General features: G+C 41.5%; 4 protein-coding genes and 3 long non-coding RNA genes across 44 annotated transcripts; 4 read left to right on the forward strand and 3 right to left on the reverse strand.

Annotated features, from left to right (window-relative positions):
• Window positions 1-42,079: 42,079 nt before the first annotated feature.
• On the reverse strand, window positions 42,080-47,883 carry LOC138849315 (uncharacterized). The gene is made up of 2 exons (XR_011387992.2): window positions 46,171-47,883; window positions 42,080-43,147 (listed from the first exon to the last, which is right to left on the reverse strand). It is a non-coding gene; the product is annotated as an uncharacterized LOC138849315 (long non-coding RNA).
• Window positions 47,884-67,403: 19,520 nt separating this feature from the next.
• On the reverse strand, window positions 67,404-165,857 carry OPA1 (OPA1 mitochondrial dynamin like GTPase). Of its 19 annotated transcripts, XM_070072355.2 has the most exons (32): window positions 165,611-165,814; window positions 156,511-156,829; window positions 155,779-155,875; window positions 154,649-154,756; window positions 154,119-154,172; window positions 153,385-153,452; window positions 145,217-145,327; window positions 142,218-142,326; window positions 139,753-139,806; window positions 137,728-137,832; window positions 134,697-134,783; window positions 133,537-133,650; window positions 127,408-127,488; window positions 127,222-127,296; window positions 126,479-126,550; window positions 126,292-126,391; window positions 125,823-125,953; window positions 124,082-124,154; window positions 123,910-123,982; window positions 121,838-121,953; window positions 120,726-120,790; window positions 119,984-120,060; window positions 113,198-113,363; window positions 111,137-111,289; window positions 109,559-109,667; window positions 109,004-109,083; window positions 105,295-105,435; window positions 101,697-101,813; window positions 99,688-99,781; window positions 98,981-99,091; window positions 75,589-75,663; window positions 67,404-72,338 (listed from the first exon to the last, which is right to left on the reverse strand). In XM_070072355.2, exons 6-31 carry the CDS (start codon window positions 153,414-153,416, stop codon window positions 75,599-75,601), a joined length of 2,511 nt encoding a protein of 836 aa, XP_069928456.1. In that variant the 5' UTR covers window positions 153,417-153,452; window positions 154,119-154,172; window positions 154,649-154,756; window positions 155,779-155,875; window positions 156,511-156,829; window positions 165,611-165,814; the 3' UTR covers window positions 67,404-72,338; window positions 75,589-75,598. The 19 variants fall into 19 exon arrangements, 13 of the variants coding, with proteins under 13 accessions (XP_069928456.1, XP_089186960.1, XP_069928455.1 ...); XM_089330834.1 differs by lacking the exon at window positions 154,119-154,172 and having other exon boundaries at window positions 67,404-69,003; window positions 165,611-165,857; XM_070072354.2 differs by lacking the exon at window positions 154,119-154,172 and having other exon boundaries at window positions 165,611-165,857.
• On the forward strand, window positions 165,023-191,230 carry LOC149127034 (uncharacterized). The gene is made up of 3 exons (XR_016232472.1): window positions 165,023-165,449; window positions 175,349-175,476; window positions 188,162-191,230. It is a non-coding gene; the product is annotated as an uncharacterized LOC149127034 (long non-coding RNA).
• Window positions 191,231-194,590: 3,360 nt separating this feature from the next.
• LOC149127035 (uncharacterized) lies at window positions 194,591-197,075 on the forward strand. Its single transcript, XR_016232475.1, has 3 exons — window positions 194,591-194,780; window positions 194,933-195,073; window positions 196,973-197,075. It is a non-coding gene; the product is annotated as an uncharacterized LOC149127035 (long non-coding RNA).
• A 471-nt stretch (window positions 197,076-197,546) lies between these two features.
• ATP13A4 (ATPase 13A4) lies at window positions 197,547-344,868 on the forward strand. 9 transcript variants are annotated; one of them, XM_070072349.2, is made up of 30 exons: window positions 197,557-197,765; window positions 237,950-238,123; window positions 250,170-250,316; window positions 254,929-254,999; window positions 255,092-255,172; window positions 256,961-257,030; window positions 258,554-258,688; window positions 262,565-262,634; window positions 271,070-271,204; window positions 273,616-273,786; window positions 274,895-275,052; window positions 275,791-275,979; window positions 278,392-278,453; window positions 281,882-282,032; window positions 283,994-284,080; window positions 284,273-284,426; window positions 285,560-285,671; window positions 289,770-289,894; window positions 296,547-296,710; window positions 297,537-297,659; window positions 299,063-299,142; window positions 301,112-301,154; window positions 301,528-301,637; window positions 303,422-303,518; window positions 305,211-305,283; window positions 332,575-332,746; window positions 333,775-333,968; window positions 334,963-335,051; window positions 339,264-339,344; window positions 344,362-344,868. In XM_070072349.2, the coding sequence occupies exons 1-30, from the start codon at window positions 197,703-197,705 to the stop codon at window positions 344,572-344,574; spliced, it is 3,594 nt and encodes a 1,197-aa protein (XP_069928450.2). In that variant the 5' UTR covers window positions 197,557-197,702; the 3' UTR covers window positions 344,575-344,868. The 9 variants fall into 9 exon arrangements, 8 of the variants coding, with proteins under 8 accessions (XP_089186963.1, XP_069928450.2, XP_069928451.2 ...); XM_070072350.2 differs by lacking the exon at window positions 237,950-238,123; XM_089330837.1 differs by lacking the exons at window positions 333,775-333,968; window positions 334,963-335,051; window positions 339,264-339,344; window positions 344,362-344,868 and having other exon boundaries at window positions 197,547-197,765; window positions 303,422-303,490; window positions 332,575-332,714.
• A 21,546-nt stretch (window positions 344,869-366,414) lies between these two features.
• Window positions 366,415-496,362, forward strand: ATP13A5 (ATPase 13A5). 6 transcript variants are annotated; one of them, XM_051818912.3, is made up of 30 exons: window positions 366,417-366,692; window positions 384,806-384,979; window positions 385,514-385,660; window positions 385,884-385,954; window positions 386,048-386,128; window positions 389,456-389,525; window positions 392,292-392,426; window positions 399,454-399,526; window positions 400,484-400,612; window positions 407,643-407,813; window positions 410,312-410,469; window positions 411,988-412,176; window positions 419,132-419,193; window positions 421,739-421,889; window positions 424,634-424,720; window positions 425,324-425,480; window positions 427,550-427,667; window positions 445,960-446,084; window positions 447,166-447,326; window positions 449,893-450,018; window positions 451,432-451,511; window positions 454,498-454,540; window positions 457,321-457,430; window positions 461,684-461,780; window positions 466,759-466,831; window positions 476,544-476,718; window positions 482,768-482,970; window positions 487,562-487,650; window positions 489,912-489,992; window positions 492,024-496,362. In XM_051818912.3, exons 1-30 carry the CDS (start codon window positions 366,630-366,632, stop codon window positions 492,282-492,284), a joined length of 3,660 nt encoding a protein of 1,219 aa, XP_051674872.3. In that variant the 5' UTR covers window positions 366,417-366,629; the 3' UTR covers window positions 492,285-496,362. The 6 variants fall into 6 exon arrangements, with proteins under 6 accessions (XP_089186969.1, XP_069928460.2, XP_069928461.2 ...); XM_070072356.2 differs by lacking the exon at window positions 366,417-366,692 and adding an exon at window positions 374,097-374,227; XM_089330843.1 differs by lacking the exons at window positions 489,912-489,992; window positions 492,024-496,362 and adding an exon at window positions 488,238-488,572 and having other exon boundaries at window positions 366,415-366,692.
• On the reverse strand, window positions 496,159-523,331 carry PLAAT1 (phospholipase A and acyltransferase 1). Of its 7 annotated transcripts, none has more exons than XM_051818916.3 (5): window positions 523,144-523,304; window positions 521,738-521,990; window positions 511,030-511,168; window positions 502,894-503,159; window positions 496,159-496,408 (listed from the first exon to the last, which is right to left on the reverse strand). In XM_051818916.3, the coding sequence occupies exons 3-5, from the start codon at window positions 511,166-511,168 to the stop codon at window positions 496,307-496,309; spliced, it is 507 nt and encodes a 168-aa protein (XP_051674876.1). In that variant the 5' UTR covers window positions 521,738-521,990; window positions 523,144-523,304; the 3' UTR covers window positions 496,159-496,306. The 7 variants fall into 7 exon arrangements, with proteins under 7 accessions (XP_051674876.1, XP_089186970.1, XP_051674875.1 ...); XM_089330844.1 differs by lacking the exon at window positions 523,144-523,304 and adding an exon at window positions 522,370-522,559 and having other exon boundaries at window positions 521,738-521,977; XM_051818915.3 differs by lacking the exon at window positions 523,144-523,304 and adding an exon at window positions 522,370-522,559.
• Window positions 523,332-576,716: the final 53,385 nt, after the last annotated feature.

The following is a 576,716-nucleotide window of genomic DNA, read 5'->3' on the forward strand; positions in this document are numbered from 1 at the left end:
CAAAGCCAGGAGTCAGGAGCTTCTTCCTCATCTCCCACATGGGTACAGGGGCCCAAGCACTTGGGCCATTTTCCACTGCTTTCCCAGTCAGATTAGCAGGGAGCTGGATCGAAAGTAGGGCAGGTGGGACTCGAACCGGCACCCATATGGGATGCCAGCACTGAAGGTGGCAGCTTTACCTGCTACGCCACAGTGCCAGCCCCACTACTTAGTTTCTGCCCTCCCCGCGAAAAAATTCATACAAAAAAAGTATGAATGAGAACTTTTCTAAAAACATTTCATTAAATTTAAAAGAATAATGGTACTAAGGTAAAAAATGATGAATACAATTTTATTTACTCCACGAACTTGCGTTTTATTAAGTTCTCTCTTCAACATCATCACAATCTAGTACAGCAATAAGCAATAGTTGTTTTAAATGACTGATAGGAAATTTTATAAAATTATGCATCTTAGCTCTTATAGTTACTGTTTTTAAAAAGTGAAGCCAAACGTTTCTCCAAGTTCGCTTTGTCAGGAGCTGGTGTCAGCACAGAAACATGGAAGATGTGGCTGTCTGGCTCATGTCCACTGATGAGCAACTCAGTGTAGAAGTCCTGTTTTTCAACCGTGTGTTTTGTTCATTAAACTGATGACAACTGTCATTCCCACGGGGCTGGCACACCTCACAGCATCCATGCTGCGTTCGTGAGTTCAGCGAAATTCCTGAGCTTCTGTTTTGTTCTCCCAAGGTACTTGGGGATTAGGTACTCGACCCTGGCTGGGTACAGAAAGGGGAGCTCTGGGTGCTACCTCCCTTTTCTCTGTCCCCACCTCCAAAAGGACAGTGGAGCCTGTCGCCTCCGAAAGTCACATCAAAGAGTTCACAATGCATAGGTCCCATGGGTCCTCTAGGCACCACCCTATATTCTTTTCCTTTTTTAAGATTTATTTTCTTTATTTGAAAGGCGGGGATGGGGCACAGGGAGGGAGAGAGAGAGACAGAGATCTTCCTCCTGATGGTTCCCTTCACAAATAGCTGCAACAGCGTGGGTTGGGCCAGGCCACAGCCAGGAGCTCCAGCCGGTCTCCCACGCGAGTGGCAGGGGTCATGTTCCCAGGGGCTTTAGCAGGGAGCTGAATGAGAAGTGGAGCAGATGGGACTCGAACCATTGCTCCGGATATGAGATGTTAACATCTGTAGGCAGTGGCCTAACCTGCCGTGCCATGGAGCCAGCCCCCTCCCTTTATTCTTACAACACCTGTGAACTTCCAGGAGAACCTCATGAGCACAGAAGCCATCAATTTTAAAAGGAAAACCATAGTGTGAAGTTGGGATCAGACACTGCTGTGGTTTTGACCTGACTTATCCTCAAAAGTTCACGAGCTGCAAGTTTGGTCTGCAAGTAATGGGATTAAGAAACACTGGGGGTGACTGGGCACCACCCTCAGAAGGAGAATGTAGGTTGTGCCTAGGAACTGGGTCGGTTACTGTGAGGGCAGAGTGACAGGATTTGAGGCTGTCTTGCGTGTTTGATCTCTTCCACTCCCTGATTTTGTATGGGCCGCATCCCATGCAATGACCTGCGCCATGTTGGACATAGTGCGGGCCTTTGCCACATTGGCCACCAAAGCTTGCACCTCTCAGCCTCTAAAATCCCAAGCCAAAATAATCCTCTCTTTCTCATGAAGTACCAGACCCAGGTGCTTTGTTTTAACAACGTGAAGCAGGGGCCGGCGCTGTGGCACAGCTGGTTAAAGCCAGAGCCTGTAGCCCCGGCTACCCATATGGGTGCCAGTTTGAGTCCCGGCTGCTCTATTTCCTATCCAGCTCCCTGCTAATGTGCCTGGGAAAGCAACGGAGGATGGCCCAAGTCCTTGGGCCCCTGCAGCTACGTGGGAGACCCGGAAGAACCTCCTAGCTCCTGACTTCGGATTGTCCCAGCTCTGGCCATTGCAGCCATTTCGAGAGTAGACCAGCAAATGGAAGACCTCTCTCTCTGTAACTCTGTCTTTCAAATAAATAAAATAAATTTTAAAAAGAGTTGTATAACAACATGAAGCAGACTAAGACACCTCAGGTGGGTACTGTGTACTGATCTGCTGAGAGCTGGAGACCACCTTATGAACTGTTTTCTTTTGACGGTGACACCTGGCACTGGACAGCTCCAATGCCCCTGTCATGTGCTGCGTGGATGGAGCCCCTCCTACCACCCTGGGGGCGGTGACCTTCACTTGTTTAAAGAGAGGACAACTGAGGACCAGAGGTGGCTGTGCCTCGCCCAATTCATTCAGCAAGTGGGGCTGGAAGGAGGCCAGGGGTGCAGCTCAGGCACCAGCGTACCTGTTGGCTTGGGGATCAGCCCCACCATCTCCGTGACGGCTGCATGGCACTGCAGGCTGCGGATCACACTTTGTGCTTGGCGCTCAGCTCACTGAGACTTAACAAATCCGTTTTTGCTCCCGGCCATATCCTCCTGACCCAACCAGAGAGCTGTGAAGGTCAAATGAATAATGGATGAGAAAGTCATTTGTAAAGTAATAGGTGATGTACAATTATGAAGCATTATTTTCCCAGCCCTCCCAAACAGCCCCGGTCGAAGGACTCCGCGGCAACCTCTCCCTGCGCGGCTGACGGTGCTGACTCAGCTCTGCAGCCCTCGGCAGCCAGCAACAGGGACAGGCTGCCTCCAAAGCAAGGATGGCATCTCCACATGGCCATTTGGAAACCAGAAGCATTTGCATGCAGCCAAAAGAAACACACACACACACACACACACGCACACACATTCTTCCTGCTTGTTTTCTACTTAATTACCAACTCATGTCTACCACAGACTCCCCACCCATCCCCGGGGACTGGCTAGCGGGGCTGGGTGAGGCTCGAGCGTGAGTGAGGGCCAGGAAATCTGGTGCACAGAGAGCCTGCTTTCCAGGGCTGTTTGGACGCAGCCACAGCAGAGCAGCTGGCTGTGAGCTTGCCATTCTGTCACGAGAGCGCCATGGCCAGGGCCCGAGGGACAAGCAGCCCACCCCTCCATGCCCTGACCCACCAGGCTTCTGGATGCTGAGATTCCTTCTCCTAGAGCAACTGGAAGAGGTTGGAAGAGGAATGTGACAGATAAGGAATAGCAAAACCCATGGGCGTCAGTGTTGGGTGCAGCAGGTAAGAAGCCACTTGGGATGACTATGTCCCATATTGGAGTTTGAGCCCGGGTTTGAGCCCTGGCTCTGCTTCTCTTTCCAGCTTCTTGCTAATTAATGTCCACCCTGGGAGGCAGCAGTGATGGCTCAGCTGGGTCTCTGCCATCCACATGGTGGGCCTGGAGGAGTTCCTGGCTCCTGGCTTTGACCTGGCCCAAACATGGCTGCTGGGGCATTGGAGGAGTAAAGCAGCAGTTGGAACATCTCTCATTCCCTTTTTCTCTCTGCCCTTTTTACTTTTAAGTAAATATAAACAAAAAAGAAAGCGACAACAAAAAACGTTAGAGGACATGGCCTGGTGAGAAACATATTGGCCTAAGACCTGTGTCTGAGCCCTGGCCAGACACGTGCAGAACCCTGGGTGTTCATGTTCCTCTCGGGGCCGGTGCAGATAGACAATGACCCCAGCCCCGCTGTGCTGTGAAATAAACAGGAAAGGTCATGAGGAAAGTTGATTTGATTTTCAGGAGGCGTTCACTGAGTTCTTTCTGTGTGCCAGGAAGTGTGAGGTCGTAGGGGACACAGACAAATAAGACGCCCCCTGCCCAACAAGGGCTTCACACAGGAAATGCTAAGCACAGGTGCACCTGCAGCAGAGGCTGGGTCCCTGCACTCCTGGCATAGAGCACAGGCTAGGGTTTACTGTGCTCAATCCACAGGGGGAGCTCGCAGGCCCAGCATCTCACCCTGGCCAGCAGCGTCAGGCAGGCCTCCGAGTGGGGTGGGCGGTGTGGGGAAAGCAGACTAATCCACCAGCACTGACTTTATTTATGTGCATCTAACATGCCGTTCTAAGACCTTCATTCATGTGATTCTCAAAAAGTAGGGGCTCCCATCACCTGCACTCTCCAGTGAGGAAACTGAGGCACAGGGAAGCTAAGGTCCTTTCCCATCGCCCACTGAGCAAACCCGGGAGTCCAGCCCAGGCAGCTTGGCTCCAAATGAGTGACATAAAAGGGACACGGGGATCCTTTGAAGAGTCTCAAGGGGGCTGGTGCTGTGGCATAGTGGACTATGCCTCCACCTGCAACACCGGTATACCATATGGGCACTGGTTCAAGTCCTGGCTGCTCCACTTCTAATCCAGCTCCCTGCTGATGGCCTGGGAAAACAGTGGAAGATGGTCCAAGTGACTGGGCCTCTGCACCTACGTAGGGGACCTGGAAGAAACTCCTGGCTCCTGGCTTCAGATCGGCCCAGCTCTGGCAACTGCAGCAATTTGCGGAGTAAACCAGCAGGTGGAAGACCTCTCTTTCTCTCTCTCCCTCTTTCTGTAACTATCTTGGAAATAAATAGAATAAATCTTAAAAATGAAAAAAAGAAGAAGTGGGCTCATGAGAGGGTTCTAGCATAGAGTATGGTTACCATCTACCCAGCAAAAGGGCTCGGGATCTGGAGGGGACTGGAGTTTGGCAGTGACGGGGTCTGTGGTATTCTCTGTGGTGGGACTAAAGCAAGGCATGTGGCATGCTCGCTGCCACTCCAGAGAGCACCATGAAGTGCGTGGGGGCACTGAGTTTGACCACTGAGCCTGCCTCACCATAGGAACCACCCGACATAGACTGCCCCATTCATGGCCTGGACTCAGTCATGGCCTAGAAAACTGGCCCATGCCACAGGCCACCTCCATCTTCCACCTGGACCCCTGCCCCCCTCCTCCCCACAGGCTTCACTTCTTTTGCAGCCCCAGAGCTCAGAGCTGTGCCCAGAGTTCAAGGCCAGGGTCACTGGCACAGCCACGGGGCTCACCCACACGAGAGCTCCTCCCCATCGTGGCCCAGATTCATCACACACACCTGTGACTCGGCCCAACGAAGGGAAGGGGCAGCTCACATACCACTTTGCTTCTGCCTCTGAAGACATTTAGAGTGCATGATGGAGAAGATAAGAAATATGGAACGAAGGTGAGCAGGCTCCGCTCTGGAGTTTGAAATGGGAACAGGTCAGAGGCGGCAACGCGAGGGCAGCTGCTGTCAGATGTCTCTTCACAAACCTATGGACAAAAGGGAGTTGCCGCCTCCAGGAACCAGGGAGAGGTGGTATGGAGGCCTGCGCAGGCCTGTGACCCAGCACTGCTCATGAATGACACCCCTTCAGCCCTCACAACGAAGCCCTGGGGCCTGGCTCCTGTCCACCTGCGGCCCTCCCTGGCAGGCTCCAATCGCCTGCCCTACTTCACCCTCAGCTTCTGGGGATGACGTGCCGAAGGCACTGCACCTGCTTGGACCTTTCTGACTGCATTGTCTTCCACTTGGGCATCTTTTCAGTCCTCTTCCCCGAGGCCTTGGGGAGGCCGAGGGTCTTTGGAAGGGTCTAAAGACCCCGCAGAGCTTTGGCCTTTCTGCCATCAGGCTGGGGGATCGGGCTCACAGTGGGGGGCCATCACTCTCCACACTGATGCTGCTTGAAGCTGTGGATTCTGAGGCTTAGACCAGGACTAGGATCATTTGAGGCACAGCACTAATGCCACCTTCTCCAGGAAGCCACCAACATGACAAGTGTGTCTCCCTCCTCTGGAGCCCCATTGCAATTATATTGCCTTAAAAAAGATTTATTTATTTATTTAAAAGTGAGAGAGAGAGAGAGAGAGAAGAAGAAGAACGAGGAGGAGGAGGAGGAGAAGGAGAGTAAATCCTCCATCCACAACAACCAGGACTGGGCCAGGCAGAACCAGGATCCAGGAGCTTATACCAGGTCTCCCATGTGGGTGGTAGGGACCCAGGGACTTGGGCCATCTTCTGCTGCTTTCCCAGGCACATCGACAGGGAGCTGGATCAGAAGTGGAACAGCTGTGAATCCAACTGGCACCCATACGGCATACTAGCATCACAGGCGGCAGCTTTAACCACTACGACACAGTGCTGGCCCAGGGAATATATTACTTAAACCTGCCAGAATAGTGAGATCCTCAAGTACAGAGAGAGCAGAGAGAAGGGCCAAATCCTTCTAAAAAAGAGGCGCAGTGGGGCAATGGGAGACTTGGCAGGGGTGAAGGGTCCCATAGGAGGAAGAGAGTCCGGTGCCTGGGGAGCAGAATGAAAGCAGGATCTCGAGAGGAGGGAGTAACTCACTGGACAAGTGCCTGTTGCTGCTCAAGACAAAGCAAAGGTGAGCTCTGGCCGTGGGAGTTCCCCACATGGAGCCCTCCTGGCCCAGATGAGAGCAGTCTGGATGCAGAGTGGGGGTGGGGAGTCCGGCAGGGGGACCAAGAGAGAACTGGAGGAGAAAGCAAATCTCTCCAGGTGTTTGGCAGTGCAGGAGAGGAGAGAAATAGTGGGACAGTCAAAGGGACATTGGGGAAGAACCAGAAGAGAGGAGCTGGTTGGCTCCAAGCATAAAGAAAAGACAAAGAAAAGGACGTGTTAATGACCTGATTTGATCAATTTATGCTGTACTGTTGAAATGTTGCACTGTTCCCCATAAAAACCTGAGAGTGATACATGTTAGCCAAAAATTTATTAATTAGCAAAATGTTTCAATTTCCCAAGGGCACACAGATAGTGTTTCAGTAAACACTGGCCTCTGTTATGCAGGACTGCAGACCTCCCCAGAGCACCAGCACTTGGGATGACTCGCCAACCTGCGGGTGCACGTGGCTGTTCTGCTGATTTCAGCTGGCCTCGGTAGGGCCTCACCCAACAGCAGTCATCTGGAATCTGGCAAATGTCTTTCTTTAGTCTATGGCCAAAGAGCAAGAAGCAGGCAGCCACAAATGGAGTCATCTCTGGCGGCTTTATTGAGTGAAAAGCTGATTGTGGGCCAACTAGCTAACCTCCCAGAGCCCTGCTCCAACAACATCTTTTGGTCCAGGGCCTTAAATCCTTACGGGCCTGGAGCAGAGAATTGAGGACACCCATGTTTCTGGCAGAAGGGCTGTCTCCCATCACCATGCTACTACCCCTGAGAGAGGTGACTGATGGCAGGACAGAGCCTACAGACAGAATGCACAGGCCCTGACACCACCACTCCTCCAGTTCAGGGGCAGAGCCACTGAGAAGCAGAATTCCCTGCAGCTGGAGTGACTGAAGTAGTTACTTCAGCATGGCACCAGGCCAAAAGGTGGTCCAGAAACTAGCGTCAGCATCACCTGGGTGCTCAATGGAAGGGTAGGGTCTTGGAGCCCACCCCAGTCCTCCCAGATTGGGATCTGAAAAGCATTACTTCAGCAAGGATTCCTTCAGGACCCCAACACTGCACTAGGCAAGGGAGGCCCTCGGGCCCAGCACCTGGCTGAGCCCCTGACCTCCATCTGCGCACTCGGTGCCTTCCCTGGCTGGAGGAGCCCCACTCTCCAGGGAAAGCATCTGCTCCTTTTGCTTGTCCAGGGTGCAGTCGCTTCTTGTTTTAGCTCTTCCTGATTTTTCTTTGGGAGGACCTCCACCCCTACTCCCAGTCCATGTGTTCTGGGAGGGACTCAGCAAGGTTCCAGGAATGCATATGTGACCCAGATCTGGCCAGTGAAAAAATAGCAGGAGTTTTGCTGGAACTGTTGAGAAAAGTGGCCTGTTCTTTCCTGCTGCGGCTCGTAGCTGGCTGAATCTGAGAACAAAGTCAACACAGATGATGAGGGTAAGTTTCCGATCGTGTTGTGTGAGCACTTGAACCCAGCCTTGCTTAACTAAGCACCCTGCTATATCCAAGTGGTCCTGCTCTGCATTTCTGTAGCTTGCCATTGAAGTAGTCCTACTCTTGCAAGCCGTTCTGTGTTCCAGACTTGTGGACCCCATCCATGTCCTCGGCTTAGCTACCAGTCTCTTCTCTTCCTTGTATCCTGTGACTTACTCATTTTCTTTCTCTTTTTTTTTTTTTGTAAGAATTATTTTATTTATTTGAAAGACAGAGTTAGAGAGAGAGGTAGACCCAGAGAGAGAGAGGTCTTCCATCCACTGGTTCACTCCCCAAATGACCACAACAGCCAGAGCTGAGCTGATGTGAAGCCAGGAGCCAGGAGCTTCTTTCAGGTTTCCCACACAGGTGCAGGGGCCCAAGGACTTGGGCCATCTTCTACTGCTTTCCCAGGCCATAGCAGAGAGCTGGATCAGAAGAGGAGCAGCCAGGACTCGAACTGGCACCCATATAGGATGCTGGCACAGCAGGCTGGGGCTTTAACCCACTGCACCACAGAGCCAGCCCCCATTTTCTTTCTTTTCTTAAAAAAGATTTATTTAATTTAAATTAATTTAAAATTTAATTAAATTTTAAAAAGATTCATTTAATTTTTCTGTCAGAGTTACAGAAAGATAGATAGAGAAAGAGAGATCTTCGATCTACTGGTTCACTCCCCAAATGGTAGCAATGGCCAAGTCTGGGCCAGCCGGAAGCCAGGAGACAGGAGTTTCTTCTGGGTCTTCCACATGAGTCCAGGGGCCTAAGCACTTGGGCTATCATCTGCTGCTTTCCAAGGTGCGTTAGCAGGAAGCTGGATCAGAAGTAGAGCAGCTGGGATTCAAACCAGCAACCACAAGGGTTGCTGGCGCTGCAGGCAATGGTTTTACCCACTATACCACAATGGCGGCCTTGACTTTGTCATTTTCTGGCTTCCAAATTCTGAAACATTTGTAATTATATTTGCTCTCATGGTCACCAATCGAATGAGGCTTCATGATATTTCCCCAGAGATTTGGGATAGACATTATTCTTCAGGGGCATCTGATGGACCTGAAGTGCTAAGCTCCACCTGGAAGTTCACTACTGTGTACCACCATGCACCAGCAATATCAGCCTCACCCAGGAGCTTGTTTAGAATGCAGAAGCCTGGGCCCCACCCTGTGCCTCCGGAATCAGAATTCGTGTCACCCACATACACAAGTTCGAGAAGCGCTGCTGTACAACCCCATCATATTGTGGAGAAAGTGACTGACAGAGGACTGTCCCTATGGTCCCTGCTCTGCCTCAGTTTCTTCACTGCAAACTGAGCAGAGCAGAGTGTTTCAGAGATTACTCCAGGCATGCATAGCTGGGGGTCCATGGAGCAAACAGGTTGCAATAAGCCAGCATGCACACTAGCAGAAAAGGCACAGGGCAGAAAAGCAAAAGGGCTCCTCTGTAAACCAGAAAGATATTGCACCTTCTGCGTGGTATGACATCGGACTCCAACTGAAGATGATTTGTTCCGCAAATGGGGCAGCAAGCCTGGAGAGAGTGTGTGTTTTGCAAACAACCAGATAGTATGAACACAGCGTAGTAGGGATGAGAGGGTACCAGAGGGCAGAGGGCAATGTTTAGGCACTTGCTCTCTGGAGCGAACAGCCTGGGTCCTGGCATTTACTAACTGAGTGTCCCTGGGAAAGATATTCAACTGCTTAGTGCCTCTGTTTCCTCATTGGCTCAAAGGACGTTCCAAGAGCACAAACATCATGGACTGTAGGGGCTAAATCTGCAGCATTTGGGATTATGCTAGTAACATGGCATTTCAGACATGTGTTGTTAAGTAAATAAACAGAAACCCTGAAAAAAGGAAGGGGCACCTGGGATCCTATTTATGTTGACAATGACCTAGTGGAGAAGGGACATAGGAAAGGAAAATGATTGAAATGACATTGTGGGAGGGGGGAGACCTAGTTGATCCAGCTCACACTGCCAACACTCTGAGAGCCCCTCCTCCTTCTGGATTTGTGAGCCACATAGCCCAGGCTGAGGAAGCTCCTCCCTGCCCACACCCTAGCAGCAGACTCCCTATCTCCTGGGATTCTCTCTCAGTCAGTGGTGGGGTGAGCAGTATCCACCTAGGAAGAAAGGCCACAGGTACAGCCAAGGCCATAGCTTCCCTCTGCCCAACTCTGAGCATTCTCCATTGGAGAAGTCCTCAAGAATATCCTAGAACAACTCCATCACGTTACATATCTTGAGTGTTACTTTGCTTTGAAAAGCCCAGCTCCAGCTGACATGGCCATTTCAACTTCATACAAAGACATACTTTTTAATGGTTGGATTTTATATATATTTATAGATAGAGTTGTTTCACTTGTTTCCCACTTTGAATTACATCAATTAATTAATGACAGTTGATTATAGCCAGAATGTTTCTCCATGTCTTTTGGAAACTCCTTCTTGCTAACTGTACCCAGTGTTCTTCCTGGCACCCAACCCTGTATCAGCTGCCAGTGAGCATGCAGGTGCTCCACAGAACTGAAAGGGAGCACAACCGTGTTCTTCTGTACCGATAAGGTTTACATTGTGTATTTTAAGTTTTACATATTCAACCCCTCTGGGTCAGGTCTTGTATAAAATGTAAGATGTAAAGCCACCTCCTGTGGCACTCATTCCATGGGCGCTGGTTCATGTCCTGGCTGTTCTACTTCCTATCCCATTCCCTGCTAATGACCTGGAGAAGCAGAAGAAGATGGCCCACGTGTTCAGGCCCCTGATACCCATGTGGGAGACCCGGATGAAGCTCCTGGCTTTGATCTGGCCCATCCTGGCTGTTGTGGCCATCTGGGATGTGAACCAGTGGATGGGAGACCTCTCTGTCCCTCCCTCTCTCTGTGTAATTCTGTCAAAGTAATTGAAAGACTCGAATGTAAGATGAGTCAGGATAGCAATGGCTGACAACTTCGTGACGGTCACAGTTGGTGATGGTTTCTCAGGCTGCCATTTGCCAGGCTGTGTCTGTTTATGTGAAAGATGCCTGAGGACACCTTCCAGGGAAATGCGTGAAATTTAGAAGGACTTTATAGATTCCATCCTTGGTAAAATCTTTGAATTGGCACTGTTATGTCCTCCTCAGTACTTGAAAGAAACTTGTATATGCATTTTTGCCTTCAAATTCAACTCTGAACCTACTGTACAGACAACAGTCAGGAGTAGTTTGTTCTGTCTTCATATATTGAACCTGTAAATGAATCCTGTCCAGACAGGGAGCTGACTAGACTTGCTTAAGGGTCAGAGGAGAAACAGAGGCGTCATCCTGATGTCCTGCACCCGACAGGAGGGGCCACATAGGGAAGCTCAGCTTTATCCACTTGGCAGGTACGGGGAGAGATGGCCTGTAGCGCTGCCTCTGCTCTGCAGATTTCTCCAGAACGTCTGCATCACCAGACTTCTCAGCTTGCTTGTTTGGGATGCACAGTTAGCCTTCTGCACGCGTACTTCTCCAAAGAAAGGGAACCTTTGCTGCTACTGAGAACACCAAGAAACAGATTCTAAAACTCTGTTCAACAGCAAAGCACATTTTCTCCAAGTGTGCATCTATTTAGAAAAATATGTAAGAAAGACAGAATGGGAGAGAGTCTATCCCCTTGTTTATTCCAGCTCCAGGCGAAACTATGAGGGAGACAAAGAAAGGAAAGTATATTAGTCGGGTTCTCATGACTACAACACAATACCTGAAGTTGAGTACTTTCGAAGAAAAGAGATTTATTTTGGCTCCCACTGCTGGTCAGAGTATGAGGGGCCACAGCCACTGGTGCTGTGCTCCCGGCTGGCAGAGTCCAAGGCCGTGCAGAGCATCGCACAACAGGAGGCAGAGAGTGCACTGGCTCTCTGCTGGTCTCTCCCTCTTGCAGTCAGTGGGGCGGCCCTGACCCTGCTGATCTCATCCGCTGCTAAGCACTCCCAGAGGTCCCACCTCGGAACACTGAGGCTGGATTACATCTTCATCCTTTACCACCGCACAATGGGGATTAGACACCGACAAGCACTTCGCAGGGGGCGAACCACTTTCAGACTCCAGCAGAAAGGCCTCCTCCTGCTCACACACCGGGTCAGGAACAGGGTGTGCTCAGGCCTCCAGATCCCCGGGCTGGGTTCCTCTCCATCTTGCTCCCCAGGGCAGACTTTTCTGATTCTGTGTGGTCATTGGACTTTTGACCCAGGGCTTGTTTCCTGGGAAATTTCTGACTTTCCTAGGAGTGTGTTGCCAAAAAGAAAAGCCCTCCTCCCTGGCCTTTTCCAGTCCTCCTGGATTGGAAAGTACCATGCTATGACTTGGGATTGTAGGGATCCCGGATGAGGCACAGCTCAGCAGCAGTGGACGGGGAAGGCAGAGGGGTGGAGCACATGGACACTGACAGCCTGGACTAGAAGGCTGAGGTCCTGGAATTGGCTCTGGCAGTGTCCCTCACTCTGTGTGACTGGGAGCTCCTTCTGACCCAGCTTGGCTGGCCTCCAGACTGTCCCCACGCATAGGATGGGAAGCCTTGGCCGATGGCCCTGACTGCTCCACACAGGGCTCCTGTCATCAAAGGATGCCCTGCCTCTTTTTTTGTCTTTTTTTTTTTTTTCTTTTCCACAGTAACCAAGAGAAGACAAGATGCTCCCTGGGCCGTGTATCTCATCTTCAGTGTCCTGAGAGTCGTTAAAACCCACAGACGCTGAGTCCATTGGCAGAGAACGAGAAGCCCTTTCCTGTACCCACAGCTCCAGGGAGGGCCATTATGCTGGGACATTTTGTCTGAGGACAAGAGCCAGCACATCACGGAAGCCTGGTTTGACCGTGGCCGCCCGTACAGAAAGAACAACACCTCCATGCCCAGTGTCTTTCGCGTCCACATCGCTCGGCTGATTCTCCAGGGACAATTTCTGAGTCTCCAAGGAAGTAGCTCCTCACAGCGATCTCACATCTTGAAGAATAAAACTGCAGGCATTTAGGAACTAATTATTTCTCTTTTAATCCTAAGCCCTTCTGTTTTCATTTGTTTTAGCCTAATTCCTAAAGGGTTTGCTCGTTTGTAGATTTACCCAGCTATCATTTTTTGAACAAATAACTCTTTTTTATTTATTTATTTATTTTGACAGGCAGAGTGGACAGTGAGAGAGAGAGACAGAGAGAAAGGTCTTCCTTTTGCTGTTGGTTCACCCTCCAATGGCCACCGCGGCCGGCGCACTGTGCTGATCCGATGGCAGGAGCCAGGTGCTTCTCCTGGTCTCCCATGGGGTGCAGGGCCCAAGTACTTGGGCCATCCTCCACTGCACTCCCTGGCCACAGCAGAGAGCTGGCCTGGAAGAGGGGCAACCGGGACAGAATCTGGCGCCCCGATCGGGACTAGAACCTGGTGTGCCGGGGCCGCAAGGCGGAGGATTAGCCTAGTGAGCCGCGGCGCTGGCCCCAACAAATAACTCTTAGATCCTCCAATATGCCAATCACCACGCTAGACGAGGCTCCAGGCAAGGTTTTTTGGTGGAGACTAATAGTAAGCAACACTGATACATATGTGGGTACTTTTTTTTTTTAATTTCATTTCTTTGCTTATTTATTTGAAAGGCAGAGTGACAGGGGAGAGAGATCCATCCGAGTCTCCAGGAACTCTCTCTGGGTCTCCCAAGCACTTGTGCCGTGTTCTGCCAGTTTCAAAGGTGCATTAGGAGGGAGTTGGATCAGAAGCAGAGTAGCCAGTGCAACAACTGGCACTAGGATATAGGGTGCTGGCCTCACCAGCAGAAGCTTAACCTGCTGTGCCACAATGCCAGCCCCAAATACAATTTGTTTTAGTGCTCTGAGATAAATGAGGTTGGGAGCAGAAAGCAAGAATTCTAGGTGAGACTAATTTATATCCCGGCAGTGAGGAACTGCCGTCTCATGCTAAGATAGGTTCCTATGAGGATTTTCATTGCTATTGGTTGAAGACCAAGCTCATGTTTCTGTTGACTTAGAAAAGTCTGGCAGAAGGTGATGAGTGTGGTGGTAAACCATGGTTTCAAGAACTCTGACATCACTTTATTTCCTAGGTAGTAGAGAATGTTGCTAGAATAAGCGTATTCTGGGGGCCAGCGCTGTGGCACAACAGGTTAAAGCCATGGCCTGAAGCACCAGCATCCCATATGGGCACTGGTTCTAGTCCTGGCTGTTCCTTTTCCCATTCAGCTCTCTGCTATAGCCTGGGAAAGCAGTAGAATATGGCCCAAGTCTTAGGGCCCCTGCACCCACGGGAGACCCGGAGGAAGCTCCTGGCTCCTGGCTTCGGATCGGCGCAGTTCCGGCCGTTGCGGCCAACTGGGGAGTGAACCAGCAGATGGAAGACTTCTTTACCTCTTTACCTCTCTCTGTAACTGTCTTCCAAAAGAAAAAAAAAAAGTGTATTCTGTGCTGAACAGCATTTTTTTTAGTTTGTAGTCAGAAAAGACTGCATTTCATAACAAACCAGCTGTTTTTCTCTTTATGGTACATGTTGGCCAGTTTCTAGTTAGTTTGCACCAACATTCTCAGTTAAACCACTCAGTCATCCACGGCTGAGTGACACAGAACTCCCTTGCTTTCAGCAAAAATCCTTGTTAAAGAATATTACAATGCTTTAAGAGAAACTGGACCCTCCACTCTACATCATTGGGAGGAGAGGATAAAATGCAAAGAAGTAAAAACACATGGAGCCGGCGCCGCGGCTCACAAGGCAATCCTCCGCCTGCAGCACCGGCACACCGGGTTCTAGTCCCGGTCGGGGCGCTGGATTCTGTCCCGGTTGCTCCTCTTCCAGGCCAGCTCTCTGCTGTGGCCCGGGAAGGCAGTGGAGGATGGCCCAAGTCCTTGGGCCCTGCACCCACATGGGAGACCAGGAGAAGCTCCTGGCTCCTGGCTTTGGATCAGCGCGGTGTGCTGGCCGCAGCAGCCATTGGAGGGTGAACCAACAGAAAAAAACAGTCAACCCAGAATACTGTAGCCTGTAAGGCTCTCATTTACTAATGAAGGTGAAATAAAGACCTTCCATAACAAACAAAATTGAAAGAATTTGTCAGCACCTGTCCAGCCTTACAAAAGATGCTTAAGGATGTGCTGCACACAGAAACACGAAAACATGGTCATCACTTCACTAAGGTGAAGTCAGAAAATCTCCCACGAGGCCAGCACTGTGGTGCAGCTGGTTAAAGCTGTGGTCTGATACGCCAGCATCCCATATGGGTGCCAGTTCCAGTCCCGGCTTCTCCTGTTGGATCCAGATCTCTGTTATGGCCTGGGAAAACAGTGGAGGATGGCCCAAGTCCTTGGGTCCCTGCACCTGTGTGGAACACCCAGAAGAAGCTCCTGGTTCTTGGCTTCAGATCGGCCCCACTTGGGCCATTGCAGCCATTTGGGGAACGATCCAGCAGATGGAAGACCTCTCTCTCTGCCTCTGTCTCTCTGTAACTCTGCCTCTCAAGTAAATAAAATAAATCTTAAAAAAAAAAAAAAAAGAAATCTTCCAGTAAAAGTACAAAGGAAATCCAAAGTAAGCAACAGGAATATTTATAGAAAAATGGCAAGGCTAAATTGTTACTTATCAATAGTCACTTTGAATATAAATGGCCTCAACTCTCCAGGTAATGGAGAGTTAAATGGATTAAAAAACAAAAGCTGTCTATTTGCTGCCTACAAGAAACACATCTCACCAACAAAGATACCTGCAGACTGAAAGTGAAAGGATGGAAAAATATATTCCATGCTAACAGAAATCATAAAAGAGCTGGTATAGCCATCCTAATATGAGACAAAATAGACTTTAACACAAAAACTATTAAAAGAGACAAAGAGGGCACTATGTAATGATTAAGGAATCAACTCAACAGGAAGATGTGACTATTATAAATGTATATGCACCTAATTACAGGGCACCTGGATATTTAAAAGAAATGTTAAGGGATGTAAAAGGAGACTTTGACTCCTATACAATAGTAATGCAGGACTTCAGTACTCCACTTTCAGCAATGGTCAGCACAACCAGACAGAAAATCACCAAGGAAACAGCAAAGTTAATTGACATTATAGATCAAATGGACCTAATAGTCATCTACAAAACTTTTCATCCTGTAGATGCAGAATATACATTCTTCTCATCAGTGCATGGAATTTAGTCTAGGATAGATCATGCTATGCCATAAAGCAAGTCCCACAAATTAAAAAAAAAATGGAAATCATATCATGCATCTTCTCTAACCACAAGGGAATGAAGCTGGAAATCAATAACTCAAGAATCTCTAAAATGTATGGAGACTGAACAACATGCTCCTGAATGAACAGTGGGTCATTGAAGAAATCAAAAGAGAAATAAAAAAATTTCTGGAAACAAATGAATATGACAATGCAACATATCAAAACTTATGGGATAGGGTTGGTGCCATGCCACAGCAGGTTAAGCCTCTGCCTGCAGTGCCGGCATCCCATATGCCGGCATCCCATATGGGCACCAGTTTTAATCCTGGCTGCTCCTCTTCCAATCCAGTTCTCTGCTATGGCCTGGGAAAGTAGTAGAAGATGGCCCAAGTCCTTGTCCCCTGCACCCACTTGGGAGACCTGGAAGAAGCTCCTGGCTCCTGGCTTTGGATCGGTGCAGCTCTGGCCATTGCGACCATTTGGGGAGTGAACCAACGGATGGAAGACCTTTCTCTCTGTCTCTCCCACTCACTGTCTGTAATGCTACCTCTCAAATAAATAAATAAAATCTTTTTAAAAAAATTATGGGATGCAAAAAAATCAGTGTTAAGAGGAGAGTTTATCTGTTGAAAGTTTTACTTAATATATGCAAAATTGATCTTCTGTATATAAAGATAATTGAAAATGAATCTTGATGTGAATGGAAGGGGAAAGGGAGCGGGATAGGGAAGGGTTGAGGGTGGGAGGGAAGTTATGGGGGGGAAAAGCCGTTGTAATCCATAAGTTGTACTTTGAAAATTTATATTCATTAAATAAAAGTTAAAAAAATGTAAAAAAAAATAGGAAAGTTTATAGCAATTGGTGCCTACATCAAGAAAATGAAAAGATAAAATAAATGAGCTATCAATGTATCTCAAGGACCTAGAAAAACAACAGCAAATAAAACCCAAAATTAGTAGGAGAAAAGAAATATTTAAAATTAGAGAAGAAATACACAAAATTGAAACAAACAAAAAAACAATAGAAAAGATTAGCAAAATGAAGAGCTGGGGTTTTTTTTGTTTTTGTTTTTGTTTTTTTGTTTGTTTTTGACAGACAGAGTGGACAGTGAGAGAGAGGGACAGAGAGAAAGGTCTTCCTTTTCCATTGGTTCACCCCGCAATGGCTGCTGCGGCCAGCACATTGTGCTGATCCGAGGCCAGGAGCCAGGAGCTTCTCCAGGTTTCCCATGCGGATGAAGGGCCTAAGGACTTGGGCCATCCTCCACTGCCCTCCTGGGCCTCAGCAGAGAGCTGAACTGGAAGAGGAGCAACCGGGACACCAGCGGTTTTTTTAAAAAATAAATAAACAAAATTGACACACCATTGGCCCAACTAACAAAAAAAAAAAAAAGAGGGAGAAGACCAAAATCAATGAAATTAGAGATGACACAGGAAATGTAATAACAGACACCACAGAAATAAAAAGAATCATCAGAAATTACTACAAAGAACTGTATGCCAACAAATCAGGAAACCTAGAAGAAATGGATAGATTTCTGGACATGAACAACCTACCTAAATTGGGCCATGAAGACATAAAAAACCTAAGCAGACCAGTAACCACGATGGAAATTGAATCAGTAATAAAGACCCAGCAAGAAAAGCTCAGGACTGGATGGCTTCACTGCTGAAATCTACCAGGCATTTAAAGGAGAACTAACTCCAATTCTGCAGAAAGATGCAAAAATAAATTGAAGAAAGTACTTCATGAAGGCAGAAAATGATAACAAAAACTCAGATCTAAACAAAGAAATTCAATAAACAGGAAATGTATGACAAATATGAAAAACTTCATGTAACTTTTTGATCAATTTCTTTAAAACATTACTGTTTATAACATATAATAAAACAAAATCTACATGAATTACGGTGCAGATGATGAGAGGGGAAGATGGAGGTATACTTCAATAAAGTTTTTACATTCTACATAATGTAGTAAAATATAAATTGAAGGTAGAGTGTGATAAGTAAAACACATATACTGTAAAATCTAGAGAAATCACCAAAAAATTAAATAGTTGTAGCCAATATCAGGCCAACAACAAAGATAAACTCCAATACTAAAAAATATTCAATCCAAAATAAAAAAAGATAAAAGAAACAGGAGTAAATAAAAATTGGGACAAAAAGAAAACAAATAGCAAGATGATAGGTTTAAATTCATCCATGCCAAAAATTTTATTAAACATAAATGATCTAAATACACCAGTTCAGAGGCAGAGATGGTCAGATTGGGTGGGGAAAAAAAGCACCATCTACTTACATTGTCTACAAGAAACTCACTTTTAATGTAAATATACAGAGAGCTTAAAAGTAAAAGAAAAGAGAAAGATATACCACGAAAGGAATTTATCATAGCAAAGTTGCGGTGGCTTTATTATAACATTATAATATCATTTGATATCAAGAGACAATGCAGACACTAAAACAAGGAAAATGCAGGCAGGCGTTGTGGCAGAGCAGGTTAATCTGTCGTTTGGGTGCACACATCCCATACCACAGTGCAGTTCAAGTTCTGGCTACTCTGATTCCAATTCAGCTCCCTGCTAAAGTGCCTGGGAAGCAGCAGATAATGGCTGAAGTACCTGAATTCCTGTTGGCCATGTGGGAGACCTGGATGGAGTTCCTGGCTCCTGGCTTCAGCCTGGCCCAGCCAGGAATTTGAGAAGTGAACCAGAACATGGAAGATCTCTTTTACTGTTGCTCTCTCTTTCTGTCACTCTGCCTTTCAAATAAATGTTTTTGGAAAATAAGGGAAGGTGTTTGACGCAGTGGTCAAGCTGCCGCAAGGGGTGCCTGGACCCATACTGGAGTGGCTAGGTCTGGGTCCCAGCTCCGCTCTCTATTCCAGCAACAGGTGATGGCAACAGGTGATGGCTCAGGTACTGGGTCCCATGTGGGGGACTGCGTTGAGTTCCCAGTTCCTCCTGGTTTCAGCCTGGCCCAGCTGTGGCTGTTGCAGACATTTAGGAAGTAAATAGCAGATGGGCTCTCTCTCTCTCTTTCTCTCTCTGGCCCTCTGCTTTTTCAAATAAATATAAAAATTTTAAGATAATGAAACGTTTTATAATGAGTCAATTCACCAAGAAGGCATAATAGGGACTGGTGCTGTGGGCTAAGCCTCCACCTGTGATGCCCGCATCCCATATGAGCTCTGATTCATGTCCCAGCTGCTCCACTTCCGATCCAGCTCCCTGCTAATGAGCTGGGAAAGCAGTAGAAGATGGCCCAAGTGCTTGGAACCCTGCCACCCACATGGGAGACCCGGAAGAAGCTCCTGGCTCCTGGCTTCAGACCTGCCCAGCTCTGGCTATTGTGGCCATTTAGGGAGTGAACCAAAGAATGAAAGATTCTCTCTCTTTCTCTCCCTTCTCTCTCTCTTTCTCTGCCTTTCAAATAAATAAATCTTAAAGAAGAAGAAGAAGAAGAAGAAGAAGAAGAAGAAGCAGCCGGTGCCATGGCTCACTTGGCTAATCCTCTGCCTGCGGCGCCGGCACCCAGAGTTCTAGTCCCATTTGGGGCGCTGGGTTCTAGTCCCGGTTGCTCCTCTTCTAGTCCAGCTCTCTGCTGAGGCCCGGGAGGGCAGTGGAGGATGGCCCAAGTGCTTGGGCCCTGCACCTGCATGGGAGACCAGGAGGAAGCACCTGGCTCCTGGCTTTGGATCGGCGCAGCGCCAGCCGTGGTGGCCATTTGGGAAGTGAACCAATGGAAGGAAGACCTTTCTCTCTCTCACTGTCTATAACTCTACCTGTCAAATAAAAAAGAAGAAGAAGAAGAAATAGATAATCTGAATAGCCCTATATCTGTTAAGGAAATCAAAATCAAATTTGTGGTTAAATATCTTTTTAAATAAATTTATTATGTTTATTATTTTTTAAAGATCTCCTAGCAATACTTACCTACCAAAAAAAAAAAAAAAACTCATAAAATAGCAACCCCCAAATCCCTCAGACTTAGATAGTGTAACTAGAGAACTCTACAAACATTAAAGGAAAAGGTTATATAAGTCTTATAAAGCTTTATGTATTTTGTAAAATAGAGGAGCATGAAATACTTCCTAATTCACTTTATCAGGTCAACAAGTCTTGATACCAAAAAGACATTATGGGGAGGAAATGGCAAACTAATATCCCTCAAGGACTTAGATATAAAAATCCTTAATAAAATAATAGCAAATTGAATCTAGCAGTAGGATAAGAAAAGTAAAACATCATAATCAAAAAGAATTTATCACAGGAATTTAAAGTTGGTTTAACATTTACAAATCAGTGAATATAAGCTTCCATTTTAGCAGATGAAGGAGAAAAACTATGTCTTAACAGATACAGAAAAAGAATTAGGGAAAATTGAACACCCATTTATGCAAATGAGGAAGATCAGGGAACCTCCTCAATGTAATATGCAGCATCTATATAAAAACTACAGTTAATATCATACATAGTGGGAAAAATTGAATGTTTTCCATCCTAATATTGGGAACAAGGTAAGAATGACCACTCTTGGCCAGCGCCGTGGATCACTTGGCTAATCGTCCACCTGTGGCGCCAGTACCCTGGGTTCTAGTCCCGGCTGGGGCACTGGGTTCGGTCCTGTTTGCTCCTCTTCCAGTCCAGCTCTCTGCTGTGGCCCGGGGCGGGGGGGCAGTGGAGGTTGGCCCAAGTGTTTGGGTTCCTTCACCCACATGGGAGACCAGGAGGAATCACTGGGCTCCTGGTTTGGATCGGCACACAGCGCCGGCCGTGGTGGCCATTAGGGGAGTGAACCAACGGAAGGAAGACCTTTCTCTCTGTCTCTCTCTCTCACTGTCTAACTCTGCCTGTCAAAAAAAAAAAAAAAAGAGTGACCACTCTTACTTCTAGTCAGAATTACATTGGATATCCCATCCAGTTCATTAAGGCTAGAAAAATTACAGCGGTTGGAAAGGAAGGAATAAGATTGGCAGTATTTTCAGATAATGTGACTGTATATATAGAAAACCCTAAGGAATGTTTTCAAAATAAAAAGGCAACTAGGTCTAATTACTAATTATAATTATGTATATTTAGCAAAGTGCAGGTCTGGATACAAAAGTATCCTGAATTTCTATTCTTGTATATCAGCAGAAAGCAATTGAAAACAAAATTACAGGCCGGCGCCACGGCTCAATAGGCTAATCCTCTGCCTGTGGCACAGGCACACCAGGTTCTAGTCCCGATCGGGGTGCTGGATTCTGTCCCGGTTGCCCCTCTTCCAGGCCAGCTCTCTGCTGTGGCCAGGGAGTGTAGTGGAGGATGGCCCAAGTGCTTGGGCCCTGCACCCGCCTGGGAGACCAGGAGAAGCACCTGGATCCTGCCATCGGATCAGCGCGGTGTGCCGGCCGCAGCACGCCGGCCATGGCAGCCATTGGAGGGTGAACCAACGGCAAAGGAAGAACTTTCTCTCTGTTTCTCTCTCTCACCGTCCACTCTGCCTGTCAAAAAAAAAAAAAAAAAATTACAAAGATAATTCCATTAATAATAGCATAAAATGTAAAATTTCAGTGGAGACAAAAACAAAAGCCTACTTCATTGAATTTTAAAAACATTGCTGAAAGTAAAAGAGATTTAAAACAAATGGAGGCCGGTGTCATGGCTCAATAGGCTAATCCTATGCCTGCGGCGCCGGCACACTGGTTTCTGTCCTGGTTGCCCCTCTTCCAGGCCAGCTCTCTGCTGTAGCCCAGGAGTGAAGTGGAGGATGGCCCAAGTCCTTGGGCCCTGCACCTGCATGAGAGACTAGGAGAAGCACCTGGCTCCTGCCTTCGGATCAGCACGATGTGCCGGCTGCGGCGGCCATTGGAGGGTGAACCAGTGGCAAAGGAAGACCTTTCTCTCTGTTCTCTCTGTCTCTCTCTCTCTCTCACTGTCCACTCTGCCTGTCACAAAAAAAAAAAAAAAAAAAAAAAAAAAAAATGGAGATTTATACCATGCTCATGCACTAGAAGACCCAATATTGCTAAGGTGTCAGTTCTTCTCCATTGCTCTCTAGAGGCAACACAAATCCCATAAAATTTCCAACAAGCATTTTTGTAGATGTTGAGATGTTGATTCTAAAATGTGTATGAAAGTTCAAAGAACCTAGAGTACTTAAAACAACTCTAATAGAAGAACAAATATGGAAGACACACACTAGCCGATTTTAAGACTAACTGTAAGATTATTTACTTGCTATAAAATTTCTTACTAACGTAATGTATTGGATATCCAAGATCACTTAATCAAGGAAACAGAATGGAATTCAGGAACGTGTCACGTATACAATCAATTGCTGCTTGACAAAGGCACCAGGACTAATCAATGGTGAAAGGAAAGACTGTTCAACAAATGGTAGTGGCATAACTGGACATCTGTATAAAAGAAAAATGAACGCTGACTCCTCTCTCACCCAACTCACCACAGTTAATCAGAGGTGGATGTTAGACCTCAGACTAAAAGCCAAAACTACAACTCTTTCCGAAAAAGTTTTTGGTGGTTTGGAGTTAGCAGAGGACACTTTGTGTTAACCGTGGCATCTAAAAATTAATACAAACTAGACTTCATCGACATTAAAATTTTCTGCTCATTAAAAGAAAATTTTAAAAGCATAAAAACCGAGCCACAGCCGGAGACAGAATGTGTGTAATAGAAAGTGCTAAGAATTTGTGTCCAGAGCACATAAAGGTCTCCTACAAACCCACATTAAAAAACAAACATCCCAAGTGATGTAAGTCACAGCAGATCTACCAGTGGCCAAAAAGAACATGAAGTATGTTCAGCATCCTTAGGCATCTTACAAGGCTGAAGTCCTTTAAGGAAGACAGACGCGGACAAGCACTTGAGTGGCATCTGGTGGACATGAGAGCAGTGATGCCTGTCAAGGAGTGTGGCCATGGGAGTGGGCAGCCCTGAGCTTGGTGGGAAGAGCTGGGCTGTCGGCAGCCGATTTTTAAACAACAGTAAGCTGCCTGCTTTCTGTCATCACCACGTGACAACGCTAAACACACTGCCATAACATCGTCTTGCCCACAGCACCTGCATCTGCCTCCACTCAGCCCTGATGAAAGGAAGTCGTGTGCTGTATCTAATGTGATCTCATATCCCCTCCATTCCCTCACTAACACCTTCCAGAAATAGGGTATTTTTTAAAAGATTTATTTATTTATTTGAAAGCATTACAGAGAGAGAGAGGTGGGGGGGGGGTGAGTGAGTGAAAGAGAAGAGAGAGAGAGAAATAGAGAGAGAGAGAAAGAGAGAGAGAAATATCTTCCACTCCCAGTTGGCTGCAACAGCCAGGACTGGGGCAGGCTGAAGCCAGGAGCCAGGAGCTTCTTCCAGGTCACTTGGGCCATCCTCCGCTGCTTTCTCAGGCCATTAGCAGGGAGCCAGATTGGAAGTAAAGCTGCCAGGATACAAACCTGAGCCCATATAAGATGCCGGCGTCGAAGGCGGGGGCTTTACCCGCTGTGCCACAACACCAGCCCCCAGAAATAGGGACTTAAAAAAAGATTTATATATTTATTTGAAAGGCAGATTTACAAAGAGACAGATTCAGAGAGAGAGAGAGGTCTTCAATCCACTGGTTCACAGTCCAGGTGGCTGCAACAGCCAGAGCTGTGCCGATCTGAGGCCAGGAGCCAGGAGCTTCCTCTGGGTCTCCCACACAGGAGCGGGGGCCCAAGGACTTGGACCATCTTCTACTGCTTTCCCAGGCCACAGCAGAGAGCTGGGTCAGAAGCAGCTGGGACTCTAACCGGTGCCCATATGGGATGCCAGCACTGTAGGTGGCGGCCTTATCTGCTACACCATAGCGCTGGCCCTGAAATAGGGATTTTAATCACTACATTATACTGCTTTGTATTCTGTTACCTGATCCCCTATCATTGAACACTAAGGTTGCTCCTGATTTTTCGGTCTTAAATATAACCTTGGGATAATAGCTCTGTGCATAACCGTTGTCATTTTCCAGGTCACACCTTTGAGACAAATGTGTCTCTTCTTGCTTTTTTTTTTATCTTTGGGGAAATCCTTGGATAGTGAATTAGCTGGAAAGGTGTGGATGAGAGTATATAAAAGAGCAGGTGAGCAGGGCAGGGCATGGTGCAGGCAAGCCTGGGAGGGCCCTGTGGAGACGGAGAAGGTGCACAGGGCTCTGCTTGGGTGGAATGCAGAGGGTACAGAGGCCAGGCGTGGACCCAGGCCAGAACCAAGGAGCACATGACGGCTGCCATGTTGCTTGTGCTGGGTGCCTGTTTCCCCATCTTGAAAAGGAACTGAACTCTGTGGCCTTCTTTTTGTAGATTAAATAAGTTGATATTTGTAAGGCACCTAGAACTTTACCCAATACACAATGTTTGGTAAACAAAATAACTGTGATTTCTGGGGGCGGGGGTGGGAGATAAGACAGAGACTGTCCCAGTAGGAAGTCTAAGCGGAAGAGCCCGGGAAAGGGCCGGGCAACATGGCCCTGTAGCCAGACTCCCAACAAGGCCAGTGCCAGAGGCCTGGCCAGCACTTTCCTCTCTGCCGGGCCAGTGTCCCCAAGGTCTGCTGTGAGAAAGGAACCTTCAGAATCAGGAGACAGAAGGCACTGCTTCCTCCATTGCATCTCCTTGGGCACCAGCCATCGCTTATTAAGCACTTTATGGCACTAAGCTTGTCCCAGGGGAAGGGAAGCCTCAGGATAGAGTCGATAATGAAGATCTATTGCATAAGCAGAAAAAGCTCAATGGATAAACGCCTCCCCTTGCACTCCCAGGCTGCCCTGTCTCCTTCTCATTAGCAGTGTGTGAGAGCACAACATGGATTTTGTTTTCTTACTCCTTTTGAGAAAAGACATTGACCCAAGCTTGAGAAGGTTCTCTGCACCTGTTCCCTTAGAGTGAGAACCCAGTTCCACTTTGGGCTAAATGCACTACATGCCTGATGGAGCCATGAAGTCAGAGCTGATGCCTGCTCTCGGGGATCTCAGGCAGAACAGAACTGCCCTCAAAAATAAGAAGATGCTGGGGCCAGCGCAGGGGCGTAGCAGGTTAAGCCACCACCTGCCATGCTAGCATCCCATATTGGAGCTCTGGTTGGAGTCCCAACACCTGTACCAACCACATGGGAGCCCAGGATGGAGTTCCTGGCCATTGAGTCCCTTTGCGGAGTAAACCAGAGGATGAAAGATTCCCTCCCTCCCTCTTTCACCAAGGCTGAGTCTGTGACATGAGTAAACACAAACAGAAAAGTTTTCTAATTTCTAGCCTCCTTTAGCCTCCTGCCCTGGATCTGGCAGGATCTGAACTGAATCCCCTGTGCCATCTGGAGCTCTCTGGCCCAGATGTGGGACTTGTAAAATCTCCCCTGACACACATTGCAGCCTCCTGAGCTTTTCTGTTCTTCGGCGTTCCATCCCAGCATTCCCTATTCCTCCTTTCCATCCAGGATGCTGTGACTGCATGAGACATGGCTCACGGTCACCATGAGCTTGCTTTGCAGGAAAACAAGCGCTGCTCCTCTTTGCTTGACAGCCTCTTCTGCTTAGAATAACGACATTACCTGAGTAACCGCCCGAGGTGAAGGATTATGGTAAGCGCTTTTCTCTTGAACTTTGTGACACCATCTCGTTCAGTGTCAGCAATGAAATCAAACATGCCACAGCTGGAAAACAATTCACATGCCAAGCGCATGGGCCGTGTTCAGACCTAGAAGGGAAGACATAAACAAGATGTGGATTACTCGGGATGAGAAGCACAGCTCCGTGTACCTGAATCAAGAAGATTGTGAAGGGCAGCTGTGGGGAATGAGGTGAAGACACTGGAATGACCACATTGAGGAGTTCGTCTCTAATTCAGTTTTCCTTGACCTAAACACTTTTGACACTTCTGCCAGAACAGTTCTTTTACAAGGGTCTGCCATGTGCATTAGAGGGTGCTGAGCGAGAATTCTTGGCCTCCAACCACCAGATGCCTGACGTACCTTCCACAAACTTAAGACAGCCAAAAATGTCTCCAGTGTGCACCTGCACCCCAAAGGAAGGGAGAGAGTAGCCACTGGGGTGGGGGAAAGAAAGTACTACAACTTCTATTTTTATCTGATTACAAAGTAAAGAAATTGAGTTCTATTACCATTAATGATGCCCTTATCCAAGACTTGTCAAGTAGATACCCGTAACCTGGACAGAGAACATCTTAACTGCTCATCATTCTCAGCTTATCGGTTGTTGCAGCTCATACATGTCAATGAAGTGAATTCAGTAACTATTTTAAGCTGCAGATTACAGGAAACCACAGGATCTCACAGGCTATCCCATGCAAGTCGCTCAAAATATGGCACACTTTTTTCCCTTGTAGAAGGGCAAATTCTTCCAAGTTTGATGTCTTTTCTACTCGGTAGCCAGTAGTATGCCGCCTAATAGATATTTCCAATATACGCACAATCCATCCCCTCAAAGTACAGGTGATATTTAACGATGAGTTGAAAGAGTAACTGTTTTTAGAAAGAAACGTGTGCTATGATATTCTTTGGCAAATAGATAAAGAGTATAATAGTTCCTTCCTGGTATAAAAATATAGAGATTGCAGGTAAACTAGAGCATAGACAGTTGAAGATTCAGAACTGAACTGACCTGAAACTAAGGACACAAGGAGACAAAACTGAAGAGAGAGCTGGTGCTGAGCTGCAGCTGTCCTGAGACCACTTGCTAATCTCTGAAACAAACTTGAGTTTTAATAAGCTGCAGGGGGAGCTATGTAATTAACACACAATTATTCTTAGGTGTTTAAAGTTAACTGAAAAGTGATCTCTGTTAAATATGAGAGTGGGAATAAGAGAGGGAGGGGATGTACAATTTGGGACATGCTCAAGCTGACTTGTCCCATGTGGTGGAGTTAGAAATGAGCCAGGGGATTCCAATACAATCCCATCAAGGTTGCATGTACCAATGCCACCTCACTAGTCCAAGTGATCAATTTCAGTTCACAATAGACCATAATGATAGGTCTAAGAGTCAAAGGGATCACATAAACAAGACTAGTGTCTGCTAATACTAACTGATAAAATAAAGGGAGAGAACGATCCAACATGGGAAGGGGATACACAGCAGACTCACAGAATGGCAGATGCCCTAAACAGCACTCTGGCCTCGGAATCAGCCCTTAAGGCATTCAGATCTGTCTGAAGAGCCCATGAGAGGACCTAAATGAAAGATCTCTGAGAGTGAGATCCCAGTGGAAAGAACAGGCCATCAAAAAAGGAGGTACCTTTCTCTGAAGGGAGGAGAGAACTTCCAGTTTGACTATGGCCTTGTTGAAATAAGATCAAAGTTGGTGAGCTCAGGGGGCTTCCACAGCCTTGGCAACTCATGACTAGAGCCTGGGGAGATTGCTGAAGCCTTAAACAAGAGTGTCAATTTGTTAAGTCAACAACAGGAGTCACTGTGCACTTACTCCCCATGTAGGATCTCTGTCCTTAATGTGTAGTTCAATGTGAATTAATGATACAACTAGTGCTCAAATCGTATTTGGCACTTTGTGTTTTGTGTGGGGGCAAACTGATGAAATTTTTACTTAATATATATTAAATTGATCTTCTGTATATAAAGATAATTGAAAATGAATCTTGATGTGAATGGAAGGGGAGAGGGAGCAGGAGAGGGGAGGGTTGCGGGTGGGAGGGAAGCTATGGGCGAGAAAAAGCCATTGTAATCCATAAACTGTACTTTGGAAATTTATATCTACTAAATAAAAGTTAAAAAAAAAAGTAAGCTGCAGGGGAAGATGATGTGTTCAGGCTGACTAAGCTGGAAAATTGGAGCTGAGACCATAAATAAGCAGGAGGCCTCAAGAGCTGTGGGCTCAACAAAAGACTAGACTTAGAGTAATATACCCACTGGTAAACCAAGATGAAGCTAAAATGTATCTGCACAAGCATTGTGTGCTTGGAAACCCCCAGCAGAATGTTAACTGTGGAATCGCCTGGTGCTGCAGCATCCCAAGGGCACTCAGCAGAAACAAGACGTACTCTCCGTAGTGCCCTCAAAGCCCAGATCTCACGGGCTCTCACGGAGAAACCGGCTGAACATGAGCTCACGATTCAAAATTCCAAAACACATTAAAAACACTCAGTCACCGTAAACAAGAATCAGAAGAAACAACAAACAGTAGAAATAAATTCCTAAGGATTTCATATTTACCACTTATGGGACATAGAATTAAAAATAAATCTGTTTCAGGAAACAAGAGAGGGCATAAAATATATAAATAAGAGGCAAACTATTTCCGAAAAGGCCCAGGCATTTTTGTAAAACAACCAAATAGAATTCTAAACATAAGGGTATTGTTGGTTAAGCCACTTCCTGCAACTTCTGCATCCCATATCAGAGTGCCGGTTTGAGTGAGTCCCAGACATTCAACTTCTTCTTAAAAAAAAAAAAAAATTGATTAATCTATTTGAAAGTCAGAGTTACAGTAATCAACACAGTGAGCTATTTCATGAAACCATAGACAAATAGATCAGCGGAGCAGAATGGAGAGCCCAGAATTAGACCCATTACAAACAGTCCAATGATCTTTGACAAAGCTCTGGAGCTAGCACAGTGGAGCAAAGAGGGTCTCATCAGCAAATGGGGTTGGAACATCTGGACTTCCACACGCAGAAGAATGAGTCTAGGTACAGACTTTAGACCCTTCACAAAAATGAACCCAAAATGGACCGCCAACCGAAAAGTGAAATCCAAACCTGCAAAATTCCAAGAAAATAGGAGTTCTAGATGCCCCTGAGTTTGGTGATGACTTTTCACAAGTGACACCAGAGGAACAATCCATGAAAAGAGAAATTAATAAGGTGGACTTCCTTAAATTATAAATTTCTGCTTTGTGAAAGACCTGTCCAGAAAGTGAGAAAACACATCCACAGACGTGTAGAAAACATTTGCTACAGACGTACAATATAGAACTTTTACCCAAACCATGTAAGGAACTATTCAAGCTCATGATAAGGAAAATTAATAACTCGATTAAAAAGTGGGCAACATTTCTGAGCAGACACCTCACCAAAGAAGATATACAGATGGCAAGTCAAGCATGTGAAAATTCAACTTCATGTGTTCCAAGAAAAAGAAACGCAAACTTTAGAAAAAATGAGGCACCACTACACACCTGTGAAAATGATGAAAATCCAAAACATAGACACCACCACATGTGCTGGTGGTTACATGAAGCAACGTGCACTCTCACTAAGTACAGGTGAGAAAGCCAAATGGAACACAATTTGGAAGACAGTTGGACAGTTCTCACAAAGCTATAAACATAATCTTATCATGCAATCCAACAATCGCATTCCTTGTTACTTGGTCAAATGAGTTGAAAATTTATGCCCCAACAAAAACCTACACACAAAGGTCTGTAGCAACCTTCTGCATAATTGCCACCACTTGGGCGTAACCAGGATTCCTTCATTAGGTGAGTAGAAAATAACGTGTGGTGCAACCAGATAACCGAAGGCAACTGCTCAGTGATTAGAAGTGAACTCTGAAGTCACAAAATGACATGACAGCATCTTCAGTCCATTTTGCTGATTGGAAAAAGCCAGCCTGAGAAGACGTATTGAATGATTGCTCTTATACAACATTCTGGAATGGGAAAAGCTATAGAGAAAATGCAAAGATCAGAGGTTTAGGGAAAGAAGGGATGAATCAGCAGAGCACAGAGGATATTTTTGGGCAATGAAACTATTCCGTTTGTTGCTGTAATGATGGATACATAGCACCATGCATTTTTCAATATTCATAGAACTGACAACCCAGAGAATAGACCCTGAGCTATGGGTTTTAGCTAATAATGACCCACCAGTACAGTCCATCAGTTGTAGCAGACATACCACACTAATGTAAGATGTTAATAATAGGGGTGACTGGGTGGAACTGAGGGAGGGTAATGTGAGGTTATAAGGGAAATCTCTGTATTTCTGCTTACTTTGTATGTACATTTTAAGCTGTTCTAAAATAAACTTTAATTATCTAATTTTTTATTTATTTGAGGGTGGGGGAGGGAGAGAGAAAGAGGTTCATTCCAACGCCCACAATAGCTGAGACTGGGTCAGGACTGCAGCCAGGAGTCACGAATACAATGTAGATCTCCTACATGCGTGGTGGAAACGGATCATGGAGCCCTCACTACTGCCCTCAGGGCCTGCACTGGCAAGGGGCAAGAGTCACCGGCTGTTAGACCCTCGGAGTGAGGATGCTAACACGTCGAGAGGCACACCCCAGAGACTCAGACTCCAGACCAGCTGATGCAAAAGCAAGAGGATTTATTCAGCGTCTGCGCAGACGGGCCTCCTGAACTCGGGAGTCCGGAGAGCGCCCCCAGTACAAGCCACACGGTTTATATACCTGCAGCGACCAATCAAAAGCACTATAGAGTCCATGCACACAGCAGTCCAATCCACGAGTTGTTCATGTGAAGGGCATGCGTCTTCTATCCAATCAGCTACGGGATCACACGGGAGGCATGCACCTTGTCGCCATTTTGTTGTTTACTTCTTTAGTAGTTCCTTTCCCTGCCAGCGCCATCTTGTTCACCCTGTGGCGGGGGGGGGGGGGGGGGGCAACGTCTCGCTCCCTTTGTTCCCCTGGTGGGAGAGCGGCGTCCCACTTCCCACACCGTTATTTGAGTATTAGGAGGCATACAAACTGGGTTAGGTCTTAGCACAGCCAGGCACAAGTGTCGCAGCTAGCTATTTTATTTATTTATTTATTTTATTTATTTTTATAGCTGCACCTAATTTTAGCTTTGGGGGAAAAAAGTTTAGGGCTGTAATTTTAAGCTTTAATTCTTTATTTGGGGCAAAGGTGACTTCTTGTTTTTAATAGTGTTAGCTTAAGTCACTCCATCTTGGTTTGATTTTTAAGGTTCTTCACGGCCAGAGCAGAACCTCCACACTCCAGTGTGAGACACGGGTATCTTACCTACCAGGCTAAGTGCCCACTCCCTAAATCTAAATTTTATTGAATGAAAAACATCATCAGAATTAATTTTAAGGAGAACAGCAAGTTTACAAGCTGTGAGTTCAACATACAAAAATAACTGTATTTCAATAAAAACAGCAGTGAACAATGTAACAATTGAGTCACTCTGGCCACGGTTCAAATGAGCCACGTGGTGGCAGTGGCCACGCTGTGGGACGGCATGGATATAAAATATTTCTGTCGTTGCAGAAAGTTCACCTGGAAGACCCTGCGCTCCACGAGACAGTTGCTCAGTCTCCTCACCAGAAAACCAGGAGTACTTTCAAGTTGCCGTGACTGTCCCATAAAAAGACATCTACAACAGGTGTCAGCCAGTGGTGCTACTGCTATAATTAGACGTCGTGCTAGCCTTTGGCTTGCTTTTATCCAGCAGTGCTGACTGTTGAGAAGAGCCTGGCGTGGTGACCCTCACTGCTGCCACCACCCCACTGTGTCACCTCCTCATTTCCCCTCCCTTGGGCCACCTCGGGCTTGTCTGGAAAGTAGAAGAGCAGATTCCTTCTGGTATTTGAAGAGCCTGCTAATCAAAGCATCCTCCTAGGAGAAGGGACGGCAGAAATTGTGCCACTCTGTCTCCTGCACCCACTCTGACCCCAGGGACTGAAACCCAGGAAAGTATAACAGATGGGAACCAGAAGGAGTAACTTTTTCTCAGTTTATGAAAGCTCCTAGAATTATTGGTGAAACTTAGCAACTAAAAATAAAAAAGGGGGGCCAGTATTGTGGTAAATCCGGTTAAGCTGCCACCTGCAGTGCTGGCATCCCATAAGGGTGGAGTCCCAGCTGCTCCACTTCTGATCCAGCTCCCTGCTAATGCCCCTGGGAAAGCAGCAGAGGATGGCCCAAGTGCCTGGGCCCCTGCACTCACGTGGGAGCCCTGGAAGAGGCTCCTGGCTTCGGACTGGCCCCCCTCTGGCCATTGAGGCTGCTTGGGGAGAGAACCAGCACATGGACGATCTCTCTCTCTCTATTCTGCTTTTCAAATAAATAAAATAAACCTTTAAAAAAGTGAAAATATTAAGAACTCAGTCTTCCAAAACACTGATCAAGGAAGGAAGGAAGGAAGCTGGGCCAAGAGGGGACAGGAGTAGGACGGAGCCTGCAAATGTGCAGGTTGCTTCCACCTTCGGGCGGGCGGCTGGGGGGCAGGGCTGGAGACGCCTGACCTCCATCTGTCTTCTGAACAGGGTGGGAGGCAAGGGCTTCCTCCCCCTTTGTCATCAGGGAGGCCGACCCTGGCTAATGGGAACTGTCACCTGGGCCTTTCCAGGTCAGAAACCAAGAACAGCAATTAACTGCTTGCCGAGGTGCGCGGCCCGGAGCAGGCCCTGCCAGGGCAGGTAGCTAAATCATTAAAGACACAGTTCTTTTCGGTGATAAATTGTGCAGGCGCGTGAAACCCGCTGCTAGCCATTCATCTGGGCTAATCAGGTTGAAAGCTGGGTTGTTTTATTTAGTAATTAACGGGTTATGTGAAAAACATGATCCATGACCTGGGGTGCATCTGTGCAGCCCTGCCCGGGAGGAGAGAATGGGGATCGGCGGGGATTCTCTGGAGGGCCTCTCGGGCCTGTGCAATTACAGCCATTGGCAAACGCTGAAAAATGACCCCGCGCTCGTATTGACACCCAGGAAAGACGCATTCCTGCCAAGCGCACAGGCGAAGCCGGGAAGGCCGGTAATTGCTCTCTGCCCCCAACCCCACCCCCGAGTCTCAGGCATGCGTGGTGCTTCCTGCTGCCTCTTGCTACGGAAAGCGGGTGTTGAAAGGAGGCTGGCTGCAGAGTGGGTCCCAGAGGGAGAGCAGGGTGGGGGTGGCGGAAACGGAAGGGCGCCCCCTGAACACAGTAAGGCAGTGGAGCTCAGAGACAGGTTACCTCGCTGGCAGCTGGACCGACCAGAGGCTGAGGCTGGAGCAGGGGCACAGAGAGGGGAGGCAGGGCCGCCAGGGGCCCAGCCCCGCCACTCCGCCTCCTCCTCTGAAGCCTGCACCCTGCGCCAGGGCATCCTCCTCCTGCAGAGCCTGTGCCAGCCGCTGCCTTCCAGCCCTGCCCACTTCCCCGCCTGCGCCTCTGCTGGGCTCTCCGCCAGGGAACCCGAGTCACCCTGCTACGTTGCAAGTCCTCCGAAAACCCTCGGGGCCTCTCCTGAACCACCTGAAGATAAAGTAAAACCGCCTGGCCTGACTCAGAGCCCTGCCCGCCTACCGTCAAGCCCTGCTCGCTTCTTCCCGGAACCCTGTGCACAAGCCTGCAACGCCCTCCGTGGGGCAAAAACGTTCCCACGCCTGCCGACCTGACCGTCGCTTCTCAGCAGAGATGTGCCTACTTCTGGGAAAACCGGCCTGGCCTCCGAGCCGGGTCAGGGCCCTTCCACGGGGTGCTGTGCCCGGTGCTCTCCAGATGCTGTACGCTCTTGGTCCCGACGCTCTGCCTCTCTCTCCTCCCTGACTCTGCGCGGGCGAGGACCACAACCGTATGGTTGTTTGCTGTTGTGTTTCCTGGCACACAGCAGGGGTCAATAAAATGTGTTGAATGAATGAATGAATGAATGAATGAAAAAGGTCATTGAATCCAAAAGCCTCTTAAAGTGCATTGAGTCTCAACCTCACCAACAAGGAAATTGATCCCAGAGTGGGTACTGGCGAAGCCCAGGAGAGGCAGTGACGCCCAGCGGCGTCTTCCACAAGCCATGCCACATTTCCGTTCATATTTGCCCCCACCCACATCATCTCTGGAAGATGATTTATTTGAATTCCTTGTCAAAGGCCCTTGACCGTGTGGTCCATTTAAGCCACTTCTGCATCTGAGCAGCCCCTTCCTATACAAGTGGGAGGATCTGACATTTGAGGATGAGCTCAATGACTGGAAACAATGTAACGACAGGGTCTATATGGTAGGCGCTGGGCTTTCCTGGAGGCCACTTCGTTGAGGAGAAAGACTGAGGGTTTGGAGGCAGAAATCCCTGGGTTTAAATGCTGGCTCTTTTATTAGCTGTATAATTTTGAGCTACTTTCTGGTCCTCTTTCTGCCTTACTTTTTTTTTTTTTTTTTTTTTTTTTTTTTTTTGATAGGCAGAGTGGACAGTGAGAGAGAGAGAGACAGAGAGAGAAAGGTCTTCCTTTGCCGTTGGTTCACCCTCCAATGGCCGCCGCTGCAGCCGGCGCACCGCGCTGATCCGATGGCAGGAGCCAGGATCCAGGTGCTTTTCCTGGTCTCCCATGGGGTGCAGGGCCCAAGCACCTGGGCCATCCTCCACTGCACTCCCTGGCCATAGCAGAGAGCTGGCCTGGAAGAGGGGCAACCGGGACAGAATCCGGCGCCCCGACCGGGACTAGAACCCGGTGTGCCGGCGCCGCAAGGTGGAGGATTAGCCTATTGAGCCACGGCGCCGGCCTTGCCTTACTTTTTTCATCTATAAAATGGGGCTAATAATAATACTGACCCAGTAAATGATTGCTAACAACACATGATGTGCCAGATCCTATGCTATGCTTCACATGCCTTAATTCATTTATTCTCTGAACAGCAAAGCATTCCTAGCCTCCCTTTACAGATAGAAAACAGCAGCCCAGGAAGGGTCAGCGAAGTGCCCAAGGTCACCCTGTCAGAAAGTGAAGCAGCCACCTGCGATGCCCGCCTCCTCTTTAGACGCCCGTTTGAGTCCTGGCTGCTCCTCTTCAAATCCAGCTCTCTGTATGGCCTGGGAAAGCAGTGGAGGATGGCTCAGATCCTTGGGCCCCTGCACCCACATGAAAGACCTGGAAGACGCTTCAGTCTGGACCAACCCTGGCCATTTGGGGAGTGAACCAGCGGATGCAAGATATGTCTCTGCCTCTTTCTTCCTCTCTCTCTCTCTCTGTAACTCTGCATTTCAAATAAATAAAATAAATCTTTCTTTAAAAAGTGGAAGAGCCAGGAGGTGACACAGCTGGCTGCCCACTGCACTGCTGGGCTGTGTGTGGAGCCCAGCACTGACACAGATGTTCCACGTGGGTTACCCCATGTGAGTGACAGCAGAGCCAAAAGCAGCAATAAGAGTCACATTTTCTCAACACCTTAGCTTTCAGTAGGGACTCAGTAAACAGTAGCTAATAGAACTTTGCTATTGGGCTGGTGCTGTGGCACAGAGGGTAAAGCCGCTGTCTGCAGTGCCGGCATCCCATATGGCTGCCAATTTAAGTCCTAGATGTTCCACTTCCCATCCAGTTCCCTGTTTATACTCCTGGGAAAGCAGCAGAGGATGACCCCAATGCTTGGTCCCCTGCACCCACTTGGGAGACCCAGAAGAAGCTCCTGGCTTGGGATCTGCCCAGCTCTGGGCATGGCAGATATTTGGGGAGTGAACCAGTCGATGGAAGATCTGTCTCTGCCTTTCTCTCTCTCTGTAACTCTGCCTTTCAAATAAATAAATAACTTTAGTACTAGCCTGAGAATTGGTGCCCAGGCATTTGTTTTCTGCTCTTCCTACCTTTCTGTAACAGAAACCTGGGAACCTTTGTGAAGAAATGCTCTCAGCAGGGATCGATTCCTGCCGCACTGCTGAAGGCGTTCTGCAAGGAGGAGCCAGCTCTCAGCAGTTAGCTGCTGCGATGGGACAGGCCAAGCCCGGCGGTTTCATCTCCTTCCAGCCCTGAGGCTGGGTCATGTACACACAGACCAGTAGAGAATCGGTCAAAATTCCCAAGGGCTGGCTGTATTCCCTAGGGAACTGGGAAAGCCCATGGGGTCCCTGTTGTCCCTGGGACAAGGCCCTGGGCATCAGGTGGAGGATACACCCAAGCCCAGTCCCCTGCCTCTCCTAGGCTAACCACACCCCAGAGAAATAGTCCTACCAACTCCTTCCTCCAGGGGAGCCTACCACCCCTCTAAGACATGCGCCTTTGTTGGCCTCACTCTCTGGGTGAGCAGGGGAAGGTACCAACTCACCAGGGCCAATGGCAGCAACGCTTGGCAGAGTGGGGAATCCTGGGCCTTGGAGTTGCTTGGAGGATGCTTGCTTGCAGGCCGAGTGCTGTAGCACTGATGTTGCACGCCAGGCCCTGGAGGCACCCCCCAGGCTGGCACCCAGTCTCTGCCTCTTACTAGCTCCGCCACCTTGAGCATGCCTCTTAACTTTGCCACGCCTCCTTTCTCTCACCCTTGCTAATGGTGACGATGCCTACTTCCCATGAGATAACCCATGGAAAGGATTGGTAGTGGTGCTTTGGACGTAGCAATTGTTCGCTAAGTGTCAGGTGATTACTGTTTCTATAACCCGCTCACCCAATGCAGAAATCCTCACCGAGAGGAACGTGTGGCTCGTGTCTGGTTGGCCACTGCTAGGGATGGAAAACTCCCTTCTTCCAGGCTGCTATCCTATCGCCGGACAGCTCTGATTTCTGGTGGTCCTTGTTTCTTTAGGTAGCAATCCAAAATTAGATGTGGGAAGCACAAAGATACTGAAACGTAAGGTATCCAGGGCTGAGTAAATGGAGATCAAGCTGCAGAACAGCACATACAATTTTACAAAAACAGGTTTCCCTTGCTTAACCCCAAGGCTTCTCTGTGGCCTCTCTTTCTCTGGCTGAGTGGCTTCCAGAGGGAAATAGAGGAGCTTCCCTCCAGCTGTGGTGTTTTCGGCAGCAGGGCAGGCTGGCGGGTACCTGGGGAGGACGTGGGTGGGGAGGTTCTTGGTGATTAGATCAGCCAGCTGCCTGCTAATCCATTCACAGACAGGGTCAATCCCAGAGCCTGACCAAAGGAAACACATTTAGATCCTTTTCAAACATGAGCTCGGGATCCAGAATTGACGGGGGTTCTCGAGTCTGTCATTAAAAGAGTCCCCCAAATTCTAGAGAGCTGGCAGAGCATCTTGTATACAAAACCTCATGCATGCAAATCAGGGCAATCTCAAGTACCCCTCTCTTTCAGGACACCCCAAGAGCCTGATCTAGGGCCTCTTGTTATCTTCGGATGATGGCCCAGATGGGTCCAGTGCACCGGCTCTCTCCCCAGCCACAGAGGGATCTGATTTTGTCTCTGCAACTGCGATACCTGGGGAGATCTGGCACAGGATCATGTAACCACTTCATTAGCATGAAGAGAATGGCCACCTTGTCTGTCAGCATCACTTCTGCCAGAGAAGTGTCTGTGAGCCAACCGAAATCTGCAGATCTAAGCCATGTGACTGCACAGACTCCGCCACAGTCATTATTCTATTCCACCTTACCATCAACCCACTTGGGTCTCCATTTTACAGGTGACAAAACTGAGGCAGGGGAGGGGGAAGCATCCTCCCTAAGGCATCACAGCTCCACAGGGACATCAGTGGGCTTACACCAGATCTCCCAACCCCTCCTGGGATGCTCCATCTGGCCCACCAGCCCTGAAGTAGTTTCCTAGTCCCTCTTCAAACATCCATCAGCCCAGTACCCTGGGAGAAGAGAGGTCTTAGGTTAAGAGGAGGAAGGTGAAGAAAAGCTCAATAGAACAGGAAACTGTGGGAGGCCCACGGAAGCAGCAGCAAATATAACTGTGAGGCTTGTGCATCCCGTGCAAGCCCTGGTTGCCCAGGCTGGCTCTGGGGGTCTGATGGTTAAGAGTAAAGCAAAGGGAGCCGGCACTGTGGCATAGTAGGTTAAGCCTCCAACTGCAGTGCTGGCATCCCATATGGGCGCCAGTTTGAGACCCGGCTGCTCTACTTCCAATCCAGCTCGCTGCCATTGGCCTGGGAAAGCAGTGGAAGATGCCCAATGCTTGGGCCCCTGCACCCATATGGGTGACCTAGAAGAAGCTCCAGGCTCCAGGCTTCAGATCACCCCAGCTCTGGCCATTGAGGCCATTTGGAGAGTGAAGCAGCAGATGGAAGACTTCCCTTTCTGTCTCCCCCCCGTTTCCATAACTCTGCCTCTCAAATAAATAAATATTTTTAAAAAAGAGTAAAGCATGGGACTGGCACTGTGGCGCACTGGGTTAATCCTCCACCTGCGGTGCCGGCATCCTATATGGGCACCTGTTCTAGCCCCGGTTGCTCCTCTTCCAGTTCAGCTCTCTGCTGTGGCCCAGGAGTGCAGTGGAGGACGGCCCAAGTGCTTGGGCCCCTGCACCCACGTGGGAGACCAGGAGGAAGCTCCTGGCTCCTGGCTTTGGATCGGCACAGCTCCAGCCATTGGGGCCATCTGAGGAGTGAACCAACAGAAGGAAGACCTTTCTCTCCATCTCTCTCTCTCTCTCTCACTGTCTGTAACTCTACCTGTCAAGTAACTAAATAAAAATTAAAAAAAAAAAAGAGTAAAGCAAATGTGCTCCTGATGACTGTGAACCAGCTGCTGTACCCAAGCCTTAGCAGAGCTCTGTAACGTAGCTCTGCGGCAAGGAATGATCAGCAGATGGAGTGGTGGGCGGGCCCAGCCTGGGCTGGCCATGCTCACACGGAGGTCACATGGGAGCTTGGAAGAAGGCAGGGGTGCAACCGGGAAAAGGAGGTGCAGTCACGGACCACCAGAGAAAACTGAGAGAGACACCTACAAGCCACTTGCTATTGTCCCTAAATTTGCACCGCTGGCTTGGGCTCCCAACTACTCAGACTCCACTCTGCAGCCTCCGCCCCTGGATTATGCTGGCAGGTGCGGCGCAGAAGGCTTGTGGGGGTGGTGGCTGGGCTTGGGCCGGGGAAGCATCCATGAAGACATCGATGTCTTCCAACTCGACTGGCTTGGAGGCGGAGTGGGACCTGAGTCGCCTCTGGGGTGAGTCTCACATAGCCCCAGGCTGGGGAAGGCCTGCGAACAGGGAGCACAGCTGCCTGCTGCCCTAAACTGAGGACAAGCTCGGAGCAAGCAGTAGGGGAGGGTGTCTGTTGCAAGATAAACCCCTCCTCCCTAAGAGCTTTTCTTCAAAACAGGGCTTCTCCTAGGACCCTCCTTTCTGCGTCTGCGGAACCAAGGACTGCAAGACTCTCGTGTTCCTCCTGTGCCTTGCCCTCCTGTGTCCCCAGCTGCTGCAGCTCCAGGCAGACACAACCTGAGATTTTATCCGAGACAGAAGCCCCTCCTTAAAAAAGTACCCCAGCATCAGAAACAAGAAAATGCCATTTTTCTGCAATAGTTTCAAGAGGAGCCCTTGTGTTCCCAGTGTAGCTGCAGTCCGTTACTTGGTTGATGTAGTAATTTAGGTTACTGCTCCCACCCCTTTCCTGGGGTCCAGCCAACGCTTTGGCCTTGAGCAAACCCAGAGCCCACGCCAGGTCTGAAAGTGCCCATGTCGGGTCCTGATGCCAGATTCTACCTTCTTCCAAATCCAGCAGCCAAAGGGTGCCTTCTTTTAAAATAAATTTTTAAAAAAAGGCATTTATTTATGTATTTGATCCTTGAGAGTATTTCTTAAATTTATTTATATATTTGAAAGGAAGAATTAGAGAGAGAGAGAGAGAGAGAGAGAGAGAGAGGAGAGAAAGATCTTCAATGTATCGGCTTACTCCCCAGATTGTTCAATGGCCAGGGCTGAGCCAGGCTGAAGCCAGGATCCTGGAATTCCACCTGAGTCTCTGACATGGATGGCAGGGTCCAAGCACTCAGGCCGTCCTCCACTGCTTTCCCAGGAGCATTAGCAGGGAGCTGGATTGGAAGTGGAACAGCCGAGACTTGAACAGCTCACAGGTGGAATCTTAAACCGCTGTGCCACACACCAGCCCTTAGCGATCTTTAGAAACTTCTAGAAGTACATGAGAAGCTGCACATGCAATCCTGCATTACACCCTTACAGATTCGCTCAATGAAATGCGGTTGTGTGCCCAGTGCCAGGGGCACCGTCCTGTGGGATGCAGACAAGGCAAGCACACAGGGAGTGACAGGGGGTTCTGGTGACGTGAACGTCCCCTTGCCTTGAGTGCTGGGCATTTGGCATCACATTTGATCACAGGAGACACAGGCTGAGGGTAGAAAACCCCTCCCCCACGCATACAGACTGCTAACCTGCCGAGTCCATGCTCTCTGGTCTGATCACAAGCGGCTCCCTGGAGACCCCATTGTCTGCTCAGAGGAGCCAGGGTTCATTTAGGAAGCCCGTTTCTGGGAATGGAAAGGGAGATTTCAACCGTGGAGTCGGACTTTTGTGTTAATACAACAGTGTTTTGTTTGGAGGTTTTGTCTTTTTTCAAAAAACACCACATAGAGAACGCTCAGAAAGTCTCCAGGCTGTAGCAGACAGACACATGGTGTCTTTTTATTCCATTCCTTAAGGAGGAAAAGGGTACAAAGCAGAAGAGAAAGGGGAGAGAGGCAAAGAAGCCCCCTAGAGTGCCCCCCCTCCCCACGCTCTGCATCAGCCACGTGGGTGTGCGCAGTGAGGTTTTCACTGCTCCCGCCAGGGCCCCTCAAGGACAGAGCGACTCTGCTCATCACATATCCCTCCTTCCAGCAACTCTGAGCCACAAGGACTTCCCCAGGGCTGCGTTGTATTCCTAGAGGCTCAGGGTCTAGCTAAGAAAACTGTCCACAAAGAATGTCGTTGGGGGCTGGCGCTATTGCGTAGAAAGTTAAGCCACCTCCTGCAGTGCCAGCATCCCTTAAGGGCACCAGTTCATGTTCCGGCTGCTCCACTTCTGATTCAGCTCTCTGCTAATGGCCTGGGAAAGCAGCGGAGGATGGCCCAAGTCCTTAGGCCCCTGCACCCATATAGGAGACCCAGAAAAAGCTCCTGGCTCCTGACTTCGGCCTGGCCCAGCCCTGGCTGTTGCAGCTATTTAGGGAGTGAACCAGAAGATGGAAGATATCTCTCTTTCTCTCTCTCTCTCCCTTTCTCTCTCTCTCCCTTTCCTTTTCTCTCTGTGTCTCTACCTTTCAAATAAATAAACATTAAAAAAAAAGAACACAGATGAGAACAGTATGGAGGAGCCTTGAAACACTAAAAATAGATCCAGCAGATGACCCAGCTAGCCCACTTCTGGCATATATCATAAGGAAGTGAAGTCAGCAAATGAGAGAGATACCTGGCTCCCATGTTCATGGTAGCTCCATTCACAATCACCACGACATGGAGGTATCCATCGACTGATGATTGGATAAAACAAAGTGGCAAATACACACAATGGAATACTGCAACTGATAGTTGCAGCTGAACTGGTGGAGCTGGAGATCGCTACGTCAGCTGAAATCAGGCAGACACAGAAAGACACGCTCCCTCCATTTTCTCTCAGAAGTGCCAGTTGAAGAACAGTGGGTCTGCAGTGAGAATGGTGGTGACCGCGGTGTGGGACGGTGGAGGAGATGGGCTCACAGGTACCAATACACCACCAGATATGGCTGCCCAGTATGACTGCTTCGCATGTGCATGAAGTATCGCACTGTGCCCCACGGGCATGGACAAGTATCACAGGCGATGCCAACATTTTTTTTTTAGCTTTTATTCAATGAATATAAATTTCCAAAGTACAGCTTATGGATTACAATGGCTCCCCCAAAATAACTTCCCTCCCACCCGCAACCCTCCCCTTTCCCGCTCCCTCTCCCCTTCCATTCACATCAAGAATCATTTTCAATTATCTTTATATACAGAAGATCAATTTAGCATATATTAAGTAAAGATTTCAACAGTTTGCACCCACATAGAAACACAAAGTGAACAATACTGTTTGAGTACTAGTTATAGCATTAAATCACAATGTACAGCACACTAAGGACAGAGATCCTACATGAGGAGTAAGTGCACAGTGACTCCTGTTGTTGACTTAACAATTTGACACTCTTGTTTATGGCATCAGTAATCACCCTAAGCTCTTGTCATGAGTTGCCAAGGCTATGGAAGCCTTTTGAGTTCACCAACTCTGATCATATTTAGACAACGTCATAGTCAGAGTGGAAGTTCTCTCCTCCTTTCAGAGAAAGGTACCTCCTTCTTTGATGACCTGTTCTTTCCACTGGGGTCTCACTCGTGGAGATCTTTCATTTAGGTCATTTTTTATTTTATTTTTTTGCCAGAGTGTCTTGGCTTTCCATGCCTGAAATACTCTCATGGGCTTTTCAGCCAGATCCGCATGCCTTAAGGGCTGATTCTGAGGCCAGAGTGCTGTTTAGGACATCTGCCATTCTATGAGTCTGCTGTGTATCTCGCTTCCCATGTTGGATCATTCTCTCCCTTTTTTATTCTATCAGTTAGTATTTGCAGACACTAGTCTTATTTATGTGCTCCCTTTGGCTCTTAGTCCTGTCATTATGATCAATTGTGAACAGAAATTGATCACTTGGACTAGTGAGATGGCATTGGTACATGCCACCTTGATGGGATTGAATTAGAATTCCCTGGTATGTTTCTAACTCTACCATTTGGGGCAAGTCAGCTTGAGCATGTCCCAAATTGCACATCTCTTCCCTCTCTTATTCCCACTCTTATATTTAACAGTGATCACTTTTCAGTTAAGTTTCAACACTTAAGAATAACTGTGGATTGATTACAGTATTCAACCAAAAGTATTAAGTAGAACAAACAAAAAAAATACTAAGAGGGATAATGTATTAAGTTGTTCATCAACAGTCAGGGCAAGGGCTGATCAAGTCACCGTTTCTCATAGTGTTCATTTCACTTTAACAGGTTTCCTTTTTGGTGCTCGGTTAGTTGTCACTGATCAGGGAGAACATATGATATTTGTCCCTTTGGGACTGGCTTATTTCACTCAGCATAATGTTTTCCAAATTCCTAACAGGGATCACTTTTCAGTTAAAATTTAAACATCTAAGAATAATTGTGTGTTAATTACAGAGTTCAACCAATAGTACTAGAGCAAAAAAATACTAAAATGGATAAAGTATTACATTGTACATCAACAGTCAGGACAAGAGCTGATCAAGTCACTGTTTCTCATAGGGACTCCAACATTTTAAATGAAAATAGAAAAAGAATGCGGAAGAGGCTGGCTGCTGGCTTCACTTGCCTTTTTTGGTGGCCACAGAAAGTTCATTGTGAGTGCTAAGTTGCTTTATACCAGGAGCAAGGAGTTTTTTTCTTTTTTATTAAAGATCCATGAAGAGTCACGTGTATTTGAAGTCATCTAGCATTTTCTGTTTTTCAAAAATCTCAAATTTTCAGATTATGATCAAATTAAGAGCACTGAATTTAAAAGCAGAGTATCTTCACTCAGGAGTTTGATGTCAAATAGGTCTCGGCTTCAATTAGTGGAGAGAAAGAGAGAGAGAGAGATCAGACAAAAAGAAGGACAGCAGGGAACGCTCCAAAATACACAGCCCCTCACAATTCTGCTCTCTGCTTCCATCCACCCTGCTGGTCCTCCCCCCACTCCCACCCCACCCCACACAGCAGAAGGACCTCTGCAAATGTCAGCCTGGGAGGGATGAGTCCCATGGACACCATGGCTGCAGCAGCTGCCCTGTCTCCAGTGCCAGGGCGTCCCCGTTAGGACAGGCATTTTAGCTGCCCGACATGGACTTCCCACACTGGATTGCACGCTCCGCAGGGAGAGGTTGTAGCAGCACCACACTCCGGATTCTGGCCCATGGAAGGGGCTAACAAATGTATGCAGTGAATCAGAGGGAGTGCATCAAATGTATACAGCATCCTTCAACAAACAAAATCCTAGTGAGAGCGAGGCTTCCTGTGTGGGAGGAAGCTTAGTGCTGGGAACGCTCGCCCTGGATCGTCCCTTATCGCAGGAGGCTGCAGCTCTTGGAGGTTCCTGCTTGGCTCAGCTGCTCCCCACCTAAGGCAGGTGCAGCCTGGTTTCCTGCGCTGCGCTTGGCTCACTGTCATCCTCGCCGAATCTGCAGGATGTTGCCGTGGTCTGATACCCACCACCTCACCAGGTCCCACTGCCCCTGGAGCACCCGGCTCTAATCCTACCCTTCAGAGGGAGGAACCGAAGCTCCAAAATAGTTCAGTCACTTTCCCAAGGCCACGCAACCGAACAGGATGGACCCACATCACGAGACTGCACTCCTGGAGAGGGGGACCCCGTGGGACCCATGTCTGCCTCCACACCTTGCCCGCACTCTGCGGTTTTGAGTCTTGTTGAATACATGAATGAAGCAAGATTCTTCTCTCTGCAAACCCAGGAGACTTCCAGGATCCTCGAGCCCTCGAGTGGGAGACAGCACTTGTAGAAATTCTATAGAAGGGCGTGGCCTTTGGAGCGAAGCTCACTTCCCATTATGGCTTATTTATGAGTCTGATTGGATATTATTTTTTTAAAGACTTATTTTATTCATTTGAAAGAGTTACAGAGAGAGGTGGAGACAAAGAGAGAGGTCGTCCATTCACTGGTTCACTCCTAAATGGCCACAACGGTCAAAGCTGGGTTGATTTAAAGCTAGAATCCAGGAGCTTCTTCCAGGTCTCCCACGCGTGTGCAATGGCCCAAGGACTTGGGTCATCTTCCACTGCTTTCCCAGGCCATAGCAGAGAGCTGTATCGGAAGTAGAGCAGCTGGGACTCGAACCAGCGCCATATGGGATGCCAGCACTGCATGCAGTGGCTTTACCTGCTTTGCTACAGTGCCGGACCCCGACTGGATATTGAAAACCAGCAGTGTCACCTGCCCCTGGCTCAAATGCAACCCTTCCATAAACAGCTGCACAAACTCCTTTATTGCAAGGGCATCTGAAGCCAGCTCACTACTCCCAGTCAGCAGCGTCCCCGCCCCCCAACACCTCTCAGCTCTTTGACCTTCCCAGTCTCTAGCGCTTTGTCAAAGAACTCAGAGGAAGTGAAAGGTTCACCCTAAAGGGGGCCGTCTTTGTTGCCAGAATAAGTCAGTGGCGGGGCTGCTGTCCAGCCACCGCTGCTAAGGTTTCAGCTGCTGCCGCCACACAGAGCAAGCCTTGTTCTTTCATGAAAGTTCTAGCCCCAGTTTTGTTCCAGGGATGTGGAGGCTTCAGCAAGGCCTTTGTGGCCAAAGAAACCTTAGAGACAATAGGGCCACCCTCCTCCAAAGCGCTTGCTCGCCTCGGAGCACGGGCCAGGCTCGCCAGCTGCAAGCTGCCCAGCACTGGTGGACATGGAGAGTTCCCTGAAGGCCCAGCAGAAAGGGAAGGCCTGGGTATCCCTGTGCCAGGCTCCCCAATTGCTCCAGAACAACAGCTTCCCGGTGCTACTAAAAGGACGTTGACTCCTGAAGTAATGCATGCGTAGAGCAGAAAGCAACCTTGGAGACCGTGTCTATGAACCCGTCTCCACTCACCCCTTCTTGACTCAGAGGGGAGTCCATTACCAAGGAGAGGAAGTGATTTTCAATGCAATCTGCAGCCCACACTTCCAGTAGGAGGTTTGGTCTTGGTTTTGTTTGGGGCTGAGCTTCAAGGCAGGATGTCTATTCCAACGCCAGCCTAAGATATTTTATGTAAGAACACAGAAGACTGACCTCAACACTCAAAGCTCTCTCCTGTCACGCGTTCTTTGCTCCACTCCAGGAAAACACAACAGATTAGCGGGGAGCTGGGGAACAGCCTCAGGTAGCCTGATAGACGGGTGATGAGACTTGCTGATGGGGAGGCAGTACCCGGAAAGAAGGAAGGAAGAAGGCTCTTGTCTTTTCTAAGTTTGATAAAAACTATATACCCCCAGATCCAAGAAGGTCAACAACTCCCTAAACACAAAGAAAAGTGCAATAAAGCCTATCTTCACTGAGCTGTTCAAAACCAGTAGCAAAAAGAAAAAAACCTCAAAAGTCGGGGCCGGCGCCATGGTGGAGTAGATTAATCCTCCACCTATGGTGCCAGCATCCCATATGGGTGCCGGTTCTAGTCCAGCTGCTCCTCTTCCAATCCAGCTCTCTGCTATGGCCTGGGAAAGCAGTAGAAGATGGCCCAAGTCCTTGGGCCCCTGCACCTACATGGGAGACTGGGAAGAAGCTCCTGGCTTCGGATAGGCACAGCTCTGGCCGTTGCAGCCATTTGGAGAGTGAACCAATGAAGGAAGACCTTTCTCTCTGTCTCTCCCTCTCACTGTCTGTAACTCTACCACTCAAATAAATAAATTAAAAAATCTTAAAAAAAAAAAAAAACACCTCAAAAGTCTATCAGAAAGACACATCGTGCGTAGTGAGCAAAGTGCAGCGTTAGAACAGTTGCCCCTGGAAACAACCCCAGGGAGAAGAAGTGGAGCAAGGTTTTTCAGGTTCTGAAAAGTAAAACCAGTTGAGCACTTTATGCCCAGAGACAAGACCATTCCGACGTACCTGTGAGATGAGGATTTCCTCCAATCCCTGTGAAGCCGGAAGAGCTCAGCAGCCGCAGCCCTGGATGACAAGAAGCAGAAAAGCAAATACATCCTCGAGTGGGGCCGTGGCACCCGTGGAGCAGGGCCGTGGCACCCGTGGAAGCCCCCTTCCAGAGGGAGCAACCTGGTCACCACATGGTAAGTGCAGGAGATTTTATTATTAAGTCCCTGTAGGAGGTCACTTTACAAAGATCAGCGCCTACTTAAAGAGGAACACACTGTGGAACTGACAACATACGCAGAAGTAAAATGTATGGCAGCAGCACCAAGACTGAGAAAGGAAACATGGAAATAATGCCTTTCTAAGGTTTTTATATGCAAGGGATAATATTACCTGGGTTAAACATAAACAATATGGATACAAAGTTAACATTAAAAACCAGAACAGCGAGATGGCCAACATGCCAATCGAGGAGATGAAATGGAATTATTAATTCTATTTAATTAATTCAAAAGAAGGAAGAAAACAACAGAAGAGGGGAATGAGACGTCAAAGCAGTGGAAATCTCAACATGACAGACCTGAATCCAGCATCTCGATAGCCACAGGACACGGAAGTGATCCGGGGCAGGTGTTGTGGCACAGAGGCTAAGCTGCCCCTTGGGAGGTTTGCATCCCAGATCAGCGCGTCACTTCTGGTCTCATATGTTCAGCTCCCTATCCAGTTCCCTGTCAATGTGCCTGGGAAGCAGCAGATGATGGTTCAAGTACTTGAGTCCCTTCCACCCAAATGGGAGACCTGGATGGATTTCCTGGCTCTTGGATTCAGGATGGCCCAGCCCCAGCCTTTGCAGCCATTTGGGAAATGAACCAGCAGATAAAAGACCTCTCTTTCTGTCACTCTCTGGGTCACTTTTCTTTTTAATTAAATCTTTGTTGGGTGGAAAGAGAAGGTCAACTCTTTAAAAAAATTGAAATTATCTGAATTCCTTAATTCAACATAGAAAGCAACAGAATAGTCACTTTTAAAAAAAGACTTATTTATTTGAAAGGCAGAGAGAGAGAGAGAGAGAGAGAGAGAGAAGCTTCCATCTGCTGGTTCACTCCCCAAGTGGCCATAATAGCTAAGATTGGGCTAGGCCAAAGCCAGCAACCAGGAACTTCATCCAGGTCTCCCACATGGGTGGCAGCAGCCCAAGCACTTGGGCCACCTTCCCATCCTTTCCCAAAGTGCTGGATTGGAAGTGGAGCAGGTAGAACTCAACCTTGAACTGATGGCTGTACAGGATGCTGGCATTACAGGTGACTGCTTTATCCGTTATGCCACAATGCTGGCTCCAGTCTTTGTTTTTCAAATAAATAAATATGATTTTTAAAAAATATTTCTTTAATTATTCAAAAGGCAGAATTACATAGAAGCAGAGGCAGACAGAGAGAGACAAGTCTTCTATCCACTGGTTCACTCCTCAAATGGCCACAATGAGTGGAGCTGAGCTGATCTGAAGCCAGGAGCTTCCTCCAGGTCTCCCACATGAGTAGCAGGTGCCAAAGCACTTGGGCCATCTTCTACTGCTTTCCCAGGCCATGGTAGAGAGCTGGATCAGAAGTGGAGCAGCCAGGACTTGAACTGGCACCCATGCAGGCAGTGGTTTTACTCACTATACCACAACACCAGCCCCTAAATATGATATTTATTTATTTATTTATTTATTTATTTTTTGACAGGCAGAGTGGACAGTGAGAGAGAGACAGAGAGAAAGGTCTTCCTTTTTGCCATTGGTTCACCCTCCAATGGCCGCCGTGGCTGGCGTGCTGCGGCTGGCACACCGCACTGATCCGATGGCAGGAGCCAGGTGCTTCTCCTGGTCTCCCATAGGGTGCAGGGCCCAAGCACTTGGGCCCTCCTCCACTGCACTCCCTGTCTACAGCAGAGAGCTGGCCTGGAAGAGAGGCAACCAGGACAGAAACCGGTGCCATGATCGGGACTAGAACCCGGTGTGCCGGTGCTGCAGGTGGAGGATTAGCCTATTGAGCAGCGGCACTGGCCTCTAAATATGATTTTAAAAATCTCTCACATTTCTATTCTCAAGGCCTTATAGAAACTTGCTTTTCCTATAACTCTGGCAGAGTTGTGGCATTGGGCAGGGACCCAAGAGACCTGGACTTCAGTTTTGCTTCCACCATGTACTTAACTTGACCTCTCTGACCCTCAGTTTTTTCATCTGAAAATGGGCACAATAAAGCCTACTGCACAGGGTGGTTGTGAGAAGTGTGCTAGGATGTCTGGTGCTGGCGTGTCGCAAGTGCTCAGTGAGAGGCATTCTGCTCCACAAGAGCCCGAGCCCAGGCATCCTGCCTGGAGTCCACTGCAACCCTGCAAGACACAGTTGAGAAGGACCTCATTTAGGAAGCCAAGGCCAAGGTGAGTCCAGCTAACTCCAGGGTGGCTGCTGCGAAGCTCCTGGTCCATCTGCTACCCTTGCCCACCCTCAGGGCATGCCACCTTATGACTTTGTCTGGGACACCAGTGTCCCCTCCTTGCTGACAGTGAGGGAGAGCGCACCGAGTCACCAGTAACAAACCCTTGTGTTTGGCCCCACAGGCTGAGCCCCGTGTCACTTCACACCTGGACTCTGGGCACAGACTCACCTTGATGGCCACCTAGCCTTCAGTCTTACTCTGCTTCGTACCTCCTCATCTCCAGATCCACCCTTCTTTTCATACTATTGTCACAAGGATTTGATCAATTGAGCTTTTAGAGTACGCTTGGGTTCACAGCAAAATTGAGAGAAAGCTGCAGAGATTTCTTATGTTTCCTGACCCCCCCCCCCCCACATCCCTGGCTAGCACTACCTCCCGCCAGAGTGGTGTACTTGTTACAGCGATGACCCTGCTGTGACACACACCATCACCCAGAGCCCACGGTTTACACTGGGTTCACGCTTGGTGCTGGGCATTCTGTGGGCTTGGGTAAATGTGGAATGACCTTGGTCAATGTCATAAGGAGACTAGAGAAACTGACCTGCTGAGCCCAGAGTCCCCTGTGTGTCTTTGCTAAGGAAAGAGAAGAAGGATGGGGATGAGATTGAAGAGTTGGGTTTGATTTAAATTGTGACCAGCTAAGGAGTTGGGATTTCTATGCTGAAGAGGATGGGGAAGTCACTTCAGGCTTCTGAGCAAGAAAAGGACATGATCGGAATGGACTTTTCAAAGGCTCATTTGCTAGAAGAAAACATCTGTGAAAGACACTTCTAACAAAGGACCGCCATCCAACATATACCAACTCTTACAGGTCAACAATGGGGAAACAAGCAGCAGAGAGAGTGACCCAGAGCGTCACGGTCACAAACACCCTGTCTGTGCCTGTTTATCGCTCCTTCTCCCCTACCCCAGAAACCAACAGTTGTTTTACTGTCCCTACAGTTTTGCTTTTTCTAGAATGCCATGTAGTTGGGATCACATAGTAGGTAGCCTTTTTAGATTGGCTTCTTTCACTTAGTAACATGCATTCAAGTTTCTTGTATGTCTTTTCTGGGTTTGCTAGCTCATTTCTTCCTAGTGCTGAATAATCTTGTATTGTCTGGATATAGCACAATTTATCCATCTACTTATTCAAGGATGTCTTGGCTGTTTCCAAGTTCTGGCAATTGTGACTATAACTCTGCTACAAACATCTGTATGCAGGTTTGTGTACGGACATAAGTTTTCAACTACTTCTAGGACATACTAAGGAATGCAAAGATTGGAGCCTGTGCTAAGGGTATATTTAGTTTTATAAGAAATGGCCCACTTTCCTTTCAAAGTGGCTATATCATTTTGAATACCCACCAGCAATGAAGGAGCATTCCTGTTGCTCCATATTCCTGTCAGCATTTGGTGTTGTCATGGTTCTGGATTCTAGCCCTTGTAATAGGTGTGTAGCGCTATCTCACCATTGTTTTAATTTGCAATTTCCTAATGATGTATGTAAGATATTGAGTATCTTCTTCATGTTTATTTGTCACCTATCTTCGGGGTGGTGCTCATTAAAAGGCTTCTGACCCATTTTTTTAAAAAAGATTTATTTTACTTATTTAAAGACAGAGTTACAGAGAGAGGTGACCCATTTTTAATTGGGTTTCTTGTTCCTTGTTGTTGAACTGTAAGAGTTCTTTGTATATGCTAGATAACGGTCCTTTGCAAGAAGTGTCTTTCACAGACGTCTTCTTCTAGTAACATGAGACTTTGAAAAAAATCCATTCTGGGGCTGGTGCTATGGGGTAGATGTAAAGCCACCACTTGTGCTGCCAGCATCCCATAAGGGTGCCTTTTTGAGTCCTGGATGCTCCACTTCTGATCTAGCTCTGTGCTATGGCCTGGGAAAGCAGTGGAGGATGGCCCAAGTGCTTGGGATCCTGCACCTGAGTGGCAGACCAGGAGGAAGCTCCTGGCTCCTGGCTTCAGATCAGCCCAGCTCCAGCTGTTGCAGCCATTTGTGGAGTGAACCAGCGGATGGAAGACCTTTCTCTTTCTCTCTCTCCTCCCTCTCTGTAATTCTGGCTTTCAAATAAAAATAAATAAATCTTAAAAAAAAGAAGAAGAAAAATCCAGTCTGATCATGTCCCTTTCTTGCTCAGAAGCCTTAAGTGGCTTCCGCAGTCTCTTCAGGATAGAAATCCCAGCTCCTTATCTGGTCACAATTTATGCAGTCCCCTCGCACAAACACATGTTGCAGAGAAATGAACCACAACAGAGGAAAAAAAGTGTGTATGGCTTATCCACCACTGGGCAGCCCAGGGGTCATGCATTTCAAAGAGCCCCACTGTCACCATGGCAGGACACCGTGTTTGAGGGCCGGCCACTGGCGCGTGTTGGCCTAGCAAACACTCGGGCCTCCGAGCGCACTGTCCCCTCTGTGTACACAGGGAGTTAGGCCGGGCTCTGCCAACAAAGACCGCAACGCCCGCATCTCGTAGTTGTCAACAGCGAGGCCGCACTCGAGTCTTTGGCCCAATATTTGCAGAGTCAGAGAAGGCGCATCTCCTTTGCAATATTGACTTAGATTCATCACTCTCCGGGACAACCTGCGCGCTCGGGCTCGCCGCCTTGCGCTGAATGTGGGGAGTCACCGGACGCCAAGCTCCTGGGAGCCAGGCTGTGGGACAGGGACCATGAGGCTGCAGGCATCGCCGAAGGAGCTGGGAAACCGAGGCCCGGCGTCCGCGCCCTTGGGCTGGAGTCTGCAGGAGAAGGCACCCGAGAGCCTTCCTCTGTGAAGAGCTTTCTTCCCACAAATGGGCTAAACCCTAGAGATGCCAAACACGTGAGCCTGTAGCTCGGGTTTTCCTTTCGGAGAGACGCTTAGTCACGGACAAATACAAGAGACTGCTTTGCAGAAATTCATGTTGTCAGGGGCAGCCGCTGCTCCCCTACCCCCTGCACCCCGCCAGGGTGAGCCCCAGGGCCCCAGTGCCAGGCCCTGACCTGTGACCCCCTCGCCCCGGAGGCCTCTCTGCCAGCTGGACAAATGGGGCCCTGACATACGCCTCTAGGCTCTGCTTCCCAGCAGAGCCGACCCCTTGCTTGCTGCAGGTGCTGTGGCCCGGGGCAGCCTGGCCGCCGAGTCAGGTGGCCAGGCACCGAAGCCGCTCTTGTCCCCACGGAGGAGCCGCCGTGCCCCGCCCTCCCTTTGCCTTCGGGGCCCACACATCCAGCGAGGCCTCCCATAACCATCAATTTAGGCAATTTCCCGGGCCACGCCGTCCCCCCGGGGACCCCACTTTGGTGGGCAGCAGCGGAACAAGCGTCCCCGCTGTTTCCCTTCCCTTTTAATTAGGCGCGGCCGGGCTTCCTGGGGCGGCCTCCGAGGGGCGAGCCCCGGGCCGGCCGCTGCCCTCCGCAGACAATGCACACATGTTCCGCCGAGCTCCCTCCGCGCCTAATCCGGCCGCGAAGAAAAGGGCTTTTCTTCTCCTTGTCAAAGGGGGTCTTCGATGCTAAGATACCATTTTGTGTCTCGAGTCGTGTCACGGGACTTCTGCCTCGGTCTGGCCGCCAGCTCTTTAGAAATGAAAGCCACAGCCCTTGATTTACCTCAGGACAAGTGCCTCCCACCCTGCCCTCCTCGGAAAATGAAAGGGGGCCGCGGGCCGAGGGAAGCCGAGGGGAAAGCTCTCGACTCCCACTGTTCCTTTCTTCTGCTGGCAACCTCGGCTCTCTGCACTGTTTGCCCAAGGGATGAGTCCGGAGCGCTGGGCCTCACCTGCTGATCTCAAGGGTCATGAATATCCTCCTAATCCCTGCAAAGAAGAGCCCTTTCATTACGGGAGCAGCCTGGGTCCCGGCGACCGGCCGGCGGTGCTGCCACCTCGCCTCCCCTCCCCTCTGCCTTCCTGCGCCCCAGCCCCTCGGTCCCCGCCGGCTTTTCTGCTCTTGGTGCTGGCTGGCTGGAGAAGTAGATTTCCCTAAGGCTGCTTCCCGTTGCTAATCCATGTCCCTGTTTCATAGATGAATGAAAGGAAATAGCCACAAAGAAGTTACAGACACGAAACCTGCTGCTTTGGGAAGGCGCTGGCTTCAGACCACAGGAGAGCAAGCTCAGTGCATCGCTGTCAGGGGCGGCTGTTGTAGGTTTACGCCTTACCTCTTGGTCTAAAGGATTTGAGGCAGCTTTTGGCAATACCTACACACATTCAGACGAAGGAATCAAAATTAAATACGGGGAGAGAGGTAGCAAACGGAAGTCAAATTAGGGAAAATTTAGCATCAGGGAAGGACAGGCTGAGAAGTTTTGGGCTTCGTAGGAGCCAAAGGGAAGGGGAGAAAGTCGACAGACGCAAACCCGGAGCTCGAAGCGACACTGTGGTCTGAGACCCCTCTGTTAAGTGGGACCTGCAAACCCTAACGCTGGGTGCTGCCTTCAGAGTGTCACTCTAATGTCCCTGCATTACGGGGAAGCGTGTTTGTAAGCCACGCTGAAGTGGGTTCAGCTAGATCCGGCTAAAACAGGTTGGAGCTGGATTCTCTGCACATTCTCAAGAGAAGCTGAGCCCTATCAGGCAGCAGGTGCAGCCCAGAGTCAGTGGCACGCACCCTGCCGGAGCTTGTCCTGAAGGTACACTGAGGGAGGAGACCAAAGCTGGGAGCTGGCTGTTCATGCTCAGAGCCACGGTCCCAGCACCCAGCACAAGTATGTCACACCAGGTGGGGCGGGTTCCAAGTGGTGTGGCTGTGGACAGCACCAGTGCTGAATCCACAGAGCAGAGCTGGGCCTGGGCAGCTCCGTGACCTTACCTCCCAGGACCTGAGAACAGAGGACCTAAAGGTCAAGATAAGCCTTCGCCTTGCAGAGCTAGCGAGCAGAGGAATACGCTGCATTGTTGGCGTGAGTGGGTAAGCGCTGCAGGAGAGGAGCAAGGTTCCAACCTCTTTCTGGTGCCATTCTTGTCTTCGGTTTGGAAAATCTTGATTGGATTTCAATTTAAGCCATCCTAGTATCATAACAACAGCTAATAGTTCTGAATACTCATTGCGTGTGAAACACTTTGAAATTTTAAATATAGTCTTATTTTAACCTAAAAACTCTGACCACACACACACGATTTTCTTTATAATGAAATGAGACAAAAGCTTGGAGAAGAATTTGATATTATAAAACTAGAAAGCAGCAGTGCCAGGATTGGAAAAAAAAAAATATTTGAAAGGTAGAAAGAGAGATCTTCTATATGCTGGTTCACTTCCCAGATTACCACAATGGCCGATGCTGGGCCAGGTTGAAGCCAGGAGCCTGGAACTCCCTCCAGGCCTTCCATGTGGGTGGCTGGAGTCCAAGTACTTCAGCCACCTCCTGCTGCCTTTCCAGGTGCATTAGCAGGGAGCTGGATCGGAAACGGAGCCACCAGGACTCAAAGTGGCACTCACATGGGATGCTGGCTTCACAGGTGGCAGCTTAACCCACTGTGCCAGTGCCAAGATTTTAACCCAGTTTTGTCTGCTAGCAGGGCCCAACGTCTTCCCCTACATACCATCCTGAGAAGATCATACTAGAAGCCTTTGGTTCTCAGACCATTGCTATAACAAACAACTTTGCCATATTCTTTCAGGGATTCATTTTTTGCCAGGTTTTCAAACAGGGAGTGGCTCTCTAAAAGCCTTCATAGTTCAGATAAACTCATTCATTCATTTGATAATAACTTAATGTGCCAAGCATCGTGTTGTGAATAAACCAGATGGAGTCTCTGATCTCTCAGATATCTACAATCTAAAAAGCAGCTAGAAATGCGACATGCGCCAGGAAGACACCACTTAGGGGTTAGAGGCATAGCAAGAGAACTAAGTTAGAATGAGTCGGGGCCTTGGTTTGGGAAGAGCTCCCAAAGGAGCTAAGGTTTCAGCTGAGCCCTAAGGATAAGTAGTGGCTTTGGGGCTGAGAAGAGGATGTACAAAGGGTTGGGTTGGCACAGACCGTACCCCAAGAGGCACAAGGAGAGAGGAGGATGGAAAAGGCCGAGGTGGGTCTCTGAACCTTTGAAAGCCTTGCTGATGATTTTAAGACTTTAATCACAAGGACAGTGCCAATCAACAGAATGGTTTTATGCAGAGTAACAATGACATATTTACATTAAAACCCGCTCTGGGCTGTAGTACCTAGGCTAGGTCAGAGGGAAGCAAGAGAGGAACTGATTTAGGAGGCTCTGCAGGAACTCATGGCTAGGGCCAGGATCTGAGGTATTCAGGGGTCTAAGAAGCCTTGGTGGCTGATTCAATGTGAAGATTAAGGGAGAGGAAAGACTCAAGGGGAATAATATTACCATTTATTGAAACAGGGCAGAGTGGAGTGAGTGCAGGTTGGGGTGGATGATAATGAATTTAGCTATCAGGCAACTTTGAGAAATGCCAAGTGATAAGGTTAAACAGACATTGGCAAATAATGGTAGCTTGAGCTGAGCCATGGGATTAGATGAAATCTAGATCTCACAGATTGGGGAGGGCCGGAAGAAGAGCCCCAAGGAACTCTAATACTTAATGGTTGAATAGAAAAGGAAGAACTGGCAAGGAGCTATTAAACAAACAGCCAGAAAGATAGGAGGAAAATCAGATGCATCTTTAAAGAGGGAGTGTGGTCACAGTGCACAACGGTGATGGGCCAAGTGTGAGGGAGACCGTCCAATGGGTGTGATGCCACAGGTGTCCTTAGGGGGGAGTTCTGGTGGAGTGGAACAGATGACCTGAATGTGGGATCACGGATGTTTGCTAAACTGCCTCTGGCACTTGCCACTGATAGATAGAGTGCATCTCCATTTCACATGAAGAAACCAAGAGGTCATTTTCATGGGACATGCAGTTCTATAGTTTTTTTTTAAGATTTATTTATTTGAAAGGCAGAGCAACATGGAGAGAGAGAGAAATAGCTTCCATCTGCTAGTTCACTCTCAAAATGGCAGCAACGGCTGGGGCTGGGCCAGCCGGAAGCCAGGAGCCTTATCCGGTCCTCCCACAGGGTGGCAGGGGTCAAACACTTGGGCCATCTTCTGCGGCTTTCATAGCACATTAGCAGGGAGCTGGATCAGAAGCAGCTGGCACTTAACACCAGCATCTTGAGCACCAGCTCCTCTGTGACATCCTAACCCTGGCTGAAGCTCTACAGATATCTTAAACAAAGGGTCTGTTTTAAACAAATCTCTGCTTTAATCTATGAGTCTAAGCCATGATTTTTCATTTTTTAACCTCTTACAAATATTGACTCATTATTTTAAAATTAATAAAGCACTACATATTAACATAAGGAACATTTCTTATGAAAAACATATAGTGACTAAGAGCAGTTTTCTTTTTTGCAATTCTTTTTCATCTCTGGTTGATAGTGGCAAGTAGATTCTCATATTTGCTTTTGCATTCAGTCTGTTGCAGATTGCTTTGACTGAAGTGTACGAAGAAAGCCTGGCTTCACATAGTCATGTAATCAGAAAAGAGAGACCTTTACAGTCATGCCAGGTAATCACGACACTGACCAACAGCTGACAGAGGTTCACTGCATGCAGACTCTGAAACCCCACGGGTGAGTGAGCCTCTCATATCCTGACTTACCATCCACTGGTTGACCTCCTACTTTGTAGGGATCTTGACCTGTGCCTGCTGTGCAACTAGGATTAGCCATTTGGAAAACACGGGTTCTCTATGCAGATCATCCAACCACTGACACATTTCACTTTACAATACCAAAAAACCACACTCTTTAATATCACTGTCCATCTCATTGTAAAGACATGAGACGCTGTCAAGCTCATGATGGCAGATACAAGTTTTTCAAAATTCTCATTTTTGCTTAATTGTGTCTTATCTTTGTCAGCAGACTCACTCTGCTTACAAGGATTTTTTTTTTTTTAAGATTTATTTATTTATTTGAAAGGCAGAGTCAGAGAGAGGCAGAGGCAGAGAGAGGTCTTCCATCCGATGGTTTACTCCACAGATGGCTGCAACGGCTGGAGCTGCACCAATCCAGAGCCAGGAGCCAGGAGTGTCCTCTGGGTCTCCCATGTGGGCATAGGGGCCCAAGGACTTGGGCCATCTTCTACTGCTTTCCTAGGTCATTGCAGAGAGCTAGAGCAGAAGCGGAGCAGCAGGGACTTGAACCGGTGTCCATATGGGATGCCAGCACTGCAGGTGGTAGCTTTATCCGCTACACCACAGTGCCAGCTCCATCTTACAAGGATTTTTTTAGATTTTCATAGTTTGTGTCATCACAAGTTTACGGTTACACAACTTTCTCTCAAGACCACCATTATGTTTTGTGTGTATTGTTTTATGTGATCTTCTCAATTTGTCAAACTTTATTTTTCCAGCTTATGAATGCAGAGCAGTGAAGGAGATATAATGCCCATTAGCATTTTGATGCCATTACCTCGACTCATGCGAAGGTTCAGTGTTAGCTACTAGTGCTTTTGTACAATCTGTGAATGTCAACACAATGAAAATGGCTAATTAAATATTAACACACATTTACCAACATTCTATTGACATTGAATACTAGTGAAATTCGGATCCTGGGGACCTTTCAGGGTCCATAGATCACCTTTTAGCCATTGCTGTTGCAGGGGAGAGTGGCATCTACAAAGGCACTTACTTGTGGACAGACTCTCTAAGATGCCAAAAAATAAGAGGCAAGGATTTTCCTCTGAAAATGTCTTGTGAGTACAGTTCTGATAACTTAAGGAATTAGAGCTGTGTTTTGTGCTGTAGTAAGAAGTATGTCAGAAATTTAGTTCGAGAACCAAACTATTTCATTAAGATTAGATAAATGCTGAAGTAAGATAATAACTCTTTTCTGTTCTCCACCATGGCACAGGACCAAGGTGGAAAGGAGAACCCTCTGTGGAACTTCTTATTGGCATTCTGTGTCCCAACATCTGCATGGGGAGAGTGGACACTGACTCAGGCGACCAAGGGCTTGGAGCTGCCCTCAGCCAGAGACGCCTGTGCTTTCCTAAGCTGGACACCCTATCAGATGCTTTGGCATCAGGAGGAAGGAAAAGACGGCTGTCCACTGCATAGTCTCTAGGGCCACAGCAGAAGAAATTCTGGAAAAATGTCTGAAATTGCAGGGGTGTGAGTTAAGAAAAGTTAACTCCTCCGCCTGTGGCGCCGGTACTCTGGGTTCTAGCCCTGGTTGGAGCACCGGTTCTGTCCTGGTTGCTCCTCTTCCAGTTCAGCTCTCTGCTGTGGCCCGGGAGGGCAGTGGAGGATGGCCCAAGTGCTTGGGCCCTGCACCCGCATGGGAGACCAGGAGGAGGCGCCTGGCTCCTGGTTTCGGACCGGCGTAAAGTACCGGCCATAGCGGCCATTTGGGGGGTGAACCAATGGAGGGAAGACCTTTCTCTCTGTCTCTAACTTTGCCTGTCAAAAAAAAAAAAAAAAAAAAAAAAAAAAAAACTTCTCAGATACCCAAAACTTTGGTTTGGGGATCCAGGAACACATCAGCTGGGGATCAAATACAACTGAAGCACTGGCATCTATGGTTTGGACCTGAACACGGTGCTGAGTAGGCCAGGCTTCAGCACTGCGGACAAGCAGCACAGGACCGACTGCACCGGGGCCACACACAGGATCACAGTGGCTCTAGCTTTAGTATGATGGGATCATCCTTCCTGGAAATAAATTCCCATTTCTATCCAAAAGGTCAACAGAATGCAATAGAATGTTTTCAGTGAAATGCTAAAAAAAAAAAAAAAAATCTAATTTAATGGTGTTCATCACAATGACTACCTTTATCTACTTTGTTAATACATTTTCAAGAGGAAATGAAATAGCTCTAAAAGCTGTATGATAATTAAGGTAGTTTCATTTATAATAGGCAAAAAAAAAAAAAAAAAAAAAAAAAAAAGGCAGCCCTCACGAATTAGAAGGCCCTTAAGAGAACACCCAATTAAATCCTCTTGCTTTATCAATGGGAAATAAAGCTATCTGGAGACAGCTTTATTTTTTCTTTTTTAAAAATATAGGATCAAGTTTATATTCTATTTTTAAAAAATTATTTATTTTTTTCAAAGGCAGAATTAGAGATAGAGAGATGGGAGAGAGTGAGAGAGACAACTTTTCATCTGCTAGTTCACTTCCCAAATGGCTACAGAGGCTGGGGGTGGGCCAGGCAGAAGCCAAGGGCAAGGGCAAGGAACTCCATCCTGGTCTCCCACGTGGGTGTAGAGGCCCAAGTAATCTGCTGCCTTCCCAGGGGCTGTAGCAGGGAGCTGCATTGGAAGTGGAACAGCTGGGATTCAAACCAGAACCCTGACATGGGATGATGGTGTCACAAGTGGTGGACTCACCAGCTGGGCCACAATACCAATCCCCACGTTTACATTTTAGATCCTTCATTCTGGTAAGAGTGTGCACAGGAAAGAGATGAAAGATGGCCCATGGCAGTAACAGAGGTGAGAAATGAGGGAGGTCAGATCTGTGTGGAGACAGTACGGTGGGAAAGACAGACAGGGCAATAGGCTGCAGATACACAGAATTTATAGAGGATGCCAACTTACTTTTACATGCCGGAGTTTAAAGTTCCTTTGACTTATTTCTGGGTAACTATATGCAGAGTACCCAGAACATTAAGTTAAAGTGATGATAGCCATGATGGTTAAAAAAAATAATATATATATATATGAAGAAAAGCCTGTCCAAATTTGAAAAACATAAAATAGTTAATGCAACAACCATACTTCATACTTTAAAATGCAAAAATAAAACAAAATACAAACCCAAAACACAGCATGGCCCAGAACGAGGGCCGTAAGAAGCCAGTCTCTCTGCTGCTTGGCCGTGAACATAAGCACCCACACGTCTCACACTATGTCCTCTCAGGTGAGCCAATCAATAGAATCTTTAAGCACTTACCTCTGTTTCAGGTCTCTGCACACCCTAGTTTCAGTGCAGATGAACCCAAGCTCATGTCCTTTCCTCTGAACAGGAAGGGCCGCCAGACATGGGCTGTGAGCAGGCAGTCAGGGGTTTATCAGTGCCAGGGTTTGGTGAGTTTGTCAAGGAGCCAGCAAAGCTGTCTGCCAACACTCTGGGGGAGCAGGAGCCCGCTGATCTCTGGCTCCCACACGCTGCCTTCTGAACTCACCACTTCTCAAGGGTCTCTGATGCCCTCTACCTTTTCTTGCCTTTTTCTGGGCCGTGCAGGCCATTTGAAGCCAAGACACAGTATACAGAATGGCATGGTGGCGAAGTGCACAGACTGGAATCAGATTTCCAGGGAAAAATCCTAGCTTCATCACTTACAAGCTAAGCAAGCTCTGAAGCCATGAACAATATAGGGGCTCCATTTTTTTAAAAATCTGTAAAATTGGGGGTTAATAACCAATTTCCCAGGGCTGGGAATTATAGTCTTCATATAGGTTACACGCTTACAGCAGTACCCGACACATAAGCATTCAACGAATGTCAGTTGTCGAACCAGGGTGGGGAAACTAAATATCAACTCTGAATGCTGTCATGGATCCTGGATACATACACACACACACACACACAGATACGTGACTCTCCTTTATGATAAAGCACCATTTAGTGGGAGGATTTCATGTTAGCTGTGCAACCAAAACAAAATAATTATACTGACTCTAGGATACCTTTTCTCAGTAAACCTTAACAGTAAAATGTGCTCCAACATTCAGAATTCATTAAAATGTATAAAGTTAGAGCGATTTGTGGCATTTCCTTCTGCTGAAGTTCATGGTGTGCCTTTCGGAACCTTCCAAACAAAAGGCTTGTGCATAAATATACCCGTCTTATCAATCAGGGTTTTCACTTAGCACCAGCTCATTCGCTGTGTGTTAAGTAGTGCACCCAGGTATCTCTCCACGAACACACACTTGTTTGCCAACTGATTCATGACATGAAAAAGAAATACCAAGCCAGGACCATTGCCCAGATAGAAGAAAGGAGCTGTTAGCACACTTCCAGCCCATTCTGTACCTGCTTTTTCCAGGCTTTGCAATCAGCTCTCTACGGGCTCCCACAAAGCCCTAGTCAGCCAGCCAGCCGTGGAAATTCCGGCGACTCTGGGAGCCACAGTGGGCCTGCTGGTGAAACAGGGATAATGCCTACCCTGGGAAGCTGTAAGGATGAGTAAGGCAACGTATTTAAAGTACTTGTAATAGATCAAGCATTTCTTTTATTATTTTTTTTAAAAGATTTGTTTATTTATTTTAAAGTCGGAGTTACACAGAGTGAGGAGAGGCAGAGAGAGAGAGGTCTTCCATCTGATGATTCACTCCCCAACTGGCCACAACGGCCAGAGCTGAGCTGATCCAAAGCCAGGAGCCAGGAGCCAGGAGCCAGGAGCTTCTTCCAGGTCTCCCACGCAGATACAGGGGCACAAAAACTTGGGCCATTCTCTACTGCTTTCCCAGGCCACAGCAGAGAGCGGGATCGGAAGTGGAGCAGCTGGGACTTGAACCGGTGTCCATATGGGATGCCGGCCCTGCAGGTGGAGGCTTTATCCATGATGCTACAGCACTGGCCCCAGATCAAGCATTTACTGCATGAGAATTTCCCTCCAGCCTAGACTCATAATAAATAAGGCTGAAGCAATGAACAAAAAAAATATATGGGTTTCTAAGAATGACCAGAAATCTTGTTATTTTTAGAAGATCCTTGTAGGATTATGTCCAAAACCCACTGAGGCCAGAGATGAACAGAAAATTATAGTTTAAATCAGAAGTTTCATGTACTAACTTGTGGTTGGGTAGCAGGCTGCTTGTAAATGTTTTTTACTCATACAAGTGTTTAGGATTTTTAAGATTAACGACTAACATTTAAAAATATTTTATAATTTTTAAGGTTTACCTGTAATTATTTGAAAGGCAGAGTGACAGAAAGAGAGAGAGAAAGAGATCTTCCATCTGCTGTGTCACTTCCCAGATGACTGCAATGGCTGGGGCTGGACCAGGTCAAACACAGGAGGAGTCAGGAACTCCATGTGTGAGTGGCAGTGGCCCAGGTACTTGGGTCATCTTCCAACACTTTCCCCCAGCACATTAACAGGGAGCTGGATTAGAAGTGGAGCTGCTGTGACTCAAAACAGCACTCCAATATGATGCCGGCTTCACAGGCAGCAGCTTACCCCCACTGAATCACAACGCTGGCCCTAGCTTTTTTTTTTTTTTTTAAACAAAGATTTGTTTATTGGAAAGGCAGAGTTACGGAGAGGCAGAGGCAGAGAGAGACAGAGAGAGGTCTTCCATCCACTGGTTCACTCCCCAATTGGTCCCAACGGCCAGAGCTGCACCGATCTGAAGCCAGGAGCCAGGAGATTCTTCCAGGTCTCCCACATGGGTGCAGGGGCCCAAGGATTTGGGCCATCTTCTACTGCTTTCCCAGGCCATAGCAGAGAGCAGGATCAGAAATGGATCAGCTGGGACTCGAACTGGCACCCATATGGGATGCTGGCACTGCAGGCGGTGGCTTTACCCATTACAGTGCCCCCCCCCAGCTGCTTTTAAAAATAGGTATGTTCCACATGAATATCTCGTATTCCCTACCTCTTTTATAAACATGCCAAGCTTTGGAGGCTCTGAATTTGTGATCCTGGATCTACATCTTTATGAAATAGGAACAGTCTGTGCCTGGGACTAAGTTTCTTGTTCTAACACTAGTTGCGCAAATTGCTTCTTCACCCTAGGCCTTCTAGTAGTTTTCCTTCTCTTTCTGTTTTAAAGCTGCAGCTCATACTTTAATTGAATGAAGTGAATCTGATATAAAAAGAATGATGTAACTCTTGTAGAAGTCACTCATACTGAAAACACTTAACCAGGTAGATTTCAGAATATATAAAACACTGGTTGCACAAAAGATTATCCTAACTATAGGCATCAGTGTAAAAGCTGTGATATAACCCAGAGAGAGGAAAAGGTTTGTAAAATGAAGAACTACTCTGCTTAAATACACGGGAAGCTTTAAGCTTCCCACTAGCAGATGCTGAACATGCGCACAGGCCGCATGCCCATCTGCTCTAGAAAGTTCCCCATTTCCATATTCCCGTCTTGTGGCTTTGAGGAGGCTGAGCACGCCACGCCTCATCCTGGAGGCTTTCTGCTCGGCTGGCTTCAGACAAAGTTACCATTAACTCCCCAACCTGCAAGAAAATGATTTGACACAAAGGATGCCAAAATGTCCTCCTCTCCCCCTACAAGCCTGCAAACAAATGGTACAGGAATGAGGTCAGAAAGGAATCCCCCGCCCACCAGGCCGCTGAATTCATTTACCTACCTCAGAGCCCATTCAGAGGAAGGGGTGGGACAGGGAACAAGAGACGCTGGAGGCCAAGTGGAGTTTGGGGGTCGAGCGCTACATGACAAGATTTGACAGGCCTTTGCCAGCCTTCAGCTTCTTTGTGTCTCTCGCATAATAGAGAAACACAAACTGAGCAGCACACGATCTGTGGTTACACCCCTGGACAGGGCACACTCTTTGCAAATGCTAATAGTATTGTAGCATCCTGTCACCAGCCGACACAAAAAAGGATGTTGATTTTCACATGAACCAGAACAGGCCCATTGTACACAAGTTTGTGACCAACTTGTAGTATCTGCACATCAAAAGCTCAGCCAATCATAGGGTACACAGCTGGCAGAACGCACCAGGGCACGGGGCGGGATGGGGAAGGAGCGCCTGATAGGGAGGGCAAATGCTGCGCTCTAACAGGGTGACAACACAGTACTTCTGTCCTGCTGACATGAACAGAATTACACTCTCAAATCTTGATTCACCTATGGCCACTCCAATTAGTATAATGAGCAAGAATGTAAATGTCTGATTTTAGAAAGAGGAGTCTGTAGGCAGATGGGAGCAGCCTTGTGCTTGTGCTGAAAGCTCTGACACAGTGGAGGCTGCGAATGGCAGGAGTGTTAAGCATGCCTACCAGAGGCGTTCTGATAGCTTAAACTCTTAAGAACTCTAGCAGAAAGTAACTACTTCCAACCTAATAGTCTTGGGAAATTAGACATATCTCCAGGCCAGAATATTAAAAGAAGAGATTCCTGAGAATCAATGTTATTGAAATTGCAGAAGCTTCCACTAATCCCATTACTTTTTTTTTTTTTTTAAAAACAAAACAGTGTTAAGTATATTAGAAACAAAAAGGCAGTCAAAAACAGTAAAACTTGTAAAATAAAATAATCAAGGTTTTAAAATTAGGGTAAGGGCCAGTATTTTGACCTAGGGGATAAAGCCACTCCTCCAATGCCAGCATCCCCAATGGGGACAAGTCCAAGCTGCTCCACTTCCAATCCAGCTCCCTGCTAATGGCCTGGGAAAAGTAGCAGAAGTTGGCCCAAGTATTTGGGCTCCTGCACCCATATGGGAGACCCAGATGAAGCTCCTGGCTTCCGCCTGGCCCAGCCCCAGCCATTGTAGCCATCTGGGGAGTGAACCAGCAGATGGAAGACCTCTCCCTCTCAGTAACTTAGACTTTAAAATAAATAAATAAACCTTAAAAAACAAACAAAAAAGCAAAACTGAGGTTAAAAATATGAGACTAATTTTAAAAGTTCATGGAAAAAATGAATTTAAAATATTTTTTTGGTGTAAAAATTTTTTGAAATTCATGCTTTTTGTCAATGCTATGCATTTTCCATGAACTTTTTAAAGATCCCTAAGGGAAGTGTGAAAATTGTGTACTAAGAAAAAATGATACATGGATTTCAAAAATGCTATTGCAACAAAATTATCTGTTAAGTCTATATTTCCATTAATTTGTATTGAATTATAAATTAATCTGGAGAATCTGCATAGGTAGGATGAGAAAATTAACATGATTAACTCATTAATGAGAAACTGCAAAGCACTCATTTTTAACTTCTACCACTTAAGGCCTGGGCTTGCCATGAATTACTCCTGAATCTCATCTTGCCCACCAAGGCCACACAGGGGACCTCACTTCTCTGCTCATTCGTTTTTCACAGTGCAACACAGAAGCTTCCTACAGATGGGAAATGCTATCCTGTGCCAGGTCTTTTATGAAATGAGTTAGCTCATTTTGTACTTTCCAGGTGGATTAAGGACCCTAGTATGCTCCTCACATTAGAATGTTCATTTCCCTACAATTATTTTTGAGAGGCAGATTTTGGAAAGTGCAAAGGTTTATTGGCAGCCTAGTTTCCAAATTTCAACTTTGCTACTTACTAGAATTACTTTGCTCAAGTCACTCAAAATTTTTCTATGCCTATTTCTTCACCTATAAATTGGAAATTAATATGCTGTGATAATGGATGCAAAACGAAGGCCATATCAGTTCTGGTGCTCTGGTTTTCTCTTCTCAACTTCAACATTCAAATGGAAAACCAAGAATTTCATGAGACTAATCTTTGGCAAAATAGTGTATGGACCAATAAAAAGGCTTTCAGGAATTTGTATATGAATCTCCAAATGCTAACAGCCAGTTACAACACATTCTTTTGGGGGAGTTCTGAGTCCTGCTAAGGGATTTATAATAGGCCCAGGCAAGGATGTGTTGATTTTTCTGGAATGGACACCTATCTGACCCTTATTCCCAACATATCCTAGGCATGCTTTACTCCCATTAGTCTGGCTCATGGCTGCAGAGAGGCAGATACATTATTGTCTAGGTGGTCGGCATGTACTATGCTCTTGAGGCAATTTCAGCTCTTTATTATGTATAAATTAATTACTGCAGAGAAAAATTACATACACTAGCCATGCAAAGAGCTTCTCAGCCCACGTGAGAGCTCTGGACAAAAGCACTTTTTTTTTTTTTTGACAGGCAGAGTGGACAGTGAGAGAGAGAGACAGAGAGAAAGGTCTTCCTTTGCCGTAGGTTCACCCTCCAATGGCCGCCGCAGCTGGCGCGCTGCGGCCGGCGCACCGCGCTGATCCGATGGCAGGAGCCAGGTGCTTCTCCTGGTCTCCCATGGGGTGCAGGGCCCAAGCACTTGGGCCATCCTCCACTGCACTCCCTGGCCACAGCAGAGAGCTGGCCTGGAAGAGGGGCAACCGGGACAGAATCTGGCGCCCCGACCGGGACTAGAACCCGGTGTGCCGGCGCCGCTAGGCGGAGGATTAGCCTAGTGAGCCACGGCCTAAAAGCACTTCTTAAAGAAGAAATAGTAGCAACGCATTTTGTTAATGACACAGGATTATTTCTGTGTCACAATGTATAGATAAGAGATTAACAACAAAACAACAGCAACAAAGCAGAAAAATGGTTAATTCATAACTTCAGTTGAGAGGTCAATTAATTTCAGCATTTCCTGGCACCGGAAGCAAAGAAAGAAACTGGTAAGGCCTTGAGTTCTTGCTGTCAAAAGGTAAGCAATATACACATCTGTTCAGAGGGGAAGCTTGGTTGGTTCAGAATTATCTAGTAACCTTGACATTAATGAACATGAGTGATAACAGAGACATACTGTTAGACTTCTGCAAAAAATGCTGTTTTCTTTAAATAGATGTATTGTACAGTATTTATGAAAGCTAAGGGCATAATGAAGATGGAGGAAGGTAGTCCAGACGGTATTAATTCTGATGATGTAGCCTAATCCTGAGATAAACCTTAGCAAAGAAGATGAAGCTAACCTATTCGCTACATATTTTCTCACAAATATTAGGTCTCATGAACTTTGGGCAAGTGGTAGATCAAAATAATAACTATTTTCTGACAAATGACTAAAATTTTAATTTTCATGTTGTTACTGATTTAGTAAAATGCAGAATACTCTGCTTTGACATTAAGGAGTATAATGCATATTCGGTCCCAAAGTTTATTTATTTCAAAGGTTGAAAGAGTGGGGCTAACGGGCAGAGATTGATTTCCCATTAACCACTGGGTTACTCCCCTAATGTCTACAACAACTTGGGTTGGGCCAGGCTAACTCCAGGAGCTGGGAACTCAATCTGAGTCTCCTATGTGGGTAATAAGGACCTGTGCCTCCCAGGGTATGCATTAGCAGCAAGCTGGAATTAGGAGCAGAACTGGGACTTGAACTCAAGGCACTTTGATACGGGATGCAAGCAACTCAAGCAGCATTTATCAGCTATGATAAACACCCATCCCTGTAACATGTATTCTTAACACTGCCATAAAATCTCTCTGTGGGAGGTTGCTAGCAGCATCACTGAGGCAGTGCCTGTGTCTCCACTGGTGCCTCTAGTCTCATTTTTGTTCCAGAAAGATTTTTGAGTCTTCTTAAGTACTTGGATAAGAACCAGTTTCACATGAGTTAATAAACTAAAAACAAAAAATAAACCAGACAACCCAACCAGCAACAACAAAAACTCTCTTTAGAATGAAAGGGCAACCTTGATTTAAAAACAGTTAGAAGTAGTATTTACCTCCTTGTAGTGACTTGATCCAAATGAGCCATAACACTAGTCCTAAGGGGTACATAACTCACAGCAAGTCTTTTGGGGAAGGTTCATATATGAGCTTGTCATGTTCAGTAACTCAATTCTGTCATTTTAGGAGAGATTTAACTTAATGCCTTATGATGCAGGTTTTTCTCACCCTTAGTTTTTATAAACTGTCCTCATTAGGCTAAAACTCACTCCAAATAAAACATTCCTGATATCATCTTAGTTTTTAACTTTTAACCACTCTTGTAGAGCTTGACCCAATCTTAAGTTTTCTACATTTATGAACTTTGTCTCATATATGTAGAACATAATCAGATCATGTTAGCCATTGAAAACTGGGTATGTGACTCCTTTAAAACCATTTTGTATTATCTATAAACTCATGGTAGCTACTTCAATTTGCTAAAAATATTTTTTAAAGATTTATTTTTTTTATTTGACAGGTAGAGTTACAGACAGTGAGAAAGAGACAGAGACAAAGTCTTCCATCCAATGGTTCACCTCTCAAATGGCCGCAATGGCTGGAGCTACGCCGATCTGAAGCCAGGAGCCAGGTGCCTCTTCCTGGTCTCCCATGCGGGTGCAGGGGCCCAAGCACTTGGGCCATGCTCCACTGCTTTCCCAGGCCACAGCAGAGAGCTGGACTGGAAGAGGAGCAACTGGGACTAGAATCTGGTGCCCATATAGGATGCCAACGCCGCAGGCGGAGGATTAACCTAGTGCGCCATGGCGCCAGCCCCTGCTAAAAATATTAACTCTTCAATAGCACATGTTAACAGAAAAAGTTGTTCTATTATATCTTCAGTAATTTAATTCTTCAAATTTTTCTGATACATGAAGATTTTTGAATTGAACTGCACAAAAGATAAACAATTTAAAATACAACTTTCTTTGGGTCTCATACTAACATCAGTCTGCTAGCACAGGTAAGAGATATACATGCCAATACAACTGAAACGTGTTCTCCCCCATATACCTTCTAAAGAACTTAAAAGCCTCTTGACATTTCTTGACCAGAAATAATCTACTGTACAGCTACTGTGCACTATTTCTTGAAGCAGTCGTGACTCTAAGTCTTTTCCCAGTTTTGACTTCAGTGTATGAATCCTGGAGAAGGCACTCGTACACCTCCTTCTTTTACACATTAAATGAACAACAAAACAAGTATTCAGTAAAGATCATTTATGAGCCAGTTCTGGTAGGAAAAAGAAAGTGAGTAATGGGAGTTTTTAATCAGGTGGTAGATGGAATTAAATGATCTTTAAAATTCCTCTTAGTTCTAGCAGTTGTAACGTTTTAGTGAGCCTCACATGACTGAATATGCTAGCATCATTAATGAAAATGATAGCCATAGCAGAAAAATGCAATTAGAAAACTCACGTATTTTACTAAACAAACAAACCAATACACACAAACAAGTCCAAATATTTTGACAAATGTCATGAAAAAAAAGCACTGGTTGCCCACAGATAGCCATTGTAAAACGCAAAGCATATGAAATTCAAGCATTCAGGGAAGAGCCACGTTAAAAGCTTGTTAGACCAAGAATTTGGTTTTATGGTAAGGTCAAATAATGACTCTATGTACATAAATTTTTCTTTCTCTCTTCCTTATTAAGACAGAAAATTTAAAATTTCAAAAATTCTCTCCACTAACAGAATTATAATGTGATTTAAGCATCATTTAATTACACATCTACACAAATAACCTTAGATCAAGCACAGGCAAAATATAAGTTGCAGAAACATCTACATGTAGTATGAAGTTTTTAAAAAATAATACAAAGTTCATTCACAGTGCACAAGTGACAACAATGTAAGTTTTAAATATTTACACAACACATAGTCATGATCATTCCAAAGGTAAGAGCAGTTTAAAGTACATTTCCATACTGCTAAAGTACCTGAAATTATAACACATACCAGCTTAGAGGATGGAGACAAAAACCATTACTTTGATCCCCTTTGTTGGAAAGAGAAAATACCACATTTCTTTTCTCAGATAAATACACCTAAAATAAATAAATACAAAATGAACGAGTTAAGGAATTTCTCTTTTAAAGCTACATGCTCAATCTCAGCTGTAAAATTCCAAACAGTGAGCACAGGAAGGGCCTCTCTCTGCAGTGTTCCTACTCAGTTTTACATTGTTCATTTGCATCTGGAAGCTAAACAGTTTGTGGGAAGGAGACTGTTGGAAAAAGCCTGGAAAATGGGGGTAATACAATGAGAGAATATAGCTAAATTACTACATTGTTATGCCTGTGAAGTGTAGTGAACTCCATTCAAGTGTGACGTAGCAAGAATCACTAGCTTCCTATCATGTATCACTGATTTTTCAAATTAATATCTGAACCAAATTAATTTTGGATATACCTATGCGAAAATTCAGTCTTCCTTAAGGAGCATTCCTCAGCTTTGTAAACTGACATGAAAAACAAATGATTTCTTGTCTAATTAGAATTTAACTTCTGTATACTGAATATCTGAAGTTATTTTTAATTTCAATTTGAATTTCTAATTTTTGAACTATAGACACAACACAGAGTTTCTGTTAAGACTGAATTTTATTTTTTCCTCTCTGCAACTCTGCTTCTAAGAAAAAAAAGCATGCTCAGAGATTAACTAAAAAGGAGAAAAAAAAAAAAAGCCTCCATGAAAGAAGACTGTTTAACTGAAGGGGATGGAGACAATGCCAAGTTCTCATGGTATTTATAATAATATTAATTTTCACCACCTACTTATATTTAAGGATATTGATCTCAAAGGAATAAAGACCCCTCCCTCCCCCTCTGTTAAAAACTTATACAGAGGGTTGTGATGAAAGTACTAATAACATCAGACTTTTTCTTGGAAGAAATATACAGAAATATAGTGAGGGCATTCTTTTCTCCTACCCAAAATTCATGGAAATATGAAGTCCTATTTCTTTTCTTTTTCAGAAACAGATGTGTAGTTGTAACAACTAAATTTTACAACTGTAAAAAATCTTCAATAACATTTTATAATGAGCTACCACCAGCACTGGCTGGAGGGGTTTAACCAGTGAGGGCCTCTCTTCACTTTTTACAGACTGTTACAGAGCTCTACTCCCTTTCTGTTTTCAGCACCATCCCTACCTCTAGGCGAAACACCAAAGGCTTTTCACTACTTATCTACCAAATAATGTACATAGCTACCACCTGCTTAAGATATACTTTGGAAATACTTTTTTATCAGCAGTATAAAACAAGTATTTACAGAACCCCCAGTCTCTGAAATGTTCTGTGATATTCTCCAACCTTGTGCGCTAAGTGTCAGATCTTGAGGGAACACAATGGAGAATGTACTAATATAAAAAAAGGTGGCCCGGGGCAGGGTACCCAAGGAGGTGGCATGAAAACTGGTACCAACAAACAGTTCCAAGAAAACTGGAGACTGTAAAATAAAAACTGTCACACAGAGGGCACTTTTATTAGCATAATGAAAGCCCAATGAACAGGCAACAAATGAGACATTTTAGGTAAAGAATAGTCTATCTCATTGCTTTAAAGAGCAGCTGCTCAAAGAAAACTAGGAAAGTTGATTATCCACAATGATCATTTCCTAGGTGGTCTATCCAGATTAAATCAATCTAAGAATTTCTTAGGTCCTAAAGATTTAATGAAGTTATTAAAATCCAGAAATTATTTTAGGAAGTGAAAGAATCATGAAAAGGTCATTAATGATAAAGATCTTGAGTTATTAGATCGAAGAGATCTCACTGATCAAATGAATGCCTCAGGACTGATTAAAGAGATGAAGGGGATGTTCAAGAAGACACTTGAAAATTCTGGGGATCCCAGTTCTGATTGTTAAGTTTTAGGAAGAATGGCTTTTAAAAGTTCTTGTTTACATCCAGTGACTTACTTATTAATTATTAGTTTTGAAATCTAGATTGTCCATTTTACTTTTTTGATTATATTCACTTACATAATATAACAAGTACATTACATCACATACCCAATTGATTTTAATTTCCTGAGCCTTATTAAGAACAAAAAAATTCTGTACTAAGGTTATATCTTCCATTAATTTTTGAGACTGAGTAGTTCTCTTGGGTACACGCAGATGTGTACTTAAACCACCACCAGATTTACATTTGTCTTCCTGTGGAAGTTCAGTTAATATCATTCCCCCAATGCCCATCTTTTGGCAGTAGAGCTCACAGGTTTTTTGGTACTTCAATTATGGAGCAGGCTTTCAATGGGAAGGGAGAATTGGATGATGCTTTTTGTAATTTAAGTAAATATGTTTAATTTTAGAGTCTCTAAGATAGTTTATCAAATAAATATTTATTAAAGGATGGAAAGAAAGTCCTTTAACCAATAAAAAAATGGTATCTAAAACACAGCAAAATGTTATAGGAGTATTATTGTAACTGAACTGCAATTTTTCTTTAGATATTCCACTATGAGAGACAATCAACATTATTCTAATTGTTGAAATAATTTCTATTTAAGTTTTATTAAAGAAAATATTTTCCTGACTTGTAGTTGAAATGTTTGACAACATTTTAGATAAAATTAGTTGATTATTAATCTCTCCCATCTTGTATCATATAGCAATGGCTCTGTCTAGAGGGATAATAATTAAAAAAATACATTGTTAATAGCCCAACTTAAGTTATACAACATCCAAAACTAAATTAATTTTAAATGCATACAGAGTGTGCCAAAATAGTAACTGAATCAAGTAGGTAAGGATCTACCGACTTAGATTCCATAGAAAACTTCTAAGCTATCAAGGAAAAGTTGAACTTTCTTGCACTGAATGTACATTGGGTTCTTAAAATCTAAATTAACCTATTTATGGGGGTCTTCTGCTAACCAATTTCCTTTCGTGTAATGAATATAAACTGAATTATCACAAATAGCTCCTGGAATTACAGATATACAGATGATGACTAAGCAGCTATTATCACTTTATATGATTGCTAACTTTTCAAAAAATTGCTTTAAGTTTTATTTCAAAACATCTAGCACTGTATTTTTGGAAAAGAAATGCCACTGCAAGACAGCAGTTAATGAATTAAATTAATATCACCACAAATGAGACAATAAGCAGAGCGTTTCTTATCCTCAGCCTAACGGTTATCCCATTGTATTATCTCCATTTGTTACTTTGATACAATAAAATGACAACCATTTTTCCATTCAAAAGGCAGCTGATGGTCAAAGTGCCTATAACACAAATGAAATGTTTTCACCCCGTGACTTCCCTGTGTATTTAGAAACGTGGACAAGCAGAAGGAAAAGAGGCAGGACAAAAGACTTGACGTTTTCTTTCTTCAGCTGTATGCAGAAGTGGTAATATTATGAGTAGGATTCTGTAAAAATAAATCCATTTGGTCAAATTAGGTCGAGGGAGATAATGGCAATGTTTCTAAACAAACTTTATTATGGCATCATCATAAAAATCCTGAAGCTTAACTGTCAAAAGTTTGATAGATGTTTGTGGACTAAAACAAAATTAATAAAATGTTATCCAACATGATGTAAGAATAAAAAAATACCAGAATTAATTTCTTAAAAAAAAAAAAAAGAGTTAAAACACATTAAAATCAATTAGTATGGAAGAATCTGTATATGGCTGTGTTGGGTATCAATGTCCTCAGCAAATATCAGAATCACAACAACTTAAAACTATTATTTAAAAAAGCAAAACTACCAGGCTAAAGAACTCCAGCATGTTTAAACTGCAACTGAGAAACTAATCCTTTGAATGAATATTTGGTAACTTCTTTTTTTTTAAGATTTATTTATTTATTTGAAAGGCAGTAATAGAGAGAGAGAAGGGGAGGGAAGGAGGGGGAAAGGGAGAGAGAGAGAGAGAGAATCTTTAGATCTTCCATCCATTGGGTCACTCTCCAAATGGCTGCAACAGCCAGGGTTGGGCCAGGCAGAAGCCAGGGGCCGGAAGCTTTTTCTGGGCCTCCCATGTGGGTGCAGGGGCCCAAGTACTTGGGCCATCTTCCACTGCTTTCCAGGCACCATTAGCAGGAAACTAGATAGAAATAGAGCAGCTGGGGACTGGAAGTGGTGCCCACATGGTATGCTGGCACTGTGGGCGGCAGCTTAACCTTCTATGCCACAGCGCCAGCCCTGTTTGTCAACTTCAATAAAATGGTCAGAAGGAGGCAAGACTACAATTACGTTAGACTTATTCTTTAATGAACAGTAGGGTTCAAGAAAAGATCATCTGTCCAATTCCTAGATTTTTTATTTTTTTACAGGCAGAGTGGACAGTGAGAGAGAGAGACAGAGAGAAAGGTCCTCCTATTCTGTTGGTTCACCCCCCAATGGCCGCTGCGGCTGGCGCGCTGCGGCCGGCGCACCGCGGCCGGCACACCGCGCTGATCCAAAGCCAGGAGCCAAGTGCTTCTCCTGGTCCCCCATGCAGGCGCAGGGCCCAAGGACTTGGGCCATCCTCCACTGCCCTCCCGGGCCACAGCAGAGAACTGGACTGGAAGAGGAGCAACCGGGACAGAATCCAGTGCCCCAACGGGGACTAGAACCCATGGTGCCGGCGCCACAGGCGGAGGATTAGCCTAGTGAGCCACGGCGCTGGCCCGATTCATAGATATTTTTAACAGTTAACAGAGTCATAAATCATAAGGTTAGAGAAGTGCCTTAGAGATTCTAGACAGAAAGGAAACAAAGGAAAACTGGGATGGTTCCCCTAGGCTCAGGGCCTCTCCATACACAAACATCACACTAAGCTCTTAGGGCTGCAGTCACCTGCTCTTGGGACAGAAACAGGCAAGTTCCCAGCAGCAACAGCAACTCTGGCCGTCATCGGCTTAGGGGAAAGAAGCTATTATGTAAAATAGTACATGGCTCCGAACTTACACATTTCAACAACTAACACAAAATGAGAACTACAGCTTTTATTTTATTTTTTCCTTTTAGAGCTTTCATTTTTAATGTGGTTTCTGTGGATTTCATAAATATTTTCCCCCACCTGTAGACAAAAGTGTCATGTAAACTCTAGTGCTAAAGAGAAGATCCAAATCAGAAATTAGTAAAAACAATGATCTCTAATAGAAACTATTCATAGTAAGTATAATGACAAGGATATTTTAATACTTTACAGTTTTAAAGTAAAATTTTCATGGACTGACAATGTAGAAAAATTTAAAAACAAAGTAAAAACATTAACATTATTTTTGGCTTGTGTTAAAGATGATTATGTATTTTTGTATACTTTTATACATCTATCTGTCTTTGAGTATGAAATAAACAAAGTAACAAAGGTTGGTTCTAAAGTTTTCTTTTTTTTTTCTTTTGTCTGAACAGGCAGAGTGGACACTGAGAGAGACAGACAGAGAGAAAGGTCTTCCTTTGCTGCTGGTTCACCTCGCAATGGCTGCTGCGGTCGGAGTGCTGCAGCTGGCGCACCGCGCTGATCCAAAGCCAGGAGTCAGGTGCTTCTCCTGGTCTCCCATGCGGGTGCAGGGCCCAAGCACTTGGGCCATCCTCCACTGCACTCCCTGGCCACAGCAGAGAGCTGGCCTGGAAGAGGGCCAACTGGGACAGAATCCGGACAGACCGGGACTAGAACCCGGTGTGCCAGTGCCGCAGGCAGAGGATTAGCCTATTGAGCCGCGGCGCCAGCCGGTTCTAAAGTTTTCTAACTCCTTCTTCTCTGCTGGTATACTGTTTGAAATGCCATAGGAACTATGATATATATGACATAAATGTGTATTTATTTTATTATAATAAATATATATAAACATATACACACATATATATATAATAAAAGTAGAGTGGGTAGGTTGGTTTAAGAGCCTTTTCTGAGCTGAAATGAGTACAGCCAGTGAGCAAACCTTTCACATTTCTATTCCTTTTAGTTCTGACCAGGCTGTAAGCTACCTGTAGGGTCAGGCTTACAGGGTGATGAACTATTTTAAATAAATGAAAATGGCTTAACTGTACTATTTTTCTTCTTAACTTTTTCAACAAAAACAAAGACTTACTGATTATAATTCCTCAGTGATAAAAAACAACTGAGTATGCTAGTAAGGGCAATCTTTACATATATATTTTATTAGGAACATGTTCTAATGCCAGACCAAAGAATTAGACAACATATACATTAAGAAAAATATTAAATTCTAAGGGTACAGAAATTAAATAAGAAAAGGCCTTTTCTAATTGTTTTTAAACAAAAGGGAGAATGAGAACAAACTGCACTTTTAGCCTACCCAAATAAAACACTTTTGCAAGTGGAATATTTAACATCCATGTAATTATTCATTAACTATGAACAACTAGGAATAAACTAGTGACAACTACAATTCAATGCTTTACATGCAGAAAATGCATTGCCTGTACATTATAATCTTAACTCTTTGTTCACCTTTGTTTTCTTCAAAATAAATTCTAGGAAATAATTTTAGTTCAGCCAGAAAGCAATCAAGTTATTTAAAACAGTATTATACATATTAAATTCAGAAGCTAGTTTCAGAGATTCATGCAATGAAAGTTATTATGTAAGTAACAAGCAGGATACAATTAAGCAGAACAAAGTCGTTTAAAATACAAATTTTGTATTTAGTTAGTACCAATTTTACTCACTTAATATAATTTATTTCTCCTGATGAAGAGCTTCAATGAAAGCATCTAGTTTTTCTTGAATTTCTCTAACTTTCTCTGTGGACAGAAAATGAAATCATACATTAGTTAAATAAAAACAAATTTATTTATTTATTTATTTTTATTTTTTGACAGGCAGAGTGGACAGTGAGAGAGAGAGACAGAGAGAAAGGTCTTCCTTTGCTGTTGGTTCACCCTCCAATGGCCGCCGCGGCCGGCGCATCGCGCTGATCCGATGGCAGGAGCCAGGAGCCAGGTGCTTTTCCTGGTCTCCCATGGGCTGCAGGGCCCAAGCACTTGGGCCATCCTCCACTGCACTCCCTGGCCACAGCAGAGAGCTGGCCTGGAAGAGGGGCAACCGGGACAGAATCCGGCACCCCAACCGGGACTAGAACCTGGTGTGCCGGCGCTGCAAGGCGGAGGATTAGCCTAGTGAGCCGCGGCGCCGGCCACAAATTTATTTTTCAAAGGCATTGCAAGTCATAGTAGACAATTTCACTAAACAATCTAGCATATATATTTACCTGTTTGGGGAAAAGGGGGAAAAAAAAGTCTCACTATTCCACTTTATACCCCAGAATGTCCAGATTGATTAAAGAAGTAACTTGGCTATTTATTTGGAAGGGGGAGGTGGGAGGTTGTATTGAGAATGTAATTGTGTGTATGTACACACACACACACACACACACACAATTATGTACAGAACTGTGAAGAATAAACCTGGACTCATAGTTAGCAATGTCTGGAACAGAAAAAAAATATAAAACAATGAAACAATTTTAAAAAATCTAAAGAAAATACAGGTGGGTGTTTAACTGGTGTTAAACTGAGAAATGACTTTTTAAGCATAAAGTAATAGAACCAGCCTGACTTTGGCTGTTGCGGCCATTTGGGGAGTGAACTAGTGAATGGAAGACCTTTCTGTCTCTTCCTCTCTCTCCTTTTCTGTAACTCTTTCAAATAAATAAATCAATCCTTTTTAAAAAATAGGTGTTGAAGGTAAATAAATCTTAAAAAAAAAAAAGCAGTCAAACCAATGAAAATACTTGCTTTACCCAAATAAGGCCATGTCCTTAGTTTTATAATTGATTTGTTTAGTTGCTTAGAGACAGCCCGTTCTATTTTTTTTTCCAATGAATTTTTAGAGTTTCACATAATGAGTTTCAGCTCACTAGTTGAAGAATTTGTATAAACCAGAGGGGAGGTACAGTTTCAGAGAATTTTAAAAATGAACAGGATCTTTAAAAAATATCTAACCTAAATAGCACAACACACAGAAATCTCAAACAGATGTTTACAGCCTCAGCAGCTCTTGCAAACATTTCAATGAGAAATATTTCTACTTGGAAACACTGAACTAGATGAAGACAGGAATCCAACTCCATTTGATGCATCATTTGAGTCCAACAGGGAGCTGCAGGGTCAGCTCTACCCATCCTTTTGTCCTATCATTGACTTCTGTCTTCAGTTGGATGGACTACCTGTGGGCCTGTAGTACAGTAATATCACTCATAAGAGACTCTTTAGAACAAGATCTATTTGTATTGAAAGATACAAGAGCCACTCTGATGCAGGCATCTAACCCTGTAAGGACTAACTATTAAGAAGATTCTTGGAGCCACTGCTGTGGAGTAGGAGGTAAAGATGTTGCCTGCAGCACCGGTATCCCACGTGGGTGCCGTTTCGAGTCCCAGCTGCTCCACTCTCAATCCAGCTCTCTGCTTTGGCCTGGGAAAGCAGTGGAAGATGGCCAAGTCCTTGAGCCCCTGCACCTGAGTGGGAGACTCCGAAGAATCTCCTGGCTCCTGGCTTTGGATCGGCCCAGCTCCGGTGCTGTGGCCATTTGGAGAGTGAACCAGTGGATGGAAGAGCCCCCATTCTCCCCTCTTTGTAATTTTTTCAAATAAATAAATATTTTAAAAAGAAAAGTCTTGAGAGCATTTTTTCTAAATGAAAACAATAGGTTCGCGTGCCTTAAGGGCTGATTCTGAGGCCAGAGTGCTGTTTAGGACATCTGCCATTCTATGGGTCTGCTGTGTATCTCGCTTCCCATGTTGGATTGTTCTCTTCCTTTTTATTCTATCAGCTAGTATGAGATATTACAGGCATGGAAAGCCAAAACACTCTAGCAAAAAAAAAAAAAAAAGACCTAAATGAAAGATCTCCGCGAGTGAGACCCCAGTGGAAAGAACAGGTCATCAAAGAAGGAGGTACCTTTCTCTGAAGGGAGGAGAGAACTTCCACTCTGACTACGACCTTGTCTAAATATGATCAGAGTTGGTGAACTCAAAAGGCTTCCATAGCCTTGGCAACTCATGACAAGAGCCTAGGGTGATTACTGATGCCATAAACAAGAGTGTCAAATTGCTAAGTCAACAACAGGAGTCACTGTGCACTTACTCCTCATGTAGGATCTCTGTCCTTAGTGTGCTGTACATTGTGATTTAATGCTATAACTAGTACTCAAACAGTATTGTTCACTTTGTGTTTCTATGTGGTGCAAGCTGTTGAAATCTTTACTTAATATATGTTAAACTGATCTTCTGTATATAAAGAGAATTGAAAATGATTCTTGATGTGAATGGAAGGGGAGAGGGAGTGGGAAAGGGGAGGGTTGCGGGTGGGATGGAAGTTATGGGGGGGGGAAGCCATTGTAATCCATAAGCTGTACTTTGGAAATTTATATTCATTAAATAAAAGTTAAAAAAGAAAGAAAGAAAGAAAAAAACAATAGGACTACTTAATTCACATCAACAGGAAAACCACAGAATAGAAAACTGCCAAATTTCCCTTAAAAAGCTATGCTTTCACAAAATATTTTGCAATGTATCAGGACATAGTACTATCATGCCTTGAAAATTCAGGAATGACAAAAAGGACATTTAAGGAAGTTACTAGAAAGTCATGGGTTGAGGATGTGTACATGTTGAAGGAAAGAAAGAATGGCGGTGTTGGGGCTGGCCCTGTGGCACAGTGGGTTAAAGCCCTGGCTTGCAGTGCTGGCATCCCGTATGAGCACCAGTTTGATTCTTGGCTGCTCCACTTCCAATCCAGTTCCCTGCTAATGCATTTGGCAAAGCAGCAGAGGACTGGGTCCCTGATGCTCACAAGGGAGACCCAAAGAAGCTCCTGGCTTCGAATTAGCTCAGCTCCGGCCGTTGCAGCCAACTGGGGAGTGAACTAGCAGATGAAAACCTCTATCTGGGGGCCGGCGCTCTGGCTCACTTGGTTAATCCTCCACCTGCAGCGCCAGCATCCCATATGGGCTTCGGGTTCTAGTCCCGGTTGCTCCTCTTCCAGTCCAACTCTCTGCTGTGGCCTCGGAGGGCAGTGGAGGATGGCCCAGGTGCTTGGGCCCCTGCACCTGCCTGGGAGACCAGGAGGAGGCACCTGGATCCTGGCTTCGGATTGGCGCAGTGCTGGCCGTGGCAGCCATTAGGGGAGTGAACCAATGGAAGGGAGACCTTTCTCTCTGTCTCTCTCTCACTGTCTATAACTCTACCTGTCAAAAAAAAAAAAAAAAAAAAAGAAAGAAAGAAAGAAAGAAAGAAAACCGTTGTCTATCTCTGCCTCTCTCTAACTCTTTAAAATAAATAAAATAAATCTTCATTTTTTTTTTTTTTGGAGGGGTTAGATAAAGGAGTTGTGATAAATGTATCCTTTTAATACTAAAAAGGATTCCTTTCATCACTTGTTGTTCTACTTAATGCACTGATGGTATGACAGAGATGATAGCCTATATTTAAGCAGCATTCCTGGGCTGGTGCTGTGGCATGGTGGGTAAAGCCAGCCACCTGTGGCGCTGGCATCCCATATGGGCACTGGGTTGAGTCCTGGATAACTCCGCTTCCAATCCAGCTCTCTGCTATGGCCTGGGAAAGCAGTAGAAGATGGTCCAAGTGCTTGGGCCCCTGCACCCCTGTGGGAGACCTGGAGGAAGCTCCTGGCTCCTGGCTTTGGATCAGCGCAGCTCTGGCCATTGTGGCCAATCAGGGAGTGAATCAGCGGATGGAAGACCTCTTTCCCTCTCTCTCTCTGCCTCTCCTCTCTCTCTATGTAACTCTTTTTTTTTTTTTTTTAAAAGAAAAATAAATAAATTTTTTTTTTTAAAAAGCAGCATTCCTTGCTTCTCCCACTCTAGGAAGTGTCAACTGTTTACGTTGATTTCAAATTTGACTTTTCACTTGGCCCTTATACAAAATCACTGCTAAAGATGAGGATATTAAAGCCTGGAGTTAACTTTGTCCACATTCTTCTGATTCAGAAACATACTCATATGTTGACTCTCATGGTAAGAAAGCATATGCTGTCATCTTAAGTTCATTTGTTGTAGTATTACCTTTTATGTGAAATAAGACACAGTTTGGTAAAAACCAGAGGACAGAATAGTTATTGATACTTTCTAAACATTCTTGAGCCAAAGGATGCCCCAAAATTGCATAATCCACTATCATAGTCTGGTGAATATTATTATCTCTTGAGGAGACTAAATCTACACACATTTGAAGAAACCCTTGGAGAAAAAGTTCTGAAGTATAAAACTAGACAAAAATTGTTTAGTCTCTTCAGAGTCTAGAACAATGCTTGGATTACCATATGTGTCCAGGAGGTACTCAACTGAATGAAGTTCCTCAATATATGGCATAGAAAATAAGTGAAGAAAGTCATTTGGTGGGCTTTCTGGATAATTAAAAACTAACCAAGAGGGCATAAACCAGGACTAGAAGAGCTAGAGGAAGCCTGGTTACAGAAGGCAGGGTTCACTTAGGTAATGAAGGTCAAGGAAAGCTGAGTGGTCACACCCGAACTAGATAGGCGACACAGAAAATATTCAGATCTAACAGTGTGAGGAAGAAACTTCAACTTAATTATTGCACCATTTTATCAAGGCTGAAATACACTAACTATAAATTCATGTGCAGCTTTAGAAACTACACTCTGATTTCATGTTTTGCAAGGAAAACTACATTACAAATAATAAGCAGTATTATTTCACATGTTTGAATTCGTTTATTTAAAATTTTGATAGAAGTTTTCAAGACATCTTGGGCATTCGCTATACTATATGGCTGCACAAAAACTGACTTATTGATAAAAATGAGGTTGAATATTAGCAACTAAAACTTTTTACTTCCTTGATCCTTCTAAATTAATCCATCAATATCACAGTGTTTTTAAATTTCAAATGTTACTATATTTATTTGAGAAACATGCAAAGATATTAATAATGATCTAATTAAAAAGAACACTTCCTTTTCTATCAAATATCTGGGTTAAATATTCATACCTAGAGAATTCTTATAAAATTTGTGATTTACTTGATAAAGTAAACCAATTCAGGAAGGGATTAACAGCTATTTCTGTTACACAGAATTCTACATGTAGTGGATACTGAGTCTACTTTCCATTTATCCAATGTTTACTTAAAAGATGAGCTATTTCAAACACCAATTCATTGTGCTTCTTGATTGAGTCATGAATATTCCAATAATCCCCAACTCATAAACCGTGAGTGTCAGTGAATGAGGTTCCTTCTCTTTTCTCTTTCCTTCACATGACTTGACACCCATTCAGGTTTCGGGCCTCTTGATCTCCACATGAAATGATACTGCTACTCTCATTTTCTTTTTTAGTCTTCTGATACTGCTCTAAAAGTCTCAAATATAGACTAATCTGTAATTAGGTTCTGAATACACTGTGAATACCAAAAGGCCAAACCCAGGAGAAGGTTCACTTCAGTGGTTAATAACAGTTTAGAACGGGAACAAAGAACCACACACAAAATACTACCACATGCACAGAAATAAACCTTTTACTATGTTTGAAGCTTTTCAAAAAGCATGAAGAAACAAGCTGCAAACTTACTAGTGTAGTAGACTCTAAGTGAACCACACATCCAAAGAACCAAATGTATCTTAACTTTTATAACATGTTGCATAAACATTTGGTATCAAATATTAAGATACTTCTCGTAATATATTTGCTTTTTATTAGACAGTTATGCTATACAAGTACCTCTTAGAAGCTAAGCATTTAAAAGAATCTTTACTATAGAGAAACAAGAAAAAAGGTACTTAGATTTAGCCCAAGAAAAACCTGTACTTTTATAATCAATGGAAGGATTAACCAGAGACAGAAATGTAGAGCTAAATCTGGCATTTATCTTCTCAATTTCAACCCTGTAGGTTTTTTCTTCTTGTATAAAGTCATGATTATTTTTAAGCACCCTCGTTAATGAAGACAAACAGAATACTTCTGCTTGTAACAGAACGAGGCATCAATTCATCTGTCCTGGAAAGCAATAAAAACTAGGACAGTGCAAAGCTAGGGTTTCCAGGCTTCTGAGGCCTGTGAAGGCTGGCTTAATTTCATTATTCAAAACATGAAACAGAAACCTTTGTTTGGACTAGAATTATATGTTACCTTAAAAACTATTTATTTATGCTGATTAGGAGCTATATTTAGTTCTTGTATGTATAATTAAAAAGAACATACAGCGTATAGTTACAGACAAAAATCTTCTAAAACATGGGCTTCACAGGAGTGTACAATAACAAAACTGTTTGATGAAAACTTTTCAGCAGTCCTTGGCTTAACATATTTAATAATCAACAGGGCAGTTATTTTACACAGTTTTTTAAAAATAAAGGACAGAACATAATATAATGCATATCTTATTCATATCAATGTGGTATTTTGTTATTAACCTTGTGGACAAGTAACTGTGGACAAGCCGGTTCTACTTTCTTGATCTATAAAATGAGAGAATCTATCCAGAAGAATTCAAAGCCCATATTACTTTAAATTTTAGGACTGAAATGTAGTTCTCTAATTATCTGCATCCTTTTAAACTTGTATTATTGTTTATTCCTTAGTATCATTTTATTTAACTGATGTTAACCTTCCAGTAAAACATGTAATCACAAATTGCAGTACTATTCTCACAGGGTTACATCATTTATTTTGGAGAGAACACTTTTTTCTTTTTGCTGCAAATCAGTGTGGGGAACAGCATGGACTGCTTGTATAAATTATTTAAAAAAAAAATTTGTCATTTGAGATCACTCAGCTCAGCACAGTCCTTGCTGTGTAAGGGATGCTCATAAATATTCATTAATTCTTCACTCATTCATTGTTGAGTGATATGACTTAAATACCTAATTCAAACATTAAATATGATTATAGAAAAAAACTACTATTTTTATCAGCACAAATCAATATAATTTAGTAAAAAGCTGCCTTAAGACAGTTTGTGAAGTAAATAACATTATACCTGCTAAACATATAAATAGTTCAACAGCAACTAGTGGGTAAGTTCAGACTTTTTTTTTATAGTATAAGCAGTGCTGCAAGGCCTCATTTGGCTACATATGATAAAAATATCTGCAAATAATTTCTATATGTTTTGAAGCCTATTCCCCAGATATTGAAGGATCTAAGAGGTATAAAAAGCCGGACATAATACCTAAATATATATGTTAATCTATATAGATAAAAATATTATAAATGTTCACTTAATTTTAATTTAAAATTATATATAAATTACAAGTGATAGTTATAAATAATCGACATATTTAATATTTAGATCTTATGTTCAGGTTTTTACACCTCTTAGATCCTTTAACTAGGGGCTGGTGATGTGAGGTAGCAGCTTAAGGCTACCACCTGTAGCACTGGCATCCCATATGGGTGCTGGTTTGAGTTTCAGCTGCTCCATTTCCAATCCAGCTCCCTGCTAATGCACCTGGGAAAGCAGCAGAGGATGGCCCAAGTCCTTGGACCTCGTACCCATGTGGGAGACCTGGATGAAGCTCCAGTCTTCGGCATGGCCCAGTCCTGGCCTTTGCGGCCATCTGCGGAGTGAACCAGTAGATGGAAGACCTCTTTCCCTGCCTCTACTTCTCTGTAACTCTGATTTTAAAGTAAATGAATAAATCTTAAAAAAAAAATCTCTCAACTTTCATATGTAGATGTTAATCCTACTGCTCAATTATTTATAATAGGTCAACCTTAACAAAGAGTAGTATCAATCCATGTGCTGTGAGTATCAACGGAACCCTGAACTGTTGGCTAATGAATCTTACTAAATGATTCATCTGCAAAAAAGAGACAATAATATAGAAGATTGTATGGGGGATGTACAAGGGTTCTCAAAATTTCATAAAAGTGAAATTTCATAAAAGATAAATTTATTTTGGTGCAAAAAATTTAAAAAGCCATGTGTAGTTCTATTATAATACACATTTTCCATGAACTTTTAGAAGAATATCTGCATGGATTTCAACTGTTTTGTATCCAAATAAACTTATCTTTTAATTGTGTTCCATGAACTTTTTGAATTACAGTCCCATGTTTACATAATTTTTTTTTTAACTTTTTATTTTTACTTCTTTATCTGAAAGGTGGAGACACAGAAAGAGTGAGATCCATCTCCTGTCTCACTCCTCAAGTGCCTGAAAAAGCAGAAGGCAAGAGCCAGGAATTCAATCTGGATTCCCAAGTGGGCAGCAGGGGCAGATGTGCACTAGCAGAAAGCTGGACATGGGAGTCAACACCAGGCCCTCCAATGTGGCCCTCCAATGTGGGATGCAGGTATCTCAAGTGGCATCTTAACCACTGTATCAAATGCCCAGCCTCCTACCACATTAATTCATCTTTAGATCCTATTTTATCTTCAGATAAGCCAAACAGCTATGTGTTTGGAATATGTCATTTTGATTTCTCCCACAACTACATATCATTGGAGAACATTAAAATAAAGAGCTGCATGGAATTTATGATTACATGTAACCATTGGACTCACTGTATCATCTACTGCAGTATCCACTAAGAGGACAGACGAGAGAACTTTCTCTCTGGGAATTATTCATGCTTCTCCTAAGTTAACTGTTGTTTTGACTGATGGCCACCGTGAATCACGTAATAAACTCTGTACTACCTCTAGGAAGCCCATGGCTAAATCTGTTGGAACTTATTTCTAGCAAAGTATGTAGAACCTTTGAGCACGTATTTTGAGGGGGTTACTAATCTTTAATCCAAAGTTTCACTTCATTTCACTTACCCGGATTTCCCCTTTCTTTCCATGTAACCTTTCCACTTAAATATTTTGTTTAAAAAGATTTTATTTATTATGATAGGCAGAGTTACAGACAGAGAGATGGAGAGACAGAGAAAGGTCTTCCATCTGCTGTTCACTCCTCAAATGGCCTCAATGGCTGGAGCTGGACTGATCCAAAGCCAGGAGCCAGGAGCTTCTTGCGGGTCTCCCATGCAGGTGCAGGGACCCAAGAGCTAGGGCCATTTTCTACTGTTTTCCCAGGCCATCAGCAGAGAGTGGGATCCGAAGAGAAGCAGCTGGGACATGAACCGGTGCCCATATGGGATGCTGGCACTGCTGGCGGAGATTTAGCCTACTATGCCACAGCACCAGCCACTCAGATATTTTTTATCTTCCCTACAGGGACAAATGTTTGTAAGCTGCCTCAAATAATTTTTTTTAATAAACCAGGGAATTAATGAACTAGTTCTAGCAAGTTTGTTTGTAGAAGATACATATATTCACTTATGCATATAATATATCATATTATACCAAAAGTAAGTCCTTGTATACTGGTAATGATTTTTATACTAGCAATTTGAGAATACTCCACAAGATAGAGAGGAAGGGTAGACTATCACATTTAGCATCCTAGAAATAATTTCTGCATGGAGGAAAAATTATTTTTTATTTCTGTTTAACTTTTGGAAAACTCAATGACTTAAATACCTATACTTATGGCACTTATTTATTTTCAGAAATAGAAGAATTTTAACTTTTATGGAATTTATGATCACCTTTTAAAATGTAAAAGATTCTAGCATAGCATTATAATTGTCTTCTGTGAATTATTTTATTCTGTATTCAGTACATGCTTTGTATCGATAAAACCAAATTATCACTAAAAAGACTTTTTTATTATTTTTCAACTTATTGATGGATGCACGATTGAAATGCAAAAAGAATAAATGTTAAGGGTGTACAACATGGTATTTTGATAAATATATGTACATTGTGAAATGACAATCACAATCAATCTAAATAACATACTCATTAGCTCATAGAGTTGCCATTTCTATTTTATGATAAGAACATTTAAGACCTACTCTCAGCAAATTTCAGATACATAGTATAGTATTAGTACCACACTGTACAAGAGGTATTCAAATAGTTCTTGGAAAATGCAATCAGAGGAAAAGTTTATTTTGGAATCCATGCATAATATTTTCATAATAAACATTTCTCATGAGATTTTGAAAGACTTCTCACATGAATTTCAAAATGTTTTGCACCAAAATAAACTTATCTTTAATTATCTTTTTAAACTTTATAATTTTTTAACTGATTCAATATACTTTACTATTTTATATGCTAATTCAGTAATACATTGGTTTCTTTTTTCCAAAAAAGATTAAAACATATTCTTTCTAAATAAACACATTCTATTTGCTCCCACAGAAAAATCCAAATATCAACACATCTGTAAAAGTATGATTTAGGCAATTAATTGGGAAGACAAGAAAAGATCAGTAAAATACTTTATTCTAATCAACTGAAATGCTTTTAAGAAATCTACCATTTTTTTCTCCCTCTTCTGTTTCCTTCTTAATTCTTAAAAGTACGTTTTACTCTGAATTTTGTTGGGAGGAAAGCTGAAACATTTTAAGAAAAGGAAAACCACCCAGGCAGCCCTTAAAGAGATAGGACATCATTTATCACCTGAAAAGACAGATTTATAAGAAGAGGGCCCCTTCTGTTCCTTTAAGACTGCAAAACAGATGGGAAGTGAATGGACAGTCAATGGGACAAGAAAACACATGGGAGGTGCTTCTGTATGTATGTTCCCAGCATAAGAAAGAGGTCAAGATTGTAACTGCATGACTGGGTCTTGGAAAGGGTCTTTCTTCGTGCTGTTACAAAGACAAACGCTGTTCCTCATCCTGCTGTCAAACTGTTATAAATATTGGTTTGTCAAAAGACCTTCAGTGCTGAAGCTTTAAAATGGAAGCATAACAGATGAATGTATCATGAGAACGATTCTTAAACAGTCAGCTCATTAATGTAATTTTAAAAGTAAAGGAAAGAGTTTGAAGAATGTAATTGTGATTCATGAACCATACTAAAAATTTACAAAAAAAGTAGAATTAAAAGTTGTAGGCTTTAATAAAATTATAAATTAAGTAAGATGAAATGCACACATGAAATACAAGTTATATTTCTTAAATAAGATGTTGCATTAGGACAAAATAAATTAAAGCTATCAGAAGGAAAACAGGTATTCATGCTTTGTTAGACTGATTTCTCAAATTTTCTGCTATTTCTCACAATTATTCTACAAGGAAGTATCATTACTGACACAGGTTGAGCATGTTCTATCTGAAATGTCTGGGACCAGAAGTGTTTCAGGTTGCGGAGTATCTCCCTAGAGTTTACCAGTGCATGGAACTAACCTAAAATCTGAAACACTCTGAAATCTTCTGAGTATCATGTAAGTGCTCAAAAATTTTCAGAATTCAGAGCAATTTGGATTAGGCATGTTCAACCTATATTGGTTACAAAGCCAGAACACACCTCAGAAGAATGAAAACAACTTCAGAACTAATTTCACATATTATTAAATTAGAAATTTACTCATAAGTTTTATACTGCATACATCTTTAGGAGCCAAACTCATTGTTCTAGATTTTCATGATTAGTTTCACTAAAATATGTTTTAAAACTAAAATGTATGAAAAATAATATAAATATATATTATAAATATAAATATAATAAAAATAATAAAAACAAGGAAGCTAATTATATTAACTTGTGATTTACAATCACCCACACAAATCCAAAGCCTAAAAATGAGTAGAATTCCAAAACAATCTACAAAGCCACTGTCTCCCAAACTGTTAGCCCCTGCTTTGTCATAAATGTTTATGTAACTGGTTAGATCGTTATCCTCAATAGACACAGGGGTAATGCATTACAAGCCTCATATGACTTTGCAAGACAAACAGACAAACAAAAGTTTTCTAAATTGTAAAGCACTAGACAAATGGAAGGGGCTGTTAGGAAAGCAGAATATTAATTTCAAAGTATCAAATGATGCGGTTACACAGGAATATTTTCTCTTCCTTAATGTTTGTCTGGATCATTGTTTTCTCTTGATTTTTAGTAATCCAAATCCAAACACTTTCGCAAAAAGTGAGCATAAAAGATTACAGAGTTAAGGGGATAGATAAGAGTGGAAGCAGCAGGCAAGAGTCTTCCCGTGTGAAAATAAGATTAAAAAATTGCTAGACTGCATGGAAGGACCAATCCATCAGTTTTAAGATGAGAAATGTCTTAAACTTCTTTGAAGAAGGAAAGGAGAGACATGATGAAGACACAAGCATACATAGGAAGGCCAGGGTCTCATACAGGTCATGGTGGGGAATAACTTTCAAAGGAGACTGATTTTTCAATACATGTTATATACTACAATACGGTATCTGGAATACTTACGCTACATCAAGGAACTGGTATCAAAGGTTTTATTTTTACTAATGTTGCTTGTTCCTGTTAATAAACATTTCTGACATACGTTTACATAAAAAAGGAGACATTCAACCTACTCTGATAGCTAGGAAACTAGAAATAATGGAACTGACAATGAACTGAAGATGTGGGGATATAAAAATAAGCCAAATCAGGCCCACATTCAAAATTTTGTTAAACCACATACAATGCTACAGTAGTAATCTCTGGATAATGGCAATTTTTTTTCTAAAATTTACCATCTATATTTTCCAGAATCCATAGGTATTAGTTCTGCAATTGAAGAAGGAAATAAAAAGAGAAAAGAATCAAACTAATTGGAAATTCAAGTGCAGCTAATCTGTCTAGAGACAGATTTGTACATGTGACTCAGAATATGAAGTGGGCCTAATAGAAAGAAAGGCTAAATATAAAGACTAGAATTTTTGGCCCAGAGAGGAGACTTAACTGATGTCAATAAAAATAGCAAATTTCTTTTCATAACTCCAAATACTAAAACTAGGAGATAAAGAGCTGTTTTAAAAAATTAAAATGGGATACTCCACAAGGTAACAATGAAAGAGAAAGCCTATTATTTAAAATGGGTTGCACAAGTTTGAAAATGTCTCTAGTTCAAAAACGATTTCAGTTCATTCTGAGATGACAGATATATGATGGGCAGTTATAGGAAGCGAGACTTTAATGCTCATTTCAACCACTGAGGATGACAGCATGAGTATTCACAACGTAGCCCCATGAAATTTCCTGGTATCACAACTACCAAGATACTAGCTGGAAAAATACCTGTCACTTTTTAGATTCGGAATTATTATATATCAGATCCATCATTTCCATGGATAGGATAATTAAGATTATGAAATTTATAGAGTAATTCTGAACAGTGCTTTCTGGGAGGGAAGAATTTAGAAATAAATAGAAGTAAAAACTAAAATCCCGTATGTCCTTACCCTACCTCCTCTCTAATTAACTACTCTAGGAACCATGCCTTATAGAATAATCAGTTTAGTGTATATAAATCCACAAATTCTTCAAAGAAATTTTTTTTTAAAAAACTTGTATCTTGCTTAATTTGTTTTATAATACACTGCTGCATAGGCCAACAGATCATTTTGTGGTTAGATTTAGTGTCTATTACTGGGTTCTATTTTTCTATCTTAGAAATGGAGAGAGGGGCCGGCACTGAGGCATAGTGGGTTAATCCTCCGCCTGCGGCACCAGCATCCCATGTGGGCGCCAGTTCTAGTCCCGGCTGCTCCTCTTCCAATCTAGCTCTCTGTTATGGCCTGGGAAAGCAGTAGAAGATGGCCCAAGTCCTTGGGCCCCTGCATTCACATGGGAGACTGAGAGGAAGCACCTGGCTCCTGGCTTAGGAATGGCACAGCTCTGGCTGCTGCAGCCATTTGGAGAGTGAACCAGTGGATGGAAGATCTCTCTCTCTGTCTCTCGCTCTGTCTGTAACTCTACCTCTCAAATAAATTAATTAATAATAAAAAAAAAAGAAATGGAGAGATTAGGAACCAGCATTGTGGCGTAGGAGAAAAAAAAATCTGCAGTGCTGGCATCCCATATGGCTGTTGGTTCACGTCCTGGCTGTTCCACTTCTGATCCAGCTCCCTGCTAATGTGCCTTGGAAAGCAGTGGAAAATGGCTCAAGTCCTTAGGCCCCTGCACACGTGTGGGAGACCTGGAATAAACTCCTGGCTCCTGGTTGGGAACAAGCCCAGGTCTAGCCACTGTGGCCATTTGGGGAGTGAATCAGCAGATGAAAGATTTTTCTCTCTCTGTCTCCCTTTCTCTCTCTAAAAACACCTCTGCCTTTCAAATAAATAAATCTTAAAAAAAAAAATAAATGGAGAGAACATAAAAACATAATTATTAAAAGAAAACAAAGTTTAACCCTAACTATTTATTTCAAGATATTTAGTCTTTTTTAAAAAATTTATTTGAGAGGTAGAGTTACAGACAGTGAGAGGGAGAGACAGAGAGAAAGATCTTCCATCTGCTGGCTCACTCCCCAAATGGCCGCAATGGCTGAAACTGAGCTGATCCAAAGCCAGAAACCAGGAGTTTCCTTGGGTCCCCTATATGGGTGCAGGGGCCCAAGCACTTGGGCCATCTTCTACTGCTTTCCCAGGCCACAGCAGAGAGCTGGATCGGAAGAGGAGCAGCTGAACTAGAACCAGTGCCTATAAAGGATGCCGGCGCCACAGGCGGAGGATTAACCTACTGTGTCATGACACCAGCCCCTAACCCTAATTTTAATGATATTATTTAATTCTAAAATCTTTCACTGAGGAAATAGTAAGCATTATTAGAAAGAGAAAAAAATTTTCTGGTTTTATATATGTGTACTGGTCTTTTAAATATCTATGAATATTTTTACAGTAGTATATAAGTAAAGTTCACTTTAAAATGATAAATAGCAAATACAATAAATTATTGAAGAAAACTTTAATCAATTAAAACCTGAATTTAAATCAAAAGATGCTTGCTAATAAAGCACTGAGTATCAGTAGCCTATATACTATTTCCCGGTAGTAAATATCCTTTCAATCTTGTACCAATTTGTCAACAGCCCTCAATGACAACTCTAAAAGACAAGATGTAGGCCATGAAAAATGTGCTTCATTCTAAAAGCCCACTCTGAGTCTGCATTTTCTCCTCTGTAATCCAGAAAGCACAGTCTGCCGGCCTCCTGGGGAGCTCTGCCTGCATATGCCTCTTCTCTAACACAGAGGACTCTCTCCAAGGATCACTATACTCTTTGTGTCAACTGTTCTTTTTTTTTTTTTTTTTTTCCACAGGCAGAGTTAGACAGTGAGAGAGAGAGAGACAGAGAAAAAGGTCTTCCTTCCATTGGTTCACCCCACAAATGGCTGCTACAGCTGGCACGTTGTGCTGATCTGAAGCCAGGAGGCAGGTGCTTCCTCCCGGTCTCCCATGTGGGTGCAGGGCCCAAGCACTTGGGCCATCCTCCACTGCACTCCTGGGCCACAGCAGAGAGCTGGACTGGAAGAGGGGCAACCTGGACAGAACCAGAGAACTTAGAAATGTGTTAGAAGCTAGGGGATGAAACAATACTGAAGTCTTATCATTGGTGGGCTAAGGAAACAGTTACAGCACTGAGATATAAATGATGCTACAGGGATAATGATTCTTACAGTTCACGCTTTCTCTCCAGGGTACCTCATTCTATTCTTTTGTGATTGCGTCCATTTTAAAAAACCTTCTCTTTTAAAAATCCCCTCTGGACCTTTAGAACTCAGTATAACTTTTTCCTCCCTTAAATCCCTTTGAAATTAATTTTCTTTGGCTAAGTTTTCATTTCAGAAACAAAATGAATATACCACTGCAGATGTAATTCAAATAACTTACTAAATTTTCAACAGCCATAATATCAGACTCTATAAAAGTATATGTTAATTTTTCTCAGTAATAAAATGACAAGCTGTATTCATGTGGAAGAACACCAGTCTATGGGCAGGTGAACAGGTAGCAATGATGGATGCAACAATCACCTGTGGAGCCTTGTCTAAACAGGCATGCCAGGGTCCCACCTCTGGGAAAATAGTGTCTGAAACATAGAATTTTTTTTTGTGCAATTTTAAGTTTCAAATTATGAGCCTAATAATTGTTCAGGCTTATGTTCAGTTTCATACTACTTCAGGAACACTACTTTCAATCTATAATTATCCTCAAGGATTTTGTAGGTATGGAAGCTTGGCTCTTTTTATAAATGCAGAAGAATAAAATCATTCTGGCTAACTAAGGGTCGATTTTAGCTAGATCCTGAGTATTTTTTTTAAAACCAAGTTTTAACATGGCATGAAGATATTCTTATAACTATCCTCTAAATTAGAATTATATTTTAAGAGAAATAATCTTCTTAGATTTAAGCAATTACAGCACACATCTCTTTTAATCTTAGCTGTTAAAACTGGCATTTTGCTGCAGCTCCCTTTTTAATCACCATAATTTAAAAAATGCACATACATCTGTTTTTGTCATTAAATAGTATAATATTAATTTTGAAGAATAAAGGTTTCATTCTAAAAGTGATTTTGTTATTGAAATCTGATAACTCAGGAAAAAAAACCCTTTCATTTATAGTCTGTATATCTGAATTTTTGAGTTAAAACTGAATTTCACACACACTAATATATAAAGGCTGTTATCTTTGCTCTTTTCTAATTATCCAGAGAAAGCACAGAACAGAGGATAAGAGGAGACTGGGAAAGTGAAGCAACACAAAGACAAGCTCCAGCAGCATTGTATACGCCCAACAGAAACAAACTTTAAGTTTCCAGAAACAATTGCTTGCTGTCTGGGAGATGCTCAGGCATCAAACAATAAAGACCAGTCAACAGAGGCAAGAGGCTGAGCATGCTGCTTGGACTCCTACTCACTAATCCCTCTGAGCTCTAGTAAAAAGGCCAGCTGTTGCCACCTCGTGTAGGGAGTCAGCAGAGCAAATTAACTGCAGGAAGAAAAAAAGCTAAGGATATTGGAAAATTCTAATTTACTAGCCTACTTAAGCTAACCGTTTTTAACATTCAGGATATCAAACTATACCACCAAAATAAATCTGCACAATGGTAGCCCAAGTAAAGGAATTTACCACTGTTTTCACATTTTGTTGCCAAATGAGACGTTGTTATGAAGTAATTCAGATTTCAATGAAGTGCATCTTCTCACACAAAGTACAGGAAGTGCAAAGATACTGAAACTTATGAGAAAACATTTTAATATTCTCAAACTAGCTGTTACAAAAATAGCCATTATGCTCAATTAAAGATTGTGTAGCTGTTAACAGCTGGACTTCAGAACTCTTAATATGAACACAGCCATACTGAAAATCTGTCTCAATTTTGGGCAACTAGATACTTCTTCACTATAGTAGTATAGTAGTGACAGAGTATAATTGGAGACATGCTTACAAGTCATAAAAGGAAGATTAACTTACTTTAATCTGTTTAGTGGCTTCATTTATACTTTAATGTTCCAAATGTACCTTTACCCAGATGTTCTATTGAAGTTTACATATAGTTTAAAAGTTTAAATTCCAACACTTTTTATAATGCAGGAAGTAACTAGGATGATATAAGTATAACCATCATCACTAATATATGTCTTTCTCACCCAACTGTGAAGGATGTCGTTAATTAAAGAAACTTCCCAAATAAGGAACAATTTTATAAAACTATATTTTTTAAATGCTTGATTTTTTTTTAGTTCAGCATGGTAGTCTAAAATCTGAATTCAGTTCTTGGCTTTATTGTTTACTACTGATGCATTGCTTAGCTCCCATTTCTTCATCTGTAAAATGAGAAAAACAACGGTACCTATCAAATAAAGTACAGAGAAAGTATTTAACTGGGTATCTGATATATAAAAATTATTTAAATATTTATTCATAAGAAGTTTCAAGTTTTCAAAAATGAAAATGAATTTTCTGTAAAATAAGGAAGAAAAGACTCCTTAAATTTTAGGAAGAACGTGCTAATTGATTGGTAATGAATCTTTTATTCCTGGATATCAGTGATTTTCTGATTATCTACATAGAGAATAAAAAGTATACCTTGAGTTCTAATGAACAAGAGTTAAAAAAGAAGCCTAAGTTCCAACTCCCAACCAATTTAAGGATTTAAAAACTTGTAATAATCTAGTTAATAGATGATATAATATTCACAGAGCAACTGATGAAACAGCAACAAACACTAACCAGCTATTGTTACCAGCACCCAGGTACTTAGCTTCTGAGACAGAATGATAGAAAACAAATTATAACAAGTCTGTGAAGTGCTAGCATTTTTACCTGCTTTATATAACAAGCATAAAACAGATTTCATAAATCATAAAGTAGATCTCAAAGAGAAAGAAGAACTTTTAACTGGGCTCTCATATACCAATAGTTGTATCTCCACAGAAAGGACTTAAAAATTACAGTTTATTTCAATAGATTAGATATATTACTAAAAGTTACAGTGGATATCCAAGTAGATTTTATTAAAGTTGACAGTGTATATAAATAGCTATAAAAATTATTTGAAATTAAATTTTCTTGGGGCCAGCATCCTGGTGAAACAGGTAGACCCACCACCTGCTACTCCCATATCAGCATTGGTTCGAGTCCTGGCTGCTCCACTTCTGATTCAGCTCCCTGCTAGTGGCCTGGGAAAAGCATCAAAAGATGGCCCAAGTACTTGGAACCCTGTCACCCATGTGGGAGACCTGGAAGAAGCTCCTGTCTTTTAGACCTCTCTGTCTTTTAGCTTAGGGTTAGCCTAGTCCTGGCCATTGTGGCCACTTGAGTAGTGAACCAGTGGATAAAAGAGCTCTCTCTCTCCACCTCTCTCTCTCTCTGCAACTCCACAATCCAAATAAATAAATAAATTTTTTAAAAATTAAACTTTTCACTAAAGTTAAAAAGAATTTCATGAAGGTTACGAGCATATTTAAACTCCACAGACTTCAAACTGTAGGTAGACACTGCAAATGAAGGATCTGGGTGGAAAGAGGAGACACATCAATCTATTGTACTGTTCATGAAGTAACTCAGTCTCTTGTTTATCTTCAGAGATCATGTTTTCAAAGATCTCATTTTCTCTAATGTATTTTCACATGATCTGGATCCATTATCAGCTATACAAACAAGAACAAAATTAAAGCCTTCTTTTTACTTTTATGTGAAAACCATCTTAGGCTCACAGAAAAGTTGCAAGAACGTATTTTTCCTGAAATATTTACTGTCATTATACCTCATAACCCTCAAATATGTATTCTAACATATATTAGCTATGAATAAGGATATTTTCCTAAATAATCCCAAAGCTTTAAAGCTAACACTGATATACTACTACCATGGAACCCTCAGATCCTATACAAATTTCACTGTCACATTAATGTCCTTTAGAGCAGTAAGATCCAGCCTAGGATCATGCACTGTACTTAATTTTCACTTTTTTTAGTCTCTTACAACCTGAACAGTTCCCCAGTTCTTCTACGTCCTTCACAAACGTGACACACTTGAGGACTATGGGACAGTTCTTTTGTATACTGTGACTTGATTTGGGCTTGTCTTATTGTTATGCTTGGACTTATTTATTATTGAAAGGCAGAGTTAACAGAGATAGGCAGAGAAAGCTTCCATCTGCTGGTTCACTTGCCAAATGGCCACAACAGCTGGGGCTAGGCCAGGGCCAGGCTGAAGCCACGAGCCTGGAACTCCATCTGGGTCTCTTATGCGGATGATGGAGGCCTAAGGATTTGGGCCATCTTCTGCTGCTTTCTGAGGTACATCGACTGGGTGGGAACTGAACAGCTGGGATTTGAACTGGCACTCATAAGGGATGCTGGTGTCACAGGTGGCAACTTAACCTGCTGTACCACAATGCTGGCCCCAAGATATAAATCTTTGATAAGAAGATCCTAGAAATGATACTAGGTTCTTCTCATTGCATTCTACAAGGTGGAACACAGTTTTGACTGGATGATTACTGATATTAACTTTGCCCACTGACATGGTGATAGCCAAGCTTCTCCATGTTCTCTTTTCCTTCTAATGAATAAATATTTAATTATATCACTATTCCATTCTTAGTCACTGATTTTATTCATTTATGTACATAATTGCTGACTCATGGATTCCTATTTTACTCAGTAAGGACCCAAGAACTTGAGCCATCACCTGCTGTCTTCCAGGGTGCACACTAGCAGGGCAATCAGAGACAGGATTGGAACCCAGGGACTCCAACATGGGATGCAGGTGTCTCCAAGTGGTGTCTTTCACCATGGGGCCAAATGCTTGCACCATCATTACTTATTTGAGTGCAAACTGTCTCTGGTTTGGCCAGTTGGAGACTCTTCAAGATGGCCTCTGTGTCTTGTTGACTAATCCTTACTACTTCTTTTTTTTTTTTTAATACTAATTTATTTATTTATTTGAGAAGCAGAGTTACAGACAGAGAGAGGGAGAGACAGAGAGGTCTTCCATCTGCTTGTTCACTCCCCAAATGTCTGCAATGGCCACAGCTGGGTGGATCTGAAGCCAGGATCCAGGAACTTCTTCTGGGTCTCCCACATGGGTGCAGGGACCTCAGCACTTGGGCCATCTTCCACTGCTTTCCCAGGTGCATTAGCATGACCTGGATCGTAAGTGGAGCAGCCAGGACTTGAACCAGTGTCTATATGGGATGACAGCACCAGAGGTGGAGGCTTAACCTATTATACCATAGCGCTGGCCCTGACAGATCCTTACTTTCTTAAATCTAAGATGCCTCAGGCTCATCCTGTCCCTTTCCCACTCTAGCTATGGAATACATTGCATCTCCAAAATATATGTTCTTTAGATTATGAGGGAACAATATATTATTTCTTATGTGCTCATCTTAAGGGACAATCAATGAATCTCTAAAGTAATGATAATGATTTAAAAGAAAGCAAGTTTAAGACTGGCAAAAATGAATGTATCAGATCAGAATTTTTACAATTTCTACATCACTCTTCTCTTGACTGTTTTGAAATTGTACTAAAACCGCCTGATTGCCTCTCTCTGAACTCTATGAACCAACACATTATGTTCTAATTGAAAATGCTATTTTCAAAACTGTGATCCACATAATTGTGTAGTAACTGTTAAATTCTGAAAGTTTTCTGGCTGAAGGCATCCATGAACATATTCCCCAGTGTCACATCAAAGACAACAGTAAGGAAAAGGCGCTCTCAAGACTCTTTTGCAATTGATGGACAGAGTCATGGCTCATTGCCTTTGGTGTGACTGATGAAGTGAAGTCACCAACAAGACTGTTCCTTTCAAGGACATTATTTGGTACATTAACACCACCATAATTTTGTATGTGCAAATGTAGTAAATCATTTCAAGAGATTCAGAAGACTACTTTCTCAGAAAATCACCTGGAGAACAGAAGACTTGGCTTGACAGTGTACATATCTGAGTTAGCAATATACTTTCTTTAATCCAAGTAGGAGTGGAGAGTGATGGGGTTACACAAGCTTTAATATAAAACATGAAAAGACATTTATTTTTTCAATCACTTAAAAAAATTTACATGGCAGTAAAATTCATTGAAGTATTTCATTATCTGAAAATTATACCCTGAGGGTACAAAAGAAATACATTTGTATATATCAAGACAGTGATATACCTCTTCCAGTAACAGTACTAATTTAGCATGAAATTATGAGCCAGAGATTTCCAAATGCTTATGGAACCAATTTTTCTAACAAGCCAGTGAAATGACCATTATAACAGTCACTTAAAAAGCAAAGCAGCCAAAGCTTTGGAAAATCCCCTAATCTTAAAGCTAAGAATCAGCTAACACTCAAGACAGAACTAAATAAACCCTCCAAACAGGGCTAAGTTAGGCTGGGGGAGGGCGCACTAGCCTACTCTAAGTGTTAAAAGCTTCACCAAGAATAAGGAGGTTTCACCAGGGGGAGTTGGTAGCCTGGCCCAGTAATCAGGAATATCTGTGTAAGGAAGGCAGCCTACTGTAGCATGTCAGAGCACAAGCAGGATGAACAGAGTGTCTGTCTCCACAAAAGCATGGTCTGGCATTAGGTGACGTGGAGGAGCAGGACAAGGCCTGGCACAAAGTATCTGAGCATGAGCTCCATTAAAAAGGTCTCTATCTAGGTGGTGTTGTGTAGTACTGGTTAAGCCACCTCTTGCAGTGCCAGCATCCCATATAGGTACCAGTTCAAGTCTTGGCTGCCCTACTTTTGATCCAGTTCCCTGCTAATGATCCTGGGAAAGCAGGGAGGATGGGCCAGGTCCTTGGGCTCCTGCTACCCATGTGGGTGACTCAGAAGAAGCTCCTGTCCTCTTGTTTCGGTCTAGCCCAGCCCTTGCCATTGTGGTGGAGAGTGAACTAGTGGATGGAAGATCTCTCCCTGTTTCTCCCTCTCTCTGTAACTCTGCCTTCCAAAGAAATAAAAAAACAAATCTTAAAAAAAAAGTCTCTGTAAGGAAAAGCAACCTGGTATGGGATGTCAGAGCCTAGACAAGGTGAAAAGGGTATCCATGCAGAGTTAGGAACTCTGGTGAGAGCCTGGTGTGTGATGATGAGAGTCCAAGCTTGGTGGAAAAACAATTTTCACAATGAAGGGACAGTGGTAAGTTTGGTTACATATAGGAGGACGGATTAGAATAAGTAATTACATTAAGGACACTAGGAGGTAGGTATTTCACTGTCAGAAAACAGAGTTACAGATATGAAAAGGAAGAAAACTAGTATTGTAGTACTGGACTAAAATTGGAAGTATCAGAATCAACTCATTGTTTTCAATATAAACACATACATAAGAATGTAGATGTAAATGAGTACGTATATGCATTTATACATATGTACATATGTATAAACAACATTTATTCCCCAGCTGTTTTTACTGAGAAGGCTTGGGAGCAGTGATATTTCAATAACAATGAGCTTATCTAGTTCTCACATCTTGACATCTAAATAACATTCTCCAAAAAAAGGAAGCTAGATTACAGAATCAGTCTCTACAGAAGGACAGTACTGGGACACTGGGTCAACACTGAATGGGGTCAGAGATTAAGATACAGTAATATACCAATGTTACCTTCCTGATTTTGGTGACTGCATTATGGTTGCTAGCAGAAAATCTTATCTAAGAAATAAACACTAAAGTACATGGAAGTGACAGGACTTCAGATCAGCAACCTACACTTTGTAGATAACTTTTTTGTAAGTTTGATATTAAATAGACTAGTAAATAAACAGAAACAAGGAAGGCAGATAGGAGGTAAGGTGGAGGGCACAGAGAACTACTTACTGAGGTCTTCGGCCAGTTGAACACGTTTACCAGTAAGCAATTTAACTTTCTTTTCACTGTCTTCAGCAAAATCTTCCAACACCTCTTTAACGTTTTTCTCTAATCGCCTAACTGTTCAAAGTAAATAAAGAAATTGGAGGAGTTTTTTTTAATAGATACTCCAGGATAATAATATTAACCATAGGAGGGGTCTTCAAAAAGTTCATAAAATAAAACATATTATGAAAAACTATGTGTAGATTTTAACTCTTTTGCACTAACATAAACTTATCTTTTATTTTACATTTTCCCAAGAATTTCTTGAAGTATTCTCTATTGAACAGTAAGTTCTTATGTTTTCTTATCATGTTAGATCTATTAAGTTTATAGTTGTCAAAATTACAGAGAGAATTTCTGATATTATATAGCATGTTTTAACAGCACATAACTGATACCAAATCTCAGAAAACAGCATATTTCTAATTCAAAATACTTTAAGGAAAGCACAGATTTCTTGATTACTAATCTAGTTTTTGTGTAATAAAGGTAGATTCTTGCTATGTTTCATCTTCTACTTTTTCAATTATGATTTATTAATTTTTAAAGGCAAATTATAATTGTTTTTCTAATAAATCTAGTTTTAATGAGGTTTTGCAATCCTCCTATTAAAAATGGAGCTACTACCATTTTAATGCCAAAATGAGAAAGCATTAACCCTTGTGGCTTACCTTCAGTGTTTGTAAGTTGCTGCCTTAAAGTATTGGCAGTGATAGCAAGCATGCGCTGTATTCGCCAAAACAGGACCACATCATTGCATTCCAACTGAAATATTAAACAATTAAGATTACCAGAAGCAAATCTATAAATGAAAACCAAGTGCTTATACACAGACAACTACCAAAGTCAGTACCTATATACTGGGCTTTAATACACATTATTACATTTATCTAATACATGTAATTCTATAATTGGAAACAGAGGCAACTTTTTTGTACAGATCCATGAAATTCTGCCTGTTCTGAGTCTTAACTACCCTATATCTACATAGATTTGTTGGTTTTATTTTTTTTAAAGATTTATTTATTCATTTGAAAGTCAGAGTTACACAGAGAGAAGGAGAAGCAGAGAGGTCTTCCATCTAATGGTTCACTCCCCAGTTGGCTGCAACAGTATTTTCTTAGCTTATATTTAGTGTCCGTTAACAATCATGCTTATGTTAAATATGTCCCTGGGTCAACCTCTTTTGAGTGTGCACTAAAGCTGGTTTTGTGATTTAGTTGTATTTCAAAGTAAATTGATATTTAAACTTTTATTTAAAGAATTTATTTAATTTATTTGAAAGTCAGAGAAATAGAGAGGCAATGAAACAGAGGGGTCTCTCATCTGCTGGTTCACTCTTTGCAAGTGCCTGCAACAGCCAGGGTTGGGCAAGGCCAAAGCTAAGAGGCAGGAACTCAATCCAGGTCTTCCAGTTGGATGGCAGAGACTCAGCTACTTAAGCCATCACCTCATACCTCCTAGGATGCACATAGCTCTGTAGTAGAGCTAGGACTTGAACTCTGATATTGGATGCAGATACACCAAGTGGCAGCGGCATCTTAATCAGTGTACTGTATGCCCTTCCCTCAGATTACATATACACAAACACACACAAACACACACATACCACATTTAAAGATTTAAAGTTTATTCTGTAGAGTTTTTTCAATAATTATGCAAAAACTTTTTTATGTAAGTGAATTTAAATACAAATTTATTTTAAGCTTATGAAAACAAAAGAAAAGTATTTTAGAAGTCTTAGATTGCTGACTGAAGGTTTTTTCAGAAGGCTAAAAAAAAGCATGTTTTGTCTGTAAGAAAATGCCCAAAATATATCAATCTGCTGCCACCTAGGGGTTACTTTGTAAAAAGTGACGCTACATTATTTTAAAAGTCCATTACAGTAACTTCAGTTCTTTTAAGGAATTACTTAATCTAAGGGGCCGGCATTGTGGCATAGGGGATAAGGCCCCTGCCTGCCAGTGCCTCCTATAGGGGCACCAGTTCAAGTCCCGGCTGCTCTACTTCTGATCCAGCTCCCTGCTAATGGTCTGGGAAAAGCAGCAGAGGACGACCCAACTATCTGGCCCCTGTCACTCATGTGGGAGATCCAGAAGAAGCTTAGGGGTTCCTTTGGCTTGGACCAGCCCCGGCTGCTGGGCCATGTGGAGAGTGAACCAGCAGATGGAAGATTCTCTCTCTCTCTCCCCTTCTCTAACACTGACTTTCAAATAAATAATCTTTTAAAAAAATAAAGGATTATTTAAAACAAGGTTTCAGTGATATGAAGAATGATACATAAAAAAAGTTCAGTAAAAATTTTTTTGCAGCATGTTTTCTACCATGTAAATGGCTGGTTATACACACACACACACACACCTTCTCTATGGATAGAAAAAAATTGAATAGAAATCCATGTTAACTAAAATTACTTCTAGATCTGAGGATTATAAATGATTATTTCCTTTTACATATTATTTCACATTTAAACACATACGTACTGTTACAGGTGCCAGGGATGACATGTATGTAAGATGCAGTTACTACCAAAGGGACAAACATCTTTGAAATGATAAGAATTATGTTAATCTTCATAGATTATACATACTTTTTCCAGATGATTAAAGGATGTAAAATTAAGATTAAAGCCAAAGTTTAATACACATCTTATACATTTCTCTGCTTTTGGAGTTCTTACCTCAGAATCTACAAAATGCCTTTGGTAATAGTAAAAGCCTCTTCGACAAAGGTTACAATGGTTTAGAGCTGTTTTTAAGAAATGTCTTCTATACACTTGATGCCAAGTATCCTTAATCTAAAATGAGAAAAGAAAACAAAATTATCGTGTACAGTCTTCTTATTGATCAATTATACTGAGAAGTTGTATAGAAATAGTTTTCTATAAGAGTTAATTAAAACCAACAACAATATTGTGTGGGTATTCTACCACATTTTTTATTCACTTAACATTTTTTCAAGACAAGGATTAGATTTGCTACTAATCTATCAGTTGTGTAATTCAAGATTTACATTTTAAACAAAAGCTGTTATTATATTCAAACAATCGTCTTATAGAATAGATAAAGTCCCTTAGTTAGAAGTGAGGATAACCATAGCAAAAACAGATTGAAAGTCTTGACAAAGGCAAGAGTTCAGACCTGGAAGCTAATCTAGGACAATGCTCATTAACCCAACAGTATCTCCTTTCTGGTGATTATATATTTAAATATATTTTCAAAGTATGATAGTCTTATTTTTAAAATTCTTATTTATTACTTATTTACATTTTATTTGAAAAGCAGAGAGACAAATATCTTCCATCTGCTGATTCAAATATCTACAATATAATCAAATATCTATAATAGTTGGGGATGGGTCAGGCCAAAGCTGGAAGACTGGAACTCAGTCTGGGTCCCCCATATGGTGGCAGGAGCCCAAACATTTGAGCCATCACCTGCAGTCTCCCAGGATGCGCATTAGCAGGAAGCTGGACTCAAAAGTGGAGCTGGGACTTGAATCCAGGTGCTTTGATATGAGATGAAGTATCCCAAGTAGTGTCTTAACACTGCCATCAAAATACCTGCCCCTCATTACTGATTATTAAATTTCACTGCAACCATACCAACATGATCCCCCACTACTTTATTACTACCCAGTCTGCTCAATGTTCTCTCATATCAACTGTCTTTTTTTGACATAATAATATTAAGCAGGTAGAATAAATATCATCAATGCCATCTGACAAATGAGGAATGTGGGGCTCAAAGACATTATATCAACTACTAAAGGTAATATTACTAACTCATGTAATGTAATTGGATTAGAATTCACATCTCTCTTTTTTTTTTTTTAAAGATTTATTTATTTATTTATTTGACAGGTAGAGTTACAGACAGTGAGAGAGACAGAGAGAAAGGTCTTCCTTCTGTTGGTTCATTCCCCAATTGGCTGCAATGGCTGGAGTTGCACTGATCCGAAGCTAGGAGCCAGGTGCCTCTTCCTGGTCTCCCATGCTGGTGCAGGGGCCCAAGCACCTGGGCCATCCTCTACTGCCCTCCCGGGCCACAGCAGAGAGCTGGACTGGAAGAGGAGCAATGGGGACTAGAACCAGGTGCCCATATGGGATGCTGGCACCGCAGGCGGAGGATTAACCTAGTGTGCAAGTGGCACTAGGCCCAGAATTCACATCTCTTAACATCCCTTTTAGTATCCTCATTATGGTCTTTTGTTTGTTTGTTTGTTTGTTTTTATTTATTTAAAGATTTTGCAAAATACAGTAGACAAAGTGTCACTTGGAAAAAACTAAGTTTTCTTGCTCACTGAAAGTAATTCAGATACATAGTCAATCCACAGCCTAAGATACTGGAAAAACTAAAAAAGAAAAAAAAAATCAAATCATATAATCTCTTCCATTTTACCTTTTTTTTTTTTTTTTTTTTTTTTGACAGAGTGGACAGTGACAGAGAGAGAGAAAGGTCTTTCTTTTGCCATTGGTTCACCCTCCAATGGCCGCTGTAGCCGGCGCATTGCGGCCGGCGCACCGCGCTGATCCGATGGCAGGAGCCAGGTGCTTCTCCTGGTCTCCCATGGGGTGCAGGGCCCAAGCACTTGGGCCATCCTCCACTGTACTCCCTGGCCACAGCAGAGAGCTGGCCTGGAAGAGGGGCAACCGGGACAGAATCCGGCGCCCCAACCATTTTAATTCTAAGACAAAAATCTTTCTGCTGTATTAACCAACACAAAGTATACATACTAACAGCCACATAAACTTTAAAAGTATCACGAGCTAGGACCAATGTGGATAAATTATAAGTTTACATCTATATTCAGTTAAAAATTTCATTTTCAACTTATAACACTAGAAATATAACAGCTTTAACTGCTGAGTTTGACCTTGGGTGGAATTTAAATACAATCATTCCTCAAGTACAGGAACAAAAATAGCAGATAATCTTTAAAAGAATGTATGTGTAGCCAAGAAAAAAAAGTTTTAAAGATTTATTTTTTCTGTATTTGAAAGGCAGATCTAGAGAGGAAGAGACGGAGATGTCCTCCATTCTCTAGCTCACTCCCTAAATGGGTGCAATGGCCAAAGCTGGGCTGGTCTGAAACCATGAGCCAGGAGCTTCTTCTGGGTCTCTTACATGGGTGCAGGGGCCCAAGCACTTGGGCCATCTTCTAGGGCATCCCCAGTTGCATTAGCAGGGAGCTGGATGAGAAGCAGATCAGCTCGGACTCGAAACAGCTTCTATATAGGATGCTGGCACTGCAGGAGGTGGCTTAATCCGCTATGCCACAGTGCCAGCCCCAAGAAATTTTTTACATGATTACTTTCTCCATCAGATTTACTTTTCTGATTGGGTTTTGCTTATAAAACAAACTTTATAAGATTTATTTATTTATTTGTAAGGTAGAGTTACAGAGAGGCAGAGGTAGAGAGAGAGAGAGAGGTAGAGAGAGAAAGAGAGAGATCTTCAATCCACTGGTTCACTCCCCAAGTGGCCCTAACGGCCAGAGCTGGGCTGATCTGAAGCCAGGAGCCAAGAGATTCTTCTAGGTCTCCCATGTGGGTGTAGGGGTGCAAGTGCTTGGGCCATCTTCTACTGCTTTCTCAAGCCATAGCAGAGAGCTGGATCGGAATTGGAGCAGCTGGGACTCGAACTAGTGTCCATATGGGATGCCCGCACTGCAGAAGGTGGCTTTACCCACTAATCCACAGCATCTGCCCCATAAAATAAACTTTGGAATTCTTACATCACACTAAGCAAGAGAGAATGTAGGCTGGGGAACTTTTTTTTTTTTAATTTGCCATAAATAAGCATCATGAAGAGAAGCAAAAAGTCTGAAGTATGAGCTATTTTAATCTAATATTTATTTTAAGTGAGGAAAATAAGAACTCAAAGACCTTTCCAATTTAATGAAAAGTTATTTACAACTCTTTCAAAGTCTTTTCCACTCATAAGCATATATAAACAGAAATTATGTCTTGCATTCCGAAACAGTGAGACGTGATGCAAGGTCTGGGTGCATTTCATTCCCTTCTCCAAGAACTGCTCAACTTGTCCAAGTAAATACCCTTTTTAAACCTCAATTTTCTCCTTTACAAACCAAAGTGATACATTTAACAAAACAATACCAAGAATAAAATATCTACTCTTCAATAAAAAATTTATCATCAGCAAATGTTCAAAGTCAAACTGAACAGTTAAATTTTAATCCATTAGGAGTAGCAACATTTTACTGTAAGAAACAAAGATTATACAAGTCAAGTCATGCTAAAAAGCAATATTCATTACCAAGCCTGGATCTACTGCTACTCCTCGGGACTCTAGGTTCTTTCGGACCGTGGTTATCTCGTCGCTTGCAAGATATGCTGGGTGTTCTTCATTACACTTCAACATTTTCTCCAGTTCATTCTTGGTTTCATTGTGGACACACTTAGAAATGTTTAAAAGAGGACTATGTTTAGGTGGCTCATGATTTGGCATTTGTCAAAACAGAGTCTGAGTTGTTTTTGGTGTGTGTGTGTGAAGGTTTTTACTTAATGAATATAAATTTCCTATGTACAACTCCTAGGGACAGAGTCCGAGTTTTAATGTTACTGTTACCAACATTGACACAAAATCACAACAAACAAAAAATAATGGAATTCTCTGGTTTATGAATATGAGTAGCTGGCCTATGAATGCAGTGCTACTTCTCTTAATAGAGATGAAAAAACACAGTCCCTTTTGTTCCATTCTGTTTTTTCTGAAATATTTTACCATCAAGTTACTGCATCAGGCACCTTATTATATACTTACTTTCTTGACCTTATGGGATAATTTGGATGTAGAAAAAGTAACGTGAATACATGGTAACAGATCATGTTCTATAAATGCCTCATATCTAGGAACTAGATGACTGAAATGACTCCTGTCTGTTGACAAGCTTTTCTGATAATTAAATTAAATACAAAATGCATCATTTGGTTTACTAAAAAGGCTTTTAATTAAAAATCATACTTCAGACTGCTGCTGTGGGGTACCTATCATTCTTAAATTCACTTCCACTCTGTAATTACTTGTCAATCTCTTCACCAGTGGAAGAATACATACACACAGCAGTTTTGTTAAGTATGAAAACAAGACTTTTTTTACTGGATAAAATTAAATTTATCTTGTCTTTTTCAAACCTTCACTCAAAATTGTAAAATAAAATAAGCTAGCTTATAAGTAATTCACTTATTACTCTAACAAATTGCTACAACAGTTCTTGCCCCAAACTGGACCACAGCTATAGAATATGATTATTTATATGAGGGTGTTCAGAAAATTAATGAAAAAATGGAATTAAAACATGAGTTTATTTTGGTACAAATAAATATTGAAAACGATGCATGGATTTTCCAAGTATTCATTTTTCATGAACTTTCTGAAGGCCCTGGTACAAGAATGACAGTTGTCAGTGGAGCTTTTAACTAAACTTCTTCAAGACATGACTTTAAGAAACTTTAGAACAAATATTATTTAATGAAGAAAAAGTCACTGTTTGCTCAAACATCTGTTAGCCAGTCTAAGGCAGGAAAGAAACATGGCCTGTGACTCATCCTCACCCTGGCTTGTGTCTTCACTTCACCTTCCTACCTGTCACCATTTCACTGCCACCCACCATCCTTGGCCTCCAGAAGAGAATACTCTCCCATCTATCCTGTCCAAGATTTCTACTAGTTCAGTTCAGACAAGATAAGAATATTTCAAAGGCAGGGATTTTCTTAGAAAACTAAGGAAAAGGTAACACAAAAGCACAAAATAGTCTTCATTTTTAACATAGGATTGTTCATCTTTAACACAGAATTGACCTTAATTTTTTCTTGTCAAATCCTATCACTCTAAGACAGAAGGAACATGGCTACCCAAACTGCTCCCCTATAATCTGTCATCTTTTTTTTTTTTTTTTTTTTTTTTTTTTTTTTAAGATTTCATTTATTTATTTGAGAGGTAGAGTTACAGACAGTGAGAGGGAGAAACAGAGAGAAAAGTCTTCCTTCTGTCAGTTCACTCCCCAGTGGCCACAACGGTCAGAGCCGTGCCAATCCGAAGCCAGGAGCCAGGTGCTTCTCCCCGGTCTCCGATACGGGTGCAGAGGCCCAAGGACTTGGGCCATCCTTTACTGCTTCCCCAGGCCACAGCAGAGAATTGGATTGGAAGAGGAGCAGCCGGGACTAGAACCGGTGTCCATGTGGGATGCCGGCACCGCAGGTGGAGGATTAACCTACTACGTCACAGTGCTGGCCCATTTGTCATTTTAACCTCCAGGTATGAGGTCAGCACAATGGTTTTTAACAGGAGTGGGAGAAGACAGACAGGTTAGAGAAGAACTGGACTAGTAAGCTGGACATGGGGCTATCTTTGGCAGTGTAAAAAAACAAAAACAAAATCACAAATAATTACATCCTCTCATCTGCTCCAGCAATTCTCATGTTCCTTTCTTCTATATTCCATATTATGACCTCCACTCTGTAATCTGCCCAAGTCTTACATTTGCTGCCCTGAAACCTGGTGGGAGAGGGCTCTTCTCGTAAGGATTTCCAGATTCTTCTTCTAGGCAAATGGACTCTGCACTGACTTTAAAGCTAATTCCTTTGCTTCTCTTGAGAGGATTTCCTGTACAACCAGAAATCATTTCTTTTCTGAGTATTTTGCCATGCATATTTACCACCAGTAGCTGAGGCAAGTTTTGTCAATGTTAATTATTCTGGAGACTTTACACCTAATTTCACTGAGCCTTAATGGCTAGACACTTTCTTGCATTTATCTGCCTTCTAGCAGCTTTCTAATCAATCCTTCTTCCTGTCTCAAAGTCACAAACCTCTAACAGATCCCAGAGAAAAGCTTTCCTGACAGAACTCCTTCTCTCAGCCCATCTGTAGAGTAGAGATAACTGATGTTCCCTGAACACACGCAAGATCCAATCTCTGACTCTGTCCCCTCTTCAGTTACTCTTCAGTCTCCTAATGACTCACTATTTTTTTCCACAAAAATCATGACAGACAAAAGAGGAAGGCTGTCTCTTCACATTATTTTGAGACAGTTTCTGATTTATATCTGATCGCTTAAGAAACAAAACATGGGGAAAACTAGAAAAAAATGAAATTATATAATTTAAGTAACTCTATACTTAAAAAATATAAATAGAAATATGTCATTTGGTAATTTTCATTCTCTTTATCTCTTATCTCAATTTTTCCACTTCTTGGCCTTCTTCATCCAATTAAATGGATTCAAGGAATCAAAAAAACAAGAGAAGAAAGTAGACTGGATGCCATCTTTTTTTTCATTACTTCATTAATTTAAGTATTTGGACATATATCCTATTTTAACTCCTTCATTTAAATAACTTTAAGAACAAGATAGTGCCATAAAATTGGAAAAGAACCAAAAGAGTATGGCAGGAGTAAAAAGGGGTGAAGGTAGGGTAGGGTCTCACTTGTAAAGTTATTTGTATTCTATCATTTTGTTCTTCTGAAGTGCTCATTTATTAAATTTTGAAATCTACAATTCAACTTCTGTCTGAATTTTTATACTTATTTTCTGAACACAGGAACAAAAACACAAAAGAATAAAGTAATTTGAATAGCCTATAAGCAGAAAAATACAGAAATAATAAACTGGCACGTGCAAAAGGAAAAAAAATCATTTTCCCTCAACATCATTCACTCATTGTACATCATCTGAAACCCTGTCCATTTTTTTCTATTTTGTTAACCTCACATTAGAAAACTGAAATGAACAAAGTAATCAACCAAAGAAGGATATTTCATCTCCCCCTTTCTTTTAATAATAGCATTTTCACTTTAGAAAAAAACTACTTTCTTACATATTTTATTCTAAACATCTGAAAGGTAATATAAAACAAATGAAATTCTCAAGATAGTGATGACCCTGGCAAGGATTATATTTTAATGTTTGAATTAAAATGAACAAAATTACATCATTATAAGACCAAAGACTTCTTTGTTTTTACCTGTTCTTGGGTCCGATTCTTCCAGTACAACCACCTCTTTTTCCAGTCTGGACCTATCATGTTTTCAATTGCATTTTCAGCTAGAAAAGTTTTTAAATAGTTAATTTATCAAGAATTTTATCATTTGCCCAATACCTAAATTATAGCTAACAAATGGTCTTGTGTTATTCACATCCAAGTGCTATACCAATATAAAGTCAGTTGAAATTTAAAAAAAAATCCTATGACTGATTTGGCATTTTGTATAAGAAGGAATTTAATTATATGTTTTTGGAATCTTCTAGAAGCACAACTGCTTATAAAAACACTAAAATATTCTGAATTACAGCTTTTTTTAAAAAACTTGAGTATATATAGGCATCACATGTCCAACCTATTTAATCTTTTTAGTAGTAACAAAGTAGTTGACTAAAAACTATCACAAATAATGTTCAACTACAGTATAATAACAAAGATCTGGAAATGTTAATTATGCTTTTACAAATGTTCACTCAAATGGATGATCCCTTCAGCACTACAAATACTCAGAACTCTACAGCCCATGGCCCCGCTTACTATCCTGTAGACGAGCCTGCAGAGCTTCTTCCATAAAATAAATTGCTGCATCCCACTGCTGTTTATCAGATATGGAGCGGTCTTCTAAAGCATTGTGTTGAATAACTCTCTGAAATAACAAGAAAAAGGTAATTTGATTGTCTCATCAGTTTTGTAACTTTATTCAAATCAACAGCCTCCCAAATGAAGCAAGCTAACCATTACTGAGTGTGGGGCTAGGGAACTTTATGCATTTAACTGTATAAAATCCAATACCCCAAACTCTAATATTCAGGGCTTAATGTAACCACAAGACCATATGACTTGTGTACTAGCATTTTGAAAAAAAGGAGAAAAAATTAATAACCATTGTCACTGTTAATAGCAGTGAAAAAATAAGACACTTAAAAGGTCTAGATTATCGTACGTATTAATTATTTACTACAATGCAGAACTTTTTTCCAAATTTTATTATTTGAGTGAACAAATGAAAATGACATCATTCTCTCATTAAAGCATTTAAGAATAATATATGTTTTAAAACATGAAGACAAACATTCACTCAAAGGAAAATGTTAATTACAACAGCCCACAGTGAGATTCGCATTCTCCTAGAAAACTGCTCAATCCTGTTACTCAACAGTGTCTCTCTTCATATTCTGAACAAAGCAGGTGCTTAAGAAAGGTCTGATTATGATGGTGAGAATTTTTTATTTATTTATTTATTTTTGGACAGGCAGAGTTAGACAGTGAGAGAGAGAGAGAGAGAGACAGAGAGAAAGGTCTTCCTTCCATTGGTTCACCCCACAAATGGCCACTATGCCCGGCGCACTGAGCTGATCAGAAGCCAGGAGCCAGGTGCTTCCTCCTGGTCTCCCACGCGGGTACAGGGCCTAAGCACTTGGGCCATCCTCTACTGTACTCCCGGGCCACAGCAGAGAGCTGGACTGGAAGAGGAACAACTGGGATAGGACGGGCGCCCCAACCGGGACTAGAACCCGGATTGCCAGGGCCACAGGCAGAGGATTAGCCTACCAGCTGATGATGAGAACTTTTTACAGGACAAAAGATGTATCAGTTGGTGGGCAGTCAGAAACCAGGCTTTGTAGTCAGACAGGGCAAGGAAGGAATCCCAGTTGTCGATGACAATAACAGGATTGCTTATGAATTAGATCAAGTAATTTGAAACACTTAGCAGAGTTCCTGATACATAGTGAACATTCAAAACACGGTGGTTAGTGCTATCATTTTAGGAGACTAACATTTTTGCATCTAGTTCCTTTCATTACCACAGAAGGTAAAAATAGAAACAGCTATCTAAGGCCCATGAAATGGCTAATGGATGTCAATTTGAGAAGTCTGGCTTGGCTTTTCTTCCTGAAATAAAAGCCAAGAAAGCCTATAGCAGGGAGTGATTTTTAGAAAGGCAAAGAAACGTCAAAATACAGATTACAAGTCATAAATTTGTTTCATTACTTTATTACTTAAAATTCAGAAAGTAATTTACAGAGTTGTATCAAAATATTTTATGAAAAAGGTATCAATTTAAGAAATTACTTAAAAATATGAATCTGATATCTGATTATACAGACAACATACCAAGCTGTCCTCTGCAAAGTCATTCCACTTGTGGCGTTTAATACTTTCTTCTTTAACAGCTTCTTTAAGTTTATCAAATATGTCATCATGTTCTTTGCCTTTGGGTTCTGTCATAAAACGAGAAAATTCTTCTTGTAGGGTCTCCCAAGCAACCTAGAATTATTTAAAACAAAAAAGCTGTATTTATGCTACATATTATATTTCAATTACAAAGCATGAAAAATAACATATGAATTCAAGCTAAACAGATCAGTAAATCAGCTTATCAAAAAATATATATGAAACCACATCAATAAAGTGGCAGCAAGTATATACAATTGTCCAAAAGTCCTATTCTGGGAGCTGCTGGGACAGATTTGGTCTCTTGACATATTTTGTCAGACATGCACAGTGTTTTACATTAAAAAAAAATTGTTGCAACATTTAAAAACTGGGAGACTTCATATAAGAATCTGCACTGCTAGCTTCTTCTGAACTATCTGGGAATGGCACACCCTTATTCCTACATGGCGCTACCTGCTGGAGCTGAACAGGGGCTGCCTCCATTAGGGAAGGTATGCATTTGAAGTCTGCCACCAGATTCAGTTCATTTATTTATTTCAACGTGTAAGACAACTGAGTTTGCCTGCTGCTTCTACACTGTGAAAAGTTTAAAGGTCTCAGCAATTCAGTCATCTTCACATCTTTGCATTTAAGCAAAGATACGAAATAGTGAATTAATACTTTCATATGGCTATTGTTCTGCTTTGTATTATGGGTAACTTCTAAATTATCTGAACAATAAAACAGCACAGTGTCAAAAGTAATTCAGAACTAAACCTACTGAGGATTAAGTGGGTTTTAAATGTTGGATTTTATCTTTAGTCCTCCCCTACTTTAAATATAAAGAAATTTTCTCATTAAGAAAGGTGACTGTGCAAAAATACAGAAGGTGGCTGGAATTAACATCCAGGCTTCTTGACCCTCACCATATGCACACTACTTCCACCACACCTAAGGCTGACAGAAGAAAGCAGCAGGAGACTCATTTACTGCCATTTTTATGAGCACTTTCACTGCTTGAACTTTTGGATATGAAAGTATCCTATCATGGGACAGAGCTGAGAAAACTGCTACAGTCAGCAGTAAGGAGAGACACAGAAGCAGTGACAGTAGCTCTCTCATTACTTAGGGTAAATGTGTTGAGTTGCCCTGGGGTTCAGCAACACACAACTTAGGCAGACAGGCTGGGAGAATATTTAGAGGCTTAAAGAAATTGAGAGTACAGGTGAAGAAACTGGGACTGCGGTAGGACAGGAGAGGAAACCATACCTGAATAATTAGAAAATGGCATTTTGTTTCTAAGGTAAGTAAGAAAAAATTACTTTTAACATTGACTTAAATTTTTTTTGAGCAATTTCATACAGAAGCACAGGAGAATATCACTCTTCAAGAATAACGTGCAGCTCAGATGATGATCCTAACAACGGCAGTTGCAATTCCTGGGTGGTTACTATGGGCCAGGTAGTTTCTACACTTTGTACCAATCCTAGCTTATTGAATCCTAACAACCCTGTGAGTGGGCAACATTGCCATTCTTACTTTACAGGAATGAAACAGAAAGGCTTAAGCAACTAGCCCAAGGATCCCACAGCTATCAAGTCACAGTGAAGATACATAGGTAATAGGCAGGATCCTAAGAAAATAGTATTTAAGTATTACTGAGCCCTAAAGAAAATCAATAAGTGAAATGTTTGGACCATTAAATATTTCACTTAAGGAATCCCTGCCCACAGAAAAAAATCAAAATATTTCACATTCAAGCAAATTTTGCTGGTTTTGTTAAATGTTGTCTTTGAAAGAACCTCAGGACAATACCATACCAATTAATAAGTTTTTATAACAGTGGTAATTGGTTGCAACGTTAAGGTTAGTCCCAACACGCAGATGAGGAACAAAGATTAAATTGAGTATAAGAGCCAAAAAGAAAGAGTGGCTGTGATGAGAATAAAACTTGAAACTCACAGCTCCTATTCCCTTCAGATAATGCTTCTTACCCATTTAATTAAATTATATCCTAACCTCTACTGCTTTATTAGGAAGCTGTTTATCAGTCCACTGTTTAAGCTTGATATCCACTGTAGTATTAAAAGTTCCTGAATTCATGGTCTGTGCAGCTGGAAGATAGATGTTTTCAATCACATGAGTTGAAACTCTTTCCCACAAAGACTGCTGAAGGATTTCCTCCCTGAAATGAAACAAAAAGTTGCAAAAACACCAAAGCTAATATTAAGTTTTTAAAGAACAGCTTGGCTGAGGTATCATTAACTTAGACTGTACATTTTTAAAGTTTTGATAAGTTCTGAAATGTGTATATTATCTGTGACTCACAGCAATCAAAGTAACACAGATATCCATCATCCTCAAACCTGGGAACCGGCAGATCTTTCTGTCACCGAATAGTTTGTATTTTCAAGAATTTGATATAAATGCATCCACAGGGCATATATTTTTTTCTTTTTTGGCTTGTCTTCTTTCATTCAGCAAAATCACTTTGAAATTCATCATGCTGATTATATTAATATTTCACTTCTTTCTTATTGCTAAATAGTATTATTTCTGCACTCACCTGTTGATAGATACTTGAGCTGCTTCAAGATGTTGGTTATTACAAATCAAGTTATGAGCATTTATGTATAAGTCTTTGTATGGACACACACTTTCATTCCTCTTGGGTAAATAAGGGTAGAATAACTAGATGAATGGTGATTATATATTTAACTTTTTAAGATATTACCAAACTGTTTTCTACTATGGTTGTACTATTTTACATTTTCGTTAGCTAAAAGTGAGAGGATTAGATCTTCTATATCCTTGCCAACATTTGGTATGGTTAATCATCTTAATTTTAGTCATTCAAGTAGGCTTATGGTTGAATATTATTTTGGCTTGCATTGTTCTAACGGCTAATATTCCAAGCATCTTTTCATGTACTTACTTGCCTAGCATTTTTTTTTTTAGGTTTGTTTATTTGAGAGGCAGAGAGACAGACAGAGACAGACAGAGAAGTCTTCAATCCACTGGTTCACTCCTCAGATGGCCGCAATAGCCAACGCTAGGCCAATCTGAAGCCAGGAGCTTCTTCCGGTTTCCCACATGAGTACAGGGGCCCAAGAGCTTGGGTCATCTTCCACTGCTTTCACAGGCCATTAGCAGGGAGCTGGATCAGAAGTGGAGCAGCTAGGACTTGAACCGGTGACCATATGGGATGTTGGCTCCACAGGCAGAGGCTTAACCTACTTGCCAGTCCTCACTTGCTTAGTACTGATATACACTTTATATTTGCTTAGTCCAAAGTTGAAAATTTTTTGGTATAATTTATATAATTTATTAGATTGCAACACAAAGCATAAAACGTTGACAGGATACTACTAGATAAAATTTTTCAATGCTTCATCATTAAAACAATAATACAAGGACAGGCATCGTGGTGCAGCAGGTTAAACTGTTGGCTATAACTTCAGCATTCCATTTTGGAGCACCAGTTTGAGTCTGAGTTGCTCCACTTTGGATCCAGTTCCCAGCTAATGCATGTGGGACAGCAGTAGCGGATGGCCCAAGTACTTGAGCTTCTGCAACTTTTGTGGGAGACCTGGATGAAGTTCCAGGCTCATGGCTTCAGCCTTGCCCAGCCCTAGCTGTTGTGGCAGTTTGAGGAATGAACAATGCTGATGGAAGATCTCTCTCTTTTTGTCAATCTCTTTCAAATAAATCTTTATAAAAAAAGTAATAACGGAAAAGATGCATAATCAAGTTGAGAATCTATCATAACAAATATCTTACAACACAGATCACAAAACAGAAAAAGAACTATTCCCAATGAAAGAAAAAAGAAATCTTGAGAAAGTAGAAGAAGAGCCTAAGGTAACTTTCTCAAATGATGCTGCTGCGTTGCAACTCATCAGAGGTACTGTTGTCACCTCCTTATACCCAGCCTCTCCTGCCTGTTCATCCCCAACCTGCTGTGCTCTGACTTCCACTGCTCTTCTCCATCAGATCAACTTTTACAGTGCTCCCAAAATCTTGTTCAATGACAACTTTACATTCTGTCTTTCCCTATTCCTTGTATCCATAGACCTTTCTTGGCTCTCCCCTAAGAACAGTGATGGTCCTCAAATTCCACTGAGTGAAAGCTACAAGGTAGTTGAGAATGCTTCAGAATTTGGAAGTAGAAGTTGTATCTTTTTTTTTTTTTTTTTTTTTTTTTTACTCCACAGTCTCTCCTCTGGATCACCAGATTCCACCTCTCATGTAAAAATCCCTACAACATGACCCCCTCATCTGGTTATGCCACCTGCTACCTTTACTTATTGCTATCATCTACCAATTACTCCAGCATATCCTATAGATTACAGACTTCTTCTCTATCCTACGTTTTGCCATCACCCAGGGATAACCTCCACAAATATATAATTAATATTAGTTTTACTACCTTCTTCCAAGGAATTATACCTACACTCCATTTTATTTAAAAAAGTTTTAAAAATGGAAATTAGCTTTTTTAAAAAATATTTATTTGAAAGGCAGAGTTACAGAGAGAGGAAGAGACAGAGACAGAGATCTTCTATCTGCTGTTTCACCCCTCAATGGCTATAATGGCTGAGACTGGACAGGGCAGAAGCCAGGAGCCTCCCATGCAGGAGGTAGGAGCCCAAGTACTTGGGCCATTTTCCGCTGCTTTTCCCAGGCACATTAGTGGGGAGCCGGATTGGAAGTGCAGCAGCCGGGACATGAATTCATGCCTATATGGATGCTGGCATTGTAGGTGGCACCTTTAGCTGCTACCCAATGTTGGCACCATAATCAATACTTTAATGAACTTTATAGTCAAAGGCTTAATCCTCCACTAAATAGAATTCAGCTAAGTGCTGAGGTTTTAGAAATTTTTATTTATTTATTTGAAGGGAAAAGAGAGTAGAAGCCAGGAGAAAGGGGTGAAGAAGAGGGAGATAGAGAGAGAGAGAGAGGCAGGTAGAGATCTCTCATCTGGTAGTTTACTCCCTAGTGCCCACCATAGCTGGAGCTGGGCCAGGCCAGAACCAGGAGCCTGGAACTCAATCGTAGTCTCCCAGGGTGGTAGGCTCTCAGCTACTTGGGGCATCACCCGCTGCTGCCCCGGTAAGTGCGTCAGCAGTAGGCTGGAATCAGGAACACAGCTGGGCCTCACACCCAAGCACTGACATGGGATATGGGGATCCCAAGGAGTATCTTAATTGTTGTGTCAAATGCCCATCTCAGCTGTTTCTTTTTTAAAGATTTATTTATTCATTTGAGAGGCAGAGTTACAGAGAGAGGGAGAGACAGAAAGAAAAGTCTTCCATCTGGTTCACTCCCCAAATGGCTGCAATGGCCAGAGCTGCAACGGCCCAAATGGCTGCAATGGCCAGAGCTGGGCCAATCCAAAGCCAGGAGCCAGGAGCTTCTTGCAGGTCTCCCAAGTCCGTGCAGAGACCCACACACTTGGGCTGTCTTCCACTGCTTTCCCAGGCCATAACCAGAGAGCTGGATCAGAGGAAGAGCAGCTGGGATATGAACTGGCGCCCTTATGGGATGCCAGCGCCACCAGTGGAGGCTTAGCCTACTATGTCACAGTGCCAACCCCCTCTGCTGCTTTTTAAACCTAAACATATATTGTATATAATTTTCCATGTCAATACCCTATATTTTTCAATGGGCTCATAGTAATTCAATCTAAGGATAAGCCAAATACTTTGTAATTATAAATAGTAAACATGTTTTTTCAATTTATAAACAAAATCACAGTGAGATACTTATGTGTTCACCTTTGTCAAAGGTACCTTCACTTTCATAAATAGCTAGTAATATGATTACTGAATATAAATGCACTCAATGTTTACTGGACCTTTCTTCATTACCTACACTTCCAATTATGAAATCTTGTTAATCATTTAAGGTAATCTCTCAAATATCACAAAAATTGTCTCGGGGCTGGCACTGTAGCATAGCAGGTAAAGTCGCCACCCTGTGATGCTGGCATCCCGTATGGGAACGAATTAATGTCCTGGCTGCTCCACTTCCTACCCAGCTCCCTGGCAATGGCCTGGGAAAAGCAGAAGATGGCTTAAGTAGTTGGGGCCCTGCCACCCATGTGAGAAGCCTGATTGAGGCTCCTGGATTTGGTCTGGCCTACCTTGTTGTGACCTTTTAGGGAGTGAACAAGCAGATGGAAACACTCAGTCTCTTTCTCTTTCCCTCTCTCTGTGTAATTCTTTCAAATAAACAGATGAGTCTTAAAAAAAAAAAAAAAAAAAAAAAAAGTCTGTCTTCTCCACCTGTACTACCAGTAACCAAGTTCATATCATTATCACCCCGGCCTAAATTACTGCAAAATTACTGCAACAGCCAACTGCCTCCTTGCTTACAGTCCTCTCCATCTGTATTCTGTTCTCTATATTACAGAAATATTTCCAAAATGCAAATACGACTTAAATCTCTTCAGTGGCCTCCACAGCTAAGTTTCTGATCATGGTTTACAAGTCTTAATAATTCTGCTTATTTCTATGGTAAGCCTCTCGCCTCTTTGTTTGATAAAGACACAGGACACAGCTCCCTATATCGCCTTTGTGCTTTCATGTCCTGGCCTTGGCATTATACCTGCCTCTGTCTTTACCAAACACTTATTCACCCTTTAAATCTCAGATTATAATACTAGAAATCTTTGAGTCCTCAAATCTGAGCTGGGAGAATCATTCATTCTTTTAAATCAAAATAATATTTCTTTTCATCAAAACTTGTATGCATATTATAATATCATTTTCCAAAAAGGAAATTTCTATGAAGCCAGCCAGCTATCCTGGAAAAGACGTATCTAAATTGACATTCACATGTTAATGATACAGTGCTATCTCCTGCTTAACATCAATAGTTGATTCTTCAATATCACATACGTTGTGTGAAAATGCTAAAAGCTTAGTTTCTACTATAAGGCATTACATGTAAAATCTAAACTTCAATAACTTTCTTAATACATAACTGAAGTATAAGAATATATATAAATAAATATTATGTTATGATGTAAACTGCTTATAAGACAGCTTCAAGATCACTGTGTACAGAACAAACAGTTCTGTGAGTTAAATAATTATAAACAACTTGGGCATGTATCCTAAAATATCATATAAGGCAGTATGCAGCAGAAAGATACCAAATAAAAACTCCTAAGAGAATACCAATTATGTCACAAAAATGAAATGTTTGTGTATGCTGCAGCTGAATTCAATGTGGTATGAACAGCTGAGGTTAGGACTTGGTATGATCTGTTTGTGTTAAGTTCCAGAGTCTAGGGGAATAAAGTTGATGGGAAGATGATAGAAAATCACATGAATTATCAGCCAGAAGTTCTAATACCACCTGAGCCTTGTACCTTCACAATTCCCTTCAGCCATCTGTGTATTAAATGCATAGGATTTATTTTCAAGTTCCACTTTAGTGTAGGTACACACTGATTTTAGAGGTTGCTCCAAACAAAATTCACCTTTCCTTTGATGATGCCAGAAATTAACTGACAGAAGGAGCACATTTTCCTCACCATCAAAGAGCATTAGCTGTTAGAGTTTACAAAGGATTTTTTTATGTAACACAACTGAGCAAGGCAACTAGTATTATATTCATTTTCATTCTCATTATATACCTATACCTATACGTTTACCTATACCTATACCTATGCGAACATATCTACAGCTTTCCTAGAAGCTCAATAAATGACTTACATATGGCCAGAGAACAGGCTTAAAATAGAATAACAAACATAGTAAGTGGTGTTGTAGATATTTAATTAACCAACCAATAAGGATAAAGTCAGAATCTCTTACTCTGAATAAGTATAGGAAGGAGACTACAAATAAGGAAACTCTGACTTTTAGAAGAGAGATCAGGGTTCACAACAAGTTTAGCACTAAGATGAGAAAACTAGTGATTCAGAATTCCAACTTAAGGACTATACCTTTCTATCTGATAACCTTTGTCTATGCCTAAGAAAATAAGAGAAGTACAGAAAATATCATGAGTGTCAGTAAGCACAGTTATGCTTCAAAAATGATAATGATATTTCTTAAAAGTATCACAGAATTCATTAGAAAATTTATGCACAAAAGTTTGTTAATTAAGACTGAAAAAACTTCAAAACTTGTGGTACATGTAGTCTATTTGGTTATGATACCTTTAATAAATTTAAGAATGTCTAAATTTACAACAACAAAAAAAAAACCATAAATGAAAGGTGATAGTCTATTTCAAAAGAGATTTACATGAGATTTTTTTCCAAAAGGATGTATTTATTTGCTAGTCTAAAAATATCAACTTGGATTCAATTCAAAATGTGATTTATACACAATATATTCAGAAGACTTTACAGAAAGCACTAACCATTCTTACTCAGAAATGAGAACTTGAAAATATATGCTATTCTCCCTTTACAATCTTTAATCCAAAAACAGCAACCTATCCCAATAAATTGTTGATATTATTTATAAAACAATTTGATGAAACTTCCGCCTGACTTTATAAAAAACACATTCATGTATTTAAGATAAAGAAAAGACAAAGATGAGTTAATATTTAAAAAGAACACATAAAAATTATCTTCTAGAAACTCAGTTGGTTAGACTATAATAATGATTATTTTTGCAAAAAGACATACTTTTATGTTTTTGCCTAGTTACTATTCTGAGGGATGAGCAAGGGCAATAATAAATCACTGAGTTATTCATCTAAATTATAGTTTTTCACTTACTATGTATATAAGTAAAGTTTCTGAGAAAAGGAATTAATATCTAAGTTAACACTCACCAATGTTTTGGTGTAACTTGGCTCAGACTGATGACTTCATCGAGGATTTCATTTTTAGCTTTTTCAAATAGTTCATTCTAGGCAATATGGATACAAGAAAATAAGATTTTCATACAATAGTAAATTTTCCCTGTCATGATTTTTCAGATAATATCCAGATAAAAACAAAGAAGCTGACATAAATACCCACCTGATTTATGCAATTCTGAATATAATTTTTCACATTTGTTCATGCTACAATTTTCATATAATGTTTTGTGAAAGCATCAATACATACTTAAAGTATCAGTAGAAATACATTAATGTTGTGTTTTACAACTAATGGCATTTTTTAATTATGGAAAATCAACATTTATTTCCCTCTGAATTACAGCAAACTTCTCCAAGGTAAGTGCTGAAAATGTAAAAACTTAATGTATAATTAAAAAAAATTTAGATTACATAAATACATTAATTGTACAGCATCTTTAAAGACTGTGCTTCATATTCTCAGATAACATTTTAAGTACTTATTTTCAAAATTGTGATTCCTAATTATTTTAATGTTATATAATAATTTAAATGATTATAGAAGAGGTAACTACTCCTAGAAATGCATTTTCACAGCTCTAAACTAGTAGTTGTGATCAAAACCAATTCAATTTGGCTTACCAGAATTCTCTTCTAGAGTTAAATTTTGTGAGGACACAAACACTAAATGACAATATGTATATGTAAAATACATGAAGTACCCAAATATTACCCGGTCAAGTTCTCGCAGGCGAGGATAGTTATTCTTCCACTCAGTTTCAAGGTTAAACCGTGTAGCTGAAGAAGGAAAATGTTCAAGTTTGAAGATTTTCTTTCCAGATGTAGTGTAGTGGCTAAAGGCTATTCTGCATATGTTCTGTGGTAACTGAATTTCTGAGGGTTCACTGACTGCTCCTTAGAACTCTGGGCCTCAACATCTCAAAATCACATTATTTCAACAGCTTTGTTTACTATTCTCTTGGACCCTAGTTTCTCCATTTTCAATTCAAGAACACACAGCTGAAGCAGGTTAGTACACTGCTAAGAAAATGGACTCCACCAAGTTTCAAATTCTGGGTCAACTACCTATTGTTGTAGGACACTGGTAAGTTACTTGGGTAACTCTGTGCCTGTTTCTGTCTTGTATAAAATGAGAGTAAAAATAATACTTATAAGTTTGCTGAAATACCAAATGAGGTAAGTAAGTAGGATTTCCAAACAGGAAAAGGGAAGCAGAAAATCTCATCAGATGAAACTATGGAAGCCAAGACTTAGCAGCAAAGTGTGGGATTTAGTCAAGAGTATAATGTAGGTGAAGCATAGGGTGCTGCACTTCCCATCACCTCTGCACTCTTCTCCCTAAAAAGGGCCAATCCAATTCTCTACAGTTTACTAAGCTTTCTCCCAAACATGACTGCAAACTGTCCAGGGTGATAAACTGCCATGTGCTCCTAGCAAGGCTTCCTTTAAAAAGGAAACATTCCATTCTTTATAACTAAAGGTTTGCATTTTTCCATTTTCCACATGTTGCCTGGTAGTATTTTATAAATCAACTTTGTTGGGGGCAGGATGAAGGGGGAAAAGAGTCTAGCCCATTGGCCATATGAGGGCCATAAAATCATTTGGTTTGGCCCTGCTAAGGAGACTTGAAATTCAATAAACCCATAGTAGGCTAATTTTTAAGTTGCTAATTTTGAACGGCCTGCAAATGATGTTATAAATGTACAAATGGCCTTTGGCAGAAAAAAGGTTCCCTACCTCTGTGTAATGAATCTGATGGATGCTGATGAGTGTCAGCTAATAAAATGTCTGAATGTACTTGCATATTTTAAAAATTCAACTTACCTTTGAAACTATCAGCCTGCTGTTCAACTGATTCCCGTACCATTTTCCAAAAGCAGTCTGATACAGCAAGGCTTAAATTTCTTGTAGTTACTTGGTGTGCCTTTAGCATGCTCGTTCTACAAAAAATAAGAGGTGAAATATTTTAAAATGGCAAAAAGGACAATAATACTGTCACACCAAGTTTGAGAATGTACTTATTATAAAATAGCCACTTAGACTTTTTACATCAATGCCGTTCAAAAGCTTTCATAAAAAGAATGTTTAATTTCTGATCTGCCTACTTGTATTTTTTTTCCTTTTATTTTTTTAAGATTTATTTATTTATTTGACAGGTAGAGTTACAGAGAGTGAGAGAGAGAGAGAGAGAGAGAGAGGTCTTCCTTCTGTTGGTTCACCCCACAAATGGCTGCCACAGCCGGTACTGCGCAGATCTGAAGCCAGGAGCCAGGTGCTTCCTCCGGGTCTCCCATGCGGGTGTAGGGCCCAAGCACTTGGGCCATCCTCCACTGCACTCCCGGGCCACAGCAGAGAGCTGGACTGGAAGAGGAGCAACCGGGACTAGAACCCGGCAGCCATATGGGATGCCGGCGCTGCAGGCGGAGGATTAGCCAAGTGAGCCACAGTGCCGTGCCCCCTCCTTTTTTTTTAAACCATGCTTTGTAGGGTATACACCACTGGAGCTTCTGAAACTTTATTTTTTTAAATATGTATTTATTTATTTGACAGACAAAGTTACAGAGAGGCAGAGTCAGAGAGAGAGACAGTCTTCCATCCACTGGGGTTCACTACCCCAAATGGCCACAAGGGCCTGGAGCTGAGCCAATTAGAAGCCAGGAACTTGGAGCTTTTTCATCTCCCACATGGGTACAGGGGCCCAAGTATTTTGGCCATCTTCTACTGCATTCCCAGGTGCATAAGCAGGGAGCTGGATAGGAAGTGGAACAGCTGGGATTTCAAAGGGAGTTGAACTGGAGTCGATATGGGATGCCTGCACCTCAAGCAGTGGCTTTACCCACTACGTCACAGTGCTGGCCCTGTATTTTTTTTTTATAAGATTTATTTATTTATTTTATTTATTCAAAAGACAGAGTTACAGACAGAGAGAGAAAGAGAGATTAAGATCTGCCATCTGTTGGTTCACTCCCCAAATGGCCACAATGGCCAGGGCTGGGCCAAGCTGAAGCCAGGAGCCAGCAGGTTCTTCTAGATCTCCCACATGGGTGCAGGGGCCCAAGTACTTGGGCAATCTTTTGCTGCTTTTCCCAGGCCATTAGCAGAGAGCTGGACTGGAAGTGGAACAGCTAGCACTTGCTCATATGGGATGCTGGCTTCGCAGGAGGTGCTTAACCTGCTGTGCCACAACACTGGCCTCACACATGGTGTTATTGAACCCTTGAAATGTATTGCTAATGTGACTGAGGAATTGAATTTTTAATTAGAATATTCACTAATTTAAATTTTAATAACCACACTGGACTAGTTGCCATATTGAACAGCACATTCTATATGCTTGTCAGTTCATTCCCAATGGTCAATACTCAAGTCTATGTTTCCAAAAGCTATTTTCATTTACTATACTCACCCAGAGGCAGACATACTTTTCTATTTTCAGAAACTCTACATACAAAGTTTTAGTATAATTTAACTGCCATTTATTTAGCTCTTCCTTTTCGCTTTCTAGTCATCTGATTTTTTTTGTCAAGTTTGTCAATGTCTATTCTAAGATACCCTGTTGGCACCAACACTCCAACTTTCCCTAATATTATAAGAGAAACACACACACAAACTTAAAAAATGTCCATTTAAAAAATATTACTTTATAAGTAAAATGGCATACAATGTGTCCATGTTAACTTTCAGTGCCATATCCCAAGGGGAAGTTTACTATGCCAGCATCTATTACACCATATGATCCACTACTTCTAATTCTGTCAAGAGTTGCTTATCAGATGCAGAGAATTATTTGGCAAAACTTTTGATGTTAAAGTAACAGCTATAAAACATGAACTTTTAATGGAAACACAAATAGTGCAATTTAAGCAATACTGTAAAATCTTTAACAAGACACTTACTTTAGGAGTTTTGAATTCTGAAAAAATTCTTCTTCATATTCTCGTATAGCTTCAATGCTTTCAGAGCTGTTTCCTAGGGAAAAATGGCAGCCAAATTTTTACCAAGAAGATTCATCTTTACTATCTGACAATAACAAAGGATAAAAATAAATCACAGTTATCCACTGCATACCTTTTCCCGTTACAACAGCAAAATAACCTAGAGCTTTCATTGGGAAGAGTTTTCCTTCAATTATTTGCTGAATCTATTTTAAAAAATGAGAAAAATAAATATGAGTTGTAGCTTACATAATATTAAAAAGTATATTTATTGTTAAATAAAAAATCTATAAAGTATTTAAAAAGTACTTCCATTGTTATCGGAGGGAAAAACACAAGTGTAAATACATTTAATTTTACTGTACTAAAAATGCATTACCAGAACGTATATACCAGGATGGGCATTTAGGCTAGTGGTGGAGTTGCCAGTTAAAATATACACACTATATATCAGAGTACCTGGAATCAATATCTACCTTGGGTGGCAGCAGAGGTGGCTCAAGTAATCGGGTCCCTGCCACCCATGTGGGATACTTGGATTGAGTTTCCAGCTCTCAGCTGCAGCCCAGCCCAGCTCAGCCCAGCCCTGCCATTGTAGGCAAGTTTTTGCTGGAGGGAGTAAGTGTGCTCTTTGTGACTCTATTGGGAGAGGACTCTTGAAAATCTGAACCTGATTTCCTCCAGACTTCATTCCAAGCACCTTTTCCTTTTTGTGATTTTTGCCTTTCATGTTGTTAATAAATTATGGTTCTAAGTGTGGCTACATCCTAAATCTTATAGTTCTTCTAGAGAATCACTGACTCAAGGACTGGTCTTTCAAAGGCATAGTTCCAGAAAAATTCAAGGTGAGAAGGAGAGAAATTCTGAGAGAATATCCAAGTTTTTATTCTATGGGGAGCAATGATATATGTAACAGATGACAAGCATCACATATATGAATGCTTTCGTGCCAAATATTATTCCAACTACTATATATTTAACTGATTAAATATTCATAAGCTATGATAGTAAATTTGTTTCACTAATATCTTCATTTCCATTAGCTGAGGAAGTATAAAGGACAGAAAAGTTACAGGACACACCCAAAGTTACATAGCTAGCAAGTGGTAGTGTCAGGATTCAAAACTTAAGCAATCTGGTTACAGATTCTGTGCTGTAAATTCTCACTTTATGTACTTAAGTAGAGGGCATGTCTTAAGTTAAGAATTTCACCCTAATTAAGACTTGGTCACAATGTTACCTTGAAATAAAAGAAGAGAAGAAAAATTATTAGAGATTTCTGTGAAATAATTCTAAAAATAAATTTTCCAAAGGTAAGGGACACTGAACAGTATGTATAGAATTCACACCATTTCAGAAATGAAAATGACCTCAGATCTAGTCTAATTAAGCAGACTAATGCATGGGATTCTGCACTGATTGGATTTAGAAGCCATGGAGCTGGTTAATGGCAGCACATGGATTAAGAATACTGTGGTCTGACTCTCAACCCCGTGCTTTTTCTATAAAAATCTGATGCAGTCCTTGATGCGTTAGGGAAGGTATGGGCATCAACTTAAAAAAAGAAATGAGAAATGAAGTTAATGACTATATGTCAGCATATAAAAAGACCTGAATTAGGGTAAACATTAGCAGTAAATATTTCTGAGGCAAATTAACTATAATTTTGTTTACATCACCCCAATTCCACTTAAGTAACTTATAATTTTCTAATACTTTATTTTTAATGGGAACCAAAAAAAAATCTCATTATTACTCTCTGATAGAGTATTTCACAATGTGTTTTGTTGTAGTTGTTTTTTAAATAACCAACCCCTGTCACAGCCAGAGCTTGTACAAAGACTCCGTTTTCACAATAAAGAATCTGTCCTTACCCTGCTTGGACTAGTCACATTTTTCTCTGCCAGGTCTACTTTGGTCAAAACAAATATAGTTCTTCTTCCATGAGGATCCATTTGACTAACCAGGTCTGTAACAATACTACGTTCAGCATCCACAGATCCATCTGGGAAAAAAATTGAAAAATGAGACTGTAATAATTGCAAAGTGGATTTTAAAGCTTAGCACAAACTACACTCTTGTGTTTACATTATAGCAAGAAAAATTATCTTAATACATTTACCTTATTTATGAAAAGAAACTCTAGGCAATAAAAATTCACTGCCTACAGTGATATTTATCAAAATACTCCTAACTTCACTTCTATTTACTAATAAAATGAACAAGAGAAAGCAAAAATGTATTTATCTTGAGTCATTTTATAAGGCAATTATTTACAGCAAAGCTTAGACTGGTAGAGAAGGAATCAATGTAGTGTAATAAAAATCATTTGACATGATTTACCTTGAATACAGAGTATGATGGCATTAGGATTCTGCATATAAGCTTTGCTGATACTGAAAATAGTTTCCTTTGTGTCAGGAGCCATGCCTGATGTAACAGTCTTGAAGAAAGATTACAAATGTCATTAAAAATGTTTTATACAATAGGGATAAAATAAAATACATGTTTGTTTTTTAAATATACTTACACTAATTACACCTGGTAAGTCAACAAGCACCATCCTCTGTAGTCCAGGGCCTTTTACATTTAAGGAGATAGTCTAATTCAGGAGGGGAAAAAAGTATTAATTTTGATGAGTGGAGGAGCATATTAAGAATTATTTGGTGTTACATATTCTGAAAATCTGCATCTCATCCATTCAGGTATGATACTCAGAAAAAATTTATTCTTTTTCTAATCCTAAATGTCTATAAAATTATCCACAAAAGAATAACATTACTTAAAATACTGTAAAAGAATCTGTGTATCTTGGAACAGATGTAATCAAAACATCAATACTAATACTGTGATTTATTTGAAGCCATAAACATTGAATTTTCAAAAAACACTATTGAGGCCGGCGCCGCGGCTCACTAGGCTAATCCTCCGCTTTGCGGCGCCGGCACACAGGGTTCTAGTCCCGGTTGGGGAGCCGGATTCTGTCCTGGTTGCCCCTCTTCCAAGCCAGCACTCTGTTGTGGCCAGGGAGTGCAGTGGAGGATGGCCCAAGTGCTTGGGCCCTGCACCCCATGGGAGACCAGGATAAGTACCTGGCTCCTGCCATCGGATCAGCATATTGCGCCGGCCGCAGTGCGCTGGCTGCGGCGGCCATTGGAGGGTGAACCAACGGCAAAGGAAGACCTTTCTCTGTCTCTCTCACTGTCCACTCTGCCTGTCAAAAAAAAAAAAAAAACAAAAAAAAAAACTATTGAAATGAATTGCAATAATTACCTCAGGGCTAACAGTACAACCTTCTTTCACATTTTTCCTCATTCGGAGTTCTATTTCATGTCTTAATGCTGCAAGCTATTAATGGGAAAATAACAAAATCTTAGTTCACAAAAAGTCCAATTAATTTACTTATGGTGATAAGGGTTACAAAGCGACATACAAGAACTTTAGAAGACTGTTACTTACATCTTCTTCTTTGGTAAGATCAAACTCCCTAGAACTGTCTTTAAACAAGGCCACATGATGAGGACCTTCACTCAGAGTTACCTGAAATAAACAGAAAACTGAGACATAGTGGTGCATTTGCAGTTAGGATTAGTTTCCCCCAGCACTGATACAGCCAGAAAAAGCCACAGCACTACACAAATTCAGGAGTCCCTTCACACTACACTCAGGAGCAGCCCTGGAGCTGCAACAGGGCCATTCTGAGGACATAATAATTTTGTTACCTGTGTTGTTCATGCATATGTCACATGTGTTGGGATTTCTCCAAAAGACTGCTGGTCACTCTATCTTTTCTGACTTAAAGTGCTGTTGCCCTTTCTTTTCCCCCAGTCAACATTATATAGAACAATAAGCATAAAATCATCATCCTGAAACCTGAGGAACTTCAAGAGAAACTTGTGCTTAACTTCAGGGAAAATTCAGGTAAAGGACAATTTTTTCCATATGTATGACCTATGTGTCAGGTGTTGTACATGGGGAGACAAAGATGACAGTCCCTGTTTAGAGTTCAGACAAGGTAACAGTGTAGCAACAAGGGTGCTGCAGAAGAGAATGGTGCTGACTACAAGGGAGCCAAGGTAGGCTTCACCCAAGGAGGAGTGCCATAACATTTTATAACATAATTAACAGTCAGTGGTTTCATAAGACCTTTTAAACTTCACATTTTTTAACTTTTCAAGATTGCCTATAATTATACAGTAAAATATTAGCTAAACAGAACAGGAAAAAAAAATGAAAAATAGTTGTTTGAAAGCCACCATAGCAGACTGGTCTCAAGGTCCAGAATACCAAAGGATTTGGGCGGTGGGGGATTTTCCTGCAGCTACATTTTATCACTTGCTGATTTGTGGCGCAGGGCAGAGGCCAAAGAGGAAAGCTTAAGCTCTGCAGAGGTTCCATTGGGTTAAACAGACAAAATCAAAATTCTGGATTATCAAGCAGCCATGACTTAAAACTGACTAGATTCTAGCAAAAAATGGACTGTAAAAATGAACCTACAAAAAGTAAGTCCTGCCCACATCCTGTGTACAACCTCCTTCGAGGCACTTGCATATTAAGAAACCAAGTTGCCAAAAAAGTATAAAATACTAAGTCAAGATTTTGGCAATTTCACTGTTCCGGGCAAACAAACATTTGGAGTCTAGGGTCTGTCAAAGAAAAGCCCTAGTAAACACACCTGATGGTTCATTTTGAGTTTTGGCTTGATCAGATTAAAGAACGCATAGGAATTGGTAAAGCATTATTTTGGGTGTGTTTGTGAAGCTGTTTCCAGAGAAGACTAGCAGTTGGGTCAGTGAACTCAGAAGGGGGAGACCTGCCTTGAATATGAGGAGGTACCAGGGGATAGATCAAGGGCCTAGATAGAATAGAAAAAGCACAGGGGGTAAACTCAGGGTCTATTGTTCTACCTCTTCCTTCCCAAGTAGATGGGTTTTCTGCTGCTGCTGCTGCTGCTGCTGCAGCTTTTAAACATCAAACTCTGAGTTCTGTGTCTTCTGGGCTGTGGGACTCATACCAGTGGCCCTCAGCAGTGTGGGGGAGTGTGAGGCCATCACCCTCAGATGCCTCAAGCTGCATCATTGGTCTCTCTCATTCTGAGATTTCTGGTTTCTCGTACTAAACTGCTACTAGCCTCTCTGGCTTTTCACTTTGTAGACAGCCACTGTGGAACTTTTCAGCTTCTGTGATCATTTAAGGCAACCTATTAAAGCCCATATATACATATATAGTCTACTGGTTCTATTTCTGGAGAACCCTGGCTAATACAATACTTTAGAGCTAATGGCAACCTGGAGAAAGACCAGCCCTGATTCAAGCAAACCTGTTCATACTCTATCTGCCCACCAGAACAAAGTTAATTCCTTAGTCTATAGGAAATAACCACTACAGCCACTTTAATTCAGGTGCTAGTAACATTGAGAAAGGTAGGTGGCCAATGTCTATACAATTGATTAGTGAGCATGTTACGGGGTCTAAGGTAGAATTTCTCAAGTTCACCTGAATAGTAAAATGGATATGACGTCTGGTACATTAACAATGCCATCAAGCTACGAAAAAGGAACTAGTATCATACAACATGATCTAATACATAGCCATATCCCAAAAAGTAGACTCTGGATGAAGCACACCAGCTGCAGTTACATACAGACTTATTTCTTGAAGATTTTAGCATCAACCTTACTGTTTCAATTCTACCATGATTCTGACCGTAATTCTTAATGATTTCAATTTTTCAATTCTCCAATTACCCTTTATATGTCTCTACTTGTTGAACATGAAAGAAAGAAAAAAATACAGATTCACTTTAAACTTATTTCCATAGAATTTACTAGGGACTTCAGTTCAACCCAGCAACCCTAATATTCTTTGACTTCCTTCTTTAGGATTCATTCTGAGTAGTATCACTAAAATCTCTTAGAAAAAGACTTCATTACTTCTGCCTCAGTATTCAATCCCCTCTCCTCTCTTTGTTTAATGGCTGGTAATATCACTTCTTATTACAATAAGGAAGTAGAAGGAAGCTTCCACACAGTCTACATACTTGCCTCCATGGGTAAATTCAATGAGGATTCTCAGTCTTCATCATCATGGACCTATCAGCAGCATTTGACCTCACGGATGACTCCCTCCTCGATACTTTCCTTACCTGACTTGTATACTGCACTACTCTGCTTTCCTCCACCTGCACTGGCTTCAGTTTTATATACTCCTTTGTTGTTTCCTCTTCCTCAACCACTTCAGGCTCAGGGTGAAATTTTTGGTCTTGTGTCTTTTCTATCTCTGCTCATTCCCTTGGAGATTGTAACTAGTAAGATCATGGCTTTAAATACTACCTTAAAATAACAGATTATGACTTCTAAAATTTATATCACTAGCACAATCCTCTCTCCAAGGTTGTATCCCAACCACTCATTTGCTAGTGCTTCACAGCTAGTCCAACACTGAACTTTTCATCTTCTCCAAACCTGGTCTACTCACTGGCTTCCCTTGCAAACCACATCTTTCAATATGTTCAGGCCTTGAAGACTGACACACACTAACTTTGTCAAGAAATCATTTTGATTCTGTTCTCAAAATAGATTCATATCAAACCATTTCTTACCAACTTCACTGCTTTAAGCATCATTCAGATACTTTAATTTTCTTCTAACTGGTCTCCCTGGTACTACCTATCTTGTCAACACCTATTTGCAACACAGCACCAGAACCTTACTTTTTACCTATTTATTTTTTAAAAAGATTTATTTAGTTAGTTGAAATGCAAAGTTACAAAGAGAGAGAGAGAGAGACAGAAACAGAGACAGAGAGAGAGGGACACTACCCAACAGCCGGAGCCAGGAGTCAGGAACCTCCTTTGGGTCTCCCACATGGTACAGGGGCCCAAGCACTTGGGCCATCTCTCATTGCTTTCCAAGGTGCATTAACAGGGAGATGGATTGGAAATGGAGCAGCTGGGACTTGAGCCAGTGCCCATATGGGATGCTTGTGCCAGAGGTGGCAGCTCTACCTGCTACCCTACAGCACTGGACCCAGCCAGAACCTTTTAGAAATTGATGTTACTCTGCTCAAAATTCTGCACTGGCTCCCCATTTTACTAAAAATAAAAAACCAAAATCAATACAATTGCCTACAAGGCTCTAATGATCTGCTGCTTCTCTCTGCTCTTTATCATCCCTCTGATCTTATCACCTACTAGCGTCCTCTCTGGTTTAGCCATTCTGCCTATTTTTTGTTCCTTAAAAACGGAAAGTACCTAATCCTTCCAGGGGCTTTGCATTAGTTATTCTTTGCTTGAAACATTCTTGCACTATATAGCAACATGACTATCTCCTTTGCTTTCTAAATCTGGGTTCAAATGCCATCTTATCAATGTATCCTACCAACATCCTAGCATTCCCATTCCGCTTGCTTGGTTCTACCTTTTCTTTTTTTTGTACAACAATATGACCTTTTAACATACTATACAGGCCGGCGCCGTGGCTCACTAGGCTAATCCTCTGCCTTGCGGCGCCAGCACACCGGGTTCTAGTCCCGGTCGGGGAGCCGGATTCTGTCCCGGTTGCCCCTCTTCCAGGCCAGCTCTTTGCTGTGGCCAGGGAGTGCAGTGGAGGATGGCCCAAGTGCTTGGGCTCTGCACCCCATGGGAGACCAGGAGAAGCACCTGGCTCCTGCCATCGGATCAGCGCGGTGCACTGGCTGCAGCGTGCCGGCTGCGGCGGCCACTGGAGGGTGAACCAACGGCAAAAGGAAGACCTTTCTCTCTGTCTCTCTCTCTCTCTCACTGTCCACTCTGCCTGTCAAAAAAAAAAAAAATTTTTTAAAAAACCATACTATATAGTCTAGTTATTTATTAAGTTTATTTATCACCTGTCTCCCTCGAAAAGAATGTATACTGCATTCATTATGACAAGGAACTTTTCTTGGTTTATCAGCACACTGCCTCTAAGAGTGCTTTTTTTGTTTTTTATTTATTTTTTATTTAGTAAATATAAATTTTCAAAGTACAGTTAATGGATTACAATGGCTCCCCCCCATAATTTCCCTCCCACTCACACCCCTCCCATCTCCTGCTCCCTCTCCCATTCCATTCACATCAAGATTCATTTTCAATTCTCTTTATATACAGAAGATCAATTCAGTATATATTAAGTAAAGATTTCATCAGTTTGCACCCACACAGAAACACAAAGTGTAAAATACTGTTTCAGTACTAGTTATAGCATTACTTCACATTGGACAACACACTAAGGACAGATCCCACATGAGAAGTAAGTGCACAGTGACTCCTATTGTTGACTTAACAATTTGATACTCTTGTTTAAGGCGTCAGTAATCTCCCTAGGCTCTAGTCATGAGCTGCCAAGGCTATGGAAGCCTTTTGAGTTCGCCGTCTTCGATCTTATTCTGACAGGGTCATAGTCAAAGTGGAAGTTCTCTCCTCCCTTCAGAGAAAGGTACCTCCTTCTTTGATGGTCCCGTTCTTTCCACTGGGATCTCACTCGCAGAGATCTTCCATTTAGGTTTTCCTTTTTTTTTTTTCCAGGGTGTCTTGGCTTTCCATGCCTAAAATACTCTCATGGGCTCTTCAGCCATATCCGAATGCCTTAAGGGCTGATTCTGAGGCCAGAGTGCTGTTTAGGACATCTGCCATTCTATGAGTCTACTGTGTATCCCGCTTCCCATGTTGGATCGTTCTCTCCCTTTTTGATTCTATCAGTTAGTATTAGCAGACACTAGACTTGTTTGTGTGATCTCTTTGACTCTTAGACCTATCAGTGTGATCAATTGTGAACTGAAATTGATCACTTGGACTAGTGAGATGGCATTGGTACATGCCACCTGAGTCAACGAACTCCAACATTATTTAGACAAGGCTATAATCAAAGTGGAAGTTCTCTCCTCCCTTCAGAGAAAGGTACCTCCTTCTTTAATGGCCCCTTCTTTAACCTGCTACCCCACAGCACCAGCTCCTCAGAGTATTGACACATACCATGTGCCCAATAAATATCTGTCTAACACCATGCGCATATTTTCTTCCTGTGACCATGGATGAACTGTGTTTTTATGAACAACCAATACAAAGACTAAGAGCCTCCTTCACCTCAGCAACTTTGCTCTTGCACTATTCCCTCTCTCTTGCACCAGCTTTTTCCTTTACTATGACATCAGCAGCAGCATTTATCTTTTAAAATGTTGCCTTAATACAAAATCTTTCAACTACTACTACTTCAGTCTTCTGCTCTATTTTACAATAAAACTAGAAAATTATCTATATGCTCTGATTCTACTTCCAGTATTCTCATTCTCGTTCTCAGGCCCTCAACTACCTTGCTCAAAATAAAATCCAAAGGCCTTATCACAGTTCAGTACAACCTGTTTCCTACTGTGCCCAACATTTTTTCTACTATTCTCACCTACTCACTCAACTCCTGCAACTCTGGACTCACGGCTACACCTCCTACTAATTTCTATACAAGAATAATTCTAAATGTTGTAAAAACATTTTTATTTAGTCAACAGTCTCCACTTCAACAAAATGAACAGACCTCCCTGAAGCAGTTATTTTGAGGAACTTTTTCATTTTCCTACCTTGACTGGAGAACGTGTCATCATCTCCCCAGATCCTCTTGGGAAAATTCGTGCTTGAGCAATCATTTCCAACACACTAGTTTTCCCAGCACTCTGATCTCCAACCACAACAACCTTACCAGAAAACAAATAACATTTATTCATATTCTTCTGATACCAAATTAAATTTAAATAGATTCGGAATGCTGCTGAGAGTCTTTTTTAAGAACATAATGATACTTCTCACCGTACCCTCTTTCCCTCCCTTGCTTCTATCCCCCCCTTCCTTTCTTACTTTTCTGTTAATTTTGCAATGATATACTTTCAATTTATTTTATAATCACAAGCTTAACCCTTTACTAAATAAAGAATTCAACAAGTAGTTAAGTAGGAAAATCACTTTTCTTCAGGAGTATAGACAAAGGCTTTAAACAATACACAAATCTCAAAATGTCAATTTCACTCATATATATTACATTTTAAAAAATATTCTATATGTAAGTCGCCACAAATCAGGACAAACATGACATGTCTTTTTGGGACTGGCTTATTTCACTATGTGTAAGGGTCTCCAATTGCATCCATTTTATTGCAAAAATGTTTTAAAAATCCACAGAAAATGATGGTTGACACATGTATACATACTGAAGATACAAACAGCAAAATATTAATTGTATGCACTATCTATAGCCAAATTCAAAAATTTGTGCTAATCAAAACCACTATTTCTAAAACCAGATTACTAACTTTACAGAAAGCTTTTCATAGCTAGTTTAGACTTTATAAAAACATTTTTAATGCTATTGGGTTAAATTTCACACATATGCCTAATTTAATCCTCTATTAAAACATTTTAACATTATAAATATTATGAATATATAATGTTAATTATCTGATAGTTTTCCTTCGTAAGACATAACTAAAACAAAAATATACTTTATTTATATGGACCACAATAAAAAGCCAAATAATATTCAGTGCTTCAGACAACACCTGGAACACACAAATAAGATTATGTCGATTAAAAATTCTACGTCTATGTGCGTATGTCTGTGTATATATAAGTATTAACACAAATATAAATACAAATATATGAAAACATCTGTATGTGTGTGTGGTTTTTGAGATGCTACAGTGCTTTATTGCTAATGGGCAAGTTCACTGTTACTTTTTGCACTTACCCGTGGCAGATGATCTTGTGTATTATAACTGGCATCATAATCAGAGAGAACATCAAGAACTTCAGAATACATGTCAATCAAAGATTTCTGTAAACATTTAAAATATTAATAATATAAAGCTAAAATGGTATAGGTTAGAGTTCCATTTTTTATTTAGTGATTTTATTCAGAGATATACTAATTAATACAATTCATTAATTTCTTAACCTTCTAATTAAATGGTTAATGAGGGAAGTCATTATTTAATAATAAATGTCATTATTTAATACTAAATGCCAACATTGGGAGACTGCTAACACCCAAAAAATCATATAAAGAGTCAACTGAGAAGGAAATTATTCTACACTAAATTTGCTGTGTGTGTGTGTGTGTGTGCATGCATGTGTGCACATGACAGTCAGAGGAAAAAGGACAGAGAGGATAAATGATCATGAGGAAGACTGCTAAACCAGAAAGAGTGGTTAACTGTCCTCTGACCAATGGGCAGGGCTGAAATTTGAAAGCTTCAGGGCAGATTCTATATCGCTTCTTTCTGTAGAACCAGGATTGAATATGGTGCCTTACACAGACCAATCTTCAAGTAAGTATCTGATGAATGAGTGAATAAATGAGGACATAAATGGGCCAGGAAAAAAATGGTAACCATTAAGCATTTACTAATTCAAGATGAGGGTTTTTTTGTATATTTTTTTTGTTTTTTATTTTATTTTATTTATGTGAAAAGAGAAAAGGCGGAGACACAGAGAGAGATCTTCCATCTGCTGGTTCATTCTCCAAACAGTCACAACAGCTAATGCTGGGGCCAGGCCAAAACCAGGAGCCTGCAGTTCCATTCAGTTCTCCAATGGGGGTGGCTGTGATCCAAGTACTTGGGCCATCTTCTGCTGCCTTCCCAGGGAACTAGCAGGATGGGAAGCAGAGCATCGGGGCTCAAATGGGAACTCTTACACAGGATGCTGATGTTGTAGGTAGCAGCTTAACCCACTGCACCACAATGCCTGACCTCAAGATAAAGTCTAATGGTAAGGTAGAAAAAAATGAAGGCTCAAGATTCCTTTCATCTCTTAACATCTGGAAATAATTAAATGGCAAGCAGCTATCACCCCCATGAACATTAAATGAACAAAAATTATCATTACTACTGCATTTTATAAAAGAAAATATCATTTCTGAGGTAAATTATTGACATATTTAGTCCATGATTTACTGCATCAAGATTCTGCCACACTGCAATAAATCATGTTTACTTATTTTGCAATTTAAATTAATCTAATAAACTAAATAAATTTTATTTAAATTTAGCATAAATGTCTTGGTTTGACAAGAAAGACAATTTAATTTATTGATAATGGTAATTGTGGGGAGCAATTCAGACTGGACTAAGTTACTGGAATTAAGACTTATTCTATGCATCTGCTCTCCCACAATATGGCGCTGGGAGAGAAGAAAACAGCTTCTACACAGCTGCCTCCAGTTCAACCAATAAACTGTAAGACTTGCTCCTGATTGGAGGAGAGCAGCGTACTCGGCGTGTGGGCAGCCGAGTTGGGATTGGCGGAGGAGGACTATAAAGGAGGAGAGAGACAGCATGTACGAGGAACATCTAAGGGGAACATCTAAGGGGAACACCTGTGCAGCCCCCGAGAGAGCCGGCCGGCGGTGTGCCGCTCCCCCGCGGAAGTGGGGAATGTGGCAGGGGGAACCGCCCTTCCACGGAGGTGGAAGGGATGGTAGCCAACCCGGGAAGAACCAGCAGCAAACCCGGGGAGGGCCGAGCAGACAAAAGAACAGCGCAGGGTCTTGTGTTGCTCCTCCACGAAGAGGGGGAGCGACATATTGGTGCCGTGACTCGGATATGAAGCCTAGGCAGGGTTTAGTGTCGTTCCTCCACGAAGAGGGGGAGCGACAGTAATTACCAATGTGATGATGATAACAGTACTAGCATATTTTTTTCATAAGTTATTTTAAATACTTAAGAAACCTCTCATTAAAAGAAAAACGCTGGGGATGGCGCTGCGGCATAGTGGGTAAAGCCACCACCTGCAGTGCCAGGATCCCATACGGGTGCCATACGGGTCCCATCTAGCTTTGTGCTATGGCCTGGAAAAGCAGCAGAAGATGGCCCAAATGATTGGGTCCCTGTGCCCATGTGGGAGACACAGAAGAAGCTCCTAGCTCCTGGCTTTGGATCGGCCCAGCTCTGGCCATTGCAGCCATTTAGGGAGTGAACCAGCGGATGGAAAATCTCTCTCTCTGCCTCTGCCTCTCCGCAACTCTGCCTTTCAAATAATAAAGAAATAAATCTTAGAAAAGAAAAAAGGAGAGGAGAGGAGAAGAGAGGAGAGGGGAGGGGAGGGGAGGGGAAAGAAAAATGTTGGGATCAGCATTGTGGTGCAGTAGGTTAGGCCACCCTCTTCAATGCCAGCATCCCCTAAGAGCACCAGTTTTGAGTCTGGCTGCTCCACTTCCGATCCAACTCTCTGCTAATGCACTGGGAAAGCAGGTGGAAGATGGTCCGAGTAACCTGGGTCACCACCATCCACATGGGAGACCAGGATGGAGTTCCTGGCTCCTGGCTTCAGATTGTCCCAGCCTTGACTACTATGGCCATTTAGGGAGTGAACCAGCAGAAAAATTAAAATTGAAGTAGTCTTAAAATTGAAGTAGTCAAATCATTCCCTGGAAATACAAGTAAGGCAATGATGATAAGTCATATTTAAATGTCCACCAATGAATAATTATGGTTTTATAGATTTACAAATTATGCCTAAGGATAAACAAGGTTATTTCAGAAGAATATACTTCTCCAAAAAGAAATGATTCCTAAAAGTATGAACATTTTATAAGCAGTTTATATAAGAACATTTATATAAGCAGTATAAAATGTCTTTTGAGACTACAATTTCTGAAATATGGACATTAGGTTAGAAAAAGTATAAGAATTCATTTCCTTACAAACAAGTATTAAGGGATCCATAGTGCTCAGAGGGAAAGTTCTGAGAAGTAACAAATTAAGATGGTCTTAAAATACCTTAAGTTTCCTATGATGGATTCCTTTGTCATCTTTCTGCAACACTAATTTTCTCAATTCTTTGTTCTCCTTTTCCAAACGTTCCAAGATTCTCTGATACTTTAACTGCAACAAAGTAATATACATAAACTACTATGTGTTTCAAAGAACATTACATTTAAATTAGAATTTCCCAAATCCTGATTATTTAAAATGAATTATCACATTTAGAAATGTTGAGAGAGTAAAATAACTATGAATATCATCTTAATTACATTCATCATAATTTTCTATTACAATTTAACATTTAGAAAATTCTTTGCAGCTTACGTTGGAGAAAATAGATTTAAAATACTACAAATATAAGAATTCAAAATTCTTAATTACACTCTAAAGAGGATTATTTCCTATAAGACCAAGGTGTTAAGTCTTCATTAAGAGCCATTTGAAAAATTCCAATTCTTCCCATTTTCCACATTATTTTATCATAATTAAGATGCTATAACAAGAACAGCTAGAAGAATCAGAGCGTGCATTCCTTGACAGGCTCTGTACTAAGTGTTTTACATGCATTAGCTTCCTTCACTCTCACATATACCCCATGAGGCAGAGGTATAAAGGTTTGGATTTTAAGGTTAGGGAAGTCTGGCAGCCTGTCCAAGGTTATCCAGCTTGTAGGTAGGAAAGGAAGATTTTGAATACAGGTCTGTTCGAGTTAGTAACTGAAGTCTTTCTAAGTTTTATTAAGTTTACATGTCCAGAGATAACATATTAATACTCAAAATGTCAACATAAAAATAATTCCAAAGAATAGTAATATATTTATACAGGTTATTTTGCTAATGTAGTCATTTGGCCACACATTTTTCTTCTCAAACAAATTTGATCCTTTCTAATTGGTCTTCCAATTTTTTATTTCTTCTCTAAACATCAACATGAAAGAAAACAATTATGAATTGCTCTTTCCTACAATAAGCATTCTGTTTATGTCCTATTTATAATACCCTTCTTTTTATAATGGAAAATATTTCTTGGAAAAATTCTAGGTTTTAATCTTCCAAGAACAAAATAAATAACAGAATTTCATAGTTGTATCCTCAGAAAATGGCCAACTTAAATTAAATGAAAGAAAAACATAGTTGAGCTACCTAATATAAGACAGAACTACAAGCTAGATTCTACTTTAAAAATATTTTCACACGTTGAAATCAATGATTTTTAACCTCTGACTGAGGACTGGAATCAACTGGCTGGGAAGACAAAAACATACACAGTACCACTGACAGCACAGGTGATTTTGGTATACAGTCAGATATAAGACTCAATACATCTGTATCAAGGAAACCTGTGATTCAAAAATATACTTGCTTCATTTCATACACTACCTACTAGCTTATTTTTTCCCTACAGAGACCCAACATACTATCTTTTAACTTTACAAAGTAACTTCTTAGTTATTGCGTGTCACTGTTATTTGTCTAGAACAAGCAGTGATGAAGTAAGTGATACGGCAATTTTGTACTAGAACATTACTTACTTGTCACACTGCTCAGGTCTTTAAAATGATGATTTTATCATTAACTGTAAGATAAGAGTTTATCAAAGTAGCACGAGAAATATCTTTAAAAAGTATTACCTGATTGGGTTCAGGCTATAGAGAAGCAAAGGAAAGGGTCCTGAGGAATCTGTAACTATGTGTTAACTCAAAGTTCTTACCTGTTTCCAATTCATTAACTTTGCATTATATAGATGCAAACATAAGTTTATACATGAACAAACCATCTTCCTCCTTTATCTTCATGGTTTTTTCTTTAGAAGCACAAGATTCACTCAAGATAGATTTTTACACATGAATGAAGGTTTTTACACATGAATGAATGAATTCTTTATCCTTTATTTTCTCAGTCATCTTTTGCATCTACTGATAATGTCTATCATTAAACCATTCCAAATTTTGCTTTATTGAAAAATAAATTTCCATATCACCAAAATTACATTAGAATATAATAAAAAAAAGTCCCTGGTTTTCTTACTCATTAGAATTACCTGAGTATGTAGAAGTTCTTCTTGAAGTTGGTCAATTTTCTCTTTGTCTGACACCTAAATATTTAAAATAAATTAATCTTAGTTGAATAATGTTTTCCATAGAATGTACAGTAAGTTAAACTTTTAAAAATATTAACAGTAAAAACAACTAGCATATTTAAACAAAGCAAATTTGAAGTCAGTTTTAAGAAAGTAAAAACATACTTATTCATCAATAAAAATAGCTCATCAAAATTTTATAAAAAAAACTTAGGCAGTCATTTTCTTTGACCATTTTAGATATTTCCTATGAAATGCCTGTTAGAAAAATAAGACATTTACACATATGGTTACTATATTCTTCAGAGGTTGTTTTGTACAGGGATTTACACACCTAGAGAAACAAAGCATTAGTATCCCTCCAGAAATGTGTTTTGGGAAATAAGGTACAGGCTATCATTTACAACTACCAAAAAAGCTCACTGATCATAGTGTATTTGTTAAGGAAATATCCATTTCTGTACTGTATAGTAAACACAAAGAACAAATTACATTTCCAGAACTTTAACAAGTGGAGCCAGATGCTTGCTTTTAAATTCAATTCCAATGTAACATCTGCTAACCCACAGTACAGAGATTGGATCTGCAGCAGTGAAGCCAAGTGAAACAACTGAAGTCAATTTGAACATTTGAATCAATAATAGAATAAAATCCAGAGGTATTGTGTAAACTACTTCAAATTGTTATTAATAGTTCTAAGATGAAATATTAAAAAGCAAAGAACTTTACTGTATAACAAGTTTTAAAGTAGTCACAATACAATTCTAAATACAAAAAACAATGACCAATTATAATTAAAATGATGTCATTTAAGACAAATCCATATAACCATGCTTTGACTTCCTGGTGAGGTGCAGAAGTTGTCATCCTCAGCCTTTAAAAATAATTATTTAATTTCTGAAAAATCAAAATTAGTAAATACAAATTTATAGAAGAGAAACCCAAGTTAAATTAAACATTCTTTTTCTTTTTGATTTAAATCCTTATTCCCATCTTCATTTTATTTGTTGAATATTCAAGCAATCAAGACATCATGGTGGCCAACAAATACGAAAAATTTAGATGACTTGGTTATTGAAATAGACATTAATAAGTCTTGCCCATGCTGTAAAAAGTTATTTTCAGATTTTAATTCTTATTTATAAATATTTTCTCAAAAATTTCCCCAAACTTTGTTTAAGTAATACAAATGACAGTGCTTGCTAGAAACAATTCGTACATATTTTATTTTTTTAAAGCCTAGTCTGAGAATCTCCAAAAATGATCTGGTAACTAGAAAAATATATAGCACAATACAAACTTTAATTGCATTCCCAGTCCTGCATAGTAGGCAGACTTTTTTCCTTTTAACTATGTGTTTTAATGTAGAATGGACAAGAATTATTAACAGTCTCCTTAACTGTGAGGAGACAAGCAAATTGGGGAGGAGTCCATAACCCAAAGAACAAAATCTTGAAGGCCAATGAAGAAATAAATAATTCCATATTATGATCATATGGTATGCCATCATTCTGTAATGGTATGGTTCTAGCAAATTTGTTATGCAGTTAAGATCCCAAATTTATTTTAAAAGATATTTTATGAATTTTATTCCATTAAATATTTACCCAACTGCTGCTAAATTAGTATGAAATATATATAAAAGTATTAGTAAAAACAATTTCAGTTTTGAATGTGAACGTGTACTGATTTCATACAATACATCATTTGTGACTATAGAAAACTGAACAGTACTCAATATCTGGGGTAAAAATTAAGAATCTAATACAACTATGCAAAAGATTTTGAATGTTTATTATAAGTCAAGGGCTACAAAATGTTAACTTTATAATTTTGTAAAATAAAATGTTATATAACATGTTAAAATAATGGAAGGGTACTAGAATATCACAAATACAATTTTAATGCTAATTGATCATAACTTTTTTTAAAGCTTTTGTTTAATGAATACAAATCTCATAGGTACAACTTTAGGAATATAGTGGGATCATAACTATTAAGATTTTTACAAATTCAGATTTTTAGGAGTATTTAAATTCATCATTTTCTTTTCTGATGCAATGTAGTTTACTGACCTCCTACATTCTATGTTTGTCTTAATGGAATATCAAAATTAATCTTAACGTCATATAGATGAGTGGTGGTAGAACACAGAATTAGATCAAATATTTTCTAATAAGATGAAAACTCTTAAGTTTATAAAACAAACGGGAAAAATTTATGAGAAGCTATTTTTACATATTTTCTTAAAAGAACTGAAGAAGCTATATTTAATCTGTCAGTTACTCTATGTCTTAAACAGCGATCTGGGTATGTTTTATTTTGATGTGCTTTACTGGTAAAATCCAGCCACTAAAACAAAAATAACCTCATGTTCTGCTGTTCAATATACTTAGTTTTCATTATGAAATTAATTTAAAACTCACCCTGATAGAAATGGGTATCAATGGTCTTGAAACCAGAGCTTTTCTACAATTCCAGGGCTGTGAAACTGATGGAGAAAGAGCGGAATCCTCCGCAGAAAAGAAGCTAAAGCTGAAAGAGAAAAACCTTTACTAGCTCCTCACAAAACCAAGCCTGACTTTAAATTTTAAGTATTTCTCTCTAGCAGACCGTTTTTGGCCATTGTGAAACACTGAAATGCATATATATGTAAAAGAGTCATAAAAATTCTATATGCATGTACATATTCATGAGAGGCAAAACTACCAATGGCAGTTTTAATCTATCATCTCCTCTTGAGCTCTTTTGCTCCGAAGACAGAGGGAAAATGTATTAGTTGTTATTAATAAAATACTAAAAATGGAAACCTGCTTACACTTTCACGAAGGTAAGGGAGAAAGAACGATTAAAAAGCAAAAAAGTACCTGTGGTTTTGTGCCTCAAATAAACCTCAAAAGCCTGGAATGATACGAATTAGTCACCTCTGCATAACTACAAGGGGAAAGAGGGGGAGGCTACAGTAGAGAAACAATCTTTCAGGGTAGGAAAGGAAGACTTTATTATAGAAGAACACAGATTATTTTAAAAGTTCCATTTATTTTTATAGAAGGTTACTATAGACTTGGCAAGAACAAGCCTGTCGGTGCTCCAATAAGTGTGCTTTAGTGAACAAAACAGATGGAAGTATAGTCCTGCCAGGCTCTGTTTTACAAATGGGAAAAGGCAGACACAGAAGGGTTAAATTAATAATCAAAGTATTAGAAATAAGAAAGATACAACTAAACCTGAATAAAGACTACTAAAATAGGCCTACAATAAACAGTAACTTATGGCACTGCAATATCATCACTCACCAGTATTTATCACTAATATCTCCTGAATTATCAGGTTGAAAAGCACAATGATTAACCTTATTTTAGTCTTGAAATTTAGAAATCTTGGAAATGGCAGGTCTATGGGACTCATCCCAAATTATTTAATAACTTGATCTATATTTATATTTCTAAGTAACATGCCAGAATGTACTACTTCTTCTCCTTTCCTTATATTATAAAATAAAGTATGAATAGGCTAAGCACCTAGTTTGCTAGAATATTTAAATGGTACACTCATAGCATACTGAATGATGTTAAAGTACCATTTAAAGTAAGTCTTTCCTGGGCTTAACACATCTACTTTAATTTAACCATTAGGAGAAGAGCATTATTTTCTTTTCCTACCTAGTTATTCATTCACTGAAAGCTAAACAATGTAAAGGAGTTGATTCCACAGCCATGGAATTGAGAAAAGCCAGGAAATGACACTGAAAAACAAATGGAACTATGATAAATAAGTATTCTAAAGTATTGACCACCACCAAATGAGATAAGGTTAGCCAGCAGAATTAGTGCACTAAATCAGTCCCTATAATATTGGTTGATTTAAAAATTAGAATTGATAGGAAGTCAATATATGACCAAATCTCTGTTCTTGAATAAAGTTGGTATAGACTTTAAAACTTTTCAGATCTAACAGATGTAAATATAAACTAGCTGATTTCAAAATCTCACAGTATAACTTTAGTACCACCACATTTATTTCACTTGACCTAAAAGTTTCTTTAAAACATGAACCTTGGCATCTCTTCTGTGGGGTTACCTAACAGCCAGAAGTACATACATCTGGTCTATTTATATATTTTTATATTTTATATATATTTGATTACAATAATAGTCCAATTTTGGTATATTTTCTTGATAACAATTACATCATATTTTCAATGTTCAATGCCTCAGTGGTCCACACTGAAAATTTATTTGTGCTTGTATTATTAATATAAAAAACTTATGTATGTAGTGAGTTAATCAAAGCATATAAGAACTGCATGTCTGGGATGTCTGGGATGTCTGGGATGGCGCCGCGGCTCACTAGGCTAATCCCGGCACACCGGGTTCTAGTCCCGGTCGGGGCGCCAGATTCTGTCCCAGTTGCCCCTCTTCCAGGTCAGCTCTCTGTTATGGCCCGGGAGTGCAGTGGAGGATGGCCCAAGTGCTTGGGCCCTGCACCCTAGGGGAGACCAGGATAAGCACCTGGCTCCTGCCTTTGGATCAGGCCGCGGCAGCCATTGGAGGGTGAACCAACGGCAAAAGAACTACATGTCTTTCCCCAGAAGTTAATTCTCAATAGTGTTCTTCTTTAAAAAAAAATGAATGTTCTCGGCCAGTGCCGCGGCTCACTTGGCTAATCCTCCACCTGCGGCGCTGGCACCCCGGGTCCTAGTCCTGGTTGGGGTGCTGGATACTGTCCCAGTTGCTCCTCTTCCAGTCCAGCTCTCTGCTGTGGCCCAGGAAGGCAATGAAGGATGGCCCAAGTGCTTGGGTCCTGCACCCGCATAGGAGACCAGGAGGAAGCACCTGGCTCCTAGCTTCAGATCGGCACAGCACACTGGCCGCAGTGCGCCGGCTGTAGTGGCCATTTGGGGGGTGAACCAACGGAAAAGGAAGACCTTTCTCTCTATCTCTCTTTCTCACTAACTTTGTCAAAAAAAAAATGTTCAGATGATACATTTTAGCTACAACAAACTGAAGTTTAAAAAATTTAGTTTAAAAAATTTAGACTGGCAAATCTACAGTAATTCTTATTTAATTTTAGAAATATAAACTTGAAGAACAGGTCAATGAATTGTACACAAACTTAGGGCGGTGACTCAGTAACTGGGCCATATAAATAGCAAGTCATAATTCTATTCTAAATACAAATCAATGGATCCTCACAAACAACCTAATTTTCAGAAACTAAATTTCTATGCTTATGTTTGATATTTTGGATTTTGTCTATACTTGTCACTATAAGAAATGTACATATTTTTAATATTTTTTTAATATTTTTACTTTATAAAAAACTGTCATAATTGGAGTCCACGAATGGATTAAGGCGACATGATCTTGGCAGAAATGGTTGATTAGTGTGAATAAATCAGAAGCCCCCTTAAACCATCCATCACCTTGCGCTTCTGTTGGACATAGCTCGTGTTATATTGGCCAGTGGCTCTGCGCGCTTCCTCTTCGTGTTCTTGAATTTGCTGTTGTAAGAGAATGAGCTCACCAAGCAGACCCTGCCATGAGTTTACAATGAGGAGAAGAGGGAAATTGGGGAGGAGAACAATGTTAAACCGAAGGGCACAACAAAGGAAGAGTTGTAAGAGAGGGAGGAATGGATAGCTTAAATCAAAAATGGAAACTTGTGTACCTTTAAAGCCATCATTATAATTGGGCTCTGTACTGCATTTCCATTTTTCCCTTAGTAAAATTAGATGTCTCAGAAAAAAACAGCATATTTTAAAAAGTCAAAAGGAAAATGCAATAGTAAATGCTTCATGCAACAAGTCACACATATAATATCAACGCAGTAAAACCCAGACTAACTAGAACATTCAAGGAGGGTGGCACTGTAGCTCATTAACTTTTCTTTAATTTAGAAAGCAAATATATTTAAAATATAAACTAGTGTAAACTCCTGCGTATGGAAAAAAACAGAACTAATTTTTAAATTGTTGATCTTATAGGCTTATACATTCCAATTTTCACCTACAATTCTCTTATGACTGCCTGGAGGACAATAATAGCTTATTTATTCATTATTATTCTTAAGCAAATATTTTTCCTTGATACCAGATTTCTTCATTTAAAGATTAAAATCATTCAAAATCATACCAATTTGTTTTCTACCATCAAGTTAATCAAGGATTTACATTAATCCATAAATTCTATGTGCATTTGTATACACAGGCTTACTTAACTAAAACTTAGGGCTCTTTGCATATATCAATCATTAAACAAAAGCACTATATATATATAGGAACATAATTAAGACATGGAAATAATATAGTTATATGACAATTAAAAATGAAACAAAAACCAGTTTGGACCTATGTACAAAATAATCATGTCTGCTATTTCTAAAACTAATTCCATTTAATAATCATGAAATGTTAAATTGGTACAATTTTCATTACAATCTACTCGCTTGTGTCATGATACCAAAGTACATGTTGTATTTTTATTTGCTAGCTTATTACAAAAATCAACCTTGAAAAATATGGAGGAAAGACAACTAGGAAAGAACATCACAAGCCTAACTCTTAACTAGAAATCCTAAAAAGGTAAAGTTCCAATGAACAGGGTAACTAATGTACACAAGAATAATGCTCTGGGAGTACAATGGGCTCAGCTTTTACCCAGATATAGAAATAAAAAGAGGAAAAATCAGCATTTATTAAAATAATCTAAGGACTTTAAATAATTTTCTTGGAGTTTTTTTAAAAATGACTATCAACATTTTATTTTGTATAAGTAGTCTCAAAATAAAATATTAGTTAATATTAAATTCAGAATGTAAGTAGCAAGCTCATCAGAAGCTTCATTACTTAATGAATAAAACTATAAATCAAAGGATGGAACCAGTTTATTTCTTCCATGACAATGAAATTTTATCATTTGTTTATGGATTCAACAGTACTCGACTTCTTATTTTTACCCCCCAAAAGACCTCTTTTAAATAAATTAGTTATGATCATTGATAAATTTATCAAATGAGTGCTAATTCACTCATTCATTATCCTCATCATTCTTATAAATTTTTTTCATGTTTTTAAAAATACTACTTTTCAAAAAAATATGATTTATTTCCCACTCACTTGGTCATTTATCATAATCACTTCTTTTAATGATCTAAGTGTTTAGATTTCTCAAACAATTCCTTTTAAAGAAGGCTTCCTAGGTTGGTTTATATAGTAGTGCACTTACTATATTCCTATTCCACCAATACTGTAATTTACAAAATGCCAAAGTACTGAGGAAACACTTTATACCTTTTACCTCCACTGGTCTATCAGGCACATGATTCTTCTTTATTTCTAGTTAAACACCCCTCTCTAATCTACTGCTTATCTATGTACAACTGTACAATAAATAACATCTATTAGAATGGAAAAAATATACTCTCTAGACTTTCCTTCCAAGCCTGTTACTGAAGCACTGTTATGCGAAGATAGTTGAAATTAACTGTTACCTCCTGGAAAAAGTAGGAAGAAAACAAGAATTAGACATAGAAAAAGCTACTTACAATATACTACTAATCTACAAATCTTAATGTTACTTTTCTGGAATTTTAGGCAACAAATCTTACCCTAGAGACTGGGTGGTGAGCTATATGGCTTCTAAGTTAAGGTCATCTAGAATAGGAAAGGGAAGAAACGTGTACATCTACTGTGCAAGATATACTCCTCAGATGTACAAAGTACTTTCTTTTCAATAAATTCTTCTGAAGCATGGACATTTTTCTTTCAAGAAATAGCAACAATTATTTTTAAAATAGTGTTTGTTTTATACATATAGTATAGTAATTATTATAAATAATGCTAAATAATTATTGTTAACAATTACAAATTATATACTCTCTAAGTATCTTCTGGCAACTGTCAATTTTATCCTGCAACTTTCAGTCTCACAGTTCATGTACGATAGTCTTGGATTTTGGGGAAAAAAAACCTGTAACATCAGATAAAGAAAATCAGCAGTAACTCTAGAAACCAATGCATAAACTGAAAATGTTAACTAATTTAAATGTAATTCAGTTCAGTGGAAAAGATTTGAAATAACATTGAAATATTACGCCATGGTCTGAATGTCTGTCCTCTCCAAATTCGAATGTTGAAATTTAACTCCCAGTGCGATGGTATTCAAACATTGGGTCTTTTTTGAGATGGCTAGAACATGAGGGCTCTGAGACACAGGGAGAAGGTGCCTCTTCATGAGGAATAGGGCCCCTGTTCAGATGTCAAATGTGCTGGCTCCCTGATCTTAGATTTTTCAGCCTCCAAAACTTTGAGAAATAAATGTCTGTTGTTTATAAGCTACTCAGCTTAGAGTATTTTTGTTAGAGTACCCTGAACAGACTAAGAAAATAAGTCACTCATGTGAATTCAGCTAAAGCATTTTTAAGAGAATTGTAAAAAAATCAACAGCACAGCAAGGACCACATCCTGTTCAGTTTTAAACCCAGCATTTAGCATAAGGCCTGACAGACAGGAGATGTGTCGCAGCTACCATGTAGAGCAGTGGGTGGCACATACTTGTTATGTGCTCATATGGGATGCTGGTGCTGCAGGCTGTGGCTTAATCCAGTATGCCATAGCGCCAGCCACTGAAACTACTTTATATATGGTTATACTATTTTCAAAGTGCCTCTGGCCCATCATTTCAAGAAGAAGCTGGCAAACCTAGTGGGTTCATGGAGTAGTCTATGGAGACATTATGATCTGCAAGCCTAAAATAGTTACTTTCTGGTATTGGTAAGAAAAAAAGTTCACAACCATTGATTTAGAAGTTTTATAGTAACCTCAGTCTGGCCAGAGAACTTTATGAAAGTAAAAACTTCTTTCCCTGTCCATTAAAAAAATATTCTTAAGCATTAAACTACTTTTTAGACTTTGAACAAGTCTGCTACATGACCAGCTAAAAATTCTGCTCATATACATTCATAGTCAATTGAAAAATATTTATTACTGGCTGTCAGAAGAAAATAAATATCCACTTGGAATTATTTAACTTGCTCCAATCCAGAAACACCATTTAGGCAATTTCAACAAATAATTTTAAGAGATTTGAACAAAACAGCCTATTATCAAATAAATATAAATATATAACTTTGTCTAAATACAATTTTAAATTGTTACCTAAAAAACAATGTGACATTCACATGTACATATGAACTGACACATTTTCTCGACGAGCATACAAGTGCAGCCTAATCACAGAATAAAGTAAGGCCATCTGCTTTGTCAGTCTACTTTTCCTCATGCAGAAATTTCCTGCTTTTCTTCCTCTGATCCCTCAGTGTTCGATACACCACATTCATGTACACGAATGATTTGGCTTCTGGCTGAGAACCTAACTAAGTATAGCTACTAGTTGTCAGTTGCTCAGAAAACTTGAGTTCCTATTTTGTGATGATGATGGTTCTGAGAATTTAATTTTGCCACAGTTACAAAACTATTTATTGCATAAGGAACTCCAGAAATGTAAATTATACTTAAGCAAGACAGCTTTACTCCAATTCAGAATATCAAGCACAGGAACTACTTTACTTGCCCTTCTCAACAGTTACCAAACACAGAGGCCAAGAGCAAATCATAGGTAATCAGGGCAAAAAATATTTGGGTTCATCATTGCTGGCATCAACCAATTTTGCATCTTTTAAATCAGCCTCTCTTCAAATGAGCTAAATCAATCAAACAATTCTGCTAAGAGTTCAACATTAGATGCTTTGAGGAGAGAAACAGAGTGACCGAAATAACTCACTAAATGGTAAGAATGCAAGCCAAAGTAAATAATGTTTTTCATGGCAAGCGCTTTAAACAAGTACAAATGAAAAGAACTAAAATGATTATGGAAAGCTTCATGAAGGTGACAACTGTACCAAGCTTTAAGGGTAAGCAGAAATTAGGCTGGTAGAAAACACAGGAAGACAGGTATTTCAGCCAGGAGGTACAACATAAACCATCAAAATAAGAACTAGAATTAGCACATTGGAAGGAGGAGCATTAATAATGCACAAGTATCGCCACTGAATAATTATACTTAAAACAGTTAACACTACTTTTCCTGACTGGTTCCTTTACAGTCATTTAAATATTTTCTATAAATTATAAATGTGCTTGTCACCTTCAAAATGGTCATATTTATTTTTGTGAGATGCTTATGACCAATCAGAAACAACAGGACAAAAGCACAAATGGTTCATTTAGCAAGTCAGTGTTTACTAGAACACAACAATCTACAGAATCTAAAAAAGGAAATACTCTGAGTGGTCTTGTCTCCTGTTTTTACTAAGAATGATGCACAGGAATCTGTTGTTGATTCACAAATCAACTGAGTCCATTAATTCACTAAAAAAACAAATTCCAATTCCAAATTTGTCTTCAAGTAGTTCTAAAGGTCTCCAGATCTCAAGAATATTATTTATATCAACAGCTATTTTAGTATCTATTTTCCTCCAGTGGACACAAGTTTTAAAATTTTTGATTAATAAAAAGCATTGATTAAAAAGTAGCTTTACTGTGTATTACTCATACCTTTAATAAAGTGGTCGTTAAGTTGAAGAAGTGGCTTTTCTATTTTTCAATGTTTGATTAAACAAAGGCACATATCAGAATTACTGATCAATAGAAATAACTAGTGCCACAAAATGAATGGATATAAATCCAAGTAAAACCAAAGAAAACTGATGGTTAGTTAGCCTGTTCAGCACTATGTGGATATATATAGTTTTTGTACACTTTCCAAACATCCCTATTACAACTTTCCAGCACACCTCAAAGTCTAGTGACTCCAGGACAGATACTAAACATAATCAGTTCTTCAGGTTATTCATTCTTTTTTTTTTTTTTTTTTTTAATTTATTTGACAGGTAGAGTTACAGACAGTGAGAGAGAGAGCCAGAGAGAAAGGTCTTCCTTCCGCTGGTTCACTCCTCAAGTGGCCACTACAGCCAGAGCTGCACCGATCTGAAGCCAGGAGCCAGGTGCTTCTTCCTGGTCTCCCATGTAGGTGCAGGGGCCAAGCACTTGGGCCATCCTCCACTGCCCTCCCGGGCCTCAGCAGAGAGCTGGACTGGAAGAGGAGCAGCCGGGGCTAGAATCTGGCACCCATGTAGGATACCGGCGCCGCAGGCAGAGGATTAACCAAGTGAGCCATGGCGCCGTCCCCCATTCTTTCTGACTCAGGTCAAGCTACCTGACCTGTATTCCCCCCTCAGATTCCTTAACTTTAACTTCAGTTGAGTCTGAATGTTCCTAACTGTTTCTCTGCTTGCCAGCATTTCTACAGATGTGTTTTCTTACTAGAAAAGATGAATCTTTTAGTTCTAGTTGTAAAAATTGCTTTTCAATTATTATTACCTAAATTTAATTGATTCACACCCATTTCTAGTAGAAATTTAGTTTTAAGTTTCTAGTGAGAAATGTTGGTACAAACCTGACAAACATTAAACTAACACGTAAGTTATTTCCAACCCTAAATATTATTTTAAATCTGGAACTGTCAGATACCAGCCTGACCTGATTACAAAGATATTATGAAACAAGCAAAAAGAAAATAACAACATACAGCAAATACATTCACTTTCTTGTCTGTTATACTATAATTAAATTCCCAAGACACATTCTCTTGTTTTCTGTATTACAGAGCTCATGGAGAATTAATGATAATTCATTTATCACTTCATTAGAGTTTATCAGGCCCTGCAATAGGCTTTTCCTTCACCAAAGTAATCTCAGGCCACATCAGAGAGAAACAGGCATGCAGACCTCCCTAAGCGACTTAGGAAAAATCCTGCCACTCAAAGAACCATCCTACCATACCTGTAACAAGGGTTCTTTCTTCTCAGTTAGATTAGCTCTATCTCTGAACATAAGTTTACTTGCCTTAAAGCCAAGGCAAGCCTTGGCTCAAAATAAGCTACAAATAATAATTTATAATTCAGTGTCTTTTTGTTAAAATGTTAATGTAAAAAAAGATCAAGATGAAATGCAAACATACACTTACACACTTTGAAATACATTTTCTCCAAAACATAAGATTAAAAGGCAAAAGAGGAGGGCCGGCCAGCACTGTGGCTCACTTAGTTAATCCTCTGCCTGTGGCACCAGCATCCCATATGAGCGCCGGGTTCTAGTCCCGGTTGCTCCTCTTCCAGTCCAGCTCTCTGCTGTGGCCCAGGAAGGCAGTGGAGGATGGCCCAAGTGCTTGGGCCCCTGCACCCGGCATGGGAGATCAGAAGGAAGCACCTGGCTCCTGGCTTTGGATCGCCGTAGCGCCAGCCGTAGCGGCCATCTTGGGGGTGAACAACGGAAGGAAGACTTTTCTCTCTGTCTGTTTCTCCCTCACTGTCTAACTCTGCCTGTCTTAAAAAAAAAAAAAAAAAAGGCAAAGGAAAAAAATTTTTTAGAAATACAATTAATTTTGGAATATCATGTAAAAAGTTCAAATTTGAAGTACAGGGAAAGAGGTGGAAACCCATACACTGGAATTATTTCTCCTTCTTGCTTTGCCAAATAAAAACAAAAAATTTATTTTCTTTGCTGTATTAAAAGCATAACTGGCTTCAGCATAAAAGATACATACTCAATATTTAAGTTAAAAATGTTCATAAAATTTTTTTTTAGAAATCTCTTTTCTTAGATATTATTTATTTATTTTGAAAGGCAGAGAGAGAATGAGAGAGAGAGAGATCGTCCATCTGCCAGGTCTCTAGACCAGCTTGCTGCCAGGAGCCATCAAGCCATCAACTCCACTCTGGTTTCTTAGAGGTAGTAGGGGCCCATGTCTTGGGCTACCATCTGCTATTTTCCTAGGCTCATTAGCAGAGAGCTGGATCAGAAGCACAGCAGCTAGCACTTGAGCCAGCACTCTGATAATGGGACACTGGCATGGCAAGTGGCAACTTAACCTGCTGTGCCACAATTCTGGCCCATTTACAAATACATAGTTTTTTAATCTTCAATGAATCATTATTTTATCAATTACAAAAGAATTAAAACAAAATGAAGACTACGAAAATGTCAGGGAAACACATGTATAAATTATAAAAACAGGGCAATATGCTATTCTGTATCAGCAATTCTCCCAAAAAATTTCATATGGACTTTGTTAATAGATCTGTGCTAAAACCGACAGACCCTAAATAACCCTAAAAATAACTTTGTGGACTTTCAATGTAAGAGAAATGATTTATTTCCTAATAACCCACCTATTATTCCCTTAAGTGAAACTTAGTTCCTAGGAGAACTAAGAGAAAATGGGAGGCTCCTTTGGGAGGTTTACAGTGCACATGAATATATTAAAGTTTGAGAAGTTTAAGGAAACATAAGTCTACTTATCTTGTCTAAATCAGTTTTTCCCACACATATGAGGGGTATTCAAAAAGTTTGTGGAAAAGGTACACTATGAAAAAGCTGTATGATTGTCAATCTGCACTAAGACTAGTGACAATATCTCCAGATACTTTTGTGTTAATTTGTCCCTCAGATGTTACCGTTTTTAAATCCTTGAAAAAAGTAAAAAGTTTAAAAACTTTCAAGACTACATATATAAAGAATTCCCTTATACTTACCTTTCTATAATGCTTGTCACTTTCAGACCCATGATCTGTTGCTCGAAATGCCGTTTCTCCAGGTGAACCTTAAAGATAAATACGCACTCCTTCAAATTCTCTAATCATGTCTACTGATGGCCTAACTTAAATACCAAATTATATCTAACCATTTAAAAAGGAAATGGACCTTTAGAATAATTCAGATTCAAAACATCAAATCACTTTTATTTTTATTTTAAATAACATTACTGGTAACTGATATAGAAAATTTAAAAGGAAATTATAGCACATGTTTAACCTAATTACTTAAAAATATGTAACTGAATGCTATAATTTAAACAAGATAATCTTATTTGCAACAAAGTACTTACAGTTTGGACAACTACCACTGCCATTACGGACTACATGTGATACAACACTCAACGTAAAATGTCAATTATGACAGGGCAGATGAGACAAACTAAAATTACTTTTCATTTCATTCATTGAAAAAAATTAGATCTAGTTCCAGAAAGTATTTTGGCTAAGCAAATTTTTTAATAGCTTTAATCTTATATATCCACCTTTAGGAAATATTTTTATTATTTTATTATTTCTACCTATAAGATAATGAGTTTGCCTAATAGAGTTCTGGGGCTTTAAAATTTAGCACAAGCAGCATTATAAATTTGGCCTGCAATTTTAATTGCAACTAGTTTACTAGAAGCATTTAAGAGGCATGTTAAGGTCAGTAAAAATGTCTGTTTACACACCTAACAAGAGAAGTAGGTCAGAAGCTCCTATGACTTCACTAACCAATTTGTGACCTGCGAAAAATCAGCAAAAGGGGAAATAGAATTGTAAAATTTTATAGGAATGAGCACACATAGATGTCTGAGATCTCTTTATAACTCTACAGGGAAGTAATTGGGCAAATATACTAGGATTAACCTTAATAAATTCTACTCCTTATGATCTACCATAGTTAAATTTTCTTTTAAAGTCACCAAATTCACTAATTATGAAAAGCAAATACATAGGAAGTCTCATCTACTTGTCAAGGACAAATGTATTCTTCCTTCACTAAGTAAAAGCCACGTATATTTAAGCTCTTGTAAATCTGCACTTCACTGAGCTTTGAAACCACTGTGCAATGAAAGTTTTTTTTTTTTTTAAAAAAAACCTGACTTTAATTTGTACTAAAGGTTTTCATTTAAAATATGGTAATAAACAAGCAAATATATCTATCACTTTTCCTGTGGTTCTTAAAACTTTTTATTAAATCAAACATGTCCTCTCTTACCTGTGGTGAAAACGTCCTTCAATAAGCTGAGACTTTCAATAATCTTGTCAAAGTCTGGTACTAATTTTGCAAGGTCTTCCGAATTAGGAAGGGCTTTTGTAATTTTCTCTGGAGAAGACCAAAATACAAAAAAAGTCTCAAAATAAGAATATGTGTCAGATATAATATAAAGATTATAAAATTCTTAACTTATTTAATCCTCATAGCAACTCTACAAAACAGCTACTATTGTTACCCTCACTTACAGATGAATAAGTGGGCACACTGTGAAGAAGTGCAGGCCTAAGTCTGAGCCTAGGTCCCAGAATCCAGGCTCTGAGACACCACTGGCACACTGATAAATGTGACAATGTAGAATGCTAGAAAAATAATTTAAAAAGTGCTTTTCCTGAAAATGCCTTGATCAACACAGCAGTCTGATCTTTAAGAGGTACTGTGAGTAAGTACATGTAGAGATTAATTCCATCTCCATATATACTTAGAAATCAGACAACACGTAAAAAATGGTAATGAAAACAATAATTTCATCAAAAAACATTTAAAAAGTTCAACATGAATTACTGGCAATCATAGCTATCAAATATACTTTTTTCTCATATGCCTAATAAAAAAGTGGGACAGTGGCTAAAGAGGAGAGAGAAATCATTGTGGATAGTAACAGATGTTTCAGGAATTTGACTTCAAAAAGTAGAAGTAACTAATGCATCCAATTAAAAAGAGGTAGTTAGGTGGATCATGGTACAAATTCTTTGGGCAACATTATACAACTCTGAAAATGATGTACAGAAAGGTTGCTGGAAGCACTGAAATGCTGACAAATGTGTTAGCAAGACACAAGATGCCAAAGTGTATGCTCACTATGACTGTATAATTTTTGAGAAGGGAACTAAAACAATAACCACGTGCACATAACAAGAACAATTAGATGATTCTGTAAGTATAGTGGCAGTTGTATTAAGTGATAGTCTATGGGATACATTCTTTTCACAAATTTTTTCCTTTGGTATTCTACTACTTTTAACATTAGAAAGTAATTGCTGCATATCACACACATAAACTATCTCAATACAACTACCTGTCTTTCCTAAGAAAATGACTCTGAAAGGTATTTCAATGTTAATGATACAAACCAAAATCAATATACTCATCAATTTCCCACACAATGTCGGGCACAATCCATTTGTAGTCACTAAGGTCGGGTATCATATCTTTCCACTGATCAAAAGTCTGAAAGATAAGAATGTTAATCAGGTATTTACCCAAACAAAAATGTAGAGAAAGATTATTTACTTAAAACACATTAATCTACTGAGAGCAATGTATTATGTTCAACATTTTAAGAAACAAATTTAAATGGACTTAACTATTTTAAAAACAATAAGCTGGCAAATACATAAAAAACGTAGACACACCCTACTAAATACAGAAAACGTAAAAATTCAAAATACACTCCTGTTTTCACAGGATTTGGTTTTAAGCAATGCTGTGGACTTGGAAGTAAGATACACTGGAGGAAAGAAGGCTTTGACTCTGGCCCAAGAAGCAATGGAATGGGATTGCCACATAGCTTTCCTAACTATGCCTCTAAATGGCAAAGTTCAACATCAAACCTAGGTAATCTCATTTCCATCCCAGGGCTCCTTCCACTATGCCATTTGTATATCATTTAATTATAACTTTCATTACATCATATAAGATTCAGAAGGCATTTTCCTATTACCACCATTAAAACAATCCAGTAGATGGTAGAGACACACAATAAACACCTAATTATATTCTGCTATACTACAAAAAAAACCTTATGCTATCAAAATTTAATCATATTGGAATAACTGGAATATCAGTAGGGACGTCAAACTCACCTTTTTGGCTGTATAGCCACCCCCAACAGCAGAGCCTAGTATGAGATACCGAAGTTTTAAGAGCCTTGCAGCTAATCTTGCGGGCCAAAAATATCTGCGGGGCTGGTAGCCATATTTAATTGGAGAAAGTTTTAATTTACATAAAGGAAGATTAGTTAGAGAAGAGAACTGCTGAAATGATGTCCTTAGTTGGGGTCTTTGAAGCTTTAATGCAGGATGATGTAAATGATAAATACTTCGTGAAACCAGATGCAGTTTTTGTAGTGGTAGGCTTCCTTTCATTCCAGAGCTATGTTTCACTAAGGATTGGCAAACTTCACTGAAAGAAAAATGAGAAAAGATCAGACATAGTAACAATGCAAAAGAAACAAGAGCAGCAATATTCTGAAGAAAAACACACTCATGCACATGTGACCAGCCACATATTCCATACAGTAGTGTACACTTACTAGCTATTTACTATGTCAGGCACTAGGATAGCATGTGCTATCTCATGTAATCCTACTAACAATCCTATGACCAAAGTACCAGAATTATCCTCATTTCAGAGATGAGGAAAATGTGACACAAAGTTATAAACAATTTGCCCAACTACACACTCAGATAAGGAACAATGTCAAGAGTCACACCTCTGAGTGGCACGCCAGAGCTTGCACTTTAATGTACAAGAATGAGGGCCATAATCCTGGCCTGAATAACTGAAACTAAAAACAGAAAAGGTGGGGCTTCTTTTTATTAACTGCTATTCACTGTAAGAAAAAGTTGAGAATAAAAGTGCATGCAAACCTTTGTTTGCAGAATTTCAACAGTGCAGAACAGCTATTCTCTCCCCTCGTCTACAGAGATACTTCCAAAAGTACATGGAAAATGGAATTCAAAGGTAAGTGTATATTGATACAAATAATTCTAAAACTCACATATAAAGCGTCTTCAAAAAGTTCATGGAAAATGCATCTTTGAAAACCCATGCAAGCATCTCAAAACTATTTTGTACCAAAATAAACTTATATTTTAATTCCAGCCTCCATGAACTTGTTGAAGCACCCTCACATGTTTGCCAAATAGCTCAAGGATGGAAATTGAAGAAATTAATCAATCTCACCCAACACATCTGGCTTTCAGAAAATGAAAACAGCAAAAAAGCCTCTAAAGAGAAAAGAAGCAAACTGTATGTGTTAGCTGTCCCAGTTCCACCCTTTCCTCCTTCCTGCAGAGAATGAAGAGCTACCAATAACAGCTCTATGCCTTATTCAACATACATATCCATAACTGCTTACCCTGGGCCAGGCCCAATCCTAAGCAATTTAAAAATATTAATTCACTTATACAAAGGGTTGGAAATTTCTTAGGAAAAACATGTTAAGAAACATAGAAAAGAATGCTGTGATGAGGGATGGGTGGAGAGAATGGGTTATCACTTGTAGTCCTAGTAAAAGATCGGGCATTATGCTAGATGTTTTCATAAATGCTACTCCTGTTAGCTCAGAAAAATATAGTGTAAAGTGAGCTATTCTCCTTACAGGTTTTTTTTTTTTTTAAGATTTATTTATTTTATTATTTGAAAGGCAGAGTTACAGAAAGAGGCAGAGAGAGGTCTTTTTTTTTAAAATTTTTACTTATTTTTTGACAGGCAGAGTTAGACAGTGAGAGAGAGAGAGACAGAGAGAAAGGTCTTCCTTCCATTGGTTCACTCCCCAAATGGCTGCTACAGCCAGTGCACTGCGCAGATCTGAAGCCAGGAGCCACCTGCTTCCTCCTGGTCTCCCATGTGGGTGCAGGGCCCAAGCACTTGGGCCATCCTCCACTGCATTGCCACGCCACAGCAGAGAGCTGGACTGGAAGAAGAGCAGCTGGGACAGAATCCAGCGCCCCAACCGGGACTAGAACCTGGGGTGCCAGTGCCACAGGCAGAGGATTAGCCTAGTGAGCCACGGCGCTGGCTGAGAAAGAGGTCTTCTATCTGCTAGTTCACTCCCCAAATGGCCGCAGCATCTGGAGCTGTGCCGATCTGAAGCCAGGAGCCAGGAGCTTCTTCTGGGTCTCCCATATGGGTGCAGGGGTTCAAGGACTTGGGCCATCCTCTACTGTTTTCCCAGGCCATGGCAGAGAGCTGGATCAGAAGTGGAGCAGCCAGGACTTGAACCAGTGCCCATATGGGATGCTGGCACTGCAGGCAGTGGCTTCGCCTGCTAAGCCATAGTGACAGCCCCTAGAGGTTTGTTTTTTAAAACTACATCTTGCTTAAGGTAGAATGATCAGTTAACGATGGAAGAGGATTGAAATCAGGGTTAGCTTGACCATAAATTCTTGCTTTAAGACACTAGTTGGTGAGAACATGGAAGCAGCAGATGCCTATCAGTGTCCCCAAACAGGAGGCTGAAGTGACATTTTGGAGAACTTGCAGCCTTCTCTAGAACTCTCTGGATGACACAGGGCCTTGCTCTCATTCAAGACTTCACAGGAACTTTCCAACTCAGGAAACCTTAGGGAAATGGAGCTTAATACGAATTAGGCACATCATTCATTTGTATGCCTAAGTGCGTAAATGTTAATGGTAGACACAAAATCATTTACCTTCTTTCCAAAAGTCAGTACATGTATTACATTTCTTTTTATTTAAAGCCCGGTCCCCAAGATAAATAGTAATTTCCATAATGATATAAAAAGTAAGTCCAGTCCATGTCTTTTTTTATTAACTAAAGAGACTGAATTCTCCTGACCTCAAACTCAGCAAAATCCTCAGCTTCAAAACTGCCTCTAATGCAGCAATCACATACACATGACAATAACACAACACTAGCATGTCAAAGGAGCGGTAGACAACAGCTAAATGCTACAAGAGTTAACAGGAAAGCAAGTGATTCTTAGTAGTTGAGGTGATCAGTAAACACTCCGCAGAAAAAGTAAAACTTAAAAGTTAATAGGGAAGTGGAAGTGAAAAGTCAAAACAGAGAAAAAGATTTCAGGTAGGCAGAGGATTCAGAAGTGAGACAATGTAAGAGACCCAATAAGCTGGCAGAGAAGGTTCATACTGAGAGGTAAAACTGGAGAGGTGGTCTACAGACAAACTATGCTTGAATATCAGGCTGAAGTTTGAACCTTATTTTGTAGGCAACAAGCAGTCACTGGAAGTTTCTGAGTAAGACTAACTGCACAGTAATTAAAGGAGATATTAAAGGTAACCCTGGGCAAAAGTAGATCAAAAGCACAGCAAAACCATGATCATATTTCAGCTTTCCAGATGCAAGAGAGAAGAGCTAAAGTGAGGGGGCAGCAGTGACAAAGGTGGGTACCAGAATGGCAGACTTAATGCCAGAGGAAGGGAAAAGAGTAAAAATAATCACTAGGTTTTACCTGGTGTGACTGAGGCCACTGCTTACAGATCCAAAAAAGTCAAAAAAACAAATACAGCAGGCAGTAACTTACAGGTCCCTAACATTTAGCTCAAGCTTCTGTCAACTCTATGGATACATTCACCTAGTCTTTTGGTTCAGAACTTTGGTTGCAATCAGTTTCACTGCTTACTTAGCTATCTCATCATGGACAAATTATGAATTAATCAAAACCTCAGTTTCTTAGTCCATTAAAATGACATAATATCAGAATTAGAGTTAATGTCAATTAACTTCGAGTTCATCAAGTTCTACACACAACCAACTTCTCTTCTCATTCTTCCTAGGTAATCTTATCTACACTTAACTTCCTCAATGATTACCTACATATCCATGTTTCTGAAATTTAAGTCTAACACACAAAGTTACAGACCCATGTGTCCAACTGCTTATTCAATATCACCACTTGGATATCCAAAAAAGTACCTCAAATTCAAGATGTTCCTAACTGTGATCTCTTCTTCCACTTCCACTAAAACCCTGACCCTCCTGTAGTATTTGCTATTTCAGAAAAGCATATGAGTTTATTGATCCTGTGACATCAGACACAGATCTGGGGGGTCACTCTTGGAACCTCCCTTATCCTCACTATTACCAGACCCACTCTTCTGAATACAAATGTGACCACTGTCACTCACTTCCATCCATCTCTTAAATGGCTCTCCTGAATTAGGAATAAAATCCAAACTCCTGGTCTATAAAGCCTTGCCAGTCTGATCCCTGCCTCTCTCCTATTTGCTTCCAAACTTAACCCAGCCTAGTTTTCATTCAGTTCCTCAATTGTGCCACACTCCCTCCATCTCAGGGCTGTGTGACAAACTCTTCTATTTACTTTGCTGCTGTTTACAATCAGTTTCACCCCAAGCACTCCCACCTCTCCTTGAATCTTCATTAGAATGCTGAGTCCTTCTGCTACACTTCTTGGCTCTCTGTACTTTTCCTTTGTAGAGCTTGTAAAATTTGCACTGCATAATAGTGTTTTTATTGTAATAATATTTGTCTCCACCAGTAAACTGCAATCTTCATAAGGTCAGGGTTCTATCTGTCTTCTGACCATTTTATTTCCCAGGGCTACACCAGTGCCTCACGAATGGTAAGCAATGTCAAGGAAAAAATTAAATTGCAAACAACTGAAAGAATCCAGCAATGGCTAGACAGAGTAAGTACTCAATAAATTTGTTTCAATATTAATCTGCACTAAACTCCAGCAATGCATAAATGAATAATCTTTTTTTAAAATTTTTTGCCAGGCAGAGTTAGACAGTGAGAGAGAGACAGAGAGAAAGTTATAGACAGTGAGAGACAGAGAGAAAGGTCTTCCTTCCGTTGGTTCACTCCCCTAATGGCTGCTACGGCCGGCGCTGCACCATCAGAAGCCAGGAGCCGGGTACTTTCTCTCGGTCTCCCATGCGGGTGCAGGGACCCAAGCACTTGGGCCATCTTCCTCTGCCCTCCCAGGCCACAGCAGAGAGCTGGACTAGAAGAGGAGCAACCAGGACTAGTACCCGGCACCCCAACGGGGATTAGAACCTGGGATGCCGGCGCCACAGGCAGAGGATTAGCCAAGTGAGTGGGCCAAATGAATAATCTTTAATCCTCAAAAAGCTATCTGCATTTTAAGAAAAAAGCTAATCCAAATACATTTATTTATTTATTTATTTATTTGAAAGTCAGAGTTACACAGAGAGAGAAGGAGAGGCAAAGAGACAGAGAGGTCTTCCATCCACTGGTTCACTCGCCAATTGGCTTCAATGGCCAGAGCTGCACTGATCTGAAGCCAGGAGCCAGGAGCTTCCTCCGGGTCTTGCCATGCAGGTACAGGAGCCCAAGCACTTGGGCCATCTTCTACCACTTTCCCAGGCCATAGCAGAGAGCTGGATCGGAAGTGGAGCAGCAGAGACTCGAACTGGCACCCATATGGGATGAGGGCACTGCAGACAGCGGCTTTACCTGCTATGCCACAGCGCCAGCCTCCAAATACATATCTTAACCTGATGTATCTCAGATCTGAGTTCATGCCTAAGATGCTTTTGCTTTCCTTATTTTCTCCATATTTTACTTCCAAATCCCTGAAATGCCTACTTCCATAATGTTGGCAAGCAATAAAGCTGGGTGAGAGTCAGGGACAGAGAGTCCAGCATTTCAGGCCAGTAATTACACGTGAAAGGTTCTTCAGTGAGTCCCCTGGAAGAGTAACTGACTCAAAGCAAAAATCCTGGTACTGGAAAAGGCATCCTCAAGAATTACTTCTAGAGCCTCCACTTCAAGGAGCTCTAAAGATCAGTGCTCATACAGGAGAGAACCACTTTTCCCAGCAAGGTCCTGTTGAGATACAGGTACATGAGTAAAAACAGGAGAAATGCAATCACTGAAGCAGCATCTGAGGAAACCCAATCCAGCTGAATGCTAACAGCAGCAGTCGGGAGCCAAGGCTCCCACAGCATGCAGGACACAGACCACAGACTTTCCAGCCTGAGCCCTGAACAATATTGGCATTTGTACGTAACAAGTTTAGATCAACTGCCTACCTCCTAAAGACCCTACAATGAAGCTTGTTAGTTGATATGTCATACACCTAAAACACAAGGCTCAGTCAGCCTTCTCGTTCAGAGGTAACACACACAAAGTATCTAAATTCATCAACTCTTTAAGACGAGTGGGGAACCCTTTTTCCTGCCAAGGGACATTTGAGTATATATAACATCATTCACAGGTCATACAAAGCTTCATGGGCCAGATGTTCCCAGCCTTTGCTTTAAGGTGAGGAGCAAGACAAACATTATTTACTCTGAGAAAAGCAGGTATTAAGTTTTTTTTTTTTTTTTTTTTTTTTTTTTTTTTTGACAGGCAGAGTGGACAGTGAAAGAGAGAGACAGAGAGAAAGGTCTTCCTTTGCCGTTGGTTCACCCTCCAATGGCCGCCGCGGCAGGCGAGCTGCGGCCGGTGCACCGCGCTGATCTGATGACAGGAGCCAGGTGCTTCTCCTGGTCTCCCATGGGGTGCAGGGCCTAAGCACTTGGGCCATCCTCCACTGCACTCCCTGGCCACAGCAGAGAGCTGGCCTGGAAGAGGGGCAACCGGGACAGAATCCGGCGCCCCGACAGGGACTAGAACCCGGTGTGCTGGCGCCGCAAGGCAGAGGATTAGCCTAGTGAGCCGCGGCACCAGCCCGGTATTAAATCTTTATTTGTATTCTTAGGAAAATTCCTGAAAATATTGCAGACATAAAATAAGGGCATGTTGTCATTCAAAAATAACAATCAAAGAACATGACAAAGTTTACAGAATTAATTATGTCTTTGTTTTTAGTAAAGGGCTTCATAAATCCTAAAAAGAAGTTCATGTTAATAAAGGTTCAATGGCCAATATAAAAAAATCAATAGTAGTACCAGAAAATGAATTAAGTAAATTTCTCAGAACACAGAAGAGAATGTCCAGAAAAACTGGTGGGAAACATAAAGAAAAAAGTGATGCAGAGAAGTGACACCCAAAGATGGGGGGTGGGGGGTGGGTGTAATGTATCCCATGGATGCAGGAAGAAAGTATCAAAGCTTCTTTTTGTACCTTAATCTTGAAAATTATGTTAGAGTAGTCTTACAATGTAAATAATTAGTATTGAAATTCATACATAATTAAAATATAAGTGGGCACATCTACATATTGGAATGTGTATACATTTTTTAACAGTTGAAAAGTACAGATAATATATGAGAAATCAAGGACATATAGGACCAAACTTAAAGGACAAATATTCAACTAACAAGAATCTGAAAACAAGAAAAAAGAAATAAAGAAAATCAATGAACTAAAAAAGAGAAGAATCTTTGTAATGCAAAGGCCCACTGTGGAAAGACCCCACACCTGGACAGAGAATTGAAAAATTCAAGGAAAAAGGATAAAGTCAAGATCTTATAAGCATTCATGAAAGGAAAACTGGAAAACCCACAAGCTTGAAAAAAAAAATCAGATTTTCCTGAGAATTCTCATTAGCAAAAATTGATGCTAACGGAAAATGCAGCAATGACTTCACAGTTTTGAAGGAAAAGTATTCTGATTACAGTGTTCTGTATCCAAGCACAACTAAAAATCAAGTGTGATGCCAAAGAGGTTGTTGCCCCCCAAATCATCTATTCTTTTACTCATCTACCATATCTCTTAATGTATATACCATTTCCTAACATATATTTTTCAGTCTTTTTATACCAATATTAGATCCATGAGCATGTGTTTAAATATGTATGTAAAAATTTTTTATGTTCTCATCTCTTAAAAAAGTGGTAATTTAACTGTACAAGCAAATGAACTAAAGTAAAAGATTAATTCCAGAGGCTGGGGCTCCTGAATTTCCAACATCTCCACTTCCTCAGGGAGATAACTGTGCGATAAGCATGAAATATTTTGAAGTCATGACTCTACCGAGTCTATAGTTAGTTCAGGAACAATTTAGTACAACAGCAACAAATTGAATAATACCAATTATAAATCATTTTGTTTCCAAACCCAATTTAAAAAGTTTTTTCTATGCATCTTAATTGCTCCAGCAAGTATGCCATGTCCTACTGTCTATTCTCTTTTTATTTAAAGAAAATTGGATGATGCCCCATTAACCACTGACATAGTTTGAGTAGACGTACTCAGGTTGTAGGTAACATACTTCAACCCAAGCACTGTGAATTTATTCAAAAATTAAAATATACAACTATTCTAACACTATTTAGTATACATCATCTGCATTTGGACTCCAGTCAACTTTCATAAAATAAACAGATTCTAGTCCTTATAAACACTGTAAAGTACCTATAACATTTAAAAGTTTCTGAAAACAAAATTTCAAGACAGATGTTTAGAGGCTGCGTTTACTCAAGAAAACCACGTTTTCCCACCCTTGCCTCACGAACACTACTTCCTACCAAATGCCTGCAGCAATGACTTAAGCCTGAAGGTATCTAAGGACACTGGACCAACATTATAAATAAAGAGAAAATCCAAAATAACAACATTAAAACGTATATTGCAACCCGCCGAAATAAAAAGGGTGCTATGGATTTCTACTTAGGTTTAAACCAGACCGGGGCAACAAAGACGGCGTGACTAAAAAGGCGGTGCCACATTCACCCCTTGGCACCGAAGAACAAGTCTTTCCCTTAACACTGAAAGAAGCGGCTAGTAAGAGGGACTATCTCAACACCATCGCTGCCACTATGCGCCCCTATTCTAAACCTGACTCCAGTTAGCAGAGTAGGGGCACAAGCAGAGGCCTCCTGATCCGGGATTAGAGCCTAATTATCTGCAGGTGCAGTGGACACTTGGCGGGGGAGGTGGAAGAAAAAGAGTTAGGACAACCGCGGAGAGGGCCATACACGGACAGAGCTGGACGCGGCAGGCAGAGGAGAGAGAAAAGCAACTGGAGACAGAGAAAACAGCGAGGACACAAGGGTGTAGAGGGTACGGACAAAAGGACAATAGAGACGAGCCAAGACTGACAAGCGTCCAGAACCGAGTCGGACAGGGCCAGGGACAAGGCCTATACTGAAGCCGGCACCGCAGGTAAGCCCAGTTAGTTCCTGTCTCCCTGGGGCCTCAAAGATATCTTCCATCGACCTCAGTCTGGCCTCAAAATTATCTCCTCATTCTGGGGGTAGATATGGGACAACCCCGCTCTCCAGATGCCCCAGAAATAGCGGGGCAAGGCGGCAGCCCGCACTCACCAGGCCACGGCGGCCCGACGTAGTCGCCACATCCCGCGAGCGGGGAGGTCACACAGGCGCCGAGATGGCCACGTGGGAGCCCCCGTGTCAGCCCCAGCCCGGCTCCTGCTACAGGAATGACCCAGGAAGAGGCCCTCCGCAACAAGGGCACAGAGCAGCCGCTGAGGCCCTCCCAATGGCGCATGGACTTCCGCAAAGGACGTCCCGGCACCCGTACTCAGTCCGTCACGGAAACAACCACCCCCCAACCCCTCCTAGGAGGGCAGCACAAACGGTCCGCGGTGGAGTGGCGCATGCGCCCGGAGCCTCTGAAAGGCGCCGGCCCCACTCACTTCCCCCACCTCCCGGTTCACTCGTTATTTCCGGGTTGGAATTCGGTGTTGGATCCTCCCAGGACGAGGACTTGGAGAGGGGAGGGTGTGAGGGTTGGATAGGGGGAAGGATATGAAAATAGGATGGATGAATGGTCGCCGACGGAGCCGACTTAATTAGAGTGAGGTATGGAGGGAGCTTGGAGGTGCCTAGAGGGTACGCAAGAGAGTCATAAAAACCACTCTTGATGGTTGCCCCACTCTTGATGGGGGTCGGTGTTTAAAACCCGTTCCTATCCTTAGAACCGTCTTGGCAAGCAGGAGTCGTCATGAATAGGTTAAGTGTCCTAGAATCTCAGGATCAGATCTGGAAGGACCTTCAAATAGATCAGGCCAGCTGTGGGGTTGCAGTAAGTTTCTGTAGTTTGTCACGTCGTCAGAAAATGATTTTGTTCATTCCCTCTTAACCAGCCGTCCTCTGGCTTTGAATCCTGCCCCTCTGTTGAGGTGGTCCTTGTGGAGATCTGCAGCAGTCTCTTCTTGCCAGGGGTCGCTGACCCTCCCAGGAGCAGTCGCCTCCCCGCCTCCCGCATCTGCCCTCACCTGGCTGTAGGGACATCACCTTCTCCTAGCTCTACTGCAGCTGCTACCAGATCCTCTGCCAAACTTCTCAGTGCTGAAGGGTCTCAGATCTTGGAAATCCTGGGCCCTGTTTCCCCTCATCTATATTCACAGCCTAGGTAATCTCAGACAGCACTGTGCCTTTAAATACCCTTTTCCTTTTCTAACGCAGCCATTTTATGCTTTGTGCCGAAACTGGGGCCCATGAAACGGATGTGACCTGTGAAAGGTTATGAAGCCAATTGGAGGCATAGCCAGGACTAAAAATCAAAGGGCCCTGTGCCCTGCTTCCACCCCAGGGACACCCACTAGGGCATAAAGAGAATTGTCTTTCCCATAATCGTTAGAATCACAGTTCTGTATAGACCCAGACACTGATAGTGAAGTTCTCAAATTCAAGAATCTGCTGATTTTCTTTATTTAATTTTGGTGACAGTTTAAATGGCAGGTCCAGACAGGAGCTTGTTAAGCTGACCTGTGAAGACCATACATTTTTCTAGGTTTGTAGGGGTGCACAAAAATTCCTTTGTTTTTTAAAAAATTAATTTATTTGAAAGGCAGAATTAGGGAAAGATAGGGAGACAGAGAAAGAGATTTTTTTATCCACCTGTTCACTCTCCAAATGGCAGCAACAACCAGGTCTAGGCCAGGCCAAGGCCAGCATCCTGGAACTCCATTCATGTCTCCCATGTGGATTGTAGGGGGCCCAACAACTTGGGCCATCCTCTGCTCTCCCAGGAGCACTAACAGGGAGCTGGATTGGGAAGTAGAGCAGCCGGGACCTGAACTGGCACTCATATGGGGTGCTGGTGTCACAGGCAGTGGCTTAAACCACTGCCACAATGCTGGCCCCACAAAAATTTCTTTGTTACTATTAGTTCTAAGTTGCTTTTTTTTTTTTTTTTTTTGACACAGCGCTGGCTATTGTGGACATTTGAGGAGTGAAATCGCAGATGGAAAGATCTCTCTCTCTCCCTGTCTTTCAAATAAATACATAAACTTGGAGGGAAGGAAGGAGGGAGAGAGAGGCCAGTGTTGTGGCCTAGTGGGTAAAGCCGCTGCCTGCAGCACTGGCATCCCATGTGGATGTGAGTTCTAGTCCTGACTGCTCCACTTCTGATCCAGCTCCCTGCCAATGCACTTGGGAAAGCAGTAGAAGATGGCCAAAGTCCTTGGGCTCCTGCACCCACGTGGGAGACCTGAAAGAAGCTCCTGGCCCTGGCTGTCACAGCCATTTGAGGAATGGACCAGCACATGGAAAATCTCTCTCTCTCCTCTTTGTAACTCTGCCTTTCAAATAAGTAAAATAATAATAATAATAATAATAAAAGACCAAATAACAACCCCTTTCTTTACATGATATAGAGCCCTGTTTTGCAGCTCTACTTCTAGTTGTTTATCCTACTGGATAATTTCAACATGTGCAAAAATGTGTGCATGGTGATGTTTCTATTATTGTATGAAATAGTAAAAGCTTGGAATCACGTCTATGTCCGTAGCTGGGAGTGAGTTAAATAAATTATATTCAGACTAGCCATGGAAACCTTTGTGTTAGCTCTGTACACCTTGCTAAGGCACACTGTTCCAACCTTCAAAGTTGCAACTTTGGAGATTTTTCAACTTTACCTTGATGCCAAAATGATATGCATTCATTAGAAAGCGTGCTTGAGTATCATACAACCATTTTGTTGTTCACTTTCAGTACTACATTCAGTATGTTGCACGAGATATCCCAACATTGTGTTATAAAATATGTTCGATTATTTTGCCCAACTGTGATATACAACTAATGCATGTGTTCCGAGCACATTTAAGATGGGCTAGGCTAGGCTAAAGCTATGATTTTGGTTGATTAGATATATTACATTCATTTTCAATTGGTGATACTCTCAAATCATAAAATCCTGCCACCATTCATCCAACTTCAGTCTGCAGACTTGTTTTGTTTGGCTTGTATACTGTTGGCCTATTCTGTATTTTAAAAATAATCAATTTATTGCCAACACTTAAAAACCAAGAAATTTAACTTTTAAATTGAAAAACAGCCTGGTTTGTCTTTTTTAAAAAATTTTATTTATTTATTTAGTTATTTGAGAGAGAGAATTACAGACAGTGAGAGGGAGAGACAGAGAGAGAGGTCTTCAGTCCATTGTTCACTCCCCAGGTGGCCGCAACGGCCGGAGCTGTGCTGATCCGAAGCCAGGAGCCAGGTGCTTCTTCTTCTTGGTCTCCCGTGTGGGTGCAGGGCTCCAAGGACTTGAGCCATCTTCTACTGCTTTCCCATGCCATAGCAGAGAGCTGGATCAGAAGAGGAGTAGCCAGGACTAGAACCAGAGCCCATATGGGATGCTGGTGCCATAGGTGGAGAATTAACCTACTGTGCCTTGGCGACGCCCCCTGGTTTGTCTTAACATATGAGACAACCTGACAGCATCAAACCTCCCTTCTTCCATGCAAAAAAAAAAAAAAAAAATTCTTGGAACTAGAAGCCCAGTAGTAGCTGTATTCTTCAGTCCTTCATTCATGTCTTCTCCCACAGTTTCTACTCCTTCACAAAATCGAATACATCAGTTGCTATTAAAATAAAGCTTTCACTTTTATTTTTCTTAGAATTAAGAATAAAGGGAGCTACTACTTATATAAAAAAATGACAAAATGGAAGACTGACAGGACAGATGTTTCCAAACAATGAGAGTATATACACATACATGAGTATACACATCTATATGTATGGATATAAAGGAACACAACTATGCAAGTAAATTATGTCATGTTGAAAGAATACAATTCAGTATGGCATTATACAGCAAACGTGTCTGCATTGCTCACCGTTTCAGGCCTGATCCAGCAAAGTATCACAGTTAATAAGCCCTAGTGAAAGGCTGGGTCAGAAGACTTGAGGAAGCTTGATCATGTGTGGGAAAAACACTTTTATTGTAAATCCTTTTAGACTTTGAATTTGTTAACAAGTACACCATTATTTACTTTTTTAAAAAACATTTATTTATTAACTTGAAAGGCAGAGTTACAGAGAGTCAGAGGTAGAGAGAGAGAGGTCTTCCATCTGATGGTTCACTCCCCAGATGGCCACAGTAGCCGGAGCTGCACTGATCTGAAGCCAGGAACCAGGAGTCTCCTCCAGGTCTCCCATGTGGGTGCAGGAGCCCAAAGACATGGGTCATCTTCCACTGTTCTCCCAGGCCATAGCAGAAAGCTGGATCAGAAGTGGAGCAGCGGGGACTTGAACTGGCACCTACATGGGATGCTGACACTGCAGGCAGCGGCTTCACCCACTATGCCACGGCACCATACCCATTATTTACTTTTTAAAAATATACATTAAAATATCTTTTTTGGGAATGGTGTCATGGTACAGTGGGTAAATATGCTGCCTGCAACACCAGCATCCTATATGGGCACCTGTTCAAGTCCTGGCTGCTCCGCTTCCCATCCAGCTCCCTGCTAATGCCCAGGAAAGCAGCAGAACGTGGCCCAAGTTCTTGGGCTCCTTCCACCCACCTGGAAGACCCAGAAGAAGCTCTTGGCTCCTGGCTTTGGCCTAGCCCAGGCCCTGCTCTTGTGGTCGTTTGGAGGGTGAACCAGTAGATAGAAAAATCTCTGTCTCTGTCTCTGTCTCCTCCCTCCCTGTAACTCCAACTTTCAAATAAATAAATATATCTTTTAAAAAGTTATCTTTCTGGCCAGAGTATGAAATAAACTTTAAACTAAATTCTCAGGTTCTCCAGGGAACTGAGCGACTGACCATTTGAAAGTCTCAAATCATTTACCTTGCTGTGTAAAATTACATCTTCTATATGACTCACTGAATCAGGAGTCTTTGGAAGGGGAGAGAAAGGGCTATTATTGAAATCTGAAATCTTTGTTTTCATGAGATTTTATTTATATTTTTACAATAAAATTTTGTTCAAAGTTCTTTCTGGAAGATCTCTAGGTTCCTTGAGACTGCGCTCTTTCTCTGTGGTTTCCTGAGAAGGAAACAACTGAGTTCCACATATTTGCACCAGCACCATCAAGCCCTCCGCAGCCTTCAGAAAAGCATGTTATAATCTTCATCAACAAACATTTATAGGTCATTCCCTGTGAACCTTGGTCTGGGGATCTATATATATATTTTAAAGGGTTTAAAGGGGGTTGTAAAACACTGTCCCTGCCCTCAACTACCCATGATCTGGTTAGGGAGACAGACCTGTGCATAAGAAGAAAAATAATGATGTGAGGTAGCACATGCTGGGGACCGAGTAAGAGGTGGCATGAAAATGCTGGCTTTGGCATGAGATTGGTGCTGAGGTATTCATGAGTTGTCTGGCTGGAAAAACCTTCAAGGCAGTTAGAAATCAGATTCCAGGGGGAGGTGAGGCTTGCAGTGCAGATTTGAAAGTTGTCTTTATGAAGGTGAAGTTGCACAAATATGAAATAGTTTGTAAATTATTAAATCCACATTATTTGTAACATTTATATTTTAAGACTCAACAAATTACGTGCAGTATAAGTACATATGCAAGAAAAAGAAATTATAGCATTGCATTTTTAGATGACATAATTTTTTAACATAGAAAACTCTTAGAAAAGTTTTTTTGAAAAAGCCACCAGAATTAGTTGACATAAGGAGGCTCTCAAAATACAAAGCCACTATATATATGTATACATATATAGATTTAAATTTTTATGTTTCCATATACTTGCAAAAACAACTCAATAGATATCAGATTTTAAGCCCTGAAACTTGTCATTGTTACCTTACTTAGAAAAAGGTCTTTGCAGACATGGTCACATTAAAGACATCGAGATGGTGATCCAGGTGGGACCTAGATGCTATCAAATGTGTACTCAGAAAGGACAGATTTCACACTTTTACACAGGCAGGCATTGTGAAGACAGAGGCAGAGCTTTGGGTGAGGCAGGGAAGAACCAAGGAATGTGGGCAGCCACCAGAAGACGGAACAGGCAAGCACTAAGTTCTGCTTTAGAGCTTTCAGCGGGAACATGGTCCTGGACCCCTTGATGTCAGCCCAGTGACGTTGATCATGGACTTCTCATCTTCAGAACTGTGACCGAATGAATTTCTGTTGTTTGAAGCTGCCTAGTTTGCAGTCATTTGCTAGAGCAGCCGCCAGAAATTAATACAACCTGGAAATTAACTGAAAAACATTTCATTCACTACAGCATCAGAAGAACACATTAAAATTAACCATCAGCTGGACAAAAGATGTGCAAAATCTGTACACAGGAAATCACAGAACACTGTTGAAATTGAAGAAGTCTTATACAAGCAAAGATATGTATTGTGCTCATGGCCTGGAGGACTCAATATTGTTAAGAGTCAATTTCCCTCCAATTAGTTTACCTATCCCATTCTCTACATAATCCCAGAAGGCATTTATTATAGAAAGTAACAAAGTATCCTAAAATTTATATTGAAATGCAAAGAGCTGAAAATGCCTTTGCCTCCTCGAAATGAACAAAGCTAGAGTATTTCTACTACCTGATCTCAAGACTTACTGTAAAGCAATTGTAAAAGGACAGAGTGATGTCAAATGGGGACTAAAAGATAAATGCACCAGAATGCAGGGGCCATGAAGACCTTCATTTGTGCAGTTAACTGTTTTTTGACAAAAGCACCAAAGTAATCTAATGGAGAAAGATATTTGTTAGGGAATGGTGCTAGAACAACTGGATATTCAGATGAAAAAATATATAATGCACATACACAAAATTCAGTTTAAATTTATACTATATGCAAAATTAATATATAGTGTATATAATATATATTATATATAATATATCATGAATAAATTAATGACAAGATACATAATATAATATATGTTGTATATATTATATATAATATATATAAGTTTTTAATCTGCAACATAGCCCTAAATGTAGAAGTAAAAACTAGAAAGCTTATTGAATGAAGTACAAGAGAATATTTTTGCAACCTGGGAGTAGGTAAAGATTAGTTGCCTCATAGAAAGTAAACATATAAAGTTAAAAGATTCATTAATTAAACTTTATCAGACTAAAATTCTCTTGGTCCTCAAATAATACTTCTGAAAAAATGAATTGACAAACTTCAAATTGGGAGAAAATATTTTTCGAGTACATATTTGATAGAGGACTCATATACAGGATATATATGAAATTCTTTTTTATATGGAATTCTTAAAACTCAGTAATTTGATTGCTCAATTAAAAATAAGCCAAGGGATAGATGTTTGACATAGCAGTTAAACTGCCTGTGAAGGGCACATTCTATTTTAGAGTGCCTGGGTTCCAGTCCTGGCTCTGTTTCTGATCCAGCTTCCCACTAATGTGCACCCCAGGAGGCAGCAGGGTGATGGCTCAGGCAGTTGGGTCCTTGTTACCCAGGTGGGAGATCCTGATTAAATTTCTGGCTCCTGGTTTAAGCCTGCCCTAGCCCTGGCTATTGCAGTTTCTTGGGGGAGTGAATCAGAGGATGGGTGATCTCTCTGTCTTTTTATTTCTCTCTGTGTGTCTCTTTCATTAATTTTAAATTAATGAAATAAGTAAACATAAAAAGCAAAATGGGTAAAATAGTTCAGACATTGCACAAAAGAAGATACAAATGGCCAAAGAACACAGAGGTGCTCCATATTATTAGTCATCAAGGAAATGCAAATTGAAACCGCAATGAGCTATCACTACCCACATATTTCCACGAAAACCGCTGAAAGTAAAAAGACTGACAAGATATCTTTTGGAAAGGATGTGGGGCAGCTAGAACTGTCAGACACTGCTGGTGGGACTGCAAAATGTTGCAATCACTATGGACACATACTTGACAGTTTCTTACAAAGTTCAGCATACACGCTCTTTTTGGTCCAGCAGTTCCAGTCACAGGGATTTATACAGCAGAAATTAAAGCACATGTTCACAAAAAAGGCTTGTATAACAATGTTCACAGCAACTTCATACACAATAGCCCTGAACTGGAACCAAACTGAACGTTCAGTCCATCAGCAAGAAAATGGTTAAGCAAACTCACACAATGAGATAGTACTCAGTAGCACACAGAAATGAGCTAGCTACTCTTACACATAATCACATGAACGACTCTCACAGATACGCTGATCCCAAAAGAGGATGCCCTGTACTGATTCAGTTTATTTGATGCTCTAGAACAAGGGAAAATGGGTGGAGAATCAGTGGAGAAGTTTCTTGGGGGACGGGAATGTTCTGAGCTACATGGTGGTATTCATTGGTCAAAATATATAGCTAAAATTTATGCATTTCAAATTTCATATTTGTATGTGTGAACTCTATCTACGTAAATAGTCTATAAAAAGGAACTGAGTGAGGAGGGTGATGTGACGAAACTAAAATGACAATGATATTGAAGATTGTGGATGCTGGGCAGCAAATGCCTATGTTCTCTTCCCTATGTATGCATTTGAAAGTTTTCAGTATGAAAGTTTAAAAATGTATCAGATATTTCTTGTGAACATACAGAGAAGCATACAGAAGAAACATAAAATGCATCCACCAAGTCATTTCTCATTAGTGTAAGGGCAAGAAGCAGACGGGCATGAAAGGCAAGGCACAAAGGGCCTCTGTGCCATGGAGGTTTTTATTTCTGCCCATATTATCTTCTTGTTGCTGCTGCAATAAATGACCCCAATTTAGTTATTAATGTGTTATTATTATCAATTTACTGTTGTGGAGATCAGAAGAAAGAAATCAGTCCTGCTGAGCTAAAGGAAGGGTGTCTACAGTGATGGGTCCTTTCTGGGGCCTTTAGGGAAGAACCCCCTGTGTTTTGTTTGTCTTTTCCAGTCTCTAGAGGCTGCCCACACTCCACTGCTTGTGAATCCTCATATAGGATATGCTATCCTTCATATAGGATATACTATCCTTCATATCTGTTTTTGTCCTTTTTTGCAATATTTTTTCACAGGCCTCATATTTTTTAATTCTATTATTCTAGGATGGAGGGTTTACTTTGTTTCAGGAAGCAAAGCATTTATTGAACAATAATCTTTAATTGTGCTCCATAGGTCTTTTTAAAAAATATTTATTTTATTTATTTGGAAGGTAGAGTTACAGAGACAGAGAGGGAGAGACACAGAGAGAACTTCCATCTGCTGGTTCACTCCCCAAATGGCTGCAAAGACTGGGGCTGAACCAGGCTGAATCCAGGAGCCAGGAACTTCATCCGGGTCTCTCATGTAGATACAGGGCCCCAAACACTTGGGCTATCTTGTGCTGCTTTCTCAGGTGCATCAGCAGGGAGCTGGATCAGGGAGCAGCCGGGACCTGAATCTGGTGCCCATATGGGATTCCTGTATCACAGGCAGGGGCTTAAATAGCTATGCTACAATGCCTTCCCTTGCCCCATGGGTCTTATGCTCAATGGTTATTCTTCCATGATTTTGTAAAAAAAGATTTATTTATTTATTTGACATGCAGAGTGACAGAGAAAGGAAGAGACAGAGAAAGAGATCTTTCGTGTGCTGGTTCACTCCCCAAATGCTTGCAACATCCAGGGCTGAGCCAGGTGGAAGCCAAGAGCCAAGAACTCCATCTGGGTCTCCCATGTAGGAGGCAAGAAACCCAAGTACTCGAGTCGTCATTTGGTGCCCCTCAGGTGCATTGGCTGGAAGCAAGAGCAGAAGCAGAGGGAGGACTCTGAGCCAGTCACTCAGCAATAGGATGTGATTGCTCCCAAGCAGAGACTTTATCCACGGTACCAAAACATCTGCCCCTCCTCCACGATTTTGATTAGAGGTTTTGTCATTATTATGCATATTCATATTTTTGATCTTTACAGGTATTTTAATGATTAATTAGAAAGCAAACTGCACTGAGGACTGCTCCTCAAATACCCTGACTGAGAAAACGGAGCTCCATTGAGAATATTCAAGCTGAAGCCTTGCTTCTGCTCTACAAACTCATAAGGTAGGATACACTTTTGAAAATTGCATTTCTGTTATTTTTCCATACTTCTAATTGTCATCTCGTATTGAAAAGGTAGCCAGGTTTTGTCATTCCTTTGCCTCAGGGATATCAGTGGAGGAAGAATGGGAAACTCGAAGGCTCTTTTGGTCTTCTGTGAAAGCTTAGATTCAGTGCTAGGAATGGAAGAGAGGACCTTAGAAGCAATGTGGGAAGGTAGAGATTCCTAGAGACCTAGGTAGTGATTCCTAGGACAGTGTTCTCAAGCTCACCACCCTGAGACATGTCTGAGGGATCTTAACCTCCTAAAAGATTCCATTCACACAAGTAGAACCAGAAACAGCAGATCCCTCAGACTCAGAGGGATCATAGGCGCTAGGAATCAGCTGCTCCAAACTGCGAGACTCCTGATACCTGTGCCCACTAATTACCGAGAACTATTTTCTATGCGCAGGGTTATGTATATTCCTTATATCAGCGTGAGGGAATACAATGACACGCTACTGTGCATTCTCTTCCCATCTCTGCATTCAGTGCTGTGTTAGTGGCAGCTTGAAATTAGTCATGCTGGCAGTATTTATGCCACAACAACAAACACTACAAATCAGGGCTTGATTTATCATTTTGTTGATTGTCTAGTCTTAAGAAAGTGATAGGAAAAAGTGATTATCACACTCTTCATAATGAGAGAGTAACCTACTTGTATTTTACTTTCAGTAACAGAAGAGCCACCAAAATGGCAGCAGTTGAATTTCCCAGAAGCCAATGAGTGCTCAGAGCTAAAGTTCAGTTGACTTAAAGTAATGCAATATTTAATATGCACCTGAGTTTGCAGTCTAAGATTCATATCTGTTCCATAAAAACTTCAAAATTTGAAAGGTAAGTTCAAAAGTTGAAGGATAAGTTTACTTTGGTACAAAAAATTGAAATCCATCAATAGTGTTCTCATAATATGCATTTTCCACAAATTCTTTGAAGATCTCTGTATGCATGATTCAAAAATTTCTTGCACCAAGATAAATGCATTTTTCCTTTATTTATTTATTTGAAAGACAGAGGGACACACACACACATAGACACACACACACACAGATCTTCTATCTGTTGATTCGCTCCCCAAATGCAACAGCTGGGAGAATAGGCTAAGCCAAAGCCTGGAGCCAGGGACTCCATTTGGGTCTCCATGTGGGTGACAGGAACGCAAGTATTTGATCTATCATCTTCTGCCTTTCAGGTGCATAAGCAGGAAGCTGAGTTGTCAGAGGAGGTAGGACTCGATCCCAGGTGGTGGTTTAATCTGTTGTGCTACAATACTCCTAAATTCATCTTTTTAATTTTATTTTACACAAACTTTTGCAATACCCTCTACTCTATGCAGGGAAATGGAAACAAACTGAAGTGTTTTTGTTCTTCAGGGTTGTTCCCTGGGAGTATTAATAGATCCTGGCTGTTCTAAGAGCACTGAAAGCATGAGCCAGGTATCTAGGCTGGCTTCAGTACGCTAAGTTGCAACATATTGATCTGCTTGATAAAGGATGGACTTGGAAAGGAATTCTACTGCATCAGCAAAGAATCATGTGAATGGTTATGTTGTAGAACTCACCCTCTAGGTATCTCAGGACAACGGGATGAGAACTCTCAGTCAATACCAGTAAGCATTGTAGATGAGATGATGTCCATTTTGTGCTTTTATAAGTTCAAGGAACTGTGATTTTGAGCTTGACCTTAAAGGATGGATGTGGATTTAGACAGGCAAAGAAAAGCAGAAAAGAACTTCAAAAGAGCAAATTGTGAGAGTGTAGGTAGAGAGGAAGTAAAATTATTTACCTGGTGTTTTTAGGGCTCAATAAGAAAATCAATTGCCTGGGTGAGAAGAAAGAAAGAAGACCAGAGAGTAGGTTCAAAACAGATCAAAGAGGGGCTTGAATCATGTCCAATTATGCTTGGACACTTTTCTTTTGGAAAAAGTCACATAACTTATGCATAACTTCTCTGTAGGGAGACCCCGTGATTTGAATGTTGTTTTTTTTTTAAATATTTATTTATATTTGAAAGTCAAAGTTACACAGAGAGAGGAGAGGCAGAGAGAAAGAAAGGTCTTCCATCTGATGGTTCGCTCCCCAGATGGCTGCAACAGTCGGAGCTGCACCGATCCGAAGCCAGGAGCCAGGAGCTTCTTCCCACTTGGGTGCAGGGGCCCAAGCACTTGGGCCAGCTTCCACTGCTTTCCCATGTCATAGCAGAGAGCCAGATCAGAAGAGGAGCAGCCGGGACTAGAACCGGCGCTGATATGGGATGCTGGCGCTTCAAGCCAGGGCATTAACCCGCTGCGCCACAGTGCTGGCCCCCTGAATGTTGTTCTAAAAAGATTAATCTATCTGTGAATTTAGTGTTTGTCCTAAGTGGGATAAAACTAAAAGTAGAAAGAAAAATTAGGAGGACCTTGTAATTACTTGAGTATGTTTTGACTTGGGTTATAATTATGGGGTCAAAATGACCCTAAATTTAACCAGCTGAATTTTCATTTCATAATGCTAAGATTGAAAGACAGTTATCTGCTTTCAAGATGAAGTTTTTTTTTTTGATGTCTTGATAATTTTTCCTTTTGGTTTTTGAAACATCCATGCCATCATGATTGCCAGTATACACAACCTTCCATCAGGGCCTGGGCTGGTCGTAGGGACACCGATGTCTTCATTGGCCAGTTCTGTAGGATGCTTTTATAAGTTGTTCTTTTCTGCTGAAACTCCTGAGTGGGTTCATCAGTACTTCCTGAGATCCTATGAAGTTCCCACTATGGATTAATACAGCCTTTTCCTGATAAATCTCCCCAGAGTTAGCTTCCATTACTAAAAATAAGAACCTACATTGATTCATTTTTTATTATTTGATACCATGACTCAGACATACACTAGAGTCACCCAGTCTGTAATTATTAGGTAAGATTTGTTCAGACTACATTTCACACATTGTACAAAGTCTAATGCCTTCTTCAAGAGTTCTGTAAATTCTGGCATTGACATTGTGGCACAGTGCTGCTTGCCACACAGGCATCCCATATCAGAGTGCCAGTTTAAACTCTGGCTGCTCTGCTTTCGATCCAGCTCCCTGCTAATGTGCCTGGGAAAGCAACAAAGGATGGCCCAACTACTTAAGCCCCTGCTACCCATGTAGGATACCTGGATGGAGTTCTGGGCTCCTGACACTGGCTTGGAACAGCCCCGTTGTTGTGGGCATTTGAGATCGACCTAATAGATAAAACTCCCTCTCTCTCTCTCTCTCTCTCTCTCTCTCCAACATTCTAACTGTGGAACAAGAAAACAAATAAATCAATCTAAAAAAGAGAATTCTCTAAATTCTGAAACAGGTTTAGTTTCTCATGGATGCTTTGGACTCAGAGCTTTTGCTTTCTAGAATTTAAGATTTCTCAACTGCTGTATTATTGACATAATAGGCTGGACCACTCTTTAATGTGAGTGGCTGACCGTGCATGGTAGGATTCTTGGCAGCCTCCCTGGCCTCTGCCCACCTGATGCCGATAGCTGTCCTTCCTCCCTGCCCTGTCCCAATCAAGACAGTCAAAGGTGCCTGTGGATTTTTGCCCAATGTTCTCTTGGGACACAATCATTCCCTGTTGGTGTTGCCCAGCAGCACCACAAACTAGTTGGGGGTGCTATGAACCCCCAAAGCAGGGTCTGCTCTCCTGCCGTGCAGAAAGCCAACCGCTGACTTTGGGGTCTAGAAGGAAGTAGGTGTTTATTGCCAAGTGAGAGCAAGGCGTCCAGCAGCTATTGCTCAATTCCCAGGCTCCCCGAGGAGCTAGAGGTGAAGGCTCCTACACATTGAAATGGGCTGAGAGATGCATGATCAGCTCATGCCCAGGTTCCCAGTTGGTCAGGGGTGCTATGACCTTTCTTTGATTAGTCCATGATACCATGCTCTTTAGGGAATTGGTGATGGCCAGGTGGGATCCAGTTGGTTTGGGGAGGTTATGTGGAAGTGGTGGTTGTCTTCTGCTGCAATCCTGTAGTTTCCCTGCCTGGACCTGGAGTTCCCTCAACAAACAGTCCAGACAATACTGGCCATCAAGGTTTTCTCCATTGGAGAAGCAAATGGCTTCTTGAGTCTGGTGATTAGGACGTTGTGGGAGCCAGCTGTGCAACTCTCTCAATTCAATGAATTCCTTTTGATAAAGGACAGGGAAGGTGCCTCCGGCTAAGGGAGACAGACATGAGGCTGGATCCTGCTTTTACATTCTAGGGGTTCAGTCTCATTGGGAGGCACTATTCTAAATTAATTCAGGAATTTAATTCTAAATTTAATTTTAAATTAATTCAGGAATTGGCATCTATTTTTCTCTGTTCCTTACCAAGTCAAGTTAGATTTCACGTTCAGGCATTTTTCTTCATTTCCACCTAAATTTAAGAAAAAAGAAACTGAAAAATGTCTCAAAAAGAATCTATACTGGCAGCAAATGTTAAAGAGATTTTGGATGAATAGAAATATTTTCAATCAGCATCAAATGTGTTGGGTTACGGCCATTTCAACTGCCCGCCTGCCTAGCCATGGCATTCCACAGCCCCACTCCCTCACAGGCAGGGGCCACTTTCTTCAGTGACCACCCATGAGCATAGAGTTCTGTGTATATGGACAAGCTCAGGTGTGGTCCCAGCAGGTCAGTGGCTCTGAGGGTGTCTTGTCTCAAAAATAAATGACTGATGTCATAAATAAGAGTATCAATTGTTAGCTCAACAACAGGAGTCACTGTGTACTTACTCTGTCCTTAATGTGTTGTATATGCAAATTAATGGTAAAACTAGTATTCAAACAGTACTTTATACTTTGTGTGTCTGTGCGGGTGCAGTCTGTTGAAATCTTTACTTAGTATATACTAAGTTGATCTGTATATAAAGATAATTAAAAATGAATCTTAATGAAGAATGAGATGGGAGAGGGAATAGGAGATGGGATGGTTTGTGGATGGGAGGGAGGTTATGGGGGGGAAAACTGCTATAATCCAAAAGTTATACTTTTGAAATTTATATTTATTAAGTAAAATTATTCTTTAAATGAATAATAAATGACGGGCTGGAGGCCTGTTCTTCACCAGCAAATGTATTTTAGATGTTAGGCCACTAGGAGGCAGGGTTGACTCATTAAACCAAGGTTTTTTTTTTTTTTTTTTTTTAACTTTTATTTAATGAATATAAATTTCCAAAGTATGATTTATGGATTACAATGGCTTCCCCCACATACCGTCCCTCCCACTCACTACCCTCCCCTTTCCCACTCCCTCTCCCCTTCCATTCACATCAAGATTCATTTTCGATTATCTTAATATACAGAAGATCAGCTTAGTATACATTAAGTAAGGATTTCAACAGTTTGCTCCCACACAGAAACATAAAGTGGAAAATAATAGATGATTTTTTAAATGATGATGAAATCAGATCAGACCTATTGTCATGTTTAATCCCAGTGAGAGTCAAGTTGGGAGTTGATAATTTTTTTTTTTTTTTTTTTTTTTTTTTTTTTTTTTTTTTTTTTACAGAGGATCAGTTTAGTATACATTAAGTAAAGATTTCAACAGTTTGCACCCCCATAGAAACACAAAGTGAAATATATTGTTTGGGTACTCGTTATAGCATTAAATCTCAATACACAACACATTAAGGACAGAGATCCTACATGAGGAGTAAGTGCACAGTGACTCCTGTTGTTGACTTTACCAATTGACACTCCTGTCTATGGCATCAGTAGTCTCCCTATGCTCCAGTCATGAGTTTCCAAGGCTATGGAAGCCCTCTGAGTTCTCTGATTCTTATCTTGTTTAGACAAGGTCATGTGATCCCTGTTAAACATAAGAGCGGGAATAAGAGAGGGAAGAGATGTATAATTTGGGACATGCTCAAGCTGACTTGCCCCAAATGGTAGAGTTAAAAACATAACAGGGGATTCCAATTCAATCCCATCAGGGTGGCATGTACCAATGCCATCTCACTATTCCAAGTGATCAATTTCAGTTCACAATTGATCATAATGAAAGGACTAAGAGTCAAAGGGAGCACATAAACAAGTCTAGTACCTGCTAACACTAACCGATGGAATAAATAAAGGGGAGAGTGATCCAACATGGGAAGTGAGATACTCAGCAGACTCATAGAATGGCAGATGTCCTAAAGAGCACTCTGGCCTCAGAATCAGCCCTAAAGGCATTCGGATCTGGCTGAAAAGCCCATGAGAGTATTTCAGGCATGGAAAGCCAAGACACTCTGGCAAAAGATCTCTGCGAGTGAGATCCCAGTGGAAAGAACAGGTCTTCAAAGAAGGAGGTACCTTTCTCTGAAGGGAGGAGAGAACCTCCACTTTGACTATGACCTGGTTTGTTTTGTTTTAAAATCTGTGCCAGTTTGAACCGTCAGTCAAGATGTAAATGCTGATGCTACCATCCAAGCAGCTTCAATTATTTTGACAAGTTGATACACAAAGGCAAAGCTGCTGTAATTTACAATAGGTAGCTCCCAATTACAGTAACAAGCACATTGTGTCTTAATTTTAGAATAGCTTTAGTTCCACAGAAAAATCTCAAAGATAGTACAGAGACTCCCCATATGCCCAAACCCTGTTTCCCCTATTGTTAACATCTGACTTTCATATGATATATTTATTACAACTAATAAACCAATGTTGACACATTAGTATTAGTTAAAGCATACAAAAATTTTGTCCAGATTTCCTTAGTTTTTAATCTAATGTCCTTTTTGTGTTCAGGATGCCATCTATGACAACACTTTCCATTTAATAGGCATGCTTCTTTAGGCTCCTCTAGACAGACTTTTTTTTCCCCAGACTTTCCTTGTTTTTGCTGATCTTGACAGTTTTGAATGAAACTGGTCAGATTTTTATAAAATATCCTTCAATTTGGGTTTGTCTGATATTTTCAGTGTTTGGAAGGGGTTTGGAGAAGGAGACGTCAAGAGGTGAGGTGGCCTTCTTATAATGTTAGCAGCATGACACATCAACTTGATGTTAACCTGGGTCACTTGACTAAGTGGGGTTGCTCAGGTTTCTCCACTGTCCACTTTCTCCTGCCTACCTGCTGCACTCTTTGGCAGGAAGTCCATATGCACAGTGCACACCTATGGAGTCAGAAGTTATGTAACCTCCTCACAGGGACACTATTGACATCAATTATTTGGAATTGTTGTACAGAATTATCTACTCTCTCCATTTCTTCATTTACTCAATCACTTCTTTATATCACTATGACTTGTGGATACTTTATTAAAATTTATTTATTTGAAAGGCAGAGAGACAGAGAAGGAAAGAGAGACAAAGAGGCTAACAGAGATCTCTAACTCCTTAGGTCACTCCCCAATTACCCACAACATCCAGGATTGGGCCAGGCTGAAGCCAGGAGCTGGGAATGCAATGTGAATCTTTCATAAGGGTGGCAGGTGCCAAAATACTTGAGGCATCACTTGTTACCTCCCAGGATGCCCATTAGTGGGAAGCTAGTGTCAGGAGTGGAGCCAGGACTTGAACCCAACACTGACATGGGATGCAGGCATCCTAAACAGCATTTTAACCATTCTCCAAGTGCCTGCCCTGCTATTCATTTTATACTTTGTGCTTCCGATCATGTTTGACCAAATTTTGCACTGGTTAAATGATGATAATAGCTACCATTTATTGAGAGTTTATATATGACCCTTAGTCACTCTGCTAAGCCTTCTATGTGTGTCATCTTGTTTCACCTAAGAGCCATTGAGGGGACAGGTCTCATCCTTTGGTCCACATGAGGATCCTGAAGCTTACACAGATAGAGATAGACAATTTTCCCTGGCCATGCAACTGGGAAGCGGTAGAGAAGCAGGAGAGGAGCACTGGGCTGTGTGCACTCCAAGGCTGTGACGTTTACTGTGATAACAGGGCCTCACTGCTTTACTGGAGAATGGATGTGCTGACGGGTTGAGTTGATTGTATGAGCAAAGAAGAAAGGCGAAGGTGCTGGTGCTTGCTGCAGCAGGTAAGCTAATGCTCGAGGCACCACAGGCCACGTCAAAGTGCCTAGGTTTCAGTCCTGGGCTTCTGATTACAATTTTCTACTGATGAGCACCCTGGGAAGCAGCAGGTGCTGGCCCAATTACTTGGATATCTACCACTCATATGGGAAACCGCGATCGAATTCCTGGCTCTTGGCTTCCATTTAGTCCACTTTGAACCAGCAGATGGAAGATCTCTGTTTGTCTCTCTTCCTGCCCTTCAAATAAGAAAAACAAAATGAATAAATAAAAATTAAAAATAAAAGGAAGGTGGAGATGGTGGCTGTGTGAGTCCTATTATCCAGTTTTTTGTCCTTCTCCTCACTAATACTTCCCTCCCCTTTTATCAAGAATAAATTTGGAAAAAAAGTCAGTAAAAATGCATTGGGATCTTGCTAATATGATATCATTTGTAATTAACATTTAATAAAATGGTCATGTGATAAATAATCAAGAAATGCATTTTTCCTAACAATGGAGTCTATAAATAGTCACCTCTCAAAAGACAGAGAATGAGGAAACAATTATTTATATTCTGTTTCATGGTTCACAAAGCATATTTCCATGTTCAATTTTTACAATAAGCTTTTAATTTTAGGTTTTAGAGCTATAGAAAACTCATGAAGACAGTACACGGAGCTCCCAAATGCCCTGCACCCCAGCTCCCCCCTTGCTGACATCTTACATTAGTATGGTATATTTGCCATAATTAATCAATCAGTACTTTCATATTGCTATTAATAAACTCCATAAGGATTTCATATTTTGTTTGTTCAATCTAACATTTTCTGTCTGTTTCAGATTCTCATACAGCAGGGGTGGGAAATATCTGGTCTGTGGGGTACATAAGGCCCGTGAAATCATTGGTCTGGCCCTGCCAAGGCAACCATAGGTAGGTCTAGAAATTCAATACATCTATAGCAGGCTAATGTTTAAGTTGATAACTTTGTTTGGCCTGGGAATGATGTCATAAATATCCAAATGCCCCTTAGCAGAAAAAAAGTTCCCCAGCCCTCCTACAGAGTACCACATTACCATTAGTTTTCAAGTCTCAGGCTCTTCTTGTCCATAACAATTTTTTAAACTCTTCCTGTTTTTGATGACTTTGGCAGTTTTGAAGAGTACTAAAAGGGTGGCTTGTAGCATGTCCTCCTATTGCAGTTTGTCTAAAGTTTGTCTTGTGATTGGGCAGGAATTCTGGGTTTGGGGAGGAAGAGCACAGAGCTGGAATGCCATTCTCACCTCCTCTGTTAAAGATGCATACTCTCAACAAGACTTGTCCCTGTTGGCCTTGACCCTGGCTGGAGAGGGTCCGTCAAGTTTCCCCACTGTGAAACTTTTCTTCTCCCTCCCATCTCACCCTGTCCGTGATGCGGTCTTTGGAAGGAAGTCACTGGGAGAGCCCACACTTAGGGAGTAGGGAGCCGTAAAACTGTCCTGGTGGGAGCATTGCTCCATCAACTCTTTGTATTTTTCCTCATGGAAGATTTGTTTCTTCTTCCCCATTTGTTTACTCATTCTACAATTTATCCATATCTATGAAATTTCAGGAGTATTTTGTTCTTTGGATTGTAACCCAATAGTGCTTTTTAAAATTTTCTTGCTCAAAGTGTTTGAACTTTGGCTACTGGGAGATCTTTCAGTTACTCTTGTATCCAGTTGATCTGCCTCTGCTATTTATTTTTAAGTTCTTTTTTAATTTAATGGAATTACAACAAGCTGCAGGCTCGTCTTATATTTGCTTCCCCTTTTCTATTGTCAGCCCTTTCCCTAAGAGCTTTGATTTCTTTTATTGGAGGGTGGTGATAGAAGCAAAGGTCTGGATGCTGTTTTTATGTAAACTTTTGTACACCACTGTGTATACTTCTTATTCTTTCAACAATCCTATGAGGTTACTAGACCTGTTTTGTATAGGAGCAACCTTCACAGCCATGTACACATTCTCCCAGCTAATTAAACATAGGACCTAGCCTCCAGTTTGGATTGAGGGTCGTTACACATTCACGCTCCTTTCTGTGTGTGTGTAGGGGGGAATAATGGTTACAGTACAAAAGGAGTGTCCATTATGTCCTGCCATTGGGTGAAAGATTTTGTACTGTCATTTGTCTCTCCAGAGAAAGAATCCACTTTTCTCCTGGAGCCCGTTGGCAAAGGAAGGTGGTGCTGCATCAGGTAGCCCCGTTCAACAGAGGGTGCATCCCCTGGATCTTGGAAGGGATTGCTTTGCCTGGGCTCACAAGTCAAGAGGAAGGGGAGTCCTTTTAGAGGAAATGCCAGGCTGGCTTCAGACAGAACCAGGGTCAATACGATATGGGAGAACCAGGGGCTGGGTAGAAGAAAGAAAGCAAGAACAACATTGAGACACAAAAATTGCTGAAGAAGAAAGTATCCTGACAGCAAAGAGAAGGTCCAAGGCTACAGCTACTTTTCCATTTCCTAGGGCAGCCAGGCAGTTCTGTGGGTCCTTAATGAGGATTCATTTCCTGCTACCAAGTGAGGCCCACAGGTTTTCTATCTGGATATTTTCTGTGTAATTAAACTCCATTGCATTTCTGACTACTCCTCTTTGGGAATACTGTGAATTTGGAGTTCATGGACTCTGTCAAAGTGGTTGTGAAACTCCTAATGGGGAAGCCAAAGCTTTGGGCTCTAGGAGAAATTGTGCTATAGCAAAATATATTTTTAATACATTTACTTTGATCATAACACAAAAAGCATATTTACTGTGGGAAATTAGATGACACAGATAAATGAATAGTGCGAAGTAGTCTCCTACATAGAGATATTCACTGGAAGGATTTTGCTCTGTTTGTTCTCTCTTTCCCTCACTGTTCACACCCAGTGAAAATATTGGACTCCTGTTTCATGTACAAATTTTCGTACCCTGAGACCAGCATTGTGGCACAATGGGTGAGTGCCAGTTCAAGTCACTGCTGCTCTGCTTCCAATCCAGCTTCCTGCTAATGCGCCTGAGAGACCTGGATGGAGTTCTAGGTTCCTGGTTTTGATCTGGCCCCACACCTAGCCATTGCAGCCATTTGGGGAGTGAAACAGCAGATGAAAAATTTCTCTTACTCTCTGTCTTGTCTGTTTCTTTTTCTCTTTGTTTCCCCATCTCTGTCATTCTGCCTTTCAAATAAAATAAGTGCATAAATCTAAAAATTTAAAAATTTGCTTACCTTGTTTTTCATTTAGCATTTGATTATAATTTTCACATTATTAAGTATTCCTGAAATTTTTTGTATTAATGGTTGCATTATATTCTATGAAACAGAAATATTCAGTTTGAATAATGCTATGATAAGTTTTTGTGCTCACACAGTTTGAATATATCCAAGATAATTCTCTTAGGAGCAGTTTCTAAAAATGCAATAAAGTGGTGATAATCATTGTACCTGTATCATAGGGTTTTTAACAGGAAAATGAAATGGGTTAACTTTTAACAATGTTTGCCACAAGGCAAACATTCGTGTTCTGTATGATTATTATAAATATATCCTGCTTGAGGGGCCGGAGCTATGGCTTAGCTGGTAAAGCCACCGCCTGCAGTGCCAGCATCCCATATGGATGCTGGTTCGAATTTCGGCTGCTCCACTTCTGATCCTGCTATGGCCTGGGAAAGCAGTAGAAGATAGCCCAAGTCCTTGGACCCTGCACCCACCTGGGAGACCCAGAAGAAGCTCCTGGCTCCTGGCTTCAGACTGGCGCACCTCTGGTCATTGCGACCAATTGGGGAGTGAGCCTCTCTTTCTCTCTGCTGCTGCCTCTGGCTCTCTGGCTCTCCGTAACACTACCTTTTGAATAAATAAATAAATCTTTTTGATAAACAATCTATTTGATAAACATTAACATTTTTTGATAAAAAATCAATCTATTTGATAAACATTAACAGTCTTCCAGAAGAGATCTTTTCACTCTGATCATGAGTATGTCATTAATTATTTTAATACTAATTGAAAAGACTATGAATCATAATACTTGGTTTTGTTAGTGAGCTCTGGGACAAGAGATGGGCCTTGACCGAAAGGATTGAAAAAATGAGCAGGAGACCTTGTAAGGGGTGGGGGCAAAAGTGCGAACTATGCTGGAAAGGAGTGATGAGGCAACTACTGACGTTAGGCCTAAGGGAAAAGGCAGCAGTGTGTGTGTGTGTGTGTGTGTGTGTGTGTGTGTGTGAAGCTCGGGTAATAGAAGGAAAGTGTGGTAGGCTCTTATGATGCTTCACATCTTCTAAGGGCACAAAGGCACCGGCAGCCTGGGCTGCACATGCAGGAGCATTCATAGACTATTGAGGGCAGAACGCAGGCTGAGCAGGGCTGCAGGTGTGCTGAGTAAGGAGGGAGGCCAGCTGCTGCCCAGATGCATGGAATACTCAGATCTGGGGAGGGTACAAGCTGGAGACCATCTGTTCTATCATACGGACTTAAAGTATCATAGCAAAGGCAAGCCGGGAGAGCCAAATTTAAAGAGAATCATGGAGGTGTTAGGTTCCACTAAGTGAACCAGGAATTTGGGGCAGCAGCAGAAAGAGTGGCTTAAGAGAGCAAGGGCAGGTATATGACCCCCAGAGAACCACCATACAAAATGCACCTGCATTTCCCAGGGAACGAGACAGCCCACTGACACTGACTTCCTCCTTTCAGCTGCTGTGCCGGCGTTGCTGAGGACCAGGGCACTGGATTCTACACTGTCTTCCCTGATGCTCATGACAGTCTTGTGACTGCTGTCCATGGGGTCCCTACCCCTGTGCTGAGCGGGTCACTCTGAATGCTCCGTCCTGATCACCTGGCACTCTCCAAGCACCCGTCAGTAAGCTGCTTTAGAAAGATGACACACTTCTCTTTGTTTTTATTTTTTATATTTGTAAAGAAAAACGTTCTCCAGTATAGTTATTTTTGACTTTTCCTATTATTTTTTTCTTTAGAAACCCTTATTTGACAGACAGTGGGCTGGGGATGTTTATGTTATCTTACTCATCCTTGCAAAACTCCCAGAGAGTAGAACAGTAGAACAGTATCCCATTTCATAAATGAAAAGCTGAAGCTTAGGGCAATTAAATAACTTGCCAAGCGTTTCATAGCTGTGAAATGGTGGAGTCATAATTTAAACTTGTGATTGTTGGACTGGAATTGGTTTCAGTGCAGCAAGGGTTTGGGAGATGAGTGGCAGAGGGGACCAGAGGATAGAGGCTAGAATCCCAAGTCCAATGACTCGTTTGTTTAAATATCCTCTTATGCAGCCCAATGCACACACATGCAGTTCTGCATTTACTAAAATGGAATCATATAATACATAGTATTCTGTAGTTTTGTACTTTGTAGTTAACATTTCATGGATATCCTGTCTGGACAACAGATTTGCCTTATTCTTTTATCTCTATATTTTAAGAAGCTACTTGTTTTTATTCACTCAGCATGATGTTTTCCAAATTCCTCCATCTTGTTGCAAATGACCGGATTTCATTGTTTTTGACTGCTGTATAGTATTCTATAGAGTACATGTCCCATAGTTTCTTTATCCAGTCTACTGTTGATGGGCATTTGGGTTGGTTCCAGGTCTTAGCTATTGTGAATTGAGCTGCAATAAACATTAATGTGCAGACAGCTTGTTTGCTTGCCAATTTAATTTCCTTTGGGTAAATTCCAAGTAGTGGGATGGCTGGGTTGAATGGTAGGTTATATTCAGGTTTCTGAGGAATCTCCAAACTGACTTCCATAGTGGCTTAACCAATTTGCATTCCCACCAACAGTGGGTTAGTGTCCCTTTTTCCTCACATCCTCTCCAGCATCTATTTAATTTGTGAGATAGACACACATACAGATATCCCCTCTCCATTGGTTCACTGGTTCCCTCCCCAAATGTCCACAACAAATAGAGCTGGGCCAGGCTGAATCCAGGAGCTCGAAACTCAACCCAAGCAGTTGGGTGGCAAGGATCCAAGTACTTGAGCCATCACCTGCTGCCTCCCTGGATCTGAATTAGCAGGAAGCTGGATCGGAAGCAGAGGAGCTGGGACTGAGAACTCGGTTATCTGATATGGGATGCAGGCATCCCATGTGCAGCCCAACCACTGTGCCAAATGCCTGCCCTCTGACCTTCTAGCATTTGTTAAATAGTACAAGCACAACATAGCCATACGCAGCAAAATGTAGATTCTGTGCTTCCACCCCCCGGGATTCAGATTTGGTAGATCTGGGCTGGGACCAGGGTGTGTGGGGTATAGAAAAGCTCCTGAAATGACTGACGTACTCCAAGGATGAGTAACCACTTCTAGTCTATGCTGTCTCCTGTGGGATGAATGAGATATAAACAGAGCAACCAAGAAAGCATGAAACCAGCCAGCAACCAGAGAAAGACTGAACAGAAGGGGGAGAAGACTGGGCTCCATTCCCAGCAGAGGGAGAAGTACAGTTACAATCACATGGCAGACGCACATGGTGTTTCATAGGGGTGTGCAAAGGAGGGAGGCGCCAGGACAGTGACAGAGATCGGGTTGTAAGTTGGGGGACTAATTTTAAAATTGGATCTATATGGCAAGCACAGTTTTTATTTAGGTTGTTTATTTGAGGTGCCATGCTATCTGGGAGAGAGTTTGAATACTGGATTTTATTTTATTTTTTTTGCTCAGGAGGTAATCTTCCCCATTACCAATTTGCTTAGGGCTTTGGAAGACATATGGAATACACAAATGAAAGCTCTGACTGTCATTAGTCATTCATTTCAATTCTTTTTCCCTCCCAAGGCATCACTGATGTATCCTCTTGATGCTCCTCCCTCCATGTAGCACCTCACTTACAGATGAAAGAGGTAACCAGCATCAGTCAGTACAAGCTGGACTTTTGGAAGGATATTAAACGAGAGGGCCCAGGAGTCAGGTGGAGTTCTAGCCTTGCACCTTTCTCCATTCCCATCAGGTACCTGCTCTTGATTCCCCACTGGGGGCTCAGCCAAGTTCCCCATCATTCCAGACCCACACAAGGGCACTGAATCCAGCCTGGACTTGTTCTCCACTGTTCAGCACCAAGTCACAGTGCCCACGAGTCTACCCTGAGGCTCCTGCTAATTGGGCTCCTACTTCATTCCCAAACCTAAGGTCCGCTGTGGGTGCTGCCATTCCCAGGTTCCTGTCTGGAGCCCTAGATTCTTCCTAGGAGTAAAGGTTAACCTTTCTCTTGCTTGACTCCCATCTGGAATTGGAACACTGCCCAGGCTCCAGGTTTCTGGTTGCAGCTTAGTCACTAGAGGTCAGGCCCCCTTGGATCCAACTTCCTGTCTGGATTTCCAAGTATCACTTGCCCCACTGCTGGACTTAGCTGTGTGTTGGGGAAGTTTCCACTTTGTCTCGTGGTTTCTTTCTTCTTCCACCTTGGATTACTGCTCTTCTGAGCAGTAAGCAAAGATTGCTATCAGCTTCCATTGCCTGGATGATTGAACGTCTTCATTAGCACCTGAAATTTCTCCAGTTTCCCAAGCACAGATTTTTTTTTTTTTACTTGGTTGGGTAGGGCCAGTGCTATGTTCCAAGTCCTCTCAATGTTGTCTAAGAAATTGGGTATGCCCTAACACGTCCATGATCATAGCTTTATACAATTGGTGAGTTCTGGAAAACTTCAATTTAAAACAATACTTTATAAATGAAATCTAGTTTTAAATATTCTAGGGAGTTTTTTTTTTTTTACTAAAGATTTATTTATTCATATGAAAAGGAAAGTGAAGAGAGAAAGAAAGAGTGAGATAGAGAGATAGAGATAGACATAGAGAGATTGATCTTCCATCCATTGGTTCATTCCCCAAATAGCCACAATGGCCATGCCTGGGCCAGACCAAAGTCAATGACCCTGGAACTCCTTCTTGGTCTCCCACATGGGTAGCAGGGGCCTAAAGCACTTGGGTCATTTCCACTGCCTTTCCAAGAGTGTAAGTTGGGAGACAGATTGGAAGCAGAGCAGCTAGGATTCAAACAAAGCACTCCTACATGGGATGCCAGCGTTGTAAGTGGCAGTTTAACCTGCTGTGCCACAATATCACTCTCAGGAGATAATTTTAAAGAATCTTATTCTGATTCCTTTAAAAAAAGTGTGAGTAGCAAGATGGTGCTAAATGAAGTACATTATATACAGGACTTGAGTCTCAGCTCTCACAGATTATGGCTGGGGACAAACTGTCACACCGTCTTCCTGGATTATTTTTTCTTTACCCTGAGACATGATGAAGATTCCACAGCAAGACCTAAGGCCCAGTCTAGTTGTAACAGTCCTTGATTCTTAATCATCACTCCCTAACATGTTTTGTTTTGTGTATTCAAATGTTCAGATTACACATTTTGAGAATGAAGTGGACTGGCCTGCTGTTTCTGCACGGGGACTCTTTCGGCTTTTGTTTTTATAGACTGTCCTTAATGACCTGCAATTGTCGCACCAGTTGCCAGCTAAGGAAAGCATCCCAGAAGGGGTGCTGTTTTCCCTCCAGAGAGAGGCTTTTTATTTATTTTTGGAAATAACAGAAAGCAGGGGGGCGGTGGGCTCGTCGGCACATGGGAAAATAAACCACGGTGAGCCACCCTGCAGAGGGTCAGAATCCACTGCAGAGTGGGGATGGTTAAGAGCAAACCCTTTGAGAAACAAAGACAGCTGTTTGCCTGCTCTTTTCTCCTGTAATTAATGGGGAGGCCTTGTATCTTTATATTAGACTCTTTAATCCAAAGGCTGCTAAATGTTTTACAAATGCTAATTAATTCAATTAAACTTCATACCACCACCTTGAGGCAAGTAATTCCCCTTCGGGACATCAGATCTTTGCTGGCCACAGTGTGGTCCACAGATTAGGTATTAGTGAGGATTAGGATAATTAGTAATAACAGTAAAACCTGGAGTTTAGGTGAAGCTCTGTAAATAAGACCTCAAGTACTTTACGAATGTCAGATATGTGTAATGAGCACTGAAGGGCTGTGATGACGAGGCAGAAACGTTGCCTTTGTGCAGGTTCCACTCCATGCTGAGGACACATGACCTTGAACGCTTCCTTGTGACCCTTTATGACTCAGTTCCTACTGCTTCCCAGTGGGGGTAATAATATGACTCACCTGCCCGCATCACAGAGATGTTGCAAGGAGTAATGTTTGTAATGTGCTGTACAGTTCTCAGATGAAAGATGGAAATTAATGCATGATGAAACATTACCACCACGTATCTTCACACCATCTGAATGGGCTATGCCAGTGCGATCGCAGCAGCTCTACTGTCCTGGCAGAGGAACTGCTACTGCCATCATTTCTATTTGACACCCAGGGGGTGAGAACGGCTCAGAGCCGCAGACCTGCTCCTGGGATAAGCAAAAGCAAGCTGAGATACTGGATCAGCAAAGAGGTAGCTAATTATTCTCTCTCTCACTTTCCTTTCTCATCTGATTTGAGGTAGAGTATTTGAGGAGAAATGAGAGACAGAATTAGAGATTGGTTGAAATAACTTTTCCTCTTGGACCATAATGTGTGCAAACCCCCTGGGCCTTAGAACTAGACTCATGGATTGGAGAGCTGCACGGTCAGTGTTCCTTGTCAACAGTGCTTGCCCTAACCGTGTCCTTTTATCTAGGTCAGCAGTTTCTGCCTTCAGGTAGCTTCCCTGGCCTAATCCCCTACTTCAACTTCATCTCTCACTCCAGTGTAATTAACATGTGTTTTAGAAAATATATTTTAGTATGGGTCTTGATTCCCAATACATTTAATTTTCCCAAGCTATACTTTATTATTCTCTGTTCTTCATCTATCTCAAGTTTTAGCATATTGAAGTTAATAGAATAAATGTTAAATGGATGAATGAATGGAATCTGTCAGCAAAATGTTGAGATTAGAATCCAGACCATGGGGCTGACACTGTATCCTAGTGGGTAAAGCCACCACCTGTGGTGCCAGCACCCATATGGGCACTGGTTCGAGTCCCAGCTGCTCCACTTCTGATCCTGCTCCCTGCTATTGTGCCTGGGTAAGCAGCAGAAGATGGCCCAAGTGCCTGTGCCTCTGCAGCTGTGTGCGAAACCCAAGAGAAGCACCTGGCCCCTGGCTTCGGATCAGGCCAGCTTAGGCTGCTGAGGCCATTTGAGGAGTGAACTAGTGGATTGAAGATCTTTCTGTCAATGTCTCTCCCTCTCTCTCTCTGTAACTCTGCCTTTAAAATAAATAAATCATGAAAAAAAAAATAGAATCCAGACCACACAAAATCTACATCTGCTATTCTCAATGCACCATACACAACCTGTGAGGCACATGTAGTACAGAATGGAGATATTGAACAGGCAAAATTACAGGAAGAGAGACTGATTTAAAGAATAAATTTTCGGGGCTGGCACTGTGGCATAGCAGGTTAAGCCACCTGCAGTGCCAGAATCCCATATGGGTGCTAATTTGAGTCCTGGCTGCTCTACTTCTAATATAGCTCTCTGTTAATGCACCTGGGAAAGCTGCAGAAGATGGCCCAAGTGCTAAGGTCCCTGCACTCCCATGGGAGACCCAGATGAAGCTCCTGGCTTCAACCTGACCCTGCCCTGGTCATTGCTGGCATTTGGGGAATGAACCAACAGAAGAAGGACATTCCACAACTCTGCCTTTCAAATAAATAAAATAAATATTTTTTAAAAAAGAACAAATTTTCCAACAGGGTCCCAAGGGAAATGGAAGATTTATCTTAGAGGGTTCCAGGAAACTCTTTACGCATACAATATTCTGTAGAAGGATAGAGTCATGTTAGCACTTTATGCATGCGATGCTTTCACAAGAGTACAGGCTGATCAGGAAAAACACATATTTATATTATCAGTACTTGTTGCATTAAGCCCAGACCCAGGTGGGCATTCAAGGCTTGCATGGAATGACCATGATCTCTGTTTCCTGACATATCTCATTTCCCTTATCATCTTGAACATGCCTCTTGCCGGCAGTGGGGGTGATGGGCTTTAAGCAAGATCCTGTGTTTCCCCTTCCAATGGTTTGTTCAGTCCAAATGTTCTTTCTTTTGGCCGCACTCCCTCTTTGGGCACCAGAGTCAGCACCATTGAATTTCTTTCTGTTTACTTTCTAGATTTTTCTCAAATGCTTCCTTCACAAAGAGGCTTTCCTGATCATGTGAGTGCTGTATTCCACACAGGGCACATTGGATGTGTCAAATAAACCTGCGGAAGCTATGGTGTTTTAGTAACCAGGATCATGGATTGGGAGAGTTGCATCGCTAAGCCCATATAGTCACTCAGTCACTTGCTGCTTTAATATAGGTGAGTTAGTTTTTCCTGCACCTGTGTTGCCTTTGCTACTGAATGGGGGTGGCCATGACAGTATCGACTGTATGCAATGCTGTGTGCAAACTGTTTAGATTCCTGCCTCTTGTGCGAAAACCCATGGTGATGTTCTCTCTGCTTTCCCACAGAATCTCACCCTGTTTCTAGATATGCGTAGACCAGCAGCACTGAGGGTGAGCCCTGCTCGTGAGTCATGCTGTCAGAGGTCAGACTTGGATGTTTCCCAGGAGAACTCCTGGGAAAAGTGAGGAAATCATCCTTATTGCAGAGTGAGTCTCAGATCTGCGGGGCTACCTTGCGGCTGATGAGTTTCCATGGACGCTTGGCCCTTCTTTTAAGATGTTTTAATGACATTGGGGACTTAGCTCCTGTTCAAGGTGCCTAAATGTTGTTAACAGCATAATTGCATTCATTTGCTGGGATAAGTTTGTGTGCAGTTTCTCCTCTAACTGCACACTCGTCTGAATCCCACAATGGGTCAGGAGTTGCCAACTGCATTTGGAAGCCAGGCCGGCAGGAAAGAGGGCAGGTATTGCCAGGTACAGCTGGTAAAATGAAGCTACCTACCCTTATCTGCCCACTTCACATAATTATACCCTCCAACCCCAGCTCTTAAGATGCAATTTGGAATCTTATTTTTCCTCCCTCTGTTAAATAAATATTTGAGTAGCCCTGCTGGCTAGGGTTATGAAATGTTCACTTATCTTTTTGAGGTATACTTTTTTATAAAAATATAAACTATTATTTCCATATAGTTCACCCTTTGAAGGTGGGCAAGTCAGTGAATTTTAGTATTTCACAAAATTGTGAAGCCATCACTGATTCCAGATCATTTTCATTATCTTCCCTAAAAGCTCCATACTCCTTGTATTTTGACTTTGGGGTAAAATGTTAATTTTATTTTTATTTATTTGGTCAGATTGCTCTAGTAATTTTTGTCAACTCGCAGAGCTACATTTTTGTAATCAATATAATGAGTTTGCTTTGCTTACATATTTTTAATTATATTTTACCATTTGCTCAAGGGTTTTTAAAGATATTTATTTATTTACTTGAAAGGCAGAGTGACAGGAGGAGGAAGAGAAACAGACAGGGGCAGATTTTTGGTCCACAGTTCACTCCCCAAATGACTGTAACAGTCAAGTATGTGCTATGCCGAAGTCGGGAGCTGGAGCTCCATCCTGGTCTCCCATGTGGGTGACAGGGGTCCAAGTATTTGGGCTATCATCTACTGCCTTCCCAGGCTAATTAGCAGGACATTGGATCAGAAGCAGAGCAGCCAGGATGCGAACCAAACTGGTTTTCCAATATGGGATGCTGGTAGCACAAGCTGCTGCTTAACCTGCTGTGCCCTCGTGCCAGGCTCTGCTCAAGGTTTTCTACACACCATCCACAACCCCCCCCCCCCACTTAGTCTTGGTTTATTAGGGTTACTCAAGTGAGGCCGGGGGCATCTGAGCCAGTAGTTATCCTTAGCTTGAAGGAGACTAGACACTGTGAGGGTGAAAATAACTATTCCTAACTGAAAGCCTCCTGTTTGCTGGGCAGTATTCCTCAGAAAACTGGGGCAGTAGAGTCTATTATTATATATATATTACATGTGAGTAGGTAGAGGTTTAGGGAGTTTATGTAACTTTCCATGTCCCCAGGAAGCTGAACTAACACCTCATAGAGCCTGCATTTGAACCTGGGACCCCAGATTCAGAGCCCATGCCCTTAATCACCACACATGGCCACCAGCTGTCCAGTCGGGTGTTTAGTCTGATGTTACCAACAGCACCGTGCCATCTGCTTGTGCGAATCTCTTGTTCTGCTGCCTCGGCAGTCCTGCCAGATGTTGCCAGATGCAAAGGGCCAGCTCCTACAGGGTGGATGGTCACTGAGCAAGGCCAGTGCAGACAAGCAGCTGGAAGGCAGGTGTCCTTCCAAGTGTGTGTGCCTCTGCATTACATCGCGACCGCTAATAGCCTTTTTTCTCTTCTGACCCAGCTCTCCTAATAACACCCCACCTTCTATCAGGCTTCAAGTCTCTACAGCAGCCCGAGGGAAGCAAACACGACTTGATTTATTCATGTAGTCCCTGTGCTCAAACAACGCTTATTGGGTAAATGTATGAATGAACAAAAAAGGAATCTTGCCTTACAGTCCCTTGAATGTTTTATTTCTAGATCTCCCTAAGAGTTTAGTTACCCACATTTCAAGAAAGGGAGACTTCCTGGAACAGCTTGGTTATACCTTTGTCTTTTCCTGTGTGTTTTTCCAAAAGGTAAGCTTAATTCCACACAGATATTAAGTGGAATGTTCTTTGTATGTACAAGAAAATGTGATTGCAAAAATCTTTTGAAGGGGATTAGAGATCCTTTGTACCTTTTGGAAGCAAAATGAATGGAGGTACTATTAAAAACCCGAGAGGGATTGGGACTTTCGTTAATCAAATAAAATCTGCAGCTCAGCCAGCCTCCCCCACCCCAATTCCTTCCTGTGGGGAAGGCAGACCTGGGAGTTCCTGCACGGGCTCCTCCCTGGAAGGGTCCTGCCCACTCGGGATTGTCCTGCTGGCTTTGCAGTCAGATGTCCGATGCTGGCAGGCACCGGGCGGGCAATGAGTTCTTTGCCTGCAAGCTGGGCACAAAAGGACCGGCATGGGAGCAGCCTCCTTTGAGACAGCTGCGTTTGTCAAGGAGCAACCAGAAATTCCTGTGAGCTGGGGATGACTAGTGGGAGGAGTTCCGTGTGCCAAGTGCTGTCATTTGCTGAGAGGAGGTGTGTGCTCCAGGAGTGTCAACCTGAAGGATCATTAACTCTTTCCGTCAGCTGGGGAGCGGCGGTGGCTGGGCGCGCTCGTCCTGGCGGTGTGTGCTCAGCGAGGCCAGGCAGCAGCCGAGCAGGAACTTTTTCATGGGGGAGCAGTTTGAGAAGGGCCAGCATGCTTTGCTCAATGAAGGAGAAGAGAATGAGATGGTAAGACCCTAGCACACTCCCCTCTTCTCATTCCCCGGGCCTCTGACAGCACACACACGCACGCACACTCACATGCACACTCACACACGCTCTTACGCACTCCTCTGTGACTTGGCTCTGCTGGTACATGGGAAAAAGTAGTGTCCAAGACATCTCCCTGTCTCAGAAATGTTACCTCTGACGGCAGACGTTTGCTAGAATGAACTTACTGTGTTCATTTTTTATCAAGAATGCTTCCTTTGAAAATCAAACAGAAGGGGCACGAAGCTCAGTACGCCCTGCTGGTTGCCTCTTGGGCCTCTTAGGTATAGCAAGTTCTGTTTGAAACCTCGAGTCCTGTCAGCCATCCCTGACGAGGGGAGTGAGGAGCAGGGTGTTCTCTGATAGCAAGGAACAGAACATCAGCAGGGAAGCTGCAGCGCACCCGGTCTTTGACCTTCTCCTCTCGCACGTCTTGTTCACCGAGTCTGTTGGACAAGGAAGAAAATACCAACAACTACCTATACACTTGTCTGTTTAATTCTGGAGTTTTTATCCGTAGTTCCTGAGCTACAAAGATGTGCCACAGAAAACTTTCTCTTGTTGACTGGCTCCCTTATTTTGGATATGTTCCCCTCTTGGGAGCTGCGGGACAATGAAAGATAACTCTTAACGCTCTTGCTGAATTTCAAGCTATATTTCTCAATCACAATGTAATCAAGAGAGAGAAGTGTACGCTTGTGCTTAATAAGGTCTTTCTGCTAATTGTGTAAGCATAGTCTTTTATGCCAGTAATGATGTAATTAAAATGTTAAAATGGGATGCTCTCATTCTATAATAGCATTTTATCTGTCTGGAATTAATATATAAATAACAAACCTGAAAGATATTTCTTAAAATGTTTTTTTTTTCTTGGTTAATTGCTTTAGCCCTGACTATTACATTCTTTGTTCTAAAACTGGTCTTTCAAGTCTAATCTACTTACCTGTTCCTATAGCAACAGCATTTTTTTTGCACCTTCAAGAGTAGATCCCTTCCTCTATCAAAGATGAAAAAATCAGAAAGAAATGAAAGGCATCTTCATTCAGGTGACTTTCTTAGCCACGTCCTTATTTCTTTCAGATTTGACTGCCAACAATTGCCATTAGGTCCTACACAAACTTCTCCAGAAATTACTTTCTGGTTCTGCGTTAGAAATTTCCCTTATTTCTTCATAGAAGTACTTTCCTTACTCTTGATATGAAGCTGGACATTTTACACTCGTCTTGAATACCTTTCACCAGAAGGCAGCTGCTCCTTCTTCCTGTGATGTGTTTTGCCCCCCCCTTATCTAGAAACACATCACTTTTCTCCTAAATAGTCATTCTGCTCTTCAACAATGCATCATTCAAACATTACTAAGAAGCATCTACTTTCTCGCAGACATTCGTGCTTCTAGAGGCACTACTGCGCCTTCCCCAGCCTCCACGTTCCAACATGGCGATTTTGTTATGGCTGAACTTTGCAGCAGCACCACCAGAGGCGAGAGGATGTCAGCCTCGCTTTGTATGCAGTCAAAGCCCTGGTAGGCTTTGCTCTGTGAGGGCCTTTGCTCTGGCCAGGGACACTGTGTTTTCTGGTGAGGAGTCACTGGGCCAGCGTTCTCAGCAGAGGTGCAGCATTAGTATGCACTCTGGAGCTCCCCAGCCTGTTCCACTTGGGGAAACCTGGCCACCTGCCTGGTGCTGTGTCTGACAGTATGTCCCTCTTTCACTCACTCCTCCATCTCTCACCCGGAGCACCACCCTTCAAATAAGTATCAATATATCTTCAACATACCCTAGGCATTCTTATACTGATTTTTAGTTTGCAAACTATTTGCTTAGCCACTAGTTAATTTAGTTTTTGCCATAAATCTGTAAGAGAGGTGTTATGAGCCCCATTTTGAAGATGTAAAAACTGATGCCCAGAGAATTTATGGAGATTAAATCAGCTGGTAAATCCAGGAGCTGAGGCTCCACATAGATTCATTTAAGTTGGCAGCTCTTTGGTCTCTGGACTTGAACATAGCCCATTGATACCTTTTTCAGTTCTTCCCAAGGGCATATTCTTTAACAGGAGAACATACTTCCTCCCTTCATTAGACAAAGCTACGCAGAACATCTGATCTCCTTAGATTCTCCAGCATCTGTTCTGTTATGCGTGAGTTGTATTTCCTGAATGCACCAATCCCTTTGGCTTCTATATTAATCCCCTTAGAAGCCAAGATTGTCTAGAAATGTGTCACCCCAGTGTTTACAATGTCTTGTTTTGTACTATAGCTTGAGTTCGTGACTTTGCAAAACTCATTCCTCTGATTACAGAAATGACTGCAAATTTTAAGAGGAGATAACATTCTAGGGTTTATCCCCCATGTTAAGGAAAGAACAGGAGTTAGTTAGTCACAGGCCAAAAGATGCCTGGGATTATCTTTCATTCTAGAATAAAAGAAACAGCAATTAAGTAGTAACTCTAGGTGAACTGAAAGTTAAGTGTGAAATGAGACAGGAGCCACAGGAAGAAAGGATTTATTGGAAATTATCTTCAGAAAAGGTGTTCGTGGAAAGACCTCAAAGAAGAGACTCCCAGAGACTGCAAGGATGCACCAGAGGCCTGGCTCTTACTGGTCTGGGGCCAGCCGCATACCCAAGCCAGCCTCAGTTTTCTAATCTGTGAAAGTGTGGAACAGTGTCCTTCCTACCCTGCCTGGCTCACGGGGCTTGTAGGAGGAGCCACTGAGTCTATCTATGTGCAAGTGTTTTGAGAAACGTAAAATCTGGAGATGTGTGAGCTGCTATTGTGTAAACACAGGTAAGAGTATTAGGGGCCTTCGCAATTAACCAACTAAATGAATACTACTCCACTTAAATGAGGCCATCTCCTTTCATTCAATAATGGCAAGAGGAATACACACTTTTATCCTCTCTAGAGACTATTTACAAGTGGAAAGGAGCTGAGTCACCTTATTGCCTTGCAGTGCTAACTTTAGGAAAACACCTGTCTAGGGACTCAAGTTTCTTTATTTGTAAAGTGAGAGTATCTCTAGGAGCTCAAATCCCTTTGACTTCTGCTATAACCTATTTTTACTTTGAAATATCTTGGGAACATTGAGTGTTCATTTCCTTATACCATGACTGAGCTATGATAGCATGGATTCATTGGTTCAAACAATGCCCTACAGAAACCAGAATCTATCTTTCTTTCTTTCTTTCTTTCTTTCTTTCTTTCTTTCTTTCTTTCTTTCTTTCTTTCTTTCTTTCTTTCTTTCTTGACAGGCAGAGTGGACAGTGAGAGAGAGAGACAGAGAGAAAGGTCTTCCTTTGCCGTTGGTTCACCCTCCAATGGCCGCCGTGGCCGGCGCGCTGCAGCCGGCACACCGTGCTGATCCGATGGCAGGGGCCAGGTACTTCTCCTGGTCTCCCATGCGGGTGCAGGGCCCAAGGACTTGGGCCATCCTCCACCGCACTCCCTGGCCACAGCAGAGAGCTGGCCTGGAAGAGGGGCAACTGGGACAGAATCCGGCGCCCCGACCGGGACTAGAACCCGGTGTGCCGGCGCTGCAAGGTGGAGGATTAGCCTAGTGAGCCGCCAAGCCAGCCAGAATCTTTCTGAGGAAGCATTTTGTAGCAAGTGAGACTTTTTTAAAAAAGAAATTTTAAATTTATTTGAAAGGCAGAGTTATAGAGAGAAAGAGAGAGACAGAAAGATCTTCCATCTGCTGGTTTACTCCCCAAATAGCTGCAATGGCCAGATCTGGGCCAGGCTGAAGCCAGGAGCCAGGAACTTCTTCCAGGTCTCCTAGGTGAATACAGAAGCCTAAACACTAGGGACATCTTCTGATGCTCTCTCAGGCACATTAGCAGGGAGCTGCTTTGGAGGTGGAGCAGCCAGGACATGAACTGACATCCATAACCTGCTATGCCATGACACCAGGCCCATGAGACTTCTTTTGAAAATAATGTTTCCTTATTTTTTGTTTGTCTTTCCTAGGTTTTAGCAAATAAGAGAAAAATAAAAAACCTTGAGTTTTTTTCTGGTTATAAATGTAACACTTATTTATTGTCAAAATATTGAATTGATAAAAAGAGACTAAAGAAGGAAGTAAATATGATACATGAGTATATACTTGGATATATATGATCAATATGCTCATATTGGTGACTTTTTTTCCCAGACTTATAAAACATATGTGAATTAAATTCACCACTTTCTAGTTATTTTGCTACATGGAGTTATATATTGCATCTGTATTATATAAATACTATATAATAGCATAGCTATACATCTCTTCCCATTATTACTCATTGATATCACATTAATAGCTTGAAATGAATATGTTGGGAGTATTTATCCTGCAGAATTCTGTAAATACTATAGCAGGACTTCCATCCTTCATCACCAGATGGCAAGTTGCTAAATATTTACCAGCACATGACTGAATATACTATTTCCCCATCATTTCTTTTTCCCCCATACATATCAAAATATAATTTGGTCATCATCTATCTTTTCACATCAGGCATCATTGCAAAACATAATCAAACCATCTCAGCATACTTTTTTTTTTTTTTAGATTTATTTATTTATTTGAAAGGTAGAGTTACAGGGAGGCAGAGGTGGAGAGAGAGAGAGATCTTCCATCCGTTGGTTTACTCCCCAAATGGCTGCAACAGCTGGAGCTGTGCCGGTCCAAAGCCAGAAGCCAGGAACTTCTTCCAGGTCTCCCATGTGGGTGCAGGGGCCCAAGGACTTGGGCCATCTTCCACTGTTTTCCCAGGCCGAAGCAGAGAGCTGGATAGGAAGTGGAGCTGCTGGAACTAGAATCAGCTCCCATATGGGATGCCTGCACTGGCTACACCACAGTGCCTGTCCCCACAACATAAATTATCTTAAAAATGCATACACATACAAATAGGTATTTTTTAAACAAAAAATGGAGTTATTCTATATGTACTTTTTTGAAGCTACCCTTTTTACTGCGTCTGAAATTGTACTGTGGATATATTTTCCTTTCGATAATTACAGTGCTGTGTAAGCGTTTCAGTGTTTTAATTTGTAGCTGGGTGAATTGTGTTGTGTTAAGTAAATCTCTCAGGTTGCACATTCATGTTGTTTCTAATTTAAGCAAATCTCCCAAATTGTACATTTCTGTTATTTCTAATTATTTTTATGTTAAACAACTTCGTATATGTATTTTCACAAATTTATCAGATTATTTCCTTGGGATAAAGACCTAGAGAAAGCATTCTGCATCAAAGGAGATGTGCACCTTAAATTTTGATTGATAGGCCGGCGCCGTGGCTCAATAGGCTAATCCTCCACCTTGCAGCGCCGGCACACCGGGTTCTAGTCCCGGTCGGGGCGCCGGATTCTGTCCCAGTTGCCCCTCTTCCAGGCCAGCTCTCTGCTATGGCCAGGGAGTGCAGTGGAGGATGGCCCAGGTGCTTGGGCCCTGCACCCCATGGGAGACCAGGAAAAGCACCTGGATCCTGGCTCCTGCCATTGGATCAGCGCGGTGCGCCGGCTGCAGCGGCGGCCATTGGAGGGTGAACCAACGGCAAAGGAAGACCTTTCTCTCTCTGACTCTCTCTCTCACTGTCCACTCTGCCTGTCAAAAATTAAAAAAAAAAAATTTTTGATTGATACATACTTCTCAATTGTGTTCTAAATGGTTGTGATTTTAACAATTTATACTCTGAGCAGAAATTCTTCCTGAGAACGTTTTCTTTCTCTATACTTGCCAACACTGAACATTCTCAATCTTTTTAGCTTCAGTTCATCTGGTATGTGAAAATGATATTTCATGATTATACTATTTTTGTGTTTCCTTGATTTGAGGTTGAATGCAATTTAATATGTGTATTTGGCATTGGTTTTTTTTTTTTTTTCCACTAGACTCTCTCAGTTTCATCACAGATGCTATCCTAATCGGTATTATGTTAAAAATTTAAACTCTCACTTTTAAGGAGTAGATTGTGACTCATTTCTCTCTGCTTTGGCATGATACATGGTGCAAAGATATAGATGACATCTAAATAGAATATTCTTGTTGTACTTGGGTGTGTATTCACAAGATGGTAGTGGGGGAACCATGAGGAAATAATATTATTTCAGTTGAGCATAAATATTTAACATATTAATTTATGCTAAATACAAGGTTGCTGAAACCTAGTAAATGTTAAAGAGAAAGAGAAATGCATTTTGAACTTCTGTGTCATTTCTGAGAAACTAGCAAGAAGTCGGTGCTGCCACCCTAAAACCACGTGATGTGGCAGCAGAGTGGTGTGTGGTCTTTGTCACACTGGAAATCCTGTTGCGCCCTCAGCACGAGTGTGGGCCATTTGTCTTCACCATTACTTTGGGCCACTTTGATGGCTAATGCTGGTCTTTTCTTCTCTAGCACCCTGAGCAGAAGCACCTCCCCCATCTCAGTAGCCACTCACTTAGTATGCTCCTTGAGCTCCTTTGAGTTGGTTGCCAATGTGAACTAGTGAGTCACAGACCTCATAGTGGAGGGATTGTGTTCAGGCTGAGACATTCTGTCAGTTGAGTGTTCAGGAAGCTGGGACACTGGCCAAATCCAATGTCTTTATTCTCGATTCATTGCTGCAGAACTCCCGTGAAGTCAGCTCATCTTTGATATAAACTCTTGAGGAGTGAGTTTGAATTGGTTCCACATGACAGGGACCCTGCTCAATTCCCCTTTCCGAGGCCTCCCCTTTCCCTTTCCCTTTCCCTCTACCTCTATTACTTAGCACAATACCTGGAACAAGCAAGGAAAATGATAGTGTAATTGCAAGTCCCATTAACCTGCAATTTGACATTCTGAGAAGAATAAGGAGAAAACAGGGTTCAAACAGGAACAGTCTAATTTAAAGAGAAAGCTAGACAATTTTATGCTATTTACTTGGAATGGTCAATAATCTCATTAATTTGTTAGTTGGCTCTTGTCTCTACCAAACATAAGCAAAGCTTATTCTGCAGTTAATTAGCCAGACTACACTATTTTTCTGTTAGGTACTTCATTCTATCCTTTCATCCATCCATGTATGAACTCAACCAATATTTAAGAAACCTCTCTGCTCTGTGCCAGGTATCCTCTGTGCTAATCCAGGAGGATTTTGAGTGAATAACAAACAGCTTCTGTTTTCAAGAAGCTCACAGTTGAGTGGGCAAGATAGGGTACATAATTTGCGGGGCCTAGTGCAACATGAAAATGAGGTGCCCCTTATTCAACAATCATTAAGAATGTCAGGATAACATTAGCAGAGCATTAAACTGAGTGTCAGCCCTTCCAGGAGTAGGGCCTGGTGTGACTGTGTAGGCTATGTGGTCAAGAAGCTGACCACACAAGTCAGGGAGCCCATGGTGCAAACATGAAAACGAGATGTAGTAAATGTCATTGTGGGAGTTGTGTGTACAGAGCTGTGTAGACAGTACAAGCACTTCAGTCCAAGAAAACTTCAAGGGAAAAGGTGACATTTAATTTATCTGGAGAAATATGTAGGGTTGTGAAGCACTTCTTGAGATCTGCAAATGAGTATGCATTTCATCCTTCCCAGAGATCCCCAAACATTGGCTATGAGATGCCGATACTAGAAACAAGTAGGGCATATAAAGAATTGATTCTTAGACACTTGTATCAGACCCACAAATTAGAATCTTTGATGGTGAAGTTAGACTTAAGCAGTTGTGATGAAAGCCTTGCTGACACAATGTGGAAGCCACCAGAATATTTGGAACAGAATGAAAGATTTGCCACGCCGTGTTACATCATCAAGTGAGGAAGTTGATTGGAGGAAGAGAGACCAGTGAGGAGGTGTTTGAAAGGGCCCAGGTGAGAGGATAATGACTAAACTATAGCCCTGTCAGAGAGGAAGATGAGTAGAGTTTGGATAGGAGAGATATTTAGAAGTTAAAATTTAAAAGTCTTCATAATCCAGGCCTGGTGCTGTGGTGTGGGAGGTTAAGCCTCCACCTGTAGCACCAGCATCCCATATGGACACTGGTTCATGTCCTGGCTGCTCCATTTCTGATCCAGCTTCTTACTAATGCACCTGGGAAAGCAGCTAAGTAAATGGAAGACTATTTGTTAAAACCTTGCCTTCAACAGTGGTCTACCTTCTCTTGGTTTTGCTGAGTTCTGAATGTTCTATTTAACTTGTTAATGGCAGAAAAATCAGCAGGGTATCCTTGAAACAAACACAATATTAGGAGGCTGGAGACAAGCATTGTGGTGTTGGCTCTGTCAGTATTTATTCTTGCCTCAATCCAAGGTCACCTCTCCTTATCTATGTATGGAGATAATAATACTGTCTTACTGGTTTGAGGCATATCTCAATGTAGATGATTTCTTGAGGTCCTTTTTCACTCCTTGAGATCATCTCTGACTTTTTTTTTTGACAGGCAGTTAGACAGTGAGAGCGAGAGAGACAAAGGTCTTCCTTTTTCCATTGGTTCACCCCCCCAAATGGCTGCCACGGCCAGTGCGCTGCAGCTGGCACGCTGCACTGATCCGAAGCCAGGAGCCAGCTGCTTCTTCCTGGTTTCCCATGCAGGTGCAGGGCCCAAGTACTTGGGCCATCCTCCACTGCCTTCCCAGACCACAGCAGAGAGCTGGCCTGGAAGAGGAGCAACTGGGACAGAATCCGGCGCCCCAACTGGGACTAGAACCCGGGGTGCTGGTGCCACAGGCAGAGGATTAGCTTAGTGAGCTGTGGCGCCGGCCAATTTCTGACTTCGTTAGGTCCTTTCCAATACACACACACACACACACAGAGGATTTTTAAATACTTAAAACAGGTTCATAAAATCCCCATGTAATACCTTAAAAATTTAAATGATACTCTTGATTTTTATGGAAGCATTGTGAGATTCTTTTTAGTCAAGGAAAGGAAAACATATATGGGGCCGGCGCAGTGGCTCAATAGGCTAATCCTCCACCTAGCGGCGCTGGCACACGGGTTTCTAGTCCCGGTCGGGGCGCCGGATTCTGGCCTAGTTGCCCCCCTTCCAAGGCCAGCTCTCTGCTGTGGCCAGGGAGTGCAGTGGAGGATGGCCCAAGTGCTTGGGCCCTGCACCCCATGGGAGACCAGAAGCACCTGGCTCCTGTCATCAGATCAGCGTGGTGCGCCAGCCACAGCATGCCAGCTGTGTCGGCCATTGGAGGGTGAACCAACGGCAAAAAGGAAGACCTTTCTCTCTCTCTCTCTCTCTCTCTCTCTCTCTCTATCCACTCTGCCTGTCAAAAAAAAAAAAAAAAAAAAAAAAAAAAGAAAAGAAAAGAAAAGATATATGGAGACCTGGTAAGAAGTGGACCTAGAAATTTCTGACAGTTGCGGTGTGAATTACTTATGAAAGAAGGAATGAGTAACTCCCTGGTGGAAGATTTACTGGTGGTGAACCTCATAGGGTCTTCAGACTCACAGAAGACAGAGACCAGGGACTTGTCCTTTATAGTGATTGGTGCTTTGGAGACCTGTTCAGAGCAGACTCATTCCTAAGTGCCAGTTTCAAGGCTCTGTGATGACTAGCCAGAGCAGTGCCACCCACCTAAATGACCCACCGCTATTTCCAAATGCCAGGCATAAAACCCTTGGTGGGTGCTTGAAACCACAGCCTGGCTAGGACTGAAGGACAGCTGGGAACACGACCTTCTCAACTCCACCCACAGCCAAAGGCTACTCTTAGGGACAAGGAACACAGCTGTGTGCTCAACACTCCTCTGAAAAAGGACAAGGAGGAAGTCCAACTGCCCTGCAAACTTTGCAGAGAAATGTTATGCACCCCAGGCAAGGACACTCTCTGATTTCAGTAGGTGCTCACTCGAGGCTCTCCTTGAGACTGTGACCACTTTAGTGTCAAGAATCTATTATTATTTGGGGATTTCAAAAGTCTGGTACTCAAGTCTGAGTCAGTACCTAGAAGATGGTTTTCTGAGGAATGATTGGTATTGTGAGGCCAGTTCCAAAACAAATGGGCCCATTTGGAATCCAGTTTGGGTAGAGAGGTTCAGAAGTTTAAACATTAGTGGTAACTTCTATCTGCTCTCTAATGGACAAATAAGGTGGATTTTCATGGCACCACTTACTGTAATCTTTGTTCTCCTTTAGCTTGGAAACAAGTGTATTAAGTATTTTTCATCCGATTCCAGGGGACAATTTCTCACTTTTCATTAGGTTTGATCCCCAAATGTCGTACTCTTGTTCTTTCCAGAGTTTATTGTGTACATTTTTTTAAAAAGACTTATTTATTTATTTGGAAGTCAGAGTTATAGATGAGAGATCTTCCATCCTCTGGTTTACTTCTCAAACCACTGCAGCAGTTGGGGTGGGGCCAGGCTGAAGCCAGGAACAAGGAACTTCTTCCAGGGGCCCACGTGCTTTGGGGCATCCTCTGCTGCTTTCCCAGGTGCATTAGCAGGGAGATGGATCAGAAATGGTGCAGCTGAGACTCTAACCAATACCCATATGGGATACTGCCTTTGCAGGTGGCAGCTTTACCCATGATGCCACAGCACTGGCCCTTCTTGCAGACTTTTTTAATCAGCAGTGTGTCTTCACCCTGGCACCTGGCCATCAGTATCCCCCTCTGCCTTTAGAACCTATCTCAAATCTGGTTCCCTTCATCAAGCCATCTGGGAACACTTTAATCACACTTTAACTTTTTTTTATCTGAGATAGGTTTGAATTTCAATGATTGTGATTTTCAGTAAGCTTTGTATAAGAGTTTTGTTTTTATTCTCTCTCAAAAGAATGTGAGTTATGATTTATGAGAACTGTGTTTTATCTCGTCTGTATCTTACTTGTCACATTGAATTTACTTGGTACATATTTGGTAAGGTGAATTGAAGATGTTTGTGCATGTATTACAAGAGTTTCTTTTCTGACTCAGGTGGGTTGTTAATTCTAGTTTTATGGAAGGCATTGAGAAACTGCATCATCTTCTCAAATCGGGCATCTAAGACACAGTCAAAACTGAACTTGTGCCCAGCCTGGTCGATGCCAAAGCTCCTACTCTTTTTCCCCCCCTTAAAGGCTTATTTATTTATTTATTTGACAGAGAGGAGGGGAAACACACACACACACACAGAAATCTTCCATTCTCTGATACACTTCCTAAATGGTCACATTGGCCATGGCTGGGCCCTGCAGGAGTCAGCAGCTTGGAACTTCAGGTGTCAGGGGCCCAAGAACTTGGGTCATCTTCCACTGCTCTCCTAGGCACATTAGCAGGGAGCCGGATTGGAAGTGGAGCACCTGGGTCTCAAACTGGTGTTCATATGGGATACCATTGTTGTAGGCGGCAGCTTAACCCTTTGTACCACAATGTGGTCTCAAAGCTCCTTCTTTTTTTTTTTTTTTTTTAAGATTTATTTATTAGGCCGGCGCCGCGGCTCACTAGGCTAATCCTCCGCCTTGCAGCGCCGGCACACCGGGTTCTAGTCCCGGCCGGGGCGCCGGATTCTGTCCCAGTTGCCCCTCTTCCAGGCCAGCTCTCTGCTGTGGCCAGGGAGTGTAGTGGAGGATGGCCCAAGTGCTTGGGCCCTGCACCCCATGGGAGACCAGGAGAAGCCCCTGGCTCCTGCCATCGGATCAGCGTGGTGCGCTGGCTGCAGCGTGCCGGCCACCGCGGCCATTGGAGGGTGAACCAACAGCAAAGGAAGACCTTTCTCTCTGTCTCTCTCTCTCTTTTTTTTTTTTTTTTTTTTTGATTTTTTTCTTTTTAAAAGATTTATTTATTTATTATTATTTATTTGTTTTTTTTTTAAACTTTTATTTAATGAATATAAATTTTCAAAGTACAGCTGAGGGATTACAATGGCTTCCCCCCCATAACGTCCCTCCCACCCGCAACCCTCCCCTTTCCCACTCCCTCTCCCCTTCCATTCACATCAAGATTCATTTTCGATTCTCTTTATATACAGAAGATCAGTTTAGCATACATTAAGTAAAGATTTCAACAGTTTGCTCCCACACAGAAACATAAAGTGAAAAATACTGTTTGAGTACTAGTTATAGCATTAAATCTCAATGTACAGCACACTAAGGACAAAGATCCTACATGAGGAGTAAGTGCACAGTGACTCGTGTTGTTGACTTAACAAATTGACACTCTTGTTTATGGCCTCAGTAATCACCCTAGGCTCTTGTCATGAGCTGCCAAGGCTGTGGAAGCCCCCTGAGTTCACTGACTCTGATCATATTTAGACAAGGCCATGGTCAAAGTGGAAGTTCTCTCCTCCCTTCAGAGAAAGGTACCTCCTTCTTTGATGTCTGTCTCTCTCTCTCACTGTCCACTCTGCCTGTCAAAAAAAAAAAAGATTTATTTATTTATTTGAAAGACAGAATTACAGAGAGGCAGGGGCTGGTGGGGGGCAGAGATCTTCCGTCTGCTGGTTCACTTCCTAGATGGCCACAAAGGCCGGAGCTGCGCCGATCTGAAGCCAGGAACCAGGAGCCAGGAGCTTCTTCTGGGTCTCCTACGCAGGTTCAGGGGCCCACAGACTTGGGCCATCTTCTACTGCTTTCCCAGGCCACAGCAGAGCAGCTGGGACTTGAACAGCACCCATATGCGATGCCAGCACTGCAGGCGGCGGCTTTACCCGCTACACCACAGCCCCGGTCTCCTAAAGCCCCTTCTCTTAGGTCTCCAAAGTCTTCCATTGTTCTGCTTTCCCTGTAGCCTATTACTATACTACTACATATGCCCAAGACAGTGGTCTTTGTTTAGCAGCTATTTTAAACTTTTGGCCCACTTTAAGCTTGTAAGAAGCTAAACACCCAGGAATCTCTTTATAGAAGTCATAGGTCCCTGATCTTTTAGGCAATGAAGTGAATAGGAACACAGGGCCGAATCAGCTCACCTGGATACCCCTTCAATATTCAGCCATATGTGCATGGTTGCATCACAGAAGTGGTCTCTTCACACTCCTGTCTGTCCCTTAGAGCTAGCCTCTGGGCTGTTCAGTGCCAGGCTGATTGTAATGGTGGAAGAGGTAATTTGTTGCCCTTGTCCAAGCTCCAGTCTTAGTATCAGGCAGTCCCCTTTGTGTCTTGGTTTCAGGGAGTGGTGCTTTGTCAATATTCCTGTTCATCCTCTCTGTGGCAGCCAAGTCTGTCTTACATCTGTAGTTGGTCCTATATAGGAGTTTCTTGCCCCTCTTATAGCTATTACATGGGTTTGATTTTAGTGTACCATCCTGATTTCAGAATGGGGAGTGGTGGAGGGGTTTTGCTCTGTCCTTCATACAGTGGATTTTTGCTTGTATCCTGGGAGAGAATTTCCTACTTTGAAATAACTGATCATTATAGCAGCAGCTGAAATAATAGAAAAAAAAGAGTCTGAAGAATGGAGAGGAAATTTGAGCCTGTCCTTGGAGCCTGTGGTTGCCCCTTCACACCTGCCAAGGGACACTCATCAAGAGTCCTTTTGTACCTCCAGTGTTTCTCATTAGCACCAGATGATGCCTGGGGCAATGGGGCTCTGCCTGAGAGAGGACTTGAGATATTACAAACTGAAACTGTAGCCCACACCTTAGCCTTTAAGAATTTGTTAAAATTTTAGCTGATTTATTCTTATCTGCTTGCAAGACAGGCATTGCTTTCTCCTGAAATCTATGGAGGTGAAAACATTGCTTTACATTGTTTCTTCAGGAATGGACTTGTCCTTCTTTGCAATTTGGTTTACTTGATTAACTTGAAGGCTCAATATCAGATGGGCTCAAGAAAATGTATGACTTTGAGGGTTATCTATTTTTTATTTTTTCTTTCTTGTCATTAGGGTGGTTCTGATATCCTTTATAGCATTCTACATTCAGAAGCAATGGTCCTGAGGCAGAACGTTGAAAATCATGTGGATCATGTGTTAATCATTGTCCTAACTAGTTGGGTAACACTGGTTATCAAAAGAATACACAAGATTAATCTAGCAAGACTGGTTCAGTGATACTTATTGTTGGTGATTTCTGCATTCTTTATGTGCCTACTAGTCTTAGACTTATGTCCAGGATAGCTTTTCTCCAGGGATTTATGTTAAATTCATAAAGAATAATCTGTTTAAATGGTATGATATCACATTTTATTTGTTGCCTAACCTGGGCACACTTCAGCTGTTAAATGAATGAAATCACAGGCATATGCTTTTGATTCTTATTATGAATTTTGTCCCTGTATTTCTTTTATATACAGTGGCTACATAAGTCATGTAACTGACATACAATTATCTGATTTTCACCTAAGATTCTTATTTTTCGTTTTCTATCCCCGCTTCCTTGTTCAGTGCCTAGCCTTTAGTAACTTTTATATTACTCCTATTATCACAAGAGACTGAAATTCAACTAAAGTTGTTTTAGGCAAATCAAAGTCAATTTGTTGACTCATCAGTTGAAAAACCCAAGTATCATTCTAGCTGTAGGCATAGGTTAATCCAGTAACAAAAAAGGATGCATTAATGCTACCTTTCTCCCTATGTAGTGGATCGACTTTCTACCATGCTGATTTTATTCTCAGATGTCACATCGGACTTTCTGATAATCCTAGAATTACGTATCCTCAGGTAGCACTACAGTGAAGGAGGGTAGGGTGGACTTGCCTTTTTTCTAATAGAATCAGTGGAATAATCATTTATTCTCACTGGATCTGATTGGGTAATTTTGCTCTTTAAACTCACTAGTGTGACCATGCAGTCACATGTCCACTCTTGGGGTTGCAGTCAGAGTCAACTTTCATGAAGCACATCGGCTAAGAATGATGAAGGATGTGGCTAACCAGAGGAAAATCACAGCCTTGAATATGGTCACCTGGAGTAAGAAAAATTCGATTGAGTAGTCTGAACACAAAACTCAAATGGAGAAACAAATCAACGGAACTCTCAGTCTGATAGTCCATAAACAATGAGTTAACTGAACTGAACAAATAGTGTTCAAAATGGTAAGGTCCTCCAGAGTGATTTTTCTGTGCTATAGAGAATATAAAAATCAGAAATTTCCTATTGGTATTTTGGACATCTCTGAGTGTATAGGAAAAAAGCTCTTCAAAAATGCATTATTTATTTTTCTGATTTCAAAAGTGAAACATGTGCAATGATTAAAGTATATAAGGTACAGAAAATAAGAATGTAAAAGAACCACAATGATGCAATCACTGAAGTGAAACATATCATTCATATATTGTTTGATGTATTTATTTTCCAGTCTTGTACCTCTTTTTTGATTAAATTTGAAGTAATACTTCATAAGTTTATATTGTTTCTCCTCATTCAATATTATTAGATACATATTTTGCCTTGCTATTAGTTAATAAAATTATTTTAACAGCTATAAATAGAATTTAATGACTGCATTTTTGCTCATAGACTGTTTTCTGGGTACTACTATGAGTGATATTGCAGTGAAACCTCTCTGTGTTTTGTGTAAGTTAGAGAAATTTTTTAAAAAAGACAGAGTTGTCTTAGTGGTCTACATCATATCCTTTGGGAGTTTGCACATTTACAAGCATCATTCAGCTTTCAACACCCCACTTGAGAGCAGAGACAAGACTAAGGCAGAATTCACTTCCTCCTTAATGGTTCAGTTGCCATGGATGGGTTTATTTTTGATACTCAGAAAATGCCATGTTTGCCATTCACCATCCCAGAAGAAGTGGGAAGAGGGATTGTGTGATAGGAAGTTGTGAAGTTTCTCTGTAATTCAAGATTTTTTTTTCCAAGCATAAGGCATTATGTTCATATACAGCTTTCACTTTGACCACACAAGAACATTTTGTAGAGGTGAAAGGGACTCAAATCAACTGGGAGCTGTCATGTTCCATTTCAGACATTTCCCACATTAACTTCCTCTTGCTGTTGCTATCCTAGGAAGAATAAATTAAAGCTAGAATTCCCACCATGTTGGGATTAAATTCTCTCCTCTGTGGTCACAGTTGTAGTACTTATTCTTTACAAAAGGCTTGATTGTCAGCCTTTTAGGAAGAGGAACCCAACCATCTTTCTTCTAACCTTGTGTAAGCAAGGCCTCAACGTTTTCCCTGCCTGCTTTTGCAGCAGAGCTGAGAAGTGAGAGACTGGCATGGCTCACAAAACTGAGATCTTCTAGTTAGTACTTTATAGAAAACATTTGTCGATTCCTCCTCGTTTCCTTTCTAGTCTCATTCTATCATCATTATTATTTAAGTTCCTAACCTTCTTTTATTGCCCTAATAACTTGTTACTTGTTAGGAGTGTCCACGTAGTTCCATCCTCATGTGCTGAGTTGGCAGAGTGCTGAAAGGATGTGGGCTGGGCTGAGTGGTGTTGAAGGATTTGCACAGGCTGTCAGAAAAGTCGATAGCTATTTGCAGGCTGCCAGGGCTCTTTTTGTAAACTTGGATTCTCCCACTATTCATTTTGGGTAAGGAACTCCCCATGCCTGATGCATACTACTGATGCACACAGCACAATTCCCTAGAGGTCGATCCAGGGTGTTGTGTGTAGTAACTTGTTTCCTTTATACTGCCCAGGAAGAGTTACGGTTTAACCAGTCACTCACTGAGGGACGTTTTCAGTTGTTTCCAGGTGGGGTTTGCAGATGGTTTCTTCCTTTCCATGGATTTTCTTCTCCTCATTTCAACAGGCTCCTTCACTGAACCAATATTTTTCATTTTGATGAAACCAGTTTATCAGTTAATCCTTTATGGCTAGTACTTTTGTTGCCTTTTGAGACTCAGATATATGTTTTTTTGACAGACAAAGTTAGACAGTGAGAGAAAGAGACAGTGAGAAAGGTCTTCCTTTTCCATTGGTTCACCTCCCAAATGGCTGCTGCGGCCAGCGCGCTGCGCCGATCCGAAGCCAGGAGCCAGGTGCATCCTCCAGGTCTCCCACACGGGTGCAGGGCCCAAGCACTTGGGCCATCCTCCACTGCACTCCCGGGCCACAGCAGAAAGCTAGACTGGAAGAGGAGCAACTGGGACAGACTCTGGCGCCCCGACTGGGACTAGAACCCGGGGTGCTGGCGCCACAGGCAGAGGATTAGCCTAGTGAGCCACGGTGTCAGCCAAGACTCAGATATATTTGAATCTAAGAACTCTTTGCCTAATCTTGGATCCCAAGATACTTGCCAATTTTTTTTTCTTAAAGTTTTATGTTTTACATATAAGTGTGCCATCCACTATGGGCTAATTTTTGTGTAAGGTGTGAGACTTAGCTTGAAATTCTTTTCTTTGGGAGGGGAGGAGGAGGCGTGTGGCTGATATCCAATTACTTGAGCATGGGTTGGTTGAAAAGATGATTTTCACTCCACTGAATTGCTTTTGTACATGTGTCAAAAATCAACCAGGCATATCCATGTAAGCCAATTTATTCATTTTCTGTTCATTCCATTGATCAATGTATCAATGCCAGTCTTAATTACGGTAGCTAATAATAAGTCTTGATGGGTTGATTGCTACCAGTTCATTCTTATTTTTTAAAATTGTTTTAGCTATGAATTGTAATTCATTGACTTTACATATATTTTAAAATTATTTGTTTATCTATAATAAATTTTGGGATTTTCATAGTTATTATATCAAATCTGTACATCAGTTTGAAAAAAAGTTAAAATGTTTACAAACCATGAACATGGTGTATCTCTCCATTTATTTAGATCTTCTTTGGTTTCTTTCATTAGTACTTTATGGTTTTCAGCATACAATTCATGTATATATTAGATTTACACCTATTTGAATGTCTTTGGGTAATTGTAAATAGTCTTTGATTTAAAAATTGTGTGTTTTTTTAAAATTACTTATCCACTTGAGAGGTAGGGAGACAAAGAGAAAGCTCCCATCTGCTGGTTCACTTCCCAAATGCTCAGAATGGCTGGGGCTGGTAACTTCATCATGGTTTCCTGCTTGGGTGGCAGGAGCCCAGTTTCTTGAGTCATCACCATTGCTTTCCAGGGTCCATGTTAGTGGGATGTTAGATCAGGAGCGAGAGCCAGAACTGAACCTGTGTGGGACAAAGCTATCTCAACCACCAGGCCAAATGCCTGCCCCTAGTCATATTTACGTGATTTATTTTTATTTGTTTGAAAGGCAGAATTGAAAGAGAGAGAGGGAGGGAAGAAGGGAGAGAGAGAGAGAGAGAGAGAAATCTTCCATTCAGTGGTTTACTCCCAAATGGCTGTAACGGCCGGGACTGGGCCAGTCTGAAGGCAAGATCCAGGAGCTTCCTCTGGGTCTCCCACATGGGTACAGGACTGAACTGAAGCACTTAGGCCAGCATCTGCTGCTTTCCCAGGCATATTAGCAGAGAGATGGATGGGAAGTGGGGTAGCCGGGACAGGAACTGGCTCTCATATAGGATGCTAGCATTATAGGTAATGGCTTAACGTGCTAAGTCATGATGTCAGCCCCTATATTTTTAATTTAAGTGTATCTATCATATATATATATTTCAGTATCAGGAAATAGAAATACAATTACTTTTTAAAGGTTATGTTGTATCCTGTGAGCTTGTTGAACTCATTTATTAGTCTAGGAGATTTTTAATAGACTTCTTGGGATTTTTTAACATAGAAATCATATGTGCAAATAGGAACAGTTTTATTTCTGTATATCTTTTATTTCCTCTTCTTTAAAAGATGTATTTATTTGTTTGAAGGACAGAGTTACATAGAGAGAGAGAGAGGGAGAGACAGAGAGAGATCTTCCATCTGCTGTTTCACTCTCCAACTGGCCGCAACAGCTAGTGCTGAGCCACACTGAAGCTGGGAGCCAGGAACTTCTTCCAGGTCTTCCACGTGGGTGGCAGGTGTCCAAGCCCTTGGGCCATGTTCTGCTTTCTCAGGCTCATTAACATGGAGTTGGATTGGAAGTGGAGCAACTGAGACTCAAACAGGTGCCCATATGAAATGCTGGCATCTTAGGCAGATGCCACAATGCCAACCCCTATTTCTTCTTCTTGTCTAGCTACAAATTCTAGTACAAGGTTGAATAAGAGCAGTGAAAATGATACCTTTGTATTATTCCTGATCTCATGGGGGAATATATTCAATTTATCACCCATAAATATATTAGCTATAGATTTTTAATCATACTCCTTATTGTCTGAGAAAGTTTCATTTTCTCATTTTTCTGAGAGTTTTTTTAAATCACGAATGGGTATACAATTTTATCAAATATTTTTTCATTGATTGATACAATAATGTGGTTTTTCTTCTTTAGTCTGTTAATATGGTAGTTTGTTATATCAACATTGCTTGCGTTTTTTTAATGTTGAAGAAGCTTACATCCCTGGAATATACCTCATTTAGTCATGGTACACATTTTTTATAGAGATCTTTTATTTAATAAATATTAATTTCATAGGTATAATTTTTGGATTATAGCAGTTCTTTCCCCCATACTCGCCTTCCTACCCCCACTCCTGTCCCACCTCCTACTCTCTCTCCCATCACATTCTTCATTAAGATTTATTTTTAATTATCTTTATATACAGCAGATCAACTCTATACTAAGTAAAGGTTTCAACAGTTTGCACCCACACAAACACACAAAGTAAAAAGTACTGTTTGAAGACTAGTTTTACTGTTAATTCTCAAAGTACAACACGTTAAGGACAGAGGTCCTATATGGGGAGCAAGTGCACAGTGACCCCTGTGGTTGATTTAACAATTGACACTCTTATTTATGATGTCAGTGATCACCTGAGGCTCTTGTCTTGAGCTGCCAAGGCTGTGGAAGCCTCCTGAGTCCACAAACTCTGACCTTTTAGACAAGGCCATAATAAAAGTGGAAGTTCTCTCCTCCTTTCAGAGAAAGGTACCTTCTTTTTGATGGCCCCTTCTTTCCACCAGGATCTCACTCACAGAGATCTTTCACATACATTTCTTTAGACATATTGTTTAATTTTACTTGCTAATATTTTTTTTGACAGGCAGAGTGGATAGTGAGAGAGAGAGAGAGACAGAGAGAAAGATCTTCCTTTTCCGTTGGATCACCCCTCAATGGCCGCTGCGGCTGGCGTGCTGTGGCCGCCAACTGCGCTGATCCGAAGGCAGGAGCCAGGTGCTTCTCCTGGTCTCCCATGCGGGTGCAGGGCCCAAAGACTTGGGCCATCCTCCACTGCACTCCCGGGCCACAGCAGAGAGCTGGACAGGAAGAGGAGCAACCAGGACAGAATCCGGCGCCCCGACCAGGACTAGAACCCAGGGTGCTGGCGCTGCAGGCAGAGGATTAGCCTATTGAGCCGTGGAGCTGGCCGCTAATATTTTAATAAAGACATTTATTTCTATACTTCTGAGGGATATTGGGTATTGATCTATAATTTTCCTTTCCTTTCCTCCTCTTCCTCCTCCTCCTTTTCCTCCTCCTCCTCCTTCTTTGTCTTTGTCGTCTTCTTTTTCTTTTTCTTTCTTTGCACTGTTTTTGTGTGATTTTGTTATCAGGGTAATTCTGGCTTCATATAATGAATCAGGAAATGTTCCATCCTTTACTATTTTCTGGAAGAGATTGTGGATAGATTATGTTAATTCTTTAACTAATTAATAGAATTTTTCAGTGAAACCATCCAGTGATTTATTTGTCAAAAATTTAAAAAGTTTGGATTCAATATTCTTAATAGTAGTGGAATTATTCAAATTATCTATTTCAAATTGAGTGAGTTGTAGTAGTTTGTGTTTTTCAAATAATTTGCCCATTTTACCTAAACTGTCAAATTTCCGAATGTAGAGTTGTTCACAGTATTTCCTTATTTTTCTTTTCATGTTTTCATTTCTGATATTGGTGCTTCTTCTCTTTTTTAAAAGACTTATTTATTTATTTGAGAGAAAGAATTACAGAGAGGCGGGTGGGGGGAGAGAGAGAGGTCTTCCATCTGCTGGTTGATAGGTTGAATTTCTTTCCTAAAACCTTGTGCCACCTTATGAAGAGTCCTGCAGTTTTGTACAAGAATACCTTACAATTGTCCACCGCTTAGCTTTCAGCACTCTATCAAAGATCTTGGTCAATGTAATAGGTAAAAACAGCATTTTTTAAAAAGTGCTCCCTCTAATCTTTTTCACAGTCACTCAAAGGTTAGTGTAATTAAAAATTTAGTGTTATTTTTGAGGGTCTGCTATCTGTAAGTTCTAGTGCTGGATGCTAAAATGCCATGGTGAATACAACGATGAAAAAGACATGTTCTGTCACCCAAGAGCTCCAAGGATAGGAGTGCTATCGGCTAACAGGTACTAAACCCTTGCTGCAAGACAGGCTAATTGTGCTTTACAGGAAACACTATTTAATTTTCTCAGCAACCTTTTGACAGAAAAAACATTATCTGTCCAAATGCCAGAGTCTCTGCTGCATAGACCAGCAGTCTCCAAATGGTGTTGTGGTAAGCATTAGCTGAGACACTGAGCTTAAAAACGCCATGGTGATCTGGACTCACCCTCAGAAATTTGGGGTGGTGGATCACTAATCTGCATTTTTGGTAAGTACCTATGTGATTCTCAAGCATGTGTTTGGCAGTCCCAACTTTAGGGCTGTTGGGATGGCTATTAACTCATGGCTTGGAGATAGAAGTTAAATGGCTATTGAAGTAAGGAATCATTTTCTCAGAATGTGCAGAATATTCATTACCTAACTGTGGAAAGATCTGTCTCAGTATCTCCAGTGCACAGTTTAGGTGGGAGGTTCCAATTGTTTATACTTGTATCTTTATTTCACAACAAAATTTTTACCGTAAAAGAAGTGGTGACTACTCTAAAGGTAGAGTTGGCAATCACATGCAGTATGGAGTAGCACTCGGTTAATGTGTCGAGACTGTGCATATATACCCTTGCTATCCCTTTTGGCATATTCCCCAGCAAAGACCTTCATGTTATCTGTCTTTCTCAGCCTTGGGCAAGAGAACCATATAAAATGAGCAAATGTGATGAATCTCTGCAGCCTGGGTGCTGTGAAGATATAAAGTAGACAAAGCTCTGTTCCTGCCTCAAGAAGCTAGCATTCTAACGGGAGAATAACACGTGTTACTCAACTGACTATGATACAAGTTCTAATTTAAATTAGTACAGCTGTTAGAGAAAACTGCATGAAAGTGCCTGAAAATGTTCAAAATAAAACTATCATATGATCTAGCAGTCCCACTACTGAGTATCTATCCGAAGGAAAGAAATCAGTATGTCAAAGAGCTATCTGCATTCTTGTATTGATGGCAGTATTATTTACAATAGCCAAGATATGGACTCAACCTAAATTATCCATCAATGGATGAATGGGTTAAGAACCTCTGGCATAGGCCAGCGCCGCGGCTCACTAGGCTAATCCTCCGCCTAGCGGCGCCGGCACACCGGGTTCTAGTCCCGGTCGGGGCGCCGGATTCTGTCCCGGTTGCCCCCCTTCCAGGCCAGCTCTCTGCTGTGGCCAGGGAGTGCAGTGGAGGATGGCCCAGGTGCTTGGGCCCTGCACCCCATGGGAGACGAGGAAAAGCACCTGGCTCCTGGCTCCTGCCATCGGATCAGCGCGGTGCGCCGGCCGCAGCGCGCCGGCCGCGGCGGCCATTGGAGGGTGAACCAACGGCAAAGGAAGACCTTTCTCTCTCTGTCTCTCTCTCTCACTGTCCACTCTGCCTGTCAAAAAAAAAAAAAAAAAAAAAAAAAAAAAGAACCTCTGGCATATATACACAGTGGAATATTGTTCAGCCATAAAAAGAAAATTCTATCATTTGCTGCAGCATGGATGAGCCTGAAGGACATTATGTTATATGAAATAAAGCAGGCACAGAAAGACAAATACCACATGTTCTCATTCATATGTGGAAGAAAAAGTTGCTCTCATAGACACAGAGTAGAACAGTGGTTTCCAGAAGCTGGAAAGGGTAAGCGGGAAGTGAGATAGAGAAAGGTTTGTTGATGATTACCAAAATGCATTTGGATAGGAAGGTTAAGTTCTAATGTTCCATTGCACAGTAGAGTAACTATAGTTAATAATTTTTGCATATTTCAAAATAGCTAGAAGAGATGATTTTGAATGTTCCCAATACAAAGGAATGATAAATGTCTAAGGTGATGTATACACTAATTTATACCTGCTTTGATCATTGTACATCGTATTCATTTGTTGAAGTATCATGCTGTACCCCATGCATATTTATAATTGTGCCAATTAAATAAAATGCAAGTTCTACACAGAAGGCAAAGTGATCTAGATAAAAACTGTCAACACACTTTTCCCCTTCCTTCCTCCTTTTTCCATTTCCTCATTTACTGAGTACTTATTATCTTTAAGCTCCTATGCTCGATGTTAATTATACAAAGTAAAGTTTTGTGTCTCAATAGCTGGTGGAGGATAGCAGGCTAGTGCTATGACAGCAGTATTCACAGGTGCTATGAGAACAGAGGAAGCCACAGCCAACTTCTGGAGGACTTCAGTGAGAGAGTGCTGGTTAAAACAATCTTGGGGGATGAATAGGAGTTTGCCAGCAAGCCCGGATTAAAGCAGAGAACATGCTAAGTCAAGGAAACGCGGTGTACGGAGGTACTGAAATGGAAAGGAACAAAGCACATTCTATTCAGAGCACTGAATGCCGCTTGGCAAAGCTGGTCTGTAGGATGGTGAAGTAGGGCGGGAGAACAAAGTTGCGGCTGGAAAGATGGTGTGACAAAGATCAGGGAGGGCTTTGTGTGCATTCTAAAGGGACTGAACAGATTTCAAGTATGTGGCCAACCACCCTGGTTTGACTGGACTTTCTGGGTATTAGCATTGAAAAGCCCACATCCTGGACAAATCAGGGGAGTTGGAAACTCTGGTAATCAGTTTCAGGAAGAACACTCTGCAGCAGTGTGGGCAACTTCAGACCGAAGTGGAATTGAGAGGACACGGTGAACCAATAGTGTCAGGGATAGAGCAAAGTAAACCACTTTCAGAAATATCTAGAAGACAAACAGTAGGCCTTAGGCTACTTAGAAGTTTGGGGGAATGAGGAAGAGAATATTAAAGGGAGTTCCTAGATATTTGAGTTACACAACGGCGCATGACTGTGTGGAGGTGATTCAGAGACAGAAGGGTGTCGGTGATATGGTTTCAAACATGTGACTAATTTTGACTGAGGATATTTCATTTATTTGTTATTAATTTTTAAAAAGCATTATTTATTTATTTGAAAATCAAATACACATACAGAGAGAGAGAGAGAGAGACAGAGACAGAGAGACAGAGAAAGAGAGAGACATCTTCCATTTACTGATCTTCTCCCTAAATCCCCATAAAAGCCAGGGTGGAACCTGAAACTCCATCTGAATCGCCCAGCTGTGTGACAGGGACTCAAGTCCTTGAGTCATCACCCGCCTTCCATGGTGTGCATTAGCAGGAAGCTGAATCAGAAGCGTAGCCAGGATATGAATCCAGGGATTCCGATATAGGTTGTAGGTGGCAACTTAACCACTGCACCAAATGCATGCCCCCGAAGAGCACTTTTAAAGATCCCTAGGGGGCGCCAGTTCAAGTCCTGGCTGCTCCACTTCCGATCCAGCTCTCTGCTATGGCATGGGAAAGCAGTAGAAGATGGTCCAATCTTTGGGCCCCTGCACCCATGTGGGGGACCTGGAAGAAACTCTTGGCTCTTGGCTTCAGATCAGTTCAGCTCTGGCCATGTGGTCATATGGGGAGTGAACCAGCAGTTGGAAGACCTCTCTCTCTCTTGGGCTCTACCTCTCTCTATAACTCTGTCTTTCAAATAAATAAATCTTTAAAAAAAGAATCAATGAAAATGCAGTGATAATCATGAGAGTATAAAGAGTATAAAGCATTTCCTTTTCTTTTATTGTTAAATACAATATTACATATTTTAATATAATATGATCTACTAATATAAAAGTGCCATCAACACTACACTTATCTACATGTTTGTGAATAGTTACATGATGACACCATCATCTATGTTAAAAAATAGAATAATGCTAAGCCAGTTTAGAAAAACATATTGTAGTGGACATTTGTGGGTCCACTGGTGACATTACGATACGATTTCAGTATTAGATGACATAAAAACTCACTGACCTGGAAAATTAGAGACCATTGAATAAAAAAGCAGATTGTAAAATTGCATTAAAAGGGGATGGCACTGTGGCGCAGGAGGTTAAAGCCCTGGCCTGTAGTGCCGGAATACACTATGAATGCTGGTTAGAGTCCCAGCTGCTCCACTCCCAAACCAGCTCCCTGCTAATGTACTTGCAGCAGAGGTATGGCTTAAGTGCTTGCAGCCCTGCAACCATGGGAGATCTGGAAGAAGCTCTTGGCTCCTGGCTTCCGATGGGCTCGGCTCTGGCCATTGCAACCATTTGGGGGGTGAACTAGCAGATGGAGATGGAAGATCTCTCTCTTTCTCTCTCTCCCTCCCCCCCCCACCTCTCTCTCTAACTATTTTTTAAAAATATTTATTTATTTGAAAGTCAGAGTTACACAGAGAAAGAGAGAGAGAGAGAGAGAGAAAGAGATCCTCTATCACTGGTTCACTCCCCAATTGGCCGCAATGACTGGAGCTGCACTGATCCAAAGCCAGGAGCCAGGAGCTTCCTCTGGGTCTTCCCATGCAGGTACGGACTTGGGCCATCTTCTACTGCTTTTCCAGGCCATAGCAGAAGGCTGGATTGGAAGTGGAGCGGCCAGGACTTGAACCGGCACCCATATGGGATGCTGGCACTGCAGGCGGTGGCTTTACCCACTATGCCACAGCACCAGCCCCAACTCTGTCTTTCAAATAAATTAAATAAACCTTTAAAAATTGCATTTATAGTATGGTTTCATTTTGGTTGAAGAAAAAATGTAACATCCACTAAATTTTTAATTGTGATGATATTTGGATTATGAGAATGTAGGTTTTTTTGGTATATTTTTGTTTTCTGAATTTTAAAAATGCATGTATTTTTGTATGATAATAAAAGCATAAAAATATGATAATTACCTGGTGAACCATTCAGTGCCCTGAATTACCTGTATCAAGTAGATCTGATATTTGAAAACAGTGGAAATTTTGATTTCCCTATGTCCCACTATCCTCCTAAGCCATTTCCTATTCTTATCATGTCACTTACTTCCCTTTAACCTGTTCTAATTTCACTATTTGCCACTTTTATTCATTTGCTTGAAGTTGCCCAGCATGTCAGTGGACTTCTTTTCCATCATTCAAAACCAGCATTATGCATCTTGGTTTGATGGTGTCATTTTTTTTAAAAAGATTTATTTATTCTTTGAAAGTCAGAGTTACACACAGAGAGGAGAGACAGAGATGGCAACAACAGCCTGAACTGCGCTGATCTGAAGCCAGGAGCCAGGAGTTTCCTCCGGGTGCAGGGGCCCAAGAACTTGGGCCATTTTCTACTGATTTCCCAGGCCATGGGAGAGAGCTGGATCGGAAGTAGAACAGCTGGGACTTCAAATAGCACCCATATGGGATGCGGGCACTGCAGGCGGCAGCTTTACCTGCTGCACCAAAGTGCCGGCCCCTTGATGGTGTCATTTTAAGGACTTCAGAAATCTTCACCAAGACTATGCTCAAGTCCAAATACAGTTATAAGAATGAATTAAGTAGTCTTGGCCCACTGGGTAATTCTGATGCTCAGTTGACTAATATGGTGCGGTGACCAGGGAATCACACAGAGGCACGTTGGCTCTTCTCCATGTGTGGAGGTTTCTGCGTGTGACATGGCCTTCTCCCAAGATGTTTTCTGGTGGTTCTCCAGCAGGTGGTCTGTACAACATGTCAGCACTAATTTGCACAAATGCTGCAATAGAAATTATTCCTATTCTTCCTTAAAGGAATGTTGTGGGGTCACATGCTTGCCAGGCATATCCACAGAAGAGATTTGTGACCTTCGCTGTGCACTGGTGAGGGTGTTCCAAGCTGTGTATGTTTGGATAGTATTCATAAGGCTCCTATTGCTCTAAGAACTATAGGTATCAAAATGTAGAGAAAATCAAGGCTCAACCTTACTCTAGTATGTCAAATTGCTTTACAGATGGGAAAAAGGCCCAGACAGGGGACTGGAGTTATTTAATAGGACCAGAATTAAGGCTAGAACTCAGGCTTCCCCATCTTTAAACCAATTTGTTGTTTTTTTCTACATTGCAAGTGACAAACCTGTGGGCCACAACTCTTGGTAAGTTTTAGGGTCATTGCTATGTGATCTGAGGGCACATATGCCCAGCAAATGTTGATATTATCTCCATAAGCAACAGCAGATCTCAATCACTGGAAAGTATGTGGTGTTTTTTTGAAATGTTGTATAAATGTGCACAAAGGCATCTCACTAATTGAATAATGAATTGAAACTTGTGGTTGTTGGATAAATCTGAATACTGAAACAATGTAAAGATTCCAGTGGTTGTCCTCAGTTGCTTCCTAACTATATCCCATCATTGTTGCTCTCTTCCACCCCAGAGTTAACATCTCACATGACTTTTATAAATGTCATTTCTTTATCTTTAAACAATATCTTTTTCATTTCTAAATATTTATTTATCTATTTGGAGGTCAGAGTTACACAGAGAGAGAAGGAGAGGCAGAGAGAAAGGTTTTCCATTCTCTGGCTCACTCTCCAAATGGCCACAATGGCCGGAGCTGCGCCGATCCAAAGCCAGGAGCTTTTTCCGGGTCTCCCACGTTGGCGCAGGGGCCCAAGGACTTGGGATATCTTCCACTGCTTTCCCAGGCCATAACAGAGAGTTGGATAGGAAATAGAGCAGCAGGGACACGAACCAGCGCCCACTGGGATGCCAGCACTACAGGAGGCAGCCTTACCCACTATGCCACAGCGCCAGCCCCAAACTATATCTCTTTCTAATTGTGTATCCTTGAACATTTTTGAAGCTTTTAAAATTGTAGCAACTATGTTTTTTTTGTGTGTGTGTGTTTTACTTCTGCTTTTTTTTTTAAAAAAAATATTTATTTATTTATTTGAAAGGCAGAGTTAGAAGCAAGGCAGAGAGAGAGGTCTTTCATCTGTTTCACTCCAACAATTGGCTGCAATGGCCAGAGCTGCAATGATTTGAAGCCAGGAGCCAGGAGCTTTTTCCGGGTCTCCCACGTGGGCACAGGGGCCCAAGGACTTGGGCCATCTTCTACTGCTTTCCTAGGCCATAGCAGAGAACTGGATGGGAAGTGGAGCAGCTGGGACTCGAACCAGTGCCCATATGGGATGCCGGCACTGCAGGCGGTGGTTTTACTCGCTACGCCACAGCGTGGGCCCCTTCTGCTTATTCTATTCTTAAGATACATCCATGTTGTTGCATAACATTGAGTATGTTCATTTTCTTTCTTTTTTTAAAGTTTTATTTTTTATTAAAAAAAAAAAAACAAAACCAGAGTTACAGAGAGAGGTAGAGACCGAGAGAGAGGTATTCTATCCGCTTGTTCACTCCCCAATTGGCCACAATGGCCGGAGCTGCGCTGATCCGAAGCCAGGAGACAGGAGTTTCTTCCAGGTCTCCCATGTGGGTGCAGGGGCCCAAAGACTTGGGCCATCTTCTACTGCTTTTCTAGGTCGTAGCAGAGAGCTGGATCGGAAGAGGAGTAGCTGGGACTTGAACCGGCGCCCATATGGGATTCCGGCGCTTCAGGTCAGGGCGTTAACCCGCTGCACCACAGCACTGGCCCCAAGAGTGTTCATTTTCATTGTGGTAGACATATCATTGTAAAACCATATCATTGACTTTAAAAAGTCAGTTTAATTGTGGATGGACTTTCAGATTATTTCCAACTGTTTTTCGTGCTTGTATTTCTGGTAATACGTGGACATGTTTCTGTAGAGAATACACTGAGTGTAATTCTGCATTGTAAAGTAGTGTCAAAGTGATGTCATAATTTTCTCTCTCACCAGCAGTGGTAAGGAAATGCTCCTCACACTAAGTATGATGGGACTTATCAGCGTTTAGCATGCTTTCTGCTCATGTCTTATAAACTTCCTTTATATGGAAAAGAGAGCAGGGCCATCGCAATAGGAGAGCTTGGTATTGTAGCGATTTTCAAAATGATTTTGTCTGTTCAGGCCTTTGCTTAGGCACAGACTTTCGATGGAAAGCTAACACTGAACACAGATCTAGAGCTGTTCAGGTTGAAAGTGTGTGCGTGTGCACTCGTGTGCGGTGACAGGGTGGGAGCTTTCTGTCCCTGGCCCCCGGCTCTCGCCCAGTGTCTGGTACACAGTGTACCTATTAGTAAGGCTGTCTGGAGATGGAGCAGGCTTCTCCAGGAAGTACAATTCGCTTCGCTGGAGCTGTGGGAGCCAGCACAGCATTTGTAATAGATGTTGCTGAAGAAACGCGCAGTCGATCTGGCCCTCTCTCGGAGGTTATTAGGAGATTTTCAGTTTCCAAAGTCCTATGATAAGTGAGAAATGCTTCTTGGGGATAAAGACAGAATGCACGGGGGATGGAGTTGATGGTCAGGTAGATCCTCCGTCATCACAGAGCAGAGCCTGAATCTGGAAGGAGAGTGTTGCCTTCCTGTGCTTTCTGATTAGGTGTCCTCGTTGGAGAATTTCCGTGAGACCTCAGCTTTCTTCTCTGAAAACTGATGACTCTGAATGTCTGTAACACCGGGGCTAAGAGTCTGTGATTGTATTGCTGGCCTCCCTGCTTGCCAGTGGAGAACTATTCCAGTCTACTTCTTTAGATTGGAAACCTTACAAATGTATTCTGCACCATTTATTCACTCAAAAAAAATTTTTGTGGGCCTCCTATGTGCCAGAAATGATTCTACTATGTGCCAGGGGGCCAGGATTCAGTAAGATAGACAGAAACTCTTCTGTATTTATGCAACTTGCAGGCTAGTTACAGATTCCAGAAAATAAGAAAAAATATCAGAGTTAAAGGCTTATATAGATTTAAAATTGGATAATGTTTTAGAAAGGGGCGAGTAGCTATTTCAGACTGCGTGGTGAGGGAAAATGAACAATACAAAGGGGCCAGACATATTCAGGTGTCACTGAAGGCATATCAATCAGCCTGTCTCACTTCTCTCATAATAGTAACTTATAACTGAATAACACTTTTACAACTTTCATCCTATTTCATTCTCATAATGGTTTTGGGAGGCAGGCATTGGTGTTCTCATTCTTCAGATGAGGTCATGACTTCCAGATAATAATTAGTAAGTCTCAGAACCAGGTCTGGAGTCCAGGTGTTTTGCTTTATGTGTGTTGCCTCTTCCCTGCTTTGCTGCATCTTGGGTCTTTACATTGTAAGGAGTAGACTGTCTGGCGAGGGCGCAGTCCCAGATACTGACCTGTCTGTGCTCTTACTGTTTTCTGCCTCTCAGATGTTGGGCTGTTTCTGTTCACACTTCTGACACCTAACATGGAGTTTTTCCCTTCGGCACCAACCGATTCTCTGGGCTCTCAATGGGTGGGCTACTATGAAGTTCAATTCTGACATTAACCACCCAGATTCAGTATCATCCCCCACAGGTTTAAAGACAGGCCCATGAGTCTGTCCCAAAGGTGGCAATTGCAAGTGTCGTGTCTCCAGGTAACTCACACTTCTGTTTGAATTGGGTGCATAGGTTTGGGGGTTCCTGCAACCATACCATTTCATGTTCAACAATTTGCTAGAATGGCTCACAGAGCTTTGGAAAAACACTTTATTTACTATTGCTAGTTTATCATGCAGAATGCAAACAGACAACCAGATGAAGGGTACAGGGGTTGAGGTTGGGAAGGGACGCTAGCACAGGAGATTCTGTCTCTGTGGAGTGGGGGTGTGAAACCCTCCTGGCACACAGACTGTTCCTCAACTCTGAAGCTCTTGGAACCCATTTTCTGGAGGATTTTGCTAAGGTTCCAATAGACAGTCAGGATTGACTGTGAACTCGCCAGAGACTGGAGAGAGCCCAGATTGTTGATTTCTGTGGCCCCCATCCCCCATCCCCCATCCTAAAGCTCTCTAGGATTCCACCAAGACTCACCTCATCAGCATACATTCAGGTGTGGTTCAAAGTGGGCTCACTGATGAGTCAGGAAATTCCTAAGTTGTGGTTGTTCTGTGCCAGGGACTAGAAATGAAATAAAATATGTCTTATGTGTGATAAGCAAGAGGAGTTCTAATTTTAGCATCCCTTGGAAGCCTAGGAAATGTCTCTCACCCAAGAGTGCCAGACCAAGAGATTAGAATGTTGCCTGCAGAAACCATTGTCTGGCTTTGGGTGGAGTCTTTCTTGCCTGTTTCGTCTCACTCTGCAGTTTGAAGCTTGTGAAAAACCTGTTTAAGGGGAACCTAAGAACTTGTCTGGGCGTCACATGCATTAGCCCAAATGTGAGCCATCAGCAGTGTTTAAGCACCGTCCCTTCTGACCCCTGCAGTGCGAAGACCAGGGCTGAGGAGGAGGAGGAGGTGGAGGAGGAGGAGGCAGTTTCTGCATGAGAGGCGGCCTTGTTAGGTGGAAAGAATTTTATTAAAGAAAGAGCGCATTCTGTCACCTATCAGCTGGATGACTGGGCACTTTCGTTATCCTCCTGAAACCTTTCCTTCCCATGGCTGAGATATATGCATATATCAAATTGAAGCAGCACGCAGAAGAACATGTATTTAGAGCGCCTGAAACATAAGAAGTTACTGTTCACATGAACTATGTATTTTCATGAGCGTCGCTCCAAGTTTAGATGGAAAATTTCCCACAGGGCAGGTGTTATCACCTGTCTGCTGCTGCCGCTTGCCTGCCAGCTAACCAGGGAGAGCAGGAAGACTTTCCACAGCCCTGGCTGACGGCATCTGGGCCTGAGAAGTGGAAACCCCATCAGTTAAAGGGAATCACAGCCCTGAACACCTCTGTTTCGCCTCCTTCCGCGAGCAGACTGTCGCCTGCTGGAAAGCCCATGACCTCTGCCTTTGAGGCTTCCTTAGATTGGTAACTGAAGGAAGGGAAACCCATGCAGCGTCCACCTGTTGGTTGTGGATGGGGAGAGATGGAGGTGCTGTTTTTTAAACATTTGGTAGAATTTCTTTGGCTTCCTGCTAGCTGGAGTAGTGCACTCTGCTTGGAGTCTCGAAGTCCCACCCAAGCAGGCCTGGGCTAACGGTGACACTACACTACCCTGGCCTCCCGTCTTGTCCTTAAACACACGCCATCTTTCCGGGCTCTGCGCCTTTGCTCAAGGCGAAGCTCCTCCCCTTGGAACGCCCTTGCCGCTGCACTCCTTTCCTAACTCGTGTATTTCCGCTGTTCTCTCCAGGCCGCTGTCAGGTCACTGGTCTCTAGGAAGACCGTTCCTACTTACCGTCTGGACAGAAGGTTTTCACCCTTTGACGCTCATGTTTTCCTTTGTGCTGCTCATAGGGTGCTTGATATTTTTGGCTTTGAATCAGTTCCTTTTTTTTAGTTACTCGTCTCTCTTGTCAGCTCTTGGTGAGAAATTTATCTTTAGCTGACATTTTTTGCGTGTGTCTTAATTGTAGTAGAGAATTTGAGTGGAACTGAAGATACTTTGAAGACTGCCAGGAGGTTGCAGCATGGAATGTTTGCAACCATTTCCTGCAGAATGGGGCCTGTTCCCAACTGTCGTGGGAGAAGAAGCTATGACAAGAGAAACTGGGAGTCGATGAGCAGAAAGGTGACATTCCCAATGGGAAGTGATGCTCTAAATCTGGGAATGGGACTGGGTTAAGCGACATTCCCACCATGTGGTGGAGGGTGTGGCGAGGCTGCATGGCTCCTGGGGGCCCCCTTGGAGGCCACTTGTGTCACCATTCAGTGGATGAGAACGTTGCTAATGGAAAAGGAATCCCAGCTGTGAAGCCGTCATTGTTGGAGATGATTTATTAAACTAATTTTCTTATAAAAGGATGTATAAGAGTGGGAAATTAGCACGGCTCACACAAGGCTGACTGGGGATACAGGTTTGGAGCAGAGTAGATGCCCAGGCAGCACATGCCCCTGACAGCTTGCCTTGGACAGCCCAGGCCCTTGGTTTGGCTCTCTTGAAGGCAAGGGGTTTGTGAAACCCAGCCTTACCTTGAGCTGACATAATTTAAAATCTAGTTGTGGGGGTGGGGGTAGAAAGGAAAACAGCAGAAAAGCTACTAAAAATGCAAATTGCAAATTGAGAAAATGCTGCAAAAGTATTATAAAGGACGTAATAGCACTAGGGTGTGTGCCACAAATGTATTACACAGTCTACTAGAATGTTATTGCTTACATATTTTCCTATAGAATATTTAAAATTTGCCTTGTCTGTTTGCATGGTTTTGTTTTCTTGTTGTTACTGTTTGTGTATTAAAGATATTACTTATACAGGTGGTTGACTAAGACCTCTCTGAGAAGCTAACATTTAGAGGATATGTAAGAGGATAAGAAGGCTGGCGCTGCGGCTCACTAGGCTAATCCTCCACCTTGAGGCACTGGCACCCCGGGTTCTAGTCCCGGTTGGGGCGCGGGATTCTGTCCCGGTTGCTCCTCTTCCAGTGCAGCTCTCTGATGTGGCCTGGGAGTGCAGTGGAGGATGGCCCAAGTCCTTGGGCCCTGCACCTACATGGGAGACCAGGAGAAGCACCTGGCTCTTGGCTTCGGATTAGCGTGGTGCACTGGCCGCAGTGCGCCGGCCACAGCGGCCATTGGAGGGTGAACCAACGGTAAAGGAAGATCTTTCTCTCTATCTCTCACTGTCCACTCTGCCTGTCAAAATAAATAAATAAATAAATAAATAAATAAATAGGATAAGAAGCTAGCGCTGGATATAGTGGGTAAAGCCACAGCCTGTCATGCCGGCATCCCATATGGGAATTGGTTGAAGTCCCAGCTGCTCTACTTCCAATCCAGCTCCTTGCTAATGTACCTGAGAAAGCATTGGAAAATGGCCCAAGTCCCTGGGTGTCCCTGCATCCATGTGGGAGACCTGGAAGAAGCGCCTGGCTACTGGTTTCAGCCTGGCACAGCCCTGGCCATTGCAAACATTTAAAGGGTGAACCAGCAGATGAAAGACCTCTCTCTATGTCTCTCTTTCTCTCTCTCTGTAACTCCACCTTTCAAATAAATAAACATTAAAACAAAGCCAGCCCTGGGAAGATCGTGAGGCAGGAAGGGTTGTGGTGAGTTCAAGGAGATGGAGATGGTGGCTGGGGCAGAGTGAGATACAGAGAGGGGACCCAAGACTCGGTCAGAAGGGGAGGCAGGAAAGGAAGGCTATGTGGGCCTCTTGCTTCCTCTCTCAGCACCTCAGCTTCCTAATTTGTAAAATGAGTGCATCATGACCTCAGTGGGTCCTGGGCATTAATTGTGAATCTCTTTTCTCCGTAGATTTGAATATCAACATGTTCTAGTCCTCTGGGTGCTGGGGATAGCATCCTAGGCATCAGGATCTGGCAATCTGCTTAGACAAGCTGAGGGGGTGCCAGCGCTGTGGCATAAAAGGCTAAGCCTCCGCCTGTAGTGCCGGCATTCCCAGTGAGTGCTGGTTCAAGTCCCAGCTGCTCCGTTTTCCGTCTAGCTCCCAGCTAATGTGCCTGGGAAAGCAGCGGAAGATGGCCCAAGGACTTGGGCCCCCGCACCCACGTGGAAAACCCAGATGAGGCTCCTGGCTCCTGGTTTTGACCTGGCCCAGCCCTGGCCATTGCAGCCATTTGGTCAGTGAAACAACAGATGGAAGATGTCTTTCTCTCTATCTCTGCCTTTCAAATAAACAAATACACCTTTAAAAAAAAGAAAAAGAAAAAAATGTGAGGGAAACTAAAATACCTAGAGTAAGGCTTACCAAACGTGGTGCTATTTTGGGCCAGGTAATTTTTTGTTGTGTGTGTAGGGTGATTGGCAACATTCCCGGCTTCTACCCACCAGGGGCCAGAAGCCACTCTCACCTAGTGGAGTGTAGGCAAAGATACCTCCAGATATTGCCACAGCCCACCCAATACACAAAATCACCCCGGTACCTCCAATAAGCAGCTCTGATATGAGATGAGAGGTGACATGTGGCCTCTGTGTTAGGAAAAAAAGAAAGCACGCGGGGACCACCTGCTCCTGCAGAGGAGCAGTGCCCACTCACTCTGGCTGGTTCTTCTCCCTTTCGCTCCTAAGATTTCAGGCACTCATCATTAGATTGTCTATGCTTTTATTTGCCCGTGTTGTGTTGGGTTAATTTAGTTAGTTGGTGAATAGTCTTTGTAGCAATGTGATGCACCCACAAATACCTCCGTGACCAAATCCTGGGAGCTTGCCAATGACCTACATGTAGCAGTGTGTTCTGCAATTCCCTACCTCACCACCACGGAGGTAGCCCCTGTCCCAGGCCTTCCTTCCTGTACAGTTCTCTTTTATCTTGGAGTGTACGAGGGTCTATGTTGAATCTCAGTGGCTTTTTTTTAAGTGTTATGAAAAGGTTCTAATGCTGTTGGAATCCTTTACACCGCGTCATCTGCGCTGTTCTCTGTGGCTGGAATTCCTGCGTTTGAAGAGTGCCATAAAATCCTGTTGGTGCAGCTGGCACTCTGCATCATCCTCTCTCACTGGTTGGTGTGTGGGTTGTTTTGTCCATGTCTTTTTTTGTGCTTTCCAGGTAATTATTATAGGGTAAGAATATGAGGACACTACTTTCACAGTTTCTGGTTTATTTTAAATAAAAAGTAGAAATCACACTGTTATATGAAAATAACTGGGGACCTGCTATGAAGTTTTAAGCCATTGGGCAAAAAGTTTAACAAGAAGCCCATAAATAGACCAGTCTTTCTGAGCCTCCCGTTTAAGATTTCTGGATTAGGTCATCCAGGTTTAGAATTTCTTACATTAATCTAGAAGTCAAAATAAGTCAGCTTAGAAAAGCCTCCTTTGTACTGAAGAGTGGCAAACAAGAAACTGCTGAGGCAGGAATTTGACTAGATGTTGGGGCTGAGGTAAGCAGTGAGGTAAACTGTATTTATTTAACATGATTTGTTGTAATACATGGAAATTACAGTGAAGTGTTCTCTTTACAACCAACATCTGCAAATAAGGGCAAAGAGATTACCTTCAGGGAGGTAAACTTTTCAAAATGCAGTCTTTTTAAAACTTTCAAATATTTAATGAAACATGTAGAGAAATGAAAAATTGAAAGAGGAAAAAAATGGCTCCCAGGAAGATTTGACTGGAATGTGATTGAATGAATTAATGTGTTTACAGAAGATGTGTGTCAGTCAGGATCAGAGAAGACAGGGTAACCGTAGAGAAAACACTCCTGTTTTATAACAACTCGCCTTTTAATCCGGGCAGGAGACAGTTGCACTCATACCACTTCCTTATTCTGTTCCAGTCTTTGAGATCTGCTCTTCTCTGTGAGAGCAGGTTCTGCCAGGTCTGTCTGGGCCTGGAAGACTGAGCTACTCTCAGGACATGGTGGGCCCAGGTGATGACGTCACTCTACAAAGCTTCTTTGGAGATAGCCCCACCCTGTTCCAGTTGTCATTCCCACCTGCACTCCATATGCCTGTGTCTGCACACTTCTGCATTCAACAAGTGCATACCTACTGTCAGGGGCGAAGTTAAAGTACTGAGGGTAAACTCTGAATGATCAGCCTTGATGTAGCCTCATGAGCCTTCTAAAACACAGGCTTGCTTAGGGTCTGGGAAACCTCCCCTTCTCAGATAGCCATAGGGAAGTTTGTTTGTTGGTGTCTTTCTTTCTGGAGAGGGTCTGTAGATTAGAGAAGGTTCTGTTGACTGTAGTTTAAATCATTGCTTTGGGGAACACAGTTTGGCTTCTTGAGCCTGAGGGCTCTGTAGGGAAGGAGACAAAGGTTAAGCTGTTCGGGATGTAAAGGACCTGTGTGCAAGGGGAGGAGAAGAGAGGAGTGTGTGAGTAGAAGAGGGGTAAAGAAGGGACAGTATGCTATTCCACAGAACACATGGACAACTGTGATTTTAATTATTTCTATGATCCTCTTTTGACAATTTCCTAATATTCTCTCTCTCTCTCTCTCTCTGTGTGTGTGTGTGTGTGTGTGTGTGTCTCATTGGTCCCTTTTACGTGGGAGGTAAATGTGGTTGGAGGGCAGAGTAGTAGGGACAGTTCCCTCAAGCGTATTTGGGGACATGAGAGGCACTCCGTTAGTGTGGGAAATAATTGTTACCTGATGATAATAATAGCTCCATGATACATTTTGCAATTTTAAACCCAATGTCTGTCAATAGCCCCTGTAATGAAATCCACTTTGAGACAGTACAATTCAACTCACTTCAATAAGCAATAATGGAGCAGTCCTTGTCCTTATTATTTTGTACTTTCTACAGAAAATTTAGCAATGTCTTACAGGTCATGGCCACTAAGTGGTATTACAGTCTCCACCAGACTGAGCAGAGCAGCTCCTAGAGTAACACTAAGAGGGGGAGTTTGCTTGGCCTTCCTGGGGTACCTCTGGTCAACTCAAGGTATTCCAGTGCTGTTACCAGTAGCACCCCATTCAGATAACAGAGATCTTACAGTAGCCCTGTAAGGTGAGTATTATCATTATACAATTTTATGGATGACAAACTGAGGAATGAAGAAATCAAATAACTTCCTGAAGCTCATATATCCAGAAAGTGGCTAATCTCTAAACTTAAAATGTCCTGGTGTAGAGACCATGCTTTTAACGAGGTACTCCACCACCTCTCCACATTAGCCAGTATCCCCGGTGTGAAGTGCATCTGCGACACTGTGGGATATAGTTGCGGAACTGAAGCCATAAACTTCAGGGGGTGGTTTCTATTCTGTCCCAGGTTTTCTTTGGGAGAAGGAAGTTTGTCTTGATTATACATTCATTAGAGGTGAGACACTTATCTTGTTCATATCCATAGTGTCTTCCAGAGTCTTTTTTTCAATATTTTTATTTAACTTTTATTTAATAAATATAAATTTCCAAAGTACAGTTTATGAATTACAATGGCTTCCCCCCAATAAGTTCTTTTTTAATTTAATAAATGTGAATTTACAAAGTACAACTTTTGTATTGTTGTGGCTCCCCCCCCCCCAACTTCCCTCCCTCCCGCGGCCCTCCCCTCTCCCACTCCCTCTCCCATCCTGCCCTTCATCGACTTTCATTTTCAATCACCTTCATATACAGAAGATCAACTTAGTATACACTAAGCAAGGATTTCAACAGGCTGCACTCACACAACCGCACAAGGTTTAGGGTATTGTTCGACTAGTAGTGTTGTTTTTAAGTTTCATAGTAAAACACATTAAGGACAGAGATCCTACATGGGGAGCCTGTACTCAGTGACTCACGTTGTTGATTTAACAATTGGCACTCTTATTTATGACGTCAGCAATCACCCGAGACTCTTGCTATGAGCTGTCTAGGCAATGGAAGCCCCTTGAGTTCACCAACTCTGAACTTGTTTAGTCAAGGCCATATCATAGTGGAGGTTCCTTCCTCCCTTCAGAGAAAGGCGCCTCCCTCCTTGATGGGCTATTCCTTCTGCTGGGGTCTTGTTCACCAGGATCTTTCATTTAGATTGCTTTTTGCCACCGTGTCATGGCTTCCCATGCCTGTGAGACTCTCATGGACCTTTTAGCCAGATCTGAATGTCCCAAGGGTTGATTCTGAGGCAGGAGTGCTGTTTTGAGCATTTGCCATTCTATGAGTCTGCTGTGTGTCCTGCTTCCCCCACAGGATCATACTCTCCCTTTTAATTCTATCCTTCATTGTTTGCTTACACTGGTCTTATTTGTGAAATCTCTTTGACACTTACCCTATCTTTTTGATCAGTTGTGTATTTATACTTATCACTTTACCAAGTGCACTGGCATTGGTACCTGCTTCCTTGGTAAGATTGAGCTGAAATCCCCTGGCACATTTCTAGTTCCACCATTGGAGGTAAGTCCGAGTGAGCATGTGCTGACCTATATATCTCCTCCCTCTCTTATTCCCACTCCTATGTTTAACAGAGATCACTTTTTTGTTAATTTTAAACACCTAAGAATGATTGTGCATTGATTACAGAGTTCAACCAGTGGTCTTATGTAGAACAAACAGAGCAACAACAACAACAACAGCAAAAATACTAAAAGGAATAAAATAGTAAGTTGTTCCTCAACAGTCTAGATAAGGGGTGATCATGTCATTGTCTCTCATAGTGTCCATTTCACTTCAATGGGTATCATTTTAGATGCTCATTTAGTTGCCATCGATCAGAGAGAACATATGATATTTGTCCCTTTTGGACTGGTTTATTTCACTCAGCATGATGTTTTCCAGCTTCCTCCATTTTGTTGTGAATGCCTGGATTTCGTTGTTTTTTACTGCTGTATAGTGTTCCATAGAGTACATATCCCATAGTTTCTTTATCCAATCATCCGTTGATGGACATTTAGGTTGATTCCATGTCCTAGCTATTGTGAATTGAGCTGCAAAAAATATTGAGGTGCAAATGGCTCTTTTTTTCTCCCCTTTAATTCCATTTGGGTATATTCCAAGGAGTGGAATGGCTGGGTCCTGTGGTAGTGCTATATTCAGGTTTCTGAGGTCCAGAGTCTAACAACAACCCCTGATGGAATGTAGCAGGTACTTAGTAGCATGAGTTGAAGTAAACCAGTCTCCATGGGTTTTCCCTCTTGATGCAATTTTTTTTTTTGTATCTAAACAGGGGAGGAGCGTGGGAACCCATAGCTCCACACCAAACTCCCAAAGGCAAGTTGGCTGCTAATGTCTTTGTGGTCAAATTCTTTCACCAAACCCTGATTCCAAAGTCAAGGACTGGTTCTAGCCCCTCCTGCTAATGAGACTGCTGCTTCTAACAAAGGGGATAATGTCATGATCATCATCTAGCCTTCTGTCTGCTGTCTTGTGATCATGTCTGCTGTAGCTGTGAATCAAATGCTGGACTTAGTGGCTGACAGAACTTGGAGTGTGTGGCCTTGGACAAGCTTAGCCTTGTCTTAGCTCAGTCCCATCATTTATGGAGCTAGGGTAATATTATCTCATTTCAGGAATAATATAGGAATAGGGATGATTAGGAGACCAAGTCAGGTGATGCATCTGAACATTAGCACAGGGCTTGCCCCTAGGGTAGGTGGATACACAAATTACATAAACTGTGTTTCCCAGTTAGATCACAACCTGCAAGGGATCATCCCTTACACTTCTTGCCCAAGAATCCTTCTCCAGTCTGTCCGTCAGTCACCCTGTCCTCTTGTCACTCTCATCAACTTCTTCATTTCCTGGACCCAGTTCCATCACTAAAGTAAGTTTTGCTCATTAATTGTTTATTATGCTTAACCAACATCTGGAGTCATTTTGATTCTGTCCCAGGAAGTATTTGGCTACCGGACTCAAGGCTGCCGACAAGCCCTCTGTCTTGCTGGATCCGTCTTATCATTTGGAATTCTCCCCTTGGTGTTTTACTGGAGACCGGCTTGGCACGTGTGGGCAAACTGTGTCCCATGTTCCTTGCAAGAAGCAGACGTCGTGTTGCTGAGGACAACAGTAAGTGCATACCTGGTTTTGTAGCCAGTGGCCTTTTCTCTGGGACACTGTGTTGTGGGGTGGATGGAGGAGATGTGCACAAGGCAGGTGGTAAGCAGAGGCTTCAATCTTAGCTTCCTACACGGCTTTGCACCTATCAAGAATTCCATACTAGGGGTACAGTGGGATTTGATTGAGAAATCTTATTTGAAAGGGTATTCCTTTTAAAATCGTAAGTTTTGTGAATATCAGAGAACAACCAAATTGTAGCTAAAAATAATAAACAGTATGAAATTATTCTATAGGCTACACAACATTCATACTCACTCTTCCCCCCAGATTCTGACACATCTACATTTATCTCCCCCAACCCAAACTGAAGTGACCCTAGGTGGGGGAGGAGAGGTGGAGATGGGGAGTATTTCTCTGAGGGGAATGGTGTTTTGCCCTTCTGACCTGAAAGAGACACAGTTATTGATGTGATTGTGTTGCATTCTGCAGCTATTCCAGGGTAACAATGCATCCATCTTTCCCTAAGATCATGATTGCTGTCTAGGAATTCAAGGCCTTGGCATTGTGAGTGTGTATTTGTTCCAATACTGCTTCTTCCTGACGCTCATGACACTTCGTGTGCATTGTTCCTTCATAGCTGTTAGTTCTGCCAGGAAAGTAATCTTCTACCTTGCTAACTGCTGCTTGCCTAGTTCCTGTGTGTGGTGGCGATCCCATTAGCATCATGCAGTGGATGGATTGAAATGGGCATTCCTGTTCAAGAGAATGAATGGACAGTGTCATGGAGACACCTTTTGACTGACAGTTACTAAGTGCTCTTGTCAAGGAATGACAAGAAAGTACTTACTTTTATTTTTATTCATTTTACTTATTTGTATGTGGCAGGGACGCTACTACTTAAGTCATCAACTGCTGTCTCCCAAGGTGCACGTTAGCAGGAATCTGGAATTGGAAGCAGAGCTGGGACTTGAATCCAGGCACTGCAACGTGGGATGTGGGTGTCCTAAGTGGTGTCTTAACCATTGCACAAAAAGCTTGCCCAACAATATTCTTGATAAATCAACATCTATTGGGAGTTCAGCTTCTTTTATATGTAATAATCCCTGGAGATAAATATTCTATTTGATGCAATAAGAGGGGAGGCTAGCAACAAACCTTATTACTGTCTACACACAAATAAAGCAAACTGCATTTCAATCTGAAATCTAACAGAGCTGGGGCTCAGCATCAGTGAAACAGAAATTGGATGAGGTTTTCCTTTGTGATGATTTACTCCACTGGGACCAGCTCTGGCCATCGTTTCTTGATCCTGGTGCCTCCGGTCCTATCTATTTCACATCCCAGCTTAGCTGACCTGTGAACCATGATACAGGGGAGAGTTGAGGGGCCTCCTCAACTATAATTTAACTGGAACATCTTGGAAAATAAACCTTGAGATTTTAAGAAAGCGAGAGATGAGAGTGGAGTAAGAGCAAGTCATTCTGATGATGTTAGGCGGGAGTGGCACTCTCTTGATACCTCAGATCACGCTTCATGAGGGCTCCCAGCATATGCGTGAGATAGGAGTGCCTGGCACTCACAGGTGAAATGTCTTCATTGGAGGGGTGAGGAATGTGGATCTGGGGAGGTGATACCATCTTCCTGAGCTCATATATGGGTAAGGGCCTAACCAAGACTAGGTCCTATGCATTTTGGCTCTTGGTCCTAGGCTCTACCCATTGAATTGTACTTAGGTGAGTGGTTCCCAAACCTCAGCTGGCATAAAAATAATCTAGAGAGTCTACAAAGGGAATTCTGGGCCCCCTTCTAATCTACTGGATTTGGATTGGAGTGCAACAATATGCATGTTAAGTAGGTTCTTAGGTGATGCTAATGGTTCTGGTAAGAGGCTACCCCTGGGAAAAAATCTGGTGTCAGTGGCCGTCTCTCCCACTGATGAGTCCACATGTGCACTGGGTCCTAGGGAGATGATCAGACACCTGCACACTAGATTTATGGCTCAGTCACTGTGTGTAGGTCTATGGTGTCAGGAAGGACTAATCTAGATTTAGCAAAGTGATGTAAGTGGCCTCTGTGTCGCAGCCTGAGTGTCTTGCTGGGGCAAGGGAAGAGAAGTATGTCTTTTGGAATTCGGAGAGGGGAAAATGTATTTTCAGAAGGCTGCCATCTTCGGGAACCTCATAGATCAACTCCTCCACATGAACTTAGAGACCCATGAGATTCCTATGTTTTGGCATGAAAGGAATTGAAGTCTATGCAGCAGGTACTTAGATCTTTTCCAAATGGTTCTTCTGAGTCTGTGCTTTTGCTTCAGCAGAAACAGAACCTGAGAAACAAGAAGGGTTCTGCCTTCCAGAGAGCCTTCAAAGCTTCCTCCCACCTGAGAATGGCTGGTGACTGAACCATGCTCTCGGGGCTTGCAGAGTGGGACACAGTCAGGAATAAGAGGAAATAGGCAAGGAAGTGGGAACAGAAAGGAGGGAGATGGGAGAACTGGAGAGGGAAATAGTAAAAGGAAAATGAAGAGAGAGGGAAAAAGAAAAATCAACTAAGAGTAACAAATTTAAGAAGTGTAGCATAGAGGGGGATGGTGCACTTGGTAATTTGGAGTCCATTGTTTTGACTTGTAGTGCTAGTATTTTGTATTGGTTCCCTAAGTTTTCAGGATCTCGATTTCTTCACTTGTAAAATGCAACTGGTAAAGCACTTGTTCTTTTGTGGACTGGTGTGAGGATGAAGCAAGATAACTTGTGTAAAAGCCATTAGCAAGCTGTGACATGTGTTATCACAGGTCACATGGAAAGTATGTGTGTGTGTGTTATGGCCCAAGCGACTCCAAGGACTTTCTGTACAGAAGAGCTTGCTATACACAGACAATTCCATGTCTCATGGCCCTGCTCTTCTGGATGCTGTGCCCTTCCCTCCTCACCCAGCAGGCCTGGCCTGCCCTTCCAGGACCCCAGCATGGGGGGAGGTGTCCTGTGACCAGGAATACCAGTCTTCATCCACACCAAGACAAATGATTCTCCTGGTTGCATGTGCTCAGCTTTGCAGCTGGACGTATATGGGAATGACTCAAAAAGTACTATGCCTCCAAGCTGCATCCCTCATTGGGCTTCTTTCTTTGCCTCTTTGAAAGTCTATTAAGTTCTCCCCACCTTTCACGGCCTATACCTCACTAATCAGAGCAATCTAAAACAGCTTCAATCTTGCCTTTTTCTTCTTGATTTCAACTTTAATTTTTAATTACCTACTCTGATGTGTCATATTAAATGGATTTGCTATGCCAGAGACTTTCCAAACAAATGAGGCTCCAAATTAGTTTTTATGCAATTAGACAGGAATTCAATTATTTCAAACATTCATACTAAGACTAAGGGAAAAATAAGCTTTAGGTACCAATAGTTTAAAAGTTTGTTGATAGTTTTTTTTGCATTAAAATAACACCTTAAAAAGATTTTATTTGAATTATGTTAAAATAGCTATAGTGTAATGACTTCCCATTAAGAAGGGCTGGATGACTCCTATCTGAAATGCTGTCTACCCGTTCTTGGTGTTTATCATCAATCTCATGCTAGTAGGATCACAGATCACGATCACAGCTGCTGATTCCATATCCCTTCTTATTAAAAGATAGAGTAAAATAAAAGAAAAAGAGTCCACGATGTACTCACCAAAACCCTTTCAGTACACAATTTCTTTTCAGTTCTCTTTTATTGAGAACCTCTAGAGATTTTTATATCTTTCCAAAAGGTAAGAGTAATTACAGTCTCATTTTGTAATTTTTAAAGTGGCATTTTATTCATTATTCATCTACTTTTGAATTCTAACCAATATCTGCAACGATGCCATATTTCTATGCAAATAACATGATTTACATTCATTGGCCGTCTGAATTCAGTGCTCCTGATGATTTCCATAGTTTCCGTCTTTATTATAATTACAAACACATTTTTCCTGCACTATCGTTGTATGTTATATACTGTCAAAGATCCAGGATGTTCAGAGCAGAGTGTTGATTAGTTTTGAGGCCTGACCCAAGGCACTTAATTTTGATGTATTTACAGAGGTGGGGAGGGGGCATTTCCCCTTTGATTTCAATTAAAGATGTCAAGGCTCTGGCCTTTAGTTAAAAAAACTGAATAACTCTGCCAATCAGCCATGCAAATGGCGTCCTGAAGTCTGCCAGCCCACCAGGGTTCGCGGCAGCCCTTGGCCTTTGTGTTGAGGCGATCTGCTTCCTCCACCCCCTCCTCCTCTGCAGCGGGTCTCTCCCCACACCAGCACCAGCGTCTACAGAAGCAGACACCTTGTGTTGTCCATGTTCTTATCCATAACAGCATCATGTGTCTTCTGAAATTCCTGCTCCCCTTCATTTGTTCATATTTATATTCATTCATTCAGTATTTACCAGGCACTGGGGATAGAGACATGAGCAAAACAGGAGGTAATCCCTGTCCTTACAAGGTGACATTCTAGGGAGGAGCCCATGTGCACACACGCGCGCACACACACACACATTCTCTCTAGAGTAGATGTGCAAGGCAGGCACTGTATCTCTACTTACTAAAGCCTCCTCATTCCTCAGCCCTGTTTCACCTACTCTATTGCATCTTTGTTGGTTGATTTTCTGTCCCAATTCTGGAGGGAGTTAGTCATGTGCTCTGTGTTCTTTCAGCTCCACTTTTGTTTCTGACTGCTGCAGTTTTGCTGTCTGCCTTCTATTAAAATGCTATACATTTAGCAGTTTATACTATAGCATGTCAGCGATTATTTCATTTAATGCTCATAGAAATCCTGGAAAATGGGAGCTATCATCTCCATTTTGCAGATGAGGAAACAGAGTGAATAATTGACTTTGCAAATTTGGAAATTTTGGAAACAAGATTTCTCTTTGCCATCCCACTTCCCTTCATAAATTTGATGAACACAGGCTATAAGCCAGCCACAGTGCTAGCTCATGGGCAGCTGTGTGTGTCAAGGGAGAGTGTAATGATTAATAAAATAGGGTACATGGAGTCCACCACATGCTACGCAAGTGCAAAAATCCCATTATTTTTAAAATTTATTTATTTCAATTTTATTTGAAAGATAGAGGAACACACTGAAATTTTTGATCTCACTTCCAAAATATCTGCAATAGCCTGGTGTAGGCCAGGCCAAAGCCAGGAGCCTGGAACTCAGTCTGCCTCTCCCATGTTGGTAGCAGGAATCTAAGTACCTGGTTGCCTCCTAGGGTGCACATTAGTAGGAAACGGATCAGAAACAAAGGAACTGGGATTTGAACCAGGCACCTTGATATGGGATGTGAGTTTCCCAACCCGCATCTGATCTACTATTCCAAATGCCCACTCCCAAGTCCAACTCTTGAAGTACTGATCAGGAAAGATTCATGATATGGTAGATGGATAAAAGAGATTTCGATGAGTCAAGAAAGAAAAGTTTTTCTAGCTCCAAAGGATATGTGTTAAATGGTGATAGTGGCTGGTGGGCATGGGCACATGGAGAGTGGTCCAGGTAAAGGGAATTTTACAAAGAACTTGAACCCAAGTCCTTCTGATTCTCTGAGTCCTGAATTTTTCATTATGCTGAATTCCTTTTTGCAGTTTTTTCTTCTGTTAAGTTATAAGCTTTTGGAAGATGGGACCATGGTTTACTTTTCATCCGCTATATCACTTAGCATGTGCTCACAGTAGGTACTCAGTATTTATTTAATTCAATGAAATAAGATGAATTTCTTTGGTAACACTGGTCTCATGGTTTTTAGCAGCACTTTTTTTTATAGACACTAAAGTGAAAGCCACAGTAGAGAAAGTAGGAGAAGCCAGTGTTGCTTCTTTTAGGTATGTGTCCCCTCTTCCGACTTTGGTCCTTTCACCTCCCATTCAACCTGTTTTTTAATTTGATATTCAGCCAGACATCCTGGATATTCTGTGAGCTGATCTCTGAGAAATGGCTGTGTCTTAAGACAAATCATTTTGAAGACATTGTCCTTTGTAGCATACTGACATTTATAGTGTGGCTTAAATAGTTCCATGCATGTCATCTCACTTGGTTCTTACCGGTAGAGATTATTCCCCTTTCACCCATATTACAGATGGAAGCGAAGTTAAGCAAAATGCTGAAGACCCCATACCTGTAAGCAGTAGAAGCAAAGCTTACACTGAAAGGTGGACTTGAGTATGAACTATAATCTGTGTTCCCTGACAAGCAACTGGCTCTACAGTGCCAGCCCTGTGAAATGGCTAAAGATGAGTCTGGAGCCTGGCTGCCTACTCCGCACAACATGCTTATCTGTTAGGACTTCCACAACAGACTATCACAGACCGGCACAAACAACAGAAATGCTCAGTTCTAGACTTCGGACATCCAAGGTTAAGGTGTGGACGGGGTCGGTTCTGATGAGGCCTCTCCTTGGTGTGCATTGACGGCCTTCTCAGTACAGCCTTGCACGGCCTGTCCATTGTGGGCTTGCGCTTCTAACCTCTCTTCTTCAGCTTCTGTGGACATGATTCCTATCAGATTACAGCACCACCCGGTGACCTCAATCTTCCTCACCCTCTGAAGGCTCCATCTCCAAATATATTGGAGGGCAGTGCTTTGGCAAATGAATTTTGGGTTACATAATTCAGTCTATAACAGACCAGTTACTGAACCCCACTTTGCCCCCATTGCCACTTTTGTTAAGTGAGCCTAACAGTAGGATCTGCTGCCTGGAGAGGACTAAATGAGGTGAAAGGTGTGTTAGACACTGGGATGGAAACTCGGCTGCCATGCAGGCATTGCATGAGCATTGGTTAACTTCTTACTATGCATGGCATCTCCAAGTGTTTCAGACAAGGAACCAGCTAATCTGCTGCTCCCTCCTCACTCAGAAAACAATTCCAAAAAAAGGCCCAATTTCTTCAAAATGTACGCTGAGTTGCTTTAAATTTCCTTTTTTCAAACAACAAATCTTTGCTGTATGACTTCACTGCTTTGCCCTGCCCTGCATTTTTGGTCAATATGTCACAGGAGTATTGAGACTATTGAGTGTAAGATTTTTTCCAGTGCTTAGAATTTTCTCTTTATCTCTTCTAACTAAGTTCTACATTCTAGCCAATGTTAACTTTTTCTAACTAAGCAATATTGGGAATATGAGGTCAAGATGTCGAGAACATCAATGGGTCTGGCCGAGAGGGAGGGAGAGAGAAAGAGAGAGAGAAGATGCTAACATATAAAAAGAATAGTGTTTTGTCAAAGTTACAGTGTTTTAGAAGAGCCTGAGAAATATGTTATTATTGCTTTGGTGGCAGTCCTCTAAATCCTTCACCTTAGCTGGAGTTCAGGCTTTTAGTGTTGCAATGTATCCATCTCCAAGCGAAAAGCACTCATTTTCTGATGTCTCTTTGGAACTGTGTAATAAGTTCTTTTTTTTTTAATGCAAGCTCATTTTTTTTGTGTAGTGAACTCCCACACAGGAGTCACAGCTTTGGTCTGAACTTGAAGTGACCATTACACTGCTTTTAAATTCCCAGGGATGAGATCTTGTAGAGAAAGTTGGCATGAGATAATTCACGCCAGCGAAATACAAACGTTAGCCTGACATTTCCAGGTTCAGAAAGTGCAAGTCCACAGGAAATAAAAAAATGCTAAGGTCTCTCCCTCTCTTTTTCTGTCTGGGTCAAACATATGTCCTCTGTGTATATTCAACTTTTGAAACCCATTATTGGATTATTTTAAAACCTACTGTTTTAGAATTCAAGGGCTGACCTGGTGATTTCTCTTGATACAGAGAAGGTAAAACCTGTCCCGTGAGACTTGAGATGTGAACAGTCCAGATTTGCCAGGCAAACTGTTTGACTTATTTGTATTTAAACCAACTATTTGAAATGGGAGGTCCACTGGTGCATGTAAGTATTTTACAAATCATGAAGTGCTTGAATGATGCAGGAAACAGACTAAAGTGGAAAAAAAATAGATGGTAAAAGAGCCTAAACTTTTCTTGAAGGAAAAATAAGTTCCAGAGAGATCTCAGTAACCACATCTGTAAAAAGTAAGGCAAGGCATCATATGCCAACTAGCATTTGTTGCACCCTTGTTAGAGGGCAGACCTGGGACCAGGTGCATCGTTTTATCAAATCCTTTGCGCATCCATGAAATGTGGTGTTATTATACTACCCACTCCCTGAATAAAGAAAGCTGGGCTCAGAGGCTTCCAAGAACAGCCCCTGTTCTTTCTTTAATGGCCAATGGCAAACTGAAAACTGAGAGCAGCTGGTGATAACACTTAAATAGGTCACTACCTATTGACATACTTTCCTTCCATGTATTTGCTTTTTTCCCCTTAGAATCTTCAACAGGGTTCAAAACAAGAGACAAGTCAGTGTCACTACAATACTCTAAGAAAAATGACTCTATCGTTTATTTTGCTTATAGAATTCTATTTTTGCATTATATAGAATTATGAATACTTGAACTTGGGGCTTACAATGAGAGGAAAAAACTTAAATGCAATAGACAGAAAATAAAGCACCTTTGATTTAGTGATGCTATAAGTGGTAAGGGATCTTCAAAAAGCTCATGGAAACTACATGTTATGGAAAAACTATGCATGAATTTTGAAATTTTTTCATAAAACAAACAACTTTTAATTCTGTTTTTTTTTTTCCCATGAATTTTTTTTTGACAGGCAGAGTTAGACAGTGAGAGAGAGAGAGACAGAGAGAAAGGTCTTCCTTCCGTTGGTTCACCCCCAAGTGGCCACCACCGCCGGCGCTGTGCTGATCCGAAGCCAGGAGCCACGTGCTTCCTCCTGGTCTTCTATGCATGTGCAGGGCTCAAGCACTTGGGCCATCCTCCACTGCCTTCCTGAGCTGCAGCAGAGAGTTGGATTGGAAGAGGAGCAAACAGGACAGAACCAGTGCCCCAACCGGGACTAGAACCCGGGGTACCAGTGCCGCAGGCGGAGGATTAGCCTAGTGAGCTGCGGTGCCAGCCATTCCCCATGAACTTTTAAAATTGCCTTCATATAAGTTTGTAGGTGTAGAGATGAAGCTTCCTTTTAATGGTCACTCAGACTAAGCACACAGCTGAAGCATTAAATTAAGATTTGCCTTTTTACAAAACAATTATTTACTGTTTTAACCATGTAAGAGGGAGGGATGAGAGAGAGAGAGAGAGAGATTGACAGAGAGAGATTGACAGAGAGAGAGAGATTGAGAGAGAGTGAGAGAGCACTCTCATCTACTGGTTTATTCTCCAAATGTTCACATCATGTGGGCTGCACCAGCCTGAAGCTGGGAGCCAGGAACTCAATCCAGGTCTCCTACCTGGGTGGCAGAGACCCAGTCAATCACCTGCTGACTCCCATGATTTGCATCATCAGGAAGATGGAATACAGTTGGAACTCAAATCCAGCTATCCTAGCAAGCATTTTAAGCACCAAACACCTGCCCCAATCTTGACCTTGAAGAAGTTGTGCATTCCACTGGTCTACCTTGCTTTCCCCTCTTTAGCTATTATAGTCAGAAGATCTGTTAGCTGTCACACAGGGCCAGGGGGTGACAGCTTGATTTAGGGAATCAGAATCTGTATTGCCAAGGCAGCAGAGATTGTGATAAACTGGCTGTTTTTTTTTTCTACACAGCTCAGATGTTTATGATTTTCAAACACAAGCTATATACATACACCCATACCATGTGCTACTTGTTGAAACAAAGATGAAAGAGCCAAGTCTTACAGTAGGAAGACCTGACCCAGGTCCTCATTCTGTCCCTACTGATCAGACCAGACTTACTTGAACAGTTCTTAACTTTGCTGATGGTCAGTTTTCTCATCTGCAAAATGAAGATGATAATAATAATGACTTTGAAGAATTGTGAGGCAAAAACAAGGTAACTAATACATAAAGATTTTATAAATTTCTAAGTAATCAGATGAAAATTTATAGTTAGTGTTATTTTAATTCACTTATTCACTTAAGGGGATCAAGAATAGCTGTCTTCTTAATTATCTTTACTTGGTCCCCTGAGGTCTCTGGTCTTGATGGATATTTTATCATTTGTGTTTCCATTTACCTATAAATAATGTGCTTTTTTTAAAAAAAGATTTTATTTATTTATTTGAGAGGTAGAGTTATAGACAGAGGGAGAGACAGAGAAAAAGATCTTCCATCCTCTGGTTTACTCCCCAAATGGCTGCAATGGCCAGAGCTGGGCTGATCTGAAGCCTGCAACCAGGAGCTTTTCCAGGTCTTCCACCCAGGTGCAGGGGCCCAAGCACTTGGGCCATCTTCTACTGCCTTCTCAGGCCATAACAGAGAACTGAATCAGAAGAGGAGCAGCTGGGATATGAACTGACGCCCATATGGGATGCCGGTGCTGCAGGCGGAGGCTTAGCTCACTATGCCATAGCACTGAACCGAATTAGGTGCTTTCTTACCAAATTTATCATTGAAACTCTATAGTTTGGAAGTCCCAAGCTGAGGCTGGATGTCAAAATGGCAATCCAAAGTAACTGTAATTTTTAGCAAAATGTAGGCTAGCACAGAGGGTAAGAGGCAGTTGCAGTATTTGCTCATTTGGTGCTTTTCCCTCTTGATTTATTCTGTGATAAAGTGAACTGCAAAGGGAAGCAATTGCAATTAGGGTCACACACTAAGGTACCTTCTTCAATCCTACCTGTGCTGAAGTCTTGACAATGACCTTTGGACATTATTCCTTCCAAGGACCTGATCTTTTTCTTTTTTTTAAGATTTATTTTATTTATTTGAAAGACAGAGTTGCAGAGAGAGGTAGAGACAGAGAGAGAGGTCTTCCTTCCACTGGTTCACTCCCCAGATGGCCGCAATGGCCGGAGCTGCACAGATCCGAAGCCAGGAGCCAGGAGCTTCTTCTGGGTCTCCCACACAGGTGCAGGGGCCCAAGGATTTGGGCCATCCTCTACTACTTTCCCAGGCCATAGTGGCGAGCTGGATTGGAAGAGGAGCAGCCAGGACTAGAACTGGTGCCCATATGGGATGCCGGTGCTTCAGGCCAGGGCTTTAACCCACTGTACCACCACGCTGGCCCCCTGATCTTTTTCTTCCATTCACTGTCCTCTCACTGTCAGGTCTCAGTGCTCCACACTGAGGGAGAGATAAGAAACACTAAAATACAGTCGCTGCCTTCAAGATGGACTAGAAGGATTAAGACAACTCAGGCAGAAAATGATTAGGAGTGCAAGAGGCACACTGCTAATGCACTTTGGAGTTAGCACAGTGAGATTTCTTTTTTGTTGTTGTTGTTGGAGGGTGTTAAAGGGGCTTATCTGGAAAAGGGGGAACTTTGAGTTAAGGCTTGAAAGATGGGGATGGTGTCATGCCCGAACCTTGGAGATACCCTAACCTTGGAAATGCTTGTTTTTTGTGTTTCCTTTGTGAACTTTTCCACCAGGCCGTAGCCCCATGGGCTGGGAGGCAAAGGGGGAAGTGGGTTCTTGTCTGAGCCGACACCTCCTGCTGTGCGCGTCCATGCTTCACCATCCTCTCCAGATTCCCTAATACCCGAGGACAAGCCTTCCCCTCAATCTCTATATCCATCATCTTTCAAAGACATCTAACTCTGCCTCGAATGTTTTTTTCTAAAGATTTATTTATTTATTTGAAGGAAGAGTTACCGAGAGGCAGGGACAGACAGAGAGGAGAGAGAGAGAGAGAGAGAGAGAGAGAGAGAGTTCTTCCATCCACGGGTTCACTCACTAGATGGCCACAACAGCCACAGCTGCGTGGATCCGAAGCCAGGTCTCCCATGTGGTTGCAGGGGCCCAAGGACTTGGGCCATCTTCTACTGCTTTCCCAGGCCACAGAAGAGAGTTGGATTGGAAGTGGAACAGCTGGGAATCAAACCGGCGCCCACATAGGATGCCAGCACTGTTAATGGCAGCTTTACCTGCTATGTCACAGTGCCAGCCCCAGCCTAGAATGTTCATTAACCCCACAAACATACAGAGCTGTATGAAAATGATGTTTTTCAGGTTGAGCTGTAGCCCGATGACTTCTCTTAACTTCATGGGTATTTGGTGTCTGTTTCCTCAGGACGAATTCCAGACTTACTCTAGGAAAAAGGTAACATGGATCCACCTGGCAGCATTGGGCAGTGCCTTCGGTCTCACTCCTGACCACCCTGTCATTGCTGATGAGGAGTATATCATAAACAGAGCCATCAAAAAGCCGGACCTAGAGGTAAGACCACTTAGGGCTATTGCTGATGCCAGAGAAATCTAACCCAGTACCACAAAGTTAAGTCTAGGTCCTCCCTGGTGCCAATCCTCCACTGACAGTGTGATGAACACAGACTTTGGAGCCAGAGAGAGCTTGCTCCAAATCTCAGCTTTGTCCTAAGCAGTGCAGTTCTGGACCAACTAGCTCTGCTGAGCCTCAATTTTCTCTTCAATAAAATGATGATAATGCTCATCTCTGATATTAATTGGTGAAGTTCAGCAAATTAAGGAATACAATGATCAATACAGTGCCAGGTACATAAAAGATCTCCAAACCTATTAGCTGCTAATAGTGTCATGCTCCGTGTTGTAACCTGTGTTCACCTTACAGTAAAAGAAAATCATCCAGGAACATTCCAGGCAGTTTTCTTACAGCTACAAAATGACCTCATTTGAATTTTGTCATTCAAAGGTGTTTGGGATACTCCCTCTTCACTATAGTAAATGAATCCGTCTCAGAATATGGCTAGTAAACATTCATATTACAACACATTTTATAAGACAAATTGTTTTCTCTTACATTTATATATGTAGACAGCTGTTTGCTTTAGGAGTTCAAGGTCAGCTTTTTCAAATTGTTTCAATTGTTTTCACCTCATAGTCTTAGCTGCCAAAATAAACGTAACAGAGGAGCTCAAGTCCCTTCTCCTAGCAGATTGCCTCATTCACCTGGAAAGGTAGGATTCCCAAGTCTGCCTTAGGGACCTGGCCTCAGGGCCTATTGTCCTGAAATTCTTGCATCTTTAATTGCATTGAATAAATAAGTGCACAGCCAAATGAAAGGGATGCTCAAATAAACAAACAGAAACTGAGGGAGGGGCAGAGATCTTAAAATGGAAAATTCTCTATCAAAAAGCTTGATACCTTCATTTGCCAGCTCATGATATAGGGAGTTGGGCTACTGGCTGTCTCCCTGGAGTCTTGAGTTTATTTACAGAACTAGAGCAATAATCCTTCTCTGCCTGTTTCTCAGGGCGATTGTGAACCTAAAATAAGAAGACACATGTTAAGGTGATTTGTGAACTGCAATGAGCTATATTCACAATAGGGCCAGAACTTTGATCAGATTGGAGACGTCTAAGACACTGAAGCACTGGTGTCCATAACAGCACCCACAGCACCGAGGTGGTCATCATTTAGGGCCTTCTGCAGGGACTTTGAAGACTGCCCCAAAGAAACCAAGTCGGGTTTGCAAAGGAGGCTGAGGAGGCTCTAAGGACCATCTTGCAGGACTGCAGGCAGAACTGAAACCCGCTGCTTAACCTGTTAAACAGGATGCCCTGAGAGCGTGTGCCAACAAGAACTGCAGAGCAAGAAGCCTGGGGAGAGGAGCTCTTCCTGGTCCCTCAGAGGAAAGATGGAATCCACCCCGCAGGAGATGCTCAGTCTCCTAGTTAGGTGTCCTGACCCGAAGTGCCTGGAAATGAGCAAATGAACTCATCCCTCTCTTGACCTCTTCCCAGCTTCCAGAGGCCCTGAAGGTGATGAGGAGAGCAGATACGCTCCAGGCAGAGCAGTTGCCTGCTGGGGGAATCTCAAAGATGCTTCAAAGGTCCATGCTGGACTCGCCCTCTCACCGCGTGAGGAATGGCCTCAAAGAGCCTCAGACGGTTCCTAGTTGAAGGCCTGAGATAAAATGCACAAGTCAGCTGTTACTCCCTGTGAGTGCCGCCTTCATCTCTGGATGGTCCACGCCTCCGATGACTGTGCATGTCTCAGACTGTCTGTGGTTTCACCACCTCTCCATAGAGGTTCTCTAACTCCTCAGGGCTCCCATTCTATGGCAGAGTCTCCTTTACACACACACCCCCCCCCCTTTAAAAAAAAAAGATTTTCAAATGCATGGAATTAATAAAGTAGACAATCTTCACTTTATACAACTAGAATCATGATGTAAAGGGATTTTTAGATTTTCTTTTGAAAATTTTATATTGTATCCTTTGAGGGACTGAACATCGAAGTTAGATGGAGTGGAGCTAAAATTCCAGCCTTGCAAGTTACTTGACAAAATGAACTTCAAGTGCAAAGTGATGATGAAAACCCTATCTATCCTATCACAGGAAGGTGAAAAGACTAATGATAATATGTGAAGAGCATGAAGTTTATTTTTTAAAGATTTATTTATTTATTTATGTGAAAGGCAGAGTTACAGAGAGGCAGAGGCAGAGAGAGAGAAAGAGAGAGGTCTTCCATCCACTAGTTCACTCCCCAGATAGCTGCAATGGCTGGAGTTGCGCCGATCTGAAGTCAGGGGTCAGGAGCTTCTTCCAGGTCTCCCATGTGGGTGCAGGGGCCCAAGGGCCTGGGCCATCTTCCACTGCTTTCCCAGGCCATAGCAGAGAGCTGGATCGGAAATGGAGCAGCTGGAACTTGAACCAGCACCCATATTGGATGCTGACACTGCAAGCAGTGGCTTTACCCGCTATGCCACAGCACTGGCCCCAAGAGCCTTAAGTTGTTAACAAAAATAGTGGCCGTCATTACATTCCAGCTGTCTTTGCAAAACTTTAGGGAATATTGAGATGGAAAGTTAAATTCTGAGGCAAGAAACTTGAGGTTCCCTTAGGACCAGGACTGCTCGTTTGCTTCAGGGTTGGACACATTCAAATACTCTGCCCTCTAATTTTTAGCTTATGGAAGAAGTATTACCAGTGACAATTCCCTTCAATTTTGTAATGAAAATCAGTTAGATATGGGATACATTTCTAATACTTTATTTTGCAACTAACCTCATTGAAATAAATTCATTCCGTAAGAAAAAAAATAAAGCATTTCACACTTCTGCTTGCTAACTGTTAACAAACACGTGCACGCACATGCTTAATGGGTAGGATCAAGGTTCATTTGAGGTAACTTTGCATTGGAGTGCAGGGATTTAAACTATATTTCTGGTTGACATGGTTTTGAAAAGCATCCCTTCATTTATTTAATCAAAAATGTATTGAGCACTTAAAATGTTCCAGCTATCTACTGTTTCCAGTTTTATAATTTACTATCTAATGGCTACACTGACTGTAATATTCCTAGGAATAGAAGACAGAGGAGCTGAAGTGGAACTCAAACATTATCTGGCCAATTACCTCAATTTATTCATGGAGAAACTGAGGTGCAAAGAAATTCAGCTGAAGAAATTTAGTTGAAGCACACAATAGCTATAAAAGGAAGTCATGAGCACTGTTTCTCAACTTGGGCTGCACATTCAAATCATCTGGGGAAATTCTAAAATATCTTGCCCATGAAGCACTGCAGGCACTAAATCAGAATCTGCGGGTGGCGGAAGGCCCGGGCAAGCACAAGTGTTTTCTGAGGCTCCTTGAGAAGTCTGGGACTAGAACCATTTCCTCAGAGCAATATCACAGTCTCATTCCTTCTCTTTGTGCTTGGGTAGGCCAGCGGTTCATGGAAATCAGGTTCACACAGAACGTTCACACAGGAGCAAGAGAGCAGTCCCTCACCAGTGTTCGCCCGTCCCTCTCCTCTGCCAGCACCCTCAGGCCCTCGCTCTCTGGGGTCCACTTTCCCGCAATAGCCTCCTCTCTCCCCTTAAGTATTTGTTACCAGCCTAATCATTTTCAGCGTCCCCTGTAGGTTACTCCAAGGCCCACAGCCTGTGAGATGAAGTCCCAAATCCCTTATCCTCGCATTAAGGCCGCTCACAATCTGCTCTCTGGTCTTAGTTACTCTTCTGGTTTCGCTCCCCATGCTGCAGTCACAGGGACCCACTCCCTTGCCCCCTACTCCTCAGCTAACTTCTACACACTCCTAAAGTGCCCTGCTCTCTTCTCACCTGAGCCACCTTCTTCCAGTTTTCCAGTGTTGGAGCTCAGTTGTCATCTGCAGGATGCCTTCCACCATTTTCGTTCCATAGAGCTTCAAGACTATGCTTTTACTTCATTATGTCTTTGTTTCTACGACATGCACATACTGAACTATATAACATAGCTTTCTCTTTTTGGAATATTTTCTTCTCAATTTACAAAATGGTAGACTGCAGAGAGTGGGTTTATTTATTAATTAATACATTTACCCACATGGTAGGCCTGTGATAAATGTTTCTGAATTATGACTGTTTTTTTTAAAGATTTATTTATTTATTTGAAAGGCAGAGTTACAGAGAGAGAAGAAGGGCTAAGAAAGAGAGATCTTCTACCTGCTGGTTCACTCCCCAAGTGGCCGCAATGACCAGCTCTTGGCCAGGCCAAAGCCAGGAGCCAGGAGCTTCTTCTGAGTCTCCCACGTGGGTGAAGGGGCCCAGGCACTAGGGCCATCTTCTGTTGCTTTCCCAGGTGCATTAATAGGGAGTTGGGTCATTACTCAAAACTAAGCCCCTGTGGGATGCTGACATTGCAGGCCTCAGCTTAACCTGCTGCACCACAGCACCAGCTCCTGAATTACGATTTCTAATAAAGAGTGCCATTTGTGCAGTAGGAAAGGATAGACAAGTTCAGGAATGGTGAAATAGATAGATATATCAGGATTCTGTTTTTAATTCTCCCACAAATGCTTCTTCAGCCCGTGTGGTGTTGTGTCTTCTCTGATCCTCGAACTAGAGAATGGGTACTTTTCTTTTGCAGGTGAGATGCATAAAAGTGCAAAAAATAAGATATGTTTGGAACAATTTGGAAGAACAGTTTCAGAAAATTGGGTAAGTTCTTCTAGCAAGTGCATGCAGTAGAGGAAATTATTACCTCCGAAGTATGATTACTAAATATGTTCTTCTAATTATTATTATTTTAGTTCTTTGGAAGACTGGCTCAGTTCTGCCAAGATACACCTAAAATTTGGATCAGGTCTAACAAGAGAAGAACAAGAGATTAGGTACCATGAACACTGTTGTTTCTATAACTTCAAAGGACTGTTATCACTTAGTCAATTGATTAATATCATAATGCCCCATTTAGCACTATTAAATTAAATGCTTTCACATATATTATCTGCACATCCTCAGATAACAACCATTAGGGAGCCACAGAAGAATGCCACGGAAGACTTTTACTTCCCAATTCCAAGGCGGTTATGAGGCAGAGGATGTTGGCGGGGGGCACTGAAATGTCAGAGTCTCTTTATTTATTTTTTGACAGGCAGAGTTAGACAGTGAGAGAGAGAGATAGAGAGAAAGGTCTTCCTTCCATTGGTTCACCCCACAAATGGCTGCTACAGCTGGCGCTGCACCGATCCAAAGCCAGGAGCCAAGTGCTTCCTCTGGGTCTCCCATGCAGGTGCAGGGCCCAAGCACTTGGGCCATCCTCCACTGCCTTCCCGGGCCACCGCAGAGAGCTGGACTGGAGGAGGAGCAGCCGGGACAGAACCGGCACCCCAACAGGGACTAGAATCTGGAGTGCTGGCACCGCAGGCAGAGGATTAGCCTAGTGAGCCACGGTGCCGGCCCCTGAGATGTCAGAGTCTCTGCTGCTCTGAACAAATGTCTTTTCTCTGGGCCTTGTTTCTAAAATTGTGAAACTCTGTGAAGGTCCTGCTGGGGCTGTTTCTATGATTTTACACTCTCCCTCACTCCACTTCCAGTACTCTGGGACGACCTAGAGTCTTGGAGCGTCAGCATCCCTGGGAGACCATGCCTCACCCCTTTTGGATGAGAATCTTCATTTTAAACAAGTTCATCAAGTTATCTGTATGAATATGATAGTTTAAAAGTGTTGCTCTAGGGGCCGGCACCGTGGCTCACTAGTTTAATCCTCTGCCTGTGGCGCCGGCATCCCCTATGGGCACTGGTTCTAGTCCTGGTTGCTCCTCTTCCAGTCCAGCTCTCTGCTGTGGCCCAGGAAGGCAGTGGAGGATGGCCCAGGCGCTTGGGCCCCTGCACCCGTGTGGGAGACCAGGAGGAGGCACCTGGCTCCTGGCTTTGGATTGGCACAGCTCCGGCCGTTGCAGCCTTTTGGGGAGTGAACCAATGTTTCTCTCTGTCTCTCTGTCTGTAACTCTGCCTGTCAACTAAATAAATAAAATCTTAAAAAAAAAAAAAAAAAAGAAAGTGCTGCTCTAATCACATTCAGCCAAGCTTTTGGATTTGAGTGTCCCTGTGGAAGGTCTAAGGAGAGCGGTTTATGTTCTCAACCGTTAAAATAAGTCAGAATACCATTCTTCTGCATAATCCAAAAATGCATCTCTGGGTCTTCTTTTAGAGAGCTGTATAATTCTGTATATTGAGAGCCCCAGATCTTTCTACTCTGAAGGAAATTCTGCACAATTCCATGACTTCTGAGTAGGGGGTAGGATGATAATATATTCTCTTAATGACCATCTCATTCCTCTTCCATAGAACTGGAATTGAGGAGAGATAGAATTGAGATTATGCCAGGCCTGAAACTATTGGAATGAAACAATGGGCAACATGAAATACCCAAATCACTATTTGGGGCAACAGATTTTAGGTTAAGAGAAGCAATATGATCATGTGTGTTGTGTTCTTACCTGGGGCCCTCTCCTTCCTCCTGTTATTCTGAGAAGTATTGGAATGTTATGCAACAAGAGAGGGCTATGTTGATCTCACAAGAAAGTGATAAGAGAGTATATCTTTTTCTGGATGGGTGAGAAATGAGTTTCTTTGTTATTATTGCCAACTAAGTGACCTGTGCTCTCTTCCTATAGGAGGTTAATATGTGGACCTAACACCATTGATGTTGAAATCACACCCATTTGGAAACTGCTCATCAAAGAGGTGATTTCACCAGTATTTCCTCCCAGTGTTGGGTAGAAAACAAAGAAATTTGATTTTAGTCAAACAATCAGGGATGCTACTTATTAATAAATAACTGTAATTTCTGAGATATTTTGAAAGACTGTCAAGAATATTTTTTTCACATATCTTATCTCACGTGTGTCTTCAGGTGCCTCTTTTGCACATTGACTGACAAAATGCAGGGTGTGATGCTCATGTGTTTACTTACTATCTGTTGACTGGTTGAATATATGCTGATCCTCCCTCCTTCCCTCCCTCCCTCCTTCCTTCCTTCTTTCCTACCTTCATAATACTATGCTGTCTCACCCATTTCAATTTTGTGAAACTAAATTGATATATTTTTAAAAAACAATGTTTTTCTTAGGCAACATATACAATTTGCTCAGCACTCAAAATTTTGGAGAGAACAATATCATCTATTTAACATTACTAAGCTCTACTGATGCCAGTGTATGTATGGAGGGAAAGGAGGACCTGCTGATCAGATCACTTACTGAGTGGAATGTTCCTCTCGAATGCTGTCACTGCCTCCTCATGTTTCATTTTGCAGTGATTATTGTCAAAGCATTACCACAAAGCTGTACTGTAGATATTCCAGATCTGCATTTGGCCTCCATTCATCCTTGCCTTAAACAAATGCTTATTAATCTCAAGGTAATTTCTCAATATTTCCTTGAAGCACGAAAGAAGGCAAAGCAAACTGAGAGGAAGTTTTTACACACTTCTCTGACTAAAGGCAAGAGCTACCATTCTGGGTCTGGCTGGATAGAAACCAACCAGAGGGAATTTTAGCAAGGGTGCAAAGCAGGATTACAGTTCTTGGGGTCAAAGTCTCTCCCAACAGTGTTCTTCATGCTTCATTACAATTTACCACTTTCAACTCAGCTTTCTACTTATGGGAGAAAGTAACCTTCAACTCATCTGTTAAAGTCAAGTTCTGCAGTGGCCTAAAAGTATGTCACAGAGTAGAAGGCAAGACAGTCTTTTAGCTTTGTACACTCCAACTAAAATTTCAGCTTTTTCAATGTCAGTGCAGGTAAATGGGAGATGTCAATATCTACTCCTTATGCAACTAGTGGATGGTCACCATCATGACGCAAGAGACGTTGCTTTGTAAACTATAAAGTGCAGCAGCGATGAGAAATAAGTGCTGTGGGGTCAGACCGACATGGTTTAAGGCTTCACTCAGCCATGATCACAACTGTGTGATTGGACAAATTTCTCATGATCTAAGGCTCAGTTTCTTTATCTTTACAATGGAGATAAATTAGTAACTTCCAGTTAACAAGGTTATATGAAAATTCAATGAACAAATTCAGGTAGAGTTGCTGTTACTGTATCTGACAATGGTAATTACTGAATAAATTTAACAATAAGAGGAAGAATATTGTGTGGGATGATTTATGTCAGAGAGATGGCTATGAAAACAAACAAGTCAGTGAATAGCTAAGTGTGAAGCCTAACTATCTCCCTTGTCTTCCTATTTTTATGTCTGTCAACAGGTTCTAAATCCATTTTACATATTTCAACTCTTCAGTGTCTGTTTGTGGTTTAGTGAAGACTATAAGGAATACGCTTTTGCCATCATAATCATGTCCATCATTTCCATAGCTTTGACAGTGTATGATCTCAGAGAGGTGAGTTTTTCTGTTAATTATGTGGTCTAAAAAAGAAAGAGAGCAGCAGTGACTTCATTGAAATTCTATTAGAAAGGAGAATCAGGACATAGTCCTGCCTACTTCATATTGATTGAGCCCAAGATTGTGAATGTCCAGCATGTAGGCCATGCTCAGTGACTTAGTCCCCTCCCTTCCCTTCCATTCCAAGTCCTGACCTGTCAAGTTATTTTTTTCCTCTCTTTAGTTCACTCAGGGATGATAGCCAGAGGCATACGCAAATGTTCAAAAATCATGAGTGAAGAAATATATGCAGAAAACACTGCCGGACCTTGAAGGTGGTGGGAGGGTAGAAGGTGGAGGAGTCTCCATTTAATATGAACTGCTTTGTCCTTTTTGTTTGGTTGGTACTCATTTGTCAAGGCCCCAGTTCAGCTCTTGGCTTTCCTAATGTCTACACCAGAGGACCTAGGTACTACTGAAAAATAATTGCATAGAACAGATTTCTTGGTTGCACTGTGAATCCATGAACGCCACTCTCGTCTGGGCAAGCTGTCTATGCCTGTGATCAGGTGCTTTCCTATTCTCTGAAATTAAGTTTCCAAGTCACCTCTCTCTTCAGGGTTCTGAGATGCCTGTTTTCCTGTACTCCACTTTCCCTCGAGTTCAATTGCTCCTCCCTCCACTCACTTCACAGAGAAGAGAGAAGTCATCTGACAATTCGCTCAACTCCCCACTCTCCCACTGCCAGCTACACATCTCCACAGCCCCTGCCTGCACACACTTCTCACTGCAGTGGAGAAAGCACCCTTTACTCGCTTGAGATGCCAACTTCTCTCATCTACTGGGGAGCCCATGCAGTCTGTGAGTGTGTCCTTCTCTCTCCCTCTCCCGACGAGTCCTCTCATCAGCATGGGACATTCCAAAAACCCTTCCACCTTAAAAACAAAGCTCAGACAGCCTGTTTGATATCTCTACCTTCATATCCAAAAATCACCTTAAATTCAAGACATGAAACATCGAACTCAAGAATTCCTCCCCAAATCAGCTCTTAAGACTTACCTCACGTGGTGACACCACTGAGCATTCGTTTGGATAACCCTGAGACCTGGCTGCCATCCTTACAACTGTCTCTTTTTTCCTCCCTCCCAATCACACAGCAACTTCTGTTGATTTTTCAGGTCTTATTCACTTTCCCCCTCAACAATGTTGGTCCAAGTTGCCGTCATCCTCTGCCTGGCAATTGTCTCACAGTTTGTCTCCCTACATTTGCTCTTGCCTGCCTCCAACTCTATTCCACATAGCAGGTTGAACCACATTTAAAAGAAGTATTTATTTATTTGAATGGTAGAGTGTCAGAAAAAGAGAGAGAGAGACAGAGTGCAAGTTTCCATCTGCTGGTTTACTCCCTAAATGGCTGAGACAGACAGGGATGGACCAGGCTGAAGCCAAGAACCAGGAACTCTGGGCCGGCACTGTGGCATAGTGGATTAAGCCTCTACCTGCAGTACTGGCATCCTGTATGGGTGGACCTGGCTGCTTCTCTTCTGATCCAGCTCTCTGTCTATGGCCTGGGAAAACAGTGGAAGATGGCTCAAGTGCTTGGGCCCCTGCACCCACATGGGAAACCCAAAAGAACATCCTGGCTCCTGGCTTTGGATTGGCCCAGCTCTGGCTGCTGTGGATATTTGGGGAGTGAACCAGCAGATGGAAGACCTTTCTCTCTCTCTCTCTCTCTCTCTCTCTCTCTCCCTCTCTGTAACTCTGCCTCTCAAATAAATAAATAAAATCTTAAAAAAAAAAAAAGAACTAGGAACTCCATCTTGGTCTCCCACATGGGTGCCAGGGGTCCAAGCACTCAGACCATCCTCTGCTGCCCACCCCCACCCCCAGCCATGTGCATTAGTAGGAGTGCTCAATTGGAAGCTTAGTAGCTTGGCTTGAACTAGCACTCTGACATGGGACTCTGGCATCACAAGTGCAAGTGGTGGCTTAACCCACTGAGCCTCAATACCAGCACCACAATTTTGAAATGTAAACCCAACATGATTATGTCCATACTGTTACTGCCTAGATGCTATATTACAGTAAACTTCTAAAGCTCATCATGACTTTTAAGACTCTAAATCAGAGGTTCTCTGACTTTCTAGCATCTTAGTAATCTTAACTTTCTTTGAAGACCTCAAGGATTTTTAATTTTTTATGGGTTATGTCTTGATATTTCAAATCATAAAATATTCACTTCTTAATTCCTTAAAATAACAGTGTTAACCACATTACATGCTAAAACATAAAACATATTTTAAAAGGCAATAACTGTTTTCTGAAATGGAAATAATTTAGTGAGAATAATGGTATTGTTCTACATTTTTGCAAATGTCTTTCATGTTTGGCTTGGTAGAAAACAGATTCTCAGGAGTGTTTCTGTGTTCAGTCTATTATGATATTACACTCATTCGCTGTCTGGAAAACCCCACTGTACCTCTGTGGGAGAATGGGATTTAAAAAGTGGATTAATGTCTTAGTAGTGTTATGAAAAGAGTTTTCACTTCTCAGCCCCTATGAGAAAATTCCTGAAAGCCCTGAGGCATCCACAGACTGCTCTCTGAGGAACACTGAACTCCTGAAGCTGTAACTGCGTCTCTTCATTATGGTGCCTGTAGCTTGAACTGCTCTGCCTGCACTTGTAACTTTCACTTGCTCTCACTTAGCTCTCCTCCCTCAATTCACCCAGCCTCCTTGCATCTTGCTCTCTCACCACACCAGTCTGTTTTCTGAAACACAGTCCTTTCTGTAGCCACAGAATGTTTGGACGTGCCACCTGGAACTGCCCTCACCCCTTTGATTAAAGCACTCCTACTCAGGTCTTAGGTTCAATGTTGCTTCTTCAGGGAAGCTTTCCTTTGTTTTCTTTGTTTTACATGCTCCAAGAACTTTCCCCCTCTTCTTAACGCTGATTGTAATTATGCATTTATGGAGGAGATTGTTTGATTGAAATGCATTTTGCTCAGTACATTGTAAGTTCCTTGATGGTTAAAAGCTGTGTCTCTGTTCACTTTTCTACTGCATCTCTTAGCATAGTTCCTGGCATACTCAAAGGTTGCTCAGTAAATGTTTGTTGAGTGAATGCACGGTGAATAAAAGAATGAGTCGACAGCAGAACACTCTGGTTTTCATTTCATCCTATTCTGTTCCTCATTTTTAGAACCCAGTTAGTTGTAAGTGATCTGAAGTCGGGAAATTTAGAGAGTGTCTTACTTTACAAAATCAGGATAGCAAAGTGCACACAGTGGAGGGCTAGGACTTTTCACCCCTGAAATCAATTAGAAGGTCTTCCACACAACACCTTCTCAACACATGGGGAAGCAGATCTAATTGTAGTTTATTCTTCTGCTGTCCCTGTTATGGATTCATTCTCAATCTTTCATATATTTCTTACATTAGAACACTGAACCACAAAGAAGTAACAGGAATCACCAAGCTCCTCAAACAGCAAGCTGATTAGGAGCTCTAATATGGGACAACTCAAAGCTGAAACAATGCTTCGTTCTTTAAACTATTTTGGCATAAACGCATATCTTGAGTTATGTGTTCTTGATGCAATCTACCTATTTAAAGAACTAAACACGAATTTGTAGTTTTCAAAAACTCTTTTGAGTCCAAGAGCATGCTGGGAAATGCCTCTCTGCAGAAGAGCACAGACTTCTTGCCAGGCGAGGAGCACGAGGAATTGGGTGCCTTCTCTGTGGAGGAGGAGGCTGCTCTGTCATTTGTCTCCAGCCAGTGTGTTCAGCCGGAAACCGATTTATATTTAAACAAAGCTAGCACCTTACTGAGTAAAATATCTGGGACCTCTACTCAAACAGATAAGGCTTTCTCTTTTTCCTTCTTTTTCAGCAATCTGTAAAACTCCACCGTCTAGTTGAGTCACACAATAGCATTACAGTCTCTGTTTGTGGGAGAAAAGGTAAGTTCCTTCTTTCAGATTTATGTTTTCCATGTGAAATGAGAAAAGGACTTGAATTTCCATTTTTTTTTTAAGATTTACTTATTTATTTGAAAGGAAGATTTACAGAGATCTTCCATCTCCTGTTTCACTCCCCAAATGGTTGCAACAGCCAGGAATGGGTTAGGCCAAAGCCAGGAGCTAGGAGCTTCTTCTGGGTCTCCCAATTGGGTGCAAGGGCCCAAGCACTAGGGCCATCTTCTACTGCTTTCTCGGGCACATTAGCAGGGAGCTGGATTGGAAGTGGAGAAGCTGGGACTAGAACTGGTGCTCATAAGGATGTTGGTGTCACAGGCGGCAGCTTAACCCATTACTCCACAATGCCAGCCCCTTGAATTTCAATTTTTGATTGTTGTTCCTACCCTCCTCTTTACATGTATATTTTTTTTGTGCATTTGCTTATGGGAGCGAGGAACTTGAGATCTTTCCACCTTTAAAAAGCTACTTTATTGAAGTAGAATGAACATAGGATAGAGTGATTGCACTTACAGTGTGCAATTTGCTAAGTTCTGACTAGGTCAGTACCCAGGAAAGCACTCCCACATTCTAGAGCATGCCGTGGGTCACACCAGGGTTGGCTTGTGCCTGTTTGTAGTGCTTCCCTTCCCCTCTCCCTCCTCTACCATAGTCAGGTTATCATTTATTTTCTTCCTGTCACTTTAGATTGGCTTCCATGTTTGGAATTTTGTGTGAATGGTATTGTTCAGTACACATATTTTGTCTTTCATTATATATTTTGGTTTCAGTTTTGAGGGTCAAAGTTCATAATTATCTTGTGCGTCATCCATTTTGTTTAGTGTTGATAGTTCGTTCCTTTTAATGCCTGAGACTATCGAGTTGCCTGGATACACTAGTTAATTCATCCACTTACCTATTGATGAATATTTGGATTCTTTCCAGTGTTGGGCTGTTGTAAATAAAGCTTCTATGCACACGTGGATACAGATCTTTGTATGGATAACTAATTTTATTTCCTACAGGAAAATGCCTAGCTGTAGGATGGTTGGGTCATGTGGTAGATGGCCAGACTTTTTTCAAAGCGGTTGTACCATTTTACGTTCCTACCAACAGTGTATGAGAGCTCTAGTTGCTCCACATTCTCAACACTTGATATGATTGGTCTTTTTAATTTTAGCCATCTTCATATATGGTAGTATCTTGCTGTCATTTTAATTTTCATTTCCCTAGGGACTGATGGCCTTGAACATCTCTCTCTCTCTCTTTATTATGAGAGGCTGTCAACTCAGTGGTTAAGGCTGAATTTGAATTCTGAGTGTGCATCCTGCCATGTCTCTATTTTATTTATTTATTTAAAGATTTATTTATTTATTTTTTGAAAGTCAAAGTTATACAGAGAGAGAAGGAGGAGGCAGAGAGAGAGAGAGAAAAAGAGAGAGAGAGAGAGAGTGAGAGAGAGAGGTCTTCCATCCGCTGGTTCATTCCTCAATTGGCCGCAATGGCTAAAGCTGCACCAATCTGAAGCCAGGAGCCAGGAACTTCTTCCAGGTCTCCCACGCAGTAGCCGGCACCGCGGCTCACTAAGCTAATCCTTCAGCTGCAGCACCAGTACTCCAGGTTCTAGTCCCAGTTGGGGCCCTGGTTCTGTCCCGGTTGCTCCTCTTCCAGTCCAGCTCTCTGCTGTGGCCCAGGAAGGCAGTGGAGGATGGCCCAGGTGCTTGGGTCCCTGAACCCACATGGGAGACCTGAAGGAAGCTCCTGGCTCCTTCCTGGCTTCAGATCAGCACAGTGCTGGCCATAGCGGCCATTTGGGGGGGGTGAACCAACAGAAGGAAGACCTTTCTCTCTATCTCTTCTCTCACTGTCTAACTCTGCCTGTCAAAAAAAAAAAAAAAAAAAAAAGACATAGACGTTCATCATTCATTTGCTCGTAGTTTTCTCACAGTTGTGCAGATCTCTGGATGGCTGCATTGGGGGCGGAGCCTCTGCAGGGCTTTGCAGCTTTCCTGGACAGTTAACACCACAATGCTGTGCTCCTGTGAGCTCATGCCACTGTGGACCCCATAGACCTTCAACCCTGCTGTGAATTCAGGGACTCGTCAGGACTTTGTCTGGATTCCCTCTCCCTACGTGGTGGTTTGATAACTCTTTAAAGACAATCATCTGGGCAAATGTCCAGTGCCTGCATTCATTTCCCATCTCTTTCATTGCTTGATGTTCAGTGTCTAAAAACCAATGCCACATATAATATGTGTGGTTTCTAGTTGTTTCAGATGAAAGATAAGTGTGGTTCTTTTTATTCTACCTTGGTTGGAAGTGAATTTCCATCTTTCAAAAGTATCCTGGTCATTTGCTTGTTCTCACCTTTAATGATGAAAAACTTTGAGCATATGTAACAGTAGAGAGAATACTATAATGCAACCCTGTATCTATTACCTAGATTTAATAATTATCAAGTCATTGATTTTTTTTTCATCTGTTCCACAAGCTCTCTTATCTTGGATTATTTTGGAACCATCTCAAATATCATATCATTTCATTTGAAAGCATTTCAAAATATAAGGACTTATTTTAATTCCTTTATCACATTTGAAAAAACTCCATAACTTTAAAATATACCAATCACATAGGCAGTGCTCAAATTCCCTAAATTTTATTATAAGTGTGTGCATGTGTGTATACTTATGAATCATAATTTATTATATGTAGTTATTATATATTCTGTATAAAGATATTTTGAAAAATGTTAACATTTTATGCATTATTATATAAAATACATTATATATAGTTTAGGATCCAAATGAAGTTCATAACTTATAGTTGATTTATTTCCATCTATAGGTTCACTCCTCCATTTCTTTTCCTTGCAAGTTTTTTGTTAAAGAAAATAAGTTGTTTGTCTTGGGATTTACATAGTTTAAATGAATTTTTTTTAATGTTGGTAACTAGCTCTGGAGGCTTGAGGTGTTGGTAAGAATACTTCAAGAAGGCGGCCAGCGCTGTGGCACAATGGGTTAACGCCCTGGCCTGAAGCGCCAGTATCCCATATAGGTACCTGTTCAAGTCCTGGCTGCTCCACTTCCGATCCAGTTCTCTGCTATAACCTGGGAAAGCAGTATAAGATGGCCCAAGTCCTTGGGCCCCTGCACCTGTGTGGGAGACTGAGAAGAAGCTCCTGGCTCCTGGCTTTGGATCGGCACAGCTCCAGTCATTGTCACCAATTGGGGAGTGAACCAACAGATGGAAGACCTCTCTCTCTCTTCTCTCTCTCTCTCTCTGCCTCTCCTCTCTCTGTGTAACTCTGACTTTCAAATAAATAAATAAATCTTTTAAAAAATGAGAATACTTCAAGGTGGACATTGTACACTGGAGGCACATCATATCTGATTGTCTTTTTGTGACATTGACAGAAATACATGCTCATGATTTGTATCTATTACTTGACTAGCAGCTGCACACTTTTACTTCTCTCACACCATTTTCATATACTAGATGGAGTATTTCTATAAAGAGAAACACCCTTCTTCAATTATTGCATTACCCTGAGATTCAGTTCAAGCAGTAGAACAAATATTTGAATATTTCTCTTTATTTAACAGCTTTCAAAATAATTGGTGGATCATGTAACATAGCAACTTTTTAAAAGTGTTGCAATGTTAGATATGGTTAATGTTTTTCCATCCATTTCCATTTTTATTCCTGATTTTACTCAAATTATCCCATCTTTGACCATGAAGAGCCGCTTTAAGATAGGGCCCTGAGTTTAACATGAGCCCATAAACTTATTTGGAAAACTTTTGCCCCACACCTGGATACATCCATTTCTAAAGAGTCCTTGGTTAGGATACTACAGACTTCAGAGTGTTAGGAATGCTCCTTGCAATGGTGTGGTGTTAGTCACAGTTCCTAGGCCTCATCAAATGACATACTTCAGATGTAATTTTTAAGGATAAAATAAATTATGTTCATACTGATATTGCCAGTTCAAGTTTAGAACTTTGGAGATTTTACCTGACTTTGTTGCTTGTACTTGTATCTCTCCTTTATCAATACCAAAAGTTGTGATTCACAGACATGAAAAAATTATCCTTGCTTTTCCTGATTAGGCACAATAACCTCAGGATAGTGAGTGAGCATCATTATGTTTCAGAGGTCTTGCTTGTTCTCTTTTGTGATATCCCAATAGAAATGTGCAGTCAATTTTTAAATATTGTTATCTGTAAATTTATTACACTTACATTTTTCAATTCTCATGTTAATGTTTTATTAATACAAAGAGAACAGATTCAATGTAGTTCATAGATACAATTCTGAGTGTAATAATATTTCCCATCCTCCCTCCCTTCCTTCCTCCTGTGCTCTCTCTCTATTTCACTGACTTTCTTTTTTAATTTTTGAGCTAAAATATTTTCAATATACATTATACTCAAATGCTTGAAGCTACACTAAATAAAGAGTTCAACAAGCAGAAATTAAAAACACCCTATTTCAGCAGGAATCTAGACAAGGCTTATAAATAATAATCAAATGAAAAATGACAATTTCACTCAGATACAGTAAATTTTAAACTATTATGCCCTAAAGTCCCTCAAAATAGTTGTCTACATGGTTCTATTAAAAACTTGATAGGTTCATTTCCCTCATTTTGCTCTAAACTTTATTTTATTTTAGTATAATTTTATTTAGATATTAGAAAAAAGAACGACATGGTTTGAAATCAATAAAACAGAAGATGTTTGGCGCATCTAGTGCTTTCCCTCTTTCCTCTTCTTGGTGTCCTCATTCTCCTCATACTAGTCATTTTTGTTCATGTGATTTATTCTTACATGAAAAATATAAAGAATTATATATAACTTCATAGCCATATTTTACATACACAGCATAGGATATATATATATGTATATATATGAGGGATCTTCAAAATGTTTTTGGAAATGCATATTACGAAAAAACTATACATGGATTTCCATAATTTTTGCATCAAAATAAATTTATTTTTAATTTTCTTTTCCATGAAATGTTGAAGTCCTCTTGTATTTTTGCTTCTGTTTATTGAAATAAATAAGGTTATACCACATTTTTTAAAAAAATATTTCCTATTATGTACACTTTACATACTTAGTGATGTCTGCCAAGGATACTTTAAGAGTAGCGTGTCTAGATTCCTTCACTCATTATCTAGGCTGCACAGTACTCTCTGGTGAGAGGAACCATTGTTTATTCAATCAGCTCTTTTTTGAAGACTTTTTCCCCCTCAGTCTTTTACTATGAAACACAGCGCTTGTAATAGAAAGCCTTCTGCATGTCTTTTCACATTTTTGCCAAGACATCTTTGGTAGGGATTTTGAGAAGTAAATTTGCTAGGTTAAAGAATAAATGCATATGTAATTTTGCTAGATAAATATTGCCAAATTTCTTTCCATAGATATGGTGTTAATTTGCATTTGCACTATCAATGTGTGAGTGCCTCTTTTCTCACAGCCTTGCTACCAGAACGTGCTGGCAAACTTTTTAGATTTATCTTATCAGATAGGTGAGCGATGTTATCTTACGTATCTCTCTTTTTTTCCTCAAAAATAATTTAAAGAATATAGTTACAAGAATAGTTTTTCCCGGAACTATTTGAAAGAAAAAAAACTGCCAATGTGTGACTTCATGATCTCCACACAGTCTAGTGTGTATTTCTTTTTATAAAATTATTTATTTGAGGCTGGCGCCATGGCTCAATAGGCTAATTCTCCACCTGCGGCGCCAGCACACTGGGTTCTAGTCCTGGTCGGGGCTCCGGATTCTGTCCCGGTTGCCCCTCTTCCAGTCCAGCTCTCTGCTGTGGCCTGGGAGTGCAATGGAGGATGGCCCAAGTGGTTGGGTCCTGCACCCGCATGAGAGACTAGGAGAAGCACCTGGCTCCTGGCTTCGGATCAGCGCGGTGCGCCAGCCGCAGCGCACCAGCCACAGCGGCCATTGGAGGGTGAACCAACGGTAAAGGAAGACCTTTCTCTCTCTCTCTCTCTCTCTCTCTCTCTCACTGTCCACTCTGCCTGTCAAAAAAAATTATTTATTTGAAAGAGAGAGAGAGAGAGAGAGAGAGAGAGAGAGGATCTTCCATTCACTGGTTGACTCCCCCAAAAAACTTCAACAGCTGGGGCTGAGTCAGGCTGAAGTCAGAAGTCTTGAACTCATTGCAGGTCTTCCACATGAGTAATAGGGACCCAAGTAGTTGGGACATGGCTTGCTGCCTCCCAGGGTGCACATTGGCAAGAATTTGGAATTGGTGGTGAAGTTGGGTTTTGAACTCAGACACTCTGATACAGGATGTGAGAGACCCAACCAGTGTCTTAGCTGCTGCACCATGTGGCATTTGAATTGTTTTCAACAGGTTTAGATCAGGCTACTTTCTCTAGGAAATGATTGGGGCAGTGGTTATAATGTCAGACATGGTGGTTTATTTCCATCCATTGGATATTTTATTTCTGTTTTTGCTGAAATTATCCTATCTTTGAAGACTCCCTGGATGTGCATTGGTAGGAAGCTGGATCAGAAGTGGAGCTGGGGTTCCAATATGAATCCAGGGGCTCCAATATGGGAAGCAAGTGTCCCAAGTGGTGACTTAATTGCTGTGCAAAACACTTGCTCCAAGTGTGCATTTATTAAAGACAGACAATCTCCAAAACAACAGTGCATTCAAGAAGTTAATATTGACAAATTATTAGGAAATAATGGCTAGACCTTATTCATGCTTTGCTAATTTCTCAATAACATTCTTTTTGGATGGGGATCCAACATCACATACTTTGTCTGCATATCTCTTCAATCCGTTTCAGTTTTGACTTCCATGCCATTGACTCTTTCGACTCTCATTATTTTGTAGACTGTTGCCCAAATTTGATTTGTCTGATGCTTTCTAAATGTCCCTTACTTTGATTTTATCTGATATTTTCTCGGTTAAATTCAATATACATTGCTGCCTGTCATATCACAGGTGTAATATTGTGGTCTCTGTACTTCCTCTCAGGTGGTACATACTTTAAATTTATCTTATTAGTGTTGATGATAACTTGTATTATTTAATTAAATAATGTCTGCCATTGTAAATTTACTCTCTTCCTCTTTGTAATAAACAGTTATTTTGATGAGAGATATGTTGAGACTATATAAATAGACCCTGAAATTTGCACTCACTATTTTTATACTCACTGATGTTTCCTGGTTAAATTATTACTTTGATACTTGCCAAATAATAATCTTCTAATTTTATCTTTCTACATTAATTAATTGCCATTTTGCTGAAGGGAAAGCTACATTTTCTCCTCATTTACTTATGGCGCTATGTATTCATGAATTCTGTATTTTACTCAATGGCTATAGCTCTTTATGAGCATTATTTACCTGCTACAGACTCAGGCTCAGAGGCCTTTAAGTTGCTTTTGATATATTTTTGCCATGTCCCCCACATTTCCCAACTTGTTGACACAACAAGCTGCTCTGCTTATGTTACACTTTTCTGGGCCCAGCCTTATAATAGGACATTTCTTCAAGGAAATTTGGTTCTCTTTGGGGGTGATGGAATTTAGAAACCAAAATTTGGACAATGGATATACTTATTATTATTAGGGTTTGATTTTAGGATCTTTCAGATGACAGAATTAAAGACTATATGTACAAGCAAGTAGACTAGCAAATATATACATATGTGTGTGTATGTATGTATATATACTCACATATAGTCTTATATACAATTACATTTATTTTTTATTTTTTTAAGATTTATTTATTTATTTGAAAGTCAGAGTTATACAGAGAGAGGAGAGGCAGAGAGAGAGAGAGAGGAGAGAGGTCTTCTGCTCGATGGTTCACTCCCCAGTTGCCCCCAACAGCCAGAGCTGTGCCGATCCAAAGCCAGGAGCCAGGAGCTTCTTCCGGATCTCCCACATGGGTACAGGGGCCCAAGGACTTCTGCCATCTTCTACTGCTTTTCCCAGGCCATAGCAGAGAGCTGGATTGGAAGAGGAGCAGCCGGGACTAGAACTGGTGCTCAAATGGGATGCTGGTGCTTCAGGTCAGGGTGTTAACCCGCTGTGCCACAGTGCCAGCCCCTACAATTACATCTATATAATTGCTCTTCCAGGTCTTCCACATGGGTGCTGGGACCCGGGGACATGGGCCATCTTCCACTGCTTTCCTAGGTGCATTAGCAGGGAGCAAGATTAGAAGTGGAACAGTTGGGACTCAAATTAGAGCCTAGATGGGATGCTGGTGCTGCAGGCTATGCTTTTAACCTGCTGTGTCACGGCTCCAAGCCCGAGAACTATCTTTCTTTTAAAAAAATTTTTGAAGTGTCTTGGTTACTTTTTCGTTGATTTCCAACTCAGATAAATGATGAACGATGTCTCTGTGGGAAAATAACCTCACTCAACTCTGTTTCCTTGTATTTTCAGATGGAGTCCAAGAGTTGGAATCCCGCTTCCTGGTGCCTGGAGATTTATTAATTTTGACAGGGAACAAAGTACAAATGCCATGTGATGCCCTTCTGATTGATGGCAGTTGTGTGGTAGATGAAGGCATGCTGACAGGTGCATTTCCATCTGCACAGTCTAGGGCCACCAGGGCTGTCTCTCACACTGCACTGCTGTGGCCCCAGCTCCTCTGGCCCCTGAATGACAACGTGGGGGCTGCTGTGGGACCCTCCTATTTCCAATCTTAGTCTTACTGTGGATGGATGTGAGAATCCAAGCAAAAGCTGCTATGTGTTCAGTATCATGCAATCCTAACTTTTTGGGTAGTTAGCATTCCCTGCTTGAATGAATGATTACAACCCTCTCATTATATCTGAAAAGACGTTAGAGGTGATGAGGTCTTTCAGAATGGTCTGTCACTTTTGTGCTTAATTTTTTTTAATGTAAAATAAGTCTTTGGATGAATTCGGAGGGTTTGAAAACCATCGATGACATCCTGAAATCTACTGGATCAAGTCCCAGCTCTTTCTAGCTGAGCTTAAAAATGTTAAAAGATCCTGGTGATGCCGCTGGTAGATCTGGGTATTTTGGAATAATGCATTTTAAGAGGGTGCTCGCTAAACATGTCTTTCTCCTCAAACATTCAACTTGTCTGTCTGAGGTAAACATTCCAAAATCTTTTCCCTGACTGGAAATTATACAGTGTGTACATGTAGAGAACCATCACATGGTACCCCAGAAATGCACAATTTTTGTGTGTCAGTTAAATGCAAAATATAAACAAATAAACAACAAGTATTAAGTGGTATGCTGCAGCTGGGAGGGTCCTGAGAGGCCACCTCACTTCACAGGTGTGGCCCAGAGAGGAATGATTGCTAGAGCTCGCGCTGCATTGATTTTGCATGTATATAGCACGTTGGGCAGGTGATGTGTCAGCATTTCTGTCAAATGAAGACGACGTGATCAGTCCTAAATGCACAGGGTCGTACTGTAGTTCCTATCAAAATCCAAACAAATCCATGTCTGCTAGGCAGACCAGGAAGGCATGAGATGGAGACAAGAACATACATCTCCAACCTATGTGAGCATATGAAAAAATGCCTCTCAGCTCGTGGTAGATCAGGGCCCTTCCTCTCAAGAATCCATAGGCTCATACACATTCCTGAATGCTGGGACGTTAGCACTTCAGTTACCACTTTCCTGATGGAAGTAGCCCTGAGATCCTGGAATAGAACTGACTTTTTCCTGCTCCACTCTGCAAACCAGCAGAAGGCTTTCCATGTGTGATCCTCAGAACAGGCCATAGTCTCTTTCACTATTTCATCACTTACTTGTGTTCACCCTTCAACCCACAGCAAAAATTGTCAGGTACCTACCGCCAAATCCAAAGGATTCCTTACATTTCTCCTCTTATTGACCTTTCTGCCGCATTGGACTATTCTGACTATGCCTTCTGAAAATTCTCTTCTGCTGACTTTCTAAGACAAAACTCTCCAAGTTCAGTTTCTTCTGCAGTTGGTCTTTCTCCACCTCCTTAGTTGCTGTACTGCTCAGGGCTGTGTGCTCGTCCTTTCCTCTTCTCACCCTACGCCGGTCCTCTAAGTCATCTGTCTCTGTCTGTGGCTTTAACAATCATTTATAAGTCAATGAGCTCTGAGTAAGTCTCTCCAGTCAAGTCCTTCACCTGAGCTCCAGGCCCAAGTAAGTACATCACTGCCTACAGGGCACTTCAGTGTCATCATTCTCCAAGTCAGCTCCAAGTCACAGTAGCCAAAGGCAGGTTCTTCCTCCTCTCCTGTAATCCCTCTGTTGACGAATAATAATGCCACCCTCTGCTCCACCTCTTAAGTCAAGAACAAGGAAACCCTTTTAAATTCCTCTGTCCGTGTGATCTGTCAATATAAAAATACCCTTGGATTTTGTGGCTTCTTATTTCCTTGTTTGATGACCCCAGTGTATCCCATGTGTGCCCACTGCTGGCTGCCACGGTTCAGACATTAGGCCCTCCAATGGGACTCTTGTGACCACAGCTCATCTGCATGTGCGCTGTGCTCAGAGTGAGTCTCTTCTACATACACAGGCTATTTCTCTCGGGAGCAAAGCAGTGAACAATGCCCCCTTTCCCGTCAGCACCAGGGCCTGCTGGAAAATGTTGAAACACTTCTGATTGGTACTCCTAGGGCTCTCCAGTGGAGCTCCCGGGACCTCTGATTGCACACACCCCACGCCTGAGATTGCACAGCTTCTTATTCTCTATGTGGTCATTTGCAGCTTATTTTTAGCAAATTAGCCCTTTTGGTACACAACCCTCAGCCCTGACAATACAGATCACACTTCTGTCTCCCACTTGAAACTACGGGCCTCTTAGAAACACGAGCTCTGCTTGTCCTGGTATCTCCACTACCCAGGGTCGTCTCTGCCACCTGGCAAGCTTGTGCCAAACGTCAGTTGTATGGTGAGTAAGTGCAGGCTGGATTTAAATGAGTGAGGTGCCTGACCTCCGGAAATGAGATTCTCATTTTCCATAGGAGAAAGTATTCCAGTCACTAAAACTCCGTTACCCAAGATGGATAGCGCTGCACCCTGGAAAACACAGAGTGACGCAGACTACAAGCGGCATGTCCTCTTCTGTGGGACAGAGGTCATCCAGGCCAAGGCCACTTGCTCCGGGACCGTGAGAGCCGTAGTGCTGCAAACTGGTTAGTGCCTCCTCCTGGCTGTTGTTAGAGTTCTTTACATAATTGTGGCAAATTTGGCTAGTGCCTTAAATTTATTAGGCAAGGAGCAGTCTTTAGATAACAACCCAAATATATGTAAATGAATGTCTTTTAACTGGCATATGAGCTATGGCATATGCTGTTGAGTAAAAATGATAATACCGAGGACAAGAATGACTATTTGTGTGCTTTGCCCATTTATCATTGATTTCCACACAGCAAACTGGCAGAGCAAATATACCTTCTCTCTTTGCCTTGCACATCAAAGGCCATGAATTTCAAGTGAACTCTTAAAAAAATGGCACAGCCAGGGACATAGCTGAACTGGAACTCAGGTCTTCTAATCCCAAATCCCAAGTTCTTTCTATGTAAGAATAATCAGAAACTGAGAACACAGAAGAGGGTTAGAGAAGAAAATGCATCAGTATTCACTGGGTCATTTTTTTTTTTTTTTTTTTTTAGATTTATTTTATTTATTTGAAAGAGTTACAGAGAGAGGTAGAAACAGAGAGAGGTCTTCCATCCGCTGATCCAAAGCCAGGAGCCAGGAGCTTCTTCCGCCCACGTGGGTGCAGCGACCCAAGGACTTGGGCCATCTTCAACTGCTTTCCCAGGCCACAGCAGAGAGCTGGATCAGAAGAGGAGCAGTTGGGACTAGAACCGGTGCCCATATGGGATGCCTGTGCTTCAGGCCAGGGCGTTAACCCACTACGCCACAGCGCTGGCCCCAAGGGTCATTTAATTTTAATTGAAGTGAGGTGTGTGTGCACACTCAGGAGTCAGTTCCTTAAGATAATACTGTATTTGGAAGAGGTACACTCTGTCACCAGTATGGTGCTTCCCTGTTTCTGTAATGCACTGAAATGGGAAGTAGATGCCAGGAAGGCCAGGGAGACTAGTAAACTCTGAGAGAGGTAAGATAGTTCCATTCTAGCAACCATGGGTTTTCCTAATTATCCTTCAATTGCCTTTGAGTGTAAACACTGCTTAAACACCTGGAGAGCAAAGCAAAGGCAGGGCTGAGGTTTAAAAGAGAGCCAGCAGTAGGCTTTGTTATCCTGAGAGAGGGTTGCCTGTGTTTGCTCTTCAGGATTCAACACTGCAAAGGGGGACCTCGTGAGATCGATTTTGTATCCCAAGCCAATGAACTTCAAGCTCTACAGAGATGCCATCAGGTTCCTCCTGTGCCTTGTAGGGACGGCCACCATTGGCATGATCTATACTCTGTGTGTCTATGTGCTCAGTGGGGTAAGCTACCTTTGCTCTCTTTTTGTTTTAAAGATTTATTTTTTTGAAGTTAGAGCCACAGTGGGAGAGGGAGAGACAGAGAGAGACAGAGAAAGAGGAGGGGAGGGGAGGGGAGGGGAGGGGAGGGGAGAGGAGAGGAGAGGAGAGGAGAGGAGAGGAGAGGAGAGGAGAGGAGAGGAGAGGAGAGGAGAGGAGAGGAGAGATCTTTCATCTGCTGGTTCACTCCCCAAATGTCTCCAACAGCTGGGGCTAGGCCAGGTGGAAGCCAGGCACAAACTCCATCTGAATCTCCCATATGAGTGCAGGGGCTCGTGTACTTGGACCATCTTCTGCTGCTCTCCCAGGTGCATTAGCAGGGAGCTGGATCAGAAACAGAGCTTCTGTTTTTTTGAAACACCATTTTTTTTTAATATTTTTAATCTGAGAAAATATTTCCATTAAGCATTATTTTGTAGCTATTAAATGAAGAGTTGTAAATAAAATCAGATACTCAGTGTTGGTGAGGTCGTGGCAAGCAGGTACATTGTCCTCTGCTAGCAGTAGTGTGGTCATCACAAGCCTTTTCATGGACTGTGGAGAAAGATATTGAGAGCTATTAACATGGTCATACTCTTTGACTTGCTGATACCATTTCTCAGAATTCAACCTAAAGAAGTAAACGAAAAGAAGGAAAAAGGTCATACACACAAAGCTGTTCGTTGCTGGCTTGCCTGCCTGTTGATTTCCACTGTCTTCCAGGAACCTCCTGAAGAGGTGGTGAAGAAAGCCCTTGATGTCATCACCATCGCGGTTCCACCAGCTCTACCTGCCGCTCTGACCACGGGCATCATCTATGCCCAGAGGAGGCTGAAGAAGAGAGGCATCTTCTGCATTAGCCCCCAGAGGATCAATGTGTGTGGACAATTGAACCTTGTCTGCTTTGACAAGGTACGTGTGTTTCATCTTCATGCCCATCGCCGCTTCTGTTGTCATTGTCAGCCTGGATAGGTGCTTTGATCCTCGTGGGAGGCAGGAAATATAGAAGGCAGGTTTACCTGACTTTGTTTTATCTCTGCTTGGTGTGTGATCTGGGATAGATATTCTCTTGTGCTTTCAGATTCTGTGGTTTAGGGATGAGGTAATAGGTATGGAATAAGTGACTCTTTAAGGGACTTCCAAGTTTTGATATTATATGAAAGATGATTAATTAAAATAGCAACCTGTTGCTTCACAGTCAAAGCCCTCATACAAAAACCAAAGTTCAAACTCTGGTGGCCACTGTTGTATCCTTGATGCTAAAAATAGTGATTGCCATACAGATAGTGCTCAATAATTATTTATTGAATTAATGAGTGAGTAAAAAGAGAGAACTTGTTAAACTGTGCCTTGTTATGAAATTTGATTACAATAATGCCCATATGAAACCCTTGCTCAATTTTCCCATCTGTAGTTCATTGCTTATTTGTCATTGTGGGCCCGTCATTCTACCTCTCTTGAATGTATTGTTATAGTCTGCAGATGTAGGTGCTGGGATGAAGGCGGGGGAGGGGCAATGGAAGTGGAAGGTATTGCAGGCAGGTGACCACAGGCAAAGGCACAGAGTGTGGTTTTGACAGGAGAAGGGCATTAGCAATGGAAAAAAGTGTCTGTGGACCTTGGATCCCTGTGTATGAATTTCTACACACTCCAAGCGGTGGGGAGACATTGAAGGCTATTGTTGGCATCTTCTTCCTTTATTTTATATTGTGGTAAATACACATAAAATTTACCACCTTAACCATTCCAAGTGGCCAATCCATTGGCATTAAGTACATTATCACTGTTCTGCAGTCATCACCATCATCCATCTTGAGGAAATGCCTTCATTTTCCCAAACTGAAATTCCGTGCTAACTAAAGAACATCTTGAAGGTTTGATAGCAGAGAACCAATGGGGTCGGAGTTCTATAATCCTTGGAGTACCCAGTGTACTACTTCACCATTTTTGTTCTGTAAATTTGAAACTATTATTTTAAAAAATTTATTCTCTAGGAAATTATTAAAACATTGGATTCTCAGGGTATCTCACAACACATACATGGTAATTACTACAACACAAATCTCACGTTAATGTGATGTTAATAAAATAGAACAGAGTCAATGTAGTTCATAGATATGATTCTAGGAATATAATAACACCTCTCAATTTAAAACTATTCTAAAATACAAAGTTAAAAATGTCTGCAAGGAACAGAAGGTTAACACGGCTCTTGGCATTGATTCCATATTTTATGATCATAGGGAAAGACATTCTATCTATATGATGATATCCTTGGAATTGGAAAAAGAGACAGGTGGGAGAGATAATTGTGACATGCATTTGAATTAAAAATGACCAATAATTATGAGTTGCCATTATTACTAGCTTTTACTGTATGTCAGACAGTAACTGTGTTATCTATATTATCTCATTTAATCTTCATAACAACTCTATGAGATTATGATCACATTACAGATCAGGGTACTGATGTTCTGTGGAATTAAGTAATTTGCCCTGGGACATGCATCTGGTGTTTGAACCTAGTCTGAACTCTTTCTTAATCATTATACTCCACTGAGATAAATACCAATAAACACCTTTAACCAAACAAGTATCATATAGTGAACCAGGGTGTGGATGTTTGTCCCAGCCATTGAGATACCTGCCTACTATGAACAGACCCTGGGAGACAGGAGGTAATGGCTCAGGTAACTGAGTTCTTGCCACGTAAGTGGGAGACTTGGGTTGAAATCTGCCTTCTGGCGTCAGTCCTGCTCCTTCACAGCTGTTGCAGGCATTTGGGGGAGTGAACTAGTGAGTGCGAATTCTCTCTCTCTCTTTCTCTCTCTCAAATAAACAAATACATACATTTTTAAAATAGCAAACCACTTCTTATGAGTCTTTTCACACACATTGCCATTTAGGTAAAAAATTCTACTCTGTTATGATGACCTACTTTTAACTTCGACTATGGAAACTGGGACTCACCCACTTTACACCTGTCACAAGCTGACCAGGGACTTTCCCATCCATTCAGTCTACCACTGGAACCTCAACACAATCCTTTGAAATGTCTAAGGGAGTTAGTGTTTTCTTTATTCACCATGGAGGACAAGTTCAAAGAACTTAAGGGCCAGCTTGCCAGTCAATGGATGAATCCCTCAATCTTCCACTCAAGACTCTAGACCCCACTTTGCCGTTCCCCTCCTTGAGGAGCTGATCTTGATGATGTGTTGTGATGTACATCTTCCTATGCAGCCCAGCTTGTTTGTCTTCATGATGGGGCCTTCGCTGTAGGGCAGCTGCAGCTTCAGAGTCAAACCAGTGTTTGTTTCTGTTCAGACAGGCACCTTAACCAGGGATGGCTTGGATCTCTGGGGAGTCGTGCCCTGTGATAGGAATGGGTGAGTAGCTTGGACTAAATGCTTTATAGTTTCTCTTTTTCCAGCTGAAAACACTGAATGGATGCAGTTGGGCTTCAGCTCTGCTGAACAATGACTGCCAGAATACCTTCATCTAATTTTTCCTCTTAGATTCTTCCAAGTCTCACTAAAACATGCACATTTCCTCCCACAGGTCTGCGGTCCCAGGCCACTCACAAGCTCAGAGGATGAAGGGGAGGTTTTGGTAGAGCATGCAAATCCTCGCTGGAGTGTACTTTGCTCTCAGCTTATTTTTCAGAGGCCTGAAGTTGGCGCAGTCTAAGTAACTAGGACAGTGCCAGCACACTGCCCTCCAGGGAGCTGGCACCTTGCACAAACAGAAGCCATGCAGTGACTTTGTAACCTGAATTTCAGGAAGAGGAACATCGGTGGAGCCAGAGCTACTGTACTCATTTTTCCTTGGTATTCTGGTTCTGGGAACTCCACTTTTCACTGCCAGAAACTCCCTTTTTTTCTAGCCAGAAAAGACTGTTTTGGCAGTTTGAGTTTGAGGCAAAAGTTTGCCCTCCTGTCTTCTGCGGCCCCCTTGTGGCCATGTGTGAGTTTACTGCTCTGCCTGCCTTCTCGCCCATGCCACCTCCAGAATGCTAGGAATACAACAGGTGATACCTTTGGCATTTATGCTTCTTAGGAAATGAAAATATTTCCCTCTCACCCTTACAACCTGAGTCACAGAGGATTTTATACAGAACAGGTTCATTGTCATTCTTTTGCATTACACAGGTGACATAAAACTTGTCCACAAAATATTTTTAAATTACACACGGTTAAGACATTGTCATATTAAAATACTATTGATAGACAAGTCAGTTTCCTGGGTTGAGAAATAATCTTGATGTTTATAGAAGAAGGCTTTTATGGGAATAATGCTTTCCAAGTTCCTTTCGGTTTTCCTAGAGCATGGATTTGGAAAGCACCCAGTCCCCTCGTGTAAACTGTTATGCACAATCGTTTGTTTACCTGTGTGTCCTCAATGCCATAGCACTGTACCAGGCACACATAAAAGGTGAATGGTCAAGGTTTGTTCATTACAAATGAACTGAACATGTCCTGTCTTTTGAATGCTTTATTTAGGGAACTGTCATCATAACATCCACTGAATTTCGTAAACTTTCTATTTCTAAGAGTGGCCTGTTACATTTCTATAAAAACAATTGATATGCTGTTTGGGTTACATTGTTCAATTAGGTCTGCCTCCCTTTCTGCTTCCCTCTTCCCCTCCCATTCCTCCTTCCTTCAAAAAGGTCAAAGTTGACACAAGTGGCTAAGAAGTGATCAATTTCATTAATAAAATGAGAGAAAATAGATTTAATTGTAGGTAAGAAGACAGTATCTGCCTTATTGGACATTAAACATCTTCTTATTTAAGATGTGCTCTTCTCTGATCATTCTTACCTTTCTCAGAATGGCCTGACCAATGTCCCAGGTCCTTCCAAAAAATGTTACAGCCTCTCCAGGCTTGATCCATCATAAATACCCAAATAAACTTCCAGGGGCAGGGATGCCAGAGAGCTCCATGTATTTGTTGTGCTAAACTGGAGTCTGGCTCAATATTTGGGACTCAGAATTATCTATTTAGGATTCTAGACTGATGACAGCATGCGAGTATCAGCATAAAAATAAAATTCATCTCCCTCACCCCCGATTTGATTTGTGTTTTGTTTTTCAGTGTCAGGTTAAGCCTCTGTGTTAACTGCACTGCTGGTGATCTCTCTCTTTTAGATTTTCTCTCAAATATCATAGGACGTGTTGCAAACTGCTAAGAGGACTTGTTCTTTCCATGTATAATAATCACCCACAATAATTGGACAAGGTCAATAATTGGACAAGAGGTTTTAGAACTCTTAGTGTTGCAACAGGAAGCTCGAATGTAAAACACATTTTGCAGGACAAAATGTGTCTGCAGTATGAGTTCACACTGAGATATGGATGCTTTCCAAGACAAAAGGCTAGAACCACTTAAGGTCGGGGTTAAAGAAATGCACTGTCCATGTGATTAAAAGCCTTATTCCGGTCCTGGAGACCACATTAAAGGCAACTAATGACAAATGCAAACTGGGAAGGTGAGAGGTCTGATGCAGCTACGTACTGGAGGAACAATGAGAGAGAGAGAGGATGAGAGGAGATCTGGCCGAGCTGATCCACACATCTGAGAGATGCTAGCGTGGGGAGGAGGAGAGCATGTAGATCCTGAAGACCTCCAAGAGGCAGATTTCGCCTTGGTGCAGAAGCAGCTTCTGCCATTCAGAGGTCTTCCAAACAGGATGGAGTGCTTTGTACGCTCACCACTCCACTGCACCTGACCCCAGGACTCTAGAGGACACTCCTCTAGTGGGCCTGAGGCTGATCCCAGGGACCTGACTGCACTAGTGAAGGAATCACGCAGGTCATTTTTTCCTATTTTTATTTGTTCATATTTATTTGAAAGGTAGAGAGAGAGGGAGAGAGAGAAGAGAGAAGAGAGAGAGAAAGAGAGAGAGAAACACTCTCCAGTATCTCTCATCTATTTCCTCACTCCCCAAATGCCTACAACAGCTAGGACTGGGCCAGGCTAAAGTCAGAAGCCTGGAACTCAATCTGGGTCTCCCACAGAGGTGGCAGGATTCCACATACTTGAACCATCACCTGCTGTCTCCCAGAGTACACATTAGCAGCAAGCTGGAATATGAAGTGGAGCTAGGACTCAAACCTAAGCACTCCAAAATGGGATGTGTGCATCCCAGGTGGAATCTTAACTGCTGCACCATATGACATTCCATTTGCATTTCAGTGGGAAATGGTGAGGATAGTGGTTACAATGTGCACCCTGGTTGTCAGGGTAGAAGAGAGGGATGTGATGTCCTTTCTGAAAATGTTTTTGATGCTCACTTATTTACCACTATGGTATTGCAGTTTCTCAGAAGCCACTCACTCACTCACTCATCCATTTATTGAGTGTCTACTGGGGGCCAAACATCAAAAATGTTAGGAGAGAGACTCAACCCTTCCGAGAAGGATGGATAGAGTGAAACTCTCATAGTCAAATAACTAGTATGAACTGGTCTGTTCTGCAAAGGAAGTTTCATGGTAACTGGGGTGCAACTGGAAGAGCATAGAACCAGGGAGGGATACTTCTCAGTCCTGCCATGCCTCTGGAGTTAGACCAGTTAGAGGAGGAGTGAGGAAAAGTGGGACAAGAGAGCTGGAAAGAAGCTCCAGACCTTTCCTGCACTCAGTGACCTTACCCCAGGATGCTGCTGCATGTGATGGGTGAGGAATGTGGGGATTGGAGAGTGGGGTGTGTTGTAACAAAACAGCATTTAGGTTAACTTTTTAAAAGAAAATACCTTCAAGCAGTTCCATTTTGACGTGAGAGGCTAGGACTAAAGCTTTTCCCCTTTCTCCTCTAGATTCCAGGAAGTCCACAGCTTTGTCTCGGGCAAGGCTTTGCCATGGGGCCCACTGTGTGCGGCCATGGCCAGCTGCCACTCTCTCATCCTCCTTGATGGCACTATCCAGGGAGACCCCCTGGACCTCAAAATGTTTGAAGCCACCACCTGGGTAAGCTTCCACTCTTCAGAGAATATCAGAGACTTCTTCAATGCCGAAGCAATGCAAGCTTTATCATGGCTATTAAATATTTGCAAAATGCATGGTGTCCAACAAGGAGCATACAGCAGAGAAGGGAAAACTAGTTTAAGTCTGGTTTCTTCATCTGTTCAATGCAGCTGATAAGAGTAACTAACATACACTGTAGGATTGTTGTGAGGACTTAAATGAGATAAAACGGGCTGGCGCAGCAGCTCACTAGGCTAATCCTCCGCCTGCGGCGCCAGCACCCAAGGTTCTAGTCCTGGTTGGGGCACCGGATTCTGTCCTGGTTGCTCCTCTTCCAGTCCAGCTCTCTGCTGTGGCCCGGGAGTGCAGTGGAGGATAGCCCAAGTGCTTGGGCCCTGCACCCACATGGGAGACCAGGAGGGGGCACCTGGCTCCTGCCTTCAGATCAACGCGGTGTGCCGGCCGTGGCGGCCACTTGGGGTGAACCAACGGCAAAGGAAGACCTTTCTCTCTGTCTTTCTCTCACCGTCTAACTCTGCCTGTCAAAAAAAAAATGAGATAAAGCATTAAAAAAATAAAATCCTTGGTACAGTGTCTGGATTCACTAGCTTGACTGAATCTTTCTAAAGGTTTACCTAAATCTAAACATCACATTATATCCCATAAGTATATGTAATTTTTATTTATCAATTAAAAATACATAAATGGAAAGAACACGTTTTCTAGAACGAGAGCACTAGGAAGCACCACTGTCTATCGTGCTCAGGATAGCTCACAGGCTCACCGTGCCTAGGAGTTTCAGTCCTGTTAATTCAGTATTGGTTTCATTTCTAAGACAGGAAGCAATGAAAGGAAATCCATTACAGAGCTTTGGCTGAGACTCTGCACTGGTTTAGGGGAAATGCTGGCGCTTGGGGATCTGGCTCCCCTGGCTCTAGTTTTGGCTCTGCTCTAACTGCTCAACCCGTGTTCTCTCCTGTGTTGGGGCCTGGGCCCTCTTGACCATAAAATGGCAGGATTGAACAAGACTAGCTGTGTTCAGAAGAAACCAAAAAGCACAAAATGCTGGAATCTTTTTTTGAAAAGAAAACCTTATTCATAAGCACCCTTTAAAAACCGAGTAGTTGGAGTTGATCCTTTGGAGATAGAAGGTAGAGATTAGGGAACACACATCCCCCACTACTTAGTTACTGACTCACGCTTCTCCTTGCATCTGCACACAGCTCTGGGTCCCAGTGCCAAGAACACTGCTGGGAGACTATCATTATTATCCTTCGTACTCTTCCCAAGCGTGATTCTGTACCAGGCTGATGTAACTTGGCCAATCCCCCATCCTTTCTGGATCACTGTTTCCCGATCTTTAAATAGGGAGTACAATTTCTTCTATGAGATTTTTTTTTTCTAGCCACTCAATGAGATGCTTATAAAGCAATTGGACATATTTGGTTAAATGGTTCTTTTAACTCTATTCTGTGTTCATTATTATAGCAATTACTGAACATTAACCATGTCCACTACAGTCCCTGTCCTGCACTCTCCCACCCTGAGGACATCAATCCAAATTAGACAGACTGGGAATAGCAGTTTCAATAGTGAATTCCAGGGAAAGAAAGATGTAAGGTTTTTGCTTCACACAAAGAAATCTGGCTACCTGTGCTCACCTTTTTCAAGTTAGAGTCTTCAGAGAATGAGCCTTTATACTTGTATAGCACACCCTAACAGAGAAAGCAGGGCAAATTGCATGAATAAATCAGAAGTGTCTGCCCTCCAAGTCACATAGACTTTCCAATGCATTATATGTTTCTGTGCTGGAATAAGTCTGATTTGCCTTCATCCAGCTGAGGGAGGAGATGTGGAGAATACACAGAGCTGGTATGAGGATTTTTTTCAATGGGAGGATTTGAGCACAGTGTCTGAGGACAAACAATAAATATCTATGATGAAATATTCCATTTATGAAATAGGAAATGGCTATTTCTGGGGAGGATTTCCACATCAATGGAGTACCTGCACATGCCATGGTGGTTAAGCCCTGCAAAACAGCCAGCCAGGTAAGCCTTACTTGCCAATCCCACCCACTGAACCAGACGCAGAGGGGAACTCCCTTCTGACCCATGGTGTGGAAAGGTCAGAGAAGTCTTTGAATTCCAGAGGTAAAAACTAGTAGCCGTTTCCCCCTTATTTGCTAACGTAATTAGAAGCAATGTCAATCTGCCTCTCTCCACTCCCCTTTCTTCACCCAGGTCCCAGTGGCAGGAATTGCAATCCTGCATCAATTCCCATTCTCATCAGCACTGCAGAGGATGACAGTGATCGTCCAGGAAATGGGAGGTGACAGGCTGGCATTCATGAAGGGAGCACCAGAGAGGGTGGCCAGCTTTTGCCGTCCTGAGACAGGTTCGTAAACAAATGGGCATTCAAATAGTCAAATATGCATTCCCACTCTGTGTCCCTGCAGCACTTGTCATATGAACCCAATTACTTGATGGCCATGACAAATTGGGTGATTCATTGGTATTCCAAACTCACTACCAGCATCAAACCTACTTTTCCCACTTTCTGGATTTTCTAATTTGCCATCCTGGTGAATGGTGCTACCATGCCCCCACTCATACAGTTTAGGAGTTACATCTGAGCCATCTCTCCCCCTCAGTGCCTTTATCTTGTCACTTGCCAACCATGGCCCCATCACTGTATCAGCTCAGGCTCTTACCGTCCCTGACCACTTCAATAGCTGGTGAATTGAGCCCTGCCTTGCATCTCTCTGAGTCACTCTCCATACTATGACCAGACAGGTTTTTTCCAACACAGCTGTGTTGTCACATTTTTTGCCTTGTTCCTTCTGTTGCTTCCCATGTAATCTCACACTCCTTTGGGATCATACATAAGGCTTTCGTAATCTGCACCCATCAGACTTTCCAGATGTGCCTGAGCCCTCCTCTCCTCCTCTCCTTCTGTCCTGTACTTCCTTAAGCTGAACTAACTACACAAGGTTTCTTGTTACATGCCGCCACACTTGAGAACATGATATTCCCTCCATTAAAAAATGCATTTCCTTCACCTACTCTCTTCCTCCCAGTCTCAAGTGTGCACACCAAGTACTTTGATAACATACTGCAATTGCAGTGATCTTATTTAACTTTATTGGTAGCGCACTGGCTGTTACTCAGTTAGACATAAACCCTCAGAGTATAGCTCACAGTTTGATCTCTGCATAGCCCGTGCCTGGCAGATAGTAGATCCTTAATAAATGTTTGCTGAATAAACTGGAGAATAGAAGAATTCTACATGTCCCCCAACCTGCTTCCCCCTCGCCCCCCAAATACTCCCTTTCTTCCTCTTCAGCTTCACCAGATCCCAAGGGTGTCAACCCTAACAATGTAGATATGTTTACAATTCTCATGGACTTGTTAGTGCACCTTTTGAGAGGTTTGTGTTCGTGGACAAAAGATGGATGTTTGTAAAGAATCCCTCTGCCGATACCAGCTAAATAAATATTTCCGACTAATCCTGTGTTATTTTCTGAACAGTACCAACTAGTTTTGTTAGTGAACTTCAGATTTACACGACACAGGGTTTCCGAGTCATAGCACTGGCCTACAAGAAGCTGGAAACTGACCATCACACAACTGCCTTGACAAGGTGAGTGGACACAGAAGGGTAGCTTGCTCAGTCTGTGTCCACAATATGTCTCTGAACATTGGTAATGGGGGTAGAGCCCTTCCTCTGTCTAAACTACAAGGTTGACGTGAATGCTGACTGGGAGAATTTCTGAGAAACAGGTGTATAGAATGTAAAATATGGTATGGTTTCACATCTTTGTGAAAATGTACATATGAATACAACTAGTGTTTCAGAGTTTCAAATTTTGGTCTTGCCTTTATTATTATGATTAATAGATTATAGTAGGTGAATTGGCTGGAAAGTAAAAATCCTAATATTTTCTTGGGAAATGTTTTTCAGGATTTTTTTATTGTGTTTATTTTTATTTACTTATTTTTTAAAAACTTTAGTCTTGAACACATTCAGTGTGCTTTGTAGATACAGTGCTAAGAACATAATGACATTCCCTTTCTCCTTCCCCCTCTCTCCCTCTCATCCTCCATTCTTTTCTGGGAAAATTTTTGATAATAAACATACAGCTTAATGAAACACATAGCTGTAGCTTGGACTTACATAACCTAGGTAAACATTTTCAGAAAAAAGTGAAGAGTGCTTTTGTGGGACCATGCTAGAGGAAGTTTTTAGACATACACATTACAATAGAAATGCTCTACAGTTAAAAGGAAGTATCATGTTTATGAGTTCAACTTCATTTGCTGTGGTTCTTTTTAAAACTTTCCATCATTTTCAGTCTGTCAAGTTTATTTTGCCTTCAATACAATCTCCAATATTCAGTGTCAGTCACTCCTGCTTACACTGCTGTAGAGATAGCCAAGGCCTGTTTTGTTATATAGGATTTTAAATTTGGAAAGTCCAGTATATTTGTTTGCAGCCTTGTCAGACTCCACATTCTCTCTTTTTTGAAGGTTTTTATTTAATGAATACAAATTTCATATGTACAGCTTTTAAGGATATAGTGTTCCACACTCTTGTTATAACTGTATTTCCTACTCTTTTGATATAGTAAACTAAAATTCTTATGTAATATTATCTGCACATATTATTTATAAAAACATAATTGCAATGCCTTCCTATATAGTAAAAATGAATCCAAAAATTGTTATCACAAAAAATAATACAGTCACCCCTTGGTGTCTGTGGGGGACTGGTTCCAGAAGACCCTGCAGATACCTAAATGTAAGGCTGCTCAAGTTCCTTGTGCCCTGGACAAAGGTAACAGATTTCTAACCTTTAACAATCTGATAGGGAATAAACACAAATTCACTACTGGGACTTGATCTTAGGTTATCAATTTGCATCTCCTATTAGTGTGACATATCCCTGTAGCTAAGTTGGTTTTCCTATCCTTTGTTCATCCTTGGTTAGGACAAAACATTCTTTGTGTGTGTGTGTGTGTGTGTGTGTGGTTACAGAGTGCGTCCAGTGCTGTTATCACAATCTCTTTGAAGGTTATTGGCTCAGTTTATACACAGTTCAGCCTTTAAAAGCCATGTGGAATGTCACCATGGGGGTGATAAATCTCCCTTTGTAGTATGTCCATCATTTTATCATTCTTAGAGGCTTCAGGAGGGGCATGATGTCTGTGAGAAGCCGGAAAAGATAGTATGCTACTCCAAGTTGCAGAACCTGAGACTCCACAGGGGCTTACTCCTTTTTGTGTCTTGGAAAGAAGAACTACAGAAGGTTAGAAGTAGAGGCCTTGGAGATCCAGGAACACATTGTCTGACCTGACAGGAATGCAATTTACTCATGGTCACACAGAAAGGCAGAGGTAGGACTGAAATTAGGACTTCAGTTTCCTGATAATTTTATAGTGAACCTCACAAAAGCCCTATGCCAGAGGAACTAGAGATTCTGGTGCCGACAAAGGCCACAGCTGTCAGATGTTTGGTCTTGCAGGCATCCTGTGATTGGTTCATATATATCATCTTTTTTTTAATATAAAGATTTCTCTTATTTATTTGAGAGGTAGGGTTACAGAAAGGAGGGAGAGACAGAGAGAAAGGTCTTTCATCCATTGGTTCACTCCCCAAATGGCCACAACAGCCAGAGCTGGGCTGATCTAAGGTCAGGAGCCAGGAGCTTCTTCCAGGTCTCCCATGTGGGTGCAGAGACCCTAGAACTTGGGCCATCTTCCACTGGTTTTCTAGGCCATACCAGAGAGCTGGATTGGAAGAGGAGCAACCAGGACATGAACCATTGCCCATATGGGATGCAAGCACTGCAGGGGGTGTCTTAGCCCACTGTGCCACAGTGCCAGCTGCCATATATATCATCTTTAACAATATATCTTTTAAAAAATCCATGCCTGAGTACCAGAGCTACTTGAAAGATTAGAAGACCTCAATCAGCATCAGCTAAGTTATCCTTCAAAGATCAGAACAAATATCCCTTCCTCCAGGAAGACTTCTCCAAACACTCCATCCAGAAATGATTACACTGTCCTGTCCTACTCTGTGGGACTCTGCTTTCTACACCTGCCATGGTTCTGCTCCCAGCCTTCCATATAACTAGGGTAGTCCTGTCTAAACTTTTCCTCCTAGTTGGAGGTGAGATTTCTAAGGTCAGAGTCTACTGTCGTCTTCGCACTTGGTCTCTCCCCCTTTCCTCAGTCCTGTTATTTGCGTATATTTGGCATTTGGTAAATGCCCGTGGGCCTGAGAAGCTAAATATGTGGTTCCTCAATGAGAACCCTCAAAGAGGAAATGCATTGTCCTAGATTATCTGGCAAGAAACGGTCTCAACAGCGCCCAAGCATTTCAAACAGGCGTATATTTGCTGAGCACTTTCCTTGTGCCGTGGATGTGGTTGAACACAGCATTGAACACAGGCAGACATTCTTTTGAGGAGTTGAGCCAGAGATCTGAAAGCCAAGAGTGATAATACATTAACAAAATATCTTAAACTGCACTAAAAGTACACATGCTGAGAAAGCAATGATTTGTATCCGAGGAAGCCTTTTTTGGGGGAGATAGTATTTGAGTTGTGCCTCAAGACACAATATAGTTTCAATGGCAGATCATGGAGAATGCATAACCTTCTCCATGAAACAAGGAAGAATGTCCCATAGTAGCATGTTACAGACATGTCTATGGTAAGTAGTTCAACTTGGCCGCAGGTCAGGGTGGATGATAATACAGTGATAAATGAAGCTGCAAAGATAGTTTGGAATGAGATCATACAGAGACTTAAACGCTAGACTCAAAGAACAGGAAATGCCATCCTTGTACCTGCTCTGAGGTAAGAAGCACAGATGGTCTACTTCCTTCTGCTCCTTGGGTGTTGGCAGTTTCCTGGAAGTACTACCAACTCAGTTCCCTGACCTTGGCTAATGTGGGACCCGGCATAGAGAACATAGGACAAACAAGGCAAGGAAGCTTTAGTGGGGCTGTTTCCACCTATACTACAACCAGAATTAGGCAGTGCTGGTATCTTGAGTCTGCCTCCAAGATAAGTGATTCGTATAAGCATCTTTGAATCTTCAACCCCAGATGTACTCTCCTGCACTTGGTCCTGTAGAGTTCTGACATGATCAGAATTAGATTAGAACCTCAGAGGCCTCACTCACTTGCAGAAACATCCAGACTTGGTGCCAAAGAGCAAAGCTACTGGTGAGGGACAGAGGGAGAGAGGAGCTTAGCTTCAATGGAGGGGTTTCCTTGAAGAGATTATGATCTCATACCTCCTAGATCTAAATAGTATCAATTATGGCCTTGACCTTGGGAAAAAATGGAATTTTATTTTCTTTTTTCTTGTATCTCATTTTTTTGCACCATGTTTTGTATCAGAACTAGAAGTTCTCTTTGTGGGTAACATAGAAGGTCATGGACATATAGCCCCACACATGGAAAAGCCCTTTGCAGTCATTTAGCTCGTTCTCTACAAACGTTGAAGCAAAGCTATTGCTTAAGAAATACTGCCTTCCTGTTGCTTCAGTCAGAGTACATGTCTGAACATCCTCTTCTTTCTGGATCATTCCTGCCATACTCAGTGCCTAAGGAATGGTGCTTCAGCGAGTGAGAGGCACCTCTCTGCCAGAGTCTTTGTTGTTTTGTATCACTTCCTGCAAGAAAGCTCTAATGTGCTGTCCCCATCCAATCACCCGTGTGTGTCCAGGGAGAAGGTAGAATTCGACCTCATATTCCTGGGATTACTGATCTTGGAGAATCGATTGAAGGAAGAGACAAAACCTGTCTTGGAAGAACTCATCTCAGCCCGGATAAGGACTGTAATGATCACAGGTACTGAAAATGGTGTACAATGAAAACAGTGAGAATTTGATGTGGGATGCGTGGGGGTCCACTCACTTGACAAAGGTTGCTGACTAACAGTGGTGGGCCAGATCTCATTCTCAGTGCTGGACAGAAATAGCAGAGTGACAGAAAAATAGCTGAACAGAAAATGGCAGAGTCACCAAGCTTCTGAAAATCAGACACCAGTCAAATGGTAACAAATGTTTTGAAGTACACAAAAAGAGAGTTGTGGGACAGTGTGGCTGACCATCTACTGTGGAGGATGTAGTTAAGAGAGGCGTCTCTGAGAAGTGACACTGGAGATAAGACCTGGGTGGCAAGAAGATGTGAGCCATACCAACATGATGCTTTTTATTGTCAAACATGAGAGGAACTAGAATCTTTAGTCAATGTACTCTATAAACTACATTGAAGTCTCCTCAGTAAGAAAGCTTATAATTCTGGAGATTATAAAAATGTTGTCCTCTCTACCCCTAACCACAAACTCCGTCATAGAAACAAAGGAGCAATGAGAAAGGATCACAAGAGAAATGTGTGAAATATTTTAATGAACACTTTTCAACTGATGCTATAATTTTCTAATTGTGAAAGAGACTAGAGATGAATAAATGATTTTCCTAGTGAATTAATATTTGTTGAGGATGTGTTGGCTTCCCTTTTCCTACTCTGATATTCATATTTTTTAAAACTCTACTACTTGTGTCACTAAAATACAGTGTTTTCCTGTCAAAGCACATCCTCCTCATCCCTACTTCTCCCAAACTCCATTCCACACTGGGGACTGTGGAATACTTTAACTCCCTGTTCTGTAAAGATCCATCCTCGACTCCAGCCGACCAGGAGACCTTTGGATTACTTTCTTTCTTCCTTTCTAGCTCTCTCTGCAATCTTAAGGTATTGCTGGGTTAGTTTTACTGCTCTTTAAAATTTTTCTTACACCATGACTCTTTTATTTCAAAAATTATTATTTATTTAGCACATGTGTGACACATTTTCATAATCTGTAACCTTTTAGATCTATGTACAAAGAGTTCATCACTCTCCACCCTCCCTCTTCCTTACCTCTTTCTGCCATTTTGAAAAGTCTGCTCTGTTTCTTTCCTGGCTTGTCTCTAATTTTCTTTTCCTCAAGTATTGTCCTTGAATGGAGTAGAAAACTGATAAGCAATATGATTCTAACTATCATAGGATATCTTTCTTTGTCCTGACATGTGGATGATATCTTGCCTGAAGACAGGATTCTTGAGTCCCAGTGCTTTCTTGTTAATGATCTGCATGTGGGTGCTATTCTTTTGCCTTCTGACTTTTGGTATTGCACATAACAAACCCAGTGCACATTCACTGTGGGTAACTTGCCCTTGTCTGCACATAATCTTTTACTTTGGAGCTCAGGATTGTGACCATGGCATGTCTACATATTTGTCTTTGTTTTCATTAATTCAGTCAGAGTACTTTTGATCTTTCTTCCTCTCAGGAAAATTTTCTTTATTGCTCATTTAATTACTGCCTTTGTTCTTTGTCTTTCCTTTTTTACTTTTGGAATTCCTATTATTGACATGACAGGTCTCCTGGATCCTTCCTCTCAGTCTGTGATCTTTTTCCTTGTGATTGTCATATATTTTTTTTTCTAAATTTTATTTAATGTATACAAATTTCATGCATTTCATATATGTAAATTTAGGAACATAGTGATTCTTCCCACCATTCCCTTCCTCCCACCCCCTCTTCCATCCTTCTTCCTCCTCTCTCTCCTAATCCCACTATTAATTTTTACAAAGATGTATTTTCAGTTTCCATTATACTGATAAGATTAATCCTAAAGTAAATGAAGAGTTCAACAAATAGTATGAGGAAAAAAACCCACTGTTCTTCAACAGTATAGCCAAGGGCTGTAAACAATCATTGCATTTCAAAATATCAATTTTGCTTCTATATATTACATTTTAGATACTCTTGTTACCTACCACAGATCAGGGAAAATATATGGTATTTGTCTTTTTGGGACTGGTGTATTTCAATAAGAATAATGATTGCTAGTTGCATCCATTTTGTTGTAAAACATAGGATTTCATTTTTTACTGCTGAATAATATTCCATAGTGTATATATGCCATATTTTCTTTATCCAGTCATCAGTTGATGGACATCTGGGTTGATTCCATATATTAGCTATTATGAATTGAGCTGCAATGAATATGGGGGTACAGATAATTCTTTCTTTCTTTTTTTTTTTTTTTGACAGGCAGAGTGGACAGTGAGAGAGAGAGACAGACAGAAAGGTCTTCCTTTGCCATTGGTTCACCATCCAATGGCCGCCGCGGCCGGTGCGCTGCAGCCGGCGCGCTGCAGCCGGCGCACCACGCTGATCCGATGGCAGGAGCCAGGTACTTCTCCTGGTCTCCCATGGGGTGCAGGGCCCAAGTACTTGGGCCATCCTCCACTGCACTCCCTGGCCATAGTAGAGAGCTGGCCTGGAAGAGGGGCAACCGGGACAGAATCCGGCGCCCCAACCGGGACTAGAACCTGGTGTGCTGGCGCCGCAAGACGGAGGATTAGCCCAGTGAGCCATGGCGCTGGCCTTTATTGTATTCTATGACTTAAGTATGAAAAGTTCTGTAGATACCTGTTAGATCCATTTGGTCTATAGTGTCAATTACCTCTGTTGTTTTCTTTCTGATTTTCTGTCTGGTTTATCTGTCTATTGCTGAAAGCAGGTTATTGAAATACCATTACTATTGTATTTGAGTCTATGTCTCCCTTTAGATCCATTAACATTTCTTTTAAATAGATGCCTGAAATTAGGTCCACATATATTTATAATACTTACATCTTCCTGTTGAATTTATTTCTTAATCATTACATGGTGCCTTTTGTCTCTTTTAACAGTTTTCTTTTCTGTTAAAGTCTATTTTTTCTCATATTAGGATGGCTACAGCAGCTCTTTTTTGGTTTCTGTTAGCATGGAATATAATTTTCCATCCTTTCACTTTCAGTCTGCATTTATGTTTGTTAATGAGATGTGTTTCTTGTAGGCAGAAAATAGTTTGGTTTTGTTTTTTAATCCATTCAGCCAGTCAATATCTTTTTTTTTTTTTTTTGACAGGCAGAATGGACAGTGAGAGAGAGAGAGACAGAGAAAGGTCTTCCTTTTGCCGTTGGTTCACCCTCCACTGGCTGCCGCGGCCGGCGCTCTGTGGCCGGCGCACTACACTGATCTGATGGCAGGAGCCAGGTACTTATCCTGGTCTCCCATGGGGTGCAGGGCCCAAGCACCTGGGTCATCCTCCACTGCACTCCTGGGCCACAGCAGAGAGCTGGCCTGGAAGAGGGGCAACCGGGACAGAATCCGACACCCCGACCGGGACTAGAACCCAGTGTGCCGGCGCCGCAAGGCGGAGGATGAGCCTAGTGAGCCGCAGCACTGGCCCAGTCAATATCTTTTAACTGGAGTGTTGAGGCCTTTAACATTCAAAGTGACTATTGAGAAGTATCAACTTTGCCCTGCCATTTTGCCAAAAATATTCCTATTGTTTACTTTGGATATCCTTTGTATTTTTACTAGGCGATTTTCTTCCTTTACCTTCTTTTGTAGTGATGACCATATTTCTGTCTTTCTGTGTGCAGCACATCCTTAAGCATCTTTTGCAAGGCTGGAATGGTGGTGACAAATTCTTTCAATTTCTTTATTTCACCTTCATTCATAAATGAGAGTTTTGCATGGTACAGTATTCTGGACTGACAATTTTTTTCTCTTAAGATTTATAATATATCTTGCCATTCTCTCCTAGCCTGTGGGGTTTCTGATGAGAAGTCTGCTGTGAGTCTAAATGGAGATTATCTGAAAGTAACCTGGCATTTTTCTTGTGCACATTTTAAAATCTTTTCTTTATGTTTTTCTGTGGAGAGTCTGATTACAATGTGTTGTGATGAAGATCTTTTCTGGTAATGTCTATAAGGAGTTCTGTGCCTCATGTATTTGAATGTCCCTTTCTTTTTTCCAAATGAGGGATATTTTCTGTAATTATTTCACTGAGTAGACCTTCTATTCCATTCCCTCATTCCATACCTTCAGGAATGCCTAAGACCTATATATGTTGGGTCATTTGATAGTATCCCATATATCTCCAACACTGCTTTTAATTTTTCTAATCTCTCTCTCTCTCTCTTTTTTTTCATCTAACTGAAAAATTTCCAAAGATATGTCTTCTAGCCCCGTTATTGTTTCTTCTGCCTCACCAAGTCTGTTGTTAAGGTTTTCCACTGTACTTATTATTTGACATGTTGAATTCTTCATTTCTAATATTTCATTTTGATTTCTTTTCAAAATCTCTATTTCATGTGAGATTTTTATTCCTGTCATGTATTGGTTTCTTTAATTCCTGAATTTTATTCTCACTGCTTCTGAGTAATCCTATTATTAATCTTTTGAATTCTGTTTCAGGTATTTCATCAATCTCTTCATCTTCACATTCTAATATTGAAGCACTGATCTGCTCCTTTGGTGGGGGTCTTACTGTTTTCCTTATTCTTGTTTCTTGAATTTCTGATTTATTTTTAGGCATTCATGGAGATACTGGTTGGTTTTTTCCTCTGATGCCTTTTATCTTTGGACTATGCCTCTGTGGCTTTGTGGAGTGTCTGCTCTTTCAGTTAATACCCAGAGGCATGTGTTGTGTGTGGCTAGGGAGCTCTGTTCAGTGCTCCAGAGTGGGGTGAGTATCCTGAATGACACCCAACTTGGGGGCGATAGATCTGCTTTCTTACCAGAAGGGAAAGTTTGATCATCTCTGTTGGCATAATCACACTGTCACCTCCTCTTTTCCAAGGTGATCAATGTCCAGGTGTTAGCCCACAGTGGGTGCAATACTCATGCATGCTACTGTAACAACCACACAAAGGATCTGTGCAGGCCATCTGTATAAGCCTGGATCCCGTAGCAATGACTTACCTCAGGCAATCAGGGAGCTCTTAGTGTGTGGAGCTGCTCACAGTGATTGCCCAGAGACCCAGCTACACCCTACACCCTCTCATGCAGAGTTGCCACAGTCTCAGCACAGAAGGTCCCTATAATCATGGGGTACAGAGGATCTTCCCTGCCCTACTAGACTGTCACATCCACACAGAGGCAGAGATGTTCCCAGAGCAAGCTGCCTGTGAGTGCTCCCCCTAGGCTGTTTGGGCCTGTGATATGTTGAGAAACTGTGGTCACCTCACAGTCCCACGTGGGTGCCTAGCTCCCTATCATTCCTGCCAGCCAGACTCGAAGTCAATGGGGAACACACATTTTTCTCTTTGGTAAAATCCCTGGATTACAAGAGCTGTGGATTGTAGCCCCTTCCTGTGCCATGGTGGTGCTTTCTTGTTGCTGACTGCTGGGTGCATGGACCCCAGCCACTGCCACAGTTAATGACAAGATGGCTTCTCATCTTGACCAGTTGCTGTGTGTGCCACAAGAGGTGGAACAGCTGTTACACATGTCCTAAAGGTGCCCATCTTCTCTCAGCAAATTGCCAGACATCATTGTAGAGACAGTGTTGGGGGGAGAGATGTGTCCCCTTTCCCCCAACTATGTTAGCAGGTACCCTGTCCTCAACAGGGCTCCAGGCCAGACTCATGCCCAGCTCTTCCCCCAGCTATGTTTCCGATGGCAAGGGTTACTGTAGTCTGATCTTGTGATGGTTGTATTTTTATGTTTACTTTGTGCTTTAAGTTTTTTCAAATCCAGTTTTTGGATATCAAAACTTCATTTCTTAGCAATGATCAATATCTCCTTCAAATCATCTATTGAATTATCAGAGTTCTTAAGTCATATATTAGGATGAGAATTTCTCTAGGAAACCTTTTTTGTTTTCTTTTTTGGTGCTGCATTTGAATTTCCTTACTATTTTGATTGTAGCTTGCACCTGTTTCCAGGTGTGTCACTTCATCAGGCATGGATTCTTGTTGTTCTGCCTGATCTTTTCCTATCCAGCTTCTGGGGCTTCACAGAGAGGTAGTTACATTTCTCCATCAGATGGCTGAATCCCAATGGATCAGTAGATCTTTCCCAGGTGGTAAAGGTAGAATGGGCCTTGGTTGCAGAGCAGTCCTGTCAGTGCCCTGAAGTGCCCTGATGAAATGTAGCCACACCAGAAAAGCAGTCATGGAATCACAGGTCAGGGCTGAAAAAGACCTTAGATATGATTTCCCCTAGTGCAAAATAAGGACTAAACTTTTTTTGTGTGTGTCTGTGTGACAGGCAAAGTTAGACAGTGAGAGAGAGTCAGAGAGAAAGGTCTTCCTTTTTCTGTTGGTTCACCCCCAAAATGGCCGCTATGGCTAGCGCGCTGAACCAATCCGAAGCCAGGAACCAGGTGCTTCCTCCTGCTCTCCCATGCGGGGGCAGGGCCCAAGCACTTGGGCCATCCTTCACTGCCTTCCTGGGCCACAGCAGAGAGCTGGACTGGAAGAGGAGCAACCGGGACCGAATCTGGTGCCCCAACCAGGACTAGAACCCGGGGTGCCAGTGCCGCAGGTGGAGGATTAGCCTAGTGAGCCGTGGTGCCAGCCAGGACTAAACTTCTTACAGTGGCTTATCAGGCTTTGTACTGTTTCGTTTCATATGTTCAATGTCATCTCAGGATACTCTTCCTTTCTTCCAGGTGACAATCTTCAGACTGCAATAACAGTGGCCAGGAAGTCTGGGATGGTTTCTGAAAGTCAGAAGGTCATTCTCATTGAGGCAAATGAAACGACTGGATCCTCATCAGCATCTATATCCTGGAAATTAGTGGAGGAGAAGAAACACATTGCATATGGGAATCAGGTACCCCTGAAACAGCCTCTCTGCTGTGTTACCTCACTGGTCCCACAGAGCCTGCAACTCAGCAGCTGTGACTGGTGATTATGTGTATGACCTAGAGTCAACATGCTTCTTCAAAGGTCTCACACACAGGCAGTTCAATGAACTCAGTTAAATCTATATTCCATTCTGTTCCTACTGAGCTCTCAGGTATAGTTCTTTCCTGGGTGTTGGAAATAATTCATTCTTTTATGCTTCAAAAAGTTGTTGGTTTTGTATGAGAAGGAATGTGGTAAGCAGCGCTGTGAATCAAATTTCCTGTTTCCTTTTTCTTGTCTTGTCAGCCACCCTGTTGTGTTCAGAGGGGATTTAGTCCTTGGGAGAGACATTGTTGTGTTCATCAGAAAAGCAGACTATGTCTTCAGGGTGGGGTTGGGGGAGTTGTATTCATTTATCTCCAGTCTCATCAGTATTCTCTCTCCATTTTGCCCTTGCTGAACACTATTAATTCTGTAGGAAAAAATAGTAAGTTGTCACTTCAGGGAGAAATTTGTTAAGCTGCAGTGTTTTTGTATTTATCACTTGAAACATGTGAAAAGTGCTCTTCTCTGGGACTCACTGAGATCAAATTTGGATGAGAACAGGACATGAGTAAGTGATATTCTCCTATTCACTAGTGGCTATGATGTGCAAAGATTCATCCAGCAAAGAGACACTGCTTCTCTGGGGAATGAGGAATGTGACTTTTAAAGAGAAACCCTGGTCTGTCTCCACTCCCTTCTCCAGATGTGCTTGTGGTTTTAACCATCTATCAGGTGGAAGAGTCTAAAACAACTGCTTTGCTTTGCAGGACAATTACATTAACATCAGGGAAGAACTCTCTGATAATAGTAGAGAAGGAAGTTACCATTTTGCTCTAAGTGGAAAATCCTTCCATGTTATAAGTCAACATTTTAGCAGCCTTCTTCCAAAGGTAGGTTCTGATAGGGCTACCATCTCCCTGAGAAGATGCTTATGATGTCAATTATAGAACAGTGTCCCAAATAATTACAAACCTCTAAGTAGATAAGATATATCTGGCTGGTTTGAAGTATAACACAGATAGTGAATATTTTTGCAGAGGTTGCTGTTGTCTCATTTACTGCTGGATTTTAAATAAACTTGAAAGCCAATTTCTACCACCTCTAGGATAATGTGTTCATGATTTGTCAAATCATAGAGATTGATTTGGGGTAGCTGTGACTATATTGTCATGATTAGTGGTCTTATGGTATGGTGGAAGTGGAAATCCTATAAACATACAGAAATAAATAACAAAGGACAAAGAATAAATAAAGCCTAAAGGATAAAAAAATAAAGAAATTCTGTTAGATTTTTGGTAGAGACTTCTGTACTGACCCTCATCAGAGTGTTAAACTTGAAGTTTTTCTGGTGAAGAACAAGCCTATATTGGGAACAAGTAAGATATCTGTACCTCTATATTTAACAAACTATAGAAGACATATATATATATATATATAAAAACATATATATGATGTATCTATATATAAACATATATATATGATGTATATGTATGTAACTTTAATGGGCTTCAAAAAGTTCGTGGAAATAAGAGAATGAAAAGATAATACAAAATTTCTAAAAACTTTTTGAAGTCCTAATGCATATATGAACCAACTAGAGAAGGGTGTGTTCAATATAACATAAAAGGATATTATGTATATTCAATTGCTCATCATTTTAGGCACTATTTAAGAAAAAGAGAATAAACACTTTGAGAGAACACTAACCTGAGTTTACTGCCAAGAAGAGCAGGGAACACATAGATCTAACACAGAAGAACTTAGATTCTGTAGGAGGGAACTTAGGTGGCTAGGACTGGCTCATGTTTTACTTCCTCCAAGCCATCAATGTTCCATACCCTAGGTTAGCTTTGGGATATCTGCTGACTTTAATAATTGATCAGGTCCAGATTAATATGGTTAAGTCAAAGACCACAAATAGCCACTATTCACCATGAGGCTGTTTCTTTGCTTGTTATGAACGATTTCCCGAGAAGCAGTTGCTTCTTTTCATGACCTCTTTCTATGTTGCAATTTCTCACACTCTACTTGTTCAAGGTTCCATTAAGCTCAAGATTTTTCAGGACCATGTTCTTTTTGACACCTGGGCTAAATTCTTATGGGTCATCTTTACCGATGTTTGGTTTCAACTGGTCATTTAACTGATGACCAAAGTCTCAATTTCAGCCTTAGAAGAATGGATCCTTGGAAACACTTTCTCATTCATCTGATGTTATCACCCTGATATTGTTCTGAATGTTATTAATAATTTCATGTATGACTACCTGACATCATAAAAAAATTTTCCTTACAGATACTGATCAATGGGACCATCTTTGCAAGAATGTCTCCTGGGCAGAAATCCAGTCTGGTGGAAGAGTTTCAGAAACTGGAGTAGGTTCTTTGCCAATTTAGGTGGTGGGCACTGCATGAAGGCAGAACGCTCAGGGGGGAATCTAAGAGACACAGTTTGGTTAGGGGATTGGTCTTACCATGACTACCCTTGAAGATCAGCAAGGGAGCTTTGAAGAAAGTAGCAACACCAGGACACTGCTATCCAGAGATACTGATTCAGCTTCTCATATGGGGCTTAGACATTAGCATTTCTTTCAAAGTTCTTTACAATTTAGCATCCAAAATTGAGAAACACTGGACTAGAACATAAGGACATGAAGTAAATGGTGATAAATATGACTGTAGAGGTTATCTGAGCTCAGTTCTTGTGGATACTATGAGAATTTATATTTCATTTTTATAATGTATCATCCCAGTTATAATAGAGGGAGATTAATATGACACAAGACTTATAATTTATAACACTAAAAGTTTTAAAATATTCTTAAGCCAAAGCATTCTCTCCAGTCTAAATTCTTATCTTCTAACATAAAAGTTCTCATTTTCTAGACAGAATGGGCAGTCCAAATAAAGTGCCCATCTTCCAGGACCCTTGATTTTTGTTCATGGAAGCCCACATGTAGCAATGCTAGACAACATCCATATGACTTCTACTCCTATTCACTCCTCCTCTACCCTTCCACTCACCTGCTTTAGTCATTAGGATAGTAGCTCCATCAGAAAGCCCAGTCTCCTCTACTTGCGTGAAAGAGGGTAAACTAGTTAGAAAAAATGAGGTAACTAGTACAAAAGCCTGTGTTGTGAATGTTGCATTTAAAAAAATTATCAATACTCTTTGTATACAATTCAATTGAAAATTATCCAATTATCCACCCAGACTCAAAAACCATCCAAAAGCAGCAGAAACATTTTCCTTCTTCAACATCTGTGCTTGGCACTGTGTTTTTGAGTTGAGTGACTACTGACAGGTTGAAGTTCTTCTCCTGTCAGTGTTAATAGCACCAACAACTTATACTTATCACATTAGACTTTTTTTTTTATTTTTGACAGGCAGAGTGGACAGTGAGAGAGAGAGACAGAGAGAAAGGTCTTCTTTTGCCGTTGGTCCACCCTCCAATGGCCGCAACGGCCGGCGTGCTGCAGCCGGCGCACCGTGCTGATCCGATGGCAGGAGCCAGGTGCTTCTCCTGGTCTCCCATGGGGTGCAGGGCCCAAGTACTTGGGCCATCCTCCACTGCACTCCCTGGCCACAGCAGAGAGCTGGTCTGGAAGAGGGACAACTGGGACAGAATCCGGCACCCCGATTGGGACTAGAACACGGTGTGCCGGCGCCGCAAGGCGGAAGATTAGCTTAGTGAGCCGCGGCACCGGCCCACATTAAACTTTTAAGACACCTTCCAATTCAGCACCTCATTTAATACCCATATAATTTTGTATGGGAGTAAAATGATGGCCCAAATGATACACTGTCAAGGTCAAAATCTAAATTCCCTATGCAAGTTCTAACCATGTTTAGTCCTGCTATTCACCCTGATGGGATATGACACAAGGCATACTTGGAACAAAACAGCACATATTACTCCACAAATATGTATAATTTTTCTATGTCTGCTAATACTTTAAAAAATAAAAATATGCATGATATGCACATTTAAAAAATCTGTATCTTACAGTTTCAAAACTTGTGCACTCTCCACCGTGTGTTGATGCTTCAATCACATAGTCATGAATATCCTGTGTTAAAACTGAAAAATCTCTTCTCTCTACAGTGAGGGGCAGGGTGTACATGAAATACTCAGAGTCAGAAACAATGTACTGGATTTCTCAATGGGCTGTGTAACTGCTGAGCCACACTTTACTTTGAGTCAAATTAGACTCTTGGAAAAACTCCTTAAAATAAATATTAATATTAAACCCTGTTATAATGGTCACCTTATCTTTTTAATTGGAGAAATTAGCTGGTAAGAGAGCTTTGATCTCCTGTACAATTGACATGATTCCCTTTTAGTTACTTTGTAGGTATGTGCGGTGATGGAGCCAATGACTGTGGGGTAAGTAGCTGGAAGCACGGGAGGCCAGAATCTCACAACCAGGTCCATTCCTCTGGAGCCCCTTGGTGACGGTATCTCCTGGGACACACACACTCTCTCTATTCCCTTTGATAATTTGGAAGGTTTAGACTTAAAGACACACAATGACTTACTGATCAGGACAGGCTAAGTGGGGTGGAATTTGATTCTGGAGTTTCTATTGCTTTAACTATGTGTTCCAATATTATTTCTTTCTTATGCAACAGGTAGGGTAAAGTTGATCCTCTCCTGGCTAGTGTCTGGGCCCACAAAGACACCTGTGTCCAGCTGGCCTCTTCTTATGTAGAGATATGTGTGAGTCTACATGAACATTAAGGTGACTCTTTGCTTTCAGGCTTTGAAAATGGCTCATGTGGGCATCTCTTTATCAGAGCAGGAAGCATCTGTGGCATCACCTTTCACTTCCAAAACTCCAAACATTGAGTGTGTACCTCACCTGATCAAGTAAGTAGGTGCTTCTCCCAGCACTGTTTTCTCTCTCATTTTGAGGTGCAGATAACAATATTCTGAATGGGAAAGATCTGGAAACTTTGTGTCTGCTAGGCGGGGAAAAGATGTTTTGTGGAAAAATACGATCAAATATTCTACTGACAAATGGTTGTACCAGAAGTTAAAATAACATTGGGAGAAGAGTGGAATTATCAATGAAATATATTGACTAGGTTATTTTTGGATGATTGGAATCTGGACCTTGTTAAGACTGATTTGAAAAGGTTGATTATTCTCTTATCTTAAAAATGTATGTCCTTTGATGGTTTATACTGGGGTATTGAGAGAAACTCACTTGCCTTCCTTCTTTCTTGCTTTTTTATTCTTCCTTGAGATACTCTACTTATTCCCAGTTTTCAAAATTTGTTTTGATCTTCGCCACTTCCACTGAAATTTCCCTACATGCTTTACTTTTCTCCCTCAGAATGTGTACATCTGCTGCATTTTATTGAATGGTAGCATTGTGCCTGCTCTTGGTTATTATAACTAGCATGTGTTTACAGCATGAAAAGTGCTTTAATGCCTACTTATACTTCAAAACAGCTCAGAGGTATAGGGATCGTTATTGTTCATTCTAAAAATTAAGAAGTAGAGTCTCAGCGTACTTAACCAATATAAGTAAACTCACATAGCTATGTGTGGTTGGAGATTGCTTTAGTGTTGACTTTGTTTACATGCTTTTTATTTACATATATCATCCTTTTTCCATAATATTAAACTAATTGCTTGACTGACTCCTCTAGGTTTTTAAGTTTATTCACGTATTTGGCAAATATTTACTGGATAAAGAGCCAGGAACCAATGATGATAAATATAATATTTTACCAAGGTTGATAAAAACTGTCAGTTTAAACAAACTTGGTAATGAGAAAGGTAGCAAGATGGCTGGAGAGGTGGAGTTGGCTGCTTTGGAAGAAGCAGGTGGGAAAACTGTTCTAAGGAGGTAAACAAAGAGAAGCTACCTTCCAGGCAGAGCAAATAGCAGCAGCGAAACTGCAACACAGGACAAAACCTGGTTTGAAGGTCAGAATTTGGAACCCTTGGTAATCATTATGACCATAAGTAAATTTTGGAAACTTTATTTTTTCCACAAATGGATTAGATAAAAGGGGCATTTTATAAGTCCTTTTTAAAAAACTGTGTATTACTTACTCAAAGTCAATCAACAATACACAAGTGAATATGATTGCTGATCCGTTCTATTTAAATTTGATGTTTGGCTAATTTGAGTGTGTATTTTGATCAAGTTTTAGAAAAGTTGGGACTGCCAAAGTGAATCTTGAATGAGGGATTTGTCAGACTTGTGAAGCACCTGCATACACACAGCCTTCCAACTTGCAATCTTAGTTAATTACCCTTAATGCACGGATGAAGAAACCAAGACAAGGGCTATCACAGTACTGTGAGATCTGGGGCCAGCTCTCTGATCCCTGCCCTTGAGCACAGCGGCTGAACAATGTCCACAGAAGGTACAAGAGTCCTAGCATATCTGGGCTTCTTCACCAGAACAAGGCCCATGAACTGTGGCCTGGAACTGGCCTTTCCTGAACATCTCCACAGTTGTTCAGAAGCACACTGACAGCTCGCTCCCACTGGCTTGGGGCTGTCCAGTGTGTCAGAAAACAATGGCATCATCAAACTTCTGACTTTTTTCTCCTGAGCTGAGCCAAATAGCACAATTGACTCGTTTCTCCCCATTACTTTCCCCTCATTCCCTTTCCATCTCTTTTCTTACACAGGGAAGGACGTGCAGCTCTCGTGACCTCATTTTGCATGTTTAAGTACATGGCTCTGTACAGCATGATTCAGTATGTTGGTGTTCTGCTGCTCTACTGGGTATGACTTGGGACCGAGGCTCTTGGTTAGTGAGAACTAAGCAAGCGGCGGGCACTCTCAATGTCTAATGCCTCTTAGGGAAAGACTGCTAATAATATACGTGTGCATCATCAGCCCCTGTAAAATGATGCTTAAGATTTTATCGTTAATCAGAAGCAGATGAACACACACAGGAGAAATTGTTGGTGCTGACTCTGAGTATTAACAGAAATGTTTTACTGGTGGTAGCTGAGGATCAGAAATGAATATGTCCCTTCTCTTCTCACTGTTGCTTTCACTTGCTTGCTCCAAGTCTGTCTTTCCAATTTCATTTTGGTTCTTCTCTGACATATCTCTCGGTAAATAGATGGTCTCTGGATAGGGGTGCTGGCAAATGCTTTGTAACTGGCTCTCCATGGGAAAACAAGTCCTGCTGATTAATGTTCACCAATTACACAGGGCTAGTACTTCCATCATAGCCAGGTTCAAGCTGTCTATGTGTTGTCACTAAATGTTGAGTAAGGAAGAGATGTCCTATCACATACTGTTACATGGTACCTGCACAGCATAGATTCAAGAGTTGTGAACAGCTCCAAATACAGACAGCAGTAAAATATATGGAAATAATCAGGAAGTACTAAGCTTTAAGTATTTATTAACTTTGTTTTTAATATAATTTATTTAATGCTGTATTTGTATGTAACTGCCAGCTCACGACCTTCCTGAAAATTTAAGAATTGTTTGTCAGAGTTAGTACAAACGATCATACCACTGGTTCCTTGAATATAGGGAGTTGAAAACTGGCATATTATACCATAAGAAACACATAGAACTTGTGGTGGCTTTTTTATTTAAAAAGATATAAAAGGAGAAAAGACATGGCTATTGTTTGTGAACCCAACATTTGAGCTTATTCTGTTAACTAACACCCAGAAAAGGGATTTCATTTGTGTTGTAAGTATCTAGGTTTACCTGTATATCTTTCTCTTTTCTCTGAGTTACAGATTTTCATTTCATTGCATTCAGCCTACCTACATCTTTTCACATTCACTGATGAGTGTGCTAGAGAAATATAGGTTATTTATGGAAATTTGGCCATATTTTGAATATCAATAACTTATACTCAAAATTAGAATCAAATATGAGATCTCATTAAGGTCTTCCCACCAAGAGATGAAGAATAAGGAAGTCATTTCGTTGAAATCATTAAGCCCTGAAAACTTACTCCCACAGTATTAACAGACTAGGTTAGGATGTTCTAACGTCTCATCTAACAACACCTAATGCACAAATAGTAGATTCAGTTATTCTCATTTTCCATCAGTAAAATTTAGGTAGTACTGTCACATATATGCCACTTTTTACTGTTGGGGATGTAGTCTTATATTGAGCCAGACTGAAGCCTATATTTCCTGCTAATAAGTAGAAAAGGCCACAGGTGAATGTGGTAGAGAGGAATGTTTCCCTCACCAACAGTAACAGTGATGCACCAAGACTCAGCCCCTGCTGGTCAGAGAGTGTCACAGGCATGGTGTGGCCTGTGTCCTCCAACACCACTGCTCACCACCCCAACATACCTGACCACACCATCTCCCTGGCCATTTATTTGGAAAATCCTATGTTTTAGAGAGAAAATGAATGCAGTCGATGTAAAACTTCATCCAGAGATTATTATTTTTTTTTAAGAAAATATGCTTTCCTTTTTATTTTCAGGAGACAAACAGCCTTTCAAATTACCAGTTTCTGTTCCAGGATCTGGCCATTACAACTCTTATTGGGGTAACAAGTAAGACGTTTTTAAAGACTATTTTCCCAAGAGGGGCTCCCCTCAGCTGGCTTCCTGTATCCCGGAAAGATTTGTCTACCATGAAGGACAGCATCAGTAACAGTGTGGTGTGACTTATTCCCAAAGATAGATAGATAGATAGATAGATCAATCTTACTGAACCCATCTATGTATCCATGTATCTATCTATGTATCCATGTATCTGTCTGTCTATCTATCTATCCAACCATCTACCCATCCACCCAACCATCCATCCATTTTTCTATCTGTTAGCAATAGAGTATTGAAAGTGTTAGCAAATGAGAGGCTGGGTGGTTAGTTTGCTGTTTTCTGCCAAATATAGAGCTTTCTTAAAAGATCAAATATGCATCTTGAAAATCAGCCACACTGACATTAATGTACTTTGAGTTCCAGTTGTAGTTGAAATGTGCCCAGTTTTTTGCCTTTAATGCTAAATAATATTGCATTGTCTGGATGTATCACAAGTTACTTATTCATTCAGTTTTTCTTAGACTTATTTATTTGAAAGCCAGATTGAGAGAGAGAGAGAGAGAGAGAGAAAGAGAGAGAGATAATCTTCCATCCACTGGTTCACTCCCCAAATTGCTGCAATGGCTGGGTCTAGGCCAGGCCAAAGCCAGAATCCTCTTCCAGGTCTCCCACATGGGTGACAGGGGCCCAGGTAGTTGGGACATCCTCTGCTGCCTTTTCCCAGGACATTAGCAGGGAGCTGGATTGCATCTGCGACACAAATTGTTGCCAATATGGGATGTCAGCATCGCAGGCAGTGGCTTTACCACATAGCCGGCCTCATATGTTTACTTTTGAAAGAAACCACTAAACTGTCTTCCAAGGTAGCTATATGGTTTTGTGTTTTCACCAGCAGTGAATGAGAGTTCTCGTTGTTTCATATCATCACCAACATTTGATGTTGTCAATGTTCTGAATTTTGATCTAATAGATATGGAATGGTTCCACTTGTGTCTTGATCCTATTTCCTCCTTTGTCAAGGATGTTGTTCCTGTAACAATCCCTTTTTCCATTGTCATCAACTTTTCTCTGTTCTACTAGAGCATTCTCACCAGCATATATGTTCTTGTATCTATTTTCTTTCAAACTCCTTCTTGACCCCAAACCCGTCACTAGTTACTATTCCCTTTATTCCTAAATGCCCCAAACAGTTATGTGCACCTACTTATCTATTTCACATCTCCAATTTTACTACCATTTTGTTTCTATCAGCCAGATTCTGGGTATAAGCTTGGATTTTTGACTTGTGATATTTGGTAGAAAGCAGTGGTATGTTTGCAACTGTTTAACAGTTGTCTATATGTTGTATTTATGTGAGTTTATTTTAAACTTAACTGAAAATAAAAATATGTAGTGAGCAAATTGTGAATTTTATTAGCCAATTAATTCACAAAACATGCTTTTGTTGAGTTTTAATAAACTCTTGTGTCCATAATCAAACTTTTGATGGCAATTGATGACTGAGTTAGTTCTAATATAAATGTCAGTTGATTATTTTCACCTTGAGCTGAATGAGGAAGCCAGAAGAAAAATAATAAAGGTTATTTCACAACTTCAATCATTCATCTGTTGATATGGGCAACCTATTTATTGACTCTAATCATACTTCTTTAATGCTGTATGGTATTTCCTCAATTTTTATACAGTATTTACAATGTAATGGATATGATATGAAACCTTTTTAATTTTAATGTTCATTACTGACTTCAAGGACATAGATAATCTTATAATGTGGTAACAGTAATTGGGAAGAAGAATACACATGGCTTCCGAGATGGCAGAGTAGGGAAGGAACTTACTGCTCTAGTCTAGGAGAAGACAGTTTAAAAAAAAGTGGAGAGAGTGTAGTCTCAGGGAAGAGTTAGGGAGAAAATGGCAGAGGAAACTCTATACAAAGTAAAGGGACACAGTGGACCTATGTGGAGGGCGTGGATGCCCACAATTCAGGACCAGAGCTGCAGAGAGCCAATGTACCAGCACTGGAGAGTGAGGTGAGACCAGACTGTAGCAGCCCAAGCCACTGGCAACAAAGCTGCAGGAAGAGCCTAGAGGGAACCCGGCTTGGAGCCTTGTGGGTGATAGTGTACCTGCCAAACTAGAGAAGAAACAAAAAAGGAGGGACACATTTATCTCTCCCCAGTCACCTTACAATGACATCTTGTAATAAGCAGATAGAGTGGGCACCATTTTGGACATATTTATCAGCTGCACCAGCTCTTGTCTGCACCCAGCAACCAGCTGAGCAGAGACTCCTGACTCTGATGGGGAGAACTAACAGGGTGCTTCGTGATCATGAGTGTGGGGGGCTTGTGTGCCAGAACTGTGAAAAAAAACTGAGACTGTGTGAGAGGACTCACAGTGTGGCTGGGACTTTGGGCTGTTACTGTGGAAGACTCAACATGCTTAGGGCTTCCTGGTTACCTGATGATGGACTATGCTGGTGAATATGAGCTTCCAAAGAGGGCTGCACAGATCCTTTGTGTGGTTCTTGGGGCAGAGCAGACAAATATTATACCCACTAGGGCTAGTGTTAAGGCACTTGTCTCCTTTGAGGAGAGGAGATCATCATAGACACAAAAATCCTCCACAAAATTGTAGCCAATCAAATCCAACAACACATCAGAAAGATCATTCACCCAGACCAAGTGGGATTTATCCTTGGTATGCAGGGATGGTTCAACATTTGCAAATCAATCAATGTTACATTACATTAATAAACTACTGAACAAAAACCATATGATTATCTCAATAGATGCAGAGAAGCATTTGATAAAATACAACACCCTTTCATGATGAAAACTCTAAGCAAATTGGGTATAGAAGGAACATTCTAGAAGGAACAATCAAGGCAATTTATGACAAACCCACAGCCAGCATCCTATTGAATAGGGAAGTGTTTGAAGCATTCCCACTGAGATCCAGTATCAGACAGGGATGCCCACTTCATATGTAATATAGTCCTGGATGTTTTAGCCAGAGCCATTAGGCAAGAAAAAAATCAAAGGGATAGAAATTGGGAGGGAGGAAGTCAAACTATCCCTATTTGCAGATGGCATGATTCTATATATAGGAAATCCAAAATACTTCACCAAAAAAGAATTTGGTATAGTAGCAGGATATAAAAATCAACATGCAAAAATCAACAGTGTTTGTATGTACTGACAATGCCAAGGCTGAGATTGAGCTTCTAAAATAAAGCCCATTTACATTAGCTACAACAAAAATCAAATACCTTGGAATAAATTTAACCAAGGATGTCAAAAATCTTTACAATGAGAATTACAAAACATTAAAAAAAATAGGAGAACATACAAAAAATGGAAACATCTCCCATGTTCATGGATTGGAAGAATCAATATCATCAAAAATGTCCATTTTTCCGAAAGTAATTTTCAGATTCAATGTGTTACTAATCAAAATACCAAAGGCATTCTTCTCAGTTCTAGATAAAAATGATGCTGAAATTCATATGGAAAGACAGGTGACCTCAAATAGCTAAAGCAATTTTATACAACAAAAACAAAGCTGGAGGGGCTGGCATGGTGGTGCACTAGGTTAATCCTCTGCCTGTGGCACCAGCATCCCATATGGGAGCCGGGTTCTAGTCCTGGTTGCTCCTCTTCCAGTCCAGCTCTCTGCTATGGCCCGGAAAGGCAGTGGAGGATGGCCCAAGTGCTTGGGCACCTGCACTCACGTGGGAGACCAGAAAAGAAGCTCCTGGCTTCAGATTGGCGTAGTTCAGTTCTAGCCGTGGTAGCCATTTTGGGAGTGAACCAATGAAAGGAAGACCTTTCCCTCTGTCTGTCTCTCTCACTGTCTATAACTCTACCTGTCAAATAAATAAATAAAAAATCTTAAAAAAAAAAAAGCCGGAGGCACCACAATACCAGATTTCAAGAAATACTAGTAGGCAGTTATAAACAAACAGCCTGATACTGGTGCAAAAACAGATGCATAGACCAATCGAACAGAATAGAAATGCCAGAAATAAATCCAAGCATCTACAACCAACTTATATTTGACAAAGGAGTTAAAATCAATCCCTGGAGCAAGGATAGTTTCTTCAACAAATAGTGCTGGAAAAACTGGATTTGCACATGCAGAAGCATGAAGCAAGACCCCTATCTTACACCTTACACAAAAATCCACTCAACCTGGATTAAAGATCTAAATCTATGACCTGACACCATCAAATTATTAGAGAACATTGGGGAAACCCTGCAAGAGATTAGCACAAAGAGTTCTTGGAAAAGACCCCAGAAGCACAAGCAGTCAAAGCCAAAATTAACAAATGGGATTATGAAATTGAGAAGTTTCTGTACTGCAAAGGAACACGCAGCAAAGTGAAGAGACAACCAACAGAATGGGAGAAATTATTTGCAAACTATGCAACTGATAAAGGATTAATAATGAGATTATACAAAGAAATCAAGAAACTCCACAACAGCAAAATAAATAACCCAGCTAACAGATGGGCAAAGGACTTAAACAGACATTTTTCAAAAGAGGAATCTAAATGGCCAACAGAGACATGAAAAAATGTTTCGGATTACTAGCCATCAAGGAAATGCAAATCAAAACTTCAATGAGGTTTCACTTCACCACAGTTAAAATGGCTTTCATGCAGAAATCAACAAACAACAAATCCTAGTGAGGGTGTGGGGAAAAAGATACCCTAATCCATTGTTGGTAGGAATGTAAACTGGTATAGCCACTGTGGAAGACTGTATTGAGATACCTCAAAAATCTAAATATAGACCTACCATATGACCCAGCCATCTCACTCCTGGGAGTTTACCCAAGGGAAATGAAATCAGTAAATAGAAGAGTTAGCTGCACCCCCTTGTTTATAATTCACAATAGTTAACACATGGAATCTACCTAAATGCCCGTCAACTGAGGACTGGATAAAGACATTATGGGATATGTGCACTATGGAATGTTGCACAGAGGTAAAAAACAAAATCCAGTCATTTGCAACAAAAATGGATGAATCTGGAAAATATCATACTTAGTGACATGAGCCAGTCCCAAAGGGACAAATACCATATGTTCTCCCTGATCTGTGAGAACTAATAGTGCACCTAAAATACATTCTGTAGAAGTGAAATTGACACTTCAAGAAGGGATGACTTGAGCTGCCCTTGCCTTGACTGTTGAGGAAAAATTTCATATTTTTTTGTATTTTCGTTTTTTTTCATATTTTTATTGAACTCTTTAGTTAACATAGAGTTTTATATGTGTGTGTGTGTGTGTATAAAATCAATTGAGGATGGATCTTAGTAAAAAATAAAAGTAGGAATAAGAGAAGGAGGAGGAAGTTTGTAACTATAAGGCTTTATAGTTTTGCATATATTCCTATGTGTAGATTCCTTTCTTCTAAGGCTATAATTTAAAAATTTGTCATGAGACTTTAAATCCCATGAAGCTGGGTGGTAAGAATGCCATCTTAAGTGTTAAAGTGATCATATTAAGTGTTGAAGTTTGAATATAGATAGGATTAAGTGTTAAAGTGAACATATAAATAGGATCAAGTGACTGGTAATAATAATAGATAGAATTAAAAAGGAGAGGATGTTCCAACATGGGAAGCAGTCCACACAGTACACTCATAGAATGACAATCACTTTAAGTAACACTCTGACCCCAGAATTAGCCCCTAGTCTGGCTGAAAAGCCTATGAGAGAATTTTAGGCATGGAAAGCCAAGACACTGTGGCAAAAAATGTTCTACATGAAGGATCTCTGTGAGTGAGACCCCAGGGGAAAGAAGTGGCCATTAAAGAAGGATGTACTTTTTTCTAAAGGGAGGAGAGAACTTCCACTTTGCTTATGGCCTTGTCTAAATACTGATGGAGTTTGTGGAGTCAAAAGGCTTCCATAGCCTAGGAAGCTCATGTCAAGAGGCTTGGGTGGTCACTGACACCACACATGAGACTATTAATTGTTAAATTAACAACAGGAGTCACTGTGCATCAACTCCCTGTGAAGGACCTCTGTCTACAATAAGTTATATTATGAGAGTTAATTGTAAAACTAGTTCTCAGTTTTTTTGTGTGTGTGTGCCTGTGTTTGCAAATTATTTAAATATTTTCTTAGTATAGAGTTTGTCTCTGTGTACAAAGTTAATTGAAAATGAATCTTAGAATGGGACTAGAAAGGAGAAAGGGAGGAGGGGTAGGAGTGTGTGTGGGAGGGCAGGTATGGTGGGAAGAATAACTATATTCCTGAAGTTGTACTTATGAAGTTTGTATTCCTTAAAAATAAACAAAGTAATTAATTAATTAAAAAATACACATATAAAAAGTATTTGGAGGTTATCAGTTTTGCGTATTAAGTTCTTTTGTTTTGAACATATTTATTTAATTATAAGTTTGTATAATTTACTATTAATAATGGCTCAGTTTAGCAATTGACTTGAAAATTTATCACTAATTGGCATTTATGAGCCAGCTGTCAATAACAGCCACTTCTGTCTCCTTGTACTTGACTTTCTCAGAACCACCCTTCTTGCTCACAAGGTTTTTCTTTTGGCTTCTGTGGTACAGCACACTCCTCCATTATCTACCACTTAAATGAGGACTGCTTTTTTGTCTCTTTTGCTGGCTCCTGCTCCTTTATTTGTTCTCTAATTTCAGAAGGGTTCATTGCTTGGTCTTGAGTTATTTTGGGATTGGAATCTGTGCTGTCTCTCTAAGTGATAATAAGAAGTCCTCTGACTTTCATGTCCTCAGTGTACCAATGAATCTCAAATTTATATCTCAAGCTTTGATGTCTACCCAGAACTCTAGAATGAGCTACTCAGCATCTAAAGTTGGATGTTTACTAGCAATCAGACTTAACATGGTAAAACAGAACTCTTTTATTTTTTTTAAGATTTTTTATTTATTTATTTGAGAGGTATAGTCACAGACAGTGAGAGAGAGATACAGAGATGGAGAGATCTTCTTTCTGTTGGCTCACTCCCCAAATGGCCGCAACGGCCGGAGCTGTGCTGATCTGAAGCCAGGAGCCAGAAGCTTCTTCCAGGTCTCCCATATAGGTGCAGGGGCCCAAGGACTTGGGTGATCTTCTACTGCTGTCCCAAGCCATAGCAGAGAGCTGGATTGGAAGAGGAGCAGCCAGGACTAGAACTGGTGCCCATATGGGATGCCGGCGCCGCTGGAGGAGGATTAACCTACTACACCACAGTGCCGGCCCCTAAAACAGAACTCTTAACACTACTAGAACTGATACGCAATGAAATCATCATGTACTTACTGATTCCCTAGTTTGTGCCACTCACTGTTCTAGGCATGTGGAACACATCAGTGAAATAAAAAAAAAAAATCCTTTCCCCATGCAGCTTAAATTTTATTGAAATAGTAATTCTATCTACCTAGTTGTTAAGTCAAAGACCTAAATTTATCATTAAGTTTTCTCTCTTGTTCACCCTTCTTATCCAATACATATGAAATTCTTTTTGACTCCTCCAAAACATGTTCTGATTCCCTCTCTCTATCTTCACTGCAGCCACTGTCACTGAGGAATGTCACTTGTCTTGTGAATTACCAGCACCTACAAAACTCAGCTTCTTTCTTTCACTATTGCTGTCCTCTCCTCACCCATTAACCTTTCACACTGTAGTCAATGTATTTTTAAAAAATATTTATTTATTTATTTATTTATTTGAAAGGCAGAATTAGAGAGAGAGAGAGGCAGAGAGAGAGAGAGAGGTCTTCCATCCACTGGTTCACTCCCCAAATGGCCACAACAGCTGGGCCAATCCATAAGCAGAAGCCAGGAGCTTCTTCTGGGTCTTCCATGCAGGCGCAGCCGCTCAAGGTCTTGGGCCATTTTCTACTGCTTTCTCAGGCCTTATCAGAGAGCTGGATCAGAAGTGGAGCATCCTGTAGTCAAACCAGCACCCATATGGGATGCCGACAATGCAGGCAGTCGCATTACCTGCTATGCCACAGTGCTGGCCCCTGTCAATGTATTTTTACAATTTAAATATCATTATATCATTTTCTTGCTTAGAATGCTGCAATGATTTCCCAATTGCACCAAATACAAGTCTCAAAAAGACTAGCATCCTGCCTACTTCTCCAACTTCCCCTCTAGCCATATTGCCACTCATTTAGCTGTGTTGGCCACACTGGACTTTTCTGTCTGTTCAACATCATCAAGCTCTTGTCACCTCAGTGCTTTTTTATTTGGTCAAATGTCACTACCTCAATACTTTTAAGTAGTGACTATGTCAATTTTTTTTCCATGATGCTACTCTATTTTATTTTTTATAGAACACTTTCCATGTTCTGAAATTGTGATATTTATCCTTGGTTTTACTAGCTTTATTCCTGCCCTCCTTTGCTCACCCTCAGTGTGCTCCATGAGAACAGCCCCTGGTCTGTCTTGATTCCTGCTATGTTCCCAATACTTCTAACAATGCCTGGCATATCAAAGGAGCTCATCAAATATTTGTTATATCCATTGAAAGAACACCCTTGGGCAGGTCCAACTGTGCTTCTTCATATGAAGCCAAATCTATCCCTGTGTAACTTACCCTGTCCCAGTTCTACCACTTGAGGTGACATGGGGTAGGCTTATTTTTATCACCCAACAGCTCTTTGGGCATTTGAAACAGCTCTCATTGATTCTGTGATTGTCCTCTCCCTAACAAGCATCTCCAGGTGTTTCTCTAGTGTTTCTTAAAAACACTTGCTTCTTTTCTGTTTACCATATCAGATATATATTTTATTTTTTTAAAGATTTATTTATTTATATGAAAGTAGGAGTTACACAGAGAGAGAAGGAAAGGCAGAGAGAGAGAGAGAAAGAGGTCTTCCATTTGATATTTCACTTCCCAGTTGGCCGCAATGGCTGGAGCTGCGCCAATCCAAAGCCAGGAGCCAGGAGCTTCTTCTGGGTCTCCCATGAGGGTGCAGGGGCCCAAGGACTTGGGCCATCTTCTACTGCTTTCCCAGGCCATAGCAGAGAGCTGGATGGGAAGTGGAGCAGACAGGATTCAAACCAACACCCATATGGGATGCTGGCACTGCAGGCGGTGGCTTTATCCACTACACAACAGCGCTGGCCTCCATATATATATATATATATATATATATATATATAAAATTAACATATATTCATTGTGAAGAGAAAATGGAAAACATTACAAGATATAACAAAAAAATTTTCTATCCTATTACCTACTGCTATCCAATTAAAGCATTTTGATGCATTGCTTCCCAGTCTTTTTTCTCTAACAATTAAGAAATCAGAGTTATGTTCTCCATATATGTGTGCATCCTATTTTTCACTTAGCTTTATAATTAGTTTTAATGTCTAAATATTTAATTAATTTGTTATTAAATATACATATATCTATCAGTCATTTTAAATTGTAGAATTCAGGGATATTAATTACATTCACAGCCATTATAATACAGGCATTATCACTATATATTTCTAAAACTTTTTAATTAAATAGATCATCTACCCATTATGTAATAATTACAAATTCCCCCTCCTTTCAATCATGATAATCATTAATCTTTTTCTCAATATAATTTGCCTCTTCAAAATATTTCATATATGTGAAGTCATACAATTTATCCCTTTGTGTCAAAATTTTTCAATTACCATACTGTTTCCAAGGTTCATATGTTTTGTCACATATATCAGAAATTTATTCCTTTTTATGGCTCAATAATACTGCATTATACTTATAGAATACGTTTCTGAGACAACATTTTTAATTTACATTATAGTCAAAGGCTTCATGCTCCATTAAATAAAGAGTTGAACAAGTCCATTTTTTTTTTTACATTTCTTTTTTTTTAACTTTTATTTAATGAATATAAATTTCCAAAGTACAGCTTAGGGATTACAATGGCTTCCCCCCCATAACGTCCCTCCCACCCGCAACCCTCCCCTTTCCCACTCCCTCTCCCCTGCCATTCACATCAAGATTCATTTTCGATTCTCTTTATATACAGAAGATCAGTTTAGCATACATTAAGTAGAGATTTCAACAGTTTGCTCCCACACAGAAACATAAAGTGAAAAATACTGTTTGAGTACTAGTTATAGCATTAAATCTCAATGTACAGCACACTAAGGACAAAGATCCTACATGAGGAGTAAGTGCACAGTGACTCCTGTTGTTGACTTAACAAATTGACACTCTTGTTTATGGCATCAGTAATCACCCTAGGCTCTTGTCATGAGCTGCCAAGGCTATGGAAGCCCCCTGAGTTCACTGACTCTGATCATATTTAGACAAGGCCATGGTCAAAGTGGAAGTTCTCTCCTCCCTTCAGAGAAAGGTACCTCCTTCTTTGATGACCCGTTCTTTCCACTGGGATCTCACTCGCGGAGATCTTTCATTTAGGTTTTCTTTGTTTAGTTTTCCCAGAGTGTCTTGGCTTTCCATGCCTGAAATACTCTCATGGGCATTTCAGCCGGATCCGCATGCCTTAAGGGCTGATTCTGAGGCCAGAGTGCTGTTAGGACATTTGCCATTCTATGGGCCTGCTGTGTATCTCACTTCCCATGTTGGATCATTCTCTCCCTTTTTGATTCTATCAGCTAGTATTTGCAGACACTGTTCTTGTTTATGTGATCCCTTTGGTTCTTAGTCCTATCATTACGATCAATTGTGAACAGAAATTGATCACTGGGACTAGTGAGATGGCATTGGTACATGCCACCTTAATGGGATTGAATTGGAATCCCTTGGTATGTTTCTAACTCTACCATTTGGGGCAAGTCAGCTTGAGCATGTCCCGAATTGCACATCTCTTCCCTCTCTTATTCCCACTCTTAGATTTAACAGCGATCACTTTTCTTTTTTTTTTTTTTTTTGGAATGCCGCTAGTCCACGTTTATTAGCCAAGCTCACAACAGTCTAAAACCTCTTTCCCCAAATTTTGAGGATGGTTTTATAATCACAAGGACAAATACAGTTTTAATTTGAACATTGCTAAGAAAACAAAGAGTTTCTGGGGTGGCTTCACTTTTCAGTAAAGTTTCAGCACTTAAGCAGAATTGTGTATTGATTACAGTATTCAACCAAAAGTATTAAGTAGAACAAACAAAAAAAAAATACTAAGAGGGATAACATATTAAGCTGCTCATCAACAGTCAGGGTGAGGGCTGATCAAGTCACCATTTCTCATAGTGTTCATTTCACTTTAACAGGTTTCCTTTTTGGTGCTCAGTTAGTTGTCACCTATCAAGGAGAACAAGTGGTATTTGTCCCTTTGGGATTGGCTTATTTCACTCAACATAATGTTTTCCAAATTCCTAACAGGGATCACTTTTCAGTTAAAATGTAAACACCTAAGAATAATTGTGTGTTAATTACAGAGTTCAACCAATGGTACTAGAACAAAAAAAAATACTAAAATGGATAAAGTATTACATTGTACATCAACCGTCAGGAGAAGAGCTGATCAAGTCACTGTTTCTCATAGTGTCCATTTCACTTCAACAAGTTTCCCCTTTGGTGCTCAGTTATAGTTCAGCAGGAATATAGGCAGGACTATAAGCAGTAATCAAATTAAAATATGTCAATTTCATGCAATACAATAAATTTTAAAACAGTCACAGCTCATTAAAATTATAGTAGTACATTATTCTTCACCATTTCTTTTTTAAATTTTTTTTAGATTTATTTATTTGACAGGTAGAGTTATAGACAGTGAGAGAGAGAGACAGAGAGAAAGGTCTTCCTTCTATTGGTTCATTCCCCAAATGGCTGCTACGGCCGACGCCTCGCCGATCCAAAGCCAGGAGCCAGGTGCTTCTTCCTGATCTCCCATGCAGGTGCTGGGGCCCAAGCACTCGGGCCATCCTCCACTGCACTCCTGGGCCACAGCAGAGAGCCGAACTGGAAGAGGTGCAACCAGGACTAGAACCCAGCGCCCATATGGAATTCCGGTGCCGCAGGTGGAGGATTAACCCAGTGAGCCACGGCGCTGGCTCCTCTTCACCATTTCTTTGACATAAACAAAGTTAGACAAAACTATATTTGCAATGATAGTATTTTTTCACATTTCTTTTCTTCCCAGAAACCTTTTATATCAGGAATAGACACTTCCTTCATTTCATAAATATAGTTTTAGGAATACAGTTATTCTTTCCAACATACTTGCCCTCCCACCCACACTCCCACCCGTCTTCCTCCTCCCTTTCCTATTCTCTTTCTTATTTTGTTACTAAGATCTATTTTCAAATAACTTTATACACATATGATTAAATCTATACTAAGTAAAGACTTCAACAAATTGTATGAAAAAAAAAACAAAACTGTTCCTCAACAGTGAAGACAAGGGCTGTTCAAATTCATTGCATTTCAAAATGTCAATTTCACTTCTTTTTTTTCTAAATATTTGCATATTTGTTTGAAAGGCAGAGTTACAGAGAGGCAGAGGAAGAGAGAGAGAGAGGTAGAGTGGTGGTTCACTCCACAAATGGTCACAATGGCCAGTACCATGCTGATCTGAAGCCAGGAGCCAGGAGTTTCTTCCAGGTCTCCCACATGGGTGCAGGGCCCTCTTCCACGGCTTTCTCTGGCCTTAGCAGAGAGTTGGATTGGAAGTGGAGCAGCCTGGACTTGAACCAGTGCCCATAGGGATGCCAGCACTCTAGGAGACAGCTTTACCTGCTATACCACAGTGTCGGCCTCAAATTTCACTTCTATAGATTACATTTTAGGTGCTTTACTAGTTATCACATATCAGAGAGAACATATGGTATGTGTCCTTTTGGGTTTATTTCATTTGGCTTATTTCATTAAATATGATGTTTTCCAGTTGCATCCATTTTATTGCAAATGAAAGGATTTGATTTTTCTTTTTTTTTTTTTACCACTGGTGTACAGTGTACGTATCCATGGTGTACATATCCAGTAATTTCTTTATACAGCCTTTAGTTGATGAGAATTTGTGTTGATTCTATATCTTATCTATTGTGAATTGAGCTGCAATAAACATGGGGGTACAGAAAACTCTTCTGTTTACTGATTTCATTTCCCTTGGGTAAACTCCCAGGAGTGGGATGGCTGGGTCATATGTGAAGTCTATATTCAGATTTTTGAGGTATCTCCATACTGTCTTCCACAGGGGCTATACCAGTTTACATTCCCATCAACAGTGGATTAGGGTACCTTTATCTCTACATCCGTGGCAGAATTTGTTATTTGTTGATTTCTGTATGAAAGCCATTCTAACTGGCGTGTAGTGAAACCTCCATGTAGATTTGATTTGCTTTTCCCTGATTGCTAGTGATCTTGAGGATTTTTTTCATGTGTCTGTTGGACATTTGGATTTCCTCATTTGAAAAATGCCTGTTTAAGTCCTTTACCCATTTCTTAACAGGCATGTTGTTTTGTTGTTCTTGAGTTTCTTGATCTCTTTATATATTGTAGTTATTAATCTTTTATCTTTTGCATAGTTTGCAAATAATTTCTTCCATTCTGTTGGTTGTCTCTTCACTTTGCTGGGTGTTTCTTCTGCAGTACAGAAGCTTCTCAATTTGTTGTAATCCTATTTGTCAATTTGGGCTTTGACTGCTTATGCCTGGGGTCTTTTCCAAGAAATCTTTGCCTATGCCAATGTCTTTTGCAGGATTTCTCCAGTATTCTCTAATAATTTAATGGTATCGGGTCATAGATTTAGGTCTTTAATTCATTTTGAGTGGATTTTTGTGTAAGGTGTAAGTTAGGGGTCTTACTTCATGCTTCTGCATGTGCAAATCCAGTTTTTCCAGCACCATTTATTGAAGAGACTGTCCTTGCTCCAGCGATTGATTTTAGCTCCTTTGTCAAAGATAAGTTGGTTGTAGATGTGTGGATTGACTTCCAGCGTTTCTATTCTGTTCCATTGATCTATCCATCAGTTTTTCTACCAGTACCAGGCTGTTTTGATTATAATTGCCTTGTAGTATGTTTTGAAATCTGGTATTGTGATGCCTCCAGCTTTGTTTTTGTTGTTTAAAATTGTTGTAGCTATTTGAGGTCTCTTTTATTTCCATATGAATTTCAGCATCATTTTTTCCAGATCTGAGAAAAATATCCCTGATATAATAATTGGGATCACATTGAATCTGTAAATCACTTTTGGTAGTATGGACATTTTAATGATATTGATTCTTCCAATCCATGAACATGGAAGATTTTTTCCATTTTTGGTATCTCCTTCTATTTCCTTCTTTAATGTTTTGTAATTCTCATTGCAGTGATCTTTGACATTCTTGATTAAATTTCTTCCAAGGTATTTGATTTTTTTGGTAGCTGTTGAGAATGGTTTAGACCTTAGAATTTCTTTCTCAGCTGTGACATTATCTGTGTATACCAAGGCTATTGATTTTTATGTGTTGATTTTATATCCAAACTATTCTATACGTTTTGGACACCATATATATATATATATATATATATATATATATAATCATGTCATCCAATAAGGATAGTTTGACTTCCTCATTCCCAATTTGTAAACCTTTGATTTATTTTTCTTACCTAATGGCTCTGGGTAAAGCTTCCAGAACTCTATTGACTAGCAATGGTGGGAGTTGGCATCCTTGTCTGGTTATGGATCTCAGTGGGAATGCTTCCAACTTTTCCTCATTTAATAGGATCCTGGCATGGTTTTGTCATAAATCGCCTTGATTATGTTGAGGAATGTTCCTTCTTTATCCAATTTGCTTAAAGTTTTCATCATGAATAGGTGTTGTATTTTATCAAATGTTTCTCTGAATCTATTGAGATGATCATATGGGTTATATTTTTTAATTTGTACATGTGAAGTATCACATTGATTGATTTCCATATGTTGAATCATCCCTACATACCATGGATAAATCCTTATCTGGTCTGGGTGACTGATCTTTCTAATGTGTTGTTAGATTAGATTAGCTAGTAGTTTGTTGAGGATTTTTGTATCCATGTTCTCCAGAGATATTGGTCTATAGTTCTCTTTCTCTGTTGCATCTTTTCCTGGTTTAGGAGTTAAGGTGATGTTGGCTTCATAGAAGGAGTTTGGTAGGATTCTCTCCCTTTCAATTTTTTTGAATAGCTTGAGAAGTGTAGTGATTAGTTCTTCTTTAAAAGTCTGGTAGAATTCAGCTGTTAAGCTGTCTGTTCCTCGGCTTTTCCTTGTTGGAATGGTCTTTATTACTGAATCAATTTCCATTTTGGTTATTGTTCTGTTTAGGTTTTTATTTCTTCATGGCTCAATTTAGGTATGTTTTATGTGTCGAGGAATCTATCCATATCTGCTAGGTTTTTGAGTTTATTGGAATACAGCTCTTTGTAGTAATTTCTGATGATTACTTTTATTTCTGTGGTATCTTTTGTTACCTTTCCTTTTTTATCTCTAATTTTATTGATTTGGGTCCTTTCCCTTTTTTGTTGGTTAGTTGGACCAATGATGTCAATTTTGTTTGTTTTTTTCAAAAAAACAGCTCTTTGTTTTGCTTATATTTTGTATTTTTTGTTTCATTTGCTTATTTCTTTTCTAATTTCAATTATTTCTTTTCTTCTACTAGTTTTGGTTTTGGTTTGCTGTTGTCTTTCTAGGTCATTGAGATACATTGATAGCCCATTTTTTGGTGCCTTTACAATTTCTTGATGTAGGCACAAATTGCTATAAACTCTCCCCTTAACACTGCTTTTGTTGTATCCCATGCATTTTGATATGTTATACTTTCATCTTCATTTGTTTCTATAAATTCATTCTGCATGTGTTTACATATTCTAAAGATTATCAAGTCATTGATTTCCAGATTCATTCCATTGTTAGAGAAGATATATGGCATGGTTTCATTTTTTTTGTATTTGCTGATACTTGCTTTATGGCCTAGCATGTCTCCTATCCTAGAAAAAATTCTATGCAATGGTGAGAAGAATGTGTATTCTGTGACTGTAGGATGGAATGTTCTGTAGAAATCTATTAGGTCCATTTGGTCTATAATGTCTGCTGTTTCCTTGCTGATTTTCTGTCTAGTTGATCTGTCTACTGCTGAAAGTGGTGGATTGAAGTCCCCTTTTACCTTTCTATTGGGATCTATATCTCCCTTTAGATCCCTTAACATTTTTTAAATAGCCAGTTTAACTGTAATTAGTTGCATATACATTTATAATTGTTACATCTTCCTGTTGAATTGATCCCTTAATTATTACATAGTGCCCTTTTAACAGTTTTTTTTTTCCTTTTTTTGACAGGCAGAGTTAGACAGTGACAGAGAGAGAGACAGAGAGAAAGATCTCCTTCTGTTGGTTCACCCCCCAAATGGCCACGATGGCCGGCATGCTGCGTCGATCCAAAGCCAGGAGCCAGGTGCTTCCTCCTGGTCTCCCATGCGGGTGCAGGGCCCAAGCAGTTGGGCCATCCTCCACTGCCTTCCTGGGCCACAGCAGAGAGTTGGACTGGAAGAGGAACAACTGGGACAGAACCGGCACCTCAACCGGGACTAGAACCCGGAGTACTGGTGCTGCAGGCAGAGGATAGCCTAGTGAGCCACAGTGCCAGTCTCTCTTTCTTTTTTTTAAAAGGTTTATTTATTTATTTATTTGAAATGCAGCGTTACAGAGGGACAGAGGCAGAGAGAGAGAGAGAGAAAGAGAGAGAGAGGTCTTCCATCCGCTGGTTCCCTCCCTAAATGTCTGCAATGGTTAGACCTGGGCCAATCCAAAGCCAGGAGCCTGGAGCTTCTTCTGGGTCTCCCACACAGGTGCAGAGACCCAAGAACTTGGGTTATCTTCTGCTTCTTTTCCAGACACATTGGCAGGGATCTGGATCAGAAGTGGAGCAGTCAGGTCTTGAACCAGAGCTCATATGGGATGCTAGCATTTCAGGCAGTGACTTTATCCCTTCTCCACAGTGCCAGCCCCTTGATTTCTCTTGTAACAAGTTGTCACTAGTGTATAAAAAAACTACTGGGTTTTGTATATTAATTTCATAATCTTCAACCTTACCGAATTTATCAATTCTAATAGCTTTTTGATAGATTTTTTCATGTTTTTCCATGTATAACATCATGCCATCTGCAAACATGGATATTTTTATTTTTTTCTTTTCAATTTTGACACTCTTTATTTCTTTCTTCTCTCTAATTGCTCTTGCTAATTCTTCCAATACTATATTGAATAAGAATGATGAAACTGGACATCCTTGTCTTATTCTGGATCTGAGGGGAAATTCTTTCAGCTTTTCCCAAGTCTGTATGATATTGGCTGTTGGTTTGTTATACATATCCTTTTTTTAAAAGATTTATTTATTTATTTGCAAGTTAGAGTTACACAGAAAAAGGAGAGGCAGAGGCAGAGAGGGAGAGAGAGAGAGAGAAAGAGAGAAAGAGAGAGGTCTTCCATCTGCTGGTTCACTCCCCCAATTGGCCGCAATGGCTGGAGCTGTACCTATCCAAAGCCAGGAGCCAGGAGCTTCTTCTGGGTCTCCCACGTGGGTCCAGGGGCCCAAGGACTTGGACTATCTTCTACTGCTTTCCCAGGCCATAGCTGAGAGCTGAATGGGAAGTGCAGCATCAGGGTCTTGAACCAGTGCCCATATGGGATGGCAGCGCTTTGGGCCAGGGCATTAATGCACTGAGCCACAGTGCTGGCCCCATATGTATTCTTTATAATTCTGAGGCATGTTCCTTTTATACCTAGTTTGTGGAGGATTTTTATTATGAAGGCATATTGAATCTTATCAAATGCTTTCTCTCCATTTATTGAGATGACCATAAGATTTTTGTTTTTCATTCTGTTAAGTGATTTATGATGTTTATTGACTTGTGAATGCTAAACCACCCTTGCATCTCTAGGATAAATCTCACTTCATTGTGATTTGTGATCTTTTTGATGTGGTGCTGGGTCTAGTTTACTTGTATTTTCTTGAAATTTTTTGCATATATGTTCATCAAGTATACAGGTCTGTAGTTTTCTTTGTATGTTCTTCGTTCTGTTTTAATATCAGAGTGACACTGTTTTCAGAAAAAGAGTTTGGGAGAATTCCATCTTGTCCAATATTTTGGAATAGTTTGAAAAGTATTGGAGTTTGATCATCTTTAAATATGTTGTAGAATTCAGTAGTAAAGCCCTAACGTTCCAGAATTTTTCTTAATTGGAGTCCTTTAATTCTTGCTTCGGTCTCATTGCTTGTTTCATTTAGATTGCCCATATCTTCTTGATTTAATCATAGCATATATCAGGAATTTATCTATTTCTTAAAAATTTTCCAACTTGTTATCATATAGTTTTCATAATAGTATATTATGATCCTTTGTATTTCAGTGATGTCTGTTATAATGTCTCTTTTTCATGTGAAATTTTATTTATTTGAGTTTTTTCTTTGTCAGCCTGGTCCAAGTTTTGTCTATTTTGTCTATTTTCTCAAAAACAGCATTTGTTTTGTTTATCTTTTGTATTTTTTTAGTTTCAGTTTAATTTTTTTATGCTCTGATCCTTGTTATTTCTCATGCTGATTTGGGATTCGGTTTGATTTTGTTTTTCTAAGTCCTTGGTCTGTTATCATTAGATCGTCTATTTAAGACCTTCCTACTTTTTAAAAAAACTTTTATTTAGTAAATATAAATTTCCAAAGTACAGTTTATGGATTACAATAGCTTTTTCCTCCCCATAACTTCCCTCCCACTCGCACCCCTCCCATCTCCCGCTCCCTCTCCCATTCCATTCACATCAAGATTCATTTTCAATTCTCTTTATATACAGAAGATCAGTTTAGTATATATTAAGTAAAGATTTCATCAGTTTGCACCCACACAGAACATAAAGTGTAAAATACTGTTTTAGTACTAGTTATAGCATTAATTCACATTGAACAACATATTAAGGACAGAGATCCCACATGAGGAGTAAGTACACAGTGACTCCTGTTGTTGACTTAACAATTTGATACTCTTGTTTATGGCGTCAGTAATCTCCCTAGGCTCTTGTCATGAGTTGCCAAGGCTATGGAAGCCTTTTGAGTTGGCCGACTTCGATCTTATTTAGACAAGGTCCTAGTCAAAGTGGAAGTTCTCTCCTCCCTCCCTCTCTTTCATTTAGGTTTTTTTTTTCCCCCAGAGTGTCTTGGCTTTCCATGCCTGAAATACTCTCATGGGCTTTTCAGCTGGATCTGAATGCCTTAAGGGCTGATTCTGAAGCCAGAGTGCTGTTTAGGACATCTGCCATTCTACGAGTCTGCTGTGTATCCCACTTCCCATGTTGGATCGTTCTCTCCCTTTTTTATCCTATCAGCTAGTATTCTCAGACATTAGTCTTGTTTGTGTGATATCTTTGACTCTTAGACCTATCAGTGTGATCAATTGTGAACTGAAATTGATCACTTGGACTAGTGAGATGGCATTGGTACATGCAACCTTGATGGGATTGTATTGGAATCCCTTGGCACATTTCTAACTCCACCATTTGGGGCAAGTCCGATTGAGCATGTCCCAAATTGTACATCTCTTTCCTCTCTTATTACCACTCTTATATTTAACAGGGATCACTTTTCAGTTAAATTTAAACACCTAAGAATAATTGTGTGTGGGGAAATGCAAATAAAAACCACAATGAGATTTCACCTCACCCCAATGAACATGGCTCACATTCAGAAATCTACCAACAACAGATGCTGGCAAGGATGTGGGGGAAAAGGGACACTAACCCACTGTTGGTGGGAATGCAAACTGGTTAAGCCACTATGGAAGTCAGTCTGGAAATTCCTCAGAAACCTTAATATAACCCTACCATACAACCCAGCCATCCCACTCCTGGAATTTACCCAAAGGAAATTAAATTGGCAAACAAACAAGCTGTCTGCACCTTAATGTTTATTGCAGCTCAATTCACAATAGTTAAGACCTGGAATCAACCCAAATGCTCATCAACAGTAGACTGGATAAAGAAATTATGCGACATTTACTGTATAGAATACTATACAGTGGTCAAAAACAATGAAATCCGGTCATTTGCAACAAAATGGAGGAATCTGGAAAACATGTTGCTGAGTGAATTAAGCCAGTCCCAAAGGGACAAATATCATATGTTCTACCTGATCAATGACAACTAACCAAGCACAAAGAAGGAAACTTGTTGAAGTGAAATGGACACTATGAGAAACAGTGACTTGATCAGCCCTTGTCCTCAATGTTGATGTACAATTTAATACTTTATCCCTTTTAGTATTTTTTTTTGTTCTAGGTAATACTATTGGTTGAACTCTGTAATTAACACACAATTATTCTTAGGTGTTTAAATTTAACTGACCTTTCTACTTTTTAATGTAAACATTTCATGCTATAATCTCCTGTTTAATATTGCTTTTGCGGGGTCTCATGGGTTTTGATAGTTTTAATTTTCATTTTTTAGAGATTTAATTATTTATTTGAAAGAGTTGCAGAGAGAGAGGAAGAGAAAGAGAGAGAGAGAGGTATTCCACCTGCTGGTTTACTCGCCAAATGGCCACAATGACCAGAACCGGCCTGGCCCAGAGCCAGGAGCTTCTTCCTGGTCTCCTACATGGGTGCAGGGGACCAAGAACTTGAGTCATCATCAGCTGCTTTCCCAGGAGCATTAGCAGAGCGCTGGATTGGAAGTGGAGCAGCTGGGAATTGAACTAATGCGTATATCAGATGCTGATGCCACAAGTGTGGCTTACCCACTATGCCACAGTACCAGCTCCTAAAAAATTTTTGATGCACACATTAGTACTAGTGTACTGATGGTATTTCAACTATCAGCAATACATGATAGTTTCAATTTCTTCACAGCTTCTATTATTATTTAGCTTCTAAATGTTATTTTAGCTGTTGTAGTCAGTATGGAGTAATATGTGATTTTGATTTGCATCTCCATAATTCCTAAAAATGTTGAACTTATTGTGCTTTTTAATCATCTGTATAATCTTCTGTTAAGAAATTGATCTTCTGTATATAGAGATAATTGAAAATTAATCTTGATGTGAATTGAAGGGGAGAGGGAGTGGGAGAGGGGAGTGTTGTGGGTGGGAGGGAAGTTATGGGGGGGAAGCTATTGTAATCCATAAGCTGTACTTTGGAAATTTATGTTCATTAAATAAAATAAATATATATATATATATATATATATATATAAAAGAAATGTTTATTTAAGTTCTTTGACCTTTTTTTGAGTTGGATTTTTATCTTTTGGCCATTGAATTCTAGTTCTTAATAAATTATGGATATTGCAGCCAGCATTATGGCATGGCAGGTTAATGCACTGCCTGAAATGCTGGCATTCCATATGGTGGCTGAGTCAAGCCACAGCTTCTCCACTTCCTATAATGCACTTGGAATATCAGCAGAAGATGGCTTGAGTGGTTGGGCCCCTGCTATCCACATGGGAGACCTAAATGGACTTCTAGGCTCCTGGCTTTGTTCTGGCCCAGCTCTAACCATTGGGGTCATTTGGGGAGTGAACCAGTAGATAGGAAATCTCTCTCTGCCTCCCCCTTTGTGTGTGTGTGTCTCTCTCCCTCTATCTCTATACCTCTCAGATAAATAAAATAAATCTCTAAAAGAGTACATATTGTGGATATTAAACCCTTGTCAAAGTATTTTCTCCATACTGCATGTTGTCTTTTAACTTTCTTGATTATGTCCTTTGAAATAAAATATTTTTAATTTTGATGGAATCCAATGAATCTATTTTTTTTGTTTCTCATGCCTTTGTTGGTCTATCCAAGAATCAGCTGCCAAGTCCATGGTTATGAATATTTAGCCCTATTGTCCTTTAAGAATTATTTTGCTTTTAACCCCTGTATTTTGATCTTTGACCCATTATTGCATTTATTGCATTAATTCTATAAATGATGCGAAGTAGGGATACAAACTCATTCTTTACATTTGGAAATCCAGTTACAGTACCATCATTTGTTGAAGAGACTGTTCTTCCCCCTAGCAAATGGCCTCAATACTCATTAAGAAAATCAATTGGCCATTATATGTAGCCTTACTTTTGGACCTGCAATTCCATTTCATTGGTATATATGTCTTATGTTAGTACCAGACTGTTTTGACTTAGATTTTTGTAGTAAATTTGAAACAAGGACATGGGAGTTCACTTTTTTATTGTTGTTCTTTTCAAGATTATTTTGACTACTCAGTGTTCCTTACAATTCCATATGTATGTGAGAACCAGTTTTTCCATGACTGTAAATCCAAATGCCATTTGAGTTTTTCTATGGATTGTGTTGAATTTTTAGATCAAATTGAATCATATGGAAGCTTTAACAATATTGTCTTTTTGTCCATGCATATGATATGTATCTCTATAAATTCACATAGATTAAAATTTCTTTGAGAAAAACTGTGTAGTTTTCAGTGTACTAGTTTTCTTTCTTAGTTAAATTTATCCCTAGATATTTCATTTTTTGGATGCTATTCAAAATGGAATCTTTCCTTAATTTACTTTTTGAATTATTCATTGTTGGAGTATGAAGAAAAAGCTGATTTTTGTATTAATCTTGCACTATGAAATATTAGTGAATTCATTTGTTAACTCTAATTTCTTTGGGGATTTCAATATATAGGATCTTAGTTCCTCCTTCCAATTTGGATTTCTTTTCTTTTTTTCTATCTAAAAACACAGTTGAAAACAGGTGTTGAAACTGAGCATCACTATGTTGTTCCTGATCTTAGGGGAAGAGCTTCAATCTGTTACCCTGGATTTATTACATTAGCTATTTGTTTTTCATTAAATGATGTGGAATCACAGGGATTGCATATAAGATACTAAATTTATAACAATTTAGTTTGAATTCATATATGCACTTCAAGAATGTGAAAATTCTACTACTCCCTTTTAGCTCTATTCCCCATTTTTGCTTTGACATCACAAATTGCATCTTTACTGTGAGCCAAATAATATAGATGTATAATTATTTATATGCATTTTTCTTTCTTTGAAAGGCTTAATTTATTTGAAAGACAGAGTTACACAGTGAGATTTACAGAGAGAGAGAGAGAGAGAGAGAGAGAGAGAGCTTGAGAGCAATCTTCCCTACACTGGTTCACTCCCTAAATGGCTGCAACAGCTGGGGCTATGTCAGGCCAAAGCCAGGGGCCTGGAATTCCACCTGGGCCTTCTATGTGGATGGCAGGAGTCTAAGTACTTGGGATATCTTTTGCTGCTTTCCCAGGTGCATTAGCAGGGAGCTGGATCAGAAGTGGAGCAGCTAGGACTTGAACTGGTGCCCATATGGGATGCTGGTATTATAGGTAGTGGCTTAACCCACTGTGCCATGATGCTGGCCCTGTGTTTTTTTTTAATCATGTAGCAATAAAATGTGTGATTACAAACCAAAATATAATAATTCTGGCTTTTACATTTGTTGAAATAATCACCTTTACTGGACATCATTATTTATTCTTCAGGGTTTGAGTTTCTGGCTGGTGTCTTTTCATCTCAACCTGTGCCTTTCAGTTTCTGTCTAGTGTCCTTTAATTACAACTTATGCCTCTGAACATTTCTTTAGAGTAGGTTTAATAAACTCCTACAATTTTTGTTTATCTTGGGAATATCTTAATTTCTCCCTCATTTTTGCACCTTGGTTTTGCAAAGCTTAGAATTCTTAATCAACAGATTTTTTTTCAGCACTTTAAATATGTCACTCTATTGACTTCTGGCTTCCATGATTCTGATGAGAAATTGACTATTAGTATTATTGAAGATCCTTCATAGATCTTGAATCATTTTTCTCCTGTTTGCTTCAGGTTCTCTCTTTTTTCCTTAACATTTATTTATTTATATGAAAAGCAGAGTCAGAGAGAGAAAGAAAGAGAGTGAGAGAGAGAGAGAGAGAGAAAGAGAGAGATATCTTCCATCCAGTTGTTCACTCTCCAAATGGCCATAATGGCTGGAGTTGGGCAGCTCCGAAGCCAGGAGCCAGAAGCCAGGAGCCAGGAGCTTCTTCCAGGTCTCCCATGTGAATGCAGGGGGCCAAGCACTTGGGTCATCTTTTGCTGCTTTCCTAGCTGCATTAGCAGGGAGCAGGATTGGAAGTGGAGCAACTGGGACTCAAACCAGCATCCTCATGGGATGCTGGCACTGCAGATGCTGGCCTCACACACTATGCCACAGCCCCAGTCTCCAGGTTCTCTGTCTTTGGATTTTTACGGTTTAATTATAATACCAGGGTGTGAGTCTCTTAGGGTTTAGTTTAGTGTATATTTTGAATTCCATGAGTGCAAATTGAAGCCTTTCATCAAATTTGGGACATTTTCTAGCATTATTTCTTCAAATAGTCTTTTTTTTTTCTTTTTCTTCTCTCCTTCAGAGACTCCCACTGTGCATGTTCATCTGTTTGATAGAGATCTGCAGATCTCTGAGATTCTATTCAATTTTCTTTGTTCTTTTATCATTCTTCTCCTTAGATTGGGTTATTTGAATGGCTATATTTTTTAAAAAAATATTTATTTAATTTATGTTAAAGGCAGAGAGAGAGAGGGAGGGAGGGAGAGAGAGAGAGGGAGAGAGGGAGAGAGGGTGAGAGGGTGAGAGGGTGAGAGGGTGAGAGGGTGAGAGGGAGAGAGAGAATCTTCCATCTGCTGGTTCACTTCCCAAATGGCTGTAATGGCCAGAGCTGGGTGACCAGGAGCCAGGAGCTTGTTCCAGGTCTCCCAGGGGGTGCAAGGACCCAAGGACTTGGACCATCTTCTGCTGCTTTCCCAGGTTCATTAGCAGAGAGCTGGGTGGTAAGTGGAGCAGCTAGGACTTGAATTGGTGCCCACAATGGATGCCAGTGCTACAGGAAGTGGCTTAATCTGCTGTACCACAGTGCCAGCCCCTCAACTCCTCTATTTTAAAGTTTACTTCTGCCTGCTCAAATTTTCTGTTGAGCCTATCATAATTTTTTCCACTATATTTATTGTGCTTTTTAATGCCAGAATTTCTTTTGGCTGCTTTTTAATAATTTTTACATGTGACTTTTTTCACATATTATTTTTCTGCTATCCTTTGGTTCTCTGCCCATGATTTCATTTAGTTCCTTTTTGAAATTTATTTATTTATTTGAAAGTCAGAGTCACAGAGAGAGAGGGAAAGACAGAGAGTGTGAGATAGATCTTCCGTCTGCTGGTTCACTTCCCAGATGGCCTCAACAGCTGGGGGTGGGCCAGGCTGAAGTCAGGAGACGGGAGCTTCTTCTGGGTCTCCCACGTTGATGCAGTGGTCCAAGCAGTTGGGCTATCCTCTGATGCTTTCCCAGGCACATTAGCAGGGAGCTCGATCAGAAGTGGAGTCTAACCTTCACCCATATGGGATGCCAATGTTGCAGGAAGTGACTTTACCTGGTACACCACAATGCTGGCTCCTCGTTTAGTTTTTAAAGCATTTTTGAGACAGACTTTTTAAAAGTATTTGCCTAGTAAATGCAACATCATTGTTTCCTCAAGAATGCTTTCTATCAATCTATTTTGTCCCATTGAATATTAGAATGTGGTAATTCTGGCAATTAAATTCTCTTCCTTCCCTAGGGTTTTCACATTTTTTTTCGTTTTGCTATCTGTTGAAGACTCTAGCAATCCATTTGTTTGGTGTCTTTCCTAAACCATTTTTTGCAAAGACTGTATTATTTGTCAAGTATAGTCACTGAAATATCTGTTCCTTTAGCTTTTGTTCAGCTAGTGGCTTGACAGTTATTTCCTTGAACTCCAGGGGTTAAAAGGAAAATGAATAAAAAAACCTGTTTCCCAAGTGGTGTAGATTGGTTCTGTGCTGAAATACTTCCTCAGTACTTCACCAGGTGTGTGTTGAGGCTGGAGCTCATCCACAACTGAAAGTTGTGGATCTCTGCCTTCTCCAAACTTGGGTCTCACCCTGGGCATGTACGTGGCTTTTGGTTTGCCTTAGTATACACAGATGCTTTTGAATGGCTGAATTTATCAAAGAATGTTTCATTGGCTTTTCCTTTTAGACTTTGGGTGGTTATTTTGTATCCCAACTGTAATCTTTTGCCCCAGACAACTGAGGACTGTGTTCTAGCAACATCTGCTGCTTTCCTGCTGTGAGTATAGCATTAAGTGAAATGGTTCTTCAGGCTGCTCCCAGACCAGTTAGAACAGACCTAAAATGATTGGTGAGTCCCTCTATAACCATGGAGCAGGGCGCCTCATTAAGAAACAAGGCTACCATCTTCCTGGTTCCCACTGAGCTGACCAATGCGGGAGGCAAATGCAAGTAAAAGTGCTACAAAACTTTCTTATCATTTCAAGGCTACTTTTTTGTCTGGTTGATTTACTGTTCATTTGAGTGTTATAAACTTTGTATTTCAGAGTTCTGACAAAGTTAATTCTGATCATTTCTGCTTGTTTTTATGTGGAGAGATGGGAAATTGGAACTCTAATTACTGCTTTGCTGATGTAATTTTTCATTTGTCACTAAATATTTTAAAAATTATTTGTTTATTCTTGGAGTTGCTGCTGTGCATATTAGGTTAAACCTCAGGCTATGGCACCGGCATCCCATATGGGTGCCTGTTCAAGTCTCAGCTGCTCCACTTCTCATCTAGAGCCCAGCTGATGGCCTGGGAAAGCAGTGGAAGAAGGCTCAAGTGCTTGGGTCCCTGTATCCACATGGGAGACCTGGAAGAGTCTCTTGGCTTTGCATCAACCCAGCTCCGGTCATTGATGCCATTTGGAGAGGGAACCAGCAGATGGAAGACCTTTCTGTCTCCATCTTTCCTCTCCCTGTCTGTAACTTTGCCTCTCATATATATATATATATATATATATATTTACAAAAAACTATTTATTCTTGATGACTTCATGTTGTTCCATTATGTAGAAGTGGTATAGTTTATTGTAGGCAATGGTGTGATGAACATCTTTCCACATTTATGATTATTTTTCTTAGGATAATTTCTAAAAGTGGAATAGCTATGTCAAAAGTTGCAAACATTATTCAATCTTTCTACATATATTGCCAAATTGCCATGCAGAAAGTTGGCATGAATTTTCATACCCACAACAATGTATGGGAGTGTTTTTTCTCACTCCCCTATCTATAATTTATCTTTTCTAATTTCAAAAGGCAAAAGATTGGAATCCCATTGTTGTTCTATGATTGCTCTTTTAAGAATTAATTGTATGATTTTAATTTGAATTCACTGTGTTGTTCCCACAGTTTGTGATGTATTCCAATTTGTCCATTGTCTCAGATATGTGGGCCCAAGAAGTTGTACAATGCTTCTGATCAACAATGCAGCATTTTCCTGCTTTTACGAATATAAAACTTGAATTTCTTTTGCAGTGAATCTTAACGGTGCCTACCCCAAGCTGGTGCCTTTCAGACCTGCAGGACGGCTGATCTCCCCACCTCTGCTACTCTCTGTGATTTTTAACATTCTTCTCAGTCTGCTTATGCATATCGTAGGCTTTGTCCTGGTTCAGAAGCAGACATGGTATTCCATCGATGCGCACAGGTATGATCACAGACTCAAAATCTAGCTTCTCCATTCTAATTTCTATCAAGCATCATCTGGCCAACCTGATGGATGGCAAATGACTCTTCCTTCTGCAAAAATTTTGGCTTCCCTAAGTCCCTTATGCAAATTTCTAGCCATTGTTTCTTCTTTGTAGCACAAAATTTGATGATTTCATTCAATGACACTTTTGCCTGTGTTGTATTATAATGACCTATCACAATCTTTTTGTACAAAAATGTATTTATTTATTTGAAAGACAGTTACAGAGAGAGAAAAGGATCTTTCATCCACTGGTTCATTCCTCAGATTGCAATGGCCAGAAGCCTGGAACTCAGTCCCAGTATCTCTTTGGGTTGCAGGGACCCAAGTACTTGGGCCATCTTCCACTGCTTTCACAGGCATGGTAGCAGGGAACTGGATCAGAAGTGGAGCAGCCAGAACTCCAAAAAAGCACCCATAACGGATGCCAGCATTGCAGGTGGCAAATTTACCTGGTGCACCACAGTGCCAGCTGTATCATCATTTTTTACATTTAGGGTGATCATAGATTATGGTTTTCCCAAATAGCCCCAGTTTAATCAGCCTGGCTTAAGTTAAGTAATGTTCCAGTGAAATTATTGATTTTTCCCTTTTATGTTCAAAACTTTCCTCACTGGATATTAAGTTACATATTCATTGTAATTTTAAATGATCAGAGTTCTCAAGTCACTTGAGAAAGTCATAACTTTCTCATCTCTTTACCCTATAGTCTTAGTTCACATGATGGGTATACAATCTGTTGAATAAATAACCTGTTTATCTATCTATCTATCTATCCACCCATCTATCTAATCATCATCTCTACCATATATCCAAAGGATAGGCCTCTCTGTGCTTATTCTTTTCTCCTACTCTTTCAGTGTATTTTTTTACTAAAATGTAGGCAATTGTGGGAAGTATTGGGTGCTGGCATGGAGTCTTACAGATACCAATGCTCTGTAAGTGTTTGTAATTTACTTCATTTGCTTCTTTGATTTCCTTTTTAGTGCTTGCACAGTGCAAAATGAAACCATCTCAAAGTTAGCCATTTCTCCAACTGCTCCAGAAAAGCCTGGAAGTAATGGTATCTTCACGAGTTTTGAGAACACTACTATATGGTTCTTGGGAACAATCAACTGTATCATTGTGGCTTTTACATTCTCTAAAGGAAAACCGTTTAGACAGCCTACCTATACAAATTGTGAGTAGAACTGTGTTGGGTCAGAGGTGAGAGGACTTCAGAGTGGAAAATAATTGTGCCCAGGTGACTGTGGGAGCAGCTTCAGAGTTGTATTTTATGTACGGTCTCCTGACTCCCACTCCAGGGCTCTGTAGAAGACACTGTTCAGCCTCATTCTCATGGTCCTTTGCTGCTTCTTTCAAAGTGGCATTAAGTTCCAGGACTTCTTTCTCCATCTCTTCCCTTCATCAGAAAATTTTCTTCAGGAGTCTTCTTGGGATTACTCCAAATTGGGAGGGCCAATTTATTTCTCTACTTGTCAGAATGCATCCAGTTGGAAGCTGTCTCCTGCTGTGAAGACATTGGGCAGGATGGCATTGTGTGGTGGTAGACTGGGAGTGGGAACCTGAAGTTCCCCAGTTCCTCACGTTGTGGGGTGGGAATCTGTGTTGAGAGGGGAAGTGGGTAACCTGAGCAATTGCTGGAACATTTATTGACATACTATCACCACTCTCCTAAATGGGAAAATTCAGAAAAACACATTGAATAATCGATGTCCTCATCAAACTTGTTTGTCCAGAGAAAATTATTTTAGCATTCATCTTGGGATGAGGAATCAATCAAATGCTGACCTCTACATAATTGCAATTTAAAAATCGGTTCATTTACAGCTTTCTTTCTTTGAAGAATAGAATTTGAGGCAGGTGACTTGCCTTAGATACTCAGAAACTTGAATGTCTTTAAGGCACTTACTACAAAACATATTTTGTCAATGTTACCCTGTTTAAAATTTACCACTTTTATGAATTGAAACTTACAACATGCACATGGCAATTTCCACTTGTCTCAAACGCCTGTGTAGAAATTGTAGCAGTGAGGCTGGTTGTGTAGCTATTACTTTGTGTTTGGATGTAGAACACAAGGCAACTTACCCAGTGTTTAGATGATGTATGTCAATAAATATATGCTGTTACTGTCATTGCTCACAATGATGGCTGTGTTCTTGTTTCCTCAGACACATTTGTCCTTGTGCTGATCATCCAGCTGGGTGTGTGTCTGTTCATTCTCTTTGCTGACATTCCAGAACTATACAGGCGTTTGGACGTAAGTCTCATCTCTGGGATATGGTGATGTAACACTCTGATGTCCAAAAGCAGGTACAACTGCAATTGATGTGGGCTCTTGACACCAATTATTTTGGAGGCAATGGCAGAGTTTAAAAGAATACTGAATTTATCCATATTTTTTAATTTAAGCTGGTAGGGAGATAAAATTTCATCTTGTCATTATTTCCTGAAACTAAACACAGCTTTTGAAAAGTGTTGAACATTCTTCTTTTAAAAGATCCCTTGTAAGACTGGAAAAATCTCATACATTTTCTCTTTCAAATGCGAGAGAATTTATTCTTCAGTGCTTCTGGTTTAAAGCTGTTTAAAGCAGTTTTCCCTGTGACTCTTTTTTTTTTTTTTTTTGGTTAATTCCCAAACCTGTATTTCCATTTATTTTACCACATTAAAAAGATGTTTTTCTCTGTGTTCATACTTTATGTTTATTATACTTAACATTTAAAAACTTAAATCAATGTTTCATGCACTAGTTCATGCCTTCTCTAACATTTTGTAGTATTGAGGCAACTTTTAAGTCCTACTGCATACCAAAATTTTGCATATTCATGTAAGGGAAAATATATGTTTTGATTCTTCCAATCTATTTTACTTTTGAATCAGCATTTAAACATTGCTAGATATTCTTTAGACAGACAAATGCAATACAGAAGAGATGCTCAAAGGAACTCAGCTTATTTCACTTAGTGCTTTGTATTAAGTGACAAATACTTGTCTCTCCATTGCAAACAAGAGTTTCAAGAGGCTCAAGATTATTTTATTCATTCTTATTAGTGCCTTGCACACAAGTGGCACAAAGTGGCAAAGGAATGGCTGATGACCTGATCATCAAGATGCCCTCTTGGAGCCCACAGTGCATTCCAAACCAGGAGTACTTTCATAAACTCACAGTGACTTTTGACAAGTAGCTAATATTTTTATCCCATTTTTATTTTTATAATTGCATAACTGTGATTAGCACTGTAATTACCTTTGTTGTTAAGTGTCTCCATGAATTAGATTAAGTACTTATGGGAATCATTGCCCACTAGTGTTTGAAGTGAGTCAAAGCTACTTAATCTGTAAGACGTTTAAGTGAAGACATGTTGGGTTTAATCATGTTCTTTAATGTATGAAGCCTTACAGAGAGGCTGGGCTCCCGTGTAAAAAAGTAGGGAATACATTTGCTTGAAGGGAATCGGTGTGGAGTCATTGTGCTATGGCAACAAAGGATTTCACAAAGAAATGTTGTTCCCTTTAAGAAAATAATGCTTTTTCTTATCATTAGATTAAAATATGGGCTCATTTTAGAAAATGTAGAATGTGCAGGCAAGGAAACAATTATAACATTATTCACTATATCCTTCCACCTTTTACAATTCATGTATTATAAATGTGTTTTGGCTAATTTATGAAGTTTATTTTATTTTAAATGGAAACATGCTGTTTTTCAACCTAGATACCACTCACTTTAAAAAGTGCATTAATTTTTAAAATAGTACATTCATGTGGTTTACAATTAAAAACCTAGAAAAGTTGTATAGTAACAATCTTCCTCTCATCCCAGCTTCCTTTTGGAGGCAACCAATGGCACCACTCTATTTTACATATTTTCACATTTATTTTGTACGTACATCAGAAAGATCCATTTTTCTTGTATGGGAGAAGGAGAGGGAGAGGGAGGGGGAGGGAGAGGGCAAAGGGAAGGGAGAGGGAGAGGGGAAGAGAAGGGGAGGGGAGAAGGGGAGGGAGAGGGGGAGGGAGGGAGAGGGAGAAGGGGAGGGGTAGAGATCGATCTTCTATCTGCTGCTTCTTTCCCCAAGTGGCTGCAACACCCCTAGGCAAAAGCCAAGAGCCAGGAGCATCTTCTGGACCTGCCATGTGGGTGGCAGGGATCCAAATACTTGGGCTGTACTTTGCTGCTTTCCCAGGCCATTAGCAGGAAGCTGGGTCGAAAGTGGAGTAGCCAGGACATGAACTGGCATCCATATGGGATGCCAGACATCACAGGTGGTGACTCCACCCCCTACACTGCAACATAGACCCCTGGTTTGACTTTCTGATTTTAAGAGCCTTGCCCTCCATAGGGTTGCATCTTTTTTTTATAGGTTTCTAAAGATATTTTCTCTTAGTTAATCATCATTTACCATTTTTTAGATTTATTTGAAAATCAGAGTTATAGAGAGGGAGGGAGGGAAGGAGGTGAGAGAGAGAGAGAGAGAGAGAGAGAGAGAGATCTTCCTCCTCCTAATTTACTCCCCAAATGGCTGCAATGGCCAAGACTGAGCCAGGCTGAAGCCAGGAGCCTGGAGCTTCATCTGGGTCTCCTGCATGGGTGGCAGGTGCCCGCACCCTTGGGCCATATTTTGCTGCTTTTCCCAGGCCATTAACAGTGAGCTGCATCAGAAATGGATCAGTGGGGTCATGAACCAGCACTCATGTGGGATGCTGGTGTTGCAGATGGTGGGTTTATCCAATATACCACAACTCTGGCTCCTATACTTTATTTTTTTCATGTTAATGTGATATTAATACAAAGAGAACAGATTCAGTGTATTTCATAGATGCATTTCCAAAAATATGATATTCCCTTCCTTCTTCCTTCCTTCCTTCCCTCCTTTTCATCCTTCCCTTCCTCATTCCCCCCTCCCTTTCTCTCTCTCTCTCTTTTTCTTTCTTTTTAAGTTTTGGAGATAACATTTTATTTACATTGTAGTCAAAAGCTTAATGCTCCACTAAATAAAGAGTTCAACAAGTAAAAAATTTAGTGGGAATGTAGGCAAGTGCTATAAACAATAACAAAATGAAAAGTTGACTGCTTAAATCATATGCTATAATTTTAAAACAATCACAGATCATAATACTATAGTAGCACATCATTCTTAACCATTGGTTTGACAAAGATATACAACAAAGTTTGACAAAGCTATTTTTGTAGCAATATTGAGGGTTGTGTCCATTTTTACTCTCAACAGTGTGTGTAGCAATGTACAAGGCAATGTGCTAGACTTTCTTCCTCCCTCCCACCCTCTCCCTCTCTCCCTCTCTCTTTCTTTCTTTCTTTCTTTCTTTCTTTCTTTCTTTCTTTCTTTCTTTCTTTCTTTCTTTCTTTCTTTCTTTCTTTTTCTTTCTTTCTTAGATTTATTTATTTGAGAGGTAGAGTTAGAGAGGGAGAAACAGAGAGAGAAGCCTTCCATCTGGTACTTCAGTCCCCAAATGGCGCAATGGCTGGAGCTGGGCTGGTCCAAAGCCAGGAGCCAGGAGCTTCTTCTGGGTCTCCCACATGGGTGCAGGGGCCCAAGAACTTGGACTGTCTTCCACTGCTTTCCCAGACAATAAGCAGGGAACTGGTTTGGAAGTGGAGCAGCCGGGACACGAACTGGAGTCCATATGGGATACAGGTGGAGGCTTAACCTAGTATGCTAGAGCACTGGCCCCAAAACTCCTTTTCATTTATTCATTCATTCACTCACTCATATACTTGTTGTTTCATTCAATCAACATCCATGTATATGGGCCACTGTGCCTGGGGAATGGCTTGGGGAAGACACTGCGGGAGTGGGGAAAGAAAGCTTGATGCCAGCCTTACTGGCTCCCCTGCCAGTTTCCATAGGATCAGCCTATGGAGTTGTTCAGGGCTCCCTAAGGGGGAAGCCCTGATGTGTGCTCAAGAGAGGGTTCAGCTGAGGATGGATGTGGTGCCAGAGAGAAGGGGGCAACAATCCCCAAAGAGGAGGGTTGACACCCCCCACCCTCAAAGCTGCCTCGGATTAAAGCCACATTCCTGTATCCCTCTTCAAGACAAAACACAGCAAGTGAGCAAAAGTGCTTTCTCTATTTTTTAAATTGCAAATGACCATAGTTATTTTAGGAAATTTAGAAACTATAGAAAAACACAGTGAAAGACAAAAGAAAAAAAAGCAACTACTACGACCCCCTGAACATTGGAATCATTGAGTATAATCCTTCCACACATTTTCTGTGCATACATGCATAGGAATTTTTCATAAACATGTGTGCAAACATGTATGTAGGTACAAATGATACATGGTGTGCATACATGTATGTAAGTACAAATAATATATGTGTGGATGCACACATATGCTTATTACAGACTTGATTTATAACCTATGAAAATGTACACTGTGAACATATGACCACTTTCCCAGCATGTATTTGTCCTCAGCCTAACTCTTTTGTCACCTCCCACCAGCTGCTCTGTACTCCAGTCCTGTGGAGGGTCTACATCGTGGTCATGCTCAGCTCCAATTTCGTTGTGTCCCTGGTGGTGGAGGTGAGTGCTGGCAGGCTATGGGGTTCCTCTGTGTGTGTGTGTGTGTGTGTGTGTTTGAGAGAGAGGGAGAGGGAGAGGCGGCGCAGGCGGAGGGGGAGAGGGACGGAAAGAGGGAAGGGGAGGGGGAGGGAGGGGAGGGGGAGGGGGAGGGGAGAGAGAGAGAGTTGATCTCTTTGGGAATCTGAGAACAGGCATTAGCTGACAAGGGCTCAAGGGTGCAAAGGACTCCCTTGATTCATGACATGAGCAATGGTGCTTTCCTCTGATGAGTTACACCAAGGCATTCATTCATTCATTTTCCCGTCCATTAAGTGGGGCTAGGGGAAATAGATGATCATGTCTAAGGTCTTATTCATTTCTAAAACTCCATGATAGAGACTCAAACACAATTCACTTTTAAAAATGGAGCACATATTCACATACCATAAAATCCACCCTTTTAAAGTATATAACTCAGTGGTTTTTAGTAGATTCACTGAATTGTGTAACCCTCAACACCACATAATTCCAGAACATTTTTATCCCCAAAGAGATCCTGGGCCCATTAGCAGTCACTCCTCATTTCCCCTCCCTCCCCCTCTTGCTCCCTGACAACCACTAATCTACTTTGTGCCTCAGTGGATTTGACTGCTCTGGACACTTCATATGAATTGGATCTCCCTATGTGCAGCCTTTTGCGTCTGGCTCCTTTCAGATAACAGCTTCTATCATCTTCCTTTGCAGACAGGATCTGAGATCCACAGTGGGCTTTTCCAGCTTGTGTTCTTCAGCTCCTATTTGCTCCATTTTCTTAGGGAAATGAGCCTGTTCACCCCGCTTACCACTCCCCAAGTTGATGCTCTCCTTTCCCACTGCTGTTAAACAAAATCTCCATTCTACAAAGCCAGTTGTTGGGCAGGGGGTGCCCCCAAATGGCATTCATGAAGGAGAGGTGAGATGCAGGAATCCATCTGCCTCCCTTCCTTCTCCAAGTTACAGAACCAGCATTGTTCCAGTGGATGGGCTATTCACAGAGGGCTGGCAACACCTCCTGCCAGACTTCCCACAGTACTGTTTAGGCAGGAATTCAATGACCCTTCCTTACCATACAGAGTAGAGCTGTACAGGAGCTGGTAGCAGATTCAGGCATAGATTAGGGTAGTGGAGCTTTTCTCTGTCTGTTACACCACAGTTTTTCAAACTTGTGTGGGTGTCAGATCACCTGGAAGGTCTGTTAAAGCACAGACTGTGAGCCCTCCTCCAAATGTCTGAGCTTGACTATTTTATGGGTTGTCAGGTGATTCTGATGTGGCTGGTTCAGGGCTACACTTTTAGAAGCCTGATGCTAAACCATATGGTCTCCAAGGTGATAAAATCAATAAAAGAACATTATCCTGGGTGTCCTCAGATTTAGTTACAGGAAAGTCATCCTTACCTTTTGAAGGATAACCTTCTGCACATATCTTGCCCCATCCACAATCAGAGTATTTCTCGTGTAGTACACCTTCCTCTGTTCCTGCATATTGAGTCTCTATCCTATTTGCTGTGGCACAGCTATAGTGCCCTCCTCTTCATGAATCTCTCCTGATCCCTGGATCAGATAGGAAAGCAACAAAACTCAACTAACATAAAGCTATTTATTGACCCCACAAGGAGATTGGAGTAGGTGGCTTGAGGACTGGCTTAGAGACGCAGAGGTGTTTTAGAGCCACATTCTTCCACCTTTCTGCCTCACCAGCCTTAGATGCGGACTTTTGTGTTTGCTGCTTGTGGTTCCCACAGAGCTCCCAGGTAGCTGAGCAGTGTAACTGTTTTCAGGGAAGAAAGAAAAGGCAGGAGAGGCATCAACAAGCTCTCCCCGTCCTTGCCCCAAACCTGAACCTTCCATCAGGAAATGTTTTCTTGCAGCTCACCGGCAGCCATTTTTTTTAATCTCTCAGTGGTTAGAACTGTGTCTTATTATCATCTTGAGCAGGAAAAAGTGAAACCATGCCCCAAATTAAAGAGATTGGCTTAGACTATTTATTTTCCTTTAGGTGAGCAGGAAGAAACGGGAAGGAATGGGCTGTGATCAAGTATCAAAGTCTTTGCTGATCCCCTACCAGGAAGCCCTTCTGTCCATGTATTTGCTGCTGTTTGCAGTTGGGAGCATAAGTTCAGGGGAAGCCAGCTGGGTTTGAATCCTGGTACCACTTTCTTCTGTTTGACTTTGGGCGATTTGCTCCACTTGCCCTGTGTGTCTGTTTTTTACTTGTAAAATGGTGACAATGGTGCCTTACCTCGTAGGATGATTTTAGCATGAGATGTGAAAATGAGAATCGCATACAGGTGCTGATAAATGGAAGCCATTATTATTATATAATCTCTGGTGGTGCTTTGCATTTCTTACTTTGTGTCTATCAATTGTTCATTCCTTTATTGATCCATTCTTTCCACGAGCTTTTGTTGACCATGTGCCATGTCTGAGGGCACTGTATCAGGGGGATAAGGATAACAGAGGGTGCAGCTCATAGTCTGCTGAGAGAGAGGAGAGGACACAGGGCTATAAAAACTTGGGTGTAAATTTCTTCACTTGCTGGCCATTAAACTATGTGTTGAAGAAGTCATCTTTGTAGCTACAGCATCTAAAACACTGCGTTCTTCTAGTAGGAGATGGATTAGAGTTTATTCAGTTACTAAATGCAAGACTGGCCCTGCCCACTCCCAGCAGGTGTATAGAGCAAAGTGCTGCTCATGAAAGATCAGGCTTGGTGTTTCTCCTGCTGAGTAATAGAGACACACATGTGAATGTTCTCCGTGAGTTCCCAGAAGCTTCTACACTGAAAAATAACATTGAAGGGACCCAGCTCATCTCCCACCCCTAGCAACCCACACCCCCACTGTGGTCTCCAATTGTTCAGAGTCAGCCCTTTCTCTGCTTAGGGGCAAACTAAAGCCATTTGATCTTTGGTGACGGCAGTTGCAATGGAGAATTGTGGACAAGGAGTTACTGCTCCATGAGGTGATCCTAGCAGAGCAGGGAGGACCCCAGACTAGCATGACAGAGCAAAGGATGTTTTTCCTCAATGGCTGTAGGTATGCGTGAGAAGAAGATCTGAGGGTTCCTGGCATGGGCAGTGTCCACCCTATACTGCCTGGCCAGCCTTTAGCACAGAGGGTTCAGAGAGATTTTTGTCAACAGCCATGGAGGATGCTGGCCTCCTTTTGCATAGTACTGGTTTATTGAGTTCTATCTGTAACCCAATCCTTAGAAAAGCCGCCAAAACAAACAAGTTTGGAGGACAGCTTACCCTTACTGTGCTGATTCTCATGCCATAAACTCCAACTGAGAGGCATGGGAGATAGTATGGATCATTAAGTACCCATGGATAGTTTGAGTAGCCAGTCAGAAGAACTAATGTGGTGAAGTTCTTTTTTAAGAAATGGAATCTCATCAAGGTTTTCCTTTTGTTTCTAGTTCTGCATGTAGTTTCAGTGTAGAGGGACAGGGCAGCTCACCACTCAGTGTATCTGTTTCCCCTTCCAAAGTAGCAAGGTGGTAAAAGCCATCACACTGCTGAAACTGAAAAAAGCTCAAGGCAAGGTGTAGAGCAGTGAAATTTTTTCTCTGTGTGTTTTGTTTCATTTGTTTTGTTCTAAGGTCTGCTAAGATTTCTTAGAGGTAAGGTAGATTTTAAAATCTTTAGTTGATACCAATGCTCCTGCCCTGTATTAGCCCTAAGGAGAACTACTCTTATGAATTAAAGAGGACAAAAAGCCTTTGTTATGGGGAAGCAGAATAACAGGTTTGACTTGGTGAACCCTGAGGTTTTCAAGAAGCTGATGAAAGGGCTGATGACTCTCCAGCAGCCTGGCAGCTGATGACCAGCTTTCAGATGAAAGACTGGGACTTGCTGTTCTCTAAACTTTTCATGGCTATAAGGTTCCAATAGCAACGATAGACAGATTTTAGGAAAATTACTCTCTTTGACAAGTTCCTTGTAGAACCTTGTAGAGATAACTCTTCCAGTGTAGAAAAGTTATTCCTACTAGACACCAAAATCCACTCTTCAGGGACAGCTTGGCTCATCATAGTTTTCTCTGTGTTTTTCTGTTTTTTGGTAATTTCTAAGATGGTCAACTTTTGCAACCAAATATGAAAATGTGATAACTTCTCATGAATTCTGTATTGTATGCTGTAACTTGGATTCTAGCCAGAGTTTGCTCTAACTCAGGAAATAAAATGGCAGTCCAAAGTATTTCCAAAAAGACATGTCTTTTGTAATCTTAAAATTGCATATTGATGAAGGAGAAGGTTGGAAGCATGTGTGAGCAGGGCCACAGTGCAGTCATTGTTAAATGAGTAGGTTCAGAAGGGTAGCTGAAAGGAGAGAGCTATGTCATGCCATGCCATGCCTTACATTAGAAGAGGAGTTAGTTACGTAATTCTTACAACAGACTTAAAGAAGAGATTATTCTTTCAATCACTGAGTCTCAGGTAGGCTAATTAACTTGCCCATAGTAAGTATCAGAGCTGCAAGATGAATCCAGATCTGTCTGACTCCAAGACCGTGGCCTATTTTCCGATTTCATGGAGCTCTATTCAAGGCTATGAATTGATGCATCAGAGTGCACCAAAGACATATCATACATGTGGTGCATCTTTCTAAAGGGTCAATTGTATTTGGTGTTAAGCAATTTAAATTCCATTTTATATGAGATCAAATATGGATATGCTTTAGTGAGAAATACAGAAACTGAATATTTTTAATTTAATTTAAATACAGTAGTCAAAATAAATTTAAAACAGGCTACTTCAAACTATGGTCCCAGATTCTTAAAACTATGTATTTCTTTCTTCTTCCTCAGGAGTTACTTTCTTAGAAAATTTGAGAAGCCCAACTCTATCCCATGAACCATCTTAGATTTGTTCAGGGCCTAAGTTCTTGTCAAGCTGGATCCAAGCAACCATTGCAGTAGGGCCTTATGGTATGTGGAGTGCTCATAGCCTCAAAGCACTTGACCTTGGATTGTAAACAGTAACTTTTTTATTTTGCAGGAGGCCGTTATTGACAATCGAGCCCTGTGGATGTCAATCAAAAAGTGTTTTGGCTACAAATCAAACAACCAGTATCGGATATGGCAGAGGGAGTTGGCAAACGACCCCAGTTGGCCCCCGCTAAACCAGACCTCCTTCTCTGATATGCCAGGGTGTGACAGAGAAGTGTCTTACAGCAATCCTGTGTTTGAGAGCAATGAGGAACAATTCTAAGGAAAGGTGACATCCAAGTTGATACAGAGAGATGATGACAAAAGGGACTATTTTCAATGATTTATAAAGCAATGAGATTCTTTCCATATCAACTGGAGTTTTAGGGATACCTATCACATCATAGTGACAAAGTATGCTGGATACTTCTACAGAGAAGAACCTTGCCCCAAAAGGCTGCCTTCCTCTTGGTTTCTGAAAGTACTAAAGATGTCTGCAAAAGAATGGATCAAGGATTGCAGTGGGCCAAGAGACTGGCAGGTGAACAGAGGAGAGTATATAAATGTCTTCCTTAGCATAAGGTCTTCTTTCTTTCAATGAGTCAATGAGTGTTGTGTGGACTCTTAGAGTTGTAACATGTTAAAGATTGTTTTTGCATTCTTGCTTCACTAATGGAAAAAACTAATGCATGGGAAACACTACGCCAGCCCTCACTGCCTGATTGCCTTTGTGGTACTTTTCAGATTTGTGGCTTTCCCCCTCATGATTGACATCTGGCCTCCCCCCCGTATTATTTAGGATCAGCTTAACCTACAGTGGGATGACATTACGTATGCCCTTATTTCAGTGTCTTCACACACAAGAATTTATTTCCTGGTCGAGACATCCTCAGAGTGGTGCCTACTTCAATTTGGGGGCTCCACCGCATCCGCAGAAGGACTCCATGTTTACTGGAGCAGGGGAAGGGTGGGGCTTGGGATCGCATGAGGGTGCCTCCCTGCCTCGCCTCGAACAGCTCATCAGCCAGGGCCTTGGTCACAGAGGTGAAACGTGCAGATTCCTGTATTTAGGATTGCTTCACGGGCGTAGGACCTGTGAGTACACAGAGCCTTGGCTTGGAAGGACATCACAGTTTAATACTCTGCTATTCCCACCCTGAAATTAACAGTTTTTGAATGGGGCACTTGCATTTTCATTTTGCACCAAGACCCCAAAATGATATCATTGTCTCAGGAAACAAAGCAAGGTACGGTATCAAAAAGCACTAGTCCTTCCCACTAACCGCTTCTCCTCCCCCTCTACACTGCCATGTTTTGGGAACCCCCTCATGTCATATGCCCAACCCCAGGAGTTTTCACTCCCCTGCTCTATTCTTTTTTAGCAACAGTAGTCTTTATGCTACAGCCTTGTATATTGTCACTGATGTATGTCCTCACACAACCTATGTAGTTCTTAGCCTTGAGGGTTCAGTTTCCAGAAAGCTAAAATCTCTCTTATTTTATCATTATTACAGTTTGGTTGTATTGGATTCCTTCAGCACACTCATGTTTCTGCTAACTCAAGGGACAACTCTGAATTTTAGGAGAACATTCAGACAAACTATTTCAAAGTGAAAGTAGGATTTTCATTACGAACTTGAAACCCTAGCTGAATGTTCTGAGCAGGGAGTGGGCCTGCTGGTGCAAGCCAGCTCTGTCACACACAGCAGCACCTGCTAGGGTTCCTTTCCTCACCTGAGCCCTCAAGCCTTCTGTGGAGCTTTGTGGCTGCAACTGATTCTCAGAACATGCTGTCTTCCAGCCATGAGGGTATCTTGTTGCTTTGATTTTAAAATAGGGTGAGGGGATTTTTCTGTGTTCTAAGGATGCAGAATCACTGTCTTCCTTGGTACAGAAAGAAATTTTTCCTTTTCCTGGGGGCTGGCTCTGTGGTACAGTGGGTTAAAGCCCTGGCCTGAAACGCCGGCATCCCATATGGGCACCAGTTCTAGTCCTGGCTGCTCCTCTTCTGATCCAGCTCTCTGGTATGGCCTGGGAAAGCAGTGGAAGATGGCCCAATTCCTTGGGCCCTTGCACCCACGTGGGAGACCTGGAAGAAGCTCCTGGCTCCTGGTTTTGGGTCAGCAGATGGAAGACCTCTCTCTCTGTCTCTACCTCTCTCTGTGTAACTCTGTCTTTCAAATAAATAAAATAAATCTTTTTTTAAAAAAGAAATATTTCTTTTTCCAAAGTTAGTCTTAGCAGGACATGGCAGCTCCAAATGTCTTTTTTTCTAAAACTGATAGTTTTTCTCATTTTCTAAAAAGAGAAGATTGTGGGCAGGGGTAAGTTGGAGATGATCTACAGCGTGGCCATGAACAAGAGTAGCACGCGTAGTTTATACCTAAAAGAATGCCTTGCCGAGTGCCTTCATCTCTACTCACTCCTGCGACTTGCATAATTCTGCCATGACTCAACAAGGAAGAGCTTATCATCCCTATCATATAAACGAGAAAACTGAGGTTCAGGAGCCAAGAGCAGGCCCAGGAATTCAATAGAGATCTCCTGAGCAAATCTTGCATTGCTTCCACACGCCTCCCAATCAGGATGCTCCAGGTGGGTGTGGCAGAGCCATCCCACCATGGAGTGAAGAGTGGGTTCTTATTTGGCAGCTGGAAGGAGGCAGCCCTTCACTAATAACGGGGCCTCTACTCAAATGAATGCCAGCGTGGCTGCCAGGCCGGAGCTGCAGATGTGCTAAAGGCCATCCAAACCCAAAAAATGGGTGTCTGCTTGTCATTTGGAGTCTGAGTTTTCCTTGCTTTGGTCTTAAGAGGGTCCATCTTGCAATAGTTTACAAGTAACTGGTGGAACAGTGAGAGAGGACTCAAAGCAGCCCTAAAATTTTTGCCAAACAGACTATCTTGAAAGCCGTATTCTTGGGGCTACATCTTAGAAGCAGTGAGGGAAGGAACAGAGAGTGTGCGGCCTGGAGAAGAGGAGAGTCAGGGCACTGCGAGAGCCATACTCAAGCATTTGAAGGATTATCCTGGGAAAGAAGGGCCCGGCTCGCCTGAGCAGGCAGAATCTGGGCGAGTGGGTGTGGGGCACATGTCATGAAGACCACTGCCGAAACACCCAGCATGGAGGGAGGTGGGGCTGTGACCTCCAGATGAGCATCTGTGACACTGGGGATGTGAATGGTTAGAGAAGGAAGTCAACTCGGTGAAGCTCAGTTACCAGCAAGATTTCTTGCAGGCTTGATGTGCTGGGCATTTGGGTTTTGTGCTGTGTTGCGAGCCATTTGCTACTGCTGCCCATACAGAGTATCAGACCAACACTGGTGGGGAGATGGACTGGGCTGGGGGCCTCCAACCCTGGGAGGCCCTGTGGTGTGGGCCTATAGACTTGGCTGCTTCCTGCCTTGGAAGGGGACTCCTGAGGGGGGCAAGAGCCTGGACAAGTACGGAGTGAAGGATCCTGACTGCAGTATCGGGAGCTGGAGGAGTATTTCTGAAGCGTGCTCTTTATTTTAAAGAAGGGATTGGAATTCCTGAGGGAGAGAAGGTGGGAAAGTACCCTACATCCGAGTGCTGACCCACTTGCTACCAAGACATTTTCCTGGGCAAGGTTTGGACGAGAAGAGGACACATTCCATAATGCAAACGATTTGCGAGGGTCCCTTAGATGTTTGGTCCAAGGTGCCGAACTCTAACCCACAAAGAAGCACCCCAAGTCTGGGCTCTCATAACTAAATATGTTGCGATCTGAGAAGAGAAATATGGCTATGCCATCTGTGTCTTTAGGTGTTCACAGAAGCGCACATGGGCACACTTGCTGATATGATGACTGGAAAAAGTGATTATTCATTCACAGCCCTGCATTTCATTTACTATATAATAAATTATTCTGTACAAAAGAGACAAGTAAAATCTATAATCCTATTATTCTAAAATCAATTTCTCTGTCCCTCCTCCCCTCTCCTGCAGTGGGGCCCTCTGCTCTTCTAGTAAAATGGCAGGGTCTATTCCAGTAGTGCTGAATCAAAGCAACATCTTTGCAAAGTTCTAGGCCGTTCCCAACACCACAAACGCTATCTTTGCTTTATACACTGGGTGATATGGTTTGCAAAATGCTTTCCTACTTTTCTTGCATCTAAGTCTCATAGCAATCTTAGGTGGAAGGCAGAGCAGGGACCACTATCTTACTGCTTCTGATGAGGTGCTGGACCCTCCAAAAGGCTCAATACTTGACCAAGGTCACACAGCTAGCATGTCAGGGAGCTGGACTCAGACACAGGTCCTCTGTTGGTGAGTTCCCTGCTATGCCTCTCTCCCACATTATTCTCTGACTTAAATAAAGTTTCTAGCCCTGAGAAACAAGACATCAGCAAGGCAGCTAGCCAGTGCAATTGCCATCAAGAGTCCACTTCTTGCCAGAAAGAGATTTTGGTTTCTCATCGAGGTTCTCTTGAACTTGACCATCAATCACAGAAAGGGCCAACTGCCCCTGTGGAGGAAGTGAAGTCATAACTGCAGAGTCCTGTGATCCTATTTAATGGAATTAGATAAAGTTTTGGTTTCTGACTACAGAAACATCTATATTTGCTTGAACTGTGTTCAACTCCAGCTTCGAGTAGCTTTTAGGTTCTTATGGGTTCTTTCTTGGCTTTGAACATGCTCACTTCCCTATGAATAAAAAATATCAAAATTACTACCACGCAATATTTTGCCTGTTCTTTTGTTTCCACTACATTTGTTAAAATGGCCTTCTAAACTTTATCAATAATATGGGTTTCTTCAAAGTTGAATGAACGTACAAATAACAGAAACTACAAAACACAGCTGCCCTGGAGTTGTTGAAGGGACCTCAGGGTGAGCCACCTGGCCTTCTTGGACTCACCAAGCTTGTTCCTTCTCCAAGAAGATAACATTTGCCATCCTCTCTGCCTTGCACCCATCAACCCACTGACGATTCCTTTGCCTTCAGATTTCAGCTCACTCATGTCTCCAAGAAGCCTTCTTTGACAACTTTACCTAGTCTTGCCTTGACTGTATTTGCTTGGTTTGTTTCCTGTGTGATTCTTGTGCAACCCTTCATGTGACTGAGGTTGAAAGGGAAATAATTGCTCAAGATCACATCCTTAGGAAGTGGATGAGCTGAGTCTAACACTTAGGTCTACTGACTTCAAAATCAAAGTGCTCTATATTCTGCTTAGCTGGTCAGACTCTGATCATAAAATTAGCTAAACCACTAAAAATATAAGGCAGAACATTGTAGAACATTGTGTATATGGTTGAATGAAAAGCACTTATAGGGTCTGGCATTGCAGCATAGCAGATAAAGCTGCCACCTGTGTTGCCAACTTCCCATATGGGAGGTGTTTCAAGTCTTGATTGCTCCACTTCCAATCCATCTTCCTGCTAATGTGCCTGGGAAAGCAGTGGAAGATGGTCCAAGTACTTGGGCCCTTCAACCCATATTGGTGACCCAGAAGAAGCTCCTGTCTCCTGGGTTTGGCCTGGTCCAGTCCTGGCCATTGTGGACATTTGGAGTTTGAACCAGTGGATGGAAGATATCTCTCTTTCTCTGTCCATCATTCTCTCTCTGCAACTCTGCCTTTCAAATAAATAAATAAATATTTAAAAGAAAAGGACTCATATAGTCATACGGACTCTCCCAGCCCTATTATTTACTGTATTCTCCCATCTTCCTCCCTTTAGTGTCTGCTCCACGAATAATCTGATGAGCCACTGTCCGTGACAAGGGCTGCACATGTGTTGACCATAGAAAATTAAAAAAAAAAAAAAGTTAAAGAGTATATATATAAACTACAAAGGCTATCTCAATACACAGAAGAAACTCTAAGTATATTTTCACAAGATTATGAGGACCTTGTTTGGAAGACACTCCACCCAAAGGCAAAGTTGAAGCAATCAAGCTTCTTTAAAAACTAAACCCTATCTTTTACAACAAAAGGGATGCAACTAGAAACCATTATACTTAGTGAAATAAGCCAGTCCCAAAATGACAAATAGCATATGTTTTCTCTGATCTGTAGTAACTAATAGAGTATCTAAAATGTAATGTAGAGGAGTGAAATTGACATTTTGAGATTTGATAACTTTTTTTACAGCTCATTTCTCCACTGTTGAGGAGCAGTGTTGTTTTTCTTCATATTATTGTTGAACTCTTTGCTTAGTGTAGCATTGGTCTTATGAGTATAAAGGAAAATGAAAATATATCTTTGTAAAAATTAAGAATGGGAATAGAGAGGGAGGAGGAAGAAGGGTTGGAGCATGGGTGGGAGGGAGGGCAGGGTGGGAAGTATCACTATGTTCCTAAATCTGTATACATGAAATATATGAAATTTGTATACCTTGAATAAAATTTTAAAAAGCCAAGAACTGGATTTAAGGGGACAGGCAAAGTTTGAATACAAGAGAGTGGGCATTTCTAATGCTGGTTTCTGGTTTCACCTTGCATTCAAGAAATTTTGAAAGGGCCCAAGGATTAGAAAGCTATGATTAAAGACAGGGAGAGAGAGAGAGAGAGAGAGAGAGCGAGCGAGCTATTAGAGCTATAGAGACAGAGATAGATGATAGATAAATAGATAGGTAGATGAAGATGGAGCAACTCTGGCTTGTGGTCTGCATGCCAGGGTGTAATAGAATCAGGGTAGGGGAAAATTCACCTGTGACCTATAAGCTGGCTGTGATGTGAATGTGCAAACCCAGGTGGAAGATGCATGTGGCTGATGGTATCACATAGAGTTACATAGGAAACATGGAGTCTGAGCATGTCACCAAGTGGCTAAAAGATCTTAGTAGAGATGACAAATGCCTGAGAGTGACATAAAGTGGGAGTGACATAAAGTGGCTGTGCATATCACAGAGACCTGGGGTCTCCTTCCAACAATCTGAGAGTCAGACAAGGCCCATGGGAGCCTGGTTATAGAAGCAACAGTCATTTCAAAGTGGTGGCCTGTGTGACCGGTACAGCCTACCCAGGTGCATGCTGTCACCAGGAAAGTGGCCAGCTGCCCCACGTGTATGTGTGGGAGTTTCTGAAGTTTTCTTAGTCCCCTAGGAAGGACTACAAAGCAGTTTTTCTTTGACTCCTGTGCCAGGTGTATGCAGCTGGAGGAAATACTCACAGAAAAATGAGATCAAGAGATAAGTGGTGGTACAAACATTTTTGAAATCCATGCATAGTTTTTTTTCATAAAGCATATTTTCCATGAACTCTTCACATTCATGAATTTTAGCTTTCTTATCAAGGTGAACTTATCTATTAATTCCATTTTCCATAAACTTTTGAAATATCTTTGTATGTTATAAAGATAGGACAGAATGCTCCCCCCAAGGCAAATGCCAATTTAGTAGAAGACCACTGAGGAACACAACAAGAAAAAAAAAATCCTCTGAGAAAGCCCTGCAGAGCCCCAAGGCCACTCTTTGTTCCCAGTCTGCTTAGAAGCTCAGCAGAGCAAGAGAATCTGGCTGGGTGTTCTTTCCTGAAAGCTGAGCCAAGATTTCTTTCAACCCAGCCCAAGGTGAGCCTCAAGAGTGTGTCAAATACTTTTTTTTTTAACTTTTATTTAATGAATATAGATTTCCAAAGTACAGCTTATGGACTACATTGGCTTCCCCCCACCCCCTCCGATGACTTCCCTCCCACCCGCAACCCTCCCCTTTCCCGCTCACTCTCCCCTTCCATTCATATCATGGTTCATTTTCAATTTTCTATATATACAGAAGATCAGTTTAGTATACATTAAGTAAAGATTTCAACAGTTTGCACCCACATAGAAACACAAAGTGAAAAATACTGTTTGAGTACTCGTTATAGCATTAAATCACAATGTACAGCACATTAAGGACAGAGATCCTACATGAGGAGTAAGTGCACAGTGACTCCTGTTGTTGACTTTACAAATTGACACTCCTGTTTATGGCATCAGTAATCTCCCTATGCTCCAGTCATGAGTTTCCAAGGCTATGGAAGCCTTTTAAGTTCTCTGACTCTTATCTTATTTAGACAAGGTCATAGTCAAAGTGGAAGTTTTCTCCTCCCTTCAGAGAAAGGTACCTCCTTCTTCTGTTCTTTCCACCGGGATCTCACTCATAGAGATCTTTCATTTAGGTGTTTGGTGTTTTTTTTTTTTTTTTTTTTTTTTTTGCCAGAGTGTCTTGGCTTTCCATGCCTGAAATACTCTCATGGGCTTTTCAGCCAGATCCGAATGCCTTTAGGGCTGATTCTGAGGCCAGAGTGCTATTTAGGACATCTGCCATTCTATGAGTCTGCTGTGTATCCCGCTTCCCATGTTGGATCGCTCTCCCCTTTATTTGTTCTATTGGTTAGTATTAACAGGCACTAGACTTGTTTATGTGCTCCCTTTGACTCTTAGTCCTTTCATTATGATCAATTGTGAACTGAAATTGATCACTTGGACTAGTGAGATGGCATTGGTACATGCCACCTCGATGGGATTGAATTCGAATCCCCTGGTATGTTTCTAACTCTACCGTTTGGGGCAAGTCAGCTTGAGCATGTCCCAAATTGTACATCTCTTCCCTCTCTTATTCCCACTCTTATATTTAACAGGGATCACATTTCAGTTTAATTTTAACACTTAAGAATAACTGTGTATTAATTACAGAATTAAACCAGTAGTATTAAGTAGAACAGACAAAAAGAAAATACTAAGAGGGATAATGTATTAAGTTGTTCATTAACAGTCAGGGCTATGCTGATCAAGTCGCCGTTTCTCATAGTGTCCATTTCACTTCAACAGGTTTCCTTTTTGGTGTTCAGTCAGTTGTCACCGATCAGGGAGAACATATGATATTTGTCCCTTTCAGTTATTTCACTCAGCATGATGTGTTCCAGATTCCTCCATTTTGTTGCAAATGACTGGATTTCATTGTTTTTTACTGCGGTATAGTATTCTAAAGAGTACATATCCCATAACTTCTTTATCCAGTCTACTGTTGATGGACCTTTAAGTTGGTTCCAGGTCTTGGCTGTTGTGAATTGTGCTGCAATAAACATTTGGGTGCAGACCGCTTTTTTGTTTGCCAATTTAAATTCCTTTGGGTAAATTCCAAGGAGTGGGATGGCTGGGTCGAACGGTAGGGTTATCTTCAGGTTTCTGAGGAATCTCCAGACTGACTTCCCTAGTGGCTTGACCAGTTTGCATTCCCACCAACAGTGGGTTAGTGTCCCTTTTCCCCCACATCCTCTCCAGCATCTGTTGTTGGTAGATTTCTGAATGTGAGCCATTCTAACCGGGGTGAGGTGAAACCTCATTGTGGTTTTGATTTGCATTTCCCTGATTGCTAGTGATCTTGAACATTTTTTCATGTGTCTGTTGGCCATTTGGATTTCCTCTTTTGAAAAATGTCTATTGAGGTCCTTGGCCCATCTCTTAAGTGGGTTGTTGGTTTTGTTTTTGTGGATTTTCTTGATCTCTTTGTAGATTCTGGTTATTAACCCTTTATCTGTTGCATAGTTTGCAGATATTTTTTCCCATTCTGTCGGTTGTCTCTTCACTCTCTGACTGTTTCTTTTGCAGTACAGAAACTTCTCAATTTGATGCAATCCCAATAGTTGATTTTGGCTTTGACTGCCTGTGCCTTCCGGGTCTTTTCCAGAAACTCTTTGCCTGTGCCAATATCTTGAAGGGTTTCTCCAATGTTCTCTAATAACTTGATGGTGTTAGGTTGTAGATTTAGGTCTTTAATCCATGTTGAGTGGATTTTTGTGTAAGGTGTAAGGTAGGGGTCTTGCTTCATGATTCTGCTCATGGAAATCCAGTTTTCCCAGCACCATTTATTGAATAGACTGTCCTTGCTCCAGGAATTGGTTTTAGATCCTTGATCAAATATGAGTTGGCTGTAGATGTTTGGGTTGATTTCTGGTGTTTCAATTCTGTTCCATTGGTCTATCCATCTGTTTCTGTACCAGTACCATGCTGTTTTGATTACAACTGCCCTGTGGTATGTGTTTGTTGGTTGGCATTGTTAATTCTTCTTCCCTCACTGTGAGTTTTTTTTTTTTATACTATGTCTGTGTTAAGTGGACTGCCTGCTGTTGGAGGAGCCTTGGAGTCTTGAGATGGGTGTGGCCTGAGAGCTCTGCTTGGTTCTTCCGGGTTAGGGGTGTGCAAAGGTGACACCCTCAGGTTATGCGTGGTAAATCTCTCTATTTATTTATTTCACTTTTTATTCAGGAGGTAAGTAATACCACACGGCTGAGCAGAATTGATGGTATTTAGCTTCCAATCTCTGGCTTCTACCAAAAGAGTCTGTGCCGGTTCAATTTCTGCTGTGGACTCCCACTGGGTTGCCTAGGCTACTGAATTGTAGCCTTAGCTCTCCCCTTTTGTTATGTATATCCCGAGCGGGCCTGCTCTTTGTCTCTTGCTGGACTTTGCAAGGTTGGCAGAGAGAGAGAAACTTGTTTGTACCAGTACCCCCCCCTCCTTTTTTTTTTCTTTTTTTTTTCCTTCTCTCCTGTAGTCAGTCTGGTGAACTTTCCTGCCTCAAAGCCCGCTTCCCTCTAAATTCTGTCTGCCGTTTCCCCGTCAATGTCTCTGGTTACTGAGCTCACCTCCCCTTCCAGCGCCCATGTGTGGACTCGGAGCCCTGGGCGTCCCTGCTCTCCCCACTGGTGTCTGTGTGACATCCACTTCCCTTCCCGCACTCGTGTCAAATTCTTAAGTTGCCTCAGGAATTCAGCCACAATGTATAAGTAATTAATTGGAAACTGTTTTGGCCTGGGGTTAATTTTTCAGATTTGGACCCTCCCTAGATGGACCTGGAATCCAGTGTGTTCCAGTGCCAAGAGTCATACTTGGCAAAGGTTAGATCTGGATATCTTCCACACCCTAGCACAGTGTGTGCTGCGGGAGGTTCACAGGTGTCCTGATGTATGCTGGCTGACTCAGGCCAGCAAGGAGTCTGGCCCTGTACATGGAGCCTGTGTAAGAACAGAGCCAATTTTAGGGGCACAGGAGCGGCCATGCTAGCTGATGCTGTGGGCTGCCACCACTGCCACATCACTAGGGCCCACACAGTACTCAGGCAAATTAGGTGCTATATCTGTACCTTAGTTTCCTTGGCTATTGACATGGAAACGTCAGTTATTCCATCATTTACAATTGCTTAAAAATCAAAGCCTATTAAATATGGCTCACAATTCTTTCCCTCCATCTCTCAAGCTTTCCAGAATCTTCTTAAACATTAGCCTTTCCCATAGCGTAGGTGTTAATGTGTTGTGTGAATCAATATAAAGGTAAATAAAAGAATGTATAAGTGAAGAATGAATAAACCCATGAACACATTAAAAGCATCCATGAATTGGATGAATATAATTTCACTTTAATAAATATGTCATTATCTAAGTTTCACTACATGGCTAAGATTATTATTTCATTTGCTTTGTTGATTCTTATTTATTTAAAGTAAGATATAGAGTGAATTACTTCCAGACCTTATTTATGGAATCAATTATTTGCATGTTTTTTTTAAGATTTTTATTTATTGATTTGACAGGCAGAGTTACAGACAGTGAGAAAGAGAGAGACAGACAGAAAGGTCTTCCTTCTGTTGGTTCTTTCCCCAAGTGGTCACAACAGCCAGAACTGCGCCAATCCGAAGCCAGGAGCCAGATACTTCTTCCTGGTCTCCCATGCGGGTGCAGGGGCCCAAGCACTTGAGCCATCCTCCACTGCTTTCCCAGGCCACAGCAGAGAGCTGGACTGGAAGAGGAGCAGCCGGGACTAGAACTGGTACCCATATGGGATGCCGGTGCTGCAGGCGGAGGATTAACCTAGTGAGCCAAGGCACCGGCCCCATTTACTTGCACTTTCAAAGAATCAACTTTCTTTCTAGACTTCATTTTGCAGTCCTTCTCTTGCCATCATTTAACTATCCTGAAGAGTTACTTTTCTAAATTGTCTCCTGCTGGATAATTTCCAAGTACATGAGATCTCCCATGAGTCGCAAAGACTGTGAAAAACCATGCAGAATCAGATGTATTTGTAAGTAATGTTTCATTGCTCTTTTTTTCTGTCCCATCGTAGGTGAGCTTTCTCTCTTTAGGGGAGAGTCCTTAGCAACTCTTAGGCTTTTTTTTTTTTTTTTTTGGAACATGGTTCTTAAACTTGGAGTTATGAAAATAATCTCCAAGGATCTTATTAGAAATAAATTCCTGGGGCTCAAACTCAGATGTGCTTAGTTGGAATCTCTGGGATGAACTCTGGGGAGCTATATTTTCATTAGGTTCTACAGGGAAATCTGATGCTAAAGCAGGCTTAGGAATCATAATCTTGAAAGAATAAGATTATTTTCTCTTAAAGGTCCTACCTTGCACATGTCCCCATGGACATTCATCTACGATTTTTCCTGCCAACTTATCCCGTGTTGAGAGAATTTTCGGGATATATTTCCTTTGGAAATGCAATATTTGTCACTGAGCATTCTCTAGATTATAAGAGGAGTCCCTGGGGGACAAATCCTGCCACTAGCCTTGTCTCCCTTGAGAAGACCTACTTATCCTTGTTGGAGCTCTAGGTGCTGCATTTTTTGGTAAATTGATCACCTGGTAGCTAAGTTCAGTGGGAGAAAATATTGTCCATAAGCCAATTGGAGAAACACAGAACGGAGTTTAATAACTCACATTTTGAAGTTAGTGGAAAAATTATGCAAAAATTCGTATCCTTAAAATATTCAAACCAATCCACCCTTCAGAGAAGAGAGAAGAATAGCTGTTCCCAGACCATCCTCAGGTTTGAACATTCTAAAGGAATCTTTGTCTTTCTAACCAGGTCAGATCATCTACAATTGACCTGTAAGAAATCAATTTGCTTTCTGAAGCCCCTTTAGAGGTTTATATTATCTTTAAGACAGATCTGGGGAGCTAGCTCAATTTGGAATCTGGGTCATCCTAAAATGTCCATGGCCTTTTTCTATCTTTATATCTACTCTTCTTCCCAACAATTTTCTTCCTGGAGAAGTGTTTTGAATTCACAGATGCAATTGAATCCCTCTCTCTCTCTCTTTTTTTTTCAGTGACAATATCAGTCTCACAAATGCCATTACCCTTCTGTTCAGCACCATTCACTGGTCTCAGTGATTGTCAGCATTTTCAGTAGTAGTGAAGGAAGAGGAGATGGAGTTTAATGTTCACCAAGATACTGACCTGACAGCACGGGGACATCTTTCTGGCCACTAATCAGACTTGGGTTGATGACTTACTTAACAAACACAGTTAACACTTGACAGTCATTCTCCTTGGCACTTTCTGTTATCATCAGACAAACCACAATTGGAAGTCTGTGTAGATGTGTTCTTGTGGCCAGTCAGCTGGAAAGCCCTCCAGAATATGAAATTAAACAGACATTCTGTTCCTCTGCAGCTGAATACACAGTGCACAGGGGCAGTGTGGCATATGCTTTGGTAAGCCTGAAGTCCTTGACAATAGTCAATACATTTCCAGCAGCATAAAATGAGCTATTGACTTCTCCTGGAACAATTGTAATACCCTAGGCAGAAAGAATGGTCGGATCAAACTCAGTGAGGTTGCATGGAAAATTTTAAATTAAGGAGAGAAGGAATTAGAGGGTTTGAAGTGAAGGAACTGAGCAAGAGCCAAATGAGAGATTGGAAAGATTTAAACCAGTTATGGAGCAGGTCTTCCTCAAAGGAAGACTTGGTTGATGAGGCTTGTGTAGATACAGGGGGACAAATATCAGGAACCCTCAGTTCTTTTCTAACATTTGGGTCCCTGGACTAGACACTGAGATAGGGATTGATGAGGAAATATTGCATTATATTAAAATGCTTTTAGTCGTGGATTGGAAAGATGATACAGGTAAGAATGTATCATTACAGTTTAGGAAAGGTTTAACCTCATCCTGATGCTGCCAAGGAGCCTTGAAGGTAAATCTCATTTCAGTGTGTCCCAACAACTGACAGGGTGGCGGGGCTTCAGACTTCAGCCTTCACCAGCCATTGGCTCAGGGCTGCTTGGACAGGGTGGATGAGTGGGAGTAAACTTCATGCACTTTTGGGTCTTTTCTAGGATAATCAGAGACTCAGGGCAATTCTAGGAACAGAGCCATAGGAGGGGGTCATTAGAAGAAAAACACACAGGCACCTGGAAAAGCTTCAAAGAGCAAACCTTAGGTGGTGGGTGCCACAGTTCTGTTTTCCACTTTCATGTTGATGAGCCCAAAGGAAAAGCAGAGTCCCTAGGCTGCTAAGAGGGATTTATTTACCATGCAGTATTCACTGAGCACATACCATATATGCCTCTTTCTGGGCTAAGTGCTTATATTTGAAGATAAAAGTATCTTTCCCTTGAATTTGATGAGTCATTATTGATGTGTATCAAAACTATGGGGAGGAGCTGGCATTGTGGTATAGTGGGTTAAGCTGCTGCCTTCCATGTTTGGATCACCATGTGGGAGACCTGGATGGAGTTCCAAACTCCTGACTTTGGACTGGCCCAGCCCTGACTTTGTGGTAATTTGGGGAATGAACCAATGGATAGAAGTTCTCTCTCTCTCTCTCTCTCTCTCTCACTGCATTTCAAATACATAAATCAATATTAAACACACACACACACACACACAGTCCTGAAAGCAAAGTTGGTAGGCCCAAGGACTGTGAGAGTCACTAAACCTGATATGTATAATTTTGAAAATAGAATTGAGTCCATAAGAGAGCAAATCAATTAATACTTATTGGATGACTGAAGAGGCAAAGTTTTTAAAATCCAAAACAAAAGCAATTGAAAGAAAAGAATAATTGCTTCCATGATCTACATCAAGCCAACAATCTCTGCAGTGCATAAAGCCTCCCATGAGCAGCTTGGAAGAGCTGGCTCAGCTCCCTAGGCTTGTCTCTCGGCACCTGGGCAGGGCTGCTGAGGGGCAGTCATGCCTAGAATAGGAGCAGAAATGAGAGCCCCAGAGAAAACCCACCAGCAGAAAAGGGTGAATCTTTTCCTCATTGATCAGGAGTCAGCTGTGAGTGGATGAGGTGGAATGTCTTCTTCCCTTAGCATCGCATGTTTTAATTAGAAGCCCCTGGGCTCCCTTGCTTTTTTTTTTTTTTTTTAAGCTGCAGCTATTTCAATAATCACTTTCAAATGTCTCTACTTCTGTAAGGAGATACTTCCAAGGTCCCAGCTCAGTGAGGGGTAGTATGTATTGGTAGAAACATACGTGGGGTCTTCAAAGAAGACACCTTTACATTTCATTTTCCATGAACTTTCTGAGGTTCCCTCATATATCAATGGTACAAGTACATATCAGTGACAATCAAAATGACAACCCAGCAGCCAGAAAGGAGTTTGTGAAAGTTCTTTTGTGATACAGCTCACAGGAGCAGCTGGAGGAGAAAAAGAGACCATATAAGACTTGGATTCAGAGGCATAGCTCCAGCAGACTGAGTTCAAAGGCTGGCCTGTGCCTTGGTTATCTCTCAATTCACATTTTAGGAACTAGAGCAGTACCTTGTGCAGGGTACTTTTTCACAGGTGTGGGAAGAATTGATCTGAGAGCAACAGAGGTTGGTGAGCTACTACTGTACCTCTGAAGGTCGCCTTTTGTCAACCATATAAAAAAATCTAATTCATTGGCCAACCAGTTTAGACTTCTAACCCCTGACTCCAATTTAGTTGTCTAAATTTTACTTCCAACTACCTTTAAAAAATTCATGGAGAATTCACATTATTCTTCAATTCAATTTTTAATTTGAGATTATGTATTTTTGTATATTTAAAAATTTTATTTAGGGTATACAAATGTCATGCATTTCATGCATACAAATTTAGGAACATAGTGATTCATCCCATCTTACTCTCCCTCCCTTCTGCTCTCTCCCAACATTCTTCCTCCTCTCTCTTATTCCTACTCTTAATTTTTACAAAGATCTAAATTCAATGAACTTTAAACACACAGGATTAACCCTACACTAAACAAAGAGTTCAACAAATAGTATGAGAAAAAAAAAAAAACACTGTTCCTCGACAGTAGAGACAAAGGTTGTAAACAAACATCGAATCTCAAAATGTCCATTTCACTCCTACACATTACATTTTATATACACCATTAGTTAACACGTATCAGGGAAAATATATGGTATTTGTCTTTTTGGGGACTGGCTAATTTCATAAAGTATAATGGTTTCTAATTGCATCCACTTTGTTGCAAAAGACAGGATTTCTTTTTTTTTTTTTACCACGAAGTAGTATTCCATGGTGTACATACATCATAATTTTTTTATCCAGCCATCAGTTGATGGACATCTGGGTTGATTCCACATCTTAGCTATTGTAAATTGAGCTGCAACAAACATGAGGGTACAGATACTATTTAATATGCTGATTTCATTTCCCTTGGGTAAATTCCCAGGATTTAATTCAATTATTAATGAATCTTTGAAAGCATCCTCACAGAGTAGAACAGCGTGCACACTGAGAGTTGTAACATTTCTGTGTGTCAATGCATATTTTAGTTCGTACTTGAAACATGACTGAATTTGTGTATTTTTAAAAAGAAATTTATTTTTCTTTTCAAATTTTATTCATCTTAAAACTAAAGACTTAGCCAAAACTATAGAATGTTATAGTGATAGAATGATCTAAGAATTGCCAAAATATGACCTTTAGTAAGTGTTTTTGTTTTTACTAAAACTTATGTGCTAATTACTATCAGAATTACATTGTTTTATATATAATTACAATGCATTTTTCTTGTTGTTTTTTTTTTTGTAAAATAACCTAAATACCATTAAAAAGTATTAGTGACTTCTTTATATGATGTTTATTTTTTTATTTTTAAAGCATGTTTGTTGCTATAATTATAAATATAAAATCCAATAAATGACCATTTTACTGTCTAGGTTTATTTTCTGGCCATTGCTGTTATTCCTTTCAGTTTACAGCTGAGAGCGCTTGTCCTGTGGGTGAGGGAGGGGAACAGATGGTCGTCTCTGGGTGGGATCAGGCCAGGTTCACACCATTGTCTGGCTACCTCAACTCCTGTGATTTTGCCTTTTGGCCACAATACCCTAGGCACATTGGTTTTCCTCTTGGCCCCTGACTGCAAGATTGTAGCACTTGATTTTTTTCTTTACTTAGCGTTCTCCTTGCCTATGTAGCCACATGTCCTTAGCTTCTGCTGCTTTGCTCAAATGTGACCTCGCCAAGAGTGCCTTCCTTGACCATTGCCTTTAAAATGCAACTCAACCTGTCCCATAGCCCCACCCTCCTCACCAGCCTCACTGGCACCGTCTATTCACATTTTTAACTTTATTTTCCTTTGTAGAAATCTCACTCTATCAAACTATGGATTCTACCTACTGACTTGTTTTGTCAGTCTCTCCCCACCAAAATGTCAGTGTCCTGTGGGCAGTGGCTTTTATCTGGTTTGATCCCTGCTATCCCCCTGACACTTTGAGCCTGCTATAAAGTGAGTATTCAATAAATATGTGTTTGAGAAATTAATAAAGAACCATCAAATGAAGGCATTGGACCAGATAAAAGGTAAGTAAAATCTGATATAAGTAAAATTTTATACACATGTGCACATATGCATTATTCTTGGGAAAGGAGAACTATACATTTCACCATATTCTCGAAGCTTCCTGTGGCCCCCAAACATGGCTAAACCACTGGACTAGACACTTTTGCTAGTCCTCTAAGTTCTGGATCTCCGGTCTCCGTTTTCTTGCCTTTTCTCTGTCCTCTCTGTCCCGTTCTGTCATTTCTCCTAGAGTGGAGCTGTGGTCTGGTCTCATTTCCTAACTTGAGTCTGAACTCACAAAGGGCAGTACTATTGTCTCGTGCATTTCTGCTCCGTCTTCAGTCCTAATGCTGCTCCGAGAGCTCAGAAGTTGTTTGCTGAGTTAATGGGATGGGAAAATGCTGAAGAATAGAAAGGGAAAGCTCTTTTAAGCTGTGTGTGTCCAGCTAAGATAAAATTTTATTTCTGTGCATGTAAGATTTGATATATTCCACTGAATTCTCAATTGGTTGATCTCCAAAATTTGAGAAAAAGAGTAGGAAAGGCCACGATTGCACTTGTGACTCAAAGAGCCCATATTTGTGTTTCTTAAGGGGAATCTCCCTCGTTTCTGTTCCAGTCTTTAGGGAATGTGTGAATTGCTTTGGTTTGGGGTGGTTAGGAATGGAAGAGGCTGGGGCTAATTGGCTCCAGCCATGAACAGATTGAGTGCAATTAAAGAAAAAAGAACATTTGATACCATATTTCAGATAGAGGATTAGTGATGCATGAAATTCAAATATCTTCTGAACATTTGTGGTGCTGCAAAGTGCGCACAAGTCCACTCCATCAGATATCATAGGTCACTTCCTCGCTTGTCTCCTGATACAGAACCTCTCCGGTTTCTGTAGCCCCTTCTTATTTCTGCAATAACACAGCTTTCCTCACTTCTACTTGCATAACAGTCACCTCTACATAGTTTTTTTCTTTCTCCAAACTCTGAGTCCTTTGAGATGGAGTCTGATCTACTCCTTTACCCATGCCTGGGATTATTGTAGGATTTGCATGGCAGAGTCTGCTAGGTGACCACCAAACCCACTTCCTCTTCTTCCTGGCATACAGATAGACCAATTCCTAGCTGACCTGGCAGGCAGGAGTGGTCGCCTGACTGAGTTTTAGCTAATCTTCTAATGTACTTACAGTGCACCTCTTCCAGGATGATTCCATGGCAACCTTCATTTGTTACCTTTCATGCATTTCCCCCCATCATATAAGCACAGCTGCCTTGGAAACCACATGCTGATGGTGGTAGAGTCACAGATGGAAGGAGCCTGGGTCTCCAAATCACTGCTTGGAGGACACCCTGCCTCTACTGCTCCACCAATGCCCTCCAGCCATTGCAAGCTTAGCTCTGCACTGCTGCTTTGTTAAAACACTGAAAATTGTTGCTGTTATAGCCATCAGCCTGTCTTAATTAAATCATCTTGCTCATGTAGGTATTCATGAGAGTTAGTGAAACTGAGTGCTCCAGTAAGATTCCAGTGTTTAGAAGAGAAAACAGCAAGAGAGTGCTGAAATCCAGATGAGACATTCAATTGGGATTGAATCCCTACTGGTTTCCCCTTTAGGTCATGGGAAGTGGGGTCTGAGAACTGTGTTCCTGCAAATAGGAGGGTAAAATGTGCTTCTGATCTATTCCACCATGCCCATCGCATCTTTATTGAACAAACCTCACAGAACAGAGGTGAAGGCACACCATGCCCCCAAAATTCATGTAATCCCAAGTTCTTCAATTTCTGCAGTATTCAGAGCAGTGTTCTAGAGAAAATATAGCAAGAGAGGAGGCAGAATTTCCTGGTGGAAATCAACTGGACTAAGATGTAGGAAATCTGGCTGTGAGCCCAGAGTCTACTCAGAGCTCCTCACTTTAAAGTGTGAGCAAATCTTTCTCCATTTCCTTTTCTTGCTCCATATCGCTTCCTTTTTTTTTTTCTGGAGATCGTATTTGGATCCGGGATCATGGAGGGAGTTCAGATACTCTCTCAGTTACTTCCTGTGGCTTCACACTGGGTAGGAAAGCTCTTTAGAGAGCTGCAGGGAGAACATTTCACTCCTTTTTGTGTCCTCTCCTCTGGGTCTTTCCTCCCCTCTTGTCTCTGGAGGCCCCTGCCTTATTCCATATCATCTTGATAACTTCCTCCTCGTTAGTAAAGAGTTTGTCTTTGGAGTTCATCAAAGTGCCCTGTGTTCCGCTTCCAGCCACAGGTAATTGGGAATCTGGTCTCTTCAGATGGAAAAGATTTGGAGGGTCTCAGCTTCAGTTTCAATCTCCTGAGTTTGATAGTAGAAATACCGTAGAGTGACCTGGAGGAAGCCACTCCTACCAATGCCAAAGCTGCTTATCATACAAGAAGCCTCAGTCCTTCAACACACCTACAAAATAGGTGACTTTGCTGCCCACAAGGCTTCAGGGAGCTGGCTAAACCACTGAGATGTGGGTGCATCTCCAGATTGTTTGTAAGCATCTGGCATTAGAGCCCTTATGCTTTAATGTCTGTTGCAGATCTTCTAGGAGGTAGAGTTTAAAGCAGATGTGATTCTTTTCTCCACCCACCATGTCCTCTGATGTCTCACATAAGAACTCAAGACTCATAAGAACATCAGTATTATTGAATACAAACTTGACCATCCAAAGAATGGACCAACCTGCTTGTCATGGTTTACAAGTGCTGGCTTGCCAAACACACCTGTTTATATCGCCATCAGCTGTATCATTCGTTACCCCGTCTTTGCCTCTATTCTCAAGCCTTGCTTTGATTTCTCTTAGTATCCAAAATAGATATACTTCCTATCTCTCTTGACTCTTTACACTCATGCTGTTCCATGGCTTAGAATGTGCTCACTGTCTGCCACTATCCCCACACTCCTCCTTTGTTTGACTTTTGCATATCTTTGAAATGTCAGAATAGACATTGTGCGCTTCTGACAAGGTGTTCTTACCCCCAGTGAGTTTGATTTTGGTATCTGTCCTATTGAAGAGGCTGTTTACCTGTTGTCTCTCCCAAGCAACTGTAAACTTTCTCAGGTAGTGATCGTCTCCTTTCCACTGTTGTATTCGAGGGCCTGCACAAGCCTGGAAATCTTGTGTTCAATATGCATATGCTGAGTAAAACCTGAATGGAGTGGATATGAGTGTTTCCATTCTACTTTTGGCTTTTAAGTAACAGGAAACCTAAACAATGTGACTTTGAAAAAGACCACTTAATTATGAATGCAGCATGGTACTTGCAGCTAGGTATTTCTAGGCTTGGGCAGTGGATCAGTGGTAAGGTTTGCTATCCTTTTTCTGTCTTCATTATCATGGCATCCCTCATCCTCCTCATGATCTAAAGATGGCTGCCATGCCCCAAGCATTGCATCCTCACACGCTGCTTTCAGATGGAGGAATAAAGGATAGGTTAGGAAAACAAATTCTTCCCAGGAAGCCATCTGTCCCCAGATATCATTCCCTTCTGTGTCATTGTTTAAAACTGGATAATGGATCCAGTTTGATACAAATCGTAGCTTATCCTTGGTATTTTTGCTACTCAAATTTGGTGCTATGTTAGCAGGAAGGAAAAGAGCTGAGAGATAGTGACTGCCACTCGTTTCTGAAATTAGGCTTTGCCAAAATCCAGAATTCCTTTCTTCAACTCTGACATGACAAGCTGTGACTTCTGCCTGGGCCAGAGAGCACTTTGACCTCCCTTGGTGAGAGAAGAGTCCAGGGTCATTCACTAGTCATTTTCACACGTGGAGCATTCTCCTCTGTTGTCAAAGCGGCAAGTATTTCATTCAATGTAAAGCATGGAATTAATGGACACATTTTTTGTTTTGTTTTGTTTTCAGTCACAAACAAATTAACCCCTGAATGGATCACAGTCTATGTTTTGCTGAAACATCAAATTTGCTGGTGATTATACAGGTGTAGGAATTTGCATTTTGTCTTTAATATTTAACCTTTCTAGCTCCTCCTTCCTCCAACCACTTCAATTTTTTGAAAAAATTTTATCACCTTTAGAGGAAAAATGAAAGTAATCAAATCACTGTTGCAGTTTGCTTTTTAAAAGACTCTCTTCTTGATTAGTGTTATGATTATGATGATGATGATTACTTACACATTATTGAGTGTGGTGGGTGCTAAAGTTGGCCTTTTTCAAATACCATCTTAAACTCTCAAATCAACCCTGTAATTACTGTTGACATTTTACATACTAAAAATCCAAAATTCAGATTTTAAGTGGTGTTTCCAAAGTCATCCATAGTGCAGGGATTAGAATTCAAATTTTTCTGATTCCAAATGATTCCTGCATTTTTTGAGCCTACCTCTTCCCCTTCAATTTTCATTGCCACCCTGAACATGCTCAACAATTTCCCAAAGATCACAGGACTTTATCCACCTTTCATCCAAGATTATTAGCAAAGTGTCCATACCCACTCTTCGGCTGTGACACTTATGTACAGCCTATGACAATATTTACCTTTCAGGTTCAACAACTCTCCCTCCTCCATCATTCCTTAAGTAGGGCAGCACTCACATCTAGCTCAGTAAATAAATACCAGGAAGAATAAAAGAAAAATAGCAACAGGCAGGTGGATTAACAGCCCAATCCTGCAGCTTGGGGAAGGATTTCCTCTTTTTCCTTTGTTAGTCTATTAGGTAAGGTGTGTGCCAAACAGATTTTAAAAGCACCTGAGAAAAGCAATGACAAATAGTATCTGGGCTCACAGAAGCCCAGGTGGTTTTGACATTCCTCCAAATAGCCAGGAGGGAGCCTCCCGGATCTTCGGCTCTTCGTTAGATGGAGGAGAGTCATAGGGAAGACCATCGGGCTTTGCTCAACCAAGGAGAGGAGAATGAACTGGTGAGTCTTGCCCTCTTTTCATTAGTCTTCTCAGCGCGTCTAGGGTGCGGGCAGAGGCCACTGTTTTCAGCTACATTGTGGAAGACAGACTAGCATGGATGGTGCTGGCTGTAGGACCTGGAAAATTTAAGTCTGGTTAGGCTCCTTGAGAGCCACAGGGCACAATTTCACGGTGGGGGTCCCTGTGGGGGCTGAGAAAATGGTGTCCTTGAGTGGTAGAGTTCGTGCCATTGTCATACATAGTGGGTTGCATGCGAAGCTTCCTCAGACAGTGTGCAGAGGCAGGAGGTGGACGCCGGCACGCATGATGCACACTGAAGCATCTCCCTCTTATCAGTGGTCTTGCCGTTGATGGGGCAAGCTCTGGGGACAACAGACTCTTTGCTGATGCCCACGATCCTGGGATGACTGCATAACCTGTGCTCTGGCTGCTTTTTACTAACACCCGACAGATTGTAAGCACCAGGTATTGAAGAGGAAGGAGGAGAGGACAGCCTGGAATTTTACCATATATTAAAAAAGTAATTCATCTCCAATTCTTTCTTCCCATCACCCCTTCTACCAAGTGCGTACACATGTTGAAAAGTAATCATTAAAAATTTGAAAAGTCTGCAATGTCTGATTGGTGCCAGCAAGTTTACATTTATGATTTTATTTAATCCTCACGACTCAGTGATGGAGAAACTAATCCTATTTCATAGAAAAGGAATTTGAGACCAGGGTGGTTAAGTAACTAGCCCAAGGTTATTAGCCTGCCAGGGACAAGCTGGGAATCCAGCCCACTCCTTAGCTGCTGTCCACAGGACAACACTGTCTGGTTAGGCGAAGAGAGAAGGAGACAAACATGGAAGACCAGAGGGAGGGTCCCATGGTAGGAGAGGGGAAGAACCCAGAGGATGTGTCTCCTGTATCAGCAGGGTATCAATTTCCTGCCTGGCCTCCCCAGCTCCTTGTGAGAGCTGCGGGAAATTCATATGCACTCTCCACCTGCTCTCACTTAATTAATCTATAGGAAAGGAAGTGATTTTTATTTATACCTGACCCGTCCAATAAAGCAGCCACAGGTCACATGTAGTTTTGAGAAGTAGCTGTATCCAAATCAAGATTTGCTATCTGGGTAAAATACCTTAATTTAAAACATGGAAAAATTAATAGTGTTCATGTTGGTTACACATTGAGATGACAGTATTTTCTATTTGTCTTGGGTTGAATAAAAGCTTTGATGAAGATTCAGTGTTACTTTTTACTTCTTTAAAATAACTGCATGGGAATTTAAAATTACAAACATGGTTCACATTTGTGGCCTGCTTTAATGCACCCTACTAACCTCAGTGACGGTGCAGTGCTTTAACATCTTCGGACTGAAGAGACTCAGAGAATGAAAGCCTATTTACTCTCTTGCATTCACTGCTGTCCACATCTGTGCCAGTTCTCATGTTTTCCAATACATAGGTGAGTGTTCATGAAAAACTTACGTGGATATATATTCTTGTCTAATGAGGTATTGTATCTGTAAAGCTCAGAGCCTGTGTTCCTGCCACCCACATGAGAGACCTGGATTGCATTCCTGTCCTGGCTTGGATTCAACTTTAGCTACCTTGGGCATTTTGGCCGTAAGCCAATAGATGAGAGCTCTGTTTCTTAAATAAATAAAGAATTTCACCCAATTATAACAATAAAAAAGATCTTTAGAGTTTTTAGAGAAATAAGAAATCTGGATTTTTATGTGAAGTAGCCTAACAATAAATTTTGGAAAAAAAACCTTTTTTTTTTAAGAAGCATCAGTGGGGTGAAATTTGTACAGGGCTGAGTCCAGCCTCCAGGACTGCCAGGCCTCTCCCACTTACTCTTCCGTTCCTGAAGCTTCCCCACAGCCCAACCTGACTTCGCTTGCATTCATCACTTCAAGTGAACAATCTGTAGTGACTGGGCTAGAGGATAAGGTGTAAGTGAGACACTGTTGGGACAAATAAAAAATAACTTCAATCGAACATCCAGAAAGAACCTAAGCTGGTGGGAAAGGACTGTGAATTACTCAAGTCAGTGTTATCTTGCCCAGGGTTGGCACCTCTATAAAGCACTGCATTAGCTTGGAGAACTGGACTCAAGTGACGTCCTCAGCCCCAGGGTTGGGCTTACCTCCTAGTGCTCACTGTGCTGGGTGCTCAGCTAGGTGCTTGGTGGACAGCATGTCATTCCAGCAGAGTTGGGCTTCAGTGGAAGTTCTGCTGCTAACCAGAAGAGCTTTCTGGACTTTGCTGGTTGCCAAGCACAAACCGCTTACTCGGAGTCACAGATTTCTGTGAGGGTCACAGATGAAGAGTGGGAAATGCTATGAAAACTACTAGGTTCATCTGCTTTGTTCTTAATGTCAATTGAAAAGTTCAGGAACATGCACAAAGTGTAATGGGCGAAACTGATGCTGAGTGTATTTCTCCTGGCTTCATTTAAACTTCAGGAATGATGATCGCTTGAGGCCCATGATTAAAATCAATAATATATGAAGAGTCAGTAAGAGAAATCAGGAATTTTGAGCATTTAGGTTATTTTACACAATGTCATATACTTATTACTCTCTTTGAAAGAATTACACCCACCCCCACAAAAAAAAAACACACACACACTCAAAGGAATAAATTGAAAAGTGAAACTTGAAATTTAAATTAAAACTCTCCAGTCGATCTTTATATGAACAGCTTGCATGAGGGCAAGCTTATCAATCTTCAACTAATACTTGCTGGGAGGGAGAGATAACATTATATGGGTGACAGAATCAAGATTCAAAATTTTCTCTAGACTAGCTTGTAGGGGAGAAATTGGCAAGTTGCAGTGAGACAGACCTCACCACTGAGTTTTTGTTTCAAACTGTCAAAACACAAGGGGACATGGGCTCGGTGGCTGCGCATGAAAAAAACAATTGAAGTACTTGATTTGATTACAGCTGAGCTGTGATTGTCAGTGTGATGTAGCTATAAAGAGTTAGTCTTGGGGGCTAGTGCTATGACACAGTAGGTTAATCTTCTGCTTGCAGTGCTGGTTCTAGTCTTGGCTGCACCTCTTCCAATCCAGCTGTCTGCTATGGCCTGGGAAAGCAGTAGAAGATGGCCCAAGCACTTGGGCCCCTGTGTTCACGTGGGAGACCCGGAGGAAACTCCTGGCTCCTGGCTTTGGACCAGCTCAGCTCCAGCCATAGTGGCTCTCAAAAAAATAAATACATCTGAAAAAAAAAAAAAAAAGAATGAGTCCTCGGATGCTTTAATAGAAGTCTGTCTTCTATTCTGAAGAATGGACAAAATAACAATAGCTGTGCATAGTCTGTATGTCTTAGAAAATTCCTAGGGAGTTCTATTTAATTCTAAGACTTAAACTTGCAGGGAAAGTTCAAGAAGTAGAATGTATTTGGAAGGATATCTGTATATCACAAATCAGATTGTTTAAAATAAACTGGGACAATTTCCAAAAGAACACTAGTGGTGGCTATGTCTTCCAATAGCTGAGTAACTGATGTGAAGGAAAAACAGAACCTTGTAGGCTCCAGCTTGGTTTGTTCTCCTTGTAGAAGGACTGTCTAACTACCTAATGTGAGGGGTACCTAATACAGAACCCCACCAAGGACCTTGCCCGTGTATAGTCCCCTCCAGTTGGGTGTAGGCAGAGTCTATAAACAAGGTAACTACAACTCCTACGATTACGTTATGTCATGGCAACAAGGACTTTAGCAGAGTAGTCAACATGTTTTCAGCTGAGTCCATCAAAAGGGAAACTTGGTGGACCTGACCTAAGCCAATGAGCTCCTTCCTTCCTTCCTTCCTTCCTTCCTTCCTTCCTTCCTTTCTTTCTTTCTTTCTTTCTTTCTTTCTTTCTTTCTTTCTTTCTTTCTTTCTTTCTTTCTTTCTTTCTTTCTTTCTTTCTTTCTTTCTTTCTTTCTGTAAATATTTATTTACTTGAAAGGTAAAATAGCAGAAAGAGATAGGCAGATTTTTTTTTTTCATCTGCCAGTTCACTCCCAAAATGATCACAACTGCCAGGGCTGGACCAAGTCTCGGCAAGGCCAAAGTCAGGAGTTTCATCTTGATCTCCCATATGAGTCTCCAAGCACTTGGGTCATACTTCACTGCTTTCCCAGGCCACCAGCAGGGAGTGGATTGGAAGTGGAACAGCTGGGACTTGAACCAGTGCCCATATGCAGCATTGCAGCTGGTGGCTTAACCCACAGTATCACAGAGCTGGCCCCAGACAAGTTCTTGAAAGAGATTGATCCTTTCGTGAAGCTGTAAAATTTTAGAGCTTGAGGAAGTTCTCTGTAGCACTTTAGAAGACGAAAGGTGCCGTGTGGCAAGGAACTCTGAATGGTCTCTAAAAACTGCGAGAAGCTTCCAGCCAACAACCAGCAAGAGAATGGGGGCCTCAGTTTTACAACTGTAAGGAACTGAATCCTGCTGACAACATGTGGGCCTGAGAGGGGTCCCCAGACTCCAGAAGGAACAGCTCACAAGACACTTGGGTTTCAGCTGTGAGTTGCTGAGCTGGGATCACAGCCTACCGGACTCCCAACCATGGAAACAGCAAGATGAGGAATGTGTGTTGCTTTAAGCCACTCAGTGTGTTGGGTAGCAATACCAAATGCATCCACTCTGACAGGCAAGAAAATGTCAACCTGTGGGGTCATGAAAAGCCTGTGTTAAGCAGAGAGTAGATGCTTCTGTGCAAAGAATGATGTACAGCTAATTTTTCCTAAAGAGGAATGTGAACCAAATGTTTTCTGAAAAATCCCTCCTGATTAGCAATGCTCTTATTCCACAAATGACCTTTCACAGAACATTCCATGGTGTCCCTTAATTTATAGAAAATTCTGGCTCCGGACATTTTTCCTGCTAAACAGTCCAGGAATCATCTCTCAACCTTTTGATGCAGCGCCAAACAAGGCCTGTAGTCACACTTGTGCTTGCAGGAAGATCACGTATGACACTTTTGTCGTAGCAGCAGTACACATTATGGGAACAGCTGTAGCTGAGCATGAACTATGAGTATGTTTATCTCTTCAGTGTTATGTTTTGATTTCCATTGTTAGGGAGTGAAGGAAATTTCTTGCTGTCTATTAATTTTAGTATTTATTTCCAAATGTTTTCATCTACTTGAAAGGGAAAACAATGTGGGGAGGGTGGGCAGAGACACAGAGAGAGAGAGATTGAGAAGGGAGAGATTTCCATCTGCCGATTGACTCCCCAAATGCTTAAAACAGCCAGGGCTGGGCCAAGGCAGGAACTCAGTCTGTGTCCCCTACATGGGTGATGGGTGGCAGGTTCCCAAACTCTTGAGCTTTTGTCTACTGCCTTCTAAGATGCACAGACAGGAAACAGGATTGGAAGCAGGTTAGTTGGAACCTGAACTGACATTCCACCACGCACTCCGATAAGGGAGGTGTGGGCTTATTCTGTGTGCCACAGTGCCTACCTCTCTTTTTCAATTTTTTTAAAATAACTTGTTTATTTGAGAAGGGAATTAAACACAAGTAGTCCAGTGTGGGAAACAGGTTTCTTAACCACTTGACTAACTACCTGCTCTCTGACTAAACACCTGCTCCCTAAAAACACCTGCTTCTTTTTTCAAAAAAAAAAAAAAGGAGTACTCTTTTTTTAAGTCAGAGTTACAGAGAGGAAGAGGGAGAGAGGCAGAGTCAAAGAGAGAGAAAGAGAGGGAGAGAGAGAGAGGTTGGTTCAGTTCCCAAATTACCACAATGGCAAGGGCTGTTCCAGTCTGAGGCCAGGAGCCAGAAAATTCGTCTAGGTCTCCCATGTAGGTGCAGGGGCCCAAGGACTTGATGCTTTTCCAGGCCCATTAGCAGAGAGCTGGATCAGAAGTGGAGCAGCCGAGACTCAAACTGGTGCCCATCTGGGATGCTGGTACTGCAGGAAGTAGCTTTAACTGCTGTGTCCAAATATCAGCTTCTTACAGAAGGAATTTGACCTACTCAATGATTATTATGAACATATCCAAGACTCGGTTTCTTTTATCTTCAAATAATAATTAATACATATTAATAATAATATTTATTTTAATAAATAATGTTTATTTCATGGGGCTGGGGTGAGAAATAAATGACAATTAAGTGTTTGAGAAAGGTTAGTTCTCATTGTCAGTCATAGACAGATGAGAAAGTGATTTAAAATATCTAATTCCTGCACAAGGGGGTAGTCCATGGCATGGATGTGGAGCATAAAGTGTAGAATTATGATTAACAATGCTTGGCAATTAGTGATAACTTATGCAAATCACTGCTTGTGGTCAAACCAAACTGGTATTAGAGGGGTTGAGGCATAAAGACCATAATAAATGATTCATTAACTAGGGACCACATTATCCTAGTATTAAAGACAAGAACCTTGACACATTGAGGGAGGTAGAGATAAGAGAGTAGAGGATTAAGAATGTCCCCCCAACTGCATGTAAAAGAACAACATTTGGCATGTCCAGACAGAGACAACAAAGGATTGACTGTTAATAATGAGGAGATGCTTGGTGCTATGATTGTTGCTTTAAAAAAAAGGCAGATAAAACACAGTGAATTCTAGCCTTTTAAAAGGACACAGATATGATCTCCTGGGCCATGATTCAAGAGACTAAATGTTTGAGGCCTACACAGAAAAAGCTATCCTGTTCAAAGGCTTTTGGAACATTCTTGCCCATGAATAGTCTAACACATCACAGTTGAAAAAACAAAAACTGGGGCCAGCACTATGGCATAGTAGGCTAAACCTCCCATATGGATGCTGGTTTGTGTCCCAGCAGCGTCACTTTTGATCCAACTCTCTGCTTTGGCCTGGGAAAGCAGTGGAAGATGGCTCAAGTGCTGCTTGGGCCCTGACCTATGTGGGAGACCCAAAAGAAGCTCCTGGCTCCTGGTTTCAGATGGGCCCAACTCTGGCCATTGCAGCCATTTGGGGAGTTATTCAGCAGACAGAATATGTTTCTCTCTTTCTCTCTCCCTCTCTGCGTAACTCTACCTCTCAAATAAATGAACAAAATAATAATAATAAAAAGAAAGAACTGAGCTTACCATTATAGCAGGCAATTGTTGCAAAGAATGGGAGTTATTTTTGCTATACCTTGGTGGAATAAATGCATTTGTAACTGTGTTGTATGAATCCTGTTTGGAGTAAGTAACAGTGTTATGAACTGTAACTGAAAGTATCCATTCCAAAGGATTTGAATTGCACATTCCTATGTCTGAACATGTCAGATACTCAATAGACAGCCTAGGTGGCTGAACTCACAGTAAGTGTAAGAATCAACAATTTACAGACATGGAAAACCAATTTGCTCACAAGACCATCTTGCAGGCATGGGAGCACTCCAGATGCAATGAAAATTCAGGAATAAAATTTGGAAGAGAACACAGAGGATGGTTCCATGAGACGGAGAAGATCCCACCCAAGGAGAACTTGGGGAAGAAGCCATGTTTAGAGGAGGTGGCCACTCTCCATCTTCTTTCCTGGGGAATTTGAACAATTCACCTTCCATCTCTGATGGAATGTGTAAGTGCTCCCTAAAAAGAAAATAAGGGAAAATAATTTAAAAAGTTCCTTTTAGCAGCTGGCACTCCAGGCATGTTCCACTCGGCCATCCATTGTTAAGTGAGGAAATCGAGGCTCAGATAAGACACATTTCCAAGATCACAGTACACAATCAACAGTTTTATATTACAGCGTTTCCCTTCCGGAGGAGTGACGAATGAGCATGCTGGTTGTGTGCATTTGTGTGTGCTCACGTTCTGAGCTACCACAGCTACCTGATCTTTGAATCAATTTGGTGCTTATCCTAACGCCTTCTCTGCAGGTTCACATACTACAAGGCTGAGCAGTTTTCCTTTTGGCCTCTATTCGACTTCCCTTTTGACAACATGTGCTCTTTTGGAAAAGCAAAAGCTCCACTTAAGCCATTGGATCAATCACTTTGAGAAATACAACTGTGGTGTTGGCAAGTAACACTTAGTTCTGCATATTGCCTGTGGTCAAATCATTTTACAGTGAATCCAATGGGATTAGCCACTTTTAATCCGTGGAAATGCTGTTGAATCACATATTACCCAAGATAGTATCAACTCAACACAACTTGAGTGCTTAAAGTATTTCAGGAACTGTGCTAAATGTTTTATATGCATTCTCTTCTTAGTTTCTCACAAAGACCCTAGCAGATAGTTATCACACTGACTTATGGAGGAAGAAATGGAGCATTAGAGGAAGGGGATTGCCCAAAGTCATGTGTCTGGTTAAACAGTGGAGGTTTGATTTGAACTTGGTTTCCTGATACTTTTACCTGCTGCCTAAACTACTGTTCATTGCAACAAGCCATATTTTTCATATGAGAAGTCTAAACTTCAGTAAATTTAAGTGATAGCTGGTAAGTGATAAGCAAGGAACAAAAGTGGGTATCTCTGGAAGGCAATGAGTGAGGTCTAAAATAACAGATGGTCTGGTGCCATCTGACACATAGATCAAGAACCTGGATCTAGGTTGTGAATTTAGTAGTAACCTGTGTCAAAAAGTTCCTTTTCCAGGCCTCTTCCTTGGTATTCTGGGCCTAGGAAAACAAACACACATGAGGGCCATGGTCTCTCTCTTGGCATGTGGAATAGAGAATTTTAGTTTGAAATAAAAAAGCAAAGGAACTATGTGGAGAGAAAACAAATTAAATTCCATGAAGGTGAGCATATCCTCTGTGCTATTCAACTCAGCAAATAGATGGCAGATCTGGGTTTCTGGTCTCCTGGAACACAGCTTGCTTCCATTACCAACTTTGCCTCAGTGTAATGCAACTCAAAACTGAAAAAGGCACCTCCTTTCTCCTGTTACAAATCACCTGCTAACACTGACTGAGCTTCCTTTTTGCTCAACCTTACACTTCTCATTTAATCGTCACAGTTTTCTGTTAAAATTCCTCTTAGTACAGCTATGGAAACTGAGAAAAGTCAAATACTGAGGTCACTTAAGGAACAGATTGCAAACTCACATTGTCACAAGGGACCCTGCATAACTGGTTTGAGTCTGACACCCTGATCCTATTTCTTTTGTGTTTACATTCACAACACTTCTGGATTATTTTTATTTTCTACATTTATTTTCCTGTATGGAACAAATATGGCTCCTAGCTCCCCCATCTACTCTGCATTTCTTGGTGGATTTTACTGGGATGTAGAAATGTTTGGGAGAAATCTGGGTATCTCTGCCTGCCTCAGAATAAGAAGCATTTAGAAAAATCAAGTTATATGTGAAATTAACTGGTCAAGATGGAAATACCTGCTATGGCAAACTTTAGTCACATAAATATTGACAACCTGATTGAGAGTATTTGATGTACAGAATGCAGGATAAAACAATGGTTTCTTAATCAGATTCTCAAATCAAATTCCCAGACCACATGCCTCTGAGAAATGATATTTAAAAAAAAAAAACCTGAGAAATAATCTATAAGAGAATTTTACCAAGGTTTAGGAGGCCCATTTATCAAAGAAGCGAAAACATTGCTGCTATTCATTGTTGCTCAAAGAACCACACATTTCTGAATTTCTCTGACATTTACGTTTGTTTCCTTCCCTTCCTTTTCTCTGTCATCTATGACTCTTTCATTCTAGGTGGGGGGTGGGGTGGTATCTGTTAACACTTTGATAATGAAGTTTTCTCTACCATAATCCATGTCTCTCAGAATTTTCTTCCCTTGGTAGTGTTTTTTTGTTTTTTGTTTTGTTTTGTTTTTTTTTGTTTGTTTGTTTTTTTTGACAGGCAGAGTTAGACAGTGAAAGAGAAAGCCAGAGAGAAATGTCTTCCTTTTTCTGTTGGTTCACCCCCCAAATGGCTGAAGCAGGAGCCAGGTGCTTCCTCCTGGTCTCCCATATGGGTGCAGGGCCCAAGCACTTGGGCCATCCTCCACTGCCTTCCCAGGCCACAGCAGAGAGCTGGACTGGAAGAGGAGCAACCGGGACAGAATCCAGCACCCCACCTTGGATTAGAACCCGGAGGGCCGGCGCCACAAGCAGAGGATTAGTCTAGTGAGCCGTGGCGCCAGCTGCCCTTGGTAGGTTTTGTATCAGGGCTATGATTTCACCTGTACTTTAAAGGAAGTCAGCTCTCACCAATCAGCCATCTCAGGGGGCAGCCAGAGCCTTCCCGGGGCAGTAAACCTCCCAGTTCTCCTGGAAACCTCTTTGTTGACTCTGATCTTTTATGTACTCACATGTTTGCTACTCCATTTAAGTAATTAAAGTACTTTCCACCAAAATTCATTCTTTTATTTATTTTCACTTTGTTTGAAAGGCAGAGACAAAGAGAGATCCTCCATCCACAGGCTCATTACCCAAATGCCTGCAACAACCAGTGCTGGGCCAGGTCAAAGCCAGAACACAGAACTTCATCCATGTCTCCTACATGGGTGGCATGGATTTAAGTACTTGAGCCATTACTTGCTACCTCCCAGGGTGCACATTAGCAGGAAGCTGAACCCACAACAGAGGAGCTGGAACTTAAATCAGGCACTTTGCTTTAGAATATGGGGGTCCCAAGCTACGACTTACCTCCTGAACCCAACAGCTGCCCAATATTTCCTTCTTTTGCCTCGTTCCCTCATTGTCTGGTGAAGACTTCCAGTATAGTATCGATGCTTTTTATTGTGATTATTGATGATCTTGTTTTGCTGTGACTTCAGGGAGAAAATGGTAAATATTTCATCATTAACCATGATGTGAGCTGAAGGATGCACCATGTATTCCCAGTTTTCTGAGATTTCTAAAATCATGTATTAGTTTTAATTCTATCATTCCTTTTCTTTAACTATTAAGATGACCTTCTGATTTTCCCCTGAATATTAAGATGGCAAAATACGTTGATTTATTTTCCAATCCTTGCAATCTAAGACTATTTGCAATGATGTGTTGCCCACTTAATATATCATTGATTTGTTTCAACACTATATTTTAGGATTATTCCATCTGTGTTCATGACATCTTAGGCTGCAATCTTCCTTTCTTGCATTTTTCTTACCAGATCACAAACAAGTGGGGAGCATTTCTACTTCCTCTGCTTGTGAAAAGCTGTGGTGTTCTTTCTACCTTAAATAATATTTGAAGAATTCACAAGCCATCTGGGCTTAAAAGTTGATTTGCAGGGAAGTTTTCTATTGAATATTTTCTTTAATAACTGTAAAATACTTATATATATTTATGAGTTCATCAACTTTATCAATCTTTTCAGAGTACCGATTTGACTTTGTTCATTTTATTTAACATTCTATTTTATTCATTTCTGCACTCACTTTTATAATTCTCATCCTTAGACTTTTTGTTGGGTTTAATTTTATTTTCTTTCTGTAAATTTTTGCACTAGAAACTCACTTTATTGATTTTAAACCTTTTTTATTCTAGAATATACATCTGAAGCTATAAATTTTCCTCTAAGCATTACCATAACTACATCCCACAAATTTTGGCTCCTGAATTTTCATTTCTATTCAGTTAAAAGTACTTGGTAATGTCCATTGTAATTTCCCATTCAATTTACATGTGTTATTTAGAAATATATTCTTTAACTTACAAATATTTGTTTTTTTTTAAAGATTTATTTATTTACTTGAAAGTCAGAGTTACACACAGAGAGAAGGAGAAGCAGAGGGAGAGACTTCTTCTATCCCTTGGTTCACTCCCCAATTGGCCACAATGGCCAGAGCTGTGCCAATCTGAAGCCAGGAGCCAGGAGCTTCTTCTGGGTTTCCATGTGGGTGCTAGGGCCCAAGGACTTGGGCCATCTTCCACTGATTTCCCAGGCCATAACAGAGAGCTGGATTGGAAGTGGACCAGCCAGGACTTGAACCGGTGTATATATGGGATGTTGGCACTGCATGCGATGGCTTTACCCACTATGCCACAGTGCCGGCCTCTCTAGTTGTTCTTAATTTCTATCTACTTTAATTAGAATGTCATCATATTTTGTGTTTGAGAATATTTAGACAAATCATTTTGTGTGTACTTGTAAAAAACTTGAACTCTGTAATTGTTGACAGCAATTTTCTTTTTTTTTTTTAAAGATTCATTTATTTATTTGAAATCCACAGTTAGAGAGGGAGAGAGGAAGACACACACACACACAAAGATAGAGAGAGAGAGATCAACCTTTCATCTGCTGATTCACACCTCAAGTGGCTCCTATGGCCAGGAAAGCACCAGGCCAAAGCCAGGAGCCAGAAACTGCTTCCAGGTCTCCCACATAGATGCAGGAACCCATGCACTTGGACCATCTTTTGCTGCTTTCCCAGGTGCATTATCAGGGCATTGTATTGGAAGTGGAGCATCTGGGAGCATCTGGGACATGAACAAGCATCTATATGGGATGCTGGCATTACAGGTGACCTGCTATGTCACTGTATTTTTCAGTTATCTGATTTAACCAATGGATTCATTTAAACTTTTGATATTCCTACTTGTTTGTCTGTTTGTTTCATCATTTCATGAGAGGGGTGTGTTAAAGTCTCCAATGACAAGAACAGATTAAAATTCTATCAACTTTGCTTAAAATTTGAAACTATGCTTTTAGGGTCATACAAATTTACAATTGTTATGTCTTCCTGTTTAATTAACATTTTTGTGTAGAAATGTCCTCCTTTTTCCTCTCATTGTATGTCTTTCCTTAAATATACTTAAAAGTATATTTTTTAAGGGAAAGATTTTATTGGGGGAAACCTGACAGACCGGAGGAAGGGGCAAAGAAGAAAAAGAAGCAGAAGGAGAATGTAAGAGAGACAGAGAGAGAGACAGAGGTCAGGAGACAGAGAGGAAGAGAGAGAGAGAGAGAGAGAGAGAGAGAGAGAGAGAGGTGTTCAGAAGCAGGTCCTTTTAAAACTTTGCGGGAGGGCGGGTAGGGACGCAGGGGCAGTGAATCCCATTAGGATGGGGGTGGAGCTTGACATGGGTGGTTGGGCCATGTGGCCACTTGGCTTTCAGCAATGGCAGTGGGGGCTAGAGCCTGGGATGGCGTCAGGGTGTAGATCTCGCCATAAATAAGACTGTGCCATGTTACTAACATTCCCCCCTTTTGTTTTTTATAAAGCAGGAGTTGCATGGGATTACATTAGTCCCAAAAGTCCAGGAGGGGTAGAGGGACAATGATCTGTCTTTAGAGCTACTTCCTGTTGACATGGGGCGATATCTCAAGCCGCTGTCCCCTGGATGGGGAGCTGAGTTTATCCCTGTAGCAGCATTTGGTTGACCATCTGATTGTTAAAAGCATATTTTGTATGATACTAATATAGCTATTGCCTCTTTTTTTAAAGGTTTATTTATTTAGTTGAAAGTCAGAGTTAGAGAAAGAGGGAGAGACAGGGAAAGAGAGACATCTTCCGTCCTCTGGTTCACTCCCCAGATGGCCCCAATGGGCGGCCAAAGCTGGGAGACTGGAGCTTCATCTGGTCTCCCAAGTAAGAGACCCATGGGCTATCTTTCTATTGCTTTTCTTGGGCTATTAACTGGGACATGAAATGGTGCCCATGTGGGGTTTCATCATGGCAGGAGGAGGCTTTACCTGCTATGCTACAATGCCAGCCCAGCAGCTTTCTGTTTTAATGTTTGTGTGCAGCATATCCCCCTTAATCTATTTGCTTCTTTATAAAGTGTTTTTGCTGCAGACAGCATATGCTTTATCATCATCCAGTCTAACAATCTTTGCTTTCTTTTTTATATATTTATTTATTTATTTACTTATTTATTTGAAAGGCAGAGTTACAGAGAAGCAGAGGCGGGGTGGGGGAGAGGGAGAGAGAGAGAGAGAGAGGTCTTCCATCCGCTGGTTCACTCCCCAGATGGCCACAAAGGCCAGAGCTGTGCTGATCCAAAGCCAGGAGCCAGGAGCCTCTTTTGGGTCTCCCATATGGGTACAGAGGGGCCCAAGGGCTTGGGCCACTTCCACTGCTTTCCCAGGCCATAGCAGAGAGCTGGATCAGAAGAGGAGCAACCGGGACTAGACCTGGCACCCACATGGGATGCTGGAACTTCAGGCCAGGACTCTAACCCACTGTACCACACCGCCAGCCCCCAATCTTTGCTTTCAAAAGTATTAAAGTGGGGCTGGTGCCACGGCTCACTTGGCTAATCCTCCACCTGCGGCACCGGCATCCCATATGGGTGCTGGGTTCTAGTCCTGGTTGCTCCTCTTCCAGTCCAGCTCTCTGCTGAGGCCTGGGAGGGCAGTGGAGGATGGCCCAAGTTCTTGGGCCCCTTCACCCTCATGGGTGAGCAGGAAGAAGCACCTGGCTCCTGGCTTTGGATCAGCGCAGCACCAGTTGTAGCAGCCATTTGGTGGGTGAACCAACAGAAGAAGACCTTTCTCTCTGTCTCTCTCACTATCTATAACTCTACCTGTCAAATAAAAAAAAAGTATTAAGGCCATTTACATTATGTAATTACCCATATTATGGGGCTAAACAATAACATTGGTATTTGTTTTTGTTTATTCTTTCTGTTTTTTTTTTTTTTTTTTTTTTTTTTTTTGTACTTTTCTTCAATTAACCTTCTACCATAGGCTTCCCCAGGTTTCTATGTTGGCCAGGTATTTTTGCATTTAATGGCTCCTCCAGAGCCCATTGTTCTGATGTTTCACAGCGTACTGCCCTATTAGCTATTGTTTGGTTCTCTCGGTGATTTTACTATTCCAGATAATGCTGCACTGAACATCTTATATTCATCACTTTCTCCTCATGTATTATTTCATTAGAGTGTATTTCCAAGTAAGAAATGACTGATTTAAGGGGTAAAAACATCTTTCAAATTCTTGATACAATTTGTTACATTGCATTTCCCCAAAGAATTATTTCAATTCACAAGATTAATAGCAATCCCTACCTGTAGAGATTTCATGGCAGTCTTGCCTGCATCGTGACTGCCATTTTTAACACCATCAAAAACTGTGTATAAAAGAGAACTGAAAGTCTACCAGCATTATGATCACCAGTGCCACTGCTGTGCGTACACACACAACAAAGAGAAGGCTGTTTACGAATAAGCTCATTTCACATACAAGCTGAACTAAAATTCCAAATTGCTTTGCTTCTATTTTGCACATACTTGGGCTCTAGCAATAATTCCTCATAAATGACTCTTAGGAAAGAATATATCTATGACATAATATGTGAAGTAACATATACATTTTATTTCAATTTAATAAAGCTGTAACTCACTGATACAATCAAAACAGGTTTATAGAATCAGAGGGAACATGAGGAAAAGAGGTCCAATTGAAAATATGCCTAAAAAACAGAGTGAAGGCATATTTCTTTGGTACATTTGGAGCTTTTCATAAGTAATCTCAAGAGTGGCGGCAACACTGAATGAGGAGGAAGTTTCCCCTGGAGGGTGATAGTCTTGAGGCGCAGAGGAAGGAATTCTTATACTGCTTCTCATTTTGTGGAGGGGAAAATCAGGCTGCTGCAGAGAAATGATTTACTTAAGGTCACATGGTTGACATAGAGCAGAGCAGTGACTGAAACTTAACTCTTCTGCTATTTACCCAGGACCTGTCCCCCACATTTAAGACTTACTTTCAACAGCTCAGATATGAAATTAAAATAGTTAAATTGTTAATTTTATTAAATTAAAATTATATTTTATTAAATTAATAAAATTAAAATATAAATATACAACAATAATATTATTATTATATTATATTTATGTTATAATCTTGATCTCTTACGGAGGTATGACAAAAGCTAATGAAAATGACTACTTTGAAGATGAAAACTTCCAAAGAGTTAGGCCAAGAGAATTGTATTACAATGGCATGCTCTAAAATGTCATAATTGCATGATCAAAAGTGCTATAAAAACTTAGTAAAATGTAATTCATTAATTTATTTGAGAGACAGAGGGAAGAGAGACAGACAGAGACAGAGAGCTCCCATCTGCTGGTTAACTCCCCCAAATACCCACAACTGCTGGGCCTGGGCTGGAACAAAGCTGGAGACTTGAGAGTTCAATATAGCTCTCCCATGTGGGTAACAGGGACCCCATTACTTGAGCCACTATGGCCGTCTCCCAGAGCTTCAATTGGCAAGAGGCTGGAACTGGGAATGGAGCTGGTACTGAGCCCAGGTACCCTGGTCTAGGGTGCAGGCATCTCCACTGGGGTCTTAACTGCCGCGCTGAATCTGTACACCCCACAACCTGTTTTCTTGACACTGTAGTTTTATGATCTGGATATGGGAGTCCAGAGTCACAGAAAAAAAAAACAAACAGCAGAATCCGGGATAATAGTAAAGATGTCATTCATGACCAGCATCCCTCAGGGTCTTCAAAATACACTACAATTCAGTCTTTTAGATAAAAAAGTGATGTTATGAAATTTCCTTATAAAAGTTAAGAACAAGGAATCAGCTTCAAGTAAACAAACCTTCCTTTGGGAGGAGGGCAATTTTTTTTTCCCTAAAACCATATCTAAAGTCTTTATTCAATTTAGGAAAACTGTTAACCAAAATGCTACTAAAAGTACAAAATTTTTAGCATGCTATCCTCCAGTTAAATAAATATAAACTGTGTTTTGAGGCATGTTGTGCCCAGACATGATCTCTAAATTTACATCATCATATTTTTTAAAGATTTATTTATTTATTTGAAAGTCAGAGTTGCACAGAGAGAAGAGAGAGAGGAAGAGAGAGAGAGAATCTTCCATCCGATGGTTCACTCTCCGGTTGGCTGCAATGGCCAGAGCTGCGCTGATCGGAAGCCAGGAGCCAGAATCTTCCTCCAGGTCTCCCACGTGGGTGCAGGGGCCCAGGGACTTGGGCCATCTTCTACTGCTTCCCCAGGCCACAGCAGAGAGCGGGATTAGAAGAGGAGCAGCCAGGACTAGAACCGGCGCCCATATGGGATGCCGGCGCTTCAGGCCACAGCGCCGGCCCCCCATCATATTGTTTTGAGAAGCTGTACACTTATTCATACTTTCAGTCATTCTCAATTATGCTATTGTAAAATAAGCCTGAATGTGGATAAAGTTAGAAACAAGAGTGTGAGTCATATCCATTATAATGTTATCATTTTCTTCCAAAAATGATGTTAAAACATTTTAAATATATTATAAATTAATTAATTAATTAATTAAAATCTGGTCCAAAACATGAGATATTTTGTAAAGACCTGAGATGACTCTTTTTCTTTGTAGAAGGTTTGTTTATCTGAAAGACAGCGTTACAGAGAGAGAAGGAGACACACTCACACATGTACACAGACAGAAAGAGAGGGAGAGAGGTATCTTCCATCCCCTTCTTTACTTCCCAAATGGCTGTAATGGCCAGGGGTCTGGGGCAGGCCAGGAGCCTGTAACTAATATGAGTCTCCCACATGGGTGGCAAGGACCCAAGCACTTGGGCCATCTTCCACTGCTTTCTCAGGAGCATTGACAGGGAGCTGGCTTGAAAGTGGAGCAGCCAGGACTTGAACTGGCATCCAATGCCAGCGTAAACTGCAGCTTAGCCATCAATGCCAGCACCTTGAGGTGACTCTATGACCACACAGAAGCAAATAAGGCCATCTCTTCCTTGTGCCTCCTGTGTAATGTTTCAGTTCCTTATGCCGGTATAGTAAGAAGAATCTTTTTCTATCTTATCAGCTGAAGCAGTCAACCTGATTAAACCAGCTGAAGGTAGATTTCTCTAACATCTCTGCATCTGAGAGTTTGTGTTTCTTTTTCTTTTCTTAAAGATTTATTTATTTATTTGAAAGGGAGAGTTAACAGAGAGACAGAGGCAGAGAGAGAAAGATCTTCCATGGGCTGGTTCACTCCCAAAATGGTTGTGGCAGCTGGAGCTGGGTGGATCCAAAGCCAGGAGCCAGGAGTTTCTTTGGGTCTCCCACGTGGGTGCAGGGGCCCACGCACTTGGGCCATCTTCTACTGCTTTCCCAGGCCATAGCAGAGAGCTGGGTTGGAAGTGGAGCAGCCAGGACTTGAACAGGTGCCTATATGGGATGCTGGCACTAAAGGTGACAGGTTGACCTGCTATGCCACAGCACCAGCCCCAGTTTGTGTTTCTTGAAACAAAATGATATAGGAGAAAGAAAACTCGAGTGATCTTTGACTTACTCCCCAGGAGGTGTTTGGTTACCGTACCCAGCGTCTACAGCGAGCACTCTGCCTCCTCACATCTGTGCTGACCTGTGGGCTCCTTCAGCTGGTGTTCTACTGGAGGCCGCAATGGGGAGTATGGGCCAGCTGCCTCCAGTGCCCCTTGCAAGAAGCAGACACTGTTTTGCTGAGAACAACCGTATGTACCATGCTTACCTTTGTCAATTGTCATGATCCTGCTCTTTGCACCGCTTCTGTTAAACAGCCAGTGATTGACCAGCTTTCCAGGGAGTGGATCTTCCTTAGCTAAAGAGCTTCCCTAGGCCGAGACAGGAGATGTCCAAACTATTTCTCCACTCTGCAGTCTTTCCTTTTGACCCAGGAATGAAGGGCACTTTCTCCAATCCAGCAGCAGAAATTCCTGTCATATCAAGCTAATGAGCTGAGCTCTTAGCTATTACATGATTAGTGACAGTGTTAGGACCCAAAATATGAGGATCATCAATTCTCCTCCCCCTGCACCCTACCCCAAGTTTCTGATTCAGTAGATCTGAGATAGGACTAAGAATTTATCTTTTTGTAAGTTCTGAGATAATGCTGATTCTCTTGTTTGGAATGAAGTTTTGTCCCAAACTTTGAGAATCACTGGTCTAGTGCTTGGTAGGTAGTTGGTTGATCTGGCACCTTATTGACTAACAATTTAGAATTTCACGAACTTGTTTGCCTTTCCCAGGATGAATTTCAAAGGTATATGAGGAAGAAGGTTTTCTGCCTCTACTTATCCACACTGAAGTTTCCTATAAGCAAGAACCCAGAAGAACCCCTAGTGGCTGATCGCCACTCTGTCATAAACCAAGCTGTAATGAAGCCAGAATTAAAAGTAAGTAATTCTAAGAGTGACACTATGGCGTATTTTCAGGGAAAGAATAAAAATAAGTGTTACTGAATGAAAGGTCTCAACGCAACATTGTTGGGCTGGGAATAATGACTGTTATAAACTGAAGAAAGTAAGACCTGTGACAACCGGCATTCAACCGCATTCTCTTCTCTTGATGGGCTTTACCTTGTGAATGACACCTGTTCTATAACATTTGTGATTGCAGCTGCGATGCATTCAAGTGCAGAAACTCAGGTATGTTTGGGTCAACTTGGAGAAGAAATTTCAGAAAGTTGGGTGAGTATGACTTCTTCTTAGCACTACATCAAGACGTGGGGGAAGAACCCTGCCGTGAGCTGATATGTGGTTTCTGTCCTGACCACACCCTAGATTGTTAGAAGACAGCAACTCCTGCTATGACATCCATCATACATTTGGATTGGGCCTGACCAGTGAAGAGCAAGAAGTCAGGTAGGATTTATAATAACCCCTGAGAGCCAGCTCTGCCAGCAGAAAATGAAGTCTCCAATGGGTCATCATCAGGGCGTTGTTGGCATAACGCTTCATCAACTTGACATAATCCCAGTTCATTTATTGGCAGCAGAAAGATAGTCTAAATTATTCTCCTCTTAGGCAAACTCATTAAAAAAGACCAAAAGAGTAAAGTAATTCAATAAAACTTGATCTTTTCTCCTTGGCTTGGAGAACAGTCTTCTTTGTGTTATCTTTTTCATTCTTTCCTCAGATACTTTCAAATAACTCCGTAAACATCAGCTTCTTAATACTCCAGATCTTCAGAGAGCCAGAGAAACAATAGTGTGATTGCATTATATTGTGAACAGAGGATGAGGTTGTTTGTTCAGCTAGTTGTGTTATTCATTTTTGTGTCTGCAACACCAAGAGGAGATCCTGATTAATGGATCTACAAAGATAGTTGCAGAATAAATAAAATGCATTCATTGATTTATTAACTAAATACCTGTAATGTGCCAGGTACTTTGCAAGGAAGTAGGGATCCAAAAATAAAGATTTAATTATTGTCTAGGAGACTTAAACTGAATAGTGAGAGAGGCAAAACTAGTGTCACGCAGGAGATCGTACCTATAGATGCGTACAGATTGGGAAATGCTTACGCAGCTTAGTAATTCACAGTGATACATGGTCCCTGTTTCCTTCAATGGCTTTTAGAAATGGCAGATCCTGGTGCATCTGAAAGGGAAGCATTACAAGTCTTCCTCAGAATCTTAACAGTCATCTCTATTTTCTCACTTTTTTTAAAAAAAAGATTTATTTATTTGTTTGAAAGTCAGAGTTAGAGAGAGAGAGAGGAGAGAGGGACAGAGACAGAGAGAGATGTCCCATTTGACAATTTACTCCCCAGATGGCCACAAAGGCAGGGGCTGGGCCAGGCTGAAGCCAGGAGGCAGAAGCATCTTCCGGGTCTCCCACGCAGGAGGGACCCAAACATTTGGGCCACCTTCCACTGTTTTCCCAGGTGCATTAGTGGGGATTCTGAGCAGGATCAGAAGTGGAACAGTAGGAACATGAACTAGAGGTGGCTTTACCCTCTACACCACAATGCCCTCTCCTCTCACATTTTTTTTTTTAGAGACATTACCTGCCTAACCTTTTTGGCTGTCAGCCAGAAACACCAACTCTTAAGAAGAAATCTGGTACTTAATATACAGGTTTTGGGCTCCTTTCTTTTAGTCCTGATAATTCGGTAGGAGCAAAGATTTTTTATTGGGGTGAGAGAATGGAGGAATTCTGCATTGTTAGCTAGCAACCCTATAATTCTTACACACACTGAATATAAGAATTCCTGATTTGTTGTTTTTAAAATTTCTCTCTTCCAAAAAGACACTTATGCTTGGAAAATATTGCAAAAGGCCATAGAAATTGTATAACTATACAAGATTTCAGATGCAATGCTTAATACATGGAAATACGAAGTTTTCAAAGTCATTAAAAACACACTGGTTTAATAGCACAAAATGTTTAAATGATTGATTTGATACATTTAAGAATTCTTGTTGATAGATGTAGATATATTGTGCTAGGAAACCATTTCCGCAGCGAAGATTTCCCATCCGTGTAGCTACTTCATGTTTGTCCTTATTTATCAATTGTCAAGCTTTAATAAACACCATACATAATTAAATTTAAATCTGGTCCACACAGTGAAGAACACGACAATCTAATAAGCAAGAGAAAGAGTATCCTTTCTCAAATGTGAGGAATAGGGGAGTATTTCTAATATTTATAAACAGGCATATTTTATTCTATAGCTATGTCTATTTGGAAAGTAAAAGAGAGTAAGTAGAATACGGAGCATTTGTTTCCATTGGCAAAACATGCTATCAACCCTGTCTTTTGGATTATTGTGAGAATCAAATGAATTTTTGTAAGAACTTTGTGAATTGTAATATGTTATACAGATATGAGAGCTTCTGATTGTATTGTTTATGTGCATTACCCCTTGTGAGTAATGTATGCAAGAGATCTCCAAAAAGCTCATGGAAATATGTTTTGTTTAAAGATACGTATGAATTTTGAAATTTAGGGTCATCAAAAAAACTTATCTTTTAATTCTATTTTCTTTTTTAAAAAGATTTATTTATTTTTTGAAAGGCAGAGTGACAGAGAGTCAGAGTGAGAGAGAGAGAGACAGAGAGAGAGAGAGAGGTCTTCCATCTGCTGGTTTACTCCCCAGATGGCCTGAGATCTGAAGCCAGGAGCCAGGAGCCAGGAGCTTCTCCTGGGCTACCTATATGAGTGCAGGGGCCCAAGGACTTCGGCCACCTTCTACTGCTTTCCCAGGTCATGGCAGAGAGCAGATTGGAAGTGGAGCTGCCAGGACTTGAACCGGCGCCCATATGGGAGGCTGGCACTGCAGGTGTTGGCTATACCTGCTACACCACAGCGCTGGCCCTTACTTCTATTTTTCACAGACTTTTTGAAGTGTGCTGGTACATTTACAAGGTGATGAAGGTCATATATTACCTTTCACTTCATTTGGAGTCATTCATTTATGCATTCATTCAGTTCAGTGCTGAGAGCCTGTCCTGGGTGCTGGAGATACCAAGGTAAATCAACGTGATTTCAACATCAAGGGCAATGAAGAATACCTGACAATATGAAGAAAATATTCATTTATGTGTTTTTAGTGCCCTTAAGATATAATCAGATTTTTTTCATGATTTATTACTTTATATGAGAAGCAGAGTTACAGAGAGATTTGAGGGAGAAACAAAGAGAGGTCTTCTATCTGGTTTACTCCCCAAATGGTCGCAGTGGCTGGATCTGGGCCAATCAGAAGCCACAAGCCAGGAGCTTCTTCCAGGTCTCCTACATGGGTTCAGGGGCCCAACACTTGGGCCCTCTTCCACTGTTTTCCCAGGCCGGTAACAGGAAGCTGAACTGGAAGTGAAGCCTCCAGGACTTGAAACAGCACCCATATGAGATGCCAGTGCCACAGGTGGAGGCTTAGCCTGCTAGGCCTCAGTCAGTCAGATTATTTTTCAACAAATAACACAATATTGGTATAACTTCATTTTGATTCCTTGGGTTGTAACAAAGGCATTTTTTTAATACCAGAAAAACAACTTTATCCATCATGCTCTGACTTTCATTATAAAAGTATGTGAGTATTTTAGGAATATGTACTTACACATTATTTTTTATTTTAAGCCACAAAAATCTCTAAAGAGCATAGAAGTGAGTGGTGGTTAGTCAGGTCTGAACTCACTATCAGTGAGCTTTTAGGGGAGACACTAACGGATATTCAATCTCCTGCAGGAGATTAGTGTGTGGACCCAACACCATTGAAGTGGAAATCCAACCCATATGGAAACTGCTTGTTAAACAGGTAACTAACTCGTTTTTTTTGAAGAGTTATTATGTGTCCATTACTTTTTCCTTTAGGCACTCAGGAGAATTTTAAGGAGAACAAGAATGTTTTGATGTAAAAAAAATTTGTGTTGCAAATTTTATCTATACTTATCCTATCTATTGAGGGTAAATAAATTGAAAAAAATATTTATATACACGTTTCTTCTAGGATTTATAACTGGTCCTTTTCAACAATTAATTATTTTCAGTTGAAATCCATTTTAAAAGTTCCTTCCCAGTATGAGGGACAGATTTCTGTTTCTAAAATCTGTTTATTTGATTGGTTAGGTTTTTCAAGTTTTTCATGGTGGTTGTAGTGGTGGTGGTGCTGTGGTGTCTTAGCTCGGACTGCTATAAGTATTACAGACTGGTTTCTTTGATCAACATCTTTCTCATGGTTTTGGAGACATCCATGCTCAAGGTGTCTGCGTGCTCAGTTCCCATGGACGGTCCTCCTGCTCGCTTGCAGATCACCAGCTTCTCACTGTGTCTTCACATGAGGAACAGAGAGAACTTGTGCTGGCCTTTGTCCTCCTACAGGGATGCTAACCCCATAGTGGAGGCCCTACTCTTAGGGTCGAATCTCAACTTAATTACCTTCCAAAAGCCCCACCTCTAAGAGCATCCCAAGATGGGACAGGGCTTTGCTATAGGGATTTTGGGGAATGTATACATTGAGTCCGTAGCATGTGGGCAAGGTGTGCCTTCTGTAATTTCTGAGGATTTGCAGCATACTGCTTTTGGTCTTTTTCGAATTGCTCTATTACTTCCATTTCTTGAGAATGACGTCTCCATTTGTTAGTGGCTTTGTTTGCTATTACCTTATTTTTCTTTTGTGCTTTGAATTCATTATTATTTCACTGTGAGGTATCTTTTCCCCACCATTTTCCTTCTCCTCTGTGCTTGCCTTTGCTGTTTTAAATTTTACTTTTTGGTGTAGTTTTTGGTTCATGGTAAAATTGAGCAGGAGGTACAAAGATGTCCCGTATACTTGGTGTCCCCACATGCATATAGCCTCCAGAAGTATCAAAAAGCAAGTTATTTTTTAAACTTATTTTTTTTTTTGACAGGCAGAGCTAGACAGTAAGAGAGAGAGAGACAAAAGTCTTCCTTTTCCATTGGTTCACCCCCCCAAATGGCCACTATGGCCAGAGCTACGCCGATCCAAAGCCAGGAGCCAGGTGCTTCCTCCTGGCCTCCCATGCGGGTGCAGGACCCAAGCAGTTGGGCCATCCTCCACTGCCTTCCCGGGCCATAGCAGAGAGCTGGACTGGAAGAGGAGCAACTGGGACAGAATCTGGCACCCCAACAGGGACTAAAACCTGGGGTGCCGGTGCCGCAGGCAGAAGATTAGCCTAGTGAGCTGCGGCGCCGGCCCTTTTAAACTTCTTAATCAAGTACATTTTCTAATAGCCAAAGACTCTCCCCAGTGTCAGTTTGGTCTCTTAGGAAAGCAGTTAGTATTTTCTGGCACGTATTTATTAGACCTTTATTAGAAAATACGCAAGTAAGACTTTCTTCACATCTGGTTTCAAAAGAATACTGAATAAGGGACAAATTAATTATGATGGTGCTTCATCTCCAAGAACTATTTAACCAATTTTCTGCTGGATTTGTATAAACTCAAAATCATATTATCATTAGTGCATAATCTACAATTAGAGCACTATGTACCAAGCAAACATAATAGCTATAATTTGTAAGTAAAACACTTGGGATGGAGATAATAAGAAACATTAAGGAACAAAAGCTTTTTAGTGAACAAAATATATCTAAGGGTTTAAGAAACCCTTGAGATACAACCAATTAACTCATTAACAGATGCTGGTTCATTTTTAGGATTAAGAGAGAAATTAATTATAGACAGTTGAGGTAAGAAAGAGTACCACTGGTTGGGTCATTATTTCATCTAAATTATAGTAACCACCAAGAGCTGTTCCTCAAGAAGAGAAATCTTGCTTTGTTCTGCTCACTGTGTGTGTATCATCCGACATCTCTCCAGCTCCTCAAATCTGTCCTCTGTACTTTAATCATTAATAGAAATGTCAACCTAACCAAAATAGGAAAATTGTGGGAATTAAAAAAAAATGTGGAGTTACCCAAAACCTCTGGTATTTAGTATGAGATCAAAAATGTGCATGCATGGATGACTGGTTTTGGACCTGGTGACACCGTCTGTCCATGACTTGTCCCGGAAGCCTTGGGTAAGACCTTCTCTTCAGGATCCCTCCTGAAGGGAAAGGCTATGCTAAGTCAACCAACCCTTAGAAGGTGTTGCTATGACCTGTGACCTAAAGAATATGTTATTTTAAATGGCCCAAGTGAAAGTAAAATCTCTCATCTTCACTGGATAACTTTATTAAACCTGCCCCATGTGATTATATGAAAAATAAACCTGCAATAAAAATGTTCCAAATGGAAGTTCATTTTTTAAAAAAGACTGAAGCATGTTTGTCTTCCATTATATATTTGTTTAAGTTGGTAAATTTTGGATTTTGTATCGGGTAAAATATATTTGAAAATCCCAAATAAATAATTGAATTATTGAATTGTGAGCATGGCTCTTTATAATTAAAATAATTTTGCTTCCACTGTATCAGTATCTATGCGCTTAACATTATCCCTACCCAGATTAATGGAGTTCTATGTGAATTCTTAAATAATGACGTTACCTTATGTTGTGGAAAATGGAAACAAATTCTATAAAAAGATGACCTTTTCTTGAATGTTTTTGTACCTGCAGGTTTTAAATCCATTCTATGTGTTTCAAGCTTTCACACTCACGTTGTGGCTATCTCAAGGTTACATAGAATACTCTGTGGCCATCATCATCTTGACTGTTATGTCCATTGTCTTGAGTGTATATGATTTGCGACAGGTAAGAGTTGATATCTCATTTGGATTTTTTAAGTTGGATTCTATTTAGCATCTTGCTAAGGAAGGAAAGCCTATGGAATTTCCATTGAGAGCAAGGAGTTGCTTTGTCAAACGTAAGTCATCAAAAAACGAAATGCAAGGGCTTACCAAACATGGCATCTTGGGAGAAGGGCATTAGAAAGGCCAACTCTGATTATCAATGGAAGTCTTCATGAATGCTGTCTTCAGACGGACTCTGAGAGTCAAGGACAACGGTGCCCTTGACTTAAATACTGCATTTATTCTCCACATTTCGCATACAATGCTTGTGACAAATTTCAGTCTCTCTCTTAAAATTCCTTCATAATGTCCATTTACACAATTGGAATTCTAGCATATCTTTCTTTTTTTTTTTTTTTTTTTTTTGACAGGCAGAGTGGACAGTGAGAGAGAGAGACAGAGAGAAAGGTCTTCCTTTGCCATTGGTTCACCCTCCAATGGCCGCCGCGGCCGGCGCGCTGCGCTGATCTGATGGCAGGAGCCAGGAGCCAGGTGCTTTTCCTGGTCTCCCATGGGGTGCAGGGCCCAAGCACCTGGGCCATCCTCCACTGCACTCCCTGGCCACAGCAGAGAGCTGGCCTGGAAGAGGGGCAACCGGGACAGAATCCGGCGCCCCGACCGGGACTAGAACCTGGTGTGCCGGCGCCGCAAGGCGGAGGATTAGCCTAGTGAGCCACGGCGCCGGCCCCATATCTTTCTTTTTACAATTTATTAGCCTTTAAGAAACATTAAAATGTTTTTTGAATAATAACCACTGTATAAGTTTATGGAGTACAGTGCAATATTTCAATACACATACATCCTGTGTGTTGACCAGATCATGGGAATTAACATTTCTACCTCTTTGTCATTACTTTACTACTGGACCTTGGAGTTCATCTCTTTTTTTCTGGCTAAGAAAATATATAATAGATTATTGTGGACTATAATTACCCCACTGTGCTGTATAACACTAAGAACTAATTCCATCTATCTGACGCTGATCAGGTATATATTCCTTTCTTTAAGGGAACCCAAAAGAAACAGGAATTCTTGCTTGGAATGTAGGAGAAGCATTGTAGGGGAAAAACAGGTTTGATTCTACATACTCTGTAGGACAATGTTTCAGGGGGAAAATTATCTGACATTCCTGAGCTTCCAGCCTATGGAATCAAACTCTCCTTAGTGATAGTAAGAATCTGCCATTTTGAGAAATTTTATAGCAGGTGATCATTGCATTCCAAATACCTAAAAGTTACTGTCATAAGGGAAACCACCAAAGAAGTCCAAACACCACCACCCAAATACATGTGTGTATGTATTAATATCATCATCAGCTGAATGTATTTTCTCATCCTTTTTACTCTGTTAAGTGCACATACATATACAAATTTCTATAGAGATTTGATTACTTTTTAAATTAAAATGAGGTCTTACCATGCACATTAACCTGGCACTTCCATTTTCCACATTACTATATATAGGTAATGGCAATCTAGCAAGTAAATGAACAATTCCAAATCATGCTTAAAAATAAAGCTACGATCATCCATGTTATATCATAATTTATTCAACCATTCTGTTATTTGTGAGAAATAAGGTTATTTCTCAAAATTTTTGCCAACACAAATATTGAATTAAACTTTACTACAGTATAGGTATATTCTTACATATGAGTGTTTTTTTAAAAGTTTTATTTATTTGTTTGAAAGACAGAGTGTTGAAGAGAGAGAGAGAGCTGAGAGAGAGAGCTTCCATGCACTGGTTCACTCCCTATATGACAGCAACTGGGCCAGGCTGAAGCCAGGAGCCAGGAATCTATCCAGATGTCCCACATGGGTGGCAGAGACTCAGGTACTTGGGTCATCTTCCCCTGCTTTCCCAAGCATATTAGCAAGGAGCTGGTTTGGAAGCAGAGCAGCCAGGCCTTGAACCAGCACCCTAGTATGTGATGCCCATGTTGCAAGCAACAGCTTAACATGCTGCACCACAACCCCAGCCCCTGCATTTAGCATAGCAATAAAAAGCCCGGATACTGAATTAAAGGATATGTGTAAATTGAGTTTTAATAGATGTTGCTGTAAGAGGAGTCTTCAAAAAGTTCATGGAAGATGTATATTATGAAAAAAATTTCATGAATTTCAAAATGTTTGCACCAAAATAAACTTCTCTTTATATTATTATATTATTATATTATTTTCTTGAAGTGAAATAATTCCTTCTCTCAGCAACATACAAAGCATCAATTTTCCCAGGTCCTGACCAGTATTGGCTATTATATACTAATACTTAAAAATGTTCAGCTTTGTGTGCTTTTACAAATTGATTTTTTAATTTACACTTCTCTGATTAACAGAGCAAGTATACACATTTGCTTTGTCTAATGGAGTTTTGCATTCTCCTCTTGTGTGAAGCTATCTCCTGTGTGGAAAAGTTCTTTTTCATTCTCCCTTTTCTTCACTGGACTTTGACTTTTGCCATACTTTAAAAATTATGTAGTGTCGAATATGGTTTTTTCCCCCTCTTTCTTTTTAATGACTTCTGAGTTTCCTGTTTTGTTTATGAACTTCTCCCATTCCTGAGTTAGGTAATCCCTGCTTTTTCCATTTATAATTTGTTTATTATTTATTTTTAAATCCTCATTGGAATTTAGACATTCGGGTTCTGCATCTTTAACAGATCCTTAATTTCCTTTGCTGAAAACAGGGGCTGACAAGGGAATTGCAGACTTGGTGGCAGCATTGCAAAGTCTTTCTTTGAAAAAATAAAAAGGAATTAGAGGACAAACACTAAATCCATTAACAGCTGGTATTTGTTAATCAAAGCTTATCTGACGCAACCTGGAAGGCATCTTGTAATAATACTGTACTCAAGGGGCCAGGTTCCTGAAACTGTCTTTCACTTTAGATCTCAAGTCCTTAACAATCACTACCTTTCAGAACTATACAGTTCACAATGGGTCCCCACATTCATGATTATGTGTGCGGGTTGGGGGAAATGGCAAACTGTAAAATGAAAAAGACACTATTGTTCTGTACTCCTGCCCAAGAGAGGGAAGCACCGGGAGGTCAGGGCGGCCAGGTGCCTTGCTCACACTCACTCAGAAACAGTGGCCCTGGGCGTCCTGACTCCAAGTCACATACTCCACTCTCCCAGGAGCACAATCTCAAAGTGACCTGTGAACTATGCAGCAACAGGGAGATTTGGGGACAGGGTTGGCAAGAATGAAAGAGGAGCCTCTATTGCCAGCTCCACATCATGCTACTAAGCCACTGCGAAGTAATTAAAGACTTAGCTAAACAAACATAAGCTTTTGAAAATTTAAGAGGAGAGGCATTTGCCGAAGTCCAATAAGCTATTTTCCTGCATCTACCCTTACAGTCTAAGCTACAAACACTCCTGCAGACTAGTTTAGAGCAGGTGTGTGCGCCAAGCTTGGCACTCAAGTACCTACAGTGCACTGTGCTTGCATGCTGCATTGCTGGGCTCTGCCATGGGTGGCTGCTGGAAACAGCTCTGAGGGCTTTGCCTTCAGTCATAACTGAGCAGGCTCAAGAGGCCCCTGAGTTAAAGCCCTCATTACTCGATGGTGGAGGAAATCAACCACAGCAAACACAAGGAAGAGTAGCAACAGATGCTGAATAATAACAATATGCAGATTAGCCTTGGAAACTGATTCTGGTCCCACTGAACAGGAACTGCAGAAACCAGAGGGGGCCTGATGAAAATCAGGCAACGAGCTTCACAATCATAGCAAGCATCGCAGCGCTTGCCTTCTCCCGGCTGGTTAGTTGTCATAGAAACCTGTTTGTAGAGTTTCTGAGTGTGCATTAGCTCAGAGAGGATGCTTGTATTATCCCGCTCCAGCACTGTTGGCAGAAGCAGAATAATTCACTTCCATAAAACACCTATTTGCTGAGGATCTCCTATGTGAGAGACCCTGGTAGAACCAAAGAACTGCCCTGACAGCAAGGAGCTGCTTCGCCTGACCATCGGTGCCCCAACACAAGTGGAGACACAGACAGTAGAATGATGCATGTTCCTGGGGATGGTGGGGATGTAAGGAGTGGAGGTGGCATTGGATCAGGGCTTTCTATGGAGGTTTAGAAAGCATCTGCTAGAAGCAAAGTGGGTTGGACACTCCAGGGAAGAGCACAAGCAGGTGCACGGAGCATGGCAGGTTACACAGAATGCTAAGTCTGTAACCCAGCCTTACAGTGTAGTGAGTTTGGAGAGTTGCAGTCAAGTATTATTAACTCCTACTTTCCCACTTACAAGTATGTTGGTTTTCCCCCTCTTGAGTTATGCTGAAGTTGTCATGGCATTGACTGAGAAGATTCACTAAGCAAAACAATAACTTCAGATACACTTGAAAGGAAAGAGATTTATCTCCTCACAGGAAGAGGTGCTGTTTTCAAACCCCAAATGAACTTATTCATCATCAGAAAAGGCTTTAGCATCAGATGGACCTAAGTTTGATGATCAGTCTTAATATTTCATAAAGGATGGTGAGAAAGCTACTTTAACATTTCTAACTCCATTGTTTTTGTTTTTGTTTCTTATATGTTCACTGGCGATCATAGGATTGTTTTGAGTATTAAAAAGAAATCAGACAATATAGTTGAAGCACTTGGAACATAATAGGTACTTGATATTTTAAACTACTTAAACAATAATAATAATTTGATGGGGCTGGCATTGTGGCACAGAGGGTTAAAGCCCTGGCCTGAAGCACCAGCATCCCATATGTGCGCTGGTTCTAGTCCCAGCTGCTCCTCTTCCTAGCCAGCTCTCTGCTATGGCCTGGGAAAGTAGTAAAAGATGGCCTTGGGCCCCTGCACCCCATGGGAGACCCAGAGGAAGCCTCTGGCTCCTAGCTTCAGATCAGCGCAGCTCCAGCTGTTGCAGCCATCTGGGGAGTGAACCAACGATGGAAGACCTTTCTCTCTGTCTCTGCCTCTCTGTAACTCTGTCTTTCAAATAAATAAAATAAATCTTTAAAAATAATAATAATTTGAGGGATGGGCACTGTGGCCTAGCAGGTAAAGCCACTACCTTCAGTGCTGGCATCTCACATGGGTACTGGTTTAAGTCTCGGATGCTCTCAACTTCCAATCCAGCTCCCTGCTAACATACCTGGGAAAGAAGTGGAAGGTGGCTCAAGGAATTGGGCCTCTGCACTCATGTGAGAGACCCGGAAGAAGCTCCCAGCTCCTGGCTTCAACCTGGCCCTTCTCTGGCTGTAGTGGCCATTTTGGGGAGTGAAGCAGTGCATAGAAGACCTCTCCCTCTGCCTCTCCCTCTCATCTCTGTTTCTCCCTCTCTGTAACTCTGCCTTTCAAATAAATAAATAAGTCTTTTAATAATAATAATAATAATTTCAATCATGTATGTACTTTCTAGATTTCCTTGTAAGCTAGGCAGAAGTTAAAATGGCAGTGACTGAAGGAGTTTGCTAAGCAAGAAGATAACCTCAGAGACATTTAGGAGGAAGGATGTTCATCTCCTTAGAGAGACCCATGTGTGTGACTGGTTCATGCACAGGCCTGGTGGGCGTTTCAAAATCCTGCCTGACTCCAGGGTTCTAACTACAGAACTGCACCAACTTCCTAGCTGCTTCCATCATGGAAATGTGCAGCCCAGCAGTCCAGCCTCAAGGAGCCATGTGAGGGCAAATATGTAACCCACAGCTTCAGCACCTCTTCTTTTCAACTGGTCCAAATTAGTGACATTTAGCTTTTTGTGCCATGTGGAAGTAAAAATATATTTTTTCCTTTTGAATGTTAACATTGCATTCCTTATGTTCTCTTAAGGTGAAACTTACCTAATTGTGTGTGTAATGTTTGTTTTAGCTTAGTGACATCTATAACATTACAAATTATCAGCAGAATCAATCAAAATACTTTGACACTTAAAAAAGTCATATGTTTGAATTCGAGGAAGCCGCATTTAAGTACTGTTGATAACTCAAAGCCTCTTCTAGTTAGAGGATCTAAGTAGCTGGCATCCATACTCAAAGGGGAAGTGCTTCCCGGGCAGCACAGTCCTGCTCCAGTTGGCCTGGTACTAAGCTCTTTCAGGCTACTGGTGTCCTGTTGCTCAGTTTGGGGAGCTGGATGGATGAAATCCCCTCTGACCGCTGCCTTCCCATCCCATGCATTATCCTGGGAGACTCTGCCTCCAATTATCTGGTCTCCTTCTATTTCCTCCACTTTCCATGGAATCCTAGCTCAATCATAGCTAATGTCTCAATATCAGGCAAAGTTTTCTGGTTGTTATAGTCTCACAACTGCTTCTCCAGCAGCAACTGTCTTTTATATATTATTATTATTAATCACTAACACTTAGGAGCTGTTAACTCTTTTTTTTACATAAAAGGCCTTATAAGAATGAACTGACTTAAAACTTAGCCCATCTCCCTCTTCAGATAAGAAAAAAAGTGGGTTAAAATGGCTAAATAGCACCGAAGCAGCATCACCGGGATTTAAAACAGAGCAGTGGGAGTCCAGTATGCCGATTTATCCAGCAGGAAAATCGGCTTCATAAAGGAAAGAATGGCTGCTCCATACGCCATCAAAGCAAAACCCTGATAGTCCCAGGCTCTTGCAAGTACAGCCTGGTACAGATCCCCTGCTGTTCCACAGACAGGGGGACAGAGGCACAGAGAGGGAAGTAAGCTGTCCACAATCTCATTGTTCTTCCTTCTGTTGATTGTGTATCTTGGAGAAGTGAAGCCTTGGTCCTTGGTATTGATCCTTGGGGCAATTGCTAACCTGGTTTTGCATGGGAGTAAAGTAGCATTAAACTCACAAAACATTGGATGCTGCCAGTAAGGGGTCTAGTGGAGGCAGTGGTTAGAGCAAGGAAGCCACAGCACCAAAAGTAGAACCTGAGTCCTTTGCCCAGAGTTGGTTTGGCTGTGACAGCAAGCTGCTCATGTTCTGTACTGAGATCATGGGGTTTTCAGGATATGCACTCTCTAATCCTTAAACTTGACTTTAAATTGGCAGCAATCAGTCAAGCTGCACAACCTTGTGGAGGAACACAACAAAGTCCAGGTTACAATCATGGTCAAAGACATAGGTAAGTGATATGTTCTGCTACCTTCACCAACCTACTCTTTCAGGGTAGATCGGTCTCGTTTTTCCTTGATTATTAATTAGCCAAGGAAGAAGGGCTTTTCTGATAGAACACAGGACTGGGAGTCAGTGAGACAAAGGAGGCATCAAAGATGTAAAATTTAAGGAGGCAAGGCCATGCAAATCCTGAGCCGGCATCTGCAGTGCCTGACAGTGAGTGCCTTGTTAGGTTTTATGTCCTAGGCCCCTAGCTTGCCTGCCTCTCATCCCAGCTCTGAACGATTCCTGCCCAGTGCCTGGGTCACTTCAAGTTACCACTGCCCTTCACATTTCATTCATTTGAATACGAATGGATAAACCTTTTTTAAGGACCTTTTATTTCCCCGACGGACCATCTGGAAGGACCCTCTATCATGTGTTTTGAACTGCCATCTGGAACCTGGGACTGGATGGGACTTCTGGATGCTGAATGTGCACTTGCCATTTGCTCTGAGCTAGCCTGAGGTGGGGTGGCCTTGGCTCTCTGCAGGGAGTGAGGAGTTGTACCCCATGGCAGTAGGTGCTTTTTGAACAACTTACCTAAGGCTCCAATCCAAGGAGACAGAGGGTGCCATGGGGGATCAAGATCCCTGCCAACAAAAGCACACGGGAGCCAATGAGCACTTTTCCTTTGACTAAAGCCCCTGAATACTCCCTGTGGTCAGAGCACTGGCTGCGTACTAAGATCCAGATGGGATTCTCTTACTGAGCTAATCTTTTGCCATGTCCTAAGAGCCAGTTTCCTAATCCTGGTTCTCCTGGAATTTTCAGTTGAGAGTAAGAGGCTTGAATAGGTGAACAGGCAAACTGTTTGCTCTTGGCAAACCGGTTAATGAGTATTCTTGGCCACCTTTATTCATTCTTAAGTGAAAACAGGACAAAAGAAAAGCCAGGTCCTCATGGACACTTTGCTGTTGTGCAGGTTTACAGGAGCTGGAATCACGTCTCCTGGTCCCCGGAGATATTCTTATTCTTCCAGGGAAGTTTTCGTTGCCGTGTGATGCTGTTCTGATTGAAGGGAGTTGTGTGGTGAACGAAGGCATGCTCACAGGTAAGCAGGTGTTCTGGAGCCTCTGCTTCCCTGTCCAGCATCTAGGCCAGGTGTTAGCGAATTAGCTCCACTTAGACTTACCTGCCTTCCAAGATGCTCGTAAATAGATGAGGGGAACCAGCCTTGTGGCACGGCAGGTTAAGCCGCAGCTTGAAACACAGGCATCCCATAGGGGCAGCGGTTTAAGTCCTGGCTGCTCTTCTGAGCCAACTCCCTCCTAATACACTTGAGAAAGCAGTGGATGATAGCCCAAATGCTTGGTCCCCTGCCACCCAGATGGGAGATCAGGATGGAACTGTGGCTCGTGGCTTCAACATGGTCTAGACCTGGCATTATGGCCACTTGGCAGGTGAACCAATGTTTGGCAGATCTCTCTCTCTCTCTCTCTCTCTCTCTCTCCCCATCCATGTTGCTCTGCCTTTCAAATATGTATGTGTGTGTGTGTGTGTATATATATATATATAAAGTAATAGATGAGACAGACACAGTCATCTCTGTCCTTCCAATGGAGACATGATTCACACAAGCAGGAAACATTTAACAATTTCTAAGTTAAGCCACAATAGATATAAAACTAGAATTGTTTCATACCAAAGGTGATTAATTGCCCTATGGGTGAGGCTTAGAGTTCAGAGGAGGGTGAGACCCAACACAGTCTGAAGCACAATTTCCTTATAGATGTGAGACGGGTTTCTACATTATCCAAACAAAACACAGGCCAAAACACCAAACCTCCCATGATCGGGAGGGTGTGGAGATTCTGCCCAACCCTGTCCTCCATGGATGGGAAGCTACTGAGACCCAGGTTTCCTGGGCTAGGAGTCAGAGCTGCACCTTAGGGCAGAGACATTGGACCAGTGCTAGGGTCCTTCGTGCTTATCTTTCTGACCAATCTCTCAGAGCAGGAGACTTGTCCTCTAGTTACAATTCATTCATGCAGCCCTAGTTTTCATTTGCTGCTTGGAAAGTCTGCTTGTATGTGTGTAATTAGCAAGGTATGATTTGTAAAATACTCTTCAGGCAAAAACAACCCTACAAAGCACAGAACATTCTAATGAGAGACCATATAGCCATACAGAAAAATAAAAGCTATTGGTCTTTTGCACTTACAAATTGTTGAATTTTTCTGTTTCCAAGTGGTATAAGGATGGGAGGCAAAAAAGCACACACAAAACTCTTTAACATCTCCAAAATTCAATGGTCATCCCTTACAGTTTCCTGAATTGTCCACTACCAGCAGATTTCACTTTAAAAATGGGTCTGCTTAATTTAAAATTGAGACAAGAAAATGTCGTAAACATGAAGATGAACGTATAATTACCAAATATTTCTGTAATGCATTGAAATCTAGCTGCCTTCTAATAATGGTGATGAGGATTTGCATGCAAATCATATCTCTTATCCACAATGTTGCCATAGTACCGAGTGGGCCAGCCTCATGGGCGAGACCCGCCCTGCTCACGCCGAGGCAGCCCATGCTTCGCACAGGAATGGCTTCTCTCCAGCATGGCAGCACACACCGGGGGGGGGGGGGGGGGGGGGGGAGAAGCTGGGAAGGCTCACTGCCCTGGCTCTGCTCTTTCTCTCTCACTGATTGTGGTATACAGTACTTGGTAGATTCTCAGGAAAACAGAGAGTTCCACAGCAGTAGAAATGGTGCACACTACTGCGTTTGAAATGTACAGAACTGACCTAAAATGACCTTAAAAGGCCAAGTGGCTTTTCCTGGTGACTGTTTCCAGAAAAACAGTCAGTAGCATTAATATCTGTGCAACCTGAGTACTTATAAAAATATATTTGGAGACGCACACACACACACACACACTTCCTTTTCATTAACTGCTTCAAGAAACTACTTCCCAGAATGATCTAAATACTTTATTGCATAGCCTATATAAATCCTCCCACTCCTGTGCTTGTTTGTGGAAAGGCTTCTGGTGGAACCATTGAGCACTGGGATTAGATTCCTGAACCAGCAGACGTCTTCTTGGGACATTTGTTTGTAAGTGTAACTTGAGTATTTTCTCCCTGTGTGCAAAAATGGTTCTTAGCATACAGGAGTCTTTCTTTATGTAAGAATGAAAATAGCAACGACTGCACTCCTAGCATCTCTATAGCAACTTACATTTAATAAATAAATTTTACATCTCACTTCGTCTTGCCATAAAACAAATTAGAGTAGAAGTTATTATAATATCAGCTTACAAATGAGAGAACTGAGGTGCCACGAGACCAGGGCTGCGGAGTTAGAAAGCAAAAGAATCAGAACTGGGGGTGGCACCTGCTCCCAGACATCGAGGACTTTGGGGGTGAGGACGGCAAGGCTCCAGGGGGCAAAGCCGCTGACTTGTTTTCGGTGCCGGTGGCTGTGGCTCCCAAGCTGGCATTCCCATCCCCGGCAGCCGCTCCGCCTCCTGCACCTCCTCCCGGTGCCACAAGCTCCTCTGTGCACCTGCTTTTTATTTTGGCTACAAAGTTCGCCATTCCTGAACACAGAGTCTGGCGCAAGCCAGTTCTCCCCATTGTCAGCATCCTCCCAGCTCCTACCTGGGTACCCTGAGTTCTGCAAGACGTTGGCGAGACGGGTGTGGCGAGGGAAGCCCTTATACCTGTCGCTCCCACTCCCCTCTGGGCCTGGCAACCTGAAGCCTTCAGCCCGGATAGTGCGTGTTCTCATTTACTGCTGTGAGGCAGGTGCCTCCTCTCAGGGCCTCTCTTCCTTCTCGCAGTCCAGGGACGTTCCTGCAGCTAGCGGTGCAGTAGAGGGAAGGAATGGCAAGCAGAAAGCTTTGTCTTCCCTCTCAGAAAGTCCCTAGACTATGTGATCAAATGATGAACGACGTTTGAAACTCCAAAGTCAGATACCAATGCTCCTGTCATTTTTTTCTGCCTCTTTTCCCAAGGCCTCGAACCCATTCAGGATCTAGTTCCTCCCAAACAAGAGGAATTAAGAGGCAAAAAATAATCATTGTGAGGTAGGGAGGATGTAAATCTAATATTTTGAAACTTTCTCTTAGAGTAGTAGCTCATTTTTCTTAGTCCTCACATGTATGAAGCATCCTGCTAACATTTTACATGTATTTTTTCATGTAATCTGCAATTCTATCAAACTGGGTGCATCTGAGGCCCAGAGAGGGTAAGTGATTTGCCCAAGATCACACAGCTTAAAAGTGATGAAGCTGGAATGTGGGTGCATTTGTTCATTCATTCATCCCATGGGTGTTTATTAGCAGGCATGCTCCTGGAGATACAGCCATGCCGGAGAAGATACAATTTCTGCCCTCATTCTAGCTGACACTCTACAAGATGAGACAGAAGACATGAGAGTATATACATGGCACACATGTCAACAATTCTGACTTCTATGAAGAAAATGCACAAATCCAGGCATTTTCATCTCGAGCCTATTTGTGAACCTACTTCTTCTTAGGGATAATTATGGGGCAGAGCGGTGGCACCCACTCTGCCGCAGTTCCCTTCCTCCCTGTCTACTCATCAAGTTACTGACTTATTTGAGACACACATTCATAAACCATGCAGGAACCTGCACTGGGTATTCAGGGCTTTCCATAAACAGTTCTTTCACATCAATATCAGGTCAGACAGGTATAGCTGAGAGACCAAAAATTTTCTTCTTTTCATTTTCCCCTTTCTTCCTCTTTTTCACGTGCTTTCTCCCTTTCTTTGGATCATTCATTTCATAAAAGTCCAGAAATGCCTACTATGTGCCAGGCACTGTGTTCCCCGCAGGGGTCACCAAAATCACAGAGAAACGGCCGCTGCTCTCAAATCCTGTGCAGCCCACAGGTACCAGAATGGAAATAAACAAGGACTGAGTATTTCTTTTTTTTTTATTTTTTATTTAATGAATATAAATTTCCAAAGTACGACTCATGGGTTACAATGGCTTCCCCCCCCATACCGTCCCTCCCACCCACAACCCTCCCCTTTCCCACTCCCTCTCCCCTTCCATTCACATCAAGATTCATTTTCGATTATCTTAATATACAGAAGATCAGCTTAGTATACCTTAAGTAAGGATTTCAACAGTTTGCTCCCACACAGAAACATAAAGTGAAAAATAATAAATGATTTTTTTTTAAATGATGATGAAATCAGATCAGACCTATTGTCATGTTTAATCCCAGTGAGAGTCAAGTTGGGAATTGATAATTTCTTTCTTTCTTTTTTTTTTTTTTTACAGAAGATCAGTTTAGTGTACATTAAGTAAAGATTTCAATCGTTTGCACCCCCATAGAAACACAAAGTGAAATATAATGTTTGAGTACTCGTTATAGCATTAAGCCTCAGTGTACAGCACATTAAGGACAGAGATCCTACATGAGGAGTAAGTGCACAGTGACTCCTGTTGTTGACTTTACAAATTGACACTCCTGTTTATGGCATCAGTAATCTCCCTATGCACCAGTCATGAGTTTCCAAGGCTATGGAAGCCCCTTGAGTTCTCCGACTCTTATCTTGTTTAGACACGGTCATAGTCAAAGTGGAGGTTCTCTCCTCCCTTCAGAGAAAGGCACCTCCCTCTTTGAAGACCTGTTCTTTCCACTGGGATCTCACTCACTGAGATCTTTTTGCCAGAGTGTCTTGGCTTTCCATGCCTGAAATACTCTCATGGGCTTTTCAGCCAGATCCGAGTGCCTTTAGGGCTGATTCTGAGGCCAGAGTGCTATTTAGGACATCCGCCATTCTATGAGTCTGCTGAGTATCTCACTTCCCATGTTGGATCACTCTCCCCTTTATTTATTCTATCAGTTAGTGTTAGCAGATACTAGACTTGTTTATGTGCTCCCTTTGACTCTTAGTCCTTTCATTATGATCAATTGTGAACTGAAATTGATCACTTGGAATAGTGAGATGGCATTGGCACATGCCACCTTGATGGGATTGAACTGGAATCCCCTGGTATGTTTCCAACTCTACCAATTGGGGCAAGTCAGCCCGAGCATGCCCCAAATTATACATCTCTTCCCTCTCTTATTCCCACTCTTATGTTTAACAGGGATCACATTTCAGTTAATTTTCAACACTTAAGAATAACTGTGTGATAATTACAGAATTAAACCAGTCATATTAAGTAGAACAGACAAAAAAAATACTAAGAGGGATAATGTATTAAGTTGAAGGACTGAGTATTTCAAACACTGGCGCCGTGTGGTGGCACCTGGCCCCTGGTAGATGAGGAAGGGATCTCCACTTCATAGCACAGTGTTCTCCAGGTGCCAGGAGGCAGCTCCACAGTTGAGGAGGAACCAGAAGTGCATCCCTAACCTGTCTCCAGCCATCCTAGGACCCCCCATCTTTTGTAGGAGAAGTCATCCTTTCTTGGAATCCCAAGACAGACAAAGGCATGAGATTTATTATTTATATGTGAACAGTGTTAAAAAAACACGGGAACCATCCCTGTATAAAATCATCTTATTGGAACGTATTCTCTAGAATATTAGCTTTAAATGATTTTCATCTTTGATTAATATCTGCCAGTCCAAATTCATTGTGTGTGTGTGTAAAACTGTGCACTAATATTGGCTCAATGTAAGCTTATATTGTGGATTAATGGTCTGTGATCCAAAGGAAGAAAAACATTTGAAGTTATTTACTAGTATTGGCCATTTACAAAGGCCGATTTTCAAAAAGCAATGTGGCATGGTGATTCGAGATTTGTCTAGAGGTCCTATTTCTTTTACAAAGCCATTCAATAAATCCACACAATGGGCGAATATCATAATTGTCTTAGAGAAAATGGTACAGGCACAATTACTTGGATAAAGAATTTCCTGATCAATATGCAATCACTAATAAAAATTTTATAGCTTCTTACACCTTAGGATGTAAAATAAGCATCATGGTAAAAAATTAGTTTATTAAAACCAATAATAGAAAACCCTGTAATTGCTTTTATTTAATTTATCCAATCATTCAGAAGAAATTTGTATTTCAAACCTATTATATACAACTATGGAAAATGAGGTGCAGAAAATATTATATATGACATAGTCCTTGCCTTTAGCTATTGCCTAGAAATAGAGATAAGACCTAAATTTGTATAAATATAATCAGCATAATACTATTTCCAAATTAGAATGATGTGTTACCATGCTAATTGAACAGTTAGCAAAAGATTGATGAAATTTTAAATTCATTCTAGTGCTCTTTAAATCTAAGAGCCAAGAGATGTCATTAACATTTTTATTTTGTCTCTGAAATTAATCTTTTTTGAACTCAGAGCTAATTTTCCTTGTACCTTAAATATCCTGCTTTGCAGCCACCAGGGAAAGGCAGAGGGCTGGGGCCAGCAAAGAATGGGAGTCAACAAAAGGAAATACATGTGTGCTACTTCGGCTGGAGCTTGTGTGGTGGGATAAGAGGCAATGATGTCTGGATTATGGTGGACTTGGACAATCTAGCAAGAGGGTTGGCCTTTATTTAGCAAGAGCAGTGGGAATACCAAAGGAATTTTGAGCAAAATAATGGGATGACAGAAGGGGGCTTTAATAGGAGTCACCTGGAAATGATGTGGACGACCACACCTAGCTCAACTCACTGAGCTTAGGAGGTCACTCTGTGTGTCATTATATTCCCAGAACGCAGCACAGGATAAGTGCTGAAAAATATTTGGTGAGTGAGCAGGTAAATGAGTGGGTGCGTGAGTAAGTTAGTGACAGGAGAGCAATGACCATCTGTGTACTTTATAGCTCCTTCATTGCCTAAAATGGTGCTGGGCTTGACACATACTTGGTAGAATAGTTACTGACAACTCAGCTCTCGTAGTCTGCTTTGTAGATTATGGCAAGAAGTCACACAGGCTAGCTGTAGGAAAGATGAGTCTGTCTTCAATAAATATCTGAACAGAATCAAGTCCACCAACATCCCTAAGAACAATCATCAGAATCATGGAATACGGGTATTAAGACAGCATTTGTAGCGGTTTGTAACTCTTGAAATTGGCAAGTTCTGGTTTTCAGTAACTACTTGAATTTACTTAGAATAAACCAAATACCGTCTTCTTTAGGAGAAAGTATCCCTGTCACCAAGACACCACTGCCCCAGATGGAGAACACCATGCCCTGGAAATCACACAGCTTGGAGGATTACCGGAAACACGTCCTTTTCTGTGGGACGGAAGTTATCCTGGTCAAGCCCTCTGGGCAGGGGCCTGTAAGGGCAGTCGTTTTGCAAACAGGTTAGTGGATCCCACTTTTGTAAGCTCATTCCTTGTTTTGAAGTGGGGAAGAGTTGGAGCTGCGAAATCTTGTCGAGGATTACAGAGTCTGCCACATCTGGTAATGGCCGTCACATCCTTCCAATCAATTGTATTCTAAGTTGTCCCCATTTGTAACCACATAACTCATTGTTGAAACCCTTGTACGTCATGAAGGATAAAGAGGGATGAAGCAAATTTCTTTAAAGACAAAGCCATGCTCCTGTCTTTGGTTGTGTACATAGCCCTCTCCTCTTTTCCCTCTGCATTTCCCCTGAGGATTACCAAGAAAGCGGTGTCAACCGCAGTGACTGTGAGGATTTGCTCCTTTCCAAGACTTGCTTTCTGGGCTGAATTTCCAACTCTCTACTGGATACCTCCACCTGCATGCCCTATAGAGACATCGAGTTAAGCAAACAGGCGTGAGACCTTGCTCCTCCATTGCTTCTTTCTGCTAACAGCATCACCACCTAGCTAGTGGTAACACCTCATTTCCTCCCATACCAAATGGGGTACCAGATCACAAAGATTCTACAAATTCTCCCTGAATCCTGGCTCCTGTGTTTCATCTCCATGGTTGGTGTTTTGTGCTGGATTTCATCATCTCACGTCTAAACTATTAGAATAGAAACAGTCTTTTGACTGTTTCCTTTTTATTGGCCCCAACTTTTATCTAACATGACCTTCAATCTGTCACCTAGGCACATTTCCAAGACACAGTTTGGAGCAGCTGGGACCTATCATGCCTGAAGCTTGTGTTACAGCTAGCCATGAGAGTCCCAGTCTTTCACGCTTTTCTCCACCAAGGCCTTCTGTGCCTGGTCCTGGTTTATCATTTCTGCCACCCCACAGAGTCACATAGTCACAGGTACAAGATATACTTTGAACCTTGGTATTGCTGGGTTTGGTTTGGTCTGTGATTCAATAACTGAACATTTTTTTAAATATGCATTTATTTATTTGAAAGTTAGAGTTACAGAGGGAAAGAGGGAAAGACAGAGAAAGGGGGAAACACAGAGATCTTCCATCCACTGGTTCACTCCCCCAGATGGCCGCAATGGCCAGGGCTGGGCGAGGTCAAAGCCTGGAGCCAGGAGCTTTGTCTGGACCTACCACATGGGTGGCAGGGCCCGAACACTTGGGCCATCTTCTGCTGCGTTTCCCAGGACAATAGTATGGACCTGGATGAGAAGTGGAGCAGCTGGAACGTAAATGGGCACCCATATGGGATGCTGGCATCGTAGACGGTGGCTTTACTGGCTATACCACAAACCCATCCTCACTGAACATTTTTTAAATTAAAATGCAAAGTTTTTTAAATGTTAAACCTCTTTAGTGGGCATTAGAGCATCCCCCGGTCTACTACCTAAACAGAGGCTAACAGTAACACATGCTGGAAATCCCATGATTACTCATAAAATGCTCAGGCAGAGAGGGTTAGAGGAAACCATTCTTCTCCTCCACAAGCAGCAAAGCCACGTTTGAGGATACCAAGCATCCATCAACAATGGGGATAAGGCATGATTTACAGTTACAGGACTGCCTCATCTCTAGAACAGAACAGGAAAAGATTTTAACCAGTAATTTAGATGCTAACGAGTGTGCACTATGTGCTATGCACTTAAGACGACAGAAGAACTTTGAGATAACCCTGAAGAAAGTCATGGTCTGCTGCAGGAGACAGCTGGACATACAGCTAACTGCAACATGGAGAGAAAAAAGCCATAAGACTAAGAGTCACGGAGACTCCAGAGAGTGAGAAGTACTGCTTTTGGTGCATGGCGCAGGAGTAGAGTTCTGGAAACGTTGATTTGTCGAGGAGGCATTTTGAGCCATGCCTGATGGAGTGCGGAGGGTTTAGCCAATCATATCAGAGCTGGAAAGACTTGCTAGTGGTTGCTTCCAGAGCACAAAAGAAGGAGTGCCCAGGGGTCTCCCAGGGCCAGTGAGCAGCTAAGAGATCAGTTCCGCAAGCTAGGAGCAGATCAGAGGGAAGGGGACCTTGAGAGCCATGCCTGGAAATTTGAACTTCACTCTAAGAAAATGGGGGTTGCAGCAGGTGTTTGAGCATGAGAATGACATGATCAGACTTGCCTTGTGCATTCCTTTTTATTTTTGCTCTTTTTCAACACATGCATCTATTTTCAACATATATCTGTTTTAAAGTCTTTTCTCAGCATCTCACTTTCTTTGATTCTTCAGCTCCTTAGTCCTCTTTTCCTCCACCTTGTGAGTGAGCGAGGAGCTGCCCCTTGTGAGCCACTGAGGCACTGATGCTTTGAGCAAGAGAAATCAAACAGAGCAACGTGAATGCCGAGGCTTGCTCCTGCTGGCCTGTAACAGCAAGGAATGCAAGCACACTGCGAAATCCCGGCATGCTGTTTCCATTCCGTACTCCAATGAGTCACTTAACAATTCTTAATCATTCAAACCACTTTCAGATTAGGAGAAACTAAATTAATGTGATTATCTTCATGTAGGTTATAACACAGCCAAAGGGGACTTGGTGAGATCCATCCTCTACCCCCGGCCTCTGAACTTCAAACTATACAGTGATGCCTTCAAGTTCATGGTATTCCTGGCCTGCCTTGGTGTCCTGGGCTTTTTCTATGCCCTAGGGGTATACATGTACCATGAAGTAAGTATCAAAGTTTTTCAATAGTACAGCTTTTTCAAAAAGCTTGTCCTGTCTCAAGAGGATTAGGCAAAGCTACCTCTTGATTCCATTGGGCAAAGGGCATGTCCGATTGTCATTGTTACTGAACTTGGATCTGTGTTTCCAATACTCAAAAAAAATAAGTGTATGGCTAAAATGATGGTTAGTTTTAAAAAAGTGTAGGCAAGGTTGTAGAGGGTAGAAGCCTTAATATTGAGAGCATGTGAGAAATCTCTGAGCACAGCTTTGTGGACTGCCTCTGCAGACCTGGCAGGGACCCTGACACATAAGAATCGGCCTGATGCTATCATACAGGGCTCACGTATTTGTGCCCTGGTGCCTGGTGCCTGACAAACAAAGGTTCAGATCCTCATTCTTAGTAGCATGTAGCCTTGAGGAAGTTTTTTTTTTTTTTTTTTTTTTTTGGACAGGCGGCAGAGTTAGACAGTGAGAGAGACAGAGTGAAAGGTCTTCCCTCTGTTGGTTCACCCCCCAAATGGCCGCTACTGCCCACGTGCTGCGCCGATCCGAAGCCAGGAGCCAGGCGCCCCCTCCTGGTCTCCCATGCGGGTGCAGGGCCCAAGCACTTGGGCCATCCTCCACTGCCTTCCCGGGCCACAGCAGAGAACTGGACTGGAAGAGAAGCAACCGGGACAGAATCTGGAGCCCCAACCGTGACTAGAACCCAGAGTGCTGGCGCCGCAGGCGGAGGATTAGCCTAGTGAGCCGCAGTGCTGGCCGAGGAAGTTGTTCAATATTTCATGCCCAGGTTCCCTCATCTGTTAAGTGGAGAAAATAACAAGTATTTATATTCTCAGCTGGTTGGGAAGAGTAATTAAATAAGATATCTATCCCAACACATCACCTGCTCCAGTGTTACAGTCAAGTGAGGGAAAGCTCATTTGATGATTGTCTTCCCTACAGCTATGGCGAGAGCTAAGCAGAATCTTGTTCTAGATCTGGTGGGTTGGCATTCGATCAATCTGTGTTTTGAGCACAGCACCTTCTCTGTGTCCGAGTCTGTGCTAGGCCTTCTTTCTAGAATGAATTCTACAATGAATTCGCAGATGAATTCAAAGCTGAATGAGCCACAGCTGCCGCACCCAAGAAATTTGGCCACTGAGCCAAGAGATTTAGACACCGATGGCCAAGGCACTGAGTTAAATATCACAGCCCAAGTTTAGCTCCAGTGTCCTGGGAGCCTCCATTGTGCTTGAAAGTAGGAAGAGCAGAGAAGGCATGGTGTTTAAGCAGAGGGGATGCCAGGAGGAGAGAGAGTCAGGAAAGGGCGGAGTGGACTTGGAATAGAGGAGGGGTCTCCTTGCTTCTGCACTGGGAGGTAATGCACCTTTCCTTAGTCTCAGCCAGGAGAAGGCTAAGCCCTGCAGCAGAGCTGGAGAGCCCGCTCATGCTGCCTGAGGGCTCTAGGGTTCCTCGTGGGCTGCAGGGGAAGGTGCCCAGAAGTAAGCTAACCTGCATGCCTACTCCTCCCCTCCCCAGGTGCCTCCAAAGGACACTGCAACCATGGCCCTGATCCTCCTCACTGTCACTGTGCCCCCCGTGCTGCCAGCTGCCCTGACCATGGGGATCGTGTATGCCCAGAAGAGGCTGAAAAAGAAGGAAATCTTCTGCATCTCGCCCCAGAGAATCAACATGTGTGGGCAAATCAACCTTGTGTGCTTTGACAAAGTATGATCTGAAATTCTGGGTTGGAGGTTAATGGTTTCAAGGTGCCCCAGGGTTGGGGAGGGCCTTGGAGGGGAACGCTGATGCCAGAGGAAGTGACTGAGTTAATGGGAGATGACGTTCTAGAAGCCTGCTTCATGGACTCTTCAGATAGTGGCTTAGCGGTTACATCATGATCCTTTTCTTGTGAAATTTAGTATTTTGCTCCTGTTTCGCACTTTAAAATGATCTGTTACTATAATGGCTTCTGTGGCTGATTGATTTTTTCTGGCAAAAAGTGTGAGGAAGCTTTCTGTTCCCTGAAGCACTTTTCTGTAGCTGAAGTGAACACAGCACTTTCTTCCTGTCTGCTTCTGGAAAGGAAAAAGGAGGGCGCCCAGTGGCCTGGGTTCGCATCCTCCTGCCATTGCTTTCCTCTTTGCTCTGGACTAAGGGAATTGACTCTGCATAGGGACCTGGAAAGGTGGCAGTGGAGGAGCAGATGCCGGGTCATGGGGGTGGGAGCAGGGAGGTGCACTGCTGCTAAGGGGGCAGGTCCCAAAAAAGCAGGTCCTATGGGGCACCTGGGGAAATGTCAGGGTTAGCTGCATGCTGTCCAGACCCTGCCCTCAGCTTGGACAGGTCACCTTGCCTCCTTGCTCCCTCTCTCTCTTCAATTCATTTGCATTTGAAGCATCTATGTTTTGCCAGGTTCTAGTTAACCCCCCTTGTCAGAGGGCCACTGCTCTGTACAGTGCTGGTGGAGAGACCCATTCATGAGTAGCTCCCGACTCTTGAGCAGCAGAAGGAAGAAGCAGGGAGACAGGAGTGTAGACGTGATCATGTCACAAGACGCGCGCTTCATAGACACGTGAGGAACACATCAGGCACAGTGGTTACAGCCCCTCCCCAGGTGGGAGGCAAGCTTTGATCATCAGAGTAAGCCGCAAGCTCAGAGGTGAGCAAAATGAAGGCAGGGCTGTGATGGGCCTGCGGCTTGTGGGGAACAGAAGCTACTGAGCTGTAGCTAAAAAGGAGGTTGTTTGCTAGAGAATGAAGTGGAAGAGAGGGATCCCAAGTTAAGGGCCTGATATGCCAAGGGAGGCAGTGGGACTTTGTCTTGGAGGAGAATGGAAGCCCTTCTCATTGTGTAAGATAAATACAGTGACATTTGTATAGGTGTTTTGTTTATTCTATGTTGCTGGAAGCAATCGACCGAGGCCGGTGTCACAGACAGGCTAAGAATTCACCAGAGCATGTAGAGAGCAGCAGCTAGGTTTGTTGAACACACTGCAAGGGAGCAGTGAGCATACAGGTGAGGTAGGGATTGGCTACTGCTGTAACACAGAGGGGTGCACCTGTAGTGTCAGTCCCTTCTTAGGGTGACTGTTGCCATATGCTTGCAAGGGGACAGTAGGCAGGACAGTCAGTGTCTATTACAAAGTGGACTACAATCAAAGGAGTATATTTGTAACTTCAATAGTTACTCACTGAGAATGGATTTTCTAGAGGTGAACTGAATTAGTCTGTTCAGAAGGGGAGGCCCAAGGGTTAGAGCAAAGAGGAGAAATATTAGCAGATTCATTAGGGGCAGGAGAGAAAATAGAACTTACAGTTGAAATCTGAATTGTTTGTTCCTAGGTGTCACATTTCTTGATCAGCAAATGTAGGCATAAATGTTCATGAAGAATTATCAGGTTGTCACAGGTGGCTGTTATTCTCAGACACATCAGCCAGCCTTGGGTGACAATGTGTGAGAATAGGAAGTATCATGTCCCATTGGTATCTCTTTTGAAATGGGGCCCTCTGTAGAGGGTGTAATTCTAATAGAGTTTGCTGTGTGAGTTACTATCAGGAAATCATGCAGAAGAACCCTTCCTTTATAACCTCTTGGTGTTAGCTAATTTTGTTTAAGGTTGACACCAGTGACACCGTCTTGATTTTCATTCCCTTCTTGAGATCAATAGCGTTTTCTGAGCACATGTATGATCTGTCACCCTGGAGCTGGGTTCTGTGTTTCCCTCATTGCAGACTGAATTAGACCTGGCTGCTGATCTGGTCCAACATTGACAGAGACTATTTGACCACCAGCAGTCAGTGTCAGAAACCATTTCAGCCACATTTGAGCAGCAAAGAGAATTTAGAAGGAGTGGCGCTTAGGTTAACTTTACCTGGAGTCCACTGTTAGACTTAGCTTTATCTGTTCTATAGGCACAAGTCATCATCTCAGAATGCCAGGGCAGCATTATCTTGTTGAGAATTGCAGTTTTGTAGCCCTGAGCTCAAAAAGGAAAATATATTACGAAACCAACAAAAGTATCAAGATTAGCAAGATTACAAACAATGAGTTAAACTTTAAAAGCATGTGTATTATAGTTTGTTGATCTGCATTAAGCTAGTAACAAAAGTTGTTTTGTCATATAATAATCTCAGATTTGAAAAATTCGCAAACTGAAATGTTATTCCAAGGCAGATTTAGATTTTTAAACTATAGTTCCTAATCTTTTGAAGTTTTAGGGGTTACTAAGAAGTGACAACTCCATTTACTCACTGCAATGCTGAGGGCCCATGAGGTCAGACATCCTATGCATGATTTTTAAATTTGCCAGTGTTTTCAACTATATCTTGTTTTGAGTAGAATAGATTCTTACTGAACTTATGAAACAATCACATTGCCATGAAAAACCAAATAGCCTCATAAGTTTTGAATTCCGGAGGAATTAAGTAGAGTAGAAAAGGTAAACCCTTTTATCTCTTTACCAAAGCACAGCAAACAATAGAAATCACAGGAAAGTTTTCTTGAACCTAGAAGCTGAGGCATTCAAATACAGAGCAAACAATCTTTCCATCCGTTTTAAAGCAGTCAGAAACCTGCAGTCAAGAACATTTGTTAACTCTTTAAGACTCAGCTTTCCCAAGAGGAACTTGAAAACACCAGAGAGCGCAATAGATTTTACCTGAGAAGTCTGAATTTAACAGAGTGCAGAGACTACAAGAGATTACCTTAAAGCTTACAGCAGAGATGGAGTTGAAGGGCCCGTGTTTCCATTTTGGAAGTTTTTATTGTAGCTAAACAAAAGAAAACTAAAAAAATTTATTTTTTGGGTCTGGTGTTAAACTAATCCAAATTAAGGCGACTGTGGCATTCTTCAAAACCCATTTAACCAGGGAGCAGGGCACAGGGTGACTGTGTCAGTGGGGCACCCCTCTACAGAAGGGGAGCTACTGATGCTGCTTTGGTGGAAAGAAGCTTGGATACTTCCTCAAGAAGGAAAGACTCTGATGCTGGTGAGCAAATCCAGGTCGGAAAGGGACCAACAAAGAGAGCCAGTCCAGGATGGTTTACCAGAGTGTCAGCCCAAAAAGGAAGGCAAACGCTGGGTTTTCAACCTCGGTGAAGGACAAAGGGAGCCTATACTGGAATAGAAGGGGTCCTCACTCCTAAGGGCGATTGGTACCAAGCACCCAAAAATGGAGACCTTCCGAATCCAACAGAGATTCACCCTGGCTAACAATCCTCAGTTGCCCCTGCACAGGCAAGCTGTTCTCTGAGACAGAGCATGGAGAAGCCAGGTCCTCACCCGTGATTGCAATGGGTACGAGGTGTGTGAGAACAGGAGTCTTTCATTTCTTCCAGAGAGTGGCCCTGGCCAGAAACTTTCAGTTGTTCCTGCACTGGCAAACTGGTTGCTGAAGACCAGACAGAAAAGGAAGCTCTGAGCGTGATCAGGGGGACAATGGCATGTGTGGGTTCTCACAGATGAGCTGCTGCTGCCTGTTGGGCCACACTTTGGAGGCTGGCTCCTGTGATCAGAAAAGTCCCCATATGGGTCGTCAAAATGTCAAGGGAAGCTACTGATGGAGGCCAGCATAGGGGATACTGCCCTGGGGGCCAACCTCCACATTCTATATGGAGGAATTGGCAAGATGGGATGGGAGGGAAGGGGTTAGAGGAAGGAGACCATCTGAGGACAACTGAGGAGATCACTCATGGTCTTAGACAATGAGGACAAGGATGGAGAGACACCAGGAGTAGATTTGACAAGTGTGGGGAGTCTTGGTCCTACTTGGAAGTGGTCTATATCTTAGACAACGTCAGTCCTTCTCTTTCTGTTTCATTTGTAAAAGAAAGTCCTCAGTTATCACCAGTCAGGGGCCAGAATGGCTAATGTCAAAACAGCTTCATGTTAGATTCAGGATCAGATAACAACTCCCTGGAAGTTTTCTTTTTTTTTTTTTTTTTTTTTTTTTTTTTTTTTTTTTTTTTTGACAGGCAGAGTGGACAGTGAGAGAGAGAGACAGAGAGAAAGGTCTTCCTTTTGCCGTTGGTTCACCCTCCAATGGCCGGCGCAGCTGGTGCGCTGCGGCCAGCGCACCGCGCTGATCCGATGGCAGGAGCCAGGAGCCAGGTGCTTCTCCTGGTCTCCCATGGGGTGCAGGGCCCAAGCGCCTGGGCCATCCTCCACTGCACTCCCTGGCCACAGCAGAGAGCTGGCCTGGAAGAGGGGCAACCGGGACAGAATCCAGCGCCCCGATCGGGACTAGAACCCTATGTGCCGGCGCTGCTAGGCGGAGGATTAGCCTAGTGAGCCGCGGCGCCGGCCTGGAAGTTTTCTAATGGGGATTCTTCTACCTTACCCAGCAGTCTAGAGTATAGGAGGGAGATGGATAAAACATATTCATTACATATTTATTTCAGAACTAATTTGTTCCAGCAGCTGTTCCTTTTACTTCCTGTCTCAAACTGTGTTATCAGGAGCTTCTCTGCTATGTTGGTGGACTTTCTTGGACTTTCTCCTGGACTTTCTTGGTCAAATACCATATGGCCCGATGGCACATGACAGTGCCAAGACCTCTGGCTTGGGAATCAGCAAAAGAAGTCCAGTGCTGAATCCGACCCTTAGCTTCTGGGTGGATTTTTAGTCCAAGAAGGCTAGACCTCAGTTTTCTTTGAGTTTCTTTCAAGTGTTCACATTAGAAAACTCTATCACCATGATGTTGCAATAAAGCACTCCACAATTAATAGAATTTCCATCTAGTATTGTTTCAATCCAGGTCTATTCTTGGGCTTCTGAGTACACAAGATTACTCCAAAAAGTCCATAAAAAGTGAAATTCAAAGATAAGTTTATTTTGGTTCAAAATATTTTAAAATCCAGGCACTCGAGGAAACATCAGAAAGTTCATGGAAAACATCTATTATTAAAAAAAACTGTACATGAATTTCAAAAGTTTTTACATCAAAATAAACTTCTCTTTGAATTCCATTCTCATGAACTTTTTGATATCCTCTTGTATTTGTTCCCACGTGTATTTCTATTTTATGTTGGACTGTTATATATTCTCTATGACAAGCTCTTTTTGTTCAAGCCTGGGCTTGTATTTATGCTAAGAGGTTTTCTTTTTCTATCTCATTCCCTTTAGAACCTCAACTATAATTTAATTTTTCTTCTAGTTTTTGTTAGTTTTATTGAATAAGGATCATTTTCACATAGAGAAATTATGTACTTCCATTTCTGTTCTGCTTCAGAAACATCTCTGTTTTCATGTTTGAAATATTGATGTTTAAAAACATAATCTTGTCATCAGGAAACTATTTCCGTTTGAATTAACTTGCTGTTTTTGAAATGGAACAACTCAAGAGGATTTGGAAACTAGACACACACTTTGGGGCTCTATAACAGGAGGGAGATAAATGAAGCAAATAGCTTTAAAAAAAAGGTGCTCAAGGGATAACTCATGCCAACATGTTAGCTCTTTCTTTGTGACGTCCGAATGAATTAATGAAACAAAAACTCCTTCCTTTTTTTAATCTAGAACCCCAGAACAGGCATTTGTCTTTCCACATGCCTTGCATAATCCACCTAACAAATCTAGTAATGGAAGATTCCAGAAGGACTGCATTCTGGTCCTGCATCTAAAATCTATAGTCCACTGTGTTCTTGGGGCTGCTTACTTCACATCTAACCTGTGTCTGCTTGTTCTACTGTCATGAGACGGACTGTCAGCACTGCACCTTCAAACATTATGCTAATGTGAAATGCTATGGGTAAAGATGACGTCATTTGATGGAAAACTAAAAAATTCAGTGTCTTATAACAGAGATGATCTTAAAAAGTCATGTGAGAGGTTGGAGTGTCAGTGTTGAAACATGGTGTTCCATGGTGCTTGGGAACATTGCCCTGCTTGGGTAGTGCTGAGGCAGTAGTGGCCACTCCACTTACCCTCCTCACCTTGGGTATTCAACAGGCCCAGTGTGGTGGGATTCCACACCAAGGCACATGGGTTGAGTTAATGGGTGACTATGAGCCAATGAGGAAATAGAAGTGATAGTGCTGAGTTCTGTTTTGCTCTGTCTGCTATAATATCTGACAAATACTCTCACATAATACAGCAAATCACATCTCCTGACCATTTTCTTCTTGATTGAACAATAAAACTCATTAATGGACATTAATTAATATTTGTTATTAGCACTCAGTTTCTCTCTACAGTCTCAAAGTCCTTTATCAACATTTCATTATCAATCTAGACAGTCATCATTTTTAGAAAAATTACTGCAAGCCAGATGGCAAACTGTGAACTAAACCGTCTTGGAAAGAAAGAAAAAAATTGTGAGCTCTGCTTTGGAAAAACAAGAGTTGCCAATTAAAGCGTCTAACTTGGGCTGGTTTTGTTGAGTTGTCATGTACTAAACCTCCTCCGTTTAACAACACAGCATTCACAACAATAAACAAACAGAACCAAAGACAAACACTTGCATTTTGTTGTCAAAGTTAGTAACTAGAATCACTAATTAGGAACATGAGATTCCAGGGATCATTTATCACCTGATTTAAAAAACTGGATGTTTACAAACATGGGATTTTGACACCTGGATCTACCGTTATTTTTTTGGAAGCTTGGGATTGTTTTTTTTTAATCATCATATAATTAAAAACTTGAAATCTTATGCTAATCCCAATTTAATTTTTATGCAGACTGGCACTCTAACAGAAGATGGGTTGGACCTCTGGGGGACTGTCCCTACTGCTGACAACTGGTAGGTCCCTCAAGTGGAGATGGAGTGTGTGATTGGTGAGGATGCTTTGGTGGTATTCAAATAATCCCTCCCTTCTTGAGGGATGTATATATAAAATAATTGGCTGAACCCACTCCCAATTATTCTAACTTGTTTAATTAAATGAGTTCTAAGTTCAGAATCAGATAAGGAGAGTAGATCTTCAAAGTCCACATGAAAAATGAAATAGAATAAGGTGGGTAATTAAGGGGCTAAATGAATATAACAGAGGAATAAGTGGAATTGAGACCAGGCTTAATTAAAAACTACAAAAGCTTCTTTCTGGATAGCTTAGTGGGGCAGGTATTGGGGGTGGGAGTATTTCCAGGAAGGAATGGCTCCATCTCTTCCCTGAAGGTGGGATAAAAAATTACAAATTACAAATGCACCCTCTTTGAATGTACAACACTGACTATGGGAATTTTGCTATTGAGACAGATATAGCAGAATGAAGAGAAGCAGCAATAAGGATTTATTCAAGTGGCACAGTCCTGACTTTTATAACATCATGGGTACAGGTAGAAATTTATTGTGACATTCAGCCGACGCCGTGGCTCACTAGCCTAATCCTCCACCTTGCGGCGCCAGCACACCACGTTCTAGTCCCGGTCGGGGTGCCGGATTCTGTCCCAGTTGCCCCTCTTCCAGGCCAGCTCTCTGCTGTGGCCAGGGAGTGCAGTGGAGGATGGCCCAGGCGCTTGGGCCCTGCACCCCATGGGAGACCAGGAGAAGCACCTGGTTCCTGCCATCGGATCAGCACGGTGTGCCGGCTGCAGCACGCCAGCCGTGGCGGCCATTGGAGGGTGAACCAACTGCAAAGGAAGACCTTTCTCTCTGTCTCTCTCTCTCACTGTCCACTCTGCCTGTCAAAAAAAAAAAAAAAAAAAAAAAAAAGAAATTAGTTGTGACATTCAGTGGATCAAAGAAAGTCACTTGATTGGCATGCCCCTTGGGACCAATTTTGATGGATGTGTAGCTAGAAATTTTACAGAGTGGCTAAAAGCTGGCAGTGGGTAGAGGCAAGTACAATCACATAGATGTCTACCCCAGAAAGGGCTGGAGGGGGAACCGGGCCCCTCCACAGACAGTATCCCCAAGCTCTATCTCCACTCTGCTGGACTGAGGCCAATCTGAGTGACGGTCACCACTGCTGTTAGCCTTGAGATACCCCATTTTGGCTCCAAACAGTGGCTGATGCTGCTGAAGTCAGCAAATGTCCTTTATGCTCTAGAATCCAGGACACGAAGGACATGAATATGAATAGAAGCAGTGCATCAAAGTAGAACCAGAGCAGACAGGACACTGAATTCCACACTAAGAAGCTCGGACTTCATCAGCCAGAGCATAGGGAGCCTTTGATGGTTTTGATCATAAGGGTTATGAGACTGTAGCTCCATCTAAGCACACAGGGACTCCTCTAGAAAGTGATGAAGCCAGCTGCAGCGTGGACACCAGATAAAAAGGCAGCCAGTGTGCCGTTGCAGAAGATACTCTGGGTTGGGGCTCAGTGAACTACCTGCAAGCTCACCCTACACAAGTGTCTCTGCTCTGTCCCAGCCAGATCTTCGTCCAGCCAGGCGGGGCCTCTGTTGACTAAAGCAGTGCAAGGAGAAAAGGCTGCTTGCAGCTTCCATCCCTCAACTCCCTCCCTTGCCCTAGCACTCTGAAGCTTTGGGGGATACAGAAACAGCGAGATACAACCTAACCACTATTCAGTTCTAAGGCCGGGGGAGAGGAAGGTGAACCTTACCAGTCTGTCCTGCCCAGGAAGACAGCAGGTGTGAGGTCCAGGCTGGGAGTTTCAGGAAATGGACCATACTACATACAAGGGTGACCAGTGAGCACCCTTAGAGCTCAAGCATGCTCTTGCTTACCTGAAACCGCCAGGCAGGCTTCTTCCTAATCCTACCGCCCTATTTATCCAGAGACTTCTGGCCTAGGGCACATGGTGTTTTAGAGGTGGCTCTATAGGATGTGCAGCGGCAGCTCTGAGCTGCCTGTTCTTGTGCCTTCTAGAAACACTGCCATTGTGTGGGCTGATTACAAGTAACTCAACAAATTCCCTGTGATGACATCTAAACCCTCTGCAGTTACAGTATTGATTGACCAGTGGCAAACTGTTGAGAAGAAAATTCATGTCTAACTCAAAGAAGGGTTTTTATAAATATCACTCTGCAGGCAGAATGGTCTGGTTAAAACTGTAAAGAAATTGAGTGAGCAAGGGTTTGAGGGCAGTGAAATCTCTGGTCTAGGAGAGAAATAGCAAGAAGTTTAAGTTGGCTCTAGAATCCAAGGCACGAAGGACATAAGGAAGAGTGGAAGATATAGATGTAGGTAGAACTGGAGCAGAGAGGACATTGCATACCAAGTTAGAGTTTGGACTTTATCAGATGGAGTGTGGGGAGCTTTTGAAGGGATTGGAGCATAAAAGTTAGGTGATCATAGCTCTAATCTTAGTAAGATTAAGGGAAGTATGTGAAAAAATATTTTATTGAAAATTTTAACTTTTAAATATTTTCTCCACCAGTTTCCAAAAAATCCACAGCTTTGTCTCAGGCAAGGCTTTGCCATGGGGGCAACTGTGTGCCGCCATGGCCAGCTGCCACTCTCTGATCCTCCTTGATGGGACCATCCAGGGAGACCCTCTGGACCTCAAAATGTTTGAGGGCACTGCTTGGGTAAGATGGGAGTTCGTTCCACTGAGTGAGCAGAACTTGAACAAATCCTTACTAGGGCTATGGCGGCATTTTCCTTTCTCTCTTTCACTTACATAAAGGGAACAAATTTCATGTATTTCCTATATACATACAGCTTTAAGAGCCTAATGATGCTTCCCATCCTACCCTCTCTGCCTTTCTCACTCCCACCCTAACTCCTCCTCTTTTTCTTCTTTTTCTTTTAATCTTTACAATGACATATTTTCAAGTTACTTTATAATCACAAGGTTAAAAACCAGAGAAGATTCACAGTAATGCATGAATGTGGGTTTGATCCCACCAGCATTTCCCAAGCACTGCTCCAAAGAACTCTGCTAATGAATGCAACATGAAAGAGGGATCCATGATCAAATGAGCGTAGACACAGTTGTTTAAACAAAGTTAGGCAGATATCTTGACTGTAGGATTTTTTTTAATATATGGTGATGTCATGTGAATACTCAAGAGGGAGTATAATATGCAGCATTTATCAAAACTTTCTGACAATTAAGCCTTACTGATAGGCCATAATATCGTACAAATGTTCTCCAAACAATCCTCAGAGAAATAGTCCATTGAAGCAGTGCCATTGAGCCCAGAAAATGCAGCTCTGCAACTGAGGAACTCAGTGGTTGATTTTATTTTGTTTACGTTTAAATAGCCACAAGTGGCTGTGAGCTCTGTTTTGTACACCACAGGCCTAGACACGGAACAGGGGGACCGTTGCACCAACTGGCTCAATTTCCTGAGCTGGATATGAATGGCAATTAGAGGGTAGAAACTCATCATGGGTTCTGAAGACACAGTGTGAAGAGCTCTGCCCTCCGCCACACTCTGGCTGCAGGATCCCGAATCCAAAACCAAGATTGAGTCTCTTCCCTCATCTGTGCGTTGGGTATAGCAATGCCTCATTTGTGGACGTGTGGTGAGCTTTGAGAAGATGAACATCAAGGGGCTTTGAAGACTATTAAATGACAAACAAATAGAAGATATTCTTTCATTTGTCCCTTAGTTTGTTAATTACATTTGCGGCCCTCCACAAAAAGCAAAGCAAAATAAAACAAAACTAAATATATGTGGCCAATCTATATAGCTGAAAAAGAATGGAAGCAATTGTAGGAGCATGATGGACACCTCGAAAGAAGCTGATAGAGGGGCTGGCACTGTGGCTTTTCAGTTGGTTAATCCTCTGCCTGCGGTGTCAGCATCCCATATGGGCTCCGTGTTCTAGTCCAGGTTGCTCCTCTTCCAGTCCAGCTCTCAGCTGTGGCCCACGAGGGCAGTGGAGGATGGCCCAGGTGTTGGGCCCCTGCACCTGGTTGGGAGACCAGAAGAAGCACCTGGCTCCTGACTTCGGATCGGCATAGCACCGGCTGTAGAGGCCATTTGGGGAGTGAACCAACGGAAGGAAGATCTTTCTCTCTGTCTCTCTCTCTCTCACTGTCTATAACTCTACTGTCAAATAAAAAAAAAGAAGCTGAGAGAATGTTTGCTAGGGGGAAATTTTTAGCTTTTTAAAGGCCAAATTAATAAAAGGACAAATACAGTAATAGGGGAATTTGTTGGTATCATAAAGTTAAAGTGAGAATACTTGCTGTGAAGAGATTGCGGACACAAAGCAAAACAGTAATAAGTCTCCTGGATCTTGATAGACAAGATCCAGTGTCCTCATTATAAAGCCATGTCCTTAACAACGTCCCTGAAATTGACATGGGGCTGTGTTGCAGAGTCCTTGATGTTGTATGTGAGCTTGATCCTGGTCCTAGGTAGTGTCCCTTCTCCATCAGAAGATGGTTGATCTAAAGAAGCTGGGATCTTTAGAAGCATATATCTTTAGTGCTAGCTCTGTAAGAACAATTGTACCTACCTCAAACAAAGAACAAAAATTCAAGATTGTTCACTTAAAAGAAGTTTAAAGCTGGGTCAGAAGCAGTTTCAAGTTAAATATCCTTTGGCAGTTAGGAACATTCCACTAAACATAAGGGGAAAGGAACATGTTCTTACAAACTCCTGAGAATTTCAGTGCTAGAAGGGGTGTCAGGATATTTTTCAGAAGAAATTGATGTCTGGAGAAATGAAGGGATATGCTCAAAGTTAAGCAAGTTAATTGACGTAGTGGCAACTGGATGATATCTTCTATTTTCTGACCTTTAATCTGTAATGTATGACTGTCTTTCCCATATTGTAATATTAGTTAATAGTGTCTTTTCAATGCTATTATCTTCTATTGTAACATCCAAAGATTATAAATTTTCATATGTGACTCTAATTTGCTAGCAGCTGACTTGTTAACTCTCTAGTTAACTAAATTAGGAGAGTAGCATAGATACAGCATAAAGAAGTGATTCCATTGTAACCAGGCCCGCTTCTGTGTCATCTGAAATATACCATGCTAAGCAGTGTTGGAGGGTAGATCTGCCTGCATCCATCCTCCTGTTACTCAGCACAACCACTTAGGAGAAGTCACTGAGCTGTAGCTAACACTTCTTTACCAGTGCTACTTAAAATGTATTCATAATATTTCTGGCTTTTTGACATTCTACAATAAGTTCCTTAATATGAATCAGCACAACAGCCATTTGACAATGAGTGCATTAAGATAATTGGCCTGAAAGAAAATATGTGAAAAGGGCTTTGAAGAGATTGAAGTGTTATGCAAATAAGAAATATTTCTTTCTTATTATTTTTCTCCAAGGAATCTTATGCATGTTTTCATTTTATAACAGAAAATGGAAGAGCGCAATGTAGACTCCTGCAAATTTGGGTTGTTAGCTTCCAACATAACAATAAAACCGGGACCCAAAGCCAGTCAGGTATTATGTGCTTCTTCATATCATATGATTCTTACCCCTTAGACCTGGTGAAACTTCTCTAACTTTTGCATACTTTTATATTCCTATTACTTGGCCTTATCCTAACAATTTTCATTGGTTTGGTCACTTCTGAACTCATCCATGAATTTATTGAACAAATACTGAATAGTTATGCATGCTGAGGCACTTTTCCAGGTTTTAAAAATAAAATGTGATGGGCCCTGTGCTGGAGGAACACAGAGAGACTGGGAGAAAAGTCAATTTAGGCCCAAATTAGTGTTGTAGGTATGCCAAGTGCTGTAACAAAGGCTGAAGAAAGAACTGTGGGAGACAGAGGTGGGAGTGACCTGGAGAGGAGACCTGAGAGCTTGGCCTGGAAGGTGATCAGGGTTTCAACAGACAGTCAAGGGATAGGGTCTTGCAGGCCAGACAGCTCATGGAGGGAATTACCTAAGAAGCAGCCAGACAAACCTGAATATTGTGACAAATGCACCACTTCATGGTGTTGCTGGGCTCATTCCAAGGCAAATCCCTTTGGTTCTTGCGCATCTGCTAGACATCGTCTAAAGCTCTAAAAGCTCACTTTCTTTGATGCCCATGTAGAGTCCTGTGGAAGCCATCACCATTTTGCATCAGTTTCCCTTTTCCTCAAGTCTGCAGAGGATGTCTGTGATTGCTCGGCTGGCCGGGGAAGATCACTGCCATGTGTACATGAAAGGAGCCCCGGAGATGGTGGCCAAGTTCTGCAGATCTGATACAGGTACTGGCACGTTTCTCTCTCCAGAGGTGAAATGTTTTAGAAGACCAAGCACCTAAAGCAAACACACACACACACACATACACACCCTACACACACAAAGCTGCATGGTCCATGAATGGCACAGTGGTTGTTTTCTAGGTAGGTGGAAAGGGGGCCCAGTTGATCCTATAAAGTAAGAGTGACGATTTCAAGGCACAGAGACAGAGAGTAATTTCTGGCCATCGTTCAGGCAGAAAAGTACAATTCCCATGAGGTACCAGGGAGCATCAGGACCCAGAAAAGGGGTCAATCCAGGGGTCAGAGAACCAGGTAGGGTGAGAATGAGCAGCAATTAGAAGGAATCAAAGGGGAAGTTCTGCATCCTAGACTGGTTTCACAGACAAGGGACTCAGACAGATTGATGGAAGAATAGAGAGAAAATAAATCTTTTAGAAAAAAAGTGATTAGAGGAAATTAGATCATATTAGAGCAGGTTAATTGATCATTTTCACAGCAATTTCATCTTTCTGGGCCAGGTTTCGAGCTGTTTTGTATTGTCTCTTAGTTTTACAAGCATATGCATTCTCTAAGCAGCAGCCAAATTTATAATATTCTTGCATTCAAATGAGTTCATTTGGATAAAATTGGCCTTTTTTCATCCCATCTTTCATCTATATTCTCCTTATGATAGTTGATAGCCATCAACTTGTGTACAGAATTCCCGATTTGGCAAATGGTTGCTTGAATTTCTTTATTTGGAGTCTGTTTTTAACCTTAGAGATACCTCCTTTTTCTCTTTGATCATCCTCATAACTCCCACTACTTCTAGCTTTCACAGATCATAGACTAAGCTTTGTTTTGTTTTGCTTTATGTTTTGTTTTGTTTGCAACCACATGGACAAAAGTGAGCATCATGTGGACATTTAAACTGATATCTGCTGCACTTGCTCTGTCAGTAAGAATTTGGACCACTACTTGCCACCGCTTCTCCTTGGGTAGTCCTTCCAAATCATCCTGTGGTCCCAACATTTGATCTTTGACATATGCTAATGCCATCTTCAGTGACTTAAGAAATAGAGAATTAGTGGCATCACTGAAGCTAGATCCCTACTTCAGGGAGTATGTTAGAATTATAGAAAGACTGAAATTAGTGGGGACATAGAGATCTGCAGCCCTTTTATTTAGTAGATGAAAAGTTGAGGTGCAGAAAAGATATGATCTGATCAGGGACAGAAAGCCAGTTGGGATGGAATGGAGATTAGAACTTGTTTGATTATCTAAAACACCCATCCTCACACCAATTGTGCTGTGCTTTGTTCAATAGCTTTATAAGATTTATAAATATATGAAAATAGTTGCAATTTCTGTGGCAAAACATAAACATTTGCATAATGTCATTATCCAAAACCAGGGTTGGCCAACTTTTCTGTACAGAGCCAGAGCACAGATATTTTAGGTTTGGCCAGCTACATAGTATCTATCTCAGCTACTCAACTATGCCTTTGTAGATCCAAAGCTATCATAGACAATAAGCAAACAAATGGGCATGACTGGATTACAATTAAACTTTATTTACAAAAGCAAATGGTGGTCAGATTTGGCCTGTGCTTCACAGTTTACTGACCCATGATCTAGAAAATTGTGTTTCTCTCATTTCATCCACGTAGACATAGTCCAATGGTCTATTCTCACTGAACCCAGCTGTATTTGAAACCTGATTTGTGTAACACTATATGTGTACTGTAATAAAATACAATAGATGGGCTGGTGTAAACAATAGAAATTTATTTCTCATAGTTCTAGAGGCTTGGAAGTCCAATATCAAGGTGCTGATCAATTCGGATCCTGCTGAGGGGAGCCAAATTTTTCAGGTTTGCATATGTCTACTTCTTGCTGTGTCCTCACATAGAGAAGAGAGAAAGAGAGAGAGAGGAAGAGAGAAAGATCATGTGTGTGTTCTCAGGGCACTAACCCCATTCATGAGGGTTTCACCCTCACAAATTAATTACTTCCTTGCATCCGAGAATCTGTCTTAGGAGTGGGAAACCTTCAACTTGACTTCACACTTGCCCCTTCCTCTCTTCTGACAGTGCCCAGGAATTTCCCACAGGAGCTGAGGAATTACACAGTGCAAGGCTTCCGTGTTATCGCCCTTGCCCATAAAGCCTTGAAGATGAAGAAGCTTTCAGAAGTGGAGCATTTATCCAGGTAAGGGCCTTGGAAATTGGCACAAGGTCAGATGCTGTGCACATGAAGTGAATGAGTGTGTACTCTAGAGGGGGACAGGGGAACAGCTCAAGTCACTGGGAGGTCTCTTGAAGATAGAGAAGCAATCACATTCAGACTCTGAATCAGAGCTGATCAATTACAGGTGAGGCTGGGTCATGATGCTGGTTGAAATTTCTGACTCATATATGCCAACGTGGTATCTCTGTCCTGCCCTACATCATGTCCACCATGATCTCAGCTCTAATCCCACCAAAAACCACTCAATCCTTTAACATTAGAGCATTCTGTGACTGACTTACTTGGTGTTCCATCTATAGAGACATTGAGAGGAGACAGCACTTTGAAAGATTTTCAGAATCCTGAGATTTGGCTTCTATCAGGTATCAATACTATACCTTCTTAAGAGCTGGGGCAGTACTGAGTGCAAATTGAAGAAATAAAATGTGGTATCCTTAATTACACTAAGAGGATAAATTGTCCTCATGAGAGGATAATGTGTAGATTATTTTTTCACTCAGTATTCCTCAGCTTTTAAAAAAAATCTTTAACATTTTATTATAAAAGTTACCAAATGTACACAAAAGTACAAACAAAATGAACCTCACATCAGATATTTCCATAGCCATTAATTTTTTTCTGCCACATCTGCTTCTTCTATGCGGCCTTTCTGGTTTTTTTTTTTTTTAAGATTTATTTATTTATTTGAAAGGCAGAGTTGCACAGAGAAAGAAGGAAAGACAAAGAGAGAGAGAGGTCTTCCATCTTCTGGTTCACTCCCTAATTGGCTGCAATGGCTGGATCTGTGCTGATCCAAAGTTAGGAGTCAGGAGCTTCTTCCGGGTCTCCCATGTGGGTGCAGGGGCCCAAAGACTTGAGCCATCCTCCACTGCTTTCCCAGGCCATAACAGAGAGCTGAATCAGAAGTGGGGCAGCCGGGAAACGAAATGGCGCCCACATGGGATGCTGGCACTTCAGGTGGTGGCCCCACCTGCTATGCCATAGCGCCAGCCCATCCATTTTTAAAGATTTATTATATTTATTTGAAAGACAGAGTTACAGAGAGAATTAGAGAGAGAGAGAGAGAGACTGAGAGAGGGATCTTCCATCCATTGTTTCACTCCCCAAAAAGCAGCAATATCAGGAGCAGAGCCAATCCAAAGCCACGAGGCAGGAGATTCTTCCAGGTCTCCCAAATGGGGGCAGGGGTCCAAGGATTTGGGTCAGCATCTGTTGCTTTCTGATGTACATTAGCAGGGAGCTGGGTCAGAAGTGGAGCGGCTGGAATTTGAACTGGTTCCCTTATGGGATGCTGAAACTGCAGGCTGGGGCTTTAACCCACTGCACTACAGTGCTCGACCCCTAAGCTATATTATGAGTTCCAATAATCTCTTACTGTAGTCTTTTGTGACCCTGTATGTACAATCATGTCATATGAAAGCAGAGATAATTTGACTTGCTCTTTCCAATTTGTATCCCTTTGATTTCTTTTTCTTGCTAAATTGCTCTTATTAAAACTTCCAGAACTATATTGAACAGCAGTTGTGATATTGGGCATCTTTTATGGTTCTGGATCTTTGTGAAAGGGCTTCCAAAATTTTCTCCATTCAATATGATGCAGGCTGTGGGTTTGTCATAGATTGCCTTGATTGTGTTGAGGAATGTTCTTTCTATATCCAATTTGTGTAAGGTTTTTATCATGAAAGGGTGCTGTATTTTATCAAATGCTTTCTTTTCATCTATTGAGATGATTATATGATTTTTATTCTTCAATTTGTTAATGTTATATATCAAATATATTTGTTTGCATATGTTTAATCATCCCTCTTGATCCAAGTGAATCTTTCTGATGTGTTGTTGGATTTGATTAGCTAGTAATTTGTTTATGATTTTTGTATCAATGCTCATCAGGGATATTGAGCATAATTCTCATAATTCTTGTATTTTTTCTGGTTTTGGAGTTAAGATGATGTTGGCCTCCAGAAGGATATTGGGAGAATTCCCTCCATTAAAACTATTTGAATATACTGAGAAGAATTGGAGTTAGCTTTTCTTTAATGGTTTTATAGAATTATCAATAAAGCCATCTGGTTCTTGGCTTTTATTTATTGTTAGAATCTTTGTTATTGACTTAATCTCTGTCTTAGTTATTGGTCAGTTTTAGTTTTCTATGCCTTCCTGACTCAAGGTTGGTAGATTGTGTATGTCCAGGAATCTATTCAATTCTTCTAGGTTTCATGATTTGGTGACAAATAGCTTCTTGTAGTAATTTCTGATGATTCTTCTTATTTCTTTGGTAACCACTATAATACCTCCTTTTTCATCTCTGATTACATTAATCTGGGTCTTATCCCTTTTTTTTTCATTAGTTGGGCCAAAGATGTATCAGTTTTCTTTATCTTTTTAAACAATCGGGTCTTCATTTCACTTAATGTGTTTTATCTTTTGAAACACAATTTTGTTTATTTCTTTTGTAATTTTAATGATTCCTGTCTTCTGACCAATTTTGGGTTTGTTTTTTATTGTTCTTCTAAGTGCTTGAGATCCATTGTTAGATCATTTATTTGATGCTTTTCCAATTTCTTGATGTAGGCACTTATTGCTACAATTTTCTTAACACTGTACTGCTTTTGCTGTGTCTCATAAGTTTTTATGAGCTGTGTTGTCATCTTCATTCATTTCTAGAAATATTTTAATTTTCATTTTGATTACTTCTCTGGCACACTGTTCATTCAAGAGCATATTGTTCAGTCTCCATGTTTGTGTGTATTTTCTAGCGTTACTTTTATTGTTAATTTCCAGATTCTTTTCATTGTGGTCCAAAAAGATACATGGTATGATTTCTTTTTTTAAGCAATTATTTTAATAAAAGGAGAAGAAAGAACAGTAGTATGACAAAGCTTGAGAAACAACAAGATGCTTGCATTTTGTTTTTTGTTTGTTTTTTTAAAAACTTTTATTTAATAAATATAAATTTTGAAAGTACAACTTTTGGATTAGAGTGGTTTTTTCCCCCCATAACCATACCCACCCACAAACCATCCCATCTACTACTCACTCTCCCATCCCATTCTTCATTAAGATTCATTTTTAATTATATTTATATACAGAAGATCAACTTAGTATATACTAAGTAGAGATTTCAATAGTTTGCACCCACACAGACACACAAAATATAAAGTACTGTTTGAATACTAGTTTTACCATTAATTCACATTGAACAACACATTAAGGACAGAGATCCTACATGGGGAGTAAGTTCACAGTGACTCCTGTTGTTGATTTAACAATTGACACTCTTATTTAAGGCTTCAGTAATCACCCTAGGCTCTTGTCATGAGTTGCCAAGGCTATGGAAGCCTTTTGAGTTCGCCAACTCCAATCTTATTTAGACAAGGCCATAGTCAAAGTAGAAGTTCTCTCCTCCCTTCAGAGAAAGGTGTCTCCTTCTTTGATGGCCCATTCTTTCTGCTGGGATCTCACTCACAGAGATCTTTCATTTAGGTAATTTTTTTTTTGCCACAATGTCATGGGAATTTTAGCCAAATCCATATGCCTTAAGGGCTTATTCTGAGGCCAGAGTGCTGTTTAGGGCATCTGCCATTCTATGAGTCTGTTGTGTATCCCATTTCCCATGTTGAATCGTTCTCTCCTTTTTAATTATATCAGTTATTTTTAGCAGACGCTGTTCTTGTTTATGTGATCCATTTGACACTTAATCCTATCTTTATGATCAATTATGAACTTAACCTGATCACTTTGACTAGTAAGATGGCATTGGCACATGCCAACTTAATGGGATTTGGAATCCTATGGTACATTTCTTGTTTTACCATTAGGGGTAAATCCGAGTGAGCATGTGCTGAACTGTACGTCTCCTCCCTCTCTTATTCCCACTCTTATTTTTATCAGGGATCACTTTTCAGTTAAATTTAAAAACCTAAAAATAATTGTGTGCTAATTAACGAGTTCAACCAAGGGTATCAAGTAAAACAAGAAAATATCAAAAGGATAAAATAATAAGCCGCTCTTTGACAGTCAGGACAAGGGCTGATCAAGTCATTATTTCTCATAGTGTCAGTTTCACTTCTACAGGTTTCCTTTTAGGTGCTCAGTTAGTTGTCACAAATCAGGGGGAACATTTGGGACTGGCTTATTTCACTCAGATTCCTCAATTTTTTTTTTGCAAATGAATTGACTTCATTTTTTTTGTACCACTGTATAGTATTCTATAAACTACATATCCCATAATTTCTTTATCCAGTCTTCTGTTGATGGGCATTCCATGCCTTATCTATTGTGAATTGAGCTGCAATAAACATTGAGGTGCAGATAGTTCTTTTATTTGCCAATTTAATTTCTCTTGGGTAAATTCGAGGAGTGGGGTGGCTGGATAAAGTGGTAGGGCTATATTCATGTTTCTGAGGAATCTCCAAACTGTCTTCCATAATGGCTTTACCAGTTTGCATTCCCACCAACAGTGCATTAGTGTGCTTTTCCCCCCATATCCTCGCCAGCATTTGTATCCCTTTAATTTCTTTTTCTTGCCTAATGGCTCTGGCTAAAACTTCCAGTACTATATTGAATAGCAATGGAGAGAGTGGACATCCCTGTCTGGTATCAGATCTCAGTGGAAATGCTTCCAACTTTTCTCCATTCAATAGGATGCTGGCCATGGTTTTTTTATAAATTGCCTTAATTGTGTTGAGGAATGTTCCTGCTATACCCAATTTGCTTAGAGTTTTCATCATGAATGGTGTTGTATTTTATCAAATGCTTTCTCTGCATCTATTGAGGTAATCATATGGATTTTCTTCTGCAGTTTGTTAATGTGGTGTATCATATTGATTGATTTGCAAGTGTTGAACCATCCCTGCATAGCAGGGATAAATCCTACGCGGTCTGGGTGGATGATTTTTCTGATGTGTTGTTGAATTCTATTGGCTAGAATTTTATTGAGGATTTTTGGGTCTATATTCATCAGGGAAATTGGTCTTTAATTCTCTTTCTCTGCTGCATCTGTTTCAGGTTTAGGAATCAAAGTGATGCTGGCTTTGTAGAAAGAATTTAGGAGAATTCCCTCTCTTTCAATTATTTTGCATAGCTTGAGAAGAATTCCAGTTAGTTCTTTAAGTGTCTGGTAGAATTCAGCAGTGAATCCATCCAGTCCTGGGATTTTTTTTTGTTGGGAGGGCCTTTATTACTGATTCAATTTCTGGCTCGGTTATGGGTCTGCTTAGGTTTTCTATGTCTTCATGGTTCAATTTATGTAGGTTGTATGTGTCCCGGAATCTAACCATTTCTGATAAATTTTCCAGTTTATTGGCATACAACTCTTTGTAGTAATTTCTGATGACCCTTTTATTTCTGTGGTGCCTGTTGTTACATTCCCTTTTTTTATCTCTGATTTTATTGATTTGGGTCTTCACTCTCCTTTTTTTGGTTAGTTGGGCCAATGGTGTTTCAATTTTGTTTATTTTTTCAAAAAAACAGCTCTTCATTTTGCTGATCTTTTGTAAATTTTTTATTCAATTCTGTTGATTTCTTCTCTAATTTTAATTATTTCTCTTCTCCTACTAGTTTTGAGTTTGGTTTGCTGTAGTTTTTCTAGATCCTTGATATGCATTTATAGCTCATTTATTTGGTGCCTTTCTAATTTGTTGATGTAGGCACCTATTGCTATAAACTTTCCTCTTAACACTGCTTTTGCTGCATCCCATAAGTTTTGATATGCTGTTTTGTTACCTTCATTTGTTTCCAGAAAATTTTTGATTTCCCTTTTTTATTTCTTCTATGACCCACTATTCATTCAGGAGCATGTTGCTTAGTCTCCATGTGTCTGCATATGCTCTAGAGATTCCTGAGTTGCTAATTTCCAGCTTCATTCCACGGTCGTCTGAGAAGATGCATAGTCTGATTTTGATTCCTTTGAATTTGCTGAGACTTGCTTTATGGTCCAGTATGTGGTCAACCCTAGAGAAAGTTCCATGTACTGCTGAGAATTATGTGTATTCTTTAAGTGTAGGATGAAAAGTTCTGTAGATATCTGTTAGATCCATTTGGTCTATAGTGTTAATTAAATCTACTGTTTACTTGTTGATTTTCTGTGTGATTGATATGTCCATTCCTGAAAGTGGAGTATTGATGTTCCCCAATACTACTGTATTAGAGTCATAAGTCTCCCTTTAAGTCCCTTAACACATCTTTTAAATAGCCCAGTGCCTTGTAATTATGTGCATATATGTTTATAATAGTTACATCTTCCTGTTGAATTGATCCTTTAATCATTATATAGGGCCCCTCATTGTCTTTTTTAACAGTTTTTGTGTTAAAGTCTATTTTGTCTGATATTAAGATAAATATTCCAGATCTTTTTTGGTTTCTGTTGGCATGAAATATCTTTTTCCAACCTTTTACTTTCAGTCTGCATACACATTTGTTGGAAAGATGTGTTTCTTGTAAGCAGGAAATAGATGGGTTTTGTTCTTTAATCCATTCAGCCAATCTGTGTCTTTTAACTAGAGAGTTGAGGCCATTTACATTCAGTGTGACTATGGATAAGTAGTGATTATGCCCTGTCATTTTTCCAAAGATATTTCTAATATACGCTTTGAACTTCCTGTGATCTTTTACTGAGGGATTTTCTTCCTTTACTTTCTTTCATATTGATGACTGTGTTTCTGTGTTTCTGTGTGTAACACATCTTTTTTTTTTAACTTTTATTTAATGAATACAAATTTCGAAAGTATAGCTTATGGATTACAATGGCTTTCCTCCCCCCCATAACTTCCCTCCTACCTGCAACCCTCCCCTTTCCCGCTCCCTCTCCCCTTCCATTCACATCAAGGTTCATTTTCAATTATCTTTATATACAGAAGATAAATTTAGCATATATTAAGTAAAGCTTTCAACAGTTTGCACCCACACAGAAACACAAAGCGTAAAATACTGTTTGAGTACCGGTTATAGCATTAAATCAAGCATCTTTTGCAGGGCTCGATGAGTGATGACAAATTCTTTCAATTTCTGTTCGCTATGAAAGTTTTTCACTTTCATTCCCAAAGGGAGCTTTGCAGGATATAATATTCTGGGCTGGCATTTTTTTTTCTCTTAGAACTTGGGCTATATCTCGCCATTCCCTCCTAGCCCGTAGGGTTTCTGATGAGAAGTCTGCTGTGAGTCTAATTGGAGATCCTCTGAGAGTAATCTGGCATTTCTCTCTTGCACATTTTAGAATCTTTTCTTTATGTTTCACCGTGGAGAGTTTGATTACAAAATGTCATGGCAAGGATCTTTTCTGGTCATGTTTATTGGGAGTTCCGTGTGCTTCCTGTACTTGGATGTCTCTTTCTTTCTCCAAACATGGGAAGTTTCTGCTAGTATCTCACTAAAAAGGCCTTCTAATCTTTTCTCTTTCTCTCATGCCTTCAGGAACCCCTAAAACCAGAATGTTCATTTTTTTAATAGTATCCTGTAGACTCCCAAAAATATTTTTTAGATTTCTTTTTTTTAACTTTTATTTAATGAATATAAATTTCCAAAGTACAGCTTATGGATTACAATGGCTTCCCCCCATAAATTCGCTCCCACCCGCTACCCTCCCCTTTCCCACTCCCTCTCCCCTTCCATTCACATCAAGATTCATTTTCGATTCTCTTTATATACAGAAGATCAGTTTAGCATACATTAAGTAAAGATTTCAACAGTTTGCTCCCACACAGAAACATAAAGTGAAAAATACTGTTTGAGTACTAGTTATAGCATTAAATCTCAATGTACAGCACACTAAGGACAAAGATCCTACATGAGGAGTAAATTTCCTCTTCTTGTCATTGGTTTGACTGTACTTTCCTATGCTCTGTCTTCTAAGACTGATATTCTCTCTTCTGCCTCACTGATTCTATTTTTAAGGCTCTCAAATATGTTTTTTATTTGTTCTATTGAATTCTTCATTTCATTTTGATTCTTCTTTAAATTTCATTTTCATGAGAGAGATTTTCTTTCATGTCCTGCATGGATTTCAGTTTTTCATGCGTTTTTTATTACTTCTAAGTATTCTTATCATCAATTTTCTGAGTTCCATTTCTTGCATTTCTTCTATCTCATCATCTTCATAATCTTGTATTGAAGTGTCATGTTCTTTTGGGAGCATCATGTTGTCTTCCTTATTCTTGTTTCTTGAGTTGTCGCATTTGTTGTTCAGCATTTGTGGAGATATTGATGGGTTTCTTTTTTTTTCTGCTGTCGTAACTTTTCTCATTGTACTATTACTCTAGATACGTGGACTGTCTGCTTTCAGGGAATCTTTAGAGGCTCATGATGGGTGTGGCCAGAGAGCTCTGTTCAGTTCTTCAGGGTTAAGGGTGTGCCTAAGGTGACACATCCAGGTTTGGCATGGTAAATCTTCTCTCTCTCTCTCTCTCCTTTTTTAATCAGAGGAGAAGTAATTCCACTCAACTGAACTCTTCTTGGTGGTGATCAGTGCCTGAGCGCTAGCCCCAGTGGGTATAATATTTGTCTGCTCTGTCCCAAGGACCACACAAAGGATCATTGCAGTTCTCAGTGTAAACTCAGATTCCCCTGCAATGTCTCTCACCGGGTAGCCAGGGCCACCCGAGCTTATGGTGTCTCCCAACGAAACCACTCAAAGTCTCAGCCACAACATGAGTTATCCTACACACCCTCAGTATTTTTTTTTCCACAGTGCCAGTTCAGAAGCTCCACACATTCTCTAGGTCTTAGTCTCCTGTTATTATTCGCCACCAGAGTCAGGTTTCGCTGCTTGGCTGACTGCTGGGTGCAGCCCTGAGCTAGTGTAGATGTCATGTATCTTCAAAATGGTACTTGCTCTATCTGCTTGTATGCCTTTGTAAGGTGAGTGGAGAGAGACAATCATGTTCATACTGTCCTTTTTATTTTTTCTCCCCTCTAGTTAGGCTGGTGTAGTTTCCCCCATGGGGGAAAAGCCTACTCTAGGCTTTTCCTGTCACTTTTCCACTGGTGTCTTGGCTACTGCAGTCTCATCTCACCTCACTTTCCAGCACTGGTGCAGAGGCTCTCAGCAGGTAGAGTTATCAGCCATGGGTGCCCACGCCCTCCACATAGGTCCTCCATGTTCCTCTAATTACAGAAGAGTTTTCTCTGCCAGTTTTTCCCTAACACTTCCCTGAGACTACACTATCTCCACTGTTATTAATCTATCTTCTCCTGGACTAGATCACTAAGCTCCCTCCTTATTCTGCCATCTTGGAACCCAAGATGATTGCATTTCCAGAATGATTTCAATGTTTTTGAATTTGTTGAGACTTGCTTTATGGCCTAGCATATGGGTATCCTAGAGAAAGTTCCATGCACTCACGAAGAGTGTGTGTTCTGCAGTTATGAATTGAAATGTTCTATAAGTAGCAATTAAGCCCATTTGTCGGTAATGTAGATTAGCTCTGTTGCTTCTTCATTGTTTTTCTTTTTTGTCTAGTTCATCTGTCCACTGATGAAAGTGGGATGCTAAAGTCCCCCATTATTATTGTATTGAAACCTGTGTTTCCCTTTAGATCCATTAACATTTCTTTTAAATAACCGGTGCCCTGGCTTTGAGTGCATATACACTTACCATAGTCACATCTTCCTGTTGAATTGATCCCTTAATCATTACATAATGCCCTTCTTTGTCTCTTTTAATATTTTTTGTGTTAAAATCTATTTTGTCTGGTATTACAAAGGCTATTGCTGCTTATTTTTGCTTTCCATTAGTATGGAATATCTTTTTTCATTCTTTCATTTTCAGTCTATATCTTTGTTGGTGAGATATGTTTCTTGCAGGCAGGGAATAGATGGGCTGTGTTTTCTAAGTCATCCATCCAGTCTGTATTTTTTAATTGGAGAATTTAGGTCATTTATATTCAAAGTTATTATTGATAAGTAATGATTTGGTCTTGACATATTTGCATAAACATTCTTATTTTTTATTTCCTTTGTATTTTTAGTAGGAGATTTGTGTATTCATATCCTTTCATAATGATGGCTATCTTATTTGTCTGTGTAGAACCTCTTTAAGTATCATTTGTATTACTGGATGAGTGGTGAAGAATTCTTTCAATTTCTGCTTGTTTGGAGGGTATTTATTTCTTTTTTTTTTTAACTTTTATTTAATGAATATAAATTTCCAAAGTACGATTTATGGATTACAATGGCTTCCCCCACGTACCGTCCCTCCCACCCACTACCCTCCCCTTTCCCACTCCTTCTCCCCTCCATTCACATCAAGATTCATTTTCGATTATCTTAATATACAGAAGATCAGCTTAGTATACATTAAGTAAGGATTTCAACAGTTTGCTCTCACACAGAAACATAAAGTGAAATATAATAGATGATTTTTTTTAAATGATGATGAAATCAGATCAGACCTATTGTCATGTTTAATCCCAGTGAGAGTCAAGTTGGGAGTTGATAATTTCTTTCTTTCTTTTTTTTACAGAGGATCAGTTTAGTGTACATTAAGTAAAGATTTCAACAGTTTGCACCCCCATAGAAACACAAAGTGAAATATATTGTTTGAGTACTGTTATAGCATTAAGCCTCAGTGTACAGCACATTAAGGACAGAGATCCTACATGAGGAGTAAGTGCACAGTGACTCCTGTTGTTGACTTTACCAATTGACACTCCTGTCTATGGCATCAGTAGTCTCCCTATGTTCCAGTCATGAGTTTCCAAGGCTATGGAAGCCCTCTGAGTTCTCTGATTCTTATCTTGTTTAGACAAGGTCATAGTCAAAGTGGAGGTTCTCTCCTCCCTTCAGAGAAAGGCACCTCCCTCTTTGAAGACCTGTTCTTTCCACTGGGATCTCACTCACTGAGATCTTTTTGCCAGAGTGTCTTGGCTTTCCATGCCTGAAATACTCTCATGGGCTTTTCAGCCAGATCCGAGTGCCTTTAGGGCTGATTCTGAGGCCAGAGTGCTATTTTGGACATCCGCCATTCTATGAGTCTGCTGAGTATCTCACTTCCCATGTTGGATCACTCTCCCCTTTATTTATTCCATCGGTTAGTGTTAGCAGGTACTAGACTTGTTTATGTGCTCCCTTTGACTCTTAGTCCTTTCATTATGATCATTTGTGAACTGAAATTGATCACTTGGAATAGTGAGATGGCATTGGTACATGCCACCTTGATGGGATTGAATTGGAATCCCCTGGTATGTTTTTAACTCTACCATTTGGGGCAAGTCAGCTTGAGCATGTCCCAAATTATACATCTCTTCCCTCTCTTATTCCCACTCTTATGTTTAACAGGGATCACCTTTCAGTTAATTTTTAACACTTAAGAATAACTGTGTATTAATTCTGGAGGGTATTTATTTCAACTTCACTTACAAATAAGAGCTTTACTGGGTGCAGTATTCTGGGCTCACAGGTTTTTTTTTTCTTTTAGCTCTTGGACTGTGTGTCTCCATTCTTTTCTAGCTTGTAAGATTTCTGATGAGAAATCAGTTGTCAGTCTAATTGGAGATATTTTGAAGGTAATCTGGTGCATCTTTGGTACACATTTTAGAATCTTTTCTTTATATTTTACTTTTAAAGACTGACTATAATGTGATATGGTGGAGAAATTTCTGATCATGTCTATTAAGAGTTCTATGTGCTATCTGTACTTGGATGTCCTTATCTTTCTCCAAATTAGAAAAATTTTATGCTATTATTCACTGACTATATCATCTAACCCATTCTCCCTCCACACCTTCAGGAACTCTTAAGATGAGTATTTTTGTTCATTTGATAGTATCTAATAAATCTCTAACACTATTTTTATTTTTCTAATTATTATTATTATTTCGTCTCCTCTTCTTCTCCTCCTCCTTCTCCTCTCCTCCTCATCTCCTTCCCCTTCTTCTTCTTCCTCCTCTTACTCTTCCTCCTCCTCCTCCTCCTCCTGCTTCTTCTTCTTCTTCCTGCTCCTCCTCCTCCTCATCTTCCTCCTCCTCCTTGTCCTCCTTCTTCTTTTCCTATCTAAATGAGAGAATTCCAAAGATTTGTCTTCTAGCTTGGATATTCTTTCTTCTGCTTCACCAGTTGTGTTGTTAAGATTTTCCACTGTATTTTTATTTGACATATCCAATTCTTCATTTCTAATATTTGTTTGATTTCTCTTCAATGTCTGTCTCACCAGAATTTTCTCATCCATGTCATGTATGGATTTCCTTAACGAATGTGTTTGCTTCTCTGTGTTTTTGAGCAATCTTATGAGCATGCTTTTGAATTCCTTTTTGGGCACTTCATTAATATCTTCATCTTCACATTCTAATATTGAAATTCTGTTGTGTTCCTTCTGGGGAGTCATATTGTCTTCCTTGTTCATGTTTCTTATATTTTTACATTTACTTTTAGGCACTTTTGGAAACACTTGTTGGTTTTTTCTTTTGGTATTTCTTATCTTTGAAATATGCCTCTGTGGCTTAGTGGAGTGTTTTCTCCTTCAGTGGCTATCCAAAGGTGTATGCTGGGTGGGACCAAGGAGCTATTGCCAGTGCTTAAGTGTGGGTTAAGGGTCCAGGACAACAACTAAGTTGGGCATGGAGGGTCTCCTCTACCACCAGCAGAAGGGAGAGTATGATGGCATCAGCTGGTGGGTCACAGTGTCAGCTCCTCTCTTCCAAGGTGAACCAATCACTGGGTGAGCCCACAGTGCCTAAGCATCTTACTCAAGCAGGTGCATGAACTGCAAAAGGATCTTTGGGCTCCTCAATGTGAGCACAGAACCCTGAACCTCTGGAGCCATATACAGTGATTGCCGAAAGACCTAGCCATGCCCTATCACAGGCCCTATTGTGCAGTCACAGAATTCTCACAGTCATAGGCACAAGTCTTACACAGTGATAGGGAGAAAGGGATCCACTCTCAGCCTACACAAGCCTCCTCTGTTCACAGAAAGAGTTGTGGCATTCCCAGAGTCAGTTGCCTAACCAATAGAGGTTGGTTGGTGCTTCACCTTGGCAAGTTGCGTCTGGGCACCTTAATATAGTGAGAGGAGGGAGTGCTTCGTGGGCCTAAGTGGGTGCCCTACCCCCTGCCAACCCTCCCGGTCAGACACAAAGTCAGTGAGAACACAGATTTATCTCCCTGAGAGTCCTCTAGTAGCACACATACATACCACAGCAACCTCTACTTGCCTTATTAAGATGGCATTTCCTCTTTGCTGACTGCCAGGTGCCTTGTTCCAAGGGAATATCCTGTCCAGCCACTGGCTGTGGGATTTGCTGGTGGTTTCCTACTTGCTGCTGTGAGATTGTACTGTCCACACTGCTCTACAGTGTCTCTCTTCTTTTTGTAGAATTTCCACTGCAAACTTTTCTCCAGCTGTCCTCTGGGAATGCGATTCCTCTCTTTTTCTTCTACTATCTTCCTGTAGTCAGAAACAGCACATCTTTTCCCTATTCAGCTGTCTTGTATCTTTCTTCAGTTTTTGAAAGTTGTCACTAAATTATCTATGACAAAAGAGTACAGAAATACTATGGCAAACTGTAGCAGTTAAAATGGATATTGTTTATTTTTGATTTGTATTGTTGGTAGAGATCTTGATTTATTACATTAACCTCCACTTCTTGGTTCAACACTATTATTTGCAACATAAGTCCATCAGCTCTGAGATAATCAGTAAACAGTGTCCCCACCTTAGGCTCTTTCCACTTTCCCATCAATAAAATCTCTAAGGTCTGAGTGATCTCTACAGAGTTTTTCCAGCCACAATATTTTAGTCTTCAAAATGGAATCAGAAAGCTTATCTTTAAATATACAAATGAAATTCTGAGATTTAATGTTCCAGGTGTTGGCTATTCTTGGGTAAGCATGAAGGCTCATAACAAACAGGATTTTGCAATTTTTCAAACACAAGTTGGAATGGTGAATGTTAAACTCCTGTGAGAAGAAGAGATTTATGGATCTAGTGATGGAGAGCAGCACATGCAAACACAGCTGTGTTGTCATTTAAAAGTCACTAGTGAGACTGGCAATGTTATGAGTACAAGAAATGCAAAAATAAGGATAAAATGTGCTGGATGTCGAATCATCCCAGGTTTACCCCAGGGACTATCAGCAGCTTTTTAATGCTTCTAAGAAATTTGCTACTACTTTTAAACAGGATAAAGGGAGAGGGTCTTGATTATTTTTTAGTCTCCATTTATATCCAGTAAGATTTTCCATTTACAAAACTCAAGAACTTCTAAAAAAACTGAAGTTAAAAATGGACAACAGAGGAGTTTCTTGAGATGGCTGGGGAAAAAATAATCTCAACCTAAAAATCAGGAGAAATACTTCATCAAGATTTACTTCTTCATTGGATTGGTAAATTTCTGTTGAATTTTACTATGTGTTAGTTGCCCTTGGCACTGAGAATTCATTCAGAAGTGAATTAAATAAATTCCTTACCCTCATGAATCTTATGTCCCAATTGGAGGAAAGGGACAATAAAATAAATCTGCAAAATATCATCTCATTGCTGTTTCTTAAATGCCCCTAAGAACATAAAAGTAAATCAGATTTGAGAATTTTTGAAAAGACAGAGATCAATGTTTTGCATGGGATTATCAGGGAGGTCCTCCAAGGAAGGACATTTGAACAGAGATCTGGGTAAGGCAAAAGAATAAGGTGTGCAGATATCCAGAAGAACATTGCAAAGAACAGAAATAGGAGGTACATAGGCCCTGACACAGGTGTGGCTGAGAATGTTGTAGGCTGGCAAGAGGACCAATTGCCTGAAGTAGGAGGCATAGGAAAGAATTGTAAAATGGAAGCAAAGCACATTTGTCTATTTTTTATTTTACTGCCTATTCTTTTGGAGTCATAGCCAAGAAATCATTGCCAAGCTCAATGTCAGGAAGATTTCACCCTATATTTTTCTTCAGGAACTTCACAGTTTCAGGTCTCATGCTCAAATTTTTAACACATTTTGAATAGATTTTTGTGCAAGGTGAGAGTCAAGTTCCAGTCTTTTGCCTGTGCATATTAAGCTAAAACTTCTGCACAGCAACGGAAAGAGTCAACAGAGTGGAATCGCAACTTCTGGGATAGGAGAAAATATTTGAAAAACATATATATTATAAGTAGTTAATATCCAAAATGTACAAAGGATACAGCTCAATAGTTAAACAAACAAAAAACCATAATTGAAAAATAAGCATTGGGCTTGGATAGACATTTCTCCAATGAAGGCATACCAATGGCTAACAGGTATATGAAAAGGTTCTCAACTTCATTAAGTATGAAGGAAATGAAAATCAAAACCAGAGTGAGATCACCTCATGCCTATTAAAAAGAAAGACAAGTGTCCACAAGGATATAGAACAACTAGGACCCTTGTACACTATTGGTGGGGATGTAGGATGGTGGAACTGCTATGGAAACCAGTATGAAGGTTCTTTAAAGCAGTGAAAAGAGAAGAACCATGTGAATAATTCCTACAATTACTTCTGCATAGATACCTCAAACAAATGAAATCAGGATCTTGAAGAGGTACCTGCACTCCTGGGTCCCCTGTAGCATCGCTCACAATAGCCAAGACATGGGACAATCTATATGTTCAGTGGGTGAATGGATAAAGAAAATACTATATATATATATTTATTTATACAAATATTATACAAATACACACACACACACTCAAGAATGTCATTGAGCTTTAAGAATTGAGGAGATCCTGTCATAAGAGGTAACATGGACAAACCTGGAGGATACGCCACAGAAGGTCAAGTACAGCATGATCAGGTTTATATGACATACCTTGAAATAGTCAAACCTATGGAACTAGAAAGTAGAATGGTGACTCTCAAGAACTGGGATAGAAGGAATTAAGATATTTGTGTTTAATGGATATAAAACTTCAGCTATGCAAGATGATTAAGTTCTAGAGCTGTGCTATGCAATGTAATAGTGTTCCTAATAACAGTACTGCATTATACACTTTCATTAAGGGGGTAGATCTCAAGTGCTCTTACCACAAGAAAACAAAAATAAAAACACAGGGGTAGAAGGAAACTTTGGGCTGTGATGGACATGTTTATTTCTTGAGCATGGTGATGGTTTGCAGGTATATGCATACTGCTCTGACCCATAAAATTAAATGCATTCAATCTATGCAGTTTTGTATAAGAATTATACATCAATAAAGGTGTTAAAATAAAATAAAATGCTTTATTCAGAATAAATTGGTAAGGAGAGTTTTAGATCTTCTTTTTGGTTCTAGTTAATGAGAAAAGATTAGTCCAATTTATAATAGAAAGTAATGAAGCTAAATGATGGTAAAAATCTTTAACAAATCCTATATTAAGGTGGATTTTCTTTTCTATTATTCTCTGAGATCAGTAAGAAAAGATTAATATCTGATTATTTGAGTATTCATCAAAGTTCTTAATACAAGATCTAAAACAATGTACAGCCACCATTCTGTAAGGTCCAAATTTATGGATTCAATCAATTGAGGATTTAAAATATTCAGGAAAAAAAATCCCTGCATCTGTACTGAATATGTGCAGATTTTTTGCTGCCATTATTCCCCTCCCCCAAGTAGAGAATAAAACAATTACATGACATTTACATTTCATTATTGGTAATCTAGGGGTAATTTAAAGTATCTGGGAGGGTGTGTGTAGGTTATATGCAAATACTACACCATTTTATGTGCAGATTTGAACATCTGCAGATTTGGGTATACATGGGGGCCGGGGGTGTATTACAACAAATTCCCCACATCCCCATGGATACTGAGCAATGACTGTTGAATGAATGGTGTAGAAATTTATAGTCTGCTCCAGAGAGAAGGTACTTCATTGTGTTCCCAAGCAAGTTTGCCTATTTCTCATCAAGACATCCAACTCTGATCCTTTTCTTGAAGAAGGCTTACTGATCCTGAGTTTCTTTCTTTTACTTCCCAAGAACTACTAAAATGACAGTAAAGAAACTATAGAAGTGCTAAGTGCAGAAAAGAGAGCTAGAGTTGCTAACTGAGTCAGCAGGGTAGAAGAAATTATGTACACCATAGCCAGAAAGAGAAATGGTAAGAGAAAACTGGTTCACCCTTCATAGCCCCAAAGAGGCCCAGACTCAGATAAACTCTGTACCCTGGAAGATGAGGGTAAGATTCAGGCTGAGAATGGAGGACTGACTAATGGTATAGAGAAGCTGGATCTTAGGTCTCCCTCTCCCTACAATCCTGACTGCACTTTATAGAAAAAATGAACAATGAAAAATCAAGAGAGAACGCTCAGTCCCCACATTTCCCTCTTAAAAAGCCACCTGAGAGTCATTCCATTTCAGAGAAGAGGTTCTCTGTAGCTAATGTAACCAAATTAGATGCCCAGCCTCCAGCTTCAAACTGTGAAAGCTCTTCAGAGCCCTGGCCGATTGCATATATTTCCTGGAGGTGACAAATACAGACTAAAATAAATGACCTGATATCTATTCAAATGGTGTCTTGTATGCATCATGCACCGATAAGTGTCAAATAACTTGTGATTGCAAGTTCAAAGGGAGGGGAAGTGGGAGACTTGGGGGAAACCTCTTAGAAATTAAAAACAAAAATATAAGAGTACTTAAAAGATTCGTGGAAAGTGTATATTAGACTTTAATTGAGTTTCTAATGAACTTTATAAGGTACCATCATATATCATTAACCTAAGAACCAACAGAAAGAGTCAAAGACAAGTACATTGTTCTTTATCCAAAAAATGGGTTGATAATGAGAAAAAGCAACTTTTAAAATACTTCAAAGAAGTTTCCCCTGAGACGAAGAAGAGGGATGAGGTGGCATGGACACAGGGACTATTGGTTTTCCCTATAAGCTCTTGATTCTTCTTTACTTTTTAAAAACTATTTATTTATTTGAAAGTCAGAGTTACAGAGAAAGAGGGAGTCAGAGAGAGAGAATCTTCCATCTGCATGTTTACTCCCCAGATGGCTGCAACAGCTGGGGTTGGGCAAGGCAAAAGCCAGGGGCCAGGAACTCCATGCAGGTCTCCCACAGGGGTGGGTCATCTTCTGCTGCTTTCCCACGCCATTAGCAGGAAGCAGGATTAGAAATGGAGCAGTTGGGACTCAAGCCAGCACCCATAGGGGATGTGGGCATCATAGGCAGTGGCTTTATCCATTATGCCACAATGCTGCCCCACTTTGTTTTCTAACATATGCAAGTATTGCATTACCAAGCCTTAGAAATTTTAAAAAGAAGTAAATCCAACTGTTGAGATTCCACAGGTACACTCAATATTGATTTTCTCCTGAATCGTAGAGAGAAAGTGGAGTCAGAGTTAACATTTCTGGGACTTCTCATAATGGAGAATCGCTTGAAAAAGGAAACCAAACCAGTGCTGAAGGAGCTGAGGGAGGCCCACATCAGGACGGTGATGATCACAGGTATGTATGTAGAGGCCCAACAGGGTGACCGAACCCCAGGCATCAGAAAAAGATGTGGAGCTCAGTGAGTTCCTGTGTCTGAGAAAGAGAGAAAACTATTCTGCATAGACTTTGTTCCCCTGTGGTGCACTTACCTGTGTAGCTCCCTCAGCAGGACCAGGAGCTCTGGAGGCAGGGACCATAGCTCATTCTCTCTATCTAATGCTTGCTCCTCTTCTCCAGGATCTGGGCAGTGCTGATGGGCTCACAGTAAATGGCTAAGCAGTAGAATGGATGTGCTCTCATTGAGAATCAAGAATGAGAGTTCTGTGTGGAGGATGTGAGACTATGTTTCCCCAAGGTAGCAGGGCTAGGAATGGTGTATGATCATCAAGCCCAAGCATGGCCTAGCCCTAATTGCTGTTTCCCCTACTTACATTTGGATGATTTTATACTATTAAACTGTGGTCATGTTATGTGCATTGCTAGGAGCTGTCTATCTCTTGAAGATACATAAATTTTAAAAGTGCTTAAACATTCCTTTTTTTCATCTGCGTATTTTGGAAATACACAGTGGGTAGATGCTAAGTATTTTGAGAGGGAGATACAAGCACAGTGTCCATTGGGGCAGCCTTGGGTAGACAGGCAGATAAAATTGGTTATGAAATAAGTGACTTAAGGAGCACGAAGCATGGGGCTGGCACTGTGGTATAGCCTGTGAGGCTGCCACCAGTGATGCCAGCGTTCCATATGGGCACCAGTTAGAGTCCTGGCTGAGCCACTTCCAATCCAACTCCCTGCTAATGGCCTGGGAAAATCAGTACAGGATGCCTCATGTCTTTGGGCTGCTGCTACACACATGGGAGACCTGGAAGTAACTCCTGGCTCGTGGCTTTGGTCTGGCCTAGCCCTGGCCATTGTGGCCATCTGGGGAGTGAACCAACATATGGAAGATCTATCTCTCTTTCTCCCTCTCTCTCTGTAACTCTGACTTTCAAAATGTTGGAAAAAAAAAAAACAAGCAAATTGGAGGAGGGAGAGCTTGATTCTGGTTGTGGGGAAGAGGTTTGTCAAAAGCAAGCAGAATTCCTTTGTCTTCTAGGTGACAACCTTCAAACAGCCATTACTGTTGCAAAGAATTCTGAAATGATTCCTCCAGGCAGCCAAGTGATTATCGTGGAAGCCAATGAACCAGATGAGTTTGTGCCTGCCTCTGTGACCTGGCAGCTGGTGGAGAACCAGGAGATGGGACCAGGGAAGAAAGTGAGCAAACGTTGGCACTGCACAGCCTTCTCTTCTTCAGAGTCATCACAATCGCGGCTCCTCACATCTGTCTGGAGTTTTTCAGTTTGCAGATTTTTCCTTCAGGCTTCTCAGCTCAGTTGCCCACTAGAATCACTTGGAGGAGTTTTTAGGCTTCCTGATTCAGGCTGAAACAATTAATCAGAATCCCTGCGGTGGGAACTGGCATCAGCTCTTTGTCCAGTGATTCCAATGTGCCGTCATGGCTGGGAACTACTAATTAATTTATACTCTCCTCTTTTGCCATTTGATCCTCACAATAACCTTATGAGTTGGGCAAATGAGTCATTTTACCAATGAGAAAATCGAGACTCAGAAAAGTTAGTGGGGAGTGTGCATTTAGCCTAGTGGTTAAGCTGCCCTTAGTATCTGAGTTCCATTCCCAGCTCTAGCTCATGACTCTGGTTTCCTGCTAATGCAGGCCTTGGAAGGCTCAAATGATTGAGTAGCAGCCACTCACGATGAAACTTGGCTTGAGTTCTCAGCTCCTGGTTTCAGCCCGGCTCAGTCTTAGTCACAGTGAACATTTGGGGAGCAAACCATTGGGTGGAATCTCTCTATCTGTGTCTCCTCCTCTCAAATAAATCTATTAAGTGTTTTTTTAAAGAAAGAAATGTAAGCTCACACAAGACACAAACTGATGAGTTGCAGAAAAACAACTCAGACTCATCTGTTGTATTCCTCACAAATCCATGGACATTTAGATTGCACTGTGCCTGTGACATGAAGTTAACAGGTCTTAGACTTCTCTAGACAGCAAGATACCTGTGCACTTGGACAAGAGTAACTGTTTCAAATGATGAGAATGGGCTGTAGCCTGACATTTCATCACTGCAGGTGAATTCAAAGACATGGCCCTCCAGGTGATGGATTACAAAAATGTTCCCTTCCTCCAGGCTGGCAAGCCTTTCATATTAAGTACAGAGTGGACCATTGTGTAATCAGGACCCTTTGTACAGTACTCAAATGGCACAATTGTACAGAGTGGCTCTGCCTGTCCTGGAAGAGGTGCATTAACTTGGCTCAAACCCCAGTTGAATGGGCTGTGAAAGATGACAGCACTCTCTCTGCTTTCAGCAGATTCTTGGTGCTTGTTTCCTTGGGAGTCCCCTTGCTTCCACATCAGTACACATTGCCAGATTCACCATGTGATAGAACTCAGCTCCCACACTGTTTTAATGAACAGTCCACTAATACTACTCATTCATGAATTTAATGGCTTTATTCAAGTTTAGGTTGTTACTGGGAGAAAGCTTCCTTTGCTCTGCCTTCCTCCACAACACTTTATCTTCCCACATTCCCAGCACAAGCAAAAAGAGTTTCTGTCCTTGTCTCATGAAAAATGCTTAACAGCATGTCTTTCATGGGTTGTTTGGTAATTGGAGGTCTCAATATAGGGGTGTCTTACCTCGTTTCCCAATTCAGCATAGAAAATCTTCCGGATATGCATGCAATGCTTTTCTTGATATGAATTTCTCTAACGAATAAAATTTTCTCTCATGCTACACAAATGTAAAGCCTTCTGGAAAATGCTGCATGAAAAAACCATTACCAGCTATTGTCATGAGGAATGAATCCATAGTCATTTACAGCTGGGATAGAAGGCAGCCAGGGGAGACAGTGACAGGGGAAAAGACAAGAGGGAAAGGATTTTAGAAAAGGATTAATGGTGGTTCACCAGAAGGTAGGATGTGCAAGGGGATATAAACACTATGGGAAAAACGGGTTACCTATTGGGATAGGGTCACAACAGAGGTCAGAGATCAGGTGCTAAAAGATTAGGCATTAAAAAATCAACTCAACTTAGAGAGGGAGGGAGGGAGGGAGGGAAGGAGGGAGGGAGGGAGGGAGAGAGAGAGAGAGAGAGAGAGAGAAACATAAATCTCCCATCTTCTGTATTATTCTTCATATGCCCCCCACCCAATAGCCAGGACAGGGCCAGGTCTAAACCAGGAGCCAAGAGTTTAATCCAGGTCTCCAGTGTAGGAGACAGGGACTCCGTCATTTGAGCCATCATTCCCAAGGTGACTACTAGCAGAAAGATGGGCTCTGAAGCAGAGTCGGGAATTTGAACCAGGCACTCAGATATGGGAGTAGGCATAATTTTAACAGCCACACCAGATGCCTGCCCCAATGCAAAATTTTTGAACAAAGGAATGGTTAAGAGACCTTAGGGAATGTGAGGCTGAGTGAGGAGAAGAAGGAAGAATGTTTCCTGTTCATCTTTGTGATGATTGACTGGTGCCTCAGTGTGATTGCCTCAGCAGACTGACAGCACATGTGGTACCTCCCAGGACAGGAACCACAGCACCTCATTGTCAGAGGTCAGGTGTTCACATACTTTGGAGGGGGGACATTCTGAGCTTCTTTTTCCTATAGGTCAAAGTTCTGTGGGAATTACTCATTATTCATCTGCCAATCCTCACATTGTTATGCTGCGTGAATTCAGTTCCTTCCACACAAACCTAAGAAAGCAGAGACATACCTTAAGAGCCACTGTGGAGTGATGATGCCCTTTTGATTTTAGGAAATCTCCATTAACATTGGAAAGGCCTCAGGCCCTGATGGGGAAAGACAGAGCTGCTACCATTTTGCAATGAGTGGGAAATCATACCAGGTGATATTTCAGCATTTCAACAGCTTGCTTCCAAAAGTAAGTACTGGATAAATGGAGGGTTTTGTCTTGCCCTTCAAATGACTGAGGAAAACAGGAGAATCTCCCAGAGCCCGAGTGGACTTTTCATGAACAAGCAATAAATTTTGTTATAAAACTAAATAAGGTTTTGGAGTCATTGTAACATAGCCTAACCCACCTGGATTGATTGATACATTGATCATGTGTATGATTATTTATCAAAGAGGAATTGAAATAGTTTTATCCTGTTTTCACCTAAGATATGACAATAATTTTCCTTCCCAGCTAACCACTTTTCCAGTATTTTTAATATTTATAAATTTTATGCATCACAACTTAAATCCTGCATATTATATAATTTACTAATTTTCAACCTAATAATGTGTTTCTTAATTATATCTTGAAAATAAATTCATAGTGTGTAAAAAAGAGAAAGCAAAAGCAAAATAAAATGAGAAAACCTGTGAGCACAAAGGGAGACAGTTCTGAAAGGGATGGTCTCAGAGTTGGAGAAGCACTGCTCCTGGAAGAGTTCCCTGGGCCTACCTGTACCCACGTGGTCCCTGGTTCCTTCAGAGTCTGAGTCCTGGTGTGTGCAGTCCAACCTCAGCCTCCCTGTTTCCCTTCCTCTCTACCTGGAGAACATCCAGACAATCCCAAACATGCCACCTGAAAGCCACCAACTCATGTCCAGCTGAGTTCTATTCCCCTTCCTGTCTGGATTCTTAAATCACAGCAGAAGGAAACAAAGGCCCTGTGTTTTCGTTTCAAACTCATCTGTTATCTTGTGCTGTGTGTGTCCTATTTTAAAACAGCGCTGTGGGGCTGTGCAGTCAATGTGGTGGAGATCAATGGAGCCTGAGCTGAGGGCAGTGACCATCTGCAAGCAGTCTTAAAATTTCTTTGCCTTGCCCCAAGGACCCTAGCTTCTAGACCCCAAAGGTTCCCAGAAAGGCTTTAGCCCAGCTTCCCCCTGTAGAGATGGAGAGCTGAACTCAGAGAGGTTAAGCCACTTACCTTGGATTTGCACAGCTAGTTGTGATACTGCTGAGCATGGAACACTGTTTCTCAACTTCCGGTTCATTGCTCATCCCTCTGCTTGTGCTGCAATTACAGAGAAAGTGTTTGGTAAAAAACAACTGTATTTCCTTCAGCAGTTTTACCCCATTTGCTCTGCTGCTTTTAGTTTTTATTATTATTAACCAGAGGTCATCCCATCTTGGAAAAATGGTCTGGGAAAAAGTAATCAAGTTATGATGGAGGGTTAACATGAAAGTTCAAAATCAAAGCCTTAAATCCCTTTCTTGGAATTTGCTCTGATGATCCACCGATGCTGTATCAAATTAGTGGCCATGAGTAAGTTTTCAGGCCTTGTATTTGAAAAGCATTCTTCTTCCTAATCTTATTGCAGTGACCATTTTTCCTTTTTAGATTCTGGTGAATGGAACCATCTTTGCAAGAATGTCTCCTGGGCAGAAGTCAAGCCTTGTTGAAGAATTTCAGAAATTAAAGTAAGTGTTATTGCATGAAGGGAAAGCATGCTGTGTAACATGTGTCTCCAATCCTTGGTGGCTTAGCATAACACTACTTACTTATTGTTTCACAGTTCTGTGGGTTAGACATGCAAGAGGAGCTCGGCTGAGTCCTTGGCTCAGGGCTTCGCACAAGGATGTGATCAGGTGTTGATCAGAACTATAATCATCTCTGCCTGAGTGGAGATGATCTGCCACCAGACCCACTCACCTGTTGACGAATTCACTTCCTTGTGGGTGGTTAAACTAAGAGCCTCAATATCCTACTGGCTGTTGAACAGACACCATCCTCAGTCCTTTGCCACATGGCCCATTTCATAAGGAAGCTCACAATTTGGTAGATGGCTTCCATAAGAACCGCCAAGTGAGGAGCACCCTGGAGGTGGGGGGGTGAGAGGGGTGAGAGAGAGAGAGAGAGAGAGACATCAGTGTCACTGTTGTTTATATCCAAACATCAGCAGTGACATCTCTTCCTTGTGAGGAACAACTCACCAGGTCCAGCTCACACTCAAGGGAGTGATTGCCAGGAAGTGGGTAGCATGGGGAGCCATTTTATGAGTTTTCTACTCCAGAAAGAATTTGCAAAGATCGGCTTACATATAGAGAAAAGATGGTTGAGTGTTTGTATCACTTGGAATGAGGAAAATGGGAAAGTGTGTGAGTTATCTGACATCATTTCATGTCAGTCCATTAGGAAAAAGAATGGACTGGAGCCGGTGCTGTGGCATAGTGAGTAGAGCCCTGCTTGAGTTGCCAGCATCCCATATGGGTGCTGGGTTATATTCTGGATGCTCCACTTCTGATCCAACTCCATGCTAATGGCCTGGGAAAAGCAGTGGACAATGGCCCAAGTGCTTGGGTTCCTGCTACCCGCCTGGGAGACCTAGAAGAAGCTCCTGGCTCTTGACCCATTGCAGCTAATCTGAGGAGTGAACCAGTGGATGGAAAATCTCTCTGTCTTCCCAACTCTCTGTAACTCTGACTTTAAAGTAAATAAATAAATCTGTTAAAAAAGGAAAAAGAAGACATATGGACTATTTCTGGTGTTCTAGGCAAGAGGTGAAATATCACGCAATAGGGATTACATCAAAGGAAAGGTCTTTACTTTTCTTTCAAAAATACAGATGACCAAGTCACATCAGAACTAACCAGTTCTTCTTGAGGGCAGGTCGACTTGTTACTTGCTGAGAATGTTAGAGTTTCCAGCCCACGCATTCCAGAAAGTAAACAGGAACAGAGATGAGTGAAACTTCTGATAATTGCTGCTAAGTCATGGGTGAAATCAGGAGACTGCCTTTTACCATCACATTTCATTGCACAAGCACTCACAGGAATGCCTCAAAACTGCCTATTAACTCCCATAATTCTTTGAGGCTGGGTAGGTAATCAGCACCTAAAACGACTATTTCCCTCACATGGTCATTACATGATATTGACTGAAGAAAGTAATTTCAACTTTCTCAAATATCTGAGGATTTTTCCCAGCTTAAATGCTTAATTTTGAGAAGTTCTATTCCCTTAAAGAAAAATCAGTTCAGGAAAACACATGCTGTTTCAGAATGAGCTGCCTTCCCAATTTCCCAATCTTCTTATTCATGTCTTCATCATCAGAGATGTGCAGAAGATTGCGTTCCCTTCCTAACTTCAGAGAACACTAGGAGATCTGATTCTCGATGTGATATAAGCATTAGATATGTGCTTTAAGCCTGAAGAAAGCAAGCCGTTGTTCTAACAGCTATCAGGAGTGCTGACGTGCATCTGAAATTATGGGGGGTTTTCATATATACGAGCTCAATAGTAGGTTGAACCATAGGAATATGAATTTGGCTATATTTGACCATTTGGCCAGTAAGAGTGGTCTTTTAAAATGCTTATTTATTTTTTCTCATTTTATTTGAAAGGCAGGCAGAGAGACAGACAAAGATTTTCCATCGTTCATTCCTCCAAATGCCCACAACAGTTGGGCCATGCCAAAGCCAGGAGCCTGGAATTCCATCCAGGTCTCCCACATGGATGGCAAAGACCGAAGTACTTGAACCACCACTTGCCACCTCTGAGAGTGTGCACTAGCTGGAATTGGAAATGGAGCTAGCGCTGGAACCCAGGCACTCTGATATGGAATACGGGCTTCCCAAGAAGGATCTTAATGGTTACACCAAAGTCCTGGCCCAAAAGTGGTCATTTCCTAAGTGCTGGCTAATAATAAGCCCATTCTAAGAGAACTTTACTTTTTCACCTTATTAATATTTAAATTTAATCTGGTTTTTGAACAGTGCAACTGAATATCTTGTGGTGTTGCTATTATTCAATTTCTAGAAGGTATGTTTACTTATAATACAAGACAGTCTGCATAATGCATAGAATTCCTTTGACAGCAACTTTAATTTTTACTCTTCTATTTGTATCATGTCTGCATGTCAAACTGATACAAGTGGGGAGCATAGTATCTGATTTTCACTCTGAGGTGCATAACGGATGCTTGCAAGCACATATGTCGCTAGTTATATATGTTAAACTATTTTCCAGCTGTTTCTCTTCCTGGTCTCTGAACTCTATAAACTCTCAGCAGCAGTCAACAACAGAAACACGGGCAGATTATGTCGTGACATCTGAGTTAGATTGTGTGTGAAGTGTTATAACTATGACTGTATACTCTTCAGCTTGGCTTTGGTGGCGATACTGAAAGAGGACTTCTTTTGAAGTGTGTGATCACTGTTTTTGCTGATGTCCTTGGTGGTATCCCTACCATCTCAAAGTAATTGATTGAAACTATTTAAATAATGCAATGGCCCTTTTCTGTTGGGGATATGATCCTCGAAGTCATTTTTGTTCAGGCTGATTTCACACATGTTGGGGACACACAGACACACACACACACACATACACACATCCTGCATGTGAAGTAGTTATGATGGAAATTACTCAAGAGTCAAGATATTAACTTTTCTTATCCTTTTCCCTGCAGTTATTATGTGGGCATGTGTGGCGATGGAGCTAATGACTGTGGGGTGAGTAGAAAGGACTTCTGCTCCCACAAGCAGCTCGCCGAAGCCCCTATTGAGGAGCTCATGGTCCTTAGGTGTCGACCTCTTCATCCTTCCTCCAGAATCCGCTGGCTTGTTTGGGTGTTTATAATTTCCTCCACCGGAGTGTGGGCTGCAGGTGGAGAGGAGTAAAGTAAGATGAGTCACGTCAGCTGTTCTCTGGCAACTCTTAGAGTAACAGAGATGAGGGAAGACAACTTGAACTCTCTCCCTATGTCACACCCAGAGGAGACTTTACAAGACCACCTGGTTTAAATCCTCACGTTATCTGTAGGGAAATAACGTCTCAGGTGAAGTAATTCTGCCCACGGTCACAAAGCTGATAAATTCTTAGTGATGATAAAGTTTGAAACTGATGATTTATGTATTAACTTATGGTAAATTTATTTATTCCTGTGGAAACTTACATTCTGGGTTTAGTTTATAAGTTAGCTTTTTTTTTTTCTCTCTATAACTCTTTCAAATAAATAAATCTTAAAAAAATCAGTTAGCTTTATTCAAAAACTTTCACACTTAGTGAAATCCTAAAACAAAATATTTAGATATTGCAAAACCTAAATCAAATGATTCTGAGATTATTTCTCACACACAGGACGGTGCGTGCTTTGTATTTGGAGTTGTAAAGATACGATTCAAATAACAGTTTATATTGAGGATTATATTAGACAATTTATAGGCCCAGAAGAAAATTGCTTTTTATTTCCAAAGTTCATTAGATATTTAAGATCTAATATTCCTCTTTAATATTCCTCCAAAGTTCTGTGAAGAAAACCATGCTCATACAGAAAATTATTATAAATTTCTGCTTCATGAGAAAGAGCTAGTTGTTAATCTCTTCTTTAAAAATCTAGATGAGTGCAACCACTTGGCACTGAGGTTAAGATGACATATCAGAGTGTCTGGATTTAATACCTGGCTCTGGTTACTGATTCCAGAGTCTTTATAATGCAGACTCTGGGAGGCAGCAGTAATGGTTTCAAGCAGTTGGTTTCCTGCCACCCATCTGAGAAACCTGTAATGAATTCCTGGTTTCCAGCTTCAAGTTCCTGCTGGAAGCCACTGCAAACATTTAGGGAGTGAACCAGTGCAGGAGAGCTCTCCCTATCTATGTCTGTTTCTGTTTCTTTTTCTCTCTCCTCCCCTTTCTTCTCCCCTTCCCACCTTCCCTCCCCCCTCCTCCTCCTTCTTCTTTTTCTTCTTCTTCTCTCTCACCCTCTCCCTCTCTCACCCAAAATTAAAAAAAAAATTTTCCAAAGTGGACATTTGGTATAGACACCCCCTTGGGATGCCCATACCCTACACTGCAGTGCCTGGATTCAAGTACAGCTCTACTCCCAATTCCAGCTTTCTACTAATGTGCATCCTGGGACTTGGGTGCCTGCCCAAATGGAAAGCTTAAATTGAATTCCCAGCTCCTGAATTTGACCTAGTCCAGTCCTGAATATTGGAGGATTTGAAGAGTGAACCAGCAAATGGGAGATCTTTCTCTATCTTTCAAATAATTAAACAATTTTTTAAAATCTAGAATGAATGCTCAGTCTTATTATGATTATATGGAATTTAGCACAAAATAAAGATACCAAATGCTAAAAATTCATATAAGGTCCGCTCCACAAAGAGCTCATTGTCTGATGGGGGAAAATCATGAATAAAACTAACCTGGATATAATGTAGATGTTCTTATGTCATATAGTTGAGACAGAAAATGCTAAGGAGAAAAGAGGAAGGAAGAAATGTTGCGATATTTATTGAACTTGAATCTTGCAAGTATCAGCCAGATCGCCAGGTAGTTTATGGTTCCGTGAAACTACAGAAGTCAAACATCTCATTCGAGACCCATACAATTCTTGTAGGGCTAGAGGCTTGCTGACCTGCCTGTTAATCAACCTTTGCACTCTCTGGACTGTTTTCAGAACAATAAAAAAACAAAATAGTCCTTATTTCAGAGGAACAACACATGGGCTTGAATGAGCGTGATGAATGCAATCTGGTCCCCCACTCCATCCCAGTGGTTAGTTGATTGGCTAGATCAGGCAGACTAGGGAAAGGTAGGGATCAAATCTTTTCCGGTTCATAAAGATGTCCTGTGGTGTGTAACAACTAAGATTATCAAGGACCCAACCAATGTCCATCAACTTCTGTGATCTCTGTAAAAAGTATATTTATATTAAATGGAGAGGGAGAGAGAGAGAGAGAGAGAGAGAGAGAGAGAGAGAGAGAGAGACATCCTATCCACTGGTTCACTCTCCAAATGGCTAAAGCCAGGAGCCCATTTCAATCCAGGTCTCCCATGTGAATGGCAGGAATCTATGTACTTGAGCCATCACCTACTGTTTCCAGGGTGTGTGTCAGCAGGAAGCTGGAATCACAAGTAGTGCAGAGACTCAAACCCAGGCACTCAGATATGAGATGCAGGCATCCCAAACAGTGTCTCAGTACACCAAATGCTCACCCCTTAATGGATCTTTTGAGTTAGCACTTCCGTTTCCTTATCACATCTACACACCCACAGCCAACACACACAGTCATGCACACACATACAGCACTTCTACTTGTGGAGCACTGTTTCATTGCTCCCTTTTTCATTTGTGGGTTTGTGGATCAAAGGAGGGAGGGTATTCCAGGTGGAGGGATAGTGTAAACAGAGACCCAGGGACAGAAAGGTACAGTGTTATAATTCTACGATGTGAAGTGTTAGAGCCTTTCTCAGGAGTCAAGGCTGTACAATGGATTGATCTTTCCAGGCCTTGAAAATGGCTCACGCAGGAATCTCACTGTCAGAACAGGAAGCATCTGTGGCATCACCTTTTACCTCGAAAATAGCCAACATTGAGTGTGTGCCTCATCTCATCAGGTGAGTCATTTCTTCCCCTTCTGCTCTGGTAGAGGACGGGCTTGTTGTCTGGCTCTGGAGAGACAGAATTAACTATAACAGATGTGGGTAAAGTGCTATTAGTACACCGATTAAAGAGGCCATTAGTACTGCTTGAGAATACTGGTAGAAGCCACAACAAAGTGAACTTTGCAGAGCCTTCGAAGATAGGTGGGTGTGTTATGTGGACAGCTGAAAGCCTGACTTGATATTGATTAACTGATTGCATTTCACACTTCTCTCCTCCTTGGTTTTTTGTGTTGCTTGCTTCTTGGGATATTTCCTCAGGAGTTCAGGATGGTTTGGAAGCAGAAAGGGCACACCGCATTAGAGAGATTTCCCAAATAGTATTATAAGTCTCCAGAATGAAAACTAGCAAATAGTCAAAATGTTTATATGGAAGATATTACAAGTGATTGACTGGCATTGCTTAGAAAAATGGAAGGAATTAAGAGCTATTTACCCTGCTAGTATCTCCCTCACACCTACCTCTCTTGAATTTCTGATCATATCTCTATCTTAAATGTAATTAAAAATACAACATTATATTTTATTTTCTGCTCATGAATTTTGTTCCCTTGTTGTTTTCTATAACATTTTGAGATAATTTTGGGTAGTGTGGAAGACACCACCAAAATTTGAGGTGTATGTAGAAAAGACAACCATGAAGTTCAGCATGTCCCCTGGTGCATCAGAACTAAAGGTCAGGAATCACTGGCCTAGGTGCCTGGCCTGAAAGTCTACACCTTCAGCGACAGTTTGACACCTCTCCCTGAACATTGAGTATCTGTGGACACCTGTGTCCTTCTGGGCCCACAAACACCATCACCTCTTCTACCAACAAACAGCCCATCTTTCCAAGTCCCATGTTACCTGTTTCTAAGAATGATCAGTTCCTTAGTGTCCATCAGTGAAGTTCAGAATCTCAGAGTACATTGAACTCTCTCTTCTTCTTCCTCCATAACCAAAAGGCCACTGTGTTTTATTGATTTGTCTTTGCGAAGTGTCTCTAAGCCCTTTGCTCACTGTCTCTATTGCCTTAATGTTGATGTCAGGGTGACTATATAAAGATAGTGCTCAGATACCTCGCCGTATTTCATGATTTCCATCATCATCACAGCTCACAGAATTTGTTAAATGTTGTGCTTGAAAATGTGGTAGATAAAAGATTGAGACAAGGGGCCCAGCATTGTGGTGCTGAAGGTTAAGCTGCCACCTGTAAGGCCAATATCCCATATGGGCATCGGTTTTCATCCTGGCTTCTCAATTTCCTATTCAGCTCCCTGCTAGTAACCTGAGGAAGCAGCAGAGGATGGCCCAAGAGCTTGGGCATCTGCACCCATATTGGAAACCTAGAAGAAGCTCCTGGCTCCTGGCTTCAGTCTGGCCCAGCTCCAGCCATTCTGGCCATTTGGGGAGTGAACCAGAGGATGGGGAGGTCTCTCTGACTCTCCTTCTTTCTATAACTCTGCCTTTCAAATCAGTAAAATTAAAAAAGGAATGGGGGGTGCTGGCACTGAGGCACAGTGGGTTAGCGCCCTGGCCTGAAGCACCGGCATCCAATATGGGCTCTGGTTCTAGTCCCAGATGCTCCACTTCCAATCTAACTCTCTGCTATAGGAAAGCAGAAGATGGCCAAGTCTTTGGGCCCCTGCACCTGTGTGGGAGACCCGGAAGAAGCTCCTGGCTCCTGGCTCCTAGCTCCTGGCTTCAGATCAGTGCAGCTCTGGCCGTTGCAGCCAATTGGAGAGTGAACCATCGATGGAAGACCTCTCTATGTGTAACTCTGAGTTTCAAATAAATAAATAAATCTTAGGAAAAAAAAAGAGATGGGACAAAGCCTTGTCCTGGAGGACTCACATCACAGTAAAGCAGATAGGGATATGCAGATATCTTTATTTATTTATTTATTTATTTGAAGACAGAGCCACACAGAGGCAGAAACACAGAGAGAGAGATCTTCCATCCACTAGTCCACTCCTCAGATGGCCGCAACAGCTGAAGCTGGGCTGATCTGAAGTCAGGAGCCAGAAGCTTCTTCTAGGTCTCCCACGCTGGTGCAGGGGCCCAAGGACTTGGGCCATCTTCTACTGCTTTCCCAGGACATAGCAGAGAGCTGGATCAGAAGTGGAGCAGCTGGGACTCGAACCAGCACTCATATGGGATGCTGGCACTGCAAGTGGTGGCTTTGTCTGCTATGCCACAGCACCAGCCCCCTGGGATATGTGGATATCTCACAATACAGAGAATCTGATGCCTGATGCATAAAAGCTGCTCAATAAGTATACTTAAAATATATTAACATCCAAACAATAAACATTCTGGCAGTTTGAGTAAATGAACTCAAGCCAGGAAAGAAGGCTTCAACAGGGGAGTTGGGACTTGACCGTTGGATGAAAGTTTGTAACAGAAAGGAGGTTGGAGGGATTACAAATGGACAAAATGGGATAGTCACATTTATAATTGAGGTTGTTACTGGTAACCCACTTGGACTGAAAGACTTTTCATATGGAAATTGTGGAGGTTAAGCCAGGTAAAGTAGCTTCCATGAGGAGTTATACAAATTGCCAAGATCCATTCAAAATGTTGTGGCATTGAACTTCATAGACTCTCTCACACTAATGTGGTCCAGCATTTATGAATGCAGTATACTGTTTATAACACAAATTGTGATGCCAAATCTCTCCAGTGGCAGATAGCCTACTTAGGGAGACAAGGCAGAGGTTCTTTTCTTCTGTATTTCATAGATCCATAAAAACCAAATATGGTTCATCTCTGTTGGACTCATTCTACCCCTGCTATTTTTGATGAATGCTTATTCCTGGGAAAGCTCCCCTGAGGAGGAATGAAATATAGTTTTGAAAGCATAGATCCATAGGTTTGCCATTTTTAAAAAGATTTATTTATTTACTTATTTATTCATTTATTTGAAAGGCAGAGGGAAAGAGAGAGAGAGAGAGAGAGAGAGAGAGAGATGGATGTTAGGCTCACTGGTTCACTTCCCAAGTGCCCATAACAGCCAAGGGTAGGCCAGGCCAAACAAAGCCTGGATCCAGGAACTCCATCCAGGTCTCCCACATGGGTGACAAGAACCCAAGTACTTGGGCCATCATCGGCTGCCTCCCAGGCCCATTAGCAGGAAGCTGGATTGAAAGTGGAACACTTGTGTTCAAATTGCTGCAGAGCCACAGTGCCAGCCCCAATGCATTTGCCCATTTTCTGCTGCTGTAATGAGATACCTAAGGTTGAGTAGCTCTTCAATGTCTATCACCTTCAAATACTATTTAGAATGTTGGACACTAGGGATCAAGCTTCCAGTATGTGAGCACCCCATCATGTTGCATAAGGAAGAGTGGTTGGCTAGTAGTTGGACTTTTAGCTTTTCCTTTTTATGTCCCTGTTGGGTCAACAAAGTCTTGAGTAGAGCAAGCACCCATATCACTGAGGACTAGAAATAAAGATGTGGTCATCTCCCATGTGAATTAGCTTCTGCTTGGACATGAGGCGTGGTGGTTTCCCAAGTCCCCGCTCCCATTGCATGCTACTAACTCATCGTCTTCCCTTGGCCAGCATAATCTGACATCCAACAGATCTGAGTGGATTTTTAAAAGGAGATAATGTCCGCTTGTTAAAGTGAAGTTTTTAATGTGGTCCTGATCACTTCATCTCTATACCAGCTCAGATTATTACCCTGGGTTCTTGAGATGTTGAAGCCAGCAAAACCTATTACATCTCAAATATTAGAGTCATATCCACATTCCCTGAAAAGTGAGGGCACCCATCCATTATCTTTATGTCTCTAAGGGCCCCTGAAACACACACAGTACCATTCCTAGGAAGCATGTATTTTTAAGATGTAGTGATCACAATCAAGTCCATACTTGACATTTTACACCTTATAATGTTGTGTTGTGTCTATAATATACATGGTTATCTTTTCACTTCACTGACAGCTTATTGGGAATAAGGACTGTGCCTGGTTCCTTTCATATCCACCATAGCCCTTAACATAATATTGGTACCTTATAAGCCAGAAATGAAAAAGTAAATAACTGAGTGAGGTAATGACTGAAAGAGAAAGAGGATGGATGAATGTGGTTAAGTAATTGAGAGGCTGAATCAGTGATTAAGTTCATGTGTATCAACAAATTATTAAAAATCAAACTCCTTGTGAAACATAGAAACTGGGAGCTGTGTATGACACTTAACCAATTATTACTATTATTTCTCAACAGAGAAGGCCGAGCTGCTCTGGTTTCATCCTTTGGGGTATTTAAATACCTGACCATGTATGGCATAATTCAATTCATTGGTACATCATTGCTCTATTGGGTAAGAACCAAAATCATATGTTCACAGTTATGGCATTTACATCCCTAGTTTATTCTCTGAGGATATGGCTCCTAAATCAGATTTAATGTTTTATAAATAAATGGCATTTCTCAAAATAGCTATCTGCAAACTGATTTAACGGTGCATGAAACATGGGGTTACAAATAAGTAGATGTGGATCTGTTCTCTAGGGTGTTGTTTTTCTCCAGACAACCTGAGGCTCCTGACCTCTCTAAGTCCCAGTTGTAGTATGAAGAGGGCTTCAGAGAAATCTAAATATAATCAGCAAGAAATGGATCAGTGTCCAACTGTGGAATACTTTTGGCAAAAGACTGAGAAGAGATTAAAAGGAGGAGAAGTTGTTGTATTTGGCTTTGAAAGACTGGAATTCTAAAAATCTCCCATAAGAAGTTGTACTTCTGAACCTACCCAGAATTTATACAGTTGGACATGTCATTAATAAGGGATTAGCAATTCTCTGAACTAAAAAAAGTACTCTTTAAATGAAATACTAGTAAGTTTTTAAAAATTGAATGGCTATACAAAAGAATTATGTATAGGTTGAACGTCATCTCCAGGCCGGCACCGCGGCTCAATAGGCTAATCCTCCACCTAGCCGCGCCGGCACACCGGGTTCTAGTCCCAGTCGGGGCGCCGGATTCTTTCCCGGTTGCCTCTCTTCCAGGCCAGCTCTCTGCTGTGGCCAGGGAAGGCAGTAGAGAATGGCCCAAGTACTTGGGCCCTGCACCCCATGGGAGACCAGGAGAAGTACCTGGCTCCTGCCTTTGGATCAGCGCAGTGCGCTGGCCGCAGCTCACCAGCCGTGGCGGCCATTAGAGGGTGAACCAACAGCAAAAGGAAGACCTTTCTCTCTGTCTCTCTCTCTCACTATCCACTCTGTCCAAAAAAAAAAAAAAGAAAGAAAGAAAGAAAAAAAAGAAAGTCATCTCCATTATCCCAAAATTATAGCTTGCTCTTCAGTAAAATTATTCAACAGGCTAGAAGCACACTTCAGAAAGGGAGCTATTTGGCTTTTACCCTGGTATATTTGAGAGGGCTGGTGGATTACTGCTTGAAAGATCACACACAAAGGGCTGAAGGGCAGTCTAGTGGGGAGAAGCGGAAACCAGATTGGTCACAGGAAACCTGGATTCAAGTTCTTCCTCTAACTACAAAACAAATTAGGTCTTGCCCTTGGCCAAAATGTGCCTATGAGAAATTGGGCTGGTCAATTATTTTCAAAGCCTTCTATAGCTCCATGCACACTCCTTGCAGAGTGAAAAGGAAATTAAGGCTGCTGCTGGAGTTCTCACTGTTCCATCTCTTCCAGCACCTGGGGGAAAGAAAGGGAAAGAATATGAGAAAGAAAGGAAAGAAGACAGCGAAAGAATTGGAGATTGAGAGTTCATGGAGGAATTGATTGCAGCCTTTCAAAGCAAAACTCCAATTCCCAAGTCTCCACAGATGGAGTTAGAACCATAATCCACTTGGGAGTCATTCATTCTGATGCTTTAGACCAAAACAAGTGTGTCCCCCAAAGGCCGGAGCCCACTACCTCTGGGCATTAGATTCATCCTCTAAGAGGCCAGCAATGTGAATATCTTTCACATGCATAAATCTGGTCTGTGACGTGCTCAGAACAAAATTACAGTTTGGCATTCCATCAAAATATACAAAGCAAATACACAGGCTTGGCTGCTAAAGGTGTTGTAAGGCAAGTTCTTAGAGAATAATGATTTGACTTTTATAATTAAATGCTTCAACTTCTTAACTGTAACTTAAAAGAAATTTTATGTCTTCATAAGCCTTAGAAAGGCAGGGGTACCGGACTAAAGGCTACAATGGGCATACCTAAAGAGAGCCCTTGTTCAGTTTGTGAAAGTGAATGAACTCCAAGAGAATCAGGAAGGATGCTCCAAAAGTTTAAAGGAAATGGAATTAAAAGATAAGCTTATTTGGTGCAAAAACAAAAAAAAAAAACCCACACTGAAATCCATGCAAAACAGGAGATCTTCAAAATGTTCTTGGAATATGTATATTATGAAAAAGCTATGATGGATTTCAAAATTTTTCTGCACCAAAAGAAACAAAATCTCTCTCTCTTTATATATATATATATATATATATATATATATATAGTATATATGTATATGTATATATAGAGTATATGTATATGTATGTAAAGATTTATTTACTTCAAACAACCCACTTAAGAGATGGGCCAAGGACCTCAATAGACACTTTTCAAAAGAGGAAATACAAATGGCCAACAGACATATGAAAAAATGTTCAAGATCACTAGCAATCAGGGAAATGCAAATCAAACCACAATGAGGTTTCACCTCATCCCGGTTAGAATGACTCACATACAGAAATCTATCAACAACAGATGCTGGCGAGGATGTGGGGAAAAAGGGACACTAACCCACTGTTGGTGGGAATGCAAACTGGTTAAGCCACTATGGAAGTCAGTCTGGAGATTCCTCAGAAACCTGAATATAACGCTACCATACAACCCAGCCATACCACTCCTTGGAATTTACCCAAAGAAAATTAAATTGGCAAACAAAAAGCTGTCTGCACCTTAATGTTTATTGCAGCTCAATTCACAATAGCTAAGACCTGGAATCAACCCAAATGCCCATCAACAGTAGACTGGATAAAGAAATTATGGGACATGTACTCTACAGAATACTATACAGCAGTCAAAAATAATGAAATCTGGTCATTTGCAACAAAATGGAGGAATCTGGAAAACATCATGCTGAGTGAAATAAGCCAGTCCCAAAGGGACAAATATCATATGTTCTCCCTGATCGGTGACAACTGAATGAGCACCAAAAAGGAAACCTGTTGAAGTGAAATGGACACTATGAGAAACGGTGACTTGATCGGCCCTTGCCCTGACTGTTGATGAACAACTTAATACTTTATCCCTTTTAGTATTGTTTTTTTTTTTTTTTTTTTTTTTTTTTTTGACAGGCAGAGTGGACAGTGAGAGAGAGAGACAGAGAGAGAAAGGTCTTCCTTTGCCGTTGGTTCACCCTCCAATGGCCGCCGCACTGCGCTGATCCTGGCAGGAGCCAGGAGCCAGGTGCTTTTCCTGGTCTCCCATGGGGTGCAGGGCCCAAGCACCTGGGCCATCCTCCACTGCACTCCCTGGCCATAGCAGAGAGCTGGCCTGGAAGAGGGGCAACCGGGACAGAATCCGGCGCCCCAACCGGGACTAGAACCCGGTGTGCCGGCGCCGCAAGGTGGAGGATTAGCCTATTAGTATTGTTTTTGTTTGTTCTACTTAATACTATTGGTTGAATTCTATAATTAATAAGCAATTATTCTTAAGTGTTGAAACTTAACTGAAAAGTGATCCCTGTTAAATATAAGAGTGGGAATAAGAGAAGGAAGAGATGTACAATTTGGGACATGCTCAATCGGACTTGCCCCAAACGGTAGAGTTAGAAACATACCAGGGGATTCCAATTCAATCCCATCCAGGTGGCATGTACCAATGCCATCTCAGTAGTCCAAGTGATCAATTTCTGTTCACAATTGATCATAATGATAGGACCAAGAGTCAAAGGGAACACATAAACAAGACTAGTGTCTACAAATACTAACTGATAGAATAAAAAAGGGAGAGAATGATCCAACATGGGAAGTGGGATATACAGCAGACTCATAGAATGGCAGATGTCCTAAATAGCACTCTGACCTCAGAATCAGCCCTTAAGGCATTCGGATCTGGCTGAAAAGCCCATGGGAGTATTTCAGGCATGGAAAGCCTAGAAACTCTGACCAAAAAAAAAATAGCTTAAATGAAAGATCTCTGCAAGTGAGATCCCAGTGGAAAGAACAGGTCATCAAAGAAGGAGGTACCTTTCTCTGAAGGGAGGAGAGAACTTCCACTTTGACTATGACCCTGTCGGAATAAGATCGAAGTCGGTGAACTCAAAAGGCTTCCATAGCCTTGGCAACTCATGACAAGATCCTAGGGAAACTACTGACACCATAAACAAGAGTGTCAATTTGTTAAGTCAACAACAGGAGTCACTGTGCACTTACTCCTCATGTAGGATCTCTGTCCTTAATGTGCTGTACATTGTGATTTAATGCTATAATTAGTACTCAAACAGTATTTTTCACTTTGTGTTTCTGTGTGGGTGCAAACTGTTGAAATCTTTACTTAATATATACTAAACTGATTTTCTGTATATAAAGAGAATTGAAAATCAATCTTGAAAAAAAGATTTATTTACTTCAAAGACAGAGAGAGAGAGAGAGAGAGATCTTCAATCTGCTGTTTCACTCCCCAAATGATTGCAGTGACCAGGGACATAGCAGGCCAAAGTCAGGAACTTCATCCAGATCTCCCATGTGGGTGGCAGGGGCCTAAGCATATCTGCTGCCTTTCCAGGTACATTATCAGGGAACTGGATTGGAAGTGGAATAGCCAGGACTTGAACTGGCAGCCATATGGGATGCCGGCATTATAGGTGTCATCCTAACCCACTGTGCCACAATGCTGACCTCCTAAATTTAATTTTAATTCCATCTCTTTATGAACCTTTTGAGGTACAGTTACATGGTATGATTTCAATCCATGGGTAAGGATGGAGAGCAACACCTGATGAGCTAATTAAGGCCTTGATTTCAAATTTTATTTGAAGACCTCCAAGAAATTTTCAGGCTTTAATATCTCTTTTGAGAACTGCCCAGGTTGAGACTACCACTGCCAAAATTAACGTCACCAAATGGAGGTGGTTCCATACATACTGACACTTGCGGGTAATAAGGAATTAAATGAACATTTGGAAAGGCATTATATGATATTCTATTCAGTAAGATGCGAATGATTTTCAGTAAGTTATTTTCTCCTGAAGGGGCAAGAAAATTAACAGTTGCCTTCTAACTACTTAAAAAAGTCATGGGCTTGATAAAAAGTCTATGCTAAATGTTCACTTTTTTTTTTCTTTTTCAGCAACTGCAACTCTTTGGGAATTATCAGTATCTCATGCAAGATGTAGCCATTACTCTGATGGTCTGCTTAACAAGTAAGCCCTTCAGCAGAGCATGGTATTATTTGTATTTACCTATTGACTTCTAGAAATATGTGAACAAGTACTCTGAGAAAGAGTCACCTTTATTACTAAAATGTCATTATTTTGAACTTTTTGAAAGTAGTATCAAGGGTGAGCATATCCTTGAAGTCTTCCTAATAACAATTATCCCTTTGCCCCAAAATATGTATTCTGAATTCTTTGTAGGTTTGTGTCTTGTACATAGATAAATGAATGAGAAATCTAGAAAGGTAGTTTTTTTTAAAAAACTAAAAGGTCACTTTCCATTATTCAGCTATGCTTCACATTGACACAAAACCAGGTTTTTGCCAGGTTTTTGACGTGTGAAAACAAATGCCAGCATTTTATTCTAGTAGAATTCTCACGAAAGCAAGGTGTGGCTTACAGCAGCTATTGCTCATTCCCTTCCTCTGAGATGACACTGATAAAGCATTTCCTATCAAGGAGCTCAGTGCTTGATACTAACTCTTAATAAGTGAGAAAGGCAATGGCCTCAAAAGAGAGCAAAGAAAAAGAATGGCATTGTCATCTCTTTTTTTCCTTGTTCAATAGTGGAAGTGCTGTGAAAAATAACAGATAAGACATCAGGCAATGCAGGGTATTAATAACCTTGAGAATTTCATGTATCATCTTAAAACATGAAATAAGTATTGGAATCATGTATTATATCAACCAAATGACAAAATGTACCAGTATCAGAGATATGATATCAATTTTGATTCTTAGGGTTGAAATGTGAATTTATAGCTCATTAAATGTTTTTCTACATGTTGTTTATATTGATATAAGTGGATAATTTTGAATCAATGATATTTCTTCTACAATGTTGGCTGTTTTCAAGTAATTTGCATTATTTACTCGTGAAGGATGCCTTAAGGAAAAAGGAACATTAGGAGGTTCCAAGAATAGTCAACTGTTTTAAGAACAGCCACATGGAGATAAAAATCATGTACCTCTTCCACTACTGCAGAACTCTGTGACCTTTAGAAAATTATTTATCACTAATTAAAAATAAGTTCCTCATGTGCAGTGTCCTTTTAGGGTTGCCAAGATCAGATAAAAATGCTTGTAAAGTGTACAGCAGAGCACAGGGCACCCATTTCAACACGAAGGATCTCACTCTGTACCTCTCCTCTTTCTCCTCTGAGGAGACTGGCTAAGTGGGTGAGCACTTGAAAGGGAGCACTGGGAAGTGTTCCAATAAAGTATTATTATATATCCATAACCATGGGTGATAGCGCTGGTCGTGTGTCAGAATTGTTATATGACCTTGAGCATGTTGTTTTGAGGTTTTACATACTTAATTTCATATATTAGTTTGGATTTGAGTCCCAGGTGATGGGGTACTTTACTCTTTCCCGCAGCCATAGCCAGTTTCTCCCGATGCTGATTGGCCACCCTGAGAAAGCCATCACCTTCTCCTGCAGTGGGCTCAGTGGGAGGGTTGGGATGACACATGGCAGGGCCATTAGTGCCATTAGGAGAAAAAACAGTCTCAGATGCATGGTTGATCAGAAGGTTAATGTTCTATCAGAGTGACAGCACGTTAGCCAATTATTATTCACCAATCACGCAGCTAGTTCTGTAAAGGGGCTATAGTCAGGGGAGAATGGTGAAGATGAGAGTAGAGGCAGGAAGCAGATATTTCTGTTTGCTTTGTACCCTCTGCCTTCAAATATTCTATTGCTTTTCCATCTCTGTAAGTTCGGGCATCCTAGGGGCAGATTATTTCCTGCCCAATTCCAGGCATTAAAATGACCTCATTTTTAGATATGAAAAGTCCAGATATTATAAACAGCCATTTCACATTCCCAGCCAATTCAAAGCTTTTCTTCTCCTGGATCAAGATCGACCCATGGCTTGGAGCAAGCACTGGGAGAGAAGGTCATGAATTTGTCTTTACTTCCTTTGTGTGATCTACTTTCCATACTTGCTCTGGGGAATGAAGAGCAAAGGAGCTTTTAAGTGAAAGTATTGTAGCTCTCTCCTGTCAGGTGTTCTCTAACAGGCATCTACATTCAGGAAATTTGCATGATACTCATTGGTGAGTCCTTCAGATTTCTCTGTGGACTGGTCTGTTCTAGATCACTCCTGACATGAGCAGTTTTCTCTTCCTTTCTCTTTCCCTACCCACCCCAAACCTCAGGATTTCTTTCTGCAGCTTCCTCTTGATGGTACTTACCATAAAGCCTACAGACTGTCCCACTGGGCAGATTCCCTTGAGGATAGCCCTAGTCTGGTTAATTTCCATTGTTTTCACACTTGACTTGCCAGGCTGTAGATATGTAGCTTGCTCTCACTGCTGCCCTCTTTCTTCATTCTGCTGTTGCAATAGAAGTGGGATGAGCAAGGTCGCGGTGTCTTCTCAAAATCATTTCCAGTCTCTCCTAGAGTGGTTCTTGTGACTCTCTCATTGGATTGTGGTGATGCTGAGAAGAAAACCACAGTTCATGCTGTCCCTAACAATTCTTGAACAGAATTTCTTGGTGATATTTGCATGTTTCTCTTAAAGAGTCTGGACATAGATAATAGGCATAGTGGGAGCATGGTTATAGTTGAAGGACCAATGTGGAGCTCTCTTACTAGATACTGTGGAGATATGACAATCATTTACCATTCTTCGCATGCAAACATGAGGCCCCCAAATTCCCCAGAGGATGGGAAAAGCTCCAATCATCATTCTCTTACACAGTGTTCTTCTCTTACTGTGTGTTAGGCATTCAGGTATCTAGGGGCATTAAATAGTCTGATCAGTTATGTTTAGAGCTTAGTGGGAGTTTTATGAACATGAATAAATAAGATGCAAGCGAGAGGCAGAAAATAGCAAATGCTAACACAGTTCAGAAAAAAAGAGTGATAGTTTCTGACAATCTGAGGTCAAGGAAGAGAAAGCAGCAGAGAAAGGAGATAGACAATGGGGATGATACCATGGAAGAAGTAGAATTCATGTTGAAATAGGGAGATGGAAACATTTCATATACGTTTTGCTAAAAGAAGAGCCTTTCCAGTAGAAGGAAACAGCATGAGAAAGAGAGAGCACTGATAAACACAGGGTATGAGGTTTTCAATTTGACCACACTGTAGGCTATGTGAAAAGAAACAGCAGGAGCCATGATTAGAAAAGGTGACTTGGGCCAGATCACAGAGAAACTTGACTGCCAGGCTGAGAACTGTGGCCATTGATCCGCATTCTAGGAGTCATCAACAATTGGATGACCAATGTAAAATTACTCTTTGCAAGGCTCCTTACATCTCCAAGTTCTCTGCTTAAAGCTTTAAGCCTTAACCCTGACTTAGTACTTGGAAAAGACAATAGCATCACATATTTAATAAACTTGTTCACATATATATATAACTAATTTACATATCTGTATGTATGTATGTGTGTATGTGTGTGTGTGTGTGTGTATATATATATATATATCTTTCCTTGTTCCCACAATATTTTAAGGCAACATACAAAGGCAGCTGATAAGACAAGATGTACTGTATCAAAGAGAAATTAAAGGAGAAAAATAAAAGATTAATTCATAAGGAAGTAAATTAGGAAAATTACTGTATCGAAGTCCAATTTGACGCTAATCTGTGTATCAGTCATTTTGAAGCAAGTTTGTTCCAGTCACTTCTCTGTCCTCTTCAACAAAGTACACTCAAACTAGAGCAAGGAAATTAGGAGGGAGGTATTCAAGAACATTATTTTGGGGTCAGATGTTTGACCTGCAGTTGATACCCACATCCCAAATGGGAGTCCCAGGATTTTATTCTAGATTCTGGCTACTAACTCTAGATTCCTGATAACACATACCTCAGGAAACAGTCAGTAGTGGTTCCAGATATTGGGTCACTACCACCATGTGGGAGACTGGGTTGAGTTCCTGGCTGTGCTTCAGCCTGGTCCAATCTCAGCCATTGCAAGCATTTGTGGAATGAACCAATAAATGAGATCTCTGTTGATCTCTCTCTCTCTGTATCTCTCTGCCTTTCAGATAAGAAAGAATCGAGTTTTTAAAAATAAGGAATATAATTCCACAAAAAATCTGTGAACAAAGCTCTGGCCCTGAAGAGAGTTGGTATATTAAGGGTCAAAAATGGAAGCTACTCTTTTTATTTCCAAGTTATCACCTTGTCTCTTTTTATTTAGTGTGTTCATCTGACAACTTCTACTCCCTTACCTTGCAAATGATCCCAAAAGATGACATTAGTACTGAGTCTCCATAGCCTTTTTACTTGTCTTGCACACCTAATGTTCTCAACCTCTCATTGTTCTGCTTGCCAATCTTTTGGAGAGGAAATTTACTTACTTGACTTAGGCAAGATGTACACCTCTAGGCCAATCATTCCTGGTGATGAAGGTTGGTCACATGATTCAGCTCCATGAAGCCAAGCACCTCATCATATGGAGGCTACAGTATCCCAAGAAAGAGGTATGGGTAGGATGCATTCATTGCATATATATATTAACCCCATCAGTGCTTCAGTGGCTCCCAACCTTGCTTAAGTGTTGGTCCCCTTGGAGAATCAGATGGAAGATGCTTTAGACGTCTCATGATAAATACTCATCATTTTGTGTGTATATTATATGCATTCACGAGACTCCCAGTGTTTGACTTACAAGTCTTAAAATGTTCATAATATAAAATTAACTACTACTTGGGCATGTAAACTAGTGAAGTCAATATGGAAAATAGTATGGAGATTTCTAAAAAGATAAAAATAAATAAAAACCTAGAAAAACACTTGCCATATGATCCAACAATCCCACTACTGGGCATATACCCAAAAGATGAACATGTTGTATCAAAGAGATACCTGCACCCCCATGTTCACAGCAACACTCTTCACAATAGCCAAACTATGGACTCAACCAAGGTGGCAATCATTAGATGAATAGATGAAGAAAATGTGGGGTGTGTGTGTGTGTGTGTGTGTGTGTATTTTAGCTATTAAAACTAAATGAAATTATACCACATGCAGCAAAATGGATGCAACTGGAGAACATATGTTGAGTTAAATAAGCCAGACACAGAAAAACAAATACTATTTGTTCTTCCTTATATGTAAGAGCTAAAATTTATAAAAAATCAAGAAATAAACCAAGAAATAAATGACATGCCTGTGTGTATCAGTATTGCTATAAACATAGTTTGTCAAACTTTGTCAATTCATTTTTTTCTTTAGATTTTATTTAGTTATTTATTTGAGAGGTAGAGCTACAGACCGAGAGAGGGAGAGACAGAGAGAAAGGTCTTCCATCTGCTGGTTCACTCCCGAAATGGCCACAATGGCTGGAGTCAGACCAATCCAAAGCCAGGAGCCAGGAGCTTCTTCCAGGTCTCCTCCACAGGTGCAGGGACCCAAGCACTTGGGTCCTCTTCCACTGCTTTCTCAGGCCTTAAATAGAGAGCTGGAATGGAGGAGGGCAGCTGGGACATGAGCCAGCACTCATATGGGATGCCGGCGCCACAGGCAGAGCCTTAGCCTATTACACCACAGTGCCAGCCTCAAATTTTGTCAATTCTTAAGAATGTTTTACTACTGTTATTTTAATGATATGTGTTTACTTTAAAATTTACCATATATGGGTGAAACGGTCATCTTTCCATTTGATTATTACTTACAGCACCTGCCTTCCATTCTGTTTGTATTAATATCACATTAGCATGAAAAAGAAAGCACCAGATGGTTAAAAAGAAATAAAAGTAACTACTACTTAGGAGAAACACAATTAGATGATACCCAAATGAAGGTAAACAATTAAAAACTATACTTTGAGAATAGAGTTTGGAACTGTCACATCCTCTCACATAGCATGTCCTGGGCTAAGTTTATTAAGGAACAAAAAGTGGAATGATACAAGGTTTCTTCCTCAGGGAGCTCACAGTCTGCTGAATGTCTATGTAAATAACTAGATTTACTACGAGACACCTTGCACAATAGCAGCATGATGAGTAATGTGCTATGGGAACCCTGAGGAGAGAATGATTAATTCTGCATAAAGTACAGCACAGCACAAGTGTGCATTCCTCTGTCTGCAATCCGATGGCATATATCATCATCACTTTTAAGGAAACCCTAGACAATTCAGAAAAGTTCTTTTGGCTGCTGATCAAAAGTACTACAGTCCAAGCTTGCCTTTCAGAGTTCCTAATCTGATTCTTCTAATTTATAAGGTTCATCCTCATACAATATTCTGTAAAGTAGAGAACATGAGGCTATACAGACAGACTTGGAGTTCACGTTATCATTGAGTTACTCGTTAGCTGTATGTCTTCAACCAAGGGACTTTATTGCTCAGAACTTCAGTTTCTTAGATATCAAATTTACCTGTTTGGTATTGCTTTTTAAGAAAATAGATAATATTTATAAAACACTTAGCATAAACGAAGGGACTTAAATGGTAGTCATTTTAAAAAAATTTTATATGAGTTAGCTCTATGGATTCTCTGTTAGAAATTTTAGCAGTCTCTAATGTGCAAATGGCCAAAGTATTCTGAGAAAGAACCCTCTATCATCAAGTTATTGCCACAGTAATGCTGCAGAATCACCCACCTCCAAAACACCAAGCTATGATACACCCCAGTCATGGGTCTTTAGGTTGACTGTTATTCAGCCCATCAAGGTAAACTCAGCAGAGCCACTGGGCTTTAGAATGTAGGGCAGTTGATCTTGGTGTGGCCTCGATTTGATGCACATCTGCTCCAGCTTTGTCATTCTGGGGCAGACTGAATGGAGAGACTGAGTATATTCTCTTTGTGGCTCAGAGGGATTGGAGCCAGAGAGCAGGCTTGGCCATGTAAGTGTACTTGAACTCTCTGTTGACATCTCTTTGGCCAGACAAAGTCATGCAGAGAAGCCTCAAATTAAAGGGTAGTAAAGTATAGGCCACCATGCTGAGGCCAATAGTTCAATCAGCTACAGTTCCTGTGTAAAAGAAAGGCAAGGGCTGCAATGAGCATGTGTGAGAGAGAAGACCAGCGAGGTAAGAGCCAGATGTGAGGAGACGCAGTTATTACATGGCTCGCCCCTGCCTACTGCTTCCTTGTGAACCACACGGCCACATTCTGTCTTACATGCTGGCATGCAGGAAGAACACTGGGCACGGCAGCCTCTGTCCCCTGAGGTCTCAGAGCATGGTCTCTTTGCGTTTTTGTTGTCCCTGGTCATGGGCCACATCGTGTGCCTCTTCTTTGTGTACCCAAACAGTGACTTCTGACAGCAACTGTCTCCAGTGAGGTCACACTTCACAGGATCCACAAGACTGCCCATGGCTTAGACACCAACCACACACTTGGGCGTTGTCTTCCCACCTATGTCTCTGACCTGCTGGAGAAATGTCTTGACGTTCCCATTACCTATTCAGGATCAACAATTTCCTGCCACAATGACAGAACTTGGAAAGGTGCTCCATGTATTACTAATGTTTTAGTACAGCAAGGGGATACAATCAGAAGCAGCCAAAGGGGGAGACACACAGGAGAAGATCTGGCAGGGTTCCAAACATCACACTTCCTTTGTCCTTCTTCTATGGAGTCTGGACTCTCACCCTAACAGAGGTGAGGAAAGTTTAACTGAGCGTCAGTGTTGGGAGTTTTTATTGAGGTTTTAGCTGTAGCTGTGATTGATTGAGTCATTGGCCACAAGGTTGAGCTCCAGTTCCAGCTCCTTCCCCTCTCTGGAGGTCAGGTGTTTGGGTGGCTCAAAGGCCCAGCCATCTCATCACACAGATGGTCTTTGGAGCACAGCCGGGCCCCCTTTCTGAGTGATCACGGGAACAGCAACTCTCTTTAGACCCAGCATCAGTCATCAGCATAAACTCTCAAGGCCCTCCAGAGATAAGACACATCTATCACTGAGGAAATCACAAATATTTGGAGGACACATCTCAGGACCTGGGGGAAAAACGGCCAAATTCCTAATTGCACGATTAATCCTGCACCTTCTCCTGGACTTCAAACTGTTTGAGGACAGCTGGGAGTCCTTCTCACCCCTCAGGCTCTAGCCAAGCACCTGCTGGGGAATATTGATTGAACAGGTAAAGTAAAAGCCTTAGAAAGTCAGAGAGCTTTAGAACGAGTTGAAAAGTCTTTGGATGTCACTGAGACGTCCTCACACACTCATGTGTTCAGGAGAAAATGCAGGTATAGAGAATTCACTTGACAACCCCAGAACACACCTTAAACAAATGAGAGGCCTCCTTTATCATGATCACAAACTGCACATCTGTTCCCCACCAGCCAGCCTCTACACGCATGAACACAAATGTAAGTGCTTTATTCCTCATATCAAGAAATCAGTGATAAGTAGAAAGAGGGAACCAGCAACAGATATGAAGACAAGAACCCAAACAGCTATGATATAAACCCTTAAATGTGATTTTATTCTTCCTGAACTCTCCACACTTTTTCCTCCTCAGCTCTAAAATGTAAAACACATTTCAGTTTCATCAATTTGCTGCTTCTAAGCAGGATAAGGTCGTCTTTTTTGAAAAATACTTATTCTTTTCTATCAATTCCCATTGCCAATACCTTTAAATGAGAAAAAAATTCCTAGGATCAAAACTACAAATATTTATTGACACTCTTAATTTTCAGCAAGATTTTTTTGTAAGTTACTTTTCCTAAACAAATATAAGGGGTACCAACAGTCCCTCATTCACTCATGCATCCGGGAAGCAACAGACCATAGCTCTAGCATCTATCCATGCCTGACACGTTGAAGTTGAATGAATAATAGAGTGAATACCTTTTAAATTACTTAGTATGGGAAGATGTTTCTGGCCAGTTACCTGCTTGTTCTCTCCTAACACTCTATGTCCCCATCATTGCTATGAGAGAGCATTAGTACTTATTCTCTTCCCCTTTTACACATGATTTTTGGTTCTTATGGTTGTGGAGAAAACATTTACACTATATTATATGGTAAATAAATTAACTATGGAAAATTTTTTAAAAGTTCATTTATTTATTTTCATCTTCTTGAAAGACAGAGGGAGGGATAGACAGACAGATATTCTCCATCTTCTGGTTCACTTCCCAAATGCTTGCTACAGCCAGGCAGAGCTGGGGCAGGCTGAAGCCAAGCCCAGAACTCCAACTGAATCTCCCGCATTGGGGAGCTCTCTATATATACATCTATGAATATGTATATGTACACGTATATGTATATATGTGTGTGTGTATGTATATATATAAATAGAGAGAGAGAGAGAGAGAATTTTCCGTTTGCTGGTTTACTCCTCAAATGGCTTCAATGGCTGGAACTGGATCAGACCAAAGCCAGGAGCTTCATCCAGATCTCCTGTGTGGGTAGCAGGGGCCCAAGCATTTGGGCCCTCATCAGCAATGGCAGGAAGATGGATCAGAAGCTGAGCACTCAGGACTTGAACCAGCACTCTGGTACGGGATTCACCCATCCCAATCAGATGCTTAATCCACTGTGCCACATTACCTGTCTCAACTACAGAAACTTATCCTATTACTTCTCATTTCTGAAGGTAAAATCAAACCACAGAAGAGATAAAGCCTAGTAGAATTGGATACACACTGGGCAATGTGCTTGCATGGATGTAAACCTCCAGTTTGTGTTTGCTAGACCTGAATCCTAATGAAAGACTCAAAATAATGTGCATTCTAGCCTCTGATTCTCAATAGTAAAACTAACAGGAAACATTACATTTATCTTTCAGTGAGTTCAACTCATGCCTACCCAAAGCTGGCTCCATATAGACCAGCAGGACAGCTGCTCTCCCCGCCTTTGCTGCTCTCTGTCTTTTTGAATTCCTGTTTCAGCTGCATAGTGCAGATATCGGCATTTCTGTGTGTGAAGCAGCAACCCTGGTATTGTGAGGCCTACCGATACAGGTGAGTCCACTTGCTTAACTTTCTTTCCAGAAGGTGATATAATGAATATTCAATGACATTGTCTAACTTGGCTTGCAGATACATCCTAAAACTTTGATAAATATTTTGTCTCCAAACTGCAGAACACAAATGATAGGACAGAACACAGTCAATGGGTAGACTGCTGGTATGAGCCATGTGGAGTGGGCGGGAAAAGATCTGTCACATTTGTTGCTGATATATAGCTCTAACAGCTGGTGATTGCATAAATGTATTCCCTGGTGCTCTGGATAGCATGGAGACCTGGGATCTGTAAACATTTCATGTAGAGGGCCAGATAGCAGATATTTTAGGCTATGTGAGCTGGATTATCTTTTTGCAACTAATCAACTCTGCTGTTTTAGTGCAAAATCCACCACAGACATTATGTAAATAAGTGATGTGGCTGTGCTCCCACAAAATGTTATTTATAAAAACAGGGGATGAGTGGGATTTGGTCTACAGGCTGTAGTTTTCTGGTCCCTGATATAGATTGTCAAGAGGGATTTGCTTAAATTATTTTGGGTTTTGCAAATGAATGTTAAAATTAAAAAGTTGATGGTATCTTTGTTCTGATTGAATCAGAGCACTAGACTCAGGATAAAACTTTACTTCCCTGGGGTTTAATTTCTTTAGCTATAAATTAAGGGAAAGATGAGGAGGATGATAGATCCTCCGTTTTACCTTTTCTGATGAATCCTCTCTCCCTATAAAAGACAAGACAGGAATAAAACTGCTACTTTTGAAACAGGTCAAGTACAAACTCCCACTCACTCCACTCTGATCCTGAAGGTATCAAAACCCCTGATATCAGTGAGACACAGATTGAAAATTATCTAATGATGTCTAAGATTGCCAGTTTCATCCAAAATCCACCAATGCAAGTATTACTTGGGATATGCAATCCAATTTAGTTTCTTTTATTTATTTATTTATTTTTATTTTATGAACATAAATTTCCAAAGTACAGCTTATGGATTACAATAGCTTCCCCCCTCATAACTTCCCTCCCACCCACAATGCTCCCCTCTCCCACTCCCTCTCCCCTTCCATTTACATCAAGATTAATTTTCAATTATCTTTATATACAGAAGATCAATTTAGCATATATTAAGTAAAGATTTCCACAGTTTGCACCCACACAGAAACACAAAGTGTAAAATACTATTTGAGTACTAGTTATAGCATTAATTAAACACCTAAGAGTAATTGTGTATTAATTACAGAGTTCAACCAATAGTTTTAAGTAGAACATAAAAAATACTAAAAGGGTAAAGTATTAAGTTCTTTTTTTCTTTTTTTATTTGTTTGTTATATAGTTTTTTTAATTTAATAAATGTGAATTTACAAAGTGCAACTTTTGTATTATTGTGGTTCCCCCCCCACCTCCCTCCCTCTTGTGGCCCTCCCCTCTCCCATCCCCTCTCCCATCCTGTCCTTCATCGAGTTTCATTTTCAATTACCTTCATATACTGAAGATCAACTTAGTATATACTAAGCAAGGATTTCAACAGGCTGCACTCACACAACCACACAAGGTATAGGGCACTGTTCGACTAGTAGTGCTGTTTTTAAGTTTCATAGTAAAACACATTAAGGACAGAGATCCTACGTGGGGAGCCTGTACTCAGTGACTCCTGTTGTTGATTTAACAATTGGCACTCTTATTTATGACATCAGCAATCACCCGAGACTCTTGCTATGAGCTGTCTAGGCTATGGAAGCCCCTGGAGTTCACCGACTCTGAACTTGTTTAGTCAAGGCCGTATCACAGTGGAGGTTCCTTCCTCCCTTCAGAGAAAGGCGCCTCCTCCTTGATGGGCTATTCCTTCTGCTGGGGTCTTGTTCACCAGGATCTTTCATTTAGGTTGTTTTTGCCATCATGTCATGGCTTCCCATGCCTGTGAGACTCTCATGGACCTTTTAGCCAGATCCGAATGCCCTAAGGGTTGATTCTGAGGCAGGAGTGCCGCTTTGGGCATTTGCCATTCTATGAGTCTGCTGTGTGACCTGCTTCCCCCGCAGGATCATACTCTCCCTTTTAATTCCATCCTTCATTGTTTGCTTACACTGGTCTTATTTGTGAAATCTCTTCAACATTTACCCTATCTTTTTGATCGGTTGTGTATTTATACTTATCACTTTACCAAGTGCACTGGCATTGGTACCTGCCTCCTTGGTAAGATTGAGCTGAAATCTCCTGGCACATTTCTAGTTCCACCATTGGAGGTAAGTCCGAATGAGCACGTGCCGATTTATATATCTCCTCCCTCTCTTATTCCCACTCCTATGTTTAACAGAGATCACTTTTCTGTTAATTTTAAACACCTAAGAATGATTGTACATTGATTACAGAGTTCAACCAGTAGGCTTATGTAGAACAAACAGAGCAACAACAACAACAACAACAAATACTAAAAGGAATAAAATAGTAAGTTGTTCCTCAACAGTCTAGATAAGGGCTGATCATGTCATTGTCTCTCATAGTGTCGATTTCACTTCAATGGGTATCATTTTAGATGCTCATTTAGTTGCCATCGATCAGAGAGGACATATGATATTTGTCCCTTTTGGACTGGTTTATTTCACTCAGCATGATGTTTTCCAGCTTCTTCCATTTTGTTGTAAATGCCCGGATTTCATTGTTTTTCACTGCTGTATAGTGTTCCATAGAGTACATATCCCATAGTTTCTTTATCCAATCATCTGTTGATGAACGTTTAGGTTGATTCCATGTCCTAGCTATTGTGAATTGAGCTGCAACAAATATTGAGGTGCAAATGGCTCTTTTTTTCTCCCCTTTAATTTCACTTGGGTATATTCCAAGGAGTGGGGTGGCTGGGTCCTGTGGTAATGCTATATTCAGGTTTCTGAGGACTCTCCAAACTGTCTTCCATAGTGGCTTTACCAGTTTGTATTCCCACCAACAGTGGATCAGTGTCCCTTTTTCCCCACAGCCTCGCCAGCATCTGTTGTTGGTTGATTTCTGTATGTAAGCCAATCTAACTGGCTACATTCGCTTTTTTTTTTTTTTTGTAGTGAAGTTCTTGTTTTTGTATTTCTATGTGCAGCACGTCTTTGAGCAAGTGTTGTAGTGTTGGACTTGTGGATACAAATTCTTTCAGTTTCTGTTTGTCTTGGAAGATCTTTATTTCCCCTTCATTCATAAATGATAGCTTTGCAGGGTATAGTATTCTAGGTTGGCATTGTTTGTCTTTTAATACTTGAAATATATCATGCCATTCTCTCCTTACCTGTAGTATTTTCAATGAGAAGTCTGGGGTGTGTCTGATTAACTTACCCCTGAATGTGATTTGTCGTTTTTCTCTGGAACATTTTAGGATTTGTTCTTTGTGTGTCACTGAGCTCAGTGTTGCCACAATGTGTCGTGGTGAATTTCTCTTCTGGTCTACTCTGTTCCGAGTCCTGGCTATCTGTTGCATTTGTCTGTTGTTATCCAGCTGCCTTTGTTTAAAGTTTTCTGATATTATTTCATTGAGAACACCTTCCAATCCAATCTCTCTTTCCACCCCCTCAGGGACTCCTATTATCCGAACATTACACTGTTTGATTGAATCTTGTAGGTCTCCGACCATATTTTTTAATTTTTAAATTTCTTCTTCCTGTGTTTGAACTGACTGTATTATTTCTGGAAGTTTGTCTTCGAATTCTGATATTCGGTCTTCTATTTCATCTGTTCGATTTCCAAGGGATTCCACGGTGTTTTTTATGTGGTCAATTGAGTTTTTCATTTCCAGTATTTCGTTCTGGTTTCTCTTTAGGATCTCTAATCCTTGGGCTTGTTTTTCGTTCAGCTCTCGACACTGTTTCTCATTATTTCTAAGTAATCTGATTATTAATTTTCGGAATTCTTTTTCTGGCATGGCTTCAAATTATTCTTCTTCTTCAGCTTCTGTTATGGTTGGTTTAGCCTGCTCCATTGGTGAGTTTATATGTTCTTCCATATTCTTATTGTGGGTTCTTGTTTTGTTTTTTGGCATTCCGTCTGGGTAGTTTTTTTTTTTTTTTTTTTTTTTTCTAGTAACTTGAGTAGACTGGTGTCAGGGCTTTGAGCTGCCCTCCCTTGCTGTCCGCCCCTGCGCGAGGAATGTAGTGTCGCTCCACTCCACCTTTGGGCTCCGCCTCTGAAGGTTAGTGGGGAGGCAAAGGCAGTTCTCCTTTAAGCCCGAATGTAAACAAACAAAATGGCTGCTTCCCGCCCACTGCAGCTCTGATTTGGGAAAAGGGGGAGGCAGCAAAGGATCCTCGCTTGTTTAGACCCTCAATTAGTCCCCCTGAATCGCGTACTCTTTCCACAGGCACTACACACTCTGTTCCATTTTCTATTTCCACCCCCACTCAGTCTTGCGTGTCTCAGTGTCTGTCCCAGAGTGGGTTGGGGGAGGGGCGGCGCCGGCTGTTGCAGCGGAGCTGGGCTTGCGCCCTGTCTCACCTCGGCTTCCAGCACTGGTGCGTAGACTCATTGGCTGGTGCAGGCACTGTGGATGTCCGCACCCTCTTCACAGGTCCACCTTGTCTCACTAGTTCTGGAAGAGTTTCCTCTGCAGTATTTATTCACTAACTTTTCCCTGAAACTACAGAATCTCAACTTTTATTGAACTATCTTTTCCCGGACTATCAATGTGCTCCCTCCCTATTCCGCCATCTTGCCCCGCCCAATTTAGTTTCAAAACTAGATTTTTCCCCAAAAATTGGAGTGCATATACTGTACACTATGAATCTAGAGGACAGCATGGTGTAGCCAGAAAGAAGTGGACAGGAAATGAGGGGCTCTGTGTAGCTTGCCTGTGTCACTAACTAGCTGCTCTATCTTAGGTCTCCACTGTCTTTCCTGTAATAGAATTGTCCTGGCCTACATACTTTGCAATTTAAACTCTGTAATTCAAACTGTTTAGTCTGTTCATCCCTCTTTGTGTGATAAGGCTTTGCGATAAACTGATTGCCTCATTCAGCAAACATTGACTGCACATATACTATATGGAAAGCACTTATCTTGCAATCAGGAAGCTCAAGATAATAAGAATTAATGAATTCAAACAGTTATCAGTTATTTAAAAGTTCCATGCTGAACAAGAAAGCTGATGGAAACTAATTGGTGGGTTTGATTATTGAAAAAGAAATGAGAAAAACGTGGAATTGGAAAAGCTAAGATATTAAACAACTACTTTTCTGAGAAAATGTTATATGACCTCACTATGCTAGATGTCAATGATGTGTTGTAAATTTGAGTAAAACAAAAAGACAAAACCAAAAAAAAAGCATCAATAAATAATTGCAAGAACAGTGAGCTAAATGCTGCACAAGAGGGAACAATGGTGTACCAGTTTCATTTCCCAGTGAAAGTACAGATATTTCAGATACAATGATAAGTGAAGAGTGAATATTATCTCAGACACAGGGAATACCATGTCCAAAGCAGCAAGTGTTCAAGCTGTGGCATTTGGGCGACAGGGTGTAATCCTGTATGTTATCAGCATAGGGAGCATGGGTGGACTGGTGAAAGCTAAGGCCAGAGAGGTAAGCTAAGACTAGAAAGCAAAGGTGTTGTAGGCCAGTCTGAAAACCTTGCGCTTCATTTATCAGTGAAGTGAGGTCATGAACACCCCATAAAAAGGAGTGTCGTGGGCAGATCTTTAGGGAGATTCTTTGGCTGTATGAGGATAGCAGATTGAAATGGGGAGATTCAAACTCGGAATACAAGTGTGGAAGGTACATTAACCCCGGGCAGGGAAAACCACACAGACACGTGCATTCATTTCACATGGTGCCTCCATATTTCACATAGAAAGGAATTCTAGAGAAATTGTCACCCAAACCCTGTCAGGACAGATTGCTTGCTCTAAATGGACCAACGGCTAGGCAAAGAACAATTTGAACTTTGAATTTTATTTCTGCTTTGTCATTGCAACAGTGGCCAAAATGTGTCTTGTTCGTTATTGACTCAGATGGGTTGAAAGCTGAAGTCCTTTGGGAGTAATTCGTCTCCTAAATACTGGTGATTCTTTTGTAGTGAGTGCTTTCTGGCTAACCAAAGTAATTTCTCAATAAATGGGAGTTCGGAAAGAAACTGGCCTGGAAATGCAACCCTGACTCCCGGCTCCATTCTGAGTTTTGAGAGTACCACATTGTGGCCCATCACCACGCTCAACTGCATCACTGTAGCTTTCATCTTTTCAAAGGGAAAGCCGTTTCGAAAACCCATCTATACAAACTGTGAGTATATAAATGTTATTTTTTTCCATATATTTTTTTCTGTCTCTGGGAGTGCTGCATACCTCCCAGTGCTGTGGGGAGAACTAATTGAAACAATTTATATAAAAGGCCTAGCACAATGTACAGAAAAGGCCTAGTACTTAAAACAGATGCTCAAAACTTCTTATTTACTTCCACATTATATTCTTTAAGTAGGGTAAAGACAAAACCTAAACAAAAAACAAAACAACACAAAACCTCCATAACACTACAGTCAACACCGTTAGGCAAAGAATCAGAAAAAAAAATACTGAAGCTTTGGATACACAATTTCAATTATTTTCTAGAAGGTTTATGCAGCCTTTTATTACTATCAGTTGTTTGGAGAGGGTTTACTTCATAACAGTATATCCTACGTGGGGTATCAAGCAAAAAAAAAAGTAAAAATATTGCATCTAGTGAGATCTTTTAAAAATAGTACCTCATTTGGTTTAAATTTACATTTCTCTGACCACCAGGGAGGGTAAACATATTTTCATATTCTTCGCCATTTCTTCTGTGAATTGTCTATTTACACTTATAAATCTAATATTTCTAATGGATTACTATTTTTATGTATTTATTTGTGTGAGTGATTTATTCCTTTTTGATTCTTTCTCATTGCCTTTATATATATATTATATATTATTTCTCATTGCCTTTATATATATATTATATATACATTATATATTATATATAAATATATAAACACACATATAAATATATTATATACTATAAATATATAAAATAATATATATTCATATATACAAGTATTATATATAAATATGTATATTTATATATAATATATAATATATATAATATATATTTATATATAATATATAATATATATATAATAATATATATTTATATATATATAATACTTGTATATATATAATACTTATATATATAAATATATAATATTACTTACTATTTAAGTTTCTTTTAAATCTTTTAAAATCTAATGTAATTTTGTGGTAAGGGATATACATCTAGTCAACCAGCTTTCCCATTTTTTTATTTTTAATATTGCTTTCATTCATTCATTCCCCAAGTGAACATACTGCAAAATTTATCATACTTATATTCACATTTTTATTATTTTCTTACATACATCATTTTTATCATTTATTATAAGTTTATATGTTATATGTATACACGTTATATATTTATTTGATTCCTGATTATTTTTATGTTTCATTGATATACCAGCCCACTTATGAGCTATCATTATAATTTTAAAATTATAGCTTTTAAATAAATTTCATTTAATAAGTGACAAGAGTATTGCATCCTCATTACTCTTCATTTTTCAAATTTTCTCACTTTTCTGTTTTTTTTTTTTTCAGAATAAGTTGAATTTTAAAAACTCTCCTTTGGGGCTTTGATATTTGGGGAAGATTTTATAGTCTGCCTTTAGAAGCATGTCATGCTTCTTTTTTGCCTCCTAGTAAATATTTGCAGTTTTCTCCATTATGGAACCTTCACAAATATTTAAGAAATTAATCCTATGTATTTTATAATTTTTGCTTCTATTGCAAATTACTTTTTCCTATTATTTTTTCTAATTAGTTATCAATAATACATGAACATTTTTACATTTATTCCCTATTCTGAACCCTTTCTGAACTTTGTGATTAGCCCTTGAGTCTTGAGTGTTTTAGAAAGATAACTGTTATCATCTGCAAGTAATAATGCTTTTCCTTTGTCATAGCTAAAATGCTTTTTCATATTTTCTATTTTAGCGTATAATTCAGTTTCTAGGACAAAGTTAAATGATAATGTGGTGGCACAAAGTGCTCTATTCCTTAATAACAGTATTTCTGATATATTTTACTCAAAAATATGATATTGAGTATTGGTGCAAAGTATGCTGTATCATGCAAAGAAAATACCTATTAATCAGGAGCATTGATTTATTTATTTTAAAGGCAGAGACAGAGACAGAGAAATCCTCTATCCTCCTGTGAATCACATTTACTGACTTGCATATGCTGAACTGACTTTGTGTCCCATGATCATTTGATCATGGTGATATTTTTAATGTTATTGGATTTGGTTTGCTAGTATTTTGTTGAGATTCTTGCATCTAAGTTCATCAAGGACACTAGTCTGTAACTTTCCTTTGTGTATGTGTTCTTGTCTGGTATTAGGGTAATACTAGTTTCATAGAATGATTCGGGGGGCTGGAGCTGTGGCGTATCTGGTAAAGCCACCATCTGCTGAGCAGGCAACCCCTATGGGCGCTGGTTCAAGTCCTGCTCCACTTCTGATCTAGCTCTCTGCTATGGCCTGGGAAAGCAGTAGAACAAGTCCTTGGGCCCCTGCACCCACATGGGAGACCCAGAAAAAACTCCTGGCTCCTGGCTTCAGATTGGCTCAGCTCTGGCTGTTTTGGCCATTTTTTGAATGAACTAGCAGATGGAAGACCGACCTATCTCTCTCTTTCTCTCTCTCTCTTTCTGCCTATACCTCTCCATAATTCTGCCTTTCAAATAAATAAATATTTTTTTAAAAAAGAATGAATTGGGAAGAATTCTCTCCTCTTGCATTTTTTTGGAATTATTTAAGAAGACATTCTTTAAATGTTTGTTAGAATTCATCAGTGAAACCAGCTGTTCCTAGGCTTTTCTTTGATGGGAGACTTTTTATTCCTGGTTAATACTGTTACTCATTTTTGGTGTGTTTAAGTATTCTATTTCTTCATGGTTTAATCTTTTTTTAAAAAAAATTCATTTATTTAGGTGAAAGGCAGAATTACAGAGGCAGAGGAGAGAGAGGGAGAGAGGGAGAGAGGGAGAGAGGGAGAGAAGGAGAGACATCTTTCATCTGCTGGTTCACTCTCCAAATGACAGCAATGGCCTGATCCATGCTTGACAAAAGCCAAGAGTCTTGAACCTTATCTAGGTCCACATTGGTGACAGGGGTCCAAGCACTCGGGCCATCTCCTGCTGCTTTCCCAAAAACATTAGTAGGGAGACAGATCTGAAGTGGAGGAGGCAGGACTCTAGGATGTTGACATAGTTAAGTGGCTGCATAACCTAAAGCGCCACAACCCAGCCCTAACACGATTTAATCTTAACAAGGTATATGTGTCCAACAAATTTTATACTCTAGAAGAAATGACAAATTTATGGAATTAAAGTAATTGGCTTCCTGCCAACCACATGGGAAACCTGGGTTGAGTCCTGCCTATTGCAGGCATCTGGGGAATGGAGCAGTAGATGGAGTGCTCTCTCTCTCTCTCTCTCTCTCTTGCTCTCTGTCTCTCTATCTATCACCATCATCCATGTCTCTATCTCTATCACTATCTCTATCTCAACCTGTTCAACTTGCTTAAGCTTAATCTGCTATACCACAACGCTGGACCCAGATAGACACATTGAGACCATACAAAGCAGAGGCATCTTTAAAAAGTTCAAAGAAAATACATATCATAAAGAAACTACGCAAGAATTTCAAAATAGTTTTGCAAAATAAACATATTTTAATTCCATTTTTCCCATGAGCTTTCTTTCTGTGTTTTTTAAAGATTTTATTTATTTATTTGAGAGGTAGAGTTACAGACATTGAGAGAGACAGAAAGAAAGGTCTTCCTTCTGCTGGTTTACTCCCCAAATGGCCGCAATGGCCGGAGCTGTGCTGATCCGAAGCTAGGAGACAGGAGCTTCTTCCCTGTCTCCCACGTTGATGCAGGGGCCCAAGCACTTGGGCCATCCTCCACTGCTTTCCCAGGCCACAGCAGAGAGCTGGATTGGAAGAGGAGCATCTCGGACTAGAACTAGTGCCCATATGGGATGCTGGCGTCACAGGCGGAAGATTAACCTACTGCACCACAGCGCCCACTCCATCGATGACCTTTCTTAAGTAATCCCACAAACCATGTGAAATTTAAGCTCCTAAGGGGTGATGAAAGGGTTTTTGAAAAGAAAATGAGACTTGGACTGGGCTCTTGATGTTGAGAAAGTCTGCGGTATGATTTGACAGGAAGAGCAGCATCTACATAGGCATTTTGTGAATACAAGAATAGCAGTTGGGAGGTGTCAGGCCTCGGTGGAAGGCGGAAGGCATGGAGGTTTAACTTGTCAATTCCACATAAGGCAGAGATCTGTGTAACACGGCTGACTGGGGCCAGATTGTGAAAGGCCTTGAAGGTCACCTGAAGATCCTTGGACTTCATAGAGAAGAGAGCTGCCGCTAGGAGAGCTGACTCTCCAACCCCCACATACACATGGCTCCCCAGCCATGTGGTGATGATGTACCAGGACCTCTCTGAGGACTGCTTAGATGAGCAGGTCACTGAAGCATGTCCCCAGCCCCAGGAATCCTCAGATAACTCCTTTAAGGTAGTTACTGTAGTTGATGAACAGTCTTCTACACACAGATAACAGGAAATATTTTAAGATATTATCTTTATCTTATAAGCATTAGAACATATTTTAAAACACATGAGGATATATCCAAACATCTGAAGATATATCTGGTATTTGTACAACAGAGATAATTGGTTCTGCAGTATGTGTCAAATTATATGAAACATTCTTTTAACATCTAAAAATGTTTGGTATTTCTTCAGATATATTTTCATTTCTGCTGATATCTGCATTGGGCCTCACAATCTTCATCATGTTTTCCAATTTTCAAGATATATACCATGGAATGGAAGTAAGTGCTACTTATTTGCACATGTGGCATGATTCATATGCTCCCTGGACCATATTTGCATTGTAATTTGCTAGCCAATTATTACCATATTCTCTATGGATATTAAATATTGTGAGGCTATTTCTCCTTATTAGAAAAGCAAATAACATTAGGTATCTCACATATATTTTGTATTACAAGTATTAGTGTTATCAATTGTGTCTATCTCTTTCACACCTGAAGTGTTATGTTTGGATATTTTTATTCCACTGTATTTTACAAATCCAATAAAACTAATGCACTGATATAATAACTTTAACTATCCTAGTTTATTTATTTTTAACATACAGTAGGAATCCTTTATAACATAGTTGTGTAGGGAGAGAAAATGTAGATTTTTAGGCCAATTATGTTCTATCAGACATTGAGTGTATGGAGGTTTTTTTAGAGAAATATTTATTTGAAAGGCAGAGTTACCAAGAGGCAGAAGGAGAGAGAGAGAGAGAGAGAGAGAGAGAGAGAGAGAGAGAGGTCTACCATCTGCTGGTTCACTCCCCAAATGGCCACAACGGCCAGAGTCAATAGCTTCTTCTGGGTCTCCCACACAGGTGCAGGGCCCAAGCACTTGGGCCATCTTCTGTTTTCCAAGGTACATTAGCAGGGAGCTGAATCAGAAGTGGAGCAGCCAGGTTTCAAACAATATCCATATGGGATATCTGCATTTCAGGCGAAGGCTTAACCTGCTACTCCACAGCGCCAGCCCCGGAGGTATGGAGCTTTACATTAGTGGACGCCATTTGATCCAGGGTATACTGAGTTAACAGTAAATTCACAAAGAGTTTATCAGACTCTTTCCTGGACTCAATGTTGTGAAGCAAATAAAGAAAAACGGAAGATTGGCTCCTGACCTGCCAGCTATCGTTTTGCTGTGAAGATGCGTCCCCACTTCAGTATCGATGACGTGGCCACCTGAGGCATTCATGCTTAATAGAGTGTGTACAGGTGTAATTGGGAAGGACACAGGAAGGAGGACTTCTCACTGTGGGTTGTGGCTGTCATGGAAGGCTTCAGAGAAGAGATGCAACCTGATCTGGAACCAGACAGATAGACCACATGTTGCTAAGGAAGCGACAAGGATTTCCAAAGTGGGAGGACTGCCTGAGTGCTGAGAGGGTTGAAAGCACTGCTCTTGTCTTGCAAATGCAAAAAAAATACATAGGATATTGGAGATAAAGAGCAAAAGCAGGGGGGTCCAGAAGATGGGCAAAAACTGAAGCAGTGTCCTGTGGACTATGAGGGAATGAGGGGCAAGGATGCAGACCAAAGGAAAGCATGGATGGAACAAGGCAGCCAGTAACATATGATGGCAAGAGCAACAGGGAATTACTGAGGGTTTATCTGCAAGATATTTGAGACTGATTAAGTGATGGCAGGAAAACTGTCTGAGGGAGCACAAGGACATGGAGAGAGAAGCTCTTGGTAAATAAAATCCAAACCATCCATTCCTTTGCTGAATATTATGGAGCTCCAGAGTGTGCTTGGCACTAAGATTACAAAGATGAGTAAGACGCAGCCACTGCTCTCAAGCAGATCAGAGACCGAGAGGGAAGCAGCACATAAGTGAGCAATTCCAAGTCAGGTGCCTTCCAGGCCAAGAGCTGGAGAAGAGCCCTCCCAGAACAGGGTGAAGTGCAAGCCCTCCTCTAGGACCCGACCCCACTTCTCCCAACACTACCTCTATCCAATGTGCTATATTGCACAACCCTGATTAAGGCAGCCTCCCCCTTGGGAGGCAAACTTGGAAACAACCCATATCAAGACATGGATGGGAATTTAGATGGGGCCTTAGACCCTGCGGAGGGCCTATGGTTTTGGTCCTTATAGGAGCTCAGTCCCACACCTCACTGTCCAGCCAAATTCTATTTTGCAAGGTCAGAAAAAGGGCTCTGTGACCACCCTTTTGCTACGGATGCAGTCACGTGAAGTTGTGGTTCTCATACTTATTAAGTGAGTGTATTTGTGGTCAACTAGTGGCCCTCAACCTCTAAAAAGCAGTAGGGTGAGTGGGTGAGATTTTCAGAAAGTCTTAAGAGTTGGAGCTTAAGTACATTTGTTAAAATAAATAATGAACCTAATCTCAATCACTTGCACCTCTGTTCCCTGGGAGATTATATCTATCTATCTGTTTTATTGAAAAGAAAATGAATTCCAAGTATATTTTGCTTTGTATGTTTTTATCAAAGCAGATAATAAAGTATAATGCGGGTCTTGCTTCTCAACAGTTCATTCCGACCATAACTTCTTGGAGGGTTTTGATTTTGGTGGCAGCCCTTACCCAATTCTGTGTGGCCTTCTTTGTGGAGGTAAAGCAATTTCTGTACGATTCTGATAATTGTTCTGGGAAGATAAAGAAAGCTTTGCATTCTCAACAGTGCTCGTTTTGTTTTTAGAGCAATCACTTTGGTCCCGCAAATGATAGTTAGACAGGGTTTATAAAAAGTGCACGTGTTCCCTTTGGTTGGTATTTTTTGGAGAATGATTTACAATTCTTTGAAACTTGAATAGAATGCTACTTGTATCTTCTGCATAAATACAAAACGAGAAATTAAACTCTAATCTTGCATCACATGAAAACTTTGTGTTGTACTTTTCTAATATTCTAAGTAATCTAGGGGAGGTGAGACCAGGTGATCTCCAACTCTAAAATTCAATGACACCTTTTGGAATGAAAAACTGCCTTTGGGAGGCTTCCCTAATTAAGAGAGAAGGGAAGCCACTGCTTATTCTCATCAATTTCTGCCCTTTAAGGTCTTCCCCTGGAGCATTTCTCATCTGCTCAGTATCACCACAGGACTTCACACACCTAGGAAAACTCCCAGTTGCTGGTTTTAAAGGGGATAGCTGAAAAAAAAAAAAAGATTCATATAATAGAAGTAAGTCCCTTGGAAAAAGGGACCAACCACATTTTTAAAAATATGTTGTATATATGTATATACATATATTTGCATGTATAAAAATATCTAATATACTATAATAGTATTAATGATTAGGGGACTATTTTAAAATTTACCTTATATGAGTGAAGTTGAATGTCTTATCATTTGATTATTGTTTATAATCTTTACTTATTTTCCATTCACACTATGGTCTTTTTATTTGTTGAACTCTTCAGTAGTCATTAAGCCTTTCACTTAAATTAAATTTATATTATCTCAAAAAATAAGCTATCAAGTTTTTAAAAATCACATATAAGTAAGTGCTAAACTTTCTTTACTCTTTAAATCAGAAATTCCATTTTTGAGAATACATTTTTAAAAATAACCTAAAAGGAGAAAGAAAACACACATGAAGATTTTCGTTATAGAATTAACTACACTGGCTAAATATGACTAACTTTTCTACAGATCTTTGTATTTAGAAGAAACACTCTACAGTGATACCGATGATCAAAAAAACCACAGCAGTGTTCTCACCACCAGAAAATAAAATATTTTAGAAAGGCTATCATTATACAAAATTGTCACTGACAGAAAGTCTAGTGTAAACAAAGCCAAATGCAAAATGCTAGTATTATTAACGTGCAGGAACTGGACTCAACATGTGGCCAAAGGAAAGAGAACTCAGAAAACTTCAAATGAAAACCACTTGGTTGCTAGGGTTCATCCAGTCATTCAACAAACTTTTTTTTTTTAAGATTTATTTGTGTATTTATTTGAAAGTCAGAGTTACACAGAGAGAGGAGAGGCAGAGAGAGAGAGGTCTTCCATCCGCTGGTTCACTCCCAAGATGGCCGCAACGGCTGGAGCTTTGCCGATCTGAAGCCGGGAGCCAGGCCAGTCTCCCACGCAGGTGCAGGGGCCTAAGGACTTGGGCCATCCTCTACTGCTTTCCCAGGCCATAGCAGAGAGCTGGACAGGAAGTGGAGCAGCCGGGACTCGAACTGGCATCCATACGGAATGCCGGCGCTTCAGGCCAGGGCGTTAACCCACTGTGCCACAGTGCCGGCCCCTCAACAAACCTTTAGTTGACACCTTCTATGTAACAGGTGGCAAGTAGCAGAACTAATCACTTTTTGTTTTCTTCTCGATTTTAGGTATTTTATTATTGCTATAATTTTGGTCAGGCAGTGAAATAATTCCTAGTGAATGATTAAGGCGGGAGTTAGCTGGAAGTCTGTGGAAATAAAAGGCTGTAAGCTTTCAGCAGATTTCCACGAACTCAGTGCCCCTTTGCTTCTTAAGGGAAAGAAGGAAGAGACTTCAAGGAAGTGAAGAAGATGGCTGCAAAGACCATGTCCCAGCACGAGGCTTGGGGAGGCAGGGTGCGGAGGGGGTGGCCTGCCCACAGGGGGACGTGCCTGATGCTTTGATTGCTTTTCTCAACTGATCTTGCAGGATGCTATTCTTCAAAACCGTGAGCTCTGGCTGTTGATCAAGAAAGAATTTGGGTTCCACTCTAAAAGTCAGTACAGAGCCTGGCAAAAAAAGCTGGCAGAAGACTCTACATGGCCTCCCACAAACAGGACAGATTATTCAGGCGATGGCAAAAATGGATTCTACATCAACAGAGGCTATGCAAGCCCTGAACAGGTTCCAAAAAAACAACTCGGCTTGGGAGACCCAACCACAGAGCAGCACTTTTGGACTAGATTGTAGTCAGAATTATCGTCGTACATGTTTAACAGGATCAATTCTTTTCACCAAATCTAAGACATTGTGGACAGCTGGTGATTTCTCTTCTTTCTCCACTGGGGCATTTAAAGTACATTTTTCAATGTATTCAGCCTTACAAGAAAGGACCCTCAATATACTTATTTTGACTGCATCATTTGCCATTGAAAGAGAGAAAAATGCATTTCTCAAATTATCATTTTTAATAAACTTGATTCATATTGAATAGCATTATCCTATCTAAACTGCACAGATTTCAAGGTAGTGAAATTAATAGTATGAATATCAGCAGAAGAAAAGAAAATAGGTGAAATGTCTGATCTTTGAAACTTTTACCAATAGGTTGGCCCAAGCTTACTTACATTCTGTATTGATGTGTGAAGGATATCTATGTACCCAACTTACCTAATGTCACAAAGCTCCCTTTTTTGCTTCTTTTATAAGCTTTTAAGGGAGAAATGGGAATTAACATCAACTTCAGACTGTTCACCTTTGACTATTAGAGTAAGCTCACTAAGGAAAGTACTTGTTATGTGAGTATCCATTACATGACAATTCACAGGTTCCTAAGCAATCTGAAGTTCTATTTGATCTTTTAATTATCCAAGCCATTGTATTAGATATATTTTAAATATTAGATATATTTTAAATGGGTATAGCATTTACAAAGACATTCTGCACACATTTACCTTTAATGCCTATGTCATACTCACTGTGAGAGGAAATTTATTCCTTGTGAATATTTAAAATTGTCTCCTAGGCTTTCCTTGTAATAATAAATCTAATTTTGCTAATTTACCAAATCTTTAACAGATCAAAGACAATTACTTAACCAGTCACTTTCCCTGGGTGCCAATTATGTGTCTAAGCCTGCAATATATGGTTTCAATATAGGATGCTCTTGAGTTTAAAATTCTGGTCTTTAGGATTGACAACATTTTTAACATTTTAGCAATATGTAGTTATAAATTGCATTTTAGACTGTTATACAAGCCAACAGTACAAATATAAATTCTTATAAAAACAAACACTCTGTGTTTACATTTTTCTTGTGTTCACATGTCTTTGAGTGATGATTTCCAACATAGTAGCTATGTTAAAGATAAAAATAAGGTGAGATTTTCAGCTTATGATTAAGAAATATATGTCAACTGAAAACATATGGTAGCTCGGGTTCCTTGAGCTGACATTACTGTATTTAGTAATTTGGATTTTAGAATGAAAAGGTTCAATGGATACTCTATGGTATTTAGATAGCATAAAACAATTTTTTAAAAAAAATCTTCGATAGGCCGGCGCCGCGGCTCTATAGGCTAATCTGCCTTGCGGCGCCGGCACACCGGGTTCTAGTTCCGGATTCTGTCCCGGTTGCCCCTCTTCCAGGCCAGCTCTCTGCTGTGGCCCGGGAGTGCAGTGGAGGATGGCCCAAGTCCTTGGGCCCTGCACCCCATGGGAGACCAGGATAAGTACCTGGCTCCTGGCTTCGGATCAGCACAGTGCGCCAGCCACAGCGCGCTGGCTGCAGCGGCCATTGGAGGGTGAACCAACAGCAAAGGAAGACTTTTCTCTCTGTCTCTCTCTCTCTCACTGTCCACTCTGCCTGTCAAAAAAAAAAAATCTTCAATAAATGTACAACCTTTTCTCCTCCAGTTTTGCTAACAATCTCTCAGGTATGCGGTAGGTGATGATCTTTATTTCTTTTTTTTAATAAGATCATGTTGAACTCCATGCCTGATTGCTAAAAATCTGTTCAGAGAAACGTTAAAAATTCTGGGGGAAAACAAATCTGAGAAAAGCCCAATGAGTATGACACACACAGGCTGCCCGGCTGCAGAGTGGCCACAGTGGCCGGACATCCCGAGAACTGCTGTGGCCTCCAGCACAAGTGCTGTGCCAGTGAACCCAGAATTTAATTTCGTGGTGAATTTGTGACATCATCCAGCAAAGCCAGGGCTGTCTTCAGGGTCAAGAACACCCTGAGTTCTCCAGAAAGGACTGAATTCAGGCCCCTCATTCCAGTCCTCTCCCACTGGCCAGCATTGTGATTCTGCCACTCCCACATTCCACTCTTTAGTTCTTCTTTTTTGAAAATTCAGCACACTTCGAGAGAAAAGAACATATTATGCTGCTGCCAGTCTCATCTCGCTTAGACAACTCAGAGAATGGCTCATTTTTTTCTATTACTTGGAAGCAAAGCAGGAGAGGCAGAAAGATCCAGATTTGGAATAAATATAAAGGGGTAGTGTTTGGATCTTGGTCCCTGGTAAAGTCGCTCACACCTCCCGAAAGGTGAGCGGAGCAACTTTGAGCGTAGGGACTATCTGGATAGAGAGTTGATGCCCTAAGAATGGGGCAGTGTTGATGGGGGGGGGGGAGGATGGCAGGTGGGGGGCTCTCCTCCGGCCCTGTCCCCAGCGCACAGCTCCGCCTACTGTCTGCCAGCCAGCCCTGTGCACCTGCAGGGTCCTCCTCAGTGGATTCACCCAGCTACACATCACAATGTTGGGGGGTAAATTGTCTGTGTGTAACAGAATGAGAACAATTTTTTTCCTTGCCTTTATTTCCTAAACAATACACTATAATGACTGCTTCGTGGTATTTACATTGCATGAGGGATCGTAAGTAATCTAAAAGTGATTTAAACTATATGGGGGGATGTGTGTAGTTTACATGCAAATTCCAGGCCATTTTATATAAGGGACTTGAACACATGCAGCTTGCAGAATCCTTAGGAGGTACTGAAACCAATTCCATATGTACCGAGGGACTAATACACTCACATTCTTAGCTCTGCAGTTTGCTTTTAGACTATTTCTGGCCCTGGGATAAACTCTAAACCCAGTTAATAGACCCAAGAATTTTATTGAGTCTTCTGTTTAGCTACTTTATCTACCATATTTCTAGTTCTTTCGTTGTACCCTCCCCAGTAAGTATTTACTGGTCCTTTTATTTTATGCCCAGCTTTGATGATGTTACAAAAGAGATGCCATTGGTTAGTACTGTGGTTTGTGGAGTCATGTTATAATGTTTGATGTAATCCTATGCTTTTGAGACCTGCAGTCCAATCTTCCTCACCTACAAAACTTCTACTGTAATAGTATTAAGAAGGTGTTTGCTTAATTCAACACATAATAAAGAAGCACAAATAAAATCCTGATGCTTCTGATTTGTGGTCAACTTTTTAAAATATAGGATATTGTTTCCTAGATGCCAGACTCTGAGCCAACATTTAATGATCTTTTTGCAAGGTTAAAAGGTCAAACCTATGAAATGTTATTAACATCGATTTTGAGTCAGAACTGATGCAAATGCTTTAAAATCCAAAGAGAAGAATAAGAGTTCTCTTTCTATAGATTTTGATTCTATAGAAATAACAGCCTACTCCTGCTTTTCCCATACTCCTGACAAGCAAGTAGTGTCCAGGTAAGTTTCAGATTCGGATCTGAAGCTGCAACATAGCCTCTCCACTTCTCACCTACGCACATCTCCACAGGTGCAGAGAGACAGGGCTGCACCCTTGAAGGGCATGTAAAACGGAATTCCTCAAACTGCCTCACAAAACGCTGAATTTTCCAGTTTCTTTTCCAACAGAAAGAGAGGGATATGAATTTAGATGTCAATCCTAACAATTCAGGGCTCTTAACATTGCTTTCAAAACCACACATAAACAGTTCTCCCTCCCTCTGGCAAAGTAGCCACCCTCGGGGAGAAGGAAAACAGTATTTACAGTAGAAGATTAAATGTGATGTGATTTTGTTAAGATCTTTTGCTGCTCACTCAAAAGACTACTGCTTCTTGTTCAGCTGCCATAGCGAATCTATGCTAGTAGGGGAAAAATGTCCTTGACTCAAAGATAAGATAGTGTCAGTAAGAGATTTATTAAAGAGCCTGCCATCCATCATTGGAATTTGGGACAATAATGATGCATTGAAAATAAGTATTCACCCTGGGTCTTTTTTTTTCTTTCTTATAAATTCCTTCGGTTCCAATATCTCTTCAGTCAATTGTTAATAGTACTTTTGTCTTTGTCGTTTTGAAAACAAGCCCAGGAGGGAGAAGGCACCAACAGCAGCTGTCACAAACCCAATGGTACTTATTGCTCGGTTGGCCTGTAAGGAAACAAGAAACAAACACATCTTACTCTAAAGACATCTCAGTGTCCTCAATGAAGCTTCAACTTGTTTCCTAAACAGAAGACCTATTTGAATGCACAATGGATGAATTAAAGTTCCATGCGAGATTAAAATTCAATACACAGATGAAGATATCAATTTATAATTATACCAGATAGTACACAAAGCTATATATTCATCATACTCTTAAAGCATCTGACAGTTTATTTACTCACTAGGAATATGGCTCCCATTAATTATCAAGATACATGGGTAAGAGAGGCAGTACCATACCTGTTTTGCAAAAATTAGGGAAGTATAAGAGATTTGCCAGAGGTCATACTACCAAGATGTTTAGAGATAGGTTGAGTCTTCTGCAATCCATTTTCTCCCACTGCATAGCTCCTACATCCTAAACATACACTTTGGTTGGGTATATACCAGGGTGAGTAGTGTGTATGTGACTCTGTGTGTGTGCGTGTGTGTCTGAACAATATCTGTTAGTGAGATAATTCTGGGGTGTGACCCGAGCTAAACACTCGTCAGCTCTTGTTTGCTAGATATAATTTCTATGCTGACAAACAAACTTTAAGAAAAGTCAATACTGCTGTTAACTATTATGTCAAAAATTAATCTCTCATGTAGACAAAATAAAATCAACTACTCTCAAGCTCAATTGTCCATAAACGAGTGCAGACATTTATAGCTTTAAGGGTATTAATCATCATCCTGATGAGAGGATCTCATGAATATTCATGGTTTCATGGCACTCAGCTAATACTGACTTCCATCCACATGGGTCTGAGTGCAGTTTTATGACCCAGAGGCCACGTTCAGACACTTCGGAATCATTAGACATTAAGAAAACAACATTTATGCTGTGGGGCTTAAGAATCATAGCTTCCAAGTAAAGTAAAAGATTTTCCCCAAATGATTCTGGGCATCAGGCCAGGAGCTGGGAGGCCGGACCCAGCTCATCTTTTGCTCCCAGTGAGCCTGCTACCCACACATTAATGCAGCAAACGCCACCTCCCTATCAGCAGGTTCCCTATGGGGAACAGGCAGGTAAGGCCAGGGCCAGGGCCAGGGCCAGGAAAAGGTACGCATCTGGAGTATTCAGTGCTCCGTGTACTTGCAGCAGGTATCTCCTACACTCCACCACTCTGCAGTCCTGAGGCGTGAGGCCTGTAACAGTGACTCGCCTCTGCTGCAGGTCCCAGGTGCTGGTAATATGGCCCTGGCAAACGACTAGCCCTAAAACTAACAACTCTTAGTCTTGCTAATGCTTTTAATTTTATTTATTTGATTCTTTCTTGTCTTTTATTTATAACTTTCAATTAATCACTGCCTAGAAATCAGTTTTCCAGGAAAGAATCCAGATGCACTGCAGTACAGAGTCACCAGCATGGAGAGCTAGGAGATTACACGGTGCAGAGAACTGGGGCTGGTCAATGAAAACGCAGAGGTGCAATTGGTGTCCTTAAGCAGAAGTGTCAAATGACAGGAAGCTGCAGCTCTGGGAAATCTGCAGGATCCAGTGGAAAGTGTGCCTTGGCTAGGTGTAAGCCTCTAGAAACAATCGACGTTAGAGAAACCTCAGAAATCCAGGAGGCTTGGGCAGAGAATGGGCAGCCTCATTCCAAATCAGAATCCCTTGAGATTACAGGGCAAATACTATTAAAATAAAGCTACTTCAGGCAATGCATGCATGATTCCCAAATCTCAAACATCCATTTATTTCAAGTCTCATTTTTGATGTGAAAATCCCATGTAATTGGAACAATCATTAAAAGTTACAAACAATGGATCTGACCTGTTAGATTGTAAAATTTCATGATGTTTCTGCTGAAGCAGTGTGCACAGCATCTTCTACTTTAAGACTTATTCAGGATTATAAGATCACCAAATCCAACTCTACACACATTATTCTTTACAGGGCTTTTGGTCCATGGGTCAAAATAAAGGCCTCTTTCTGAGGATGCCCCATGAAGCAGCAGCTGACTCTGAAGCAGCCGTGTCTAGACATCAGTGTCGTGTGGTCGTAGATGACTGCAGGGTTTATCAAACACTCCTTCCTAGGATGCTAGGGCTTTGGTCATAGTCATCAAAGCAGTCAGGCATACTCAGGATTGGCTCATCTAGGCCTGTTCAAGAGTATGTCCATCTTAGGAAAAAGTACACAAGTTAATAATTTGCTTGGACTATACCATTAAAACCTGCTTTTAGAAATTAAAGTACAGAAAAGATAAGCCACAGACTGGGAGAAAACTTTTGTAAGAGATAAATCTGATAAGGTACCATTATCCAAAATATACAAACAATAGAAGAATGAACAACAAAGTTAAAAAATAGACAAAAGATATCAAGACACTTCACCAAAGATGATATGCAAATGAAAAATAGGCACATGAAAGATGCCAACATCATATATAGTTGGGCAACTGCAAATTAAAACAAAGAGATCTATCTAAGAGATAGATACTACCATGCCTGTTCGGACAACTGAAGTCCTACTGTTGACCACATCAAATACCGGTGAGGATGTGGAGCAACAGGAATCACTGCTGGTGGGAATGCAAAATGTGGCAGCCACGTTGGAAGACAGTTTCTCAGTTTCTCACATAATTATACATAATCTAACCATATGATTCAGCAATCGTACTCCTTGCACACAGTTTACCCAAAGGAGTTGAAAATTTATGTTCCCAAAAATGTTTATGACAGCTTTATTCATAATGGCCAAGAATCAGAAGCAAATAAAATGCTCTTCAATGAGTACACAGACAAACGGTGGTAGCTCAACACAAGGGACTATTATCCCATGTTGATGAAAGGTTGACTGTCAAGCCATGGAAGTACAGAGAGAAACCTCAGATGCAAATTATGAACTGAAAGAAGCCAATGTGAAAAGGCCGTATTCTGTTAATGATATATAATTTATGATTCCAACTACAGGACATTCTGAAAAAGGCAAAACTATGGAGACAGTACAAAAAAAGCAAGTGTTTCTCAGAGGCCTGGGGAGAGAGAAGGAGGAGTGGTTGGTACAAAGGGCAAGGAAACTCTTAGGATACTTCAATGTTGAATATATGCCATTATAAACGTGCAAACTCACGGAATACACAACTCAGAGTGAACCCTAACATCACAAACCATGACCTCTGGCAGATGATGATGTGTCAGTGTTTGTTCATCAGTTTTAACAAACGTGCCACGCTAATACGAGGTATTGATCACTGAGAAGGCTATACGTGCATAGAGAGAGAGAGAGAGAAAATTCTTTGTACTTTCAGCTCAAGTTTTCTGTAAACCTAAAGACAACACTAAGAGATAACTTTTTTAAAAATACAGAAAAGCACAAGAAAGAATGGGGCCATAATCATTCCATCCAATACTTTCTATGTATATATAATTTTTAATCATGTAAATAAATTTTATCCCACCGCCACTCCCCCTGAGAAAACTTTTGCAAGCTCAAGTCCTGTAAAATTAAGGGTACCAGAAAACCTAATCTAATCCTAGTTATAATTTGGAGTGATATTGTTAATTGTTGATAATAATTCAGGTAACACAGTTTCTGTCAGATTGAGATTTTATGCCAACAAAGATCTATAAAATTCCTAAAATAACATAATATAATATCCATCCTAGGCCTGCTGTTTATTGGGATAGATATATGCAACACTGTGTGTTAAGAGATCTTGATTCTCTTTTAATCTTTTTTTTTTTTTTTTTTTTTTTTTTTTTTTTTTTTTTGACAGGCAGAGTGGACAGTGAGAGAGAGAGACAGAGAGAAAGGTCTTCCTTTGCCGATGGTTCACCCTCCAATGGCTGCTGCGGCCGGTGCACTGCGCAGATCTGAAGCCAGGAGCCAGGTGCTTCCTCCTGGTCTCCCATGCGGGTGCAGGGTCCAAGCACTTGGGCCATCCTCCACTGCCTTCCTGGGCCACAGCAGAGAGCTGGACTGGTAGAGGGGCAACCGGGACAGAACCGGCGACCCGACCAGGACTAGAACAGGCGGAGGATTAGCCTATTGAGCCTGAGCTGTGGCGCTGGCCCTCTCTTTTAATCTTTAAAATAACCTTAGAGTTAGATGAAGCAACTGCTATATTAGCAACTGCTATATTAGCTACAGAATACAGCTAATAAATGGTGAAGATGAGGTTCCAGCTCAGCCCAGCAGCAGGTTCTTAAGGCTGCTGCTGCATCACCTTCATCAGCTCTTGCTGGAGACAAGTTCTGCTGTTTGTTGTGGAGTCACTATTTTTGAGGGTCTTGAGTCTGAGTATGAAACATGAAAAGATATGAATTGAAAGTTCAGAGTCAAACCAAAAAAAAATGCTTCTAATATCCATCCCCCCTTCTTTTAGCAACTGGTTTTCAAAAAAGAAAGTTTTTTAGTGACTTTATTGAGGCGTGGTTGACAAGCAGTTGCAGATATTTAATATGTACAACTTAATGTGTTTGGAGGTAAGTACATATGAAATTATCACAATCAATGCCATAAGTCATCCATCATCTCCAAAAGCTTATTCAGTCCTTTGTTGATTTTTGTTGTTTTGTTTTGTTAGATAGTTTTTTCCTCTTTTGAGGCAAGAGCACCAAACTCAAAAATCTACCTTCTTAGCAAGTTTATAAGTATGCAGTACAATACTGTCAGTCATAAGACCTGTGATGTACAGCAGGTCTCCAGAACTTAGTCATCTTGAAAAACTGAAGTATGCACCTTTTGACCAACTGTTGCCCATTTCCAAAACTCTAATAAGTAGAGAAATAAAAATTGTTGAGTGCAATAGACAACCTTATTTCTAACAAAAAAGACTAGGCATGAAACCTATTTCCTGATTGTACCATTAGTTTTCAATGCAGAGGTGAACAGGAATTTATATGTGTCCTCTGTGTTCTGGCTCAAAAGCAATTTATTGCTACATACGAACAGATCATTTGTTATGATAATGTGTTTCTTAATGAGCATAAATTTCCAATTAAATTATTTCCTAATGAAAACAAATGCATCCTTTCATTATGTTTTATCTTCCATTTGTCCAAGTCTTCATAAAAAGAACTGTATCCTCATTTCTTAGAAGTTTATATAACAGAATCACCATTACAATTTACTAGGAGGTAGAATAAATTTGAGTTTAAAGTATTATTAAAATTTCCTAGTCTCGGGGCCAGTGCCATGGCGCAGTAGGTTAATCCTCTGCGTACAGTGCCGGCATCCCATATGGGTACTGGTTCTAGTCCCGGCTGCTCCTCTTCCCATCCAGCTCTCTGCTGTGGCCTGGGAAAGTAGTGGAAGATGGCCCAAGTACTTGGGCCCCTGCATCCACATGGGAGACCGGGAAGAAGCTCCTGGTTCCTGGCTTTGGATAGGTGCAGCTCCGGCCCTTGTGGCCATTTGGGGAGTGAACCATCAGATGGAAGACCTCTCTCTCTGTCTCTCCCTCTCATTGTCTGTAATTCTACCTCTCAAATCAATAAATAAATCTTAAAAAAATTTTCCTAGTCTTATTCTTCAAAGTTTTACTCTTGCTTTTTAAGTTTTCATATGTAAAAACTCCCTGTAGTTTAAAATCTATTAAATAACTTTCCATATGTATTTTGGGTGAAGAGGACTTCCTCTTGATAATAGTTTCATATATTTGTCCTTTTATATCACTCCACTTTAATACAACTTTGGGTTGAAATACCAATGATGGAATTGTTTGGCAGGGCTGAGAAGTAGAGAACGGGCAACTGAATTAAGAATGCTATTATTCAGGAATTTGCTATACTACTTAATAATGGTAGTAATTGACAAAATTACCAGGTACTTTAAAAATTAAGTCAGTTAATCCATCGAAAGTCACCTGAGAGTTTAAAGAATGATAGGACCTATATAAAAGTACTAAATTTCACTGAAATTAATATTAGAAGGAAATAGAAAGCATTTGCAAATCCACCAAGACACATTATCAGTTGGCTTCTGTCCACTAATGGAAAAGAGTCTCAAAATAATCATTTATGTTTCTGGCAAATGAACTCCCACTTGAAAAAGTCAACATGTTTTGCAATATACGAAGGTCTTCAAAAAAGTTTATGGATAATGGATTAAAAGATAAGTTTATTTTGGTACAAAAATATTGAAACGCATGCATAGTTTTTCCTGTGATATATTTTCCATGAGCCTTTTGAAGACCCCTTCTATGCAATATGTCATAATATTTTTACACCAAAATAAACTTATTCTTTCCTTTAATTTAATTTTCCATGAACTTTTGAAGTAACTTGTATGAAGTTACTGATTTGAGATTGTTTTATTGTGGGAAAATAATGGAAGGGTGAAAGGCAGTAATACTGAAAAAAAGCCCCATGGCACTGATTCCACTTCAAGATCCTTTTGGCTCAAAATTCACAATATCCAAATTTAAGTCTCTGTTGATCATCAATTTGCTGCATGATCTGAAGTAAGCCTTATGTATCTCCTAAAGAAAACTCACCTGCTCAGAAATTCCTTCTCCATAGCGAAGCAAAGTTACAAAGTGTTCGCAGTTGTTGACAAGTAAATCATAAGCAACTTCCTGTCCGATAATAAACTCTGACCGTTTCATGACTTCATCCACAGGGAGGGGGGAGTACATCTCATCATACTTATTGTTTATTCTATAGGTGTCATTTCCCACCACATCCTTCAAGAGCTGCATCTTCACCACAGCCTTTGTGCTGAACATGGACTTGGCACTTGCGAAGGATGCAGGAACTCCATCTGTAAGAAGAACCCAGGTTTGCAAGGAGCAATGACCCAAACCTGTGAATGCCAATACCACTCAAAGGTTTTGGAAATTCCTGGATATTTAGACCTAGCTCTGTCTAATGCAGCATCAAACCAATAAGCACTTCATCTTATCAGCCTTAAGCACTCATCCCACAAGTTAGCCGCAATATTTATTATGAGTGAGAATATAAGAAAAACTTTTTGAAAGTTCATGATTTCCCCTAGAACAAACTGGGTGAGAATATTCCGCCTATTCTTAGGAAACACGTTCCCGATTAGTCGGCACTATTACTAGGATCTTAATGGAGGTTCCTAACATACCACAGATAAGATCATTGCCCATTTTTCTACAAAGCTCTCTCTCAGCTTTTGAACACTTCCAAAGTAACAGCTTGGTGCTTAGCAATAGTGCATTATGGGGCTGGAGGTGTGGCTTACTAGGTTAATCCTCTGCCTGCGGCGCCGGCACCCCAGGTTCTAGTCCCGGTCAGGGCGCCAGATTCTGTCCCAGTTGCTCCTCTTCCAGTCCAGCTCTCTGCTGTGTCCCAGGAGTGCAGTGGAGGATGGCCCAGGTCCTTGGGCCCTGCACCCGCATGGGAGACCAGGAGGAAGCACCTGGCTCCTGGCTTCAGATCAGCGCAGTGCGCCAGCCGCAATGCACCAGCCATAGCAGCCACTTGCGGAGTGAAACAAAGGAAAAAGGAAGACCTTTCTCTCTGTCTCTCTCTCTCTCTCTCTCTCTCTCTCACTGTCTAACTATGCCTGTAAAAAAAAAATAGTGCATTATTATTTGTAGGATTCTTGTAGCACCTAAGCCACAGTCCCCACTTACACCTCTATACACACATTCAATTTTTTTTTTTCAGAAAACTTTAACTTCATGCATTTCATAAATACAACTTTAGGAATATAGTGATTTTCCCACTGTGGCTGCCCTCTCACCCAGACTCCCACCCCTCTTCCTCCTCCTTCTCCTATTCCTATTTTATTTTTTTACTAAGATCTATCTTCAATTAATTTATACACATACAATTAACTCTATACTAAGTAGAGTTCAACAGATCATATGAAAAAAATAATTGTCCCTCAATAGTTGAGACAAAGACTATTCAAAGTCATTGCATCTTGAAGTTTCACACCTATAGATTACCTTTTAGTTATCATAGGTCAGGGAGAACATATAGTATTAGTCCTTTGGGGACTGGATTATTTCGCTAAGTATAATGTTGTTCAGTTTGATCCATCTTATTGCAAAGACAGGATTTTTTTTACCACTGTGTAGTATCCCACGGTGTACATATCCCATAATGTATTTATCCAGTCTTCAGTTGATGGGCATTTGGGTTGATTCTATATCTTATCTATTGTGAACTGCGCTGCAATAAACATGAGGGTACAGAAAAGTCTATCAAATACTAATTTCATTTCCCTTGGATAAATTCCCAGGAGTGGGATGGCTGGGTCATGTGGTAGGTCTATATTCAGATTTCTGAGGTATCTCCATTCTGTCTTCCATATTGGCTTTACCAGTTTACATTCCCACCTACAGTGAATTAGGATACCTTTTCCCCCACATCCTTGTCAGTATTTGTTGTGCATTGATTTCTGTATGAAAGCCAATCTAACAGGGTCAAGGTGAAACTTGACTGTGATTTTGATTTGCATTTCCCTGACAGCTAGTGATTCTGAGCATATTTTCATTAGTCTGTTGGCCATTTGTATTTCCTCTTTCGAAAAAAACCTATTTAAGTCCTCTGCCCATTTCTTAAGTTGGTTGTTTGTTTTGTTGTTGTTGGGTTTCTTGATTCTTTATATATTCTGGTTATTAATTCTTTCTCAGTTGCATAGCTTACAAATATTTTCTCCCATTCTGTTGGTTGCCCCTTCACTTTGCTGAGTGTTTCTTTTGCAGTGCAAAAGCTTCTCAATTTGAAGTAATCCCATTTGTTAATTTGGCTTAGAGTGCCTGTGTATCTGGGGTCATTTTTGAGAAGTCTTTAGCTATGCCAATGTCTTTTAGGGTTTCCCCAATGTCTCTAATAATTTGATGGTATCAGCTCATAGATTTAGGTCTTTAATCCATTTTGAGTGGATTTTTGTGTAACGTGTAAAGTAGGAGCCTTGCTTCATACTTCTGCATGTAGAAATCCAGTTCTCCCAGCACCATTTCTTGAAGAGATTGTCCTTAATTGGTTTTAGCTACTTTGTCAAAGATAAGTTGGTTGTAGATGCATGGGTTGATTTCTGGTGTTTCTATTCTGTTCCATTGGTCTATCCATCTGTTTCTGTACCAGTACCAGGCTATTTTGATTATAACTTCCCTGTAGTATGTCTTGAAATCTGGTATTGTGATGGCTCTGGCTTTATTTTTGTGGTATAAGTTTGCTTTAGCTATTTGAGGTCTCCTGTGCCTCTATATGAATTTCAGCATCATTTTTTCTATATCTGAGAAAAATGTCCTTAATATTTTAATTAGGATCATTTTCAATCTGTAAATCACTTTCAGTAATATGAACATTTAATGATATTGATTATCCAATCCATGAACATTAAAGATTTTTCCATTTTGTTGTGTCTTCTTCTATTTATTTCTTTAATGTTTTGTAATTCTCCTCAAAGATAACTTTGACATTCTGGTAAAATTTATTCCAAGGTATTTCATTTTTTGTTAGCACTTCTAAGATTGATCTTAGAAGTTCTTTCTCAACTGTGCAATTGTCTGTGTATAAAATTGCTGTAGATTATTGTGTTTTGATTTTATACCATGCCACTTTACCAAACTCTTCTATGAGTTCCAATAGTCTCTTAGCGGAGTCTTTTTTTGTATCCCCTATATATAGTATAATGTCATTTACAAATACGGATAGTTTTAAGTTGTCCTTCCCAATTTGTATCCATTTGATTTCTTTTTCTTGACTAATGGTTCTAGCTAAAACTTTCAGGACAATATTAAGAGTGGGCAACCTTGTCTATTACCAGATCTCAGTGGGAATGCTTCCAACTTTTCCCCATTCTGTAGGATTCTGGTCATGGGTTTATCATAAATTGCCTTGATTATGTTGAAGACTGCTCCTTCTATACCTAATTTGTTTAAAGTCTTCATCATGAATGGCTGTTGTATTTTATCAAATGCTTTCTCTGCATCTACTGAGATAATTATATGGTTTTTATTCTGCAGTTTGTTAATGTGATCTATCACAATGATTGATTTGGGAATGCTCAAAATTCCGTACATACCAGGAATAAATTCCACTTGGTCTGGGTGAATGATCATTCTGATGTGTTGTTGGATTTGATTGGATAGTATTTTGTTGAGGATTTTTGCCTCTATGTTCATCAGGGAAATTGGTCTATAGTTCTATTTCACTTTTATATCTTTTTTAGGTTTAGAGATTAAGGTGATGTTGGCTTCATAGAAGGAGATTTGGAGGATTCCCTCTCTTTCAATTGTTTTGAATAGCTTGAGAAGAATTGGAGTTAGTTCTTCTTTAAATGTCTGGTAGAATTAAGCAGTGGAGCTATCCAGACCTGGGCTTTTCATTGTTAGGAGGGTCTTTAATACTGATTCAATTTCTGTCTTGATTATTGGTCTTTTTAGGTTTTCTATATCTTCAAGGCTCAATATAGGTAGGCTGTATGTGTCCAGGGATGTATCCATTTCCTCTAGGTTTCCTAATTTGTTGGCATACAGCTCTTTGTAATAATTTCTGATGACTCTCTTCATTTCTGTTATGTCTGTTGTTCCATTTCTTTTTCATCTCTAATTTTAGTGATTTGGGTCTCCTTTTTTTTGGTTAGTTGTACCTATGGTGTGTCAATTTTATTTTTTCAAAAATTTGTATCAGGCCTATGTTGTCTGAATTTTTTTAATTTTTTCATTTCATTGAGAATTTGTACTATTTTTGTTTCAATTTTGTTTATTTCTTATTTAATTTTAATTATTTCTTTTCTCCTATTAGTTTTCAGTTTGGTTTGCTATTGTTTTAATAAGTCCTTCAGATGCATTGATATCTCATTTATTTGGTGCCTTTCCAATTTCTTGATGTAGGCACCAATTGCTATAAACTCTCCTCTTAACACTGCTTTTATTGTATCCCATAAATTTGATATGTTATACTTTTGTTTTCATTAGTGCCCAGAAATTTTTTGATTTCTCTTCTGATTTTTTGCAATGACCCACTGTTCGTTCAGGTGCATGTTGTTCAGTCTCCATGTTTTACATGTGTTTTAGAGATTCCTGAGTGTTGACTTCCAGCTTTATTCCATTATGGTCTGAGAATTTGCATGGTATGATTTTGATGTTTTTGAATTTGTTGAGACTTGTTTTATGGCCTAGAATATGGTCAATCCCAGACACAGTTCCATGCACCGGTGAGAAGAACATATTCTGCAACCTTCAAGGTAACAGTCAGCTGAGGTCATGCTAAAGTTCTGCTTTTTTTTTTTTAAAGAAATAGTAATTTTATTGAAATAGGTCACAGCAGCCAAACCAAGAGCTGAAGTGTTTTTTGTCCCCCACAGTGTTCACTTTCCAGGCACTTTTTAAATTTTTTTAAACTTTTATTTAATGAATATAAATTTCCAAAGTACAGCTTATGGATTACAATGGCTTCCCCCACCCATAGCCTCCTTCCCACCTGCAACCCTCCGTTCTCCCACTCCCTCTCCCCTTCCATTCACATCAAGATTCATTTTCAATTCTCTTTATATACAGAAGATTAGTTTAGTATATATTAAGTAAAGATTTCAACAGTTTGCATCCACACAGAAACACAAAGTGAAAAAATACTGTTTCAGTACTAGTTATAGTATTAAATCACAATGTACAGCACATTAAGAACAGAGATCCTACATGAGGAGTAAGTGCACAGTGACTCCTGTTGTTGACTTAACAAACTGACACTCTTGTTTATGGCTTCAGTAATCACCCTAGGCTCTAGTCATGATTTGCCTAGGCTATGGAAGCCTTTTGAGTTCACCGACTCTGATCATATTTAGACAAGACTATAGTCAAAGTGGAAGTTCTTTCCTCCCTTCAGAGAAAGGTACCTCCTTCTTTGATGACCTGTTCTTTCCACTGGGATCTCACTTGCAGAGATCTTTCATATAGGTTTTGTTTTGTTTTGTTTTTTTGCCAGAGTGTCTTGGCTTTCCATGCCTGAAATACTCTCATGGGCTTTTCTGCTGGATTCAAATGCCTTAAGGGCTGATTCTGAGGCCAGAGTGCTATTTAGGACATCTGCCATTCTATGAGTCTGCTGTGTATCCCGCTTCCCATGTTGGAGTGTTCTCCCTTTTTTATTGTATCAGTTAGTATTTGCAGACACTAGTCTTGTTTATGTGTTCCCTTTGACTCTTGGTCCTATCATTATGATCAATTGAGAACAGAAATTGATCACTTGGACTAGTAAGATGGCATTGGTACATGCCACCTTGATGGGATTGAATTGGAATCCCCTAGCACGTTTCTAACTCTATCATTTGGGGCAAGTCAGCTTAAGCATGTCCCAAATTGTACATCTCTTCCCTCTTTTATTCCCACTCTTATATTTAACAGAGATCACTTTCAGTTAAGTTTCCACACTTAAGAATAATTGTGTATTAATTACAGAATTCAACCAATAGTATTAAGTAGAACAAACAAAAACAATACTAAAAGGGATAAAGTATTAATTTGTTCATCAACAGTCAGGGCTATGGGTGATCAAGTCACCGTTTCTCATAGTGTCCATTTCACTTCAACAGGTTTCCTTTTTGGTGCTCTGTTAGTTGTCACCGATCAGGGAGAACATATGATATTTGTCCCTTTGGGACTGGCTTATTTCACTCAGCATGATGTGTTCCAGATTCCTCCATTTTGTTGCAAATGACCAGATTTCATTGTTTTTGACTGGTGTATAGTATTCTAGAGAGTACATTCTTAATAGAGTAAGGTTCTGCTTTTCTTTAGCCAGCTCCTTTGGCTAAGAAAGTAAGTCCTAAACCAAAGCTCACCTGCTAAGCACTGTCCACTAGATGTAGCTCCATGCCATGTCCCAATGACCTGTTAACCATTCCTGGTGCACTGCCACTCAACCTCAGCTACCTTTATTGGAAAGCATTTGCCTACATTGCCAGAAACCTGTGTAGACTGGTCTGCCACTGCCAGTACTGGAGGCTAGACAGGTAATTACTCAGTTTAAAGGTCTAATGCCAGACTGTGGGCCCTCCCCGTGGCCTGCACTGCAGCTGCTAAACTCTGCATGTCCAGGTGAGCAACAAGAGGAAAGGCATCTCCATAAACAGTGTTGAGAAATGTTTCCTTTTCTAGGGACTAAAAGTGAACTTTCATTTCTACTACTCTTTTGCCTATTTTCCTTCTCAGTGGTGTAATATTTCCAGTTAATATCTCACATTAAAGGTTCTTGCAAGTTGCAAGTCCTTAGGGCTTGTATGAGGACACTTCAAAAAGTGCACAGAAAATGGATTTAAAAGATAAGTTTACTTTAATGCAAAATAATTTTGGGATCTATGCATAGCTTTTCAAGAATACACATTTTCCACGGATGTTTTTGAAGTAACTTTATATATCCTATTTAGAATTACTTTTTTTTTTTAACTAGCCCAATGACAAAATTAGGAAATGGAAGTTTGGAGAAGTAAAGTTGCTTGGAAAGCACACCACAATAGTTAATAGAACCAAACTGAATTTCTATCTCTAGGATAAAAGCCCAATGCTTGAAACCATTCATATGGATTTTAAAATGTAAAGTTACATCTTATGCAGGTACGTGATGGAGCTTCTAGATAGTGTTCAAACCCCTAGTACAGGTTATCTGTAGGGCAGCACCACCTCTGCTCTTTATGTAGTTTCCATCAGTACAGCAATGAATTTGCCTTTTTGTTTAAGCCAAGTCCAGCTTTATGTTACAAGAAACCAAAGAATTCATCTAAATACAGACTCCTAATATTCTGTGGTGAAATCATAAGTTAATTATTCTTCTATTCAGCATTAGCCATTGTCTATTTTTAAACCATTATAAATGGAACAGATGTGAATACCTTAGAGAGAAGTATCCATCTACATCTTTAAATATATCCCCAGAATGGAATGCTAGAAGTACAAATACAGGATAAGAGCATATGAACTCTTTTTAAGGCTCTTAGCATACACTGTCAAATAATTTTTGTGAACACCTTTATCCATCAACAGTTCCATCAATAAGATCTTTGTATTCCTTTCACTATATCCTCAATAACCCTGACTGACATCACATTTGAGCTTTTGCTAATAAGACAAAAACTGTTTTATTTTACAATTCCTAGATGACTAGAATATTGGAATTAAATCTGTGTTTGTGTGTGTGTGTGTATGAGAGAGAGATAGAGATTCTTTTCTTCTTATGCAAACTGTTCATAATTCATAATCCTCACTTATTTGTGGGGATTTTGGTGTTTGCTGTCCCTTTGCTGCAGGGCACTCTCCCCAGATCTCATCTGAGTGCTTTCCTCACCTCTTTCTTGCTTTTCTTCAAATGCCTTCTTATAAAATTTTCCTCACCACTTCATTTACAACTGCGGTACCTCCAAACTCCACCACACTATCCTCAGCTGTTGTCATCCCATGTCATTGACTTCTTTTTTCCACATCACTCATCTGCACTCTGACATCTATTTCTGTAATTTGCAGTGGTATTTTTCATAGCAAGAATTGGTGTTATTAGCCTTTGGTCTTCAAATATCCTTCCTAAATCCTAAACCTAGATATGCTGGGTTTATCTACCTGCAACATTTTGTTTCTTTTTGTTTGATGATTTCATTCATGACTCCTCATTCCAAGAAAACTAAAAAGTTTCCAGAAACCACTGGAAACAATCCTTACCTGTAGGTGCTATGTTAATAACATAACCATCACCTAAGTACAGTGCCCAATGCTGATAGCCAGGACGGAATACTTCAATCAAGTCCCCTGGGTAGGGATTGCCAGGGTAGGTCAAACTGAAGCAATCATTGAACTCCATCTGCAACGACAGACACAAAGAAGTTCTAGCTGATAGAACTTGCCCAGAGAGAATCAGCTTAAGGATCCCCCAGAGGCAAAGGCATACAGATCCATACCACTGTCTTTTTAGCTGAATGAGTCCAACACTGAAGCATGTGAGCACATGTAACAAATAGAGAAAGAAGTTGTCTGCCATTGCTTCTCATTCTGATGAAATCCAGTGTTGGGGTCTCAAGCCCAGTGCTAGCCCCTAACCAGCAGGGGCAGTGCAAGCACTCCCCAACAAGGTAAGGTCGATGGGTGATGAACACACAACAAGCATCCGTGAGTTCTGTCGAAGCAGGAACCGCTTTATTGAAGAAGTGTACAGGCTTATAAAGCTTAGAAGGACATGCACAGTAGGGGAGCCAATCAGAGAAAAGGTCATGCAGGCATGAGTGGACCACGCACAGGGGCATCTTAAGCAAAGTATAGGGATCACGCACTGTCCACATGTCCAGAACTAAAGCAGACCTATCCCTGCAGGTGGTCTGATCTTACATAGCTTAACCATGGCAGCTGTAGACACGCCCCTCGAACATCTGCCAGGCGCCATATTGTAATGGAGATTTTAGGCAATGCCCAACAATCCAGTGGCACAAACATTTTATCATTCTCTCTTGGTAAATTTAACTTACCTTATACAAAATTTCTCAAGTGTTAAATATAATATATGCCCTGTTTGGACTAGAAAGGGAAAAAATGTGAACTTAACAGGTATCTGTTTTACTAGGTAAATACTCGGTCCATGACTATAGGAAAAGACAGGATAAAGTGTTTATGCTTGTACTGAGCAAGAGAAAGTCAGGAAACAAAAGGATAAGATTAGAAGCCTTTCAGCCTTTCATTTAGCAGCATAAAAATCAAGGAGCAGAGGCATATGTGGATGCTGGTTTTCTGTGATATTAGAACTCTGAAAATAAAAAGATATATTCCAGGCTCAGATGGTGCCCGGCCAGAAATTCAGGTGTAATGTAGGTTACAGGATATTTCTTCCTTGTTAAGAACTTTGTTGTGGATTGTGTAAGTGTAGGCATTCTGGCTTCCATTCACTACCAAATGATAAATGCCCTTTGTTATATTACACACCACAGATGCCACCACTGAGTCCCATCACTCCCTTTACTGCCCCACTTACTGTCTGACTGCTCATTTCCTGACTTCAGAAGCAGTGCAAGGCGGTCCACAGCAGGAGTGGGACATGAGCACAGAAAGGCTGGGGAGTTCATCACATTGATGAATATGTCTGAAAGTTCTAAGTTTGGTGAGTTTTTTGTTTTCCCCTGCTAAGTCAATACTTATCAGAAAGAACATTTAAGTCTCTGAGGGTTGATTTATATGAAGAGTTACATTTTCTGTGTATGACCTAAAAGTAGAATGACTCAGCAAGAGGGAGTTAAGTATGTCTGTCATGAGTGGACTCAAGATCTAGTCATGAGTGGAATCAAGATCTAATGCTTTGTCGACATTGAATCTCTAATTGACAACAGTGTTCCTTCTCATCTCACTCTACTACAGATTTGAACACTCAATTACAAAATAATTCTGAGTGCCAGAAATATAAACTTCCAAATCATTTAAGTTATAATTATAATAGCTCAGGCTAAGGACTTGGAATGTAGACTATGGTTTTTCTGGCACTCTAAAGATCTTTTTTGCAGCATTCAATAATGGAAGGGTGTTTTCCCAAGTATTTGTATACCATCTGTTGAAATTTCAATCATCATACTGCCACAGAAATGTGACCAAATGTGAGCTGTCCATCTGTTGAAAAATAACTACTAAAACAACTTTATGGAAACAATCAAGTCTAACCACTCTCTCAAATATCCCTGAGCCTCATCAATATGGCAGTTCACAATTGAACCCCATGGGTACTAAAAGGAAAAATAGATAATCCACTATAATATAAAAAAAAACACATTGACCAAGAAGAGGAAGCAGCAAACATACACTGCTGTTGACTGGAATTCCCAAATTCAGCCAAGTTTATAATGAGAACCATCATTTACAGGGAGCACATAGTGTAACTTTTTTTTCCAATGCACTATCTCATTTAACCCCATTTCACTGAAAAACACCCTCACAATGATCTGAGACTATCATATTATTATCTCATTTTATAGATGAAATGCTACAGTAGCATACCAGCTTTTGGAAAATACCCACCAAAACCATTATATTAGAAAAATATAGATGAAGAATAGCAGTGCAAAGTGTTAATGATGCAAGCCCTTCTCTCAGACTTCTACTTACTACTTGCTAGTTCTTTTCAATTTGGGCTGATAACTCAGTCTGTTTCCTCATTAGGAAAACAAGCATAAGAATATAAGACTGACTTGTTTATCTCAAAAAGCTTTTATAAGAAACCCTTTGTGAATGAAAAGCTGTTGTAAGTACTTTGTGGCAGGCAAGAGCCACACAGGTGGATGGTAAGAATGAGGTGGCTCTTTGTGAAAGGTACATTTGGGTCACAGTCCATGTAGATTTCAGTTCCTCACCCTCACTTCCAATCAGGATAATTCTGAGATGGGTGATTCTGCTGCAAAGTCTTATGATAGTTAACACATTTTCAATTTCTGACACACAGTTTGCAAATTGATTTATGAAGTGTAAGTTAACTGATTTCACCAAGATTATTATATTCATGAAAACAGCTGAAAGGATAAGAGAAAAAGAATTTCATATGAGTAAGCCCTCAAGAATCTAAGGGAGGGGGCTAAGAGTTGTGGGGCAGCAAATTAAGCCAGGTCTAGCAACGCCAGCATCTCATATTGGAGGCTAGTTTGAGTCCCAGCTGCTCCATTCCTGATCCAGCACTCTGCTAATGTGCCTGGGAAAGCAGAAGATGATGGCCCATGTGCTTGGTGCCTTGCCACTGATGCTGGTATCCTGGATGGAGTTCCAGGCTCTTGGCTTTGGCTTGGCTTATCCTGGGCCACTTGAGGAGTGAATCAGAGGATGGAAGGAGAAGTAAACCAGTGGATGGAAGGAGAAGTAAACCAGTGGATGGAAGAACTGTCTCTGTTTCTCTATTTCTCTCTCATTGTCACTCTGCTTTTCAATTAAGTAAACAAATAAATCTTCAAAGAAAAAATAAGCTAAGTGAGGAGCCTACAGGCATATAGCTGTCTGAGTTCTGACACCAAACACTGAGAATCATGGCAGTTTTGTACAAAAAGGCCTTTCAGATGTTATCCAATCCAATGGTCCCCCAGCTTCTTTTAGCTGGGGAGACCTTGTATCAAACCACAAAACAGACTGACACAATAACAAAAAGCAACACTGCCCTGGGTGGCATCAGGGAGAGTGTGAGAGCTCCACCTGCCCCTCAGCCTGCTGCTTCTGCTGCTGCTACTGATGCTCCCAGGAATCCCAGCACTTCCAGGAAGATGGCTTGAATGAAACCCAACCAGTTCTAGTTCACCACCCTACCTCTCGGCCTGCAGTGTTGTCAAGATAAAGGAAATGGAATTAGGGAATTTGTTTTGATGGGTCCCAATTACCTATTATACAAAAGGTTTTCAGCAATTGGTGCTGAAATAACAAATGCAAATCTTCTATCTAAATCTCCTGTATATCTTCTGCTTTACACAAAAATTATTTCAGAAGAGATCACAGACCTAAATGGAAACTGTAAAACACAGAGGGAAAACATAGGAGAAACTTCACAAGATCTAGGATAGACAAAGAGTTTATAGATTGGTGCCAAAAGTAAGAACCATAACAGGAAAAGGCTGATAAATGGATGTCCTCAAAATTAAACACTTTTGTACTGCAGACAGAAGATCCAACTCAATAAAAAGAGATGAAAAAAGAAATTCAACAACAGATACCACAGAAACAAAAAGAACCATCAGGAATTACCACAAAGAGCTGTATGCCAACAAAATGGGAAACCTAGAAGAAATGGATAGATTCCTAGACACATATAACCTACCAACCAAAATTGAGTCATGACAACACAGGAAACCTAAACAGATCAATAACCAAAAGGAAATTGAATCAGTAATAAAGGACCTCCCAACAAAGAAAAGCCCAAGAACAGACAGCTTCATTGCTGAACTCTACCAGACATTTAGGAAGAACTAATTCCAATTCTTCTCAAGCTATTTAAAACAACTGAAAGTGGCCAGCGCAGTGGCTCACTAGGCTAATCCTCTGCCTGCAACGCCAGCACCCCGGGTTTTAGTCCTGGTTGGGGCACCGGATTCTGTCCCGGTTTCTCCTCTTTCAGTTCAGCTCTCTGCTGTGGCCCGGGAGGGCAGTGGGCCCAGCACCAGCATGGGAGACCAGGAGGAAGCACCTGGCTCCTGGCTTCAGATCAGCAGAGTGTGCCGGCCATGGTGGTCATTTGGGGGTAAACCAACGGAAGGAAGACCTTTCTCTCTCTTTTTCTCTCCACTGTCTAACTCTGCCTGCCAAAACCAAAAACAAAACAAAACAAAAAACAACTGAAAGAGAGGAAATCCTCCAAAATTCCTTCTATGAAGCCTGCATCACCTTAAATCCTAAGCCAGAAGAAAGAAACGACAGAGAAAGAGAACTACATACCAATTTCCCTGATGAACACAGATGCAAAAATCCTCAACGAAATATTAGCTAATTGAATCCAACAACACATCAGAAATATCATTCACCCAGATCAAGTGGGATTTATCCCTGAAATGCAGGGATATTTTAACATTTGAAAATCAACCAATATGATACAACACAATAACAAAAACTGAAGAATAAAAACCATATGGTTATCTCAACAGATGCAGAAAAATCATTTGATAAAATACAACATCCTTTCATGATGAAAACCTTGAGTAAGTTTGGTACAGAAGGAACACTCCTGAATACAATGAAGACGATTTATGACAAACCCACGGCCAGCATCCTATTGACTGGAGAAAAGTTGAAAGCACTCGCGCTGAGATCCAGAACCAAACAAGAATGCCCACTCTCAGCATTGTTATTCAATATAGTCCTGAAAGTTTTAGCCAGAGCTATTAGGCAAGAAAATAAAAATTGAAGGGATAAAAATTGGATGGGAGGAAATTAAATAATCCCAATTTTCAGATGACATGATTCTATATATAATGGATCCAAAATACTTCACTGAGAGACTACTGTAACTCACAGAAGAGTTTGGTAAAGTGGCAGGATGTAAAATCAACATAGAAAAATCAATGGCCATTGTATTCAGACAATGTCATGGCTGAGAATGAACTTTTAAGATCAATCCCGGCTGGCGCCATGGCTCATTAGGTTAATCCTCCACCTTGCAGCGCCGGCACATGGAGTTCTAGTCCCGGTCGGGGCGCCGGATTCTGTCCCGGTTGCCCCTCTTCCAGGCCAGCTCTCTGCTGTGGCCAGGGAGTGCAGTGGAGGATGGTCCAAGTGCTTGGGCCCTGCACCCGCATGGGAGACCAGGAGAAGCACCTGGCTCTTGCCATCGGATCAGCACAGTGTGCTGGCCGCAGCACGCCAGCCGCGGCAGCCATTGGAGGGTGAACCAATGGCAAAGAAAGACCTTTCTCTCTGTCTCTCTCTCTCTCACTGTCCACTCTGCCTGTCAAAAAAAAAAAAAAAGATCAATCCCATTCACAATACCTCCAAGAAGAATTAAATAGTTTGGAATAAATTTAACCGAGAATGTCAAAGATCTCTATGAAAGATCTCTATGCTGAAAATCACAAAACACTAAAGAAAGAAATAGTAGAAGATATTAAAAAATGAAAAAAATCTTCCATATTTCATGGATTGGAAAAAGCAACATCATCAGAATGTCCACACCACCAAAAGAAGTTTACAGATTCAATGTGATCACAATGAAAATACCAATGACATTCTTCCGATATCTAGAAAAATTGATGCTAAAATTAATATGGAAACACAAGAACCCTGAATAGCTAAAGCAATCTTATACAACAAAAGTAAATCTGGTGGCATCACAATACCTCATTTCACAACATACTACATGGCAATTATAATCAAAACAACCTGGTACTGGCACAAAAACAGACTTGTAGACCAATGGAACATAATAGAAACTCTAGAAATCAGACCACACATCTATAATCAACTTATCTGTGACAAAGGAGCTAAAATCAATCATTAGAGTAAGGACAGTCTCCTTAACAAATGGTGCTGGGGCTGACACTGAGCAGGTAAAGCCGCTGCTTGCAGTGCCAGCATCCCATATGGGCGCCAGTTCATGTCCCAGCTGCTCCACTTCTGATCCAGCTCTCTGCTGTGCCTGGGAAAGCAGTAGAAGATGGCCCAAGTTCTTGGGCCCCTGCACCCGCATGGGAGACCCAGAAGAAGCTCCTGGCTCCTGGCTTCAGATCAGCGCAGCTCTGACCATTGCAGACAACTGGAGAGTGAACCAGTGGATGGAAGACCCCCCCACCACTTTTCTCTCTCTCTCTTTAACTCTTTCAAATAAATAAATAAATATTAAAAAAAAAATAGGGGCCAGCGCTGTGGTGCGGTGGGTTACTGCCTTGGCCTGAAGCACAGGCATCCCATATGGGCGCTGGTTCGAGTCCTGGCTGCTCCACTTCCCATCCAGCTTTCTGCTGTGGCCTGGGAAAGTGGTGGAAGATGACCCAAGTCCTTGGGAAACCTGGAAGAAGCTCCTGGATTCTGGCTTCAAATCAGCATAGCTACGGCCACTGCAGCCAATTGGGGAGTGAGTCATCTAATGGAAGACCTTTCTCTCTCTCTACTTTTCCTCTCTCTGTGTAACTCTGCCTGTCAAATAAATAAACAAATCTTTTAAAAAATGGTGCTGGGGAAACTGGTTCTCCACATACAGAAGTATGAAACAAGACCCCTACCGTATACCTTACACAAAAATCCACTCAAAATGGACCAAAGATCTAAACCTATGACCTGATACCACAAAATTACTAGAGAACATTGGAGAATCTCAGCAAGACATTGGCATAGGCAAAGACTTCTTATAAAAGACCCCAGAAGCACAGGCAATCCAAGCCAAAATTCACAAATGGGATTACATCAAGCTGAAAAGCTTCTGTACTGCAAATGAAACACTCAGCAAAGTTAAGAGGCAATTGACAGAATGGGAGAAAATATTTGCAAACTACACAACTGATAAAGGCTTAACATCCAGAATCTACAAAGAGCTCAGGAAATTCAACAACAACAAAACAAACAATCCAGCTAAAAAATGAGCAAAGGACTTTAACAGACATTTTTCAAGAGAGGAAATTCTTATGGCCAACAGACACTTGAGAAGATACTCAGGATCACTAGCCATCAGGGAAATGCAAATCAAAACCACAGTGGGGTTTCACCTCACTCCAGTTAGAATGCCTCTCATACAGAAATAAACAAACAGCAATTGCTGGCAAGGATGTGGGGGAAAAGGTACCCTAATCCACTGTTGATGGGAATGTAAACTTGTGCGGCCACTGTGAAGACAGTATGGGGATGCCTGAGAAATATGAATATAGATCTACCATATAATCCAGCCATCTCACTCTTGAGAATGTACCCAAATTAAAAGAAATCAATATATGGAAATGTTATCTGTATCCCCATGTTCATTGCAGCACAATTCACAATAGTTAAGATATGGAATCAATCCAGATGTCCATCATCTGTTGACTGGATAAAGAAGTTATGGTATATAAACACTATGGAGTACTACTCAGCTGTAAAAAAAATGCAATCCTGTCTTTTGCAACAAGATAAACACAACTGGAAATCATTATACTTAGTTAAATAAGCCAGTCCCAAAAAAGACATCTATCATTCATTTTCTCTAATGCAAGGTAACTATAGAGTAGCTTGAAATGTAATGTATTAGAGTGAAATAGACATTTTGAGATTCAATGATTGTTTATAGCCCTGTCTGTTCTGTTGAGAAACAGCATTTTTTTGTTTTGTTTTTTGTTTTCTGTTTTTTTTTCCTCTTCATACTATTTATTGAACTATTTTACTTAGTGTAGGGCTAGATATACTATCACTAGGTAAACTGAAAACAGATCTTTGTAAAAATTAAGAGTGGGAATGTGAGAAGGAGGAGGAAGAAGGGTTGCAGCTTGAGCAGGAGGGAGGGTGGGGGGGAAGTGTCACTTTGTTCCTAAATATGTATATATGAAATACATGGAACTTGTGTAATTCAAATAAAATTAAGACAATTAAACACTTTTGTACTGCTGATGGTCCTGTTAAGCAGATGAAAAGACAAGTTCCATAGTAGAAGAGAATACATACAAGCTGCAGAGCTGAGAGAGAACATTTTTTTATTTTTTTTTTTTATTTTTTATTTTTTTGACAGGCAGAGTGGACAGTGAGAGAGAGAGAGACAGAGAGAAAGGTCTTCCTTTGCCGTTGGTTCACCCTCCAATGGCCGCCGCGGCTGGCGCGCTGCGGCCGGTGCACCGCGCTGATCCGATGGCAGGAGCCAGGAGCCAGGTGCTTTTCCTGGTCTCCCATGGGGTGCAGGGCCCAAGCACCTGGGCCATCCTCCACTGCACTCCCTGGCCACAGCAGAGGGCTGGCCTGGAAGAGGGGCAACCGGGACAGAATCCGGCGCCCCGACCGGGACTAGAACCCGGTGTGCCGGCGCCGCTAGGCGGAGGATTAGCCTAGTGAGCCGCGGCGCCGGCTGAGAGAGAACATTTTAACCTATAAAGAATTCTCTAAATGCAACACTAAAAACAAAAAAGAAACAAAACCCAAAGAGCACAAATGGAACATGGACAAAGAATACAAAGATACATTTTACCAAAGATACACAGATGTCAAGGAAGCCATGGTCAACATCATTAGCCACTAGGGAAATGCAAATGACAATAAGGAAACATCACAACACACCTATCAGAACACCTAAAAGAAAAAAACAGCAACAACGCCAAATGCTGACAACCATATGCAGGAACTGAATCAGTCATTCACTAGTGGTGGGACTGTACTGTGGTACACTCTCAGAGCAGTTTGGCAATTTCTTAAAAAATATATCCTGTAACCACTATACAATCCAGTAATTGCACTCCTAAGCATAGATCACAGAGAATGACAAAAACAAAGGCTATGTCCACCCAAAAACACCTCACAGAAATGTTTACAGCAGCTTTATTCATAATTGTCCATAATGGAATAAACCTGGATGACCTTCCATGGGTACATGATGTTGCAGGCCTATCACACAGTATTACTAAAGAACAAACAGGAACAGGCTGTTGAACCATACGAAAGCCAGAATGAATCTTCATGGCATTGGGCTGAATGAAGAAAGAAAAGAAATACCATTTGTAAAACACTCTTGAAATAACCAAATTATAAATCTAGGAACAGTGGTTGCCTGAGGTGAAGCAACTAGCTGTGAGGGAGTGGGTGTGACCATCAAAGGGCCACAGGAGGGGCTCTGGGGGTGAAGGGATATCTTCAGACTGGTCAACACTGGGAACTAGGGTCACAGCTGAGGAAACCCACAGATGAGTTAAGGGTCAGACCTAAGTCACAAAGGTGCTGAGAAAACTAGAATTCCATTTCATGTTTATGTTTTTACTCTGACTTCCTGTTCCTTCTTTATAACACTGCTTAACATCACTCACCAAAGGAATTGCTACAAGATATTTCCTCCTTTCCTTCTTCTCAAAGACCCATGAGACAAGAGAAGTTGCAAAACCAGGCAGACATATATTTCAAACAACACAGGAAGCTTCCAACCTGCATATGCAGAACCAGACAGTCATGGGAAGTGGAGTCTTGCTGGGGAAGTCCCACCCCTCTCTTGCCAGGACGTGTTAGGTAGGGTTAGAAACAGAAGCAAGGTGCCTAAACTCATACCCTAGGCTGATGACTGTATTCTATCTGCATATGTGATTTGTTTTACTTGAACTATATTTACCAAAAATGACAGAACAATTAAAGTGCACTTATAAAGTCCTCTATCACAACCTGTATGTGTTGTGTTTAAGGGAAAATGGTAACAGGTTATTTGCATAGATTTGTATGAATAGTTTATAGTAAAGAATGGGAGGAAGGTAAGCCTGTAATCTTGGTATACTGTGTTTATAGTTCCACATCAGTCCCTAGGGGTGCATCAGAAGAAATAAATAGAGAGGGACAGGTTGATTTACTGCTGCTCAGGTCCTAGAGGCCATCTGTGCTCCAGAAATACTAACAGCAGGCTTTTACCAACTACTCCCCAGAATGCCACTGGAAACAGGGTCCCAGGTCACCCAGGCTACCCCTGGTGCAAGTCTCCCAGTTTGAATGGGACTCTTCCCATTCCAGCTGCACTTTCCACGGAGAATTCTGCTGCAGTGGGATGCTTCCAGAAAACACCAGAGCTTGGCTAATTCACAGACCTACGGGGCTGCACAGATCCTTGGTCCCTCATTCTCATTCTCCATCTAAGGGTTTCCTTTTCCATCAAAACAACCGCCATCAGCCACAGCACTGTCTAGCTGGGCTTGGAATCCTGGTAAGTGTCCGCACCTCGCCCCCTCCATAGACCTGGCCTTCTTATTCACCCTTACTGTCCAGGGACACCAAACTATTCACTGTTTTTCACACTCACCTGGAGCTCTCTTTCTAACACTGGATATTCCACCTGAAATTCATTTCCAAGAGCCCCAAAACGACCCACGCGTAGATCCAGGTCAGGTGCCCCTCCTCCCCCAGGTCCCCAGCATATCCGGAGCACGTTCCACGCCACAGTGCGTCCCACTGTCTCCACCGGCCCCAGTGACTGGTGTTCCGCCTGGTGAGGATGGCTGGTTCGTGTTTCCCTCCAGGACTTGAGTTTCCAGTAGAGTGCCTGGCACAAGTAACTGAGCAAATAGTTAATAATGTATGAAAAATGAGTAACTTAAGCCTATTGAGGATACAAGTGGCTGTGTTTCTCCAGCCCAGGAGTCATATTAAAGTCCTGAATGCCAAAGTAATATCATCATTCCTAGTTCTAAAGGCTAATCTAATCATAATTGCTTGTATTATTATTCATGGTCGCTGCGTTGGGAGCAGTTGTCCCGGGTCCCAGTTCCGCCACTTCCCAGCTGTGTGCCTTGGGGCAGTCACTCTCCTCCCCCTGCTGACTGAGGCCCCAACAGGAGCGCAGATCCGTTCAGGACCTCTGACCCTCCCAGCTTCTGTCCTTGGGCACCGAGTTGAGACACAGCGGCCCGGCCTCCCTCCCAGTGCCCCACACACCTCACTCCTCAGCCAGGGCATCCCTCTAGGGGCTCCCCGGCCTCGCAGCTGGGGAGCCTCCTGCTAGCGGCCGCGGGATTCCTCCATCCGCAGCCCGGAGTAGGAGCTGACCCCAGTTCAGGGCCCTCCTGCAGAGCCAACGCCAGCCCTGTCGCGCGCCGCGGCGGCAACGCGCCGGGCCAGGAGCCAGGACGCTGCGGCGCACGCCCCAGGCTTCTGGCTCGCCTGCCTGCCCAGGGCGTTCACCTCGAGCTTCGCCTCAGCACACCCGCGAGCATCGCGCTGCGCGAGCCCTCTGCACGCCCACGGAAGAAGCTGCGCACTGACCCAACGGTCAAAGTGAGCGCAACCCCAGGGTAAATTTCCACCCCCCTCCCAGGCGCTGGGGCGTGCCTGCAGCCAGCTCCTATGGTACCTGGGGCTGCCGTTACTAAGATGACCGATCTTGCTGGGCCCAGAAATTTGGAACGCCACTCATCAGGCATGCACAGTCCCCATGCGCTGGAAACATGCACCTTCCAGCCCTACACCAATGCCTTTAGTCCCCAAGGGATCCAGTGCCCTAAGCAGAGTGGCTTTAAAACCTCCCTGCTGTTCTATGAGCTCCTGAGCCTGCCTGATCCAGCGCCCCGACAGCGAAGACACACAGTGACTGTGGACCCCTCCCTGTCACCACCACCCCCAGCTCAAGATCAAGTTGAGAGCCAGGAGAAGGGAGACAGAACACACAAACGGAAAGCGCCCTCCCAGCATCAAGGCTGGCGAGGAATTTACCTGCCTCAGGATGGGATGGGGCAGTCATGAAAGACGCAACTGTGGCAGCCCATCGCCCTCCCCGCCTGCCCTGCCCTGCCCTGCCCTGCTCCTGGGAACGGTTCTGGTTTCAGGCAGACAAGCAGAGCAGGTCCCTTACTCAGCGGGACTTGGGTACATGTGACAGATCATAGCCTGGCTGTCTCTTTCAGGCCTCCAGGAACACAGCCATGGGAGTTTAAAAATAAGCTGGGCAGGGACAGTATCCTTTTTCTCACTGCTAAAAAAGAGAGGCCCGGAATACTACCCAGCTAAGTAAGGAAGGCCTGGCAGACTGTGGCCTGAACTTTTTGGAGCACTGCATAGAACTGTCCTTCAAAGTAGTCAGCCCCTAGATTTTGTCTCTGATGAAAACAGAAGCTCAGCAAAAAGAATTTGTTCCTACTGGTTTGAAGGTGAAAACCACTCGTTAATTTTACTTGTTTTTATCACAGTGGAATTTAAGAAAAGAAAACTTAAGAAAATATGCAGCTGGTTTTATAAAGGGATCAAGTAGGATTGTGAAGGTTAAGGGTGAATCTGTAGGCTCTGAAGCACTGGGTCTTGCCTTGCACCTTTGGAAACACACAGGGTGTACAAAGACACTGAAAGCATATGGGGTATAGATACAACCCCTGGCAAGGTGGAAATCAGGATATCTGAGAGCTTGCAGCTTTGTTTCTAACGAGTGAATGCTTAAATACTTAAAGTGTCTTCAGAGTGCTGTTCTGCCTTCTTTTGAGATTTATCTCTTTATTTGAAAGGCAGAGTTACAGAGAGAGGAAAAACAGACAGGGAGAGATGGAGAGATACCTTCCATTCATCCTCTAGTTCACTCCCCAGGTGGCTGTAAGGAGCCAGGACCTTCATGTGGATCTCCTATATGAGTAGCAGGGACCCAAGAACCTGGGTCATCTTGTGCTGCTTTCTCAGGTGCATTATCAGGGAGCTGGAGCAGCCAGGACTGGAACCAGGGTTCATGTGGGAGTGCTGGCATCACAGGCAGTGGGTTAACCCTCTGTGCCACAATACTGGCCCTAGCACATGCTTTTTCTGCTTGCTTGCTTGCTTGTTTGCTGTCTTTCTTGATTTTATTTACTTAAGAGGTAGAGTTACAGTGAGAGAGAGAGACAGAGAGAAAGGTCTTCCTTCCATTGCTTCACTCCCCAAATGGCTGCAACGGCTGGAGCTGCACTGATCCGAAGCCAGGAGTCAGGAGCTTCTTCCGGGTCTCCCTTGTGGGTGCAGGGGCCCAGGGGCTTGGGCCATCCTCTGCTGCTTTCCTAGGCCTCAGCAGAAAGCTGGATTGGAAGAGGAGCAGCTGGGACTAGAACCGGCGCCCAGATGGGATGCTGGCCGGAGCCGCAGGCAGAGGATTAACCTACTGCCCCTCTACTCTTTTCATGTTTAGAGAACACTCTAAACGTGCCTTTGCTGTGTGTTCCTTGGCTGCTTCAATGGAGTCGTCACTGGAGGAAGTTGTTCATGGTCTTCTACAGCAGACTTACTGTGAGCATTTATAAAGTCATCCTGCTGATGAGCTGAATTTATTATGTTTGCCAGGTTAATCTGTTTTTTCTAATCGGACACTTAATCATCCCCGCATTATGGATTCATGGATGTGAACTGAGGAGTCGTTCAGTCAGGGCAGGATGATAAATGATCTTTTCATTGGGGGGGTATTTATGATTAAATGCTTCGTAATAGAATTAAAATGAAATAAATCTTGTAATTTTACTTCTAGATCCCTGCCAGGTGGTTCAGAGCAAATTCAGTTCAGAGTAAATTCAGCGGGATGCTGGAATGAAATTTAGTGGAGAAACACAGAGTGCTTTGTCGTTGGGGCAGCCCGAGTCCGCCATTCATTTCTGTAGATTGGAGAGAGAGAGTGGATCCTGCGGTGGATGGGATTCTCAGGGGGACCAGCGGAGAATGAATGTTGCCCTTGAGACAGAGTGAGGAATCAGTAATTTTGAATCCCAAGGATCATGAGGGTACATGATGGGAGCGGATGTCAGATGACACACAAATAACCGTTCTTTTGGAGATCATGTTAAGTGCGGCACCGTGCGGCACCATTGAGACACACTCTCAGGGGCTGCCTCGCTGGGCTGTGAGGGCTGAAGCATATTGAAATCACCGTCAGGGACAGAGTTTAGTCATGTTCGTTGTTAAATGGGCAAGGGAATGAAGGCCAGGCTCCACCGTCAACCTTGTTAGGGGCTGAAAGCCATTATTCGTCTCTTTAACAAATGCAGACAAACCCGATTGGCACTGAATGTTAGTAGACAAGAGGCAGAGACAGTACTGTTGTGGCTGTTTTATAATTAGCAGAGCACTTTCATGCCTTGCTGTGGTTAAATTCTTGCAGTACACCTGTGAGCCGCTGGGAGGTCCTGGGAGCTGCTGTGAGGCCTGAAGAGGAGAGCCTGGTGCTCTGCATCCCGTGGGCAAGAAGCCAGGGCGGACCTGTTGGTCGGGAGCTCTTTCCTCTACCCAGACTCCCTCTTCTAGGATTTAAACAGCAAAAGCAGAGCCTTACTTTCAGATGAAAAAAGGAAATGTAGGTTGGCAATATTGCATTGAGTATTTCAAAGTAGCCAGAAGAAAGGATTTTGAGTGTTTCCACCACAAAGAAATAATAAATAGGCAAGATGATAAATATGCTAAATATCTTGTTTTGATTATTACAGAATATATATATGTAGGAAAACATCCTACTGTGCCCCGTAACTATGGACAATTATGATCTGTCAAACACAAAATAAATTAGGCTGAGCCAAGTCTTTGGGGCAATCTAAGGGGCTGGATGGAGGAAAAAAATGATTTTAATGGCACCAGTCAGAGACACAATGAAAAATCAAAAGCTTAATACGAGTAACAAAGAATAAATTCAAACTATGATTGGTCAGTAGACATAACACAAGGACATTCTTGGAAATGACATTTAAATTTCACTATATTTAGGAAGAAAAAGATCTGAATGGAAACCTACTATTCCTATTTCTGCTGTCCCTGTTTGCTTCTCTGCATTTTAAATTCCAAGCAAGTCACCTTATTTATTAATTGTAACATTTACATAGTCTAACTATCTATCATTTAAAAGTGATACTGACAGTGTAGTTTAGCCTTGATTGTCTTTTATGAGTCTAATAAATAAAAGCACATCCCTAAGAAGAGGCCACAGATATAAAATATTTCAGGGACTTTGCCCAAAGGGAAAATCATACAATGCATTTGGAAAAATATAATTCTGACTTGTTCTGTATAAAATGCTAAATTTCTGCACAAAATCTTCAAGCTCAAGTGTTTACAGGACTCTTGGTGACAAGAAAAGCGATAGTAAATGTGCTTTAGCTCTGAAATTCACGTATCCATGGAAACCTGTGAAGTTCTGTAAGTGCACGCACACAGTCTACAGTATTTATCGTAGGGCTGAGGCAGCGACCAGAGGTTACTATACTGTGAAAAGCTGCAGATTGCTGGCAGCTCCTCAACACAGGCAAAGATGGGGCTACTTTCCCTCTGCTAAAAGGAATCATGGAAAACTTCAGAAATCTGTGTCATTACTGAGAAAAAAATATTTATTAATTATATTTGTATGTTTCAGAGTACAATGTCCTTAAATTACATTTCTAATTACAAAAGACTTGAATAGCCATCAGTGTTTCTTTGTCTGCATTCATTCATAGTTACATTTTAAAAACTCTTCAGATTTTCAAAATTTCTTGAGTCCGGAGAGAATGTCACAAGTTTTATTGAAGTGATTACTCCTGGGAATTTCAATGTGTTCATGTTTGAGTTTCCTGATGTAAATGGCTGCAAATTAAAGAGCATAGTAGTGTTGTGGGTGGCAGAGAGACAGGATTTATTTACATGCAAAGTGAAAGCCCACACTCAAGAAAGATCTATGTTCAACAAGGTTCAGGGCCATCCCTTTATATGATTTGGAGGCATGAGGAGTGGTGAGTGGGCTGGAGCTCAACTGAAAATTCAGAGGGTGGAGTTTGGGAAAGGGCCTGGGTATGACCCATTTCCTTGCTCCTTGTTTTGAAATCTCGGAAGTGTCATGGCATCAGGTGCATGATGGGAGTAGGAAGGTTGGCCATGATAATTTTAGTATGATGACATTATAATGAGCTCAATGTCGTTGCTGGTAGAGCCATATTGGACACTTCAAGCCCGTGCCAGTCCTAGGTGTTGTAACACTGGCAGCTATAGTTTTCCAGTGCACAGAAGTGGTGTGAGGGGCTGTGTGTGGGGTCCTGGTGGGGCTGCAATACTGGCAGGGCTGCAGGAAGGTGCTGCAACTCAGCTCCTCCTTGCTGTCTCCTTGCCTATATCCATAGTTTTTAGAGGGAAAAATTACCTACACCTCTGAAGTATTTATACAACCAAAGACTGATATTTAGGACTGGCATTGTGGCACAACATTTTAAGCCACCCCTTGCAATGCCAGCATATCATTTCAGAGTGCTGGTTTGAATCCTGGCTATTCTGCTTTCAATCCAGCTTCCTGCTAGTGCACTTCCTGGAAATGCAATAGAAATGGAGCAACTATTTGGCAGCCTGCTACCCATGTAGGAGACCATGATAGATTCCTGGCTCTAGGCTTCAGCCTGGCCCAGACCTGGCTGATGCAGCCATTCTGGGGAGTAAATCAGTGTATGGAAAATCTCTGTCTTATTCTCTCTCTCTCTCTCTTTCTCTGTGTGTCTCTCCTCTCTGTCTCTGTCATTCTGCTTTCCAAATAAATAAAAAAGCTTTTAAAAGGACTGATATTCTAATAAAATTAGTAAGCAATGCTATTAATAAAGCTGTATTCAGGCAGTGCTCAATTTTTTAAACACACACACATAAAATTTCATTTTGTCCTTTCACCAGTCTTGATAGTTATCATTATGCTCATTTTCCCTTCATTGCCAAGTCCTGGATTCTTTCTCATATGCTTTTCTAGATTTTAGTTACTTAGAAATGTCGTGGACCAGCCATTGACTATGAGGAAGCCGAAGGGCAGAGCAACCGACGCTGAAAGAACTACAAGGAACACAAAGTAAAGCAAAGCAAAGCAGGGATCAGGGGGCTTTTCTCATAATAGTGCAAGAGCCTTGACTGTCTTGTTTTTCATTTTGATTGAGTTCCAATTATTCAATCATTAATGTCATACATAAATGGATACAATAGCACTGAAACTCAGCAAATAGTTCGAAACTCATTAAACCTTTGGGAAGGAAGCAAGGTATAAGCAAAACAATTGCAATTCTCTAACCAAGCATCTGAGGTGGAGGGCACCAGGTTGTCTGGTAAACAGGCAACCTACGCCACAGCAGGGAGCAAAGAACCCAGGTGCCATTGCACCAGGTTGCCTATGGCAGTGGCATCTGGCTTTCTGTGTCCATTGTTATGTGTCTGACTTGGAAAGGTCAGACCTGCAGCAGTCCAACACCATCAAGATGCTTAGAGCTCGTTACTGATTCTCAAATTGTAAGTAAAAACTATGCTACATAGCAATAAAAACTCCAAAATGGAAATGGTGTACATTTTGGTTGAAACACATTGAAAAGGAAGGAAATTACTAAGGAATTCTTAAAAATACTTGTGTTTTATCTTCACAGAAGTTTTCTCTTTAAATCCTTTTCATTTTTTAAAAAGATGCCCTGTTCACTATGATAGCCATTTGAATTATGGCTACTGACACAGGTGAAATATTTCATTATATTAAGTTACATAAAATGAACTTAAAAATGTATTTATTCAAAAGGCAGAGTGACAGGAGGTTGGATATGTTGGGGGATGGGGTGGTTAGGGGAAGAGAGAGAGAGAGAGAGAGAGAGAGACAGAGAGAGAGAAATCTGATGTTTCAGTTCCCAAATGGCTGCAAAGGCCAAGAGCCAGGAATTCCACACAAGCACTTGAGCCAATGTCTGCTAAATCATTTTACTTTTTAAAAAGATTTATTTGTTTATATGAAAATCAGAGTTATACAGAGAGAAAAGGAGAGGCAGAGAGAGAAAGAGAGGTCTTCCATCTACTGGTTCACTCTCCAATTGGCTGCCAACAACCAGAGCTGTGCTGATCTGAACCCAGGAGCCATTCTCCCAGGTCTCCCATGCAGGTTCCCAGGCCCAAGGACTTGAGCCATCTTCTACTGCTTTGCCAGGCCATAAAAGAGCTGGATCAGAAGTGGATAGCTGGGTCTCGAACTGGCACTCATATGGGATGCTGGCATTACAGGCGGTGGCCTCACCCAGTACCCCAGAGCGCCAGCCCCACTAAATTATTTTAAAATATAAATGTGGTGGGGCTGGTGCTGTGGCACAGTGGGTTAACGCCCTGGTCTGAAGCACCGGCATCCCATAGGGGTGCCAGTTCTAGTCCCGGCTAATCCACTTCTGACCCAGCTCTCTGCTATGGCCTGGGAAAGCAGTAGAAGAGGACCCAACTCCTTGGGCCCCTGCACCCGCGTGGGAGACGCAGAAGAAGCTCCTGCAGCCAATTGAGGAATGAACCAGTGGATAGAAACCTCTCTCTCTCTCTCTCTCTCTCTCTCTGCCTCTCCTCTCTCTGTGTAACTCTGCTTTCAAATAAATAAATCTTTAAAAAAATAAAATATACATGTGCCAATCATTATATCTTTGTTGGATAGCATTGCTCTAAAGAAACTATTGCGAGCTTTCAGAGGGATCTGGTTTTTTTTAAACCATTTGTTTAATACCAGGCTCACTCACTCTTGCACCTGGCACACCATACTTTTCTCCAGAATAAACAGATTAGTCACTGTGATTGCTTTTGCATAAAAGAAATGCTTTAGGTTATCTGTCTCTTTGTGGGCCAGGTTTCCCAAATTTTCTCTCATACAGTTCTCCATAGAAAAATCCCATCAATCCTCGTCTCTTTCATTTTGATTTCTGAGAGCCAATGAGGCAGAGCTTTTACCCCTGAAAAGTCCAGTCAGCCCCCTCCACTCAGGACACTGGGTTTTCCAGGAAAAGGATGCCAGATGGTAGGCAAGGACAGATAAGCACCAAGGAAAGATGTACCACCCCGTGTGAAAATACTGGGCTACTTCTAACTATAATTGGAAATTAGCCAGGGCTTCATTGTAGATTATTTTGTATTATTTTTATAATCTGAACTCAGATTATAGGCTGAATCCTAATCTACTTATTTGACAGGTCAAGTTAGACAGTGAGAGAGAGGGACAGAAAGAAAGGTCTTCCTTCCATTGGTTCACCCCCAAAAGGCTGCTACGGTCGGCGCGCTGCGCCAATCCGCAGCCAGGAGCCAGGTGCTTCCTCCTGGTCTCCCGTGAGGGTGCAGGGGCCCAAGCACTTGGGCCATCCTCCACTGCCTTCCCAGGCCACAGCAGAGAGCTGGACTGGAAGAGGAGCAGCTGGGATTAGAAGCCAGCACCCATATGGGATGCCAGCGCCACAGGTGGAGGATTAGCCAAATGAGCCACGGCGCCGGCCCCTCTAATATTTTTAATGGAGTTTAACGCTTTAGTAAATTTTACAGACATAATTATGTAGACATATATAGACATATCCCTGTCCAAGGGTTTATAATGATCCCAAACTCTAATGATTTGGGTAAACTGCTAAAACAGAAAAAACACATTAAGAAATAATGGTTTTTCTTCTGGTTATATTCATAATACTTTCAGTTGCAAGTAGGAAAACACCATATCAACAATGGCTTAAACAGTTGGGATTAATTTTTCTCATAGATTGAGAAATCTGAAGCTTTGTCCTTGCTAGAACAGTCTGATGAAATCCACCCCAGACCTGCTGGTCTGACCTTCAAAATACACCTAGAAGCTAACCTTTCCCCCATGTCAATTACTTGTAACTTTATCATGCCACTGTTATTTCTTGTCACATTGTTCTAACCTATCACCCTGTTTCCTCTCTTTCTGTCCTTTAACGTTTTGCATATCCAGAATCCAGAAAAGTTCTGTTAAAATTAAGTGCCATGTTGCTCAACTGCTCAAGATCTTGTAAAGATGGGGTTGGCATTGTGGCGTGGTGGGTTAAGTTGCCTCTTGGGATGCCCGCATCCTGTATCAGAGTGCCTGGACCAGCACCTCTGCTGCTCACCCAGTTTCCTATTAATGAGTCCTTGGAGGCAGGAGGTGATGGCTCAAGTGCTTGGGCTCTTGCCACCCACATAGGAGACAAAGATGGAGTTCCAGTTTCCTGGTTTCATCCTGGCCCAGCCCTGGCTGTTGCAGACATTTATAGAGTAAGCTAGGGGATGAAAAGGTCTCTCTCTCTCTCTCTCTCTCTCTCTGTTGTTCTTTCAAATAAATGAAAATGAACATTTAAAATAAATCCTCTAAAGCGTTGCTATATTCTTCAGAATAAAATACAAAAACCTTAACCATAGCTTCTTGCTCTCTAAGACATCTGGACTCAGTCACCCTTCTCATCTGATTCCCTCCACTTGCCCCATTGAATGTGCTGAGTATGTTTTCCCTTTGGACCTTTACAAATGCCCTTCCCTCTTCCCAGAGTGCTCCTGTCCCTACTTCTCCCCCCACCCCCAAATATCCACATGACTTGCTCCCTCATTTCCTTTAGGTCTGTCAAAAGTCACTTTATCAGCTAGACCTTCCCTTATCAACCCATATAAAATATCACACCATCACTCTCCAGCTCCCTTACCCTGCCTATTCTTTTTAATTAGATCTCTAAGTTCTTTCTTACATTTATTATTATTGCTTATTGTTAACTTCCTTGTATGCAGAGGTATTGTTTATTATGTGCATAGATAATCCCACATTAGTACAATGGCTGATGTGTAATAAGCACCAATTAATAGTTGTTAAGTGAATACTCCAGCGAGTGAATGATATCAAGCCCCTCTTTCACTGTCTCGACCAATTCCCTGGTCCTTCTCCTCCTTGAAGCAAGGTGGTTGCTACAGCTCCCACCAACATACCTTCACACATATGCTTTCAAAAATAGGAAGTCATAGGGAAAAAGCATTTTCCCTCCTATACTTCTCTCTTAACAGACAGACATATGCCTCTTCCAGAATCCTCCAGCAGATTTTCCTATATATTTGATTGACTAGAACTGGGTCAAGGGCTATCCATATCTGCAAGAGAGACTGGCAAAGTGTTTGTTTTCTCTAGGCTTTGGAGAGGGAGATGGGAGGCTGGGGGTAGTATGATAGATAAAACCACCATGCCAATCCAGTACCACAGTGTGTCCACCCCACTATCATCTGGTGTATTAGAGGCTCAGTAACCTGTGAGGTCCAGGGCACTCACCAGAGAGCTTTCACAGTGCCTTGTTTTTTTTTTTGTTTTTTTGTTTTTTTGTTTTTTTTTTTAAACCACACTTCATGTATTGAAAACATGGCCATCTATGTGACTCCTCTTTCCCATTTAACAGCTATTATATTAAACAAAAACATTTTCAAATAATTAGGTAGAAAATATTACTTATGTGACTCTGTAGTTACGGGCGATTAATGGAAGGGACTCTCAAGAGGAAGAACTAGGTGGGCAGATGAAGAAAAATGACCCAAGGCCTGTATCCCCCAGTGTGGCATGGAAGGAGAAAAGGAGAGAAAGGTTCCACGAAGAGAGCAGCAAAGGCCTGGTGGGCACCAGGGGCAGGGGCGGCGCCATAGGTCTTGCCTTCCTATTTGTTTGACAACCTTATTTATGCTTTACAAAAGAACCAAGGCCACATTTTTATATAACATTTGGAATTGAGACACTCAGAATGTTAGTTAGGAATTTATTTCCCCTTTTAACAACTTCCTAAAGCTTAGGATTTTTGGTGGATTGGTGTCATAGCCCGTGGCAGTGCCCTTTAACTTCTTTTTTTAAAGATTAATTTATATAAGAGTCAGACTTATAGACAGAGAGGGAGAAAGACAGAGAGAGATCGATCTTCCATTGCTGGTTCACTCCTCAAATGGCCACAATAGCTGGGGCTGGGCTGATCTGAAGACAGAAGCCAGTAGCTTCTTCCAGGTCTCCCACATTGGTGCAAGGGCTCAAACACACAGGCCATCAGCCACCGCTTTTCCAGGCCACAGTAGAGAGCTGCATGAGAAGAGGAACAGCTGGGATACAAATCGGTGCCCATATGGGATACTGGTGCCACAGGTAGAGGCTTAAACACAGCACCAGCCCCTCTCCTCTAAAAGACTCCTCTCTTAAAGGAATCTAGAAGGGACATTAGGATTTAGACGACCCAAGTAGACTCCCATCTTCATGTCTTCCCCATGCTTCCAATGGCTTACCATACTAACCCCTGAGTGAGGACATGCATGCCATGGTTGGCATGTGGGCCAGGAGGTGAGTAACCTGAGTTGGACTCCAGAGTAAGGAGAGAAGTATAGAAATCCTCCTTACATTTCCATCTGAAGCCTTGGGTATCTGTGGCCCCAGTTCTCTGACCCAACAGCAATAATGGCTCAGAATCAGAATGCGAGAGCCCTGGCTTTGACACAGGGCACCTGTACTACCAGACTGTCAGGTGAGCCCTTCATTATGTAATTATACAGTTGTCATGTCACTGCACTGTTTTCTCCTATATCCACTTGAAGTGAAAGAAGAGCTTTTCACATCTATAACGGCATGGATGGTGGCATGTGAAGCGTGCATTCTAAAATGAATGACATTTGAACGCCCAGGCATTCAGATCTTCTGTGATGAGGAACATGAAATACAACTCATGAAATTTTTTTAAAGATTTATTTATTTCAAAGAGAGTTACAGAGAGAGGTTAAGACACAGAGAGAGGTCTTCCATCTGCTCATTCACTCCCTAGATAGTCGCAACGGTCGGAGCTGCACCGATCCTAAGCCAGGAGCCAGGAGCTTCCTCCATGTCTCCCATGTGGGTGCAGGGGCCCAAGGACCTAGGCCATCTTCTACTGCTTTCCCAGGCCACAGCAGAGAGCTGGATTGGAAGAGGAGCAGCCAGGACTACAGCCGGTGCCCATATGGGATGCTGGCACTTCAGGCCAGGGCTTTAACCCACTGCGCCACAGCGCCAGCCCCATCGTGAAACCTTTTGACATACGTTGTGCCTGGGATAAGGGCACAGGTCTCTCACCCCCAGGTCACATAGAGCTCATCTTAATATTAAATTGGCAAATTTTTCAATCTAGCAGAAAACTGCTTTCAGTTCTTCTAAACAGTCAAGAAAGAAAGGGTAGTTTGCTCATGAGAAGTGAACACATTGCCCTTGAGATAACATGGTTCTCAAATTCATGTACTTGTCACGATGAACTCTTGAGCAGCCCGTTCCCTGCTAGGTAGGAAGGAGCAGTTGTCTGACTCCATGCGGAGCAATGTGACAATGGGTAGGCTACTCAACCCCATTCTTCATTTCCACCTTCTCCTATGAAGACCTAGCTCTTTAGGCTGATATGATCATTAAACAAACTAATGAAAAATAAATACTTAGAGGAATGCTAGTGACTACTTTGCATTAGCTAGTTTTGTTTTTGTTTGTTTGTTTCTTTTGCTACCCAAAGCTGATATGTTGTCAGTAAGTAGACACTTGAAAGAAAATGTGAAAAACAAATCTTCAACAAAATAGATTGAAGGGCATAGGGGAAAGAAATATTTTGTTTCTAAGTAAAAAAAAAAAAAAAAAGAATTGCAAAACCCATCAACAAGAAATTGTAGCATGACATTTATTTCAAAAGATAGAAAAAAATTGCTCATTTCTCCCTGCCTTAGTCTATATGTAAAATGTACAACTAGACTCTTCACTGAACTGCCTGGAAAATTTAGTTAGAAAATAGTCGTTCAATCCAGGAAACTAGATCCAGGAAACCAAGATTTTAGCCTGAAAGCCAGTTAAATGGGTGACTCCTGGCCTGTCTGGAACAGCCTCTCACTCCAATTTTTTTTTTAAGCAGACAACTAATCTTTGCTCTCTCCATGGCTGCCTGGAGCCAGTTTCTTGAGGCTGAACTTTGAATAGTGATTCTTTGTGGCTTATTGTTAGAAGAAGCATCAAGAATCCTTGGGTTTTCGGTAGCCTTCTTACCCAGCTAATGCAGTCAGCTTAGCAGCCCAGGCTCCTTTGTACAAAGCACAGAGAGGTTATCTGACACAATGTGGCCTGGGAGGGAGTCCACACCCTGAGTCTCACACCCTGAGAGTGCCACATCTCTGCCCCATGGCTGCCCTGTGACAGCTTCTCCGTGCTTGTGTGAGGGACTTAGTGCTGTGTGCCCAGAACTCTCCTCACAGTTCACAACCTCATTCACAAAGTCTCTTTTTTATTGTTTTGTTTTATTTATTTATTTATTTATTTATTTATTTATTTTTTACAGGCAGCTTGTACAGGGAGAGAGAGAAACAGAGAGAAAGGTCTTCCTTTGCCATTGGTTCACCCCCCAATGGCCGCTGCCGCCGGCGCACCACGCTGATCTGAAGCCAGGAGCCAGGTGCTTCTCCTGGTCTCCCATGCAGGTGCAGGGCCCAAGCACTTGGGCCATCCTCCACTGCACTCCCGGGCCACAGCAGAGAGCTGGACTGGAAGAGGAGCAACCAGGACAGAATCCGGCGCCCCGACCGGGACTAGAACCCGGTGTGCTGGCGCCGCAGGCAGAGGATTAGCCTATTGAGCTGCGGCGCCAGCCCCCATAGTCTCTTATGGCATATCCATGTGACCACGTGATGTAACTCCTGATCTGGTTGGAAATAGCACAAATATCCCTGAATGCTTGGAAACTACTGAAAGAAGAAACACATAAAAATAGAAACAGCATTATGCAAAAGGAAATACAAGAAAAAAAAATCTTACCCACAAAGCATTCGTTATTTTGCTGAATTAGTTTCTTCTACCCATCATTTAGCACCACCCATCCCAGTTTGACCTCCATAGAGGTTTTGTTGTTGTTGTTGTTTGTTTGTTTTTAAGATTTACTTATTTATTTGAAAGACAGAGTTACACAGAGAAAGGAAGAAAAAGAGACAAAGATCTTCCATCTACTGGTTCACTCCCCAAATGGCTGCAACAGCCAGGGCTGGGCCAAGCTGAAGCCAGGAGCTGGGAGCTGCTTCTGGGCCTCCCACATGAGTGCAAGGGCCCGAGTACTTGGGCCATCCTCAGCTGCTTTCCCAGGTGCATCAGCGGGCAGCTGGATCAGAAGTGGAACAGTCAGGTTTCAAACCGGCACCCACTGGGATGTTGCCATCACAGGCAGAGTCTTTATCTGCCGTGCCACATGCCAGCCCTAACACAAATTCGATCCTGTCACTCCCTTGATTAAACTCTTCTCTATCACCTGGAGTAAATTCCTCAGCCCTTCACTCTGCCCCAGACATCTGATCCCATTACAGTGTTCAGACTTCATCTCCCACTTCTCCTTCCAGTCATTCCTACACCATATGTTCTGACCACACTGGGCTATTTAAAATTTCCTGGCCATGACAGATGGCATCTTGTCTCCATGTCCAATGCCTTCTATGCCTCCTGTTTCAATGGCAAAACCTCCTTGTATTGCAAGGTCCAGTTAAAACCATTCCAACAATGAAGCAGAATTTGCTTCCTTTTATTCACTGAGCTGCCTTCGTAACTTCTAAAATAATGCTTATCCTACATGCTTTTTCACTCTCCGCCAACAGATTGTGAATACCTCACTGTTAAAGCTGGTTGTTAGTCACTTTTTTGTCCCTAATACCTAGTATAGGATTGCAGGTGTATGATAGATAGTTCAGTATACCATAAAGAAATGGGAAAAAAATGAACAAGCCTGCCTTCTTTTATTTTCTGTCTCTCTTTCCTATCATTCTCACCAGGGAGCAATTTTGCTAATCACAAGTGCTAGCTCTCCCTGCTCTGAGACTTCATCCCTGTGAGACCTCAGATATGAGTGAAAGTGAGGGGCATTTCACTTAGTCCTCAAGAGTAAATGAAGAATGATCTATGGAAGCTCCTAACAAAAAATTGTAAGTTGATAAAAACAGCTGCCCTACCTCACCTGCTGTCATCAGGGCCGTTCCAGAAGCTGCTGGCAAATTCAGCTCTCTAACAACTCAGAAGCTATTCAGCTGCCTCCCTGCTGATTTGCTCTCTGGCATAGCTGAAAAGGCACCGGCTTGTAGTCAGAAGTCCTGAATTCTGGTCTTGGCTTGGCAGCTTGAAATCTATATGACTCCATGCATGGAGGAACTGAGTCTATTTCTTTGTGTGCAAAGGAGAGGAAACAGTCCATACCCCTGCCCTGCCAACTTCACTAGATTCTTATAAAATTCGGAAGTTACAGAGAATCTGAAATTACTTTACCAAAGGAAAAGTACCAGAAGGATGAAAGGGTATAATACGTTGTTTATCTCTTATTGAAGGATATCCTAGGCTTTCCACAATTGTTTTTTTTCTTCAAAATATATTTCATTTTTAAGTTTTTATTTAACAAATGCAGCTTTTCATAGAAAAATTTACGAATATAGTTGTTCTTTGCCCCATATCCACCCTCCCACCACCCTGACTTCCATCCTACCTCCCTTTCCCTCTCCCATCTCCTTCTTCATCATGGTTCATTTTTAGTTTGATTTTTTTTTGACAGGCAGAGTGGACAGTGAGAGAGAGAGAGAGAGAGAGAGAGAGAGAGAAAGGTCTTCCTTTGCCATTGGTTCACCCCCCAATCACCACTGCGGCTGGTGTGCTAAGGCCGGCGCACCATGCTGATCCGAAGCCAGGAGCCAAATGCTTCTCCTAGTTTCCCATGTGGGTGCAGGGCCCAAGCACTTGGGCCATCCTCCACTGCACTCCCGGGCCACAGCAGACAGCTGGACTGGAAGAGGAGCAGCTGGGACAGAATCTGGCACCCCGACCGGGACTAGAACCTGGGATGCCTGCGCCACAGGCGGAGGATTGGCCTATTGAGCTGCAGCGCCGGCCAGTTTGATTTTATATACAGAGGACTAACTCCATGTTAGACACAGATTTCAACAGTTTGCACTCATGCACACACACAACATATAGAGTACAGTTTGAGAATAAGATTTGCAGTAGATTCTCATAAAACAACTCATTAAGGATGAAGGTCCTACATAGGGAATAAGTGCACAATGACTTCTGTTGTCATTTTAACAATTAACACTCTTACTTATGACATCAGTGGTCACCCAAGGCTCTTGCCATGCCAATAGCTATGGAAGCCTTCTGTGACCATAGACAGCATAGGTATTTGGACATGGCCATAAGCAAAGTGGACGTTCCTTCCTCCCTTCAGTGAAGAGTATATCCTTCTTTGATGATCCTTTCTCTCCACTGAGGTCTCACAGAGATCCTCCATGTAGGATATTTTTTATCACAGAGTCATGGCTTTCCATGCCTGAAATGCTCTCACAGGCCTTTCAGCCAGACCAGGAAGCCTTAAGGGTTGATTCTAAGGTCAGAGTGTTATTTACACTGAATGTCATTCTAGGAGTCTGTTGTGTACTGCTTCCCATATTGGACTTTCCTTCCTTTTTAATTCTGTCTATTATTATTATCAGGCATTTTATGTTATTTATGTAATCACTTTTACAATTATACCTGTCTATATATTGACTTTAATATTTAATACAATCATTTTAACAGTTAAGATGGTATTTATAACACCAATTTTAATGGGTTTGGAGTCCCATGACAAGTTTTCAGGCTGTACCCTTAGAAGTAAGTCTGTAGCACTGTATGCAGAACTACACTGCTTTACAGCTATAGACTATTTCCTCCTTCTCTTATTCTCCCTCTAATTTTTTACTGGGATCTTTTTCCAATTGACTTAATATACATATAATTAACTCTGTTACATAAAGAGTTCAACATATAGTATGAAGAAGAGAAAAGAGAAAGAAAGAAAACAGAGAAAAAAAGGAAATACAAAATAAAAGTAACAATAATAAACTGTCCCTCAACAGTCAGGTTAAGGACTATTCAAGTCATTGATTCTAAAAGTGTCAATTTCAGTTCTATAAGTTTCATTTTAGGAGCACTATTAATTCTCACCAATCAGGGAGAACATACGGTATTTATCTCTTTGGGATTGGGTTATTTCACTAAGTATGAAGTTTTCCAGCATACTCCATTTTGTTGCAAATGACTGGATTTCATCCCTTTTTACTGCTGTATAATATTCCATAGTGCACATATCCCACAATTTCTTTATCTGGTCTTCAGTTGATGGGCATTTAAGCTGATTCCATGTCTTAGCTATTGTGAATTGAGCTGCAATAAACATGGAGGTTCAGATAGCTCTTTGTTTACTGATTTCATTTCCCTTGGGTAAATTTTCAGGAGTGGGATGACTGGGTCATATGGTAGCTCTATATTCAGATTTTAGAGGTATCTCCATATTGTCTTCCATAGCGGCTTTACCAGTTTACATTCCCACCAACAGTGGGTTAAGGTACCCTTTCCCCACATCCTCTACAGCATCTGTTATTTGTTGATTTCTGTATTAGGGCCACTCAAATGGGTGAGATGAAACCTCTTTGTGGTTTTGATTTGCATATCCATGATGGCTAGAGATCCTGAACACTTTTTCTTGTGTCTGTTGGTCATTTGGATTTCCTCTTTTGAAAACTGTCTGTTTAAGTCCTTGGCCCATCTCTTAACTGGGTTGTTTGTTTTGATATTGTGGAATTTCTTTATCTCTTTGTAGATTCTGGCTATTATCCTTTATTGGTTATGTAGTTTGCAAATAATTTTTCCCATTCTGTCGGTTACCAATTCATTTTCCTGACTGTTTATTTTGCTGTACAGAAACTTCTCAATTTGAGGTAATCCTATTTGTTCATTTTGGCTTTGACTACCTGTGCCTCTGGGGTCTTTTCCAGGAATTCTTCACCTGTGCCAATGTCTTGCAGGTTTCCTCAACATTCTTAATTAATTTGATGATGTCATGGTGTAGATTTAGATCTTTAATCCATGTTGAGTGTATTTTTGTGTAGGGTATAAGGTAGGGGTCTTGCTTCCTACTTCTACATGTGGAAATCCAGTCTTCCTAGCACCATTTGTTGAAGAGACTGTCCCTGCTCCAGGGATTAGTTTTAGCTCCTTTTTCAAATATAAGTTGGTTGTTTGGATTGATTTCCAGGGTTTCTACTCCATTCGATTGGTCTATCCATCTATTTTTGTACCAGTACCAGGCTGTTTTGATTATAACTCTCCTGTAGTATGTCCTGAAGTCTAGTATTGTGATGCATCCAGCTTTGTTTTGGTTATATAAGATTGCTTTAGCTATTTGAGGTCTCCTGTTCCTCCATATGAATTTCAGCATCAATTTTTCTAGATCTGGGAAGAATGTCTGGTATTTTGATTGGTATATCATTGAATCTGTACATTGCTTTAGAAAGAATGGACATTTTGATGATATTCGTTCTTCAAATCCATGAACATGGCAGATTTTTCCACGTTTTTTGTATCTTCTGTTTCTTTCTTTAACATTTTGTAATTCTCATTGTAGAGATCTTTGACATCCTTGGTTAAATTTATTCCAAGGTACTTGATTGTTTTTGTGGCTATTGTGAATGGGATTGATCTCAGAAGTTCTTTCTCAGTCTGTATACAAAGGCTGTTGATTTCTGTGTATTGACTTTGTATCCTGTTATTTTACCAAACTTTTCTATGAGTTCCAGTAGTCTCTATAGTGGAGTCTTTTGGATCCCTGATAGATAGAATCATGTCATCTGCAAATAGGGATAATTCGACTTCCTCCTTCCCAATTTGTATCCCTTTGATTTCTTTCTTGCCTAATGGCTCTGGCTAAAACTTCTAGGACTCTATTGAATAGCAATGTTGAGTGGGCATCAGAATATCCTGCTGCTATAACGCCATCTTGCCCTGCCCCTTGGCCTTTCCCACAGTTGTTCTCTTCAGGAAGAACAAATTAATTACAAAGGCAAAAATACAGGAATTTCTTTAGGAAGACCAAGTCCAATACCAGAGACATATATTATCCAGGTGAAAGACCAGCCTCTAACACGGATAGCCTGGGACTTTCCCTGCTTAGTTCCCTTTCAAAGCACATTGACAACTTGTCACCACTGTGCCATTTGTTAAGGTTAGGATCCTGGTCCAAAGAAGGCATGGAGATGAACAGTCAAGGCAGAAAAGACTTTTATTTCAGGAGGACAGCATTGTGGGTTCTGAAGTAGGATTTCAGTCCACTTGGGAAGCAGGCAAGGACACTTTGAAGGTACTTGCTGGGAGGCGGTGGTGTTGGAGGTGCAGAAAGCCACAGTGGCAATAGTTGACCATGATGAGGAAGGGAAGAATTGGACATGTAGAAAGCCCAGTTGGAAATTGTTGACAGAAACTGCTCATCCACAATGTGTTATTTTGATAGGTTGGAATATTCCAAGTTGGTCACTCATAAAAATGAATGCTGAATACTGGGGTAGCAGAATACTGGCAGGTTTGGATTTAACTATTTGCCAGGGAAATAAAAATTCCACCAGGTCTTGGGGTTAGCCTGCTGGATCCTCACATGATCCATTTGTCAGATCACATGTCTATACTCAGCATCATTGCATGCTTTATGTTGCTGCCACAGAATACCTGAGCCTCTGGCTCACGGTTCTGAAGGCAGGGAAGTCCAAGAGCACAGCACTGCCTTCTTGTGAGGGCTTCTGGTGCTTCCTGTCAAGGGAGAAAAGTGAAGAGAAAGCAAGTGTGAAAGAGTGAAAACATGAGGGGTGGCCTCACTTTCCAACAAAACACTCTTGCAGTAACTAATCCAGTATGTCCTTGAGAACCAGAGCTCACTCAGTCCCATTGGTGTACTAACCCTGTTATAGTACACGAATCCCTGATGAGCAAGATGATCATGAGGCCCAAACACCTCTTCAGGGTTGCACCACCTCACAACACACTTACCTTGGGCATTCAATTTCCACATGGGTTTTGGAGAGGATACACCACATCCAAACAATAGCATTCAGTTTAGTCACATAGGATCTGTTGGGCATTTTATTTGCCTATAGGTAAATAAAATTCATGTCCTAGAAATATCTGTGTACCTATCAGAGATATGATTAACCTGTAGACATTCTTGGTTACAGAATTTATGCAATAAGGTGGTTCTGTCATTGGACATGTAACAGAATATATAGTCTTAATCTGCTTAGAGTAGGATGATAAGATTATTTTGGTTAAAGACACTAAAACTTTGCTGGGTAAATGATAAAGAAAACTGCTTAGAGAAGCATAGTAACAGCTAACTCTTATGAGGTGGTCACAGCATGCTACACAATCCTCAGGAATTCTCCTACATTCTGTTAACCAGTGGCAGTCCTTTGATGGAGGTTCTGCTGTAGGAATGTGTTTTCATTCCAATTTTTATTCCAAATCCTTACCCCCATGTAAGATCAGAATTCAAAGCAGAGGCATAACTGCATAAATGAGAGCAGGATTTATTTAACATATGGAGTAAGTATTCATTCAGGCATGAATGCTGATAACCCCACAAGGAGAGATGTTGCTGTGGATTCGTTGTGAGAGGAGGAGCGTGGTGGGGGCAAGAGGCGCGGAGTCACCACACAGACCCCGGGAGTCAGGTGAAAGCAGGCCAGAGGTGAGCAGCCCTCAGACTCATATATTTCAGTTGCTGTAGCAGCTTATATAGCCAAAGTAGCCAATCTGGTCAAGGGGTGGTCTATGCACTAACCAATCACAGCCTGTTGCAAGGAAGTTTCCAAAGCCATCCAATCACAGCTTGCTGCCGGGCAGTTTCTGTTGCCAGTGGCCATCTTGGCATGGCCTTCTCATTCCATTACATTTCCCCCTTTTCATTTATTTTTGAGCAATGGGAGGCATAATTCTTGGCAATACCATTGTTGACCCTGTTTCCATGTGATCTCCCTATGCAGCTGTGCCTGTCTTAGGTTGTGCCCCAGGGGATCTTACCCATCATTGACTAACCAGCGCTCAAAATGGGAGACCACAGGAGTGCTTGCTCAGATAGGGGTAGGAATGAGAAACAATGGTAATCAGGAATGACATGACTGCACACAGGCTGTGGGCCATTTGAATGGCTGACCAGAGCTAGTAGGGTATAAAACAGTAGCAGATGTGGCTATGGGCAGTCTCTCAGGGTAGGATGATAGGGCAGGTGCATATGCTAACAAGGCGGACTCTCAGTCTTGTTCAGCTGGTTCTGGTTGACTGTCAGTTGCAGGCTTGATGTTTCTGGCTGATACCCAAATGGGCTGTCCTGCATTCTCTGCAAAGACATAAGCATATCCTTGACCCTTGGTTAGCAGAAGCCTTTCTACGGGTGTTGGAATCCAGGGCCTGAATTCTGTGTTCACTTCAACATTAACGGCAAACATGCGGGTGGGATGGAGTCTAGCAGCTGCCCTGAGAGCCTGGGGTGCCCGAGAACTGCCACAAATGTGGGGATCCTCACTTGGTGTGGATGGGATGACCTCTTGTGGGTTATTGCCTGGAGGTGGTCTGTGTTTATCCCACAAGAATTTGGGGGGTGGCTGACTAGGCATTGCTACATTGTTTGCTACCTTGTTTTCTACATCACTTGCTGCATTGTTTCCTACATCGTTTGCTACATTGTTTGCTGTCATGTCATTTTCACTGTCAGAGTTCTTTCTCCCTAAGTCATCAACTGTTGTGTGAGGCAGACTCCTGGAGTGACAGGCTCTTAACACTCACAGATTCATTATGTTTGGTAATCTGTGTGCGCTTCTGAGAGGGGAGTATCTTTCCCATGTGTGAGTGTTTAAGAGTGGTGTGCCATGCCAACTCTAGCCAAAGGAAAGACATGCACAGCACTGCTGCCATAACAAAACAAATTCCTAGCTCCTCAGCGGCTCATGGCATTATGCAGGGGGTTCCCTATGTTAGACGAACAGACACTGGTGTAGCAGATCAGACGTATGTCCTGTGCTTAGTGGCGACTTCCTTGATTCTTTAGGTCAAGGCTATATGCCCACACGGTGTCTCTGGAGCATCACCTCTCTCGAGAGGGAAGATGACTTGGTTCCAAATTCTGGGATGATCAGTCCCTTATGTGAATTTGCTGGGCGAACTGAAAGTAAAAGGAGGAGCCGAGAAGCAGCGTTATGCTTTCTGGGCAGTGTGTGCCTAACCTGGAGTCACTCAGACCAAGGACAAGGACAAGGAAAGGGGCTTAGGAGGGGGTTCTGTGTTCACCCTCACAGAACCAAACAGCACACAAAACACCAAGGGCCAAGTAGCCGAAATCAAGGAGGGGACCACACCAGTCCAACATGTTGTCTCTCTCTCAGTCATGTTGGCATGCCAGATGTTGCTGTTGATTCGTTGTGAGAGGAGGAGTGTGGTGGGGGCAAGAGGTGTGGAGTCATCACACAGACCCCGAGAGTCGGGTGAAAGCAGGCCAGAGGTGAGAAGCCCTCAGACTCATTTATTTCAGTTGCTAAAGCAGCTTATATAGCCAAAGTAGCCAATCTGGTCATGGGGTGGTCTATGCCCTAACCAATCACCAACCAAACTGTTGCCAGGCAGTTTCTGAAGCCATCCAATCACAGCCTGTTGCCAGTCAGGCTCCATTGTCATATGGTTTCCAAAGCCATCCAATCACAGCCTGTTGCCAGGCAGTTTCTGTTGCCAGCAGCCATCTTGGCATGGCCTTTTCATTCTATCACAGAGAGATACTTCCCTTAAAAGGGCAGAGAGTGGTCCATGAGGCGAGAACATGAGAGAAGACAAGAGGAAGGGCTCTCCATAGTCCAGCAGTCCCCTTTATGGGATAAGATGTGGTACTCTAACTGGACATAAACATGAGGTAGAGTCTGGGCAGGGTTTAATGTGCAGGAGATTTCCTGAGTGCTTCATGGCATCTCCAGGTGGAGCTCAGCTCACACCTACCTGTCCATCATGGCATCTTCTCCTTCCCAGTTCTGGAAGAGATACAGGTGCATCATGGGAAAGTGGCTGTATGGGTGGCATTTAAAGGTATACAGTTAAAGTGCAGGGCTACAGAAAGAAATTATGGAAAAAAATCTCTGCCTCATTTATTTCTATCTATTCCCCATAGCAAGCACATTTTACAGTTGAGGAAAATTAAGTCACACAATTTGAATAACAGCTAAAATTTCCATTATAATTGAGAGAGTTATTCAGGTTTAAAAAATGTATGTAGGGGCCAGTGTTGTGGCATAGCTGGTAGGGCCATTGCCTGCAGTGCTGGCATCCCATATGGGCACCAGCTTTCGACCCAGCTGCTCCACTTATGATCCTGCTCCTTGCTATGGCCTGGGAAATCAGTGTAAGACGGCCCAAGTCCTTGGGGCCCTGAACCCATGTGGGAGACCTGGAGGAAGCCCCTGGCTCCTGGCTTCAGATTAGTGCAGCTCCGGCCATTGTGGCCAATTGGGGAGTGAACCAATGGATGGAAGACCTTTCTCTCTGTCTCTCTCTCTGCCTCTCCTCTCTGTGAAACTCTGACTTTCAAATAAAATGAATAAATTTTTTTAAAAAATGAAAAATGTATGTATGTATTTAATCTATATGATTTCTTTCTATAATCAACTTCAATAAATTGAGGTTGATAGAAAGATATGAATGATAACCTGTTTTCCATCATGTTTTTAAAAATTATTTATTTTATTTATTTGAAAGACAGAGTTATACATATAAAGAGGGGGAGAAAGAGAGAGAGAAATCCTTCTGCTGGTTCACTCCCATAATGGTTGCAACAGCAGGGGCTATTCCAGACTGAAGCCAGGAGCCAGAACCTTATTCTGGGTCTCCCACATGGGTGCAAGGGTCCAGTCATTTAGGTCATTTTCCACTGCTTTTTCAGGCATATTAGTAGGGAGCTGTATTGGAAGTGGAGCAGCCAGGACTCGAATCAGAGCCTCTATGGGTTGCTAGTGCTACAGGCAGTGGCTTAACCCACTATGCCACATTTCATTAAATTTTTTTTTGACAGGCAGAGTGGACAGTGAGAGAGAGAGATAGAAAGGTCTTCCTTTGCCGTTGGTTCACCCTCCAATGGCCGCTGCAGCCGGCGCGCTGCGGCCGGCGCACTGCGCTGATCTGATGGCAGGAGCCAGGTGCTTATCCTGGTCTCCCATGGGGTGCAGGGCCCAAGCACTTGGGCCATCCTCCACTGCACTCCCTGGCCACAGCAGAGAGCTGGCCTGGAAGAGGGCAACCGGGACAGAATCCGGCGCCCCGACCGGGACTAGAACCCGGTGTGCCGGTGCCCCAAGGTGGAGGATTAGCCTAGTGAGCTGCGGCGCCGGCCCCATTTCATTAAATTATATAGTGACTCACTGTCCATCAAAAATTATTTCTCCATTTCTTAGAAAAAAGCTCCTGCCTTTATTTGAGCTGACAATATATACATCAAAAACTTATAATTGCCTGCTTCCCTTAATGCTCTATAAGGCCAAATAGGAATGTTTTAAGTAATGAGGTGAAAATGGAAAGATTACCATAGAATAATTTTGTGGTATTCCCTAGAAAAGAATTTCATACAACTGTGAGGCAAATCCTTTGTTCCTGCTTTTTCATCTCTGTCGTGTGAGATACAGGCATAATGGCTGGAGCTCTAGTGGTTATATGGACCATGAGGTAACCTCAAGGGGAGAAATCAGTCATATAAAAAAGGAAGGATGGAGCCTGAGGTCCTAATAATTTTTGGAGTATTCATATCACTGCTGAACAGCCTACTCTATCTTTTTACATTAGAAGAGTAAGTCCTGAATATGTAAGTAGATGTTTCAGTTTTCCTTTTATGTCCAACCAGAACAAATCCTATTTGATACAAAGATCACCTGGAAATTTTCTGTATTCATCTCTGTTTTGTGGACATTTCACTGTAGATTAGGAGCTCAACTACAGAGAAATTCCATAATTAATTCAATTCCCATTTTTAGCTTCTCAATGAAATAGAGAAAAGAAGTTTTATCCCACTTTTTTTTTTTTTGACAGGCAGAGTGGACAGTGAGAGAGAGAGACAGAGAGAAAGGTTTTCTTTTTTTTGCCATTGGTTCACCCTCCAATGGCTGCCGTGGCCAGTGCGCTGCGGCCAGAGCACCGCACTGATCCGATGGCAGGAGCCAGGTACTTCTCCTGGTCTCCCATGGGGTGCAGGGCCCAAGCACTTGGGCCATCCTCCACTGCACTCCCTGGCCACAGCAGAGAGCTGGCCTGGAAGAGGGCAACCGGGACAGAATCCGGCGCCCCGACCGGGACTAGAACCCGGTGTGCCGGCGCCGCGAGGCGGAGGATTAGCCTAGTGAGCCGCGGCGCCGAAAAAAAGAATCAAAGTTACCAGTTAAAATCAAAGTTGGAGATTCAATTCTTTTCCTAGCCCTAATTAAGATGATTAGTCCAAAATTAACCAACTTAAATTTCTATTATTGTATGCATTTACATTTAGGATTGTTCTCTCAATCGCTTGAGAAAAGGACCATTTTATCATAATATTCTTCATTGCTTAAAATCTAAGAATAAAAAATCTTATAGAATTTAAATAATAAACAAATTCATCATTGCTTAAAATCTAAGAATAAAAAATCTTATAGAATTTAAATAATAAACAAATTCATAATAAAAACTCCAAAGTTAACTGAATTGGAATCCAACAAAGAGAAAGATAGAAACTGTTTGTTTTCAGTACACTCCAAGATAGGTACGTTGTAGGAGGTTTGTTCTTCCTTAAATGCCTGCCAAAGTTATTTTCTGTACTAATCTACTACTTTCTGTACTATGATAATGAATCACACAAGTCATCCACATTGCACTTGACTTGTAAATTGACTGCTGCTGGCCATAAACCTCAGTGGGCACTTGTTTGGGTCTAAAGCAAATCATCAGATTTAAACCCCAGCACATTCCTGAGGTCTTTGTCATTGTCGTGTGTTTCAGGACATCCTGACATACCTCTGCTGCAGAGTGTTTTGAGGACATGGACTTCTGGTGAGAGTGGCAGGCACTCCGGTGACCTATTTGCTGGTGAAGCCTGTGTGAGTTATTTTGCTCAAACAAAATTTTAATGCATCTGGGAAACAATCAGAAAAGCCAACAGCAAACTAAGAAGTATCCGCTTTAGGAAATCTATGAACCAGAGGTAAGAAAGTCGGAGTGTGTGGTATTGGAACAAAACCATCCCTTTCTTCTACCCTTCCCATAGAACCAGGTAGAGACTCCACTCTAGACCGCTGCACCTAGGAAGACACGGCTCCTTCTCTTCCCGACTCCCAGCTGGAAGGCTTTCTTTTTGGGAGGAGCAGGGCTTTAGTTGTCATCCTGCCTCCAGCTACCAGCTATTGAGGAGAAATCACAAATAAATGTGGTCAAAAGTGGGGCCTTCCTCGCTCCACCTGACTCCAGGAGTGGAAGTGAGACTCCAGCTTGAGTGCTGCATCTGTAGTGACTGGAGCCCTGAAAGCCCTTCCTTCTGTTGGAGGTGTTGGTTTCATGCCAAGAATGGCAAGCCTGGGGACCCCCAGCTGCTGACCTAATTTCCCTTCCACTCAGTATTCGGCTCCGTGAGTAAAAATGTCAGCCAAGGAAGAGCTGTCATTGCCCCATCTGCACGTTCAGAGCCCTGGCTCTGAGATATTCTTTTCCTTTCATTTTTTTTTTTTTGCCTGGGGCAGGGGAAACAAACCAAGCAAGAAACGATTGTTAGTCTCTTCCCCATAACTGACTTCATTTGCAATCATATGTAAAGAAGTTTCAACATAAAGGCACTTTGAGGAACAGTAAATGTTGGAGTGAAAGACCACAGGAAGGAGATAGCTGAAGATCTAGGCTATACTGTAGGCCAGACATTTGCAGGAGAGAACCATGAAACAAGAACTCTGTGAGGAACCTTCCTGGGGTAAGGACACACATTGAACATATTAGGAACTCTTCTGTCAAATGAACCATAATTTGATTTTAGTGATTTGTAGAGGAATTTATGCCTAGAGCATTGCTGGAAACAATAGAACACTCAGTAGGCAAATGACTGCTGGGTGTGGTCAGTGGAGAGTGACAGCTAAGTGTGAGCATGGGAAGAGCGGAAGCACCCCTAAAAGTATCACTATCGTTCCAAGATGACTGCAGGCATGTTCAAACCTACACCCCTGAGATTTTACTAATATAGGCAGTCACTAAACAAGTAAATAGATAACCATAACAAGCCTCAGATGATGGGACAGTGCTCAGAATTACAGTATATTACCTAAAATGTGCAATTTCCATGAAAAAGTATAAGGCATACAAAGAAACAGGAAAATACTATGCATATATCTGAGAAAAACAAAAATAGGCAACAGAAATTTCCATCAAAGTAACTGGATGTTAGATTAACAGAAAATAATTTCAAAGTAGCCATCATAAATATGTTCACAGTACTAATGGGAAGCAAGATTAAAGGAGTAAAGAAAGGTGTGATGACAGCATATCAAATAGAATACATCATTAGGGGCAGGTGTTGTGGTACAGTGGGTTAAGCCTTTGCTGGGACACCCACATCCAATAATGGAGTGGCAGTTCAAGTTCCAGCTACTCTGCTTCTGATCCAGCTTCCTGCTAAGGCAACCAGGAAGGCAGCAGATAGGCAACTTACTGGTGACCTAAATGGAATTCCTGGCTTTGGCTTTGACTTGGCTCAGCCACAGCTGTTGAGGGCATTTGGGGAATGAACCATTGAATGGAAAATCAATCCCTCTCTCACTGTCACTCTATCTTTCAGATTTTTTTTTATAAAAGATTATGTTAATAAGACATAGAAATTATTAGAAATAAAAAACTCACCAGAGGGGCTCATTACTGGCCAGGGCTCCCTGCTCACGCACCCCTCTTAGTTATAAAACCACTGAATTTACCTTCTGAGAAAGGGGACAGTTATTTTTTAACTACAGGCCAGTAGGAGAAATGGGCAACTCACTTTGAGGTCTATGTCAATCTTTCCATACAACATTTGGGAATTTATTGAGTGCGGTAGGTTGCAGAACTCGGTGAAACAAAGCAACAGAACATGATAGGTGCAGAGTAAAGGGACGGGGAGGGTCCTCTGAGCAGGGTCCTTGGCAAATCTTGTCTTTATGTGCATTGGACGTTCAAAGATGGCTCCTGAAATATCATCTGAAATGTATTATTGAACATGATAATCAATCATAAGGTAACTCTGTCCACCAATCTGAGTTGATCTGCCCAGGCTCCAGTTACAAGGCTGGGTGAAGTGGGCTCTGTCCAATTATATCAGGGGTCCTTGAAAGAGAATTCTTCTGATTCCTTTGCAAAAACAACAATTATGGGATTGTAAGTTACTATGCAACAGGTATGTACAAGTCATGAGAAGTTGTTGTTAAACAAGGGGAAGGAAATCCTTTGTTGTTCATGGTTCAGGCTCAATAGTAGATTCTACCTGGTGGAAGAAAGAATTTGTGAATTTCAAGATAGATTGATTTAAAAACATGAAAATCTGAAGAAACAAGAATGAGTAAAAGTAAGCAGGGCCTTAGAGGGGTGTGGGGTGCTATTAAACACACCGACATATACATACTGAGAATACTAGAAGAAAAGACGAATAAGAAGAAAAAAATTTCAAGAAATGACTGAAAACTTTCCAAATTTTTTTTTTTTAAATCTATATATCTAGGAAGCTCAAATAATTCTAAGTAGTACAAAGCGCAAAGCAATTGGCAAAGGAGAACATCATTGTAAACGTGCTGGAAGCCAGACAAGGAAAAAATATTAAAAGTAGCAAGAGAAAATAAAATGACATGACACTTAGAACGTGGACTCCAGTAAGATTAGCAACCAAGTTCCCAGCACCCACAATGGAGCCCGGAGGTCAGTGGTGGGATAACATACTGAAAATGTTAGGTAGGAAGTTAGAAATCAGCCTATGTGCATGACAGGGGCCTGAGGAAAACAGAAGTTTCTTCGGAGAGGAAGGCAACAGCCTCAGAGGTAACCAGTAGTTTACACTGCAAAGTCCCGCCCAGACCCTGAGAACGTCACAGGTCTCAGCCCTCCCCCAGGGCAAGCTCTCCAGGAGAATTCTCTCTCCTCTGTACCAAATGAGGTATCAAGCTCCTGCGGCTGGTACTGCTGGATGGGCTGCCCAGTCTGAGAGCACTGAGTAGTAATCCCTTGGGAGAAATTTCACCTAATTCACACTCAGCAAACCCTTAGTCCTGGAGGAGGAGGAGGAGAAAGAGAAATGGCGGGAAGAACTCAATCACTTTCTCAGCTGCCTGCCTGACCTGCCAGGTATATTCTCTCCATTAAACCCTGTAACCTTGCTGTCCGCAGACTGAGTGACTGGACGCTCTTTCTTGGATTCTGTCCCATCTGCTGTGAAGGATGCCCTACCCCCAATAAACCTTGCTACCTTGCTTACCACTGCTCTCTGTCGCACTTCTGAATTCTTTCTTGTGTTTAGACAAGAACCTATCCCTGATGGAACAAGGACGTAAGCCTCAGTCATTTTAGGTTCTGGTTCCCCTGCCTTCCTTCAAGAGATCAGCTCAGATTCTCCTCTTGTGTTGCCCCCCTCCCCCAGGTTTGGAAGCCACAGGGCCAAACCTGAAGAACCCATATAGAGATGCTCACCTCCGCCTACCCAAGCTATAAAAAGGCCCAGCCTGCCAAGGGCCCTTTACCAAGTGTTCTTTCATTCTGTGTACACGCTGGCAGTTGATCAACCTCTGCAAGTTTATTTTCTCAGAATAAACTTGGTCTGACTGCGAGTCCGTATTCTGCCTCCTCTCTGTTCTGCACAGCTTTTCTGTACATTTGGTGGCCCGTGTGAGGAGGCACCAATCTGTGCCTCTTCTCCTTACAATCCCACCCATCCCAGCTAATAAAACTACTTAAGGAAAAAATGGTAAATCAGGAATCCTGTACCTGGCAAAGCTGTCATTCAAAGTGTGAAAGCAATATAAAGAGTTTCCTAGAAAAACAACACTGAACTTGTTACCATCAAACCTTCCTTCCTCACAAGAATTGCTTAAGGAAGTTTATACAATGAAAGTAAATGCCTCCAGATATTCTTTATTCAATTCTACACACATATACACAGACACACAAAACTATGAGTGCTGCTAAAGGTGATTGTGTAATTACAAAATATAGTATAATGTATATTTTCCTGTTTTCTTCTACTGTAGATTGAAAAAGCAATTTTAGGGGAGATCATTTGGCTTAGTGGTCGTTATCCACATCCCACATCAAAGTACTGTTTATTAAAGATAAACACAGATATTTGGTAATAATAAAGGGATCAATTGAGAGGAAGTTATTACAAATATATATGTAGCTTATAACAGAGCATGCCAGTTAAAAAAATCTAACAGAAATGAAGGGAAAAAGAGAAAATTCAAAACTGAGTTGGAGACTTCAATTCTCAATTTTTAATAACAGATGACAGATAAACCTAGACAAGAGATTAACATTGAAAAGAACTATAGGCTGGTGCCATGGCTCAATAGGCGCCAGCACACCGGGTTCTAGTCCCAGTCGCCCCTCTTCCTGTCCAGCTCTCTGCTCTGGCCCGGGAGTGCAGTGGAGGATGACCCAAGTCCTTGGGCTCTGCACCCACATGGGAGACCAGGGGAAGCACCTGGCTCCTTGCTTCGGATCAGCGCGGTGCGCCGGCCGCAGCGGCCATTGGGGGTGAACCAATGGAACAAAAAGGAAGACCTTCCTCTCTGTCTCTCTCTCACTGTCCACTCTGCCTGTCAAAAAAATAAATAAATAAAAAAGAAAAAAACTATAACAAAACTATTCCTAATAGCCATTTACAAATTTTTTCACTCAACAACAGAATATCTATTCATCTCAAGTACACATGGAACTTTCTCTAAGACCAGTCACATGTCAAACTATGAAATAAAGTCTCAATAAACCTAAAAAAATATAAATAATAAAGCATATTCTTTTGTAACAATGAAACAATGAAACGAATTTACTAAGTCACTAAAGGAAAATTGGAAGAAACTCACAAATATGAAGATTAAACATATTCCTAAATAGCCAATGAGTTAATAAAGAAATTCCAAAGAGAAATCAAGATGGAAATGAAGATATAACACACTAAAGCTTATAGTATGTAACTAAAGCAGTACTCCCATGAAATTTATTATTGTAAATCAATAACCTAGCCTTCCATCTTAAGACACAGGTAAAGGAAGAGCTAATTAAACATAAAACAAGCAGAGATGAAATAACAAGGATTAGAGTGGAGAGTGATAACATAAAATGAGAACATACTAGATAAAAGAAATTAAACCAAAAGTCCTTTAAAAAGATGAACAAAATCGACAAACTTTTACCAAGTCTGATGAACAAAAAAAGAAAGCTCAAATTGCCAGAATCAGAAGTGAAAGAGAGGATATATCAACTGACATTACTCCCCCAAAATAGATTATGAAAGAATACTGAGTAATTGTACAATAAAAAATTAAATAGCTAGACAAAAAATATGTGTACCTAGAACAACACCAATGACTAAAATAGACTCAACAGAAACATTCATCCTGAAGAGTTTGGATTAGTTGGCCAAACAAACCAGAAAAAGCTTAGGCCCAATGGAGCCACTGCTGAATTCTACCCAAACATTCAAAAAATTAATACCAATTCCTCACAAATTAGAGTGAGAAGGGACACTTTCTAACTTATTTTATGTGACCATTATTACTCTGATACCCAAATTTTAAAAAGGCCACACAAAAGGAAAGCTACACAACAGTATCTCATGCGAATATAGAGGAAAAAGTTCTCAAGAAAATACTAACATACCAAATCCAGCAACATTTAAAAAGAATTGCATGCCATTACTAAGTGAGACTTATTCCAGAAATTCAAAGTTGGTTTAATATCTAGAAATAATAGCATTAAAAACAAACCAAAGCAAACACATGAAAAAACACATGATGATCTGTATAGACACTGTAAAAGTGTTTAATAAAATGCAACACTGCCTTCATGATTAAAAAAATGCATAAAACTACAAACTTTCACAACTGGATAAATATCATGTGTGAGGAATTCACATCATGTACAATGATGACAGACTAAATGCTTTCTTTACAAATGAGGAATAAGTCAAGAATGTAACTCCTTGCTGCTTCTATTCAGTGTTATGCTGAAGATTCTAGTAACTATGACAGCTGTGAAAGAAAAGTATAAACAGCAGCCTGATTCAAAAATAGGAAATGACCCTTCTAACAGGTGAAATAATTTTGTGTATGAAAAATCCTGGAGAATTCAGGCCGGCGCTGTGGCTCACTGGGCTAATCCTCCGCCTTGCGGCGCCGGCACACCGGGGTTCTAGGCCCGGTCGGGGCGCCGGATTCTGTCCCGGTTGCCCCTCTTCCAGGCCAGCTCTCTGCTGTGGCCCGGGAGTGCAGTGGAGGATGGCCCAAGTGCTTGGGCCCTGCACCCCATGGGAGACCAGGAGAAGTACCTGGCTCCTGCCATTGGATCAGCGCGGTGCACCGGCCACGGCAGCCATTGGAGGGTGAACCAACGGCAAAGGAAGACCTTTCTCTCTGTTTCTCTCTCTCACTGTCCACTCTGCCTGTCAAAAAAAAAAAAAAAAAAAAAAAAAGAAAGAAAGAAAGAAAGAAAAATCCTGGAGAATTCACTAACACTTTATAACTAAGAAACTGTCTAACAAACTTTCCGGATACAAAATCTATCTATCTATCTATCTATCTATAAATTATATTTTATATGCATGTAATGAACAATTGGAAAATGAAATTATGAACATTTAATTCATAATAGCATAAAAAGAATAAAATACTTAAGAATATACTTAGCAAAAGAAATGTAAAGTTAGCACTCTGGAAATTACATTTCTAATTTTCATTGTTGAATAAAACTTTGTTAAAAGTAATTAAAGAAAATCTAAACAACTGGAAAACCAGCTCATGGTCGTGGAATACTTAACATTGTTAAGAAGGCAGTACTCTCTCAAACTGATTAACAATTCAAGCAATCTCTACCACAATTCCATCTGACTTCTTTATAGATATATTAATGAACTCATTCTAAAATTAATATAGAATTTGTAAAGAATCCAAAAAGGAGGATTTACATTTCTTCAGCTCAAAACGTACTACCAAAACAACAGCAATGAAGATATTGCTGTACCAGCACAAAGATGGACACATAGATCACTGGCACAGTATTATGAACTCAGAAATGAACCCACACATCTACAGTCAACTGATCTTTAACAAAGCTCCCTAGAGTGTACAATGGGGGCAGGATCTTTTCAACACATAATACTGGCACAACTAGATAGCACATGCAAAAGATTGATGTTGGAGTCTTTCCTCATTGTAGCTACAAAAATAAAGTTCCCCATTTAAAAACATAAAAACTCCTAGAAGCGACCTCTCTTTTTCAGCCACCCCTTCTAGGACCCCTCTGGCACTGCCAGGAACTTTCTTTTCATTTTCGCTTTCTCTTTCACTTAATAAATTTTCTTAGCATTACTCACATTTCTTTGTCCATGACCCTAAATCTTCATAGACACGAGACAAAGAACCAGTAGAGAGAAAAAATTGTAACTCAAAAGAGCTGCAACATTTCTGAAAATTAGATGGAAAGAAAAATCTACACCAGTACTGTAGTCTGAATTTAATTTTTTAAATTTATTTATTTATTTTTAATTTTTTTTTTTATTTGACAGGCAGAGTTAGACAGTGAGAGAGAGAGATACAGAGAGAAAGGTCTTCCTTCCATTGGTACACCCCCCAAACGGCCACCACAGCCGGTGCGCTGTGCCAATCCGAAGCCAGGAGCCAGGTGCTTCCTCCTGGTCTCCCATGGGGTGCAGGGCCCACGCACTTGGGCCATCCTCCACTGCCTTCCCAGGCCACAGCAGAGAGCTGGACTGGAAGAGGGACAACCAGGACAGAATCTGGCGCCCATATGGGATGCCGGCACCGCAGGTGGAGGATTAACCTACTGCACCACGGCACTGGCCCCTGAATTTAAATTTTTTAAAGATTTTACTTATTTATTTATTTGAGAGGTAGAGTTATAGACAGTGAGAGGAAGAGACAGAGAGAAAGTTCTTCCTTCTGTTGGTTCACTCCCCAGTTGGCCAGAGCTATGCTGATCTGAAACCAGGAGCCAGGTGCTTCTTTCCAGTCTCCCATGTGGGTGCAGGGGCCCAAGAACTTGGCCATCTTCCACTGCTTTCCCAGACCATAGCAGAGAGCTGGATCAGAAGAGGAGCAGCCGGGACTTGAACCTACTGCACCAAGGCGCCGGCCCCTGAATTTACGTTTAGTTGCTCCATGATATATGCATGTTCTTATTCCTTTGTGTGTGTGTGTGCATGTGTGTGTGCTGAAAACTTTCCAGCTTCTTCAAGGAAGTAGTTAAATCACAATCAAATCATCTGATTCAGTATTACTGCAGAAATCTATTACAGAGCAGAAAGAGTTGAGAACTCCACTTGAAGAACCTTAAAATCAAACCGAGATGGAGTGACTTAAGCTAACGCTATTAAAAACAAGAAGTCACCTTTGCCCCAAATAAAATTAAAGTTTTAAAATTATAGCCCTAAACTTTTTCCCCAGAGCTAAAATTAGGTGCAGCTATAAAAATAAGGGACCCTATGCTTAGCTAGCTGAGACACTTGCGCCTGGCTGTGCTAAGACCTAACCCATTTTGTATGCCTCCTAATACTCAGATAACGGTGTGGGAAGCGAGACGCTGCTCTCCCTCCAGGGTAACGAAGGGAGAGAGATGTCATCCCCCTCAGGGTGAACAAGATGGCTCTGGCAGGGAAAGGAACTGCTGAAGAAGTAAACAACAAAATGGCGATGAGGGGCATGCCTCCCATGTGATCCCGTAGCTGATTGGATAGAGGACGCATGCCTTTCACATGATCAGCTCACTGATTGGATAGAGGACACATGCCTTTCACATGATCAGCTCACTGATTGGATAGAGGACACATGCCTTTCACATGATCAGCTCACTGATTGGATAGAGGACACATGCCTTTCACATGATCAGCTCACTGATTGGATAGAGGACACATGCCTTTCACATGATCAGCTCACTGATTGGATAGAGGATGCATGCCTTTCACATGATCAGCTCACTGATTGGATAGAGGATGCATGCCTTTCACATGATCAGCTCACAGATTGGTCGCTGCGGGTATATAAACCGTGTGGCTCTGTGCTGGGCGCGCTCTCTGGACTCCCGAGTTCAGGAGGCCCATCTGCCCAGACGCTGAATAAATCCTCTTGCTTTTGCATCAGCCGGTCTGGACTCTGAGTCTGGGGTGTGCCTCTCGATGTGTTAGCATCCTCACTCAGAGGGTCTAACACACTAAGAAGTTCAGTTGTGTTCTTACCTCTTTTAGCTGTCAAGTGGTATAGTTGAATGTGCAGGTTTCTGCTACATTTAAACCTGAATAATCATGTTAGATCTCTCTTTTAGGCCCTGCAGGGAGTTGCAGCTCCCTGCTAGGAGAAAAAATAAGGAATGCATTATTTTTCCCATTAGATATGTAACTTTGAAGTAAGCTATATCTTACTTGCATAGGCTTACTTATGCAGTTTTGAATATGACACCAATGAGACTACTTACAGTCTACTGCAAATATCAACAATTCAATAAGAGCCATTGGTTAGGGAAGGCCAAGAATTTCTCAGGACAAAAGGCAAAGATTTGAACTGGTTTGTTTCATCTCACCTCATAATACTGGCAGGTTGAAAAACTTTGTGAAGTAATGAAATAAAAAGATAACATGCATTTTCTACAGCATTGTAAAGCCCCCTCATAAGCCCTGTCTCATCCAGTCTGATTCTTCAAAGAACAACATGAAATTTCCATTTAGGTAAGTTAGGTTAGGTATGATTTTTTTAAAGATTTGTTTTATTTATTTGAAAGATAGTTACAGAGAGAGGTAGAGACATAGAGAGAGGTCTTGCATCCAGTGGTTCACTCCCCAGATGGCCACAATGGCCAGAGCTGCGCTGATTTGAAGCCAGGAGCCAGGAGTTTCTTCCAGTTCTCCCATGCAGGTGCAGGGCCCAAGGACTTGGGCCATCTTTTGCTTTCCCAGGCCATAGGAGAGAGCTGAATCTGAAGAGAAGCAGCTGGGGCTAGAACTGGCACCCATATGAGATGCTGGCATCACAAGCTATGTCTTTAATCCGCTGTGCCACAATGCCAGACCCAGAATGATTTTTCTGTACTTGACTATCCTCTCTAGTGCAGATATCCAAGTAATTACTTTCTATTGAGGTCGGCGGCATTGTGGTACTGTGGATAAAGGTGCAATTTGCAATACCAGCATCCCATATGGGTCCTAGTTCAAGTTCCAGCTCCCTAGTACTGGCCTGGGAAAAGCAGTGGAGGATGACTCAAATGCTTGGTCCCCTACTACCCACATGGGATGAGGCTTCTGGATCCTGGCTTTGGCCTGGCCCAACCCTGGCCATTGCTACCATCTGGGAAGTAGGGGAGCGGATGGAAGATCTCTCCATCTCTCCCTCTCTCTTTCTCCTCTTCTCTCTTTTCTCTGTGTATTTCTTTCAAATGAATAAATACATCTTTTTGAAACATTTTCTATTTATCTAACTGAATTAAATGTAGACTCATTTCACATTGAATAAGTTATTAAAGCAAATCTCATTAAAATGCGTATTTAAAATACATTGTGTTTTGATTGCTTTTGAGCAGTACCAAAAATTAAAATTATTCATCTAAATACTCAAGAGAAGGTCATATGAAAATACGTGTGAAGAAAGTCAGTTGATCATAATGTGTCCAAATGAATACCAGTACATTATAAATACTGTCATCTTTTGCAAAAAAGTGAAAGGGAAAGCATTCTTTTATTAAAGTGGTGGATACTGTATTTTACCAAGTATAAATAATGTACTAAAGAGTATTAATTAAATATTATTATTCCATTAGTTGTAATTGAATAGTAATAGCAATGAAGTACTCTGTGTATAAGGAATCATTTTTACTTCCTCAGATATTTTACTTGTAATTTTACCCTGAATTACATACAAGAAGAAAAACAGATTGCATTATTGTGCTTTATTTATATTTTTTTTTACTGAAATAGAGAAACAGAACTTAAATATTTTTTAATCTGAAAATTCAAATAAATGTTAGCCTATGGACCATGTAAGTATTACCTTACTCTGATTTGGTGGTAGATTTGCTGCATTTTCTGGAACAGATCAATTATATATTCTATACTCTGAATTTATTTCTAAAAGACAGAATAAAATATTGAATCATTTCTCCAAATTATTTTAAAGATCACCAAAACAATCAAATAGTTTATTTTGCAGTTAGAAGGAGGCAACATAATGTTTCTTAATCTGACCTCAAATGCTTCTTTATTCTAGGGAAGCTGCAGAGTTCATATTAAGAGAAATATTGCTTTTTCATTTATGAAAAATATTAGTTAGCCTTTAGTTACAAGTAGGAAGGCCTCAGGCTAGTTCTGGGATAATTGGCATTGAATTATTCTGCATAATAGAGCAAAAGACAGTAGTTTCTCAGTGGTAGTGGCAGTAGGGGTGGCCTTAGGGGAAAAGAGGTCCCTGTTGCAGGACACCAGCTGAAACTCTTTAGGACAAAGACCAACGTGAAGTTTCAGCTGGAATCATTTTAGCCAAACCCCCGTGGGAATTAGTCACAACTGGTTACTTGTTGTTCTTTGGGAAGCAAAGGCATCCCATTTTAGGACAAAAGGAAACCAGACAGGTCTAGAATCTGAAAGGAAACACCAAAGTAATGCAGAGCTGAATTATGAACTGCAGTTTGGAGCCATGAGAATTTTTTGCAAAATTCCTACAATGAAATGTAATTGTGCTCCAGCTTTCTTCTTTTCTTTTTTTTTTTGGGGGGGGGGTGATAGCTAGAGGATGACAATAATAATAATAATTATAAATGGTAACAATAAGAACTATAACTCTTGGAGCCGGCGCCGTGGCTCACTTGGTTAATACTCTGCCTGCGGCACCAGCATCCCATATGGGGGCCGGTTTCTAGTCCCTGTTGCTCCTCTTCCAGTCCAGCTCTCTGCTGTGCCCTGGGAAGGCAGTGGAGGATGGCCCAGGTGCTTGGGCCCTGCACTCATGTGGGAGACCAGGAGGAAGCCCCTGGCTCCTGGCTTCGGATAGGTGCAGCGCCGGCTGTAGCAGCCATTTGGGGGGTAAACCAACAGAAGGAAGGCCTTTCTCTCTGTCTCTCTCCTTCACTGTCTAACTCTATCTGTCAAATAAATAAATAAATAAATAAAAACGAACTATAACTCTTTTGGCAGTTCCTTAAAAAGTCAGAAATAAAATCATCATATGATTCTACAATTCCAAGTTGGAAAATACATCCAGAAGAAATTTTTGTAGATTTTTCTGTGCTGTCAAATTTTTATAAATGTTACAGCTTTTTTATGTTGCAACTCTTTTCTCTCCACTAGGTTCTTTGTCTCGTATCCATGAAGATTTAGGCAGACAGATGAGGAATTGTGACAAATGTGAAATGTCTGTTAAGCAAAAGAAAAATCAAAAGTGAAAGAGAGGTGTCCAGAGCTATGGCACAGTGGGTTAAGCCACTGCCTGCAGTGCCGCCATCATCCCATATGGGCGCCGGTTCAAGTTTCAGCTATGCCACTTTCTATCCAGTTCCTTGCTAAGGCGCCTGGAAAAGCAGCAGAAGATGACTCAAGTGCTTGGGCCCTGCACCCAAGTGGCAGACCCAGAAGAAGCTCCTGTCTCCTGGCTTCAGTCTGGTCCAGCCCCAGCCGTTGCAGCCATTTGGGGAGTGAACCAGTGATGGACGAACTCTCTCACTGTCTCCCCCTCTGTCACCATAACTAGGCCTTTCAAATAAATAAAATAAATTTTTAAAAAAACAAAGGTGAAAGAGAAAGCTCCAGGCAGTGCCTGGAGGGGTCCCAGAAGGAGTTGCCAGGTGGATAAATATGCAAATAAGGTGAAAATCTACGAGTCATTCCAGGAGTGATTTCCAGAATCATCATTTTTGCATAGAAATACCAAGGAGCTGCTCAGATGTCAGAGCCAGAGTGCCGTGTTTTACCTATGGAAGTTGATAGAGTGCTCAGGCAGGTGCACTGTGGTGCAGACATTTGGCTGATGGTACCTTGTCTGGTGATCCCAGTGATTGCATTATTCTTCCTTGGAGCCCTTGTCCCTCTCTACGTGCTGGTAGAATCTGTTTTCTGTCTCTATTAAAATTAAAACAAGGAGTCAGATGATTGTTTGTATATCTATGCTCATAGTAGCATTATTCACAATAGCCAAAATAGTATCCATTCACAAATTAATGGATAAACAAAACAGAGTAAACACATAGGTCTTAGTGTATTTATTGTTGGTATAACAGAATACCTATGACCAAAACATTTATGGGAAAAACAGGTTTATTTGGCCCATGGCTGAGGAGGTGATGAAGTCCAAGAGCTGCTCAGCTTCTGGCCAGGCCTCTTGCTGCTTCAGCTCATGGCAGAAAGTGGACAGAAAGTGGGTGGGTGAGGCTGGCACTGTGACACAGTGTGTTAACACCCTGGCCTGGAGCACTGGCATCCCATATGGGTGCCAATTCAAGACCTGGCTGCTCCGCTTCCAATCCAGCTAGCTGCTATGGCTTGGGAAAGCAGTAGAAGATGGCCCAAGTGCTTGGGCCCCTGACACCCACATGGGAGACCTGGAAGAAGCTCCTAGCTCCTGGCTTCGGATCGGCGCAGCTCCGGCCATCGTGGCCATTTGGGGAGAGAACCATCAGATGGAAGACCTCTCTCTCTCTCTCTGCCTCTCCTCTCTCTGTGTAATTCTGACTTTCAAATAAATAAATAAATCTTGGGGAAACAAAAGTGGGTGGGTGAAGGAGGCACAGATGTTAGATAGCCTTGCTTCATAATACTCACTCTTGTGATGAATGATACAGTTCCATGGAACAAGAACTCACGTGAGAAAGGCACTTATCCATCCGTGAGGATTCTGTCTCCATGATCTTCCACTAGAGCCACTATTTCCCAACACCACCATATTGAGCAATTAAAGTTCCAATACACAAACACTAGGGAATATGCTTAACCCACAGCAATGCACAATGGAATATTATTCAGCCATAAAAGGAAGGAAATTCTGACATCTACTACAGTATTGTTAAAACTTGAGGTTCATGCTAAGTCAGTGACAAAGAAAATATAGTAAGTTAGTAACAAAGAAAAAATGGTATGATTCCACTTATATGGGTACTTAGAGTAATAAAATTCACAAAGAAAGTAGAATGGGGTGAACAGGGTGGGGGAAGGGGAAAAAGGAGTTATTGTTTAATGGATACAGATACTTCAGCTTTACAAGATGATAAATTCTGTGGATGGGTGGTGATGATGACTCTTCAGCAATGTGAATATTATGGGTTAAGTCAGATTCATCTCACAAAAACACATGCAGCTATGTGGTAGTATTAATGGTTGATTGACTAAGAATGGAAACATGGCCTAGTCATGGTGTTTAGGAGGTAAGACCAGTGGGGTCCTGAGGAACTTACGAGTATACCCTTGGAGGGTGGTTCTGTTACCAGACAAAAATCAGGCTCTACCTGCTCACCACTGGACAGCCAACTCACCAGAGATAAGAGTTGATAAGGGGATAAGCCGGCGCCATGGCTCAATAGGCTAATCCTCCACCTTGCGGCGCCGGCACACCGGGTTCTAGTCCCGGTCGGGGCGCCGGATTCTGTCCCGGTTGCCCCTCTTCCAGGCCAGCTCTCTGCTATGGCCAGGGAGTGCAGTGGAGGATGGCCCAGGTGCTTGGGCCCTGCACCCCATGGGAGACCAGGAAAAGCACCTGGATCCTGGCTCCTGCCATCGGATCAGCGCGGTGCGCCGGCTGCAGCGGCAGCCATTGGAGGGTGAACCAACGGCAAAGGAAGACCTTTCTCTCTCTGTCTCTCTCTCTCACTGTCCACTCTGCCTGTCAAAAATTAAAAAAAAAAAAAAAGAGTTGATAAGGGGAAAAGGTTTAATTTTGAGTAGTGGTCTTGGGCAAAGAGTGATCTCTCTATCATAAATGTGCTATTTCTGCAAAAAAAAAGTCATCAAAAGTTTTTTAAATTTTATTTTGTTAATTTATTAACACAAAGAGGACAGATTTCATGTAGTTCATAAATACAATACTAACTATATAGTGATACTTTCCTTTCTTTCTTTTTAAATTTTTGTAATAACATTTTTAATTTGTATTCTAGTCAAAGGCTTAATGCTGCACTAAGTAAAGAGTTCAACAAGTAAAACGTAGAAAGACCACTGCTCACAGGAATATAAACAAAGGCCAGAAACAGTAATAAAACCCCAAGATATCAATATCACTCATATACAATAAATTTTTATATTCTATTTATTAGCTACAACAATTGAGAGAAAACATATGATGTTTATCTTTTTGTGTCTGGCTTATTTCACTAAGCTTCACTGTCTCCAGCTGCAACCATTTTGTTACAAAGGACGGGATTTTATTCTTTGCTATGGCTGAGTAGTGCTCTATTGTACATAAATGTCAGATTGTCTTTATCCCATAATCAGTTGATGGATATTTAGGTTGATTCTATATCTTAGCTATTGTGAGTTCAGCTTCTAAAAATTTGGGGGTACAGGTAACTCTTTCATATGCTGATTTCAGTTTCTTTAGATGTATTCCCAGAAGTGGGATGGTTGGATGATATTGTAGATCTATTTTTAGGTTTCTGAGGAATCTCCATACTGTCTTCCATAATGGTTGTACCAGTTTACATTCTCACCAGTAGTGTATTAGGGTACTTTTTCCCACATCTTCAGAAATACTAGTTATTTTTTGATTTTTTGATGATAGCCATTCTAACTGGGGTAAAGGGATACCTCCTTGTGGTTTTTATCTGCATTTCCCTGATGGCTAGTGAGCCTGAGCATTTTCTCTTGTGTTTTATTAGCCATTGTATTTCCTCCTTTGAAAAATGTCTGTTCATCTCCTTTACCCATATCTTAACTGGATTGTTTGCTTAGTGGATGTTAAGTTTCTTGAGTTCCTTATATAGTCCAGATATTAATCCTTAATCAGATGCATAATTAGCAAATATTTTCTCCCATTCTCTCAGGTGCATCTAGCTTTGCTGAATATTTCCTTTCTTGTGCAGAAGCTTCTTGGCTTGAAATAATCCCATTTATCTATTTTAGCTTTCATTTTCTGTATTTCTGGAGTGTTATCCAAGAAGTCTTTGCCTATGCCAATGTCTTGCAGCATTTCCCCTATGTATTTCTCTATTAATTTGATGGTTTAAGACATTAGGTTTAGGGAAACACGGAAGCCCGGAGCTGCGTGGTCGCCTTGGCCAAGCAGAGCTGCCCCACAGAGACTTCCTGCATCGCAGCTCTGTCGCCTGGTCCTTCGAGCGTCTACAGAGCCCTGGCCTGGCAGGCAGGTGTGAGTCACGGCCTCCTGCCCCATCCTGGCTGGCCAGCTGAGTGCACCAGGCCCAGGCTGGAGGCCACTCCTCATGTGTCAGAAGTCCCTGGAGGGTTTCAAGCTGGAGAGAGGAGATCCCACGTGGCCTGCATGTGTGCGCTGCTGGCTGCCTGGCAGCGAAGGGCGTGAGAGATGGAGCAGAAGGGGACAGCAGAGGGCAGCTCTGTGGTTGTGGGCTGGGGACCGAGTGGCGGGCAATGGCGTGAACAGAGGCTGAACGTGGGCTGGAGCCTCCCTGGGCAGGGGCTGCTGCTCCTGAGCCTCTGCCTTCCCCGAGAGCTGGCATGGTGCCCACAGCGTCTGGGGAGCAGCCAGGTGCGAGGCCACCTCGGTTATTTGTGGGTCACAGTGAATTTGAGACGCCTCCTGGGTGCCCGAGTTGGTTCTCGCTAATGGGAGCCAACCCTACAAGTGCATTTTTTCCCCAAAGCTCTTGGGTTCAATGTTCAATGTTCTTGGGTTCTCTATGTTCAATCTTTTTTTTTTTTTTTTAAATAAGTGTCTTAGTTGTTTTAGACTTGCAGGCAACTAAATGCCACTTCACAGTCACCACCTCAGTGGCCCCCTGTCGCTCTTTCATTTTTCTCTGCATATTTATTTTCTTTCCTTGCTGTTGATTTGCAGGACAAATAACCCACCCCGTCAGTCCCCATCATCCTCCTGCTCATGGATCCACCTTCCAGTCTGTCCCAGGCTGATGGAAGGGGTGGGATGGGATTCAGAGGGGTTCCAGGGAGACAGAGCGGTTGAGGAGAGTCCCAGCACTCAGATGCAAATAAACAGGAACAGTGGGGGAGCCCACGGGAGGGCTGCCACACAGGATGCTGGGAGGCATGGGGAGGCAATGCTTCGAGGTGCTTTGAGGAATGAGCAGTTTCTGAGGTGACAAAGGGGGTGAAGCAGGCTGGAGCGAGGATGAGAGAGACGGGGGCCAGGATAAGGGATTTGCACTCTGAGGATAGAGCTGTCCAAAGTTTAGAGTAATAAAGGAAGCCCGTCATCCACCGAACAGGGCTCATCTGCTCACTCCCCCGTGCCCTGCTGTCCAATGAGAACATTTTTTTTTGACAGGCAGAGTGGACAGTGAGAGAGAGAGACAGAGAGAAAGGTCTTCCTTTACCATTGGTTCACCCTCCAATAGCCGCTGCGGCCGGCACACTGCGCTGATCAGAAGCCAGGAGCCAGGTGCTTCTCCTGGTCTCCCATGCAGGTGCAGAGCCCAAGCACTTGGGCCATCCTCCACTGCCTTCTCAGGCCACAGCAGAGAGCTGGCCTGGAAGAGGGGCAACCGGGACAGAATCCGGCACCCCGACCGGGACTAGAACCTGGTGTGCTGGTGCTGCAGGCGGAGGATTAGCCTAGTGAGCCGCAGCGCCAGCCTACTGAGAACATTTTTGCTCTATGTTTTCCATGGGGCCAAGGGTTCCAGAACCATCCATCCCTCCAGTGCCCTCTATCCTGGGGACATGGTGCCCCAGCCATCACTCCTTCATGGTGAGAACAACTCTCTTCCGGACTGGACGGTTTGACTGACCCTGGCTTCCAATTCTAGGAGAAATAAAGTCTAAAAAGTAAAAAAAAAAAAAAAAGACATTAGGTTTAGATTTTTGACCTAACATAAGTTGATTTTTTAAAATAAGGCATAATGTAGGGGTCTTGATTCATACCTCTGAATGTGGAGATACAATTTTCCCAATACTGTTTATTGAAGAGACTGCCCTTTCTCTAAGGAGTGATTTTTTTGCTGTGTATCAGTGATCAGTTGATTGTAGATGGATTAATTTCTGGGGTTTCTATTCTGTTCTTTTGGTCCACATGTCTATTTCTGTGCCAGTACCAGAATGTATTGATTATAACCACCCTGTAGTGTTTCTTGAAATATTATACTGTGATGCCTCCAGATTTGTTTTTATTATTTAAAATTGCTTTGACTATTTGAGGTTTTTTGTGTTTCCTTATGAATCTTAAGATCATTTCTTCTAGATCTGAGAAGAATGTCCTTGATATTTTGATTGGGATTACATTGAATCTGTAAATTGCTTTGGGTAGTAATGACGTTTTGATGATATTCTTCTAATCAAAAAACATGAAAGATCTTTCCACCTTTTTATGTGTGTGTTTTCTGTTTCATTTTTTAATGTTTGGTAGTTTTCATTGTAGAAATCTTGCACATCCTTGGTTAAGTTTATCCCAAGGTATTTAAATTCTTTATAGCTATTGTTGTGTGACTGATCTTATGAGTTCTTTCTCAGCCATGACATTGTTAGTTTATATGAATGCTATTGATTTTTGTGTGTTAATTTTATATAGTGCAACTTTGTTGCATTCTCTTTTGAGTTCCAATCATCTCTTAGTGGATTCTTTTGTTTTCCCTGTGTAAAGGATCATGTCACCTATAAACAGTGATAATTTGACTTCCTACTTTCCAAGTGCACCCCTTACACTTCTTTCTTAAATGCTCTGGCTAAAACTTTCAGAACTGTATTGAATAGTAACGATGAGAATGGGCTTCTTTTTCTGGTTCCAGATCTTAGTGGAAGTGCTTCCAGTTTTTCCACATTTAGTATGATGCTGGTTGTGGGTTTCTCATATATTACCGTGATTGTGTTGATGTATGTTCCTTTTATACCCAATTTTTAAAAGATATATATTATAAAAAATTGTTATCTTTTATCAAATTATTTTTATGCATCCATTGAGATGATAATATGATTTTTATTCTTCATTTTGTTAATGTGATGTGTCATATTTATTGACTTGCATATGTTAAACCATCCCTGCATTCCTGGGATAAATCCAATTTAATCCATTTAGATGATCTTTTTGATGTGCTGTTGGATTCAATTAGCTAATATTTTGGGGGGATTTTTGCATCTATATTCATTAAGAATATTGATTTATAGTTCTCTTTTTTGCTGTGTCTTTTTCCGGTTTTGGAATTAAGTTAATGAATAGAGTTTCTATTAAGTTAATGAAAGACCTTGGGAGAATTCCTTCCATTTCAATTGATTTGCATAATTTGAGAATTTGGGTTGATTCTACTTTAAAAGCTTGATAGAATTCAGCAGTGACACCATTTATTCCAGGATTTTTCTTTGCTATAGAACTCTTTAACATAGCTTCAATTTCAGCCTTGGTTATTGATCAATTGTCTGTCCTTGGAAATGTACCTCTGTGATTGCGGTCATGCCTGTGGCTTTCAAAAGATATCCATTGATATGTGCTTGATGGGGCAATGGCATTCTAGCCAGGGTTCATGGATTCACAGCCTCAGCCATTCTTTGTGCCAAGGTGAAGCAGTTGATTCACTGCCTAGATTGAGCTCACAATGCCCAAGAGTCTTACCCACTCAGGTGTACAAACCACTCAGAGCATCTATGCATTCCATAGTGTTAGCACTGAGCCCTCATGAGGGCTCTCCAGTCATGAAGTTCTGAGCTTCCAGATTTGGACTGAGCGAGTACACAGAAACCAGCCACACTCCAGGCCCTTCTCAGTTCCAAAGCCTCTGTAGAACTCCCACAGTCGCAAGACTCCCTCAGTCACAGGTCTCAGGTCTCCTAATTCACAGGGTGCAGAGGATCCATTCTCTGCCCTGGGAGCTGCCCTTTCCCTGGAGTGAGCCTTCTGCAATTCAAGGACAGAGGTTCCTTGAAGTTCTGCCTCAGCAAACTGACCCTGGTGCTTTGACGGAGGTAGGGGAGGGGTGTAACCATGAGTTAAGTGGATGCTCTGCCTTCTGCCAGCTCCCCAGGCTTGACTCAAAGACAGTGGGGGCTTCAGGGTTCTCCCTCAGACAAAATTGCCCTTCAAAGGAGTTGTAGCAGCCTCCTCTTGCGTTGATCTGGAAAGATCCTGTTGCCTTGCCAACCACTGACTGCAGGAGTCACTGTTAGCGTGCTGCTGGCTGCTGTGTACACTTTCCTCACTGGTCCATGGAGTCTCCATTGTGTTCTGTAGCCAATCCACTGAAGGCTCCTCTCCAACTGTCCCTCAGAAAATGGCCATTTCTTTGTTTTTCTGGCATTTTCCCATGGCTAAAATCAGTGTGTCTTCTCTCTACTCAGCCATCTTGTATCTCCTCCAAAAGCTTTTTCAAGGGAGAGTGAACATTAGAAAAGCAATGAGTCCATTCAATCAATAATTAGGCAAATGTCTGGGGTATCACTCAGATATAGGCTTCTTTGATATGGAGATTATCTGTTTGCAGTTGATGGTTGCGGATTTCTTCCTTAGGTGGGTGTAAGGTTCTGCCATTTCTGCCATTTCTGCCATGCTCCTGAAATTCTTATGAGAACATATTATTCACAAGAATAGTCATGGGTAATGCACAGGATTAGTAGCTAACTTTTGTTAGTTAAAATATGAAAGGAGGGGAAGAATTCTATGTTAAGGCAAAAATGTGAAAAGAAAGGAAGAAAAGATGCTTTTGTTACAGTTCTCATAAAAGGATTGGTGTTTTTTTAGTTCAAATTCTGCCTAACACTTCTTTCTCTCTTTTACCTGGCTTGCTATGTGATTGCTTTTCTACACTTGCCATGGCAAGATTCCAGCAGAATAATTGACCACCCAATCCTGTACTGTTACCACCAAGCTATACATTGAAATAAATCTTTTATTTCCCAAGAAGCTCTTCTCAAGTAATTTAGTTAAAATAACAAATAGTGGACTAATGTAGAAAAATGGTACTGAGAAGTGAAGTCATTTCTATTAACTACACCTGGAGGTGTGGAGGAGACTTTGGAGTTGGTTTACTATGAAAGTTTAGAGGAGTTTGTGAGACCAGACTAGAGAAAGTTTAGTATATTGTCCACTGAGAGTTATGAGCAATTCTGTTGAGAACTCAGAAGACCGGCATGCCAGTGAAAATATCATGCTGATGAGGTTTCATATGGAAATTAAAATCCTATTGTGAGAAGTCAGTAGGCAATTAGATTGGTCCTGGTGGAAGTGAAGAAAGGGGAGTCCCTCTAAGAGGGTGTAAAATGCTTGCTTTCCCCAAAAAGTTCAAGATCAAAGTGCTGGATCTACTGCATGTTTCTCCCCAAAGAAGACAAAAGTACCTATCCCATTCCTTGGGAGTTTCTAGTTTTATCATGAGAAAAGAAAGAACAAGACACCTATCCCATTCTTCCCATTGCTCTTTTGTTTTATCCTAAGCAAGCTAGACGTGGCAAACCTGATTACAAATCTGGTCTTTTGATGGGTCTTTGTCCCCACCTTCTTATTGATTGTTACCTCTTGTTCTGCTTTTAATTTTCCCCTAAAGTGTGCTTAAAAGACTGAGACCCTCACAGTTCAGGGGATATACTTCTCTTGGAGTCCCCCACCCCTGGGCCACGTTGGCAGGAGGTTTCTGACTTGAATAATCCTTGCTTTTCTCTCTTGCTTTTCTGCATGTTAGTTCTTTCACATGAGACAAAGAGCTAAGGTTGTCTTTCTTCACTGCTGTTTCACCCAGAACACTATTGGGAATTGGACTAAAGCTTGTTACTGGCTATTGAATGCTCAGGTATTCTTGTCTTCATGCAAGAAAGAATTCATACATGACACAAAGAGTAGTGGTAAGTGAGGTAGCAAAGCTTAATGAAGAGAAGTACACCTGACAGACCAGGTAGGGATCTCAGTAAAGGACTGAGAGCCCAGTCTGCATTCATACTGGAGTTTCTAAGGGCATGGGGTCCAGGTTGTCGCTCCCCCTCTTCGTGGAGGAACGACACTAGACCCTGCGCTGTTCTTTTGTCTGCTCGGCCCTTCCCGGGTTTGCTGCTGGTTCTTCCCGGGTTGGCTGCCGACCCTTCCACCTCCGTGGAAGGGCAGCTCCCCCTGCCACTTTCCCCACTTCCGCGGGGGAGTGGCACACCGCCGGCCGGCTCTCTCGGGGGCTGCTCAGATGTTATCCGGATGTTCCCCTTAGATGTTCCTGGTACATTTTGTCTCTCTCCTCCTTTATAGTCCTCTTCCACCAACCCCAACTCTGCTACCCACACACCGAGTACGCTGCTCTCCTCCAATCAGGAGCAGGATCAGCTCCTGCAAGTTATTGGTCGAACTGGAGGCAGCTGTGTAGAAGTTGTTTACTCCTCTCCCAGCGCCATATTGTGGGAGAGCAGATGCATAGAATAAGTCTTAATTCTAGTAACTTAGTCTAGTCCGAGTTGCTCCCCACACAGGTCTTCATTTTTCCTTCTCCTCCCACTTCTCCTAGATAAAATAAAAAGTTTGCTAGATGCCAAGTAGATAAAATTCCTCCCAAGATTTTATTACCCAGTGTTAGAAGATTGGGTAGCCCTCCTTCTGCCAGGCAAGGTAGAATACTCCAGGGTCTGTCTTGGAGGAAGGCTGTGAAGGTTTTATTATCTAACTTTATCAGGCAGAGTGGTCCATCCAGCCTGGGCAGAGAGGATTCTCCTAGGGAGAGTTCCATGGCAAGGAGAAGGCAGGGACCACCCATAAAGTTATAAGTGTACGGGCAGGAATTTGTAGTATGAAGTACTGTATTGCCTCCAAGTGTTATTCCCAGGTGTTATTCCCAGGCTGCTAGATATTGCTATGTTCCCGTTCCATTACCCCCGAAGCTTTGCTTTCCTTAGGCCCTTCACACACACAGGCTAATTTCTAACTTTCTCCCTAAAGGTCACCCGTATTATTTCATAGCAAAAACCTGTCTACATTGTATCCCTGTCTAGAGAGTTTATGGGAGGATGAACTTAAAGATGATGGACTAGGTTGTTCGCTGTTTGGTGGAAGAAATTTCAAGGCAACGTATGTAGGCAGGCAGATAGAATAAAATTGATTAGATTTGTGAAGACTATGCCTTCACCATGCTCCCTCTATGGTCTCATGTCTCTAACTGATCTCACCTGAATGCCCACCTGCCCATCAGACTATGGAACTGAAATCAGAGATGACCCCCTAAAATCTATACAGAAATGTGGTCCCTTAAAGTTCCCTAGAAGTACTATCTGGGGTGCCACATAGGCTACTAGAATTTGGGGTGGCATATGATTTCACCATATGTTTATTAATAAATCCCCAATATTAATATGCCCAAGAGGGTTCTTGCCTAATATTTAGAGAAGAATTCTAAATATTGGCATGGATAAATGAGGCAGCATGGTACATTTTAAGCTTTTATTTAGTGAGAAAGATGCATAGGAGAGTGAGAGCTTTATTAAGAGAGAGAGGTAAATCTAGGTTCATACCAAGCACCAGGAACCAGCCATGTGGAGGAACATCTAGGCCAGGAATCCTAGGGTGGGTGGCCTGAAGGCCACATGCCCTGGAGGTGCAGGGCTATAGCAAGCCCCCTCCTGGCAAGAGGCCAGGGCCAAAGAGAAGGGCCAGGACACACCGTGTCCCAGGCTTTTAACCCACTTCCAAAGGGGAGTGGTTAATTAACCTGGTGGGCACCCAGGTGTGGCCAGGTAGGGGGATGAGCTCACACAGGGGCATGGTGAAGGTATAGGTAGGGCGTGAGGTCACACAGGGGTGTGGTGAAGGTGTGGTCTTCCAGCTCACAAACCTAATCGATTTTAACCTGTATGCCTGCCTACTTCATTCCCCCCTCAGAGACGCCATCCCTTAATCCTAAGAGGAGTTGATAGACGTCGAATCATCTCTTCTGTAACTGCTTCCTGCTTATGAGGGGCGTGGTGCAGGCCCTGCCTATCCAGGGTCTGGAGGTCTCTGCCTATCCTACCTAACAAATTTACTTTGTGAGCTGGAGCAGTCTCGGTCATTGCCAATGTCTGTGTCCCCTGCATGGTTAGTTGCTCCCAGAAGTCCAGTCGGGAAACATATAAGTTTGTTAATTACTGTAAGCAAAACTGGAGTAAAACTGATTATAAGTGGGGTGCTCCTTTAGATGAAAAAAAACATATCTTACAGATTCCCAGATAGTGGGTAGTGATAGGCTACCCTTACGAAGATTATAAACCCAATGAGCTCGAGGATAGAGAATTATAAATAGAAGAAATTATCAGGTAGCTTTATCATCAATAACAGTTCCCAGAAATAATCAAGAAAGGCAGGTACAACATGTTTGCCTTAAGGAGACAAAGGCGAAAGCTTTACTTATCCTTTTTGCTTTGAAGTACTTAAGGTTTCTGATTGGCTTATAGGAACAGTCAGGCATGTCTTTCTCATTTACCTGTTAAGACTTAAGAGGTAGAAGTTTAATCCTAATTTCATGAAGGTAGTCATGCTCAATAGCACCTGGTAAGGTTCCTTTCATTTACGCGGAAGCTGATCTGAAGAGGATCTTCTTTGAATGGCTTGCTCGGGAATTTCTAATATTTGAGTTTTGTGTTAAAAACTCCTTGATTCCTTGGAACACCTTTGCAGCTCCGTTGTCCAGCATAGTGTCTGTTTCAGAAGCTTTTAAGCAAACACAAGACTTAGAATCCAAATCCTGGAATCCATAGCAACTTTTGCAGCTACCCTTTTCAGTATGGGGTCTGCATCAGGGCCTCTTTAAAGCTATAGACAAAAGTTTGGAATCCGAATCTTGGACTCCAGATTCCATAGAATCCTGTCATCAGCAGTTCCCAATACTGGAGCTTTATTTAGAAGCTCCTTAGTTCTCCGGAACAACTTTTGCAGCTACCCTTTTCAGTACGGAGACTGCATCAGGGCATCTTTAAAGCTACATGCAAAAGCTTGGAATCCAAATTTTGGAATCCAAAGTCCACAGAATTTTGCCATTCTCAGAAATCTCGGCTGTCTTTAATATTTGACCCTATGTTAAAACATATGAGATAAGAATTTTACAGAGAGACATGTTTCCAAGGTTTTTTAAAATGTTTTTTTAAACTTTTATTTAATAAATATAAATTTCCAAAGTACAGCTTTTGGATTACAGTGGCCTTTCCCCTCCCATAACTTCCCTCCCACCCACAACCCTTCCATCTCCCGCCCCCTCTCCCATTCCATTCACATCAAGATTCATTTTCAATTCTCTTTATATACAGGAGATCAATTTAGTATATATTAAGTAAAGATTTCAACAGTTTGAACCCACATAGAAACACAAAGTGTAAAGTACTGTTTGAGTACTAGTTATAGCATTACTTCACATTGTACAACACATTGAGGACAGAGATCCTACAAGTGCACAGTGACTCCTGTTGTTGACTTAACAAATTGACACTCTTGTTTATGGTTTCCAAGTGTTCACATGTGAGGCACTTAATAAACTTTAAAGAAATACCTAGGAATATAGGCAATGGAGTTTGACACATAGAAAGAACTAGAACTTATGATGCATAATATCACACAATAGAACAAAATAAATCTTTGGGATCATGTTTTACCATTAATGTTAATACTGTAGTTCTTTTAAGAACAGAGATCCTACATGGGAAGTTAATTTGACAGTTAACACTCTTACGTGTGATGTCAGTGATCCATGAGTGTCCTGGCTTTCCATGCCTCAAATGCTCTTGTGGGCTTTCTAGCCAGACCAGAATGCCTTTAGGGCTGATTCTGAGGTCACTGGGTGCTATTTAAAGTGATTGCCACTCTATGAGTCTGCTGTAAGGACTCCTTCCCATGTTGGAGCATTTACTCCTCTTTAACTTTATTATTAGTAGTAATAAACACTTAATCCTATTGACATAATCACTTTAACACTTAATCCCACTTATATGATCACTTTAAAACTTAAGATGTTAGGCCAGCTGCGGCTCACTAGGCTAATCCTCCGCCTTGCAGCACCGGCACACCGGGTTCTAGTCCCGGTCGGGGTGCCAGATTCTGTCCCGGTTGCCCCTCTTCCAGGCCACCTCTCTGCTGTGGCCCGGGAGTGCAGTGGAGGATGGCCCAGGTGCTTGGGCCCTGCACCCCATGGGAGACCAGGATAAGCACCTGGCTCCTGGCTTCGGATCAGCGTAGTGCGCCGGCCGCCGCGCGCTGGCCACAGTGGCCATTGGGGGGTGAACCAACAGCAAAGGAAGACCTTTCTCTCTGTCTCTCTCTCTCACACTGTCCACTCTGCCTGTCAAAAAAAAAAAAAAACAAAAAAAACAAACTTAAGATGTTACCATTACCATCTAGCCCAAGGGGATTTGTCCCATAGCAAATTTTAAACTGTAGCCTTAGAAGTAAGTCCACAAGAATGCATGCAGAGCTATAGAGCTTTGCAGTATCTCTGTAGAACCTGAGAAAATAAAAACAGACACAGCTCTTCACGAGCTTGATTATCCTTAAGCACTTTACATGGATACATTGTATTAGCTATAATTCCTTAATCCCATCTAGTTGAAGGGTCTCCCAATTATTAAGTGTAGATCTTTCAAGGGGTCTCCAAAGGAGCAGATGTAGAACTACCCATAGTTAAATTACTTGGTAACCTGGGGAGACAGGAGGTAAATAGGGCTAAGCTTTTGGCCCAGTTATATCTCTGATCATCTACCTTAACCAATAATCTGACATCAGTGCTACTATGTCTATTATAGAGTTATTGCATATATATCATAGCAAGGAAATATAAACCACCCAGTCTGAGAAATGCCATTTCATACTGTTAGAATCCTGCTCTGGAGGCAAAAACAACAAACTGAAATGAGGGGTATCCGCTCTGGAAACGAAAATAAAAAATATGGTTTAATGCCACTCCAGAGATGAAAAAAAACAAACTGGGATGAGAGGTATCCACTCTGGAAACGAAAATTTAAAAAATATGGTTTAATGCCACTCCAGAGATGAAAAAACAAACAAATAAGTGGGATCTGCTCCAAAGGCGAAATAATAAATAAAGAAAAAAAACGATTTAATATACATTGCTCTATTAATCAGGCATGTAGCATGTGGTGGGCCATGGGGGCCGCCATCTTGGGGCAGAAGTCCCACCCTCCACGACAGGAAGTAGAATGTCCTCCATGTTTGAAGCTCCTCCTCCCTGACACTAACATGTTTCTAAGCAAGCAGACCAGTTTTCCAACTTGAAACTGGCAATTGAAAGCCTGTATGATAAGGCCCAGGGACAAGGAGAAATGTTTTAGAACTTTTTTTTTTTTTTAGTTGCTGATACTAGTTAAAAACTTAACCTTAGAAAAGCACATAAATTGTCTTTGAAACATACTACAACCAATCTAGAACCCTTAGGAGTTTTCCTCCGTGTAAATCTGTTTTATCTCTCTTATTACATTGCACTAGCAACAACACCAAAGTCCTTAAAGCCAGAAACCGTGAAAAAAAAAAAAAAAAAAAAAAAAAAAAAAAAAAAAAAAAACCAGAAACAACCCATGCCTTCCTTTTTGAAAGCTACCAGCAAAACAAAAGCAAAGAGAAAGAAAGAAAATAAGCTTGCTTGTCTTTTGTGTGAGTGAGCTGCTCTTCTTACCCAGGACAAGGTGACTCTAGCCTCACTCCACGTGGTCGACTGCCACACTAGGCTCCTCTGCCGGCAGAGATCTCAGCTTGCTTTGAGCATGTTGTGGCTGCCGCCTTTACACTCCAGCACCAGGGCCTAAGAAAACGACATGCCCTTCCCCAGTGAAGTTCGTGAGAACAACACACCAGGGTGGGTGCTTTGGAGCCCTGCGTTCCCATGGCTGGGCTCGCAGGGAAAGCACCAACCCAGATGGAGGAGAGAGAGGGTACAGACAGAGAGATAGGGTCAGAAGCCACAGGAAGTCTGCTCTCACCCAGCAAGGCAGGGATAGGATGGCCAGACTTGCGGTACTATGTGGCCCCAGATCTGCGTGCCATGGGTGCCCTGGATCTGGCCTCCCAGTTTCGGGTCCGCCAGAAGGTGACCCACAGGGAGCTGCATTTCCACCCATGTCTTGAGCTAGCCTTCCCACCCCCTTCCACTAGAGTGTTGATTTAGAAATATCAGAACAAGAAGCAGAGCAAATCCTTACTGCATCTCAGTTATCTCAGGGCTATATTCAATGTCTCCACAATCAAGTCCTGATTAGAAATCATCCACTCAATCAGCCTGAGTGAGTCTTGAGATTTCTCAAGTGGAATCACTTGGAGCTGTACCTCAGCACCCACAAATACCCCTGCCAGCACCTAGGGCCCGGTGGAGCTGGAAAACTGCCACCAGTGTTGGTGGAATGTGAACAATTCAGCCACAGAGATTTCCACTATCATCCTTA

This window comes from Oryctolagus cuniculus, chromosome 4 (assembly GCF_051225735.1).
Source record: "Oryctolagus cuniculus isolate XC-2025 breed Fujian yellow rabbit chromosome 4, ASM5122573v1, whole genome shotgun sequence".
NCBI lineage: Eukaryota > Metazoa > Chordata > Mammalia > Lagomorpha > Leporidae > Oryctolagus > Oryctolagus cuniculus.

Bases quoted from the DNA above. Each gene is read 5' to 3' on its own strand.
- ATP13A5 (XM_051818912.3), top strand. From the start codon at position 366,630: ATGGAGGAGAGTCATAGGGAAGACCATCGGGCTTTGCTCAACCAAGGA. The intron at 447,327-449,892 runs GTGAGCAAACGT...TTTTGATTTTAG, and splicing joins AGATGGGACCAGGGAAGAAA to GAAATCTCCATTAACATTGG. The intron at 466,832-476,543 runs GTAAGCCCTTCA...TTTATCTTTCAG, and splicing joins TCTGATGGTCTGCTTAACAA to TGAGTTCAACTCATGCCTAC.
- ATP13A4 (XM_070072349.2), top strand. From the start codon at position 197,703: ATGGGGGAGCAGTTTGAGAAGGGCCAGCATGCTTTGCTCAATGAAGGA. The intron at 238,124-250,169 runs GTAAGTGCATAC...CTGTTTCCTCAG, and splicing joins TCGTGTTGCTGAGGACAACA to GACGAATTCCAGACTTACTC. The intron at 250,317-254,928 runs GTAAGACCACTT...TTTCTTTTGCAG, and splicing joins TCAAAAAGCCGGACCTAGAG to GTGAGATGCATAAAAGTGCA.
- OPA1 (XM_070072352.2), bottom strand. From the start codon at position 165,642: ATGTGGCGACTACGTCGGGCCGCCGTGGCCTG. The intron at 154,173-154,648 runs GTAAGAGAGGAC...GATTTTTCGCAG, and splicing joins GAAGGACGTTTTCACCACAG to GTCACAAATTGGTTAGTGAA. The intron at 105,436-109,003 runs GTAAAAACAAAG...AACATTTCTAAG, and splicing joins AGAATCGGACCCAAGAACAG to TGTGTCCACAATGAAACCAA.
- PLAAT1 (XM_089330844.1), bottom strand. From the start codon at position 522,390: ATGCCCTGGCTGAGGAGTGAG. The intron at 511,169-521,737 runs GTGAGTGTGAAA...CTGTCGTTGCAG, and splicing joins TGTTAGAAAGAGAGCTCCAG to ATGGAGTTCAATGATTGCTT. The intron at 496,409-502,893 runs GTGAGTTTTCTT...GTTTCCTTACAG, and splicing joins GAGAAGGAATTTCTGAGCAG to GCCAACCGAGCAATAAGTAC.